The sequence below is a fragment of the Manis javanica genome, chromosome 15, assembly GCF_040802235.1.
Source record: "Manis javanica isolate MJ-LG chromosome 15, MJ_LKY, whole genome shotgun sequence".
Taxonomy (NCBI): Eukaryota; Metazoa; Chordata; class Mammalia; order Pholidota; family Manidae; genus Manis; species Manis javanica.
In genome coordinates, this window is record NC_133170.1 from 26,270,097 (window position 1) to 26,775,623 (window position 505,527).

At 47.0% G+C, this 505,527-nt stretch overlaps 2 protein-coding genes and 1 long non-coding RNA gene across 6 annotated transcripts; 2 read left to right on the forward strand and 1 right to left on the reverse strand.

The window, feature by feature from the left end:
* Nucleotides 1–3,883: 3,883 nt before the first annotated feature.
* On the forward strand, nucleotides 3,884–137,388 carry VWF (von Willebrand factor). Of its 3 annotated transcripts, none has more exons than XM_073223293.1 (52): nucleotides 3,884–4,158; nucleotides 5,249–5,303; nucleotides 6,776–6,940; nucleotides 17,100–17,202; nucleotides 17,451–17,659; nucleotides 22,270–22,394; nucleotides 36,012–36,228; nucleotides 37,715–37,837; nucleotides 38,551–38,662; nucleotides 39,645–39,691; nucleotides 47,129–47,265; nucleotides 47,722–47,860; nucleotides 49,026–49,126; nucleotides 55,165–55,360; nucleotides 55,977–56,192; nucleotides 59,679–59,919; nucleotides 66,628–66,722; nucleotides 68,594–68,754; nucleotides 76,278–76,381; nucleotides 77,557–77,695; nucleotides 80,027–80,161; nucleotides 82,027–82,173; nucleotides 84,548–84,688; nucleotides 84,874–84,987; nucleotides 86,448–86,604; nucleotides 87,188–87,346; nucleotides 87,989–88,124; nucleotides 90,207–91,585; nucleotides 92,948–93,064; nucleotides 93,159–93,299; nucleotides 93,587–93,730; nucleotides 95,989–96,153; nucleotides 97,055–97,098; nucleotides 97,402–97,579; nucleotides 100,655–100,875; nucleotides 101,982–102,174; nucleotides 102,369–102,710; nucleotides 104,335–104,534; nucleotides 109,455–109,557; nucleotides 109,892–109,966; nucleotides 111,194–111,298; nucleotides 112,426–112,631; nucleotides 114,933–115,082; nucleotides 119,149–119,259; nucleotides 121,364–121,544; nucleotides 122,291–122,331; nucleotides 122,769–122,885; nucleotides 132,858–132,956; nucleotides 133,667–133,795; nucleotides 134,320–134,359; nucleotides 136,452–136,549; nucleotides 137,060–137,388. In XM_073223293.1, exons 1-52 carry the CDS (start codon nucleotides 4,075–4,077, stop codon nucleotides 137,246–137,248), a joined length of 8,526 nt encoding a protein of 2,841 aa, XP_073079394.1. In that variant the 5' UTR covers nucleotides 3,884–4,074; the 3' UTR covers nucleotides 137,249–137,388. The 3 variants fall into 3 exon arrangements, with proteins under 3 accessions (XP_073079394.1, XP_073079395.1, XP_073079396.1); XM_073223294.1 differs by having other exon boundaries at nucleotides 3,884–4,043; nucleotides 5,155–5,303; XM_073223295.1 differs by having other exon boundaries at nucleotides 3,884–4,043.
* Nucleotides 137,389–170,529: 33,141 nt separating this feature from the next.
* Nucleotides 170,530–461,112, forward strand: ANO2 (anoctamin 2). 2 transcript variants are annotated; one of them, XM_073222869.1, is made up of 23 exons: nucleotides 170,534–170,969; nucleotides 231,905–232,003; nucleotides 250,106–250,257; nucleotides 252,345–252,399; nucleotides 254,222–254,273; nucleotides 264,539–264,594; nucleotides 265,757–265,798; nucleotides 272,533–272,597; nucleotides 309,143–309,277; nucleotides 313,367–313,527; nucleotides 318,086–318,168; nucleotides 324,048–324,158; nucleotides 397,036–397,110; nucleotides 405,009–405,204; nucleotides 414,748–414,859; nucleotides 417,054–417,111; nucleotides 417,235–417,335; nucleotides 428,383–428,528; nucleotides 446,132–446,284; nucleotides 446,667–446,719; nucleotides 448,640–448,821; nucleotides 458,440–458,545; nucleotides 460,292–461,112. In XM_073222869.1, exons 1-23 carry the CDS (start codon nucleotides 170,703–170,705, stop codon nucleotides 460,562–460,564), a joined length of 2,733 nt encoding a protein of 910 aa, XP_073078970.1. In that variant the 5' UTR covers nucleotides 170,534–170,702; the 3' UTR covers nucleotides 460,565–461,112. The 2 variants fall into 2 exon arrangements, with proteins under 2 accessions (XP_073078971.1, XP_073078970.1); XM_073222870.1 differs by lacking the exons at nucleotides 458,440–458,545; nucleotides 460,292–461,112 and adding an exon at nucleotides 453,685–454,032 and having other exon boundaries at nucleotides 170,530–170,969.
* LOC140846476 (uncharacterized) lies at nucleotides 317,314–322,072 on the reverse strand. Its single transcript, XR_012125598.1, has 3 exons — nucleotides 321,913–322,072; nucleotides 318,223–318,424; nucleotides 317,314–317,458 (listed from the first exon to the last, which is right to left on the reverse strand). It is a non-coding gene; the product is annotated as an uncharacterized lncRNA (long non-coding RNA).
* Nucleotides 461,113–505,527: the final 44,415 nt, after the last annotated feature.

A 505,527-nucleotide genomic window follows, 5' to 3' on the forward strand; every position in this document is an offset into this window, starting at 1 on the left:
ACATAAAAATAGCTTATTATTGTTTCACTAGTATGGTCACTTTAAAGATTTGCATTTTATAATCATATAGGAACATTTAAGATTTAAAAAGCTAATTTTGTTTTAGCAAACTGCTGAACTCATATAATTTCCTTATGCAGATTCTCTGGAATTTTTCTATGTAGACAGTTATATCTTCAAATAATAACTATTTTGCTCTTCCCTTTTGAGTCCATATACCTTGTATTTCCTTTTCTTCTGCACTGGCCTGGACATTGGATCCAGTGTCGAGCAAAGGGATGCTACTGGGTGTCTTTGTCTTCTTTTTAAAAGGAAAATGTCCTATATTTTACCATAATTGTGAAGTTTGCTCTGTCTCTCAGGTCGAGGACATTCCCTTCTTTTTGTAGATGCAACACATCTTTGCTCGTTTTCCATAAGTGGATGTTGACTTTTACCCAAAACTTCTTCTCTATTGTCTTCTAATTCAATCATTTTTTTTCTTTAAAAATTTGGAGCTTATATTATGAAGGGCACATAATGACACTTTCCTGGTGTGCTCTGCTTTCTACGACCTTCATATCCTCTTTATCTCTAATATTGACTTTATCTTCAGGTCTACTTTGTCTGAGGGTGGCATACCCAGCTTTCTCCTGGTCATCATTTGCCCTTTCTTGTTTTCTTCCTTCCAGCCTTTGTGTCTGTGTTGGGCCTGTCTCTTGAACATTGTGCGACTGTGTGTCTCTTAAAAAAATCCAAACTGTTAATCTCTTTCTTTTGACTGTTGATTAACAATGTTTGGATTTTTAGTACTATTTTATGTTATGTTATTTGTCCTGCTTTTTCTACATTTTCTCCTGGGTCAATTTAGTTTTATTCATCTCCTGTTTCCCCCTGTGTTGGTTTGGAAAAGGTACATTCAATTCCAGTATTTTAGGAGCCTCTCTTAAAATTGTACTATGCTAGAAGACATAGTAAACCCATTCTAGCTTCAGCAAAGTCTACACCTATCACCTCTTTCTTTCTTCTGAGCAAATCAAGACCTTACTCCACTTTCACTCCTATCACGGCCTCTCCATCTTCGTTGCTATTGCTGTGTGCTGTTCTACTTTGTTAGGTCTCCAGTTTATCATTACTAATGCTATTGTTTTATGCAACTGCTGCCTGCTCATGTGTACCCCTGTACTTCCCAAATTCTCTGTTTACCTTTTCTTCTGGCATTTTCTTTCTGGGTTTAATTTCCTTCTTGAAGCACCATCTTTCGTAGTTCTTTCAGAAAGGGCTGTTAATGTTAAGTACACTGTCACTTTTCCGAAAAAAGTCTCCGTTTTCTCTTAACTCTGAATAATAACTTAACCGGGCAGCAGATGCTACAGTTCCCTTCCCCAATCCTTCAGACCTTAACCTTTTGTGTGTGTCTTTTGTGTGTTTCTTCTAGACTGTCAGTGTCTGCACCTCTGTGCCTGAGGGTTGGAAGTGTTGAGGAGTTAATGCCCCAGAAACAGACCTTGACAATTAAGGACCAGTGTAGGTGTGGAAACACCCCTGCCCACCTCATCCAGGAGTGGGGTCATTCTGAGGCGTTCATCTAACCCCTTTCCCTGGACTTTCCTCACAGGATTAAGCTCAGTTGCCCGGTGGTAGCTGGCTTAATAAACGTCTTCCGTTAGCTGCTTTCCCTTCCCCATGTCATATTCCCACCTTCCTGCTGGTGTTTCTTGTTCTCCCCTATAAATTAATTTGTACTTAAATTCTCCTGGCCTGCTCTGGAGGCATTCAAACGCAGGCTTTGTATTTAGAGATCTGCACTGAGGGGTGTTTTCTCAGCACTGCTCTTTGGATCTTCTCTTTTGTTAACTTTGTTTCTTAACTTTTATCTCATTTTGTCACCAACTTATCTTTTTGAATAATTTCCTCAGCTCTCTCTTCCAGCCAATTTTCTTTCAGAAATGCCTGAAGGACTTTAATACTCTATATTTTCATTTCTAAAAGACTTTCTGTTGTTTTCTCATTATGTCCTATTCTTTTATGTTTTCAATTCCTGCTCTTTAGTCTATGATAATTTTAAATACTCTTAGTTTTTCTTCTCTGATACTTTTATTATCTGGAGTTCTTGGGTGAGCTAATTCTGCTTTTGGTTGTGACTAGACTGCCTATTCTTGCTCATGGTGGGTTGTTTCTGCAAGTGTTTTAAAATTTGTTATTTTGAATTCATCCTTCAGAGGCTTTATCTGTGGGTATCAGATGTGACCTGGGAAGAAGGTTTGCCTTTTCTGGTTAGATCTGTGTTTGTTTCTGCCAGGAACCCCAGATACTGGACTATGACTGTGGTGTGTGTATGTGGAGTGTGTCGATTTCTCAGATTCAGGGTTCCTGGACCATGTGGTAATGTCAATTTGAACCTGAAATGTCCATGGCTACAATTTCTAGAGAAAAACTTAAATTTTCCCACTTCTAAAACAGATATAGACAAGCTTCTTGTCTCCTACGTTGGGGGCGACTGACTTTTTTCCTGGTCCACCCTGTGGAAGGTTTCCCTTCAAGGGTCAGCCCCATGCAGGGGTGCTGTTCCAGCTTCATTCCGGGGTCATCTCCTGTTCTGGCCAGGCTGCGCCTCAAGCCGGGGGGTGCCCGGACTCACTGCGCCTGTAGGCCTGCACTACCTCCCGCTCAGCTGGGTCCCTTTCCCTCTCTGATCCTTGGAGGTATCATGATTTTCCTCCCAGTTTAGCTGTGCAGTTGATGAGCACTTGTCATATTTCACTCCATCTTGGAGTGGGCAGATTTTCAGGTTATCTAGTTGAAAAAAAAAAGCTGGAAATGGAAATCCTTAAGTGTCCTTTCCACTATATCATGCTAATTCTGCGTTTCCCACTGTTTTCTTTCTTGGGAATGCCCGTCTTCCTCTCCTGGGGCGGGAAAAGGAGTGGTGAGCTGGGGGTTAGGTGCATGGGGAGTGGGGAAGTTGGAGTTCCCAATGTCTTTGGGCAAGTGGTCCGACGTGAGGAGCAGGAGGTGGGCTGCTGTACCTAAACACGACAGCCCGCCTGTCCCAGTGCCTGTAGTCCCAGCAGGAGATGGTCACCTTCCTATTTTATCAGCTACTCTCTTAGTAGAAATTAGTTTTGCAGATGATGTTGAGAATTAGGCTTTTGGGAATGGAAGTGTGGGAAGGATTGGTGTGTGTGTGGCATGTGTGGTATTGTGTCTGTATGTGTGTGTGCGTGTGTGTGTGTGTGGTATGTGTGTAAGGTCAGGGGAGGAGATGGAGCACCAGAAGTGGGTAGAAGGTTCTGGGAGGAGAGTTAGAGTGAGATCAACCCAACCATCATTTTTCAGAGGCCTGGACTAGTGAGCAGGCCTCTCATCTTTAACTTGTCCACAAAACCTTGCCAGAATCCATATTGCCTGTTTCCGCTGGAGGCCAAGACCGGATCATTCCCACCTCTCATGGACAGGAAGCATTAGTTTTCTCCTTCCTCCAAACACAGCAGCTAAATTGGCTCAGGTTGAGGTGTTTTTCCTAACTTCCCTGGAGTCTGACCCTGGGGTCTGGATCCAGAAGCTGTGCTGACTGGGTCTGGATGCCTCCCTGGCCTGGACCTGTCTGCCTGGGGACGACCAGCATGCCCGGTCCTCCTGTCGATATGGAGCACTCCGTGTGGGGAGGATCAGGGACAGGGCATGGGGGATGGGGAGGGCAAGGCAGCTCATTACAGCAGCTGCCAGCAGGCATCCCACCAAACGGTTTAAAGTCTTATCGGCTTGGAGGTATTTCTAATACCATTTCCGCTAATTGTTCCCTTTTGGTAATCAGGAGGAGTCTGAATCCGTGTTGTGGGAAAAGGGGTGGGGGCTGGTGGACGTCACAACGTGGCCTTTATCTCCCCCTGCTGCAGGGAGTGTGCAGCCCCTAGGGCACTTACCAGACAGCCCAGAGCTGCAGCAGCCCCATCAGCCACAGCAGTCGCTGGGGAGCATGGCCTTGGGGGGCAGGGCCGTCCTGCTGTGCTGAGTTTCCTGGGGACCTTAGGGAGACCTGCAGCCCCCACTTGCAGGGCAAGGTATGGTCTTCTGGGAGGAGGGCTGGCCCAGATGTGGGAGGAAGATCAGGACCTGGGGAGCAGGGTTCTCCATTCATGGATTAGAAGAGCTCGTTGGGTGGTGACGCAAAGCCAGGTACCATCCTAAGGCCCCTACCCTACTTGCCAATGGGTGGGTGGGGGGTGGAGGGGTCTCCCGTGGCTGCTTCTGTTCATGCCTGCTCTTCACTGATTGTAATCTTCGAGTAGATGAGACTGAAATGACTTTTCCCTCACCTCTGGCTATGCTCTGGGAGCAGCCTGATGCACCCATGTAGTGGAGGGGTGCAGGAGAGGGCAGCTGCTCCGAGACCAGGACTTGGCCATGTCTGACATCGAAGTGTTCCTTCTGCAGATATATATGACGGATTATATATATCCTTCCCCAGACAGATGTAACAGATATAGAACAGGAGCATCTCTCTGAGTCACCCCCATGAATCTCAGGTGACAGATTCTGCACTTAATTAAAAATCTTCTCTAGAGAAGAAGGGACTTGAGACTCTAAGGGACCTGGGGCACTCTGCCAGCTGGGGTCAATTGTCCCTTTTGAGGGGGCACACAGTGGGAGCCTTGCCCACCCAGGGCTGCAGGACTCCTGTCCATCTGTTAGATCAGCTCAGCACACATGGCCAGAGCATCCCCTGGGTGCTGGCATGGTGCTAGTGTAGGAGATGGGATGAACACTTTGCTCATGTGCAGGGGGCTGCTGCCCAGCAAACGTGGCTCCTAGCATTCTCCAGGCCGGGGTGCCCGGGGTAGGAGCAAGAGCATAAGGTGGTTCTCCTCCCCAGTGTGCTGTGAAGCATGGAAGGATGAAGCGGGAAGGAATTAGGTGCACGTGGGCTCTCAGCTGGTGCAGGAGTGCAGGGAAGCGAGAGCAGTCAGGCTGGCCTGGAGGCATGTAGAGCTTTCCTCCTTCGTCCTGGCTCTGCCACTGCTGTTTGGGGAAGGGTGCCCGGGGTCCTGGCTCATAGTGACTGCTGCGCTTGGACCTGGCCCTGGTCAGGGACATTTTTGGGGACCAGCATTTGCCCATGTTCAAGGGCAAACAGGGGCCAGTGAAGTCCAATCTTTACTCCTTCTTTTAAAGGTATTCTTCCCACTTCACACATGGGCAGTAACAAATGCCAGCAGCCATTTATGTGGATAGTGGTCACCTGTTCGTTTCTCCTGCTTCTCTGCAGATGACTCCCGTCAGATTTGCGAGGGCCCTGCTTGCTCTGGCTCTCACCTTGCCAGGTAGGTACCAGATTGCTGCCATTCTTCACTCCTGACTCAGGGCCATTATGAGTAACTCTCTTCCAGGAATCAGCGATGTCTCTGGGGTGCACCTGTGTGCCCAGCACTGTGTTAGGCTTGTGTTGAGCCTGCCAAAATCACTGGTTTCCTGGTTAATTCCTCTTGTGAAGTGTCTGCAGAACCCTCTGGGCCTGGCTTGTCTTCCTCAAGGAGCAGGTGCCCGCAAATGCCTTCTCTGATTGCAGAATTAAGCACGAGGGCCACACGGAACAGTCTGTTATGGTGCGGCTGGAAGATGGGGAAGAAGGAATCCAAGACTGGGATAGATTATTAGGTGTAGAAGAGAGGTCATGTAATGGAACCTCCCATAGTACAGATGAAGAGAATGAGGGTCAGAGAGGAAAAATGACTGCTCCAAAGTCATGCAGACCAAAGATCAGAGGCCAGTTCTCCTGGGTCCCTGGCCAGCACTCTTTCACTAGACTACACTGCCTTCCTTCCCTTGCTGAGATTCTGGGTGAGAATGGCAGGATGAACCCCTTTCTGACTTGACCTGTCTCCACTTAAACCATTTAGGTCTGTAGCATCCAACCTGCTGCTCACGGGTTAGTCTGGGACAAGATGCACATTTGTCATACCCTCTGCAACTTCTTATAGGTGGGTCCTTTGCCAGGGGACCCAGAAAACTTAGAGATTTACTGCTGTGGTTCCTCCACCTGCCAACACTTACACACAGTATGAGGATGGTAGGAGAGTCACCTGGCAGTTGCCAGTGGCCTTGGGGGAGCTCACACTTCGTAATTCCATTTATCAGGCTCTCAGGCTGACCTGTTCAGAATTTGAATGTTTTAAGATACACTAGTAGATTAAGGTTCAAGGATTCTCATTATAATCTCTTTATAACTCAGAACATTTGGAAAAAATACTAAGAACTTAACAACAGGGGTTTATACTATAAACATTTAGGTGCAAATTATAATGCAGTCACTAAGAATCATGTTTTGGAAGTATACACAATGGTACGAGAAATTCTTTACAGTGCACTGAAAAATAGACAGGTTATAAATGGTTTGCACAGGATGATCACAAATTTGTAAAGCATCCGCAATTGTATATATGCTTGTAAAATAGAACAGAAATAGAAACACTAAAATGTTAACTCTAGTTATCGTTGAATTTCGTTTACTTTGTATTTTTCTTCTGCATTCCCCAAATTTTCCATAATGAGCATGTATCACATTTTAAATCAATAAATAAATATTATTAAAACGAATAGATACTCTGAAAAACCACTCCTCCATTGTTACTGAGTCTGGGTCATATTTGGGGGCTGAAAGCAATAGCTTTAATCTCATTTAGGGAAAGTCTTTCCCCACAGCCCAATTTCTATCAGATGCAGCCTCATTTCTGTAAGGCCAGAGTGGTTTGGCTCGGTGGCCCCAGCTGTGCTCACCTGTGGCCTCTCACTCCAGGGATGCTGTGTACAGAAGGGAATCCCGGCAGGTCGCCGATGGGCCGTTGCAGCCTCTTCGGAGATGACTTCGTCAACACCTTTGATGGGAGCATGTACAGCTTTGCAGGCGTCTGCAGTTACCTCCTGGCTGGGGACTGCCAGAAACACTCCTTCTCGCTTATCGGTGAGTCGGGGCACTGAAGGGCAGACATCGGGGCAGGGGCAGCTGAACTCAACCCTGGTGGGTGGCCTGCAGGGGCAGGGGGAGGTTTCCTATTCTCCTGACTGCGCATGAGCTCAAGAATCCCTGAGAAGAGCATGATCTTTCTGTGATACAGGCCTTCCCTTGGCTTCTTGTTGGTCTCTCCCCACGGTGGGCTGGATGGAGAGCCTTCATGCCTCTCCAATGGTTGTGTCCTCTGTTCTGGGTCCAGTCAACACTCTGGGAGCTCAATGAAACGATGATGCAGAAGGTGCTTGTAATACACAGAGCCCCTAGCAAAAGGGAAGGCTCCTCGCCAAGTTCTTGGTGAATTCAGAGTCTCTAGCTGATGCTGAGCACCTGTGCTCCTGGACAAGCGCTGGTACGGTGTCCATGTTTTCTCCGCACCCCGCAGCAGCTCTGAGATGTAGGCACTGGTACAGTCGCCCCTATTTCACAAATGGAGAGCCGAAGCCCAAGAAGTCTGAATGATCCTGACAAGGGCTGACAGATAATAAAAGGAAGAGCTGGATTTTGATCCTGGGCTTGTCAGGACTAAGGAATTTTCCTCTGTACTAAGGAGAGGGGACATTTTCCAAGGCTGGGAGTGGGGCTGGAGGCAGTGAGGGAAAATTGTGGTTTGGCGACCTTACACTCTGCGAATGAATCAGAAGTGTGTGGTGTGAGGGAAGGATGCTACCAAGCCTAGCAAAAGCAGGGTCCTCAGTCTTGGAGAGGTGCAGTGGCAGCGGACAGACCATGCTGCTGAGGCACAGCTTTTCATGACACTTGTTAAGGACAGTAAGGAAGACTTTATTCAAGAGGGGCTGCTGCAGTGGGGGAGAGGGATTGCACTAGGGGAAAGGTGGGCTCCACCCCAAATATAACAAGAACAAGTGGGGATTCATAGCCAAGGAGCTGGGTGGGGGGTCAGTCGGTGGAAAATTACCAAGAGGCAACATCAGGGACAAGGGGGATTCTGGCTAAAGCAGCCGGATAGGAGTCCTGCTACAGGCAGGCCAGCGTGATGACACTGAGGGTGGGGCATAAGGAATTTGATCAGATATTGCGGGGTGGGGGGCTTTGGGTAAACTAATCCAGCAAGATTCTTGCTAAAACTGGATGAAGCCGGCCAAGGACAGAGCCTAAGTGGGGGACCTAACTGAGAAAAAGGCTCAGACGACCCTGACTCAGGCTTCATCAGGGAGAGAGTGCCAGCACCCAGACTCTTACAGGAGATGCTGGCAGCTGGGTTCCTGGGGCTGGGGCTGCAGAGTCAGGCGGATACAGCTCCCTCTGACTCGGTGCTGGGCTCGGCTCTGTTTGGGAGCTGCCAGCTGGTCACAACCATGCTGTTCTGATTCTACCAACTTGCTCTGTCTTTTCCATTCACCTGCCTCTGCGGGAAAACCTCCTGGAGTGTGACCTTGGTGGGCTGAGCTCCACTGGACTGCCGTTTTGCCTACTCTTCTGTGAGCCCCTCCAGGGCAGGGACTATGTCTCACTCACCTGTTTCCCTGCACTCAGCTCACAGGGGTCTCTGTCTCACTGAATGGGGGACTCCATGAACCGTGGTGCTCCATTGCACCGAAATGCTGATTTCGTGGACTGCAGAGCCTGGGGAGAGAGGTTTGGTTTGACAGAGGACAGGGGAGGGGCTCCGAGCCTAAGCATGGGGAAGAGAATGGGAAGAGTGTGTGTTTATGCTGTGCCGCCCAGTGGGTAGGGCGATGTGGCTGCAGCCATGGTTCTCGAGCTCTAGCATGCGTCAGGATTGCCTGGAGGGCTGGTTAAAACCAGATGGCTGGGCTCTGACTGCAGAGTTTCTGAGTCTGTGGATCTGGAGTGGGGTCTGAAATGTTCATTTCCAACACGTTTCCAGCTGCTGCTCGTTTGGGCACCAAACTTTGAGACACACAGGGTGGAGAATAGCGGGATGTGAGGCTGGGTCACAGGATGAGGCTGACAGAACAGGGTCTTGCAGGCTGAGTGGGGACTTGGTTTCTTGACTCAGCGGATGGGGAGGAGCTGTTGGGGAGTCTTGTGTAGCAGGAAGGAGCAAGAGGGAATTGGTTCTTCACCAAATGGTCCTAAAAGGTAGGGAGGCAGGAGGCAGGGTGGCCTTGGTGGTAATAACCAGGTAGGAGGCTAAAAGGACCAGGATGAGACAAATTGAGGAAGCTGCTCTGTACTTTGGGGACCCATCTTGCTCCGGAGTCAGCAGCTGGGGAGAAAACCTCCCCTTACCCTGAAACTGAAGACTGACGTCCTCCCACCTCAGGTGTCCCCAGTGTTTGTTTGATAGTTTATTTATTTACTTATTTTATTGAAGCATCATTGATATACAATCTTATTTTGCCTTCAAATATACAACACAGTGGTTCAAAATTCACCCATATTATCAAGTCCATACCCCTTCCATTTGCGGTCACTGTCCATCAATGCAGTAAGATGTTACAGAATCATTAACTGTATTCTCTGTGCTGTACTACCATCCCTGTGACCAGCCTGTACTGTGATTGTGAATTATTGTGCCCCTTTATCCCCTTTACCCTTCCCCCTTCCCCTCCTAAACCCCTCGCCTTTGGTAACCACTAGTCCCTTTTTGGTGTCTATGAGTCTACTGCTGTTTTATTCCTTATGTTTTGCTTTGTTTTTATACTCCACAGGTAAGTGAAGTCATTTGGTATTTGTCTTTCTCTGCCTGGCTTCTGTCACTAAGCATAATACATGTTGTTGCAAATGGCAGGGTTTGTTTTCTTTTTGTGGCTGAGTAATATTCCATTGTGTATATGTACACATCTTCTTTATTGGTTCATCTTTAGATGGACACTTAGGATGTTTCTATATCTTGGCTATTGCAAATAGTGCAGTGATAAACATGGGGGTACATATGTCTTTTAGAATCAGGGATCTTGTTTTCTTTGGGTAAATTCTTAGGAGTGGAATTACTGGGTCAAATGGTATTTTTAGTTTTAGTTTTTTGAGGATACTCCATACTGCTTCCCACAATGGTTGTACCAATTTATATTCCTACCAGCAGCATAGGAGGGTTCCCCTTTCTCCACATTTGTTTTTGCTCGCCAGCATTTGTTGTTGCTTGTCTTTTGGATGTTGGCCATCCTAACTGGTGTGAGGTGATAGTTCATTGTGGTTTTAATTTGCATTTCCCTGATGATTAGTGATATGGAGCATCTTTTCATGTGCCTATTGGCCATCTGAATTTCTTTGGAGAAGTGTCTGTTCAGGTCCTCTGCCCATTTTGTAACTGGGTTATTTGTTTTTAGGTGTTGAGGGGTGTGAGTTCTTTATATATTTTGGATGTTAACCCCTTACCAGATAAATCATTTACGAATACATTCTCCCATACTGTCGGGTGCCTTTTTGTTCTACTGATAGTGTCCTTTGCTGTACAAAAGCTTTTTAGTTTGATGTACTCCCACTTGTTCATTTTTGCTTTTGTTTCCCTTGCTCAAGGAGATGTGTCCAGGAAAAAGTTCCTCATGTTTATATTCAAGATATTTTTGCCTATGTTCTCTTCTAAGAGTTTTATAGTTTCATGACTTACATTCAGGTCTTTGATCCATTTTGAGTTTACTTTTGTGTATGAAGTTAGACAATATTCCAGTTTCATTCTCTTACATGTAGCTGTCCACTTTTGCCAACACCAGCTGTTGAAGAGGCTGTCATTTCCCCATTGTACATCCATGGCTCCTTTATTGTATATTAATTGGCCATATATACTTGGGTTTATATCTGGGCTCTCTATTCTGTTCCATTGATCTATGGATCTGTTCTTGTACCAGTGCCAAATTGCTTTGATTACTGTGGCTTTGTAATAGACCTTGAAGTTGGGGAGCATAATCCCCCCAGCTTTCTTCTTCCTTCTCAGGATTGCTTTAGCTGTTCAGGGTCTTTTGTGGTTCCATATGAATTTTAGAACAATTTGTTCTGTTTCATTGAAGAATGCTTTTGGTATTTTGATAGGGATTTCACTGAATCTATAGATTGCTTTGGGCAGGATGGCCATGTTGACAATATTAGTTCTTCCTATCCATGAGCATGGGATAGATTTCCATTTATTGATGTCTTCTTAATTTCTCTCATGAGTGTCTTGTAGTTTTCAGAGTAAAGGTCTTTCATCTCCTTGGTTAAGTTTATTCCTAGGTATTTTGTTCTTTTTTATTTGATGCAATTGTAGCTCAGTGTTTATTTTAAGTGGATTTTTGCAACTTTAAAAATCACAATGCATTTGCAAGAACATGGGTGGACCTGAGGGCATTATGCTGAGTGAAACAACCAGGTGGAGAAGAATCAGATGGAGAAGAAGACCTATATGTGCCATCTAAACCTTGGCAAAACCTAAACCATAAAACCAATCTCATTGGAAAAGAAATCAGATCGTGGTTATCAGAGGAAGGTGGGGGAATTAGAGGAAGGGGGTCAAAAGGCACCAACTTCCAGTGTAAGATAAGTAAGTCCTGGAGGTGTCAGGTAGGGTGTGGTGACTATAGTTAACATGTGTGGCGTATTTGTAAGGTGCTTAGAAAGGTAATCCTAAAAGCTCTCATCACAAGGGTAAAACCATTTTCTTTTTTTGTCTTTTTCCTTGTACCTATTAAAAAAGTCATAAAGTGTATATAAATGATACTTTAATAAAAAATTTGTTCCTTTTTATATTAAAAAATAAGTCATAGAGGAGGTGGGATGGGCTGCCTACCTGAGGTGGCTCTGTGGGAATGGAGGCTTAGGAATGACAGGAAGGTCACTGTTGAAAGGAGAAACAGGGACACCCTCGCTACCCTGTGGCTTTGGGCCTCAGTAGTGTTACCAGGGAGGGGGCCCTGTGGAGACACTGGGGACTTGCTGTCTTGACTCCTGCTGTGGACTCCTTACCGCAGAGATGAGTTTGTAGATAATATGTGATGACATTTTTGGGACAGGCACAGAATTCATATTCTGGGCCCAGCGGGGCAAGCAGTATGTTGGGAAAGTCCCCTCCCACTGTTAAATCCAACTCCATACGCCTCCCCACTTACCACAGCCCTCTCAGGCAGGGAAGCAGGCTGTGCTGGTGCTTCTGGGCCATCACTGGCACCTCCTCCAGGAAGTCCCCATGACCACTCCAGCCTATGCAAGCATAGGAAGACCCAGTGTGGAGTCAGAAAGCCGTGCCCTTGTCTCCACTCTCCGTCCTCATTGACTGTCCTTAGGAAGGTAGCCCATTGTCTCTCAGCCTCCATTTCCTCAACTTTAAAATGGGATACCATGAGGATCAAGGGGCATGAATCATTTGCAAATGTGAAGTGTCACCCAAACCTTAGTGACTGAGAACAGCCACCTTCACACAGGATGCCCACGTGTTGGATGTGAACGTGGTAGAGACAGGGGCTGCTGGGCCCTTGGGGGGCATTTCTATCAAGGTCAGGGTAATATCATCCCTTCCTGTAACATGCATTGCTTGGGTTTGTGCTAGAGGCCTGGCCTCTCTGGCCAGCCTGTTCTGGGTGTCGGTGGCCAAGGAGAACTGCAGGGCAGTGTTAGGCCTCTCTGTTCAAAACATCTCACTAGGACCTCCATCCTGCCAGGTTCTAATTCTTATAACAACTTGTTTGTGTCTAATGTCAGTTTTCTGGCAGGTAACTGGCTTAAACCAGGCTATGGGACAATCACTCTTTAATATAGATTGGTTTCATTCCCATGGAAAATCGTGTTGCGAACATCAGGGCGAATGGGTGGCTACTCTTCATGTTTTTGGTGGCGGCAGTGCTGGGTGTCGGGAGAGGGACTGGCTGCTGAGGCTGGGCCTGGGCTGGGTGGGCTGGCTCTGCTGGGTCCGGGGCCGCAGGCAGCAGGTCAGGCCCGCTGGGCCACGGCACGGCCGGCTTACACGTGCACGGCTGTGGCCTGTGCACACCTCTGCTCCTTTGTTCTGCAATAACATCCTGTTTCCTCATTCCTAAGTCACAAACTTCCACTCCTCTCTGAGGGCCTGTGGACCTTGCTCACATCCTGGGTAAAGTGTTTATGTCTGAACATGAAGGACCACCTGGTGTGAAGTGGAGGCGCCTTTCCTTGACCCTGGTTCCTGGTCAGGCAGGCTGCAGGGCCAGGCCAGGGCCACGGGCGTGCCTGCCTACTAGCACAGGGCCTGGGGCGTGGGGGGACGCAAGAGTCCTGGTGCGCCCTGCTTGGAGAGACTGCTCCTCCTAAGCTACTGCAGGATCTGCTCCCAAGCCAGCCCAGAGAGAGCCATAAACAACCAGCAGCAGACTGAGTCACTCACCCAGCCAGGCATTAGTTTCCACATCAATAAGTGGCGCCATTAGGCCAGCTTACAGTCTCTCAGCGTTGAACTGTTGCTGGCATCAGAATCATAGGCGTGGCTGTGGAGTGTTCATAGAAATGCAGGTTAGTGAGTTGCACACTGTGAAGTCCAAGGGAGCAGCCCGGTTTGACTGGTTCAGCCGTCAGCCTGCTCCCTGCTTTGCTTCTTGATCCTACATGCAGGAGAGGCCTTCCTGCCTCACGGAGCACCTCAGTCACTGAGTTCAGGAGGCCAGACGGGGCCAGAGTCATGGGGAGAGCTTCCCCGGCTTCTTGGGGGTGGACACCTAGCCATCTTCTCTGAGTGGTCGCAGGCGTGCTGTCTGCAGGTGTGTGGGATGTGGTCTCTCCAGGGCTTAGCAGCAGTTTCTAAGGGCTCCTTTTCCTAATGGGTGCACATCACTAGCTCCCACTCTGAGTGCTGCGGGGAGGGAAGAAAGCACAGAAAACAGCAGGTTAATCCCGACTTCTCCCCTGCATTAATGATGAATCCAGGGCATTCAGCGCCCCATTAGGCATCCTTGTGTTGAGAAAGGAGATTTAGGTTTGGAGTCAGAAAACCCGTATGTGGGCTGTGACCCATGGAAAGAGTGCAAACCAACAGTTCTCTGCTGGGGTGCAGAGGGCACCTGGCAGTGTCTGGAGACATTTTGGATTGTCACATTGTGGGGGTTGATGTTATGAACATCTGTGCGGTAGAGGCCAGACTAATTATCCTTCCATGCACAGGACGGTCCCTACATCAAAATATCAGGCCCCAAATGTCAGTAGTGCCGAGGTGCCTGTTGTAAACTTAGTTTCTCTATCTGTAAAGTGGAGTCCATCTAGATGAGTATTTTTCAATCTGAGTCATGACGTATGGGTTACAGAATTAATTTAATGGGTGTCATCAGTTATTAAGAAAATTAAATGGGATAGCATGGAGGACATCAGAGAGTGTCAGAGAGCATAACCCAAGGGAAGGGTGATAATTGTTATATGGTGAGTGTGTACACAGCGGGGCATGAAGTAAAGTGTGTGTTTTCTCTGCTTTCTGGGCAAAACAGTTGAGAGGATCACAGAAATCTCTCCTGCTGCCAGAGCATGTTTTTCTGAGTTGAAGGCTTCTCCCAGATGTACTTGCCAGATGCTTGCAGTTGAGTGCTCACCAAGGACCCCAGCCCCGCCCCCGAACTGGTGATGCTCCCAGGCAGCCAGCCCCCCATGCCTGTGGGCACTGCCTTGTGCAGCCTCTGCTCTGGGCATTGCTCCTGGGCTTCCTAATGCTGAGGTCTCCTGGGGGCCTGAGCCAGCCCTTCCAATACTGAAATCAGCACTGGTCTGAGTCCATTAGCTCTGGGATGATGGGCAAGTTGCTCTAAGAGCCAGCCCCTCCCTGCATGGGCCCCAGTCCCGCGGTGTGGGGCCAGGCTGCATTCAGCGTTCACTTGAAGAGGGCAGGGCTCCCACGCACCTCCACACAGTGGGAGCCTTTCAAGCTTGTAGTGACACTGACCTTTGAGGCTTTCCTATGGGGTCTGCCCCCATGAGCAAGGGACCGTTTAGGTGATTTTACGTCCTTGCGAGCCTTGAGGAGCTACAGATGACAGCTGCAGCACAGTGGCCCACCCCAAGCTGCCTGGTTGCATCCCCTACTCTCCCTCCAGCCACACACTCCCTGGCTGGCCAGTTCTCACAAGTGCTTTCTGAATCCCCGTGGGAGGGAGGAATTGCCTGTGAGGAGAGGCACTTGGGAATTCCTCTCCTGTTTCTAGGAGGGAGCTGTCTTGAGTTCAGAGGCAACATTTGGTTGAACTACCCAGTGAGCAGGGGCAGAATGCACGCCCATCTCTCTGATCTAAGATGACAGGTGGATTGTACTGATGAGATGTGTTCTGTGGTCATGGGAGGGAGTTCCTTGCCTCTTGTCCCCGTTGTCACCCCCCCATCAGCGGGTGGCTCGCTCCCGCCAAGAGTGGATGCTCTGAGTCAGTCCCAGTGGGGGCCCAGGAAGGGATTTGGTGTCCGTCCGCTGGGCACACCTGGAGGCAGGGAAGGCTCTGGGGAGGGACTGCAAAAGAGGCTGTTGCCAGGCTGTCTCCTTTGCTTGTTTTTTCAACTTTTTACTATGGAAATTTTGAAACGTTCAGAAAAGTTGGACGAACAGGACATATTCCCACCATTCAGCTGCCACCATTCACCTTGTACTCTACTGGTTCCATCACTTACCTGTGTAATTTTGTTTGTTTTTCTTTGGCTAATTTCTTGCTGTCAGAAAGTTTGCTCAACTTTTTCAATATTTGTTTGCTTTTAAAACCATTCTAAGTGAAAGCTCAGAGCAGAGAAGTCTCAGTCAGAGGACACAAACCCTTGAACTTGGTTGCGTTTCCTTTTCCTCCCGATGGCGCTGGTCAGGAGCTGGGCGGAATGTGGCAGTGGGTGGTCTGTGGGCCTTCCTGGTGTCTCTGAGCTGCTAACAGTGCACTGTCCAAAGTACTGTTCTTAGACTGGGCCCTCACTGAAATCTCACCAGGAACAAGTCTGTGTCCCGGCTCCTTGTGGTTGGTCTGGAGTGTGTGTCGTGGGCCAGGTGGTTGCTGTCCTCTCGCAGCCTGGGTCCAGCGCAGGCCCCATTGAGGAAGTCCTCCCCCCAGGCCCTGGCGGGGCTGCGGCCCAGGATGTCCCCTCTGGAGTCCCCGTTCTCAGTGGCCCTTGCCGTGGCTGCCATGCCTCATGCCAGCAAACCTGCCGAGTCTCCTGGCCTTCGTGCCCTGGATTCTGCTCCTCCTGGCTTGCTGCCCAGCTGGAGCCCCACTCCACTGGCCCTCCTAAGAGAAGGTGTCTTTCCTCGTTTCCAGGGTTAACCTGGGCCTTGCGTCCTGTTCCTGCAGGAGCCCTGAGGCACAGTGCCCCATGTTACCCCTCTTCCTCCGTCATCTTCTCTCCCTGTCTCCCCTGGCTGCCCTTCTGAGCTATTCCCGTCAGCCTCCCGGTCTCCAAGGTTGGAGACTCAGACACTGCACTGTTGCTCTGGCCCCTGTCTTCTGTGGCCATAGTTACCTTTGAACTCCAAGGGCCCGGCCCAGGGAGTGGTTCTCAGGTTCTAGCTGGGGGGTGAAGTCTTCACAGTCTCCCAGAAAATGGTCTCTTGCTTATTCTCCTGCCTTCATTCCTGTCCGCTGCTGTCATCGTCACCCTCGTCTCTGCGGTCACCCCTCCCGACTGAACCATTGTCAGGCACTGTTTCCTCATGTGGCTGGTTAGTCAGGCATCTCCAATGGCGATATCGATCATTTATTGCGTCCGTAATGTTTTCCATGCGGAGCGAGTCGGTTTACCTGCAGTGTCTCTAAGCTTCTCCCAGAGGAGCAGATTCAGTAAACTGAGATAGAACTTGTGGATCTCCATTTTAAACAAAAAGCCCAAGGATTCTGAAGTGGACTGTCCTCAGAGAGCATTTTATCTAACACTAGCCTAGAGTACCTATTACCAATCATTCACATTGTTGGTTTTATTTGCTGACTTACAATGTAGTCCATTGCAGGATGCTTATCGTATACTTAGATTGCGAAGGGATCATGCTTTTACACTTTTCTTTTGAGAAATCAAAGAGACTTCTGGAGAGCTAATGTATCCAGCAGGCACTCAATAAATATTTTTAGGTGAATGTAAAAATGGGTGAGTAGATGAGATTTTTAGGGAGATTTTTATTGCCTCTTTGTTAGGTGTTTTGGGGGAGTTTTCCACTGAGATAAGATTTTAGCGATGGTGATTATAAATAAATGTATCAGCTTCTTTTGGTAATAGTCACCACCATGACCCTTTTCTCTTTCAGGGGACTTCCAAAATGGCAAGAGGGTGAGCCTGTCTGTGTACCTTGGGGAGTTTTTTGACATCCATTTGCATATCAATGGTACTGCACTGCAGGGGGGCCAGAGGTAAGTCAAGCCCAGGATGCCCAGATTAGACAGGACCCTGGCAGCCCCCTCGTGTTTCAGATGAAGGAGCTGGACGTAAACCTGTCCAGAGGGAGCAAGCAGCAAGGCTGGGTGCCCTGACTCCCGTTGGGCCCTCTGCTGCTTTGCCCCGTGGCCTGAACCCTTGGAATAGGCTTGGGTTGAAGGTGGGAGGGGCACCAGAAAATGTATGAGAAACCCACTTCCTGTGCTCATCCTTGCCCCTCCAGCATTTCCATGCCCTATGCCTCCCAAGGGCTGTATCTGGAAACTGAGGCTGGCCACTATAAGCTGTCCAGCGAGGCCTACGGCTTTGTGGCCAGGATCGATGGCAGCGGCAACTTTCAAGTCCTGCTATCAGACAGGTACTTCAACAAGACCTGTGGGCTGTGTGGCAACCTCAACATCTTTGCCGAAGATGACTTCAGGACTCAGGAAGGTAAGCTTTCCTGGGATACCATTTCCCTGTGGTGTGGCTCTACTTCTGTTGTCCCTGCTCACAGACCATTATAACATTCTTTCCTGGTATTCCAGCCTGCCCAGGACCTCTGCTCATTTATACTGCCAACCTATCTCTTAGCAGTTCTCCCCACTGTCCAGACCCCCATCATACCAGACTTGGAGCTACTTCAACTTGACTTGGCTCAACTTTGAATCCCCCACAGCAGCCTATACATGCTAGAGGGTGGGTAAGTGCTGGATGGTTTGAATACACTCTCTTGAGCCATTACAGTCAGGAGTTCTTGGAGGAAATTTATAAAGGGTGGTTCTCAATATTGTCCAAAAGGCCAGTTTATGTGTGTGCTCACCAGCAACAGAAGGTAATACGGACAATGTGAAAACCACTACTAATTTTTAATTATCTTTGGATAATTTCAATTACATAAACATTTATTTATTGATGCTCCCTTGCAAAAGCTGAACATTTGTTTGTATAAAGTCATCCTTCTTCCTTATGACCCAGCTACCCTTAGTTTAAGCGATAAGTGTCTAGAGAAACAGTTTACTAGTCCTTTCACTGGACTTTACATGTCAGAAAACAGTAAGATCATTTGTTTCTGTCTTCTCCAGCACTGATTCATCCAACATTTTATTGTCCAGTATGTACTTTTAAGGCTACAAACTTTCCTCTAAATACCATGTTATCTGCACCTCACTGATTTTGATATCTATAACATATTTTTATCTTCATTTAGTTCTATGAATTTTCTAATTTCTATTTTGAGTTCTTTCTTGATCTATAAAATGTATTTACATTTTCCAAATGTTTATAATTTTAAGTTATCTTTTGTGACTCAATTGATTTCTAATTTAAATTAGACATTTGGGGAGATTTGTTTGTGGCCTCCATACATGATCATTTTTGCAGCTGTTCTATATATGTGCTCCAAAAGAATATGTTTTCTGGTGCAGGATTCTATATATACTTGTTGAATTCAGTTTGTTAACTGTGTTTTTTAAATCTTCTATATGTTTGCTATTTTCTGCCTGCTTCAACTACTCATTACTAAGAGAGCTGTATTACATTTTTCTACAATGATGATGAATCTGTCAATTTCTTCATGTAATTCTGTCAAGTTTTGCTTTACATATTCTGAACATTTGTTATTATGTTTTAGAAATGTTGAATCTTTCTGGTGAACTGTCTTTTATTTTTTATTTATTTTATTAAGGTATTATTGATATACACTCTTATGAACGTTTCACACGAAAAAAAAATGTGGTTACTACATTCATCCCTGTTATCATGTCCGCCCCATTACCCCATTGCAGTCACTGCCCATCAGTGTAGGAAAATGCCACAGAGTCACTATTTGCCTTCTCTGTGCTACACTGTCTTCCCTGATTACCCCACACCTTGTGTGCCATTCATAATACCCCTGAATTCCCTTCTCCCTCCCTTCCCTACCCATCTCCTTTGGTAACCTTTAGACCCTTCTTGGAGTCTGTGAGTCTGCTGCTATTTTGTTCCTTCAGTTTTGCTTTGTTGTTACACTCCACAAATGAGGGAAATCATTTGGTACTTGTGTTACTCTGCCTGGTTTATTTCACTGAGCATAATATTCTCCAGCTCCATCTATGTTGTTGCAAATTGTAGAATTTGTTTCTTTCTTATGGCTGAGTAGTATTCCATTGTATATATGTACCACATCCTCTTTATCCATTCATCTACTGATGGACACTTAGGTTGCTTCCATTTCTTGGCTATTGTAAATAGTACTGCAATAAACATAGGGGTGCCTATGTCTTTTTGAATCTGAGAAATTATATTCTCTGAGTAAATTCCTAGGAGTGGAATTCTTAGGTCAAATGGTATTTCTATTTTTAGATTTTTGAGGAACCTCCATATTGCTTTCCACAATGGTTGAATTAGTTTACATTCCCTCTGGTGAACTGTCTTTTCTGTCATGACACTTGCTGTTTTTAGCAATGCTTATGCCTTAAAATCTGACATTAATATAAATACTCCACATGTTTTAGGTTAGTATTTGCTTGATGGCTCTTTTTCTATACTTGCATCCTTTCTTGTGTCATTTTGTTTTGGATATGTCTTGTGAAAGTAGCACATACTGCATTTTATCTTTTTTTTGAAGTCAGATTTATTGAGGTATAATTTACATACAGTAAAATTCACCCTTTCAGCATATAGTTCTATGAGTTTTCACAGAAGTGTAGAGCCATGTAACCACTACTACCAAACTATAGAACTGTTTTACGCTCCACCCCAAATTCCCATGCCCCTCTGTAGTCAAACTCCCCCAGATCCTAGCCCCAGTAGTCACTGATCTTTCTTCTGTTCCTTTAGTTTTGATTTTTCCAAAACTCACATAAGTGTAACCATAAAGTAATCAGAGTCTTTTGCCTTTTATGTCTGGCTTCTTTCATGTAACATAACCCACCAGGGATTCATCTCTGTGGTTGCGTGTATCATTAGTCTGTTCCTGTTTATTGTTAAGGGACAATTTGTTTATCCATTCAGCAGTTGAAGGACACTTTGATGTATCCAGTTTTTGGCAGTTATGGATAAAGCAGCTATAAACATTTCATGTGTAGGCTTTCTTTTCTCCATTTTTTTATTGTGGTAAAATACACATAACATAAAATGTACTATCCTACTCATTTTTCATTGTATTGTTCAGTGGTATTAAGTACGTCCACATTGTTGCACAACCTTCACCACCATCTGTCTCCATAACCCTTTATCTTCCCTCCCACTAGCCCTTGGCAACCACTATTCTACTTTCCGTCCCTATTATTCTAATAACTCAAATACCTCAGATAAGTGGAATCATACAGCATTTATCTTTTTTGTAAATTGCTTATTTCATTTAGCATAACTTCCTTACAATTCATCCATGTTGTATCCTATGTTACAATTACCTTCATCTTTAAGGCTAAATAGGTACTGGACATGTCGACCACTTTTTGCTGATCCATTCATGCATGGATGGACACTTGGGCTGCTTCCACATTTAGCTATAGTGAATGATGCTGCAAGAAATATGGGTGTGCAAATCTCTTTTCAAGACCCTGCTTCCAAATCTTTTGGGTATATACAAGAAATGGAGTTGCTTGATCATGTGGCAATTCTATTTTGACTTCCTTGAGGGGCTGCCAAACTGTTTTCCACAGTGACTATGACACTTTTCCTCTCACCAACAGTGCACAAGGGTTCCAATTTCTCACATTCTCACCAACATTTGTTATTTTCTGGTTTTTTTTTTTTGATAGTTGCCATCCTAGTAAGTGTGAGTTGGTATCCATGTATTGAATTTTGTGTAGACATATGCTTTAATTTCTCTGGGTAAATATTTAGGACTGGGATTAGTGGGTGGTATGACAAGCATGTGTTTAACTTTATAAGAAACTGCCAACTGTTTTCTAAAGTAGCTGAATTGTTTGCATTTCTGCTAGCAATGTACAAGTTTCACTTGCTCGGAATCCTTGCCAGCATCTGGAAATGTCACCTTATATGATTTTTATTTTAGTGATTTTAATAGATGTGTAGCAGTATCTCATTACAGCCCATTATTGTTATTGTAATGTAACCTAATCTTTTCTGTCTTCTTACTGTAACATTTTGACTCTTTCCACTCATTTTATATTATCGTGTTGTTGATGTACTTGGACTTATATTAACCACCTTATTTTGGGAATAGGTTACAGGCTTCCCCCTTCCAGGCCTGGCTATGCAAAAAGGCTGCTTGTCTCAATGCTCCATTGAGTCCCTTTGCAGTGAAGGTTCAGCAGTGTTATTAGGTGCCTACTTTGCGTCAGGTCACAAAGGTCCCTAAGTCCCTCCCAGTCTGTTGTGGGTAGCTGACAGTGGCATGGTTGCCATGAGTACTAAGGTGTAGATGCTGTGGAAACCAGGAGAGGTAGGGCTTGGAGCCTAGGTTCCACAGCCCCACCTACATTCTGCAAAAATATTTCAAGTACCCAGAATCTGCCTGCCAGAGAAGTTTAGAGATAAGAGACACAGCCTGTGCTCTGAATGCAGGAGTTCGCAGTTGAGTGGGGGATGAATATAAGCAAAAAGAATACTAGCACAAGGATGATGAGAGTTTTGTAGGAGGGATGGACAGGGTGCAGAGGGAGCACAGAGCAGGGGCATAACCAGCTCAGGCTGGGGCTGGGGACAGGGGTGGAGCTAGCTTAGAGGGCTTCTTGGAGGAAGTGGCATTGGAGCTGCATCTCAGAGAGTGAATGGAGATGGTCCAGGTACCAAGCCAGGGAGAATATTCTGCATAGGGGAGAAAGACAGGCAAAGGCAAGGAGAAGTGGGAGTGGATGGGCATGTTCCCCATCTTTCATGTCACCTTCCTCACTGTTCACGACCACCCAGCTGTCTCTCACCAAACACTGGCTGAGCTCTGAGGCCCATGCCCTGTGTTTGTTACGCTGAGTGTTGCTCAAAAGGTGCTCCCACTCCAGATGCTTAAGCATGATTCTCATGGAAGGTTGATTCAGCTGACCGCAGCGTTTTCACTCAGAAGTTCAGGGTCAGGCATCACTGTGGCTACATTCTCCTGGAATTTTTCCCCACAGGGACCTTGACCTCAGACCCCTATGACTTTGCCAACTCCTGGGCCCTGAGCAGCGGAGAACAGCGGTGCAGGCGGGCATCACCTCCCAGCAGCCCTTGCAACGTGTCCTCAGAGGAAGTGCAGAAGGTGGGTGCAGCCCAGGCTGTATGTGGTCTGGATGGCTGGAGCTTTTGGAAGTAAGAGGCAGAGAGACATGTGGTCTCAGGTCCTCCGTCCACGGCAGGCGTGGGCCCACCTCTGCGGGTCACCCTGGCTGTTCATTAGAGGGTTCCCACAGGCTCCTTCCCATCTGAAAACCCACTGTGGCTGGAGTTTGGTTAACTCCAATTCTAATGCCATTCTGGGCTCAGAACTCTAAAAATGGGGCTGTTCTAAGGAGTTGGTGTAGTGAGTGACTATACTTTTCTGTTTTATGCTCCAGTGGCCTCTCTGGTCCCCAAATACCACCATCATTACCTGCCACCCTTGTGAAATTCTTCAGTAGAACACTACTCCTTTTTCAGTGCTCAGTAAACGTTTGTTGTGAAGTACAAACAGAAGGACAAGGCCCCAAGTCGTAGCAGTACATCAGCAGGAAGGGGGTTGGGCCACATTACAGTCAGGGGAAATAGGGGAGGTGGAGGGGCCTTCAGTGACCAGTGAGGACAGTGTGACAGGTTCCTGAGGCTGTGCGGCAAACGAGCTCAAGCTTAGTGGCTTAACGGCAGCAGCAAGGTTTTCTCTCATGGTCCGGGAGCTCAGAGGTGTGGATTTCATTTCCCTGGGCCACAGTCAAGGTGTCAGCAGGGCCCACTCCATTCAGAGGCTGTGGGAGAGAACGCCCACCAGTCTTGCCTCTTCCAGCTTTGGGTGGCTATGGTTTCATTCACTGGCTGTGGCCACGTCACTCCAGGCGCTGCCGCTGTGGTCACGTGGCCTCCTCACGTGTGTGTACTTCTGTCCTGAGACCCAGTACAGATGGTAGCACCTCCTGTCCCTTCCCACGCAGCCTGATTTCTACTGGGTCAGCAACTCATCAGCAGCCCTTTCCCCCTTATGGTCCCACTAACCAGAACCACCACCCAGAGGGGGCATGGCAGGGCTGTGTGCCTCCACCTCTTGCAGGTGGAGATGGCCTTTGGCCTCTGTGCTTGGGGTGTTGGGAGGATGCCACTTGGGGTGGGGCAACACTTCCCTCAGTGCACAGCCCCTCTGTCCCCTTGGGGTCAGACTGCCTGGGAGCAGCAAGGCTTGGGATGAAGCGAGTTCTCAGTGCATGGATTTTCCTGTTGAGGCTGTGCTCAGAGACTCACTGGCTGGGGAACAAGGCTCCTTGTAGGTGCTGTAAGTCAGGTTCCCTGGGAAGCACATTCTTGGAGGGAGATTTGTGTGCAGGGAGCTGGTGGGGCACCTCCCTGGGCTGGTGTCTAGAAGGGGGTACTGGGCGTGGGGGAGGGGCTGCCATGGAGTTACACCCAGGCCTCAGCTGATCCCGCAGGGAGCTCTGGAAGCTGGGGCAGCCCCCCCCACCACCATAGGTCACTGGATGTATGCTGCCTCTGGGCCGGGACAAGCTCCCTTGGACTGAAAGCGATGCCAACGGGATGACTCAGCTATGAGCCCTTAGTCGTGACACTCTTAGCTGCTGGTGGGTGGTCCCTTGGCTCTGAAGGGCATCTGGGCTGCACCCAGCATCCCTGTAGAGACAGCTGCTTAACAGCCTCCCACCCAGCCCTCATCCAGGGAGCAACCACCCGGTCCTCACCTAGAGCCACCAGAGGGAGGGAGGCCCCTGCGCGTACCCAGGACCACTGCTGCATCAACAGAACCCTCACCCTTGCATGCACAGTCTGCAGAGTGATGGGCAAACTGAAAGCATGAGAGGCCCAGTTGCTGCCCAAAGTCACCAGCAGATAGGCAGCAGAGGCAGAATTCAAGCCCTGCCTGGCTCCCCCACAGATGCTGCTCTGGCCACTTCTACCCAAGGCCCCTGTGTTTTCCTTCAGGAGTTGGGCTCCACAGTGCCCAAGGTTCCTTTCAGCTCTGAAGCTCTCTGATTGGGCATCTGCAGATTGGGCTAGAGAGACAGTTTATAATAGCTCTCAGTACATATTTAGTGGATGGATGAATACAAAGTAGGTGATGTTATTTGTCTAGGATTGGGACTACCTCCACAATAAAAACCTGAATCTGTCACTTGTAGGAGTCTGATGTACTGTGTATAAATAGAGAAATGCCAGCCATCTCCTACTCCAGAAGCAAAATAAGACACACACACACACACACACACACACACACACACACACACCCCTTAGCATGAGGGAGGTTCACTGTCAGCTGGTTACTCATTCAGTGAATCTTTTCCATTTTTGTAGAACAATTTGATTTTTTGAACCAAGGAGTTTGTCAGGCCCAGGAAAATATTCTGGGTTGATGCTCAGTCCAGCTGCCTTGATTATAAACACAGTTTCCAATGTATAAACAAGTACATTCCAAATGCCTTTTTCTTGGGTTTCCAATGTTTCTTTCGGTGGTTGGTTTTCCAGCTGGTCCGTAAACACATCGGGGTCGCCTGGAATGCAGCCCAGTGCTGGCAGCCGACAAAGGCAGGCTGCGTTCTGGCACCTGGGAGGAGGGTGTTGTCCTGTGGAAAGGGCAGTTTCCTCCTCTTCCCAGGAAGACTTTGAGACATCTGAGCCTGCCCTTGGTAGCCCCTTGAGTTTTTCTCGTCCCTGGGCCTTGGGCATTGAACAAAGGGTATGGGTTTGGGGTCAGGCCACTTCCTGGCTTTGTAACTCCCGGCAAGACACTTGCCTTCCTGAAGCCTCAGTTTCTGCATATGTAAAATATGCTCAGGAGTAGTACCTGCTACCCTGGGCCGTTGTGGGGATCTGAGAGAGGGAATGCGTGTAGAGTGCTCAACACAGTGGGGCTCAGTTGGAGGGCCTGCCATGGCTGTTGCTGTGTCTTTGTTATTTACTGACCCTGGGGCCCGCCCTCTCCCCGCAAGCCACACAGGACGTTCTTTCCCATTCTTTGTCTCATTTCCTCCCTATTACAGCCCCATAACTTTTGGGGAGCTGAGCACAGCTTAAGGTGAGACCAAGGTGCCCAGACACGTCCACACTGAGGGTTGGGTAAGTGGCAGAAGCCAGTATTTCTTCCAGAGCTGCCTATGAACCCAGGTGAATTTCTTTCCTTTATCTCTCTGCTTGCAGTCTGTGGTTCATGCTCTCCGGCTCTTTGAAGTTCTCTGGGTAGAAGTGGGATTAAGGGGGGTGCCCCAGAGGGTGATGTGGGGGCCATGAATATTCCTCTAGTCTGAACCAGCTCTTTGAGGCTCTGGGCTTCCTCTTGCTCTATTTTGCAAACATAGGCCAAGGCAGAGTAAGTGGTGGACCAGTGTTCGCCACCATGGGAGCACAAAGAAATATTATCATTTATCCACAAGAAGTGAGACGTGTAGACAGGATTTTCAAATGGGAAGCCTGACACTGAAGCCCAGCTGAGGAGGGAGAAGCAGGGGAGGCAGGGAGGGTCTGGAGGACGGGTTTGTCTCCTGGGTGCCTTTCCTAGGCTCCAGCTGCTGGCTTGGTACTCACTTTGTCTCCTGGGTGTGGTAAAGTCCTTACTAACCAGTGTCCTGGGAGCAGCAGAAGAAATTGGTTACCTCGTTGTCAGTGCTGGGCTGAGGTCCCCAGACACGCCAGATCTCCCGACGCACAAGCTCCCTCTGCTCAGGGACTCGGGTTTCAGGTTGTTTACCTGAGCGGAGAGGCCGGGCGATGCCTCAGCCAATCAGGGTGTGTTTGCTAATACCTGCGGCTTCCCCATTGGCTGGGAAGCACAATGACTCCTCTCCGGAGAGGTGATTAATGTGGTCTTTGGAACTGTTAGCAGCCTGCGTAGTCCCACTGGGCCCCAGGGGTTCAGAAGTCAGGTCTGGGGGGAGTCAGGTCTGGGGAGTGGGCATCATTTTCAAGGGTTTGTCGTTGTGGCTCCAAAGGCTGTTTGCAAGCGTTCTGTAGGGGAGACTACACTGACCTGAGAACTTGTCTTGAGAGCCTCCAGAATTTATCTCCCCACTTCACTGGTGCTTTCCTTGCCTGCCAGGTGGTAGCAAGGAGTCAGCTTACTTGGAGAGCCAGGTCCAGTTACTGATACCAAGGGAATGAATGCTTCCTTGTTATGCCAACAACAGCCTGAGCCTCTCTGCTGGAACGGATAATGGCTTGTTTGCATGTAAATTTCACTTTTTTCAGCTTTTCAAAGTGAGGTCAGGGCTGGTGGAGTCTGGAGCTCAGGTTGCAGACCTAGTAATAAAAAGCCCCGACCTACAAATGCTCAAATAATGTTAATTTGCAGGTGACTTTACTACACAATGACTATTTTCGAATGATTCTTAGGTAGCCTTTTAAATTTTTTTTAAATTGAAAATCTGTCAGTCTGGGGAATGTCAGCAAAGGCCGAACCTTACTTACAAAAGGATCTTGTCTTTGTCCTGCCATCCTGTTTGTTACAGGAAGCCCAAGGCGCCAGGAGCTGGATTGGGGCGGCAGCTAGCCCATACAATGTTCTTGCTAATTAGAAAAAGACACCCTTCCTCGGGACACTACCGCCTCCTGTTGGGAAACTGCCATCATGAACATTATAAATGTTCAAAGAATGCACATGTACCTGTATGATGTCGATAGAGGAAAGAGGGTGGAGAAATGAAACAAAAGCATTTATTTCCGGTCTCAGAATTGCAGTTTGGGGAGCACAGATTCAAATAGCAACCTAAATTGTGTCCCACTGGGTAACGAAAGTTGGGGTCTTTAAAAACGAAGGGGACTGCTTGTCTATGCTGCTCACAAAGAGTTTTGGTGTTGGAGGCAGAAAACTCATCTTGCCTGAATGTAATTGGTTGCTAGGGCTAGCACTAAGCCATCTCTATCACAATCTCTTCCTGTAGCAGGTCGCAGGTGTTTGGGCTGAGTCCTTGAAATATTTGCTGTTTGACCCAGTTCAAAAGTTCATGACTCTACCGAGGAGGACATGCATACAGCCCACCTCCTTAACGGGCTCCTGGTTCCATTAAAAAAACTCCTTGACATAAGTGACTCCATTTTTATTTTACTTTTCACAATGTGTGCAATGTGAATGGCCGCCTGCTGAATGTGCTGTCGCTCTGCACTGTTTGAGCTGCAGAATACACCAGATGGCCATGGTCTTGGCCTGGTTTCCACCATGAGGTGTGATTGCTGCAGCCACCCTCAGATCTCCTGCCCCAGAGCAGGAACACCATCTCCTGCTTCTTCTGTGCCATAGGAATATGAGGACACGTTCATGCCCATGTCCCCAAGAGTTCTTTCCCTCTGCTTTCCCAGAGCTGGTCCTCAAGATGGCCAGTCCTTCCTGAGAAGGTTGAGTGTAGCAGCTGTGACTCAGCCTGCCGGTGGTGTGCACCCCCTCAGCCGCATCAACCTCGGGCAGGTGTCTGGAGCAGAAGAAATACCTTTTTGTCAATGTTAGAAATCTTAGGCTCAGAGTAACTCAGAGTGGGATGAGATGCTAGAAGCTTTCTAGTCCAGGCCCCTGCCCACTGCATGAATGCCCTTCATAAGCTATCTCCCGGTGAGACGGTAACCTTTAGAGTTACGTCTGTGAGACATCCTTGCTGGGATCTTCTCAGCCCTCTTGTAGAGCTTGGCCCTATGCAGCCTTCTTGGCTGCCTTGTAAGTTTCTTCTTTCTTTTTATCCCCACTTGAAGCTAAAGCCTCCCTCGGCACCCTTGGCACCAAGATCATTCCAGTCTAGTTTGTCTAGGTCTTGTTCCAGTGTTCACACCTGATTGTACTGCCATCAGTCACCTAACAGTCCCCAACTGCTGGTGTTCCCCTGGCTCTATTTACTCAGTGAACCCTGTCTTCTGCCATTTGTTCTTTTGCTGTTCCTGTCTTCACACTGTCTCCGCCTCCTTCTCAGAAACAGATGCTGCTCACCTGTGGTTCCTCTTTCCTCCAGGAAGCCACGGGTCCTGCATCAGCTAACATTTGCAAATACTCATATTAACTTTGAGTAACCTACCACGGATCTTCAGTAGCACAGAGGCACACCTCATCTATCCATTCTGCTGGGGACAATGCAATTCACTCTTTAAGTCCTCAAGAAATAGTGCCTGAGCCTTTTGTTGCCAAAGTATGTACCCAGCTCTTTCTACTATTTCTGCCCATTGTGCTGGAAGGCAGCTCACAGGCCTGCAGGCAGGCAATTTAGCACAGAACTGGCAGAAGTGCCAGATACTATGGCAGGCTGGGGGCTCACTGGCCAGGCCCACTCCTGGCATCCTTGTTTCTGCTCTCTGCCTCTTCCCTTCACTTTTTGGGTGATTTGGCCTGGAACAGACATTTCTTGTTGATTAGGAAGAATTTTGTTAACATTCTTTTGCTTGGTAGAAGAGTTGGATTCATAAGGAGACTGATTGCAGTTGGAGAATATGGTCTAGGAGAGGTCAGTGGATCTCAAGGGAAGACCCTGGTGACCCTAGAGGAGGTAGTCGTCAGATGACAGCACAGTGACCTGACCTGGTTCTACAGGCAGGGCGCCCACCCGCTATGTCCCAGTGATGCCTAGCTCCCAGTTGGGATTTGAACACAAGTACAGAGATGCACACCTCTCTCCCTTTCACTCTCAGAACTGAGAACCGCTCTCTGTAGGCTGGGGAGTGAGGTTGCATCTCACTCGCTCTGCTGAGGTCCGTGCATCCAGCGGGCGGCTCTTAGTGCGTTCAGTCTGCAGTGTCCTCTGGTACCTATTGACCTCCCCGTCCAAGGAAGCAGAGCTCCACTGGACACCTGATTGAAGAAGCAGCCTTTTCCTTTAGGGCAAACTCACTCACCTGAGCACAGGGCGGGGATAAGGAGCAGTGAGCCCCCGTGTTTGGGGTGGGGTGGGGCTGACCTTGGCTGCTGTGATTTTTGGGGTCTAGCCTTACGGCAGAGATTGGAGGCTGCCACAGGGTTTCAAAGATTTCCCTCAAAGTTCAGCAGAACTTACTTGACAAACCTTTCAGGAGGGTCAGGTAAGGCTCTAGAATTCAAGCTTTTCATTCAAATGCCTCCCTAACATAATAATCCCAAAATCCTTTAACAAAATATTCCCTAAGTGGCTTTCTTTCCTTTTTCCTTCCCTCTGGTGAGGACAGAGTGAACAAGAATCTGATAGTGCCCATTTGCACAAATTTACTGAGATGTTTTGTTAGGACTTGGGTGATACTGAAACTGTGCCAAGTGAATTTGCAATCTCAGTTATGGGACAAGGCACACAGGAGAAATTAGACATCTGCCAAGAAGAACAACACAAATGTTGTCTTGGGCCTGTAAATTACCAATTGCCAAAAAAATGGTAGACGGTATGGCTGCTCAGGGAATCAGCTTTTATCACCGTGCTGATGATCTTCCCTTCTGGGAGCAGGATCGGTGGAGCGATTCTACCCCCCGAGCTTGGACAGACCCCAGGCTGGGAACACTGGGATGGTGCTTGGCTTTTGTTCTCCCAGTTTGCTGGGCCGATGCCTGATCCCTGAGAACTGTTTGGATGCCTCCCAGGAGACCAGGGCAGAGGATGAGGAGGGCCCTTTCGATGGCGGGGGGATTTCTGTGACATATTCAGTTACCTTACTTCTCAAGAGGGCTGTACCCCAACCATCTCAGAGAGAGGAATGTCCAACTCTGCAAAGCCATCCGTTTGGATGAAATCTATCAACCCAATTTCACAGGGTCTTTCTGAGCTGATTTTTGGAATGTGGGTGGGAATCCCAGGCCAGCCGAAGTTATAAATAGAATCAGCAACCCTCCCCCATCCAGCTGTGCAGGCTGACCAATGCGGAACTGTGCCCTGTCACAGGGCTGAATTCTTGAGCCCATTATTTCAGACCAGTTCAGGCTCCGGCCACCTCCACACCTCCTCCAGGCGTAGCCACAGGACACCCACCCAGGGCTGGAAAGATCAGGGCCTGGCTGAACAAGCTTGCACTTTATATATTAGCTTCTTCCTTTGTTCCCTTCAGTCCTAAAAATGCCCCCCTCCCTTCTCCTTTGTCAGCTCTTTGGGAACAAACACAATGGCTGCATTTCAGATCTCTTGTTTCTGCTTTTTCTCCTCCTCCTGGCTTCCTCTGGGGACCTGGGCTTCTTTTCCTCTACCCCTCCCTCCAACCTGCTTGGCGTCTCCAGGGAAGAGGCCTGGTCTTCTTTAATGAACTGAGAATGTGATTAATATGGGCCACAATTGGGTCTGTATTCCCACCCAGGCAGGCTGAGGTCATGGATTGATGGAGTGGGCTGGAGCTCTCCTGCCAGCCTCTGGGACTGCAGACAGGAAGTGCAGGAAGAGAGAAGTAGCTGGTGCCCGGCATTGGAGTCAGGGAGATGCTGGAAGTGTGCAAATGAGCTGACCATCGCTCTGTGTGTCTGCCAGAATGGTTTAGCAGAGAGCTGAGGAGAGGCCATTTTCAAGCTGCTTGGCTTGTACTGACAGCAGGCCAATGTTAATAGTTGTAAGCATTTAATTGCCTTGCCTGTGGAATGTTGTCTAATTTTATTCTGCAGAAACTGTCTAAGGTAGGTACTGCCATCTGTGTTAGGAGTAGGCTTCTCTGTGAGCAATAGGATGCCTAAAGCAACAGCTGATGGCATAGAAATTTACTCCTCTCCCATGGTAGAGAAGTCCAGGGCCAGTACAGGACCCCTTGGTGCTGGGATCCAGGGTCATTTCTCTGTTGTCCTCAGTGTGGGGCTTCTACTTCATGGCCCAAGATGGCGGCTTACGCCTCGGACACCACAACCACATCCCAGCAGTAGGAGGAGAGGGGACTGAGAAAGACACACCCTCTCCTTTTAAGGACACTTCCTGCAATTTGCACATGACCCTTCTGCTTATGTCCAATTGGGTCAAGCTTTGTCATACGGTTATTGGTGGCTGTGAGGGGGGCTGAGAAATGGAACCTTTATTCTCAGTCACTATGTCCCCAGATGAAAATGGAAAACTGAGGGTCCTAGACTAAGGAAGGGAAGAACAGGTCCTGGACAGCTCCAACCTCCTCCACACCTTCCTTCTTTTATGGGTGAGGAAACAGGGGCCTAGAAGTGAGATGATTCTTCTGAAGTCACATTTAGAAGTGACAGTGTTGGGACTCCAGCCCGACCCTGCTTCTAAACCGGGGCTGTTTAGAACTTTCCCCTGTTTTGCACTTCTTCCAATCTAATCATTAGGAAACAAGGTGGGGATGGCCGGGGGGCACTGAGGGCATGGGCAACCATGTGGTTGTGGTTTGGTGACAGGTAACTAGCCTGCAGGATGGAGTCAGGGGTTGCGTCCTGCTTGGTCACCCCACCACCAGAACAGCAGGTGGCCCACTGTTTAACTCCAGGGCCCCTTCCCACTCTTATAAATGATTGAGGGCGTGAAGGAGATTCTGTTTAAGTAAGTTTTATCTGTTGATATTTACTATCTTAGGTATTAAATCTGAGAAATAGAAAACATTTAAAACTCATTTAAAAATAATAAACACATTATATTTAACATGAATAACATCCTTTTAATAAAAAGAACTGTAATGCCAAACAAAGAAATATTGCCCGTTTCACAGTTTGGCAAATCTCGTTGCTACCTGGCTTGGAGAAGTCAACTGGATTGTTGTGTCCGCTTCTGCAGTCAGCTTGTTGTGACCTCACACATCATGGAGCCTCTGGAAAAATCCCACTGTATGCTCATGAAAGAATGAAAGCATAAAGGCCAAGAAACACCTAATACTGTCATGAAAATAGTTGTGACCTCGTGGACCCCTGAAGGGATCTTGGGAGTCTGTACAAAGTCTCTGGACTGTGCTTTGTGAACTGCTGATCTAGAAAATTCTTTCTTTACTCTTTCCATGCCTCAGGTTCTAAATCTGAAAGACTTTCTTGATCTCACTTTTCTCTGAGGGCTTTGTGTTCTTTGCAGGTTCTTTGAGGCAGTCTCTGGAGCTTCATTTGGTTGGGAGCCATCAATAATGCATGAGACGGGAGTGGGGAAGGAGCTAGGAGGTTGGCTGGGCTCAGATCCCGGAAGGCCTGGCCTAGCGCCTTCCTCCTGAGTGAGGGCCTTGCCCTTTAGGCTGGGTTGGGGCGCACAGAGGCAGATGTGCCCCCTCTGTTAACTGGGACACTGCTGGGGACCCAGAGCCCAGACAGCCAATGCTTGTTTGGTCGACAGGACAGGGTGTTGGCTCCATCTTGGACTTATTTCTGCGGAGACGGCCTGTCTCAGGGCCTGGCCTGGCAGGGATCCCTGTGGTGGGACGGGAAGCCTGGGAGGCAGAGATAGCGAGCTAGCTGCTGCCCTGGGGTGAGGGAGGACACCTGCGAGACCTGCCCGGCAGTCACATTGTGGCCGCTCCAGCTGCCAAGTGCAGGCCTGGTTTGGCTGGAGGCAGACTGGAGGGCAAGGTGGGAGGACAGACCTTTCCTTCTGTTTCTGCTGAGAAGAGACTCGAACCGGACTTCAGGTGTGTGGGTAGAGGCCAAAGGTGCTGCTCTAAGAAGGGAGGTGGCCATTTCTGCAGAAATCCACTCCCATCCTGCAGGCTGATAATCAGAAAACACCCTTCTTGCTAAGACTTTCTGCAAACTGTTTAGTAACTCAAGGGACCTCCCAGGAAATGTGCTGGAGTCCTGCTCCCGCTTTTCCTGTGAGCAGGTAAAGGACTGACTCGGCCCAGCCCCACTGTCGCTTCCAAAGGGGAGGACACCTGGCCTTCAGGGGCCCATCTTTGCTCTGGCTGACACTGAGCCCTACTGGGAGGACCCTGGGGCCTGCTCCCTGTGCCGTCGGTCCTGTGGGGCACTGCTCTAAGCCCCTTCCTACAGCCCAGGTGACTGCAGCACCACTCAGGAGACCCTGGGGAGCCTCCTTTTTGGGTTTTCCTCTGATTCCAAATTGTGGGTGGGGGAAGAGGTGGGCGAGAGCTTGAGTACCTGTCCTCTCTGCCCTGTAAGAGTCCCATCAGCTCGTTTTCTGAGTGGCATTTCTCAGGAGGCAGGCAGTGTGGCGGGAGGGAAGGACCGAGACACAGACCCCCATCCCCTGAGCCTCGGGAGATTCTTAGACCAGCACATGGCAAGAAGAGTGGGTCCTGCCTCAGGCCCACTAGAAAGAAACCCACTTAGTTCTGGAAGAGTACTCCTCCCACAGAAAAGATGAACTGCAGCCCCTCTGTTCATCACGGCACCTCCAAGGTCTAGGGACGTGGACCTGTTGCCATGGTAGAGCCCAGGGAGATGGAGACGGGGAAAGGGGCAAAGATGTCCTGTTGGCTGGTGAACTGCCCACCATTCTAGAGGGTAAGCCCAGAGGCGGGAGGGGCAGTGGAGGGGCTCTTGAGTGGCTGGGGTATTGATGAGCGTGATGGTGTGGAAGCGCTGTTCATAAAGCTAAACCTTTATGAGCATCTGTTCAGTCTTCACCACACTCTTACCAGACAGGAGCCATTGTCATTATTCCGGTTTGACAGAAGAGGAAGGTTAGTAAACAGCCCGGGGTCACCCCACTAGCACGTAGGAGAGGCAGAACTTGGATATGGGGCTGTGAAGGCACAATGAGCCCAGAGCAGGACTCTTCCTGACATTGCCTTCAGAAACCTCAGTTTCCCTTGTGGAAAATGCTCAGGGTGGCACATGAAGGACACATATGATAACCTGGGACCTCAGTGGGCATGGGACCTGCAGTGGCAGTCTTCCTTCACCGGTTGCTTGCTCCATGCCTGGCACGTCGGTGTCCCACCATGAGGCAGTGCCTGTTGGGTCATTCCCGTCTTGCTCAAGAACATGCTGATGTGAGACTTGCCTCAGTCCCTGCTGCCCGTGAGGCAGAACTGCCCTCAAGTCTCTGCTTGTTCTCAGCAGCCGGCAGTGGGTGCAGTGCCTCACTTCTGACTTACCTACCTCGGGAGGTAAGTCAGAAAGGCGGTGTCACAGAAGGAGGGCTGCTCTCGGCAGGGGGCTCCACGACGGAGCGGCCTCCTGCCTGTCCCATGAGTCTGCAGCTGCAGCTTTGCAGTTGAGCAGCCCATGTGGCCGTTGATTTTCTGAGGTGCACAGGGAACCAGCCATCCCTCCCCTTGGGGTCCTCAGGGCCCTGCTATGATCAGGGTGCAGAGGTGACATTCTACTCTGCTTGCTGTTTCCGCTGGCTGGGCAGGGGGCGGGGCCCCAGCTCCGCGGCACTGTGGGTAGGACCCGGGCTTTCCCTCGGACTGCAGCTCGCCCCTGGTGCTGCCTGGTGGTTCTCGTGGATGGTGAGCAGCAGTGGGTCAGATTTCCATCCCTCCAGTCTTTGCTCCGGCCATCCTTTGTACAATCTAGCTGATTGGATTTCCCTCTCTTCAAACTGGTCATTTCTTTCCTCTTTTTTAGGGTCCCCTTTGCAAACACCAGTTTGCTCTAAGGCTCCTCCCTTCCATTAGATACTTTTGTGCTTATTTCTTTTTGGCTGAAGGTTCTGAGTCCATTCACTAACGGCTGGCTTCCAGGCCGCAAGCGAGCCTGTGCAGAAAGTGTATGATGCACCCAATGGGGACAAAACTGTATTGTGTCAAATCTAAGACATTGTTGATTCTCAAACACATCAGTGTTCTATGTACCACTAAGAGTGAAAAAGCTGAGCAATAGAGAGAAGGAAGCGGAAAATAATTGGGTGTTAAAAAAAGAGAAATCACAAGGGGAGACCTATTATCAGGGTCAATTATCATGGAACTCAGTTACTTGATTTACTGTAAAATAGCCTTTAAAAACGAGTCCTTTTAAGTGTTCTGTATATTCTCTTTGGGGTTTTGTATTGGCTGATATTCTGATGCAGATAACAGATTCTACTCTAGACAATTTGAATAAAAAGGATTTATTATAGGATTTATTTATTGTCAGATGGCTTATAGAATTATTAAGATGCCTGAATAAAAGTCTGTAGGATGAGATTCCAGAGTCTATTTTCAAGTCCAGAAAAAAAAAAAGCTACAGCTAATCAAAGTGCAATATTGATTGTAAGATGCACCCCCACTTCAGAGATAAGTGGTAAAACTCAAGAATAGCCCTCGCCTGGCAGAGGATGGGGGACACATTTTGTAGAATCCTAACATGTTTTTGCTGATGGGAACTGGTCCTGTCTGGTCCTGGAAATTGCCTGACAAATGTTTGCAAAAATGTATTGCTGAACTCCAACCCTAACATTGGTGAATTTAAATCTCAGAAATCTCTACTTTATAAAACTCATTGATCCACCTGCTCATTTGTCGTGACAACCAGGGGCCGGGAGACGAGGCAGTAAGGTTAGTGCAAAACAGATTCTGATCAGCATCCTGGGCAGCCTGAGTCCAAGTGCAGAGCTCTTTGCTGTTGCAGAGAGAGCAGAGAGCTGCTCTTCCCTTTTATGGGACACCTCCTGCCACTCCGCGGCCTTGGACCCTGCATTTCCAGGGCTCAGGGCTCAGTGAGGAGGTAGCTTAACCTCAGGCCACTTCACGTAGCATGAGTTCAATATCCTTCCTTTGATGGATGGACTGTTCAATTTGACGAATGTTGGTAAGCACCCACCAGGCACCAGGTGTCAGGGAGCTGCCCCAGGCTTCGGGCAGGTTGAGGTCACCACAGAGCCACACTCGGTGTCGGCGGGACACTATGTGGACTCACCAAGGAGCCAGGGTCGTGTGAGTGCTGCCCTCACTGAGGAGGTGCCTCTCATCCCTGCAGGGCCCATGGGAGCAGTGCCAGCTTCTGAAGAGTGCCTCGGTGTTCGCCCACTGCCACCCTCTGGTGGACCCTGAGCCTTTTGTGGCCCTGTGTGAGGAGACTCTGTGCACATGTGCCCAGGGGCCGAGGTGCTCCTGCGCTGCCCTCCTGGAGTATGCCCGGGCCTGTGCCCAGCAAGGAATGGTGCTGCACGGCTGGGCTGACCACAGCACCTGCCGTAAGTCAGCTGCTGGGGGCTGGCGAGGGGTGGGGTCTGTCCTGGGGTGTCACTCAAGCTCCCGGGTGGTGCCTTTACCACAGCCCAACCAACTAGGGCCTGCAAGGCCTCTGTGTTCCTGGGCTTGAATCCTGCTTGGCTCCTGGCCTCTGCCACCTGGTCACAGGGTGCTGCCACACTGGGGCCAGCCTCCTGTAAAGGATGTAGCTTGAAGGGCCTTCCCAAGTGCCCATGTCTTTTCTTCTGCCCCTGTCCTCATGCCAGGCCTCCCTCAGGTCCCTGTGACTCCCTCAGGAAATCTATCATTTGGACACAAAAGGTTGGCAATGCCACCATTCCTTCCACCCCACCTCGTGGTGCCTGGGGCTTTGATCTGATCTCATTGGGCCCCTACTCTGTCATTGCTACCATCCCCACATTACCAAGTAAGTAGGAGCTTCTTGGTCACCTTGCAAGAAGCCTCTTCTGTCCCAGACTTTCCCCTGATGGAGAAAGCTGTGCAGATGGATGGCCAGGCTGCAGTAGTTATGCAGATGGCACCAACTGATAGAGACAGGGACCAGGCCACAGGTTTACACTGCACACACGATTTCCAGTTTGTGTGTTTTCAGCTTATGAATTATAGCTTTCATCCTTGCTGTGGGGGTGTGAGAAAGGTGGCTATTAGCAGCTGGCTTCTCTGTAAGGTGGAGTGGCTGCTCCTTAGGTCTTTGAAGACATGGCAGGATGGGGGGATAACTGATGTATCTTGGAGGGGAAGGTGTTTGGGACAATCCTTTGGTGTCATGAGGCCCCTAAAAGAGCATTGGTACTTTCTGGTCCTTCAGTTGGCCTGAGCATCAGTTGGCCACAAGGTCGAGAGACAGAGGAAATCCAGCCCTTGCCCATGGGAAGCTGGGTCCAGCGGGGAGGGCAGCTGCTTCCGTGTAAGGCTCCACAGGTGGTCCCGTGCCCAGGGGAAAGAAATACGGAATGAGTGTCACCCTTGTGGGCGGAGTGGGTGTAAATGTTGCGTGCTCTGTGTTGGGTGAGCATTTGATGAGGGCCAGTTCATGGGGAAGAGGACCCCTCATGGGGGATGTGGTGGAGGACACCGGTTACTACTTGCCTGGCTCCAGGAGGACGTTTGTATTCAGCCCAGAGGAATTTGGTATCACCCTTAGGGGTTTTTAGGAGATGGGGACAGAGTGTAGCGGAGCAAAAATATGTCAGGCTATTCATGGAGACCAAGGGCAAGGGGTGGTGGCCTCAGGTGACCCTGCTGAGTCTGGGCGGGGCCCTCCCATATGATGGTCCTTCAGGGGACAGGTGGTTGGCAGGGTGGCCTTGGAGGGCACATTGGCTACTGGGGAGCCAGTGGGGTGCAGATGGCCCTGGGGCCCTGAAGACAGAGGGCAGCAAAGGGGCCTGGAGCCTCCGCGTGGTGTGGCCTGTGAGAGGCTGCCCCAGGGGACCACTCTGGGGAGGCTCCTGACTTCTGTTTCAGGACCGGCCTGCCCTGGTGGCATGGAGTACAAGGAGTGTGTGTCCCCTTGCGCCAGAACCTGCCAGAGCCTGCACATCAATGAAGTGTGTCAGGAGCAATGTGTGGATGGCTGCAGCTGCCCTGGTAATAAAGTTCCTGCTTTATTTATAGCCCTGAGACCTTGCCAGTACCCATAGCGTGGGGAGCCCAGATGAAGGCCACTTGTGTTTGTTCCCTATTGCTGAATTCAGAGGCTTTTTATTTATTTTTTAAAAATGTCTTTGTACTGAGTGATTGGGATTGAGCTGGAATTTATTTTTAATTTATGTTTTCCTCTTTTACGGTATCCCCGAAAGCACGTGTGTCTAGGAAACAGAAGGGTGGTGTGGTCCGACAGGGAGAACACGGGGCCCACTCTGAGTGCAGTTTTGTTTTCTCAGTTAAATGTCAGGGAACCGGTCTGGGAGAAAGATATTTTAGAATGTTTCCTGGGTTTGCCATGTGGCTCAGCTGAAAAAGAGCTTTGCACCAGAAAGTCTTTCTCAGGAGAGACTTTGTGGGCTTTGGTGAGAAACCCTGCTCAGTTATTCAGGGTGAGTTCTCTGCAATTCCACTCATGGCTTTCCTATTGGAAGACTTTGCACAAAGCTCTTTCCCCCATTTCTTTGTCTATAGAGTGGAGATTCATAACCCTCCTCCCTCATAGTGCACTGATGTGAAAGATCTGCACCCCAGAACAGGGTCTCTAGGCTTCCTGGGAAGCCGTGAGCTGGGGAAGCCCACGGGGAGGCCGTAGCTGTGAGATGAGTGGGGAGGATGACCAGGCTGAGTCTCTGCCCTTATGCCCTTGAACCCAGAGGGGTGGCTCCTGGACGATGGCCGCTGTGTGCAGCATGCTGAGTGTTCCTGCATGCATTCCGGGAAGCGGTACCCCCCAGGCGCGTCCCTCTCCCGAGACTGCAACACCTGGTAAGTGGGGCCATGGTGTGGTCTGGGGTGGTGGGAGTGGGCTGCCTGTGGATTGTGGGAGGGCCGCTGGGCAGCGGGGGCAGCGGCCAGTGAAATGGGACCTGGCCTGGGTGGAGAAGAGGTTGCGATGGGGGTGGTTTGGGGAAGTCAGTGATGGGGAGTGAAATCTACATTACAGATATGCCAGAGGAGGGGGCATGGGGGGGGGCAGGGCCTCCCTCCATGCCAGCGGCATCTCCAGCTTTCCCCCAGGCTGTGCTTTAAGAAATGATTCTCTCTCCCTGCAGAGGGACTGAGTAGCAGTCTCCAAGCCAGGGGCAGTTCTCTCCCTAAGATCATCTATCTCCTAGGTGGAGCGGGGCAGCAGTTCCTGGGGCAGACTCACTCAGGGCTGCCCCCCGTGGCTCTCTGTAGTTGGCCACCCTCAGCTGGGCTGCTGTCTCTGGCCCAAGTCATGTCCTAAGGAAGTTCCTCTGGGTGTTTCCTCAGGCTGGCTTGCCTGGTCTCTGCACACGGGGGAGAATAACTCCCGTTTTGTCTGCAGCCTCTTCCCTTGCTGTCTTTCAGTGCTTGGCACTCTCCAGGAGTGTCCGTGGGATGCCCACCGTGGTTCTGGGTGTCACCCCTTCCAACCAGCCTTCCCTTCGTCCCTCCCACCAGTGTGTTGTGGTTGGGGGACAGGGGTGATAGGAATCACATTAATTAGTGTCTGAGGAGATTTTCAGGGACTTTGGGTCCCCTGGTTTCTTTCCTCTTCTCTCTCTCTGCCAGCTTTCTTCCCCTTGGCGCCATGTCCAAGATTCCTCTGTACCCCCAGCCCTGTCCTGTGCATCTTTGGCCTCATAGAGACCCCACTAGCATCAGCTCCTTTCTTCTCCAGACCCCTTCCTTTGGGGGCTGTGGGGTCTGTGGTGTGCACCAGATCCCTTCATGTGCCCTTGTGTTTGCAGGGAAGCATGACCTGTGCTTCTCTCCCCAACAGCATTTGCCGAAATAGCCTGTGGGTCTGCAGCAACGAAGAGTGCCCAGGTAGGTGACCCTTCCTTTCTCTAAGTGCAGAGGTGTGACCTCCTTTCCTGGGCAGGAAGGGCCACAGAGCAAGGCAGGGAGAAGGTGGCCTCTCTGCACAGGCCGGATGCAGTCCCTTGACCTCCGCAGTGCTACCCACTCATGGGCCAACAGAGCGAAGCCCTGAAACAGCCAAAAGGGGGGATGTACCTGGGCTAAGGATGAAGGTTGAATGAACTGTAAGAACTGAAGGTCACAGCTGACTAAGCAAAGATGACACAAATTCTTTGCAAGATTAAGAGGAAAAGGGACCTGGTAATTCTTTAAGCTTGAAGTGAGAATTTTCTGGAATGTCTAATATGATCACCTTGGTCCAAGAGCTAGGAAAGTCAAGCCACCAAATGATTCTTCCTACCCTCTCCCTGTCCTGGAAACTATTTAGGAGAATTACCTTATGATCACTGCCCTATACTTACTCCTGTTTGGCTCCAACTCTTCTATCTAATGCAAACTTGGGCTATTCAAAGTGCCCTTTTGTTTCATCACTCAGTGACCTTGACTCTTCTCTTAATGGTTTTCCAGGCTGAGGTCGCTCTCATGATGCTTGCTACGTGTTAGGCACTGTGCTAAGCACTTTACATACACTACCTCATTACAACAACCTTTGAGGCAGGTACAACTCATTTTCATTTTACAAAACAGTAAACATATCCAGAGGGGTTAAATGACTTGTCTGAAGTTACACAGCTGCTAAGTGACAGAGACAGGGCTCAAACTCACAAGGAGCCCGACTTCTGCTTTCCCCTTTTCTCTCCTTTCTAGTCCTTGATCTGTACCTTTGCAGGAGGATCTTCTCCTTCAGGAGCTCTGGAGAGGCCCTACGCTTGGTTAAAGGCAGGCTCAGCCTCAGTTGGCATGCTGGATACTACTTTGTTTGCAGAGTTTGCAGAGTATGATAAAAAACACTGCAGGGAGAACAGTCAGAGAACAGGCTCCCTCCCTTGGGCCCCAAGAGGCCATGTTGGCTTTGGTGGGCTGGCGGGGAGTTGAGTTTGGATATCCAGGCTCTCTGGGATCATATTTGGGGTCTGAGGCTTCAGGGTCACTTTGGACCGTACCTAATAGCTGAAATACTGGGAAAATTCTGGAACTAGATGGAAAATGGGCATTAAGACTGGGTCAGTTAGTCTGGCCCAGTGTATCTTTGGTGCAGTTCTTGAAGGAAACATGAAGGACAAAAGAATTCCCTAGCAAGTGATATCAGTGCTCCAATTAACATATCACATCCTGTGAAAGACCTGAGGAGCCCTTCAAAGGACATATGAAGTTGCTGCAATTGACCTGTGAAAAACTTTTAAATGTCTAAATAATAAGCGTTCATTGTATAAGATCTGTGAGAGACAGTGAATGGAATTAGGAATTCAGCTTACTGTGTTTTGTCAGATTGACTACTAGATTAGGAATTCTTAATAATCACCTCCTATAGGGAGGGTCTCAGATCCATTGATCCATCTATCTGCCCATCCATCCACCCAACAAGTATGTGACCACCCACTGTGTCCATGGTGGAGTCCTTGGTCTGGGGCAGACAGTACAATCCCTTGGTCTTCAATTCAACATTTAGAAGCTTTGGTAGGATGCAAGACATTTTCTTGATGTCTCAGCGGGAAAATAACAAATTCTAACTCTGCAGCCTAAAGAGTAGTTTGATATTTTGCCAACACAATCATTAAGCTCTTGCTCTGCACATTCAATGCCTTGGCTCTGACCCCCTTTTTCTAGGTCTGGAAGTTAGTTGGTCGTTGCCTCCCAGTCCATCCCTACCTGTACACAGACACTTACACAGGCATATTTCTACACCTTGCCATGATTCAGCAAGTGTGATGATTGCTGGTAGAACTCCTGATGGGAAGGTTCTGGAAGGGGATATGTTTGGCTCTGCTAATGAAACAAAGAGCAGTCTGGGCTTCTCTGAAGTCCCTGGAGGAGCTGATCCTGTGAGTCTTAGAAATAGAGAGCTGGGTTTGATTCTCTGGAATAAGATGAGAGTGTGCCAGTTGTCTACTGCTATATAACAGATTATGCTCAAATTTAGCAAACAACATATATTATCTCAGATTATCTTTTTGTTAGGAATCTAGGTATGGCTTAGCTGGGTGCCTTTGACCCAAGGTCCCTCATGACAGTGCAATCAAATCATTGACTGGGGCTGTGGTCTTATCCAAAGGCTCCACTGTGTGAGGAGGGTCACTTTGAAGCTCACTTGTGATGGTTGGCAGGCCTTGATCCCACACCACGTGGACCTTTCCATGGGCATGGACATGACAGCTGGCTTCCTTTAGGGAAAGTGGCCTCAGTGAGGGAGAGTGAGTGAACTCAGTGAGAGAGGGCCACCAAAACAGCCACAGTCTGTTAGAAACCTGATCTCTAAAGTGCATCCTTCACTTATATAGTATTATGTTTACTGGAAGCAAGTCAACATGTCCAGTTCACACTCAAGATGTAGGAATCACACAGAGACATGACTACAGGAGGTGGGGACCATTGTGGGGCATTTTGGAGGCTGCCTAGCACAGCAAGTGCTGTGTAAGGGTGCGGGAGGGAGAAAAAGTTGCCCAGAGAGACTCAGTCCATATGGCGGTGGGGGGGTGGGGGTGGCAGGAGCATCTGTGCCATGCTCCTCGGCCTTCATTGCTCGCTGCACATCTTTATTCTGGTTAGGAATTAGGGCAACCCCAGGCAACACTGTGATGCCCCCATAGCCTGCAGACTTCCCCTTCTCTAAGCTGGAGAGTCTCCTTCCTCTGCAGCCTACTATCCAGAGAGCTCTGCGAATTCAGTTCCCATTGAGCCGGAAGTGTGTGCAGAGGGCTAATGAGGAAGGAGGGTGCCTGTTCATGGGGACTGTGCCTGTAGGGATACAGCTCTGGCTATAGAATTCCAGACTTCTGAAGGAAGACTGTGGAAGGCCCTCTGGTGGAGCTGGGAAGCTGTGAAGGAGGGCTTTCCATTTGTGACCCAGATGATAGGAGTGTGGGAAGATAGCAGCGTGCTGGGCCTGGGAGCCTGGGCTGTGGATGCTGGCAGCCTGGTTGAAATTCTAGTTCCACCACCCACTAGCTGGGAACCTTTTGGCAAAATGCTTACTCATTTGCAGCCTCAGTTTGCTGATCTGTAAAATACGGTTGATAATAACAGCTTCATCCCATGGAAGCTGTTGTCACCTGATATACAGCAAACACTCAGTAATGTTAGCTGTGTTCATCTTCACAGCCACGGCTGTTTACTAAGCAGGGTCAGAGAAGGGTTGAGATGCAGGCAGCCGCACAAAGGAGCCTGGACTGGGAGAGGCGGTGTGAGGCAGGGTGTGGTGGGGGCAGGTGGGGCAGGAGAGCGAGACAGGGCCAGAGCCTACTTGGCCTGGCAGTGTGGGAGCTAGAGGGCCTGCCTGGTCTGGAGGCGGAGGGGAGGGCCTCCGTGTAATCAGTTACTCACTTGGTTCAGGATAATTTGTGATGCGTTCTAACACAGCCCTGTAATTCAGCCTTGGGATTCAAACTGTTCTGCGGCCTCCAGGAAGAAAGAGAAACCTCTCCCTGGCTGACTGAGACAGTGATGAGTCACCAAGGGCTGGTACCTCCAGGCAGAGCATGCATTTCTAAGTGCCTGGGCTCACCTGGGGCTTCTGAGTCTCTGGGGTCATTCAGAGTCTCCTCTGGGTATCACAGCATAACCCTCCAGGCCTGGCTGCGCATCAGCTTTTTGCAAGGCTTCCCTTCACTCGTGCCTCCTTCCAGACCCCACTGTGTCTATGCCAGATCAGAACGACATCAGGCTTGGCCCCTATATAATGAGGCTTAGGACAAACTGCCAGGGCCAACCCAGGGTGGTGCTGGGCTCTGGAGCTGTAGTGCCCAGGTTCAAATCCCTCTCTGACCATCTTGGGGCCAGGAGCGAGTTTTCCCCTGTGCTTCGGTTTCCTTATCTGTAAACCTAGGATGACGATGACCACCTCCTGGGAGCGGAAGGTGAGATGGTACCCGCAGGGCACTTAGAGATGCTTCGTGCACATTTGGTCGAGATCATGTTACTATGATTTGGAGGCAGGCGTTGGTGAAAACTGACATGGAGGAAGTCTGAGTGGCTTTGCTGAGAGCCTACAGGCTGGCATTTCTGTAGCTGCCTGGAGAAGGATGGAAGCCAGCGGTCTGGGCGGAGCAGCTCCCTTACTGCAAACAAAAGGGTTTGTTTAGAAGAGGTAAGGTACTTCCATCAGATGGGAGACTTCTTTTTATTTTGTCACGAGCGAGGAGCTTTATTCATGGAGCAGATCTGCTTTTGAGTCTGGTGGTTCCACTTTGTAGGCTCTTTTTTAGTATTATGCCCCCATAGCCTTTCATTCATCCACTTAACTATTATGGCCCTCCTTCTCTGGCGGTGGCCCAGCTGTTTGTCAGAGGCTCCCTTTTGCTGATCGACCAACTTTCTGGGAATGTATGGGCGTTCCAGCCCTGGGCAGGCTGGGTGGGCACTGCCATGTGGCCCATTGCTCTGGCTAACATCTCTGTGCCGGGGGCTGACTGCTACCCAGCCGCTCACCCATCCACGCCCCTGGGTATCTGTGCTTGCAGCTCCAGCCCTCAACTGTACCAAGGAGAAAAGAGAACTATAATTTAGACTTCTGATTCCCGAGAAAGTTCAGAACACAAATCAGTGGGGGTCAGAGCAGGAAATCAGATGCAAGGATTAGATTCCAGCCTTGAAAGTTTTGCTTGCAAATGTTTGCACGTTTTTTCGCTGACCCTTCTTTTCCTGGGCATTGTCAAAGATAATGGAAGTGCAGTTTCTTACTCAGATAAGAGTGCTCTTGAGAAAACAGAAAAGTCAGGGGAAGAATTCCCACCCATTTTACAGCAATAGGGTCACGACATTTGACACAAAGGACCATGTTGCCCTGTTTGTAGAATGGTGCTGGGTCCTAAAAAATAACCATTTTAAAAAGGCTTTCCTGTGACATCAGTGGATTTGGACTCCCAGCACATTTACAATCAGCTGGGATGACCTCCGCCCCCACCTTATTGACTGTTCTGTTCTGACTCCCCTGCTCCCCACCCACCGCCACTCTGTCCTTGGGGCCCAGTGCAGCAGGAAGGCATGCTGTGTGTCTACTTACAACGCCTCTGATGCCAAATGTGTGTGTGTTTCTCCCCCACACCAAACAGTTCTCTAACTTTCTGGGCACTAGCTGGGTGTCTTATAATTCAATTCAGTTCTGACACTAATTACCCGCAGGTTAAGGGCTGAGCGCAAGCCTGGGCCCACATCAGATGCCAGTGACAAGTCTTGTGTCCCCAGGGCCCCCACTTCTGTCAGACTTGGCTATAAATTGGAAGTTCCCACAATGCCCTCCTTAGGTACAATAATTTGGAGAATGGTTCACAGAACTTAGGCAAACACTTTAATTACTATTACCGGTTTGTTGTAAAGGATATAAAGGATTATGAATCAACAGATGAAGAGGTACCCGGGCAAGATCTGGAAGGATCCTGAGCATGGGAACTTCTGTCCCTGTGGAGCTGGGGTACGCCCTCCTCCTGCATGTAGATATGATATGTATGTAGATAGCATGAAGATAGAGGGCTTCCAGCCCAGAAGCTCTCCAAACTCTGTTGTTTAGGGGTTTTTATGGAGGCTTTATTATGTAGGCATGATGGATTATTGACTCTACCTCCAGTCCCTCTCCCCTCCTTGGAGCTTGGCTGGTGGGCCTGAAAATTCCATTCCTCTTACCAGGCCTGGGTCTTTCTGGTAACCAGCTCCCATCCTGAAGCTATCTAGGAACCCGCCAAGAAGGGATTCGTTAGAGTAAAAGGTATTTCTCTCACCTAGGAAATTTCAAAGGCTTGACAAGCAGTGTTAGGAACAAGGGACAAAGACCAATTTATGTTATCTCAGAATGTGATGCTGATGAGTATAACCTGGGGCCTCCTTCTTTCTCCTAATTTCTCTGGACTGTGTCCCCTTGGCCAGTACCCTTTGGCAGGGGTCAACTGCCCTGGCAGAAGGACGCTGTAGCCTGGGCTACTCACCGTCACCCTGCCTTCCCCTGAGTCCAGCCGTGCAGTCTGGCCCTGGCCCCTGGCTAACTGCTGTGCCTTCTGGGGCAAATGTGAGCACAAGGCGGGGAGGTGGGGACCTGTGGAGTTTGTCTTTAACAGATATGGGCAGCTGGAATCTCCCTAAGGCCTTTGGGGACCCCCTGATGGCATGACAGGACCCTGCAGCAGCCCCTGGAAGTGGGCCCAGGGGGTACTAGCTGTGGGACCCTCCTGGTGGGACTCAGATTTAGACTGGAGCAGTGCCGTGGAGAACACTGCTGTGTGGAGGTTGGAGTGTCTAATGGTGAAGGAGGGCCCTGTTGCATGGAACGACTGTGGTGTGTGTCTATTTTTGTTTTCCTATAGAGTAGGAGGCCGAGATGAGCAGAAGGACATAGGCTGGGAAGGTGTCCAGATCCTGCCCCAGCCTCAGAGGGTCCATGGTGGGCCCTGGAGATGGGTTTGCCCTGAGCTGGGGTGGGGCCAGTGCGGAATCCCTGGAGATGGTGGCCGAGACCCCCTGCATGGACACTGCCCAGGACATATGATCTGTGGTCTGAGCTGCTCTGGGCCAATGGCTTGGGGCTTGGATGGGGGCCTGGGGGAGGATGGAGCGGTGGCTGAGTGGGGCTGAGTCGAGGGCTCTGATTTGTGGGGTGACAAAGGGGAGTCCTCATGCCCACTCACAGGCGTGTCAGTGTGGGCAGTGGGGAGATCATGGCGGAGGGCTTTCTGGCTCCCATTGGCCCCTGTGACAGAAGTCCCAGCCTGGACATGCCCGTGAGGAGGCCCAAGAGCCCCCCTCAGCTGAGGGGCGAGGGTCGGGGCCTGGCTTCTGTGCTGCTGAGCAAGTTGCTGCCCACCTCCTCCTCCCTAGCACCTCTCTGGGCTGGCCTTTCTGCCCTCTGCCTTCAGGGTCTCTCTTGGCTGGGGCTGCGTCTCTGAGCCCCGCACAGTGCCGGGGCAGAGGAAGGCCTCTCCCTGGACCTGGCGGCACCTGAGCCCAGCAGAGCCAGAACCTGAGTGGCAGCTGCGGGGCAGGACTGGGGGCTGCAGTGGGCTGGGAGCCTGGAGCTGCAGGTCTGGTCCAGCTCTGCCACTGCACGGGGGTCTCTGCCGCTGCATGGGGGGCTCTGCCACTTGCCCCCCTGTTAAAAGGAGGGATTGAACTGAACCACTACTCTGACCTCTGCAGGCTGAGGAATGGGCTGTGACTCCAGCCTCTGTAGAGCTCGTTCTCAGACTGGTGTGGGAAAGCCACGGGGTTTCTGAGGGACGGCCCCCCTGTCCAGCCGCCATGTGTTACCCCAGGAGGCCTCCTTCCTCCTGGATCTTCCTCCCTTTCTCCGTGTGCCCCCAGGAGAGTGTCTCGTCATAGGACAGTCCCACTTCAAGAGCTTTGACAGCAGGTACTTCACCTTCAGCGGGGTCTGCCAGTACCAGCTGGTCTGGGACTGCCGGGACCACTCCTTCTCCATCGTCATTGAGACCATGCAGGTGAGCCTGGCAGGAGCCGCCCAGGAGTGGCTGGGTGGGGCGTGCAGGTCCCATCCTCTGCCAAGCCACCATGGTAAACGTGGGAGCTTCCTTTCTGCAGAGGATGGAGCAATGGTGAGGACAGGTAGAGCGTGGGGGGCTCCCTGAGGACTGGAGTCCTAGATGGCTTTGGAACAAGAGGCCCAAGGAACAGGAGGACAAGCTGGAGGCTTGCAGTTTTTATAGGAGACTAGGATGGGAGAGGGCACGGGAGCTGGGCAGGGGTGAGGGCTGGCTTAGGGCCTCTCTGTGCCCACCGCCAGGGAGCCCAGGCACAGAGGTTGTTTTGTGAGGATGGAGCTGTTTGTATGAGAAGGCCAGGGGCTGTCTGGGTTTGGGGTCGCTCTCTGAGTACATGGATCCCAGCACTGCACTGGTGGGGTTGTGGTGACATCACTCTGTGGCCCCTCTTGGCAGTGTGCTGATGACCCGGATGCTGTCTGTACCCGCTCTGTCACCATCCGCCTGCCAAACCTGCACAGCAGCCTGGTGAAGCTGAAGCATGGGGGCGGTGTGTCCATGGATGGACAAGATGTCCAGATGCCCCTTCTGCAAGGTGTGCCCACTCCCCCTCCACTGGGCCTGGTCCAGCTGGCCCTGCAGTGCCCCTTCCCGAGCGGTGCCCACTGCTCGCCTCTTCTGTGGCAGTGTCAGGGAAGGCTGGCAGAGCATCCTTGGTATGTATCTGTGAAAGAAAGGAAGGTTTCCTGGAGGAGGAGGAGGAGCAGAGGAAGCGGGCTGGATGCCTGGAAACGGAGGAAGCTGCTCCAGGCCTGGGGGAGAGCAAAGAGGGAAGAGAAACTCAAGAGGATTTTCACTTGGCCAAAGGGGAATGTTGGGAGCTGGACACTGGTTTTGGTTCCTCTTTGAGATGAGGAAGCAGCAAAGGCTGATGCTGAGAGGTCAGGAAGAGGGCAGCTGGTGGCGAGTGAGACGATGGTGAGAGGATGTCATGGGGCAAAGCCAGGTGGTCCTGTCACCTGTGGGAAAAGCCCATCTGTCTAGTGACTTTGCCAGGTTGCACTGTGCCCCTTTGCACAGCATAATCCCCACCTTCACCCTCAAAGCTGTGAGTTTGTGGCTCTCAGATTCCTGCCCTCTTCTTCTCCATGACCACTGGCCACCCTGTGGGCCATTGTCACGACATTGTACAGAGTGGGAGAACCTGGGCTCATGCGCACACAGCATGTCCACGTGTATTAAGGTTGTGTCTGTCCCCTTACGCCTTTCTCCAGGGCAAGAGGTATGCTTCTACCTCATCTCCAGCAAGAGCTGCTGTGCATACAGGGTTCTGCTTTACATACAACATCGCTCAGCCATGAGGATTGAGTAACTCAGCCTGGAAGTGGTGTGCAAGGGCAGAGAGGCCTGGGCATGCTCAGGCATCGGGGTGCACGGTTCAGAGCTCTTGGCTTCTGGCACCTGCTTAAGCCTAGGATGTAGGAACCTCTTATGCCCTCTTGTGGAAGCAGGGGGAATGGCAGGCCACAGCAGGGACACAGAGGCACCTTTCTAGAGAGCCCTGTGTGCACTTCACCCACCCGATCACCCCATTCCGAGATCCCCCCTTAAGTGTCGTGGACATCCCCACCTGCCTCCTACCTCATTGCTTTCATTTTGCCGTCCTTTTTGGATACCCATCTCTCCCTGTGATACATCTAACTGTCACCACCCTGCCTTCTGCAGATCTCAGCCTAAATCCTGTCCCTACTCTGTTCCAGGTGACCTCCGTATCCAGCACACTGTGATGTCCTCCGTGTGCCTCAGCTATGGGGAGGACCTGCAGGTGGACTGGGATGGCCGAGGGAGGCTGCTGGTGAAGGTAGGCCCCCTCTCGAGCACTGCCCTTGCAGCCCGGCCCTTACAAAGTGCCCCTTGTGCTCTGGCAGAGTGGCTCTGTGTGGTGGGGGAAGAATTCCTTTCTCCCCAGGCCCTGCACCCCCAGAGTGAGGAACAGGCCTCTCTTGTTTAAGAGAGGCTGGTGTTTGCTGTCTGGATGCCCCTTGTTCGTGGTGGGGTTAGTACTTCTGGGGCTCTGGTACCACACGGGCCTGCAGACTGGGTGGGCTCCTGCAGGGCTGGGAAGGTGGCAGATCTGCTGCCCTGTCTCCTGGCTGCAACAAGGCATGGGCGCAGGGGGTGTCCACATACGATGCCCGCTGTGGGTAGCGAGGGAACAGCCAGTCTGGGACTCACAGCTGAGACCTCATTTGGCAAACCCCTTCCGGGAGAGCCATCCTGCCGCCTGGGGGAGTTGTGCTTGGTACTGCCAGGTCCCTCCCCAGGCCCCGGGCCTCTGCAGGCAAACGACCACGTCCCCTTGTTCTCTGCAGTCCTAGAGTAATATTTGGATAACAATCCATATATTTTACAGGGCTTCCCTATATGCTTTACCCCTCTGGAAATTTCCCTAGAAGGTGGGCATTGCAAATAGTCACTGCTGTTTTTATACATGAAGCAACCAAGACTCAGGCACTTTGGGAGGCCTGCCCAGCACTACGCAGCCGACCCATGGCAGAGCCAGGCCAGCTCCCTGGGCAGCATCCTGTCTACTACACCACACTCCTCACTTTTTGGGTCTTCAGATGCCTTCGTGGTCCGAAATATTATTGGAGATGCCAAGATCTTTCAGGAAGGTTTTCTCTATCAATATTTACCAGACTGGAAACTAAATCAGAGACACTTAAAATATATGTTTATATTTATGAATTCACTTAAAAATAATAATAATAAACCCACTACACATTAATATAAACAACATTTTTTTTGAAAAGTGTTTTCCCAAACAAAAATAAGTAGTAGAAGAGCACCACTGTTTTACATCTCTGCCAGTTTTTTTAATGACTGGCTTCACAGAAGACGGCTGTCGTCTCACATTTCCTTCTGCATTCAATCATTTACAATATTGTATGTCATGAGCTTCTGGAAAAATCCACTGTGCACTCATAAGAAAATGAGGAGGAAAAAGCCAGATAAGGCCGTAATATTATTATGAAAATAGTTTTGGCCTCATGGACCCCTTGCAAGGGACTCAGGCACCCCCGTCACCCCCTGCAACCCTTCCACACACACACCATGGTTTCCAACACACACTTTGAGAACCACTGCCTGGATCTTCCCTAGGGTCCTGGGAGAGCCCCTCCTGCATCCTGGGGTCCCAGGGTGCACAGGGCCCTTGTGCAGCCCTGCGCTGGCCGTCTGGGGCAACCCTGATGACGTCCTGGCCTCCTTTGTCCTCATGAGGCCATGTTCTTTCTCTGGTCCTAGAGTCCCTGAGAGAGTTCCAAATTAGCCGCATTTTTTTTCTTTTTCTTTTTTCTTTTGGTATCATTAATCTACAATTACATGAAGAACATTATGTTTACTAGGCTCCCCCCTTCACCAAGTCCCCTTGACATACCCCTTCACAGTCACTGTCCATCAGCGTAGTAAGATGCTGTAAAATCACTACTTGTCTTCTGTGTTGCACAGCCCTCCCGGTACCCCCGCCCCCACATTATACATGCTAATCTTAAGGGCCCCTTTCTTTTTCCCCCGCCCTTATCCCTCCCTTCCCACCCATCCACCCCAGTCCCTTGTCCTTTGGTAACTGTTAGTCCATTTGTGGTTTCTGTGATTCTGCTGCTGTTTTGTTCCTTCAGTTTTCCTTTGTTCTTATACTCCACATATGAGTGAAATCATTTGGTACTTGTCTTTCTCCACCTGGCTTATTTCACTACCCTCTAGCTCCATCCATGTTGTTGCAATGGTAGGATTTGTTTTCTTCTTATGGCTGAATAATATTCCATTGTGTATATGTACCATATCTTCTTTATCCATTCATCTACTGATGGACACTTAGGTTGCTTCTATTTCTTGGCTATTGTAAATAGTGCTGCGATAAACATAGGGGTGCATCTATCTTTTTCAAACTGGAGTGCTGCATTCTTAGGGTAAATTCTTAGAAGTGGAATTCTGGGTCAAATGGTATTTCTATTTTAAGCATTGAGGAACCTCCATACTGCTTTCCACAATGGTTGCACTAATTTACATTCCCACCAACAGTGTAGGAGGGTTCCCCTTTCTCCACAACCTCGCTAACATTTGTTGTTGCTTGTCTTTTGGATGGTGGCGATCCTTACTGATGTGAGGTGATATCTCATTGTGGTTTTAATTTGCATTTCTCTGATGACAAGTGATGTGGAGCATCTTTTCATGTATCTGTTGGCCATCTGAATTTCTTCTTTGGAGAGCTGTCTGTTCAGCTCCTCTGCCCATTTTTTAATTGGATTATTTGCATTTTGTTCGTTGAGGTGCATGAGCTCTTTATATATTTTGGATGTCAAGCCTTTATCAGATCTGTCATTTACAAGTATATTCTCCCATACTGTAGGGTACCTTTTTGTTCTATTGATGGTGTCCTTTGCTGTACAGAAGCTTTTCAGCTTGATATAGTCCCATTTGTTCATTTTTGCGTTTGTTTCCCTTGCCTGGGAGATATGTTCAAGAAGAGGTCACTCATGTTTATGTCTAAGAGATTTTTGCCTATGTTTTTTTCTAAGAGTTTTATGGTTTCATGACTTACATTCAAGTCTTTGATGATCCATTTCGAATTTACTTTTGTGTATGGGGTTAGACAGTGATCCAGTTTCATTCTCTTACATGTAGCTGTCCAGTTTTGCCAGCATCATCTGTTGAAGAGACTGTCATTTCCCCATTGTATGTCCATGGCTCCTTTATTGAATATTAATTGACCATATATGTTTGGGTTAATGTCTGGAGTTTCTAATCTGTTCCACTGGTCTGTGGCTCTGTTCTTGTGCCAGTACCAAATTGTCTTGATTACTGTGGCTTTGTAGTTGGGGAGTGAGATCCCCCCCACTTTATTCTTCTTTCTCAGGATTGCTTTGGCAATTCGGGGTCTTTGGTGGTTCCATATGAATTTTTGAATTATTTGTTCCAGTTCATTGAAAAATGCGGTTGGTAATTTGATAGGGATTGCATTGAATCTGTGTATTGCTTTGGGCAGGATGGCCCTTTTAACGATATTAATTCTTCCTAGCCAGGAGCATGGGATGAGTTTCCATTGTTAGTATCCTCTTTAATTTCTCTTAAGAGTGTCTTGTAGTTTTCAGGGTATAGGTCTTTCACTTCCTTGGTTAGGTTTATTCCTAGGTATTTTATTCTTTTTGATGCTATTGTGAATGGAATTGTTTTCCTGATTTCTCTTTCTATTAGGTCATTGTTAGTGTATAGATTTCTGTGTATTAATTTTGTATCCTGCAACTTTGCTGAATTCCAGTATTAGTTCTAGTAATTTTGGAGTGGAGTCTTTAGGGTTTTTTATGTACAATACCATGTCATCTGCAGCACTTTTTTTCTTTTATAAAAACTAAACCTGATGACCACAGACCACAGAACATGTGTGGGAGAGCTTGTCAACCCATCATTTGTAGTTGGAAATGAAAATCCCTCATGTCTTGAGCAAGACGGTAACTTGCCTGGGTCTTGCGGTCATTTGGGTGCAGAGCAAGGCCCTGAACTCTCTGATTCCAGTGATGCCTCCTGCACCCCCGTCAGCCACCCCACTCTCGCCATTACCCCCTGGTCACAGAGAGGGTGCTCTCCCACCGTGCAGCTTCTCCGCTCTGCCGAGCCCTGAACACCTTGTCTGGGGACGCTGCCCTTCCCCTCCTCAGGCTCCTGGTCCTTATCTCCCTGAGGCGACTTCCTTCTGTGGGAATGGGGTGCAGGGTGATCTGGGGTTTGGCCAGTTTAGCAAACCTAAGACGATTTAGACAGCAGCAGTGGCCCCGTGGCCTGTGGGAATGTCTCCCTGGTTGGGACTGGAAAGGAAAGTGTGCACTTGTGGACATGGCAGGAGGTGGGGTGTGTCACCATGCTGACTGTGGTGGGGTTTGTGGGGCCCCCGGTGGAGGACGTTCCCTGGAGGCACAGGGGAGCAGCAGGGGGAACACAGTCACCCCGAGAGAGGCTGGGAGCGCTGCCTGGGGCTCCCTGGTCTCCTTCCCCTGATGAAGTGTGGATGCCTTGTCCCTGGGTGGGTTGGGGGGCTGGCAGGTCAGCCTTAGGCAGAGTGGTGTACAAAAGACCTCTGACAGTCCCCACCCTGTCAGAAGTGTCACTGGTCCCAGATCTCCTGCAGAGAGCAAACATGTTCTCCAAACCCCTGATCTTGGGGTTATGTCGGACTTGCGTTGGGCCCTGGCATCCAGATCTGGTAACCCTGGGCTGAGCTGACCCCCGAGACAGGCCAGCGGACCAAAGGAACGGATGAAGATGGAGTCTTAGGGAGGGGTGGATGGTAGCGGGGAGCAACACAGGGCTCTGGGGGAAGTGTGCAAAGGGTCTGAGAACGAGGGGGAGAGGACGCTGAGGGTGGCAGAGGGGTGGGAAGGCTCATCACCAAGTTGGCTGTTCTGCTCAGGCCTGGCATTGCATTTCCGCCTGCGTCTGGAGGAGACAGCAACCACTCACAGATTTATTCAGGCCTTTGTTTAGCCATTTATTCCTTCAACACATATTTATTGAGCATCCACAGGCACCATTCTGGGGGCTGGGGTTACATCTGTGAAACAAAACAGACCAGGACTTTTGCCTCATTTAGTTTCAGTTCTTATGGGGAAAGACAGGCAATAAACAAAACCAACAAGTAAATTATATCATATATTAGAAGGCTATCAATCCCAGGGAGTAAGCAAAGCAGAGAAGGGACAGGAAATGCCTGGTCAGGATTTACATTTACATGTGCCAATGCTTGATATTTGTAAAGAAGCAAGGAAACATTACTGCATCCTCTTTCTTTTAATGATATTTCCTTGGGTATGTTTCACATGGGTCTGGAACCTTCCACCAGACTGTTCATGCTGCGTTCTATGAAGTCAGAGCTGGAAGCTGGAATGGGCTCTGAGGATGACCCTAGGGACCCAGGCTGGCACGTGAGGGTTTCAGAACTCGGCGGGACAACTGGCCATGTTAACTACATGCGGGACTGGAGTCAGGCCTCAGGGGCCCCAGCCCCAGCTGCATCTTTGAATTGGGGCCCTGGCAGTAGAAACAGTGGATGCCCCAGCTGTGAAGTGTGAAAGGCAAGCCTGTCATGAGTGTGCACTTCGGGCTTAGAAGGCTGGAGAATGAGCCGCATGCCGATGGCCTGGAGTTTTACCCCGGCCCCCCAGTCGTGGCAGGTGCCCCAGTGTCCTTGCTGACCCCACCAACTCCAATTGCAACCCCCAGAGTCCTCTTTGGCTTATGGCCTTTTCTCTTCAGTGATGCTCAGTGGCTACATTTCACATACGTAGTTAGAAAGGTGCTGTTCTTGGTCACCAAGCATGAGCTCTGAGAGGACTGGGGCCATAACTGACTCGGCCTGCTTCTCCCGCAGGTATGACCGTGGAAGTGCTTGGTAAAGGGGTGCTGACTTTGCACTTGATCTCCATGGTGTCGGGACCCACTGGCCTGGGCATCCCCACTGACCGGCCAGGGTGGTACAGATCACACTGGGCCAGGGCTCACCTGGCCACTGTCCCTGCTCTGCCACGACCTCTGTGACCTCAGACAAGTCCCCTTCCTTCTCTGGAACTCACTATCTCCATCTTTAAATGCCCAGAGAATCTCCCAAATCCTGTGGGGCACGACTGGTCTCTGACCCGGATGGGGTAGTGGGGACATCGCTGGTGGCAGGCTTATACTGCAGTTAGCTCCGTCTCTCCTTCTGCATCTAGGGCTTAGCTGCGGTTTATTAGATTCATACTTGTTTTTTCCCTGGGGAGCGTTGTTGATGAAAACCATCTCAGGAGTGAAGGGAAGCTGGGGCCGCGTTGACGGCTGCCGCTCCAAGGTGGTCCCCCTCTCGCGCAGCTGTCCCCTGTCTACGCCGGGAGGACCTGCGGCCTGTGTGGCAATTACAATGGCAACAAGGGCGATGACTTCCTCACGCCCGCAGGCCTGGTGGAGGCCCTGGTGGAGGACTTCGGAAACGCCTGGAAGCTGCACGGGCACTGTGAAGACCTGCAGCGGCAGAGCCGCGACCCGTGTCACCTCAACCCGCGCCTGAGTAATGAGCCTGGGAGGGGGTGTGCACTTGGCAGGGCCCTAAGGTCTCCAAGGCCCCACGCATTCCAGGGGACAGGGCGCCCCCCTCGGGGTGGAGGGGCACTTTGCTTACCAGCAGCCTTCTAATATCTGCATCTGGATAATCTTTTTCATAGTCCCTCTACTGAGCACCCCCAGTGGGCCAAACCCTGGGAAAACAAGAACAGCACATAGTTCCTGCCCCCGGACCTTCTCTGTTGGAGCAGCAGCCACACCAGCTCAGAACTTAATTATCATAACACCCACTGGGGTGACCATGAGCAGATTTATCTGCAGCAAACTTTTAGTCTTGCATTACCTTCTCCGTCTTACTCAACCCACCATGGAATTATTTCTTCCTTTGCCAGGGGGTGTGTGCTCTGGAAATGCAGTTTATTATGTGTTTAAGTCGAAAGTAATTAGGGAAGTGTATTGGCTGCAGAAGGAACATCGCAGGGATGCTCAGAGCCGGGAGAAGGTGTTTGTGCTGGGTGTGCTGCTGAGCCAGAAGCTGGAGAGGGGGTCTCAGAGTGGGGGCTGTTATGTCCTCTGGGGTCTGGCACTGAGCAGCTGTGGTGCTCGCCCCTTCCTTCCCCCAGCCAGGTTTGCCGAGGAGGCATGTGCCCTCCTGACGTCCTCCAAGTTTGAGGCCTGCCACCACGCCGTGAGCCCTCTGCCCTACCTGCAGAACTGCCACTATGACGTCTGCTCCTGTTCCGATGGCAGGGACTGCCTCTGCAGCGCAGTGGCCAGCTACGCAGCAGCCTGTGCCTGGAGAGGCGTGCACATTGCGTGGCGGGAGCCCAGCTTCTGTGGTGGGTGCCCTTCCTGCCCGCCACCCCCACAGCCCAGCCCAAACGCCTTGCATGCCCTGCGGCTCTGCCCACTTGTCCTGTTCAAAGCACTGTCTGCCTTGCTGGTTTCAGAAACTAGCCCGGGGGCATCTGACAAGCAGGGGTTGTGGGAACTGTTCATCTGCAGCCACTTTTCCCTCCCATCTTCCAGCAGGACAGGGTGGTGGGAACTGGCTCTCCCCTAGGACAGGCTTGTTCCTTGGACCCCAGACCCTGGAGGCCTGCCAAGTCCTTGGAGTCCCTGCCAAGCAGAGCTTTCCTGTGGCTGCTGCCGCCTAGTGTTCAGTACATGCACAGCCAGGCTGAGGAACCAGTGGGTGCTGGATCCAAGTGGGTCCCTGCACCCCCGTCTGAGGCTGGGCTCCCGGCCAGGGTCAATGGCCTTGTATAAAGTGAAAGTTGAATGACATCGTTGTCCCCTGCTGACTTTAGAGTCTCACTGTGCTCTGTCAAGAGTCCTGGCACTAGGGCTGGTATATGCCCCACACTCCAGTCCCTCAGGTGGCTACACAGTGTGCTCACTTTGTGGCTGCTCTGGGCACATCTGCCAGTGCCCCGCATGGCCAGGCAGTGAGTGCTGTAGAGCCTGACCCTTCCTTTTTGAGATCAGATGGGCACTACTTCCCTACTAGGTGCCTGTCACAAGGAATAAAATGATAGATTAAGGCAGGGGCAACCAAGGAAGGCTTTCTGGAGGCCATGTTCTCAACCAGGCTTTTAAAAGGCGCTGTCTTAGGAGAGGAGTGTCATTCTGATGGTGGAGTAGTAGCAGCAGCACGTAGAAGTGAGGAGGATATTCTGGGAGGGGAAGGGGTCGTGGATATGCTGATTCTCAGGGTGAAGTAGATGTGTTTGGAGATGAAAATGTTGGTGGCCCTGAGAGAAGCAGGAAAATAGGAGCTACGAGGAAGGCTGAGGGGCTTGAATCATGTCTTTGAAGAGAAGTGTACCTACGGGAGCCCTAGAAGTGTCGCTGTTTGGGTTCAATGAGCCAGCTCATGCTTCAAGCCTAAGGAAGCTCATAAAGGCGGCTCGAAGGCAACAGTAGGAGCCAAAGGGAGCAAGTATGGAGGTGCCTGCCTGCAGTGCACCCCCACTGTGGGGCGCCGGCCGGCAGGGCCGGGCAGGGCCTCAGACCTTGCTGGCAGCTTGCTATGACTGCCCTGCTCTGTGCCCGGGCGCCCCCCGCCTCAGAACAGCTCTTCTTAACTTCCCCTGAGAACAGGCTGGGAGGGAACGGGCTGGCCACGCAGTGGCAGGGCTGAGGTCTGGCTGGAGACATTCCTGCCCTCCAAGGCCTCATGACAGACACCACAGGAAGTGAGGGGCGCTAGGAAGAGGCTTCCCTGGGGACTTTGAAGGACATGAAGGATCTGTATCTAGGGGTTTATATGGAGGTGAACCAGGGAAAAGGCTGGCCAGATGGGTTTGGGGTGCTCCTCTGAGCCCAAGGAGTGTGGGCAGGATTCCTGGGTTCCTGCCTTCATCCAGTACCTCATTTTTCCCTTTCTGAGAATAGACAGAGCTTCCTAAACCGCTAAGTCCATCCGTAAGAGGAGGCCATACCAGTTGGGGACACTCATGGAGTGAGGTCTGACCATTGTCTGTTTTATGGGGTGCTGTGAGGAGGTTCGGGGGAAGCATACACATTTTTTTCCCTTGCACATCAGTTACGTTTCCTTTGGGAAGATAAGACCAAGGGATCTTTGAAGGCAGGGACCAAGCCTTCCTATCTCTGTGCCCTGAGCCCAGCCCCCGGCAGGCTGTACATTGCTTCTTCTGGGGAGGAAGGCTGCAGGGGGAATTTACTAGGGCTCCAAGCCAGCTCTGGAGTCAGTCTGTCAGAGAAGAAAGCTCTCAGCTCAGCTGCCTGTTAACAGGTGGAATGTGCCTTGATCCTGGAACTGTCAATGGGGTGAAGGGCTGCCCACCTTTGCTGCCCAGCTTGTCCCATCTCAGCCTGCCCTCACTAAGTATTCACCCGACAACCTAGCCTCTGTGCAGGTTCAGAAAAAAATAGATATTTAATATGGTGACAGTGCCCCCCTTTTCAGTGGCCTACAGACACCAAGCCCAGGGTAGTTGCAGGGCGGGGTGGGAGGCTGCAGGGCTCTCAGAGGGTCCTCCCACCCCCCACCGCCCAATTCTGAGGTTCATGGTCACGGCCTCCTTCTACAGCTTCTGCAAAATGCCCTGTCAGTGGGTTTCTGCTGTAGAGATGGATTCTACCTGAGAAGTGAAGCCTTCTGATGGCCCCAGGGAAGTGTCCTCAGAGCAAAGTTCTCATTTCTCCAGCAAAGGCTGATCAGCAGTGGGAAAGCATTTTGAAGGGTGGCATGCTCCCCACACCTGCCAGCAAAGAATTTCCCCATCAGGGTGCTCACGAGACAACTGTGATCCCAGAAAGTGTGTTATGTGTTGGCCAGAATCCAGGAGTGCCCTGTCCCCATAGGCCTAGAGCCTTCTCTGGGACACCCCTCCCACCCGGGGCCTGCTGGACCCGTGCTGGGGGCCTCCACCTGATTGTGATCAGGAGTATCTTAACCATAATGACAGCAGTAGCATGAACACTTACCACGTGTGAGGCGGTGTTTGTTAGCTCACACCACTGTCCCCACGGCCCAGGTGGATAGATATTAGTATATTCCAGTAGGAAACTGCTCCCAGTCATGTCACTAACGAATGGCAGAACTGGGGCTCGAGCCCAGGAACCTGGGACACGGGGCCCATTCTCCTAGTGACTGTTGCTCTGCTGCACTTCCCTTTGGCTCCTGGGTGCTGGGCCGTTTCTCTGTGGGAGGCCAGGGAGAGTGAGGGCTGCCGGACCCAGTGCCACCACGTTGGTGGGGTGGGTACAAGAGCGTCCCTGCAGTTTGTGACTGTGTGTCCTCAAGAGCACGGCTTCCGAGGAACTGTTTCCTTTTTAGAGCATAATGGTTAAGAGCATGAGTTTCGGTCGCAGAGAGCGGGTTCAAATGCCTCCTCTGCTTCCTCCTGGGAGCCAGGCCCCCAGGAGGCCACTGAGCTTCAGCTCAGTTTTCTCACCTGTCGGAAGGGGATTAGGAGTCTAACTCACTGAGAGGTGTAAAAAGCATAAGCCCTGTGTGAAGAGCAGAGTGTTCGGTGCACCACAAATGGTAGCCCTTCGCTCCCAGTTCTTAATAGTCACAGCTTCAAAAGCCACCAGGATTTCTGCTCTGTCCCAGGCTTTGAGACTCCAGCGTGATGCCTCTGGTTAAGCAGAGGTGAAAATGTGTGCATCCATAATGATAATAGGCCCTGTGAGCATGAAAGTGCCCCTTAGCTCAGAGTAGGAAAGGGAGGTGGTGACCACCCAGGTATAACTGGGGCTCACAGCTGTGAGGGGTGGCACCCCCATCCGAGAACCACAGTCCTTGTCATTTTAATGTGTCCCCTGAGACTTGCCTGCCCTCCCTGCTCTTCCAGTGCTGAGCTGCCCCCAGGGCCAGGTGTACCTGCAGTGTGGGACTCCCTGCAACATGACCTGCCGGTCCCTCTCTTACCCGGATGAGGAATGCAACGAGGTCTGCCTGGAGGGCTGCTTCTGCCCCCCAGGACTCTACCTGGATGAGAGGGGGGACTGCGTGCCCAAGGCCCAGTGCCCCTGTTACTATGATGGTGAGATCTTCCAGCCAGAAGACATCTTCTCAGACCATCACACCATGTGGTAAGTGCAAGTGGCAGGACCAGAGACCTCTAGAATGGCCAAGCTGGAAAGGAAAATGGTCCTCCAAGTCCTTTATTTAATGGGTAGGTTAACTGAGGCCCCAAAAAGGAAGCGACATGTCCAGAGTTGCACAGCAAGTCAGGAGCAGAGCTGGGGTTCCACCCAGGACATTGACGCAGGGAACTAGAGCTCTGGGCTGGCAGTAGGAATTCTTGAGCCTTATGGTCATCTATCCTGTGTTGAGCCCCATTTCCTTGCTCTCGGTCTCAGCTTCCCTGTTCTAGAACAGGAAATGGGTGATCTCCCTGTCCCCACCCCTTTGGCCCCGTCAGTGTTCAGTGTTCTCAGGCTGAAGCATATGAGTCAGAAGAAAATATACCGCAGCAGCGTTGCCTCAAGGGGGCATTGCTGTCCAGACTAGCTTCATGCACTTCCCTGAAAAACAGCTCCAAATCATGCGTGCTTCCTGCAGCCCTTCACTCAGCCCTCTGTCGTGGTAAGTCAGCAGGGCTGTCTTGGTCTCAGATTTGTGTCACATTTGTGACAGGACATTCGTTGGGCCAGCATTGCCTTGGCACTGTTCTGTCCTGTTGGGCTAGAGATGAGCGATCTCAAGAGGAGCCCCACACATAGTGTGGGCCCCCAAGAAGCTAGCGGTCTATAGGGAGACTGGTTGAAATGTTCTGGCATGGTGAGCTTCAGTCATAAAAGTAGAGAGAAAAGCAGGAGGAGTCAGCCCTGGTGCGTCCAGCCCCTGCTTCTGTGACTGTCAGCCCTTTGCCACTTGTATCCTCCTTCCCTTTTTGGCTGGAGTGGCTTAAAGAGAACTTCAGATATTATACCATTTCATCTGAAAATACTTGAGTATGTATTTCTAACAGATAAGCATTAAAAAAAAAACCCTGGCCCTTCACAAGAATCCACAGTACTTCCTTAATGTCACCTAATATTCCCTCCTTGTTCACTTGTCCTGATTGTCACAAAATGCCTTTTAATAATTGGTTTGTTCAAGTGAATATCCACATGAGGTCTGCACATTTCATTTAGTATGAAGCCGTTCTCATCGCCCCAGTGAGAGGAATCTGTGGTCCCTTCCAATCTCGTGGACCCACAGCAGGGTGTTCACACTTGTGCTAAAAACTGTTATGGTCACTGGGTTTGGACTTCAGAAATATGTGTTGTATCTCCTTTCTAGACTGTGGCCTCCCCAATAGTAGAGACAATGTCTTAGGCCTGATCCCAAGCATCTAACACAGTTCTGGCAAAAAGCAGTTACAATCAATGTCTACTGAGATAAAATAACTGTAATAGTTGGTAGACCCACCCTATCATAGACCTAAAAATTCCTACTCATTCAGAACAGGTGAGGATTGTTTCCACTGGGGAGGAATTGATGAACTCAATGCAGGAGGCAGCTGTTGAGGGTGAGGCGAACTCTGAGAGCAGAGGGGGTGGATGATGGAGGAGGGCCTTCTGGGTGGGGCCGAGGTGCAGGGACTGAAACCCACAGGAGAATCACCAGTAACCAAGGTAGGTCCTCTGGGGAAGAGATGATGAGACTGGAGGGAGCTGGGGGCCAGCCTCAGGGGTCTTTGAAAGATAGGGTGAGGATGGGTGCTTGGGCAAGACACAATGGGGACGTTGAAAGGCGGAGCAGAGAGCAAATAGGATCAACACGTGGCTTTAGGGAGTGGGTTCGGGAAGCTGCATGGGTATGATGGCAGGGAGATTGGATGGGGGGAAGATGTTGACACAGTCAGATGAAAAGGTGCTGAGGTCCTGGGCCAAGAAACCTCAGTGAACATGGAGAGGGGACAGAAGCTGGGCACTGTGAGAAAGAAGCCGACTAGCAGGTGCTTGGGAGGAGGTTTGTTGGAGGTGGCCCCAGGGGTCTCTACTTGAATGCTCAAGACAGTGATGCTAGAACAGCTGGGGGCTCTTGGTAGGTAGAAGGAAGATACTGAGTGGTTTTGGCCTTGATGACCTGAGTTAACTAAGAGGGCATCTAGTGAGTGACTGGAACCAATAGCTGGAATTATGGGATTGGAACGTGAAAGAGAGAGTGAGGCTGGAGGACAGGATTTGTGAAGATGTATTGGGCAGAGCCAGAGGACTGCCCCAGCTCCCTGTGGGGAGTGGACCCCGGAAGAGGAGGACAGAGTCCAGGGCTGGGTGATGTTCAGCAGGCCAGTGTAGGAGAAAGAGGATCCTGGGAGAGAGGCTCAGGGAAAAGGTCGTATCAGGGCAGTGAAGGGACCAGTTTCTGTTGGTTTGAGCATCAGTCTTAGCCCAGTGGCTGCTTCTCTACAGTTGTCTGCCTACAGTTTCAAGGTGTTTCTTTCTGAGACCTTAAAACAATGCTGTTAGGCAGGCAGAAATTGCCTTTTTAGTAAGGAAATTGAGGCTTTGAGAGATCATCACTTTCTCAAATCACCCAACAAGTGACTAGAAGCCAGTAACTCTTCATACTACAGACAGCAGGCTGTTGAATGTGGTGATCAGAAGGTCATGGTGGCCCCATGTTTCAGTAGTGCCATGAGGAAAGAAGCCAGAGGGTAGAAGGCTGGGGTGGCTTGGAGGGCAGCAACTGTAGCTGGTGATTTTACCATATCAGAGGCACAGGGAAGGGAGGAGGGGGAAACAGCAGCACTGGGCGATCGGGCTGCGGGAAGAGCCCTGTATTCAGGCTTTTCTCAGGGTTTGCACCGCAGTGACCTTTCCAGGACTGCCTCCTCTCCTGTGTCTCGCTTCAGGCCCCAGGGGTGAAAGCTATTGACTGTTTTTCCACTTCAGGTAGAAAGTTGGGTTTCATGGAGAATGTGAGCCAGAGGGAATTTAGAGCTTGTTTGTGGGCATTTATTTTTATTATTTATTATGTTTTATTATCACACTGAGGAATGAGCCCAGCTGGAGCAAATGCTGGCGATGCCCGTGAAAAGGTGATAGGATGGTAGGAACGCTCTGGAATTTCTTCAGACCATTGTTTGGTCACCCACACAGCCACCGCAGTGGGGCACATCCTACTCTATCGCAGACCAGATTCTGGGCCAGGAGTTGATTTTTTTATTTTTATTTTTATTTTATTTTATTTTATTTTATTTTATTTTATTTTTTTTTGAGAGGGCATCTCTCATATTTATTGATTAAATGGTTGTTAACAACAATAAAATTCAGTATAGGGGGGTCAATGCTCAATGTACAATCATTAATCCATCTCAGCCCTAATTCTTGTCAGTCTCCAATCTTCTGAAGCATAACGAACAAGTTCTTACATGGTGAACGAATTCTTACATAGTGAATAAATTCTTACATGGTGAACAGTACAAGGGCATTCATCACAGAAACTTTCGGTTTTGATCATGCATTATGACCTATAAACAATCAGGTCAAATATGAATATTGGTTTGATTTTTGTACTTGATTTATATGTTGATCCCACATTTCTCCTATTATTATTATTATTTTTATTTTTAATAAAATGCTGAAGTGGTAGGTAGATGCAAGATAAAGGTAGAAAACATAGTTTAGTGCTGTAAGAGGGCAAATGTAGATGATCAGATGATCAGGTGTGTGCCTATGGACTAAGTATTAATCCAGGCTAGACAAGGGCAGCAAGACATCCACGGATGCAGAAGATTTCTCTCAAAGCAGGGGGGGTGAGGTTCTGAGCCTCACCTCTGTTGATCCCCAAATTCTCCACTGATGGCCCCCCTGCGACTGTGCCTGTCTTAGGTTGTTCCTCCCTTGAGGAATCTTACCCGTCTCTGGCTAACCAGTCATCTTCCGGGGCCATACAGGGAAATGTAAAGTTGGTAAGTGAGAGAGAAGCCATATTGTTTGAAAAGGTTAGCTTTTTACTTCTTTGCAGATTTATGCCCTGTGGCTTCTATGCCCAGCACTTGTCTCGAGGAGTTGATTTTTAATTGATCTGCAAGGCTGTTTTTAAAATATAAAATTAAGCCTTTGGATCATGTCCAGATGGCAGATAGAACATGGCATTTGGGGGAGGATTTTTTTTTTAACCAGGTATTAGTTAAAACCTGGAAGGAACAGGCTCTACCTGTGCCTTGAGAGGGAAGGTCTGATTCTCTTGCTCATTCAACAAATTTGGATTGAACGGCAGCCTCATTAAAAGTGTTCAAAGTCATTATGCTCAGAGAAATGCAAATTAAAACAATGAGTATTACTTCATATCAGTTAGACTGGAAAAATTTGGAATCTGGAAAATGCCAAGTGTTGGCAGGGCTGCAGGACATGGGGTCCCTGATCTGCTATGGTGGGATAGAGGCTAGGTCAGATGCTCCCAGAGTCTTTTCAGAACCTAAATCTCATTGTGCCATCCTTGCTTGGAAGCCTTCAGTAGCTTCCCCTCAACGGGTCTTAGGATAAAGATCGAGTTCCTAATGTGGCCTCCCAGGCCCCAGGTCATCTGACCCCTGCTACCTCTCTCTGTCCTTCTTTCAGTCTTGCAGTACATTGCTCCCTTCAAACCCAAAGTCAACTGCACCTGCATGTGGGAGAGTGATTGATACAGCATATGCACATTAGATATCCATGCCTGATATCCCCCAGCTCTGCTCCTGGACATATATACTAAAGAATTTCTTAAACAGCTTCTTAAGAGCACATGCACGAAGATGTTAATCGCAGCCTGTTTGCAGTGGCTGCAAGGAGTAGGTGCCACTCTGTGTCCATCACTGGGATGTCAGATGTAGTGGGTGCATGCTGCAGACTGCTGGGCAGCCTTGGAAGTTGGTCATATTAACAGGGACCAATTTTAAACACATGGTGCTGAATGAGAAAAGCGAAACACTGTGTGGTATATAAGATAATACCACTTTTATAAATTAAACATATATACATGTAAAACAATCACAAATTTTGTAGGAACCTACTCAGTCAGATGTACATTAAACAGAATGAAATTGTATTAGGTATCTATTCCTGCATACAAAACTCCCCCCAAATTTCCAGCTTGAGAATAACAAACATTAACGATCGTACACTGTCTCTAAGGGTCAGGATCCAGGGGCAGCCTGGTCGGGTGGTTTGGCTCAGGTCTGCTCAGAAGGCTACAGTCAGGCTGCTGGTCAGAGCTGATGTCATCTGGAGGGTCCATGCCCAGCCCAGCTTATTCCCACGCTGTTGGCAGGAGGCCTCAGTTCCTTGCCAAGTGGAGCTTGCCACGGGGCTGCTTATAGCGTGCTTTCCCCAGAGTGAGTCACACCAGGCAGAGACCCAGACCAACCCTGCAGAATCTTTTATGACCTGATTGTAAGTGCCAGATGGTCTGTGGGATGTCACTGTTGCCAGGGACTACTGGTCGCGCTGACCAACCTTGGTGCAGTGTAGGAGGGGGTTACACAGGGTGGAAACACCAGGATGTGGGGGGCCCTGGGAACTGCTCTGGAGACTAGATACCATGAAAATAGTTGCCTGTGTTAAAGGGGATGGGATTGAAGGATAGGAATAAACGAAAGTAAAAAAAAATTGAGTACTGTAAGCAAAGTCTTACGCTGATGCTGGGACACAAAGAGCAAGACCAGCCCTGGTTTCTACCCTCTTGCATCTTATAGTCCAGGGACAGAGACAGAGGTTGACCACATAGTAATTCAAATGCATGTAAAGTACACATGTGGTAGGAGGAGAAGGATGTGGTCCATAAGAGCTTGAAATGCGGGTGGACAAAGCAGGCTGTGTGTGTGTGGTGGGTGAAAGTGACATTAGATGAGAGGAGCCATGGGTGCAGAGGCCCTTGAGTTTGAAGGGAGCAATGCGCCTGCAAGATTAAAAGAAGGAAAGGGGGCCTGGGAGGTCACATGTGGGACTTGATCTTTTCCCTAAGGCCAGTTGAGGGGAAGCTATTGAAGGCTTCCAAGCAGGGATATGACATAATCAGATTTAGGTTTTGAAAAGGTGCTTGGGCTGCCAAGAGGCATGTGTCTGGAGAGAGGCAGGAATGGTGCAGGGACATCAGCTGGGGGGCTTTGCATTGTCCAGGTGAGTGTGATGATGGCTCATGGTGCGGTGACAGAGGTGGGCATGAATTCCAGAGATAGTTAGGAGAGAAAGTCCGAGGGCTTGGTGACGGGTCACGTATAGAAGGTGGGGAGAAGGTGTGTCAGGGCTGGCCCCTGGGTGACTGGTTTGTGGTGAGTCCGAGCCCTGGAGGGGAACCAGCTCTGGGGGTCATGCGTTCAGTTTTGGACGTGCTGAGCTTGGAGCGTCTTTGAGGCACTAAGGTGGCTGTCACACTGGCACTTGAATACATGGGTCTGTGGTTCAAATGAGAGACCTGAGTGGCTGATGTGAATTGATGCGTTGTGTGTAACTGTAGTGTGAATGACATGGTGAAAGGAGAAGAGAGGGTCTGGGAAGGAGCCAGTGGAAGGGGGTGAGCTGCAGTGAGCCTGAGAAGGAGCAGCTGGGCAAAGAGGGTGAAAACCAGGTGAGAATTGTGTTTTCTAGAAGAATGGAGAACTCAGCAGTACTGAGTGACATTGAAGGGGAGCAAGTGAGAGAAGGATGGAAGGCAGCGCCACTGGGTTTGCTGACATGCAGGTTATTGGTGGCCGTGGTGGGTGTGTTTCAGACGATCTGTGGACTGGGAGCCCAGCTGGAGGGGCAGAGGGTGAGTAGCAGGTGAGGACACAGCGCCAGCAGGTGCAGGAGCTCGGACAAAGCTGAGCGGTGTCTTTCCTCCCGCAGTTACTGTGAGGACGGCTTCATGCACTGCACCCCGAGTGGAGCCCCGGGGAGCCTGTTGCCGGACTCTGTCCTCGGCAGTCCCCTGTCTCACCGCAGTGAGTACTGCCCCCTGGAGGGGCCCTTCCTCTCCCTCTGCCCGATGCGGGGCCACCGGGGAGGGCTGGGCCACTCTGTCTAATGTGCCTCTGTACATGTATGTCCCAATTATTGAGGCAAGAAGAATTTTATTCTGTGACAGCAGGAAGGCTGAATTCTCTGCACGATGGATGCAGGGAGATCTCCATTTCATCCATGGTGACCTTAGTGGCGAGTGAGCTGGTCCCCTTGACTGTGGTGAAAACTACCTCCTTCAGTGGCCTCTCTGTCTAGGGACATGCTGACAAGGACCCTCCTTAGAAAGCCACTCAGATGGATTTCAGAGAAGGGGGTTTGGACCTAATAATTGCTGCACTTTAAGGAGAAGGCGCAGAAGGGAGAGAGTGCTGAGCTGGCGCTGTGGGGCCATGTCTGTGCTCAGGATGGGAGGCCTTCGTGGCTCCCAGAGCGACCCGTCATCCTTGCTTGAAAGGGTCTCTTCATAGGTGGGAGGGTGGTGCCTTTAGGCAAATAAACAGGCTATTTTTAACCTCAAACTTGACCTCTTCTCTGTCTGCCTCTCTCCTTCTACAAGCCCCCCCCTCTCTCAGCGGTATAGGTGTGCGCCACGTGCTGTCTTGCAGCTTGCCCTGGATGGGAAGCCCGGCTCCCCTGCGTTCCTGTTGGGGTGGCTTCCCTCAGCCCGGCGCTGGGTGGGAGCCCAAGCAAGTGGGTGGCTCCTGAGTTGAGATCAGGCCTTGTGACCCTGCTTGTTCTGTTCGGGCTGCTAGAACAGAAAGCCGCAGGCTGCGGGGCTCACGAACAACAGAGACACATCGCTCACTGTCCTGGAGCCTGGAAGTCTGTGGGCAGGGTGCCAGCAGGCCTGGGGAAAGGTCCTCTTCCACGTCCCAGGCTTCTCACTGTGTCCCCCTCTGGGTGAAACTTCTAGAATTTTGTGTGATTCAGAGAAGCCATTTAATCTCTGAGGGTTTCAGTTACTTCACAAAAGTTTCCACATAAAAATAAGTCTGCCAATTCTGGCTTTCAGGGCCACAAGGGATAGTAAGTAAGCCCTATGTGTGGTAAGATACAAATGCTGTTATGTACACCAGGGTTCTTGAAAGAAAGGGGCTGTATCCATATCTGCTGTCATCATTTATTTAGTCTGCCACTGATGCTACTGTCAGGAAATGTGATGCAACAGTGAACAAAGTAGATAAAACCCCCTACCTTCATGGAGCATATATTTTAGTGGGTGGGGTGGGCAATCCACAATTAAATAAAATACGTAGTGTATTGGATGTTGTATCAACAGTGATCAGGTAGAGAATGACAAGGCAGAGAGGGCAGACAGATGTCTCAACCAATGGAGTGTCCCAAATTTAAACAGAGTGGGTGGGATGGCCAGTGGCCAGGCAGAGGAGGGCATGTGAGCAGAGGCATTTAAAGTCACATTGGGAGTATAAATCAGTTGTAGCCATTTTAGGAGCCATCCATTGGGGCCTGTAAAGGTCCCTTTTTAGCATCCAAACCCAGGTCCTTCTAAGCCTGGGATTGCACATTGCTGCAGTGTGTTCTGACTTCAATGCACGTTGCTAGAACAGGATGGAGAGGGGTGAGGAGTGGGGCCTCCAGAGGGCTGCTGAGGTCAGGAGAGGTGCTTTCAGCCCAGGCGAAGGTCGCAAGCTCAGATGAGAGGAGGCTGCCTTCCCAGGGCCACACAGGGAGCTGAGCTCAGTACCAGACCCGACCGGAAGTCTCCGTCCCAGGGACAGGGTGGCTCTGAGTCTCTGGAATTGAGTGGTACGGCCAGGGGACCAAGGACGGTGTGGAAGGTGGAGCCACCCACTCCTGTGCTAATGGCCTCTTTGATCTTCCTGTCTGCAAGGCAAGAGGAGCCTGTCCTGCCGGCCGCCCATGGTCAAGCTGGTGTGCCCTGCTGACACCCCACGGGCTGAAGGGCTGGAGTGTGCCAAAACCTGCCAGAACTACGAGCTGGAGTGCATGAGCATGGGCTGTGTCTCGGGCTGCCTCTGTCCCCCAGGCATGGTAAGCCACCCATAGCCACAAAGGGCCGGCAGCCTTCCGTTTTTCTGGCACGCAGTGGGGAGTGACGTGGGCTGTGGAACTGGAGGAAGGAAGAAACAAGAGCTGCACAAGGGTGGGAGTGGGGGCTGGGGTTGGGAAGAGCACTCTGGCCAAGTGTCTGGGGCCGACCCTGGTGAGGTCTGACAAGCGCACAAGGACTTAGTGCTCAGAGGGGCTGTAGGAAGCAAAGCAACTATTTCCAGAAAATACTTAGAGCGAACACAGGCATTTCCACAGGTATTTTTGCAAGGGCTACATTCCATTGTATGATGATGAGAAGGTGCATGCATATTTCATATGATTTGCATACACGCATACAGCATTTTATTTCGAGAGAAGTTGTTTATGTCTCCTGCCATGCCACTAGCAAGGACTGGCCCAAGTAGTCCCTTCCCCACCCCGAGCCTTGTTTTCCCCACTGTAAAGTGAGTCATGAAGTCCTGGCTAGCTCTTAAGTTCCTGTGATTCCAGGACTGGGGCTACAAATATGTGACTTGCAGCCAGCGGCTCCCTGGGCCCCACATGTGGTCCAAGGCGTGTGTTTGCAGCCACACGGCTCCTCTGTGGCCTTCTCTAGACTGCTGCAGGGGGCAGTGGTCTGAGCACGCCCCAGCCTCCATACCTCCCCCCCAAGTGCAGTCTGAGGCTGGTTTTGTGTTAAATATGTCACAGCAGACCCTCTTTAGCTGTGGTTTTGTTTTCCATGGTTCCTGTTCCCCGTGGTCAAGCACAGTCTGGAAGCAGCTGATCCTCCTTCTGAGATAGTATCAGAAGGTCAGTAGCAGCCTAATGCTACGTCACAAAGCCAGTGCCTGCATCCTTCACCTCACATCATCTCACCACATAGGCATTTTATTATCTCACATTATCATAAGAAGGGTGAACACAGTACAATAAGATATTTTGAGAGAGAGACCACATTTATGTAACTTTTACAGAATATTGTATAATTGCTCTATTTTATTATTATTGTTGTTAATCTCTTGTGCCTAATTTATAAATTAAACTTTGTCGCAGGTATGTATGTATAGGAAAATACAGTACATATAGGGTTTATTTAGCCACTATCTGTAGCTTCAGGCATCCACTGGGGGGCTTGGGGCATATCCCCTGTAGGTAAGTGGGACTACTGTATACATATTTTATTCTTGCGTTCCTGAAAGTCTCAACTTCTGGATTTTTCTGTTTCAAATGCATCCTGTCTTCTTGCTTTCCCTGACTTCACTTGCGCCCAAAGTGAGTGATGAGGGACTGGTGTAGAGGTTGTAGAGGTCACAATGGGAGGGTGCAGGATGGCTGTTAAGGGCATCAGTGATGCCGGGGCCTTGGCTTGTGGAGCGGTGACCTGAGAGCGGCTGTGGGCACTGCCAACATTGTGCAGCAGGAACCTGAGCCCATGACTGGTGGCCCCCAGGGAGGCTGCGGACTGGGGTGTGCAGGGAAGATGGTCCATTTCCTGTCCTCCCACCCTCTGTCCTCCAAGGCAGAGATCAGCTCTTAGTGATTCTTGCCTGGGCGTTACCCTTTCTTTTAGCCTCTGAGGATTCCAGACCTGTCTTTTCTTTTCTTTTTTTTTTTTAACAAAAGCGTTCTGAAAATGGATAGTGGTGATGGCTGCATGATATTGTATATATAGTTAATGTCAATGAATTATACACTTTATTTTTTTTTTAGGAGAGCAAGGTACAGGCTTTTATTTAGAAATAAAGTGAGAGAATAGAGCTCCTGGCTCACTCCAGGAGGGGACAAGAGAACCCCAGACCTGTCTTTTCTGATGGGGGAGCAGGACATTGGCCAGGGAGTGCCTCCACACTAGAAGGTTTTGTTCGGTGCCTTGGAAGAAGTGGCTATTCAAGGAGGCCTGTAATGGCAGGGGACTCAGAGCTGGGCAGGGACAGCAAATAGCAGAGGGGAGGGGAAGCTTCTTTAGTGCTCCTTTTGCCCTCGGGCTTCTTTCGTTGACTGTCGCTTCATCATACCTGGAGGAGAAATTTTCCCAACATCAGAGAGAATCTGGAAAGAAAAGGGACATCTCTCAGGAGACTATGTCAGCATCAGCCACTCTTTCCGAGGGACTTTGGTTTCATAAGGGATGCAGTACAGATCGTCTGAAGTATTAATAACTTTGTCCCAAATCCCCAGCGGACAGCGAGACCTCAAGCACAGGATGTTAGGAGCCCACTGGCATTCCTGAAGCCCCTGGCATGCATTCTGAGGACAGCCTTTGGGCACCCGTCACATAATGAGGTGACTCTGACCTCAACTGTAGAGGATCAAACTTGAAAGCTCATAGTTTAAGAGATTGGGTTATTTTCACAACTGCTTCATTATGATGCCGACTAATGTGCAAATCATTAAGGCCAGATTTGGCAGAGCAGAAATATCCGGGTGATTTATTAAGTGCACGGTGTGCTGGCTGCTGCACTGGACATGTGTTCTTGGCCACAGTGCAAAGCACAAGGAGCTGGAAACACTGGTTTGGGCCAATGTGACAGTGCAGACACTCTCCCCGAGGGTGTTTCTCTGTTCAGCCTGGCCCCTGCGGAAGGTGCGAGATTGTGACATGCTGCAAGGGCTTGGGGAAAGAGGTCATGGATTCTGCATTCCCAAGTCTTGAAAGGGGTAGAAAGTGACTCTTTGCTGAGGGGCAGGTCTCCTGAGAGCAGAAAGAGCACCTGAGTAGGAATAGGGCAGAGGGCAAGCTCTCGGTCTGGGCTGCATTCCTTGCTGGCTCTTTGCTCTTGCTCAATCATTCATTCTTTCTCTGAGCCTCGGTTGCCTCATTTGTAACATGGACACATACTTCTTGTTGTGCCTTCATCATACGTTGGCTGTGGGTCCGAAAGAGTTGTATGTGAAAGTGCTGTTGTATCATAGCAATAGCTTTAATTGCCGTTTTCATAAATAACCGAGGCTCTGGCTCAGAGGCTGTGCCAATCACTTCCTCCTACCCACAGGAGAGACCCTTGAAGTGTACATTTTCTTAAATTTCCAATCTGTCGAGACCAAAGCTTTTGTAAATGCAGTACCAATGAGTGATCAGAAAAATGAAACAAAAGGCAGTGTCATACAAAATATGAGCCCCTCCACCCTGCAATTTTTATTAAATACAACAGACACAATATATTAGTTGAACTACCATGTGATTAAACAGCACTCCATTTCTGCATGAACGTCATTGCAGACAGGCACTGCCCGCGGACCACACTTCGAGCAGCGCTGCTCTCGGTTGAAGCTTGCCTTTCCCCTTTCAAGAAGTCCATGCAAGGCCAGCAGCACCTGTTTGGAAATTCCCCCTCTTTGCAGTTTATTCAGGTTTGACACCTGTTTACAGCAGAGGTTTTCTGGTCCCCTCCACAAATTGCAAACTGCATCTGCTCCTGCCACTGGTGCATAAGTCTCCTTACACAGAACAAAGGGGTAGGGATGCTTTTGATAAGTGGTCAACACCCTGATAAATGGCTGGGGGTAAGCTGCATGGAAAAGGCATTGGAGTCTTCTAGGTTTGCATCCTGGCTCCTTGATGTTTACTTAACTGAGTGGCAAGTCACTTAAACTCTTTGTGTCTGATTTTTCTTACCTGTGTATTTGGGTGAGCAGGGTTGATGCCAGGGCTGGAGAGGAAAGGGGCAGGCACACAGAAGTTGCTGTTAGTGGTTGTTTAGTGACCGCTCTGATAAGGTCATGGAAGACAACTGTGAATCCTATTATGCTCACAGACGCTTTAAGAAATTAGTGCACACTGGGAGCAACTTTTCAGACCTCAGTGTCCCCATTCTGAGGTCCGCTGAATCAATAAAATTAGGAGGTCACATTAGAACATTTCCCCTGTCTAATTTAGTTCAGAAATTCTAGAGCACACGTCGTGCCTTTATGTTAGACTATTACCTGTGTCTTCCACGAGGTGGCAGAAAAGCACAACCCACTGCCGCCTGGAGCCTCAGTTCTGTCAAGGCTGTGATTCTCCAGGAGCATCGTGGAGGGCAGAGCGGGGAGGGCCCTGCTGACCACGACTGCAGCCCCATCACGTGGGAGGGCCAAAGAAAGGAAACACCACCATTCCAGGCTACAAAGCTGAACAGCGGAAATCCTGGTCTTCTAACTCCCAGACTGGGCTCCTTGGCTCCATTCGCCTCCCTCTGGGTGGCCCAGCCACTCACCCTCTGAAACTGAGTGGTTACACCTTCCAAACTGGTGCCCCATTCTGCTGGTATTAGGAAACCTTAGCGGTCAGAAAGCATGTTCATCTCCCCACTCCTTTGTTGCCCAGTTTTCTCACCAGCCCTGTCTGAAGACTGGGAAGACTTCGCCATGGCTCTCTGAGTTCTAGGGCTTGGGCTCAGCGGCCCGTCAGGAGTGGGTGGGCCTCACATGTAGGCATTGTAAATCCTATGAGGTGTAATTTTAAAAGGCCCAAGAAAGCCTTCCTGTCTCAAAAATATTTCTTAGACCTGCACAGTTTGTCACCTAATCAGGCATACTGCAATATAATAAGCATAAATTCATTTTGGTTTGCAAGCAAGAGCTTTAAAAAAGCTTACAACCATATAAATCCTCATAGGCAGTCATTCACACTTTAGTGTGAATTATTTAATCAGATTCTTTCCTCCTAACAAATATCTCCTTGAAATCAGCTGCACTGAGCTGGAAGTAATGATGAGGTGGGGAGCTAGAACAAAGGATGGTTGGAAGTCTAAAAGATTTTGGAGAATGGGTTGGTATGGTGTCTGTCTATGGGGTGTGTGGAAGATGGGCCTTTTCAGAGAAGAGGAACGAAGCTAACTTTTTTCTATTTCATAATTTTTCTTGGGGCTGACTGAGAGTTAGTACCATGTTCTCAGCTGGAGCCATTCTTACTCAAGCTGACATGAGCTGAGAAACAATAGTGACACCGTTTCTGCCTGTTTTCTTCTGAAATCTTTGAAGGACATTTGAAGACTTTGTCTTATTATTTTTCTGGCATCCTGAAGGATCAAACACTAGGTTTCCTTCATTTGAAACATGAAGTTTAAGTGACTTGCCACACACCAAGTTGAGGACTGCTACCCTGGACTACCCCACGTGTCTGGCCACTTCTCCTCTTGGTCCTGTTCACCTTGTGTCCTGCCTTTATCTCTCTCTCTCCATGATTTTCGCTAATGTTGGGACTCTGGGTGCTTTTGGCGGGGCTGCTGTCATTTGATCTCTCCCTCATGCTGAGCTGTGCCTGGAAACCCGCTCCTCTCCCTGTACGGTGGTGCTCTGTCCCCTCTCCAGTGCTGACTTAGGATCTTTCTGACAGACCTCACCCACTGCCAAGGTCCTGCTTGATACTGTGATCCATCCGTAAGTCAGTCAGAGAGGAGCCGCAGGGTGTCAGAAAGCGCGCAGGGACCTGGCGGCATTATCTCAGAGCCACGCCGGGATTTGAGCTGGTGTCCCCAGGAGGAGGGCTGGGCTTCCCGGGACTCACCCCTGGGCCAAGTGGGTGTGCGACCTCTGGTCAGGGGGTTGACTCCCGTGGAGAGAGGTGGAAACCTCCGGCATGCAGACCCAGCCTGCTGATGGCGACGGGGCCACGTGTATTCTGCCGAGGTGCGTGAGGGAGGTGGGCAGGGCTTGTTTCCTAGGCATCCGGCATCGCTTTCCTCTCTCAGAGTGTTTCCAGTAATGAGGCTTCTTGCCTGGGCTCCACTGCCGGCAGGTGTGAGTGTTGAGAGCCTGCCAAGGTTCCCCAGGGGACGTCAGCCGTTCTCGGAGCGGCCACTAGGTGGCAGCCCTCGGACTTAAGTCCCAGCGGGGAACGGGTCTGGGGCGGTGTGGGCGTGAACCCCAGCTGTGACAGCTTCCCGAGACGCTGGGAGAGACATTTCCCTCCCTCCCTGTTCCTACCCAGGTGCCATCTCCCTGCTGGGCGCCTAAGCTTACTGTCCCCCAAGAACGGCGGTCGTCGGGGGTCAGAGCCACCACGGGGTGTGCTCTCGGCACTGCCGCCCGGCCCGGGACCTCGGGCTCGGCTGCGGAGCGAGAGGAGCTCACGAGCCGCCGAGGCCAGGCGCCGCTCCCCTCCCAGGCCACCCCGGAGCCCAAGTGCCCTGGTCCCGTCACTGGAGGGGGACCCCTGGGTCTTTTATCTTTGTCTTTTTTCTTTCTTTCTTTTCTTTTTTTTAAGTGTAGTTTTTTATTGAACTACAGTTGATATATCGTATTATGTTGGTTTCAAGCACACAAGAAAGATTTAGCAGTTACTATCTGTCAACATCGGAAGGTGTTACAGAATCATCGGCCGTATCCTCCGTGCTGTCTCCATACTGTCCCCATGACCGACTTACGTTATGATATTTTTGTGCCCCTTTATCCCCCTCCCCCTTCCCACCCCCATGTAACGGTCGGTGGCTTCTCAGTGTCTGTGCACCGCGGGTCTTTAACACCCAAGCTTGGTTTACTCCAAAGCCGACGCCGATGTCCAGAGCTGCCTCCCTGGGTTTAGACAGAGCTGCATGTTGGAATCAAAGTTTGGCAGCTTTTCCTAAGCCCCCTGAGGCCAGTGGGTCGTTAGTTCTCTCTGCCCTTGTGCCCGCACAGACCTGAGGAGTGTCACATGCTCACTGGTAATTTCTTTGTGGGCAGAGGGCAGGGAAGCAGAGCACGCCCCCGTTGTGGGTGCCCGAATCTCAGGGCACTGGGTGAGGGGGCGCCATGTGGCACTTGGACAAGCCCCAGACTCTGGTTTTGGCTCATCCCTGTCTAGGGCCGGTCTTCAGTTTTTACCACCAGGGTATTAAGTGCATTTTAATTTTATTAAACATGTTGTCCATTTTTTTCAATTATAAACATAGTACATGCTCACTGAAGAACATTAGAAAAAGAATTTAAAAACCAGGAAAGGAAATAACTGTCTCCACTTGGCTATCCCAGCTTACCATCTGGAAGCAATGCCTGTATTTCCTTCTAGTCTTTTTTTGGGAAAAAAAAGTTGTAAGTTTCAAAATTGGGACCATATGTGGGTACTATTCCCCCCCATTAAAAAAATTAACAGCATGCATATTTCTCACATCATTTATGATTATTCCAAGGGCCATTCTGATAGCTCCATAGGATGCCATCATGTGGGGGTTCCTTAATGGATTTAATCATTTTCCTATTTTAAACATTTGGTTGTTCCCATTTTTTTGTGCTGATAATTCTACATCAATCTTTGTGTATAACTTTGTTCCTTTGGAGAAGTCCTCTATGCGGTATGACAGGGTCTAAGGATATGCACATTTCAAGGGTTCTGACACGTGTACCAACGAGTCTTCACCAAGGTCCCAGGATGCCCTGTCGCCAGCAGGGTATGAGGGCCAAGGGCGAGCTGGGCGCATCGTGTAGATGGGAGCCTGCGTTTGCCAAGCCTCAGCTTGGGTGTGGGCTCCCTGGCCTGGCCTGTGGCCGAGGCTGTGCTCCCAGCAGGGCTTTTGGTCACTTACTGTGGCCCCCAAGACTTTTGGACTCCTTTCCTGCAGGTCCGGCATGAAAACCGGTGTGTGGCCCTGGAAAGGTGTCCCTGCTTCCACCAGGGCCGAGAGTATGCCCCGGGAGACACGCTGAAAATGGGCTGCAACACATGGTGAGGCCCTGGGGGGCTTTCTGGGAGGGGCCCTGGGGGCGGGAGGGTGGGAGGGGGTGTGGGCAAGGCATGACCTGGCCCTCTGGTGCTTGCCTCCAGCATCCCGTGGGAATGTGCTCATTCTTTCCCCTTTCTCTGTGCCTCTGTTTCTGCATCTGTGAAGTGGGGAGAATCTTTACCATCGCGCATGCTCGCCCTGCACAGACACTTTGTTAGCGGGTAGGGCTTCCACTCAGGGAGGACCTGCTCCATGTTGGTCCCTGTACTGTGAACAAACTGCCAGAAGGTGTGGGTCTGGAGCCCCCCTCTGGTCTTTCACTGCCCACGAAGTGTATTGCCGGTGTGCTCACCATGGCTCAGTTTGAAAAGGGACTTGTGAGGGTGGCTGGTGTGCCTTCTCCCTTCTCCATGGCCGTCCTTCATGTGGTCCTCAGCTCTGCTCACCCACCCTGCCTTTGACCTCTGGGCTGTGCCCAGCTTCAGGGAAGGGCCCGTGTGGACAGAGCAGGAAGGGCTGGGAGCCCGAAGGGGCACAGATGTCTCTTTGGCTTGAGGTCTGAGTGCACTGCCTCTGACGTACGGAGTGGGCTTCCTGGTGTCTGCTCTGGTTCTGGGGTGGTGGTGGGAGGCAGCACGGTGGCAAGCGGCAAATCAGTAGATGTAAACATGAGCTGTGTACACACAAAGCCTCTCTTGGCAGAAGTTCCCAGTTCGTGACTATTTTCCCAGCCCAGAACTTCCTGCTCCTCTGTGCTACTTTCCCATATGCCTCAGGGGGCTTTCCACCTCAGTGTCTGTTTTGTAAAGAACCTAAGGCCACTCAGGCGCTCCCAAGGTGGCTGAGCTTTAGCAGATGCATAGCCAATCTACAGAGGGCCTGGGCCTCTTCCCCTGGCTCCTGGATCACCCCTCATGGCCTGCCTCCTTGTCCTTAGTGTCTACCCTGCAACGGAGAGCAGGCCCCTCTCTCCTCCGGGGCCCTGTGTCAGTTTATGACTACAAAGTCCGCTCCAGCTGTGAGGTACCCCTGAGGCCCAAGCCCCACAGGCTGCAGATGCTCCATGTCCTGAGGTTTCCTGGAGGTTGGGCAGCGCAGTGGAGCATCCTGTGCACCTTCACTGTCTCCTCGTCCCCAGTGCCCAGTGCCCAACCCGTCCTCCCTGTTGCCGTTCTAGTGTCTGTCGGGACAGGAAGTGGAACTGCACGGACCATGTGTGTGACGCCACGTGCTCTGCTATTGGCATGGCCCACTACCTCACCTTCGACGGGCTCAAATATATGTTCCCCGGGGAGTGCCAGTATGTTCTGGTGCAGGTGAGTGTGGGGTGGGGAGTGTTGTCTCTCCAGGGGGTGGGAGGTGCTGAATGCAATCTGGGGGTTTCTGGGTGAATTCTGCTGTTCTGTCTGTAGGAAAAAAAAAGTCATCTGTTCCTTTTGCCATTGCAGCCTCAGTGAGGATGCATGGTGGGGAGTGGGGGCCAGGCTGGATTTTAGCTCCCACTCAACCTCCCTCCTAGCACTCTTGTGCAGTAAACAGCCCACATGGCCTTATGCAGTGGCCTGGACAGGGGGATGGTTGAAATGACCCCTGGAATTTGCTTCCTGCAATGCTATGGCATTCTCCATCATTTTCATTTCTAACCCAGTGCAATTCAGAGTGGGGGGGTGCGGAGGGGCACAGAAAAGTCATACTGCCCTATGGGATGAGAAAGAGCCCAGGAAATCCTAGCTGGTTAGTCAGGGCACCAGCCCCTCTGCCTCCTTCTTCCCACTGCATGGATTCCTGTAAGTTTCTCTTGCTGGTGGACACCAAAGTCGGTAAGCAAGGAGGTACGAGTGCTTTTCTCATGAGGGATGAGATGGCTTGACCCTGTGAAGCTTCAAACAAATGTGGTCTGTCTGTTCGTAGGAGGGGGAAAGATGGGACTTGGGTGGTCTGAAGGGAGGATGAGCCTCAACCCCAAACACAGAGGCAGGGCCGCATGAGTCAGGCAGAAGAGTGACTGAGCATGCATGACTGCAGAGCAAGCTGGGAGCAAGCAATGACACCAATCAGCTGTGTGCAGGGCATGCTGGGAGCGAGCAATGACACCAATCAGCTGTGTGCAGGGCATGCTGGGAATGAGTGGTCAACCAACGCTGCCGTTCCCCAGTCTGGCCCCAGGGAGGTGTGCAGCGTGTTGGGGAGACAGGCACACACACCACACCATGAAATGGTTTTACCAGCATCTGTGGATATGGGGTGTATCCTCCTCTAGAGCTTTCCCACAGATTATGTACGGAAGCCTGTCTTTCAATTACCTGTCTGCCTCCCATTCTTGGTAGCAAAAGATGGTGTGACACCAGCTCTGGGGCTCACCTACACTTTCCAGTTTCAAGTCTGAGCACCCAGAAAGCATGACTACTTCAGTGCAGTGAGGGCAGCCCCTCAGAGCTGCTGCTCTGTGGCTCTTCCACTGCCCAGGCAAAGCTTTCCCACGTGGCCCAGTTTTAGAGTCCCTTTCAAATTGTGGTCTTTTGTGAGTTGTTTGTTTTCCTTTCCCCCAGCCAGTCTATTGTCCCCTGTCCCCTTCTGATACTTTGTCCTGGGTCCACCTCTCCTTTCTCCCTCCCTCCTTTGGGAGGTAGGTCTTTTTTTTTCAGAAAAAGCTCAGCTGGGGACAAAAGTAATTTACCAAGCACTTGTAACTTCATTCTCTCTTTTACTGTAACTTCATAATCCCGTGATTTGACACAAACCCATTTAGCCTGACTGTCCCATTAAGCTGGCTAATCCTGTTTTATAGAGTGACAGATTGTGTTGTATTTATGTATGTGTGCGAACATATGTATGTATCTATCAATGTTGTATGTGCATGTATGCACACATGTGTCTATGGTCTGTGTGTGAATGTGCATGCATCTGTGTGTCTGTGTATGTGTGTGTGTTGTGTGTGTGCATGTGTGTATGTGCATGTGTGTATATGTGCATATGTGCATGCATCTGTAGGGATTCTAGAGAAGTGACTTATCAATGTATCCGGTAAGTGGCAGAACTAAGGCTCACATCTAGTTTTTCTAAGTTGAGTGTGTTTTTCCCCTTTATATAGCCATTGTGGGGAGGTATTTGCTAGAAATGTGCCCCTTTTGCTTGATTTTCTATGCCATTGACCAGCAAGGACAGTGTCCCCTCACCCTCTAGTCCCAACTAGAGATGGTAACTTAGCTCCTGCTGAGCTGTGTTAGATCAGCTTTAGTTACATTTCTGGGCCAAAAGAATTTAGAGCCACTGATTGCCTTGGTCTCCAACTGTCCTCGTTACCTGGGTGAAAGTGAGAGCTAACAGGTTCTAGGTAGGGGCTGTGTGCTGATGCGCCCATCAGGGCATGCCACACGCCCTTCCCTCCCCCTCGCTCCCTCCCCCTCTACCTTGGGCTCATGGCTGTGGACACCTGGTTCATACATAATGGCTGAGGATGACATGCCAGAGGGAGTTCACCTTCAAGTGTCCCTCCTCTCTCCCCCTCACACACACAGGCACACACATGCATGGACGTGGTAACAGCCTGTAACACATGTCCTTCAAAGGCCTGAGATGATGCCAGTCTTTTGGTCAGGGAGTGCTAGTGGGAATGACATTCCTCTCCTGGCATCTCTTTCCCCCAGGATTACTGTGGCGGTAACCCTGGGACCTTTCGGATCCTGGTGGGGAATGAGGGGTGCAGTTACCCCTCAGTGAAGTGCAAGAAGAGGGTCACCATCCTGGTGGAAGGAGGAGAGATTGAACTATTTGATGGGGAGGTGAGTGCCAGCCTATCCTTCATTCTGTCAGCTGATGAAGGGCATGGGTCAAGCATTCGCTTATAATCTGCGTGCCTGGAATTCTGTGCAGCCATTCAAGCGCGTGAGGTAGAGCTGGGTCATCTGACCTTGACACATTCTACGAGAACGACAGGCTGTAGGCAGCTGTGGGTAACACAGTCCCAGTTTAGTAAGAGAGTGCAGAGATACGTGTGCACAAGGAGGTGTAACTGCATCTACGTGAGGAAGAGAGGAGTCAGTTTTTACCTCTGGAGGGTGGGGTGGAGAGTGAAGGGCAGGAAGACCTTTCCTTATATATGTACACACACACACACACATGTATGTTCTATATATGCTATTCATGTATATTATACACACATATATTATATATACACATATACACATATAAAATACATGTATCATGTATACACATATACACACATACATATATGTCTATATCATATGTACATATATACACATTACACATACATATAATATATACACACCATATATACACATATATACACATTTATACATACATTTATTATCTATGCATATACATTATATACACACGCATTATGTATACACACATGTACATGTAATTATACACACATACATTATACATATTTGGGAAGGTTTTTACTCTCTTTACTTTCAGAACTTCTTAGACCGAATCCTTCTAAAAGAGCTCAAAAGAACAGTGGATTCAGTCCCTGTGTGCTAAGAGCTATGAAGCGGTTCTCAGAAGGGTACACGAGAACTGCCTGGGAGCTGCTGTTTCAGATGCTGCTCCTGGGTCCACCTTGGGATTCTGGCTTGTAGGTCTGCCTGGGGCCCAGGAATCTGCATCTGAAGTGGCAGGTACTCGGTAGGCCACAGCTTTGCTTCCATTGCTCTGGCTGCATCTAGGACTAGGGAGACCCAGGGTCCCTGGGCTCAGACCTGCCCTGGGGTCTGCATTCTGTTCACGGTCTCAGACTGCATTTCTGCCCTCTCGCCAGCACCCATCATTGACATCAGGGGGTGGGAAGTGAATTCGCCTCCATTACGGGAGAAAAGTGTCCAGTACATGTGGGGTTTTTGACTGTGGGTCAACAGTGTCACCTCCACTTCCAAGGACAGCTTATTTAGGGCAGGTGACAGCCGAGATGTTGAAGAGGAGGCGAGCACACGTGATTAGCTCTGCATGTGGTATGCCATAAGGAGAGGACCTTCGCAGAGGGGTGACAGGTTCTCGGCAACACCTGTTGGTAGGTGGTCAGCTGAGCGTGCTGCAGCGGCCCTGAAGTTTCGGCATCGGCAACGAGCCAGCCGAGAGGCAGGGCTCAGATCAGAGTCCCTCTGGAAACTGAGGTCTGTGCTTCTCGCCACCAGCTCCGAGCTCCTCATTCTCCCTGTTCTCTGTCAGCTCTGGCTCCTGATGACAGCGACTCTGGGGAGTGGGAGATGGGGGAAGAAAAGGAGAGAGTCTAGTGCTCATTTTTTATAAAAGGGTAGATTTTTAAATCAATTACCCAGAGATGTGTAAAATCATTGGCACATTAAAAACCTATGTAGGGGACTGTGTGCATTTAATATACCATTTAATCTATATCTTCTACTGGTTGGTTCATCATATTTTTAGTTTCATCATTATGATTTAGCTCTATTATCATCCCTTCATCATAGGATTTTTGGAGAGTGGTAGGCGAGGAGGACACAGAAATGTCCAGTGGGGTGCTGGCCCCAAAGGGCTGTGCTCTGACCGGCCGGGGCCCATGACTTGTACTTCTGGAGGGCCTTGGAGACAGGCCTGGCATGTGTGGAGGGAGCAGCTACCCTCAAGCCTGTCCTCCATCCTCCCCGTTGTCATGCTTTGTCTTTAGGTGAATGTGAAGAAACCCATGAAGGATGAAACGTACTTTGAGATTGTGGAGTCTGGCCGGTATGTCATTCTGCTGCTGAGCAAGGCAATCTCTGTGGTCTGGGACCACCACCTGGGCATCTCCGTGTCACTGAAGCAGACATACCAGGTCAGTGGCCTTTCTCTGCTTCCTCTTCACCTTGTCTGTGACTTGTCTGCACCTTCCTTGGCTTTCTGAGCTGCACCCACTGCCCCTGCCCACTGTCGTGCGCAGCCTTCCTCCCCACACCGTGGACTCAAGGTGCAGTGAGCCTTGGCTGTTTGCTGAGACTCGCAGCATGTGGGAAGAGTGAGGGTGGCCTCCCAACCCTGCAAACCGTGCCTTGACGGGCTTGTGAGGCATGCAGTTCATATCCACAAAAGAAGGAAGTTAAAAGGTCAGGCAATAGCTTTTCTTAAGGTTTTGTAACCTAAAGAGGTGAATTGACCATGCAAAATAATATAACACTGTGAAGTGTTCTGGGATGTTGCCTTACCATTGAGCCGGAGGCCAGCACACTTTTAGAGCTCTCTATAGAACTGGTGATAACCTCCTTTTGAGAAAGTTCACAGTACTTTTCCAGGTTCCAAGTTTGTTGGGACTTTAACACTTTCTCTAACTGGCAGGTATTGTGACCAGTGCTCTTTCTACTCTGGTAGCTGGTTTAGTTTTGGCGGGAATGACATTGCAGCATCTCAGACAGACCCATTTGTTTTTTGGCTTGGGCTGAAGTGGGGCTGCACTGTTTTCCTTCTTGTGGAAGCCCATTCCATTGCTGGAATTCACTCATTCATTTATTCAACAAACTCTTACTCGGGCCCTGGTATGTGCCATGCACTGTTCTAGGCACCTTGGGTACAGCAAGGAAACACACACACACATCTAGCCCCTATGTACCTACATAAATTATATGTATATATATATCTTAATCCTTGGTTTCCTATTGCTACTGTCATAAATTACCACAAACTTCGTACCTTAAAACAGCAACACAAATTTATTATCTAATTGTTCTGGAGGCCAAAAGTATTGGCAGGGCTGCATTCTTTCTGGGAGTTTTTGGGGGCAATCTGTTTCCTTGCCTTTCCTAGCTTTTGGAGCCTGCTTGCGCTCCTAGGCTGGTGGTTTCATCCTCTGTCTTCCAACCCAAAAGAACAGCATGTTCTGACCTCCCTGTGTCTGTCCTCTGCACCACCTTCCTCCCTCTGACTCCTCCTGTGCCCCACCAGGCCCTGTGAGTGCTCTGGGCCCACCTGGGTGATCCAGGGCAGTCTCCCCACACAAGGATCCTTGCCTCATTGCAGCTGCAGAGTGCCTCGTGCCGTGTATGGTAAACAGTCACGGCTCTGGGGATTGGGTCATGGACCCCTCTGGGGGCCATGGTTGTCCTACCCCAGCCCTGGGGGAGATCATATTCTAGTGGGGCTATTATGTTGGATTGGGTGGTCTGATGAGACCTGTGTGAAAAGGCGATGTCTGGGTAGAGTCTTCAGGGAAGGGCGGGAGTGAGCCAGATAAATATCTAGATGGGAGACTAGGCAAATGGAATAGCACGTGCAAAGGCCCCAAGGTGGGTGGTGTTTGGAGTGTCTGAGCAAGGAGGCCAATTTGATGGGGAGAAGGGTCTGGGTGAGTGCAGTTAGCCAGGAGGGCAGCGGCCATTCCATGGGGGCTGCAGGCCACGGAAAGATCACTGGCCTTTGGTCAATGAGAGCAATCTTCCACATGTTTTCCAGTAACTCAAACCCATTGTACCAAATCAGATTCTCTGTGTTGAAGCAAAATAGAGTAAGTTATATCCCTTTGTCCGAAAACAGAGCTCCAAATGTGTTGGAAGAGCATAGCACCTTTTCTTTTCTGAGCCAGATATTTCCAGTTCTTCCCATGGCTCTGAAGAGATGGTTTCCAGTCACTCAGTGGCTTCTTGTTCAGGACCTGTTGCAGGCTGCACACCATGATGGGTGAACATGGGGGCAAATAAGATACTGCATCAGCCCTGGTGGCATTTAGCATAAGTAGAATCCTGGCCAGCCTGCTCTGAACAGGCTGTAGTTCTACGGCAAGGGGCTCACCTGTCCACACAGTAGGCCAGAACCTTCCCTCCTTGGGCCCCTGTGATCTTGTGGACGTAACATGGAACCAGCCCGGCTCTGCTCAGACCATTACTGGGAAGGGTGATGGTTTACACTGGAGTGTCTGAGGTGAGGCTGCCTCCTTCCCACCTCTGACCTCGGCTGACCACAGGACTTGGACAGGTTGTCTATCTTTCTGAATGATCTTTGTTTCCTTAACTTGAAAATGGGGTCAGCGAGGTGGCTCAGGAGAAGGCCTGGGCAACGGTAAGGCTCTGCTGGCTGCCCTGGTCTCTGGGGCTCTGTGCTTGCCCCCTCCTGCCCTCCTCTCCCCAGACAAGCCCTCCTGGCTTGCTGCCTGGGACCCCTTCCCCCTAAATCAGAGCATTGGCCTGGGGTCACTGTGCTCATGCTCCCCACCCGGCTGGCAGGAGCAGGTGTGTGGCCTGTGCGGGAATTTCGATGGCAACCAGAACAATGACTTCACCAGCAGCAGCCTCCAAGTGGAGGAGGACCCCGTGGATTTTGGGAATTCCTGGAAAGTGAGCCTGCAGTGTGCGGACACCAGGAAAGTATGTCCGGGGTCTCTGTGCAGTTTGAGCCCAGGGGGCCTGCTCCCCAGAATTTCACCAGGGTGGAGGCGGGTGGTGGGGATGGGTGGTAGGAACCGCGGTGGGGGCAGCGCTCAGAAAGAGCCTCTAGGGTCCTTCTGGTTTTACAGTTTCTGGTCCGTCTGTGCCCTCACCCTGTTCCCCAGGAGCCGCTGGACTCATCCCCTGCCTCTTGCCGCAACAACGTCATGAAGCAGACGATGGTGGATTCTGCCTGCAGAGTCCTCACCAGTGACGCGTTCCAGGACTGCAACAAGCTGGTGAGGGTGATGCTCCCGGGGGTGGAGGAATGCTGAGGGCCGGCTTTGCGGCTGGTACCCTGAGTCTGATCATAGGTGCTGCCTCAGCCAGCGGGGAGCCCTGGGTCATGTCACCCATTTACTCTTTTCCTTGGCCGCAGGCTGGAAACAGAAAGTGTAACTGACAGCTTCTGCTGAAAGCAGTGCCTGGTGCATCATTTTTCTTCTATGCAAGGCATAGCTCTTCCGGGCGTCTACCCATGCTTCTCTTTTGGCCTGAGTTTAGGGGTGCTCCTCCACAAATTGTCTTGCCTCTTACACTAGAGCTGGGGATTTCACTTTCCTGTTAGCTGCTCCGTGTCTGGACCATAGCACCCCCACCCCTCCCTCAAACAAAACCCTTTAGCAACTAGTTCTTGTCTCACAAAAACCCTTTTCTGGCCTTAACTCCAGATTCTGGAGCCCTCATTTTATGACTTCTTTTGTGTCTTCATCTCAAATGGTGATGAGGAATTCCCTATAGTTCTCTCTGTCTCTGTATGAATGTAAGTACCCACGTATATGGGTGTACATGTGGGCACATGTGTACATGTTTATGGACATCCATGCACATATACACACACAGCCACACACGTGTGTGCTGCTCTGTGGCTCTGGCTACTTGGGAGTGGCCCATGGGCCACCTGCCTCTCAGCATGCTATCCACCCAATGATTTAGTCCCTGAGGACCCCCAAGGATACATAGGATTCCCTGGTGTGGAGGAAACCCTGCCCTCTGAGCTGGGAGGGTGACATAGCGAGTGTGTGAGGGAATGAGGGTTGTTGGAAAGTCTCAGAAACAACGGCCCACTTACTGTCTGCAATCATTCCTGTCACGCCTGCCTGGAGAAGGCCAGTGTGTGCAGCGGCGTGTTCAGGGGCCAGCCTGGGGCTGGATGTGGGTGGACGTGGGCCGCCCCTTCATGTGCGTTTGGAGTCAGGTCAGGAGGGCCCAAACTGTCCTCCGGCCCTTCCCACTAGCCCCCATAGCACCTCGGGGAGGTGACAGGAGCAGGTCCTGGTGTGTTTCTTCATCCTCTTTGCTGAATGGAGGCAGGGAAAGAAAGTGCATGATACGTGTTTGTGTTTGTATAAAAACACCCAAATGCCATGAGGCTGGGAGTGGGTTATGGGGGTGGATGGATGGCAGAGCAGGTGCAAAGATGGATGGCAGGGAATGTTCTTTTGACAAATCCTTCGGGACCTCATCTTCTATGAAACACCAACAGTACTGCCTTATTCAGCTCTTCTTGCTGGACTTCAGGCCAGAATCTAGGGATTCTGCCTTGTTACCCACTCCCTTTTTGGAACCACTGAGCCACCTTTCCCCTCCTCTCCTGGAGCCCCCACTTCCCTGCTCTGACCGCAGGAAGATTCCTACCCAGATCAAGATCTGGTGTTCCTAAGTCCTGGGCCTAGGCCACCCTGAGGCTCCCTTGCAGGTGGACCCTGAGCCATTCTTGGACGTTTGCATCTATGACACTTGCTCCTGTGAGTCCATTGGGGACTGTGCCTGCTTCTGTGACTCCATTGCTGCCTATGCCCACATGTGTGCCCAGCATGGCAAGGTGGTGACCTGGAGGACCGCCACATTGTGCCGTGAGTCCTGACTTCCCTGTGGTCTCAGACCCCTCCCTCCTTCCTTGTGTATTCAGACATTAAGACCATAAAGTGGGGTGCAGGTGGTTGGGGTGGAGAGGAGGCAGAGCTCAGGGGTGGGGATGGGCAGCTGAGGCTCAAGGGTGGTAAGACATTGGGGTGAGAGACAAGGACAGGTGCAGGGGATGGAGACATTAATGTATATAGACTCTTCTGGAGAAATTCTGCAAGAGCGAATTTCTTCAGCAGTGAGGAAGAAAAGGAAGTCAGTATATGGCTGTAATTAGACACTGTCCTAGTTGCAATATGAGTGGTCAACTCATGCATTGATATAGAGGCTGTCCTCCTTGGTGTAAGCAGCTGATTGTTTTTATCTGAAAAACTGATTTGGGACCAGTAGGTTCCTGGTGCAGGTGTCTGAAAAGCCAGCAAGCCCCTAATGTTTGCAACTCCTTATTCCCCCATGCCCCAGCATGCCCACCAGCACCGCAGGTCTGCCCCCTGCATGGGGCCCTTGCTGCAGCCCTGGCTTCTGGTTGCTCCGGTGTCCAGTGCTCTAACAGCCTGTGCTTCTGCCCCACAGCCCAGAGCTGCGAGGAGAGGAATCTGCGGGACAATGGGTACGAGTGTGAGTGGCGCTATGCCAGCTGTGCTCCTGCCTGTCCTATCACGTGCCAGCACCCTGAGCCCCTGGTGTGCCCCGTGCAGTGTGTGGAAGGCTGCCATGCACACTGCCCTCCTGGTAAGTTGGCTGCCTCTGGGGTGCTGGGTGGGTCTTCAGGAAGGTGCTTCCCTGTCCCGCTTCATCTTGGTCTTGTCCAGGGGCATCCGGTCCCCATCTGCCACTCTACGGTCTGGTTCCAGGTGTGGTTTCCTCAGAGCCAGGCCAGCTGTGAGTGTACAGTGCTTCTGGATGCCTACTGGTGATGTTTTTCATCTGGAGCATGGTCTGATAGAACTTTCTGCAATGATGGGAAAGTTCTAATGAAATGTGGCTTGTGTGTCTGAGGCACTGAATTTTCGATTTTATTTAGTGTTAATTCAATTTAAATTCAGCCACATGTGGCTACTGGCTACTGAATCGGATGGTACAGATCTAGATTTATGGAATTCTTTACTGTGGTGAGAAGACCCTGGGAGATGAGATTCCATTTGTCCCAATATTTGGGGGCAGTGAGAGTGAGGTAGGGTGAAGGGCCACCCCATCCCCAGTTTCGCGGAGGGATAAATCAAGGTTCCTGGAAGGGAGGCTGCTTGCTAAGTAGTGAGGAGAGCCTTGGGGGAGGCAGGCAGGGCTGGCTTCCAGGCCAGGCCCCGGGAGCTGACAGTGCATCCCCTTGTGGGTGGGGTGAGGGTGGGGATCCAATGGGGGTTTGTCGTGCAGGTAAAGTCCTGGATGAGCTTTTGCAGAGCTGTGTGGACCCTGAGGACTGCCCCACATGTGAGGTTGCCGGCCGGCGCTTAGCCCCAGGAAAGAAAATCATCTTGAACCCCAGTGATCCTGAGCACTGCCAGATTTGGTAAAACAGAGCCCCTGGTGTTTGGAGTGAGGGGTCTTCCTATCTTCTCTGGGACCTGCTCTGAGGTTGGGTTTTGGAAAAACATCCTTGCTAGATGAGCTGAGAGGTAGAGTGTTTTTGTTTAAATCATTTTTAGGTTTGCTTCTCTTTCTTTAAGAACCAACTAGATCTCTTCCTCAGAAAAGGTCTCTGAAGAGCTTAAGGATTTTTAACCTCTTCTGGCTGAAGGAAGGACATAATCTCTTGTCCCTGGTGGTCACATCTAGCTTGAGGACAGGTGTCCATGAAGTCAGATTTCTTCTTTACTGGAGGTGGGGATACAGGGAGGACAGAGGAGTATAGCCTGGATGTCTCAGTGTCACACAGACATCTTGGAGCCCCAGCCAAGGTTCCAGGACAGGGCTTAACTGCCTGGGAAGGGGGACACTCATCTCTACCCCTTGGGCTCTCTCGGATTGCTTCCCGGAACTGGTCTTTGGGGAGGTGAGAAGGCAACCTCGGGGTGAGCTCCGAGCTGACGCCCTGCTCCTAAGTAGGGAACATGTATTTGAATGTTCATGTGTTTAATACCACTCCCTGACACTGATCAAGCCTTATGGGAACTTGAACTTGAGAACTTAAATTTGCTAGGGAAGGGCTGTGGCTGCAGCTGCCAAAGTCAGATCCCACCGCCACCATCTGTACAAACAAGCACAAACATTGCCCAGGGCGAATTTTCTAGCAAACAAAGGAAACTAGAAAGTATGTCATTCACGCACTGTTAACCAAGGATTGAAGCCATAAATTGTGTGGACTATGAGGAAGTAGGAAAATTAGCTTCCCAGGGAGACCCTGTGTGCCCACCTCCCTGTGCTGAAACAGACTCTGAGGAATAGGAATGACTGGAGTCCAGTGCTGGCTTGGCCCAAGGCCATGAGAGTGGACTGCCTTCTCCCCGCCTCCCCCCACCGGCACAGCGGAGGGGCAGCCACCAGGGTACAGCCTGCGGCCTCAGACAGGTGTGGACAGTAGCTCCAAAGCAAGATGGGGCATTGCCTGGGAGGCCCCCGTAGGGGCCACTGGCTGGGGCTTGGGGTACTGCTGCTTTCCTGGGGATACTGAAGGCAAGTTGCCTCAGAGGCTGAGGGTACCAAAGGAGGAGGCCCTGGCCTGCATGGGTCTCCACCACAGGATCTCTCCTGTGGCCTGGCACACCTTGCCACTTCCTAGGACACTGGTACAAGGGAGAAGTGACCAGAAGGGACTGGAAATTTGGCCTGGTAGCATGAGGATTTGTGTGGGGGCAGCGGCTCTGCTACAGCCTTGGGGTATGTGTTTGGGGCCGGGTGCAGGACTGAGCCATTCCGTGCACAGCTTACAGGTTCACCATATGTCTACTGGAGCAATGAGTGAGTGAACCACTGCCTTTTTCCTGTCTAACATCTTGAAAGCCCTAGGATGTGACTCCCAAGTACTTGGTTCTGTTAGAGGAAGCTGGGATTTTGAACCTTTATTCATCCTTCCAAAATGTTTTTACTCTGCTTCTTCTTCCCTTCCTTAAGGCCCAACATATTAAACATGGTACAGAATTCATGCAGCTTAAATTCTGCTGCAGTAAATACTGTAAAGCATTTATCTGCAATGGGACGTTTACAAGTCCCAGTCCAGTGTCAACATTTTAGAGCAATGTTTGTCTTTGGAGATACTTGGAAGAAGGTTTGGATTATAATTAAATATTTATGTTGCTAGAGATGTAGATTAAAATGACATGAACTTTAAAAAGTTAGAGTGAATGGCCCAAAAGCAAGAAAGATTCTTTTTCAGGTCCTACAGTAGGTTAAAGCTTTGGTGTCTAGAACAAAGGGAAGCCTTTGCTCTGTGTGTGTGTGTGTGTGTGTGTGTGTGTATGTGCACGCACATGCATGCTTGTGGGCTGCTCTCTGGGGACATGTATTAAAACATGATGCCTTACTTGGATGGGGGGCTCAGTTCAGGGAGGCCTGGCAGGCAGTCCTGTGGGAACTTGTGTAACGGTTCTGAATAAGGCTGAGAAGTTCCCAGAAGTTCTTCCTGAATGGTTTCTGGTTTCTGCCTCTACTGCAGTCACTGTGATGGCATCAACCTCACCTGTGAGGCCTGCAGGGATCCCGGAGGCCTAGTGATACCACCCACGGAAGGCCCCGTCAGCTTTACCACCCCGTATGTGGAGGACACACCGGAGCCGCCGCTGCATGATGTGTACTGCAGCAAGCTTCTGGACCTGGTCTTCCTGCTCGACGGTTCCTCCAAGCTGTCGGAGGCTGAGTTCGAAGTGCTGAAGGTCTTTGTGGTGGACATGATGGAGCGCCTGCACATCTCGCAGAAGTGGATCCGTGTTGCCGTGGTGGAGTACCACGATGGCTCCCACGCCTACATCCAGCTCAAGGACCGGAAGCGGCCCTCGGAGCTGCGGCGCATCGCCAGCCAGGTGAAGTACGCGGGCAGCGAGGTGGCCTCCACCAGCGAGGTCTTGAAGTACACGCTGTTCCAAATCTTCGGCAAGGTCGACCGCCCCGAAGCCTCCCGCATCGCCCTGCTCCTGATGGCCAGCCAGGAGCCGCCGAAGTTGGCCCGGAACCTGGTCCGCTACGTGCAGGGCCTGAAGAAGAAGAAGGTCATTGTGATCCCGGTGGGCATCGGGCCCCACGCCAGCCTCAAGCAGATCCGCCTCATTGAGAAGCAGGCCCCTGAGAACAAGGCCTTTTTGCTCAGCAGTGTGGACGAGCTGGAGCAGTGGAGGGATGAGATAATCAACTACCTCTGTGATCTTGCCCCCAAAGCTCCTGCCCCTACTCAGCACCTCCCTGTGGCACAAGTCACTATGGGCCCAGAAGTTGTGGGGGTCTCATCACCAGGACCCCAGAGGAAATCCATGGTTCTGGACGTCGTGTTTGTCCTGGAAGGGTCAGACAAAATTGGCGAGGCCGACTTCAACAGGAGCAGGGAGTTTATGGAGGAGGTCATTCGGCAGATGGATGTGGGACAGGACGGCACCCACGTCACAGTGCTGCAGTACTCATACATGGTGACTGTGGAGTACAGCTTCAGGGAGGTGCAGTCCAGGGAGGACGTCCTGCGGCGTGTGCGAGGGATTCGCTTCCAGGGCGGCAACAGGACCAACACTGGGCTGGCCCTGAGGTACCTGTCTGAGCACAGCTTCCTGGCAGGCCAGGGTGACCGGGAGCAGGCACCCAACCTGGTCTACATGGTCACAGGAAACCCCGCCTCTGATGTGATCACGCGGATGCCTGGAGACATCCAGGTGGTGCCCATTGGAGTGGGTCCTCATGCCAGTGTGCAGGAGCTTGAGAGGATTGGCTGGCCAAACGCCCCCATCCTTATCCAGGACTTTGAGATGCTGCCCCGAGAGGCCCCTGACCTGGTGCTGCAGAGGTGCTGCTCCGGAGAGGGGCTGCGGATCCCCACCCTCCCCCCTGCCCCAGGTACGCACAGGTGCAGGGCCGGGGCAACTGGGGCGGGATGTGGTTCTTGTCCAATCTGGGCTTTCCTGCACTCTGCCTTCAGTCAGACCCATACCTTGTGAGCATCTGCATTTTCTCACCTCCCAGGTGGGAAAATGTGCCTGGGATCCTTTCTGGGGAAGACCTTTTCTTATTGAGTGTGCTTGTAAATTCAAATGAAAGTCTATGATTAACATTTAAACAATACCAAGAGTATGGAGTAAAAAATACAATCTTGCTTTACCACATGGCCTCATCTCCATCCAATCCCACGTGCCTTGGAGGCAACCTGTTAAATTTGTTGACTTATCAGCTTTTTGACCACACTGGGTGGGTGCAGTTATTCTAAGAAGTTAGTTGACAGGTAGAGTTCTAGTCCTCAGATTCTGGAGTGAAACCGCCTTAGTTTGACTCTCACCTCTGCCAGTTACTAGTTGGGTAAATTTGGGCAATTTTTTGGTAATAATTTTTGGGTATTTTGGGGCAAATACCTCTGTGTGTATCAGTCCCCTCATCTGTAAAATGGGGATAACAATTGTACATACATGTAAAATGCTAACAACAGTACTTAGCACATGGCAAGTGCTCAAAAAAGGCTTGCCATGATTGCTATTATTATTACCTTCTTAACTGATACTCCTGTCTAATCAATTCCTAGTTCTCAAACATAAGAATATTCAAGACATCCCTTGGTGTGTTTGGGACCATCCCAGAATACCTAGCCTTCTTTCACTGTCTATGGATTGTCACACTTGTTATCTGTGACTTGTTTCTTTGCTTTTGTTTTAATTAGAGCCACAGATTTATTTAAATTCAGTGTGTTTCTGCTGAGAACCACAGAGCATCATTTTATCACATCTCAGAATGCTCATCAGGCCAGAGCTTGTTTCCTCACCATGACCATGTCTATGCCCAGACGTCAACACAGGCACCAGTCCTGTGTGATTGGGGTACCTTAGAGCACCTTAGACAGCCCAGGAGACCTAGAACACACAAGCTTGTTTTCCAGCCCTATGCCATTTGCTTTGGCCATCTCTCTGTTTCTCTGCCACTCAGTTCCAGAAGTGTGGCCGTCCCCTGTTCCTGAGGGGGTGAACACCTCGTGCTTTCATCTGCAGGCATGTAAACTACCTTGGGGAGGAGTTAGAGTCTTCCCAGTGCCTCTAAATGTGGGGCACTCAGGGGCCCCTCCCCTTGTCCTTGGTCCCCTGCCGCCACCTCTCAAAGAGAGAGCCTCCCCTTTGTGGTGCTGCGTGATTGGCGGTGTCTGCCGCCCACTGAGCACGGCGTCTGCAGCGGTGGCCCCGCTGGTGCTTCCGTGCTGACCTCCCTGGTCTCCGGCAGACTGCAGCCAGCCCCTGGATGTGGTCCTCCTCCTGGATGGCTCGTCTGGCTTTCCAGATTCGTATTTTGACGAAATGAAGAGTTTTGCCAAGGCTTTCATTTCAAAAGCCAACTTAGGTAAGTGGTGCTCTCCCAGGGCCAGGCTGGCGGGGGGCTCTTTTACGGGTTCACCTGGGCCAGAGTGTGACTCCCACATTCTCTTTCCTTTTAGGGCCTCAGCTCACTCGGGTGTCTGTGCTCCAGTATGGGAGCATCACCACCATCGATGTGCCATGGACGGTGGCCCAGGAGAAAGCCCATTTACTGACCCTCGTGGACCTCATGCAGCGGGAGGGAGGCCCCAGCCAAATAGGTAATGTGGCACCATGGCTGGATTGCAAGAGCCTAGTCTGGCCCTAATTCTTGGCACAAGTCACTGAGTGACCTTAGCCAGGCACTTTGCCCCTTGGCATCAGCTTCCCTTCCTGTAAAGTGATGGTCTCGGTGCCCCTCCACCTCCTCCAGACCTCCCCGTGTGTTTCTCTGTGTCTTGAGTCATTCTGTTTTGATGGCCTGGGGGACACTGCGACAGGACGCCCAGCTGGCTTGAGGAACGCCTGCAGTCAGGACTGATGTGGTGTGTCTGTTCTCCATTCCCAGGGGACGCTTTGGGTTTTGCTGTGCGGTATGTCACTTCAGAAGTCCATGGTGCCAGGCCCGGAGCCTCAAAGGCCGTGGTCACCCTCGTCATGGACGTCTCCACGGATTTGGTAGATGCAGCAGCCTATGCCGCCAGATCCAATCGTGAGTGCCCCGTGTCCACGGTCCAGTCCTCCTGGAGGACTGACAGTGGGTGGGGGATGATTTTGATGCTTAATCCCCACACATGGGCTGGTTTCAGGAAGCTGTCCAATCCCTGTGCTATTTGGAAGTCAAACAGAGATAAATGTGGGTTTATCCTTTTATGCTTTCAACTATAACGTTTAATTTCTCCATATTTTCCCTCTGTATCCTGAGGTGAGTCATTCCTCCACACCTTCCCTTTTTAAAGTGATCTCTCCACTCTAAGCATGTCTGAGGATAGAGTGATTCATTGTGGGGCCTTGACCACCAGGGATCTCCATGGGTTCTGAGCCCTTTTCCAGTGCCAGCCTAATGGGCTGGGGGTGGTGCTGAATGGACGAGAGACAAAGGGGTGGGCACAGGTGTGACCCAGCTGTGGTGCCCCATACAAACATTAGCTGTGAACATCAATGCAGTGTGAGCCAGGACAGGCTTGTAGTGCCGGGGGAGGCCTGGGTGGGTGGAATGGCGAGTCCCCTCATGGCCGCTTGGAGAACTGTCCATCTTTCAGAACCCTGCTCCAGAGCTCTTTTCTCTGATGGCTTCCTGAGTTAGTCACTCTCTTTTCTGTACCACATCTGAACTCAAAATCTGCAAGTCACATTGTGTTTATTTGTTAAATACCTGTTTCTTGCACAAACTAGGGGTTCTTTGACGTCAAGGGCAAAATGTTGCTTATTTTTGTATCATCTGTGCAGGATGCTCAAAATAGGTGGCCATTTAATGTTTGTTGAACGAAAGAATGTGGCGTGTTTATGAAATCTATTATTTCATGGAAAAAGACCCTGAGAGGGGAAGGATATATATTTGGATGACACAACGAACTTACAAAAGATGAGAAGTTGCTAGTAGAAAACCAGCTCTATCCCTAAGCAAATTGCAAATACTTAGAACTTTCTGGAGAACTGAACTGGGAAATTTCAGGATGGAGGATTTTCTCCTTTGGTATCAAGTATCCCAATGATGATACTTGGCATTAGGAATGAAGGATGTGGCATTAGGAAAAGAAGCAATTGTGATCTGGAGGAAATGTGATTTAGGGCACGCGATTTCACCATTCAAAGCCTCAGTTTCTCATCTGAAAATGGGCCCTTACTTACTCTGGGCTCAGCCCTGAGGCATTTTCTCTTACAGCCATCCCCTGGGCGATCTCAGTCAGTGTCACGGGTCTACCTGCATTCATACACCACTGACTCAGAAATTCCGATCTCCAGCCTGGACCCCTAACCTCATCTCCACCTAACGTTCTAACTGCAAACTCAATATAAACCCAATTCATGACTTTCACACCCAAATCTCTTGTGGTCTTTCCCATCTTAGAAAATGGTCAGTCTGTCCTCTCAGTTGCTCAAGTTGGAAACCTCGGCATCCTTGATTCCTCTTTTTATCTCATGCCAGATCCAACCCATTAACCAGCTAGAGTTCCGTCTTCCAATATTGAGACTCCCACTCTGCTGTACTGCCTCCCCGACTGCCACCTGATCAGGCCTCCATCATCTCCGCCCTGGACTATTGTAAAACTTTTAAATGGAATCCCAGCTGCCCAAAAGTTCATAATTAACATAGTAGCTGTAGCGACCCTTTCAAACTGAGCTCAGCTCATGTCCCTTCTCTGCTCCAAAGTGTTGGCTGGCATCCTGTCTCATTCAGAGAGCAGGTCACATCCTCATGCAGGCGGTGAAGCTCTGCACGGCCTGTTTGCTCTGCTTCAGTCACCCTGGAGTGCACCTACACTTCCGCTTGGGGGCCTGTGTCCTTGCTCTTCTCTCTGCTTGGGATACGCTCTTGGCTCTTCCCCTCCTTACTTCAGGTCTCTGTTCACTGTCCTGTGTTCACTCAGTACGTCTGCAACCACCTCGTATGAAGCAGTCACTTCTGCCGCTACCCCGTTGTACCCACCCTCTGTATCCTGTTTTGGTTTTCCCTAAGCATGCATCCATGTCTGAAATACCAGAAGTTTGCTTCTTATCTGCTCACAAGGATGAGGACTTCATCTGCTTGGTTCACTGTACCCCCAAAGCTTAGAAGAGTGCCTGACACAGAGTAGGAGCTCATTAACATTTGCTGACTGCGTATCTGCCTCACAGGATGGGTATGTGACCAGCCTGGAAAGCACAAGGCTCCAGACAGATGGGTACAGCTTCAGGTCAGTGTGTTGTGAGCCCATCTGGCCGAAGTGGGTTGACACAGACTCTTTCTTGTTCCTCTGCTAACTCTAGGAGTGATGGTGTTCCCCATTGGAATTGGGGACCGGTATGATGAGGCCCAGCTGAGGACCTTGGCGGGCCCAGCGGCCAGCTCCAATGTGATGAAGCTCCAGCGAATCGAAGATCTTCCCACCATGGTCACCCTGGGAAATTCCTTCCTCCACAAGCTGTGCTCTGGTGGGTTTGTGATGTCTTTCTTAACAGCCCTCAGAAGCAAAAACAAAACAATGAAACCTAGAGATCTTGTTCTAGAGACAAGATTCAGCCTTGAATGAAGATTGTTATATAGTCTAGGACATTTAAGTTTCTGCATAAGGAAAGTTTGTCCTGCAAACCTTCACGGGGCTACCAGAGGGTTCTCTGTGTGTAGCCCTTGCCCAGCCTCACCGTCCATGCCAACCTTAGCAGAGAAGCCCATACTGACTTGTGCAGAGGGATCCGGGGTCTAGGACAAAGAAGTGGAAGACAGAAGCAGGAACCCCAACACCTGGCACGTTATGGTCTTCCTCCCACCCTGAACTCACCCTCAGCATGGGTGTAAAGGGCTTAGAAATACAGTAACATAGAATCTCACATCAAAATACCATAGTTTAAGTGGACTTAAGGTTAGAAACTTTTTTTAACCAGATACAATTTTTTAAAACCAGGTTTTATATTTTTTCCTAAGCTCTGAGTTAAAACCTATAGTTATTGCCCTTTCCTGCTGGATGGTGGCTCTCCTGGTAGAAATCTTCAAGATCCCTTTCACGTTTCTGGGGTCTTCCCCCATGTCCTCCTCCCACCCCATAAGTAGGTGCTGAGCTACATATAAGAGAGGAAAAGGCTTCATGAACTGTAGTTACTGCCATATTATCACCATTGGTTTATATCAGAGTTATTAACAACTGCCAAGCATGCCGGCCCCACTGTGGGGCAGCCACCTGTTAGTCTGGTGTCTCTTCATCTTCACTGTTGAAACCACTCAAATCCTTTCAGTTATGTCCACTTCCAGGACTAGTCCCTGTGGCCTGAGCAGATAATGGATTAGAATTTCTGGGTGATGGATGGGAACTCAGATCTTATTTGTGTCTTATTTCAGGGTTCGTTAGAGTTTGCATAGATGAGGATGGGAATGAGAAGATGGTAAGTTCTTTCTGTTGACTTTGAAAGAAAGATCAGAAATGTGTACTTGGGGGTCTTGTTTCCCCGGCTACCTCTCCCTCTTTTGGTCTTGGTCTGGCCCTCCTTACCATTATATCCTGTTTTTTTGGGGGCAGAGGTCCGCCTGTAAATCTTGTCCTGCCTCTTGTCTCCTGGCCATTGAGGCCTATGTCCAAGTCCTAGTGTCCATGTACTCAGAGGGGTCAGGTGACTGTACATGGCCTTAGACTGCAGATAGTGCCTCATCCTATTCCCCTCCTGAATTAAAGGTTCTTTCTTTGGCAGCCTGGGGATGTCTGGACCTTGCCAGATCAGTGCCACACAGTGACGTGCCTGCAAGATGGCCAGACCTTGCTGGAGAGTCATCGAGTCAACTGCGACCGGAGCCTGAAGCCTTCATGCCCCAACAGCCAGTCCCCTATCAAGGTGGAAGAGACCTGCGGCTGCCGCTGGACCTGCCCCTGTGAGTCCTTTGCGTCACCAGCCGGGAACGTATTGAAAGGGCGGTGCTCTCAGCTGGGCTGGGCAGAAGGGCGGACCAGAGGCTGACTAACCCAGAGTCACCCACTCCCTCTGCACCACATGCACAGACTACCTTCACCGATGTCCTCATTTCATGTCCTCTGGGGGTGTTCTCATTTGGTTCTCTTCCTGTGTCTTCAGAAGACACCCCCCAGATTAAGCATAACCAGAAGGAAGAAGTAATTTTCTGAGGTCAGGGCTCAGCTTGGCAGTTGGCAAGTCACCCTTTAGGAATCCGTGCAGTGGAGGCACAGCGGTGAGCAGACGTCCCCAGAAGATGCTCCCATCTCACCTACAGCTGCATGGGAGCTGGGGGTGGTGGTGTGGGTCTTTCAGTGGCCTGGTTTAAGAGGAGGCCATATTCAGCTCTGTCTCATGCAAACCTGTGGGGAGCGTCCTTCCATGGAGGACGGTTGGCCATCTATCTTGTGCTTGCGAGAAGTGGCTGATGGTGATGATTTCTAAGTGGCAGTAGATAGATTGTGACTGTTACGTTGGATAGACACAGCCTGTGGGATGAAAGCAAAACTGTGTTTTATATCTTAGTCTCCCTTTAGGATTTATTTAGTGGGATAAATGGTTTCCCTGGACTGGACGGCAAGGCTGCCAGACTTTATGTCATTTCTGCTTATTCATAAAGAGTTCTGTGGTTTCTTTAAGTTGTAAAACAAATTCTCAATTTGGTAATGAGATGCCCGCTCATGTCTAATAATCAAGACGTTGAATTTGAGTCACAGTTAAAACACTTCACTAATCCCAGTTTGGGCTCCTCCTTCTGGAGAAGCGGCTGGTCGGTTTCTCTCCTGGCTTGGGGGCACAGAACGGGGGCTGGAAGTGCTTCTCTGGGAGGGCTCTGTTCTCTGGCTTGGCAGGTGATTGGGGTGGTCGCTTTTCCTTGCCAGCACTCTTGAGGATTTCTCAGGAGGCCCCTTGTTGTTCCTCTGACACTCCATCTTGGGGTCCGTAAGTCCCTATCTCCTTTGATGACCCGCTGCTTCCTCCTGCTGTGCATCTGGGTTTTTGCAGCCGACCCCTCATGGGCTCTCTCTCCTCAGGGGTCCTCCTGATGCTATAGCAGAGGTGCTCTTAGATAAGATCACTTTTAGAACGATCCCAGGTCATTATTCCTTCTGTAGGTCCAATATCTGGTCCCAGGACTCGGGCACCTTGCCACACCACTGGAGTGGAGCACACCTACTCTCTTAAACAGCAAGTCTCCATCTTGCTGCCTAGCTGACTCTGGCCAATAGCAGTGCCTTCTCTCTTTTAGATTCCTCAGGTAGTGTCAGGCTCTGGTCCAGTGTCCCCCATAACTTCACGGAATACAAAGCCATCTCTGGGAGTGGCCTCCTGAAAGTCCTGCTCTCTAGGCTTGGGTGTCCCGTTTGTCCCTGGTGTAGGGCACATGGGGATGTGAGACTCACAACACAGTAACAGGTCCGTGCAAATGAACCTCTTTTCCAATGCAATCTATCAGTGCTCCTCTTGACCCTTTATACTCTTAAAATGAGTGAAGGGCTTCAGGAGTGATAGCACTAGATTTTGGCTATTTTTTGAAAATGTCTTTAAACTTCTCATTATGAGTAACTTCAGACTTATAAAAAAAGTTGCACAAATAGTACAAAGAATTCTTGTGTACTTTTGCCGGATTGCAATATCTCATATAATCACAGTATAATGATCCAAATAAGGAAATTTGCATCTATAAAACACTTTATCCAGTTCAATTTTTGCCAGTTGTCCCACTAATGTCTCTGTTCAGGCCTAGGATTCAGCCTGGGATGCCACATTACATTTACTTATGTCTCTTGCTATAGGCAACAATTCCTTGCATTTCTTGGATTTTTATGACCTTGATGTTATGAAGAATCCTGGCTAGTAATTTTGCAGACTGTCCCTCAGCTTGGGTTAAATTCAGGTCACACATTTTGTCAGGTGTATCCCAGAAGATACATTGTATCTTTTGTGATGTATCAGAAGGAGGTACATGCTATCAATTTGTCCCATTTTTGGTGATGTTCAGTTTGGTCACTTAGTTTTGGTGGTGTTAACCAGGCTTCTCCACTGCAGAGTTACTAGTTTTCTCCATGCATTTAGTAATTAGCATGTGCAGAGATATTTTGAAGGTATGGAAATACACTTTCCCCCACTAAGTTTAGCATGCATTGATGATCTGTGCCTGAACCAATTTTTTTTTGGTATTTACCAAAATTTACCCACTGTATTTACCCACCACTGTAGATGTGGTTGTGGTTTGTCTGGAATACTCACCTCCAACATCATTTAGGTCCAAGATTAGCTTTCAAATCATGTATGGCTGTGGTGTCTTCTGTGGGGGGATATTCACTGAATCAGTTTTTGTAGCTGCAAGATGATTAGTATTCCCAAAGGGTGTTTGCATGGGAATCTTGGGAATTTGCTGATGATGTGAATGAAGGAGTGGCAAAGAGGGAGGGCTGAGATCTAACCATTTGTTTTGGCTTTGGAAATATTTCTCTTGGGTGATCTCTTACCAGATCAAGTCAACATGGCCACTTGACCATTATTAGTCACTTGGCAGCTGAAAGGAAACATGTATCTTTAGGTGAACTTTCTTTACAATGAGCTCATGAGCTCATGATTTGCTTAGCTCCTCATGATTTCAACAAGTTGTAACACCCCTGGAACTTAGCTTTGTCTCCTAGGTGATATTTTGTACTGCTTTCGAGAAGATCATTCATTTGCATGTTATGTTCTTTTGCAAGTATGATTCTGTAGCCAAGTTTTTATGAAATATTTGTCCTTCTAAACCTTCTTGAGGAAAATATTAAATGGCCAAGTTTTACTTACCTAAGTTACTCTACTTCTCAGAATCGATTTCCTAACCTGTAAAATGGAGAAAATTAAGACCATTTGACCTCAAAGGCCCCGTTCAGGTTTCAATTCTTGTGTCTGTGTGTGACTTAGCAATACCCACCTCTCTGCATGTATGGGGGTTTGGATAATGTCACACCCTCCTTTGCTCTCCCCTGTCCAGGTGTATGCATGGGCAGCTCTACCCGGCACATTGTGACCTTCGATGGGCAGGATTTCAAGCTGACTGGCAGCTGTTCATACGTCTTATTTCAAAACAAAGAGCAGGACCTGGAGGTGATTCTCCATAATGGTGCCTGCATCCCTGGGGCGAGGCAGGCCTGCATAAAGTCCATCGAGGTGAAGCATAATGGCCTTTCAGTTGAGCTCCACAGTGACATGGAGGTGAGAGGTGCTGCCGTGGGCCCCCTAGCAAGGAGCAGCTGAAGCTTGGGGAAGCCTCTGCTGGCAGTTAGTTTTAGCTGGTTTGACTGGCAATTAGGGACTCAGCCTTCTGCCTAACTAGTCGGGCCCTACCTTCTTAAGAGGGGCTGACTGTCAGTTCCCTTGTGGTGTGATTTCATGTTGTTCTGGGCCCAGTTCTGGAAGAAAGGATCCATTTTTGGAAGAACTTAACTGTGAATTTTGTGACAGTTTCTGCTGCTGGTAGAAAATTGGGGTTGACATCAGTGTTGTTCACCCAGCAGTATGAACCCAGCAGGTAGGGTCTAGGAGCTCTTCAAAGGAAATTATTTAGGGCCTAAGTTAGGCCCTTGGAAAAGACTTAAGGCCTAAACAAAATGCATGGCTCCAAAATTCAAAAAGAAAACTGCAAAGCTGATAAAAACAAATGTTTGATTAAATGCTTACAAAAGTTTCCATTGTGCCAACTTCTTCACTTGTTCATTTGGAAACCATAAATATTGCCTTCTGTGAAAGCAACTTGTAGGTTAGCTCTTCTCATTTTGCAAGAACTCCTGAATATGCTCAGTAATTGTTGAAAAACCGCAGCCCCCAAATTTAAAACCAAAAGCCTTCCCAAAATTTTGCAGCAAAAATTATATGCACCATGGAATGTGAGTATATCTTAATATGTTTGAGATGATATAAGTTGGGGCCTCCAAAGAGCTAGTGACCAAAAAAATAAAAAAAAAAAGACTTCACATAGTCCTCTTAGACACGCCTGGACCTGGTGAGTTGGGAAAATGGCACTTTTCTCAGCCCATCTTGGAGGGGTTGTCCTCCCCTGTTGAGTGACACAGACGCAAGGTTCACTGTGACCCTTGGGCTTTCAGGTTCCAGGGGCATGGCCGTCTGTGCAATATTATAATAGTCTGCTCTCCTGGGAAGCTCTACAAAGCCCCTTTATTTTAGAAGAGCTGCTCACAAATGTCAGGGTTTGTAGATAACTTGTGTGGGCACTGTCTGTAACTTCAGGAAGAAGCTAACCCTGAACTTCTCAGATTCCTTATTGTCCTGGCTATAGATGAATCATTTTCTTCTTTGGGCAGGTGGCAGTGAATGGGAGACTGGTGTCTGCCCCTTACTTGGGTGGGGACATGGAAGTCAGTATCTACGGCGCCATCATGCATGAGCTTAGATTCAACCATCTTGGCCACATCTTGACATTCACTCCCCAAAACAATGAGTTCCAGCTGCAGCTGAGCCCTAAGACCTTTGCTGCAAAGATGTATGGTCTCTGTGGTAAGAACACCTTCTTGACTCTCCCCTTTTATAGTAATAAACCTGCCTTTGGATTCCCTCAGGATTTCTGGTGCTTATGTTCCTGCGTCTAGTAGCAAGGTTCAGACACTGGTGGGGATGGAGAATGGCCAGGTCTCCAGCATTAATGTGTCCGCCCCAAGGGCTACCAGCCTTGTCTTTCGTCGCTTCTCTAGGGATCTGTGATGAGAACGGGGCCAATGACTTCATGCTGAGGGATGGCACGGTCACCACAGACTGGAAGGCACTCGTCCAAGACTGGACCGTGCAGCAGCCGGGGCAGACATGCCAGTCTCTGCCTGAGGAGCACTGTCCTGTCTCCAGCAGCTCCGACTGCCAGGTCCTCCTCTCGGCACTGTTTGCTGAGTGCCACAGGGTTCTTGCTCCAGCCACGTTTTACAACATCTGCCAGCAGGACAGTTGCCACAGGGAGCAAGTGTGTGAGGTGATTGCGTCTTATGCCCACCTCTGCAGGACCAACGGGGTCTGCGTGGATTGGAGGACAGCTGACTTCTGCGGTGAGTCTCCTACGTACATATGCACCCCTACAAGTTGTGAGGGCCAACTTGAGGTGAGGGCTTGCTCAATCTCTCTGGGCCTCCAGTTCTTTATTTGAAGATCAAAATCCCTGTGTTTCCTATCACATAAGATTTCATTTAGGATCAAATAAGATGGTAGATCTATAAATAATTAGAATGTAGAATTTCTATGTAAATGGAAGCATGAGCCTTTCTATTAGTATTTCTAGAGTTTAGACAAATGCGATTTTAATGTCAGACATACATAGGTACCAGCAAAGTGCAGAGTGATGTCACAGTGAACTTGAAGTCCCACCAAGCTTTAGCAAAGGCTCCCAGAGTGGGCGTGCTTGAGCAGGATGTTGAAGTGTGGTGGGAATTTGCCATTTGAATATCAGGAAACTTCTTAATTACAAACGCCACAGGATTGCTAGTGTAGCTATCTCCCCGAAGTCAGCTTCTCTACTTGGAGTTGGCATGTAGGGGATACCAAAATGAATCAGATGTGGCTCTTGCCTCAAGGGGTACTGGGGTGAAGAATGCAGTGAACTTCAACATCCTCAGTTGTTGAATATAATTCCTGACTTTTTTTTGAGGGGAATGAACCATCTTGGAGTCTCAGAGCTGTCACAGCTCTAACGAGGGGCTGGGGGACTTGGGCACCCCAGCACTAGCTCAGCGGGTGATCGGCTGCTCTCTCAGTGCTTCTGGACCTCGGTCACTGCATCTTAGAACAGGATGGTCAGACTCGGCAATCCTTAGGCTCCTTTGAGCTCTGATTTTCTGTGTCCATGTAGATGGTATTGCCTGTAGGTCCTTTCAATCTGCCTGCATATCAAGGGGCAAGTGATTGTTTCGGGGTTACTGACAGCACCTTCCCTGTTTACTAATTTGTCTACCTGCTGGCTTATTGTGCATTTATAGGAAAAACCTTGGTGCTCTAAATCCTTGTAAACCTTCTCTGTCGCCTGGCCTGGCACTGTGAGAATGAGAGGAAGGGGTTGAGAAGGGCTGGAAGAGGGGGAAGGGAATCACCTCGTGGCTTCTCTCCAAAGGCAACTAACTCTTCATAGCTGTGGATTCCTAACTTAATTTTAAAAAAGCATTAACTATATCAGTATTCAAAAGAAAGAACCATAAAACTTTCTAAGGATATAAGGTTGACATAGCAGTTAGGATTCAATTTGGCTGCAAGTAATGGGGAAGTGGCTCCAGCTGTTTCTGAGTTTTGAACTGGATTCGAGTTTTTTGCCCCGTCCTCACTTGGGTATGCTTTTCCTTATGGTTTAAGTTGGAGCTCTAGTTCTTATAACCAGTTTCCAAAAGGCAGGATAGGGGAAGGAGGGAACACAGCTGTCTTTTTAAAATGATTCCTGGGAACTGCTGTGAATCTGCACCTGCTCCTGCAGTTCACTGGGCAGAACTTGTAGTTGCCAAGGAAGCTGGGACATGTAGTCTTTATTCTGGGTGGTCATGTGCCCAGCTTCATGGTCTATTTCTATGGAAGATAGAATGAAAGTGGGTGGAAACCAGTCATTTCTGCCTCAGCACGTTTGTCAGATGATCAGCCACCTTGAAACCCTCCGGTGGGGCCATTGAGAGGAAGCTCATTCTCTGTCTGCAGCAATGTCCTGCCCACCACCCCTGGTGTACAGCCACTGTGAGCACGGCTGCCCCCGGCACTGTGAGGGCAACATGAGCTCCTGTGGGGACCACCCCTTGGAAGGCTGCTTCTGTCCCCCGCACCAAGTCCTACTGGGAGGCAGCTGTGTCCCTGAGGAGACCTGCACCCAGTGCGTCAGTGAGGATGGAGTCCGGCGCCAGGTAGGAGCCCTGGCCTGTCACCTGCCATGGGGCTGCTTCTCCCCTGGGGTCTGTTGGGTGGAGTGTTCTCTGGTGACTGGCCCCTTCCACCTTTGGCAGCAGGGGACCAGTGAGGATAGGGAAGCAGGATGGCGTAATGGTTTTGGAGTTGGACACATCTTGGTTCAAATCCCAGGTCTGTCATGTATTAGCTGTGTGATCCAACACCCAAGTGTTAACCACAGGTTACTACTATTACTACTGTTTTTATCATTATATGCATGAAGTGAAATGCTATAGGAATCCAGGAGGTGATGGGAAAGAGTATTTTAGATGGTAATGTCTACCATTATTAAGATGTATTATGTACCTTGCATTGTACTAAGAACTATATGTTCATTATTTCAATGTTTTTTTTCAAAGGTGTGTTTTGCACGGTATTAACAGTTACCTAGGGCCAAGAGGGTTTAAACAAGTACTAGCTAAACAAGTTAAATAGGTTTCTTTATTGCAGGATTCTTTAGCGCTTTTAATGTACTAATGTACATTGCAAGTATTTAAGAGGGTTTTGCTTTTCAAACTTATGTGACTGTGGAACTTGTATGTATGGTGGAGTGAGTGAATGTGTGGGTGTGTATATGTGTGTATGAGTGTATATGTGTGTGTAGCATCCCCTTGGCCTAGAGTTCCACAGAACACCTGGCAGTATGTTACATCATCTCATAAATACTCACAATCTCTCAGAGAAACCAAGCCTCAGAGAGCTTAGCACCTTGCCCACAGACAGGGTTTATAAGTGATGGAGTTGGGGGTCAGACTCAGCATTTGAAGGTCTGTCTGATTCCAAAGCGCTTGTTCTTTCTGATAAATAAAAGTGCCCTTTTGCTGGATCGTTTTTGGGCTGATATGTTTTAGAGTCACTGAGTCTTCAATTCTTTCAGCCCTTTAGGAGTTACTGAGTGCATTTTAAAGAGATATTTACCAAACTCCTCCATCTTGGCCAAGATGGCAGTTATACCTCTTCAAAGTTGACAACCTGTATATTTGTAGGATCTGGGCAGTACGTGTCTATGCACACGTCAATGTGTGCAGTGGCCTGTCTTTCATCCTTGGCCATGATACTACAGAGCATGGAAGAGGGGAGCAGATTTGGCTTCTAGCAAAAGAGTACGCTCTGTGGTCAGGGGCTGCACCCAGGTCCTAACATCCCCATCATCACCACAGGGGACTTTTATCATAAAGGGGACCTGGTGGGTGACTCAATACTATTTAATCAGAACCAGAAGATCTCATGGTAAAGCTAGCTAACCAACCTGGAGAATGAGGAAAACAATAATTCCAGTGACTATACCATTGTAAGCCAGGAAACGAATCATTTCATTTGAATTGAAATGCATCTGAGTTCTTACAGCGACATAAAATTGGTTAATAAAAACTTATGAAGGGAACACTGCCAGTTTTTAGTATTTCAGAAAGCCTAGTTTAAATGGATGAAACAAATATCTTACCTGGCCACCTGCAATTTCAGCTTTCACTTTCAAAGCAGAGAAACTGTAAAAAATCTAATATGAAGAACATTTCCATTAAATGAAATTTTTTTAAGCTGAAGAAATAAAGCCTAGAAACCTTTTCTTCAGGGAAATAACCCAGGGTATGAATCTCTTGTGGTAGCTTCAGAAAGGCAAAATATTTACCAGTTTCCATAGCTCTTGTTTATTTTACAAAATGCTCTCTGAAGACGTGAGCCTTTGTCGCCGGCTCAGAAGGAATCCAGAGCCAGAATCCAGAGCCCAGCACAGGCGGCCCCTCCTCGGAGCTGGGGGCGAGGGTGGGGGCGCCGTGCCCGGCGGGGGTGCCTGCACCACCCAGAAGGCAGCGCCTGGAGCCTCCGGCTTGCGCTTGTGTCTCACTTGCGTCTTCCCTCAAACCTCAGCTGCGGTGGGGAATGCCTGATGACCTCTGTGTCCCTTCTCTGATCTCGGGCTTTGAAGACTTCCATTTTACCGCGCCGCGCCGTATTCTCCGTAGGCGTCCCTTTATCTTCTCTGTTTAACCTTTTAACGCCAGCTAGCCGTCACACCTGCTGCCTTGTCCCGTTAGTAGTCAATGCCCAGCTCTGGAGCCGGAGCTCGCCTGTTCTGACGCAGGAGCGCCACCTGCTGGCCTGTTTGCCGCACAGCCCGGCACGTCAGGCCGTTGCTGAGCTTGGCTTCAGCGGCAAAGGGCTTCTCCGTGGGCCCCCGAGTCTGTCCCTTGCCGCAGGTACGCCTCTCTAAAGCTTCCTGGCACAATGAAAATGCCTGGAGGAAGAGGGTTGTGGTCCTGGTCATCTTGTGGTGTTGCCCACTCTCAGGATGGTTGGACAGTTGTACTATTTATTCTGAATTTAGGTATCTGAAATCCACATTTAGAAAGAGGGGAAAACAATCCCAAAACATGTAAAAATATGACCCTCTCTTTCTCACCTCATTGCTTTTGCCATTTAAAAGTCCAAATAGCAATCCTTTGATGTGCCATTTTCTTGGCATCCTCATGAGCAGCGGAGGTGAGCTGGAGAGGCCGTGTGGACAGAGGCTGGGGAAAGGGATCTGCCCACCTCTGGCCACCCCTTCCTGCCTCCGCAGGGACAGCAGACTAGGGGCCACGGTGGCCTTTCTCTCGGCCTCCTTTCTCGGACCCTCCCTCTCCATCCTGCTCGCTGTCCCCAGGTCACCCTATGGAACACTCCTCTCTGAGGCACGGCCCTGCTTACAGAGCTTGAAGGCTGCACCGCGCCTGCCAAGTCAGCACAGCCTCCTGAGGGGGACAGGGAAGGCTGCTGGGATTGTCCGCTGGCCTTCAGGACCTCCCTGCCTCTGCTGCCTGCCTGGAACCTTCTCCTCTCCTCTCTGACCAGGTCCTTCTCAGGTGGCCTTTGTGAGACCTCTCTGGAGCCCCCAGTCATAGCGGACTCTTCCTTTCTGCTCCTGTGGCTCTCCTTTATTTCATTTTAAGTAACAGTTTTATTGAGCTATAGTTGATGTCATCAACAGTGCCTGTTTAAAATCTGCAGTTTGATGAGTTTTGACATGTACAATTGTCTGCAAAACCGTCATCACCATCAAGATAACGAACATTTCCGTCGCTCCCAAAGTTTTCTTATGCCCTTAATACATCCCCCAACCACATCTCCCATCCCTGGCCCCTGGTCTGCTCTCTGTCACTATAGATTAGTTTACATTTTCTGTATTTTATATAAATGGGAGTCATGCAATGTGTATTCCTTTTTTGTCTGTCTTCTTGCACTCAGAATAACACTTCTGAGATCACCCCTGTTGTGTGTTTCCATAGTTTGTTTTTAGGGCTGGATAGTATTCCGTGGTGTGGATGTATCACAATTTATTGATCTCTATCAACTTTGTCATGGATACGTCTTATTTCCTCAGTTTGGCTGTTAGCCACCTGAAGGCTGGGGCAGTGTGTTCAGTGATGGTAGCCCCTCGAACCCTAGCCGTGTAAGCTGGCTGCCACAGGCACTGTGGTTACTGATGAGAGGCATTTGGAGTACAAAAAGAGTGCGATGTTTGGGGCCAGGAGGCCAGGTTCGAATCCTGGCTGTACCGCCCCGCCAGGTTCCTTTCTGTGCCTCGCTGCCATTGATTGTAAATGTAGGCAATAACAGTACTTATCTGATAAGGTTATTTTAAGGAGCAAAATGTGAATAAATGTAAATACCATGAACCTATTTAATGCTGGCTTTTACTAGGAGACAACAGAGCACAGTGTTAAGAAGGTGGATTCTGGGTTCAAATCCTAGCTCTAAAGAAGTGCCTTAATTTTCTCATCTGACAAGTGGGGATAATAATAAAAACATCCTTGCCATAGGGTTGCAGTGAGGACTGAATGAGTAATTTATAGTACAAACCTTTAAACCAGTGGCACATAACTGCTGTTCTTCAAATGTTGGCCATTATTATTTATGGAGCAAGTGGGAGGTGCCAAGGGACAGATTAGAGGGTCACGGAGCAAGATGTGTGGGTGGGGGAGGTGATTTGCCCGGAGAACTTGAACTTCCTTCTTCCCAAAGGGCTGGTTGCTGAGCATGGAAGCAGATGGAGTAAGTAAGGCCTTCCTGACCTGGGAATTTCAGAGGCCTGTGGACTACTGGATAAGAATGTGTTTCCTTAGGGGTGATTTAACATGAATTTAATTTCAACTTTGAATTTAACTTGGTGGCTGAGTCTAGAGGGATTTTTTTGCCCTAGCCCTGCAGTCCCTACCTGTGCCTATTGGTCTCCCAGTGCTTACAGCAATCCCACGAGGTGGGCTTGAGTGCCCTCCCTTCAGCAGGGAAACTGAGGCACAGAGCTGCAAAGTGGACAGTGGAGTTTTGGGCTTCCTGACCTCAAGGCCCTTATGCTGTAGGGCTGGGCCCACCTCTGAGGAAGTCGCTGTACCAACCCAGTGAGCCCTTATCTGGGGAACTGCTCTCTGGTCCCTAAAATCACTGCCCGCACCATGACGTGACACTGTGCTGTTCTGTCTTGACTCTTCTTGCCACACTGTCTTAAACCAGTTCCAGAACTAAATGGAGCCTTTCCTCAGGCCACCCAGCTTCTCCTTTGGCTTGAGAAGCCACCAGTGGCACCTACAGGGATCCTGTTTCTCTTGTTCTGCTTAGTTTCAGTGCCACCAACAGAGAAGACTGCATTGGAAGCCCCCAAGTTTTCCAGAATCCGTAGTCTGTCGTCCCTGGGTTCACTAAGCAGTATGCGCAGGCCTTTCTGGGCACCCCAGTGCTTCTCAGAGCTTCCCCTGACCTTTCCAACAGAGGGGTGGTGCAGGCCTTGGCCCTGGCCGAGGGGAGACCCAGCTAGGGGTGGGGGAGGGCTCACTTCCTGCCACTCCAGGGCTGGGTGCCCTAAGCAGCCTGGGCCCTCTCTGAACCTCTTTTTCCCTCAGTTCCTGGAAACCTGGGTCCTGGACCACCAGCCCTGCCAGATCTGCATGTGCCTCAGTGGTCGGACGGTCAATTGCACATCACAGCCCTGCTCCACTGCCAGAGGTGAGCTCCGCCCCACTTGCTGCTCTGGGGAGATTTCCTCTACCTGACCTGTCCTTCTCGGTGCCAGGCCCCGCTTCACCTTGCTGGGTTTGGGTCCCCTTTCTGCACCTGCAGAGGTTAACCCTGCCCTCTGTGTCCCTGTGGCCCACGGACTCAGAGTCTCTGGGAGGGTTCATGTGAGGGGGTCAGCAGGAGGTGCTGGGCGCTCATCAGGGGTCCCACAGCTGCTCCCACCTCTGCTGTTTTCCGGTGGGTGAGAGTCTGCACCGTGTTAAGCACCCCCAGGCCGTGCCCTTATTTGTTTCTCTGGCTTTGCGGCATTCTTCCCCTCCAGCTCCCACATGTGGCCCGTGCGAAGTGGCCCGTCTCCGCCAGAGCGCAGACCAGTGCTGCCCAGAGTATGAGTGTGGTACGTGGCCCGCCTTGGGTGCCGCTCCCCCGCCCAGACCCCAGCCTCAGCCCCGGGTGAACGACGTGGGCGTGCTGACAGGGGTGGCTGAGTGGAAGGGGGTGGGTGAGGCTGACTGGATTTTCCAAAAAAATGGGAAGAGCAACCTTTGGAAAATAGGATTTGCTTTCTAGAAAAATTCTGCAGTGAATTATTAAATGTGAGGTTTGAAAGCATTAAAAGAAGAAAGGTAATCAGTGGTGGGGGGTGCGGAATACACAGAGATTTACTGAAGAAAAAGCTATGCCAAAATAACCCATTTTCGTTTTCTATAAAATAATCTAAGGATGTAGGGAAGGCTGCACAGGGAACCTTGATTGCAGTAAGTTACTTGTCAAAGAGTTTGATATCGGCTTGCAGACCCCACAGCAAGTGCTGGGCTGCATAATGGTTTACCTGAGCAAGTGCAGAGCTGATGTGATGGTGGTTAACATGACAGGATTGCACAGGGAGCCTGTCCGGCCTGTCCAGTGTGCCCATCAATCATACAGATGGAGACAGGCCTGCAAAACTGGCAGTGATGCAGATCTTCAAGGGAGAGCAAATAGATCAAGGGACGGTACAAGGGTCTAAAAAGAATGAACTAGCCTGAGGGATCTATTTACGTGATGAAATTTATTGGGGATAAACAGAGGTCCCTCAGAGGGAGATCTGACTTGAGAACAATTTGTATAAAATAGATCTTAGAATACTAACAGGAGAGAACTGGTAGATCCTTCCATTCAAATCCCTCATTTTATGGACATTATTAAGCTTCTGTAATGTGCCAGGGATTTTTCCTTCACTGGATTTCATGACATCCTTAGATTGACCCTAAAGGGTAGACTTCCCACATAGCAGAAGACAAAATTGAGGCCTAGAAGCTTCCAGTGACCTTGAGGAGATCTGAAATTCTAGCAGTTGACAAGAGTAATCAGCATGAGCTTATCACATGACTGTGATCTATCAATGGATCAATCTTCTATCCATCGTCTATCTATCTATCTATCTATCTATCTATCTATCTATCTATCTATCTATCTATATCTATTGTTTATCTATATCCCTCTCTCTCTTTCCCTTTATCTTATTATCATCATCTTTCCAAATGGGAAACGTCTGCATGACTAGGAATGCAGGGCACCGCTCACAGGTAATTCAAGAGTAACCCTGTTGAGCTCTGAGTGGACGTTCTTTCCTGGCCTTCAGTGTGTGACCAGGTGAGCTGTGACCAGTCCCCGGTACCTTTCTGTGAAGGAGGTTTCCAGCTGACGCTGACCAATCCCGGCGAGTGCAAACCCGTCTTCACCTGTGGTAAAGCCTCTGTGGATGAGGAGGGTGTGTGTGGGGGGGCTACTCTCTCTTGGCCTGGCCTGGGGAAGGCGTCTTGTATTGTAATTAGCTGACTTTGGGCTTGGGGTGTGTCTGGAAGGAGGGGTTAAGGTCGCACCTGGATTGAATTCTGCAGAACCCTCCTACTGGCGAGCTGCTGAAGGTGCTGTGGCTGTGGGCACAGTCATAGGCCCCCTCCCTCCTGGGCTGTGTGACAGGCAGCTGGGGGTGTGAGGAAGGTTCTGATTCTATTTTCATTCATTCCCAGACTCCACACACCAGAGGGCAGGAAAAAGTCCCTTGGTTTGTTCTCAGCCCTGAATCTTACTCCCAAATTTATAGATTTCCCTGTCTGTATGCTTATGTATTTCATCCATAAATACTGTAATTTAAGCATAGGGTTGGACTAAACTGAGCCTTGTCAGGAAACTGAATCCTATATTCAGCTATTGAGAAGACCCATCTAAGTCAAGTAGGGCTCCCGTCCTGTTGGGTTGGACTCTCACTTGAGTTTCCAGATCAAGACCTCGAGGGTGAGGGGGACAATGTTGTATTTGAGGGAAGGTGGGAATTGGCAAAGAACCAGGGCTGGGATGTGGCACTGAAGCAACAACATTGTGGATTTGACAGGCTTGCAGAGGACCTAACAGTGTAGGGGATTGTCCTGGGTGCAGAGGTGGGGGTGGGACCACACAAGCTCCCAGCACATAGACGTGCCGGCAGTGTGTGGCGTGCCTGTGTGGGTCTCCGAGATTCCCCATCCACAGTCTTGGCGAGTTGGCAGCTGGAAGGACCCTACCCCTTTCAGATGTGCTCGGGAAGATGGCCGAGCAGGACGAGGCAGCCTTCACATCGCCTCCACTAGAAGTCCTAGCCTCACCTTCCTCTGGTTGATAAGTTCTGATTTTCCTGCAGACTAACTGCTTTTTGGCCTGACTGGGCACCAAATGCCCCCACAGCTCCTGACCTGGGCTCACGTGCATTTATGACTGAATACTCTGGGTCTAGCATTCCCTGGGACCTTAGATCACAGCTGAACACCTCCAAGCCTGGGCTGAGTGCCATGTGGGTGTGACGGGGCTCAGGCATCACCCTGTGCTGCTCCCCAGCCTGCAGGAAGGAAGAGTGCAAGAAGACACCCCCGCCCTCCTGCCCTCCGCACCGCACGCCGGTCCTTCGGGAGACCCAGTGCTGTGACCAATACGAGTGTGCCTGCAACTGCGTCAACTCTACAGTGAGCTGCCCACTGGGCTACCTGGCCTCGACTGTCACCAACGACTGTGGCTGCACCACGACAACCTGCTTCCCTGACAAGGTGGGGGCTGCTCAGCTCTGGCTGGAGGGGTGGCTGAACATTTGCTCCTCATAGGCTCTTTGCCAAGTTCACTGCTTCCTGCCCCACCGAGAAAAAGAAATCCCATTCCTTCCTGTGCGGCTTGGTGGGTGAGCAGTCAGAGCCCCATCTCAGCCTGCAGGGTAACTTAATGAGCTCAGGAAGTATTTACAGAGAGCCCACTAGGTGCTCAGCATGGCTGGGTATATAACACAGTCCCTACCTATAAAGAGTTCATTCTTTAGGTTAGCTAAGGAAACAATATGACCACATGGATTATTTAGAGACTAGTTGATAGTTCACTCATTTATTATTGCTATCAATTCATGCATCCATGCATGCATCCATCCATCCATCTAGTGATATTTCTTATTCAAATTTGGTTATGGGGTTTTACTGAATTTCTTTGATTTATACTTGTATCAGTTCTCTTCTGGGTTGAAAAATCTCAGTTTCCTAACGTAATTAACTGAACTATTTTCTTGCTTTATCTTACAATAACTTTTGACAGCTCAAAAATAATAATGCTGATGTTACTATGCATGATTTAAGACTATTGGGAGAGGTTCAAGATTTCCTTGTGGTTCTCTTTATCCTAAGAATATAATTCATTAGGGATATATGGCTGAAATTCTGGGTTTTCAAGTCATTTGGAATAAGTATTTCCCTTGTGTGATTGTGCCATTGCCTTGATATCCAGTTAATCAGGTATTTCAACTTCTTTTCCACTTTTAGAGGTTGTTTTTGATTTAATATTTTGCTATGTAAAACACCTAAATGATTCTAAAACCTAGATTATAAAACAAGACATATTCCTGGAAGTCTCACCTGTATCCCTTTTTCCTTTTTCTTGTTCCTTCTCTCCCCCTGCAATTCACAATTTTCATTAGATTTTGGCATATCTTTCCATTTTTTTCTTTTTGGAAATATTAACAAATTACATATATAATATATATTATATTAATAAATGCAATTATAAAATATATATTATGTAATATATCTATTATATAAATACATAATATTACACGTATATACACATTTCAATATATAATAGTTTATATATGTAATATATTGCAAATATATATTATATATATTATAAATATTCCCATTTCTTACAGAAAAATGTATTATAAATTATATTTTGATATTTTCTTTTTTCTTTTTTCACATAAAAATATATAATAGAAATTATTTTGTATCAGTATATGGAGATCTATGATATTCCTTTTTACAACTGCATAGTACTCCATTACACAGATCCACCTTAATTCATTCAGCAAGTCCCCTACTGATGGACATTTGACCTGCTCCAGTCTTTTGCTATTACCAAGAACACTGTAACTACCACCCTTGCGCATCTGTCATTTTGTATTTTTGCCAGCCTGTCTTTTGGGATAGACTGCTAGAAGTGAGATTTGAGTGACATTTTTTAGCAGGCTTCTTGATAGAAGAACACAAGATCTCATTCAATTGATTTATTATACAGAAGCTGTAAGGCTGAGCAGGGATAGGATAATGGTTTGGAAATATCTGTATGCCGTTATGTGAGTAAGGGTGGAGGACAGTGCAGAGCTTTGGAGAGCAGACTTGGGATTCATGTCAAAACTGTCATTAAGTCTCTTGATCAGGCAACTTCCTCAGCACCTCACTTCTACAAACAAAGCCTGAGCATGGTGTGCCACATGCATCCCAGGCTGTATGTGTTCTGATCCTCAGTCAGCCTTTGTCCTCTCATTTTCCATGTGCCTTCCATAGCCTGTAGTGCTTTCAGGAGGGACCCCTCATCTCTCAAACACACCCTGTACTTTGTGCCTCAGACTCTTTGCTTGTTGTGTTCCTTGTCATTGGCAGGTCTCAAGGGGACACTATTCTGTAGCCCCTGCCCAATCCCCCTCACTGTCAATCCACTCATATGGGACAGAGGGTCATCTGTGCATGGGCACTAAGTTCAAGGACTTTAGGGATGTGGGAGTTAGGGTACAGCTCTCTGTGTGACGTGGGAGGGAGTAAATGCAGTTAGGGGAGCCAGTGTGTTATAGCCGAGCCTGTGGGCCATGTAGGATCCACAGGGCCCCTCCCAGGTTGGACCGGTGGGCAGGGAAAGGCAGAGGGCAGAGGGCAGAATGCACTTCATAAGCATCCTGCATGTGGGCAGAGCCCTCGTTTGTTTTATTTATTGCTGTGTTCTCAGCAACCACCACAGCTTCCAACACACAGAAGATGCTTCCACTTCTTGTTTAAATGAGCCACATGAGTTCACACATGGAAGCCTTGTGTCTGCAGGTGTGCGTCCACAGAGGCACCATCTACCCCGTGGGCCAATTCTGGGAGGAGGGCTGTGACGTGTGCACCTGCACAGACATGGAGGACGCGGTAATGGGCCTGCGCGTGGCCCAGTGCTCTCAGAAGCCCTGCGAGGACAGCTGCCGGGAGGTAAGGGGCTCAGAGAGGCTGCATGCTGCATGGGGCCATCCTAGGAAAGGATGAGGAAGCCCCTTTAGCAGCTTCTGGTTCAAGGCCAGAGGTGAGCGGCAAGGAGGTGAATGGGGCTGGGCATGAGGAAAGGGCTGCTCTTTCCTCCCTCTGGATTCAGTCCTTGGCCATGTCTGGTGTGTGGTCTTGAGTCCAGAGAACTGTGGAATTGGTTTGAGCTGAGATGTGGAGTAAATGCCTACAAAAGAGAACTTGAGTTTTTCCTATTTCTTCTCTCCCCAGTCATCACCTTAGCCTATCCCTAGAACAGATGTATGTTCCCAATTTTCTGAGACTCTCCCTGTTTCAATGTCCTATATATATAGTGCTTCCACATAGATGGGTGATTTTTCAGACCATGTGTATAATTTGAGGTGTGGAAAACACAGATCACTTTCTCTTAATTCAGTTTTTCATTCTTGTTGTGCTGCCTGCCCCTCAGGCACCCAGGTGTCATGGGACACTCTACTCTTGCACACTTAAGATTGATCAGATCCAGAGAGAGAGGGAGCAGCTGTGTGCAGAAATACTGTAGGTCACATTCTGCTTGCTGGTAATGCATTATTGTCATTGCTGTGGGATTATCAGGAGATGATGATGCTAGACAGGAGTAGCTGGGGCAGACAAGTACATACGCCTCGTGGTTGCTCCTAGAACAGCAGTGAACGTGATGCTCCTGATGCTGTTTTGAAAGTGCATGATTTGATGGTGGACGGTGGGGCCTGAGTGTGAATCCAGAAGCGGAGCGTCTGTTCAGGTCACCTGCTCTGCGGCTGCTTTGCTGGCAGTGAGCAGGAGCGGCGCTGCTCTGTGCCCTCGGAGGGGGCGGTGCTGCGGTAGGCCGCATGCCTTTGCAAGATCTAAGTTTTGGAAGACGTTTGCCTCCATCTCTTCCCAGAGGCCATGGAGGTGATGCTATTAAGTAAAGAGAGTGCTGGCTAGAGGTCATTTTTATAAAATTGGCACCTGGTATAGTTTGTGTTTCAGGAGGGAGTTTTGATTGCAAAGAACAGAATCCCCTCAAAATCCACTAGATAAAGTAAAAAGGGGTTTATGGAAAAGACAGGGGAGTCTCTCAGACAAGAAGTGCAGGACACTTGAGTGACTCTGTGGCCACAGGGCATTGCTCTCCCCTTGCTACACCATCCTGTCCTGGCTTCTCTCTGTCCATCTGCTCCAGCTGCTCCCTGCAGGCCAGCTTCCTCTGGGAAGGAGTTTTGCTTTCATCTGCATATGCCTTTATTGAATCTGGCTTCAACTCAACGTGCCTCTTCAGATTCAGGGATCATCCCTGTGCAATCTAACATATTCCATCTTTGTGTCCCATAGATTAACTTCTTAAGGAGAGAATTGGTGGGCCTGGCATGGCCCATGGATTGGGTCCTCTGTCCAGTCCCCTGCTGTGGTCCAGCCAGCTTCAGGGGCGGTGCAGGTCATGTGCTGTAAACCCAGCTGACTAAAGGCTGTGGTGCTGGAGGCAGTTTCAGAAAGAAGCTGGGCCCAGGGGCAGGCGAGTGAGCAGAGGGTTAGTCACAGCTGAGGGGCTGTGGGAGGCTGGGCTTCGGTGTGTATCTGTGTGGTGTGCTGGGTTGAGGCGGAAGCTTCAGGGACTGAGACAACCTCAGACTTCGTTTTTCAGATGGTAGCACCAGTTTTGTCCTGTCTCACCAGAGACACTGGGGCTCACCCACTGGAATTCATTTGCTGTCTAGGTTGTGACAAAAACAAAAACAGAAACAAAAAACCACATAGAACAACATTAGCACATTACCCTCTATTTTCCTTCCTGAGGTCACGGTCTGCAGAAACCTGCCTTCCCAGCCCCCTCCCCAGGGTACTACTCTTCATGCCAGAAATGTGATGTGGAGCAGCAAAGGGCATTGCGGGCTTCCCATGGGGTTTCATAGGTGGGCTTGTGGCCTGCTTGCTTCCGTGTTGACAGCAAGAGAAATTCCTGTTCCTTGGTATAAACCCTGCAGGAGTTTTTCTGTGAAGGCCTATGACCACCTGATTCCCCCTCCTTAGGCCCAGAATCAGAGTAAGTCCTGGCTCTAGGAACTGTGTCCTGTGGGACTGAATATGAGGAAGTAGATTTTATTCACTCTCACAATCCTCTTCCAGGAGGAGGAAGACGCAGGGCTGTTCTCACTTGTCAGACCGAAAGCAGAGGACTAGCACAGGGCTTGACGTTGTCCGTAGCTGCACAGCCTGATTGAGGCCAGCAGACCTGGAGTACCCTGGCTCCTTGCCCGGGTCTCTTCTCTCAGGCCACACCAGCACTGCAAGGGCCAGTCTGGCCCAGTGAAGGGACACGGAAGGGTCCAGTGCTCCATGCCTCCCACCTCCACGTTGGCTACGGCCCTTGTGTTTAAAGGACTGGGCTGCTAAATAAATTAAGAATTAATTTTTCAGTGGCGTCTGTCTTTAGCTTAGGTGGATATTAGACCTACTTAATTCCACTCTTAAGTGGGGAGTCAGGGAAGACAGGATGGAGAGGAGAGTAAGGAGAAGGGTCTGAGACATATATTTGAACCTACATAAACTATAGGACTGGGAGGAGTACGAGAAAAGGAGAGCTGGGAAGATGGGATGAGCCCTGGCTGTGTAGCGGGAAGATGGGGATGTTGGAGGCATGGTGGGGAATCTTAGGATGGCAGCCTGGAAATTTGGTGATACAGCTACGAATACCTGAGCATGAGAAGTTGGTGGGGTTTTGGAAACAGGCATGTGACCTGGGAGTCACCCCACGTGTGGATGATGTGTTTGCCTGTGGTTGGAGGCAGCAGAAAACATGAAGACTGCATAAATCCAGGTCGCCCAGCCTTCTAGAGGGGCCACAGGATGATTGTAGGTCCCCAGGGATTAATAACCCTCTTCCATGCTCCCTTCATTCTTGCCTTCTTTCACGGCACTTTGTATATTCTGCCTTGGAGTAGAGGGGGTCTAGGTCATATCATCTCAATCTGTTGGCTCCTCCAAAGTACCAAGTATGTCACAGATGTACAGTAAATGACTAGAATCTCAGCTGATAAAAGATGGGGTATAGCTCCCTGGGCATCGCTGTGACGTGGGTCAGGACGTAAGTTGGTCCCATGGAGATGGTGGGAAGTTGAGCCAAACCCCTGGAGTGCTTGTGCCTCCAGAGAGAGGCTCCAGCGAGGCTGATAGCCAGTGCTGTGCGCATCTTCCCTCTTGGCCTGCTTGTGAGTGCCTGGGGAGCAGAGCCCCCATCCCCAAACTGAACAATGACAGTATTGCTTCTCTCCCAAGGACAGGGCCCCAAGACGAAGTGTGGCCCTGGGTTCCCTCCTGGGGCTCCTGGGACAAGCACACACATCATTGTTTGGCCTGTTCTCTGTGCATGGCTTCAGAGTTCCCAGTGGAGGGTTTCAATCCGAGTTCTTAATGCTTTGGCCAGACTGGGGGACCTCCAAGAGGCAAGATGGGCTGGCAGACTTCTAGGAGGCTGGTCCCCCTGCAAGCTTTCTGGGGAAGGTTGGTCTCTGTTGCTCTCATCTCACTGTGCCCCATAAACTATAGGCAAATGTCACATCACTGTGGGGAGATTCAGCACTGTGCGTGGGTGTGAGGTCTTGGCACCAAGGTATTCATCTCATAGAGGCAATCCGCCCTGTTAGAACCGAGATGACCTCCCAGGCATCCTGAATGTTCTGCCCCAGTCAGTGAAGTGCCCTAGATTTGACCATAATCAAGGTCAGGCCAGCTGGCTGCTGCTGAGTGGCTGCTGGCCTGTCGTCGGCACTCCCATGGGCTGGATGTGGGTCTTCGAGGGAGGAGGACAGGGCGCGGCCCTTCAGCTGGAGCAGGGCCTAGCTCAGTGCCCGCATGGCGGGTGCTGCCCCACCTCTCCTCAGCATGGTCCTGAGGCCGATGGGTGGCACGGCTGGAGATGCCCAGTCTGGCTGCTTCTCTGGAAGCCCTGAGGCCCAGTGCACAGCAGGTGCCCAACGAGAGCATCTGTGTCTTGGGGTGGCCTGTCCTCACGTGCTGTTCTGTACATTTCCAGGGCTTCACTTACATCCTCCATGAAGGTGAATGCTGTGGGAAGTGCCTGCCGTCTGCCTGTGAGGTGGTGACTGGCTCACCACGCGGGGACTTCCAGTCTCACTGGAAGAACGTAGGTCTGGGCCCTGGATGGGTGGGAGGAGCACTGGTCTTCCCAGTCTGGGTGTCCCTTCTGGGGGCAGCACTGGCCTTGATGCCATCTGTACTCCAGAGAGTCCCTCTGCTTCCCTTTGCTTTGAGCAGGTTGCTGACTCTGGCTGCGGCTGCTAACCAGACGTCAGCTAGGGTCGCCTTGTCCCTTAGGAACTAGTTAGCTTGACTCTGACATCCCATTTGTGGATTTTGGGAGAAGCCCAGTTCCTTCCCTGGGCGCCTGTGAACTCCTGTGGGATTTATTATTTCCTGCTGGCCCGGGAATCTGAGGTCCTGCTGTCCCCGAGTGCTCAGTGTGGGAACGGCCTGGCCACCCCTCCAAAGCTCCACAAGACAGCTCTGTGCCACCATGACCCAGGCAGGCTCCTCCAGCCTTTGAACTGATTTTCACGGGAGAAATGTATGTCCCAGAGAAGCCCCCAAAGTCCCCGAGCTATTTCTGCCACTTGGCTGTAGCATCTTGCCACGCTGGCAGACCCGCACCTCGCCGCCCTGCGGTTTCCATTCTGGCTCCCAAGCCCAGCACCTTGGCTCTCTTAGAGCAGAGCAGCTTCTCTGCCTCCGTTGCGGCCTCAGGCCCCACACTGGATGCTTATCAAGTCATTTTCTGAAGCCCAGAGGATTCCCTCCTTGGGAATTTTGGTCCAGGTGCTGGGGAAATGACAATTCTTTCACTCTGATTCATAAGGTGGAAGCGGGCGGGCCCAGGCCCTGGGGGCGCAGGGAGCTCTGGAAGAGTAGGAGGGGCACCTGCTGGCCTTGCGCTTCCGTGTCCTTTCAGTAAGACCCAAATGCACTGTGTTGGAAGGAAGGCTAAGGGTTGACTGTCTTGCTCCAGACCTGCCCATCTCCTCCCCCGCCAGGCCCTGCTCCTCGGTGGTGATAACGGAATGACTCCCTGGGTTTTTCCACCAGGGCTTCCACCTCCTCCTTCCAGCCCAAGTTGCCTGTGGATCCCCTGCCCTGGGTCCCTGCTCCCCATCCATTCTGGAACGAGGCCAGTCTTACTCTCCCTTTCAGGGTCCAGCTCAGCTCAGAGGCTGCTCCGTCATGATGGGTGCTGACAGCTGGTCCCTGTGAAGCTCAGTATGCAGTCCTTTCAGCCCCTGGAGGCTCTCATCTCCCTCTGGGGCTCACACAGCCCTGACCACATCAGGGTTACAAATATAAGGGGACCTGAGTTTCTTCAGTTCAAATCTGCCTCTTACCTGCAAGACTTGGGTGTCAGCAGTGGTTCTGCCACTGCTGTTGGGAGCATGTCAGGGACCAGCTATGTGGGAAAGGGTCCTCCTGATGCATCCCGGGGCCTGGGCTCAGCAGGTGAATAACCAGAGGGGAGAGGCCTGGGGTTGGGGCAGACCTCCCATGGGTGTCAGAAATGGAGGTGAAGAGACTGGCTGCACAGGTCTGGCATTTTCTACACCTCTTCTGAAAAGAGAAGGAGGTGAGCAGGAACTGAGAGAGGGCCAGAAGCAGGCAGGCACAGTGCCCCTGTTTATGCATCGGAAGCTGGCCTGCAGGATAGGGCTGGAAGAAACACATTCTCCAGGCAGATCTCCACGTGAGCCATGCAGTGCTCCTGGCCCGTGTGGCCAGCCCTGGGGTCAGCCCCCCTCCCCCCATCTGCAGGCCTGGAAGCCTCAGGGACAGCTGCAGGGCTGTGGGCTCAGATGCCAGCATCCCAGCCTCTCGACATTTCCCCTGCGAGTGGGAAGTAGCCCTGAGCTGGGAAATGGGTTGAGTTCCCTTCCCCGTCTCCTCTGTGCTGGCCCTGCTGCTGCTCTATAGGCAGAGTGCCCAGCTCACAGCACTGCTGAGGGGGAGGAGGCCCCGCCCTGAGGTGCCAGCTCAGGAAGTGAAGGCTGCATGGGTAGGAGAGCACGTGCTCTGAGCAGGACCTGGGTCAGGGTGACTCTGGCTTGCTCACTGAGGGACCTGGGGTGAGCCCTGCTCCTTCCTGGCATGGGCCTCACCCTCTGAGCCCCAAAGGCTCCCTGAGAGCCCAGCACCCACCCATTGGGACCCCACCCAGGCCCTGCCCGATTCCAGTGCTCTAACTACAGGTTGGCTCTTACTGGTCATCCCCTGAAAACCCCTGCATCGTGTATGAGTGTGTCCGAGTGAAGGAGCAGGTCTTTGTGGAACAGCGGAATGTCTCCTGTCCCCAGCTGGTGGTCCCCAGCTGCCCCGTGGGCTTCCAGCTAAGCTGTAAGACCTCAGAGTGTTGCCCCGCCTGTCACTGTGGTAAGGCATTGCCCTCTGGGGCCCCACCTTCAAGCCTCTTTGCACTAAGGGCTCCTGAGCTCTTTGCTTTTTTAGCAACTCTGGGAAATGGGCAGGGAAAAAGTTTTTCCCTCTGTCCCTAATGCTTTTATTGGAAATCATTGTGCTTGGTGGTGGCTCTACACCCTTACCTCATGTCATCTATAGGACAGCTGCCGACATACCTCCCTTTGCTCCCTGAGTTAGTGGGTGGCCCCACTGGGACTGGGTCCCAGACCTCTCTGAGTCTAGAGGCCATTTTGCCAGTCATTTGCAGTATTGTTCTGTTGGGGAATGTGTTCCAAATTTCTACCCCTCACCCTGCCAACAGACAGGCAGCAGTAACGACAGGCAATGCTCTCCACCACCTGCTCTGAACTCTGCATGATTCTCTCTTGGGACTGGACATTTCCAGAATAGAATTTATTCTTTTCTAAGCTCAAGCTTCCTCCACTCAGCCCCTAAGTGTGAACCACTCAGACAGGTGCTGTTGCCTCGGGGACCTCAGGGGTCTTCTCACTGTGTGCTCGCTGCCTGCAGGTTCTCACTCCTGGCAGGCCTGGTGCAGTGAGCCTGCCGTGCGCAGTGGCAGTGGGACCCACGGTGCCTGGGCCGGGGTGGGGAGAGGGGCGGGACCGGGAGGAGAGGACCCTGCAGGGATGGGCCTGTGTGCCAGTCTCTGCCAGAGTGTTCCACACCCTTGCGCTCTGCCCTTCTCTCTCTGGCAGAGCCCGTGGAGGCCTGCGTGCTCAATGGCACCATCATCGCGGTGAGTGGCCGCCTTCTTCTGCAGGGCGAGCTGGGGGGCAGGGGTGGCTGCTCAGCCATTCCGAACTGGAAATGGAAGGAACCGGGGAGACCCATCCCCACGTTGCTTCCCGCTGCCCCCGGGGCTTCCCAGGCATGCGGGTGCTCTAAGGGCCCGCTGTCCAGCACCCATCGCCCGGCCCTTACCCCAGACACGCGATCATTTCTGCTTCCGAGAAGCGCTCTAATGTCACTGCACGCGCTTAGGTCTGTCCCCTCACCCACTGCTCCGGCTCCCTCCCAGGCGCTCCTCCGGCCGTCGCAGCACTCGAGGTGGGGGTCAGGGAAGGGAGCCGGCTGCTGGAGACGGGAGGGGTGGCAGGGAGATGGCCGCTGAGGCGAGTGGAAGGGCCAGGGTCTCGCGGTGCTGGAGGCTGACCCTGGTGCCTCTGCTTCCAGCCCGGAAGGAGCCTGATGATCGACGTGTGCACCACGTGCCACTGCACTGTCCAGGTGGGGGTCATCTCTGGGTTCAAGCTGGAGTGCAGGAAGACCACCTGCCAGGACTGCCCCCAGGTGAGAGAGGGTGTTGGGGACCCAGGGGTGGATTGGATACTTGTGGGACACAAGCAATGGCACCTCACCAGGACCTTTAAATAAAGCTTTGTTATTTTCTGAATAATGACAATATTTGACAACTGTAACAAAGAGACTAACAGTTATTTACCCAAATTGCAGCTCTCAGAAATAATTGTAATTTAGTTTTGTAAATTTTAAGCATTTTCTTCCTGTGTTTTAAAAATAAACACTATACAAGGTTTATACCATATTTACAGTTCTGTATTGTGATACACCATTTTAAGAAACATCACCAGCATTCTTTGTAAACATTAAAAATTAATTAGTCCACAAATATTTGTCAGACACCATGTGCAAAGTTCTACACCCTATTCCTTGGGGTGAGTGTGCCTCAACACAAACTTTTCTTATTGGACATTTAGGCGATTTAAAATATTTCACCGTGTTTTTGCTGGGTCACAGTGACTGTGCTCTGAATCACCTCCTGAGGGTGTATTCTGAGAGGTGGAATCCTGATTTCTAGTTTGGTAGATGAAAACCCGCATGTCACCGTTTTAATTACAACTCCTAGCCCCGCCTCACAGGGCTGAACCTAAGCTCAGGGTGACGGCCTTGGCTTCTTCCTCAAACTGCCTTCTGTGTCTGGGGCTCCCACTGTTTTAGAAAATACAGTTGGTGAGATGAGTTTCTTGTGAGTTAGGTCCACAGAATGTGCTGCTAATAGCTCCTGCAGATGGTGCAAAGGGAGGGCTTCTCCCCTCCACTGGGTGTAGAGCAGGCGGGGCCTGGGTCAGAGTCCTGTGAGGAGTCCCTCCTAAGAGGAGCTGTCCAGCCAGCTAGAGGTGGGGGGGTACTGGCCGCGATATTAGTAATGGGACACATGGGTGCGGGTGCTTTACACTCTCAAGGACAATGGCATGGTCTGCATGTGTTCTTTGTGGCACTTGGCACAGTGCTCTGGTCAAAGTTGGGGCTTAAAAAAGTACATGTAGAATGAATGGATCTATAGGAGACAGCTACTTCTCATAGAATGGTTCAGAGAGAACATTCCCACCTCAATTAGAAGCCAACTAAGAATTTTTTTAAAAAAAATTTATTTTGGTATCATTAATTTACAATTACATGAGGAACATTATGTTTACTAGACTCCCCCCTTCACCAAATCCCCCCAACATACCCCATTAGTCACTGTCCATCAGCATAGCAAGATGCTGTAAAATCACTACTTGTCTTCTCTGTGTTGCACAGCCCTTCCCGAGCGCCCCCCAACATTACACATGCTAATTGTAAGGCCCCCTTTCTTCTTCCCCGACTTTCTCCCTCCCTTCCCACCCATTCTTCCCAGTCCCTTTCCCTTTGGTAACTTTTAGTCCTTTCTTGGGTTTGGTGATTCTGCTGCTGTTTTGTTCCTTCAGTTTTTCCTTTGTTCTTATACTCCACAGATGAGTGAAATCGTGTGGTACTTGTCTTTCTCTGCCTGGCTTATTTCACTGAGCATAATACCCTCTAGCTCCATCCATGTTGTTGCAAATGGTAGGATTTGTTTTCTTCTTATGGCTGGATAATATTCCATTGTGTATATGTACAACATCTTCTTTATCCATTCATCTACTGATGGACACTTAGGTTGCTTCTATTTCTTGGCTCTTGTAAATAGTGCTGTGATAAACATAGGGGTGCATCTGTCTTTTTCAAATTGGGCTGCTGCATTCTTAGGGTAAATTCCTAGGAGTGGGATTCCTGGGTCAAATGGTATTTCTATTTTGAGCTTTTTGAGGAGCCTCCATACTGCTTTCCACAATGGTTGAACTAATTTACATTCTTACCAGCAGTGTAGGAGGGTACCCCTTTCTCCGCAACCTTGCCAACATTTGTTGTTGTTTGTCTTTTGCATGGTGGTGATCCTTACTGGTGTGAGGTGACATCTCATTGTGGTTTTAATTTGCATTTCTCTGATGATGTGGAGCATCTTTTCATGTGTCTGTTGGTCATCTGAATTTCTTCTTTGGAGAACTGTTCAGCTCCTCTGCCCATTTTTTAATTGGATTATTTGCTTTTTGTTTGTTGAGGTAAGTGAGCTCTTTAAATATTTTGGATGTCAACCCTTTATCGAATCTGTTACTTATGAATATATTCTCCCATACTGTAGGATATCTCTTTGTTCTATTGATGGTGTCCTTTGCTACACAGAAGCTTTTCAGCTTGATATAGTCCCACTTGTTCATTTTTGCTTTTGTTTCCCTTGCCTGGGGAGATATGTTCATGAAGAAGTTGCTCATGTTTATGTCCAAGAGATTTTTATCTATGTTTTTTTCTGAGAGTTTTATGGTTTCATGACTTACATTCAGGTCTTTGATTCAGTTTGAATTTACTTTTGTGTATGGGGTTTGACAGTGATCCAGTTTCATTCTCTTACATGTAGCTGTCCAATTTTGCCAACACCAGCTGTTGAAGAGGCTGTCATTTCCCCATTGCATGTCCATCGCTCCTTTATCGTATATTAATAGACCATATGTGTTTGGGTTAATGTCTGGAGTCTCTATTCTGTTCCACTGGTCTGTGGCTCTGTTCTTGTGCCAGTACCAAATTGTCTTGATTACTGTGGCTTTGTAGTAGAGCTTGAAGTTGGGGAGCGAGATTCCCCCCCACTTTATTCTTCCTTCTCAGGATTGCTTTGGCTGTTCAGGGTCTTTGGCGGTTCCATATGAATTTTTGAACTATTTGTTCCAGTTCGTTGAAGAATGCTGTTGGTAATTTGATAGAGATTGCATTAAATCTGTCCTACTTGATGTTTTAGGGTTTGGGGTGCAGTTGTGTGTGTGTGTGTGACAACTTCCCTAGACTACATCTGGGCTTGAATATGGAACAGCCTATGGCTGTCTGGAGTTTGTGGCTCCCCTATTACCTTGGCTGCACCTTAAACAAGGTAATGCAGCAAGAGGGCCACCCCAAAGCTGGCCTGTTGGGAAGCCTCCCAGAGGAGCAGCCTGTTTACTCTAACAGCGCCCTCGGGTGGCCAGATGAAGGCAGGGCAGCCTCTTCTGTGTCCACAGAAATCCAGCTTTAGAACCCTGTCTAGATACAGGTTCCTAAATATGTTTACATCCATGGTCCCTTTTGTTTTGTGCACTCTTTTCCTCCCACACTCAGATACACCCCCAGGGTAGAGTACCCACTTCCTTCCTTTCAACAACCCCTTCATTAGCTCTCCTTCTATGTATCTCTCAAGCTTTGTTGAAAACTGCCTAGTTGCGCCCATTCTAGCTCAGTGTCCTTAACAGTCTTGTCCTGCTCCTTTGCCATGAAGGGTCCAGAGGGCCTCGTGCAGGTGGTAGGGCTGCGGTGAACCAAGTTTAGGCAGGTTTGCATGAACTGCCTGCCTCAGACTGAAGCATTAGCATCCCAGAGGTGGGAGCCCTGCACCCTCCCAGGGGACTTGAGGCTGAAGCCTAAATGGAGACCGGCTGAAGGGGGTTTGTGCTGGGGGTGGCAGAGATGAACTCTCAAGGAAAACATGAGAAAGAGAGGCCGTCTGGATGTGGAACGCTGAGAAGACATCCCTGAGAGGGGGATCCCATGAGCTGATCTTGAGCAATGGTTGAATGTAGAATAGGGGCCTTTCCAGGAAGGAGGATGGGGAGTTGACTGGCACATGGAAGCAAGGGTTAGAGAAGGACCACAGGGAGGGTGAGACTGGAAGGCCTCGAGCAGCTAATGCAATTTATGGAACGGGCTTGGAGACACGTGCGGGGCAGGGGGATGACTGGGTGAGACAGGCCAGACTTACTGGCTGATCAGACCTCAGCAAGTGAGCTCGGTGGCTGGCTGGCAACTTGGCTTGGCCTGCAGGGGAAGTGGCTGCTCCTGACTGGATGTTCTGGGGAAAGCCCACTCAGCAGTGTCCTCCTATGGTGTGTGTGTGTGTGTGGTGGTATATGGAACACACCTTGCTGTTGCAGTGGCCGGAAAGCCCAGCAGGCCCTGTCAACCTGACCTGGCTTGCCTTCCAGGGCAGTGGGCAGCCCAGGGTCTGTGTTCTGTGTTTACTCCTGTGGGTGGGTTCTGCACCCTCCCTCTCCTCCTCCCCTCCTCTTGCCCAACTCCAGAATCATTGCCCTTTCTTATTACCTGTCACTCTGTCTTCCTGTTCTTTCTCCTCCCATAATGCCCCCTATCTTTCCCTATTCTGGGCTTGACTGTGTCCTCTGCCTCTCTGGTGTGTGGATTGTGCCTCCACTGCCCCTGTCCCTTTCCTTAGCAGCCCCCCACCATGTGCCTCTCATCCTTACTTCTCCTGCAAAGATTCTGTCCATCTTCCTCTCCTTGGGCCTGCTGAGCAGAAGGTACATCCTACATCCTTTTCTCTTCAAACACCCAAACATGCCCAAATCCACACTTCCAAGAAATCCTGCCTGAGTTAAGCCCTATTTTATTCTCTCCTTCTGACTATCCTGACACACTCTCGCTCCTATTGTTCATTACCTCTCATTCTTCCTCTCCCATTTACCTCTGTCCCATACCTTCTAGGAGTGGGAAGCACAGTTCACAGCTCACCAGTGAAAGGTGACCTGACAGTGTCCTTCCCCCTGGAGTGGTGGTCTGGGCCCACTTACCCTGATTTTGTGCTGAGCTCTGTACTCACTGGCTTTCTCTATAGCCCACTCCTTGGAGACCCATTGAATTCAGAAGCTTGGTTTATGAAAAGCAGATCATTAAATCCATTCCTGAGCAAGTACTGACTTTACACGTTGCCTCCTGGGTAGGAGCATTTGATCCATGTATGCTCCAAACTGAGGCTCCTATTAGAAAAACCTCAGGATCCCAATGAATGAATCTCTAAGAGGTTATTACTAAATGTGACAAAATGACATCATATTCAAGTAAATTCTCACATAACTAAATTTATTCTTTAAAACTTTTTTGGATTATGCCTTCCTCTTTTATTTTTTGGAGTGTCAGGGAGAGTTAAAACTAATTTTAATGCAGTGATGAGACAGCTGATGGTAGCTTTTTGGTTCTTATTTCATTAACATTGTTTCAAATCCTCTTCTTTTAAAAAGATGTTGACTCCCAGATCTGGGGGCATTTTTGAAAGACAGTGAAATCCTGGTGTCAGAAGCTGCCCATCTTTCAAATGCAGGTATAAATGAAAGGCCCTTGCTTTAAGCCACTTCCAAGGAGTTCCTAGCTGAACTCATCTCAGTGAATGCAGGAGTGCCTGAGTCAGGTGCTACAGATACAATGATGAATAGCATAGACATGGTCTGGAATTTATATGTCTCTCAGAGAGAACAAAAACCATCTAAACAGACAAGTGAAAATTTCAAGTTATGTTAAGTGTTATGAACAGAGAGAGAGAGAGAGAGAGAGAGAGAGAGAGATAGAGATAGAGAGAGAGAGAGAGAAAGAGAGAGAGAGAGAGAGAGAGAGAGAGAGAGAGAGAGAGAGAGAGAGAGAGAGAAAGTGTGTGTGTGTTGGGAGACCTCTCTGAGGAATGATATTTAAATGATTACTAAAGGGTGAGAAAGAGTTCCTTATACAAGGTGTGGGGAAGAGCATTCCAGGTAGAGGGAACAGCATACAAAAAGGCCCTCAAGTGGGGAGGTTGGCTTATTCATGCTCCTAGAAGATGCATGGGGGTGGATTGGCAAGAGCAAGGGGACAGTGGTGTAAGATAAAGTCAGAAAATTAGGAAAAAACCATGTTGGGCTTGTAGAACATGTAAAGAGACTTTATTTTATTCTAAATGCAATGGAAAGTCATAGAAAGTGTTATTTTAAAAATTTTTGTAAAATTTTAAAAAATAAGGTATAGTTTACCTGCAATAAAATGCATAGATATTAAATACATAGTTTGATGAGATTTGATAAATGTATAAACCCATGTAACCACTAAATAGTAATACAAAGAAATACAGCTAAAAAGCTAATAGAGGAGATAAAACAAAATGCTTAAAGACAAAAGCTTGATTAAATTAAGGCAGAAAATAATTAGCAATAGAAAGAATAACAGAGAAGACAACAAATAAAATGATTAGCAAAATGGTAGGTTTAAATCGAACCATACTGATAATTACATTAAATGTAAATGAGCACAACAAAATCCCAATTAAAAATGGACGTTGTCAGACTTGAGTTTGAGAAAAAGCGAGACTCAACAAGTAGCTGTTCACAAGAGGTGCACTTTCAACTTAAAGAGACCGACAGGTTGAAAATAAAAGATGGAAAAAAATATACCAGGTGAACACTAAGAATAAGAAAGCAGAGATGGGTATATTAATACCAAACAAAACAGACTTTCAGATGAGGAATGTTACCAAAAATAAAGAAGGTTATTTCAAAATGATGAAAGAATAGATTTATCAGAAGACATGAGAATTCTAAATGTGTATGCGTCTGATAGCAGAGCTTCTAATACATGAAGCAAAAATTGGCAGAACTAGAGGGAGAAATTGGTCTACCCATTTTCTTAGCCAGTAATTTTTATGTTTTCCTGTCAGTGATTGATAGAACAAATAGGAAGAAAATCAGTAAGGATATAGAAGTTTTGGAAAACTCTTATCAACCAACTTGACCTAATTGAAAGTAATAGACTACCACACTCTAAATCTGCAGAACCTACATTCTTCTCAAGCACATGGAATTTTCACGTATCTTTACCAAATTCTGGGCCATAAAAAGTCAATAAATGTCAAAAATTTGAAATCATATAGAATATATTTATGACCACAATTAAGTTGAAATTAGTAACATTAAGGTATTTAGAAACACTCCCACCCTCCCAAATATTTGGAAATTCAATAAAATACTTAAAAATAATCCATGAATCAATGAAGAAATCACAAGGGAAATATAAATTTTTTGATTTAGAGATAATAGTACCTACTCTAGAGATTATAAGATGCATCCTTGACTTATCACAGCCTACCTTGATTTAATAATATACCACTTCATGTACTCTTTCTCCTGTGCTTTATGGTATGGTTGCACATGCAGATAAATTCACAAGACATTGTTATTATTTTTGCTTTACACAGTAAATTGTCTTTTACAGAATTTAAGAACTAAAAGAACTGCCTGTGTATTATGAATTTCCATGTTACATTATTTTCCTTTTCAGCTTGAAGACTCCTTTTAGCCCTTCTTCTAGTGCAGGCCAGATGGCAATTCATTTCTTACATTTCCCTTATCTGAAATGTCTTTATTTTGCTTTCATTTACTAAATATAGAGTTCTAGGTTACTAGGTTGAAGGTTTTTTTTTTTTTATCACTTTAAATATGTTGTTCCATTGTCTTCTGTCTTGTATTGTTCTTGATGATAAGTTAGCTGTCATTTTTATCATTGTTCTCTTGTATGCACCCCCAAACCTTCTCCTATTGCCTGCTTTCAATAGGTTTTCTTTATTTTTGGTTTTCAGAAATTCAAGTATATGCTTAAGAATAGTTTGGTTTATATTTTCCTAGTTTGGATTCATAGAGCTTTCTGGACCTGAGTTGATTTTTTGATAACTTGGGGAAAATTTTAGCTATTATTTCTTTAATTTGTTTCTGCTCCTTTTTATCTCTCCTGTCTTTCTGGGGCTCTAATGACATGGATATTAGTCTACTTGCTACTGTTCTGCAGGTCACTGGGGCTCTGTGTATTTTTTCCATTTTTCCTCCCTATGCTTGAGTTTGGACAATTTCTCTTGATCAGTCTTAAAATTCATTGATTCTTTCTTTTCTTCAGTTAATTCAATCCAGTGAGTTTTTGATTTAGGGTATCATGTTCTAGTTCTAGGATTTCTATCTGATCTTGTTTGAAGTTTTCAGGTTGCTCCTAAAACTCCCCATTTCTTTTTCCATTAAATGCATTTTTTTCTCTCTAGACTCTTTGACATATTTATTTTAATTACAGCATCCCCCTTTATCCATGGTTGTGCTTTCTACGGTTTCAGTTACTTGTGGTCAACTCTGGTCCAGAAACAGATGATCCTCCTTCTGATGTGTTGTCAGAAGATTACTAGTAGCCTAATGCTATGTCACAGGGCTTACAGTACTCACCACACTTCATCTCATCATGTAGGCATTTTATGATCTCACATAATCACAATAAGAAGGGTAAGAACATTACAATAAGATATTTTGAGAGAGAGAGAGACCACATTTAATAATACTTTTATTACAGTATATTGTTATACTTGCTCTATTTTATTATTAATTATCTTATTATGCTTAATTTATAAATTAAACTTTATCATAGGTATGTATGCATAGGAAAAATCATAGGACATATAGGGTTTGGTATTGTCCATGGCTTCAGGCAGCTACTGTGGGTTTTGGAACATACCTCCATGGAGAAGGGGGGAATACTGTATTTTAAAGTTCCTGCCTGCTAACTGCAGTATCAGGGTAATTTGTATGTCTGTTTCTATGGAATGATTTTTTTTCTCTTGAGTATGTATCAAATTTTTCCATTCCTTTGCATGAACATTTTTATTGTGTATTAGATATTTGTGCAAGAAATGTTGAAGAGACTCTTAATTCTCTTTCCTTTGATGAATGTTAAGTGTGCTTCTAGCAGGTAGTTAGACTATTTGTGGTTCACCTTGAACTAAAGAAGCCTCGATTTTAAACTGCATTAGGGAGAGTTTATTTCAATATTTCTTAGTTCAAGGGTGAAAATTTTAGTCCTGGAACATTGTCTTACTGCTAAGGCTTCACCCTTCTGAAATTTCAGTGGAAAACTGAGTTATTTACCTAGTCCCTTTATCTTGGTGGGATTCAGACTCCAAACTGTGGCTCCCCTGTGGTATGTGACAGCTAAAATTTCTGCTCAGCCCTTTTAGCTGTCTACCCATTCTTTTATCCCTGGACTCCTTCTAGGTCCCTCTAAGCATATGTAATTCAAGGTTTAACTAAGGATTTGAAGGGAATTTATTTGCAGATTTGGGAACTTCTTTCTGGCTTCCTTTCTTGAGGTTTTTCCCTTTAGTTTCCAGCTGTTTTATCAGTTTCAAATCTGTCCTTTGACTTCTCAGGCAAAAATAACTATAATTTTCTGCTTGACTTCCAATGGTCTGGTGCCATATAGACTGTGCTCCTGGGACAAATCACTTAAACATGATTCTTGCCCCTTATGGTTCCCCTTTCAAGGATCAAATAACCTATGGTCCAGCCCTGATTGTGGTTATCCAGTGTTTTTAAACAATTGTTTTAAATATTTGTCAAGAATTAAAATTGTTATATGTAGAAGGTTAGTCCAATATAAGCTACTTTACCATTATCAGAACCAGAACTTCATTGATGGTTTTAATCAGGGAAGTGACACTAGACTTATATTGTATGAAACTCATTCCGGAAGATGTGCAGAGACGTAGAGTAGGGGGCAAGAATGGAGGTGGGAAGACAAATTAAGAGTACTGTCAGAGCACAGTGGTAGATGATGACTGCTTGGACTAGATGACAGAGGACCCTGGTCACGACAAACAGGGGATGAGTCAGGGAAGCACTTTTGTCCAATTCTGGTGATGAATGGGGATGGATGAGGAAAAGAAGTAAGTCAAAGATGACTCCTGGATTTCTGGTTTGAGCAGCTGAGTAATGAAACCATTTACCAAGATAGGTAAGATGGGAGAAGAATGAGATTTGGGACAAAAATCAAGTTGCGTTTTGTGTATAATTCTTAAGATGACAGTAAGATAAACAATTGTGAAACAGAAACTCAATTCATAAGTTTGGACCCAGGGGAGAGGTCTAATTTAATAAGTCTGAACTGCTAGAACTTGAGCAAGATGTACGTATGTGGAGGGAAGGAATGCTATCTAGGGGGCTGAGAACCCATAAGGGTTAGTTAAGAGTTGGCTGTTGACCTTCTCAACTCTAGGTGAAACCACTGGATAGGGGAGATGAGAACCTTGAAAAGAAAGCCTACTTATGACTGGGATGTTCTGGGGAGGCTGACTAAGGCTGCTTCTTCTCCTGGATACAGGGTTACAAGGAAGAGAAGATCCAAGGTGATTGCTGTGGGAGGTGTCTGCCCATGGTGTGCACCGTCCAGCTGAGAGGAGGCCAGAGCATGACTCTGAAGGTGGGAGCAAATGGAACTCAAAGAATTCTCTTTCATATCACCATCTGGTTCCTATTTTGGGATCTTTCCTTCAAAAAAGAGGGACTAACTGTGGGTCAGTATTGGCTTCTTTCCCCATCTATTTCTGATTTTATAAAGAAGAGATGGGCAACCTATAGAGGCTACAGACTTTTCTCTTTGATTTAGTTATTTGGAGACTCTTCTTGATAAGATTATGGTTGGTGTACGGACCCATGGTTTGGAGTTGGTTGATCTTTACATTTTTTTCCAGCCTTGTTTGTCTGTGAGATTGAACAGGCAATGAGCGTGACATGACTCTGGTCTGTGAAATCCAGAATTAGCTGGTGGGGCTTGGAGGTGGTGCCCCAGTTCACCGCTATTTCAGTTATTGATTAGCCAGTTTCCCCCCACTTTGCCCTAATTCTTTAGGCTGTGATGAGGTCAAAGAGTTTGGAGATCCTCTACATTTATGCAGCCCTATTCATAGTAAATAAGTTGTAAAACTAAGACTCCACCCCTACTCTGTGTTCTGGGGGTGGAGACTTTAGAGATACTGTCTCATCTGTAGTCCTCCATAGTCCATAGTTCCATAGCCCTCCAAATTGCTTCAACTCCAAAAAAAAGGAGCCAAGGTCATGGTCTGAAGTGGCTTTGTAAAACCCCAGTGCTGCTTCAGATGTGCTCTACCCACTTCTCCTCTTCCCTTTCAGCATGGTGAGACAATCCAGGATGGCTGTGACAGTCACTTCTGCAAAGTCAATGAGAGAGGGGAGTACATCTGGGAGAAGAGGGTCACCGGCTGCCCACCCTTTGATCAGCACAAATGTCTGGCCGAGGGAGTGAGTAGTCAGCTCAGGTCCTGCTTTCCTCGTGACCATTTCCATCTTTGACACTAAAGACAGAGTCCTTCTGAACACCGTGCAGTCCAGAGTGGACATGACCTCCCCAGTGGCCAAGGGAGGTCCCTGACTTCATTTCATAGTTAATGAAATTACAAAATCAAAGCTTGATGGAGAGAGAAAAATCTCTACACTATGTGATGCTTTAAAAAAATACCTTTCCCTTGGGGACCTGAATCCATGATCCTTGAATGGGAAGGTGAGAGAGATCACTGCTTCCTAGGCTCTCCTGGGAATAAGGATCCTGATGACTCAATTGGAAGGTAATTCAGAATAATCAGAATTGTTTCAGCCTGGCCAATTAGGGTGGAAGGTCTGCTCACACTTGTGCCGGGAAAGCACAGTTTGCATCCAACACTTAAGTCTGGGCTGTGAGTCCAGAGTCAGGAATTGTTCTGAAATGACCTGAATGCTGTCCACCATGCACTGTTTGTGCCTAATCTGGGACTTTGTTATTTTCTTAGGGGAAAGTCCTGAAAATTCCTGGCACCTGCTGTGACACATGTAAGTACATTACCAACAGCTGGTCCATCAGACTAAATCCAGGGACTCTTCTCTGGAGTCAGCTTTATTCTGAAAAGATACTGCTCCATCACTGGCCAGTCATTCCATTCCGTTCTGCAGGGAACTGCCATCTCACCCTGAATGTCCCTAGACTGTGCCCTGCTCAAATCCCCTTTCAAATGCCTGTGAAACAGTCTCTACACGTTTCTTCCAAACTCCTTACTCTCTCTAGTCTGTCATCTGCCTTTTGCCTCATAGAGGCTTTGTTTGTTTATAGTCCTATCATGAGAGAACATCTTTCTCCAACCAGAGCTTCTTGAAGATGAGCACCCTTGATTTGTGATCTTTTAAAAAAAATTTTTTTATTAAGGTATTATTGATATACACTCTTATGAAGGTTTCACATGAAAAAACAATGTGGTTTCTACATTCACCCATATTATCGAGTCTCCCCCCCATACCCCATTGCAGTTACTGTCCATCAGGTAGTAACTGATCTGTAATCTTGACCGAGCAGACACTCAATATGCATTTACTCTTTGAGTGCCTGGCAGCTAACTCAGAGAGAGGGAAGCCACGGGCTGGGAATGGTAGCTCCCACTGCGTGCTATGGGGTTGTGGAGAGCACAGTTGTCTCGAGCTTGAGGATTCATAAGGCTGGTCTCAGTTTATTAGCCTCCCTTCCTTCACCCTTGGCCCATCTTGACCTTGCAACTGTGTTATTCTGGTTGGTCCTAATAGCTCACAGCAGCAGCTTCTAAGGTGGAGTCCAGTAAGTCTGCACACCAGACAGTATTCTTACCACACATTCTTGTGCTTATGAGCATGAGTAACTTTCAGAATCCGAACATTAGTGCTATATTCTCTGAATATGGAATTACTTGCCTGGACTAATATTTTTTATTTTTAGTTTAATTTTTTTTTCAGAGGGGTTCATGGGCCTTTTTTTAGGTAGAGAAAGGAAAAGTGAAAACATGGATATCTTCAGTGTTTAGTTGTTCATTCTTTCTGTGATGGCTTCCTCTGATCATCCCTGTAATCAGTGTAACCAGGTTGCAGATTGAAGAAACACTCTGAAAGTGACTCTTTCTCTGAGTCCCGTCCGCAGAGTTTAAGAATATAAAGTCAGGAAACCACTTCTCTCTAGGCGCGTCGCACATGGAATCTGGTTGAGAGACTGTTACCTGTAAAGCCAGTGGTAAGGCAGCCAGGGGCCTTTGTTCGTCATGTTTTCAATGGGCAGAGACCCTGCATGAGGAAAGGAAGCCAGGCCCAGGGATGTAAACCTGCAGTGAAAGAATAGAGTAGGTTGGTCTCAATGTATTTTCCTTGTTCATCTTTTTAAAGTCGTTGGCAGGCTTTCACTTTAGAATGAAGTAATTTGGAAGTTGGGAGGCGGGCTAATATGTAGTCAGGGTTGATTTGGATTTGGAGCCATCTAAGAATGGAAAACTGCCAGTGTTCAGATGGGGAATGGCGAGCTGGCATTGAATCTCAGAATTATCGGTGGGCCAAGCAGAGACTCGGATCTGAAGACCCCCAGCCCCTGAGTGTAAGGAAACTCATGCCAGTGCCCTGGGACAGCTGCACCCCCAGGGAGCCCCTAGAGCTCCTGGCAGTCTTAGCACCCCCAGAGGCAATGAGAGCCTCATGTGCCCATGACATTTGCTTTTCCCCTTTCCGAAGGCAGGGACGGATAAATACTAATTATACTGATTGGCAAGTTCATTGCTCATTAACTGCCAAATATAAGCCTAAGAGGACGGCTCCATTATGGTGTTTAGAGTCTACAGTTATTTAAGAGCAACTCTCATCCAGCTACATCTTTAAGTAGAGTGAATCTAGGCTCCTGCTGCAATTAAAACTGTACCATTAAGTGAGTTAAACCAAGTGATGACTGTATCTCTAAAGGTGGAGGGCCAGCAGAAGCTGGGGTGAACCAGGCTAACTTAAATCCCCTCCCCAAGGCTGGCTTGGCCCTTTGTTACTGGGCAATTGACCTATTCCCAGTAAGGTGTAGGGGGGTGCTCTGGGCTGGAGGGTGCTGTTCAGAATCAGCCTGGCCCGGTCCCATCTCTCACCTGTCCTGCAGGCGAGGAGCCGGAATGCAAGGACATCACGGCCAGGCTGCAGTACGTCAAAGTGGGGGACTGTAAGTCCGAGGAGATAGTGGACATCCATTACTGTGAGGTAAGGGCTCCCTAACTTTGGTCATGCCTAGGTGGGGAGGCCGTCCCCTTGTTTGGACATGTCTCTTTGGTTACATTGTAGAAGGATTTGGAAAATTCACAGGGAGAAGTGAAAGGAGCTGAAGGCATTTTTTTTTTTTTTGGTTAAAGCAAATGTTTTATTGAAGTAACTGGGAGCTTTTGACCCCCAAAGAAAAGTACTGAGGAAAGTTTCAACAAGTCATTTAAAAAGAACGGAGGGTTATTTATGGAGGAAGGAAGCCGTGTTTCTGGAAACTCAGTCAGACACGCAAAGACACAGCAGCTAGAGGGGTGCGGGTGTGACGTTAGGTAAGGAGAGGGGATGTTTCAGACGCTTTTACACGCTACCTTGCTGTCCTGGGTTTCTCTGGACGAGGCAAGGTTGGCCTGACTGGGAGGAGGGCAGGTGGAGGGAGCAGCTGCCCAGGGTCCTCCCCACCCTGGGGTCCCCCAACCTCGTGACGGATGGCCTCTCTCTGCTCCACTGCAGGGCAAATGTGCCAGCAAAGCCTTGTACTCCATTGACACGGAGGACGTGCAGGACCAGTGCTCCTGCTGCTCTCCCACACAGACGGAGCCCATGCGGGTGCCCCTGCACTGTGCCAACGGCTCCGTCGTCCACCACGAGGTCCTCAATGCCCTGCACTGCAAGTGCTCCCCCAGGAAGTGCAGCAAGTGAGGGCCCTGCCGCCGGCCCGGACGCCCGCCATCGCCCGCCTCGGCCTTGCTGGCCCTGAGTGCTGCCCCATCCTCCGCGTGCTCTGCTCCTGTGCCCTCCCAGACCTGCAATAAAGGCCAGTTTCTCATCTGGCAAAAGGCTGATGGCTCACTGTGTCTTCTGGGCTGAGATGACAACGGCAGGCTGGGCTGGAGTCCGACACTGGTTCTGAGGGAGAAAGCTCGGGCACTGCCAGCCCCTGGGAAAAAGCAGTGACTTTGCCTTTGCAGAGTGGGGAGGGCTCAGGGTGGGGCAGGCCTTCTCAGGAACGCAGCCCGCTGGCCTGGAGGAAATGGGATGTGCTCAGGAGCACTGGGGTCTCCAATCTCTGAATCCAGGGGCTTTTGAGCGGAGCAGAGGCGGGGCCCTGGAGTCACGCTCCTGCCAAGATAGACTTGGCTACTACCAGTGAGGCTGACGTCATGGAGGAGTTTGACCAGGTGTGCAAAGATTTCTTTGAGCCCTTGGCTGTCCATGTTCCTGTGTACCATCAGTGGCCTGTGAACAAGGAAAGATGCTGAGGACTGAGGGGACTGGAAGCAGGGTGCTGGCAGGTACAGAAGCATGGTCCCCTCCAGCACAGGCTCAGCCAGAGGGGCAGCTCAGGCTTGGCAGCAGGCCTGGCTTCCACGCATGTCCATGCTCAACTGTGTGGCTTCAAATAAGCCACCTAGTGGTTCTCAGACTTAAGTTTTCTCATATGGAAAGCATGGATGTTAGTCTCACTCAGGGGTTGGGAAGTTAAAACAATCCTGTAAATCTGAGGGTAACTGAGAATTGCTCTATAATAATGTAAGAAGCCACAAGAATCGAGAGAGCTGAGTCTCTTGTCGGCTGCGTGCAGACTCAAGGCCCTGCGTACTCCAGACACCCTTTAGTGCAAGGGGAAGAGATGTAGATAATCTCAAACTTCACTGAGTCCCCAGACCACTAACTGGTTCTGTTATTCTCAAGAAAAGATTGTCCTTCCATACAATTTATGAAAAAAGTTTGCACATATATGCTGGAAAGATGCTAGAGACTCAAGCTGGGGAGAGACTGCCCACGAGAGTAAGGGGAATGTACTGGATGTGTGACAGGAATTTGATGGAGAGTAGAGACTTTGACACCTAATCCACTACCCCTTTTCTGCCCCTTTAGAGAGGATGGAAGCAGCTCAGAGAACTTGAGTAACTTGTCAAAGCTCACACAGTTGCTTGATGGCAGGGCCAGGTTCAGAACCTTGACATCTGAGCAAGAACTCCCAGGCCACTCCACCAGAGCCATGCCATCCCAGATTCGTCCTTGCTATTGTGGGGACCAGTGACTGCTGCACCGCTAGGTCTCAACGCCTCTGTTACTGCTGGGGAATAACAGGGACGATGCATTACAGGCAAATGGCATGCGCTATGTTGGCCATTTTGGTGCACAGTTTAGTAGGGTAGAAATTTTATGTAACTGCTCAATAATTCAAAGGTTGTCATCTCCCCATCCATCATCCTGCTTCTAACTCTGAGTTGCCTCTAAGTCTCTGTGGGAAAGCAGATCCAGGGGCGGGGAATTACCTGTTTCTTTTCTGACTGATGCCTGACACTACCTGGGGGTGTGAGCCTCAGAGAAACTCAGAGGGGAGTCTACCTCTTCAGAATGAGGTGTCAATTTTTCAACTGCTTGTCCTCCATAGTATGAATTTCTCCTGACATTTACCAATATGACAATTCACTATCAAGATAAAAGCTGAATCAGAAAATTGCATGCTTTGACAAAAAATATGGGCAGGCAGCAGCGTAAAAAGGATGCAGAAAGAGGCGCTGGGAGTGGGGTTTCTCTGCGGTGGCAGCCTTCCCTTACTCTGTGGGTTTCTGGCGGGTTCCGCCTCTGCTCTCAGGGACTCTCTCGTTTGCTCATCCTCAGACCAGATGAGACAGTGCCCCCCAAAGTGATAGTTTTAGAGGGAGTCAGCAGGAGGGATACTGGGACTAAGGGACTGAGAAAGCTATGGAGGGAGAGAAGGGGATGGATAGAGGAACCTTGCTGGAAAGGTTTCCAAGCCTCTGAGCATTGAAAAGACACAGAGAAGGGTTCCCAGAAGTGAATGGGGAGAACAGAGGAGGGCATTGTGCAGGGGAGGAAGAAACTGAATAGCAAGGTGTTGGGAACACAGACTCTGGAGCAGGCTGCCTGTTTTGGGGTCCCAGCATATCTCCTAAAGGTCAAGTTGCTTGACCTTTTACATGGCTGTCTCCTCATCTGTGAAATGGGCATACTGCAGCTGGCAGTACCTCACAGAATTGTTAGAATTGTATGGTTACTGTGGGTAAAGCCTGAGGAAGAGGAGGTCCTGTGTGAACATCAGCCATGATCACTCCCATGGCCAGAGGGAAGCCCCGATTGGGACGTGATGTTTTTTGTTTTCTTTCTCCTCTGCCCCTGCCTCATTGCCCCTGCCTCATTCTATGCTGTCCACTCCCCCCTGCGGTCTCAGGTTCCTCACCTAGAGAGTGAGAGAGAGTGAGAGCCGTCACCACCAGCCTCCCCTATCAGCGGAGGAGCTAGCATTCCTCACGCTGGAGAATAAGTAGAAGACAATTGACTTAATGTAATACCTTTTCATTTTGGGGTCCCTGGTGTTAATGAGCTTGTTTAGCTTCAGGGCGTCTTAGAAGGGCGGAGTCCATCATCCAGAGTGGTCTTTGGAGGTGTTTCCTTCCATCCCTAACCAATGGCACTTAACCATTTCGGGGGAGATGGCCCTCCTCTCGTGCCCTGGCATGCGGCTTCCCGTCTCCCGGCCCCAGACAGTCCCAGCCTCTCCCCAGGAGCGCCGCAAGCCGCGCCCCGCCTGCACCGCTCGCAGCCCCTCTCCCTGGCCCGCCCGTCCCAGGCGCTACTCCTCCACTGCTGCGCTCTTTACCTCTGGGAGAGTGGGGACTGCCGGGGGCGCGGCCGAGGGCGCGCAGGTGTGCGAGGGCGTCCCCCGCCGCCGCCGCCCCGGGCAATCCCCTGACCAGGGCGGGATTGCAGACTAAGCAGCCAGACGGCTCCCGAGCTAATCCGGCTGAACGCTCACACCCGAGCCAGGCTGCGCGGCATCTCCCCGGGTCGGGGACCCCTCAGCGCCTCCGACCCGAGCGCGTTCAGTACCCGAGCGGCCCGCGGAGAGCGGCGCGGGCGGGGGGCGTTGGCATGGGCGGGGCGGCCGCGCGGGACGGAGCGGAGCCGCGGCGGAATCCGCCCCGGGCTCAGTGAGCTGCCCCGCCGCGCGGCCTCGCGTCCCGGGTGCCCGCGCCATGGCCGTCCCCGGGCTGCGTGGTGAGTGTCCCCTGCCCGCCCTGCTCCGGGCCTCTGGCGGGTTGTGCGAGGAAGGGCTGGGAGGGGAGGGACGATGTCCGACCCCTGCCCTCTGGGACTGGTGACCCGCAAGTGAACCTGGAGCGCCAGGTGCGGGACGCTCACCCCTTTCCCCCGGGGGAAGGAAGCCGAGGGACGCTGAGGGGCGCCGGGGCAATTTCTGAAACACATCGTTTATCAAGGAGAGAGGCCGTAGGACAACGAGGCGGACTGGTCAGCGGCTTTTGGTGGCCCGTTACCAATTCCTACCCCTTCGTTGTTGCCTCCTTGTCGTTGGGTATTTAGCTTACCTGCTTTGAGGGTAAGCAAATAATTCAGAACCGGCTTGCTGAGGACAGGGGTTCGAATTCACCTGCAACGACATTGACTTGGACGTCCTGGGAGTGTCCTCGGCTTCAGGGGAGTCCTCCAGCCTGACCTCAGCCTGCCCCCAGAAAGGGCCCTGACACCCCAGGCACCGGGACACACAGGCCCGGCTTTCAGGGGCTTTTCATAGAGGAAAGGCAAATCCAGGTGGACATGGGCGGGGGGCGCCGCCGTTCTGTTACACCTCCCACATTATAGTAAGTAGGCAGAAGCTTAGGGAGGGGCTGACCCAGCCTGGACAGGAATCTTGTTGATGTCTTGTTTCTTCTGGTTGTTGTTGAGAGAGGCATGAGGTGGGGAGGTGCCCACTCTGTCGACATGAACTGGGAGTGGAAGGGACGGGAACTGTCAGTCACTGTCCTGAGATTTTGTAAGCAAGTGTGGAGAGATACCTCCAGGGGTCATGTGGACTCTGGTCCATGGAAGAAGGTCTCTGAGCAAGGTTAGATCTAACCTGAAGGCAAATGGCAGGTGGAGAGAGGATCTTAGACAGGGTGGGGTCTCTCCCAGAGGATGGTGGTACTCTGGGCCCTCCACTTGCTTGGACTTTGTTCCTAGGACCTGACATGAGAGCCCTGGCCTGTCTGTCTGTCCCCCTGCACCAGCTGCTGGGCATCCAGGGCCCATGTGCTCCTCTCACTGTGCCTTGCTATGCACCTTCCTTTCGGCAGCCACAGCCCCAATAAGGTCCTTTCCAGCATCTTCTAATGCCGTGTGAGCTGCCTTTATGTGGGAACCACTGTGCCGGCTGACTGAAGAGGCTGTGGGAGGGGTAGGGGTGGGTCTAGACACCACCCTGAGGTTCTGGTCTAGTTTCTCTGTGTACCTTTGCTGCCCTCTTCCATTGTGGGGCAAGTTTAGGGGCCCAGAGGCAGTAGGGTATAAAGTGGAGCTTGTCTTTCATTTTCTCTAATGAGGATCTGAGTTTTAGGAGCTCACCTGTCCTCGGGCCTTCCTGCTGGCCGAGTGAAGCTCATCCCCGCTCTGTGTGGTGTTCTGAGAGCACACCGGGTACAGAAATGTGACCACTAGAGACGAGGATCCTGCCTCTAGTTACAAAACAGAATCATTCTCTGTGATCAGAGGAGATGCATTTGAACAGAGATTGCATTAAATGAAGGCACAAGCTGTCCAGTAGATGGAGAATGATCTAGTAAAGGCACCATTAGTGCAAGAGCCTGTGGCAGGAATGGGCTTGGGCTGTCCAAAAATCATGGGAAGCCCAGTGCCTGGAGCAGAGTGATCAAGAGGGAGAGAGGTAGGAGAGAGCCAGACCATGCAGTCTCGTAGCTCAGGTCATGTGTCATTGGCATTCAAAGAGGAAAGGAAGACTTAACATTTATCAAGCATCCTGTCTTCCAGACACTGTGCAAGGTACTTTGCCTCACAACTTTGGGGGTGAGTTTTTTTAAAAATTCATTTTGTTATCATTAATCTACAATTACATGAAGAACATTATGTTTACTAGACACCTCCCTTCACCAAGTCCCCCCGACAAAACCCATTATAGTCACTGTCCATCAGTGTAGTAAGATGCTGTACAATCACTACTTGTCTTCTCTGTGTTGCACAGCCCTCCCTGTGTCCCCCCCCACATTATACATGCTAATTGTAATGCCCCCTTTCTTTTTCTCCACCTTATCCCTCCCTTCCCACCCATCCTTCCCAGTCCCTTTCCCTTTGGTAACTGTTAGTCCATTCTTGGGTTCTGTGATTCTGCTGCTGTTCTGTTCCATCAGTTTTTCTTTGTTCTTATACTCCACATATGAGTAAAATCATTTGGTACCTGTCTTTCTCCACCTGGTTTATTTCACTGAGCATAATACCCTCTAGCTCCATCCATGTTGTTGCAAATGGTAGGATTTGTTTTCTTCCTATGGCTGAATAATATTCCATTGTGTATATGTACCACATCTTCTTTATCCATTCATCTACTGATGGACACTTAGGTTGCTTCCATTTCTTGGCTATTGTAAATAGTGCAGCGATAAACATAGGGGTGCATCTGTCTTTTTCAAATTGGGCTGCTGCATTCTTAGGGTAAATTCCTAGGAGTGGGATTCCTGGGTCAAATGGTATTTCTATTTTGAGCTTTTTGAGGAACCTCCACACTGCTTTCCACAATGGTTGAACTAATTTACATTCTCACTAGCAGTGTAGGAGGGTTCCCCTTTCTCCACAACCTCGCCAACATTTGTTGTTGTTTGTCTTTTGCATGGTGGTGATCCTTACTGATGTGAGGTGATATCTCATTGTGGTTTTAATTTGCATTTCTCTGATGACTAGCGATGTAGAACATCTTTTCATGTGTCTGTTGGCCATCTGAATTTCTTCTTTGGAGAACTGTCTGTTCAGCTCCTCTGCCCATTTTTTAATTGGGTTATTTGCTTTTTGTTTGTTGAGGTAAGTGAGCTCTTTAAATATTTTGGATGTCAACCCTTTATCGAATCTGTTACTAATGAATATATTCTCCCATACTGTAGGATATCTCTTTGTTCTATTGATGGTGTCCTTTGCTACACAGAAGCTTTTCAGCTTGATATAGTCCCACTTGTTCATTTTTGCTTTTGTTTCCCTTGCCTGGGGAGATATGTTCATGAAGAAGCCACTCATGTTTATGTACAAGAGATTATTACCTATGTTTTTTTCTAAGAGTTTTATGGTTTCATGACTTACATTCAGGCCTTTGATCCATTTCAAATTTACTTTTGTGTATGGGGTTAGACAGTGATCCAGTTTCATTCTCTTACATGGAGCTGTCCAGTTTTGCCAACACCAGCTGTTGAAGAGGCTGTCATTTCCCCATTGCATGTCCATCGCTCCTTTATCGTATATTAATAGACCATATGTGTTTGGGTTAATGTCTGGAGTCTCTATTCTGTTCCACTGGTCTGTGGCTCCGTTCTTGTGCCAGTACCAAATTGTCTTGATTACTGTGGCTTTGTAGTAGAGCTTGAAGTTGGGGAGCGAGATCCCCCCAACTTTATTCTTCCTTCTCAGGATTGCTTTAGCTATTTGGGGTCTTTGGTGTTTTCCATATGAATTTTAGAAGTATTTGTTCCAGTTCATTGAAGAATGCTGTTGGTAATTTGATAGGGATTGCATCAAATCTGTATATTGCTTTGGGCAGGATGGCCATTTTGACAATATTAATTCTTCCTAGCCAAGAGCATGGAATGAGTTTCCATTTGTTAGTGTCCTCTTTAATTTCTCTTGAGTGTCTTATAGTTTTCCGGGTATGGGTCTTTCACTTCCTTGGTTAGGTTTATTCCTAAGTATTTTATTCTTTTTGGTGCAATTGTGAATGGAATTGTTTTCCTGATTTCTCTTTCTATTAGTTCATTGTTAGTGTATAGGAAAGCCACAGATTTCTGTGTATTAATTTTGTATCCTGAAACTTTGCTTTATTCTGATATCAGTTCTAGTAGTTTTGGAGTGGAGTCTTTAGGGCTTTTTATGCACAATATCATGTCATCTGCAAATAGTGACAGTTTAACTTCTTCTTTGCCAATTCGGATTCCTTGTATTTCTTTGTTTTGTCTAATTGCTGTGGCTAGGACCTCCAGTTCTATGTTAAATAACAGTGGGGAGAGTGGGCATCCCTGTCTTGTTCCCGATCTCAGAGGAAAAGCTTTCAACTTCTCACTGTTCAGTGTGATGTTGGCTGTGGGTTTATCATGTATGGCCTTTATGTTGAGGTACTTGCCGTCTATCCCCTTTTTGTTGAGAGTTTTTATCATGAATGGATGTTGAATTTTTTCAAATGCTTTTTCAACATCTATGGAGACGATCATGTGGTTTTTGTCCTTCTTTTTGTTGATGTGGTGGATGATGTTGATGGATTTTCGAATGTTGTACCATCTTTGAATCCCTGGGATGAATCCCCCTTGGTCATGGTGTATGATCCTTTTGATGTATTTTTGAATTCGGTTTGCTAATATTTTGTTGAGTATTTTTGCTTCTACATTCATCAGGGATATTGGTCTGTAATTTTCTTTTTTGTGGGGTCTTTGCCTGGTTTTGGTATTAGGGTGATGTTGGCTTCATAGAATGAGTTTGGGAGTATTCCCTCCTCTTCTATTTTTTGGAAAACTTTAAGGAGAATGGGTATTATGTCTTCTCTGTGTGTCTGGTAAAATTCTGAGGTAAATCCATCTGGCCCAGGGGTTTTGTTCTTGGGTAGTTTTTTGATTACTGCTTCAATTTCTTTGCTGGTAATTGGTTTGTTTAGATTTTGTGTTTCTTTCTTGGTTAGTCTTGGAAGGTTGTATTTTTCTAAGAAGTTGTCCATTTCTTCTAGGTTTTCCAGCTTGTTAGCATATAGGTTTTCATAGTATTCTCTAATAATTCTTTGTATTTCTGTGGGGTCCGTCGTGGTTTTTCCTTTCTCATTTCTGATTCTTTTGATGTGTGTTGATTCTCTTTTTCTCTTTATAAGTCTGGCTAGAGTCTTATCTATTTGGTTTATTTTCTCAAAGAACCAGCTCTTGGTTTCATTGATTTTTTCTATTGTTTTATTCTTCTTAATTTTATTTATTTCTTCTCTGATCTTTATTATGTCCCTCCTTCTGCTGACTTTAGGCCTCATTTGTTCTTCTTTTTCCAATTTTGATAATTGTGACGTTAGACTATTCATTTGGGTTTGTTCTTTCTTCTTTAAATATGCCTGGGGCATATTTAAATATAGTTGGGGCTTTGTGTTGTTGTTGTCATTTGTTTCCATATATTGCTTGATCTCTATTTTAATTTGGTCATTGATCCATTGATTATTTAGGAGCATGTCGTTAAGCCTCCATGTGTTTGTGGGCCTTTTTGCTTTCTTTGTACAATTTAGTTCTAGTTTTATACCTTTGTGGTCTGAAAAGTTGGTTGGTAGAATTTCAATCTTTCTGAGTTTACTGAGGCTCTTTTTGTGGCCCAGAATGTGGTCTATTCTGGAGAATGTTCCTTGTGCACTTGAGAAGAATGTGTATCCTGTTGCTTTTGGATGTAGAGTTGTATAGATGTCTATTAGGTCCATCTGTTCCAGTGTGTTGTTCAGTGCCTCTGTGTCCTTACTTATTTTCTGTCTGCTGGATCTGTCCTTTGGAGTGAGTGGTGTGTTGAAGTCTCCTAAAATGAATGCATTGCATTCTATTTCCTCCTTTAGTTCTGTTAGTATTTGTTTCACATATGCTGGTGCTCCTGTGTTGGGTGCACATATGTTTATAATGGTTATATCCTCTTGTTGGACTGAGCCCTTTATCATTATATAATGTCCTTCTTTTTCTCTTGTTACTTTCTTTGTTTTGAAGTCTATTTTGTCTGATACTAGCACTGTAACACCTGCTTTTTCCTCCCTGTTGTTTGCATGAAATATCTTTTTCCTTCCCTTGACTTTTAGTCTGTGCATGTCTTTGGGTTTGAGGTGAGTCTCTTGTAAGCAGCATATAGCTGGGTCTTGTTTTTTTTTTTTATCCATACAGTGACTCTATGTCTTTTGGTGCATTCAGTCCATTTACATTTAGGGTGATTATCAATAGGTATGTACTTATTGCCATTGCAGGCTTTAGATTCGTGGTTACCAAAGGTTCATGGTTAATTTCCTTGCTATCTAAGAGTCTAACTTAACTCATTTAGTATGCTGTTACTATTTTCTCCTCCTTTTTCTTCCTCCTCCATTCTTTATATATTAGGTATCATATTCTGTAGTTTTTGTCTATCCCTTTTCTATTTCTCCTCCTTTTTCTTCCTCCTCCATTCTTTATATATTAGGTATCATATTCTGTAGTTTTTGTCTATCCCTTAATTGACTTTGGGGATAGTTAATTTAATTTTGCATTTGCTTAGTGATTAGCTGTTCTACTTTCTTTACTGTGGTTTTATTACCTCTGGTGACAGCTATTCAACCTTAGGAACACTTCCATCTATAGCAGTCCCTCCAAAATAGACTGTAGAGATGGTTTGTGGGAGGTGAATTCTCTCAGCTTTTGCTTATCTGGAAATTGTTGAATCCCTCCTTCAAATTTAAATGATAATCTTTCCGGATAAAGTAATCTTGTTTCCAGGCCCTTCTGCTTCATGGCATTAAATACATCATGCCACTCCCTTCTGGCCTGTAAGGTTTCTGCTGAGAAGTCTGATGTTAGCCTGAAGGGCTTTCCTTTGTATGTGATCTTATTTCTGTCTCTGGCTGCTTTTAACAGTCTGTCCTTATCCTTGATCTTTCCCATTTTAATTACTATGTGTCTTGGTGTTGTCTTCCTTGGGTCCCTTGTGTTGGGAGATCTGTGGATCTCTATGGCCTGAGAGACTATCTCCTTCTCAGATTAGGGAAGTTTTCAGCAACTACCTCCTCAAAGACACTTTCTATCCCTTTCTCTCTCTCTTCTTCTTCTGGTATCCCTATAATGTGAATATTGCTCCGTTTGGATTGGTCACACAGTTCTCTCAATATTCTTTCATTCTTAGAGATCCTTTTTTCTCTCTGTGCCTCAGCTTCTTTGTATTCCTCTTCTCTTGTTTCTATTTCATTTATCGTCTCCTTCACCATCTCCAACCTGCTTTTAATACCCTCCATCATGCTCTTCAATGATTGGACCTCCAACGTGAATTCATTCCTGAGTTCTTGCATGTCTTTCCATACCTCCTTTAGCATGTTGATGATTTTTATTTTGAACTCCCTTTCAGGAAGAGTCATGAGGTCCATATCATTTAAATCTTTCTCAGGAGTTGTATTAATAATTTTACTCTGGACCAGGTTTCTTTGGCGTTTCATATTTGTTTATGGTGCCCTCTATTGTCCAGAAGCCCTATTCTAGAGCTGCTCAGCCCCTGAAGCAATGTCATATGTCACAGGGGAGAAGTATTGGTGCCTGGGGGGAGGAAAGAGCTGTTCCCTGCTTCCCGACTGCTGTGCCCGTCTCCACTGCCTGAATCAGTGGGCCAAGCACACAGGTATAAGCTTTTGTCCCAGAGCAGCTGAATATGGATCCCTGCTTTTCACAAGCAGCCGGAATCCCAGTCTCCCCAGGAACTCCGCCAGTCCCAGCTTTTCAACCACATAATCAGAAGAGTATGATGAAAGCACCATGAAATGTAGGTTTGTGCTCCCAGTGCAGATCTCTGGAGCTAGGTATTCAGCAGTCCCAGGCCTTCCACTCCCTCCCTGCTCAGTTTCTCTTCCTCCCACCGGTGAGCTGGGGTGGGGGAGGGGCTTGGGTCCCGTGGAGCCATTCGGTGAGGTCTGCTTTTTTCTCCAGGTGTGCGCAGTCTGACTCCGTCCTCTTTCTTGTTGCTCTCTCAGGATTAGTTGCACCAACTATATTTTCTAATTGTATCCAGCTTTAGGAGGAAGCCTCTGTCTCTCCTCTCAAGCCTCCATCTTTAATCCTTTTTCAAGAATGACTATTGGGGGTGAGTTTTAACTCTATTTCACTGAAGATGAACCTGGGGTTCAGAGAGGTTAAGAAATATGCCTGTTACATTGTGTTAAGCATCAAATAATTACAGAAGGATAAAGCTGGAATTCTAACTTTTTTTCTCCACCACCTCACCTTACTGCTTTTGTTCTGTTCATAAGATGTCATTAGAAGGGAGGGTAGAGGCCAGCAGATGGGTGGGAAATGTGGGTGGAAAGGGGCCTTATGGGAGGTATTAATTCTGCAAAGCTGTTAGGTAAATGCTGTGGTCAGAGTCCAGGCAAGTTTCACCTTGACACTATTTCCAGTCTGGAAACATCATGGTTAGTTTATTTAGTGGGATCAAGCCCAAGAAGGCTGGTGTTGTCACCACACTCCCACAGAACTGTGCCTCTGTGAGGTGCACTGGGGATGTGCCTTAATGAGCACAGGTTACCCGAGTTCCACATCTGGGATTTATGGATGCATGGGAACTGACCTGGTGACCACCCAGGGCAAAGACTTGCCCAGTGTGCTAATTGGCTTTAGCAAACCTGGCTCTGGGTCCTGTGCCCCTCTAAGTGCACGCAGCTCTAGTGAGTTCAGAGGACACCTAGCCTGACAAAAAGCCAAATGTCATGCTCAGTGTTGGACTTACAACGGTTAACAAGGGCTCACACCTGCCTGTCAAGCCCTTACATTCTAGACTTTTGGAACTTGAAGGTGATCTTAATACTTTAGCAGCCACGTCCATTGTTGCTGGTTATGGGATGGAGAAGTTGAGGTTAAACGTAGGCTTGTTCACACCATGCCAACGAAATTAGCTGTGTCCACACTGTAGATATTTTAAGCTGTACTACAGGTCATTGGCTCCTACTGACAACCCTGCCCTTCCCCCAGAATTTTGGAGGAAACAACTTTTAAGTCTGTCTGATAACCTTCTATCTATACTTCTGCTGAAACTACTAAAGGATTGCAGTTCTCACAATCAGCTGGTGTCAAATTCTCCTTCTGTTTAGCAAACACAAGTCTAGAGCACGCTATCTGTGCATCTTCTGACTTGTTCACTGACAAAGGGATAATTCCCACTTTCTATAGCCATTGATGCCTGTTACTCATCATAAGCTAATTAAAAATGGTTTAAAAAATAAAAATAAAAAAGTAGTCATACATGTCCATTGTAAAAACATATAAATAGAAGTAGAAAATAAAATAATAAAATAAGATATAAAATGAAGCATCAGTTTTTAATATTTTGGTGATTATTCTTCATCCTAATTCCTTTTTAATCCATTTATATTTTGCCAATATCAGATAACTATTGTTATTGCTGTTTATTATTTATTAATCTTCAAATAATTTACAAAAAAGGAGAACCCAGATACATAAAAACTTAAACAAGGATAAATTAATAAATGAAGATTGGCAGCATATTGTTATATCACAAAGCATAGATAATAATAGGTTCCATAACTGAGCAAAACTGATCAATGAGGGTCCTGATAGGCAGGTCAGAAAAGAGACAATGTTACATGGGTCTCATTGTCAAATGAAAGGAGACTGGTTCATCAACATTAAACTGTAAGAAGAATGTCACAGTGTTATTAGTGATATTTATATTTATATTAGACATTGCCCCACATAATGAGCTGTAGTTTCACTAGTAGGTTTTTAGAAAGAATATTATTTATCATATGGGCGATTATTACATTGCTTCTGATTTTTTTAAAGGGTGCTTGTGCTTTATTCTTTTTTAGTCCATTTTATCCTGTTATATCTTTAAAAATGCTTTTTGCAAGCCATTAGATAACCAATGAATGAGCTGAAACTCTAATTTGAAAGTAGTAGTTTATACCATATAGAAAACTCAGTGGCAAATCATTCATGTAGACCAGTGACACTCAATACTTTTCCTCTCCTGTGTAAGAAAGGCTACAAGACTCTTGCATCAGGAACAGTTCTTATCCAACTTTCCATCTGTTATCATTTCCCTTCAGACTAAAGAAATTCCTTCAGCCTTTCCTGAAGTATGGTTCTGCTGATGACAAATTCTCTCAATTTGTGTTTTTATGGAACGTGTCTTTATTTCACTCTCATTTTTGAAGGACACTTTCATTAGATATAGAATAATGGGTTGACAATTTTTTTCCCCTTTTAGCATTCAGGTAACCCTCTGTTGGTCTTTGTTATTTTGATGAAAAGTCAGCCTTAATTTATAGTTTTATTTTATTCATGTAATGTTTTAATTCATGTATTATTTTAATCTGGTAGCTTCCAAGAAGTTATTTTTATTTCTGGTTTTCAGCAGCTTGACTATAATGTGTCCAGGTATGATTTTCCTCTGTATTTTTCTTACTTGAGTTTGCTGACCTTCTTGAACCTGGAAGTTTTTCTATTTTATCAAATTTTGGGATGATTTCAGCCACTATTTCTTCAATTATTTTTCTCCCCTATTTTCATTCTCTTGTTTTTCTGGAGCCCCACTCACATGCATATTAGAGAGCTTGATATTGTCCCTCTGGTTCTCGAGGATTTGTTAAATCTTTTCCAATCTTTAGATTGGAAATTAGATAATTTCTATTAATCTGTCTTGACCTTCACTGATCCTATCTGCCTTCTTTGCTTTGCTCTAGTTAACCTAATTCAGTGAATTTTTCTTCTTAGTTACTGCAGTTTTCAGTTCTAGGAATTCCATTAAAAAATAACAGCTTTTTTGAGATATTACCATATACCATAAAATTCAGCCTTTAAAAGTGTACAGTTCAGTAGTTTTTATTATATTCACAGCATTGTGCAACCATTACCACTAATAGAAGAATTTCATCATCCTAAGAAGAAATGTCATCCTCACCGATCATCATTCACCTGTCCTTTGTCCCACCCTTTAACTCCTGGAAACAACTAATCTACTTTCTGTCTCTGTGGATTTGCCTATTCTGTACCTTTTATAAAAGTGGAATCATATAGTATATGATGTTTTGCATCTGGGTTGTTTCACTTAGCATAATATTTTCAGTGTTTAGTTGTATTGTGACATGTATCAGTACTTCATTCCTTTTTTGACTAACTAGTATTTCCTTATAGCGATATACCACCTTTATTTATTTCTTTGCCAGTTGATGGAAATTTGGATTTCTACTCTTTGGTCATTATGAATAATGGTACTTTGAATTTACAGGTACACAGAAGTTTTTGTTTTTTAAATTTCTCTTTGGTATATACCTAGGATTGGAATTGCTGGGCCATATGGAAACTATGTTTAACTTTTTCAGGAACTGCCAGATGATTTTACAAAGTGGCTGCACTGTTTTATATTCCCACCAGCAATGTATTAAGGTCCTAATTTCTCCACATCCTCACCAATACTTATTATTGTTCATCTTTTTTAGGATAGCCATTCTAATGGTATAAAGTAATATGTCATTGTGGTTTTGAGTTGCATTTCTCCAGTGACCTTATGTTGAACATTTTTTCCTGTGCTTTGAATGTCTTTTGTGTATTTTCTTTGGAGAAGTATTTATTCATATCCTTTGCTCATTTTAAATTAGGTTGTCTTTTTATTGTTGAGTAGTAAAAATTCTTTATGTATTTTGGATACAGTCCCCTATCTTATATTTGACTTAAAATATTTTCTCCTGTCCTGTGGGTTGTATATTCACTATGTTAATAGTGTCTTTTGAAGTAGTTTAAATTTTGATGGACAGTTTGTCTATTTTTTCTTTGATTGCTTGTACTTTTGATATAATAGCTAAGAAACTGTCGACTGACCCAAAGTAATAAAGATGTACTTCTATGTTACCTTATAATAGTTTTACAGTTTTAGCTATTGCATTTAGGTCTGTGATCAATTTTTCAAAAACTTAATTTTAATGTATGGTGTGAGGAAAGGGTCTAACTTCCTTCTTTTGCATGTGACTATCCAGTTGGCTCAGTACCATGTCCCCATTTCTATCCCCACTTCTTGGCACGTTTGTTGAAATTCAACAGTTTATTTCTGAAATCCCAATTCTGTTGATTGATCTGTATGTCTATCCTTATGCCAGTGCCATAGTAGCTTTGTAGAAAGTTTTGAAATCAGAAAGTATGAGGCCAATTACATTTGTTTTTGTTTGCATTTCTATTTTCTATTTCTCTGCATAGTTCTTTTACTCATTGAGATCATAGTTTTATAGTTTTTAATTAAAGTATCATTGATATACAATCTTATGAAGGTTTCACAGGAACAACATGTGGTTTCAACATTCACCCATATTATCAAGTCCTCACTGCTCCCAGTGCAGTCACTGTCTATCAGCGTAGTAAGATGCTATATAGTCATTACTTGTCTTCATGCTGTACTGCCTTCCCCGTGACCTACCTATATTGTGATTGCTAATTATAGTGCCTCTTAATCCCCTTCTCCATCCCCACCCTCTCTCTCCAACTCCTTCGCTTTGAGAACCAGTAGTCCCTTCTTGGAGTCTATGAGTCTGCTGCTGTTTTGTTCATTCAGTTTTGCTTTGTTGTTACACTTCACAAATGAGTGAAATAATTTGGTACTTGTCTTTCTCTGCCTGGCTTATTTCACCAAGCATAATACCCTCTAGCTCCATCCATGTTGCTGCCAATGGTAGGATTTCTTTTATTTTTATGGCTGAATAGTATTCCATTGTGTATATATGTACCACTCTTCTTTATCTATTCATCTATTGATGGAACTTAGGTTGCTTCCTTATCTTGGCTATTGTAAATAGTGCTGCAATAAACATAGGGGTGCATATTTCTTTTTGAATCAGGCATCTTGTTTCCTTTGGGCAAATTCTTAGGAGTGGAATTCGTGGGTCAAATGGTATTTCTATTTTTAGTTTTTTTGCAGAGCCTCCATACTGCTTTCCACAATGGTTGAACTAATTTACATTTCCACCTACAGTGTAGGAGGGTTCCCCTTTCTCCACATCCTCACCAGCATTTGTTGTTGTTTGTCTTTTGAATGTTGGCCATCCTAACTGGTGTGAGGTGATAGCTTATTGGGTTTTAATTTACATTTCTCTGATGATTAGTGATGTGGAGCATCTTTTCATGTGCTTGTTGGCTATTCGAATTTCTTCTTTGGAGAAGTGTCTCTGATCAGATCCTCTGCCCATTTTTTAATTGGGTTATTCGTTTTTTTTTTGGTATTAAGGCATATAAACTCATTATATATTTTGTATGTTAACCCCTTATCAGATAAGTCATTTATGAATATTTTCTCCCATACTCCCATTCTCCCAGATGCCTTTTTATTCTACTGATTGTGTCCTTTGCTGTACAGAAGCTTTTTAGTTTGATGTAGCATCATTTGTTCATTTTTGCTTTTGTTTCCCTTGCCTGATGAGATGTGTTCAGGAAAAAGTTGCTCATGTTTATATTCAACAGATTTTTGCCTATGTTTTTTCTAAGAGTTTTATGGTTTCATGACTCACATTCAGGTCTTTGATCCATTTTGAGTTTACTTTTCTGTATGGAGTTAGACAATAATCCAGTTTCATGCTCTTACATGTAGCTGTCCAGTTTTGCCAACACCAGTTGTTGAAGAGGCTTCCATTTCCCCATTGTATGTCCATGGCTCCTTTATCATATATGTGTGGGTTTATATCTGGACTCTGTATTCTGTTCCTTTTATCTATGGATCTGTTCTTGTACCAGTGCCAAATTCTGAATACTGTGGCTTTGAGGTAGAGCTTGAGGTTTGGAAGCATAATGCCCCAGCTTTGTTCTTCCTTCTCAGGATTGCTTTGGCTATTCAGTGGCTATTCAGTCTTTTGTGGTTCCATATGAATTTTAGAACTATTTTTTCTAGTTCTTTGAAGAATATTATTGGTATTTTGCTAAGGATTGCATTGAATATGTTGATTGCTTTAGGCAGGATGGCCATTTTGACTATATTAATTCTTCCTATCCATGAGCATGGGACATATTTCCATGTATTTGGTGTCTTCTTTAATTTCTCTCATGAGTGTCTTGTAGTTTTCAGGGTACAGGTCTTTCACCTTCTTGGTTAGGCTTATTTGTAGGTATTTCATTCTTTTTGATGCAATTGGAAATGTAGTTGTTTTCTTGATATCCATTGAGATCATACTTATCTCTACATATTAGACATATTTATGTTATCTGCTTTAAAGCCTTTGTTAAATTCAACATCTGGGCTATCTTGAGATCAGTTTTTTGTTTTTTTGTTTTTGATCAAGTCCTGTTTATTTTAGAAGCATAAATAGCAGAACTAAGATGGAGTAATGAAAAAAAACCACCAGTCCACTGGACAGGGCCAGGTCCAGCACAGCCTCTGTTTGTGTGTGGTGTGTGATTAAGGCCAACCTGGCAGTCTCAACTAGACTTTTCTTATAAGGACATCCTGGGTGGGGATCTTCCATGAGGGTGGGGGTGGAGTGAATTGGATCTGGGTCCCCCTGGACCAAGTGAAAAAGGCTGGAGGGTGGAGGTCAGTTTGTATTGCCTGCTTTGTCTCTTTCATGGGTCACTTATTCCTGTTTCTTTGCATGTCTATCAAGTTTTGATGGTAAAATAGACATTGTACATGATACAACACTATCTTCCTCTCAGGAGGGCTAAAAAGACACACACAAAAAAGATTATAGCGGTCAGTTCAATTACTGGCTGTTCACTTTGAGCTTATTTTTATTTGTTTTCTACTTTATCAGGGTGTATTTGTGGAAAACCCAAGATATTTCCTAAAATTTTCAAACTTGATGAGATTCAAGCTCTCAAGTCTGTTTCCTCTACTGATCTGCTCAGGGCTTGGCTTTAGCACTTTTTAGGGATAGTTTAGAGTGATCTTTTTTCTAGTGTGTGGTTCTTTATTCTAAAATGTGACCCCTGGTATCTCAACTGATGGCCTAGAGTGTTAGGCTGTTAATGAGGTCCTACCACCCTGCCTGGGATGAACTGCAGCGTCTCCCAGTTTTGTCTGACCTGCAGCATTTCTGTCCTGATCTCAGTGGTGCAGCAGTCTCTCTCTGGTAAGCCTCAGACATATGACCCTATGCATGTGAAGTCTTACTTTCAGCCAACAACTTATGAAGGATCCTGAAAGAGATGTCTGGAGAACTTCCTTCCCACAGAGTCCCGCTGTCCTGTGCTCTGCCCCATAATTTCCAGGCATTTTAGCTCCAAACCTTGATCTCTGCCTCCTTGACTCGGTAGTATCTCTTTACTTGGCTGTCAGCTCCCTGAACTTGGCTCAGTACTTGTCCTTATGAGGCTGCACTTGTGACTTTCTGTTCCCTTAGGTACCACACTTCTGTGCTGATGGTCATTCAGTGCCTAAGCATGGTTGACTTAGGCATTTGCTCCTACTTTATAGTTGCTTCAGGAAGAATGTCTACCCAATAACACTTATTCTATTATTCCTGGAAGCAGAAGTTCTTGTCAGCAGGCTTTTAATCAAAAAGTATTTTGCTAGGAAAGTTTCAGATGTAGGCCATTGGCAAAGGCCAGAAATGACAGGACCCTCTGACATTAATTCAGAATTGCTCCTCATGATTTAGAAAAGAGTGAAATTGTTTTATTTATTAATTTTTAATGACAAGCTAAGATTCCTAACATTAATTCTTGTCTTCAGGGAGAGTTAGACTATGGGAGTGGCTGTAAGCAAGGCCAAAACTTTTCTTTAAAAACAACTTTGTTGTTACTCAAAAATACTTGAACTCAACATAATCAAAGTTCTAGAATTTTATACCATAAAGCATAGAAAAGAGATTACTTTTCCCAGAAATCCTTCTGCTCATCTTTTCACCATTTCCATTTTTTATTCAATCTTTCATCGAACACCTGCTTTGTCCCAGGCTGTGGTAAGGATGAAGGTGATATCTAGTCCCTACCTTTGACTATCTGTCCACATCTGTGAGGTGCAGGAGTGTGAGAAGTTGTTAAATCTCTCAGGTTGGGAGAATTTTGGGAAAGACTCTGTTGAGCAAGGCTCTGAACTCTGGGTATTTGACGAGGATGGTATCTCACTGGGCTGAGTTACAGCACTTGGAGATTACTTACTATTTATCCACATAGAGAGTGAACAATACTGTGTTAGAGTACTGCTCAACTAGCTGCTCTAATTGTAAGATAAATTCTAACTGAAATAAGCAGGCGATAACAGGCAACAAAGGGCCAGGTGGTTATTTGAGCGCAATCCCGGGCGAGGTTCACCAGTCTGAAACACAGGCTGGAGAAGTCGCCCCTAACCAGATAGGCAGGGAGTTTTTATAAGCACAGGGAGGAGAGGGGAAAGTGGGCCATGCGAGGGGTATGTGGGGAATTTTTTATTGGCTCAGGGTCGGGTGAAGGACAGCCAGAGGTCTCCTCCTTCTGGATGGAGGGGGTCTGCATCTGGGGTTTGTTGGCAAGTCACGGAACTGGAATCCAGGAAGAGCTGTCTGTTCCTTCCTTATATGGCACGGAGCTATTTGGTGCTGTCTTTGCTCCGTTTGCACTGTCCTCGCTTTCCTCCCTCCAGTGCCTCCAGCCTTACACTAATGAGTAGACTAAAATATAAATAATGGGTAAAACACAACAATAGTTCATTTCCTGCTAAAGTCACAGTCCTGGGTGTGTAAGCAAGTTGGTGGGGAAGCTCCTTTCCACATAGCTTTTGAGAGAACCAGGGTGATGGAGGCTCATCCAGTTTCAGCTATGACTTCCAAGGTGGCCTTGGGGGTTGCCATTCCAGTCATCTGCAAGGGGAAGCATGCATGGGTGATGTCTATGGGGCCAGACCTGGAAGTAGCAATATTACTCTGTTCACATTTCTCTGGCTGGAATTCAGTCTCATGGCCATATCTAACTGCAAGGGTGGTTAGGAAATATCATCTAGCTGTGTGTTCAGAAAGAACAGGAGAATTTGGATTTTTGGTACTGCCAATAGTCTCTGTCATAAGGACCTATCAAAAATGATAAGGTTGATATGGCATATTCATACTTATTTTACTGTATTAAAGTTACATATTTACACATTTATTTCCCCAAGTAGGCTCTGGATCTTCAAGTTTCAGTATCAAGGACAAGACAGTGTATGTGGTAAATGGTTATTAAATGGTTTTTGAGTGAATGAATGAAGTGAATTGGTATGACAGTAGTTGGCCAAACAGATTCAGTTGCTTCTTTTTAAAAAAATATTTAAAAAAATTTTAAACTAAAGTGATGACTGGCTAGTTGAGTTAGAGAAAGCAGATGAAGGCAACATGAATCTTCATTTAAATGTGAAAAACACACTTCACTTGTCCTTGAAATCCAAGCAATTTATGAATTTGAGACACTAAGTTCTCCTTGGGGAACTCAATTGTTTTCAGAAATTAACTACATACCCTTGTAAAATTAATACACTGGGTTAAAGGAACGGGAAAAAGAAATTATAATCATAACATATGAGCTTGAGATACAGTTGCATATTTTTTTAACACAAAATTTGAATTCACTTTATTTCCCCTACAGTCAACAACTTTACATTGAATTTTGAAGCAAGAAAGTAACATAAAATCCCTCAAATGACAAGGCATCAAAAATGCAGATTTAGTTACACTATATTTGTGAAAGTGTTCAGCCATTTTATTGTCTGTAAAAGAACCATCATCTGGGTCAAAAATGAATTCTACAGTCAAAGAATATTCTACACTTTGGAAAAGAAAATCAGCAGTAATATTCTCATTGAATATTGTAATGACACTTTTCTTCATAAAAGGTACATATTCTGTATTTTCCCACCTACAGCAGGTGTGTAAGTTATGCTTATTTATATTAAAAAAAAGTTATATCCAATGGCAGGAAAAACCCTTTCTCTTTCACTTTTACTAAACAATTGGAGAAAATTCTCAAGTCTCTATAAAGTAGCCTATAGCTGGAAAGTGAACATGTTTCAATCTCCATTTATATTTTAGTGCATTTTTTGACAGTTGTCATATTTTTAAAAGAAGTGAGGAAATGCATATAGCATTAGAGAATGTTTCATCAAATGTTTAAGTAATTAAAAAAATATAGAGCAGAGGGCAAAATATTGTGATGGATGAAACTGTTATAAACGGAGAGAAATCCAAAGTTCTTTGTCATTCAGCAGAGTCACAAAAAATGAACTTTGGGTACCTGTCCACCTTTGGAATTTTTCCTTAATCTTCTGTGTGTAAACATAGTGACAATCTTAGTACTCAAATACCAAATCCCATCCAGGTAGGGATATAGCTGCATATTTAAAAAAAACTTTCAGTAAAAATTTCATTATGAAGGATTTAACCAAGGTAATTATGGGACTTGAAAGCTATGGGACTTGGAGGTTAGCATCCTTCAGAGGATCATTTAGGGGATGGTAGCAAAGTCCCATAAGTAAGTAGGTGAAATGATGAAATTCTACCTGAGGGCCCCCTTTAAAAAAAGTTGCTTTTTAAATGCATGTTGTGTTACGATGGTCTTGCATTCTTATTAGGAGGCTCTTTCCAGAATGTCTTTTCATGTCTATGTTGTCAATTTAGAGGAAGACGCTTGCCTTCCTGTTTGTTATGACAGGTAGACCATGGCCCCAGTTCACTTCTAAATTGTATCAAATCACTGAGGCATATGTTAACCACATTCAATGACATTTACCATTTGAATTTACTTGGACTCTGTTGAACACTTCCTACCCCCTCTGACTCTCAAGCTGGTATTATGATCAAGGCTCTGCAGTATGCTTTAGAAGTCAGGAAGCCGCAATGAAGCAGCACAGGGGAGAGCCGGCCCCTGTTGAAGCACACACCACTTCTGTAACCAGGGGCCAAAGCATGCTGCTGGGGTGCCATGCATGGCAGGTTTGCCTTCTCTAGTGGCGGGCATCCCTTGCTTTGGGCTCTTGCAGAACCCGACCTTTTCACACCCAGGCTAAAGTAGGTCTAGTTCTATATACTTATCTTCACCCTGCTAAGGGGCACTTTGCTTTATTTGTCCTAAACTTACCTTATTCAAGTTCTAGGTGGTGCTCCTTCCTTCTCATATTTCAAGACCTGTGACTAGATCAATGCTCCCATTGTTGAATCTATGAGTGATTCTGTAGACCAGTGATCTTAACCCTGGCAACATAATAGAACACCCCCAACAAATTACATCCTAATTTCGAACTGGAGCTCAGGTATCAATATTTTAATCTTCTTTGGTGATTCCAATGTGCATCCCAGGTTGAGGACCACTCTGTCTCCATTTGTTGTCAGCTTTCCCAGTTACTGAATCCTAATATTTTAAGTCTGGCTTCCCATGACCATCCCCTCCACCCCACAGAGTCGCTCTTGTTTCCTCTGTTTCTTCTTCTCCAGAACTGCTACTTCTGGTTCCTTCCTTTGGAATGTGATGATTGTAACCTCACTGATAGTCAAATGAGGGCACATCCGGTTTTGAGTAAGAGCAATCTGTGTTTGCTTGGCCGCAGCAGCCTAGTGGAGGTAGAACTATGAGAAACTAAAATCTGTCTCTCAAGCTTTTCTCCCAGTAGTTATTATGGGATCTCCAGTCCTTAAAGTCTGTCCCAGCAATCAAGGGAGTCCCTGGTGGGGTTGGGGGGTGGGGGATGTCTCATGTGTCCATGAACAGTTCTCCAAGCTTCTGCATGGTGTTACCAACTCAGCCGATGCTTGATGTTGATGCTACCCTTTTCCCAAGTTGTGGGAAGGCACTTGTCCTGCTCCCAAAGCCAGTTATGTGCCAGTCCTCCTGCTGCGGGCTGAGGATGCAGTGGTGAGCAGGATAGGCCTGCTTCTGTCCTCAAGGAGAGAACAATCTAACAGATGAAACTCATACAGACATGTTGGTTAACAGTGCTATAACACAGAGAACATTTTTGAGCAATTTCCTAAAGACTATAAATATATTTGAGATATTTTATAAAATTCCCAGGTTCATCCGTATTTGTCACATCTGCTCTGAAACCCTCAGATTTCAGATCCAGAGGCCCCACAGCCTGAGTTGGGAGCTATGATGGGAGGAGTCAGAAAGTCTTCAGCTTTACACTCATACCCAGTCCATTTTGGGCAATAAATACCTGCTCTGCCTTCTTTTGGAAAGATGGGAATAAGAAAGAGATCAGTCTGGGTTACACCCAAGAGGAAGAGAAGGGCCAGAGATGGAAGATGTTAGTGGGTGGTGGGGAAGGATGTGGGACATTGAGGGGAGTCACCTGGTACACCCAGGAGAGAAGTCAATCTGCCTTATTAAAGTGGGCATGTGAGTGTGTGAGTGTGTGTGCGTGTGTGTGTGTGTGTGTGTGTGTGTGTGTGGTGTGAAGAGGGGCTGGGAGAGGATTGCTGTTTGCTCACTGTTGCATCATCCTGCTCTTTCATGTCAATGTACTTGCAAACCAGGTAATAACGAACTAACAGAACAGTTTGACCCATTATGCTGTGGACTGGCTACTTCCTCATGATACAGAGAGACATTTATACCCGAACCTCACTAGCCACAATCTAAACCCTGGTGTAGGACGTGCTGCCAATCAAGAGGTTTCATCTGGGCAACTCATCCAAGTTCCAGTCCATGGATTTTGTCATTGAGGGAAGCATTTCCAGAAATGAATTTCTTATTTTTTTCTTGTCCTGGGTCTTCACTGAGCATCAAGTGTAAATGCTGTTTGTTACAAGGTCTTTTTAAAGGGATGAGGGATGTCAAGAGTGTCTCGTCAGGAGGGGCCTTATTAAGTAGCCTTCCTTGTCCCTTACAGCTTAGTGGTTAAAAGTGTGGACTGTGTGCCACTTACTAGCTGGTGACTTTGGGCAACTGACCTGATTGCTCTATGCCTTAGTTTCTTCATCAGTAAAATGGGACAACAATACTATCTGTCTCATCAGGTTATCATGACGATTAAATGAGCTGATAGGTGTCAAGTGCTTAGAACAGTGCCTTGCACACACGAAGGATTGGCTACTAGTGTTGTAGTTGTTGCTGCAATTAGGTCATAAGTTTGTGTTCAGTTCAGAGGGGAATCCACTCTGTTCAAAATTCATTCATAAGAAAGGCTCCTGTAATTCCCTACATAATTGCCTGTTTATTGAGCCCTTTTTATGTCCTGAGTCCTGTACTAGGAATACAAAGACATAGGAGGCAAGTTTTCTGAACATCTTGTGGACTTCCCTAGGTAGTTAGAAGAGGCTTGGTGTAAGAGTAGGACTTTAGCTGCATAGAACTTAGACTGGCGGTGAGAACACTCCCAGCAGTGGGGACTGTGGGAGCAAAGGCATAGAGTGGGAATCAGTTTGGAGACAGGTTTGGCTGAAGAGGAATGTTCATGGACAGATGAGGCAGCAGAGACATGTAAGAGCCGAACAGAGACGCCTTTGAATGCCAAGTTGTTTATAAGCTCCCAGACAACGGAGGTTTTTGAGTAGCCAAGTCACCAGTTGAATAAAAGTTTTATGAGGGATCCCCTGTAGCAGCAAAGGAGTTAGGGATCCATTCATCTATCCATCCATCCATCCATCCATCCATCCATCCATCCATCCATCCATCCATCCATCGATCCATTCCTACATGCATCCTTATCCTGACACCCCATTTATCCTCACTTTGGCCAGAGTGATCTTTCTAATGTAATGCTGATCATGTTGCTCCCTCATTTAAAATTCTTCAACGTTATTGTAACTTGTGAACTTTGCATGTTAGTGGGATTTGGGGTGGCATATGATTGAGGAGGGGTGTTCAGGGGCAGAAGGGAGAGCAATTCCAAAGACCAAAGATATAAAAAATCAGGTCACCTTCTGGAAGCTGCATGTTGTTCGGTCTGTCTGGAGTGCATGTGTGTGTTCACTGACTGGCCGGAGATGATTGACACTGGGAAGGTTGACAGGAAAGATGGGAAAAGGCTTTGTAGACCATGTTAAAAACTGTGTACCAGAAGCCAGAAGGGTCCTTTCTTTGCCTCTCAAATCCCACCACATTAGTTGGTCACTTGTTGGGACTATGTGGGTGGAAAAGGAGTTTGGGGAGGAGACAATCCTAGTTCTCAGGAGGCTGATGATCTGAAACAGCCAAGGCCAGCAGCTGATTGTAAAGGAACCTACAGATGATTCATTTCTCCCTGGAATCTCCTTTCTTTGCCCATTGGAAAATGTCTGCTTATCATTTCTAGATGCACCTCAAAAGTCATGTGCTGTGGGAGGCCATTCCTGATGGCTGTAAGCAGAGGTGAGGCCTTCTTCCACAGGTCCTTGTTCATTCTCCACATCGGCTCTTCTCTTATTCTTGAAAATATCTCCTTATTAGTCTGTTTTCCTTCCTTGTTAGTTTGTGTTTCCGTGGGCCCCTAAGGGTTGGTGGAAAGGACCATGTTCTGTTTCACCTCATACGTCCAAATGTATTATTCAGTGCCTGGGAAGTTACAGTCTTCTGGAATGAACAGAGATGTGGATGGTTACATGTGTGTACCCTGCACCCCAATACTGGCCATTTGTGCTTGGAGCATGGCATGGTGGTGTATGCAGTGGAGGAGGGGCTGGGAGGGAGGGGCAGGCCGTGGATGGGTGCTGGAAAGATGAAGCAGTTCAGACAGCTGGGCAGGGCTCAGACCGGGAAAAGCCCTGGGTGCCATAGCAGACAATTTGGTCTTCATCTAAGAATCATGGGAGGCCGCTGAACAGAGTAACTTGGCCAGGTTGCTTTGGATAGTAATGCTAGCTACAGAGTGAGTTGAGGAGCAGAGCGGAGCAAGATCAGCTCTTACTTATCTGGGTTCTAGGTAAGGGTGCCAACTCACCAAGCCATTGGTATGTGACTGAATCATTATTAGGAAGGGGATGCTGGGTGTATCAGGAGAGAGGGGGCTGTTTTTGAACCAAGGCTGAGATCTGCAGAGTTGAGGAGGCAGATTTGCAAGGGGTCCTTTTTGTGTGGAGAGGACTGGAAGGTTGTCCTTCTGCTACTCTGGCCACCCGAGGCTGTGGAGGGACTGTTCAGTGGGATATTGTGGCAACGGATGGGGTGATTAGCTGACCACTGGGTCCAAATTTCAATCATGGAGCATCAAATTTGGACTGTTGTCCTGGATCAGATTCATGTAGGAGGCAGGCTGAGACCTCAGAGCGAGCATCGACCTGGACTGACATGAAGTCCATCCATCCCAGGGTGGTTGGGGAGGGTTCAGGCTGAGTGCCTTCCAACTCTGCAAGTGCCCAGGTCTCTCTGAAGCCCCCAGGAGGCCCTGCCTGTCAGTAGGACCATCCCCACCAGAGTTTTGTTCTTGGTCTGGGAGAGTGTAGACGCATGGTGTCCCCTTAGGCCTGGCCTGGCTTGCCTGGTTTTGCCAGAAGCAATGGCCTTGAAAGGCTGGTGACAGAGGCTGTCAGGGCATTTCACATGCCATCTGCCAGTGGTTTGTAATGAGACAGTAATGACACCATGAGGGAAACTTTTAGAAAGCCCAGCTGCCTGGAGGTCCAGCTCCTGCAGGAAGCCTTCTCCCCCTGCAGTTCTCTCTTGGAGGCTCTGGAAGCGCCCAGGGCCCTGAGGACTCACTCACCTTCCTCCGTCCTGGTGAGCCCGCTTCCTGCTCTCTCTGTGCAGCTGGCCCTGCCTTGCTCTTGATGGTGTCCTGGTCCCTCTGCTCCCATTTCCCCACCAAGCTCTCATGCCTGAGCTTTCACTCTCAGTAGTTCCCCCTACCTTGCCCCTCCCTTCTCCGGTACTCAGAGGCCCCTCCTCCCTCAGATCTTTGCTGTGACCCTGGAGATTCCTGCCGAACTCTGAGAGGTGTGGCATGGTTTGCAGGGTCCAGAAAGAACTCCTGCTTTTCAGCATCTCTCCCTCACCCAGCGTGGTGCGCCAGTACTCACCACTGGGGAGGGTTCCATCAGGCCAAGCCTCTGCCCCCGAGGACACATGGGGCTCTAAGGATGACATCTGCAGGGCCCTTTACAGTTTTCGAAATGCTTTCACTTACATTATCTCAGGACACCAGCTCTTTGTACTTTGGGGTGAACTAGCTTCTGAGAACTGAATGAGGGAATGGGTGGGGGAAGACCGTGGTGGCGGTGGGGGAGAGCACAGGCATAGAGCAGGGGGCCCAAAGCTGCAGGGCCGCGAGCGCCTGGCGGTGGCCGGAGACTTGGAAACAGGCTCCACCAAACTTTGCGTTTACTTGGGGCATCTCCCTGCCTTTAGTTTTTATCTTTTTCTCTCAAAATCTCCAATCCTGCTCCTTCATCACCTGCCTTTCTGGCTTAGCCTAAGGTACCTGCAGCCCTACTTGGTGGTGGGGTTCGGATCCAACTAGAAGAGGCAGAGCTCATCCCCGAAGTGCTCAGCTCTGAAGGGGAGAAGTGTGTGTGGTTGTCCCAGATGAGAAAGGAAGTCGATTCCCAGGTAGAAATGGGGAAAGACGGCTGAACTTCTACCAGGCCTAGGAAAGCTTCCTGGAGGCAATGAATAGTAAGTAAGCAGGAGGGTGGGAGAGAAAGAGGCTCTGGGGATTTGGAGCAGAGAAGTCAGGGTGGGCAGAGACAGCTGTGGGGCAGGCACTGCAGCCCTGGCGGAGGGCTGACCTGGTCTCTCACACTTCCCATAGCTCCTGTACTTCCAGGGAATTGTAATTTTTTTTCTCTTACTGTCTCATCACACTTACCCTGCAAGGAAAAGCTCCCAATCATGGTAGTGAAAGCTAAGCTTAGAGAAAATACAAAATTTTTCCAAAATTGTGGTAATGCCAGAACTGGCTGCCAAGGGCCTTCCTGACTCAGTGTGGGGCTTGCTGTGTGGCAGAGGGCTGATGGCTGGTCCGGGGAGGGTTATAGGCTGGGAAGGAGAACAATGTAAGTCAACCCCAGTGCTTCTTGGGTGGGTGTAGAGCCTATCTCTGTGCTACACCCATGTAGCCCCAAATCACTGTATGGCATGTGTTGATTTTCCTATTCTCGGCCTGCAAAGTCTGTCAGCTGTGGCCTTGGACCAGTTAGACAGGCAGCAGATACCTCCAAACAGCAGGCCAAGACCAGAACATGGCCCTGCTTACTTTCATTTCCTCCCCACTCAAAAAGTCCAACTCCTATGGCTCTACAATGCTTCAAGGCCCTCACAAGTTGAGCAAATTAGAATATTCAGAAAAATTCTAGAAGAAAGAAGAGGAAGGCTCTTCTTTCCCCCACCCTAATGCTCAAGGAGGCTTAGGAGGAACTGGACAGATGAAAGATGGGCCAGTCACAGTTGGGGTGGCCCTTTGGGGATCTGGGCAAAGGCCTTGGAGTGCAGACGCCTTGACTGGACAATCAGTGGGCTTCCCAATGGGTTGTCTTTGCTCATTGACACTGGACATTGAAAGCTGCTCCTTGAGCTCCACTCTGTAGCCCCATGCTGACCAGTGGCATCTGCTGGGTGAAGCTCAGAGGCCTTCCTCTGCTGACTTTGTGTGTGTTTGTGGCCCTTTAGCCCTCTCCACACTGCCTCAGATTGTGGAATGTCAATCATGTTTGGGGTGGAGGGAAATTATTCTTTGCTTGTAGTATCTGAATCTTTCTGTCTTATGCCTTGATCAGAAGTTTATCAAATTAGAATACATTACTTTTGATTTTTTGAGTCCCTAATGATTAAAAGAACAGGTGGCCTACAGCTATGAAGATGCATATTCTAGCCAGAGGAGGAACATAGGCAAGATCCTGGGCTGGGAGGGAGTTATGGTGCATTAAACAGACTGGAAACAGAACAGTGTGGCTGATCAGACACCCAGACATCCAGCAGAACATGAAGAGAGATGAATAGGAGACATGGGCAGGCAGGAATATGCAGGCTTTCAGAGCTTGAGAGTGGTGGGGAGCACCAGGAGGTTCCCACACTGGGGTCATGGCCAGGTTGACATCCGGAAAGGAACCCCTGCCTGCCTTGTCGGGACCAATGAAGGGTAACGGGGTTGTTGGGAGTAATCCAGGTGGATGAGGCGGTAGGCATGGAGGTGGTGAAGAATAGGTGGATTTGGGAGATATTTCAGGGATGAAATTCACAGGGTTTGTGACAAATTGGCTACGGGGTAGGAGGGAGGAAGGCTATCAAGGCTGCCTGTAGATTTCTGGTTTGTGGACTGAGTGGTGGCAGCATTCACAACAATAAAAACATGCTGGACAAGAACAATACAAAACTACTGGAAAAGAACCATGTCTCAGAGATGGTAAGTTTGGTCTTGGATGTGTTGGTTTTGAAGGGGCTCTGAAGCATCTGAGGGATGCCAGGGAGGCGGGGAAATGTGTGGACCCAGGGGCTGGAGGAGAACAAGGGTTAATGATAAAATGTTTAGATTCCTGAGCACATAGGTGATAATTAAGGCTATGGAGTTGGTGGAAGTGCCCTGGGAAAGAGAGTGTAGAGAAGAGGCCCAGGTCCAAGCCTTGTAGAAATCCATCTGATTGATCCAGAGGTGGGTGAGGCCATGCCTCTGCTTCCTGGCCCCTGTGGGCCAGGAGGGTAGCTAAGTCGTGAACACCCTGGGATCTGCTGTTCAAGGCAGCCAGGACCTCAGTGAATAGTCAGTGAAGTGAAGGGTGTTTCCAAATGGGCAATGCATTCCATGGGCTGCATATGATGATGGCCTGTACTTCTCATCAACCTCCACCCATCTCTTCTCAGCTCCTCGGGGGATTCCCTTGGAGGCACTCACCTGCCGCAGCCTTCCTGAGGCCAGGCTTCACTCACAGTCCCCCTCAGCCTTCCTCTCTTGACTTAAGCTAGCTCTCTTGGGTCTCCCACACCTTTTTTGTCGTTGTGTCATTATATTGTCATTTTGTGTCCGCCTTGCCTGGTATGTATTTCTGGAGCTGGAGGGTGGAACCATATACTGTGCTGTCATTGTTGGGGGGAAAAAGGGGGTCATGAAAGCAGGGCTCCATGTGTCAGAGGGCATGCATATTTTACTCACTGGCAAGTTCTCTGGATCCATTGGAACAAAGGTCAATTTCTAGTCACCTGGCCCACCCCCACCTGCCACCCCAAAGGGATTCACTCTACACTGTGCCCCTCACAGCCCCGCATCCTCCCCTCCAGCCACTCGTAAGGACCCTGCCAGAGACGGAGAAGCAGGGGACTGACTCCCAGAGACAGGAGGTTGAGGGAAGAGGAGGAGAACGAGGCGGGGCAGGAGAGGGACCTGCCTCCCTCCCTCTGGGTGTTTCCCTGTTTATTACTGGTTTGATACCCAGCTGCCTGGAGGTGTCCAGGCCTTCCCTGGAGCGTTCATTCCCACTCTCAGATCTGCCCTGGGCCAGGTGGTGGGCAGGCATGCAGAAAGGCCCAAGGGGAGAGGGATGGTGCAAGGCTAGGGTCCAAGGAAGGGAACCCCTCCCTTGAGGCCCTAAGCCGGAGGTGCCCATCGCCCCAGCGTGCGTGCCCACTCCCTCCCTGCCGTGTTCTATGCCCTGCCTTCCAGAAACTGTCCACCCTTCGAGGCCAGCTTCAGGCTCACCTCCTCCAGAAGCCTGTTTTGCCTTCCTAGCCATATTGTGGCTTCCCATAATATGGACTGGAGCCTACAATATAGAAAAGAATTATGATAGCTTTGCTCTGCTGGTTTTAATTGCATTTCCTGCATGTCAGCTCTGCCTTCATAAAGAGATGGTAAGTTTCTCAAGTGCAGGAAAAAATGTTCTAGGGCTGCTGGAACTGTTCAGCTGAGAGCTGGGCATGGAAGGAGCTGCCCTGTAATGGAGCCACTGCCCAGAACTCTGCTTCAAGAGACCAGCAAGGGCTGCTTTTGCCCATTCCTGCACTGGGCAGGTGCTAAGGGCTGAGCTAGAAGAGTAAGTTGTGATTTCTGCTCACCTGGAACTCAAAATGAAAATCATAATTATTCAATGTAATTGACCATATTCCTTATGCTGTACTTTTCATCTCTGTGACTTATTTATTTTATAACTGCAAGTTTGTACCTCTTTATCTCCTTCACCTATTTCACCCATTCCACCCCCACCCTCCCCACCCCCACCCCATCCCCGAGGGTAACTATATTAATCCTGGTGAGTATTTTGTAAGGTATATAATTGTCAGATCGTTATCCTGCACACCAGAAACGAATCTCGTATTGAGTGTCAACTATAGTTCAATAAAAATTTAATTAAAAATAGTAATCATATAACCTCCTTTTGTTGCACACCCAGAGGCTCTGACTGTCCTGTGTGCTTTGCTTGTGCATTTCTCACTCTCATTCCCACTACAAGTTTGGGATTCTTCCCATTTTACTTGAAGAAGGAGGTTCACCGAGGTCTCTGAGCAAGCAGCCGAGCTGAGGTTCAAGTCCAGGGCACGGGACTGGGCCGCTCGGCCAGACAGTGTTTCTCGGAGGTGGGAATGGGCTGCATGCCCCTGTCTGGGGCTTTGGTGCCAAGTGCACTTGGAGAATTTAATTTCTCTGTCCCCTTCGATTCTGCCTTTCTGCATTTCCATTACCAACCTGGGTCCTGGAGGTTTTCTGAAATCGCACTGCGCTGCTGGCAGTCAGGAGGGCTGCTTCTGGAGTGCTGGGAGGGGCGGGAGTGCCAAGGGCTTGGTGGGCAGCAGGGGTGTGGGAACCCTTCCAGGGCACTGGAGGCAGCCCTTTGTCTGAGGGCACCCCTGCCCTCAGGGGGCCCACTCTCCATCTGTTCTTGCAAGGGGCGTGGAGGCTGGCCAGGGTGCGGCTGGCCTGGATGCCCTGGGAGAGGCAGTAAAGTCTAAGCCTTTGGCATTAATTCAAGGTGACTTTCCAGGCAGTGCCTGCACCCCACTGGCTGGCCTGACACCACCCCTCTCCTCTCGTCTGGGAATCACAGGAGATTATGACAGCTGTCATGTGAGGGGGCTGCTGCTGGGGGCTCCAGGCCCTTCCTGTCTGCAGTCCTGTCCCATGGCTCACAGAGGCTGGGAGGAGACAGCTGTTTTCTTAGGGCCACCCCAGTCCCCCACTCTCTGTGCCTTGGTTTCTCTGAGTCCCGTTTCTTGTCACCTGAAGCTGCTTTGCCTCCTGTGTCTCTCCCTCTGACAGACATCCCACTGCTCCCTGGCTCCCCACGCCGGCTGAGCCCTCGGTCAGTGGCCAGAGGGGACCGGGACCCCAAACAGGGGCAGCAGGACCTCCAGGTGTCTGGCCCCCGAGCCCTGGGGCTGCAGGGCAGTTCCCACTGGGATTCTGGCCAGCCCAGTGGTGGAGGGAGCGTCTACAGCAGCTCGGTGAGTACTGGACTGGGGGGATGGTTGGCCCTCTTGGGGGCCTGAGGGAGGCTCTTGCCCGAGGGACCCTCCATGTGAAGGGCAGGTGTGTATGTGTGTGAGAGAGAAAGGGAGGCCAGGGTTTCTGTTAGGGCCTTTTCCTCTCCTCCCTGTCCAAATCGTGGAAGCACCATGTCCCAGCCATGCTGCTCTGCTGATCACAGGACAGGGAAGGGGGAGGTGTGGGAGGCCAGGTGATCCCACGTGTGGGTCTGCAGCCTCCTGGCCTCCCTCCTGCAGGTCTGTGGAGCCAGACCTCTGCTGTGGCTGCTCTGAGGTTCTCCCCAGTGCTTGGCGCTCCATCTGGTTGCCCAGGTGACCTCTCAGGTGGCTGCCAGGCAGCTGGGTATCAAACCAGTAATAAACAGGGAAACACCCAGAGGGAGGGAGGCAGGTCCCTCTCCTGCCCCGCCTCGTTCTCCTCCTCTTCTCTCAACCTCCTGTCTCTGGGAGTCAGTCCCCTGCTTCTCCGTCTCTGGCAGGGTCCTTACTAGTGGCTGGAGAGGAGGGGAGGATGCGGGGCTGTGAGGGGCACAGTGTAGAGTGACTCCCTTTGGGGTGGCAGGTGGGGGTGGGCCAGGTGACTAGAAATTGACCTTTGTTCCAATGGATCCAGAGAACTTGCCAGTGAGTAAAATATGCATGTGTTTGCAGGCAAGCCTGCAGGTCTCCAAGAAGGAGGGGGTGAGTGGGCGTGTTACTGTGCTGTGAAGGGCCGTGTGTGTGTCAGTGCGCTGGGTGATGCACAAGTGCTCAGCTATGTGTAGGAGCGGTGCAGAGGGCTGTGTGTGCGTCTGCGGGGGCCGGCGGCTGTGTGGTGTGTGGTGTGGGTGTGTAGGGCCTGCTGAGAGCGCAGTCTGGTTCCCTGAGCATCTGTGTGCATGTGGCCGGAGTGGGCGTGAAGGCACCAATGTCCAGGGTGTTTGCAGCTAAACTTAGATCACTCTGTCCTTTCACTGGGGCAGTTGGGACCTCTGGGCCAGAGGGGTTTGTTCCTAGTCCACCTCCCTGGGCCCAGAGCATGAGGTCAGCCTCCTCTGTCTCTCACTTCTTCCTCACCGGACCTCCCCATCTCTGTCCTGTTCTCTGGCCAGGTCATCAACAACTACCTGGATGCCAATGAACCAGTGTCCTCAGAGGCCCGTCTGAGCCGCATGCACTTCCATGACAACCAGAGGAAGGTCGACTACGTGCTCGCCTACCATTACCGGAAGCGCGGGGTGCACCCTGGCCATGGGTCTGCAGGCCACTCGTTGGCTATAGTCTCCAATGGAGAGACGGGCAAGGAGCCCCATGCTGGGGGTCCCGGTGACATGGAGCTGGGCCCGCTGGATGCCCTGGAGGAGGAGAGGAAGGAGCAGCGGGAGGAGTTTGAGCACAACCTGATGGAGGCTGGGCTGGAGCTTGAGAAGGACGTGGAGGTAAGGTTGCAGGTGGCGGGGGAACATGCGACGGGATGGCCTGCAGGGCTGGGCTGGCGATCAGTGTCCCCTGAAGGGAGCCTTGGCTTTGTTCTGGCAGGTGACATTTTTTTTTTTAATCTGGTGGACAAACCAGATTTTCTTGCCCAAAGGCTTGAGGAGTCTTGGCATATAGTGCCTCTGCCTTGGGGACCCCAGGTAGTGATGGTGAAGGCGGTGTGCCCGTCTGTTCTGCTGCAGCTGGCCTGGCTAGATATTGAAGGCAAAACACATCTGCTGGCACTCAGGCCCCATCCTATGCCTTCTCTGCAATGGTTTCCTTGGGATAAAGACCCAGTTTGCCTGTTGAACTGTGGATTAAAATTCCTCTCTAGGGGAACTACTTCACTAAGGATGTGTTTGCCTGGGGCCCTGGAGGGAGAAGATTATTTGCAAAATGAACATTGGACATATTTTTTCAACTTGTGAGCTCTATATATTCTCAACTCTGGTCAGTAACCAGAGTAAGGGAATCCATTTATCTACATATCCATCCATCCATCCATTGATTCATTCACTTATCCATCTATTCCTCCATACACAGTGGTCCTTTAAAGATGACCCGCCCTCACCATCCCCTGCCACTCAAATCCTCCCCCTTCCACCTTCCCACACCTAGTCCAGCCCACTTGCCTGTTCTGGGCTGTGTGTTGGTCATCCACACCTTGGGGTCTTTGCGCTGGTTGTGTCCTCTGCCTCGGACACCCTTCCCCAGTCCTGTGCGCTCTCAATCCCTCACGTCAGACCTCTGCTTGAATGTTACCTCCTTCCTGACATCTTCCCGACCATCCTTGCTAAATACCCCCACCCCATCACTCAGTCCTTGACCCTGCTTGACTTTCTGTCATCATGCTTAGCACTGCTACCTGAAATAACATGATAGAGCTATGTGTTTATTCATCTGCACTCCCACCAGCTCCACGGAGGCAGAGGTCTGTTTGGTTCACTGCTGTGTTCCCAGAACCTAGGACAGAGTCTGAACAAAAAGCAGGAGGTGCTTACCAAGTGTTAGATGAATAAATGACTTTCCCTGAGTGTCGGGTTCCTCATTTGCAAAGTAACAAACACCCCACTGGATTGTAGTTCCATTGTAGTCATTAGATGGGGCAATGGAAACATCTCAAACAATGTCTGGTACACTGTAGGTGCTCAGTAAATGCTTTTATGATTATTTTAAAAGGAGCTGTGCTGAGGAGTGGGGTGCCACTCTCACGAGAAACCTGTGTTCTGAGATTAAAGCTAACTGTCTCCAAGCTGGAAGGGACCCTCAGAGGACCACCATTTCTCTGTCTCTGGGCTGGATGGCATGTGGCCTGGCTCAGACTTTGTGCTGCTTTTCCAGAACCTTAACTAGGAGCTGCTTCTCTTATTATTTTTTCTACCAATAGGGCTCATCGGGCCCTCCTTGCTCCCTTGATTTCACTTTTTGAAACCCAAATCTCATCTGGTGCCTCTAATTAGCGTCTGGTGTGAAGGTTTCTAAAGGCAGTGGTGTGTTTTGAGGGTGTACAGGGTGGTCTTGGCACCACCACTGTGGGAGGCTCAGTCCACACACCTGTCTCTGGGTGTCAGGGAGCAGAGGCCTGGGCCTTGCTCTGCTGCTCAGAAGGGAAACAGCGTCATGCCCCAGAAGGTGGATTCTGGACCCAACACCCAGGTGTTCACATCCTAGGCCTGGAATCAACTAGCCTCATATCTTGGGCAAGTGACTTGATCCTTCTGAGCTGAAGTTTCCATGTTGGTAAGAAAGGAATTACAACACATTCTTCACTGGGTTTTTGTGAAGACCAAACAAGACAATTAAACAAAGTGTACAGAACAGTAACTGTGAGTGAGCGTCACTTCTGTGATTTTTAGAGTTGCCAGATTTAGCAAATCCAAGATGCCTAGTTACATTTGTATTTCAGACCCACAGCAAATAATTCTGGAGCATAAGTATGTCCTATGCAATACTGGGGACATACTTAAACTAAACAAATATTCATTGCTGATCTGAAACACTAATGTAACTGTCCGGGCAGCTGTCCCTGCTAGCAGTATCACTGCCCATCTTGGCTATCCTCCAGCGTGCCTCGTTTGGATTGCTATTAGATTTTCCTGGCTTTCTCTTGGAATTAGGAGGGCCCGGGGTTACTCTGGTACTGCTCAGTGTCAGCTGGGGGCATGGAGTGCATCCTGGATTGTTATCCCTGTTGTGGAACCACCAGAAGCTTCCCCTTCCCAGTGCCCATTGTGGCTTCAGGGCCAGCTTAGCTCTGCTCCTTCATGAGGCCTGTCTGGGGTCCTCGGGCTCCACCACTCATGTGCCCATCGTGACCTGCCATCTTGCAGTGCCCTCTGTCTCTCCCCTCTAAAGATGAATCATTCCTCCTTGATTTGGGACCTCTGTGCACAGTGTTGAGTTGATCATGCTTCTCAATCATGGCACCTTGTAACCACTGCATGAGGAGCCTCTCGTCCCTTATTTAAATACCCCCTTGCTCTTCGCTGCCTGTTTCTCACTTCGCTGACCTCCATGGGCAATCATTCCAGTGTGGTGTGTTTCTGGGAAAAGTATCATGGTGTTTTTGCTTTGTACAATTTTTTCATTTAAGAAAATCAACTTGATCGTTGAGAACAGTTTTTAGATTTAAAGAAAAATTGGACAGAGTTCCCACATACAACGTGTCCAGTTGCTTCTGTTATTAACATCTACATTGATATGGTACATTTATCACAACTAATGAGCCGGTACTGATACACTGCCATTAGCTAAAGCCCTACTTTATTCAGATTTCCTGAGTTTGTGCCTAGTGTCCTTTTTCTGTTCTGGGATCCTGCGTAGCTGTAGCTGTCCCAGCTCTCTAGGCTCCTCTTGGCTGTGATGGCTTCCCAGAACAGTATGCATTTCTCATTTGCACAAGAGCCACTGTATTTTACTGCCCACTCTGGTTCTTGCTTTTTTCTCTCGGCACTCTATTTTGAGACCATTCATGTTCTGCATGTGAGTCTAACCCATTTTTCCCAGTGGGTGAGCAGTTTGCAGTCACCACAGTTTGCCTAGGCACCCCCTAGTGACAGCAGGCTTGCCTCTCACCTTGTGTCACCCAACAAGGTGGAGAATGGGTTGTCACCCTCTTCAGGGCCACCAGCCCAGATCTTCTCCGTTTCTCTTCCTGCTCTTCCCTTGCCCTCACCCCAACCCATGGTATGTGGCACTAAACACTGGTTGGAGGTTTATCAGCTGAAGCCTGTGAGGGTCTGAATAACTCCTCTCTGTGTCAGGATGCTCAGCCTCTGGCCTTGGGCAGCAGCTTAGAACCGACACCTCAGGAGTGGGAGGCTGCCTGATGGCACCTGAAGAGAAGGTGCAGTGGCCCTACCTGCTCAGCATGTCCCTACCCTTCTGGGCCGGGCTGTCTTGTAGGCCCTGGTTTCACCTTGATTTTAAGATAAACGGAGAGGAAATGGGTCTCTATCCAAGACCCATTACAAATTATTCACTTAGCCCTATAATCAAAAGAATTTGATACCCATCAAACTCCAATTGGTTGGATTTCCTAGGATTCATTTCCAACCCTAGTTGATATCTGGGATCGGCACCTACTTTCCACTTGGTATTTTAGTTTTTCACTTTGTGGGCATATTTCCATGTATTGACATTGCCATGTTCATATTTTAAAGACTATTCAGTATTTATCGGGCGACAAAACCAAAGTTTGCCTATGTTTTCTTATGTTTGGCCATTTGACTAGAATTGTATTTAAAGACATCACTGGAGATGCTTACAGGTGACAGAGACCCCCGCATCCTCACTGCCAGTTCAGGTAAATGAGGGCGACCTGTCTGGAGCTGGGCAACACTGCTGGTAGGAGGCTGATGAAGCAGTTGAGTGATTTACCCACCTGTGCCTCCAGATGGGGTAGTAGAGTGGGTGGGCTGAACAAGGTCTCCTGGGCTCACCTCCTCCCGGACTGGAGAGACTCAGATTCAGATGAATGGCTTGACTAAGCGGGCTGACAGGGGAGGGCGAGCCCCAGAGCCAGGCGATGCCCTTAGTGGACCCGGAGGGCACGTGTGTGGACTTGGGCATAAGAGCTCCGGCTCTGCAGGCCCTGAAATGCCAGCAAGCAGGGCCCCAGACTTCATTTGTATGGGCAACTGGATCTTCCAAACAGGGAAGGAAGAGAGAGCAGCCACAGGGAGGCCAAGTGCCCCTTGCTCAGGGCCAGTCTTCCTGGGAGGAGGGCACCAGAGAACCGACCGCAGAAGCTGCCTTTGTCTGGCACAGTCTGGCCTCTCCAGCAGGTCTGTGAGCTGCCCGGGGCAGACTCAGGCTTGGAGGAGGCAGTGTGCCAGTCGGGACACCCAGAGGCCACAGCTCCATTCGGGAGGCAACCTCTCTTTTCCCATTTGGAATCAGGTTGAACCCAGGAAAGACCAAATTCCTTCCCTCTCTGCAGAGAGGAGACCCCCTACCCTCAAGCCCCGGGAGGTCCCTGACCCCCGGCTGCTCACCCTACAGGCCTGGATGTCTGACCTCTCAACCTGAACTACTGCACTGAGCCAAGGAAATAGGCTACTGGCCATCTGAGGTGTGGGACGTCATGAACTCCCACAAGGGCTCACTTAGGGGAGAAGATTGTGGGCCAGGAAAAGCAGACAGTCTCCTTACTTTCTTAAAACCAAAGGCCACTGTTCCTTGACCTTCATCATCATCCCTTTTGCCACCTCCTCTTCAGGAAAGGTTTTATACATCTGACGAAACAGCTGATAGGACCGGCTGTTCTCCCAGGCCCGTGGAGGAGGTGGGGTGACTTTGGGAAATTGCTGTACCTTTAAAGTTTGATTCAGTCTATGACTTTTAAGGAAGGAACCAGCTTTCCTGAACACCTTTTGGGTGCCGTACAACATGGCCTCTTGCTTGCATTTGTGCTCGCTCATTTAATCTTCATGGATGTCCTGCAGGGAGGGAGTTACTTCCATCTTTTCAAGGAGTTGAGGAAGCAGAGGCTAGCAACTCAGCCTCGGTGATATCTTTCAAGTGACCCAGGTAGAGCTTGAACCCCGCCTGAACTTCAGACCTTCCAAAGTCTTTGTCATCCCGGGGGGAATGGCCAAGCCCCTGGTAGCAGTTTCCTCTTCCTCTTTCCCCAGAACCTGCAGAGGTTCTCTGCAAGGGCCAAGAATTATTTATCTCAAAGGGGGCTGCTTTTTGGTTTATAGGAGCGTGTGGGTGTCCATGCAGTGAGCACCGCCAGTCTGGTCTTCTGCTCTCCCGGGTGCTGCTCTGGCCTCCCTGAAGCTCCGGGCCAGCCCTGGTGAGCATTTCCCCTCACATGACATCAGCCTGCAGCCCTAGAGACTAAACGCTCAGACCCACCCACGTCTTCTCTCGTGCCCTATAGAGCTACTGTGGAACCAGTTTCTCCTCTTACAACTCTCAGTCTTGCTTTGCTGGGACAACTAGGGCGGAGGAAATTTCCTAGTCCTTAGGAAGACTATTCAGTTGCTGTTCAGTTTTCTATGGTGACCGTGTGTCCTTGATGTCTTCCCGTCCGTGCTCTGCCTCAGGCACTGAGCAGTTGGTGTTGGTGCTGCAGTGAGCAGATGGGTGTATTTCTATGGGGCGGGGGCCCCAGACCCCTAGTGACTCTATTATAACATTGGTCTGTTCCCTCCTCAGGAGTGGGATAGGGCTTTGAGTTCTCAGGAAAGGCTATGGCGACGCAGGGAAAATCCAACAGTGGGATTTAATGATGCCCAGCCCATACTGTTTCTTGGTAATGGCTGCTCTGCTCTCACGAGTGTGGCAGCGGGCGCACTGCTGTTGATGTGCACTGATCACTGGGGACAGTGTGGTGATTTCCCCCTGGCTTTGCCTGTCTTCCTGTCCCACTTGCCTCACCTTGATGCAGCATGCTGGAGCCTTCGGTGTCTCACCTGCCCTGGGGACCTTTGGGGAACACAACAAAGACAGCCCAGCAGCCCGTGCCCCTGCTGGGGCACAGCTGAGCGGAGCGAAGCCACAGAAGGGCTGCTTTTCTGATCTCTGCGGGGCCCTCCAGGCAGCCTGGGGGCAGGGTACAGAGAGAAGCAAGGAGGGAAAGTTGAGCTCCCAAACATGGGCAAATATTTACCTTTTCAAAGAGTTCATAGTTAAAAAATTAATATTCAGTATTTTCACTCGATGCTCATGGGCCCCCATGGATGTGGCTAGGACAGCTCTTGTCCCCTTGTTGCAGGAACAAAGTGCCATGTTAAGCTGGTAAGGAACAGGGCTGCACCCTGAAACTAGGTTTCCTAATGCCTGCTCCCCCTGTTCTCTCAAAGTGACTTCCAGGGGTAGTGTTTGGCCTGCACAGTCACCCAGTCACATATTAAGCTCTGTCCAGGTCATGAAAGCAGTTAGGTGCTGGGTCTAGTGAAAAGCAGGTGGAGGGTTTACACAGTGGTGGATGGGAGCTGGGTGTGGCTTTGTCTGGTCCATTATGTCTTTCATCTGTGGACAAGGGCTTCTAGCTGTCTGCAGGATACCTGTGAAGGGACTGGAAGGAGTCTGTGGGCTTTGATTTGCCAATCCCACCTCACAGTAGCAGAGGGCAAGGATCAGTGCCTGGCCTGGCTAAGGGCTTCTGGCCATGCCCCACCTAAGCTGGCTGTGTGTTTGCTGGTTTTCTGTTACCAGGTGCCATCTGCGAGGTATGAGAAGATGGGATGAGAGGTTGAGAGCTGGGAGGGTTTGGGTCGGTTCTTCCAGGTCCCTCAGAAGTTGAGAGGATGTGACTTGTATAAGCTCATGCTGCTAGTTAATGCTGTGAGCAGATGAAATATTGATTACAGAGAGTCTGTGAAGCCAGCAAGTCACAGGGGGCCCATCTCCCTCTGTCAGATCCACCTTCCGTGCAGCTAAGTCACCTTCCTGTGAGGCTGATATCTGCCTGGTGCTTCTGGCATGACTGTACCAGGCGTCCATGGCTGGGGCCTGTCCTGACTTAATACGCTGTGCTGGCTGTTAAGGTTTATATATCACTCTTGCTTCCTACCATCATTTACGTGAAGCTCTGGATTCGAGGAAGACAGTTGGCATTGGGCTGGTCTCTATCCCGACAGTCATCCCTCCTCATGGCTGTGCTAGGTGTTTAGGGCTCTGAATAAACATGGAGAAATAAAGCCTTTCTCTGTTGGTCACTGGGTAAGTTCAAGGTTGTTGTCAGCCACAGGCTGCTTGGGCAGCCACGTCAGCTGTAAAGACACTCAGAAGGGAAGCAGCTCCAGGGAACCTGCCGGCTCTGTCCCTGCCCCGTCTCCTGCCTCTCACTTAGGGAGCATTTACTGAGCACTTAAGGTGCCAGCAATGGGCTGGGAGCTGACGACACAGAGGTAAGATGTGGTCCCTGACTCAAGGACCCTGGAGAAGGGGAAACAGGCCTGAGCACAGAGAGTCCACACCAGGGGGTCTGAAAGTGCAGTGCAGAGGTGGGAAGAGAGCTACTGATGGTCTGGGGGACTTGAAGAAGTCTTACTGTACCTCCAAGCTGTTGGCTAAACCACCTTCCTTCCTTTGCCCCCTGACGCTTGGGGTCCTGGCAGAAGTGAGTGGGCTGTGTCCCCCACTTCTCAGATGTCCAAGAAGGACTCACCTTCTGGGAGCTGAGTGGCTGGTGAGGACTCTGCCCATTTAGATTCAGCTGAAGTGGATGTTGTATGCACCAGGGTCTGTCTTGGAACCTTTGAGATCTTGAGACACCCTGTGGTTCTATCTGGTGCCTCAAAGTACTGAGGGTGGTTGTAGGGTCCCGTCAGCCTAGTTTCCCCTTCTCTTCACTGCAGACAGAGTCTCCCAGGTACCCCTGGTCAGCTTGTGAGGGTGTCTTGATACTTTATAGCTGATGACCTACGGGGTGTGTGTTGCCATCAGGGTTCTTGGACACTTTGTAAATAGAATTCAAGGGTGGAATTCATAAACTTGGATGCTAGAAAATTGCATTTCATTTTCACCAACATTTAACTGAAACTCAGCATTTACTTCAGTTAAAGATAAAGGCATAAAACTGCATTACAATGGGGTCCTGGGAGTTTGTCACCAACAGAAATCACCATAGATTCTCATCACATTACAGTCATTGAACAGTGTCCAAAAGCATTTAAAGTCATTGTTACTTTGAAATTATGACCATATTTAGATGTGCTATTAGGCATCACTATTAAATAGGTTGATGAAGCAAGTATATTACTGTATCAAAAATTTATGTCATTATTTCATTAACTGTATTTCTATATACTTAGATTGTTATTCTGAATAATTATTTTACACATTTACAGACATTCTGAGAAGGGGTCCATAGATTTCATCAGTCTGTCTCAGGGCTCCATGGTCCAGTGAAGCTTGGGAACCCCTGATCGTGACACCTAACTCTTAGGAGAAGGCTCAGGCGGTGAGTGGCGGTCCAGCCTGGCTGCTGTGTGGAGACCGACTGGCTCAGAGAAGGCTGCTGGGGAGTGCAGAGGCAGGGGCATGGCTTCTGTAAGCGGGCATCCCTGTGACATCCACGGAGCCCTCCATGCTGTTGCTGCATGTGGCCTGCATGGCTGATTGCATTCGGAAGTGTGAGGTTCGAACTGAAGAAGAAAATGGAAAGGAAAGAGAATTGGGCCGAGTTCTAGAAGACCTGGATTCAGGTCCCATTCTGCCACCAACTGGCTTCTTTCTGGACCTCGATTTCCACACCTGGAAAAGGAGACGGTTGGGCATGATCAGGGGTTCTCAAGCCACGTACCTGGAAGTCCTGGCTTTCCATGACTTCGAGTGACATAGTTTGGGCTCAAATGAAAATTGGTACTGTTTTCTCAATTTACTGAAAAAGTGCATTGATAAAGATAATTTTCTCAATTTAAAATTGTTCTTTCATATCTTTTCCTTAAACCTTTGGAAGCCATTACTCCTGGTTTGCCAGTAAGTACTTGCTGAGGGCAAAGGAAGTGGATGAGAAGTAAAAGAATATTAATGAAAAAACTTAGAATTGGTTAATCCTGTTTGATTTTTTTTCTCTTTGTACTTTTATTTCTTTATTTTTATTGAAGTATTGTTGATACACAATCTTATATTGGTTTCAAGTACACAACACAGTGGTTCAACAGTTACCCATATTATTAAATCCTCATGCCCTCTAGTGTGGTTACTATGTGTCAACACAGAAAGATGTTACAGAATCATTGGCTATATTCTCCATGCTGTACTACCATCCCATGACCAACTTATGATTGAACATTTCTGTGCTCCTTTATCCCTCTCACCCACCCCACCCAACCACCCCAAACCCTACCTCATGGTAACCACTAGTCACTTTTCAGTGTCTATGAGTCTACTGCTGTTTTGTTCATTCTGTTTTGCTTTGTATTTATATTCCACAAATAAGTGAAATCATACGGTATTTGTCTTTCTCCACCTGGCTTATTTTTTCTGAGCATAATACCCACTAGGTCCATCCATGTGGTTGCAAATGGCAGGATTTCTTTTTTTATGGCTGAATGGTATTCCATTGTGTATATGTACTACATCTTTATCCATTCATCTACTGATGGACACTTAGGTTGCTTCCATATCTTGGCTATTGTAGATAGTGCAGCGATAAACATAGGGGTGCATATTCATCTTTCTGAATCAGGGATTTTGTTGTCTTTGGGTAAATTCCTAGAAGTGGAATTACTGGGTTGAGTGGTATTTCTATTTTTAGTTTTTTGAGGAACCTCCATACTGTTTTTCACAGTGGCTGAACCAATTTACATTCCCACTAACAGTGTATGAGGGTTCCCTTTTTTTCCACATCCTCACCAGTACTTGTTATTTCTTGTTTTTTGGATAGTGGCCATTCTAACTGGTGTGCAGTGGTATCTCATTGTGGTTTTGATTTGTGTTTCCCTGATGATTAGTGATGTGGAACATCTTTTCATGTGGCTGTTGGCCATCTGTATTTCTTCTTTGGAGAAATGTTTGTTCAGGTCCTTGGCCCATTTTTTACCTGGTTTATTTGCGTTTTTGGTGTTGAGGTGTATGAGTTCTTTATATATTCTGGATATTAATCCTTTATTAGATGAGTCATTTACAAATACATTGTCCCATACTGTAGGATTCCTTTTGTCCTGCTTATGCTGTCCTTTGCTGTACAGAAGCTTTTTAGTTTGTTGTAGTCCCACTTTTTCACTTTGGTTTCCTTTGGCCAAAGAGATGTGTCCAGGAAAAAATTGCTCATGCTTATGTTCATATTTTTGCCTATGTCTTCTAAGAGTTTTATGGTTTCATGTCTTCATTTGTGTCTTTGATCCATTTTGAGTTTACTTTTGTGGGTGGAGTTAGACTGTAATCCAGTTTCATTCTTTTGCATGTAACTGTCCAGCTTTCTCAACACCAGTTGTTGAAGAGGCTTTTTCCCATTGTATTTTCATGACTCCTTTATTGTATATTAATTGACTATATTGTGTGGGTTTATATTTGGGCTATCTATTCTGTTCCACTGATCTATGGGTCTGTTCTTGTGCCAGTACCATACTGTTTTGGTTACTGTAGCTTTATAGTAGAACTTGATGTTAGGGGGTGTAATCCCCCTGACTTTGTTCTTCTTTTTCAGGGTTGCTTTAGCTGTTCAGGGCCTTTTGTGGTTCCATATGAACTTTATGCTATTTGTTTTAGTTCATTGAAAAGTACTGTTTGTATTTTGATAGGGATTGCATTGAATCTAAATTGCTTTGGGCAGGATAGTCATTTTGACAATATTTATTCTTCCTATCCATAAGCATGGGTTAGATTTCCATTTATTGGTGTCTTCTTTAATTTCTCTCATGAGTGTCTTACAGTTTTCAGAGTTCAGGTGTTTTAACTCCTTGGTTAGGTTTATTCCCAGGTATTTATTCTTTTTTGATACAATTGTAAATGGAATTGTTTTCCTGATTTCTCTTTCTGCTAGCTAGTTGTTAGTATAAAGGAATGCAAAAGATTTGTGTGTATTAATTTTGTATCCTGCAACTTTGCTGAATCCACTTATTATTTCTAATAGTTTTTTGGTGGAGTCTTTAGGGTTTTCTCTATACAGTATCATGTCATCTTTAAATAGTGACAGTTTTACTTCATCCTTACCAATTTGGATGCCTTTCATCTCTTTGTGGTGCCTGATTGCTGTGCCCAGGACCTCCACTACTATGTTGAATAAAAGTGTTGAGAGTGGACATCCTTGTCTTGTTCCTGATCTTAGAGGAAAAGCTTTCAGCTTTTTGCCATTGACTATGATGTTAGCTGAGGGTTTGTCTTATATGGCCTTTATTATGTTAAGGTATGTACCCTCTATACCCATTTTGTTGAAAGTTTACCATGAATAGATGTTGAGTTTTGTCAAATGCTTTTTCAGCATCTGTTGAGATGATCTTGTGTTTTTTATTTCTTTTTGTTAATGTGGTATATGATATTGATGGATTTATGAATATTGTACCATCCTTGCATCCCTGAATAAATCCCACTTGGTCACGAAGGATGATCCTTTTTATATATTTTTGAATTTGGTTTGCTATTATTTTGTTGAGATTCATCTTGTTCAATTTTGCAGCTTAGTTTTGGTTGTGATTTTCTCTTGTCTATTCTGTGAGTTCTTCCACTAAAATTGTTCCTAGTTTGAATGTTGGGATTAAGCATGTTAAAATTTTAAGGACTTTCGTGAGCGTTTCTGCAAGAAGCCCTATGACCTGGGGGTGTTCTACCATCTCCTGCAGTCCCTGTGGCCTGGCCTGCCTAGACATTCATGAACACACAGCATCTCAGGATGCATTCTGCTAGGAAGGCTTACCTTTGTTCTGGGTGAGCAAAGGGTGAGTGAACTGGTGAATCTTAGGGGGAATGGCCTCTCTTCAGGGCAGATAATGCTCCTGTTCACATCCAGGCTGCAAACAAAAACAACGGCGCCCCGATGTGTTCCCAGCCTTCCCTGTTCTGTGTACCATGACTGGAAAAAGGACAATCTGGCAGTACTTTTGGCCAGCCCTTCCTGCAGCCACAAATCCTTATGTACTTTTTGACTCCCCTAGAACTTAACTACTGATAGCCTACTGTTGACTGGAAGCCTCACCAATAACATAAACAGTCAGTATATATTTTGTATGTTGTATGTATTATGTACTGTATTCATACAATAAATACAGAAAAGAAAATGTTTTTCAAATTGTTGCATATCTCAAGAAATTTTCCAATATATTTATTGAAAAAAATGCACATGTAAGTGGACCTGCACAGTTCAAAGCTGTAGTATTCAAGGGTCAATGTACTGTGGAAGCAAAAGGAAGAAGAGCCTGCTGGGCTGTCAGCCATGTCACCGTCTTCTGAAGTGAGCTGTGCATTGTGGAGACCCCACCTTCCCTGTCCCTCCATTCCTCCTGACTTGCTCGGGAGCTCAGCTAAGACCAGGTGTTGTGAATCTCCCTGGCAAGATTCACAGAAATTGCTATTTATGGCCTGATGGGCTTCTAGGGAACCCAGGTCCACTGTGATGTCTACCAGAATATGCTTCCTGTCCCCTGAGCAGTCCCACCTGCAGCAAACCACCCCAGCATGGAGGCAGCTGGACTCCTCTCCAGCACAGCCATCCAAGGGGCTGGGCATGGGCCTGGACTAGGTGATAACTGGTGTTCTCATGACTATCCTGTTGAGTTTTTGCTTGGGGACCCATTGTTGTGAGGTGTCCAGGGGTGGGATTGCCTCTGACTGTGGGTGTTTTAGCCAAAGCTGCGTTGTTCCCTTCCCTCTGAGCTCTTCCAGACCAGAGAACTCACACTTAGGTCATCCGCATGCCTTTGGAGGGTCAAGGCTTCCCAGGCCTCAGGGAGGCCTGGTGGGGTTTTAGCACCTTTTCAGGAGCAGGAAGTCAGGAGTAATGGGATTTGGTGGGTGTGCTGTTCTGTGGTGTTTTCTTTGTCAAGTGCAGACCCAAGGACCCCCACAGGCTTTGGACTGAAGCTCTGGGGCCCTCAGAGTTTGCGTGGGTTTGCTGCTGGCTCCCTGCACACACCACCCACCTGTGGTTACATGTTGTGTGTGTTGCTATGTACGGTTCTCACTGTGCACTGTGGAGTTGGAGAGGATGTGTTTGGGCCAGCTCGAGCTGCGGCCTGTGAGCAGGGCCTGGGAGTCCCAGCTCTGTGGCTGGAACAATTAGACCAGTGGGTATAGGTAGGGGTTACTTGCTGCCAGACTCCTGACTCCAAAATGTAGTGGGAAGAAGTTTGTGCATGGAGGGCAGTGGGCAGGATTCACTGATGTGCCTTTGTGCAAGTTTCTTAGCCATGTTGGGTCTGTTTTCTTAACTGAGATCTGTAGCCAGCACCTTCCACTGAGAGAGAATATTCCATACATTGTAGAATGCCTCCCACTCGGGTTCCAATTCCAATGTGTGTGTGGAGGAAAGGGTTTTCCCATGCATGACACCAAGTGATTCTCCAACACCAGCAGGGTGTCCGAGAACTCAACTCCATTCTGATGGTATATGCCCGGAGACAGCCCCAAATTCCCCAGGTTAAGGACTTTGTCCTACAAGACTGTCCCCCATCCCCACACTCTAGATGCCAGTCACAAACCCCAGGCTGTGACCTGTGCTTCTGCCTGACTTGTTACAGATTGGGGTTTCCAAACTCCTCAGGTTCTATTAATTTTCTAGAGCAGCTCATAGAACCTAGGAAAGCACATTTACCCATTTAATAAAGGACACCATGAAGGATACAAGTGAACAGCCAGATGAAGAGATGCACAGGGCAAGATCCCAAATACAGAAACTTCTATTCTCATGGGGCTGGATTTGGTGGCTCGTGGGTGCTGTGGTTTCCCGGGCATGGAAGCTCCCTTCCAGACAGAGACACAAGATGCAGAAAGGGCACAATGCTCTTCACGGGGGTGTTGTGAGGGCTTCACTGCATAGCCATGATTGACTAAGTCATTGGCCATTGGCTGATTCAACCTCCCCAGGGGTTACAGGCAGGGGTCTGGGGGCTGAAGCCTCCCACCCTCTAATCAGGTGGGTGGTCCCCTGGCAACCAGCCCCTGCCCTTGGGTGGGGCCCAGTGTCTCTATTAACGTAACAAGACACCCATTTCCCCTTTAAGCTCTGAAGTGTTTTTGTCAAGAGCAGTGGGTGAAGACCAAATATATCTGAGAAATATACATTGATCAACTGAATGACCAAATACATACTTCTTATAAATCCTATTATAATGCCGTAAAGGAAGTGTCCCTCTTCCACAGGAATGCTGTGGGGTTTCTCCCTGCTTTGGGCTTTCCATTTTGCCAGTGGACCCAAGTTGGCTCTCCCACCTGCCCTCAGTTGGCTTTAATTTTCCAGTTTTTCACCCTCCCTAGGAGCTGAGTTGAATCTCCTTCCCATTTTCCAAATGAAGGACAATGCTCAGTGTGTGGATTGGGCACCCCAAGAGAGGGGGAGAGGGGATTCTGCTGTCCTGCTGGGGAGTGGGATGTCCCCCCTGAAGGTACATGTGCTGGTTGCTTGTTTTTCTTTGCCTCCCTAGCAGAGGTTTCACACGTTCAGTTATTTAAATGCCACAGTCATGACTGTGAATGTGTCTGCTTACCAGTTTCATGATTGGAGGCATAGCCGTTTACTACCTATACTGTTATTTGATGAATATGTTTGTTAAATTGGCTCACTTTTTAAACTTAAATTTATTTTAAAAGGAAATAGTATGATATAATCGTAAGTAGAAAATCAATATCATTGGCCAACAAGTAGACTACAAAACAACAACAATCCACCAGAAACAAAATAATGTTATTAATCTGGCTGGATACGCTGACTGCAGGGGGTCACTCCTTTGAAGGAAGCTTAGCTAGTGTTGGAGAGGGTAAAGCTGTATTGGCAGTAAACCGAGACCTTATCTTTCAGGATAAATGCAAAGGGACTAACTCCCCTGCTATTCAGAAAATGTCATTTGATGTTCTGTGTATCCATTCATCATCAACTGCCTTTATTTAGTACACTCTATGGAGCTTCACTTGTGCCTGGATGTATTGAAGACTTTGAGAGCAGGGCCTGGGTTTTATTCTTTATTGTTTTGTACAGTGTCTTAAATAGAGTAGACACTCAACAAGTTTGTTGAATTGATTCAAAGCCTAATGGGTAGCAAATGCCATACTCCATGGAGTTGTTCAGGGCAGGAGAGATCTGCCCAGGTGGGGTTGGTAGGGAGGCTTTCCAGGGAAGATGGAGCTCCACCCCCTCATCCAGGCGGCACCCTGCTCCTGGTGCCTCTCCCCCCATGTCCTTGGGAGCAGCAGCTTTGTTTTTAGTTCCCTATCTCCTTCCTCAACCTGGGAAGAAAATACTACAGTAACTGTAGCCCCTCAGAGCCATACCCTGAGGTGAGCTGGGCTAGAGGAGTGGGTGGGAGACAGGGAGGGAGGGAGAGAGAGAAAGAGAGAAGGAGGGAGGGGGAGGGAGGGAGAAGGTGGGGATAGTGAGTGGGGAAGGGGGTTTAGGAGGCCTGTGGGGTGAGCCTGCCCTCACAGGCTGCCCTCTGGTCCAGTGTTAAGGGATTTGGGTGACCTGCTGGGTGAAGGTTGAGGGCTGAGCCCTGGGCCGTATCGGCCTCTTTTTTTCCCATCCTTCCTTCTCTCCATTTCTCTTCTCCCTCCTTCTAGCACCTCCAGCTCTGTATTGCTGGGCAAATTCCACAGCCCCAGATGATTGCTGTTGTCATGGACCGGATGCTGCTGGTGTTTATGCCAGGCTAATCTCCAGTTAATAATGTAAATAACTATTGAATCACTACGTTGTATGCTTGAAGCCAATATAACATTGTATATCAACTATACTTCAATTAAAAAAAAAATAAAACCTTTCAGAAAAAGACACAGACACCGTTTGCTATGGGCAGTGTGTCAGGAACTGCTTCCATGGCTTACAGCCCTGTCCCTAGGCCTCTCTGGCTTTGGGGCCCTGCCTTTCTCCAGTTACCAGAAATCTCCTCCTGGGTGCTGCCAGGACCTGTGTCCTCTCCCCGCTGCCACATGGCCTCAGGAATCTGGACCCTCCCCTCCCTGAGCATCTTACTGCTGTTTTTGAGGCCAAGTCATGACAACTACTTCTACTGTGCAGGTGCGTAAAGTAACCCATTCAATCCTCCTAACAACCCTGTATTTACCATTACTGCCTCAATTTTGCAGATAAGAAAATTGAGGTCACATAACTCAGGCAAGGTCAAACAGCTGGTGCCAGTAAGGGATTCAGATCCTGAGAACCAGCTCCCGCCAAGTAGTGTCCCATGGCTCCTGGGGTAATGCTTCTGCCATCCGAGCTGGTGTGGGGCTGGGAGGCCATATTCTCACCACTGGACGGTCAGCAGCTAAAGCAGGCTCAGGAGAGGAAGGAGCCTCCGACTTTGAGAGTCTTTTCTACCGCTTTGTTTTCTGTTCAGCTCACGTTGTCTCACCACTTACCTACCTAGGTAGAAGGTCATGGACTGGGGAACAGCTGATCCCTGCCAATTCCTTTTAATTACCCACAGACTGAGTTTGTGGCAAGAATCCCACTGCTCAGGGCTACCCCCAACTTCTCCCCCAGACAGCAGGATGGGTCTGGATCCAGCAGGCAGAGCTTCCCTGGAGGGGGAGGCCAGGACAACACTGCAAGGGCAGGAGAGAGCGCGGGGTGCAGTGGGGGCACAGGGCAGTGTACTGTCCGGAGCCACTTTGGGACCTGGCAGGGAGGACGATGAGCCAGTGTGGCATGTCAGCTCCCCTGGGAGCAGGGCTGGGTGGGGACCATCTGTGTGTACTGCCCTTCCCCGGCCTGTGGCAATCAGCGGGCGTGATGGCGGGGCCTGGAGGCCGTAGTCCCGGGCAGCTCAGCCTTCCTCTTCTTCGCCTCCTCTGGGCCTGGTTTTGCCATTACTCTTTGTCCTCTCTACCCTCCCGTCTTCCACCCAGGCCCTTCAGGATCACCCTGATTTGTAGCAGTTGCACTTTTAATAGGAATCAGTGCTTCAGGCTCAAGGTGATGAATTGGCCACTATTGGCTCTTCCCTTTTTCAAGGACCCTGGCTCCAGACAGGCCTCCCTCTCCCCTCTCCAGGTGTCATATGCTGCTTACCTGGAGCCTAACAGGAGAACAGCCAGGCGGCATTCAAGATGGAGTGGCCTCCTGCGCAGGGGCCTGTGCTGCTCTGGGATGAAGGAGGAGGTTGGGGACACATTTGGGAGGTCCAGGTTTCTTGATGGGAGCAGAGGGAGGACAGTTTCCCCAGGTCATGCAGGACGCCCCCTGTGAAGGTGCAGGTCTGTTCCATGCATGGGCAGCTTACGGAGGGTGAGTGGTTAAGCAGCTCACGGCCCCTTGCATTCTGGGTCATTCCCTCCTGCTGTTAGGACGCTCAGGAAATGGAAGCTAAGTCAGTCATTAATCAGCCTGAGCCAAGTTGGATCCGACAGCTATGTTGGGATCTTCCTCCTCACACAGAGGGCAGGTCCCTCCAGGGCCGAAGGGCCGTGGTTATCTGTACCCCTGCCCACCTTCACTGGCCTGGCCAATTGCAAATTGTTGGTACAGTCCTTGTCTGCATACACATGTCATAATCTAAACTGCCCTAACATGACGACTGGAACCTAGAAGGGCAGAGTTGGTTGGTTTCCCGAGGAAGATTCTGTCATCAAGTGAAGTGGGAGTGCCAGACTCAGTCCGCATCCCAGCTCTGCCACCAAGTGATGCGTGACCCTGGGCAAATCCTGCCACTTCACTTTTCTCATCTGATTTGTTTGAAGAAGATCTGAGCATCACGGGTACTTCATATCTGTCAAGGAAACAAATGATGACATGAGATAACATTTGTCAAAGTGCCCAGAGCAGGGCTTGGCACAGGTCAGAAGTTCAGTTTTCAGTTGCTATTCTAGTTCCTTAATCTCAGGTCCTAAGATGTCTAAAACGCTTTTGTCTGCTTCCAGTTTCTAGGCTGACTTGTCTCTCCTGTCCTAATTGTTCCCATTCCTTTTCTGGCTTCACGGGCCAGCGAGAGACCCCAGCACTTGCCTGTTGTCCAGATATCTCTGGACGATTCCCCCTGAAAAGGTTTTTTTTTTTCTTTTCTTCTTTCTGGAGTCTCTGGGAAGCCCTCCTAAGAGTGAAGGCCTGATATCAAATACCTCACTGAGGAAGACATGCTCGGAATCAGAGAGACTTTTGCATTCCTGGTCCTGTGACTAAGTCATCAATCGTGTCCTGGTTAAACCTGGAAGTCTAGCCTGAGACACTGAACACCTGTTTTTAAAATTCTCATCCAATTTTAAGTATATTAATGTAGCTTGTTATAGTGAGTCCCTTTTTAGAATTCCTAATTTATCTGCTTTCTAAACCCGGACTTCCAAAGGTCAAATTTGCTTGCAGCACGGCCCACGGTTCCTTCCTCCCTGTGCTTTAGTGAGAAACACGCACATTGTACAACTCTAAGCACAATCCAGCCTTGGTGCCAAGCTTGGGAAGGGCGTGTATTACTGCCTCTGTTGCTTGCTTGTGCAGATCTCAAAACTCAGGAGGGAAGTTCTTCTTGAGGTCTAACCTAACTCCCTCCAGAGCAACCATATGTTGGAGAAGGAGCAGGTCAGATGGCATGCACTTGATTGGCTCCTCTGGGTCCAATGTGCGTGGGGACTTGTCTCTGGGGCCTCTGTTTGAGGCTCCCATGTCCTAGGCAATGGAACCAACAGGAGGATTGGAAAATACCTTCCTCATGGGTCTGAGGAGGAGGGATTCTGGCAGTCTGCAAATCTGAGTTCTTTTCCCGGCGTTTCCTCAGACTCTGGGAAGGCCATGTGATTTTCCCCAGGTCTTAAATTTTGGTGTTTTGGGCTGGTTTGGGTCTCCCCATCTCCTGTCTTCTGTGGCATCTATAAGCAGGTTGGCTGACTGTTTTCTTCAGAATCACATCCTCCTTGGTGGGCTGTGGGAGATGTCTGAAGGTCATCTTGTCCATGCCCCTGCCTCTGGAACAGATTTTCTGTATACCAGTCCCTCAAACATCTTCCTGGGGCTTTCTCCATTGCCCCATATTATACCTTCCTATGTTTCATAGTGACAAGGTTCTTTCTAGAATCTGACTTGAGCCTCTCTTGCTGCCATCTCAACCCCTTGGTCCACTTAGTACTGGCCTCTAGGGAGGGGAAGAACAGCTGCTTGGCCCCACCCCTGTTCCTTCCTTGTTCTTGATGGGCTATCACCTCCGTGATCCAGCCCGTGAGTCCCCCAGCAATTTCTTTGTCACTAGATCACATTGCAAGCTCCTGTCCAAATGCTGTCTGGTGCTTCCTGTTCCAGGCATCTCCCTCCCACCTGAGTATTTGTGTTTCTGATTATTTATCCCCAGATGCAACGGCCACATTTTTCCAGGTTGAATCTGCTCATTGTTACTTCCTGCCTGGGTTTGCTAACATCTCCAGGTCCCTCTCGCAGCCACTGCAGCAGCTTGCTGGTCGTGGAAATGTGCATTTCCAGCTTTTGGAAAGCAAACCATGAAAGGAGTGGGGTGGGGTGAGCCGGTTCCCCTGCTGTGAGGGGCCCCACCCAATCTGGAGTCAGGAGAACATCTGAATGATGAACGCAGAAGGCCATCTAGTGCGGCTAGCAGGGGGATGACCTAGACAGAGACCCGTCCCAGCTGTCTGCCTTCTGTGAGTCTCCTGAGCAGAGAACAAGGAGCTGCCTTCCTGCCCTTCTGGCCTCGGCTCTTTCATAGCAGCCATCACCAGTTCTCATTAAATACTCAGCAGATGAAGCCACGCAGTGCCAGATGAGGGGGTTGGGGCTGTTTCCTGTCTGGGGAGGGGCTGGGCCAGGATGGCAGTGGCTGCAAGTTATCTGCAGAGGGACAGTGAATGCGCCCTCCACCTTTTTTGAAACGGGAAAGTTTGTTTTATTTTGGTATCTTCTATTTTATTTTATTGTAAGTCCTGATAACTCAGAAAGGCAGAATTGGAGGGGACCTCTGAGAGTCTAATGCTCGTCTCATTTTACAGATGGAAACTGGAGGAAGGTCGGCAACTTTCTCAAGTTCACACGGCATTTTAAATTGTCCTCTGCCCTCAAGATGGGTGCTAAGTAGTAGGTCCAGAAAGTTAAATCTCTCATGACGAGGGAGGCTCAGACATGGATGTTCATCTTGCTTGCCTGCATCTCTTCTTACTCTTCACCTTGAACCAGAGCTAGAAGAGGAAGCTGGGAGCAGTGGTACCTCCCCAGCCTCCCAGGGCTCTGGGTTCACTGGGATTAAACTGAAATCCAAAGGTGTGAATAGGGTGAGCTGATCTGCTCGGGAGAGGGGGTCAGAACGATCGGCACAGGGAACTGGTGAAAAACGGAATTCACGTACCCTCTCCCTCTCCCCAGTTCTCTTTCTCCTGCTCCACCGCAGCTTCTGAGTTTGGAGCCTGTTACTAGTTAGGAGGCTTCCTCGGAAGATGCTGATGAATTTGGAGTGATTTTAAAATTCATCTGGGGAAATAAACAGCTGCAGCTTGAAACACAAACACACACACTTGTGCTGCCGCATCCCCTGCCCTGCCGTCCCATTCCCCGCCCGCTCCATCTGGGAAAAGCACACACACCCAAACCATGCAGAGACACAGAAACCCGTGTGAATGGTCTAAACGACCATTGTGCAGAGGGAAAGGGATTAGCTGTCCTGCGGACTGACAGATACTGCACTAGGGGGACAGCAGGATCTTAGAACACACTTCTGGAATCCTGGGGAACTTTGCATCCCTGGTTTGTGGAGCTCTTTGCAAGACAGAGCTGTTTCGATCTTTTAAGAACCTTGTACTTCTTTAGGGAATGGGGAGGAGAAAGGGAACAAACATTTGTGGTCAGCAAGTACATGCCAGATTTATATTCTCTTAAAATTATTGTGAAGTAGCAGTTATTGTGAAATTATGATTTCCATTTTATATAAACTGAGGCTTTCAGAGGTTAAGCTGGGACTCTATTTCATAGCCGTTTGCTTTTCATGGCTCTGTGTTGCCGCCTTATTTCCCTGGGTTCTCTGCACTTTCCTGACTGAGGACCCCAGATCCCTGGTCTTTGAGGGGATGTGTGATTTTGGGGGGCAGCTGCTAACCCACCAGGTGTGCCTGTTTCCTCTTCTGAAGGTGCAACTCATGCAATTCGGCTGTTTGGCTGAGTTGTTAGAAATCTTAATAACACAAAGTCTGTAGTCCTCTAAGATGTTATTGGAAATGACTGTGAGAGATATTTGCTGTTGCTCTAAATTGGAAGCACCATCCAGAGGTGAGTCTACCATGCACTGCCATGCATGGCCATGTCAGGGGCAGAATTGCAGAGTCCTGGCTCAAGCAGACAGCAGGGCAGCCTCTTCCACCTTAGCAAGAGAGAGCAAGCTTTCTGGGCTGCAGCTGTGTTATCAACTGTTTTTCTGTCTTTAGAAGGCCCTCTTTCAACTCTATTATCCCCTGCAGTTGTGACCTACTTACTTCTCTTCATAGCCAGGCTTAACAAAAATAAATTCTTTTTAATTGAAGTGTTGCATATGTCTGAAAAGCACACAAATTGAAAGTGTACAACTTGATGAATTATCACTAACTGGATACACTTGCGTAACTGCCATCAGATGAACAAATAGAACATGTCCAGCTCTCCAGAAACCTGCCTTGGGCCTCTGCCTAGTCACAGCCTTGCCCAAAGGTTGCGACTATCCAGACTTCTAGCATCACACATGAATTTCCTCATATATTTACTGTCTGACTTTTTTTTTGCTCAACACTAAGTGTATGAGATTCATCTACATTGTTGTATGTGATGGTGATTTACTCATTACTATAATAGTTTTTATTTTATTATTTGAACATATCGTAATTTACTTATCCATTCTACTGTTGATGGACTTTGGGGTTTCCTATTTAGGCTGTTATGAATAGTATTGATATGACTATTTGCAAGTCTTTACTGAATGCATTTCTGGTAGGTATATACTTAGGAGTGGAAGAGCTGGGTCACATGGTATCTTACCAGTGGGTTTCAGCCCCGGGAAAGTTCATTATGGATCCAGTGATACCTAAGAATGACAATGGAACATTCTTGGGGTGAAAGGGTTTATTACCTGGCTTGTTGTCCCGGTGATAGGTCAAGTACTAGAATTATGTCTGCATCCAACGGTCTGCAGGTCTGTAACTCTCCTTTGTCTCTGCCTCCACCCAGAGCACTGGTCAGAGCTCTTTATATAGTGACTCAGTCAATAATAGCTAGTTGCATATGGGTGTGCAAGCATTAGCCTAGCAGCAGGCCAGTTACATCATCAGGTAGTTTAGGTTCAGGTGAGGATCCTGGCCATAGGAACCTTCACTTTCTCCACACTCCACCCCTCCAGGATTCTCACCTCACAATCTACACACTCTCCATCTTTCCTAACAGTGTCTGTGCAAGAAAGCTGGAGCATTGTAACCAGATTCCACAACAGCAACAGAGGATAACAACAACATAGACATAATAACAAAAATTAAGGTACAACAAGATTTTGATACAGGTAACAAAATTATAATAATCCTCAAGCCTGAGGAGGTATTTCAGCTATATTCAAAATCAGTTCTACTCAGATGAGTTCATGACTTGCACTTAGTAATGGTACGGATAGGGAGCTCCATGCACCCCAATGAGTAGCAGTTTTTTTGCTAGGGTGTGTGCCCAATCCACAAAGACCTTAGGGGCAATAAGATCCATGTTTTAATGACACCAACATAGGCAAATCTTGTCCATCAGGTAGGATGCATGCAAGAGAGTAGTGCTGTGATAGGACTGTAGCAGCAAGGGTGGCCCGTCCAGGTCTAGTATACCATACCTTTACTCCTCTCCCCGTGGGGGTTACTGAGGGATTTATATATAGTGCTACTGGAGGTGCATGCACTGGCCATAATGATAAAACAAAACTCCCCAGTAAGATGCTCCTGCCTTCTGGCCATTCAGGATATACTACTGTGATCTTTGGGGACCACTCTACTGTTACTTCAGGCATACACAGGAGGCTAGCTTCCAGGCCTGTCCCCAAGGTGCCAGGAGGGCCAGCCATCATTGGTCTATGTGTCAAAAGGTCCAAGGCCATGTCCACTCAATGGAGTCTCCAGGTTTTAGTGCAGTTGATGTTGGCATCAAGGTATTATTCTGCTGGCTGAACCTCAGCTTCAATGATTCTTTCTTTGTTTGTACTTGTGGTTGTATAGGGGAGGAAGCAATATGCATTAGCATGTCTATGGGGCTCAGGGCTCCCTTTTGGGGTTTCTTGCTCAAACGCCATAGCACTGTCCATAGCGGACTGACCATCCTTGCGGACCATTGGTATCTGACTTCAGTCCAGATTTTAACAAACCATTGTACCTCTCTATCATGCCTGCTGTGGTAGGATTGCATGGCACATGAAACTTCCATTTGATTCCCAACTATTGCACCCATTCTTGCAGTGCATGTCCAGTAAAGTGGGTGCCCTGATCACTCTGTTTACTGTGGTTGGCCATGGGTGGCCAAGAGACGCTCCAGGCTTCTTTTGGTCATATGTTGGTCAAAGGGATTTGGGCTCATTTCACCCTGATAGCCTTACCCCCATATCCATCTGTAATAGTGGGGGTCCAAGGAAACTGCTCAGGGTTGCCATAAATCAGTGAACATTCAGCCCCTGTGTCCACCAGAGCCAGGACACATTGTATGCTCACTGGGGACCAATGGATAGCTATTTCAACATGTGGCCTCTAGACCTGCTGGCCCCTCAGGGCAGGTACCTCAATCTTCCCCTCAATCAAACTGTGTTCCCCAATCATCTTTCTGTGTGAGTTCAAGTGAGGTTGGCTCGCTCTCCAGCAGGAAGTCTTGCAAACACAAAGGCTGGACTTGTGACTCTGTCCCTGGCCTCTGCCTCTTTGTTCTTAATGGCTGGAGCTGCTGCTCTGGTTTCAGTTGTTGCCATAGCTCCAGTAAGATTCTATTTGACTTCCCATCTAATTTCCTTCTGTCTGATCCTGCCTATATTAAATCATCTGGGTCCTCGTAACCTTCATGGCGCCCTTTAAATTCTTCTTGTGAGTAGCAGACTTTATTTCTTTCCATGCTCTCACTGTTTCAGCCTCTCCTAAGTCTGCTACTGTACGGGTAGCCTCACTTATGGGCTGCCCTAAGTGAGTAGCAAGAATGGCCACTGAAGGCCCAAACAGGGAATGTGGGTGCAGTTTGAAGCATATTTCTCATCCCTGCAGTAAAAGGCTCCTCATCTGGGCCATAATTCTCTGGACTATAGATGGCATTTTTTATGCCTAGCTCCCGTAACAACTGTTGGAGCTCAGTATACATCTGCTATCTAACAGGGGAGGATGGTAAATCACCATGACTGGGCCACACAGCACAAAGTGCAGCCATAGCCAATCAAGGAGGAGTGATCTCTTGGGGTCTGATGCATATTTTGTAATCGCTACCTCAAGGCAGGCTGAACTGTCAGGGAAGATAGCTTCCTATCTCTGATCCCGACAGAACAATTCCATCCACCCCTAAATCCCACAGGCACAGAAGCCAAGCTGATATTGACTCCGAGGGCTTCTGTGTAAACTGGGAGCCCAAATCCACCAGCTCAGCCTGAATATAGGGGCAGAGCATAGAGTGCTCCATGACCTGGGGAGGGGGCTGTGCCTCTTCTTGGCTGCTGGGTCTTTATTTTCTTTACGACCACTGGGGTGCTTTCAATAGAGGAGGGGTCAGTGTCCCCAACATCACCCTTTCATCCTTCCCCAGCTCCTCCATTTCCGGGGCTGATGGCACCTTTCTCTCCACTCCCCTGAGTGCCTCCTCTGCTACATGCTTTTCCTTTTCTACAGTGCCTTGCAGCAATGCCAGCTCAGTCTTCAGCAGCTCTCTTACCTTCACCTCAATGCCTCACAGCTGTCATTCTTGTGCCACCTCTTCCTAAGCTTCCTTCAGGAGTGTGTCCTTTTCCTCCTTCAGAGCACCTGGCAGTGCTGCTGTCTCATTCTGTAAGGAATCTTTTACCTCCTTCACTGGACCTCGCACTGCCTCTTCTTGTGTTTTTTTTTGCAGGGGTCCATCCTTTTCCTTCATTGCCTTTACCTCTTCCACAGTACCTAGTAGTGATGCCATTTCAGTCACCAGCAAGTTTACCTCCTCCACAGCACCTTGCAGCTGGCATTCTTGTGCTGCCTCCTCTCATATCAATGCCATTTTGTTCTTCAGTGAATCCACAGCAGTTCGCAACTCGAGTCTCATGCTGCCATTTCTTGTGTCTCTTTCAGGAATATGTTCTTCTCATCTGTAGGCCTTTTTTAATACTGTGAGAAGCAGCCAACCCTCAGTCCCTGCTGCCTCACGGGCACTCTGTTTCTCAAAGGACCTACTTACTATACTAAGGGCCACCCCTACTGCCTCAGGTGTCACCTCCACCTGCCTGCAGTCCTGGGGTGGGGTCCAGCCCTCTAAGAGCCAAACCACCTCAGATCACATACCCACTGGGGGACAATTGACTGTCTCCCCATTCATAGGGGCAGTCCGCTGAAGCACCCCTCCCATAAGGGCAGCCTGTCTTTTTCCTTGGTCAAGAGTGGACCCTGCCAACATCGCTGATTGTCTTGCCAATATGGGCTTCAGCTGTGGACAAGTTCACTATGGATTCAGTGTGACCAAAGAAATGACAGTAGAACATTCTTGGGGTGAAAGGGTTTATTATCTGGCCTGTTTTCCTGGTGATAGGTTGAGCACTAGAATTACATCTGCATCCAAGGTCAGCAGGTCTGTAACACTCCTTTGTCTCTGCCTCCGCCCAGAGCACTGGGCAAAGCTCTTTATATAGTGACTCAGTCAATAATAGCTAATTGCCTACAGGTGTGGAAGCAGTAGCCTAGCAGCAGACCAGTTACATCATCAAGTAGTTTAGGTTCAGGTGAGGGTCCTGGCTGTAGGAACCTTCACTTTATCCACAGTGGGACATGAGGTGTGAGTTAAGATTAGTTTTCTCCCCACTTGGATATCTGTGGATGAAGTGAAGGATCCTGTGGCCAGGATTCTCACATGGCCCTGGCTGACTAGCTCACTACACATGTGTGGGCAATACATTGTTATTGACTCTATATAAAGAGCTCTGCCCAGTGCTCTGGGAGGCATGGTGGCATGGCTGCAAGGCTGCAGGAGAACAGAGATGAGACTTGAGTGGTGGCAGCACTGAAGACAGAGACTGAGACAGCTGCAGGGGCAGAGAGGCCCAGAGGCAGAGACTGGCTTGCTGCATGAGACTCACTCTGAGTGGATGGGGTTCTAGTGATTGACCTGCCACTGTGGGAATAAAGTTGGGTAGCCCTTTCACCCCAAGAATGTTCTACTGTCATTTCTTTAGTCACATTAAATCCATAGTGAACTTGTCTGGGGCTGAAACCCATTGGCAAAATAATATCTAACTGACCCAACATCAGTTATTGAAAGAACCATCCATCCCCTCTGCAGTGTTACCTGTGTTGTAAATTGTGGGGAAAATTGAAGTTCCTCTGGCCAGGATCCTCTCCTGAACCTGAACTACCTGATGATGTAACTGGCCTCCTGCTAGGCTACTGCTTCCACACCCATAGGCATTAAGCTGTTACTGACTAAGTCACTATGTAAAGAGTTCTGCCCAGTGCTCTGGGTGGAGACAGAGATGAAAGAGGATTTCAGACCTTCAGACTGTTGAATGCAGATGTAGTTCTATTGGTCTGATGTATTGCCAGGAGAACAAGCCGGGTAATAAACCCTGTTACCCCAACAACATTCTATTGTCATCCCTCGGTCTCACTGAATCCATAGTGAACTTGCCAAGGGCTGAAACCCATTGGCAAGATATGGTCCTTGTGCTGGTACCTCATTATCTTAATCACTGTATTTCATAACAAGTATCTCATAGACATTCAAAGTTATTTTGACTTATTATTTCTATTTTTTTCACCTTAGTCAGGCTCCTTCAATCTGCCTTCTGCTCCCACCTCTCTGCCCACATGCTCTTGTAGAAATGAGCAGTTAAATGGTGCTGAAGCTAACAGAAATTTTTTAGTTCTTAGCAACATTTTTTAGTTATTTTAGCAACATTTAACACAGCTGACCATTCCATCTTGTTTGAAACACTGTCTTCCCTGATGTCTTATTTTCCTGATTTCCCTCCTTCTCTTATCTCCTTGACTGGGTTATTCTGCTGTGGGGAAAACGGAAGTTCCTATGGCCAGGATCCTCACCTGACCCTAAACTCCTTGATAATGTAATTGGCCTCCTGCTAGACATGCTGTAGGCATTAAGCTATTATTGACTGAGTCACTGTATAAAGAGCTCTGCCCAGGGGGAGGCAGAGATGGAGGTGGATTATGGGCCTGCAGACTGCTGGGTGCAGATGTTTCTAGTGCTCAACCTTCTGCTGGGAGAATAAAGCCAGGTATAAACCCTTTTACCCCAAGAACATTCCATTATCATTTCTTGACCTCACTGAATCCATAGTGAACTTGTCTGGGGCTGAAACCCTCAGGCAAGATATCTGCTCCATCTGATTTTTTAATGTTGGGCTTCTTCAAGCCTCATTTCTCACCTCTCTTTTTTTCTCATTTTACAGTTATTCTCAAGATGATTTGTCTTATTTCCAACCTTTCTGTTGCTATCTTTAGGGCAAGAGAGCTCCAAAATCTGTATTTACAGTTAGAGTTTTCTCTGAGCTTGAAATCATGAATTATCTGAATCAGAATTTTTTCCTCAATGGATCTCCTCCTGAATTATTTTTTTAACCCAGAATTTTTTTGTCTTTCTACTTCCTCTCTATGTACCTGGATCCCATTCAGTTGGGGCTTCAGACGGGGATTAAATTTCTTTGAGATTCAGTTGCCAAAAATAATCAGTTGGGGAAACTATTTTTCTCATATACAAGGAAGTTGAGATAGTTACCTGAACTATTCCTGTAAATTTCTTTGCTCTCTTTAGGAATATGTAATATCCCTACAAAATGGTAGTTGTTAATGCATTAGGTTTCTCTTAGGCATGCTTCATTATCTTGCTAATGGGTTTCAGCCCTGGGAAAGTTCACTATGAATATAGTGAGACCTAGGAATGACAATGGAATGTTCTTGGGGTAAAAGGGTTTATGACCAGACTTGTTCTCCCAGTGATAGGTCAAGCACTAGAATTATGTCTGTAATCCTCCTTCATCTCTGCCTCTGCCCAGAGCCCTGGTCAGAGCTCCTTATATATTGACTCTGTCAATAATAGCTAATTACCTACTGGTGTAGAAGCAGTAGCCTAGCAGCAGACCAGTTACATCATCAAGTAGTTTAGGTTTAGGTGAGGATCCTGGCCATAGGAACCTTCACTTTATCCACACTTATCTTCAGTGTTACTATTTTCACCTTCATTTTGAGCATCTAGAATGGTGTGGCTTAAAAGGAGGGACAAATGCAGGCACAGAAAAGCCAAGTGAATTCCTCCCACCACCACTGATGGTCAACAGGCCCCTGAAATTTTTCCATCAACGTGTCCTTACAGAGAACATGGGTGATCCTCAAAAACTTAGTGATGCAACAATGTCTAATCTCCAGCTGTGATTACTAGTCCAGGGGAGGGAAGCAGTTTCCTTTTCACTCCATGTGGGATGGGGGAACAGATCTATTTATTTTCTCACTGCTTAGGCCCTATGATTCCCCTGATCCTTATTACAATCACTTTAGACCTTTTCTAAGTCAAAAATCATGTATTTAAAGCTGGAGTTTCAGGGTCACAAATGGATAGTAATCAGGACTTCGATTAGATTTAAAGTTCTTTTCTGTTGTCCACTGATTCTCAAATTTGAGCATTATCAGAATCATCTGGAGAACTTGTTTATGATTTTCTTTGTATGGTTTTATCAGTGGTTGCTCTAGGGATTACAACAGACATACTTGAATTGTCACAGTCCGCTTTCAATCAATATTTCACGATCTCAAGTGGCGTGTAGAAACCTTAACCACCTTGTAAGTCCCTTTACCTTTCCCATTTTTCATCATTACATAAATTCTGTACATATTAGTTACATAAATTTTGAAAAACCTACAGAAATGTTGTAATTTCCACTTTTAATTGTCAAAGACATTTAAGATAGCTCAATAAGACAAGAATGGTAAATTTTATTTACTGTAGTATTTACCACTTTTGTGGCTTTCTTCATTCTGGATGGTCTAAGTTTCCTTTTGGTGTCATTTCCCTTCTGTCTGAAGAATTTCCTACAGTAGTTTTTTCAGAGCAAATCTGTTGGCACTAAGTCATCTTAGTGTTCCTTTATTGGAGAAGCCTCTATTTTGGATTCATTCCTGAATGATATTTTCACAGCTATGGAATTCTGGGTGAACATTTCTTTACTTTCAGCATTTTCAAAGTGGTGTTTTACTACTTCTGGCCTCGATGATTCCTGATGAAAAATCTGTACTCTTTCAAATTCTGTTTCCTGTTTATCTCTGGTTGCTTTCAAGATTTTTTTCTTTGTCTTTACTTTCCAACAGTTTATGATGTGTCTGGGTGTGGAATTCTTCGGGTTTAGTCTGTTTGGTATTTTCTGGGCTTCTGAAATCTGTAGGTTTATATCTTTCACTAGTTTTGTGAGGAAGTTTTCAGTGTAATATATTCCCATTTTTTTTGCACTGTCCTCCTGCTTTTCTGGAGGTTAATGGCATTAAAGTTAGATCTCTTTGGTATTGTCCTATAGGCCTCTGAGTTTCTGGTGGTTGTTTTCCATTGTTTTTTTCTCTCTGTTCAGATTGGATAATTTTTATTGGTTTCTTCAAGTATACTGACTCTTTCCTTTCTCACTCCTGTTTTGCTATTGAGCCCATCAGTGAACTTTATTTCCATTATTGTATTTTTCTCAGCTCTAAAATTTCTATTGGCTCATTTTTTATGTCCTCTATTTCTCTGCTAAAGTTTTCTATCTTTCCATTTATTTCAAGAGTGTCTGCCTCTTACTTCTTGAAGCATTTTTATAACAGCTACTTTAAAGTACTTGTCACATATTTCAAGTATCTTTGCCATCTTGGTGTTGGCATCTGTCTTTTCCCATAAAGACATTTCCTGGTTCCTTGTATGCTAAGTAATTTTAGATTGTATCCTGAACGTTTTCAATATTATGAAACTCTGGCTCTTGTTTAAATCCCATTTGTGTGTTAGCTGGCAATTATCTGGTTGGGGGTCAGGCTTCAAATTCTGACCAGCCTTCTTGGGTGTGGTTTCAATATCAGCTTTATTTTCAAAGCCTTTTGCTATTTGGTTCTGTACTACAGAATCTACCAAGTGGCCAATTTGGGACATGGGTAGTTCAGCCTTTAAGGTATGTCATATGCTATTTAGGTCAGATCCATACATGTGCAGCTCAGGGGTGAGCCAAAGAGTTCATGAACAGCTTTATGGGGTCACTTTGCCAAGCTCCTTCCTCTCTGCATTCTTCCTAGTACCTTCCAGTTTGCCAGGATCCCCTTTGTCAGTTTACAGCCAGAAACATTGGAATTTATTTACTGTCTTCTACCACATACTTTTCACAACTGCACCTGTATCTGGGGTTAGGTGGTGGGAGGGCAGAGAGAGAGAGAGGGAAAAAGCAACATGGGGTTTTTCCACCTTCTCCCTTTTCTGAAATTCTCCCCTGTTCAGAAGCTAGGGTTCCTTTCCATTAGAATTTCAGAAGCCTGTGGGCCAGGGTGCAAAAGAATGGAGAACAGAAAAAATAAAAGGGGGTCTTGCTTTAGCTGTCTCTGGATGTTGAGAGGTGCCTTTCTTATTTCTCAAGCCAGAACCAGAGGGCTTATCCTGGGCCTCTTTCTGTCAATGATGCTGATGCCCACTTCTGGGTTTTAGACTGCCTTGAGTCCAAGCTGGGGGATAGTGAGGGAGAAAACACCAGTTCAAATTAGTTCAAATTCCATTCTTCTCCCCCAGTCTGCCTCCTATTATACACTTTCCAGAATTCTCATATAGCTCCTCCGTACCTTCTGTTCAGGTCTCACAGCTGCACTGAGAAGAAAAGACCCAGGGAGAGTCCTTGCTTCATCTTACCTGGAACGAGAACTCCTGGAGGGCTTGTTTAAAACACAGCTTCCTGGACACACCCTGAGAGTTTCTGCCTCATTTAGTCTCAAAAAGGGCCTGAGAATTTGTATTTCTAACAAGTTCCCAGATAACGCTGAGGCTGATTGTTCCAGAGTCACATTTTGAGAATCACTGATGTAGTCTATCCTTAAATAGGATGGGAAAATTCTTTATCCAGAATAGAATGTAAGTCAAGTTCTTTCATATTATAACATTAAGTGCTTAATGGTTTACTATTTAATAATCTGAAGGTAAAAGCACAGTGGAATTCATTTGGTTGAGCAGATGAGGAGATGAAAAAAAAAACATTATGGAATTTGTTATAGATTATTTGGCCAAATAGGAACTGTAGGTGGTGCTTTGCTAATATAGAACTCAAAACTGGTGGAGATATTGTGATGGGGAATTTCCATTATTAAGATCTCCTTTAAGTATAATTTTTTAAAAGGAGAACATGAAAAATCTAGTAACTCTTGATTTCTTTGTTTATAGGCTTTGTCTTTGAATATAGGACAGATAATAAGAGGAACTCAATTTTCATCTCAATTCTGAATAACAAGGAAAAACTGGTTGGCAAAAGAACTCTGACTGTCCATGCCATCTTGGCAATGATGAACATATAGAACACAGGGCATGGTCAGATATGTATCTGACATTTTATGTCGATATATTTTTTTAAACCAAGGAAAAGATAGATATCTGAATATGTATTATAGGAATCAGAATTTTAGAAAAAAGATACTTAATATCCCTCCCTCGTCCTTAACACAGGATTTAGTAAGTGATTTCTGGGTTGAGTTCTTTCTTCACACTTTAATGTGTGCCTTTAGGAACATACTAGAAGGTAGAACTGCTCAAGAATAATTTAAGATTAGGGCATTTATAAAGACCAAACAGTCTGTTGATCTATTCTGACATTTGCACCTCTGCCTTGGGCTGTGGGTGGAGAGCCCTCTTCTGTCAGGGCCCCAAAGGGCTTAAGATAGGGTCTTGCTCCATTGCCCAGTGCTGCTGCCCAGCTGGAAGCACATTCGACTTTGTCCTGTAGAGTAGCATTGAGGCTGCCAGCATTTCAGAGCAGCTGTCGTACTAGAGGAATGAGCTCTGCAGCCAAAAGAGGCCTTGCCACCTTCCCCATGGAAATTTTTCATGCTGCCAAGGACTCAATACTAGTGGGACTTATCACCTCTAAGCAGAACTGGTTTTCCCAAGATGCTGGTCAGGACAAAAAATAAAAAAAAAAAGAAAAGAAAAGAGTGGACTTTAAGCCCAAGGGGCCACAGACCAGAGAAGGCACAGACTGGGTAAGTCCTGTTTTCTATCTGTGTACCTGCTTTTGGACAGGTACAGACACATTACCTCTGTCTTTCATTCCTGAACTCTTAGCCCCACAGGCCTGCATCATTTGATCAACTGCTATGAGTCCTCCAAACCACCAGGAGACAGTAAAGAGCCTTGGAGGGCCACTTGCCCAAGCAGCAGACAGTTAACGCCGCCTTTCAGGAAGGGTTTACTTTTTCCTAACTGACCTAAAAGACTTCATTGTCCCTCTGCTTGGGAACTCCACTTTGTTGTCCCTGAGATGACTGTCCATTTGGCAGCCAGCACATAGTGCTTTAGCCCTCTCAGTGTGGCACAGGGGGCTGTATAGTGAAGAGGAGACATGGTCCAAGTTCCCAAGAAAGCCACAGTCTGGGGAAGGAGATGAGGACACTTACAAGACACAATTTAAGAGTCTCATTCTTGTGCTGCTGTCTGGACTTCTGCCTGGGGCCGTGGGCATTCATATCTTCCTGGAGTCTCTTCTTGGAGTGTAGTTACTTATTTGTCCTACTGTCCCCAGCCAAAGTGTAAGCTCTTTGAGGGCAAGGATCTCATGGAATTAATTTCTAGGTGTGGGCAGTTTTAAAGTAGTGGTTAAGTACTCATGCTTTGGGGGTCCCTAGATTTAAGCCCTGTGTGACTGCTAAAAGCTTTCTTTATCTCCCTCAATAAGGCTTTGCATTTCCACTAAAAAAGGAAAAAGTGGTCTTATCAACTGGTATGTGCCCCACAGAGCTTCTGTGAAGAGTGCAGAAGACGATGCTGTGAGAAGCTTAGGGCTGAGCCTGGCATGTTGCCAGTGCTTGAAAGAGAAGTCAGTCCCTCTGCTCCCTTCTCTCTCCTCTTTCCTTACTTCCAGAGCTTCACACAGTGTTTGGCACAGAGAAAGTACACATAAAATGTTAGTTGGTTGACTAAGAAAATGACTGTTGCGAGAGCACCAGTTGTGACTCAGTGATATGGCTAGCTGGGCCCCCTCGGGATAGTCTCTCATTACCCCGGACACAGCGGTGATGTTCTGCTGTAGAGCAGGGAAATGGGGCCAGCCCCTGGGATCAAAATCCGCATTGTGGAAGCAGTGGATTCTCAGGGATGGTCTCGGGTCCCCTTCATGAGTGATCTGCCTTGAATCGTATGTTTTTACTAAGGATGCTACTATGTCAGGTAGGGTTATTTAAGTAATTTAACATCGGAAGGTTTAATTTTCACTTTCCTGCATTTCAGTGAATCCCTCATTGCATTTCATGGGGGTTTGAAGCTAGTAAATTTAGCTCCTTTCCATCTGTGGATTTTATCATTTTCTTACTCCTTTCTGCTTTTTTTCAAGACTGAGACTGAGATTTTAATTACTATAAGATTCAAGAACCATAACATTTACTATAAATTTTTAAATTGTGGTTAAATATACATATTTTAAATAGCATTTACATACTGAACATTATATATACAATTTTCAATAACAATAAAATTTACCATTGTATCCATTTTTAAGTGCACAGTTCTATGACATTAAGTATACTCACATTTTTATGCAGCCATCAACACCATCCATCTCCAGAACTTTTTTGTCATCCTAAATGGAACCCCTTTCCCATTAAACACTAACTCCCTGTCCACCCCTGCTCCCCCAGCCCCTGGCCACCCCCATTCTACTTCCTGTCCCTTTGAATCTGACTACTCTAGGGACCTCATGTAAGTAGAATCATACAGTGTTTATCCTTTTGTGAATGCCCTTTTGTTCCCTTTACTTAGCACAATGTCTTACAAAAGTTGTAGCATTTGTCAGAATTTCCTTCCTTTATGAGGCTGAATAATATTCCATTGTGTCTCCATACCACATGTTTGTTTATCCATTCATCTGCCAATGGACACTTGAGTTGCTTCCACATTTCAGCTAGTGTGAATAATGCTGCTATGAACATGGGAGTACAGATATCTGTTTGAGTACCTACTTTTCCTCTCTGCTTTTAAATTTGCTTGGGAGGGTCAGGGCAGCTTAGATTTGTATGTTGAGAAGGGCCTGAGAGAAGTTGTCCGTCCTGGGCCTCTCCTCTTAAAAAGCAGGTCCTGAATCCCAGGTCAGGACTTTATTTGGAGTCCTCTTGGCCCCCTCCATGCATCTCCTGGGCACCATAGTTTCATGAGAGTCAAGGGCAGACGTCCTGGGAAGGGGGGTGGGCTTAGGTCACAAACACATTTATAAGGAATTAGCAAGTGTGAACAATGATAGTTCTTGCTATCAATACTTGCTTGATGAGTTTTCTGCTTTAGGGAAGTTTCCTGACCCAGTTAATGTCTACTGGGAAATCTCCTTGTAGGTAGCCAACTGGTGGGACCATGAAAAATATTTATCAATATAGATGTGATTTTTACATCTAGACCTGTTGTATAGTAAAGAATTTGGCCTTTGTTGCTGGTTCCTGGAAGGTGCCTGTTAAGTCCTGGAAATGTGCTGCTGCTTCTGGTTATTCCTGCTAATGGAGAGGAGCAGCGGCTCAGATCTCCAGAGGGCAGATAAAGGACAAGTGTGCTTTCCCTTTGGATGGATTAGCCTGGGTGGACTAATCTCCCATTTCTGGAGTATGTGTTGATTTGTGGTCAGAGTCTGTAAGCCAGGTGGAGGCAGGACGGTACTAGCTCCGAGTCTTAAATAGCTACTGCACAGTCTTAAAATCATCCCCACTGTTGCTCATTAAGGATTGCAGGATTCAAAGTGATGTTCCAAAGGACTCAGCCTATGCTGGTGGTGTTGCTCAGCTGTTCAGGGCTTGGATGCTGGGTTCAGACTGCTTGGGTTCATGTCTTACCTCTGCCACTTGACAATACCCTGGACATATTACTAAACCTCTAAGGGCTCACGTTTCTTCATCTGTGAAGTGGGAAAAAGAGTAATGTCTTCTTGCTGGGTTTGCTGAGAGAGTTAAATGAGATAATGCATTTAGAGCCCAGAATGGAGTGCCTAACCTGTGGTAAGTTGCTCATTAAATATTAGTTACTATTGTCATCTGCTTTTTGTCTTACAGTCACCTCCCTTTGCCCAGCCTTGGTCATTAGTTGGTAAGCATGAACCTCAGACATGGCTTGGGCTGTGTACTTAGTGCCTTTTCCATTCAGTTGTGTCTCTTTCTGCAAAACCCTGGGATCAGCTCACCTGAACTGAAAGTTTGGCAAAAGCTCTGACACCTTGCAAAGCCTCACTCCTTCCTAATACCTTTCTACGTGAGTCAGGGGCCACCCTGTGTGTTTACACTTCTGGACCCCAGGGGTGGGGAAGGGGTGGTGGCGCCACTGGCTTTGTAAGCTTCCAGGCAGCCTGGGCCAACTGCAGAGGTCAACCCCACCACAGGAAATTTCGTCCGGCTTCCATGGAATAGGAATATTAATCTGACATACGGCCAGGGCAGACTGGACCAGAGGGAGATGAACTAGTAGAGCAAGAATGTAGTGTTTTCTGGTGGAATCAGGCAATAGACGGCTGCAGCAAATCGGAACCAGATTTTTGAATATGGTTCTGATGGTGGTGTATGGGAAGGAGGTGTTTGTGCCTTGGAGTCCTCTCTGCTCTTTGTCAGCAGCCCTGCCCTGGGGCTGTGTTTGTCTTTCTTCACCATGTTGGAGGGGAAAGGGTGTGTGTGCCTCTGCCTGTTGGTTTCCTTCCACTTTGGCTTGGTCCGTCTTCTGCCCAGATGATTTAGAGCAATCTGCAGGCCCAGGGAGTCGTCCTCGGTCCTGGATTGGAGAGAATGGCTTAGGTGATTGCTGTTTGCCTCCAATGCGGCTGTTAGGCAAGGTGGAAGCACCTTCTGGAAGCAGGCTGAACATGGTCACCTGGGCCCCAGCAGAGTTTCCTGCTGTTCCCGTTGCTGTGGCCTGCTCACCATCCCCAGAGTGGTGCCCGGCTGGGCCTCTAGCCTGAGCATCGTGACCTTGCCCGCAGGCCACCTTGCTGTCAAGCCTGGAGTGCTCGTCATCCCATCTGCAGTTACAGCAGCAGGAAGGAGCCGCGGGGGTGAAAGGGCTGTCAGGCCTGCACTCGGCCTTCACATCAGGCTGCACTGGAGGTTGGTAGGGACACGGGGTGAGGATAACGGCCCGGAAACCGAGCCGCCCTGGGCTCTGAGCACGTGCGCTAACTCTCCTCTCCTGAATTTACAATGTGCTGGTGGCAGCAGCTGGAATCACTGCCCACAGTGGCCACCATCTAGCCCTGCCTGGCATCTGCACTGTGAGAGGCCCAGATTCAAGGGGCCCTTCCCTGTACTGACTATGCTGGGGCTAGGGGTTGGCCTAGATTGTCAGAGGTAAGTGGTCAGGGTCTGGAGGTTGGCCACTGGGGTTTCCTTTTTCCATTTTTTACTGTGTGACCTTGGCCACATTTTAAATTTCTGTGCCTCAATGTTTTTTACTGTAAAGTGGGGAGTATAATATATGTTTACCAGGACTGGTGTTAGGATTCAGTTAGATGGTACATGAAAAGGGTTTTAGAGGTGTACTGGCCACACAGGGGTTGATATTCAGAAAGAGCAATCCTGTAATTTCTCCCCGGCTGATACTTATGTTTGTGAGATTTGCAGCTTTAACCAGTTCTCCGGTTGCTGGCCCAATGTTATAGAGCTCAAAAGCCTTTGGACTGGGTACAAGCCCAGGGTCAATCAACAGTAGCTTTTATAATGATTGATTTTAAATACCTGGCACTGTTTAAAGTGCATGAAATAAACCCAGAAAATGTCAGAGCTAGAAATGACCTATGACATTAGTCATCACACGCAAACTCCTGCTTCCATAGAGACATGGAGGCCTAGAAAGACAGCGTGTCTTGCCAAGGCCCCAGTTCCAGGCAGGGACTTGCAGCAAAGTTCTCAGCTCCCAACCCAGTGCTCACACCACCTCCCTGTGGGGCCCTCTTCCCCAAACTTGGAGAGAGTCCTGAAGAACAGCCAGAGAGACCCAGCAGCTCAGCAGCCATCAAACACACATGCAGGCATAAACCCACCCAAGTGTTTGTGCTATTTCCAATCGATGGCGTATGTGGCCGAGCAAGAGAAGTTACTCCTGATGCATAGTAAACAAACAGCTAAGTGATGTTTCTGTGAGAGTTTGTCCAGAGTGGCTGTGATTTATGAGTGAGCTCTGGGGCCGACTGAACCTCCAGGTCTGGTTCAGCAAGAGAAGGTGGACCTGCCCCGGGGGGATATGTGTCCTGGGAGGACCACAGGTACCCATGATGGACATTTATGTGTGGGCTCTGATGTGATGTGAGCCTCAGGTATTTAATTCATCTCAGTTTTCAGCACCCTCGCGGGTGACATGAAGCTAGGGAAAACCAAGCCACCATGAGATTTTAGACTAACACGGGCTGTGTGTGGTCGTGGCCTTGGGGGTCTCCAGCAGGGTGTGTGGCGGGCCCTTAGGCCCATGTGGAACCGTAGTAGAAGAGCCGCGGGGAGGTGTCTCTGCCCATGTGTTTCCTTCTTTATTCTCTTTTCTTCCCACCTGGCTCTAACCTCATCTCCCTTACCCGAGAATTTCCTTTTTGTCTCTGCTGTGCCCTCCTGTCCATCACCTCTGCAGTGGACAGCACTGTGTGTTTGTGACTCTGAGCACCGCAACGCTCCCCGACCCTAGTGTGAGCAGGTCTTAGCCTTTTCTTTCGGGGCTTTGTCTGCTGCTGGACTTTGAGCCTGGAAAACAAAGGCAGCTCTGTGTGGGGATGTGGGCGACCTGGGGCTCACCTTTCTCCATTCCTTTGCTGCTTCCTAACTGCTCCCTTAGACCACCCAGCTAACGCCTGTCCTGTCTTTGATGTCTGTTTCCTCCAAACCTTGGCAAAGAAGACCTGTCACATGGCCACCAGTCCCTCTGATGTCTGACCAAGCTGTGAATGTCCTCTGTCCAGCCAGCGGGCCAGGACCTGAAGCTGGCACAGTCCCCACTCCTTGCCTGTGGGGAGGAGTACAGATCCTAGTCTTTCTGTATGAAGGTATAATTAAGCGTCATGGCTGTCCAAATTCCCTTCCCTGAGAAGTGGAGAAGATAGAGCATGAGTAGAAGGTTCTGAAGTCATGTGGTGCCAGGAAATCACTCTGAACTTGGTTTCCCATATATAAAATGCACACTAAAGCCTGCTGGTGCACATCCACCTCCTCCTCATGTCCCTGGACCCTAGATGGAAGCTTGAGTTGGGGAGAGGCATTCTTTCTTTCAGACCGTAGGAGAGGTGATGGATAGCAGGTTGATACAGGTTGGCATCCACTGCTAGTACTGTCGTAAAAGCCTAGAGATCATTCTGCCTGTTTTTCTTCCTGTTCTTAGGGACCCTTGAAGAAAAAGGCACCATGCTGGTTCTCAGGGCCGTTCAGTCTTCCTCTTTCAATAGTGGTTTACGTTTTGTAATCTCTTTCTCTGCCTCTGTAGCCACCCACTCCGACCCACCCCTCACCTCCAGTCATAACCTGAAAGAGTTAATTTAGTTCTCAGCCCCAGCCTGGGCATCTCCATTTGCCAGGAGAGCCAGCCCAGGATGAGCATTATTGAAATTGCTAATTTATTTCTATAGCTTCAGTCTCCAGCCTGGAATGGAACAGTGAGACCAAAAGTGTTCCAGACACATTGTTTGTTTAATAAAGGAACATTCTTCCAGCTGAACTGGATGGCTGTTGGATTTTTCTGGTTTGATTAGTTAACCCTCATAAGTGGTTTGGATTCCTCTTGTTAGAGTTGGTGGGAGTGGGGGGTTGAGGGGGTCCAGGAGCCCTCTAATTGTTGTATCATTACTCCCCTGACCCTGGCCTCTTACCTAGTCCAACAGTTTGACTTCTGTAACATTGTCCTGCATCTGGAGAATTGGTTAAAGCTGTAAATTTCACAAAAATGAGTGTGCTGTATGGCCCCAGGAGAAATTACAGGATTGCCCCTTCTGCATTTCAACCCCTTTGGCTTTGAGAAGGCTGTTGATTTTATTATTGATCATTGAGTTTGATCTGATGTATTTCACAGAGACTTGGCTCTGAGGTTGTGCTGCTGGCTCTGGGGGCAGCAGCTATGTTGATGACAAGTTTTTCCGTTCCCCCCGCCAGATGCAAGAGGTGGTAGGGTAGGCGCAAATTTACTCCTCCCTTCCTTCTGGAAAGTCTGATTTGGATACACGCATATGTGGGTTTCTTTATGTTACTGATGGCGTGCGTTAAAAATTGCTCTTGACATACTGCCAGGGGCAGGGGGATAGATGGAATGACCTTTGGAAGACTCTTCTTGGTAAAATAACTATGATTATTTTTATTGTTATTCTATGGACTTTTTTTTTCTGTAGATATAGGTAGAACACTATCTAACAACCTAGAAGGATGCCTGGTGGTCATGTTTGTTTCTCTGGCTTTGGGTAAAACCATCACAAATCCATGATGTAGATAGTGAGCTCCACTGGGGGTAGTCAATATGGTCTCCCTCCCTGCCTTCCTCCCTCCCTCCATCTATCCTTCCATCCATCCATCCATCCATCCATCCATCCACCATCCATCCATTTATCCTTCTATCCATCCATCGACCATCCATCCATCCATCCATCCCTCTATCCCTCCCTCCCTCCCTCCTTCCATCCATCCATCCACCATCCATCCATCCTTCCCTCCATCCCTCCCTCCATCCATCCATCCATCCATCCATCCATCCATCCATCATTTATCAGATGCTTACTAAATTCTAGCAATTATACAAATCTACCCCATATTATTTAATTTCTTTTAATATTTCTATTCAATGAGAATAGAAACATGAACTCCTATTTTTACTTGATCTTTCTTTTGCATTTGATACAGTTCACCACTTCCTGCTTGACATTTTCTCTCCATTAGGATTCCAGAGTCTGTCCCACAGTTCATCCCTGCATTTCCTCTGCTCCTGTGGGCACCCCTCTTGCTGTCTCTCATGTGTTCTTGCTCCCTTATGGACCAAGTGTCTGGTCCAAGTTCTCAGAGTCCTGTCTTCAGCTTCCTTTTCTCCTTTTCCCTTTTTGTTACTCTTCTCTTTAAACACTCCTTCTGAACAATTTCACCCATTCACCATGTCTGAGTTATTATTTATGTACATATGGTGTGAATCTCAACTACTCATGATTAAACAGCATTTCCCCTCTGTTCTCTGCTCTTCTGTCTTCTGACCACTAATGCCTGGATGTCCAGAAACATCTCAGGCTCAGCATTCCTATGAATGAACTCAGTATCTTCTCTGTCAATCCTGTACCTTCCTACCTTCCTGATTTTCTGTCTTGGGGATTGTCCTAAGCATTCTCCTTCTCAACCATGCCAGAATCTGGAAGCCTCCTTAGATTTCTCCCTCCCCTCACATCCACTTGGATACCAAGTCATGTCAGTCCTATTTCCCATATCGGTTTCCACCTCACCTTCCCCACTGCCACCATCCTAATTCCAGCACTCATTATCTCCCTCTGCATTATTGCAGTATCTCTTAACAGGTCCCTAGATTGCCGCCTCCAGACCATCTTCATGCTGCATCAGCGTGGTTTTTTAAATGCAAATCTGATCAAGTCAGTCCCATATTTAAGACCTTTCAGTGGCTTCTAAGCCCCTAAGATCAAGTTCATACTTCTTAAACATGTTGTAGCAAATTGCTATGATCAACCTCTTTTCTACGTCTTTGCTTTGTCTCCAGTAAGTCTCTCTACTCTCTGACTTGACCCCAGACACACACCCTGGACCCCATTTAGACCAAACCACTGGCTGTGCTGATTCTTGTCTCCAGGCCTTTGCCTGCCCTCTTTCCTCCCCCTGAAATGGTCTTTCCCCTGTTACAGTGTTGGTCTTAGCTCAAGTGCGGTCTCTTCTGTGATGTCTTCCATGAGCCCCCTGGTTTCCTGCTCCCTACTTCTATTATACCTTGTAATAATTTGTTTGCATGTCAGTTTCCCTACTAGCCAGTGAGCTCCTGGAATTGTAACCCTCCCTAGTGTTTCACACAGGTCTTGTGCCTAGAGAGAGCTCAGTACATGTTTATGGTTATACAGCCCCCTACATTTATTTTTCCTCTTCTGATCTGTATCAGAGTTACAGACACTTAGTCATTTATTGTGAAGACTTTCTCTTCTGTCTTATCATGTCAGAAATCCACCAGAAAACACGAGGACTCCTGAAATTAGCTTTGTTTCCACGTTTGGGCACAGTCAACTCTTATTTACCCACCTACAACTTCATCGGCTGTTTTGATTATTGGAAGAAGTTACTGATGTGGACTCAGCCTCGCTTCGGCCCTCAGCCCTGATCCTGGGGCTGCTTCCTTTCCTTTGCCCTCATCTTCCGACCTGGGAGCAGCACATGCCATGCTTTCAGTGGAGAGGGGTAAAATAGCAGTTTTATTCTTGCAGGACCTCCAAGTTTGGATACACTGACTGTCACATTTAATGTTCCCAACGGCCATTCCCACTCTCTCCCAACCAAATGTTAAGCCTGAGTAGAACATTATTAGCAATCTGCCTTAAGATAAAGTTTTAGAAGGTGTGTCTTTGCTCCCTGCTCCATTTCCCATGGGAAATGGAAATCTTAATGAAGTTACCGGACAGTTTTCCTTCAGGGGAGTACTTCATCTCAGTGTCATTTTCCCTGGCGTCTCTAAGTAAGCTGGTGTGTCCACACTGGATGCAATATGAATCATAAATCTATTAGCTCATTTAGGGATTGCTGTCTAGGTTGGCGTTGGGTACTTGTTTCAATGCTGTGTGGGCTGATCTTCAAAGCAAGGCACTCATGCTTATATTCAGGGCATTCATATTATAATTAGTGAGTCAATTAATCAGATGTTTGGGGTATACTTACTATTAGCCATACCCTGTGCTAGGGCTGTTGATACAGTGGAGAACACAGCTCGTCCCTGCCTAGGAAGGCAGCATGATACTATGCAAAGGCATTAACATCAGACAGACCTGAGTGTGAATCTTGATCGCATTACTTCTTACTGTGTGATTCTGACCAAGTTACTCAAACTTCCTGAATTTTAGTTCCTTCATCTCTGAAGTGAGGGTTATTCTACTTCTCTTACAATAATATTGTAAGAACTAGAGACATAATACATCAAACATGATCTGGTTGGTTCCGTGCTTTGCACTTAATAGGCAATTGTTATTACTGCCCACTATTACAGTAGTGGTTGTAGTAAAATAAAACTCAGCTCTCTGGTCTGATTTAATTTATGATAATAATTAAAATTTACAGCATACATTCCTTGATACAGACTCTGTTCTTAGTGCTTTACATGTATTAACACATTGAATCCTTACAACAATCTTATGAGGTTCTTTTAATATTTTGTAGAAGTGGAAACTGAGGCATAGGAAAGTCAAATAACTTGCCAAGTTCACACAGTTGGTGAACGGTTGGCCGGGATTTGCACCCAGGCAGTCTTGCTTCATCCTGCTTGCTCTTAGCCACCATGTTATACTGTCTGTCTATGAAATGTTCAGTCGAGTAGCATCTCTAAGTTAATAACTGTATTTATTTCTTAAGGCTATAATAAAAAAAAATCCTCAAACTTGTAGGCTGAAAACAACAGAAATTTATTCTTTCATGGATCCCAAGCCCGAAAGTCCAGAATTATGGTGTCGGTGGGGCTGGCAACTTCTGGAGGCTCCAAAGGAGAACTGGCCATGGCTCTGTCCTAGCTGCTGGTGGTTGCCAGCAGTCTGGGGAGTTCCTTGGCTTGTAGCTGTGTCCCTCCAATCTCTCCCTCTGTCTTCACATTGCCTTCTTCTGTGTGTGTCTTTTTCCTTTTCCTAGCAGGACACAAGTCACTGGACTTAGGGCCACTCTAACCCAGTGTAACTTCATCTGAACGGATTCTATCCGCAACAACTGTATTTCCAAATAAGTTCACATTCTGAGGTTTAAGGTGGATATGAACTTTTGGCAGACACTATTCAACCCACCAGAATAACCATTCATCCTTTACTTTAAAATGGGAATTAATGAAGGAACATTTATGTACTTTTTCCAAAAGGCAGGTGAAATAATTAAAATAATGCTCTAAGAACATAAAGATATTTCAGAACATGATTCTGACTAGTGTTTGCCCATGCCAGGCAGAGGAGTAAGAGGCACACTCCCTCCTCAGCCGGCCTTGCCCTGCCCTAGCCAGGTCCCATGGTCCCTCACCCACACCCTGTGCTCCACTTCCCTCTAATCAGTCTAACACCTTCATCCATTTTTCACTGGATGTAGCCTTCTGTTCCTTTTCTTTTCTCATTTCTTTCCTATGAAGGGGCTCTGACTTGTCTGCCCCCATGAAATGCATCCGAGAATAGAGAGGAACCTGCCCTGCTGTCATTCTAGATGTGGCCTAAGTCACATCAGCTTGAACAGTGGCTACATCATCCCGAAGGCCTAGGCCCAGCTGGTTCTGCTGCTCACCTAGGTGATTTTGAGGAGGTCGTAACCTCTGTGAACTCAGTCTGATCTGTAGAATGAGGCTCGTCACACCCATTCACAAGGATATCGTGCGTCAAGGGGCCTGATGTGTCTGCACACTCTCTTTCCTGCAGCACAGCCCCTGTTAGTGGGAGTCATTACACATCTGCTGCGGGGCCAGATGAAAGGGACTGGACACTCCTACAGTTGTCTGCCTTCTGTGGCTGAACCCAGTCCCTGAAGGACTATCAGTCAGGGGTAGTCAGTGTGGGAGGGGGTGGAGAAATGGATCCAGGAGGCAGGGTCTGGTCCAAACTTTTGATCAGGAGCTGCACCCTTTGATGTAGCAGAATGGGACTCCCTTCAAGAGCAGTGCTGAGGCCAGCAGGCCTGCCTGCGCTCCCCTGCATCCTCTGGCAGGTACGGCACAAACCTGTGTGGCTGGGTTTGGGCCTTGGGCCATCCTCCTACTGGAACTTGCCTGACTTTTGATGTCCAGTGGTTTGACCTAGTGATGATCTCCCTAGGTCATGAGATGCAAAACATGTACCATCGCATCAGAGTATCAGTAGGACGAGCATTTATTGGATACCTTCCATATACACGTATTAGACTGGGGTTCAAGAGTTAAAAGACAGAGCCAGCCTTCAAGAAGCCCCTAGTCCAGTAGAGGAGACAGACATGTAAACAATCACAGTCCTGACTGTGCTAGGGCCAGGGGGAGGTGTGTCCGGCAGTGCGGCCTGCTCCAGGTCCAGCCTTCCATCAGTTTTATTTACTTTTGTAAATACAATTGTCATGGCACTCATTATGAGTGTATTGTCTCTGTGAGCTTCTGCACTTCAACAGCAGAGCCGAGTAGTTGTGACAGAGACCATGCAGGCTGAGAAACCGTAACATATTTACTATTTGCTCTTTTACAGAAAACGTTCGCTGGCCCCTCTCCTAGATAATGGGCCAGCAGGTGAGAGTTCTGGATAGACATGGACCCTATCCTCAGGGGCATTCTGGATTTTTGTGTGTGCATCTAATACACAGAATTAAGAGAAAGTTGGTTTTGCTGGTGAGGGCAGAACTTGGGTATGTGTGTAGGTGTCAGCTGGGAGGCGGGATGTGGAAAGCAGAGCAGGTGGGGCTGGGAGTTTGCTGTGTGCCCCCTTTATAGGTGCAGAGAGGAGCTGAGAGTGAGCAGAGGCCGAGGCCAGGACCCAAGGGTAGGCGCTGCGATAATGGGGGATGGCGTGGATCTAAGGCCATGCTGTGCTGATGAAGGCCATCAATGTAAAGTGCTGACATAGCACCTGGCTTTGTGTTAGAAGTGTCCTCACAGATCATCTAACCTCCTCTTCATTGCATAAGTGAAGAGACATGGAGGAAGGGAATTGGCTTCTCCAAGCTCATCCTGATCAGGTGGAAGGTTGGCCTCTCTGCGCATTGTGAACTGAGCTGAGGCACTGACCCCATGACGTAGCTCTCTAGGGGAGTCTAGGAAGCTCAAGTTCTTCCCAACAGCCTCCTTTAAAATTTCCCGCAGCTCCCAGACTCCCAGCCTTTCCTCCTAGCCCCTTGTAGGATTCCCCAGTGTGTGTGCTGCTTGAGGGCAGGGTTTGTGTCTGCTCTGCTCTGTGAGTCCCTCCTTGTTCATACTGGCTCCAGGGATGTGTGCAGAAATGCTGAGCAGTGAGGCCTCTGCCTCACCTTCCTGAGCATGCAGATTGGAGGTTGGGCCTTTGTGTGCCTTGGTTGGGGTGCAGGCTGGGACACGATAGCGCTCCACAGCAATGGCTGGTGTCCCTGGGGCTGAGAGGCCCCTCAAGGCAGCTGTGAGCCATCCCTGAGCCCTGAGTGGCTTTGCAGCTATCCTGTAGTCTGTCCCACGTGCTCTGGCCACCTGCAGAGCTTTTCCTCCACCAGCTTCACCACTGTGAACTAAGAGCTTCCTTAAACGCTGAATGTCTCCATCAGTTCAGGGAGGACTCAGCTGGGATGCCATGCATCTTTGGTGATTGACAGAAACACCTCATTTGTCCTGATGTGTTGATGGAAAGGCTGGAAGAGCAGCCAGAGATGACTCTCCAGCTCAGCATCCCACTAGTGGGAAGGACCTGCTCCTCCCAGGTGCCTGCAGTTGTTGAGCAGACTGCTTGGCCTCCCCCAGCATGCTGGATGGGCCCCAACCCAAACCCTTCCAGCATGGGACTGGGAATGAGGATGGGAGGGGAGTGAAGTGGACGAATGGTGCAAAGTGAGTCAGACAGTATTTGCTCATGGAGTCCCAGATTTGTCTGTTATCTGTAAAGCAGCCCCAAAGTTGTCCAGAGTCAGAGGCTTATCTGGCCCAGTGATAGAGCAGGAGAAGACGGGCAAAAATCCAGGTGTCATGAGAGAGAGACAGAGAGAGCAGTGTCAAGTACATACAGTCATACATACAGTACACAGTCCTGACCCTGGCAGGGTCTGCTGACTCCTCAGTCCTCACCCATCCATTTGGCTGGTCTTATTTATTTGCAGCAATACAGAAATCAGCCACTTAGAGCAGCCTTGCTGTCCAGCCCAGGTTACCAAATATTGAGGGGAAAAAAAAGCCCCCAGTGCAAACAGTACCCTGTCACCAAAGGCAATAACAAAGCTGTGCCCCTGTCACATGCACGCCTCCTCCCAGTGGCTCTTCCCAATGGCCCCGAGAAGGATGCTATTTCTCCCTTTCTGTGGACAGAGTGGGTCAGGAACCACCAAGGTCATACAGAGGGAATTGCAGGCTCTTAATCCCAGAGCCTGCTTCTGTTCACTGTACCATGCCTCCTCCCTGGACCGCACACACAGCCTTTCCTGGGAAAAGAGTGATTTAGGATGCTAGTCCAGACCCTTGACAGGCTGACCCTCTATATGGGCAGAAATGGAGGTCTAGGTAGTGTGATTAAAACAAAACTGGGATGTAATTCCTATGCCATAAAATCCATCCCTTTAGAAGTGCACAGCCAGTGGCTTTAGTATATTTACCAAGTTGTGCAACCCACATTGGTGGTAAGAATTGAACTTCAACAGAACAATCCCTAGATCTCTTTCCTCTCCCCCATCAGCCTCCTAGTAGGCCTGGCTGTCTGCTGTGACCAGTAGTGGGGTAAAGCATTCAGAGCCCAGTGAGGGTGCAGCTTGGTGGGATCACATCTTGCTGAGCCTTTAATGCCTCCAAAGGGCTGCCTCGTCACAGACTGACAAATATGTGGCTTGGTAGTCCCTGTGTGAGGGAACCTGGGCTTAGACTCTGAGCTGCTCAAGGACAGCCCAGGGCCTCCCTTAGCTGGAAAGGATGGGGTTCTGTGGCAGGAGAGCCAGGATGAGGGCATGCCCAGGACATAGACCCTTAGTCCTGTGTCTTTTCTGTGTGTGACTCTTTGTGCTCTGGCTTGCTCCTGGGCTTCCGCAGGAGGCCGGGAGCTTTGCAGCCCATCATGTTATATTTGCAGTGGAATGACGGAAAGGCTTGTTCTTCAGGCTGAAATGCTAAGACTCTGGCCCTTCATGAAGTCCTAGATCTTTCAGCAGGAGGAATGCTTCTGAGTTCAATTCTTATCGTTTTATCCGTGAGAAGAAAGCAGAGGCCCAGGGAGGCTCTGGAGTGCCTTTGCCGAGGTGCCATGGGTGGGAGGTGTGGAGCTGGCAGTGGGACCTTGTCGCTCCCACTGCCCAGGGGGCCAGGCAGCACTGGAATAGTGTGGGTCCAAATCAGCAGGGAAAACCGAGCGCTCTCTTTCCAAAGACCTCTCAGAATAGCGGACAGACCCTCGGCTTGGGGTTTAATGAACCTGCTAGGCGCAGACGCCACTCTGAAATCACCACCGTCCCTCGGCTTCTCTGGGAGATTGGTCAGCACTGACTGTTCTCTTTCCCCTCCTCTTGTCCCCAGTGCCAAAATAGGATGAGCTTCAAAGCAAGATCTTGGTATTTGCTTCTTTCTTCCATCAAACACATGTTTTGTGAGAACTTCAGTGTTCTTGGATTTACGAGGGGTACTTCCTTCATAGGAGCTTGACTTGACAGTGGCCCCAGCAGCAGTTAGGTTTCTCTGCAGCGCCAGTGAGCTGTACTCAAGTTCCCTGAGAAAAACTTATGCCTTATTTGCCCAATTGTTATTGATTATGATAATTGCTTGTGAAGTTTTCAGCTAACAGGGGACAGGGGTCTCAGGGAGGCCACTGTCGTCTTGGAGAAGCTGCTCCTGCGTCATGGCTAAATCAGAAGTGTCGTCATCACCCGAGGGGAGCAGTGCTTTGTTGTGTTGCCCACACTTGTCATTTGTTGTCTTCTCCCCTGGACCCCGAGCAACCTCTGGCTTGTGTTCCCGCCTAAGGGTTAAATAGACGACATGTGTATGATTCAGGGGCACCACCCACTGGGCTCTGCTCTAGAACTGAAGGCATGGGGAGAGTGGCAGAGGAGACTGGGAAGGAATCCTGACCCACGGGGGCTGGAGAGAGAAATTCCTCTCTTTGCCATGTTGTTTGAGATGATGCCAACCCTCCTTTTTGTTGGAAACCTACCATGCTGTTAGTCCTCTGGTGCTGCTCAGAGGAACCCAGGGAGGCACAGAGCTGGATCTTTGTCCCCTGGAGATAAGGCAGTCAGCCTTGGAAAGATGCCTGTAGTCGAACACGGTGTTGCATGTCACAGATGAGTGACAAGTGTGGAGACGGGGGACTCTTGGTTCAGGAGTTTGGAGGGGCTTCCTGGAGTAGGTGTGACTTGAGCTAGAGCCTGCATGGAGGATCGCCCTTGGAAGTGGCCCTGGAGAATGCTCCTGCCCTGCTGGATGTCACCTGCAGTCTGAGCTCAGCCAGTCCAACACATTCTCCAGCTGGTCTCCCCTCCAGGCTTTTGACCCTCCTTGGAGCTCACCTCTTGCCACCCATTTTCTCACTTGTCACCTGTCACCCACCCCACCCCCAGGCTTCATCTCCTCAGTCTCTTTCCAGTCCCCACCCAATGCCTCCATTTCTGTTTATTTACCTCAGTTAGAGTTACTTGCGTTCTTCTGCATCGAGTCTCATTTTGTTATTTCCTGTCCCATATTTCCTAAACTCCCCAGGTCCCTTCTCGTTTATTTCCCCATCCTCTCTGGTGCTGTTTGTGACTCCGCCCCATTGGCTATCGTCTGCAGATTTAATTAGCATGGTTGATGATCCCCCTTCTTCCAGACTGGAGGCCATGGGGAGGGGTGGGTGCTCAGGCAGGGCCAGCTACAGCCCTGTGTGTGTAGGGTCACAGCAGAGGAACAGCCCGTTTTGGCTGCACAGGGGGGACATGTTCCAAACTGGGCTCTCTCGCTTCATATAGGGAAGCCCCAGGAGCCAGGTTTTTCTGGGAAAAAAGGGAGGGTGCTGGAAACTAGATTACACAAACCCCCTCAATTCAAATTCCTCTGGCCAGAAGATATCATATGCAGAATCCAATTCTTGTTAGCACCAAGCACCTATTATGTGCCAGGCACTGGGTGAGGTGTCTTTCTTATGTTATTGCTGATCTTCACAAGCACTCTGTCAGGTTACGGTTGCTTTCAGATTGTTATTTTTCTGTTTTACCAGAAAGGGAATTGATGCTCAGAGAGGCTACATATTGTATCTGTGATCACACAGGGAGCTTAGTGACAGAGCTGAGATTAAGCTGAGTCTCTCTGAGTTCTTCCTTTGATGCACCCTGCTTTTCCACGGTCCCATCTACTTCATCTCCTGGTCCCCAAACCACTCCAGGCATTCATAGCACTGTTTGCAGATGGGCTAATTCTGGCTATTTTTGGGAGCTCACAAAATAACTCCTCTATTCTTTTTTATCATCATAGTGATGTACCCTTTCCAGAGTGTCCTTGGTCAGCTCATCAATATTAGATCCAAGATCTGGATTTTAGCTAATTAGTCATTACTCACAAATTGATTTCTTTAAACTCTACCTTAATATTTCTCAGGTCTGAACCTGGTAGGGTGGGGTGGAGACTGGTGCAATAACTGCTAACCCCGGCTTTCATGTCAGATCTGATAGATCTGCGGGCAGCACAGTGCACTTGCCTGTGGCTTCCTGAGTCTTGGGGCAGTGATTCTCAACCGGGCAATAGAGTCTCAGTATATTTCAGGGGGGACATTTTTTCCTTGTATGGGACTTTCCAGGACACTGCGGTATGCTTGGCTTCCCTCCAGCCATCCACTACCTGGCAGTGGTGCTCTGCAGTCATTGTGACAATCAAAAAGCACTTTGATTTTGTGTTTGTCCTGGGCCTTTCCATTTCCAAGGGCAATGGCACAACTCTTATGGTGTCTGTAAAGGTAATGTGGAGACCATCTCAGGGCCAAAGAAGCCTGAGCTCCAGTTGAGCTCTGGTCCTCCAAAGCTCAACCAGGGTAGGTCTTGGAATATTTGGTTTGGAGAAAAGGTCTTCAGCTGCAGAAGGGTTGCAACTAGGGTTGTAGAAAATCTTACTGCTGCTTTGTTCATGTTCAAAGTCTACCATGATTCCCTAAATATTATGAGGATTAATGGCCCTGAGAAGGAAGAGCCAGGCCCTGCCTTCCAGGAACCTGCCTCCTCTGACCTGCAGAAGGTCAGGGTGGTGCATGGGAGGCTTGCTCCTTTAGCCTGTGGACTGCAGCCTAGGGCAATCCCAGAGCTGAGGGACAGTGGCTGTCCATCCATTTCATTTCTTGGTCTGCTTGTAGAAAGGGGAGAGCCCTACTTCAGCTCCATTGAGAAAGGAGGAAGGCATTCGGGGTCTCGTCATTCTTGCTACTGTTGAAGATATAGTGAATCTAGGTGTGAACATACGGGGTCGATCTGTCAAGATCACTACTTTGAAGGTCATCATGGGCATCCTATCCAGGACAGGCCCCATCTCAGGCCTCTGGCTCCCCAGCTTCTTGCCTGTTGCAGGCAGGTTGGTCTCCACATGCTGTACTCCTTCCTCCTTGCACCTCTGCTCCTTCTATTCCTTCTCTTCCATGCCACCCACAATGCTTTCACATGTGTAAATCCCATCATACAATGTTCAAAGGACAACTCAAGTTCCCTCTCCTCCATGGCATCCTTCCTGGCTCCTTTGGCCCAGAGTCAGCTCTGCCACTGGTTTCTCATATATCAGTGAGAACTCTTGGTTGCATTGACACAAAACCCAACTCAAACTGGCTTAGACAACAAAGGGAATTTATAAGCTCATGTAATTAGGATGCCCATAGCAGGTCTGGTGAAGCTTGATCTAGCAGCTCAAATAACGTCCCCAAGGACCTCCTAATTCTCCATCTTCCTGCTCTACCTTCTGTAGTTTCCACTTCGTCCTTTATTTACTTGCTGGTCCCTTGGCTGACCCAGGCCTTCCCTTTATGGAACAAACTGGCTGTCGCTGTTCTCCCCAGAGTTATGGCAGAAAGAGAAAGCTGCTTTCTCCAGAAACTCCAGTCAACATGTCCTTGCCTCTTCCTGGTTCTGATTGCATACATGCATGTTCCAGGACCAGTTGTGGCTGATTGGCCCAGCCGAATTGGGCCAATCCCTGGAGTTGGTAGTAGGGTCAATCTTCTGAAAACATATGGCTGACGTCCAGAAGGAGTGTTTCTCTCAGAGCACAATCTGGCAATTATTGCTGAGTGGAAGGGAGACAAAAAACAAATGAGAGGCACTAGTCATCCTGTCTGTGTGGACATTAATCACTCCAGCCATAATGTTTTGTGTGTTAGATATCATTTATCTGTTTTCCAAAGAGATTGGCATGATAGCTTATATTTCTTCTGTGTGCCTTGAACTCTTACACATTGCTGAACACACAGTTGTTGCCCAATTCTTATTGAATTGAAATATGTTGAGATGATTGAATCACAGGAAACAGTGGAGATATTCCTTAGCCCAGAGGCAAGTCAGGTAAGAGAAGACAAGAGCACATCTTTGGGAGGGAGGGGAGGTAATTACCAATGGCATGGAGGTTTTGTAGAAGTGTCTTGAGGAGGGAAGAAAAGTATCAAAATCAAAGAATCACATACGTTTTGCGTTAGGAGGGATATAGAGATGCTTTCAGAGGTAACGTGATGGGCTTTTCAGTGCCTAGAACTGCTGCTCTCTGAGTGGGACATTTATCATATGGGCCAAAGGAATGACAGTCAGGAAGGAGATATGGGGCAATCCTGCCTAAAAGTCTGATAGCTGTTGAATCTAGTGGTACTCATTGCTGGCCCATGGGGTGGCCCAATGATTTGCTATCCAATCTGGGACATTTTTGATAATGCTGAAATGCTAACTTATGGATAGGATGATGAAGCAGGAGAAATGAACTGGGACTATCCCAGCCCAGTCAGGACCTATTGGCCATTCTTGGTCTGAGTATCCCATCCTCCCAGGGGACCCTTTGCCCACCACTCTGCATCTGCCTTCTGCTCCTCTGGGCAATGAATTGTAGCAGTGTCCTGGTGGGGAGCACACACATCATTGGGAGCATCCAATTCCGCTTGCAGGCTGGTGACTGTCCAAGATTGTTTTACTGTGATGAATAGGAAAGGGCAGCACTTTTCCTCTAGTCTTTCCTCACGGTTTATCAATGCCTTTTTCCCCTCTGGGACTGGGCCTCTGTGCCTGAAGCCTGCTTGTCAGCCTCCCAGCCTGCCTTTGTTTTGGAAGAGGCCTTGTTCTTTCTGCCAGCATCTTCAGAGCTTATGGATTTTTATTGGTAGAAATTTGGTCTCTGGCTCCTGGATTCTGTTCAGCCTGTTCCTTGCTGCATTGTAAATTCTTAGGAGAAACACCCTCTTCTTTTATCTCTGACCTTATCGGTAGTGTTTAGGTCTCCGCCAGGAACGATTGCCATAGTGGGCTCGGCTATGATTTCTTGCAGGTTGGGATCCAAGAAGCGTGGTAGGATCCCCACCGAGGTCAATGGCATGTGTGTCATTGTCCAAAGGCAGGGACATGCTCTGTACTTTGAGCACCAATGCAGAGATTCGGCAGCCCAAGTCCTGAGCTTGCTCTTAGAAAATCTTTTTGCATATCACTTTATAGTGTGCAAAATATTTTCATCTATATCTCACTGGATTCTGAGACACCATGGAATCCCATTAACTTTTGAATATTTATGTATTAATTAAAATTAACACTATATAATATACTCTTAGACAAATAATGTGTTTATGTAACATGTTTTAATGAAAAATAATGATTTTTTCAAAACAACAAAAATGTTGTGAGAAGCATGGCATTGTTTTACACTATCCCCCAACTTTATTGAGGTGTAAGTGATGTTCAATAAACTGCACATATTTAAAGAATTTAATCTGTTGAGTTTTGACATGCACACACATGTGAAGCTATTGTAAGACAATAATGACCGTATCTATCACCCCCAAAAGATTCACCTGCACCTTTGCCGAGTCCATCCTTCTCTCCTCCAGGGGGTATTATTATTATTAATTATTACGATTATTTTAACATTGTCTCTCAGTTTCGAGAGCTTTGGTAACTTGTCAAAAATGGTGCAGCTGGTAAGTGACAGAGCTGGTGCCCTCAGGTCCGTGGCCCTTATGACCTGTCATACATCAAGATTTTCCCCCATTTCTTATGTGGGCTTTCTGGAGTAGAACAAAGCCCAGGACACACTTCATCCCATTCTATTGCTGACCCCTGTGGTGCTCCTGCAAGGTGGGGGGCTGCCCTGGGGGCCTCTGCAGCTCAAAGTCAGGTGGGCAGCGGGTTCTCTCAGTCCCTGGTGTGTAGGAGGGTCTGACTCCTCAGTTTTCCTGGGTTCCTGCTCACTACTTCATCTCCACCTGGGCTCTGAGCAGAGGGTTTCCGGGTAGCTCCCATCTGGAGTTCAGTGACACGTGATGCACACAGTGGGGACTGTGGTATCAGTCCAGAGACAATCTCTGCTGGATGTCTGTCCATTTTGATAGTTGACCCACGGCACCCTCCCAGCCAGGAGTACCCTCCCCTTCCACCAACTTTTGGTGATGGCTTTTGCTTTGAACAAAGTACAACAAAATTGGCTGAGTTTGCATCTCCATAGCCACATGGCCAGGTGGTCCTCAGCCTTTGGCTGGGGACTAGGTGAAGACTTCCTGTAAGCAGAGTCCTGCTTTGGCAGTTTTGGGTCTCTGGGACAGGTGCAGTGGGCATTTGGCTCTGCCCTCTGCCTTTGCTGATCACTGCCCCTCCTCACCTTGGAGGGCAGGGCTGGGGAGGCAATGCCCTTGCTCTCACCCAGGGTCTCCCGGGAAGGCAAATTTTCATCTTTCCTTCTCCTGTCAGGATGTTCTTTCCTGTGCTAAATTCCAAGCCACTGTGTCTCTGGGAGGTCCAGGCAGAACCTTCTCCCTGATTGTAGGGTGGATGTTCCTGCTGGCCGACTTTATTCTTGATGATGACGCAGGTAGGCCCTGGTGCTCCTCAATGGAGCAATTGTGGGGACTGTCATTTCCTGCTCTCATTCAAAGGTCTCAAGCTGCACCCACACTTCCCCTTAGTCTGTGACGATGGCTGCGGTCTCAGCCGCACCTGGGCCAACTCCTCCAGCTGGGTGGATGTCACTGACAATGATCTGAGAACATGGGCGTTGCTGGGGGTCTCCTTCACCCTCACTGTGTGACCATATGCCTCTGGTCCTTGCTGATCCGAGATAAACTAGGCTGGTGATATCTTAGGGGAGTCTGTACCCCGTTGGCCCATTTGTGTAGCTGCTCAGCCCCCCACCCTGCCTCTAGCATCCCTGTTCCTAGGCCCCAATGTGCTGCAGCTGATGTTCTCGGCTCACAGCAGGGCTCGGGACCAGATCACACTAAGGCGTCCGGCTCAGCGTTGAGGTGGCTTGGCAGGACTTGTGGGAAGGAGGCTTGCGGAGTATCAGTTTCCAGCATTTGGCTGGGGCTGCCTCCTATTCATTCTTGTTTCTCTAGAGGGAGAACGTGGTCTTGTGAGCCACAGGCAGTCTTTGGATAATAACAGTAAGACATAAACAATATGGATAATCTCAGCAGGAGCGCACTGCCTCTGGTCCCCGCCAAAGGCCATCAGCAGTGGCTGGAGCCCTGGAGAGAGGTGGCTGGGGGTGGTTTCCCCCTCCCCGAACCCCACCACTCCTCCATCCCTCCACTACCTAATCCCTTGTTGAGGGGCAAGCTGCAGGTCTGCCCTCAGATGATTGCTAGCCCTGAGGGATGTGTGACAGCACCCCTCCCCAGCACTATGGGATGGAAACCCTGATGTTAGGAGACCTGAAGGCCATTCCTGGCTCTGTGACTAACTAGCTCAATGTCCATGCCCGAGCACTCAGTCTGGTTTACATTCTTCATTTGTTACTCGAGGAAGACATGTTAGGTGTCCTTGGAGGTCTCTTCACCCCTGGAGTCTTCTGGTCAAATCAGTTTAGTCTCCTGAGATTCACTGTGTCCCTCCATTGGCTCTGCCTTGAGCTGTCAGCATCCGGATGTTGAGAGGCACCATGGAAGTCTAGTGCTTGGCAAGGAAAGATACCAAGGACTTTTACATTTGGAGTCTCTTATTTTCCAGAGTATTCCTGATTCTTCTCCTTAATGCTGCAACAACCCTATAAGCCTCTGAGGCAGAGAGGTTGCAGGGATATCCGTTTGCAGCTCAGTCCAGGTCGTGTTTTGTGAGCACGAGTGAGTCTGCTGTGTGTACCTCCGGGAAAGGGAGCTGTGACGTGCAAATGCAGTGAGGACCGGGGCTGCCCACAGGGATGGTGAAGCCCTCCTGCAAGGTCCTCAAAAGGTTCCTGGTCAGGTGGATACTTGAATAACTTTCATTGTCAGCATGAGAAAAAATTCAAAAATGCTGCTTAAGGGTAATTTAATTGAATTATTCTTTTAAAATGGAATTAGATTTAAATTTGGTTGGCCAAAGGTCACATTTATTTTCTGGACCTAGCAGCTAATTTTTAGAAATTGGTCACGGGATCCGAATAACCAGCTATGTATATGTGTGTACTGAAGTTGCAATAATACATAATCACAGAGCATTTGCTGCATGCCAGGTTTGTGATGGCTGCTGAGGACAAAGTAGTCAACAAGACGGGCACATTCTTTGTCCTCATGTTGCTTATGGTCTAGCTAGGAAGGCATTACTCACCTAGTTACAGTGATTGCAATAGTGCTCAGGGCTATGAAGGAGCAGGCTATGTATGAGCTATGCAGGCAGTAGGGCAGACCAAACAGTCCAGGGTACAGTAAGGCCTCCTGGAAGAAGTAATGTTACAGCTGAGACCCAACTAGGACTTGACTGGGTTTGGGGATGGAGGGGACTTGGAAGCGGAGAAAATAGGGTGTGAGGAGGTTCTGAAGTGAGAGGTTGGCTGATGAGGAGGCACTAAGGTGGGAGGCTGGGTGCAGCTGCTGGGAACCCACGAGAAGGGCCATGTCGCTAGAGTCCAGGGAGGAGGTGCTGGTGCGTGCGGTCACGTCTGCTGATGAGGCAGTTGCAGAGTGGAAGGAAGAAGGAGAAAGTGAGACCCTGGCTGATCAGGCAGGGCACAGGTTCAAGATGGGGACCTGACTTTGCCTGTTGGTTGACTCAGTTTTCTATTTGTTTTCTTGGGGGAGAACAGGTCTAGGAAACTGACAACACAACTTTAAAGAGATGGAGGAAGCGTAAGGCAGGTTATGATCGCGGGTGTTTGTTTCCTTTGACCTCATCCTTTTGTTGGGCATCTCTTCCTGCGGCCCCAGGAATTGGAGAAACAGAACTCATAGGCTTTTATGAAAGTGGAATCACAGCGAAGAGTTATGTAGGCTTGTGAGACATCTCAGTGGAGCTGCAGAGATCTCTCTGCTGTGTAGTGTACTTCACATTTCCTGCCACCGGAATGGTTGTATCCCCGAGATGTATGTGTTGTGTTTTCCTAGAGAAAGCCGTGTGCACTCGTTCCCCTTTCTCTGATGACCAGAACTCAGTTGTATGTTACAGTTCATTTTATGGGAACTGAAATTTTAGTTGCCTGATGAGATGTGGGAGCCTCTTGAATCTCATTGATTAGTTACCTCTACAATCTTTTTTAGAGATGAGTTTTGTGCTCTGATAGCTGATCTCTTACACTCTATGTTCAATTTTGTGTTGGTTCCAGAAAATAATGTCTTCTGCTCCATGTCCTCAAGTTCTGGATATGCACGTATTTTGAGCCTGTGAATTCTTTTAGGGTGCCTGGGACATTTTGGAAATCCTATAGATAATTTAAAAAGTTCAAGGTAGTAAACAAGCCAGGATTACTTATGCACAGTTTTAATCGAACAGGAACTGGTTTTCCTGAATCTTTTCTATCAATTGCATGAATTTAATAAGGACCCACTGTGGATCCAGCCCTGTGCCTGGTGCTTGAAGATCACAAAAGAAGTATCAGATTCTGTCCCTGCAGCCAAGAAGCAGTCATTTTAACTGGGTATAGCTAATCACTGTGGTAAAGGTTGACATCTATTGAAGGGTCCACAGGACTTCACCCAACAGAGATACCTGTTTTTCATCCCCTTTATTCAGACAAAGAACCTGGCTTGCTTGGTTAAGTGACTGACCCAGCAACCTGAAGTTGTAAAAATGCAGGATTCAAATCTTAATCTGTTGTTATATGAAGGCCACACTCTATTTTCCTACTGTGCTGAAAAGAATCCAAGGTCAGGGCAAAATGCAAGTCTGCTGGAAATGGACAACAAGGAAAACTTTTTTTAAAGCTCAATCTATGTTTACTTCCAATTTCAGATTCCTGGATTAGTAAAAAGAGCTTCTGCATTTGGTAACGGTTCTGCTCAGGGGTTTTCATGTATTTCTCTTTCTTCAGGAGACATAGTCAGTCACACCTCTTAGTATTTCACACCAGCCTGTATGATTTTCTTTTTATGAAGGGGTAACAATGTTGCATGGCATGAAAGGAATATGACTTGATGTTAGCTGCACAGAATTGCATTCCAGCTTTCACTTTCATTTCAAACAAGTCCCACTTGAGGAAAATTGAATAGAAGCATGCTTTTCTGGAGTGAACTAATGCCCCCAATTTTGTGTCAGTTAGTACAAGATTGGGCTGCAACTGATAGAGTCTCTAAAACCGCGATGGCTTAGCAAGATAGAATTTTATCTTTCACATAAAAATCCTGGAGATAGCCCAGGGCTGTTAGAACACTCTGTGAGGTCAGGACCCAACTTTTCTCTTGATACTTTACTCTTTCTGGCCTTGACCTTGACCTCAAGGACTAACATGCTTGTACCCATGTTGCAGGCAGAAATCAAGGGTAGAGAAGTTGGAGAGGCCAAGGGCACCTACTTGCTGTCTTCAAAGAGGTCTTCATGACACTTCCACCTACTTTGCCTTGGCTAGAAATGAGTGATATGCTGACACCTACCTGCCAGGGAGATGAGTTTTGATTCTGAACAGTCATGCACCTAGTTAACAATGAAGAAAATAAGAATGGCTGTCAGGGACAGCTAGCAGTCTGTCACCACGCCATGGGGTTTGACCCTTGCCCTCCTCAAACTTTGAACATCCGCAGCCACTTAACAGACATTTGGTGCATACGAACCACCAGTTCTAGATCAAGTTAGAAAAAAAAAAGGGGATTCATCACAACTTAAAAACAAAGACAAAACGTAATGTGCTAAAGTCAGTAAGAGTCATGATTTCCTCTCAGCGAGAGGGATGGTACTGTTTGCCATCTTTCACCAAAAACATCTTTTTTGGGGTCATGACGGTGAGCTGAGGCTGTGGGTCAGCTTTCCAGATGATTTCTTTACTTACTCTGTATTTTCACTAAACTAGGAAAGCTGAAACTATAGGTACAAGGAGCAGCAAGTGATTGATGACTTTGTCTAGTAGTCCTGGATATTGCAATCATAGACAGATAGAGAAATTGGGGAGATTTCTTTCTGAAGCCCCTTTTCAGCATGTTTGGTTGGAACTATGTTATACTTGAAGGCTGGAAGATTGAATGTTTCACCTCAGGACTACCCCATATATTCCTGATCCAACCTTTGATTCAATTTTAGTCTAAAGAGCATGTCTTCAGTTGCAGCTCTTGGATGTGGTTTTTAACTGTGCTCAGTAATATGTCATGTCTCCCTCTGATGACAGAAGAAAGTCATCTGGTAGAGGATAGACTGCCTGGATTTGAGTAGTTTTAATCACACTATCTGTGTAACTTTGGACAAATTATTTAAATATGCCCTGATTTCCTCAACCGTGAAATCGGGATACCACCTGCCTGACAGCATGGCATGAATATTCCATGAGCTAATGCACATAACCACCTAGCTCTGTGCTGGCACCTGAAGCATACTCAGTCAGTGGGCATGGTGGTGATTGTTAATATTTTCAAGTATTCGCAAACTCTAGACCCTCCTGGCTTATTCTTCTTTCTTCTCCTGTATCAATCATAAACTCTGACCCTGTGAAAAGTGGAGGTTGGTTCTGGATATATGAGTTACTGAATTTATGAGGGAGCTGCATTCAAAATCGTACAAAGAGTCTTCACTTGCATGATAAGTCTCATAAAGTATTCTCTTATTTTATTTTATTTATCATTTCACAAGTGTGCGTGAGCACAGCTGTGGTCTGCGCACATCAGCCGTCTTCCGGCTGCCCCACTTCTCTGTCCAGCATGTGGGAAGTGCAGATGGTCAGAGGCTGTGGATGGCTTCCACTGTTATCTTCAGCACTAAACCAAGACCAGAGGGTGTGTTGTTGACTACTAACTGGTCTCTGTGAATGAAGCTGGGGAAGGATTTTTCATAGGGCAACTTCTTTCATGTGCTGCACAAAGAGCTGGTGCCTTCTCAGTGGTCTCCATGCATCCTGCTCCACAAAATACCATGGTATTCAATAGAAACCTCCTCTCTCCTGCAGCACGGATTTCCAGGGGGCCAGTGCAACAAGAAGCTGGGAATGCATCTCTGTAGAGCTTTTCTGTTGGCCCAGTCCCGATGCCGCCCCTCAGTGGCTATGTCCCGATGTAAACGTCATGTTGGCCGGCATGCTAGCATCTTCCCACTATGCTGCTAGAGTTTTATGTGATTTCTAACAGCCATCTGATGAAGGAATTTTGCTATTGGCTTGTTTTTCTGTCTCTGAACACAGCATTTGTGTTGACTTTGCAGGTAGTTGTAGAAGCTTCTTGCCAAATGGGCTTTTGCCCTTGTTTCCTATGTTTTTGTCTCCTTTCATTCTATAGTGACAAAACTAACTGTGATAATGTCAGAAAGTATTTATTTTTGTGTTCTTGTTCTGATAAAAGCTTGAGATTCTATTCGACGATAGGGAGACATTGGGGACTTCATGTCATAATCTGACCATAATCTGTTTTTATAACAGACACTGTGGCCAGGGGCAAATGGATTGCTGAGTCAGTAAGACCTAATTTTCAGGTACTCATCACTGCACTGCCTTCCCTTGCTTTTCATTTTTGGGCAAAATCAGTGCACCCATGGAGTCACATGTCCTGGGACATGGATTCATGTTCTGTAGTCACCCTGGAGACCCGTTCGTGATTTGTGTTTGTAATATTCCATGTTGCACCACTTACACTGTTTTTTATACCATTAGCTTGAGGCTTAGGTGAACCACTTTTGTGATTTGAGCCTATGACACAGCACAATAGTAGGAGACGAATACAAAGTTAATAGTAAACAATGAAATATGTGAGTGGAGGCAAGTTGCAGGCATTCACTGAATGCCAACAGAGGGGAGCTGAGCAACTGCTGCACTGAGAGTGTAATGGGATTTCAGGGAAAATCATAATTGCTTATATTTCAAATCTGTGAGCACAGTTGTTTTAATTCTTTTCCTCTGAAGCCACCAAATCTCCAGGGAGTACACTTTGGGAAAACTATCCTATGGTTTTTGATGAGGGCATTTCTGGAACAGAACAGGTGAGTGGGGTATGGGGTTAGGGGGACTGGCCCCAGTGAGGTTTGAAGGGAAGACAAACCAGAGGCTGAAGAAACAACAGCTTGGGTCTTTCAGTTTGGGTGAGTTGGGGGGCCAAGGATTTAAGTTATATCCTTACACATGTTTCTGTTTCTCTTCTTTTGTACCTTACAGAGTAAAAGCCAGGGATCCATCTTTGTCCGGATACATGCCCCGTGGCAGGTGCTGGCCAGAGAGGCGGAGTTCTTGAAGATCAAAGTCCCCACCAAGAAAGTATGAGCATGTTTCTCCTGGGCTTGGGGGTCTTCCAAGGGCTGGATGGATGTGACTAGTGTGGGAACAGGGCCAGTGGGACCTGGCTGTTGTGGATTTGAAATTAGTCTTGGCTGCCCAGGGATGCAATGGATGTGGGTGGGATGGGGAGAAAGTTGGTGTGGGGAGAGGGCTGGTCAGGGGTATCCTTTTACCTGGGAGCCCCACCTGCGATGTGCTCCATGGCAGGCTGGACATCACCACGGTCCAGCTTCTTGATCTGTGCGGTATGTTTTCTTTCTTCCTCTCCTTGGGGTCCTGACACTGCCAGGTGTTGTTTTAGAGCAAATGCAGCAATGAGAGCAGCCAGCACATTGTGCTGGTTGGATTGGCAGTGAACATGGAGAATCGCACCAAAGCTGCTCTGAAGACCCCTATCCTGGTTGTGACCCTGCCGCTAAGTGTTGTATAATGGTGTTTTTCACTTGTGTCTTCTGTAAAACAGAAGGTTCTTAGGAGAGTTGATCAAAGTCATCTGGGGAATGTTTTCAAAATACTCATGCCAGCGTCCCACTGCTGGGATTTTGATTCATTTGGTTGATGTGAAATGGGGTTTTGGCATCAGTATTATGAAAAAAACCCCCCAGGAAAGTTTGATGCACATCTGGGATGATAGCCACACAGTTTAGATGATTCTGAGGTTCTTTTTGGCCAATAGTGTATACACAAAATTAATGAGTCTTCCTAGGAAATTCCTAGGTGGTTGTCACCTTGTATGACAAAATCCAGCAAACACCTCCAAAGAGAAAGGAAAAGTGTCCACAGCTTCACCACTCTTTTTTATTCTGTATTTTAGGGGAAAGGAGTGGCTGCTGGCTTTGACCATTTGAGATGTCTCTGGAAAGGGTCCTGGGGCAGATACACTAGTTTAATCATGATTATGGATGGTGGTGTTTTTCGTTCTCTGTCTCTGTCTCTGTCACTCACACACATGCACCCACCACCCCCACCCACCCACACACACCCTTAAAATCACATCCCAGGTGGGGACCTACCTTCGCAGAGATCATTCATCTTTTATTACTGCAACTCTCTTCCCTGGGGTGATCCTTTTAGCAGGGAAGCTGGAGCCATAGATGTGTGTATCCTTCCACTGCACTATGCTCTTTGTGGCCTTTCCTTCTTGGAAAGTCCCTGCACTTGAATTAGTAGGTGAGATGATTAGGGCAAAGACATATTATAATGCAGCTTTCTCTGAGTTTCCCTCTTTTATTTTCCTTTCCTAAAATAATTCAAATATATTTGATATAGAACCTTGTATAAATTTAAGGTATACAACATGTTAATTTGATACATTTATGTATTGAAATATGATCACCACTGTAGCAAAAATTAGCACCTTTATTTGTTACAGAATTGTCCTTTATTTTTAGTGGTTGGAGTAATTAAGTTCTGGTCTCTTAGCAAGTTTGATTAGGATACAGTATTATTGTCTGTATTTACTGTACTGTGCAGTAGCTCTCTAGAGCTTCTTCAGTACTTGTTGCAATTTCATATCCTTAAATGGCATCTGTCCTGTCCCCCCACCCTTCATTCCCTGGTAGCCACCATTTCACTCTCTGTTTTTACAAGTGTGGCTTTTTAGATTCCACATATAAATGATAGCATATAGTACTTTTTTCCCTCTTATCTCACTTAGCATAATATGTTCAAGGGCCATCTATGTTGTTGCAAATGGTGGGATTTCCGTCTTTCTCATGGCAGAATAATATTCCATTGTGCGTGTGTGTGTGTGTGTGTGTGTGTGTACCACATCTTCTTTATCCATTCTTCCATTGATGAGCATTTAGTTTGTCTCCACCCCACCTTCCTTTTCATTTGGAGGCATAGGCACTGTACTAAAAGCTCTCAGAAGACTGGACTTCTAGTCTTGCTGTGTGATTTGGGGATATCACTGCATCTTTCAAAGTCTCTATTTCCTCATCTGTGATGTGGGCATAATAATACCTGCCCTATTTTTCTTAGAAAGTTGTTGTAAGAATCCACTTCTTAGCCAGCATTATGGAACTACAGGAGTTTATTATTGTGTCTGTGTTCTCAAATCCTGTTATGGGTAGTCTCAATTCCTTATGCCCTAGTCAGCTTCCCTCCTGACTGAATAGGCAGCCAACACTGATGGAGGCCCCTGGAAGAGAGTCTTTGGGAAGACCCTCAGGGGCACAGAAACAGTCCCTGCCTCCAGAGAGCTATGGTCATAGCACAGAGCAGGAAGAATGTGCACACCCACACATCAAAGCACCAATTGAATAAGTGTCAAATAGCAATTCATTAGCACAGCACAGATTTGGTGTGTAAATATGGTGGAGCAGGGCACCTGGGGAGAGCAGAGTCAGGTGGGGGCTTCAGATATAACAGAAAGAACTTGTCAGCACAGGTGGACTGTTCTGGCATTCTGTGGGTTCAGCCACATGGCCCTGATCTTGACCTCACAGTGGGTGTCATAACCAGGAGAGGGAGACATAACTTGGTATGCTGAGTAGGATGCATGTTTTTAACAATTAATTTGGGAACTTGATACCAGGGGTGGAGGTGGGGTTAAACCCTATTCCTGAGATGAAGAAGCAGCATGGGGTGGGGGAGGATGAGACACGATAGTTTGTACAGGCTAGCTTTGGGTCCAGTGGTGTATTTCTCTTTTTAAATGGGTTTGGGAAGCAATGAGAATAAATTATATTTTCAGAGAGCCACATGCTGGTGGCGGGAGGAACATGGAGGAAGACTGAGGCATGGCAGGGGATCAGTTAAGCATCCTCCAGGCCCGTAGAAGTTTGTACCATAACTCGGCAGAGTCTGGAGAGACCAGGAAGTTGGGGAGGAAATCACGAAATCGAGATCTCAAACCTGGACAAATCCATAGTAATGCGTCCAGGGACTTGGAGTCCTGAGCACAGATATTAACTAGGAGGGGAAATCTTGTAAGGAAGCACTTGTTTTCCAAAAACAACAACAGAGGAGCCAGCATTTTGTGAGGGACACACCACATCCATGCACAGGAAGTGGGTGGGAAGGTCTGGCCTTTGGCCCCGAGCAGCCAGGGAATGATTCCCACCGCTGCTCATGACGGAGGTGGCCCTTCCAGCTTGTGGTCGACATTTATGTTTCTTCTCATTCATTTTCTTATGTTGATGGATGAGCACCCCCTTTCCTCACCCCTGCTCTTCACTTATCCCTGCTGCAGCAGGGATGAGGCTGTGAATGGATGAGTCCATTCTTGACAGTGAAGTGTTAACCCAGCCAGAGTCCCCTAAGTTTGGGTGATGGGGGTGGGGGGAAATGGCCTAGTCCCTTAAATCTGCCCAGGCAGCCAGAAGCCCAGAGAAGGAATCGGTGGAGAGGTGGGAACAGATGGCCTTCGTGTGCTGGGGGTTTTCTGTTTCCTAGTGTGGGTCCTTGGGGCATCTGTAAACATAACGGCTCCATGCGCCAGGTCTGTGATGCCGTCACAGGGAGAGTGAGCAGGAAGACTGCTCAGGCCCCTCAGTGCAGGGAGGGAGGGCTTGCAGTCGTCCGTTCTAAGGGATAGACGGCAGGTATGACAAGTGGACACCTTGAGTTCTACCACTGGCTCAGCCCACAGGAGCCTGGGGTTATTTGATTCACATCTTAACCTATTTCCCAAAATAGGACTTGAGAGATGGATCACAACCTAAATCATAACTACAGATGGATCATTTTTAAAAGGTACAAATAAGAAAGAATTCTGTGCCTGGTGAGTTAGTAGGAAAGTGCAGGGGAAGTAATGACAGTAGAAATAAAAGTTAAAAGTGACTGATGCCAATGAGACAAATCTCATTCTTAGCTTCCTGGGAGCCAAGGCAGAAAGGACTGTGGCTCACATGATCCACAGAAAGGAGCATGCGTTTTGTCAGAGGAGGCCAACTTTTTCCTGTTGCTTAAATATAATTAAGTATATTTAAGTATAATTAAGTATAGTTGTCATATAATGGACTTAAACAATATAAAGCATGTATTTTCAGTAGTGAGTTCATATAAAGTGCTCAAATATTCTTTGTATGGCCATTTTTTAACTGATTCTGGATGAAAATTGAGGCTGTAATGTTAAACTCTAATTCAGAGAGGGTTATATTAAAAAAGGTATGTAAATTTCTGATGAACTAACTCTTTGAAGAAAAAAGAGCAGAAATGTCACCCATACTTTTCTCCAATGGAATCCATGTTTTGAAATATTCTTTATGTACTATATTTATTAAAGAATAATTCATCTTTTCATTTTCATTAACAGAAAACATATAACTGCCATTAGGAATTTTCTGATCGGTGGAGAAAATCAATGTTATCACACTGAACTAATATGACCTATGGCTGCCTCTCTGGAGGCTCTGATTTGGTAACTGTGGCTTTTGCTAAAGTTCCACAGTAAGACCCTCCCTCTGGCTCATGGTGCCACCCAGCTTCAGGGACTCTGCCAGGCTAGGGCCCAGCCATCTTGCTTCTCACTTATTGAGATTTGAAGCTTGAATAAGTCAGGGTTCTCCAGAGAAACAGAACTGACAATATATATATGTGTGTGTGTATATGTATATATGTTTATGTACTGTGTGTGTGTATTTCACCTATTTACTGTGAAGAGTTGGCCCAAGTGGATATGGAGGCTGAGAAGTCCCCATATCTTCAGTTAGCAAGCTGGAGACCCAGGAAAGCTAATGCTGTAAGTCACAGTCCAAAGGTCCGTCAGGCTCAGGACCCATGAAAAGCCTGTTTCAGTTCAAGTGTGAAGGCAGGAAAAGACCTGTGTCCCAGCTCAAACAGTCAGACAGGGGGAGCTCTTACTCACTCAGCCCCTTTGTGCTATGCAGGCCTTCAACTGATTGGGTGAGGCCCACCACATTAGGGAGCATAATCTGCTTTACTCAGTCTACCATTCAAATGTTAATATCCACAAACGCTCTCACGGACACCCTCAGAATTTGTTTGATCAACTATATGGGCACCCCATGGCCCAGTCAGTTGATGCATAAAATTGCCCATCACAAGGCTGTATTTTTAAGGCCTATAAACTTCTTTGTAGTGGGTTGAATAGTGGTGTCCAAAAATATATGTCCACATCCTGACCCTGGAAGTTGTGAGTGTGATTTTATTTGGAAACAGGGTCTTTGTAGATATAATTAAAGATCTCAAGATAAGATCATTCTGGATTTAGGATAGACCCAAATCCAATGACAGATATCCTTATAAAAGAAAGGCCACAAGAGATTTGAGACACACAGGCACACAGGTAAGAAGGCCACTGAGGTTGGAAGACAGGCTGAGATTGGAGTGATGCAGCCCCAGACTGAGGAATGCTATGGGCAGTCAAAAGCTGGGAGAGGTGAGGAAGGTTTTTGTCTTAGAACCTTTGGAAGGAGGGCAGCCCTCCTGACACTTTGATTTCAGACTTGTGGCTTTCACAACTGTGAGAGAATAAATTCTATTGTCTCAAGCCACCCAGTTTGTGGTAATTTTGTTATGACAACCCTAGGACACTAATACACTCCTTCTCTGGGAAGGAAACTATAAGCAGCAATTCAAGACCTGGGCCTCTGACAGGCTTGCTGTCTTGCTGTTCATTCCAATACTTCACTTTGCATCTTCTAAGATTGCTTGAAATAGCCTTGTTTACTCATTGATGTTGGGTTTTGCAGTTGTCTGCAGGAATCTCAGTGCAAGCATCCTCCTATATGACTTAGGTGTGTCTGTGTCCACTTCACATTCCATTCCTACTTTGATGAGGTCAGAGAGTCTGGAAGAGGCTGACCTTAGCATGGATGGTGGAAGGAGACCCTTTCAGCCTATCTGGGAAGAGCTGCTTATTCAGCCAGCAACTATTTTCCCATTTATATTTCTGTTTCAAAAATAGTTGTTGGTTTGATTAAGTAAGTTTCTACCTTGGTAAGGGGTATCTTTAAATAAAGATATTAGCATGTTTTAAAGCTGGCCCACATTTCATAGTTCTTACATTTGACTTTGAGGAGGATGTTTCATGAAACTGTTCTCAATGATGTCAGTCAAAACAAAATATCTTAAAATAAAAATACTTGTAACCATAGATAGAAGGTTGATAAACAGATAATTAAATTAATTGACTTTTAAATATAGCTAATGCTTCCTATGTGCTGGGCTCTTTGATAAAAGCCTTGTCTGCGTTACCTGTTTTTATCCTCACAACAATATGAGGTAGGTTGTAGCATTAGCCCAATTTTCTAGATGAGGATACTGAAGTTCAGAGAGGTTAAAAAACTTACCTAAGGTCACACAGCATGAAGGGATTAGATCCAGGCCTCAGACTCATTTCTGTCTGACTCCAAAGTCATGCTCTTATCCTCTTACTTTACTGAAGCATCCAAAACTAGGCTTGAGGTAGCATGGTCTTGAACAGCATTTCCCCAAATGTGTACTGTAGAACAGTCTTGTTTTACACACACACACACACACACACACACACACACACACACACAGAATTCCATGGTCTAACAAGCTCTAGGAAAAGTAATTATTATAATCTATCTGACCAACTTAAAGTTCTGAGAAACCTAAAAATGGTATAATTTTGTGGCACAGTTTCCTACTGAGCACTAATAGGTTATTAACATGTATATTATTAGATATCCTGGGGATCCAGTGACCTACAGACTGTACTCTGGGAAATTCCATTCTAGATTAAATAATCCTGGACTGGGAGAGGTAACACATTTAAATTTTTACTTTCTCATTGCCATTCACTGGCTCAGTGACTTACTAACAGTCCTGCATTACAGCTTTCTCATCTGTAAAGTCAGGAGGTTGGACCCTAAATTCTCTGTCATAGCTTTAAAATGTTCTGGTCCACATATAAGCCAAATGACACTTTGTGAATGTGTTAATTCTTTTCCTCTGCTATGGATGTTAGCTGGGGAATCTGAGGACAGATATATTTCCAAATATCCGAGACCAAAAATGTCCCACCTCTGCCACTTCTGGCTGTGTTTTACATGAGGTAGTATATTTAGCCTGTGGGTGCCTTTTCTCACCTGGGGCTGCCCTTTCCCCCCAAGCCTGGTAACATCACTGGGTCTCCTCCGAGTTCTGCACACACTAGGCTGCTCTCCTCCGAACTATGCCTCTTTGTGGAGCTTACACTGACCTCCCTGATTTAGATTCTTGCCAAAAGGAGAGGACTTTACTTTTTTCCAGGGGCTAGAGACTTTTCAAATGCTTGAAATATTTGCCTCTGGGCCTATAATGATCTCCCTATCCCCTCTAAATAAACAGTAAACAATAAAGAAACTTCTCCTGTGTGTCCCAGCCCAAATCTGACCTCCGTTATACACCTTCCTTTATTTCTTCATCTGAACTGATCTCAGCTCTTCTGGATTGTCGGTCACCTACAGTCAGTAATGTTCTTAGCTGTTCACTTTTCTTTAGCTGCTTTGATGCCTGACTTTTGTGTCTTCAAATGGACTGTAAGCCTCTGAGAACAGGAACTGTAGCTCATGTTTCCTGTATATTCCATGCAAATGCCTGTATAGTGTTACATGAATATAGATGCTCAGTACTAGAGTGACTGATTGATACACCAGTCCTTGTTCCCCGAGCCCAGCAGCCGTGTTCCACAGTATAATGGCAGGGGTTTCGGCTCTCAGATGATGCGAAATCCTGGCACAGGAGACACACTTATTTCCCTCCTCATCCTGACCAACTCGTTCCTGTACCAGGTGGTGATTTAACTACCCTTTGGGACTATTTGGATAATTTAGTGACTTCTCCTTGGTGAAAAAAAGTGAAAAGCAGGTGATACTCCATGAGTTTTGCTAAGGATGGAGAACTTGTAGATCCCTGGTCATGGTAAGAAGGGTCACTGTCTATTCAGCCTTCAAGAAGCCTTTCAGGACAGATCATTTTTGTTATTATTGTCAATAACTTTTAAATGAAGTGGAACTGTTGCTGTTTACATAGGGTTAGTGGTAGGTGGGGTCTCCCCTGTGGTCATTGCCTGTTCCCAAACATTTGTTTTTAATAGAAGCTCAGCTGAAAGGGCAGGGTTTCTATCTGATATCTTTATGGGCTTTTGGCGCATGCTCTTTGATTGCTATTTAAGTAGGTTGGAAAGAGTGCAGAATACTTTGACTTTTTATTCTTCTTTGTTTTCTGTAATGCTTCTCATCTTCAAAAATCAGAAAAAATAATCAGTGCCATGTTAAGTGTGTGGTTTGAGTGAGGAATCTGAGATGGCCTGTGGCCACCCTCTAGATGTGCGTGCAGGCCTGGCAGACCTCGAGTGGGTCTGTTAGCAGACCAGCCTGGCTCAGGGCTCAAAAACAATGAAGCTGAAAATACAAAAATGTAACAGGAAGTGAATTTGAATTTTTTTTTTGATTAAGTTGTTTTTAGACTCATAGTTAAGAAAATATTGAAATAATAGTGGTGGTTTTCTTTTTTAAAGCCTCAAGTCATGTCTGTCTGAACTGGGGAGGCACATGCCAGATGAGGGCTGGCTGGGACCAGACACGGGACCCAGCGCTGGTGGGGCTGAGAGACAAGGACAGTGGCTGGGCTGACCACTGAGTTTCTCATTCAGAGGGGGCCCCTTTGAGAGTCAGCTATCAGCAAGGATGTCTGGACCCAGTAGTAAATCAGGGCTGTCCAGAGGTGCTGAAGCACGTGGCTGCTCTCCCAGTAGGAGGTGTGGGAGTGGTGGGCCTGGCATGGCAGGGGTGTGTAAGGGAAAGGCCAGCCGGATGGGAGAGGCAGAACCACAGGCAGGGGCAGTGAGCTTCTGGCACGTGCGGTGCATGGGCAGAGCCCTCCTTACCCAGCGAGAACTGGGGTCTGGGATGTGCTAGCTCCCAAAGGCCCTAGAGATCTGACTGTTATGTTCTCAAGAATTTTGCAAGCTGGTTGTTACACTACATACGATAGGTTGACATTGGCCAACGTGGGTATATTTAAACCATGGAAATTAGTAAATGTTCCAAATCAGCAGCCCCTCTTCCCTTGCATTCCCCCACCCCCGAGTTGGTGAGCATTTGCCAGCACCCTCCGATGACAGCCCTAGAACTGGGTGCCAAGTACAACTGTCACTTGCTCTGTCCCATGCCTGAGCCAGATCAGACCTGAGAGTGTTGTGTGGTTCCTGCCATGGCATTGAAGGGCTGCTGGTTAGAGAGCGGACGGGCATGATGGTGTCTGTGTCAGAGACTCTAGCCGGATGCCATGTCTGCCACCTCTAACACAGAAATGGGTTTCCCACCACTCCCTGACTTGCTCACTCTGTGGCGGCCACACTGCCTCCTTCCTGTTCCTGCAGAATGCCAGACACGTTGCTATCCCAGGGCCCTTCAGCTCACCTGTCCCTCTGCCTGGCCGGCCTCCTCCAGACCCCATGGAGCTCGCTCCCCCACCTCACTGGCTGTCTCCTCAGCTGGCCCCTCCTCAGGCAGCCCCCCACCCACCCTCTGAGGCAGCCCCCTGCCCCTTCCACCCCCTCCCCTGCTTTTTCTTTCTAACACTCAGGGACTGAGCCATGTATTTGTGTCTTGCTTTAGCATCTCTACCCCACTATGTTGCGGGCTCCGCGAGGGCAGGAGGTCTGTTTTGCTGTTTTGCTGAGGGTGGCCCAGCACAGAGCAAGCTCTACGTGGGTATTTGTAATGAGTGACAGCCTGGGTCACCTCCCAGACCTGGCATGTTGGCTGTGGCTCACTGGGCAGTGATGCTGAATGGGGAATGCTGGGACTCTGCGGGCCGCCTGCAAGGTGGGGGCCGGCGGCCCAGCGGCACATGCACTATAGTAGCCATCACTGGCCTGGGCCCACAGCAGCCCCTTCAGTTGGCAAAACATTAGGAAGAGTCTGGCTGTACCTGGCATGGGGCTGGGTCATATGTAAGGGGTCCTGGCCCTTTGGAAGGTCACATGCTTCATCCATGCCTCCAGCCAGCCAGTGAATATTTACTGAGCATCAGGCACTATGTGAATACTCTGCTGGGGACAGGTGAGTCAGTGGCGGCTACAACTGGCCCTGGGCCCACGTGGTTTCAGTGTGCTGAGGACTCGGCAGGTAGGTAGCTAGTTTTGAGCACCCACTGAAGCACAGAGTAGGGTGGACAGGGAGCCAACCAGAGGGAATGAATTTAGATGGGGTCAGGGTGAGGGCAGGCACCGTTTGAGCTGAGACCTGAGGGCTCAGCAGGGAATTTGCCAGGTGGGGAGGGCAGATGAGAGGCTTTGCAGAGGGGGAAGAGCATGTCCTTGGGTCCCGAGGTAAGAAACATGGCTCGGAAGGGAGCTGAGAGGAGCCCTGTGTGCCAGGGCAGTGCAGGTGGAGGGGGGTGGGGCTGTGGTGGGAGGCAGGAGGTGGGAGGTGGGAGGCACAGTTTGTAACTTGTCAGCCATCTAAGTAGTTTGGATTTTATCCCACATTTTTTTTTTAAAGCCTGAAACCATGCATTCATGTATAGAGGACATACTGGAACAGAATTAAAACCTATAAATGAATATAGTTAGATAGCAGAGAATGTGCATTTTGTAAACACAGCACTGTCCACACTCCGTGTTACTAGTGACAGGAAATTTACCTATAGGCACCAGCAAGGATGAAGAGACTGGTTAACTCCTGTTCTTTGTTGCACACATAGTCTCTGTTTGGGCTCTAGGATGCAGCTCATTTTAGCTCCTGGTGCTGTTTGCCTTTTGGTCGGTGAATAGCTTGACATTCACTTGCAGGGGGAAATGTGCTTATGCATGGCCCTCCTCAAGTCTGGGTTCAATCTGCGTGTGGGTATGTGTGTGCCCCTCCCTCTGTCCCCTCAGGCACCAGTGAAGGATGAGAACCAGTGGGCAAATGCTGCTGCATCTTTAGCTTCTCTTATTTGTAACTTTTCTAGTCTAGAGTCTTCCACCTCCATCCAACTAGTGGCCTGTGGTGCCACCTTCCCACTGTTTGACTTCTCTTTGTATCTGAGCCTAAAGGTGAGTAGGGGACTATGATGACAATCTGCAGCCCAGCCCTACCTCTCAAGATGAGTGGCAAGCTATAAATAATAACAGTCGACCCTCAATTATCCAGTGACTGGAGGAACAGAGGAAAACACAAAGTACGAAGAGGCAGATGATCTGGGTCAATGTCTGGGTCTGTGAGGCTGTAAGCAGACACGTGAGTTCACAGCTGGGCTCACTCTCTGTCTTTCTGCCTGGTCTATGCTCTTGCTGCTGACCTTCCCTCCCAGTTACAGGGAGAGACTCTCTTAGGTCACTGCAGATGCACTCATGTATAATGAACATGATATTGTTTATATCTCACATTGTGACACCTTTTCCTTGATCTTTGGCATCATTGGTTCTCCTAATGTTTGTGTGATGCTGGGCATATTAGTAAAATCTTTGTGTGCCTTGGTTTCCTCATCTGTAGAATGGAGGTAGTCATGTGTACCTGTCCGTGATAGACATCCTTATAGCCCTGCACCCTTGCATCCCAGGAAGGAACATAACTCCAGTGCAGGAAGGAAACAAATCAACCCTGAGACCACACTGCTGTGCAGAGGGAGACAAGGGTGGAAAAAGAAGTAAGAAGAGAAGGAATGGCAGTGAACCTCCTAGACTGTGACAGTGAGGCTAAAGTAAGCTTTTATGAGAACCACATTTGAGCCCTGGAATAAAAAATAAGAGCAACATACTTTAAAAATTATTTATGATTTTAAGTACATGAAAGGCATATCATGTACCCAGGGAGGGCATAATGGGAACCAGCTGGCTAACATGTGTCTTACCATTTCTGAGGATGTTCATGGATGTTCATAATTCTCTGATGTCCAAGAATAACAGTAATAATGATGCAGCTGCTGATTGCATTAATAATAATAGTGAGGGTCGGGGTGCCATTCCTGGATCCTGCTGAACCCAAGAGAAGAGCCCAGGCTGCTGGGGTTAGTGGGGCCTGAATGGGAGCTCCAGCCTCCTGCCTTCTCAGGGTCCTGGAAGCCTTCAAGGATCAGAGGTTTAAGGGAAGAGCCTGGATGGGGGAGGCGGGAGACCCAGGTCCCAGGCCTGCTTCCGCACCGGCTCTGTCAGTCCCCTGCCCCTCTGAGTCTCAGTTTTCCCATGTGGCAGGCACGCCCTGCAGTTTCATGGGCCCTGGGAAAGGGTGCCTGGAGAGGTGCAGGAAATGGGGGCAGACGTTCTGCCTCTGGAGGGGTCATCGCCGTCTTCCCCAGCACGTGTCACCATCAACCCCCAAGCTCAGCGCCTGGCCTCTGGGAGATGCCTAGAAGTGTTTGTGCCATGAACGAAGGTTTCTTTTTCATTAAATGTTGAAAGCTGTAGAATGTTAGATTTGGACAATACTCTAAAAGCTGTTTAGTCCCTTTGGCTTTTATGATTTGTTAAGTGGGTCTGGAACAGTGCCCAGCCGAGGGCTGACGAGCCCGCACTGCTGAGTCTGCCTGAGTGCTCCACCCAATGCCCCGTGGGTGGTGAGATTTTCCTTGCTGCCTGGTGGGAATGGGTGCTGTTCCCAAGTCCCTCAGATGGTTCCTCCCAGTCTCCATGAGTCCCCTTGTACCATGCTGTCAAGTGTGCAGATCTCTGGGGGTGCCTTGTGAACCTCTCCCCTCCTGGGGGCTCTGTCCTGTGAACTCTGGCTGCCCCAGTCCCCCCAGTCTCCTCAGCTCAAGCGTCTTCCTGGGCCCCACCTGTGGGCCCTTCCTGCCCATGGCCTAGAACCGCCCAAGGCCATGAGCTGGAGCCATCACTGGGCTCCTTGCTTCCAGTCCCTCGGGAACTCCTTGCTGCCTGCTCTCCAGTATCTTGAACACTCTTGGCGTCATCCTTTCGGGCTGCTCTAACAAAATACCACAGACTGGGTTGGGGGTTCATAAACAGCAGCTCTGGAGGCTGGACGAAGGCCTCGCCAGTGTGCTGGCACACTTGGGGGAGGCCTTCCTCCTGGTTCTGAGCTGACGCTTTCCTGCTGTCTCACTTGGTGGAAGGGGCGAGGGAGCTCTGTGGGGTCTCTTTGATGAAGGCACTGATCTCATTTGTGAGGACTCCATCCCCCTGACCTCATCAACAACCAAAGGCCCACCTCCTGACACCTCCACACTGGGCATTAGGATTTCAAGATACGGATTTGGCGGGGGACACAAACATTCAGACCACAGAGGCCCTTATTTCATGTTTTCTGGGTGGGTGTTTGATTGTTCCTGAGGGGGTAAATCTGGTCCCTGTTGCCCCATCATAGTGGGAGGTGGCCATTGCTTATTCTCTCTTTAGAGATGAAGAACCTGAGAGGGAGAGTGACTTGTCCAAAGTCACACAGCTAGAGAGTGTCAGCAAGGACCAGGGCCCAGGCATTCACTCAATAGACATTATTGCGTTTCTACTGTGGGTCAGGCACTCAGGGTGTGGTCCCTGCTCTCCAGAAGTTCACAGTCTGGTGGGGAGACAGAGAGTGAGCCAAAAATCAGAGAAGGGCTTGGCAAATTTTAGACATAGGTATTGGAGAGATGATGTTGGAGCCTAGTGGGAGGGAGAAGGGGTGACCCAGGATGGAAGAGGAGGGACACCCCGTGCAAAGGGCTGGAGGTAGGAAGCAGGTCCTTTGCCCTCTAAGCTTAGTGTCTGAGGCCTTGTGCCATGGGGCCACCCACCCGTGTTTTACTGTGGGTATGTGTTTGGCTCCATCCCCCGAAGTCCCTGAAATCTGGGAATCTCTTTCCAACTTAAGTCAGCCGTGGTGTCTCAGCCTGGGCACGTTTGCATAGGGTCTTGGTCAGGGCAGTGGAGTGGATGTTGCCTTGAGGTTTCTGGCAGGATTCTGGCATTCTACACCTTTTATGTTTTTCCTGGAGGGGCACAATATTATTTTCAGTGATTTGGAGCACCCCCCATCCCCCAATCAAAGAAGGTCAAGTTATCCTGGTCTCATTCCTGGTCCCTCTAAAATCAGACCAGACACCCACTCCCTTTAGCCCATTTGTCTCAGTGAGCTCTCCCAGACCTGCAGAGCTCTGGTAGAGATGAGGGTCAAGAACTGCTTGGAGGTTCTCAGCTAACCTTCTGCCTGAACAGGGCCCTGAAACAACTGCTGGGTTATTCATCTGCACCCCCTGAATGTGGGCCTTGCTGACTCTGCTGGGGCTGGGCTCCTGAGTGCCTTTGCAGTTGGTGGGGACAGCAAGGGGAGCCTTTCAGCCAGCCAGGGGCTTTAGGCCTTTGCCTTTATTCTCCAGCCTGCTTTATTTCTACCCCTGTTACCAAATGGTTGTTCTGCCCTCAGCCTGGGCTCCTCCAGTGGCAGCAACTACTGATATCAATGCTGGTTCCCCAGAGATTTAGCATTTGTTCATTCATTCACCCATTCATACATTCAGAGAGAACAGTCTGGACAGTGTCTTGGCTTCATGGAGATTATGGTTTGGTGGGGCAGCTGGACATTAATCAAAGAATCACCCAAATAAATAGAAAATTACAACTGTGTTAAATGTTATGAAGGGAGGGAATCTGAGTCCCTGGAATGCTGTGGAGGTGAGAATTGACCTTGTCTGGAAGATTTCCCCCAGGAAGTGACAGTTGAGTGAGACCTCAAGTGTGAACAGAAGCTGGTCAAGGGGCCGGAGGAGATGAAGGGTACAGGGCGCTCAGCATATTGGACAAATTGCAGGAGGGCCAGTGAGCAGTGAACAAGGCCCCAGGCAGCAGGGAAAAGGTGGCTTCTCCTGGGTCCCATGAGCTGCCTTAAGAATTTTGGCCTTTATCATAAGAGCAATGGGTACCTGCTGAAGGCTTTTGCTCAGGGAGGTGACACGGTCAGGTTTCTGTTTCAGAGCCATCACTCTGCTCCAGTGTGGACACTGAGTAGAGGTGGACAAAAATAGGGTTTCCAGATAAAATGCAGGATCGTTAGCTCAATTCAAATTTCAGATACACAAGGAATACTTTTTTAGTGTATGTCCCAAATATTGCATGGGACATACCAAAAAAATTGTCCCTTGTGTTTCTGAAAGGCAAATTTAACTGGATATCTTGTATTTTTCTATGTTAAATATGGTACCTGTAAGCAAGAGGAGATAAAGGAAGACAAGTTATTACTGTTATTGAAGGCTCCTTAGAAGGACAAAGAAGAAAAACCTTTGGCTGGTCCAACTCTGGCATTCCAAGACATCTGGAAGACGGAGTCCATCAGCTTCCCTCCTGCTCTGAAACTTTAATTTCCATACACATGCTATTTAAAGACACACGGCCATGGGTATGATTAACACATTGCAATTCCAGGGCACATGCCTGGTCAGAACCTGCCCTAAATGACCCATTGGGCATATGCTGGGATAGTCTAGGGGGCCATCTTTTTGCCCCCATTCCTCCAGGCCCAAGGGTGAGCACTTTGCCTTGTGGTGACTGGTGTGTGTGAAGGAGAGACTCAGCAGGATGGTCAAGAGCTTAGTGACAACAGAGGCAATATTGCAAGTTGTATGCTGTTTTACCCCCATGATAACTCATGTTTTAGCCAGTGAAGCAAAAGAGTGAAGCCATCAAGAACACAGGCTTTGCTAGGGGGCTCAAATGCTCCAGCAGTTATTACCTGGTTTGCACTATCTGTGTGATCTTGACTGGGATACTTAACCCTTCATTGGCTTTGCAGCATATCTTAAGATTAGTGCTAATGTACATCAAGAGCCAGGCACGTAGGAGGTGCTTATAAAGTGGTGTGTGCTTCTAGAATAAACAATCCCCCTGTTTCCGAAAGCTGGCTCCTCCATATACAACCTCACTTGATTAATTTCCAGATTCACAGCTCTGATTTTGTCATTGTTCAAACCCTGTACTCACTTCTCATTGCCTCGTGCAGCAGGGCATCCAAGCACTGGTTCCTTTTGCCTTTCTGCCGGGCCTGTCCTGGCTCTGTCATCAGAACCCTGTGCTCTGGAGAAACCAGGCCATTTAACCCCCCTTCAATCCAGCTTGAACTTTTCTACCTTTTAGTTTGCCTGGAATGTCTTGCCTATATCTGTTCAGGCCTTATTCATTAAGAGTATTTACAAGGTAATCTTTTAGAAGTATGATCGAACAAGATAAAGCATGTGTAGAAAATAAAATAAGCGCCCATCACTGGGAAACTGACTGAACAAATTAGGATTCCTGTCTGCTGTGTGATGTCATGCATTCATTAAGGTAGTTCTATAGGAGCTAACCTGGAAAGATACATATCTGGGATATATTGCTAAATGAAAAAAGTAAATTATAGAACAATGTGTGAAATATGATCACTGTTGGGCTGAGAAAGGGATTCAGTTATATCTGTATGGGAAGAGTCAAGATAAGACATACTCTAAATTGTTAATAGAGATTTCCTCTGTAGGGAGGATGGGAGTGGGTTGGAAGTGAAAGGAAACTATTCACATTTAGGTAATATGCTTTTGTGATTTTGGTTTGTTTATTTAGAATTATGTTTATTTTGCAACTGAAATTAAATAAAAATGCATGGAAACATTTCTGGGAAGAGATAAACTGTGGTTATGTTTTAGTGTTAGATTGGGGAGGCACTTCTCCTCCCCCCAACTTACCTTTATTTTATTAAAGAACAAAATGAGAACCCAGGAAGCTTCCCTTTCTCTTAAAATCCATGAACCCTTTTTCTGATTCTTCAGCTGAATGTGTCATCTCTGTCCTTTGAATCCTCAAAGCACTTTGTGTAAGACATACAAAGTGGGACTTCTCTCTGTCCAGTGTGTAAGTATTTTGTACATACTTCACTGCCTCTCCAGAGTGAAGCAACTTGAGGATATCGTGGTAGAGAAGAAGAGTGGTTTTCAAGTTGGAAGATATGGAGGTTGGCTCTAGTTCTGGTTACCTATGCAGTGTGATGGAGTTGCCCAAACTTAGTAGCTTAACACACAGTCATTTTATTCTGTCTTATGAATTTATGGTCAGGAACTTGAGTGGAGCTGGGCTGGATAATTCTTCTGCTCCAGGTGGTGTCGGTTTGGGTCACGTGGTAGTGTTTAACTTGGGGCTGAGCTGGATAGGAGGGTCCATGAAAGCTTCCTTCTCCTGCCTGAACATGGCTGGAAGGCCACTTCAGCCTGGTTCTTTACCTTTTTGAGTTCCATTGGCGCCTCTCCCCGGACTTCCTATAGCGGCTCAGGGCTTCAAAAGACCAGGCAGACCAAGGCAGGAGCTGCCCATCTCCTTAAACGGTGGAACTAGCAGAGTGCCACTTCTGCTGTACTGGTCAAGTGGCCACAGAGCCCACCGAGCTTAAAGGGGGGAGCAGAGATGCCACCTCCTGAAAAGAGGATTTGTATAAAAAATTTGTGGCTATTGTTAATCCATGACAGCTTTGCTACGAGAAGTACAACCTCTGTGTCTCAATGACTGCATCTGTGAATTAGAGACTGAAAGCTATACTGTATGCAAAGGCACCCTGTACATTATAAAAAGCTGTACGTACAGCAAGTATCAATTATCTTTATACTGACTCTGTGGCTTACTCAAGGCGGGTACTTATTTAGCATGTTTAATTAGATGTTTGAAAGCAGACTCATTTATCAGATATTTCCCCAGGGGAACACACAAAGAAAGTGGTGCTGTGTGATCGCCCATGGGCATGGACTCATTGTAGAGTCAGACTTTGGGCTGCATTGGCATGAGTGAAATCCGGGAGTCCCCCAGTTGCATCTGTATGACCTTTGTTGACTCATCTCACCTTTCTGAGCCTTAATTTCCTTATCACAATATGAGAAAAGTATTACCTAGCTAAATTGCTGTGAGCATTGAAACTAATTTGTGTAAAGCACTTGGTATGGCAACTGCAACACAGTAGGTCTTCTGTTTCTCTTCAGATGATGTAACAAAGTCATACGGAAAGTATGGACTCTTCACTCATTTCTCTATACTGGCCACTTCCGTTGACACAGACAATTGAGAGGGGATCCAGAGCCCACGTCCTTGTGAAAGCAAAGGGAAAGGAGAAGGACCCCCCTTCCCGTTTCTCCCAGTGTCCTTCTCGCCTCAGAGTATCCCCTCTTCCAGGGCATCCTTTCCTGAGTGCTGGATGTGGCCCCTTTTCAGACCTGTGGCTTTGCCTTTCACAGATGTACGAGATCAAATCAGGAGGCAGCATTGCGAAGAAATTCAATGAGATTCTGCAGAAGCTGAGCTCGCCCCTGAAGCCCAGAGTTCCAGAGCACAGTAACAACAGGATGAAAAACCTCTCCTATCCATTCTCCAGGGAGAAAATGTACCTGTGAGTATTGAGGCTGCGGGGCGGGGATGTGAGAAAGGCTGGGAAGGAAGACTGAACGCCACTCAGAGCCTCAGCTCACAAATGGAATGCTCCAGTGCCCGGCAGATGGGCAAGCATGCTCTCCTGGTGCAGTAGTCACTGTATCTGCTTTCTGAACCCTGTTTCCTAAATGAGCTGATCCCAAATAGCTCCTGAATATTTGACTGGTGGCTTAGGGGGAAAAGCTGCCAGTTAGTCATTCTGCACATGGATGGAGAATCAGGAAGCAGACAACCATAACCTTTGGGACTCTGAGAAAAATCGTCAGATGCCTGTTTTCCTTCTTCGGGGAAGCCATTCTGCCCAGTTCCCAGTCTACTGGGTTCCAACATTTGGGACAAACCAGAGGGAAGGTGGACAAAACTTCTGCATTTCTGTATTTGCAGATGCCTACTCATGCACTCATTGGCTCTGAGGAGACCCCTCCTCACTCCCCACCCAGGAAGAGGGAGTAAGAACCCTTCACAGGGATAGCAACAGGAAGCCTGTGGAGGGGAGTCGTGGTTGGCAAGTGGGAGATGCAGCAGCCAAGCATTAGTTATTGTAGCAGCTAATGAGAAAATAAGTGGCTGTCAGGAGTGCTAAGAGAATCTAGAGAGAGAGGGAAAGGACTGGGCATGGAAAGGCAGAGGAGACACAAGATTCTGTCCATTTTGAGGAGGCAGCATTCACAGAGTTGTGTTTCTGCTGTTCATCGGATGGTATCTCCTCCCCACCTTTGCCATGTTAGATGATAATTCTATACATATGCTTATGCCATTCCCTTTGCATATACAATTGGCCCCTAAACAACATAGATTTGAATTGTGTGGGTCTACTTATATGTGGATTTTTCAATGAATACTGTAGAGTACCATAAATGTATTTCCTTTTCCTTGGGATTTCCTTAATAATATTTTCTTCTCCCTAGCTTACTTTACTATAAGAATCCAGTACACAGTACATACAACATACAAAGTATGTGTTAATGGACTGTTTATGTTATCAGTAAGGCTTCTGGTCAGCAGTAAGCTATTAGTAGTTTAGATTATTGGTTTATTATAAAAGGCATCAAAGGAATACAAATCAGCTGCCAGATAGAGAGATACAGCTGTACACAGGTGTTTCCCTGAGTGAAAGGTCAATATCTGACATTTAGAACAGACATAGGCCTTATATAATTAGGAGTTTAGTATCCAATTGATGTGAGAAGAGTGACAACACTAAGCAAAATCCTGAAAAACAAAGTTATAGTTGCAACACCCCAAAAATATACTCCTTTTTCTTGTATTTTTACTGTTTTTGTCCATGCACAGAAATCCTTTTTACATATTTTTACTTTTAAAACATCATTATATGCTATTTTTGGTCACAGTCTACAGGTTTTCTATTTTGTGTGTAAAGTTTTCATAATTGTAATTTCCAATGACATCTTGATAATCTGTTGTGTAGATCTTGCGATTGTATCTTATCTCCATATCTTTATTATAAGTAACCTTGTAAGGATCATTTTAACTTATGGAACTTTTTTCCTTCTGTTGAAAAAAAGTTTTATGAAAAGCTTTCAGAATTACTGGGTCAAAAAGACAACAGTAGTCCCTCCTTATCCAGGGAAGATATGTTCAAAGACCCTCAGTGGATGCCTGAAACCATAGATCGTACCAAACTCTATTTGTATAGCTCCCAAATATGCTTTTTCCTATATATACATCCCTATGACAATGTTTATCAGTTAGGCACAGTAAGAGATCAACAACAATGAATAATAACAGAATTATTATTAAAAATTATACTGATATACTATAATAAACATACCACAACATAATAAATATGCCAATGCACTTACTGTATATATAATATCTACATTTACTGTATATAATTTATAAATTTACCACATATGAATGTACTGTACACTAATATACTGTATATTGTATGCACAGTATATTTACTGCATATATTTATATAACATATATGTATTGTATATAATTTATATGCTTACTGTATATATATTGTATATGAATAAATATACTGTAACAATATACTATATGCTGCTTTCTTGGTATCTCCAGGTACAACATCCAGGATAAGGACTGCTTCTTTGATAATGCCACCCGGAGCCGCATTGTAAGTAAACAGGTTAACTAGGGCTTCACCAGGTGTGGTGGGCTTGGGAAGTGGGGGAACAGGCTGAGCACCCCCTTTTGCAGGGCATTCTCATGCTCTACCTGCCACCTCTTGTTGTTACTTGCTTGCAGTTGCCTGGTGACTTGAGAGGCGTATCCAGGAGATTCCCAGTCCCAGCAGCAAACAAAACAAGCACCTGCCCTCACTCTCAGGTTGAGAGCAGTGTCTTCTCTTTCTTGGGATGACAACAGGGCACTCAGTGGGTGGGAACTTCGGCCAGTTAGGTGACCTCCTTGCTTTACAGTTGAGGCGACTGAGGCACCAACAAGCTACAAATTGAAAAACAGTTCCTACAGATAATGTCCCAGGGAGGACTCGTTGCTGGGCTGTGTGCTTCTTTGTTTCCCCCCAAAGGAGTCCTGTGCATTCGTATCACAGGGTGCTACAGCCAGCTGGCTGGTCCCAGCATAAAACTACCAGCCACTCAACGGAAAGCCAGAATTGATGACTGTAGCTGGTTTCCTACAGCCTTTTTGCCATTTAAGTTTCCCTATGGCTTGGGTCCCACACCTGTGGGGGAGTTATAGGGTGTTGTGGAGATTACCCGATAATTGCCAAGTGCTTGTAAAATAATACAATGCTGTATAAATGCTGTTCCTAATTATTATTGCTGTTGAATGACTGCACTGTATTGTAAGGGAATTAAACATTCTTGGTCCCCATCCTGCTGGAAGTTATTTATTTACCACTCCCTCTCAGTCTGTGGCCAGAGTACAGGACTGTGAATGGTGGAGTAACACATCTCTCATTCACCTCTGGTTCTGGGAGCTTCTTCCTTCCCCTCCTGCCCAGTCCACCCCACACTGGGAGAGAGTGAGGGAAAGAGCCTTCAGTTTTGTGTTGGGGTCTACTCTACCCTGGACTTTGTCTGAGGACCTTGTCCGCATCTGGGAACATCCTCTCTGCACCCCTTTGGGTGTCTGAACAGCTTGCTTGTCCCAGAGCAGGCGTCCTCGCTGGCGTCTCTTTAGAGCCCGGCACAGGCTTGGGACCCTGCACGGGTCCACCTGTGACCCTGCTTCCTCTGCAGGGGGTAATCTCAGCGCCCCTCCCTTCCATGTGAAAAACAGGGCCCTCCCCCTTCTGCACAAGCCCATGGCCCAGGTGTATTTGGGCCGGCAGGAGTCATTGAATAGGCTGCCGGCTGTGTGCCCAGAATGTGCGCTGACACCTGCGGTCTGAGAGAGCTTCTGACACCCTCTGATGGTGGGGGGGGCAAAAACAGAGACATAAGAGCTCCAGTGCCCGAGAGGTAGGTGGCCCTCTTCCAATTTACAAAGTGCTTTCATGGTTCCTCAAAGCAGCTCTGTGAGATAACTCGGGACCCTCAGAGAGCTTGCTCCCGAGCCAGGACCAGAGGCGGGTTTGCCTGCCTCCCTGCTTTCCTCAGCCTGGCACTCCTCAGGGCTGGCGGCGACCCCCTCCTCCACCCCTCCCAGCATCCTGGCAGCCAGGTGCTCCCTCCCCAGCCCTCCAGAGGCTGCAGGAGTCTGGCTCACTGGGGTGTTTTCCTTCCCTACTGGAACTGCAGTCAATTTCTAGCTGCTTCTTTATTTTCTTCAGGGTAGGGAGAAGCAGATGAGTGGGTGTGAGGGGTTAGACTCTGTTTCCTCAAAGCACTCAAATTTGAGTGGGTTTGACATGCAGTCCACGAGTGCAGCCTGCGATCAGCCACCTCTCTGGAAATGGGGCCCACAGCGGGGCCCTGCGTGTGCAACGCACGCTGTCCAGGCGCTCACAGCCCTGCTGTCCTCTGTTTCAGGTGCACGAGATCTTGAAGCGCACAGCGTGTTCCCGCGCCAACAGCACGATGGGTAAGGACCCCTTCCCCGCCCGAGGGTCCGGTGCTGATGGGGACCGAAGGGGGCCGAGCTCTCCTTTCAACAGCTCCATCGGTGGGAGCAGAGCAGAGAGCAGAGCCCCCCGCGCAGGGCAGAAGGCTGCCTGCACTGAGGCCGGGACCCCGCTTGCCCTGCAGGAGCATGGGCGCCCTGACCTAGCCTGCAGCTGATCCTGCCTTTCACTTTATCCAGAAAATTCAGCTGCTTTTCTCTTTTCACTGTGTCCAAAAGTTTTTAATAGTTACCTCAAATATGGCTGGGTTTTATTTACTCACTTTTTTCTAAGAAGAAAGGCATCTGGAGGCCCTTTAGTGCAAATCCCCACTTTGTGTAAGAAGGAACTGACCTCCAGGCAGGGCCAATGACTTGTGTTGAGGCCACGAAGCTATCTGAATGTGCCTCTTCTGAGCTCAGCATTCTTTTTTTTTTTTTTTAAAAATTGAACTATAGTTGATATGCAATATTATATTGGTTTTGGGTGTAAAATACAGTCATTCGACAATTATATACATTATGAAACAGTTACACCATCTGCCGTCATGCCAAGTTGGTACTGCATTGACTCTATTCCCTGTGCTGTACTTTCAGCCCTGTGACTAATTTGTTTTATAACTGGAAGTGCATGTCTCTTGACCCCCATCACCTGTTTTGCTCATCCCCTGGCCCCCCTCTCCTATGGCAACTGCTCTGTTGTCTGTTTATAAGTCTACTTCTGTTCGGTTTATTTGTTTGTTTGCTCATTTGTTTTGTTTTTTAGATTCCACACGTAAGTGAAATCATACGGTTCATCTTTCTCTGCCTTATTTCACCCAGCATAATACCCTTAAAGTCCATCCATGTTGTTGCAAATGGCAGGGTTTCATTAAGCTCAGCCTTTATGTCACCATGTCTGGAAGAATCTATTTGCCTTGGGGTCTGTGTTTAAAATGTGAAGGTATTTGTCTTTGAAGTAGGAACCTCAGCATTTGGGAGCTTGCGGTATAAGGCAGGCAGTTGATGTTGACAGACTGGGTAGAAGACACACACAGCAGAGGTAAAAGTGTGAGCTTACACACATAAGCGTGTGTCCCTTCTGCAGGATCACTGCAGCTTGAAGTCTCTTTCCAAAGGCGCTATGGTCGCTTGGAACAGTTTTCGAAAACCTTTGAGAGAACTTCCTTCAGAATACACTCTGTGGTGGCAAATCTTTGGCTCTAGGGGCAGCTTTGAGTTGAAAAGCATCAAACAGGCGATGAGGCTGAGGATTAATAACAGTGATGACAATGGCAATACTTCCGTTTGGAGAGCTGACTGTAGGGCTCACTGGCTACCTCAGGAGCCAAGGAACAGCACTGAAGAAGGACTTAGAACAGGGTTTGTGTAGTGACAGCACTTTCAGAATACTGCCGAGACTCGCAAAGGGGCAGTTATGTTTGACTCCATTTGCTTGGATGTATTCATCTTGCTACAAAATACCAAGTAACACTCCAATTTTTAAAAAGTCAAATCTGCTATGTGCTGTTATCTGCCTGGAGCATGGTGCTGACACGGCAAGGACATGAGTAAGCCTAGCCCCGCTCGACTCCGTGGACCGGACTTGCAGCCCTCACCCTCAGTGGCCGTGTGTCTCCAGGCTCAAGGACACAGAGGGGTCAAGTGATCTTAGAATGCATTTTGTATTTTCTCCTGGCCTTTATCAAAGTTCTTGAATATATCCTCACTTCTTGACCATTCACTCCTCAATTCCATTAATCTGCCTTTACCCTCTCACGCCCTCCCCAAGTTGACTGAAACTGCTCCCTCAGCTGTCATGGTCTTTTTCTCCATCTCCATCTTCCTTACCTTCCCACATCCTTCCACACTTTCTCTACTTAACGTCCAGGAAGGTGTGTAGGTGCTGCTGGCCCACTAACCTGCTGTCTTTGTTTCTACCTCATGGACCACATTTTCTTGGTTTCCTTGTCCTTCTCCCACGTTTTAGATGTTGTCTTCTCCATGTTCCCTTGTGCTCCTTACTCTCTCTCTATGCAGACACCTTGAAGCTGTGTATTTCTACTTCCTGCTTTTCTTCCTAATTTCAGCCAAGCATTCCATTCCTAATGGATGGAGACCTCCATTGAGATGTTCACCAGAACCTCAAAATCAATATATCCAATGTCCATTTCTATCTCATTGCTTCTCTCTCCTGCTTCTCTTCCTGGCAATGTGACCACTATCTTTTCTATTTTTGCTCATGCTGTTCCCTGTGCCTGAATGTCCTTCCCCATCCTCCTCATCCCAAGCCCATCATCAGTCCAAACATCAGTGTCCTATAGGGTCTCCCTAATGCTCTCTCCTTGGAATGCCCATCAAACTCAACCTCTTTCTTACTGATTATCTATGTCCATGGCTGAGACTCCCAGGACAGCCCTCCCTTCATCTTTTATGCCCTCAAAGCAACTTGCTGTCTGACTTGCACATTACACTCAGTCGATTTGGTTTAGTAAATTAATTAACCACGTCTAGCCTGCTAGTCCTGCGGCAGGTGCTGATGAGTTCCTGACCATGTGTCCTTTTATGTAAAATGGAGATAATACTATCTATCTTGCAGAGGTTTCTGAAGATTAAATAGGAAGCTGTTAGTTTTGTGAACTATAAAGTCCTTAAAAACTGAAGTTGATTTTGAAGACAATCTCCAGATTGCTGAAAGGTCATTAAAGACCCTTTGCTTTAACACTGAAGTTTTTTTTTCCCTTTGAGGATCTGAGTGTTTTTGTGCTGTCTCAAAGTCAAACATCATAAGGATTTTGTTGAGTAGTTTTCAAAATTTCTTTCTTTTTTGACATTTAGAAAGCATATATTGAGTACCTGCTATGTGTCAAATGATGTTATAGAAATTGAGAGATGCCAAAATGAACTCAACCTAATTTCTACCCTTAGGGCCTCTTAGGTTAGCCTTGCAGACAGACGTATAAACAGAGAATTATGAGATAATCTGGTAGGTACAATGATATAGATATATACACAGTGCAAGGGGGGAGGAAGCAATTAACTTCCATATATGTGTCTAAACTAGGAGGAAAAAATGGAAGGGAAATACTCAAATCATAGGCCCTCTAATTTCTGAAGTTGGGCTACAAATCTGACTTTGAACCAAAGTGAGAGAGAATATGGTTAGCAGTTCAGCTCTTGATATCCTCAGCAATGTCTTTTGTCATAGAAAATTTTCTAAAATCTCTCATGCTTTCTTATATTGAACAGATCAACATACATGAACTGTTTCTGGATGATTCAGGATCACCTATACTTTTTTTATGTTTGCTCAAGGATTATCAAATTACTAATAGAATTGTTTGGCCCACACCCCTTGATTTCTTAAATTTTTGACTCTGGTCGCCTTCCCTGGGTTTGGCTATTTCAGTTTTACCTTGCTGTTTGGGAGACAGCAAAACAGGCTTTTTAGAATTGTGGGCAAAGTGAGGGTGGAAATGATTGAAGGAGGGTCTGAAGGATTTGGCTGTGGTCAAGGCACATAACAGTAGGGAGTGGGTTTTATGAGATTTAGATACTTTTTCTTTCTTCTGGGTTCTCTGCTGTGAGAACTCAGATAACCAGATAAGAGATCTCTGTACAAATAAGGCATCACTGTTACCAAATAATAAAGACCCTTTACATGGGCATAGTTGTATGCTTTTCAGAGACATTCGTTGTCTCATGGGATCCTTTAAATGACCATGCAAAGGAGGTTCAACAGGTGTTAACTAATCTCACAAGAGAGAGACTGACCAGGTGCCCAAGGTTAGAGATTTAGAGTCAGATTTTAGCTTCCTTGGCTCTTCGTCAGTGCCCTTTAATCAGTTAATAAATAAATGAAGTTATCAGGCAAGGTTTCCCAGAGAAATAGAAGCCAAGGTCTTCCCAATGTTACATCCATCCACTCAGTTGACAGATATGTACTGAGCACCTACTATGTGCCATTTGTGTTCTAGAACCATGGATGGAGTAATGAATCAAACAGACACAATAGACACAAATCCCTGCCCTTAGGGGGCTGAAAAGCTAGCATTTGAGAAGAGGGAATAAGCCACATGAATTCCTGGCAAGAGATACATGTATGGAAAACATATAATAAGAAATACATGATGGGAGTCACTCTGAGACAATCAGTAAGTGTCCCAACAGGAACAAATGACACACTCAAATTAGGAAACTCAAGGTGGGAATATTAATAGACCATTTATAAAGTCGGGGATTCCAGGGATGCAGCTGTGACCTGGAATCAGTGGCAGAGCTGGAACAGGGACAGATGGGATTGGCTAGAGGAGGTGGCACTGAGAAGGGCAGGTGGCTGTTCAGGGAGGAGGCCCAGAGTCTATACTATCCTACCCCCATCTGACCTGCTGAACCCAGCAGAAAGCCAGAGAGCAGGGGAGCCCATTCATGGCCAACAGAGAGGGGAAGAGACCATCTCGAAAGGGGGAAGGAAGATAGGCATACCCCCAGCAAGCCTGGAGAAGAGGGCCCTTTAGTTCTGGGATGAATAAATTAAGAAACTTAGGTCAAGTCACATTCCCTCTGTGGGCCTGTCTCTCCCTTTGTATCACATTCTCTCTCAATGTTCTTGAAGCTTCTGTCTAGCTCCAGCATTTTCTAGACTTTGACTTAAAGGAGCCACGTGGTCTCCTTTCCATAATGGGCCAACCAGGCTGTGGGTGGAGAAAATGGAAATTCCTATGGCCAGGATCGTTTCCTGACCCTAAACTACTTGGTGATGTAATTGGCCTCCTGCTAGGCTAATGCTTCCACACCCTAGGCAATGAGCTTTTATTGACTGAATCACTATATAAAGAGCTCTGCCCAGTGCTCTGGGTGGAGGCAGAGACAGAGGTGGATTACTGACGTGCAGGCTGCTGGGTGCAGATGTGATTCTAGTGCTTGAGCTACTGCCAGGAGAATAAAGCTGGGTATAAACCCTGTTACCCCAAGAATGTTCCATTATCATTTCTCAGTCTCACCAAATCCATAGTGAACCTTCCTAGGGCTGAAACCCGCAGGCAAGATGCAGGCTCAGAGAGGGGACTGGCTTCCTGTAAGTTCACAGCAGGTCCCAGGGTCATGGCCAGGACTTGAGGTTGTAGGTTGTTCATAAGAGCATGGGGGCAGACAGTGACTGCGGAGTAGTGAGAACAGGGAGGAGTCAGGACTGCTGCCCAGGATGGTTGGAAGAAAAGACTGTGCTCCCACCTGGATCATCTGCCCATGGCCTTGGGCAGCTGGCACTCAGGGGCAGCCCACCCCACTTGCATTAGAATCACATGGTGCCTTGTGAAAGCCCTGGCAATTCAGATGGCGCACTGAGTTTCTTATTCATGAACTGCAGGGGCAAGGCTCCAAGATCTATGGTTTTACAAGCTACCCAGGTACTTCTTAGGAACTCTACTGTTAGATAAAGATAAATCCCGGATGGGCTTCACAGACTTTCTGACTTACATACAGCTGGGAATGTAGAGAGTAGCCCAGAGGGCTCACCTTCTGGGGAGTTGACCACTGGTTGTCTGCGGTACTCAAAGATAACTGAGTTGCCTCTGTGAAGGGCCTGATTTTTGTTCTTGTTAGTTCTCTAACATTTGTTATATGGACATTAGCATTCAGTCCATTTTAATGTCCCAGCCAGAGGTAGGGTCTCTCAGACTTCGTCTTCTTTTTTCTTTTCTTTTGTATTTTTCCTTTGGCAGAAGGAAGAGCAGGAAGGTAAAAATTTAGATAAGGAGGCAAAGAGAAGGGAGCCAGCCTTGAAAAAGTGTGAGTGGACTGACATTTGGTGATGGTCTAACTTCATTTTGGGGGTTTCTTACATAACTTTCTTGTGTAACCTTCTGTAACTCAGTCTCTCCCTCTTCTTGGAAGTGAGGGATTGTGGACTAATGTGAACACAATGTTCAGAGTATTGAATGGGTCTGTGAGTTTGGGTTCTGCATGGTGGTGGCTGCATGTGAACGATTGCAAATGTGGCCCGGCCCCACAGGCCTCTTAATCAGCACAAGGTAAGGTGAGCTCTCAGGACTTGCAAGTTCACCCCCATCATGGAATGCTTTCAAGTGCACTTGACCGTGGAAAGAAACCCAAGCCTCCTTGACCATGTCAGAGGAGGACAGACACCGTTATTGCGCCTTCATATGGAAGTTATTGTGGCCTTTTCACGGACAGAAAATTACAGATTGATGGAGCTATATTTTCATAGACATTTTGGTGTCAGAGCATTTAAACAAATGTATGCTTTGGGCATCTCTCGTCCCCACTCAGGAGATGATGTCTTAATTACTTTGACCGGAGCCAGACTGTGTTATGTGTTGTAAACATCTGGTTTATCATTCATCCAGCTGCACTGGCTTATATTTTGTTAGAAGAAAAGGCTTGGGATTAAAGGCATTTAAGTAATTAAGCACACGTCAGGACAATTTGGTGATGGGTAAATATAGTCTCCGTTAAACGCGCCGTCTAGGGACTCTGGTTTAGATTTACGTCCGGCTGGAGAACAGGGATGAAGGCAGAAAGCTGGGTGGACTGGGCCCTGTTCTGGGGGAATCAAAACCAAATGGGTTCTTGGGAGTTCAGCACCATTCCTCTAAGTACCTGTCCCCTTAGATAAAAGTTTCTTTTGCGTTTGTCCTGGTGGGGATGGAGCTGTAGTCCCTGTCACCTTGCGGTACTTGCAGATATAATGAGACTTTCTTTGGGAGGCAGACCATAAATCATGCTTTAGCTGGTCTTTTTTGTCTGCGAAACAGAGATGTCTCGAAGCTAAATACTGTGAGTGTGTGGATTCAGGAGCCAGTCCCGGGACCTGAGCCCGCTCTGCGCTGCTCCTTGGCTCTGACCCTGTGGCTGCAGAGGAATGGTGTTGCTCGGCTGGGTTGGATCATGTTGTGTAGACCTGTGGTCAGAGGCAGGCAGAGACAAAGAACGAGGCTTTTTCTTTGGGGATTCTAGTTCCAACAGCAATAGGGAGGCAGTGCCTGGTGATTTGAAGGGAGTTAGGGACCAGGGAAAGTGTCCTTGCAAACTATGCTCTGTTTAAGCAGAGGCCCTGCCTTTCTTTGTGGGAAGAGGGAAAGGAAAACATCCTCTGTGCTTCTCCCTGGCCCCCCTTTCAGGAGTAATAGGATGAGGGGTTGGGTCGTCTTCTTTCTCTCTCTCTCTCTCTCTCTCTCTCTCTCTCTCTCTCTCTTTGGGTCTAGAGCAGAGAGGAAAGACTATAGATGTGATCCTGAAGAAGAAAGCATTGCCTCTGTGGCCAGATGGATGGTGCATGATGGAACCAATTAGCCCATTTTTTGCTGAAAAGAAAGGAAAAAATTCAGAATTTCAATTTTCAAAGCAGAGACTCTTTTTGAAAAGCATTTGATTATTTCCTTCTTCTTTCAAACTGATTTCCATGCTGTTTGGGGGTAGAATCTTGGTTTCTGAAGTCTGGGGCCCAAGAGGCCAAAGCCATTCCCACTCTTGGGTGAAGTTGAGGATGAATAGTTATTTCCAGCTTGCACTGCCCCCACTGCCCCCACACCTCCTTTGTGTGCTGTTCCCTCCTACCCAGCAGCCACTGACTGGGGTCTCCTGGATGACACCATGTGAGAAAGAGGAGGTACACCACATGGGGTGTTCAACATCTGGGGCCCTGGCCATCTGAGTCAGGACAGCTCAGGTCTGGTGGCCTGAATGGTACTGGCTGCAGGGCAAAGACCCATTTATTGGGCTTCCTCTGTAGGAAGCAGACTAACCAAGTAGAGGTTAAAGTTCCTTCATCAGATCTGTCGCCAAAGAAAATTGGAGTGTCGAGGAAGGCGTATGCCTGGGGTAAATGGGAAGAGATACTGAGAGAATTTTAGCCACAGGGATGGTTTCTCTTAACACCCGATGTCCTCTCTATGTTCTCAGCAGTGAACTGGGGCCATTAGAGACACGAGTGGGAGAGAGTGCCCTCTGACCTCAGGGACCTGGTAGGGCTTCGGGAGATGCACAGCGATGAGCAGACCGTGTCCTAGAAGTGGTTTTCGTGACCTGCTTTAGGAATGTAGTTCACAGGAAGCTTTATTTGATGGGAGGTGCAGTGCACAGCATTAGGCCTGCGATGATTAGAGAGCTTTTCGGGGATCTGGCAGCAGGACCCAGGAGTTCAGGTTGTCAGCTTCATGCTGTCAGACACTGGGCTTCTGTGCTCAGTAAAGCCGAAGAATTCAGCACCTGCCTCACTTTCCATGGCTGGGACTGTCCACAGGGAGTACGGTGCTGCTGGCCACTGGAGCTGTGAGCACAGCATCGGGTGTGCGGGTGCCGTCTGACTGGAGTCCTGCCTGCCACTGACACCTCAGCCTCCATCTACCGTGAGGGCCTGTGTGTAGCTTTGAGCCCCCCGCCCCCTCCCGCCTGGGACTCCTCCCCTTGATTATTGTAGGGTGGCTTCACACGGCTGTGGTTATGCTTCTTGAACTGATTAGCCATGCTCAGAGTGAAATTGTAGTCTTGTGAGGAAGACAAGAAAAAGCTGCAGCTCATTCAGTCCCCTGGCCCCCCCCACCATGCAACTCCCTTTACCCACCCTCTGCCCTCCTGCCCCCCAAAGTTATTGCTGATGTTTCATGTTCATGCCAAGGAAGAAGCTTAGGATCAGGAAAGGACTGGCCCTTTGGTGATGACGCAGCGTTGACACTCGCAGCTCCCAGGTCCCTGCTCCCTGGAGGCTTGGCCACCCTGCAGTCCTCAGAGCCTCGGCTTCCCTGTGGGGCCCATGGCTGGTCTTTCTGGCATCAGTGTCCTGAGGCTGAGGTGACCAGGGGCGAGGCAGAATGGAGGAGAGGGGACTGTTGAGTGCCTCTCTGTTCTCTGAGCGTGTGGGTGGGGACTGGGTGGGAAGGTGAAGGGGAAAATGTCTAGATTTGTTGTCTGACTTTGTCCTTTATCCAGAGCCATGCAAATGCAGATTACTTAGCATTTGAACAGTGTACTTATTTCCCTTGAAAACCAATTTTCTCCTCATCTCACTACTGTCTAAAGTCTTTCTGGAAAGGATGGTTGAGGGCCGAAAGTGTGTTTGAGGGGAATCACTGCGTGCCAGAGACTTACCCCGCCCCTCCCTCTCTGCAATTCAATGTGCATCCTTCCAAGGTAGGGTTCTCACCACAGAGAGTGGGAGAGATATAATCCCTTCCATCTGGAGCCAGTGACCCAACACAGACTATCCCAAGTGGACAGAACATACAGACACTTTATAGTCTCTGAATAAAGCCAGGAATGAAATGAGTCAATAACAGTGCCTCGAGGCTGAGCAGAAGGTTCTGTGCTGTGACTATACTAGAGCTAAAGGACAGAGCCATTTGTTCATTTACGTGTATTTAGTTATGTGCATGTGGTGTGAAATACTGATGAGATTAGACAATGCATCTCTTGTGTGGTTTGCAAACATTGTGGTCTCAGGACCCCTTTACACTTCTATAAATTCTTTTACACTTCTGTACTTCTAAAAAAGTACCAAGAGTCAGAAGGCTCTTGTTTAGGTGAGTTATAGCAATTGATATTTATTGTATTAGGAGTTAGAACTGAGAAAATGTAGAAGCACAAGAATCCATGAGTGCTGTTTCGTCAGCTGTCAGAGGGATGATACCATCACATGTCACAAAACTCCCCTGGTGAGGGAATAGGAGCGACAAAGCAAAGTATGTCTTAATACTATTATAAAAAGCGTTTTGACCTCATGAAGCCCCTGAAAATGTCATGGGAACTCCCAGGTTCCCCAGGCCACACTTTGGGAACCCTTGCCCAGCTGCTCCCCATGGCAAGGAGCTGGGGTTCAGGCAGTGAGCACCGCTCTGCAGAGGAGCAGAAGGGCACTGCCGGGTGCTTATGCTGCTCATGGTTGCAGTGACCCACATGGATGTTCCTGGGCTGCTGAGGAGCACAGCCGTCCTCAGCTGGTGGTCGTGAAGGGCTGATGGTGGTGAAGAACTGTTGGACAGAGTGCTCTGAGTGTGTGGGGATGGGAGAAGGGGAAGTCTGAGAGTACATATTTGATATTAAAACATAACTTGGTAATTGGGACATGAACACTGTTGCTGTTCTACTAAGAACTGAAGTCAGACAAAAACTTGCAGACTGGGTGGGCATAGAGGACATGCAGTGATGCTCAGCTGACAGGTGAGTGGGGGATCACTACTCATCAAAAGACAAAGGTTACGTTGAGAAACCCCTGCCCAGGAGTTACTGTTGCACCTTCCTTTCTTCCCTAGGAATTAACTCCTTGATCGCAAACAATGTCTATGAGGCTGCCTACCCTCTTCATGACGTAAGTGCCATTTCCATTGGCTTGATCCCTGTAGTCTTTGCAAAGCTGAAAACCTCAGGGGGTAATAACATGTGAGGCAGGCAGGCAAGAAGCATGGCATTACAATCCCTCGGCTGCTTCTGGACGACTCATAACTGACAAGTTGGTTTTTGCCTGTTGTCAAACTGTCCAATTATTTCCCTGATAGTGAAATGATTGGGTTTTGTTTGAGCTTTCCCTACCCTCCCTGCCTTTGTTTTGAGAGAAAGTGTGAGACGACAGATACGGCATGTGAGGGGTTAAAGCGGGGAGTGGGTGGGGAAAGTGGGTGGATGGCAGGGGAAGGGAAGTTGAGGCCTGGATAGTTAGTACACAGCCAGACTGTCAGACGCCTGAATGATTGAAAGTGGTGTTTTGTATGTGTTGGTTTTGCGTGTATGTGAGATTCCTCATCCTTACTATGCAGATACATATTACGTGTCAGATTTTTCATCTTTTTAAAAAATTTTAACATTTTTGAAGGAAATTTCTCAAAATTCCTTATACTGTTCAATTATAGAAAGAAAACAGATGTTATGAAAGCTTTCCTTGACTGGGAGTAATGCTATAAACATCCCATAATACAGTGCAATGACATTGTTCAAGACAAATCATGAAGGACTTACCTGGCCCATGTGCTAAATGTCCCCCTGGTGCACTGTTCACTCAACTGGCCACTTCTTTGGCATCTGTCACACAGTCATGCCAAATGTGGCTACTGAGATGGGGATCCCTGAGTGCCGGAAGGAAGGTCCAGATGACAGGCTTCTGCCTGACACCTTGTGCGGGCAAATACCGTGCTGGGTTCTGCCCCCTGAGGACGGGGCGAGCGTGACTCGGCACAGGGTGATTTTGCAGGATGCTAGCCGGTTGACCACATATGCTCTGCCCTTACATTAGCTATGAGGTGCAGGCTGCTCTCTGAAGCATCTGAGGGAGCATCTTTGTGTGAGAAGCCAACCACAGGCGACCTTACAAGTATTATTAACTAAAGAAGCAGAATATTGGCTCCTTAACATGCTATGCTTTTGACCTTCCTCAAATGGGAATGAAAGAATGGGATGACATTAGAAAGGCACGAAAATCCTGTCTCTGTTTTTGATGATCCCTTTGGCTTTACCCAGCATCCCTTTCTCTCCTGCAGGGTGAATATGACAGTCCAGGGGATGACATGAATGACAGAAAGGTAAGGAGGCCTTTGGCTGTGCAGAGCGCTTTGGGCACAGGCCGCACTGGGTGGGTGTGGAACTGGACAGAACATCCTACCTGCTCTGTTTACCTGCTTAGATATTTTCCAGCGTCTCTTTCACACCTCTCTGCCCTCCAGGTCTTTGGAAATGTGAGGGCCATTTCTGGCCATGGACATGGCTATGTGTATGGGGTGCTGCTGGCATCTAGTGCCTGGTGGGCCAGGGATGCTAACCATCCTGAAACACCTTCATCAGTCCAGGTCCTCAGTTGAGAAACACTGAGCCCAAATGCCTTGTAGATGGGGTGACTGAGACACAGAAAGATTGCGGACCTTTTCCACAATGACACTGCCACGTAAACAGAGATGGGGCTCACAATGCCTGTGACTCTCAGATGCAGTGTCCCTGCTAAGAATGTATTATTACACATTATTAGCCTTTAGGACTTTTGGGGTGTCATGCTTAAGTTATTCTTCTTTTCCTCTAGGCAGACAAATGGGGGTACCGCCATTCCCAAGTTAGAGAGAAGAAGTCCGAGGGAAAGCAGTCTCTGTCCTGCTGTATGTTCTGGGCAGCTGGGAATGAGGTTATGGCTGCAGGAGGGTCTCCCCCCATGCCAGTCACAGCTCCTGTCCGTCCAGCTCTCTCCCCAGCCCTGCACCCAGGTCCTGTTTCTTCTGTTTGCTAACACTCTGGAAACATGTGTCCCCCTCCCCGCCATGGCATGGCACTGCAAGGGTCACCCACCTCCAGTGGGGACTGCCCTGTCTCTGTTGCCTCTTGTGCCGCCTTGTGCCACCTCCCACCTGGCTTCTGCCAGCCTCTGGCAACTCTGTGTGCAGAGGCAGCTGGGGGTGCGGGGGGAGGATGAGGACCTGGAGGCCAAGAAGTTCCCCTCCCCCGGCCTGTTGTCTGGAAAACCATTCATCCCCCAAGCTGCCTTTTGAGTAGTCTTCTTTTCATCCTGCCTATTAGTCCCTGTTATGAAGTGTTAAGTATTAAAAACATAAAAGGTCTTTTCCAGAAATACTGCTGTGATTGCTTACACATGTCCCCTTCTCTGCCTGCCCAGGGACTTGGTGGTAGTATTGCGCTGTCTTAACCTCATCTGTTTTCTATCTGATGCTAATAGTCTCGGTGTTTAATTTCCTGAAAAGTCCCGGATCAGATTTAAAGGAGAAGGAGGAAGCATTTTTCTCCACATCTCATCTTGTTTCCCCAACCATTTTCTGCCCTCCCACTCCCCCATTTCAAGATGCCTCCCCTTTAAAGAGCATGTGCCACCCCTGCCCACCTAAGAAACCTTCTGCTGGGTGGGTGGTGAGCCCTGCCTTCAAGGTAGAGCACTTTGCAGGAATATTCCGGAGACCAGGAAAACTCAGTAACTCATGGGAGAAGTCAGCCAGCCCCCTGTTATCTGTACAGAGACAGAGAAAGAAAAGTTTTAGACACATCTCCAAAATATATGTGTATTTGTCTTTGGAATGGAATTACATTATTATTAACAACAAAACCTTTTAACAAAAAATGTTCATCCCCGAAAATGTTTTGCTTGGGCCCATAGAATTCCTCCCAGGGGACACTCCAGCTGGTAGAACGGGCAGAATCTGGGAGGCAGGGGGAGACCAGCCAGGGTGGAGCTGCATCTCGGTGATAACTCCCAAAGCTGATGTCAAAAAGATGCTCATTAAGGTGGACCAGTGTCTGAAAGACAAACGGCCCCTTTCGCATGGCTTTTCCTTGGGTTGCTGGCCAGTCCCAGTGCCCTGGTCCTCCTCCGCCAGGGTCGCTCTTAGGGAATGAACTGCAGTGGGGGAGGAGAGAAACCACGAGTGAGAGAGAAAGCCTTCTTCTGCCCGCCTGGGCTGGGAAACTGATGCCCAGCAAGATGAGGAGACGGGTGTCAGTGCCTGTAAATGACAGTCACATCAGGACGAAAACCCTGGTGTCCGATTCGCAGCCAGCCCAACACCTCCTGTGTCTGCCAAGGGGAATTGTCACTACAATGCTGGTGCGTCCTGTGGTTTCAGGGGCATGTGGGTGCAGCCAGAAGGTGTCCTAAAGGAGAAAAAGCCCAAACCTCTGAAAATGTGCAAAAATTTATTCTTTTTTATTACATTATAAGGCTAGAGTTCTGGGAGAGGGGCTGCAGAAAGGATTTTGGCTGGGTGCAGGGGAGGCCGCTTGGAGGTATTGCTGGAGGACATGGAGGAGGGTTGTAGCTGTAGGGTGGCATCGCCTCTCTGGGGGCCTTTTGGGGTGATTTGCAGGCATCTCCCAAGCTGCCCATCCTGCCAGTGCCTGCATGTTCTCCTTCACTCTGTTTTGTGGCTGTGCCCATGATCTCCCTGAGGCCCAGGCTCCTCCTCGGCAAGCCCCAGGCAAGCCAAGAGGCCCCAGAGGCTATGTCCCCTCTCCCCTCGGGCTTGCCCATGCACTTGTGCAGGAGGCATGACTCAGCCCCTGCTAGGGGCTGTGAGGTGCTCTCCCCACTCCCGGAGGGTAATTAGGAAACAACTCCCTCCCTCTGGAGAATAGGGGTTTCCTGCCTTTTTAGGAAGCAGGGCAGCAGGAAGAGGGAACACCGTGGGTGTGGATGGTTCCTGTTGATTCCACATTAGCCATTGCTGCCCGGTTTGTGTGAGCATCAGTTACCACCTTCTGCGGGGCTGCCTGACCCCCACCTGCTCCCCCTGGCTTTCCAACCCGCTGCCAGGGGTACCTGAGGTGTAACACTGGAGTGTGATTTCCTTCAGCATTTTACACCTGGGGCTCTGGATTCCAGCTGTGAATGGTATAAAGTGACGCCTAAAAGGTGTCTGTGTTTCTGATAAGAAAGCTACTTTTCTTCTTGGTTTCATCTGAGGATTAATTTTTCCATCCTCCCAACTCCCATTGTTCTAAGGCAGAAGATCCAGAGAGTTGAGGGGGTCTTGCCAAAAATTCAGACAGGTCATTACAGGGTCTGGGAATAGAAATCCATTCTCTCCCATTCAGGCTCACTCTGTCCGGTCGGTGCCCCTAAGCTGGCTACAGCTGCCATCTTCCTGCCTGTCGCAGTCCAGCTCAGAGACAGCCACGGGTCTTAAATGTCTTGCTGTTCTCTGGCATTGCAAATGGTTTTAACAATTGGGTTCCTTTATAGGCTCATGAAATACTTAAACCAACTGACCTGCTGTCAAATGTGATCCCTGGGGAGCCCAAGTGGCTGCGTGTATGCTCTGCTCCATCAGACGGGGTGGTCCCTGTGAGGTGTTGCTTCCTGCCATAAAGATTTGAGGTCAGGCTGACATGCCTGGAATTGTATCCAGGGCCTCTGGAATAAGGCCCTGTCCACTGAGAAGGAGCTGCAGACCTTTGCTGCTCTACTTCCAGGGTTGGCCTGTCAGTGAGGAGGCATAACTAACTCTAAGGGAGAAAGTGGATTTGCTAAGAGACTTGTTAGAAGGTTCTAGACTATGCAAGTTTGAAGGGATTGCTATAAGTAACTGTGGTTGTCCTGTGTTTTACTCACTCCATGCTAATCCCCATGGAGCAGAGACCTCAGAGTATGCCTCTCTTTGCCCTGACTGCTAGGCTGTTCTGAACCCCGTGACCTGGGATTTAGCATAATCCACTAGCTCTCCAGCTATGTGTGATTACGAATTTGCAGAGAAAGGGAAGGGCCTGCAGCCCTGTCCTCCCTGCTCCCTGCCACCTCTGCAAGGATGTGTGAGCTGATCTGGGCATAGGCATGTGAGTGTCCAGGCCAGACTACTGCATCATGGCCCTGACTTGGCTTCCTGTTGCCACAGCTCTGCTGCAGGGACCGAATAGGGAGTTGCTCCTCTGTGTCCGTCTGCACTGAGGGCAGATAACTCTCTTGACTCATCTTCACCTGTATCCACAACCTAGGATATAGCTTTGTGCTTAGAGGGTGCCGCACTGAGAAAGGGACTTTGTGGAGGTTTCTTACCTTGGGCCCAGGATCCATTCCACAGTAAAGCCTTGGAGTTTGGTTCTCAGTTTGGGCCCAAGCCAGCTGGGCCATATTAGCTTCCTGGAGTGTTTTTAGTTTTTCCCTCCAGGGTGGTGCAGACAGGTACTCTCAGGCCCAGGTGTTGGTTAGACATATGACTGGGAGCAGAATTTGCTCTGGAGGTCAGAGCCTATGAGGCAGGTAGTGACGTTCCACAGCCCTCAAGGGAGGCCTTGCCCATATCTCCTGATGCAAGCTGGCCTCCCTCTGGACCACAAATGATGTCACTGTGACAACCAGGGGCTGGTGAGTGAGTCCAGGGTTTGCACTAGGGGGAGGGAATAAAAACCCAGGGCAGTACAAGTACCTAAGAGGCAGGGAGGAGGAGATGAAATGAGAACAGGACAGTTAGGTTAGAAGCCACCTGCCTGGTACGTGAAGCTTCAAAACTCATACATTCCATTCCTCCGCTGCCCGTCATGCACTGTGTGACCCCTTGTGTATCTGGGTTTCCCGCTTTGCAAGTGGCATTGACTGTGGCTGCAGTTTGCTCTGGCAGGGTCTCTGTAGTTTCTGGTCCTGTTTTTTGGGAGACATTAGGACAGTAAAGTCTACAGCCATTAAACAGGAATGTCAGTTCTTCTGTCAGTTTATTAAAAAATCATGTCTTTAAAGATTCTTAGGTAAAAGGGTAGCTTCTTGATGTTCAGCTGGGTATCCAAAATACCTAACTAGAGTTCTCCTTGACAGAATTCCTTGTGACTCTTGGGTGACATGTAAGGAGAGTGAAGAATGTAACAAGATAAAAAGTGTATTATAAGCCTGTCAATTCTACACATTTAATTGGACTCTGTGCTAATATTTATTCAGTATGGATATCTAGATGATGTCTAGTGATGGTTCATCACCAGATTGATCACTTCATGTCCTTGTGGATGATCTGTGAGGCTTGCTGGATGGCTGTTTGCAACTAGCCTGTGGTTTGCCCCTGACATTGATACCCAGGTTTGCATATGTGCCAAGTCTGCTACTGGTGTGGTGGGAGCATCGCGAGGTGGCACAACCTGCTGTTTTGGCCCGTCGCCCCCTCTCTTAACCTCCAGAATGTGCCCCACCTGTCTGCTGAAACTGCCACGCTTGTCAAGGTCATCAGTGACCTTAAAGCCACTGCATCCAGTGCTCACTTCTCCGGCCTCAGCTGATCTGACCCCTCAGCAGTATTTGACACAGCTGGTCATTTTCTTCTCTTTGAAGCCACTTGTCCCTGGGCTTCTAGGACACTGCACACTACTGGCTGTCCACATCACCAGCTGTTCTCCTGTCTCCTTTGCTGTTCTTCATCCTGACCTTGGCCTCTAGCCACTGGCACACCCAGGGCCTGGGTGTCAGGCCTCTTCTCTACCTGCTCTGTGTTCCTTGGCAATTGCATCCATAGTTCAATGGCTTTACAAATCATCTTTCTCTCATAACTTCCAGGTTATATCTCTAGCCTGGATTGTCCTCTGAACTCCAGGCTTTTATATCCAGCTGCTTACTCAGCATCCCCATGTGGATGCCTAAAGAGCAGCTTGAATTAATGCACCCCAAGCTGAACTCTTGGTTACACCCTTCCTAGCCTGTTCTTGTCATGGTCATGGTCTTCTCCATCTCAGTAAGTGGAACCACCATTTACTCAATTGCTCAGGCCAATTCTCCATTTTCTCTCACCTCACCCCACATCTAAACCAAGAGTAAATCTTATTGACTCTACCTTTAAAATAAAAGCAGAATCGACTACTTCTGATTACTTCTTCCATGGCTCAAGCCACCATCAGGTCCTCCTGGAGCACTACAATAGACTCCCTACTCCTGTGCTCATCCTCAGTCTGTTCTGCATACAGCAGCCAAAGTGGGCTATCTGCACTCTCATTGTCTCTCCCGACTCCTGCAAATCTCCCAATGGCTCCCTTCAAAGGCCATGGATTTTAGCCTGGCCTACAGACCCTTCAACCCTCTGGCCACATCAGGACTTTCTGACACCATCTCCCATGACTCTCATGTTCTCTCTGCCCCATCTACACTACATCCTCATTTTTCCTTGGATATATGCTCCTTCCCCAGGGCCTTTGCCCAGGAGGAGTGTTCTTCTGCCTGGAGAAGTTCCCTACTTCTACAGGAAATTATTTGAGGGACTTCTTTGTTCTCAGCTCAAATGTCAGCTCAGAGAGGCCCTCCTTTGCCATGCTATCTAAAACAGCATCCTACCCCACCCCCGGCTTCATATTCTACTCCCTTACTTTGATTTATTTTTCTTAATGGCAATTATAAATCTTACATGTTTGTGTTTTGATATTTGTCTCCCCGCATCAGGGTGTAAGGTCCGTGATAGCAGCAGCTTTGGTTTACTGCTGTATTCAGTGTCTGGATAGTGCCTGGTACATAGTAGATGCTCAGTAAATCTTGATAGATGAGTGAAAATGAATTCCAGGGCTTATTTTGTTGAACTAAGCAAGACAAGGGAATATAGAAGGAAGGGTTGTGATTAGGTGGTATAACACTGCCCCAGAGTGTGATAAAAGGCCTCCTGTATTATTTGGGGAAGGAGAAGTCAGCTTCTACAGCTTCCTCCCTTGTGGATGAGAATTTTCCTAGAAGCTAGATTTTTGGGATTCAATTCTGACTTGTGAGGATGGCTTTGGGGGAGAAGATTTTGACTTGCTCACATGGACAAAAAAAGGCAAATGGCTGCCCCCCTTCATCTCTAATCCGGGTTTCCCTCTTTTTCTTGTTTAGCTGCTGTATCAAGAATGGGCACGCTATGGAGTGTTCTATAAGTTTCAACCTATTGACCTCATCAGGTAAGATGTGGGAGGGACATGTTGGGAGGACCTTAGAGGTGCAAATCCTGAAAGATATCTGTCAGCCTTCTTGGCCGCTGGCAGTCTGTTGGCCAAGCAGAGGGATCTGCTTTTTTAGGTTGTGATTCCCCTGCTCTGTGCCTTATGATTGGGGAAATGGCTCAGGCACGGGAGGAGGGATGGAGGCTGTGTGGGGCAGCAGGTGGTGTAGGGCCAGATACCACGACTTCTGTCACGAGGTCTTCAACGCTGGTCTCTCTGTGCCCGCCCTTCTGTTGGGTAGGGATGAATGGAGTTATCGTTCTTACTGGGGTCCTTCAAATCTGTCCTCAAGAAGCACCTGGCTGAAGCAGATCCTTGGGTTATGCCCGAGTGGCCGAAGTGTTGACCAGCAGAAGGGAAGTCGTGGGGAATCACTCACTCGTGGAATAAGCTGGCTGGTCCACAGGGAATGCAGGCTTTTCCTGACTTCTCCAAATTACAAGAGGAGAAAAGTCTGGGTCCTGGAAACCTTCCCTTCAGTGAAATCCCTAAAATAATGTCCTATTACCTTGCTAATTTCCCCAGGGTCTAGAGAACATTGGTGAAAAATCCTTTGAAAGAACTTACTAGAATGTAGTGGGTGTGATGATCCTAAAATGGACCGAAGGCTCTAGACGTGAAGGGGGCTCCCCAGCCCCAGTCCCTGCTGGGCAGCTGGAGGCAGCGCAGTGAAGCAGGAAAGCTCCGAGTCTGGGCACTGGGTCCTCGTCCATGCCCGGCTGCCGGGGGCTGCCCATTCTTTGGGCAAAGCACGTTCCCTCTTTGGTCTTCAGGATCCTGGTTGCCCTCGATGGGGAGGCTGAGCTTACGGGTCTCTGAGGAGACTGGGTAAAGCCTTGCCACTCGGAAAAGATGGGGATTTTCAGTCCCATGGCTGACATGATGGATTCACTGCATACAGTCACCTGTGGCTCTTCTAATAAGATAATTAATCAGCCAGCAAACACAGAGAGTGCTCCCGGCTGATTGCCCTGGGCTGGGATCGTGAGGGGGGCAACAGCCAGAAGGACTGAGTCCAGAGGGGAATTCCAGCTTCTTCTGGGAGGAAGAAAGCAGCCTAGGCCCGCTGGGCAGGTCCCCCTCTCACACGGAGATGTGGTGGCCCTCCCAGGGAACTGGGAGCTTGGTTGGATGTCTCTTGACAGCAGGTGTTTCTTCCAGCTGAAGACTGTTAACCAAAGTACAGGGGTTGGGGAGCAGGGCCACGGGTGCCTGTGACCGGGGCGCCGTCACCCCATCCCTCCTACCCCTGGCTGCCTTTATGAAGCACGGGCCACCTAGACTGCTGTCCGAGTCACCCCAAGGCTGCCTCCTCCATGCTTGGGGGACTGGGGGGCTTTGATCTGCCCCTGCATCTCAAGTGGCCACCCACTCTGTCACCTGTTTTCTCCAGCTACTTATTTATTTGATCAAAAAAATGATTGAAAAATAGAAAGGCTCCCTACCAGAGAGCCCTGTCTATTCCCCCAGGGATGTCAGGTGACTGGCTGCCAGCTAAGTGGGAAACAGCTCCAGTGTACGCTCGGTTTTGGCCCCCATAGCAGCCTCACCTGCAGGGGGAGAACTGTCTTGGAGCAGAGCCCTGCTCCGGGGCCTGGTGGTTCCTGAGGACGTGGAGCTCAAAGCTGTCTAGACAGGGCATGGTGTGTCATGGGGCTGGAGGCTGTCCACTGCTCCTCATAGATGAAGTGGGTGAGGCCAGCAGCCTGGCCAGGAGGGGAGAAGGCTGGACCCTCAGGCGTCTCTTAGATACTGGCTGGAGAGGAAGGAATGGCCACTGGGCAGTGTGTGCACATATGGTGGGGGGGCTGTTGTCTCCTCGGTGGTATAAGGACCTCCACGACCTCAAGACACTGCTGGACAAAGAGAAGGTGAGAGTAGTGGAGAGAGAAGAGGGGACAGGGCCATTAGGGACACAGGTGGGTAAGCAGAGACAGGAAAGCCAAGAGCAGGTGTCTGGAGGGCTTGTAAAGAGAACCCTGGGTGGCAGGTGACAGCAGCCCACATTTAGCAGGTGCCACCTAACTCACGTAGCACTGCCTTCCAAATGGCCCACTTACCTTTCTCTGGTCTCGTCAGTGTTCCCTCCTTCCTCCTCTGTGTTGTGTTGCCTGCCCTGCTCATTTCCCACGCCCCAGCCTGACGCCAAGTCCTGAGGGTGCTTCCTCAGCGCCATTTCTCTCTTCCGCTACTTCTCTATCTTTCCTGCCACCTCCTGTGGGTCCTACTCGGCTCGCAGGGCCCAGACCAAGGCTGCCTTCCTCCAGCGGTCACTGGTCCAGCACTGCTGGTGTTGTGTCGCTACTTACTTGTGTGGCTGTGCCCTCTCTGTGCCTCCTGTAGAAACTGCACCCATGTGTTCTGTGTTGAAAGGTTGGCAGAAGCAGGGGTGTCCTACATGGGTTGAATAGGACAATTTATACAGAGACTCCAGAGAGGTATTTCCCTGGGTACTCAGCCCCCTGCTTTGAGCCCTGAGCTTCTTTTCCTCCCGTGGATCCCTAGGCCTCCCTGTGCCAACTATTCAGAACATTCCAGAGCAGCGAGCTGTTGAGAGCTCGGCGGGCATGGGAGACCTGTTTGCGTTCTGAAAGCCCCAGGACTGACTATCCTTCCTCTCCACAGGCCCTCAAGCCTAAACCTGCGACTTGGGGTTTGAGGCTCCTCTCCCAGGGGTTGGAAGTGGACAGAGGGGAGGCAAGACATGCTTCGCAGCACCCTCACTGGGCCTTGTCCTGCTGCACTGTCGTGCATGCCCAGCAGGCTGCACTGTGGCACTGCTGATGGGTCTCTTCCAGCTCAGCAGGGCGCTCCACCCCAGTCTTCTCTTTCCTCCAGGTCCTGGGGGCCTGCAGAGGCTGAGTGTGACAGTGTGGGTGCGCATGTAGTTGCAGGGACAGGTCCCGGGCGCACATCCAGCACAGACCCTGTTCTCCGAAGCGCCCTCTGGGCATATCCAACAGCAGCACTTGTGTCCTGGCACAAACATGATTTGTGACCAAGACAGCAGGGGATATGATGCCTTAGCTGGAAGGAAATAGCTCTCTGGTCCTTTAGGGGCCATATGAAGGTCCTTGTAGCCAGAGGAGTTGATTTCTGCCTGCACTGTTCTGGGTTAACACCCCAACATCCCAGGAGGGAAACAGCCCTTATTTTCTGGGTTCCTGGGGGCCTGGGGCCTTTTGGATTTGTACAGGTATGATCCAATATTAGGGCCATGACCTGTCTTGTCATTAAAATTAATATCTGTTTCCTATGCTGATTTTCTTAGCTGAGAGGTTTTGATATGGATGAGACAAAACAATTGGCTTTAAACTGCGTCTGACTTGGCTCCTAACTATACTCTGCTGAAAGTGATGTACATTTTATTTTCAGGTATCTGCCTGCCTATGACAGCATGAGGCAAAGGAGGGTCCAGAAGGCTCCTAGGCTCAGGGGGATTGCAGCCAATAGATTTTGAGGAATTCACCAAGGGGAGGATGCTTGGACAGCATTCACCACACTGAATCAGGATTACAGTCTGGAGAGGGGCAAATGGCTCTAACACATTCCTACCTCTTTCAGGAATGTCTGCTTCATGACTGAGGCTTCCTGAAAACCAGGCCCTGGGTGTGAAACCTGTCCGTGTGGCTGCTCTGGAGTTCCCTTAGAAATGTGTGGGTTTGAAGCCTTGAGGGACAAACTGCCGCAGTGACCTGAGAATGGTATCTATGGGTCATGCCATCTCAGGAGCCTTTGGGCATCACCTGCAGACAGCAACAGTGGCACTATGTCTGCAGCTTGCTGCATGGCTCTGCCATCTCAGAAGCCTCAGCAGAGCCCTGGCAGAGCAGGGATTATCTTTCCCTCCTCCTACTGAAAAGACAGGTCCTTGTCCTGGCCCCAGCTCTCCAGGTCAGCCACTACAGGGCTGTGTGATTTGATCCTTCCCTCTCTGTCTCTGGGCCCCACTCTGCCCTCCTGAAATGTGACCCATCCAAATCCCTCCAGGAGGGAGACAGAGGAAGCCGTGTTTTTTCTTAAGAGGCTTCTCAGCAGGCCAGGCTTGGGAAGGACCAGACACAGCTGGTTTGGGGGAGGGAATGGAGAGGAAAAAATGTTGATCAATCCATGATTAATTATTTCCTGAGCTCTGCCTCCTCCTTGATCCTTCCCTGGAATTTATAAAGGCAATTCAGCTCAATGCAACAAACACTTACTGATGCTCATGGTGAGCAAGTCTCCATGCTCCGCACGATGGGAGGTGAGGCAGTGAGTAAGTCTGTGACCTTAAGCACCTAGCAGTTACACAGGGAGACTGACAGGTGCAAGGCAGGATGCAGTGAGGGCTTATAAGGACTACAGTGTAAGACAAACATAGTACTACAGGACAATGGATGAAGAGTAATTGTTGCTAGCAGAATAAGGGAGGACTTCCTGGAAGAAGTGGCAGTTGAATTGGAAATGTTGCTTTCTGAATGAGCAAGATTAAAGGTCCGGAATACGCTTTGATAACCAGGCTGTGCTGCCCTGTGTATGGATTGATTGTTCAGCTTGATATTTGTTGGAAATCACATTGACCCACAGCTAGATGCTTCCTGACCGTTGACAGGGAGTGTTCAGATCAAGAACTCAAGAACTTGACTTGCCAACCTCACCTGTACAGAAGTGGTGCCAACCTGGCCCAGGTCCCTTGCTCTGCTCTGCAAGTTAGCAGAGAATCCAGGATTGGAAGAGATGAGGCTGGATCCCAGGAGGGAGGCCAAGGGGACGTCAAGTGTGGGACTGGCACTGTGGTGTCTGCACAGGTCCCACTGTTGGAAGTGTTGGCTCTAGCTGGGAAACATTTGAAGGCAGGAAGGGAATAATAGCCCATGCGCTGGAAGAGTATCTTTCTTTTATGTCTGAGGGTTTGGAACAGAGCAGACAGAGAAGAGCAGGCAGTAGCTTGTGGTGGCAAGGCATAAACAAGGATGATGACGCCCTGTGCTGTTATATTCTCTCCCATTTTACAGATTGGGAAGTGTGTCAGGCTGTTTATTAAATCTAGCTGTAAAAGGCTCTTGCTTCCCCCACCAAGTGCTGTTCTCCTCCAGTGTGCACCCTCTCAGGGGGGAGGCAGGTGGCCTGTGACTGACCAGTGAGCACTCTGGGTACGTGCTCTCAGCCTCCAGTCCGAGACTGCACCCAGAGGTCAGCTTTGCTTCTGATGGGGGTCTCCCAAGCCTTCTGTGAAGTGGGTATTTTTACTTCCATTGAACAAACAGGGCCACTGAGCTCAGTGAGAGGAGCTTCCCAAAGCCACAGAACCAGTCCATCTGCGGTTCAAACCTGTCTGACTCCTGAAAGTATCTTCTCCCCCTGTACCATGTGCCTGAAGGTGACTGAGAACTCCATCCCACTGGACGTCAGGTGAATGGGGTTTCCAGCTATCTAGGGTTAATCCTTTCAGTTAGCAATCTCTGAGGGAAAACTGGTGTGGTCCCCTGGTAAGTGGAGCTCAGTGACCACAGCCAACCCTTGCTTTACAACGGGATCCTCATTATGAACAGTCTTCTTGCCTAGCAGGACTGACGGGTCCTGCTGGGCCTCTGTTAAGCAACTCCAGAATGACATGTTTCTGTTCTCATTTCTATTTTTATAGCTGTTTTTCTGATGTCTTCCATGTGGCCAGGCTTTTGGCCATCCCTTCTTGCTTTTGTCCACCGAGTAGCTTCCTCCCGAGCTCTGATTTGCTGCTCTGTCTCAGTTGCAGGGTTAGCAGCCAGACGCCCAAGCAGGTGAGCGCCGTGCGCCAGGGAGAAGGCTCCCACTGCCCGCCCTGGAGTCTGGCTCCTGCTGGTGTGGTATTTGGTGGAGGCTCTGCATTTGTTGTGGAACTGTGTTCTTTTTGTTTCTCAGCGCGAGTGGGTATGTGTACGGTAGGCCCTCTCACTGAGAATAGCTACCCTTTTGTTCTTACTTGTTTTGGGAGGTCACAAGACCCCCATGCTATCAAAGATTTGTCTTAAAATAGAGCTCAGAGTCTGGTAACAACACAAGGGGGTGTCCCTACATCAAGAGTCTCCTGGATGAAGAGCTTTGTCCTGGGTATGGTGTCAAAGCTAAAAGAAGAAGGAAACTGGAAGCTTGGAGGGCGATGGTGGGATGTAGGTGTTCACCATGGAACACAGCTGATGGAGGTCACAGAGCTGCAAAGTAGTGCCCAACAGGTAGCCAATGCACAGAGCCGAGTGCGGATGCGCTGGAGGCTAGGTGGTGAGGTGATTGGAGGGGTTTGCCACTGGATTGAATGCCGTCAATGAGAGAAACATGAGGCTTATGGGGCAGGTGAGTTTTGGGTAGAAAGCAGAGATTTAAAAGTGAAAAGAAATGTGTTTGGGAGATTTATAAGGTTCTAATGACTCTTGGTCAGGAGAGGCTTAAAGAAAGAGAGACTCAAGGGGGGCTGAAGCCGAGGAAGATGGGCTGAGGAGAACATGCTGGGGTGCCTGGGTGTGGCTGGAGGAGGTATTTGAGACCATGTGGGAAGGAAGCCTAGACAAAGGCGTCAGGACCATGTGGACCAAAAGGAGATGCTGTCAAGTGGTTTCCCTGGAATTCAGGCAGGTGGCAAAGCAGAGCTTCTGGGAATTCCAGGACTTAAATACTCTGTAGAGAAAATGAAAGTTCCTGTGGCTGGGATTCTCACCTGGCCCTGGTCGGCTTGCTCACTGCACACGTGTGAGCAATACGTTATTGTTGACTCAATTTAAGGAGCTCCACTCAGTGCTCTGGGCTGCACAGCTGCAGGACTGCAGAGGCTGGGGTGGTGGCAGCCCGCGAGGAAGACTGAGATGCTGTGGGGCAGAGAGGATCAGAGGCACGGACGAGCTTGCTGCATGCAGACTCGCTCTGAGCTGTGTGGGATTCTAGCACTTGACCTGCCACTGTGGGGATAGAGTTGGGTATAAACCCTTTTCACCCCAGGAACGTACCATTGTCATGTTTCGGTCTCACTGAATCAAGAGTGAACTTGCCTGGGGCAGAAACCCATTGGCAAGACATACTCCTACCTGTGAGTGAGTGTGGACGTTGGGGTTCAGCTTTTTACTCACCCCTTCTTGGGAAACTTTGGGCAAGTCATCAGCCCGTTTTGATCTGGTACAGTCCTTTTCCTGACAGAGAGGGGAATCTGCATCTCCTCCACAAAACCTGTAGGCTGGCTGTGGCAGGTGCTCTTCTGTCTGCAGGAGCCAGAGGCCAGGTAGCTCTGCGGGACTCATCCTGCCCGAGACGGAGGGGGAACTAGCACTTGGACGAGTTTCCATGGACATGACCCAACTGTTTGATCCCACGAGCCACTGCTCTACCAAGTGTCTCTGGAACCCCAAGCTCCCTGTTCCTGCTGGCGATATTCCCCTGAGTGGTGTTCTCCACCCATATCACATGGGTATGTAACCAACATCAACAGAAAACGTCTTAACACATTGAGTAACATCGACGGAACACACGTGACAACAGCCACTGCAAGATAGCTAAATTTAATTAGTCTGGCACACCCAGGCTTTTCACACAGCGACAGGCCTCTGTTTTAGAAATGGAAAACCACAGCATTTTGTGGGTCTGGAAGTCAGACATGAGCAAGAAAAAAATAAAAAAAAATACTTGAAAATGCCTGCCTGCAAGACGGCCGTCCCCCAGTGCCTTCGCGGGGTCATCTCAAGGTATTCAAAGATGTGGGTAGTTGGGAAGCGGCCAAGGATCGCTTATGATCTTTCCCTGGCAGCATGGTTGACTCAGACGTTGAGAGATGTGGGGAGACTTGGCCCCCAGCCCTCGGAGGACTCAGGAAACCCTCCTGGAGGGCTCAGGCCTCAGGGCTGTGGGCTTGGCCTTGCTGGGCTCTTTCATAGAACCCACATTCAGCTGAGCTCGGTCAAGGGAGATGGAAAGGGGCTGGAGGACAGGGATTTGAACTTCTTATTTGGGCATTTTGTCTGGAGGAGGGCTAAGGGGGATGACTTGGTTTTAGCTGTTATCATTTCTGGCAAAATGGCAGTATTTCCTGAGGTTGGTATTCTGCCTGATCCTCATCTTTGGGTAGCAAGGCAAGCTGCTCAGTGGAGGGAAGTGAATCAGTTCTATACCCAGGGGGTCTCTCTTCTCTGCTCAGGGGCACCTGGCCTCCTGAGAGCTCTACCTCATGCCTCCTGCTGCAGTTCATTCCCTTTCACTTTTACTCATTCTCCATGCTTACCCCATGGTCTTTTCTTCTTTCTGTAAAATTCTGTGAGAGCATATCCCCATTTGGATATACTAGCCCTTCTCTAAAGGATCAACATCTGTGGATGGGGAGGGCAAGCCCTGTAACCATGCAACAGCTACCCAGAAGCCTCTATGGGACAATGTGAAAGAAATACAAAGAGAACCCCCAGACTCAGACCTTTTGACATGCTGTTTGGAAGAAGACTCAATGTTTTGAGAAAGAGATTTAATAGAATGAATAATTCCGTTCAGTTTAATCCAACATGTTTGTTGAGCACTTTCTCTGTGCCAAGCACTATTTTAGGTGCTGGAGTTAAAATGGTGAAAAAGTAATGGACAGCCCTTGGGTCATTAGATAATTTATTGTCTAACTCAGGACACTTTTGAGAGTGAAAGTAAGCACTGTTAATAATTACGCTTGAGTGTATGAGTCAGCTGTTGTCACAATAATGCTGCATAACAAACCACCAGAAGTTAGCAGCTTACAACAACAGTCAATTATTTTTCTTGCTCATGTGTCTGTAGGTTGAGTGGAAAAACTCTGCTTTAGGCTCAGGGTTGGCTAGGCTTAGCTCTAGACTTCAGATCGTGTTCTGGTCCCTGCAGGTCTGCATGTTCTCCTTAGGTCAGAAGCTACCTGGAACATGCTCCTCTCATGGTGAATCACAAGAGCACAAAGAAAGGAACAGTAGCACACGGTGCCTCTTAAGGCATGGCTGGCATTCAATATGCTAGAGTTCCACTAGGCAAAGAAGTCATATGGACAAACACAAATCTATGTTGCTGGGAAGTATACTCTTTCTTCAAGGGAGAGATGTTAATATTTGCTGAACACCAATCTAACCTACACACTGAGGCAACAGGTATAAACCAGGACTGTCCCAGGAATATCTGGACTTGTGGTCCACCCTGGTCTCATCTCATGCAGCTTATGATCTAGAAGGGCAGACAGATAATGTACAGTTATTTATAAGTGTGACATGGGTTACAAATAGGGGAGTACGGGGTGTAATGGGACCACAGATTAAAGCAATCTGACCTAGTTGGATTCGGACTCCTTGAGAAAAGTGACATTTGAACTAAGATTTGATGCATGAGTGAAAGCAAAGACGAGCAGAGTAATGACAAGAGCTCACATTCCATGGTACTTCTGTGAGTCAGGCGCTGTTGAAACTCCTTGCATTTTCTGACAATGACCCTTTGAGATAGATACTATACCCTCATTTTAAAGATGAGGAATTGTGACACAAAGAGGTTAAGTTACCCAAATTCTTACAGCTAGTAAGCAAGAGGGAAGATTTGGACCCCTGAGTCCGGCTCCAGTGTCAAGTCTCTTTACCACTGTGTGTGCTGTGCCCCTGCTGGAAGCAGGAGCCTGGGGTGCTGGAGCATCATGTCTGCAGTGTGGGGAGTGACGGTGGACCAGGCTACGGTGAAGCAGGGTCCAGGTCCTAGAGGACCCTGTAGGCTGGTTGAGGATTTTAGACTTTATCCTAAGGAAAAGGGTACATCCCTGAAGGGTTTGGCATATGTAGGTGTACATGTGTTGGCTTCTACTTTTAAATGACCTGAAGCTTTTCTGTGTGGGGCACCAGAAAGGACCTGGGGTTGCACATTTTGTGCAAGACAGGATGGAGGAATGGGGTGGGGCTCTGGGGAGAAGAAAGGCTTCTCCTGCTAGATGTCCTCTGTCCTGGAAGGGCATGTGGACTTTCCGGCAGTATGACTCTGAGCCCAGAACCTCTTTTCTTATCCTCACCCCTGTGCATCCTAACTAACCACAGGTTTGCCTAGATTGTAGTCCCCCTGTTAACCAGTGGTGGACGTCTTAGTGGGCATGATGGTGGCCAGCACTTCCATGGCATGTAGCCCACACTCACCGCGTGCCACCACCTCCATGCCCTTTGTGTGCACGATCTTCATGGTAACCCTGTGCAGCTGGCACACTGTCTCCATTTTCCAGACAAGGACACTGCAGCACAGGATAGGTAAGTCACTTGCTCTAAATCTCCAGCAGTATGCTCCAGAGCCCATTATCTCAACCTCTCGCTTTACTTTGAGGGAGGAAAACCACTGGTGAGACACATGGCTACTTCCTGAAAGGGGCCCCAAAGCAGGTGCTGGGGGATAGTGTGCAAATGCAGGCAGATGTTCCGGTGGGATGGGGAAGAGACTCTAGGATCTTTTAGAATAAAACTTACCTGGTTCCTTAAGGGGATGTTGCCATAGATCACGGGACTTAGTTTTAGATATGGCAGGGGTGGGGTGGGGGCCTTGAGAGCCATTCCCTCACTGTATAAAAAAGCAACTAAGTCCTCCAACAAAATTAATGAGGTGGATGGACAATGGCATCACGTCTGCAGATGCTTCCAGATAAGGAACTTTGACCTGTGCTGCTGTAACCTGCTGGCATTTAATGCAGAGAGCAGTGAGCAGGGTATTGGAAGGGTGTATGGGATTAGAGGTGGTGGGTGATGTCCAGGCAGGCTGACCAACCTGCTACCTTCCTTGCCTAACAAAAAGGGGCTTGGGTCAGGTCACCTGTGAAGTCCCTCCCAGGACCAGTTTCCCAGGCTCTATATGGTAGAATCTCCAGCCTAAAGCTGGTGTGAGGGCAAGACCCAAGGTCACACAAGGAGGCAAGGTGGGCTAGGGAACAGAACCCAGTCTGGACCACAGTTCTGGACACCATCCACTGGACTCTCCACCCCCCAGGGGCACCTCCACCCCCATGTCCCTGGATTTCTCTCTTCCTCTCCCCTAACCTACTCCCCCTTCCCATACACCCCCATCTCTGTTTTCTTTTGCCTCTGGCTTTGATCACATCTGGAGCATTTTGTAGAGTTGATGAGTGTATGTTTTCCTGTTGGGACACATGGTGTATATCAGAGGCACTTAAGAAGCTCTGGACGAGTGGAAAAGTCTGCGTGGCATCTCAGCGGCTGCTGGCCTGGAGGGAGGATGGCAGCTGCATGGCAGGGGACCTGGCAGGACGACTGGCTGGCTCTCTGGGAAGACCAGAGACCCTGCCGGGGGACTGCTGCTCCAAATGGCTTTGAGTTGTCCTGGTGGGATTGGTGCATGGGAAACGTGTGCATCTGAGCGTGTGCATGTGTGCGTATAAAAGGCCTGGAAGGGCCTGTCTGCCTTGTTGCCAGGGGACGCCACCTTCAGGGATTTGCTCTCCATGGTAACTGGGGCTTTTATCTGCATGTCTGCATGTCCAGCAACACAAACGAGTTATGTGTTGCCTAGTGGGGATGAGTGTGACATGGGGCAGCAAGGTGCAGCAGGGCTCCCTGAAAGGTGACAGTAATTTCCAGGGAGCAGTGAGGATGGATGAGATAGAGGCAAAGTGGACTTCCCATAGCGAGAGAGCTGGGCACAGGCCTGGGGCTTCTACGTCCCCAGTCAGAATTCTCTTTGCTGTCCATTTTCTTCTCCCTGGTGTTGGCCTTTTCTCCTCAGAGTCCTGGGCGTGGGCAGGGGGTGTCAGCATGATTCTGTGCGGGCAAGGATGCTTTCGGCAGGAAGAGCGGTGGAGGAAGCAGACAGGGTCAGACCGGCTCTGAAGGGTAGGGGTCACATCTGCCCTGCTTCCCATTTCTTTCTCCTCCTTACAGGTGGAGGGAAGGGTGGGTGTGCCTGGGAGGGTGGGTGTGCCCAGCCGACTCTGCTTATTCTTTTGGAGCCTGCCTCCTGCAAGGAGTTTCAGAGTGCTGCAGGGCCCTCCAGGCTGTCTCCTCAGCCCTTCCTGTACCTTCCCAGGGCCTGGGTATCGCTCTCCAGGCTCCACAGCTGTGTATGCCTCCTTATAAACTTCTCTGTTCTCCTTGAACTTTCTCCTCCCCCTTGCAAGAGCCCCAGGCTTTATTCTTTTTCCTTGCATCTCCTTTCTTCACCAGTCCATCCCAACTCTCTGTATCCATTCACTCCCAGTGACATCTTCCAGACTTGGGGACAAGTCACCTCTCTCTGGGCCTGCTGGGCTGTATTGGAAAATGATAGAAGGTGTTCACGGGCCAGAGGTAGGGGCAATGCTGGTGGATGCCATGCAGAGTTTGTCCTCAAAGGTCGTTTATGCTCTTGTAGCTCTAACAGGGAGCAGCCCTGTCTATCCAGTGGCTCAAATTAAACTGTGGATACCCCTGAACTCAGGGTTAGGAGCATCAGTGAGGGAATTGTAGACGTCAAGTGAGAAGCAAACTCAGCAGGAGACAGGCCTGGTGAGGGCTGGCCCGGGATGGTTTTCCAGGAGGCTCCCTGGCCTCTTGGGTTCCTGGCACCGAGACCCTCCCTGGAGCCGCGCATCCGGGAGTGTGGCTTCTCGCGGCTCTGAGGCAGTTGGGAGAGAGGAGGGGGGAGAGCTTTCCTAGTCTCTCTCTCTCTTCCAGTTCACTTGTCCTGCTCAGAGAGGGTTTAGAAAGAGGGTGAAGTGCTGAGTGGATGGCCTGCGGAGCCCCATGGCGTGCCTGACATTTAGGTCCCTGCTGTGAGGCAGCATCCCAGGAGCCTGAGCCTTGGCTCAGGACGTCATGACGAGGGTCAGCTTGCAGGCCCTGCCCCTCCCTGGGGAGGTGGGCAGCTGCCCTCAGGCTGTGATTCACCCACTCATTGATTCGCTGTCGTTTAAAATACTCAGTGATTCAACAAGCTCTTGCACTGTGGCAGGACCCATCCCAGGCAGTGGCAGTGAGATGTCCTGGCCCTCAGGGAGCTTCATAGGCAACTTGGGGAAAAGATAAGTCAGCCGACACCTGTGCATGTGTGATGGGCACTCAGACAAATATATGCAGCGGGCCTAGGAGGCTTAAAGGAGGGGCTCCTGCGTCAGTCAGAGGAGGCCTCCTGGAAGATGAATAGTGACTCGATGTACAATGGGTGTGAGGACGGGGCTGGGCATTCCAAGCAGGGGAGGCAGCATGATTAAGGTAAGAAGTGGAGAAAAAGCACAGTCATTCAGGGATTTGCAGGGCACTGAGTATGGCGGGAATGAAGAGTGTATGTGAGGGTGGGGAGGGGTATAAGGCAGGAAAGGTGGGCAGGCATTTGACCTTGGAAGCAGCCTTGAAGACTTATTTCAGGTGATGTAGAAGGAGTTTAGGTAGGAAACTGGTAAGATCAGACTCGAAGAATGTTATCTGAGAGGTAGAGAAAGTTCCCCTGACTACTTTTCCCAGGAGTATGTCATAGCCAAGGCAAAGCAAGGCCTTGCAGAAATGGGGCACAGGTGGGTCTCTAGTGGGAGAGATGGTGCCAGGGTGGGAGCAGAAGCAAAACTTCTTGGAGGGGAAGACCTCAGATGAAGGAACTGAAGCTCAGGAAAGACAACTCTGCAGCCCAGGCCACACAGCTAATGAGCAGTAGGGCTGGGGCTCCAGGGAAATCCAAGCAGGAATGGTGACCACACGGCCTGTCTTCTCTAGGGTAGCTCTGTCTTCTCCACTTTCAGCATTACCTGTTACTACAAAAATGAGGGGCAGGATTATTTGTAGGAATATTTATAAAAAATCCACATGCAGCTCACAAACTCACTGTCACCCTGGCGTTTTACCACGATACTTTCTGAGAGGGAGGGCACCTGCTTGTGCTCCATCTCCTACTCGCTGCTTCCTTGGGGGTAGAGACCATGAAGAAGGAAGGCGATGCTTCGGCCAGCACCAGTCAAGGGGGCTGTGTCAGGGGGTCTGGCCACCAGCTCTGAGGCCTTGAGAATGGGAGGCATACTTATCAGATTTCCATTGGTACACATCTGGATGAAGAAGTTGCCTTGAAAGATACCACAATCAAAACTCAAATGTTCTTGTCAAGAAGGAACCCTGAGCCAAAACCAACGAGGTGAAATTTAATAGCGGTGATGTAAAGTCAGCTAATACAGAGCAGGACCAAGAAAGCCTGAGTTGGCAGGCATTTGTGTGAGTGTGAGAGAGACTGGGGGCAGGGGTGAGTTGACCACTGCTAAGCATGAGCTCTCTGTTCCTAAACATGAACTTGTCTCACACCAAAGTTAACAAACTCACGGCATGTGGACTGTGGGTAATTATGGTGTCACCATCCTTGAGCTGTCAGTCTACCACATCAGATGGTGCTCCATTCTGGATGCCCCATTTTAACAGGTTCATTGACACTAGAGAAGATTCACAGATGTTACAAATTGGTGGCCTCAGGGAGGATTTTAGTCAGTTGACATTTAAAATAATTTGATCCAAAAGATGTTTTAAAAACATTACATGTGAATGTTTTTAGTTGGAGCCTATGATAACTCCCCACAGCTCCCAGCATTCCTCCTGTCTTGTATCCATCAGCTTCTTTTTCCATTGTATGCCTTTACCCCACCCATTTCAACTGGGACCCTTGAATTAAATCTGTGATTCCCAAATCTAACAGCATGCCAGAATCACCTGAGAAACCTTTTCAACACTGATTCCCTACTTCCACATCTGGCCATGGCAGTGTCTGGTATAGGACTAGATTTTCTGCCATAAACAACTAGAAACCTAGATAATATGTATACAGTAGCTGTTTTCAGACATTAGACAATGTGCAGGTAATCCATGAAGGAAGGAGGCTAGCCCTATGTTTGCTCTGAACAAATACAAAATACAAAATACATAAGAAGACATTCAATTAAATATATTAAGCATAAATAACATCAAAATTAAGAGGTAGAAATTGCTAGATTGGATAAAAAAGCAATACTCAACTATATGCTGCATACTAGAAACATCTTTAAATATGAAGGCACAGATAGGTTAAAAGTAACAGGGTGAAAAGCCATACACCATATAAACACCAATCAAAAGAAAGCTATAGTGGCTAAATTAATATCAGACAATGTAGGCTTTAGGTCAAGGAGTATCAGAGGTATGGATAGTATTTGTGTAGAGGGGTCAACTTACTAGGAAGATGTAACAATTCTACTTGGGATTGTGAATACTTGATAAGATAGTTTCAAAATATATGGGGCAAAAATTGACAGAACCAAATGGAGAAATAGACAATCCACAATTTTACTTGATAATTTCAATTCTCTCAGTAATTGATAGAACAAGTGGATACTCAGGGAGGATATAGCAGACCTGAACAACATTATGAATGAACCTATCCTAATTGATATTTATAGAACACTGTATTCAAACTGCAGCAAACACATTATTTTCATGAGTACATGGACCATTTACTGAGCTAGACCATATTCTAGCTCATAAAACAAGTTCCAATGATTTTTAACAATTGAGGTCATGTGGCATATATCCATCCACATATGCAATCACACATTGCAAATTTTAAAAAAATGTCTCTTGGCACAGTGGAATTAAGTTTGAGATCAGTAACAAAAGCCCTGCCCACAGTTCATGGCACCTCCTCTGGTCTGTTCATGCAGGAAAATACCTCATGCATCCGTTGCTAGCTGACCTAAGCCAATTCAGGCATGCAAATTCTTTTTTGATAGATATTGGTAGCCTCTGAGGAAGTTTTGAGATCAGTGACATTTATGAACAAGTGTGAAAAAGTTCATACGACCTTTTTAGTGTGTCCCACCTTATTGTTCTTACTATATTCTCTGATCACCTCCTTGAACGAAAGGTTCACTCTAGGCAAAAACCTCAATTCTAGAGACTCTTATAACTGGTGTCAGGGAAGCAGACTTTGGAGACTCAGCTAGACATGGGGCCATTTAGGGGTTTAGCCTGAGGCAGTACGTCTAGGACAAGGGGTATAGGCCTCTGTGACTGTTCACAAGAAAGGGCAAGAGTATGTCTGAAATATATCTAGCCAGTCCACATTGTCTGAATACCTCTAATCTCACCAAATGAAGACCCTTTTCTAGCATTCATTATGCTAGTCAAGTCAACAGACCCTTATTTTTACCTATGAAAATCCATTTCTGACACTGTGTGCTAATTCTCCAGGCTTTGCTTGTTGATAGAGATAAGGAAGGCAGCCCTACCACCTATAAGCATGGGCTTCCCAAACAAAGCACCAGTGGAACACCTGGGCCGGCTCAGATGGTACCTGCATCCTAGCTTCAGTCAAGCAAGACGAGTCCTCTATACTTTATATGATGAAGTATTTTGAAATAAATTTTATACATGGTAACATTTTCCTAGACAGTTTCCTTTCTTTTGAAGATGTCCAGGGAAGGATGCCCACTGGCGTCCCCTTGCAAACCTATTCCACTATCTCACAAAGTCATCAAGGTTTTGTTTTCCTTTCCAAAAGTGCTTCCAGAAATATCTTTATTCTTGATTTTGGAGCCTCCTTCAAAACGTGCACAGCCCCTACTGCCTGCCTGGTCCTGTAACTTTGATGTAAGACTCACAGTTCCTGAGGGCAGACAGTGGGTTTGGCTGAATTTTACTGCTGGTGCGTTTGCAAGAGAAGCCTCGTCCTGCAGTCATGTACACGGCTATTAGCTTTCTCTCTGTGCTTGTCACACTAATTGTTTTATGCGCAGAGAATTATTTCCAACTATTATTTTGTTCACTGTAGTCTCTGCTGAAACCAGGAAAGGTCTGGACTTCTTGAGAAGTAGGACATTCTAGTGGACATTTCTCTGCTTTCTTCTTTGAAGGCTTTTAGAGCCTAAGAAATCATACATTGGAACTGAAAGGCCAAGGCATGGGCTACATGGCTCCTTAAAATAAGGAAAAATTGGTTTTTTACTTTTTATTCTGAAATAATTCAAAACTTCCAGGAAAATTTCAAAATAGTACAAAGAATTCCCTACTGTTGTCACTCAGCTTGATCAGTTCACATTTTGCCACATTTGCTCTATCACTGTCTCCCTTTTTTTTTATTAAGATATCATTGATATACACTCTTATGAAGGTTTCACAAGAAAACCAATGTGGTTACTACATTCACCCTTATTATCGAGCCCCCCCCCCCGTACCCTATTGCAGTCACTGTCCATCAGTGTAGTGAGATGCCACAGAGTCCCTACTTGTCTTCTCTGTGCTACACTGTCTTCCCTGTGATCCCCCCAACATACCGTGTGCACTAATCATGATATCCCTCAATCCCCTTCTCCCTCCCTCCCCACCCACTTTCCCCCACCCCTCCCCTTTGGTAACCGCTAGTCCCTTCTTGGAGTCTGTGAGTCTGCTGCTATTTTGTTCCTTCAGTTTTGCTTCGTTGTTATACTCCACAAATAAGGGAAATCATTTAGTATTTGTCTTTCTCTGCCTGGCTTATTTCACTGAGCATAAAACCCTCTAGCTCCATCCATGTTGTTGCAAATGGTAGGATTTGTTTCTTTCTTATGACTCAATAGTGTTCTATTGTGTGTAAGTATCACATCTTCTTTATCCATTCATCTACTGATGGATACTTAGGTTCTTCTATATCTTGGCTATTGTAAATAGTGCTGCAATAAACATAGGGGTGTATATGTTTCTTTGAATCTGAGAAGTTGTTTTCTTTGGGTAAAATTCCTAGGAGTGGAATTCCTGGGTCAAATGGTATTTCTATTTTTAGTTTTTTGAGCAACCTCCATACTACTTTCCACAATGGTTGAACTAATTTACGTTCCCACCAGCAGTGTAGGAGAGTTCACCTTTCTCTGCATCCTCGCCAGCATTTGTTGTTCCTAGTCTTTTCGATGTTGGCCATTCTAACTGGTGTGAGGTGATATCTCATTGTAATTTTAATTTGCATTTCCCTGATAATTAGTGATGTGGAACATCTTTTCATGTGCCTGTTGGCCATCTGAATTTCTTCTTTGGAGAAGTGTCTGTTCAGATCCTCTGCCCATTTTTTAATAGGGTTATTTGCCTTTTGGGTGTTAAGGCTTGTGAGTTCTTTATATATTTTGGATGTTAACCCTTTTTCAGATAAGTTGTTTAAGAATATATTCTCTTATACTGTAGGATGGCTTTTTGTTCTGCTAATGGTGTCCTTTGCTGTACAGAAGGTTTTTAGCTTGATGTAGTCCCATTTGTTCATTTTTGCTTTTGTTTCCCTTGCTCTAGGAGATGTGTTCAGGAAAAAGTTGCTCATGTTTATATTCAAGAGATTTTTGCCTATGTTTTTTTCTAAGAGTTTTATGGTTTCATGACTTACATTCAGGTCTTTGATTCATTTTGAGTTTACTTTTGTGTATGGGGTTAAACAGTAATCCAGTTTCATTCTCTTGCATGTGGCTGTCCAGTTTTGCCAACACCAGTTGTTGAAGGGGCTGTCATTTCCCCATTGTATATCCATGGCTCCTTTATTGCATATTAATTGACCATATATGCTTGAGTTTATATCTGGTCTTTCTAGTCTATTCCATTGATCTGTGGGTCTGTTATTGTGCCAGTACCAAATTGTTTTGATTACTGTGGCTTTGTAGCAGAGCTTGAAGTCAGGGAGCATAATCACCCCTACTTTATTCTTCCTTCCCAGGATTGCTTTGGATATTTGGGGTCTTTTGTTCCATATGAATTTTAGAACTGCTCTAGTTCATTGAAGAATGTTGTAGGTATTTTGATAGGGATTGCATTGAATCTGTGGACTGCTTTATCACTGCCTGTCTCTTATGTTTAGAAATTTATAATTAATATTATCATACCATTTAAGAGAAGATGGCAGACATGCCTCTTTATCCTGAAATACTTCAGTGTGTATTTTCCAAAGGCAAATACTTTTTCTTACAGTGTGATTTTCAAACCCAGGAAGTTTAGCATTGCTGTTATGTCATATCTATTCTACAGTTCATATTAAAATTTCAATTGTCCTGATAGTGACAATTTGTAGTCAGTTATATCTCTTTAGTCTCCTTTAATTTGTAATATTTTGTCTTTTGGGACATTGACTCTTGAACAGTAGAGGATCATTTTGTCAAAGGTCTCTCAGGTTGAGTTACTGTCTGATGTTTCCTCAGGACTGTATCCAGGTTCTACATTTTTAGTAGGATCCTATGTGAGTGATGTGTGTCCTTTTTTAAGACATCACAATAGGAGGCCGTGCTGTCTGTGGGTTCCCTTTATGGCAATATTTGCTTTGATCCCTGGGTTATGGTGGTCTTGTCTGTGTTCCTCCACTGTGAGCTTACTGTTTTTCTTTTGTAATTATTAAAACAATTTTGGAGGAGTGTCTTTGGGATGGTGTGAACATTCCATCCCTAATCAGACGTCACCATTACTTTCAGCATGCAGGAGTTTGTTTGGGATTATCCTACCAATTGGGACATTATTTTGAAGGAGGAAGGAGTGAAGTAACTCCTTATTAAAGGCTCCACTTGGTGTGTGATCATTCTCTGCCCCTGTTCCCTAAAACTACAGAGTACTTCGTGAATAAAGTAGGCTCTTTATTATTAAATTGAAAATGGAGAAGGGAGATTAATTTAATTTACTTTTAAATGACTCTGTGTGTGTGTGTGTGTGTGTGTGTGTGTGTGTGTGTATTTGGGGAAGAGGGAAGTGAGCCAAAATCTGGGAAATGGGAAAAGCAAGCTTGGTAGAGGGAAGGGAGTAAACAAAATCTTGTTGCATTGGGTCTTGGTTTGATACTGTCAACACATGGCGCACTTCTGTAATTAATCAAGTGAGCAACCAGTTAGGTTTCTCCTTTAGATAAAGAATCTGGGATCTAGGAGGGATCTCCAGAAACCATCTGATTCAACCCTCTGTGCATGGGCAGGAATCATGAGCCATATGTCAGACAGGTTGGGCTTTCTTTTAGGTTTTGACACTTCCAGAGGGGAGATGTCACCATTTTTTCTTGTGTAATACAGAACTGAGAACTTGGGGAAACCTATGTACTCAGAAACCTTTCAGAAACCTATATACTTTTCTAAGAGAGGTGACTCAAATGACTATTTCCACCCTCATTAAAATTCTGTTGACCTTTAAATCTAAAATTGATCCCCCTGTTTTTGGACTATGACACTTGGTCCCATGTCCATTTCGCTTTCATGTGGAACTTATCTTGGTTCATGATGATCATATTTCATTGAGTCTAAGAATCTGCTGATTGTAAGGAACACATTTATTTCACATAATAGTTAAAAAATAGGTGAATATTTAAACTGATGAAGCATAGCATAAGAACATCAGTGGTCGAACCCATCATTTGTGGTTGTTCATTCATTCCTTCAACAGTTATTCAATATAAAGTGATGTGCTAGTTTTTGTGAGGATATACAAAGAGTCCCCATCAGCATTTAACTGAGATTCAAGAAAATAAAGAAAAGAAATTGTAATTGGGTAAACTTGAGTTTGAGCCTCATTCCACCATTTTGTAGTTTTATGATCTTGGGACACTTACTTAATTTCTCTGTGTCTCAGTCCTCATCTCTAAAATGTGTTTAATAATACCCATCTTGTACTGCTGTTGTGAAGATTGGTAATGATATTTGAAAATCGTCTAGCTTAGTGTCTGACATATAACACAACCCTTATTAGAGCAGGCACTCAATCAATTTTTGTAAATAGATTGATTTACAGGCATGTGACTACTATGCTCTGTTATAAGAGTGCATTACAACTGGGCATGACTTTTGATGTCTAAATTGCATTCCCCCAGCTCTGATTGTTTTATCTATCTCCAGTGTAGATGAAGAACAACTGGACACCAACCCTTTGGTAATGTCTGAGGACAGAGGTGGACTCCCCACTACACGTTGGTCTTGAAACTGTAGGGAAATAATGCATCACCTTACCCATCTAAGGGTTAGACATTTGGGGGCCATTTCTTTCTAGTCCCATCTGGCTAACCACATGCCTGCTCCCACCTAACTGCAGTTATCCTCCTGGTTTTCAGTGTTGATAACGGGGCTGGATGCCACTGCTCTTGGACTTGTTGACCAGCTACGATTATTTTCCTACCATGTTCCAAGTTTGCTAAACACCATACCATGCATTTTGATCCCTGGCTGTTCTTTTCTTTTTTTTTCCTCTTCATTTTGAGATCTGTATGCTCTTTTCTGGCATGAGGAAAGGAAGATGGGGGTGGGGAGATGCAATCAAATCCATATTTTTGCCATGTTGCATTTGCCCTGAAATAAGAAGAAAGCATTGTTGGGAAAGAGCCTTTGGAGGACTTGGGGGCTTTCATAAGCCCTATATTGGCCTCTTCAGCCTATGCAGCCACTTGCCAGGTTTTGAGAAGATAAAAGTTCACATGGGGACATTGTCCTCTTCTCTTTTCCTCTTTTTCATTGCCTTTGTCCCTAAGACCTTGTCTTCTCTGAATCCTAGCATGGGGAGAAGGACAAGGGACTGAACCTTTACTTCCCCCTGGAGCCTTACTGAGGCCACACAGTTCTTACTGCCTGTGGCCTCACTGCCTCACCGAGAGACCATTCCTGTGATGAGAATTCTCGGTTGATGCCAGCGCCCCAAACTCAAGCTAACTGGCCCCTCTGAACTCGTTAACTCCAAGGGCCTTTTTATTTCCTCCAAGCTCATGTCAGTTTACACATCTGATTATTTTTAAGCTCATTTCCTTTTTCTCCTCTCAGTCCTTTTTGTATATATTTTGAACAGATATTTATCCTTCACACATTTGCTGTCATGTGTTCTGGGTTCTGCAAGGACCTGGGGGAATGTTTGGTTAAGGGACTCGTGCCTTTTCCCTGAGATCTGGAAGCTGAGTTCTCCAGCGCTTGCCAGGCTTAGGAGCGCCTCTCTGCGGCCTGTGGACCCGTCCTCCAGCTGACGGCACTCTTCTGCGCTCACATACCTCAGGGGCTGTGCTGAGGGTCTGAATTCACAGAACCTTGGGCTTAAGCTGTAAGTTCTGCTGGATTCTACATTTGTGTACCAATGAGAAGAAGGCACTGCAACTAAGACTGCATCAAAACCCAAAGGAGCTCCTCATCCTCCAGTCCTGAAGTTAAAAGATGTTGGGAAAAGCTCCTGGGGGCAAAGGCTACACACATGTGGAATCTGCCAGGGAATCAGGAGCTCACTCACAGAGACTGGTGCTGCCCTGAATGGCTTCATTCCTAAATGGCTTCCTTGTGACTCACTTGAAGCTTTCTTTCTCCTTCTTGCTGTTTCTTGACACACAGTGGTGCTCATGTCACATGTTTATCATTCATGCGTTCCACCAGGATTCATCACGTGCTGGGAGGGGGCAGAGCCTGTGCGGTGCCCAGGTGGGAACAAAAAGTGTATAAGCCCTTGGAGTGTTGCAGTAAGGCTGGGGAGACAAGACACAGCCACTCAGATAACAAGAGAGCAGTGGAGTTGGAAGAGCTCGAGCAGTGGAGACAGAGAAGTGGTGCCGGCCCCAGCACCCCCACATCGCTCTGTGGCTTTGGGCCAGCGCTTTACCTCTGTGACCTTCAGCACTTTTCCCAAGAGTGGTTTTTTGGGAGGATTGCATGTACTAGTGTGTGTGAAGGCCCTTTATACACTGCAAGGTGCTGCACAGGTTTTCGGTATTGCTGATTGTTACAGTAAAGTAGCAGTACCATGCAGAGGAGCCACGTTCCAGAATGTCACAGGGCAGGGATGAAGACATATGTCCGTCAACAGAGCTCATTGCAGGCATGGGGTCTGAGGAAGGAATGATTGGGTTGGAGAGATGGGGTGGGCTCCGGGGGGGGGTATTTTTGGCTGTCTCCCATGTAGCCTTGGCTTGCCAAAGTCTTTTTCCCCTTCACTCAGGTTATGTGTGAGCAGGATTAAATGGTGTTACTTTTGACAGCTTTTAAAGCTGCTTTTCTGTCCAAGTGCTGAGCCTGTGCTCCTCAATTCATGACTGCCATTTAGTGCTCAACACCAGAGGCTGCAGTAGGTCCTGGGCAGGGCACTGGATGGGAAACATTTCTGAGCTAAGGGAGTGGACATTCTCCGAGCCGAAGGAGGTACACCATGGAGAGATTAGAGGGAGACAAGTGTTTTGACAAATCCCTAAAGAACAGTTTTATGGTGCTCAGGATAATGCATCTTAATAGTTGGAAAAACAATTTGGAAGTTTTGCATTTTTACTCTGCCATAATTTTTAACATGACTGATGTGGGCACAGGGTGATCTTCTGGGTCAAGATAAGGCAGTGGAGATTGTTCCTGTTTTATAGGAACAACAATTTATTTTTCCTCTCTCTCCTCTTTGTGCATGATGTACAGTTATCCCTGTTCTCTTATCTACTTACTAATCATAGTCTAGTAGTAGAAGAGGTGGATACATTAAGCAGCGGGAAGAGAGGGTTTGGAATTGGCAAAAGAGTTGAGGCAGTGGAAGGGATCAAAGACTCTCAAGACAGATAGGCTATGAGTGGAAATGCAGATGACCAGCTAACTAGATGTGGGCCTTGGCCATGGGATTTCACTTCATTGAGGCTTGTTTTCCTCATCTGCAAATTAGGGGAATAATTGCTGACTCACAGGGTAGAGATCAAACCATCTATGTATGTAAAAGGCAGTGTAGGTGCTCAATAAATGTTCTTTTGCTTCTCTTGGTGGATAAGAGTGGAGTAAAGTTGGGGAAAACGAAGTCATCGAGAAGAGGTGCAGTGTCCAGTGACAGAACAAACGGTTATTTCTAAGATGAGAAATGCACTTTGAGTTTGAAAGAAAATCAACCACAGTGCCGCTGAGATTTCACCTGGATGGACACTGAGGGAGGAGCGTGTGCTGCAGAAGCTCGGGATGCCTGGCGTGTGTCTTGGTGAAGAGCAGACAAAGCTTTTGAGGGCTGGGCCCTAACTCAGCATCCCTAGAGGTTCCACCAGGGCATCAGGCATTCTTCAAAAATGTCAACACCAGCAGTGCCCTTGACCTTTCAGCGAAAGCTGTATTTTTTATCAAGATGTGTCTTTAGCACCCTCTCAGCATAAAATAGAGCTGGTTCCTTGGCATGATGGTTGCACATCATTGTGTAGGCCTTTCTTTCCCCTTGGGAATATTGAAAAACACTGAAGAACAATGTTTTCGTCATACGGGAGAAAAGGTTTATTTTTTTTCTGCCACCCACACACATTATGGAATAGCAAAGTCAAAATAATTCTTCAACCTCTTCTTATTCTAATTCCCGGCCTCTTTTCTTTTTGGAACAAAGTGGAGTAAGGAAGCTGTAGTAATTGTGCCAGAATCCCCTGCTTTAGAATTTTTAAAGCACTTTCATATGCTGTCTTAGTGGATATTTGTAACAACGTAATGAGATGAAGGTCATTTTCATTTAACAGGGACACCTACTTGCTGGGGGACCTTGAAGCAGGGCCATTCTGTGACAGCTTTCAGGTTGTTAACTGAATGGGGCAGCTGGCCAGCGGGTGCAAGAGGGGCTGTAACACCCCACTGGTGCCTTTTCCTCATTCATACGAAAGGTGGGAGTGGCCCTGTGCTTAGGTTTTTCCACCTATGGAATAGGATTAATTTTAGAATGTTTATGCCAGAAGGAGCATGTGTTTTTGAGTCCATATCCCCTTTCTTCTCAGTGGGGTTGGAAACTGACACTATGGTGATGATGATGGTGCTACTGACTAACCTTGCTGAGTAGTTACTATGCATCAAGTGCCATCTCAAGCAATTCGTATATATTAAGTCATCCAGCTCTTCTAACAGTCTTTTGATGTATGGTCTCTAACTGTGACTCTGCCTTGTTTTCATGGTGATTTTGGACAGGTCTGGTCATGTCCTCAGCTTTGGCCTTAATCTGAAAAATGAGAGGTTTGTAACATATCAGGAACTTCTAACTCCCTTCACCCACTTTTTGGACTTTTTGAACTTTGTGTCATTTAGGAAAGAGGTGACACACTCAAAGGGTAATTAAGGATTAAGGACGATTCACAAGGGATGGGAAAGTACCCAGGATCAGCAACAGTGGGAGTGGTTAGCACCTCCAGGAGCAAAGGGGCCAGAGGAGAACCTCTAGAGAGCTGGAGCGGAAGCCCGCTTGGGGGACAGGCCTCGGATGGGAGCGGAGACATTGCTGCAGGCACAGGGCTGGCACAGGGCTTTGCTGCCGGTCATTTGGGGGAAATCAAGGCTCCACTGTTTTTACTCCCTGTTTTTGATGTCTCGATGGTGCCTCCCATTGGCCAACCCAGGAGCCAGAGTTCCTGGGGGCCTGGTTGACACATTCCACTCAGGTCACCCTTTGGGGGCACAGACCAGGCTGGAGCTGGGTGAAGAGTGGGTCTGCAGCTCCACACAAACTGCCTTCACAGCAGCAGGTGTTTCATCCCCTAAACTCCCTTGGGAATTGTTTTTAAGTCAATATTATACAATATGATGTAGAAATGATTCTAAGTAAAAACATTTTATTTTAAATAAGTATTAATGGATCTTGCATTATAAAAGTCATTACATGCAATCTTTTGTAATATTCATTATACATAAAGACAAGTTTAAATCCTTTTCCTTTTTCCACAAGGGGGGCACCCATTGTTTATTTTACCACATTAAATTGTGCAAGAAAAAAATCATGTTCCCAAAATATCTTTTAAAATAGCAGAGTATGTCATCTTTGGTTTGGGTATGGATGCATATAAAAACTTAGATTAACATTTGTCATCATAATATAGCTTTAAAATAGACAAAAATACCCCACCTTTATGCCTGAAATTTGGTATGTTTGCACTTTGAGTTAGATATGTAGCTGGTTTGTTATCTACTATGTACTCTTCATTGCCAAGGGATGAGCTGAAAGAGAAAGTTTTTAGGTTACATGTGCCAAGGACTTCTCTGTACATTACATATGATTGTTGAGGACAATCTAGCTCCCAATAAATGAAAAGCCAATTGGATACAATTGGATATAATAGTCATCCCCCTTAACATTGATTTTTGGTAGTGAGAATATCTTTATATGTCACATATGTCAATTTTGAGTAGTTACACGTAATCTATGAATATGTGTGAATATCATTTAGAGGCAAATTCATTGAAATCTTTGCCATTTTTATGCTCTGCATTAACATGTTTTATTTCACTGTCAGTATTTCTTAAGTTTCCATCTTTATTTAAAGATGGGTTGTGGATAGAAAATAAGCAGTATTTAAGAATGAACATGGAAACAGTGTGAACTGGCCAAAACAGCTAGGTGATAAATGATTGGGACACTTGCGTGAGCATGTGTCTCCAATCACCATCTGATGTGGACTTGGAAGCTCTCACGCTGCTCATTAGTAAACAGAAAATGTCTAAATAATCACTTTCTGTATTACTTTTTTCCAAATAGAAATCAGAGCAGATGCTGTTACTGCCTATGGTGGTGTGAAAGTGCCCTGGGGTCATAGGGTTTCATAAACCACTGAGTGGAGGATTCTGTTTTAGTTGATCCTTAGGGTATCTTTCAGTTTTTCATTGACATAGAAAATGGGTCATAACACTTTTCAAACTGGAAGGCTCAAGTCTACGTTCTTATCTACTCCATTACCTAAGAAATACATGTCATACTTAAGGAATAGGCTTGGAATCAGGCAGCCCTGATTTGGAGCCCTGATTCTTCTTTTGTTAGCTGTGTGACCTTATACACGTTACTCACCTTCTCTGAGCCGTGTACATCTCATGCATAGAGGAAGGCTAGGCCTAAGAACCACCTTATGGGGTCATTGTGAAGATTTAGTCATCCAGGAAGCAAATGCTTATTAAATGATTGCTATGTTCAGGCACATTCTAGGTGCTGGGGGAACAACAGTGAACAAGGCAGAGAAGTCTCTGCTCTCATGAAGCTGACATTGTGAGATGCACAAAAACACAAATAAATGGAGGAGACAGTGTTAGGTGGGTAAGTGTTACGAAGAAAAATGAATCAAGCCGAGAAGTCTGGTGACATTTGGGATGGGGTGGTTATAGAAGGTCCTTCTGAGGAGGCGGTGTTGGAGCTGAGACTGAGGGAAGTGAGGATATGAGTGTGAGGAGGTCTGAGGAACGGGTGCGCCAGGCAGAGGGCACAGCCAGAGCAAAGGCCCTGAGGCCAGGCAGATGTGGTGTGCTTGAGCCACGGTAAGGGGCCAGTGAGCTGGAGCAAAGCCGAGGAGGGGGATGGCAGGGAGAAATGTAGCCAGACTAGTTTCAATGGGGTGAGGAAGATGTGGCCAGGCCAAATAGTACCTCATAGGCCATGAAAACAGTTTTGGCTTTTATTGTACATGATATAAAGTCACAAAGTTATCTTGAGCAGAGGAGTAAAATATCTGAGAGGTATTTAAAAGGATTCTTCTGGCTTCTGTGTAACAAAGAAATTGCAGGGGCCTCGGTGATGTGTCCCAGGAGGCAGAGGACAGCAGTGGGGCCAGAGTGTGCATGGTGGAGATGGTGAGATAAGGTTGGGTTGGTTTATTTTTGACAGTAGGGTCTCCAGGATTTGCTATGGATTGGCTGTTTGAGGTGATAAACAGCATCAGCGATCATTCCTTTCTTGTTTTGGTCCTGAGCTCCTGGACTGTGGTTCTGCATACTGAAATTTGGAAGACTGGGGAGGACAGTCAAAATGTGGCAGGAGAAATCAAGAGTTCCATTGTGGACCGTTGAACTTGAGCAAGTGTCCTGTAGGTGGTGGGATTGTGAGACTGGAAACTAACAAGCTGGAAGACTGAATCACTTTGCTTTTCTATGGTTCCATCCCACAAACTGGAGAGGAATCGCATCTTTGGGAGTGAGGCTTCTTGAGTCTTTTAGGGTCCCTGAGAATCTGTAGCCATTGCTGTTAACTCTTGTAAGGCCTTCCTGAAAGGCACTCCTCTTGCATTGTGGGGTGGTAAGGGAGTTAACAGCAGGGGCTTTTGGACCTCAGCAGATTAGTTTCAATATTGGTTCTGCAACCTAATGGCTTCATCAATGTTGGTGAGATATTTAATCTTTGAAGTTCTCATTCCCTCATCAATTAAATGGGGGTGTAATGCCAACTTCTAGGACTGCCACACAGATTTTTGAAGGTTTTGCTTGCCTGAGAGGGCAAGGAGGCTGAAATCCACACCATGCCCTGCTGCCTAGCTGTAGGCCCTGATGTGGGGCTGGGTATTCCCCGAGGAAGGAACCTTTTCACTCATACAAGGACTCCATTTGTTGGCCAAGCCCTGTGTCCTCTCATGGGATTCTGGCGAGGATGGTAAGGGATATGGCATGCAGAGCATTCCCCGGTGTACCTGGAAGGAAGTGGACACTCAGAAATAGGGCCCTTTTATTTTGAGATCTGTCTCTTCTTCTGGCCTGGGGGGCATGGCTGTTAACCAAAGTCCACCCACCTGTGGAAGGCAGTGTACAAAGGGGTGGAAAGATCCCGGTTCAAAACTTGCTTTCAGTGTCTCTACTGGGTTCTGAAGAGCATCCTGCCAGTGCTCTGACTTCTGGAGCTTAGTTTCTTCCTGCCTTGTCTTTCGTGCTCTCACCTCACTCTCTAGGCTCTGACTTCTGGTCTGGCTGTCTAGCTGACCATGGGCTTGGCTCTCCATCATCCCTGGTCTTCTGTCCTGGTCTCCCGCTTGCTCCTCTGAACACATCTGCTGCCTGCGGGCCTGTGCGCTTCTGCATCAGCCCAGCCAACTCTGGTTGCTGGTCCTGACCCTGCATCCGGCAGCTTCCTCTGCTTTGTACACAGGTCTTTATTTGGAAACCTTATAAAGTAGAAGACTTGGGAGGGCAGAGAGAGAACGCTTGACAGAAGTGGCACAAGAGTGTGTCACAGATGTAGGATTCTGTGACTCCCAGTGTTTTTTCCCTCTGGAACTTCTGAACAGCTGTTCTATCAGCTGGTGTCTGCGCTGTCTCCTGATGCCAGGACTTGAGCTGGGCTCCATGCTCTCAGCCCCAAGGTCCTGAGCCTAGCCCTTTCTTCACTCTACTTTCTGAATTTGCCCCATATCAGCAAAATTTTCTTTTCAGAAGGAGGCCCTCTCTTGGTCTCTCAGGAGGGTAAGAACTCAGAGCCTCCTGGCCCTCTTTGTTGATCTCTGTCTGCTGGCCTGTGCCCGTCAGGGAGAGGCAGGCTGGCCCTGCTGTGGGCTTTGGCAGAGGGGTGACAGCTCAGCCATTCCCCACCAGGGGACCTACCCACAGGGAGGTGTTCAGGTCCTGGATTGCCAGGCCGATGATCAGAAGTCAGAGCTGGGAGCTGGCAGAGTGAAAGTCCAGGGTCCTTTCTCACAGTCACATCTGTACTTACTGGAGAGAAGGGGCATGTGCTTCAGGTCCTGGGCTTCTGGGTCCTGAGAGAAGAAGCTGATTAGCACCATTCTTTAATGAATATAAACCACCTGTACAGAGAATGCTTGAAATCCTGTTTGACACAGAGTCTCTTCCTGGGTTTCTTTTCCAGCAACCTTTGTGCATCCCACCCAGGAAGGTAAGCGGAGATGAGTTGTGGGTGGCAAACATTCCCTAGGAATGGGGGTGGGGAGGGGGATCGAGGGGATAAGACATGGGAAATTCCCATTAGCCAGGAAGGAAAAATGAGCTTTTCCACTGAGGGCAGGTTGTTACAAGGAGAGAAACAGAAGGGTGTAGGGGGTAGGGGGTGAGAGGTCATTATTCTGGCCCTCCCTACCTAGGGGTCAAACTTTTCTGGAGTAGAAGTGGAAGGTGGAAGCAAAGGGAATGGAAAAACCTAGATATTTTGGGGTGAACCCTGGTGCCAAGGGTTTGCGCCTCTTATAGAGTGCAGCCTTAGGAAATTACAAGTCTTTAGAGAAACCCAGCATCTGGCATGATGCTAGCTAGAGTGCCATGGGGCTGCCAGGCAGCTGCTTAAGAATGGCCAAGGGACGTGGCTCAGGAAAGTGAAATCGCGCCTCCAAAGCCTGCAGCCCACCAACAGGGTCTGAAGATCCAGAGCTTCTTGTGAACCAGCCCACCTGAAGAAGCTGAGGCTGGGACACACAACAGATGCCCACACAATACTGGGGGCCAGCCTGGCCCAGCTCAGCCACTGAGCCCTAGAGACCAGTGCCAGGCTCCACGGTGTAGACCAGGAAGTTCCCAGGGTCAGCTTCAGGGCCGGAAGCTTCCTCCCTTCTTCCATTTAAGGATGACACACTTTCTCCTCACCTAGACACCACCTGGTAAAGGGGATGGCGGTCGGGAGACTCCTGAGCTGGGAGAGACCGTTCTGATGGGGAACTTGAACTGTGAATTGACTGAATATTTATATCAAAGATACTGCTTGTAAAAACCTGAAAAGACTAGTCTCCTTTAATTGTTATGCACATGTGAATCTAACCTTAATCCTAACACTAATTTTTGACTTACCTTGTAAGGTTTTGCAAGCATTAACAGATCCTATGTGTAAAGCACTGAACCCAGAGCTTGCAAGTGGTACATGCTGGATGAATGTCCACCTTCTCCCCTTGCTGGCCCCTTATCAGCCGTAGTCCACTCACATTATTTCCAAGGGCTGAGAGTGCAGGAAAAGGACACTGGTGGTTAAGAAGGCAAACCCTCCTTGGCCCAGCTCATGGTTTCACCAAGGAATTGCCTTTGCTGGCTTGTCTGGCTTCTGTAGCTGGGAATTTCCAGTTTCTCTTCCAGAAAGCCAACCATTGTGAACTTTAATTAAAGGCTCAGAACTTTCTCGTCGACATCTGTGCGTCAGCTCACTATGCAGTGAAGGGATCCTGAGCCTGTTTGCCTTTAATCCTTCTCCTGAGGGGCCGGGAAAGCCTGACAACTTTTTGTAAGCCCAGGAAGGAAGGTGCTGAGCCTGTCATCCTGTCAGGCTGCTGTGGGCTTGGCAGGAGTTGAGAGCAGAAGCTGCCCCCTCCGGCGCCCCTGGAACACGCCCTGCTGGCACGCCTGCCCCACGGCAATCATCTCCTGTGCTGCTTCTGTTCTGACCGTGGGCGGATGGCACAGGCATCATCAGCCTCCATCAGTGCCCTGGGCTGCCCTGCTAATGCCCACCTGGCCTTTCAGGGCTGGCTGCCTTGTTCGGGAAGCCTTGCCTTTTGTTAGCCTGGCCTTCTGTGCTTCATTCAGGCGGAAACTCCCCTTTCAGGTCTGCTGACACCCTGGGCCTGAGTCATAAGCAGGCCTGATGTGGATTAAATGCTGTCTGGTTTGAAGGCAACAGAACGGACAAGATGATCTCCAGGGAATCTATGGGCCCAATTATAGGGCATGTGGCGTCTTTTTAAAACCATTTTAAAATCAAAGTAAAATATACATACAGAAAAGTGTATCTACAAGAAATATAAAGCTTGCCAAACTTTTGCAAACTGAATACACCCATACTACCAGACTCAGATCAAGGACAAACGCTATCAGCACCCCTTTAGTGCCCCCTGCCCCCATCTAGTCACTTCTTCCCTTACAGTATCCCAGTTGGGTATAATTTGTCAGATTGACTCCTTAAGCATCAGTCCAGGAGGGAAAGATCTATAGATTACATGGGTTAAGAAAGTGGTCAGAGAAATCTTATATCTCCGAATGGCTGACTGCCTCAGATGGGATGCTGCGGTGGTCTGGCTTCAGAGCTAGAAAAACGCATGAAAGCACGCTAGGGGGTGTGGGTGGATGAATCGCTATGTGTGGCCTTTCTCCAATTTAGGAAATCTGCCCTGAGCGTGTCCCCTGCCCATCCATTTCCTTTCCTTCTCTAAATTCCTCCTAGAAGTCAGTATGATGTGGAGGTTAAGAGCTGGAATTTCAAGGTTGACTCACTTCAGATTTGAATCTTGCCTCTGCATTTAACTAGCTGTGTGACCTTGGGTGAATAATTTGTACAAGTTTCTTTATCTATAGTTTGAGGATAATAACTACCACCTCATAGAGTTGTTAGGACTGAAAAAATAAGATGTATTTATCATCTTCTGAAAACAGAGGTTGGCAGAGCATTAGACCTCCATAAACCCCAGGCACCACTCCTGCTGCTATCCTGGCAGGGGCACTAGACATGGAGGGGTTGGGTGGCAAAATACCAAGTTCTTACTGTGCCCTTCACTGGCCCTGTGACCTTGGACAAGTCTGTTTATCCAGGGAGTTTCCATGGTCTCACCTGGAAAGGCTGTTGTGAGAATTAAAAGAGGCTGAACAAGACTGTCAAGATGAAAGCGCTGGACAGTGTGTGCTATTCCATCTGCTCTCCTGCCTTCTCTCTTCTCCACTCTTCTTCCAGGGCTGGTGGTGGGGGTGGTGGGGACTGGGGGAGGGGGTAAGATGAGCGCCTGTGAAAAGACACGTGACACTGTCACCTCATGACGGGAAATGAGAACTGGGGTGCTGTCCCTTCTTTCATTCCCAACATTGGTTGTTTGTTTTTTACCTTTTATTTTCTTGAGCAGTTTGACTAAATGTTTATCTACTCTACTGATCCTTTCAAACCATTAGCTTTTGGTTTCACTGACTCTATTGTTTTCCTGTTTTCAGTTTCATTGATTACTGCTCCGCTTTTAGTCTTCTTTCCTTCTACTTGCTTTGGATTGAATTTGCTCTTCTTTTTCTAGTTAAAGTGTAAGCTTAGATTATTGACTCAAGCTTTCTCATTTTAGTACAAATATTCAATGCTTTGAAATTCTAAATGTTGCTTTAATGCAATCCTGTAGTTTTTGATATGTTGTGTTTTCATCTTTACTCAACTGAAATATTTTCTAATTTTCTTTATGATTTCTTCTTTGACCCATGGGTTACTTAAAAGGGTATTGTTTATTTGCCAAATGTTTGTGGATTTTTTTTTCCAGATGTCTTTCTGCTGTTGATGTCTAGTTAATTGTGGTCAGGGAACAAAATTTTTATAATTAAAATGAAAAAATTTGTTAACTTTGCTTCATGACTCAGAATATGGTTTATCTTGGTGTGTGCGTATTGAAAAGAACATGTTTCCCGCTGTTTTGGTGGAATGTTCTGTGAATGCTGGTTAGGTTCCGCTGGTTTTCAGTGCCTTCTATGTCCTTACTGATTTTCTGTCCGCTTGTTCCTCCCTGTTATTGAGAGAGGTGTTGAAATCTCTGACTTACATGGGAGCATTTGTCTTCTCAATGTTACTCTTTTTTTTTGTATGTATTTTGATGTATGCAGCTGATATATGCATTTTAACATGTACATTTAGGATTTTTAGGTCTTCTTAATGAATTGTGCATTTTATCATTATTTCATGTCTCTATCCCTGGTAATGTTTTTGTTCTGAAGGCTACTTTGTCCCAGCTTTCTTTTGGTTCCTGTTTGCATATATTTTTCCATTCCTTTACTTTTATTCTTTATATGCCTTTATATTTAAAGTGGGATTTTTGTACATTTACATTTAATGTTATCATTAATGTGTTTGTATTTTAAATCGACCATGTTACTATTTGTTTTCTTTTTCTTTCTGTGTTCTTTGTTCCTGTTTTTCTTCTTTTTGTGTCTTCTTTTGAAATGAGTATATTTTATGATTCTATTTTGTCTCCAATATTGTCTTATTAGGTATACCCATTTTAAAATACAGTGATTGCTCTAGGGTCTATAAAATATAACTTTCACTTATCACATTCTACTTGCAACCCCTATTGTAGCACTTCACATACAGGGTAAGAACCTTACAGACTTCATTCTCCCTCTTTCTTGTCTTTTGTGCTAGACTTGTCATACATTTTATTTCTGCATATGTTATAAACTCCATAATATGCAGTTACTGTTTTTACTTAAGACCAATGTTTCTCAAACTTTTTTTTTCCGTTATTGCTTCCCTAAGGCACCTTTTTAGACATTTTTTTCCTCCCTCTTCTCCCATGAAATTTTAATATTGCAGATATACTGTGGTATCTATTTATGTTTTGTGGCCCTTTGGCCACAAAAATTGCTGTAATAAGTAAAAGTTTTGGCTTCCAAAGAACTAGTTTTATCCCCCTTGGGGGCAAGATTGCATGTAGTATTCTGGGTTGATTTGTTTTTTATTCTTTCCATACTTTAAAGTTGTCACTCTATTATGTTTTGATTTGCATAGTTTCTGCCAGGAAATTGGCTGTAAATCTTAACTTTGTTCCTTTGAATACAACATCCTCTCTTCTTCTTCTCTCCAACCTCCAGTCCCAGCTTAATGAAAGGTTTTCTCTTTCTCTTTGGTTTTCAGAAGTTTGATTATGATGTGTCTAGGCATTTAAGGTTTTTATTTTTTACTTTTATGTTTGTTCTGCTTGGGATCCTCTGGAGTTCTTGGATCTGTGTTTTGTTGTTTTTGATTAATTTTGGAAAATTTTTAACCATAATCCATTCAAATATTTCATTTTTGTTCTGTTTCTCTTAATCCTTCTGGGACTTCAATTACATGTATGATAAACCCTTTGATTTTGTCTTACAGCCCTCAATTGCTAGGTTCTTTTTTCTTCTTTGCTCTTTTTTCTGTTTTAGCTTGGACAATATTTATTGACTTATATTCAAGTTTATTGAGTTTTTCCTGGCTGTGTTCAATCTCCTGCTAAGGCACTTACATGAAGATTTTTCATATCTGATATCGATAATTGTTTTTTTTTCCTAGCAGCTCCGTTTTGCATTTTTGCATTTCTGTCTCTGAAAATTCCCAGTTTTCTCATGCATGTTGTCCACCTTTTGCATGAGATTCGTTAATCTATTAACTATAATTATTTTAAAGTCCCTCCCTGTATGATAATTTTGGCATCTAGATTTACTTTGATTTTGTTGATTTCCTTATTTCCTGAACGTGGGTTTTTTATTTTTCAACGTATCTCAAAATTTTTATTGAATTCTGGACATTGTGTATGACAAGATAGAAGAAGCTGAGATAAATGACATTAACACCTGGGAATGGGCTTATGCCTCTTCTGTTGGGCCATTTGTGAGGGGAGTGGAGTCAGTCTAGTTAGGGGTTGAGTGGGTATGGATTTTGTTTTGGTAGAGTCACCTTCAGTGTACCGCAGATCTCAAATCCCTGTGGCAGTGGGATGCTATTTTCAGCACAGCACTCGAGTGCTGAATATTTGTCCTCATTGTTCCCTTTCCATCTCCAGCTCTCAGCAGTACTTGGCTACAGAGAACTCTCTTTCCTGCTCTTCTGCCAGTAGCAGACTGAAGATCCTTGTTACTTGATGTTTAAGGCTTTTGATTCAACTGCAAGGTGATCCTGCGATACAAGTGGGCTTTCATGCCTGTGTGCAACTAAGGGAGCTCTCTGCAGCTTCCTACGATGCTCTGGTCCTTCTCATGAATACCAGGTGGCAGTCATTGAATAGGACCTTGTGCATGAGTGCAACCTCTTTTTACATCTGGAGCTCCTAGTTATTCTAATCTGTCATGCTTACCTATACTCAGTCTTCCAGAATTAAAAAAATATATATAGTTATTTCTTCTTACTTACTTTTATAGTGACTGCTTTCCTCCCATGCTATGCTAAATGTGAAATTCTTTGTGTTCCGATCTTTCCTTGGAGGGACTTGTCATTAAAAAAAAAAAATTCAGTTTACGTGGTCACCTTGCAACCTCCATTCTCTGACTGGTTTAAGAAAAGGCTTGGACAGATTATCCAGATTCCTCTTGTTGTTTTGGTAAAAGCTACATTTTCTTGTCGTTGTCTACATTCAAAATGGGAGTAGCACCTCTGGTAGTGGAAAAAATAGATTCTATTCACTGTTCTCCATATTGCTTAGTCCTTTCATCCAAGAAGGGGCTGAGCTCCATTTCCATCCTGTGTTTATGTCAGAGGCTCTTGAGAAATAAAATATACTGCTCCACTGTGGACTGTTTTTTCTCATCAGGGGTCCATAACCAATATTTATTTAAGGGAAAATCCCCTTTTAGAGGCTTGGTGTGATAATTTACTAACTTTATGAACTGGGGAACAAAAAGATATGGCATGGTAAATTTTCTTTGTAAAAGAAATCATTTCTTTAGTTATAAAAGTAATTCATTAACAAAATACAGTGTTTAAAAATGCAGAAAGAAAAACAATATAGAAATAAAAATATAATCCCATAATCCCATCAGCTAAAGAAACCACTACTAATATTTTATCACGTTTTCTTTTGGTCATTTTCCTGTGTTTATGTTGGTTTGTATACATAAGTATACTGCCCAAGTATATAATTTGTGTGTTTTGTGTTTAAATAAGTTACTTCCAAAAAAGGTGTGCTTCTCTGTGGATTGAGTTCCATGGCATTCATGAAATGATGTCTTACTCATGTTTGTCTGATAAAGATGCCAGAATTTATGGCATATCTTTAATTTGCTGTTGGGGCTGGATTTCTTCTCATAGCTACTTCACACAAACAGCCAGGACAGGTGTGTATATGTGACTCCATTGGAATGTAATTCATTTCAGAAAAGACAGGTGGTTGATTCCTTGTGCTGAGATCCCCCTCTCCCCACTTCACTTCTCTCCTCTTTCGTTTATGCTGACTCACTGTCAGGTTTAGAATAAACAGAAATGAGGAAGGTTCATGATGTTCTTAATATGTGTTATATTTTCTTTCTTTTCCAGAAAGTACTTTGGAGAAAAAATCGGTCTGTATTTTGCCTGGCTGGGACTATATACATCATTCCTCATTCCATCTTCTGTAATTGGGGTGATTGTGTTTCTTTATGGATGTGCAACAATTGAAGAAGATATTCCCAGGTGAGATAGTTTTAAAGAAATAGACTTGGGTCCCATATGTTAGTAGTTTGGAGTCTTATTCCAGTTGTAAGTACATTTTGTTCACACACCTTCTTCCAAACTCCTCACCCTTTATCCTTCTTCCTTTACCACACAGGTAACTTCTGTCCAGAGACAAATCTGGGAGCTATGGATTCTGGGCATGGCTTCAGAGCCATGCTGGGTGTGGCCCACTTCCTTTCCTGGTCATGCTCTCCTCCAGGGTCAGGGTCTGATGTGCACAGGTGGATAACGCCTGATGAACAGACCATGCCTGACATGCTTGGTGGTGGTCACTAGAGAGCTGGGCCTCAGGCTGGTCAAAACTGGAAAGCTCCATACGACCTATAGAGAACCAGCACCAGTGTAGTGGGTCGGGTGTCAGTGTGCTGATTTACATCAGGACTTAGAACTTGTGCCCTGGTTCCCCACATGGGAGTACATGTGACAGTGACCACTGTAGCTGGAAATGACCACTGTCTATACATGCTGGAAAGATATTTATCTATGCACATGTATATTTATTTATGTAAAATGTGATTGTCATCATTGCAGATGTATCATATTGCCTGTCAGGGTGGGTGATGTTTTACAAACTATGGATAGCAGCCCATAAGTACACTATGGAACTCATTTAATGGTGATCTTTTAAGTGAACTAGATGGGATAGAATTGAGTGAAATATACTATTAGTATTCATGACAAGAAGGAAGTATAAGTATTATTTCATGAGATTTTATTTAGTTACATAAGTCTTTATGGGGAGAGGGTATGTGTGTATTTTCATATTGAAATCTGCTGTAAAAGTTTTTTAAAAATTGTAGGTCTCAGTCTAAAAGGTTTGAAATTGGCTGTTACACAATTGAAATTTTGGTTGGTGTTTCAGACTCAGGGTAGGGTGGGGCACATCAAGAAGGTGCAAATACTAGAAAAAATTAAGGATATCCTGAAGACTTTTTTTTTAAAGAACTACACTTTAATCACAACTATATATCCACTAAAAGTCCAAGCTCTATGGGCCTGATGAAAACTTACAAGCTATCGCTCCTCATCAACAAAGGAATAGTCTCTCAATCCCAATACTGAATCTAAACAAATTCAGACTTTTCAGGATCTCTGTCAGCCACCCCTAGCATTATTAAAATTTTGCCCTGTTTCTGGGATTATTTTAGAGGTTTCTAATTTTGACATTAAGCCTGGAATTTACCATCTACGTGTCATTTAAAAAAGCCTCCTATTTTGAAAACATGCTAGATCTACAGAAAGTTGCAAAGATAGTATAGAGGGACCCAGTGTACCCTTCAACCCTTCATCCAGTTTTCCCCAATGGTTATGTCTGATATAACTATAGTATAATAACAAAACCAGAAATTTTACATTATATGAAACTTTAAATGGTACCTTTTATCATCAATAACTTTGATATGTGAGATATAAGGATCACTTGTGAGTAATAATTCCATATGTGCATGATATATCTCCAGAACTTTCCTCTACTTACCAAGGGATTGTTGGTTCCTTTGTTAGGCATTTGCTTGCATGGGTAGGAAAGACTAGGGCATTTATAAAAGCTGATTAATATAAACCATATTGAAAAAAAGTTGGTTACTTTAGGTTTGAGACCTCAGTAGTGGGGTTCTGTCCGAATTTCATGACTAATTGCCTCAGAGCACCTGCTCCCTTTGTGTTAACACGGCCTGGCCCTGTATCACGGACCTGTGAGCTATGACTCATGCACTGAGAATGCTGCTCATTCTGGGGTCCTGGTTCAACTGATTGTCAGGCCATCTATCCACCTTCTTATGCTTTCTGGAGAAAATGGTAGATTGAAGTATTATACCATTAGATTTATAGCCACAGCTACTTCTAACTAATAATCTGTGGATTAGGCAGCCAGTGAACATCCTAGACATGACTACAGTTCTAGCTAAGCTCCCCTATCTTTAAGGTTGTCTGGCGGCAGCCTCTGTCAGAGAATACAAAGTCATTTTAGTGTCATCCTGAGGCAGAATTTCTCCAGAATTCTGTTCAAACTCCTTGCATCAAACAAACAAACAAATAGAACCCCATGCATATAAAGCATTCTGACGTCAAAGTTAAATGATTTGGGGAATATCCATGCTGCCACACTGATGATTGTTTTCTAATTTGAATGCCAAATATTTACACAGCGCTTAAGTTCCAAAGTGCTTTGTGCCAAGTTGACTGCTCATACTTTCTTCATTCCTGACCCTTTAGCAATGATGGGGGCTGCTTAGCATAGGCTGACTAGGATTATCTCTCCCTGCATCTGTGTGCAAAAACCAGCCTGAACAACAAAGTGACATTCCTCATATATGCACTTGAGGGGCAACATGGAGGAGCTTAGATGTTCAGACTCAGCTGAGAAGCACAGCCTGTTATTAGAATCTATACAGACCAGCAGGTTTCTGTGTGAACCTAAGAGGGTACTGTCCTCTCTGAAAGGAGCACCTCCTTCTCAACTACATAGTGAACTCTTGTCCAACCCAAGAGACTTAAACCTTGCTCTCCAGTTTCCAGTAAGGACACGGTGAAACCAGCATGGATGAACTTAACTATTGAGAAATTACTTTTTAGTATCGGTGATGTGGATGAGTCAGTGCTATTGACACTTGCCAATGGAGAGTTTAGCAGCGAGTCAGTGGAGAAACTAGGATTTATCCTCAGGGAGCTGGACTTTCCATTCTCTCACACAGAAGGCCTTTCCCTGCTGTGGATTTAAAAGCTCATTAAAGACAAGCCTGGAAGTGGGACTTGACAGTGACAGCCGTCAGTAAAACCTTTCAATTTCTTAAAGAAGAGGGCCTGGACCCAGGCGTCCCTTTGCCTCTGGGTTCACCGGAGCACTTGCTGTGGCACACAGGGCTGACAGTGGCCTCCCACTTGTCTGCCATGCTCTGTAGCACCCTCTGCTGCCTCTTTCCAGAGAAAACACAGCTGTGGCTCCGGGCCTAGGATCTCCTGCCTCCCCATCCCTGTGTCTCCAGCTGCTCTGTGAGAAAAGCCAATGCTTCATTATCATGAAATCTGGAGTTCTCCACCCTTTGCCCCCAAACAATGAGCTTAACCATCTCCCCACTCCCCAGGAGGCATATTACACACCAGACGGATGAGTTCATCCATTTTCCTACCAATATGTGGCGTGGAGGGATATTGGGAAAGCCAGTTAGGGCTGTAGCTCTTTGGTTCTTGTTTGCAGGCATTCATATGAGTGGACATTTATTGGATCCAGCTATTCACCTAATGAGTGAATAGAATTTCATATGTATTCATCAGTTCCCTTAAATAGAAATATACGGAGAATAGGTGGAAATAGAGGTGATGATTACTCGACTCATGCTTCTCTCTGCAACTATCAGAGAATCTAGAATTTGGAAGAATTTGCCTTATTCCTTCATGCTCCCTAATCCCATCTCATGGTTATGACCCTTACTATTAGGTTGATGTTATTAATCCACTCTACAAATGGCCATGCAGCTCATACTCTCAGAGAAGGGCTTCCAACCCAGATCTGATTCCATTCTTCTTCACATGGCTTCTCCTTCTAGAAGTAAGGGCTTGTGTGGGCAATGCAGCCACCCACTTGTGTCTGTTTCTCCTTGTGACCAGCCCTGCACATTTGTAGGACAGCCAGTCGGGTTGAAGCCAGTCTGTTCTTGAATGACGATGACCGAATCTAACTTTCAGGCGATTCATTCACCACTGCAGTTGCTGCCACCGACCACACAGGCTCAGTGCATTTTTAAAGGACTTAATAGGGCATCACTCAATATGTAACATCTCTGACACATGGTCACTGACCTTCTTTTGGGATCCTTCTAGTGACAGGGGGGCTCCATACCTCGGAAGGTGGCCCAACCATTTTTTTGGATAAACTACAAGAATAACACTGTCAGACTGAGGAATCCAATTCCATCTTCTTTAACACACCTCACTCGTGGAGTTGATAGCTCGGCCATGGATTTGGAAGTGGGAGATGTTTTGGGGGTGATTTGCTTGGGGTGAATCCTGTCTGAGGCCATGTGACCCAGCAGCCTATGTCTCCTGCAGCAAGGAGATGTGTGACCAGCAGAATGCCTTCACCATGTGTCCCCTGTGTGACAAGTCCTGTGATTACTGGAACCTCAGCTCAGCCTGTGGTACAGCGCGGGCCAGCCACCTGTTTGACAACCCTGCCACAGTCTTCTTCTCCATCTTCATGGCTCTGTGGGGTAGGTTGCCGTCATGAGCCTTGCTTCTATGGGAGGTACCTTCAAATGTGCACAGCGACAAGTCCTAAAGCCCATATCCTTCAGTTTACTTTCTTTTGATTTTGGTCCTTACATCTCAAGAAGTAGTTTGGGAACAATAGATTTCTCTCCTTTACTCATATATGTGACTAGAAGTAGGAATATCCTCAGTGGCTTTATGTATATTGAAGAGATATAGTAATGCTAATCTTGTATTAATCTCGTTTTAATTTATTGAGAATTTGAATCAATGCATGTTTTGAAAACCCCTAGCACCTCTAGGTCTATCTACAAAGGCATGTAAAGTCATAGATATCAGCCAGTAAAAGGCTTAGAGTGGTGGAGAAACCACCGTCCAGTCACAGTTAGCCGGCAGCAAAGGTGGTTCCCGATCTGGCCTGACCCCAGGCCTAGTGCAGTTTCCAGGGCACCATGAGCGTGGACGGTGGAGGCTATGCTTAATGCCCGAGTGATGTTTCCAATATTTGCACCAAAGGGATTTGTGAGGGAAAAAATAGTTCCTTCCCTTTCCGCTTTCCTCCTCCCTCACACCCAGAGCATCAGGATAATACACTTTCCCTGGGCCATGGCCATTGAGGTCACATGCATGCTCCTGCATGCACGCATATGTGCACACACACACACACACACACTTCTCTTCTCACAAACTGGAATAACAACCCTGCAGTAAATGAACATTTCCATGGACACATACCCACGTGCATTACAAAAGGAACCGAGTCACCATGTTTCAGCCCATCTTGAGCAGCCACCTGCTTTTTACTTTCTCCTCATCACTCGATGTCTGAACCCTTAGCTTTCCCACTGGATCACAGGCCGGCAGGGTCACGATCCTGCCTGATGTATCACTGACTCCATGAGGCCTGGAGGACAGGCCAGGGTGGGGCTGTGAGTCATGCATCCCTGAAGTGTGAGCAGGACCCAGGGAGAGGTCTGTGCTCAGCTGCATTGGGGGAACTGAACACAGCCTTCCACCACTCCCTGTAGGGACCTCTGCTTGGGTGGACATAGAGCCAGATTGGAAAGGTTCACGTCACTAGGCTGCCAAGGATACTTGCCAGTGTGCTCTCTTCCCCATTCGCAGGGACAACAGCTGCTCCCTAGGCACACGGGCAGTAGTCAGCACACAGGTGGAGGGCCTGGGAGTAGGAGGAAATGGCACTGTGAGCAGATAGCCCTGCAGTGGTTCACAGGGAGGGTCAGAGTAACAAACTGCAATTGAAGCTCATTACCTGGGGAGTTCTGTGTCTCCTCATTAAGTGGGGGCATCTTATAGCTGCCCCCAAGTCCACTTGAACTGGTTTGGAACCCAGAATACCCATTCATTTTTTAAATATATTGCAACCCTCATTCTCATTAGTTTGTCTTGCAGATATTACCATTACTGAGTGACTGAAGCTTAATAACACTGAATTCAGGGCCCCTTAAGAATATTTCCAGGGTGCATAACTCCTTGTTGTTGACAAACTTGGTTTTCAATTGTGCTTTCCCACTTGCAAGCCCCCTAAGCTGCCTCTCTTGGTCCTCAGTAGCTATAATTAGCAGATAGCTCCCACCCTCTCTGAGATCCACAATAATTTACTCCGCCAATCCGTCTCTCTCTCTGCCTCTCATGTAGCTGCTCAGGGAAAGCTAAAAGGGTGGGATCATGTCAGAGCCTCCCGGCATAGGGTAGGGTTCAGTTTTGTTTTTTTAACAGGCTTGCTGTGTTTTATGATTGTGTGTTTGGTTACAGCAGTCAGGAGCCCCTCGGGCATGACTGCCTACAAATTACAATTAAAAATTGCAGTAATGCCTCTCATTACCATGATTATCATGGTCAGTGTTGTTGTGTTGGGTGGGCCCGGCCGAAGCCTGCCAGAAAAAGGCTGGGAAGAAGTGGTTCTCTGCAGAGGCTCAGGCTGTTGGTGGAGTGGGATGAGGTTGCCGAGACCAGGGGGCACATGGCGAGAACCAGTCAGTAGGACCTGGGTGTGCTGGGCTCTTCAGGCCCAGCCTCTGGACTCTGACCTCAGATTCTAGGAAATTTTGTAAAGAGAGGGAAGCCCTGTTGAAAAAGAAAGTAAAGGGACAGGCTTTCTGAACTCTTTCCTGGATAGATGTGAAGGACACTGATTTAGGGGTCAGGCAGTCTAAAATGCGTCTCTGTCCTGCCCCTTACCAGCTGTGCATCCCAGAGACATCAGTGTGAAGCTAGCTCTGTGTGTGTGTCACAGACCAAGCTGCCAGGCAGCTTTACTTTCTCCTCACTTAAGAGTTAAGCTGCCTGGCACTTGGCTCTTAACCTTTGGGCATTGTTGCCCTCATCTGTACAAGGAGAGAAGTAATACCTGCCCCACAGTGCTCTGGTGGCAGGTGCATGAGAAGTGAGCAAAGCTCTTGACAGAGTGCCTGGCCGCTGATGCACCTGGATCTGTGAGCTGCTCACCCCCGTTAGGACTTGTCCTCCCCTGTCCTCATGACTTCTCTTCAGTGGCTCATGCCCCTGTCACCTGCTCCCAGTCTGACTTCTCTCCCTCATGGAGGCCACAGTTGGGAAGCACCCATGTGCAGAGCCCTCCCTGGCCCTGAGAAGAGCATAGGAAAGAGAGGATGCCCTCCTGTTCTCAGAGTGTCCCCAGGCCAACGACAGTGTCTGGGTGTCAGGATGCACCCACATGAAGAAGCCTCATGTACAAGGGAGATAACTACTAATCAGTGCACTGGATGGTGGCGCTGTGTAAAACAAATAGAGTTTTAAGCAACTGTGCCCTCAGCCAATCTGTTCATCTTTGTTAGGCTCATTTCTATGTGTGCCTGAGGTAAACAGAGGCAGCTAAGAGCCAAGGAAGAGTTTATGGGCTTGTTGCCACATTGCAGACCTGAGTGGCAGCTAATAGTCTAGCAGGGTGTGCAGTGAAGGGTGCCCAGGCTCTTACCCAGGGTTGCGTTGGGCTGTAGGGGTGGCCTCAGGGGGTGTCACATCTCTCCCTGCTCCAGGGCATCAGACCCTAAGGGCAGCAGGAGTGTGGAGGTGGCAGGGTGCCTGTGAGCCTTGTCCTATGGAAGAGGTGGGGTTTGAGCTGGTCAGGAAAGGACGAGGGTAGACATTGGAGGGCAGCATGGACAGATGGATAGTTTGCACACGTTGGGGATGAGGAGGACAGCAAGGAGATGACCTCGGCAGGTGATGCAGGCGTAAGGTGTGTGCTGACAAATGGTGGGAAGAGATTCAGACAGAGGGGTCAGTCCAGCAAGAGCTTAGACAATAGGGAGCCACTGAAAGTTAAGGCAGGAGGGTGCTGACACCCTCCCTCCCACCCCTCTCCACACTGAAATGCTATTGTTTTTCAAGACTCAGCTCAGATGCCTTTTTTGGCAGCTAGCCCTCTCTATTCTGCAGGCCCACAGCCTTTTATCTGTGTCATTCCTAAGGCCCTTATCATGCTGTGCCTTTGTAGTTATTCACAATCTCTTCTCATAGACTGCAAACAGCTTGAGAGTGAGGTCCACCTCGGATTCCCCTCATCTCCCTTACAATGTCTAGAACATGCTTTGTATGTCGTCAATACCTTAGTCAGGCCTCGTGGATTGTGCAGGATTAGAAATTCAGTCAAGTTTGCTCAAAGAACAAGGGAAGGCAAGAGGCATGCCCCTGGATGCAGGGGGCGCAGTGTGGCCGGGCGTCTGGGGAGTGGAGCTGAAGGAGCTCTCAGGAACCATAGCCCGTCCTCCTTCCAGGTTGCATGGTCTGCCCAAGTCTGTCTCTGAGTTTCCATTTTCAAAAGAGAGAATCCGACTGGTCCATCAGCAGGCTCCGGGTTAGGTGTTCAGTGCTGGTCTAACGGGCCGTGGCTGTGGTGCAGAGGGAGTTGGTTCTTTCCGGAGCAGGTTGGGCTGGCCCTTCAAGGGGCTGTGGGTAGAATGGGAAAACTGGCTGAGGCGAAGGTACCACTGGCATTCAACACTGTGCTAGACAAATCCAAGAGTGAGTAAGTGTCGTTTAAGGGTGATTATCGGCTATGCATAGGGTGTGGGAAGGCTGAGACTCTGGAGTCAGGTAGAGCTTTTAGGAGACCATTCCGTAACCTCAGAATGAGATGATTAGGGCCAGAGAAGGGAAGTAGTGCTGGGGACAGAAAGATGGAGAAAGATGGACAGAAAGGTTTCTCAAAAGGTGCAGGAAGAAACCATGTGTGTAGGGAAGATGAGGTTTGTCAAAGAGACCCCAACCCTTCCTTCATCCTTCCATCCTTCCTTTATTTCTTGGGATCAGTGCTTACCCTCTCCTCATAACCTAGAAGTGAGAAAAAGTGTGTGTGTGTTTGTGTGTCTCCTTTAATATATATCCACTGGGCTCTCAAGGATGTGGAATATTTTGATGAGTTTCAGCTAGAAAGTAGGAAGAAGGGAATAAATGCCTTTAAAAAAGCCCCTAAATTTGAAATCTGTAAGTTTATCCTCCACCACCATTAGTGGACCCAAAGGGTCCTCAAAATCCTTTCTTCAAAATTAATAGGACTTTTTCTTTCTTTTAAAGCTACCATGTTTCTCGAAAACTGGAAGAGATTACAGATGCGACTGGGCTACTTCTGGGACCTGACTGGTATAGAAGAGGAAGAAGTGAGTTCTCCAGCATCCTTCTCTGTCTCTGCTTTGACTCTGGAAATAGATTACCTTGAGTGGAAAAACCACTTCCATTTGCGGTCACTATCAGCCAGTCCCCGGCTGAGTCTCATGGTGGCTGTTTTCCTCGTTTGGCTCTGTGGGCTGAGCCATGGTGGAGATGCTCTGAAGCCAAGGGTTCAAAATCGTTGCTCTTCTCTTGCGCTGTAAGACCTTGGACCTGATGCACAGCCAGATGTCCTCATGACCCTCTCTGGGAAAAAAAGATGGCCTTGAGATTTACGTCACCACTCTACTTCACCTCTCACTGGTGCTAGTGGGCATGAAGCCAGAGAATAAGAACCCTTCCCATGTGACCCAGAGCATGAGTTTGCCAGAATGCCTGTGAGCCTGCTGGGGGTCCACGGAGGGGCGTGGGTCTAGATGCCGGAGGCCTTTGATGCCTATGGAAGAAGAAGGAGCCACTAAACTATCACAGGACAGCATGTGAGAAACTGAGCCAAGGGAAGATGGTAGGGGCTCTTTTTTTAGGGTCTAGTTTTAGGGACAGATGACGTTTAAAGGGTGGTTTTTTGAGAACGAGGGCCCCAGTCTTGATGCTGCAAGTTGATGTTGAGTTGTATGCATGTGATTTCTCAGTTATCTGTTCTCTCGGGCTGCCCTGACTGAACAGCAAAAGTGAACTTGGATAGGTGCTCCCAATATTGTGGACATTGTCTACGAGGCGCTGGGGACAGTGTATAGAGGACCAGGATGCACTTCCAGTGCCCTGAGCCCCCACTTGCAAGGGCTGGTCACAAGTGTTATGGTAGCTGCACCAAATGCAGAACTTTCCTGTTCTTTCCTATAGTAACTGATGTGCCTCACCTCACAGGCCTTGGGACTGTGGCTTTGTGTCCCTGATGTTTTATGACCAGGCGAGTGAAATCCACAATTTAGTTTTGTTCTCAAGCCTGTGTGGTTCCTGTGTTGGTGGTGTGGTCATCATTTCTTCTCATAGTGCCCTAATTATTAGCTTGCCTTTAAGCATATGGGCATTCCATTGCCAGGTAAGGAGGGCATTTTCCATTACCAGGTACTGAGTACCTGTGCTCACTCTGTTCTAGTCCTGTGCATTAAATGAATGCCTGGAGACTAATAGCATCACGGATTCTGTGGCAAATGAGAGGCTGTACATATGGACTCTGCCTTCAGGGAGGATACAAATTCTATTGAAAGAGAAGCAACAGAGAGTAATAAAGGCAATTGCATTTCTCAGGGAAAAGTGCCCAAACAAGTGTTTCCACTAGAAAGAGCTGTAGAAGTTGACTGTGTGGGTGATCTGGTTGGGACAACTTCGTCCTGTTCGTTCTGTCTGATTCAGCTGAGGGGGTGAGAGAGGGAGAGAGAGAGAGGGAAGAGAATATTGAGGCTGGGTATCGGGAGGTGGGTGGTGGTGCAGCTCCTAGTCTCCTAATGCCAGAGACAAGCCAAGTTGTCTGCTAAGTAGAGTTGAGGAAGCCAGCAAGTCTCTCTCTTAGAGAATAAGTATAAACACACACACACACAGAAAGGCATAGTTATGACTCAATGCCCTTGAAACTTCAGACAAGTCTGTGTGAGGTGTGCAAGCCCAGAGCCAGGCAGGGTCAAGAGGAAGGGAGCACAGCCTTGTCTTTCCCTTGAATGTATTTATATTTTGGAACTAGAAAACTAAACACACTTAAAATTCAGTACAATCTGAACATACACATTAAGCACCAACTATGTTCCAGGTTTTGGTGTGAAACACGAAGCTGCCTCAGGCATGGTCTCTGAGCATCTCCAAAGGGCTACATTTGGCTCGGGGACTGTCTGGCCTCTAAATATTGAATATACAGTGGTGAGTATGTCAGAGAAATTCCTTCTGGCTGATGTAGGAAGAAGAAATCCTTTTTTTTTCTTTTTCAAATCAAAGTTTTGAAAACTGGTCAGATTTTAATGGGCCACAAAGGGAAGGAAGGGTACCCACAGCAGGAAGCAGCAAGCAGAAGCCTTCATCTGGGGAGGCTAGGAGTGTGGATCAAAAACTGAGAGACGTCTGGAAAGACTAGTTAGCTGCAGGGAACAGGGGCTGGGATGCAGTGGGGGACACAGCCACAAGCATGGGCTGGCAGCTGGATCAGGGAGGGGACTGAGTGCTGGTCTGTACGGGTCATGGGAAAGCATGGAGCGCAGGATAAGAAGGTATCTGTGACCTGTACACGTGTCCTGGGACTTATGTGGACTGTTGTGAGCAGGTCTGACCCATATTCAAGTGAGTGGCAAGCGGACACTGCTTGGGCATTAGGGAGAGGGAGGGACAGGTCCTTGAAGTCCATGATGGGAAGTTTTTCTGTTTAACCAGACACTGTCTCTGGGTATCAGGAATACCTCCACAGCCACACTCCACAGCTGTCTGCAAGCCTAGGGCAGCATTCTTCCTGTGGTCTTCTCTGGCAAACCCTTACCACCCAGGGTGAAGGAGATGCTCACACAGAGACCAAAGCCCATTCACCCTCTGTCCCTCCACCTGGGGTGCCCCTACCATGTGGGACACAAGCAGGTGGCTGCAGTCAGCAAGAAGTGAAGAACACGGGGCTGCTTTCTTACCAGGGCAGGGAAGGAAGTGAATAACCAAACCCAAGAGCCTGGGTCCTAGGCAGTGCAGCCCCTGCCTGCAGGCCTCCCTGTGGAACCAGCTGGGATGCCTCCCAGGGATGGAAAGACTCCTTTGGGTCCTGTTTGTGCTTAAGGAAGGGAGGCCTGCCAGACTTTGAATCTTTTGCTCTGAAGCGGGTAATCTTCAGCTCAGCGGGGCTCTCTTATCTCATTCGCTTTTGCCGTCAGGCCCCAGGTATTCCTCGGACCACTTAGAGACGTGACCTTATCTGAATAGGTGTCCTCTCCTCCATTTCTTTCCCTTTCCCTTCCATCACAGCAAGCTTTAGATATCCGTCATGGCTTCCATCATGTAGGAAAGAAAATTCTCAGCCCTCCTACCTGACCCCAGCCTGTGCCTCCGTCCCCCTTGCTCAGGGCTTCTAGCCACAAGGGTCCTTACTGTCTCCACAAGCCCACCCCAGTCTCTGCACTGGCTGTTCCCTCCGCTTCTGATGCCCCAGTTTCCCTGGGTGCTCTCCTGTCTTGGCTTTTCCATCCCAGCTGGAACGTCACCCTCCTTGGATCGGCCTTTCCGGAATCCCCAATCGGAAGCAGCCATCCTGACTGACTCCTTGTATTGCTCTTATCCCCGTCTGCTGGTTTCTTATCTGTGTGTTTGCTTGCTTACTGTCACCTCCCTCCACTTGAAGATAAGCTCCATGGGGACCTTGGATGGTAGCCCAGAGCCTGGAAAGGAGCTGAGAGCCCAGCAGGAGCCTGATATGTCCGTGGAAGACAGCTGTGGAATGTATCTCTGGATTCACCTCCTTAGATCATGAAGGCTGAGCCTGAGCCAGCCTGGGCCCTTCCTTCAGGGCCTCCTCCTCCTGGAGGAGACCAACCAGGTGGAAATAGCTTTGGGAAATATTTCCTAGAGTCTTGTGGGGGGTGGTTATGCATTTGTGATGATTTGGCAGCAGGCTACCCCTCTAGAGAGGCCATGATTGGGGAACATCGGTGAGGATGACCCACCACGGCTGGATGTGTTGGAGCAGCCCTGACGGGGTCTAGATCCTGCATTAGCCAGGAGCTCAGCTGTCCAGCTCCCTGCCTTTCAGGAATTCTGTGACCTCACCCGACCTTGGCTGTAAACCGGGAGATCCTCATCTGACCTGCTTCATCTGGAATGTGAGCAGCCTAAGATTCTGCTTTGACAGCCTTGGACTCCTGTCCATGCGCAAAGAATACTCGACTTGTTCTAAACAGATGAGGGGTTTCTGAACCAGGGCCCAGTATGGGGCGAGGTGGGCCACAGCCGCTACTAGAGGGTTGTGAGGTCACGTCCCTATGTGATGTCACAGCGTGGCTTGGGCAAGTCAGGGGCAGGTCAGGAGCATGCCCCCAGTCAGCAGGGAAGGGTCCTCAGCCCCTTGGCAGGATGAGAGTGTAGAAGCAACTCTAGCTGGAAGGGGTTTAGAATCCACATTATGGTTGCCACCAGAACAACACCACTATCATTTTTAATTAAAAACTTCCGTGGGAATAATGTACGAGTGAAGCCAGAAGCCCTTATTCCTTCCATAGGAATAATGTAGAAGGAAAGCAACCAACAGAGGCCATGGATGAAAACTTCATACCACAGTTTTCCTGTAGGATGTTAATTGTTGGAGATAAAAGGAGTTTTGTGGGATACGGTGGGTTTAAGAAAATTAGGCAAGTGTCTTTATAGTAGAACTTTGAGGAGCTTTGAATATGCCCACTGGGACTCTCAGGTGATACATTATGTGGTATTTTCTAATCTCTTAGACCCTGGAATCCTTTTGTAGCTAAAATGCTCTTGACACACACATTATAAAATGCTGTTTTGGAGAATGAATGAAGGTGAGAGACAGAATCAAGTGTACTTCACAAGCATCTAGAGATTTCTGTGTGCTTTGCATGGCAGCAAATACAAAATAATACAGACCAGGTAGCAAATCCTTATATTAGGGTAAAAAAAGACTCTTACATGCAAATAGCTAGGAAATAATAAAAGAAAAATATGTAATTCAGAACTGTGTGTAGTATGAGCTATAAAACTCTACGATGTCCAAGAGGGAGGAGACCCCACCAGGTCTGAAGCAGCAGTCAGAGGCCTCCTGAAAGGGATGGGACTGGTGCATCCTTGGAGAGTGGGCAATAATGGGGAGCCTTAAAAACACTTGAATAACATCAGCTGTTGTAGTGAGTATGTTTATTAGGCATATGCATGGTTTTCCTGCTCCAACATAATGGCATGTCTGGGAAAGCCAAAGACAGGACAGGAGCCTAGCTTGTTGGCTGTGGAATCTCTTGATGCATAAGCAGTGATAAGGAAACGTGTGTTCTCTGGGTCCACTGTGAGCCAGCACCTGAATGCCTGCCTAGGATTATTGGTAAATGATGCAGGAACATGAAGTCCTCACACCTGTAGATATTGGTCCTTGGACACTGCAGGGGAGACCTGCCAGTGAGGCCAGGTGTACACTGTTAAGTTCTCTTTGAAATCAGTTGTGCATCTTCCTGCTGCAGCATCTGCACTGGTTTGACCACGGTCTTCCTGATTCGGTGGGTGCTCTTTCCCATGCCTGGTGACTCACCATTCAGGTCTGCACTGCTGAATGGCTCGGTGAGGTCTCTTGAGCACTGGTGTACTTGCCAATGAGTTACTCACCTAGTCTGTACAGGAAACAGGCCCAGGCAAGTGAGTTTTAAGATTCCCTATGGCCACTGTTAACTTTGATGTTTTTTGGCTGCCATATTAGCTTGCAGAATAATGGAGCAGGCAAGAAGTTTTGTCATTGCCCTGAACTCCCAGCTGTGGGACACATCTGGTTCTCCAGCTGGGATTTGGCTCCCTGAAACTTAAAGTCTGAGGTATGAGAATGATTGGGGGGATGACGAGTTGCATCCCTCTGCCTTTTGTCGAACTGCTTTGCAAAGCATGTGGCTTCTCTTTGTATCACCTACCCAGTTAACCTTTCCTCTCTCCTTTCTCAACACTGGTGCCATCTCCAGGAACATGCCCAGGTTTGGTTTTCAGTGTGGTAACCACTGTGTGTCTCCTCTCTCTCCCCCCACATAGTGTTCCTGGTCTAGACTTCTTGTGACTGTGTGTGTGGTGTGGCGGTTCATGTCCAATAGCATCTGACCCCAAGTCCTGACTTTAGTGTACTTGTGGTGTCTGGTTATGACCCCCAGGCCAATGTCACTCTTCTGCCCATTTACTAACCACTCTTTTGACTCCTGGGTTTCAGGAACACTCCCGGCCTGAGTATGAGACCAAAGTCCGAGAGAAACTGCTAAAGGAGAGCGACAAGTCGGTCGTCCAGAAATTGGGAGCCAGTGTGATGGAGAATGAGGAAGAGGTGAGATGCTGGCGCCTGTTGCTTGGTGCCCTCTTTATTTCTTCAGATCCTGTTGTTTCATTTGGAATGGCCTTGTGGATGGAGACTTGGTCATGAGGAAGGGCTCACGGGGAGGGGACAGAATGCAATGACTGCGTGACATCTCTCGTCGTTTGTAGTCAGAGCTCTTGGGCAGAAGGCTTTTGTCCTGACTTGATTTACCTCTCTTTCCCAGGTGATAGTGTCTGGACAAAATGCAGAGCAGGTTGGAGATGAAAGAAACAGTTTCAGGCCTTGTTCCCCCAGACTCCATCACCTAAATATCAAATAACAATAACTACCATCATATCAACCAGCACGATGGCAGCTGACCCTTACCAAACACTTTCTCTGGGCTAGACACTGTGCTAAGTGCATTCCATTATTTTATTCTCACGGTAAATTTATGAGGCTGGCACTATGGGCATGTAAATTAAAATAAATGAAAGAAGTTGTGTCCATAGGTGACGTTGTTTGCCATAGGTCAGCCGGCCAGTAAATGGTAGGTGGATCTGGGATTCCAACCCAGGTCAGTTCGTATCTGACGGTCTGTGCATCTAACCATTACCTGATGCAGCCTTTCAAGTGCAACAGAGATGTCAAAAGATAAAGCAAGAAATGGCTCTTAGGGTGGCAGAGGCAAAATCATGCCTGTATTTCCTTGAGCTACTCATGCAAGGTTCCTTACAGTTCATTTTATCTTGGTGGGCTTCCACAAGTAGCAATGTGATGGACAACATGTCTACTGAGTCATATTTCTGATTTTTATGGTGGCCTTCAGGCATTGAAACAGAGCTTCAGAATCTGTGCTGTGAATTGTAAATACTCCTAATGTGTGCGAGGTGGGGGTGCTGTAGGGAGGCCTTCTTTTTGGTCATGCCTGTCTCCTCTGAGTGCCACCCTTCGATGTAATCAAGAGTATGTGTGTGTATCTTTCCTAATCTGGTTCCTGCAAAAATTCAACAAGATTGAAAATCTGTTGTTTTTACATGTGTCTTTTCTCCAGTCAGATTTGAATTCAAATTTCATTTAATTTTACATTCTTTAAGTTGGAACCATTCATGTTAACATGCAAATTTATTCAAGCACCAAAACAGAAGAATGTGGTGTATTTGAGCACAGAATACAAGACCTTTTTTTTAAAAAAATAAAAGAAAATAGAACTTAAATAGAAGAGAAAGAGGGAGGCCCTCTGAGTTATTTATTTTTTTTCCTAGATGAAAAGTCAGTCTGAGACTGTCAATTATTTGGGGAAATAATGAATTCATTCTCAGGAAAGACTAATCATCACCGCCACCCTGACCAGAAAGCAAGCTTTCTGTGTTCTGTCAGCTTCAGCAACTCCATGCAACCTTCTTTCTCCACCCCAGAGCAATATACAATGGATAATTTTATGGAAATCACATGTAACTTTTATTGACTCATTTAATTTTAATTCCATAGACGGGAATGCCAAGGAGCTGGAATTGCGTACATTGAGGCTGTGGTTCTAATATAAACATTGCTTGGATATATATGCATGATAGGTCAAATAACTTTCAGGAACCATGAATAATTGAAAAACATCTGAATGCATTATGAATGATACATATGTTTATGTTTTAGCATTCAACATCTATTTCCATTACACTGTGGAGAAAGCAAAGCTCAAAGCATCTAATGTTTACGGGCACTGGGTAGGGAAAATGACCTTCCCAAATGAGCAGTGTATGAATAAAAGGGCCCGGGATTTGACTGTCAGCACCCTTGTTGTGTTCCTTCAGTTCTGTTAATATTGTAAATACTTCTGTTCTTGCTGTAAATCTAGGTGAAGATGGGAGATGAAGGGCAGAGCACGTGTTGCTGTCTAATAGGAGGGGTGTTGTTTTTGCGTATGGCAAGAGTTAAGGTCAGTACTACTGCATACCATGGCTCTGGAGGTACCTGTGTGTGTGCAGTATTTATGAAGGGCACCTTCCTTTGGGGCCTAGACAGGGACTGAGGATCAAATTCTAGCTGGTGGTCTTGGATATGCTTCTTTCCTCCCGGAGGATCACCTTGTCTCGGCCTCCCTTGTAACCCTGAGAATGCTGATCCCCACCTCCCTTTACTTTCCTTCCTTGTGAGTGATTAAAAGCTCCCATTTACTGAGGCCTGGAGAGGTACAGGAACTTGCCAAAGACCACATAGTTTGTTGTGGGGTTGCTGGTAAATGGACTCAATTCTGCTGATCCCCAAGGCCCATTGCTTTTTTTTTTTTTATCAAGTCCATTTTAAGAAACATCTTTATTGAGATTTAATTCTCAGACCATCAAATTCACCATTTAAAATGTACAAGTAAATGGTTTTTAGTATATTCACAGATTTGTGCAGCCATCCCCACAATCTAAGTTTAAGATATTTCTATCTCACCCAAAAAAAAACACCATGCCCAATAGTTACCAAGACCTGGGAAACAACTAATCTATTTTCTCATTCTATAGATTTGCCTATTCTGGACTTTCATGTAAATGGAATCATGCAAAATTGATATTTAGTGTGTTTTGCTTAGCAGAATATTTTCATGATCCATCCATGTTGTAGCTGTATCAGTTCTTCCTTCTTTTTTATTGCCCAATAATATTCCATATTTTGGATATACCTCATTTTATATATATATATATTCATCAGATGATGGATATTTTGGTGGCTTTATTTTTTGGCTATTATGAATAGTGCAGCTATGAATATTTGTTTATAAGTTTTTGTGTGGATGTTAATGTTTTTATGTCTCTTAGATATATATGTAGGAGTGGAATTACTGGGTCATATGGTAACTCTATACTTAACATTTTGAAGAACTGCCATACTGTTTTCAAAGTGACTGCACCATTTTACATTCTCAGCAGTAATGTATGAGGGCTCCCATTTTCTCCACATCCTCACCAACACTTGTTATATGCCATTTTTATTAAATCCATCCTAGTTGTGTGAAATGATATATCATTGTGGGTTCATGAGCATTTCCCTACTGACTGATGATGTGGAACATCTTTTCATGTGCTTGTTGCCATTTGTATGTCTTCTTTGGAAATACGTCCCTTCAAATCCTGTGCCCATTTAAAAAATTGGGTAATTGTCTTTTTAAAATTGTGTTGTAAGAGTTATTGACATAATCTGGATGCGAGTCCCTGATTAGATAAAAGGATTTACAAATATTTCTCCCATTCTCTGAATTCTTTTTACTATGGATGGCAACTTGAACCACAAAAGTTTTTTGAGGTAGTTCAGTTTTTCCTTTTTTCAGGTATGCTTTTGTGTTTTATTTCTAAGAAAACATTGCCCAGTCCAACATCATAGAGCTATACTCCCAGGTTTTCCTTGAAGAGTTTTGTAGTGTTAGCTCTTATATTTAGGTCTGTGATAGATTTTTAGTTAATCTTTGTGTATGATGGAAGTAAGGTGCCCACATTCTTTCTTTCTTTTTTTGTATGTGGATATTCAGTTATCCCAGCACTGTTTATTGAAAAGGCTATTTTCCCCATTGAATTATCCTGACAACCTCATCCAAAAATCAGTTTACCAAAAATGTAAGAGTTCATTGCTAGCCACTCAATACTATTCCATTAACCTGTATGTCTGTCCTATGCCATGATTGCATTGTCTTGATTGCTACTTCTCTGTAGTAAGTTTTGAAATTGAGAATGTGACTCCGACTTTGTGCTTCTTTTTCAAAATTATTTTGGTAATTCTGGGTGCCTTGCATTTCCCAGTGAATTTTATCACCAGCTTGTGAATTTCTGCAAAAAACACAAACTGGGGTTTCTGATAGGAACTGAGTTGAATTTGTAGATTAATTCAGGAGATATTATCATCTTAACAATATGAAGTCTTCTAATCTGTGAACATGGTATAGCTTTCCATTTATTTAGATTTTCTTTAATTTGTCTTAACATTTTGTACTTTCAGTGTACAAGTCTTGCACATCTTTTTAAAGTTTGTGTATAATCATTTTATTCTTTTTAATGTTATTGCAAATTTGTTTTCTTTCAGTTTTGAATTGCTCATTGCTAGCGTATAGAAATATAATTGATTTTGTATGCCACAACTTTGCTGAACTCGTGTTAATTCTAATAGTTTTTAGTGGACTCCTTCAGGTTTTCTATTTATGAGATTATGTCATATATAAATAGAGATAATTTTACCTTTTCTTTCCTGATCTGGATGCATTTTAGCCTTCCCACCCCACCACAATTGCCCTGACTAGAATTTCTTGTACAATGTTGAATAGAAGTGATCAGAAAGGACTTCCTTGTCTTGTTTTTGATCTTAGGAGAAAAAAAATTAATCTTTCATCATTAAATATGATGTTAGCTCTGGCCCATTCCTTTTTAACTCTCTTCATAAGGCTTCCCAGAGGACAAGTCACATCACCTCAACATGATGCTGATCTGAAATAGAATGTCTGTACTGTAATACAGTGGTAACTGCACGTCCACGCTGGGAAGGGGCAGTGTGGTAAGGCCCAGAGGCTGGCAGGCCCAGGGTGTTCTCACCGGGTAGCTGAGCCCTTCTCTGCATGTCCTCTGCCTTAGCTGTCACATGGGGAGAGTGGCTTACAGCCTCTGCAGTTCTGGGAGTCAGGTGATTTTCTTTGCTAATGTGAGAGATGATGTTGGTCATTAGCCCGTAACTTCAAAGGATTGACTGCCTCTTGATGGTGTTAATTTGGCTATTCTTGTATCTACTCTCCTGATTTTCAAGGGTGTGGGCTCATTAAGGATGGTAATGATAAAACTATAAGTAGTATTTATGGAGTGCTCACTTGTCAAGTGCAAGGCTTTCCAAGTTTCATTTCAGTTAAGTTTCAAAACCATTATTATGCCTAACTTATCCATGAGGAAACTGAGGCTTAGAGAAATAAGCAACCTGCCCAATGCCAATGTGTGGCAGAGCCAGAGAGTGAGCCAGGTGGTCTGACCAAGGGTGAGGCTCTTGACTGCTGTGCTCCTCCATCTCTCAAATGTTTTTTTCCCAACAGATCCTCAGATGCTCCTAACATGTCATGCTTAGTTCTTCTTTTCTTCCACAAAATGCAGGAAGGACTGTGTATTCATTAGAAAGGTGGGTACAAGATAACTTGCTACCCTACTTCTTTAGCAGTTTTGTGTAAATTTTGGTGGAGTGATGCTCTGTTTCCACTGAGGACAATAGGGAGTAGAATTAGCTCAGTTTATAGCAAAAGGTCCAACAGACAGTAACGAGAATTCAGGAATGCAAACACAGATAGGTACTGGGTTTCCAAGGAAGAATATCAGGTCTGGAACTTTTACTAAAGGAATAGGCTCATTGTTTTTTCTTCCTGGATTGGTTTGAATCCTTTCTGGAATAGTTCATCCTGGACAGATTTGGAGGTCATCTCAAGTTTCCCTCTTAGGTAAGATTTCTCTGTGCGTACATGAGGATAAAGCTCTAAGTTGATTACAGATGGTGAGGTGCTGCAGATGGCAGGGCTGGGGGGCAGCACTGAGCCCTGCCTCTCATCCCGCTGACCTTTCACTCAGCCGCTTCTAATTCCAGATCACATTTCCTTGTCTTTCAGTAAATTTTGTATTAGTAGGGGGAATAGTTGGAAAATGGAGCTCATACCACATAGTTCAATGGAGGGAAAATAATACGAGATTTAATCATAAAGGTGTTAGGATTGGGGAAGTTGAGTCACACAGGGGATGGTGAGGCAGCTGAGAGATTAGCACCAGCAGGGAGTTCCTACCTCTCTCAGGAATGGAAGGCACGGAGCGAGGTGGTATTACCAGAGCCCAAGAGGCAGGGCTGTGTAATGGTGCTGTTCCCGTGGCCACTCCCGGAGATGCCATGTGAGGCTGACAGAGAGACTGCAGGAGAGAGACTCTGGGTTTCCCCCTCCTGCCCTCCAGTCTCCCCACCAGTGCCTCCCATTGGCCGAATTTAAGCAAAAGTCAGTTGATAAGTTTTCTGGGAAATACTGCTTTCAGTGGTCTGTGCCCTGCAACACCAAGTGGAGGGAGGGAATGGCAGAGAACAGATCTGAGCACAGTGGCAAAGGACCAGGCCAAGAGTCCAGCCAATAAGTCAGCATAACTTTAGGACCCACTAGCCACGGACCACCTAAGCCAGGTCCTTGCTTCGGGGAGTTGAGAGGCTACTGTGGCACAGAAATAAAAACTGAGCAAATGCACAGGAAGGCCTCACCACTGACATATTGAACACACGAATATTCAGGGGTTCAGACCACAGTGGTTGAGCATGTTTGTATGAGTGAGGGAGTGTGCACCTGTGGTGTGAGCACATGTGAGACAGCATGTGTGATTGGGGTGAGGTCAGATAACTGAAGGCTTCAAAGAGGAGGGGAAAATGTGATTTTGTGTCAAGGAGCCTGTAGCAAGCTGGAGGAAATGGCAAACGCGGGTCTTAAAAGAGTCTTCACCTATAAACCAAGTCACTCAAAGGACTCTAAAACAAAATCCTCTTTAACCAGTCCCAGGAGTTTACCTTGCGGGCCTTGTTGTCAGCCGACATTATCCAGTGTGGTGCAGGCACCTGTTCTCCCACCCCCTCCTGGCGCTGCTTGCGATGCAGCGTGTAATGAATGTTTTATGGGGAGCATTGAAGCTAAAACATGTGCCAAGAGGAGGCCCGTGGATAGATTGGTGTTAATTTACTGTTCAGTGCACCACCCTGGGGACAATTATTTCAAAAGAAAATTCATCTAAAGTTAAAGTATTGAAACATTTAGGACAGATGCCTCTGGCAGGCGCAACAAACAAACATGTGGAATAAATTATGCATAATTGTGGGGCCTTTGACAGGAGGCTAGGACAACAGCAATAGGAGGCTCAGGACTGTCAGAGCAGGGGGAGCGGGGGGGGGGGGGCTGGGGAGGGAGGCTCTCTGTACGAAGGGGAGAAGCCCTGGCCTTCCACAGGGGCCCTGGGTGCCTCAGCAGAATGTACTATGGAAGACTGAAGTTCCCTCCAGGCCTTCTTTTGGAGGCACTGAGTGACCAGAATAACCTGATGAATCTAGGTGATTCTCTCAGACTCTTCTTAGTGATTAGCAGGTTCCTCACTGGCCACAGAAGCACTGGGGACAGAAAGGGACTTAAGATCCACATGATGAGGAGCTGGGGTGCGGCTTGAGCCTGGGTCCATTTCGGAAAGCCTCGTAGTCACCTCGGTGCTTACAGTGTCTGGTCCTCCTTGTGAGCTGGTGTTCTGTGGATTTGCACCCAGAACCCATGCAAACTGAACACTGAGTTCTGATTGGGGCCCTCCTGGGTCTTCCTTCTCTCCTACCTCCTGCATGATGTGAGGAGTGGCTGCAGGAAAGCGGTGGGCTCTGACTTGCGCTGAGGGCGGCGCAGGGAGCTGGCCCCGCAGGCAGAGGGTGGTCAGCTCTGAAGTCCTGTGCTGCAGGCCAGCAGTCCCTGCCTCCCAGGACTTCCTTATATTTGGTCATAAGAACAATGAAACAGGTCACCGTACAGTGCAGTTCTCTTGGTGGAACACAACTTAAAAAGTAGAATTGTTACTGAAGGCTGCCCCTGACAATTTTATGTCCGTTTACCATTTTATTTTATAGTTGTCTATTTATGTATTTATTTTTAGATGTTGTTTCAATGGAGTTTTTTATTCATTGTTTTCAGCTCTGGCTCCCCTCTCTCTCTGTCTCTCTCAGGCTCACTTTTCTGCCATCACTTAGGGTTGAGGGTGGTGAACAGCTTCCATTTCTCACCTCTGGTCCCTGCACCCCCCCAACCCCCAATTCCCTCACCAGGACATTCTCATCAAGGGAAAGAGGGCAAAGGAGCAGAGAAATGGATGCAGCAAGGGGCTTGGGGGACAGTCCTGTTTGACAATACGATAGGGATGTCTTCTTAGCAGTAGTTCAGGACAAGTTTGGAAGCGCAAAGTTCTGCCTCCCTTTCCCTCATTGGTGAAATCCAGCCTCGCGGCTCCACCTAGATGAAAGGCAGGCTGGGAAATGTGGTCCTTGCCAGCGGCCTCCAGGCAACAGCTGCAGACACCAAAGGGCCAGCTTCATTGCCTCCCTCCCACAGCGTCAGGTGGTGAGGAGTGAGCAGTGAGGCTCTGGGAAGGCGGCGGGAGGGGTCAGGGTGGAAAAGCCTGCAGGCAGTTCTGACTACCGCCCCTGAGAGCCCCTGTCGAAGGGGGTTCCCTTGAGGGAAGCTGTGAGGCGCCAGGCAGTGCGTGCTCACCTGTCCGTGTGCCCACGGAGCCGGCAGACGGCTTTGCGAGATCAGCGCCTTCCCCGGAGCTGGCACAGAATTCAGCACTGTCTGAAGTAGTGTTGTAGGTAACGTTTTTGGGAATGGCTACATTAAAATTGTGAGCTTTTTTTTGTTGACAATTGTTTTACAAGTCCAGTGTGCTACCCATGTCACAACAGAGCCACGTGGAAACATTATCTTCAAGAAAAGTCCCACATCACAGATAAAATGAAAGGCTCCCTGCACCTCACCTCCCCAATGGAGGTCGCCGCAGCTTTCAGTTTGGTTTGGATCCTGCCACATCCTTTCTTATGTACTTTTGTTCATGTATGAACTTTATTCATTTATTTGTTTTGGTTGTGGATTTATTTACACACACACACACACACACACACACACACACACACACACACACACAGGAGAAAGTCATAGGTAAACAATTTCATTATGTTGAGAACATTTCTTAAGGCAGGAAGACTGTTTCCCAAACTATGCCCCGAGGCACCCCAGGGTGCCTCAGTGAACTCAGAAGTTTTGTGGAATTTTTAAACATTTTAAACATCTGTCAAATACCACACAAACTACTACCTCACCAGTGTCGATGTTGAAAATTGCACGACATACTGTTCAGCATCATCACATCTTAGTGAGGCTGATCTCTGTGGCTGCAGTACCAGTTCTGCACACAGCCACCATGGAGCAGACGGTGATAGTGGTCACATCCCATCTGAGAAGTCTGAGAAGTTGGATAGTGTCCGACAGGTGAACACATCCTTTTAGTAAGTAAGTATGACTAAGAATGATATATACCTTTTTTTCAATTTATTTGCATTTTTTCCCCCAAATGACTACTAAGTTATTAGGACATCAGTACTTATTATTTGGACTTAACTGTGTAAGAAATAGAACTGTTAAATAGCTCTTTTAGCTTAGCCCCATTGTGTAGAAATTACTGAGATGTTAAGGGTACTGCAAACTGAGACTTTGGGAACCACTGGACAGAGAATTCCTAAGTTCTATAGAGATGTAAGAGTAGAGCAGACAGCCAAGAGCAGAAAAGTTTTACAAAGATTAATAGTGAGTTTTGAAGTTGCAGGAATGTTTTCGGGGGGTGGCCACGTCTGTGGCAAAGTGCTTGGGGAGTGCCAGGCGGGCTGGCTTCTCTGCCCTTGCTCTCGGGCCCCCCACTGACCCCTTAGGCTTCAGGGCTGGTGCGCCTCAGGGTGGTTGTTCTCTGCCCCTGCCTTTGTCTCTGTTGTCTTCCTCTCTCTCCCTCCCTTTCTCTCTCTCCTTCTCTCTCTGTTTCTGTCTTTCTCTCTCCCTCTCTCTCTCTCTTTGCATGTGTGTGTGTATGTGTTAGGATGGAACTGAGAGTTCCTGATTATAGACATGCTTTTAAATCCTTGGGATTTAAAAATAAACTCGATGGCTTCTTACCCAGAAGACTTTGCTATACTTACACTCTCCAGGGTGGCTTGGGCTTCATGGAGAAGGATGCCAGGGAAGCAGAGAATGTGTCCATAAACATCTCCTTTGTGGGACACGTGAGTCATTCATCCCACCAAGAGCCTCCTCGGGTGGCCCGGGCCATCAGACAGGGGCTCTGGCCTGCCTCAGCTGACAGGCCCTTCTCAGCACAGAACCTTTGGCTAGCATGAGGCCTTCTCCTGTGCTCACTGTGTACATTTCTACTGGCGTGGGTCTAAAATAAGAAGTTACAAATAAGGAGAGTCCTGAAGCCTGGGTTATGGAGGAGAAGCTGAGAGAGACCAGACAGCCACAGCCATGGGGGAGGAGAATCAGCGGACCCAGCCTCGGAGTTGAGGCTGGGCAAATTCGGGATGGTATTTCAGACCAGAGCCTCATGGAAACACCAGGCTGTGCACGGATGGGGAATGTCGGGACAGCAGAGTCACTAACAGAGGCCGGCACATACCATGGGTATGTGTGATGTGTGCTGCTATAGACTTGCAGTTTGGACTTCTCTTTTTTCTGTCTAAATGATTTTTCCATAGTTGGCCTGAAGCATGTAAATTAAATTTGTCTTTTGCTGTCTGGGCCAAGGTCATTATTTCACTTGCCTAGAATTCACTGGAAGCACACCCAAGCCCTTCAGGTTCCTTTGCTCTCTTCCCCTTCATGTGCCAGATAATCAAGAATGTTGTTTTAGAAGATTCTTTGGGGTCAAAGGTGTTCTGGCTTCCTGTGATTCTCTGCCATGATGGTCAGAAGGTACTTGGAAAGAAAACGGGTGGGATTGCTCTTTCATGGTCGGAGAAGATAGAGGCCTCGAGACTGTGCCCTTCTAAGAGTCATTCCCCAGGCCGGCAGAGGCTGCAGGAACCTCCCCGCCTGCCACCACCTGCCCAGCCACGCCTTGCCCCGCTGGTGCATGCGTCCATGCTCGCCAGCTGCAGCGCTATGGCTGAGGGGGCCCTGTGCTCTTCCTGGACACTACTTTCCTAACTTCCACAAAGAGTAATGACCTTGGAGGAAAAGAAAAAAAGGTCCTTACTTTACTTTTAATGTATTTAGTCTAGGTTTCCCCAGACGCAGACTTTGAGCCAAGGATTCAAGTGCAAAATTTATCTGGGAGGTAGAAACCCCAGTAGCGTGGGAAAGAGACAGAGAAGGGAAGCGTGTTGTCAGTCAAGCTGCTGCTGTGGACAACTGGAGCTGTGTTTCTCTGGGGAATTCTGGGAGCTGATCTGGTACAGGCGCTTTACAGTTTTACTGCCTGAGGGCTGAGAGAGCTGGGTGTACACTAGCTTATATCCTTCATGTTGAGGGAGGCCCTGTGTGTGTGTGTGTGTGTGTGTGTGTGTGTGAATTTTCCTGCACTTGTGGCCTGCCTTGAACATGCATATGAGCAGAAGAGGCTCAGGTTACCAAAAAAGGCCTCAGGCACAGAGGTACAGATGCTGGCAGCTGGCAGCTGGACCCCTTACAATACGGAGATTGGGGGGTTTGCACCAATGGTATAAGGGTCCTCAATCCTAACGTGCATCAGCCAAGATCCAGTCAGAGAACCAGGAGCCCAGGGATAAGTAGAGAGAATTTAATACAGAGGAAGTTAGTTAGAAAGGTGTCAGAATAGCTGACAAGCTAAACAGAGATCATGAGGCACCCAGAGATCAGCAGCAGCAGGAGGCTGGGGCACTGAGGTAGGAGGTGGTGTTCCCAGAGCCCAGGGCCAGGCCCCCTGGGAACTGGAGCCATGGTGGGAGATGGGGCCACTGAGGGAAGGGCAGCCAGAAGGACCTGGGAGTCAGGGGGAGTTGTGGCTACTTCATGAAGCAGCTGGGTGGGGAAGAATAATCTGCAGTGTCTTTTCCATCCACCTGCTGACCCTCCCATTGGCCGAATCTAGCCTGAGGGGGGAGTCTGGGAGATGTGATGCAGGGACCACTCCTCCTACATTGTATATCAGAGCAAAGGGCAGGCAGGTCTGAGAAGCAACAGGACAAGGGCCAGTACTGGTCATAACCCTTTACCTGACACAGGCACGTGCCTTCCACCGCTAATTTCACAGTTCTTTCCACTCCATAACTCTGTTGGGTTTATCACCCCTTAAGCAGACTGTGAACTGCTGAGGGATTTGGATGGAGATTCCCTGGAGAGGGGAACGCGCTATGAGGGGGAGCACGCTTGGCACGCTCGCTTGCCGCTGTCCTAGAGGATGGCAGGGCTGTTCCTGTGCTTTTGTTCCTCTGGTTAGAGGCAGCAGGACTTTAGACCCCCTGGCTTGGTCCTGGGGTCGCTGAGGAAGCCTGCATCCTAAATACACCCATTCTCTGTGTCCCCCTTACATAGGCTTGCCACACCTTCGTTTCTTCTCTGTTTCAGTGAGGGAGGTTTCCTTACATTTTTGAGGAATACCTTTCAGAAACTGGAGCATGCCATGTTCTCTCTCTCCCAGGTTATTGCCGTTTATCTGTTCAATAAAACCAAATGTCATCCTTCTGTTTGCTAGAAATAACAATCTGAATCCATACTGATCTTGTGCCCCTGCCCGGGACGCCCCATGCTTTCAGTGGTTACCTTATTTATTCCCCCAATCTTCCTGGGAGAAGCATGTCTATGTGGCCCCCTCTTCTTTCAGATGGGGCAGCTCATGTGAAATTTTCATGAATAATTGTGCATAAAGTCTACAGCAAAACTGATACCAGTCTCCACTTGGCTTACATACCTCTTTTGAGTTGGTACCTCTAAACAGCAAACTATTATATGCCACCATGTTTGAGTTGGGTTCAGTTAATAGCCAACTAAATCCATAATATGTGAAAGAATACAATAATCCCTACTTCTATTTTTTGAATATCTAAGAGCAATAGTTGTATTTAATATTACTAGGCTACTATGTGCTATGAGAATGGCATCCTGCTACCCTAAGCAGGCTGGAGCTGGAGCTCAAGGTGAACTATCCACTGGAATGGGGTCCGTGAGGTGCCAACCCTAGAGGTAGAAGGAAATAGGTCCCTTCATGAGAGAGAGGAGCAGAGGATATTAATTTTTTGCACCACCTTCAAGTCTAGGGGACTGAAGCAGGGGGATGCCCTGAGGGAGGCGAGTCATGACTTAACTAGCCTTCTGCACCTGTAATCTGTAAATCAATGATCTGTAAACTGTAACCTGTAAATCAAACTTTTTTGAAAGAAGATGTCCAAAACCAACTCTTGCGGCCTTTCTTACTTCTGTTTTCCAGGCTTTCAGCTGGAATCCCTGAGGTGTGGCTGCAAGCCAGCCTCTGAAGTTCAATTTCATATCTCCTGGGCTAACTGAGCCATTCCGTTTTCTCTGACGTATGAACACTGGCTTGTCCTCCAACTGGTAGGAGATGGGATCAGGGGAAACAGCATCCCAGGCCTTGAGGAGTGCCCGAGGCCTCTGCATAGTTCCCACTGTCCCAGGCTGGCGGCCGCACAGCCAGAACCAAGTGCTGGCCTCTGCAGAGGGGCAGCAGCTTGCTGTGTGGGCGATTGTTCTCCCATAGATTGTCCAAAGCCAGTTCCTCATCTGGGGGAGCTGCTGCTGTTCTTCTTCAAAAATACTCATGCCTTCCCAGCATTCTGACGCCACATCCTGGATTTTCTGCATCATGATTTTATTTTTGCTGGGTAGGGCTTCTGGGCCTGTACTGATTTCCCTGGCACCATTTACACCCTGTGGTGGAGATATATGCAACCTTGGAAGGGTTAATGCCTGCCCAGTGCCAAGCAGTCCTGCTCATCAATGGCCCAGAGCTGGCCCAGCACGGGGCCTGTGGGCCCAGTCTAATGATTCCCCAGGAAGGCCACACGTGGTGGTGTTCCGTTGGCTGTAGGCATTTGACATCCAATTCCTTTTTATTATAATGGTGCATGGTCTGCTAGCCAACTTACATAAATTTCATTCTGAATTTGGGCATCTGCATTGAGTTTAGAGAATTTGTGGCAGGAAGTTTGCCCTGGAAATGTACTCAGCCGAATATTCCCACTCCGTAGCGTGAAGGGACTCCCATCCAAGAATCTCAGAGAGTTTGTCTATAAACATGAATGAATAAATCCTTCCAACACCACTGTGTGCAGTTTGCCAGCTGGATTATTTTAAGAGAAGTGACCAGCCCAGGGGCCTAGCGTGAGTCATGAAATAGTTTGCTCGCAGCCAGAGACTTTAGAATGTAGTGCTGTGGGTGGAGCCAGAGACCACTATGAACCATTCTTTCCTCAGTGCTCATGCTTGGGGGCAGCGATCAGCACGAGAGCTGAGGTGGTCTGGCCACCTTGCAGCTCAGCACATCCTCTTCAATGTCTTCTTCCCTGAAAACCATGGCTTTGTTAAATTAGGAAACTTATTTCTTTACGTATATAAAAGCAACATGTGCTAAGTGTAGAAAATTTAAAAAGGGAAGCAAAGTATAAAGGGAAAATATCATCCATTATTTCATTTCCCAGAAAAACTATTGTAAACCCCTTTGTAACATATATTATCACATGGTTGACAAAAATGATACTGTACAGTTAATTTTGTATCATAATTTCTTAGTCTCAGGACATAAGGAGCTCCCGATCTTATTAAATACCATTCATGTACATCATTTCATTACCTGAGTAGTGTTTGGTCATGTGCATGTAGTATAGTTTTCTTAACTCTTACCCCTGTAATTAATATACAATGAACACACTTATAATTTTCCCCCCTGAATTTTGGGTTATTTGGATTAACTCATCATATGAAGGCATTATATTTTTTAAAATTATTACCCTATGGGTGAACATGTGATGAACATAACTGTACTTGTTATTTCAGAGGGAGAAGGGTTTGAGTTCTTTTAGAAGGGTTATGTTAGCAGAGCTCACTGGAAGCTCAAGATCTTTATTTGGTTGTGGGTTTCCTTAATGCACTACAGGAACGACACAGGTTCAGCCTTGACGTGGGACTGGTTCGCAGAGGCAACTCCACTGTAACTAACTCTCTCTTGCTATTGCTCAGTCGTTCGCTCTGAGTAAAGCTGGGTCAGGTCATTTAATTCTTGTCCTAGAACTCTCCCCTTGGCTTGGGTGCCCCTTCTGGGAAAGCGGGAGGTCTTTGCTCTTTTTGCATATGTGGCAGGGAGAACAGAGTTCTGGAGCATAGGTGGGTCATTGATCTTAGTCTCCGGGGTCTGGTTCTGGCCAGGGAGCCATTTATCACATCCTGGGAATGGGTGGGTTACTTGTATCAAATCCTGGAGCCTCTACATCTTCTGACCCCACTGCTATTGTGGGAAAATGATTCTGGAGCAATGGATGGGTCTTGGGTTCCTCAGTATCTATATTTCACCAGTTGAATGAAGGCCAGGTTTTGGCAGGAGAATAAGAGGGTCTAATCATGAGCTGCAGCTTTAGCTTCGAGAGGAAATGTGTCTCTGTCAGTTGAATGATCAACCAAAAGAGTATGAAACTCCCTTTGATAACTTAAACTTCTGGAAGCAATTTAGAGGGCAGGCAGGGTCACTCTGACTTCCGAGAAAGGGAAATGTTTTGCTGTTGAGATGTTGATATTTTTTTCCTTCAGCTTTACAACATGTACACACAAACAGTGTTGACCTATGGAAAATATTGTTAATTCACAGAAGAGCACTTGATAAATACTTTAATATGCTGTTATTTACTTCAGTGCCATTTTTCATTTGACTGAACTTTCTGTGGGCAGTCACTCTGTCTCCCTGTGGAACCTGGGGTGCACCTTCACACCCTTTTGATGAATCATGAAAATGGAGTATTAGCCCCACAGCTGATCTAATAGTACTCTTTCACTTTGGAATGCATTTTCTGCTTTTCCTTACTCTTGCTTTTCCAATCTTACATAGTGTAGGATAACTAGTTCATGCTGTGCTTTTAAACTAGGCATCCTTGGGATTCTAAAGATGTGAATTCTTAATCAAGGTTAAGGTAGGTAGAACTCATTGGAAAGGAACAAGAATAAGGAAGAGGGGAGGAGAAGACTAAAAAGAAGGAAGATAGGAGGAAGGGGACAGAAGGAATGACGATACTAATTACCACTCATTGATCACAGCACCATATCACAATCCCTCTCGCCGTAGTTTTTAGCCTTCATCCCATAAATGGTGTGTTAGGGACTATTTCCAGCTCTCTGGAGGCCCAGGAAGGAAACGAAGCTGACAGTAGCACCAAGCTTTTCAGGCCTGGCCATGGGCTGATATTTCTTGCAAATGGTGTACAACCTGCTGTGGCTTCAGCTGCGGCTGGAGCTCCCAGAGCCAGCCTCCCTGCCTTCTCTGTCCTTGTTCAGTCTGTGTTTGGATGGCAGGAAGTGTAGTGAATCCTTACGTGTGGTTTGCTCTTGATCCTCTTTGGACTCAGAGTCTTGGACACATAAGCAGAGATTGGGGACTAGTGTGAATCTGGCCAAAGTGATTCTGTGTCTTTTGAGCCTTTGCCGAGCAAAGGTTACTCCACAGTGATCTGGTGGAAGGGCAGATAATCCACACGTGGGAAAGTGAAAAGAATGGGCTAGAACTTTGGCAGGCCTGAGAGGAGCAGGGAGGTTGCTCCAAGTCAGCAGGCTCAGGGCCAGGTCCTGATACTGGATCTTGTTTCTTCCAGCATTAGCATCTCACCCTCTGTCTTCTCTCTTTGGCAGAAGTGGGAGATGGCAGACAGAAGGAGGGCTTGAGGTGGGTCCCCGAGAAAATGAGATTAGTGTCCCTGGGCCAGTTGAGCCACGAGGGGAATGGTGGAGTTGGGAAACCCCGCTTCCTGGATTTTTTAGCCTATGTCATGGACAGTAGATGGTGGAAGGATTCGGTATGAGTTTTCCTATTTTGGATCCAGCAAAGGAGTCTGGCAACTTGAATTCTGGAAGGTGGTGGGGCTGCCAGGGTGAGTCATGCCATAGGGGACTTGGTCACAGCTGTTCGGTAAACAAGCCCTGAGTTCCAAATTCCCTGGAGTCAACCCAACCGTGTGTCATCTTCCATTCTTCTTCCAGGAAGCTCCAAAAATCTCCCCTCTCTGCACTATTGGCTATTTATTTTACATGTTGTCACAACATTGATTATGATGTCTGCACACAGGGTTGAGGGGATTTCACTTTCTCCTTCACCACCTGCCAAAGTTCCCCCAAATGGCAATTATGACTTGACTGTCTGCTTTCTGGGAGGAAATGTTTAAAGTACTTTGAGACACAAAGAGACCTTAAAATATTGATGTTTATCTATTATCTATATCCTTGGGTCAAAAAATAGCAGAAAAAAAATGTAAAACAAGAACAAATGCACATTTTCTTCTTGTTAAGTCACACTGAGTGTGAAGATTCGGTGTGAATCTGATGAACCCTGTCAGTCTGGGTCTACCTACCTCACGTCTCTTGTGTTTATCTCTTTCTCCTCACTGTCTGAGTTCAGATTCTCATTGCATCTTGCCCAGACCCCTTCAGCAAGCTCCTAACTGGGCCCTGGCCCCCTTGCTGGGCCCCCTTCCAGCCATGTCAGAGGGATCCATCCAGAATGTAAATCTGATTATGACACTCTATTGCTTAAAATCCTCTAATGCTCTCCAGAGTGTTTGAGATTATTTTCCAGCTTCTTGGCTTTACCCACAAGGCCCTACATGACCCACCTCTCCAGCTTCATCTCCAGCTCTCCCATGTGAACACTCTCTGCCAAGCATTTCCAAACCGCATGCAGTTCCTAGTGCATCTTGCTGAACATGCCTCAGTGACTTTGCGCATGCAAGTCCCTTTGCTTGGAATATGCTTTCCCCTATTCGTTCAGCACTTTTTCCTTATTGTTCTAGAAAAGTTAGGGCTAATATTGTCTCCACTGGGAGGCCATCTCTCACTCTCCAGGCAGACTTAGCTGTTGGCCCTTGTGTTTATTTCTAGTGCTGTAACAAATGATCACAAACTGGGTGGCTTAAAACAACAGATTGCTCTCATGGTTTTGGAAACCAAAAATTCAAAATAAAGGTTTTGGCAGGGTCACCCTCCCTCTGAAGGCTCTGGGAGAGGACCCTTCCTCATCTCTTTCAGCTTCTGGGGCCTCCAGGCTTTCCTTGGCTCATGGCCACAGCCCTCCATCCCTGGCTCTGTCTTCACATGGCCTTCTCCCCTGTGTCTCTGTCTTCGCTTCTCGTGTCTCCTATAAGGACATTAGTTCTTGGACTTAGGTCCCCACACTAAATCCAGGAGGATCTCATCTCAAGATCCTTAACTGCAAAGACTCTTTTTCCAAATAAAGTCACTCTTACATTCTGGGGGCTGGGACCTGGATGCATGATTTTGGGAGCCACAGTTCACCCCCCCTAAGCTCTGTAGCACCCTGTACATTCCTTTTAGGAGGGGATTTTCAACTGACAGTTTAAAGCATTAATTTACATTCCTGTCTCTCAAGATGAAATCTCTTTGAGGGCAGGTGTTCCATCGGACCCTTTATCTTTGGCTACTAGCTCAGAGCCTGGCTGCATCTCATAGCATTTTCATTAACTTTAAGAAATAACCATCTAAAGGCTGTTAGTGGCTCCCTGTCTTTTGCTTGGGCTGATAGATATGCTCAGAGGCAGGAGCCTGGGCAATATCGCCTCCGGAAAGCCTACCTAGCTCAAGGGACCTGTTTCTACAGTTTTTTTTGGGTCTGAAGTGCCTTTTTAGGCTAACGATTTCAAGGACTATCCCAAGGAAGACCTTGGAATATTATAAGCCATAGGGAAGAGCCCAAACTAATTCTTCTACATTCCAGTATGTTATTGCCCTGTGTGTGATGATGACATGCGTGGTTTTGCAAGGTACCAAAAGGCTGACAGGGAAAGGTTTAACATTTTCTGAGCATGTACAGGCATTGCCAGGATTCCCCATATTTCAAACGAAACCTTGACTTTTAAGGGAGGAGCAAGTCTTGGGAATTGGTCAGTGAATTACAGTGTCCTACATGTTTGAGACCTGCAACTTTTATTCTCTAACCTTAGCTTAAGTTTTTTTCTTTAAATTGGTAAGAACATAACTCTTGACTTCCTGATTTTCTCTATCTGCTCATGGTTAGAATTTGACCTTGGAGTCCAAAAATCCATCTACCAATCAGTCTGCAAATGGTTAATAAGGCCCTATTAACACTGCCTTCTCTCTGTGAGGCTCCCCCATACCAACTCATATTAACAAGACTGTTTATGCGAAAGAACTTGTAAAATCAAACTGTTCTTTGGAAAAGGGAGGATGCAACTAATCTGCGGTGCTGGGCAAACTATTGACAAAAGGCTTAATTTTGCTCTTGGTCATCTCTGACCTTATTGCTGACAGTGGAGAGTCCTGAGTGCCCCGCGTCTTCCTGTTTGCGGAGCTGACGGCAGCACTGGGGTCTCTGAGGAGGTCTCGCAGCAGCCAGGGCTGCCCTTGCTCTCCTCGGCAATCACTTGTTACCAAGCGGCCCGACATCCTAGACTCAAAGCCTCTGTAATCTTGGGCTTGCATGGGAGTCTTCCCATCTTCAGGGAGAACTTACGTGATCACACTGGTCTCACTTTCAGTTTCTTACCTCCTCTTGACACCTTTCTTCATTCACCCCCCTCCCTGCCATTACTTCTACTGCAGTACTGAATCCTCAACCCCAGCAGCCCAGCTCATCTCCTTCAACATGGCCCAGGGTCAAGGCCCTGCCCCCTGGTGCCCCATACTCACTGTCATGTTGTAACTTTGCTACTTCCCAGCACTATCCAGCACCCCTGGGACCTCCCGGGGCCCCATCCCTTTTCTTCTGCGGTTTGATCCATGGCTCGCTCCTTCTAGTCCACAATGCTTCCTGTCCTTACAGAACAGCTGGGCTACCAGCCTGAGTCACTGGAGCCACACCCCCACCTCTCAGTTAAGGTTTGGGCTCCCCTAGAATTCCCCACTGCCAGACCATACTGCGAGGGCAGAGGACCAAGGGGGGGCAGTCATGAGGGTAATGGGCTCACTCATTTTCCCTAAATGTGTTATAAGCAGAAAATATAAGTAGATTCTCAAAGAAATTGACTAAATTACCTATGAATGCAGAGCCATGCATATGGGTAAAGAAGTCAGGGTAAGCTCAGGGGGTGAGGACGCTGGGGATGGTTTCAAGCCCCCTCATGACTTTCCTAGAGGCCTGGTTGGTTGCCAAACCCTAGGTTGAATAGGGTCCCTTCCTGATTGTAGTGGTGGAGAGGTTCAGTACTTGGAAGGAGTTGCAATTAAAAGTATTTTGATGAAGACTACTCTTAGGAGAAGGAGGAATGTTGAGGGGCAGGGCACCCTCTGTCCTCTGAAGGTGGGATCCATAAAGTGTGTGCACAACTTCTCCCTGTATCCCGTCAGCCAGGTCTCACCACACCTAAGGGAAGGGAGGCCAGCGAGTTTTTATTCTGCACCCCCATGTACCTAGCTAAAGAGAAGACTCTAACACCCTGAGAAAGGCTGAGAATGGATATTGGGGAACCACCAGCAATGTTTGTGGGGGGCAATGCATTTAGTTAATTGTGTACTAAGTATAGTTCCTAAATGGAGGGTTTTGGAAAAACCAAACTAGAGGGGATTTGCAAAGGATCCTAAGTGATACTGTATTGAATCACTTATTCAGTCAGTATTTATTGAGCACCTGCTATGTGCCAGATGCTGTGCTAGGAGCTATGGATGCAAAAGTGAGCAGAACAGATTTGATCTCGGTCTTTGTGGAGCTTACAGTGTATGGGGAAGACAGATTTTAAATGTGGAAATAATTATTTATATCATAACTTTATTCCATGAGTGGTGTGAGACTGTGAAACAGGAGAAACTGGCCCCCTCTGGAGAGCTGAGGGAAGCTCTGTTGATGCCCTGACACTTAACAAAGACTGAAAGAATGAGTAGAAGTTGGTGAGGCGAAAAGGGAAGAGGGAGGCTGAGAAGAGCTCACGTGTACTGTGGAGGCCCCACATGAGGTGCTTGTAGTCTTTACAACATAAGACTTACCAGGTATGTACCTTTATTGTCTCCATCTTGTAGATAAGGAACTGAGATAGAGATAAGTAATGTACCTAAGGTCACAGGGTGGTGAGTGACCCAGGCGATCCTAGGCAGTCTGATTTGGGGCCATAGTCCTGAACACTGTGTAACTGAGCAGGGGACATGGTGAGCAGGCCAAGCAAGAGAACGAATGCCTGCCCTGTGGAACATATTGTTGAGGGCAATATTGTTGTGGCTCCAGATGAAGCTGAAGGGCAAGGAGAAGATCACGCAGAGCTTTGGAGGCCTGGTTAAGGACCTGGCCTTTTCCTTTAGACCAATAGGAAGTTACTAAAAGATTTTAAAAGCAGGGACACTACCTGCTCATATTTGCACTTTAAAGTGCTCTGGCTGCCAAATGGAGTACTGGGGATGTGACGCCCTGTGCAGCAGGTACACGTCAGTGATGACAGTGTCTTCTAGGACAAGGAGGAGGAGTAGATGCAACTCAAGCAGGCAGTGTTCACTTAGTGGAAGGGATCAGAACCACACGTAGGCATCTTGTTGGAACATCTGGGAGGTGGCGATTTTATTTACAAGATGGGAAGATTGGAGGAGAAGCAGTTGGGGGAAAGATCATGAGTTCTGTTTTGAACATAGTGAACCAGGGCGTTTGTAAGACGTCCACATGGAGAAGTCACTTGAGCATTTGGATCCACAGCCCAGAAGAGAACACTGGGCCAGAGATACAAATTTGACATTCAGATGGTATTTGAAACATTAAAGTGGACAATATTGGGATGTATTATCTGTCAATAATGTCTTATTAGTTAGAAGATATCACTTAGAATAACATGAACCCAAGACAGTTTACCAGCATCGAGTAGTGTAAATTCCATATATGCCATCTGTTCGGAGGAAGGGGAGACCAGTTGACAGCTGGGAAGATGGGAAGTGTTTCAAAGGCAAGCCCTGAAATACATGGAATTTGTATAATCATATTGATACTAGGAAGTCGAACAAGCATCCTCTGGGGGGAGGAAGCGGGGAACAGAGTAGGTCTAGAGCGGACCTCAGGCCTTGAATTGGGTGAGAAGGCTTGCTTCTGCCACTTCCTAACTGGGTTATGTTAGGAAGGCATTTGACTTCTCTGAACCACTAGGATTGATATTCATCCTGCTAACTCACAGAGTGATGTGACTGGTAGGAACAAACAAGATTAGACCTAAATGAATTATATAAATTGGAAAGCTGTGCAAATTAAAAATGCTACATTGTTAAATAAAGTTCAAAATCCAGAGTGGATAAGTCATTTTCCCAAAGTCACCCAGCTGGTAAATGCAGCCGACTAGAGAAGTTGGAAGTAGACCCTGGTCTTCGAACTTTGAGTGAGGTGAGTGAGCACCACTGTGGTTACTAGCTCCATGTCCTTGGGCAACTTACTTAACCTCTCTAACTCTCATTTGCCTGACATATAACTGAGGAAACAACACCACTGACTCAGGTATAAAATATATTCTTGCATTTATGTGTTGGGCACTGTTCTAGATCACAGGGTTACAGCAGTGAGCAAAGAAGACAATGACAGAGACAGAAAAACAAACAATGTTTCAGAGGGTGATGATTGCTATGAAGAAAGATGAAGTGAGTAAGGGGACAGAGAGAAAAGGGACAGGCAGTAGAGGGAAAAGAACTATTCTTCAGTAGGGTGGACAAGGAAGATCTGGCTGGTAAAGGTAATGTTTGAGCAGGCATCATCATGAAGAAAGTGACTGGTATAGAGATTTGGGGAAAGAGCATACAGGGAGAAAACAGTAAGCGCAAAGGCCCTGGGGCAGGAATCTTCCTGACGCATTTGAGGAACAGTCAAGAGGCCAGTGTGAAAGGAACAGAAAGCACGAAAAGGAGTATGGGAGAGGATGAGGTCTGAAAGGGCGCCAGAGACAGGATCGTGTAGGGCCTCGTTGGCCACAGCAAGGGCTATGAATTCATTCTGAGTGAGATGAACTGTAGAGTTTTTATGAGAGGCAAGGAGGTGATGCATATGAAATTGCTTTATGAGCTGGGAATTTGGGTTCAAGAACATTTCTGGGGTCATATAGCTGGCTGGGTGGTTGCCGAGCCAGAAGAGAACAGTGTCACTGACCCGCAGGCCATCGCTTTTTCCATGACGTCCCGACTCTCCCTCAGAAAGCATGGGGTACAGGGTCGATCCACAACCAGGTTGAACCCTTGAACAAAGGCCAAGGCATTCTCTCCTTCCCAAGCCAAGGGTCTTTGTGAGCCTGTCTGACCCGGCACCATTGGGCCTTTGGAAGGAGCTGCAGAGCCTCTCAATGTGAAATGGGTGGAAAGAGGAGAGCTGGAGCGGTCTGAGGCAGTTTGGGCCTGGGACGTAGAGACTGTCTTAAATTAAACACAGACCCCTGCTCAGGGCTGGACTAGAGAAGCTAAAAACATCAGGACTCAAGAGGAAAAACCAACAGTTATGATAGGTTTCAGAGAATTCCTTTTAATATTTGTTCAGGAAGCCACAGAGTGGCCAAAAACAATAGTCAGAATTTGTATGAATTCATAGTTGTTTACATGATATTAGGCATGAATCAAGCAGATGCAATAGTGCGTGAATTTGGGTACCCAGGATGACCCTTTATCACACACCCCTTTGGAGGACCAGCAACTATAGATAGTTTAATCCCGCAAGGGCCCTGCCTAGTCCTCCCTTTGTGTGCACGTGCGATCCTGGGGGAAGACACTGTGGTTCTTTGCTGGGAAGCCCGGGGTTGAGGTCTGGCGCCCTTGAATCTTCACTGTGTAAAATGGGCTGAGTTTACTCCCTTCCTTCTCTCTGCCCTCCTCTCTTCTTGCCTTTTTTTCCTCCCTTCTCTCTGTCTGTGAGAAGAGGACATTATCCAATGTTTGATTTTTCCTCTGTTACAGTTATAATTGTTCATAAGTATATACATATCACACACCCAGAGTCTACTCCCTAAAAGAACATGTCATCATGCACCATCTCCATTTCCAATAAAATATTCCCTATATACCTACTAAGTGGTCCTCATAAATCACCAGCTTTTAAGAAAATCAAGTGTCATAATTTTTTTCAATGAAACTGTGTTGGATTCCAACTGTATAAAAGCCATAATGATGAACAATCTGTTAGTGAAATTATGTTTCTTAACCAAAGGTACGATTTTCCCAGAAGTGACAGGCAATTGATATTCTGATTTCAATTACTTTAAGTAGGTACATTTTAAAAACATAACCACCTTAAGGTCTATGCATTTTTCAAATAATTCTTGTTATAATCTTTGTTAGTTTCTTTGCCTGCAGTTCCCTCCTGTGTGAATCTTGGCAGACTCAGAAATGGGAATATTTCCTTTATAAGCACAGAAAACGTGGGGTACAATGAAAAGATATATAGGAAACATGTATAGGATGTATAACAGACACACACACACAACACACATGCACACAACACACTTATTCTTACTAGAGAAGCTCATCTCAGGGTTTCCAAGGGCAGAATCAGGTCCAAGTGGTGAAAAGTTTCAGGGAAGACAGATTTCAGATTCCTTGGGGAAGAACTTTTTTAACAGTCAAATCTGCCCACCAACAGAATTGGCTGCATCACCAAGTTCAGTAAAAGGCTGCTTTTTTCGAGAACTTTATAAATACCAGAAGCTTCCAATGACAGGATTGTTATAAAAAGAAGATTATTTTATGCCTGCCCATTAAAAAACCATGTTATTATAAAAAGTAAAGAAGGAGCTGCTGTCATGGCACATGTTGACATTGTGAGCAGGGCACCTGTGAGGTGGCAGTGACTGGTTGGGGATGTCGCAGCAGCCACATGGACGGGGTGGGTAGAGATTGTGATGGATGATGGCAATCTTGGTAATGCAAGAGTCACGACGGGTCTTAGACATTTATGTATTCTGGCAACTAGCTAATGCTTTGAAATATTTTATTGCAATTTTGCAAATGTATTAAATGCAATGAGTTCCTTTCTCTCTTTTCCCCTCTAATCTTTTTGCTCTTTTGCATCTAAGACTGAAAAATTCCAAAAATAGCATACATCCTTGTCAGGTCCGATACTGGGCATTCTGAATATGTAATCTATCGTGGTGAGCACCCCACTTCTGGAAGAGGTTGTGTAGAAGGTGAATGAACATTGCTAGAAACATTAAATGAGGAATTTCTGCTTTGAGTGCTTAGAGGAAATGATAATATGTTTTTAAAGCTGTGAAATATTTTGAGCACACAAAAAAATCTAAGCAATAAGCTAATGAATACCTGTGTAGCCATGGCACTTTTGTCATAAAGAACATTTTGTCACATTTGCTTCAGCTCTTTTTTTAAAATGTCATTACTTACAGAAGTGAAGCATACGTATAGCCCCTCATTTTGTATGCCTGCTCCTTCTCTTTCTAGAGGTTATGAATATTCTGAACTTTGTGTTTACCATTTTCATGGATATGTGTGTACTATTACTTAACATGCATGCACACAAATCCTATTTTTTTGCATGTTTGTAAGCTTTACCTAAATGGTATCATGTTATACAGATTATTTTGTTGCTTGCTTTTTTCGTTGGCATTGCCTTAGACAGATGCATTTTGATACATGGAGCTCTAGTGCTTTCATTTAAACTGAATTACCATATTTCTTAGATTAGTATGCCATCATTTGATCGCTCCACTTTCCTGTTTAAGGGCACTGAGGTTGATGCCTTATTTTCTCCCACTAGTGATGCAGTTTTGAATCCTCTTACAAACGTGTTTGGAGCATTTATGTAAGAATTTCTCTAGGAATGGAATTACTTTTAGAGGATACACCTCTTTACAAGATATAATCAAATTGTTTTCTAAAATGACTGGGTTATTTTATATTCCCACTAATTTATACATTCTTATCAGTCCAGACTGATAGCAGAATTTAAATTTTGCCAATTGATAGTTGTTAAATGTTGTTTCATCAGATTTTTTAATTTGAATTTATTCAAATCTATTGTTTTTAAAATTTTATTTGTGTCTCTGTGTTTTGTTTAAGAAATCCTTCTCTCCCTCACAAATCATAAAGCAATTTCATTGTTTCCCCCTAAAATATTTAAAAAATTGCTGTTTCCCAAGAATCTTGGAACTACCTGGAATTTGTTGTGTGTAGTGTGCAGTAAAGACCAGTTTTCATGGCTTTCTATAGATGGTTTTAATTTTCTGGGTTACTAGTAAAAGCAACCATCTTTTCCTCTGTTTATTTGCCACGTGAATTGTTTGTGCTTCTTATTTGCTCATTTTCCTGTTGAATTGTTTGTTTATTAGTTTATAGGAATTCTTCATGGATACTCTGCTTGTTAGTCATATGCACTGCAAATATCTTCTGTCAGCCTATGGTTTGTTTTTACTGTGATTACAGCATTCTATGATGAATATTGGCATTGTCTTGATTGCTTGATAGAATTTACTGATAAAACATGGATCTGGTATGTAGTGCAGTGTTCTTTATTTATTAGATCATGTTTGCTAATCATGAGCTTCCAATTTTCTGTAACCTGCTGGATTTTTGTTTTCTTACATTATCTAATCACTGAATGTGTTATGTTGAAATCTTCCATATGGTGGAACATTTATGAAAATTGACTAGGAAGCAGGTCTGAACATGTTTCACAATATTTGTATTATAAAAATCATATTCTCTGACCACAATGTAATTCATTTAGCAATCATTTTTAAAGATAACCCAAATTTCCCTCATATATTTAACACTGAAAAAAAATTTTCCAAAAGAATTTATGGGTCAAAAAAGAAATGAGTATATAATGGGAGTTTTAATGATGACAGCCAAATACATTTTTCAATTTCTCTTATAGTTGTAAAGATAATTTTTGATTGTTATTAGTTGTCTATCAGTTCAGAACTGGTAGACTGGTGCATTCATTTAGAATTGATTCTTCCCTTATTGCACCACCAGGTCAGGCATGCCTACAGAAAGTATTGTTTAGTATATTTTAACAAGCATTAATATGTTTTCTGTACTTGGAAGGGGTCTCCTCCACACTGAGTTTACCACATGCCAGAAATGGAAGTGTCTTTTACATTTTCTGTGTCTACAAGCACATTCTCTGCAAATAATGGAAATTTGGGTTTTTCTTCTTTCCACTTCTTACGTTTTATTTCTGTTTTATTGTCCTGTTGTGTGAACAGGGTCTTTAGTACAGTGTTGAATACAAATGTATGTTTTTATTTTATTATTTTATTCCTGATTTTAAATGGAATGCTTTTAATATTTTATCCATAAATAGGATATTTGCTGTGGTCTTTTGTTGATACCATTATCAGATGGTTCCTCTTTGTTCCTATATTGCTAGGATACTTTAAATTATCAAATCTTTTTTCTATATCAATTCAAATAGTCATGTGGCTTTTCTCCTTTAACCTTTGGGTCTCCTGAACTTAATTAACAGAACTATTAAGTTAACCTACACATGTATTCTCCGTAAAAACCAACTTGGCCACATGTACTTATTTTAGTGTGCTGCTGTATTTGGTTTGAGGATTTTTGCATCCACATATATTAGTGAACCTAGGCTAGAGTTTCCCTTTATTGTACTATATGTCTGGTTTTGGTGCTAAGGTTATAAAAGCTTCATGTTATGAGTTTATATTATTTCTTATTTTTTATTCTGTGCAATACATTATAAAAGGGCAGGATTCTCCAAAGTCTGGTAAAACATGTCTGGGCCAACTGCTGGGTATTTTGTGGGTAGATTTTTAATTTTTAATTTTTGATTTTTTTTTTACTGGATTTATTCTATTCAGGTTTTCATTGTCTTCTTAATTCTATGTCATTAGATCATTTTCCTAGGAAGTTGTCCATTTATATGTATTTTCAAACTTACTGGTATGAAATCCTTCACAGAACTGTCTTTTGAAGCTACTAGTCTTTGTCACATCTGTAATTGTATTGCCTGCATGATTCCAAATGTTGTTTATGTTGTCTTTCTTTTTCCGTGTCTGATCAGTATGCCAGTTATTGATCTATTTTATTAGCCTTTTCAAAAAAAAGGGAAATTTTGGTTTAATTTATCCTTTCTATTGTTTGTGTTCTATTTCATGTATTCCTGCTCTTCTTATTTTTTTTATTCTTTCTTTGGGCTTACTCTTTATTCTTTATTGTTGGGTGTTTACTAATTTCCAGTCTTATTTCTTGTCTTATCAAAGCATGTAAATTTCTTATCATTTAACTTATCATTTATTCTTTTACTTCTTATCGGCTGTTTATGTGCCAGGCACTGTTCTAGTTTCTATGGGTTCATCAGTGGACAAAACAACCAAAAAGCCCTGCCCTCATATCTAAAAAATTCTACTGTGAATTCTTTATTCCATGAGTTATTTAGAAGTATGTTTTATATTTCTATTGATGTAGGGGTGGGATGTTGGCATCATGGCTATTTCTAATGGCATTTTGTTTAGAAAATGTGGCACGTGTGATGTTACTGTTTGGGTACTTTGGAGATTTGCTTTGTGACCTGGAATGTGTTTCTTATTTTATTTCTTAAACGTTCCATGTGTGCTTGGAAAGAATGTGACCAGGGATCTGAAGAGTCTTTTCAAATTGGTGATTTGGTGGCTCCATGTCAGTGTCAATAACCTTGCCTAATCTGACATGGTGTTGTTCAAAGTTGTAGTTTTAAAAGAGCCTGATTCACATTGAGGCTGATTCAGTAGTGAGTCTGGAGTGGGGCTTGAGAGCTCTCCACTAAGACCAGAGTTTAAAGAGGGCCAGTCCCCTTTTTCTTCTAGGGAGGAGTGGGGCCGAGAATTATGGAATATCGAAACCAGAAAAACCCATTAGAGGTTGTGTGTGGCCAGAAGCAACCTAGCTGCTTGAGTGATTATTCAAAAGACGCGAATATAGCACTTACGTACTTATCAGGCACTGTTCTGAGTCCTTTACAAACATACTTGATCTTCACACCAGGCGTTGGCGGTTTGTATTATTGTCCCCATTTCTCTGATGAGAAAACTGGGCCACAGAGAGGAGAAGCCCTACGGTCTCCCAGTTGGTGGCAGAGTCAGGATTGAATTCAGGCAGCCTCTGGCCCCCGGGACATGCTCTCAGTGGTTCCATGATACTGCCTGCCACATGGATCTGATGTTAAACTCTTCTTAAAAATACATACTCCCTTGCCCCACTGCAGATTTCCCATATCACTATGTACTGAAAGCCATATTCTTCACATGTCTTCAGGTTGATTCTCACCACTGTGAGGCCATTCTGTTCATTTACAGGTAAGAAAACTGAGGCTAGAAGGGGCAAGGGACTTGTCCAGTAGTTAATGGCATATGCAGGCAAAGTCTGATTCACTGTGACTCCCCTCTGTACGCTCTGTGTGCGACTGCCGGGGAACTCAGCGACCCTGGTGTTGCCAGGAAGCCTGGCCCACCACTCTGCTTGCGGATCTGAACAGCTCTGCTTTTCCAAAGAGAATCCACAGAGGCAGCCTCTAGCTGACTTTCTGTCCTAATCTCTCTCTAAATTTCTCCTTCTGTCCATGTATCTCTGTCTCCCTCTGTATGACTGTCTGTCTCTTACATAAAGTTGTCCATTAAGGAATTGAAGCAGAGATCCTGGAAGCTTTGGGGTTGGTGCAGGTTATGGGGTGTATTTTGTAGTGGAGAGAGTTTTAGAATCAAATGGAGCTGGTTCAAGTCCCACATCTACCACCCTCTGGCTTTGTCACATTGGACTGTGTGACTTATCCCCCCTTTTTCTCATCTACAAGGGGGCATAATAGCCCTAATTTGTACTTTCTCCAGAGGCCTAAGTGACAGTGCCTTTGTGAATTGCCTGGCACAGGGTAAGAGCAATAGCAGCACATTGCAACTGAGGCTCCACTGTGTGCCAGGTGCAGATCCAGGCCCTGGGGATACAGCAGTGAGAAAAAGAGACACAGTCCCAGCAAGGTTTGCAGTCTATCAGCGAGAGAGACAATAAATAAGTAAACAAGTAACCATATCATATGTTCGGTAGGAACGTGTGCTATAAAGAAGTGCAAAGCAGAGTTAAGGGGAGACACTGAGGCAGAGAGGTGGTGGGGCGGTGGCAGAGGGTAGCCTCTCTGGCACAGTGACAGTTGCGCAGAAACAATGCAAGAAGGAGAAGCTGGGAGGTGGTGAGGGGAAAGGGTTCCGGGTGAGGCAGCAGCTCTTGCAAAGGCCCTGAAGTAGAGCAAACTGGTTGTGCAGAAGGAACAGCAAGGAGGCCAGCGTGGCCAGATCAGGGAATTCCTAACAGAGCGGCTGGACATGCAGGCCGGGAGGTTGCCTGGGTCAGACTGTGGAGGACTCTGGATTTACTCTAAATGAGGTGAGAAGTCACTGGGACTCTGACCAAGGTTTGACATGATGAGTCCAACATTTTTGAATGCTCATGCTGGTTGCTCTGCGGAACTAGACTTTAGGGACGAGGGCCGACAGGGAGACCAGTAGGAGGCCTTGTGGTGGTCCGAGTGGACAGAACAGAGCCTGAGCTCTGGGAGAGCCCTGGAGATGGTGGTCAGTGTTCACATGCTGCTGTATTTCAAAGGCAAATCCCTCCGTACATCTGTACATCGATGGATTGAGTGTGAGGTGTGAGAGAAAGAAAGAAATCGAGGGTTACCTGAAGGCTTTGGCCTGCACGATCGGCAGAATGCTGGTTGGGGAGCAAATCAAGTATTTGGTGGTGAACATGCTACGTTGTGACAGCCGTCACCCACCTGTGTAGAGAAGCAAAGAAGGCACCTGTTTCTTTTCGGGGCAATGACCAGGCTGGAGAGTCATTGGCATTTAGATCATTTTCAGCCGTGAGATTCTCTGAGCTCACCAAATGCGTACGTGCGGGCAGAGGAGAGTGCTACCTGGGAACTAAGCCTGGGCCTGTCTAGAGTTTAGGGACTGAGAGGATGAATACCCCCCAGCTCACCCAAGGTAACTGGGAAATAGCTGGTTAAATAGAAGGGGAACCAAGAGAATGTGGAGGCCCTGAGGGCTGAGTGAGGGGAAGGCCGCAGGAGGAAGGAGGGAAGGGAGGGAGGGGTCGCTTCACAGTGTGGCCCAGGCTCAGCAATGCCAGTGTCCAGTCTCCTCTGCTCTCAGCTTACCTTCCCTGGCAGGGCTGTCCCCTCCCACTGCCGGCCACCTGGCCTTCTCGTCTGGGGGTGTGGCACCGGGGATGCCTCGTCGTCGTCACTTGCAGGCCACCGAGGCTATTGACGTCTTATTACAAAACCAGGCTCCCTCTGGGGCCTGGGGTTTCATGGTAACACCACGTGGCAGGAACGTGACACCTACATGGAGGCGCTGTGGACCTGAACTTGGATTATTGCAATTATGTGAGCCTGATCTTGGCTTAGACCTGGCCCGAACCAGGATCTTTGAGCCCATGTCGTAGAGGAGGGGCTTAAGTAAACTATGGTGGCAGCATGAATTCAGGTCTCTGCATGTCTTTGCCTTTAGCATTCAGTACCAACCTGATGTCAGCCAGCTGACAGGTTAATGGCTTAAAGAGGATAATTATTTTACCTTATACTAAAATCTCCAGCTTAAGCATATATTGTCCTCAAATACCTTATAGAAAAAAAAAATAAGCAGGACCAAAATCTAGGAGTCATCCTTGATTGTTTTTGTTCCCTTGTATGTATCTTTTTGTTGCCTATACAGCTAATCCACCAGTGAATACCTTTGGCTCTACCACTGAAGGATGTCCCTTATCTGAATGTGGTCCTGCGTCCCCATCACCCCCACCCCTGCCTGGTCCAAACTGCCATCACTGCTGCTGTGTTATTGCAGGAACTGCCCACCTGCCACCTGGGGCCTCCTTCCTCTGTAGTTCAGTCTCCACATCATTCATTTTGTAAGCATGAGCTTTCCAAAGTGTAGATCAGATCAGCCACTCATGACTTAAACCCACCATGGCCTAGAACACCCTAGAAATAATGATAGTTTATGTCCACTCCAGGGTTGCTGTTCTTTCTTCCAGAAGGTTCTTTTTCAAGTTGCTTTTTGCTGCCTGCTCTCCTCCTCCTGCTCTCAGCTGCCTGCTCTGCCTGGGAGATCTTTCCCAGCCCTGGCTACAGTGACCTCCTGCCTTCACCAGCGTGGCTTTCCCCACAGTGCCTATCAGGACCTGAGGGTCTTGGTTTACTTCTCACTTCTTTGCTCACACCCCACCCTCCATATGAAAGGCCCCGAGGACAGGGAGTCTGTCAGGCTTGCCACTGCCTCAGGCTCCATGTCCAGAGCAGGTGTGTAGCATTTAGTAGGTGCTTTATAATGCCTGCTGCTTGATCAACAATATGCATTTACAAAATGAATGGTAACAGCTGATTTCTATTAGGTTTCCAGCTTTGTTTTGATGCCCAGGATGGGGTACTTTATTCCAGGAAGAATAAAAGTTGGTGATTCTGCCTGAACCTTTGAGCCAGTTTGGGCCTAGAGTGAGGGACTCCTTCCCAATGTAGGAGTCATGGGGCACACCCACCTCAGCTTCTAGCAGGTTGTTCCCACCTGCCAGGGCACAGGGCAAGATGGTGCTTGGTCCCCGCCTGTCATGGCACAGGGCGAGGTAGTGCTTGGTCCCCACCTGTCATGGCACAGGGCGAGGTGTACTTGGGATGCTCACAGCCTTCCTGAGGCAGGAGGAGACACTGGGCAACACTCTATGGGACCCTTATCCCAGGATGACCTGGCTGATGCCCCAGCTTGAGCTAGGAGAGGCCAGGCACCAAGCAAAGGAGAATTTCACCCTGCGGAGGATGCAGACTTTCAGGAATCTACGGAGCTGGCCAAGTTATGTTAACACGAAGCTGGCCAAGAGTGTTGGCTGCCTCATTTTCCTCCTACAGATCCAAAGTCAGTAGCAACTGCGGATTCCCTCATTTCAGAGTATTCACTTTTCTTGGGCTTCTTATTTTAAAAGAGTATGTTGTTTCAGGGACTCCCGAGAGAGAAAATGGTGAGGTTCAGAGGTGGGTGGTCCCAACGCTGTGGGTTTTGATCCTGGCTTTGGGACCAGATTCAGAGTGGCTGGGGACACTTGTCCCCTTCCCTTCAGTGCCCATATCAGTCCTGTACATTGGTTCTGTCTGGAGTCACTTCATCATTAGGTCCAGCCTGTCAACCGACTCTCAGAACAAAAACGCTCCTGAATAGTTTTAGCACATTGGCTTTGCCTTCTGTGTCTGCTTGTGCAAGGCCTGTGGAGAGCTGCCTTCTGCAAGTGGTCTGAGGCTTACATCTAAACACTCACTCTGCCCATGTTGGGATCTGTCTTATGTCAGCATCTCATACAAGCAACATTTTAGCTGCCTTAGTGAAAACCATTTCTCAGTAGAAAGCTCAAAGAAGGGAAGAAGAATGCAGAATGGTCTTAAATTCGACAATTATTTCTTGAGTGTTAACAATGTGCCAGACACTGGCCTGGTGACTCAACAAGGTCATCTCCTAAGCTAAGCCACAAGGAACACAGGGACCCCAGCGGGACAGGTATCTCTCCATAACCTTGCCCATTGGCATGGGCACCCCTGCAGGAGTTTGAACTCTCCTGCTTGTGTGCTGCATGGGGAACGGGAGGAGCAGGTCTCAGAGTGTGCAGCAGCCAGACCCAAAATCCCAGGTGAGTGTGGAGGAAAAAGGTAAGGCTGGTCATGGGAGTGAGCCAGCCTGGGAGATCTCAGGAGCTGGACCTCGGTCACCATTGGCGAGCTGGGGTGCCTGGCCCTGGAGGTCACACCCAGTGAGGATCTGAGAGGCTAGGCCCACACTTAGGGCAGAAGGTTCTAGGTTTCTCCAAGGTGCTGGAATGAAGTCAGTTCCCACCTCCTGCATAAAGCCTGTCTGTGCTCCTGACCCCATCTCTCCCTGTCTGTCTCTGGGATTTTACTCAAATGACCCCCTTTCTTTTGCAGTTATAAATTCTAACTCCTCAATATCTCTTCTCCTCCCCCAAAGTCAGGTCTAATATTCTGGACTCCTAATCAACCTCTCCCTTTAAGGGGGCACCCCCATCAGAAGCCAGCACCTTCTTGATGCCTGCACCTTCCTTTTCTCACTACTGTTCTCACCTGGACCTCATGGTCCCATTTGCCCTTTAATAACCTTGCAATTTGTTTCTCTCTCCAAATCTTCCAAAACTGGCCTCTCTAGAGACCATTAGTCACCTTCCTAGTCAGTACACCCTGGAGCTTCCCCTTTCTCATTCCTCTCTGATCTCTGTCTCACGTCTTGAGAAATCAAATTGCCGATTTGGGGCCTTGGCCCCTTGAGACTTCTGCTCCTTGTGCAGGATAGACGGATGAGGGCTTGGGAGATGGGTGTGCAGGTCATCCAGAAAGAGAGTAGGTGGGAGACATGGCGCCTTCCAGGCACTTGAAAAGCTCTAACAAGGGACAGGTGCTCCCATGGGTCAGGTTTTTTTCTTTGGTGAAGCAAAGGGACAAGAGGGACTGAGCAGTATGGGTGCCACCCAGGCCCTGTTACCCTTGACCGGTTTGCTGAGTAATAGGCAAATCTGGAGTAAACCATATGCCATTGTCTCTTAGGTTTGATAAAGCTGCATGCCTAATTGAGATTTTCAACTTTTGGGTCTCAACTCTAATATTCAGGTTCCCAAGGATTTGCATAGATACAGAAGGGATTAGATTAGTCAATACCTTAAGCCTCCCTCAAAAGGAAGTACAAGGATCAAGGCTTTGTTTGAAGGCATCTGGGGCTTTAAGAGTTGACAGAAGAAAACCCTGTTAATGGTGATAGCCAAGGCTTTGGGTAATTAGGAGGGCACTCTGATTAAAGCAGAGGGAGGTGACGGGTCCTCCTGGTGAATGGTTCTCCTGGCTCCAGGCCTTTTGTAACACTGAGCCGGTCTTTGCCTCTTGGGCTTCCATTCAGGCCAGGCTTCCTTCCCTTCCCTGATTTCCCAAAGCATGGTGTGTTCCAAAGCCCTCCCCACTGCCCAGGGGGACTAATGGGCTCAGCCCATTGCTCAGGCCCTGCGTCAGGGGTAGAGTTTTGGCATGTTCCCATCACAGTTGTGTTCCTGTGTGTGAGTCTTCATTTCTGTCCTCCCACAAGGTCTTAATAATTGAAGTAGGAACCTGGAAGAGCAAGAGGCTCTGGTGCAATGATTGATACTATTTGTTAGTGGTCTTGTCAGATTTTCATTGGACAGTCATAATGCTGATACAACAGTCCTCATTATATGTAAATTCTTTAATGCTTTTAGCTTTCAGCACAATGTCAAGGCCAAGGCAGCGGAGGGAACCACTGTGGGGCCTTGAGCCAGACCTCCCAGGATCCTTTTTGGCAGTCCCATATTTGCTGTGTAACCTTGGGAAATCTCTCTCCTTCTCTGTGCTTTTTTCCCCCCACATGTGTAACAGAGGTAATCATGCTGGTCCCCTCCCCGCCTCAGAGGGAATGAGAGGATGAATGAGATCATGTCTGTAAGTGAATGGAATTCCTTGGAGAAAGGTACTACGGAAATTCACAGATGTTGGGTATTTATGCAGCACTCCAAGTTCTTGGAAAATGCAGCCTCGTGCAGAGGACACCTTGTGTGCTCCTAGCATTAGACATCAAGCCACAGCATCCATAACATGCAAGGGGGACTGAGTGTCCCCCAGCGTCCTTGCAGGACCCCATCTGACCAGCCAAACTGATAGATGCCAGCTCCATCCATAGGGATTTTTAAGCAAGGAAATGTCATGTTTCATTGGAAACATATCCCAGGGTTTCAAAAACCCTCATTCTAGGCTTGTCTTCCCAGTAGTGGAGCTATATTGCCTCTCACTTCCTGTGTTCCATATTCAAGGGGTGGAAGTGCTGAAGGTCATTCATTCACATTTATTTAATAACTGTTCTAGCCAGGCTCAGGATTAGGCAGTGAACAGTACAGCCCCTTTGTGCTGAGGGTCTAGTGGAAAAGGTAAGTAATTAAAGAGTGTTTGACACCAATTGTGCTTTATTCTGGTAGGTGGAGGCAGTGCCTTGTTCAGTCACTTAGAACCTGACTTACCTCAATGAGTTAAAACAATGCCAAGTGCTTAACTCAGTGGGTTAAAATGTTTTCTGACTTTTTTAAAAGGGGACCATCCTCTTTTTTCTTCACTTTCTCCTCCAGACAGTGATATATCCATCACCCTTTCTCTCCATCCGCCTTAGGGTACACACTCACACCCACACATTCCTGGAACCTCCCTTACTCGAATTTGGATCTTGCATCTTCGCTGTCAAGAGTATCTTTGCAAAACACCCAGATTTCCAGAAACACTAAGTGGGACTTGGAAGATGCAATAAGGACAAGGAGACAGAGTGGGTGTTGTATTTCCATTGTCTGTGCATGGAAGGAACTGGAGGATATTTATGACATTGGTATTACAAACCCTCAAGAAAATAGTGATCCCACCAGTGACAGTGACCCAGCCTGCTGAAGTCAGAGCAGCTGGTGTCCTTTGGTGCCACATGCTGGCTTCCCAGAGGGCCTGAGCGAGGGATGGGCGGCCCTCTAGTGTAAAGGCCCCCAGCCTTTCCTTAAGATGCCTCTAGACCTTCAGCAGAAATAATTTCTCCCCCTTTGTGCTCCCATAGGACTTCTATTTTATTACTGGTAACAATGGACTACGTTTGTGGCACTGTTCACTGGTGTAAGTCTGTCTCCCCTTCTAAACCATATGCTCCTAGAGGGGGGGAAACCATGCCTAATTTGCCTTTGTTTCTTTATTAGTCCAGCATATATTAAGTGCTTAATACATATGTGGGAAGGAAAGAAGGAATATAGGAATTTTATATATTAAAATTGATAAAGCTCTGAAAATTCCTGTCCATGCTACAAGGGGATAAGTGTTTAAGAAAGATATTTTTTTAAATGTGGACAATGTAGACTGTAGCCCTGTGGGGACTAATGGATTTGGCTCATAGTCTGTGAGAGCCCCAAATGCTTTTCGTTTCTTAGGGGTGCAGAGAGCCGATGGGGAAGTGGGGTCCTGCCATTCCAGAGAGCTGCTCCAGGACCTGACCCTGAAGACTCTGCCCACTTGCTGGCTCTGTGGAGGTTGTCCCCTCTTATCTGGGGGTCAGGCCTCTCTGCCTGATACCCAAACTGTCCCTCCTCCAGATGGGAAGAAGCCAGTCTCAGTCCTATGACCTCTTCTGCCACGTGCAGAGCGTGCTGCTCCAGCTGAGTCGCTGGGGAGATGGCCAACTCCCCTGTGGATGGAGCAGCTAGCAGCTATTTCTGGGAGCCAGGCTGCCCCAGGGCATTGTCCTGTCCAGCCCTCGGCTCTCCCCCGAGGCCCCTCTTCTGTGTTCTGGGTAGGTGGGGCTGGAATGTAAGGGCAAGAATGGTGGTGAAGGGAAGACCTTGATCTGACCGGGAGGGTGGGCTGTCATCCTTTCCTATGTTCACAGAGACTCATGGGGACATGCCGGGAGTCTCACTGGTACCCAGGAAAGCCCCCATGTTCCTACTGTTCTTCCCCAGTTGTCTAACTGGCTAAGGTCAGAGGCAGCTAGCTCCCTGTGCCTGACTGTCCTGAGGGCCAGGCCCTTTTTCAGGGTGGCCTAGCAAATACTTGGAGACTTCTTTGTGTCTGCATCCACTGGCCAGCCCAGAAGTGGAGAGGGCTTATTCCTCATAACCAAGCCAAGGTGGGCACAGGCGGTCTGCAGGTTGCACTGAGTCTCTGCCATATATGGATCTGACACTGAAAGAACCTTGGCTTCTTGAGAACCTACTATGTGCCTGACCCAGAACTAGACCTTTCCCATATTATCTTATTTAGTCCCCCTACATCATCTCCTGGATTAGATTAATTATATACATTTATATAGGGGTAAATAGTAATATGTCTAAATCTCCTAGGCTACTCAGTAGTGGAACCAGGATTTGCACCAAGGGCCCACGATTCTGAAGCGTGTGCCTTGAATCGCTGTTTCAGCACCAGTCTCTCTAGGACCTCCAGAGGGAAGATGAAAGTGAGTCAACAATATGCACCTTATTCTCAACTGAGTAATGGTTAGACTGGGAACCAGTATAACCACATGGGATAGAGGCACTGAAAATACCTGCAGGTGGGTGTGACGTGCCATGTCCTACATCCTCAGAGGGATAGAGAGGTTTAGAATGGAATCTGTTAGTAGAGAAAGGTTTCCTAGAAGAAGTGATACTTCTGAGCAAGACCAAAGGCTAGTTCAAAGGTAGCAACAACTGTTGGGAAGAAATACTCTGTGGAGGAGTGATATTCCCTGGTGGGACTCTGGTTCACTTTCAACCAGCCCTCCTATGGCCCCCAGAGAGGAGCAGCTCCCTGCACAGGGCCCAGGCCCATTATGCTAAATTTTTTGTCCCTCAACCATTACTCCACTAGTGTATCACCTCCTGACGGCAAAGATCTTCTCCGGCTCATTATTGTATTGTCTGGCTCGCAGCAGGAGCTCAATGAATATTTGTGAATGGGTGCTCTGACCCCTTCTTGCAGGAAGGGTGGTCCCATTGCTGGCAGTGACTCAGGTGTTGGCATTTCTGGCAGGGCTGCATGTTGCCAGATCTGGGTGCCACGCTGTGAGCCATGGAACCCCAAGGCCTGGTGAGGGTGTGGGAGGGACACCTGGCCTGAAGGACCCTGGGGCAAATGCTGGGCCTGCATAAGCCTGAGTGTGACCGGGTGGTGGAGGAAAGCGTTGTTTACAGTCTGCTCTCTCCACCCTCGCCTGTCCCTGCACACATCTGCCCCAGTGAATTATAGATGTTGGAACTCTGGGCTACACGGGGCAGCTGGGGAGCCAGGTGCAGCAGATTCAGGGCAGGTGGAAGTCAGAGTGGAAGCAAGACAGCTGGGAGGCCGAGCCTGGAAGAGCTGGACTCCCTGGTGTGCTGACTTGGGGACCATCCTCCAAGGCCCTGTCAGGGCCTCCTCCATGAAGCCCTCCTTGACCTCCCCCACCTGGGCTGAGCTTTCCCTCCTTCCTCTCCTCAAGCTCTCCAACGTGTATCATCTGTTTGACTCTGGCATGCAATTATGGTGACTGTTTTCTGAACTGAAAATCAGGACGTGTGATCTAACAGTGAGACTGAATGTTAAAACTGAAGTTTTCTGGGAAAGTCTGCTATATGTGGCCAACAGAGATGACTGTATGGCCCCCTGCAATGTCTGATTTGCCTACTAAATCTGTTATTATTTGTTTACAAAGTCCTCACTTGTCTGAGCCTGGTCTCCTCACTAGATTAAAGCCTTCTGAGGGAAGATGGTGTATATTCACTCCCTTGAGGTCTTTGAATGTCTTGCAGATCTCTGCCAGTCCGTGCTTTTAAGAGTAGGAGAGATACATCTGAATCTTTCCTCTGTTTTTTTAATTTATTTTTCCTCCAAATCAAGAAAATTCAGGATCTTGTGTGAGCTGTGTTTTCTGTCTTTAATTGTGGGGTTCAGTAGAGAGGACATGAGAAGGTTAGGCTGATGATGTAGGACACAGTGCTGGAGGGAGAGCATGTCTCACACTCCAGGGCAGGACATGCTTTGAAAAAGGCAGGGCTGGGAGAAGTCTGGGAGCACAGAGAGTAGAGAGCCCTAGGGGATGCTGGCAACCTCGCCACAGACCCCAGTGCCCTCAGGGTCCTGTGGGTCACCATTCCTCTCTGCTGCCTCCTAAGAAGTACAAACTTCTCAGTGTGGAAAAGAAAAATTCAGTGTTTTCTTATCCCACTGTCTGCTGCCCACTCTACTCAGATGAGTATCTTTCTTGGATGCTCAAAGAAGGCAACAATCAGATGGCCAGTTTCTTGAAGTGGAAAACCAGTTTGTTATTTCATTCCCACCATCCCTGGTATGTCAGTACATGCAGAACAGAGCTCAAGAAATCCTTAACATACAGGGAAAGAGACGGCCAGTCCTTCCATGTTGCCTGCTCCCATGCCTAACTGCTGTGTTAACACTGGGCTCTTCGGTGTCTAACAGAGTGTTTCTTGGCCTACAGCACATGACCTGAGCTGAGCACAGAAGGTTCCCAGGACTTTGGAACTGAGTGGCATGAATTGCAGTTCTTTGCTTTGCCCCCAGCCTGTGCCTGTGGGTGCTCTGTGCACAGTCTCTGCACCCTGAACCCACCACCAGCCAGGCCTCCATCCCCCACTTGCCATCATGACTTTCCACATTCCTCCCCTTTGCATAGCCCCGCAGAGAGAGGAAGCGAGAGAAGATAGCCCGTAACTCAGTAAAAAATGTAACTATTTCTTTGGTAGACCTACTCATTTATTTCTTAAAAATCCCCAAAGACCAGAATTCCCAGCCTACTTCTTGGTTTTGATGAATACAGGAGTTGGAAAAATTTAACGCAAAACTGTGGGATAAGAAGCCTAGAAAAAGAGGCAGAAGTCTTAGGATGCAAGAACCATTGGTCTAAACTTATGTCTATGCATCAGCTTCGTCCCTTCCTCAGAGAAAAGGCAAATCCATTACAGAGAAGGAACTGTTGTGATTTTAAAATAATCTTTGAAGCAAAGCGATGGACGGTCTCTTCCATGATGTCTCCAGTTAGCCTCCCTCCCTCTGCTCTCCAGCGCTGTCTATTCTTATCCTTTCAACTCTGACCCTTCTGCTTTCCTGGGGGCTAGTCAACAGATGGGTAGGTTTGGGGGTGGAGCAGGGAAATGAGAGAAAAGGACTGTCATGGAAGAGATGTAGGAGCTTCATTAACAGCATGTTGGCTCAAAAAATAGCCCCAGGGACCTGTAAGTACTAATGGGCTCCAGGGAGTAAGAAGAGAATAAGCTGAGTAAGGAAGGAAAAGGTTAGAGGAAGAGAGTAAATTTTCTCCCGGGTGGAAGTGGCCCGAAGAGCAGTAGGGAATGTGTTCATTAGCTCTTAGGCAGGCACGCACTTTGACGTTCTTCCCAGGGACGTGAGTGGGAAATGAATGGGTTCAGGGCTTCCCAGCTGAGGAGCCTCCTCTGTGCCTGGCCCCAACTCCAGAAGCTGTTCTTATGGAAGTGTTCTCTAGGGATGCCCTGCTTTGGCTTCCTCCTCGTGGGAAATTGGTTGTACCTCGGCCACTCTGCTTTCCCCTGATTCTTCTGTGTGGTGACCTCGATGTCACTGAAACAAAAGTCACACAATTCATAACATATAGCAAATGTGTGAGGTGGCAGGGGCCAGCTGTTCCCATCACCAGCCTGCTGCTCTTCGCTTTACAGAAGAGAGTGTAGAGGGCAGACAGGGAAAGGACCTTCTGGAAGTCACACGGCTGCCAGGCCAATGCCATCCTGGCTCTGTTAATGGGGCTGTTGCTTGTAGCCCTGGCAGTGTCCAAGGTCTCCTCCCTGCTTAGGGATCACCTTTCTGCATGGAGCACAAGGTAGCACCTGTGCAGTTTGTGTGGCCTGTGCCAGTGACACCAGGGCCTTGGGCAAGTGACACATGGCTCCTCCATGCTGAGGGTGTCTCAGCTTGAGCCTGGGGCAAAAAGCTTTTCCATCCCTCCTGCAGGGCATGTCTGTCAACCAGAGGTGTGCTCCCAAGTTCACTTTTTCTCCCTCCTTTATCCTGAGACCACCTGTGGGTCCCCTCCCATGAATCCACATGACCAGAAGTCCAGCAGGTGGCTAGCCACCACACCTTCCCTATCTACTTCTCATTCCCCGGGGTCTTTCCTTTCATCATTATGTGGTCCTGAATTAATAGGGCCCCAGAGTTAGAAGGGACAATTTAGGGATTCCAGTAAGGTTTCTACTGCATCTCTGACAGGTGCTTGAAGGCTTCTCTGGGTGGAAATTTATTACTTTATAACACAGCCTGTCCCCGCTTTGGTCGGGTGTTACCTGTCCCCACCAGTGGGTCCTGGGGCTTCAGAGCCCAAACAGTGGAGGCAGAGCCATCTTCATGTGTCTAAAGGCAGCCGTCCTCTGTCAGGCGAGTGTTTTCCATACCTAGCAAAGCATCTCCATTTATTTACCCCAATCTTTACTTGGCAGTGTTTCCAGATCTTCTCTTCTGGTTACCCTCTCCTATTTTTCAATGGTCTTTTTCATAAGAGGGTGCCAGAGAAAAACTTCAAAAGTGGACTTACTTGATTTATTCCAAATAGTATACGTCTGCTAGTATAATTGAACTTTTAGAGGCCACATTACACTTTTGGTGTATGTCAAGCTCAGATTCAACAGACCGCCTATGTCTTGCTTACGTGAGCTGATATCAGCCTGGTGGAACTTGCCCACGTGCTCTTCTGAGCCTAAATGTAGGTCCTTATGGTTTTGGTATTCCAACCCAAGTTGTCGGTTTCAGCCAATCTTGCTGAGTGACTCATCTTATGGGTAGGTACTCTACTGCCAACCAATGTGTTATCTGCTCTTGCCAGCTTGGTGATATTTGCACAATTTAAGCTTCCTGTCTCTGTGTTTATTCATATCATTGATACAATAATGACCAGGAAAAGGCAAAAGACTGTGGCATACTATCAAGGACCATCCTTCATTATTTAACTAATCAATATTCCTTGGGTATTTGTACTCACGCACTCACAAGTCCATCTAATTCTATGTAGTATGGAAGATCCCTACATAGAAGGTGGCGTTCAGCCCATGTCAGAGCTATGTCCCAGTAAATCCCTTGGAATATTTTAACCTGAGCCCCCAGTTTTTTCCTTGGTATGTCTCACAGAGTCCATGTTCCCAGACATCCCAGTCTTTCCTTTGGCAGAGAGGGGACTGATGATTTGGCTTCCTAACCCAGGGCTTGAGATGCCCTCACCACCCAGTTGGTGCCCTGAGGATTTTGGCTCAAACATGGGCAAACTGGAGCCAACTTGAGGCACCAGTCCAGGGCACTGGTTGGACAGCCCTTCAGAATTCCTAACATATGTGGTCCTGTCACACCTGGTGGAAGGTGGAGGTATAGGCATCAAGCTCTGCAGCTTGCGTTCCAAACTGAGAGTCTCACTGAATTAGCATCAGAACATCTTCAAGGCCAGCCCAGGAAATACATGTCAAAATCTGCCAGTTTCAGTTATCCAGGGGTTACTACCTCTGAACTGAGACTAAAAAGTAGAACTTCTCAGCAAGAAGCCAGGTCCCATCAGGGCCCAAGGAGTTGGATGGCTTTGGGAGAAAAGCAGTGCATCCACAGTCTTGCTGTTTCCCTGGGTTTCTCCCCTACCTCTCTCTGATCTTCCCTCCTGCTTATCTTCACCAAACTGTGGGGATTTGTTTTCACACCATTTCTTTCACTCTGAGATTCCTCTCTGCTTTCTATATTGCTTACGCCATCCTCAGCGCTCCGGGAGGGTGTGGACTAGTGGGGAAGGGGCATTGCTGCCATTCTGGGAGGGGCTGGGGAGAGAGGCCTTATTTTCCATTGAAGAAAAGATGGGACAAGTGTTCCTTTTCTCTTTCCCAGAAATGAGCACCTTTTGAAAGGTATAAATCCTCACTGGTGGCTGCTGCCTTTGGTTAGGTAGGACCTTCCTCTGTTCCCAGTGCTTGGAGGGGACACGGGATAGGGTCATGGGGGTGCTGCAGTGGTGTGGCAAGGGATGAAGTTGGGCGGGACTCTCATGACTTCGGTGCTTCATGACCAGTGCGCCCAGGGGCATCTAACCAGGGGTCTCAGAGATCTGGACATCCCTTGTTCCTCCTTCTACAAAGTTGCCCATTGATAACGGTGGAGAAGAGGAGGGGTAGAAGGGGGTAGTGGATGCTGGAAGCATCCTTCCTCAGAGGAGGACACCAGATGCACATGGACACTAACAAGATAATAAGTAATAACTAACAAAAGGAGTCTCCAGACTTTAAGAGGTAGAACAATGTTCTCCTTGCTTACCTTCCGTAGTAGTGAGCTGCTGGACTCTGTTGTCTTCTGGGCCATATTGGTTCTCATTTCCCATTTATCTCCTGCAGGTCTGCTTCTGTATGAACAGGAAGTTGTCCTCCATGCCTTATTCTCCTTCCCAGCGGGTGCTACGGGCCCTCCCAGCACTGCCCCACTTCCCCCAAATGTCCCCTGGAGCTGGTCCTGTTCCTGCACCAAGCTTCCCCTCAGCCCTGAGCAGCTCTGCCTCCCCTCTGGGGACTGCAGCTCATAGGTTGCCTGCTTTTCAGTTTGGTGTCACTTTGTAGTACATTTCTGAGCCACTTTCATTTTCAAAACCTTAGGCAGAGGGGCCTTTATGATAATGTACTATATTTTTTCCTCTTTATAAAACAATCCTTATTTATTGCAGAAAAATTTGAAACTGCAGATAAATTTCCTTTTTTAAAGCGAAGAACAATCATTCCTAACATGATCACTGTTAACATTTTGGTCTATTTCCTTTGAATCTCTGTATGCATTCATGTGTCTGGGTGGGTAGATAAAATGGGATGTACTGTACATTTTATGACTGGAGTCTTTTACCCAGTAATTATTATGAATATAGAGCCACATTTCCTTGCTTGTTGGCTGGGTGCTTCTAAACCCAAACAGAGTGACCTCCTTTTGTTGTGAATCCTTTGTCTGTACAAGATGACTGTCCAGCATGTTTGTCTCCTGGCCAAGCCATGACTGAGTGGTCTTTTCATTTCTGCCTATACATCTGTGAGATCCTCTTTTCTGTGGCTGATGCCTTTACAAAGTGTATTTCTTACTATGGCATCCAGGCGCTCAGAGTGCTTCCTCCTGAGGAAGAAGGTCATTGGCCACGCTCGCTAAGAGCCTTGCTCTCCTCTTGCTCCCATGTTAGGGAGAGTCAGCGTGGTCCCTGGTGAGGAGACAGAGGCCCCAAGGGCACTTAGGTCCACCATATGAGCAGAATGGTACAGAGAAGTGCCATCCTGGAGGAAGTGATGTGGCCCCAGGTCCAGGAGCCCTGTGTCAAGGAGAGGTCTGGAGAGAAATCAGTGCTGACTATGGAAAAGGGGAGGTGGACATAGACAGACCTCCCCATGTTAGAAACGCTGTTCAACTGGAAGTAGTTATGTCCTGTTCTCCAAGGCCCTGAGGAGGAAAACACATGAGCTGCACGATGACCAGGGCAGATGAGGATGTGGAGATCATGGAGACTTTATTTGACAAGTCAGGAAAACTGAGTCTCAGACTGGAGAAGTTCTCATAGCAAGTAATAGCAGAGCTGGGTCTTTGGACAGGACTCCTGACTCCCAGGAAAGAGTTATTGCTACAGCACAGTGTTAGAGCAGATCTAAGAACTGTCTTGACTGGTGGTGAGGCCTGGGGTCAGGTGGCCAAGACCAAGTGTGACTCCTTCTTGAAAAACATCAAGTAAGTGCAGTTCATGTCCTCTTACCTATAGCAAAGGCTAGGGTTCAGGGATGGGAGGGCCTAGAGAAGGTGATGCCTGGCGTCCCACCCCCTAAAAGAAGCCAATTGACCAGGAAGTGTCTCAAATGTCTGATTTAACCTGAGACTGAGGCTCAGAAGTCCAGTGACTATGATGTGGTCCTTGCCTTCAGAGAGTTTAATGAGGTGCTTCATTGTATAGTGGAGACTTTGCATGTTATAGAAGCACAGTAGAAAAGGATGGGCAATAATGAGTTGTAGCTGGCAGAAAACTTTTGGAAGAAACTGATCTTACAGGGATGAATAAGATTTATATATACACAGAAAGGTAGCAGGAAGAGTATTGCATCTAGATGCAGAGTCACACTGACTCGGGTTTAGATTCCAGCTTCTCAGTTCCATCCATCCATCCATCCATCCATTCATCCACCCACCCACTCATCCATCCACCTATCCATCCATCCATCCATCCATCCATCCATCCATCCATCCATCCATCCATCCATCCATCCACCTAACCATCCATCCATCCATCCATCCATCCATCCATCCATTCACTCACTCACTCACTCATTCATCCATCCATCCATCCATCCGTCCGTCCGTCCGTCCGTCAGTCCATCTGTCCATCCGTCCATCTGTCCACCTACCCATCCATTCATCCATCCATCCATCCATCCATCCATTCACTTGTCCATTCACCCACCCACCCACTCATCCATCCACCCACCCACCCTCTCATCCATCCATCCATCCACCCACCCACCAATCTACCTATCCATCCATCCATTCATCCATTCATTTATTCAACAAATACTTTTTGAGGGTCAGAAACTGTTCTAGGTTTTAGATATACACAAGTAGATACAACCCCCTTGCTCTCACAGAGCTTGAGTTCTAGTAAGGTTAGAGAGTGACCTTGGGCAACTTGACCTTCCATCTATCATCTGTAAAGCTAGAGTACCAACTCCATCTCACTGGGTTGTTAGGAGCCAGTGAGATGAGTATGATGCAGGTTGATTGAGAAGGTGGATATAAAGCCCTTCACAGGCCCTGCACATGTGCATGTCACACACAGACTCTCACTATTGTATTATGATGATAATATTATAATTATTATTAGAGAATAAGAGCAGACAGTCCTCCAGTGTCTGGAAGCAGAAGATGGCTGATGGGGAAAAGGAAGAACTGAGGATGGGAATACAGTGTGGAAGAAAGCCTGAAGGAGAGAATTAAAAGCCAGTAAGCTGAGTTTAAACCAGATGAAACAGGCAGTGGGGTAGGGGTTCTCTTCTGAACAGAGGCTATGAGTTCCCAATAGCCATAGTAATGATGATAAAATGAATAATGCCTATCCAACACTAACAACCTACCACATTCTCTGTTAAACAGTCTGTAGGGATAATTTCACACGTTCCGTATAGGAGGTGGTGGCTTATGGATGAGGAAACTGAAGCTTTGAGACATGGACTAACATCCCAGAATCAAGCTGGGAAAGCCAGAATGCAAACCTGTTCTTCAGGCCTACCTGCAGATGATGGGAGCGGCTGGCAGCTGGCATTAGCCACCATGTCTCAGAGGGGCTCTGCACTTTCCCAGGGGGGGCTTTTTCTAGGAGGAGGTGGCCGCCACAGCCACAGAAGGCTGTGAACTGGGGAGCCTCCTGCCAGCCATTTTCTGCAGTTGAGACAGTGCTGCTCCCCAGAGCTGTTCAGTTCCTTCAGTCAGGCTGGCTGGGGGTTCTTTGTGGAGAAGTTGACGTATTTATGTGGAGGTATGGCTGTGTCAGCTCCCTGAGGAAAGATTAGGAGCACAGCCCAGATCACTGTTTGGGGGCTGAGAGTCTCTGCTGGCCTAGAAAAGATACCTTGCAGATTAATACCTTTCAGATTAATTCAGAAAGTTACCAGCCTTGGGCAGTTTTACTTGCTTCTCCTTTCCTTTGTCCATCAGCTATGGCAAATTTACAGTTATCTACACCAGTGAGTGGGGAGCGGTAGGAGTCTACATCTAAAGCAATCACTAACTGCCAGGGAGTTCTCCTTCACTTTTGGAATCTCTATGTAAATTTTTTTTCCTCTGGGGAGTTGGGGTGGGGTGGGACATCCTCTTTTGTGCATAACTGAAGTAAGCGCTAAAGAAATGTGACGTGTTCACCAACCAGAGCAGCTGTGCTTGGAGAGGGCGTGTCAGTGGTGAAGGGACAGGTTGGTTGTGCCTGGAGGACCAGGAGGGGATGTGAAGGCAGCCAGGGGAGAGGATTCCTCTTTTCTTCCAGAAACCTGGCTCTGTCACTTGACCCCCACTTGACCTGCCTGCTCTTCCGGGTCAGCTCTGTCCCCAGTTGGCCTGAATATTGATTGCCAGCAGGTAACTATTGGAATCCATCGATCATCAGGATGACTACAAAGAAAACCATTATTTTTGTTTCCCTGGTGGGTAAGTTTGGCTTAAGAAAGGTTTGTGCTACCAGTAAACCACCGCTGGGCTGTCTCTGAAAGGGGCCAGTCCATGTCTCTTTATGATTAATCTCTTTCATCCAGGTTCCATTAAGCTGGAATTTAGTGACCATTCAGTTTCAACTAATATTTATTTTATAAGTGGCTACTATGTGCCAAGCACTGGCTGGGGCTGTCACATAGGTCATTTCGTTATTTGAAGACAGAAGGGCTCAAAATGTACCTTTGCATAATCTATGAGAAAAAGGCTTACTAAGCAAACACCGGTATGTGCAAGATTGCCAGGGGCAATTTTAAACTATTAATTTTAAACTGTCTCCAAGAAGCCTGCCAGTACTTTAGAAGCACTCCCTTACGTGGTATTTAAAAACAAAATTCAATTGAGTAGATTTTAAAGATCTTATTAGCTTTATTCAGTAATTCATGAATCGGGTAGCATCCCATCCAGTAAGATAGAAAGGAGCTCTTAAGAGCTGTAGCAAATGCAAGGCTTTTACAGGCAGAAGGGGGCAGAACAAGGTTGTTAACTAGAAGAGTGAATTGTGGGTGGTAAGATCACCATCCCTTGGGGGGTGGCAGGAGGTCTCTCGGGGTTACCTACCAGTGCTAACCAGGAAATTCCAGACTGACTGGTTAAGATTACATTCCTGGGAGAGGCGACACTGCAATTACGTTAGGTATTAAGTCTCAGTTTGGTGACCTGGGCTTTAGCACAAGTGTCTCCATTTTGGGCCAGAGGTTTCTTTTTTTTAACAATGGGAAAACAGCAGATCCAAGAAACAGGGCCATGCTGCAGGAACAACGCAGGATAGAGCGTCATCAGCAGCAGAACCCTCCCTGGTTCTATACCATGGCTCTGCCCCTGCACACTGCCACCCACTCCCCTCCCCTCCAGCTCGTTCACGAAGATAATGGAAGCCCTCCTCGAAGCCTCACTGAAGGTACTGAGCAGGGGCTGTCGTGTGCACCCTTTTATGTGAAAAAGGGAGGAAATGCAAATAAACGCACACACACATTTGTACTTGTTCTGTATTTGTAAGACATTCTGTAAACTTAAGAAATTAATGATCATGGTTCCCTCTGCAGAGTGGAGATGTAAGATTGAGAACTGGGCAGATGGGGACATAGATGAGAGGAAGACTCTTCTCCAGGGGTACACTGGTTTTTTTCAACCATAGGCATATGGTTACATTACCTATTTAAAGATTAGATTCATAAAAAAGCTCTCTTGAAACCCAGACGCAATACTATATAGAACTTCCAGACAGAAAGGAAGCTATACACTACCTGTTCTGAAATACTAATGTTGGCTCTTTCTGAGCGCACCCAAACTATCTTTTAAATTGTTCATTTCTAGATGCTTGCCCAAGGCAGGTATTATTCTGCAGTGTCACTTGGCAGAGATTTTTGATGTATTGGGTCTTTGCTGATTTCTCTACCTCCTCATCACTGAAAATGTGCACACACACACACACACACACACACACACACACACACACACACACACACACTTACGTGTGTGCATGTATGCCTGGCCCCCAGACAGATGTAAAAGTTGGCACCCTCACACCAGGCAGCTGACATTCAGGGATCCTCCACACTAGGCCCAATCTTAACCTGAAAGAAAATGAGCCTACTGCATTTATTCAAATAACTTGATTCTTTAGCCCAAGGATTGTGCTTTTCAAATCACAAGTGTTTGGAAGGGCCCAGAGTACAGAACATCACAAGACCTCTGTTATCACTCAGGGTCCCTGCGTCCAGCGTTGAGTCACCTCCTGGGGAATGCACGCACTACACAGCACGCAGACCACAGTTACAGAGCATGGATTAGACTTTCCTTCCAGTGTGTGAAGTTGATGTATTTTTACATATCCTTGGATTGAGGGGTGGAGGGGCTGGTCATGGGCTTGCTTTTGCTCTGCCTTTTTTCCGTCTTGGTTCTGTGAAAACCCTGGAGATGCCACAGAGGATTTGATGCTTGGGGAGTCCAGGCATGGCTTGAAGAGGTAACTGGCTTAGAGAGCAGAAGAGAACTTGAGGTGGAAGTGTAGAGGAAGTCTTAGGGGTGGTCCCTTCCAGCCCCCACCAGGATGAGAGGCTCAGTGGGTGCCCTGCTCAACACAAGCCAGTGGGGGTGGTGAGCCCTCAACTCCAGGGCAGCCGGGCTGACAGCCCGGTGGTTTCCTCCCCAGATGTGAGAACAGTGAGAGAGGACAGCAGGCATGCCCCCAGGCTGCAGCACCTGAGGCTCTTTTTCCTCCCCTTTCTCTTCCTTCCTTCTTTCCCATCAAAATATTATTGCCTGTGTGGCAAGTAAAGATGGAAGGAAAGGAAGGAAGGAGAGTTGCTTGCTTCCAGGTTGCTGACTATTTTCAGGGAGGTAGATAGATTTCCCTTCTCTTTTTTCCCCCATTTGTTTATTTATTTATTTTGTTATCATTAATATACAATCATATGAGCAACATTGTGGTTACTAGATTTCCCCCATTATCAAGTCCCCACCACATACCCTATTACAGTCACTGTCCATCAGCATAGTAAGATGGTATAGAGTCACTACTTGTCTTATCCATGCTATACTGCCTTCCCTGTGACCCCCACTATGTTATGTGTGCTAATCGCAATGCCCCTTATTCCCCTTATCCCTCCCTTCCCATACACCCTCCCCAGTCCCTTTCCCTTTGGTAACTGTTAGTCCATTCTTGGGTTCTGTGAGTCTGCTGCTGTTTTGTTCCTTCAGTTTTTGCTTTGTTCCTGTGCTGCACATATGAGTGAAATCATCTGGTACTTGTCTCTCTCTGCCTGGCTTATTTCACTGAGCATAATACCCTCTAGCTCCATCCATGTTGTTGCAAATGGTAGGATTTGTTTTCTTCTTATGGCTGAATCAATTCTATTGTGTATATGTACAACATCTTCATTATCCATTCATTTACTGATTGACACTTAGGTTGCTTCCATTTCTTGGCTGTTGTAAATAGTGCTGTGATAAACATAGGGGTGCATTTGTCTTTTTCAAACTGGGCTGCTGCATTCTTAGGGTAAATTCCTAGGAGTGGAATTCCTGGGTCTATTTTTAGTTTTTTTGAGGAACCTCCATATTGCTTTCCACAATGGTTGAACTAGCTTACATTCCCACCAGCAGTGTAGGAGGGTTCCCCTTTCTCCACATCCTCACCAGCATTTGTTGTTCCTAGTCTTTTCTATGGTAGCCATCCTAACTGGTGTGAGGTGATATCTCATTGTGGTTTTAACTTGCATTTCCCTAATAATTAGTGATGTGGAGCATCTTTTCATGAGCCTGTTGACCATCTGAATTTCTTCTTTGGAGAAATGTCTGTTTATATCCTCCGCCCATTTTTTAATAGGGTTATTTGCTTTTTGGGTGTTGAGGCACATGAGTTCTTTATATGATGTTAACCCCTTGTCAGATATGTCATTTACAAATATATTCTCCCATACTGTAGGATGTCTTTTTGTTCTGCTGTTGGTGTCCTTTGCTGTACAGAAGCTTTTTAGCATGATGTAGTTCCACTTGTTCATTTTTTATTTTGTTTCCCTTGCCTGAGGAGATGCATTCAGGAAAAAGTTGTTCATGTTTATAGTTAAGAGATTTTTGCCTATGTTTTCTTCTAAGAGTTTTATGGTTTCATGACTTACATTCAGGTCTTTGATCCATTTTGAGTTTACTTTTGTGTATGGGGTTAGATAATAATCCAGTTTCATTCTCTTGCACATAGCTGTCCAGTTTTGCCAACACCAGTCGTTGAAGGGGCTGTCATCTCCTCATTTTATGTCCATGGCTCCTTTATCGTATATTAATTGACCATATATGCTTGGATTTATATCTTGTCTTTCTAGTCTATTCCATTGGTCTATGGGTCTGTTATTGTACCAGTACCAAGCTGTCTTGATTACTGTGGCTTTGTAGTAGAACTTGAAGTCGGGGGGCGTAATCCTCCCTGCTTTATTCTTCCTTCTCAGGATTGCTTTGGCTATTTGGGGTCTTTTGTGGTTCCATATGAATTTTAGAACTATTTTCTCTAGTTCATTGAAGAATGCTGTTGGTATTTTGATAGGGATTGCATTGAATTTGTAGATTGCTTTAGGCAGGATGGCTATTTTGACAATATTAATTCTTCGTATCCGTGAGCACAGGATATGTTTTCATTTATTGGTGTCTTCTTTAATTTCTCTCATGAGTGTCTTGTAGTTTTCAGTGTATAGGTCTTTCACTGCCTTGTTTAGGTTTATTCCGAGGTACTTTATTCTTCTTGATGCGATTGTGAATGGAATTGTTTTCCTGATTTCTCTCTCTGCTAGTTCATTGCTAGTGTATAAGAATGCCACAGATTTCTATGTATTACTTTTGTATCCTGCAACTTTGCTGAATTCAGATTTTAGATCTAGTAGTTTTGGCACGGATACTTTAAGGTTTTTATGTACAATATCATGTCATCTGCAGACAGGGACAGTTTAATTCTTCCTTGCCAATCTGGATGCCTTTTATTTCTTTGTGTTGTCTGATTGTGGTAGCTTGGACCTCCAGTACTATGTTGAATAGAAGTGGGGAGAGTGGGCATCCTTGTCTTGTTCCTGATCTTAAAGGAAAAGCTTTCAGCTTCTCACTGTTAAGTATGTTGGCTGTGGGTTTGTCATATATGGCCTTTAATAATGTTGAGGTACTTGCCCTCTATACCCATTTTGTTGAGAGTTTTTATCATGAATGGCTGTTGAATTTTGTCAAATGCTTTTTCAGCATTTATGGAGATGATCATGTTGTTTTTGTCCTTTTTGTTGATGTCTTGGATGATGTTAATGGATTTTCATATGTTGTACCGTCCTTGCATCCTTGGAATAAATCCTACTTGATCATTATGGATGATCTTTTTGATGTATTTTTGAATTCAGTTTGCTAATATTTTGTTGAGTATTTTTGCATCTATGTTCATCAGGGATATTGGTCTGTAATTTTCTTTTGTTGTGGTGTCTTTGCCTGGTTTTGGTATTAGAGTGATGCTGGCCTCATAGAATGAGTTTGGAAGTATTCCCTCCTCTACTATTTTTTGGAAAACTTTAAGGAGAATGGGTGTTAGGTCTTCACTAAATGTTTGATAAAATTCAGCAGTGAAACCATCTCTTTCAGGGGTTTTGTTCTTAGGTAGTATTTTGATTACCAATTCAAATTCCTTGCTGGTAATTGGCCTATTCAGATTTTCTCTTTCTTCCTGGGTCAGCCTTGGAAGGTTGTATTTTTCTAGAAAGTTGTCCATTTCTTCTAGGTTATCCAGCTTGTTATCATATAGATTTTCATAGTATTTTCTAATAAGTCTTTGTATTTCTGTGATGTCCATAGTGATTTTTCCTTTCTCATTTCTGATTCTGTTTATGTGTGTAGACCCTCTTTTTTTGTTGATAAGTCTGGCTGGGGATTTATCTATTTTGTTTATTTTCTTAAACAACCAGCTCCTGATTTCATTGATTCTTTCTATTGTTTTATTCTCCTCAATTTTATTTATTTCTGCTCTAATCTTTATTATGTCCCTCCTTCTAGTGACTTTGGGCCTCATTTGTTCTTCTTTTCCTAGTTTCGTTAATTGTGAGTTTAGACTGTTCATATGGGATTGTTCTTCTTTCTTAAGGTAGGCCTGTATTGCAATATACTTCCCTCTTAGCACCACCTTTGCTGTGTCCCACAGATTTTTGTGGTGTTGAATAATTGTTGTCATTTGTCTCCATATATTGCTTGATCTCTGTTGTTATTTGGTCATTGATCCATTGATTATTTAGGTGCATGTTATTAAGCCTCCATTTGTTTGTGGCCTTTTTTTGTCTTCTTTGTGTAATTTATTTCTAGTTTCATACCTTTGTGGTCTGAGAAGCTGGTTGGTACAATTTCAATCTTTTTGAATTTACTGAGGCTCTTTTTGTGGCCTATATATGATCTATTCTTGAAAATGTTCCATGTGCACTTGAGAAGAATGTGTTTCCTGTTGCTTTTGGATGGAGTGTTCTGTACATGTCTGTTAAGTCCATCTGTTCTAGTGTGTTGTTCTGTTTCTCTTTCTCCTTACTTATTTTCTGTCTGGTTGGTCTGTCCTTTGAAGTAAATGGTGTGTTGAAGTCTCCTTAAATGAATGCATTGCATTCTATTTCCCCATTTAATTCTGTTAGTATTTGTTTCACATATGTAGGTACTCCTGTGTGGGTACATAGATATTTATAATGGTTATATCCTCTTGTTGGATTGACCCTTTATCATTACATAATGTCCTTCTTTGTCTCTTGTGATTTTCTTTGTTTTGAAGTCTATTTTGTCTGATACAAGTACTGTATCTCCTGCATTTTTCTCCCTTTTAGGTGCATGAAATATCTTTTTCCATCCCTTTACTTTCAGTTTGTGTATGCCTTTGGGTTTGAAGTGAGTCTCTTGTAGGCAGCATATGGACAGGTCTTGTTTTTTTATCCATTTAGTGATTGTCTTTTGATTGGTGCATTCAGACCATTTACATTTAGGGTGATTATCAATAGGTATGTACTTATTGCCATTGCAGGCTTTAGATTCAGGGAGGGGATAGAGCAACTTTTCTCAAGCTGCCATACCACTGGGTAGTTTTCTACCAAAGAGTTTCCTTAATCACTTAAGACTATGAGTTCTGGATTAAACGAGATACTACTGGACTTCTTGGAGCTTCTAATATGAAAGGCATATTATGTTTCTTAAATGAGAGAGAGATTGTCTGTGTGAGTACCTGGAAAACCCATATTTCTGGAGAACACAGTGTAAGGACTGCAGCAGAGATAAAAGGAAGACAGGGTCAGAGTTATTCAGGTCTGGATTAAAATCCCAGCTCAGCCTTTCCTAGTGTAGTAGTGTAAGCCAAGTGACTAGCCTTCTAGGAAGCTAATTTTCTTGGGCGTAAGATTAGACTAATAATTCATATTTCATAACGTTATTGTGAGGAATAAATGAGAGTTGATATGTAAAGAATCCCAAAAAGTGCCTGTAACATGTCAGCACACAGTAAAGGATAGGTGGATGGTGGATGGTGGATGGTGGATGGTGGACAGTGGATGGTGGATGGTGGGTGGTAGATGGGTAGAATAATCAGTCTTGGACCACTACCTTAGCTAGCCAGGGTCATTTTTCTGGGGCACATCCAGACCACCAAGCACAGTTTTGTGTGTGTGTGCATGTGTGTATGTGTTCACATGTGCACATGTTCACACATGTGTGGGATAAGCAAGTGCCCATGTGTGCATTTTCCTGAGTCTTTACTAAAGATGTAAACATTAGTAGCTCCTTCATAGGGCTTCCACAGCATCCTGAGCATGGCCACATCCCAGCAACTCCTGTACTGTCACTGTTTAACCATCTGTCTGTCATGACACCAAGAGTCCTGGAGCACAAAGGCCACAGCACAGACCCTGGAACACAGTAGATTCTTGTACAGCAATTGTAAAAGGACTTGTTAGTACCTTTTCTTGGTTGTCTGGGCAGGTAGGGCTGCATGCAGTGGTATCCGAGGGGCATGACCCCTCCAGCCTATTAATGATTTGGGACCCCTCTAGAGTGTCAAAAATAAATCCTCTGGACTCATCAGTGACTAGAGAACCAGTGAAGGGTTGGGAGGGGTTTGCTGATGACAAGGTCTGCACAGGGAGCGTGGGGTGAGATGTGTTCTGGGAGGAGCAGCTGTACAGTGGATCCTGCCCCAGGCCCTTCCCTTCCTTCCCACGTGGTGCAGTGTGGGGCCCCCCTGCAGCGTCTGCTGAGAGTCTGAGTTCTGGGGGAGCCTGCCCCTCCCTGCCCTGCCATGATGGGACGTGCTCGCACTTAGTGCGCCCTGTGCTGCCTGAGTGCAGAGCCTTGTCCTGAGCCCTGTGTGGTGGCCGCAACAAAGAAGGAAGCTGGGCAGAGTCCGCCTGCACACTCAGTTGCAGAGCAAGACGGCCCTCCATTGCCATTCCTTTCTGAATTGTTTTCCTGTCTTTGGCTGCACTTCCTTCTCTGTGCCTAGGGCCTGCTGAGCTGAGGCCTGTGCCTAGCTGAAGCTCAGCCTGCCAGGGATATTGCCTTCTGCCACTGCCCTGTGGCTCTGTCCAGGATGTCCTCAGCCTTGCAGGACAGAGCTGACTCCTGGTTGCCGAGGACATCAAATCCAAAGGAAAAGCATGCATGGCAGGGATGGGATCTCACCTCACCCACAGTTTGTATGCAAGAAGCCATCCCTTTATGCATTATTTCCCTGACTAATTTCAGAACAGGTTGCTGAAGAGCAGGCATTACAGCAGTGCTCGGTGTGTCCCTGGGACGTGCCGGGGCCAGCTTTGGAGATCCCTGTTCTGAAGCCTAATGGAGGACGCCTCCCTTGACTGGGGACCCCAGGTTTGAGGAAGGCCTAGGAAGTGCTTCCGCATGGCTTACCCAGTTTTCTTTGCTGCTGTCTCTTTCCATTTGTTCTGGCCCTTGTTTTCAGTGAAGAGGAAGTGTAACTAACCACTCTTGTCTAACAAACTCTGAAACTGAACCAACACACAAATGCTGCGTGCTCAAGGAGTTCAGTGTCACCAAATACTATGATGAGAGCTAAGTACAGTGTCTTTGTAACAGCTGACTGTTATTCCGAGTTGCTGAAAAGTTGCTTCTCATGCAGTCCTCACTAAAAACAAATGCTGTTTTAGATGAATGTGGTCTTAGCAGGTCTAACAGTGCTGACTCTCTCCTGGGTTGAGGCCAGATGTGATTGATGGTGTTGCACAGGGTCCTTACTCTTTGGAGCACATGGATGTTGGCCAGATTCCTTATATATTCCTGTGTACGTGCAAAGGGCACATTCTTTAATTAAAAGTTGCTAACACATTTTCAAATGTCATTTTTTTTTCTTCCCGAGAAATCTGTCACCTCTGCTTTGAATGGAGGGCAGGACTGTCCCTTTATATGGTGCCTACTATGGTGCTCTGAACATAGTGGGGAATTTTAAAGCCAATAAATACACAAAATGCATGGTAACTTTATAAATTAAGTAGGATAATCAGAGGCTATCTAGGTCTTTTCTGACATGTCAAACACATGGCTGAAGAGCAAACTGTGCCTCAGCTGCTGGCCTTCCAGGCACTGCTCTCACCTCCAGTTCTTGCCCTTCTTTCTTCGTAAGCTAGTGAGCAGCCCCATGAATCTGAGATCTGCCCCTGGACTCGGGTTTGATCAGAGCCCAGTATAACCCTACAATCAGCTTGCAGATCAGGCGCGAGGGAAAGGGGCATGGTGGGGAGCCAGTTGACAAGGTGGCTGGGCCAGCAATGCAGCTGACATGACAAATTCTGTGTGGACACTCTGTGCATGAGGGCGTTGTCTCCAAGCTTATTTCTGCCCTGTGAGCTCCTTTCAGAGTATCTGCTCACAGAGGAACAAGCCACAGGAATAAGGCCCTGGAGCAAACAGAGCAAGGGAGGCTTGATCTACAGCATCACCCCGAGGAATCTTCAAAAACAGATTCTTTCACCCCCAGGATTCTGATTTAGTAGATCTGGGGCAGGAACAGGAACTGGTATATTTTGAAAAGTTGCCTAAGCGATCCTGGTGATCAACTAATGTGGGAGTGAGAGGCATTGCCCTGGGCGCTCCATCCCAATCTCGCCCTTGAAGAGGGACAAGCCATCTTCTCTGTGACCACTAGGGGTTGAGCCCCCAACTCTCTTCTTTTCATTCTCCAGGGCTTAGGACCTGCTTCCCAGTGCGCCTGCCGGCCCCCAGCACAGCAAGGTGTAGATACCCACTTAGAGTGTCATCATTGTACAGGATAGATCAAGACAGGAACCTGGAGCCACTGAGTTCCTTCCACATTTGTTAAGTAGAAAGAAAATTAGAATTGAAAGGATGAGCCTGAAGAAAGCCAGAATAATTTGGTTTCATGAAGAACTTCATGTTGATAAACAAATCTTGCGCAGATCAGTTTACCATTCTGTGGGCCAGAACTTAACGAAAAGGGGATTATAGGTCAGACTCATGAGGAATATGTGGCTTAAAGTTACAAGACAGAGTAGGAGAAGCTAGCAAAGTGTGGCCTGGAGGGTCTCTGTTCATAAGGTCTTCATGATTAGCACAGGATGGCACGTGGCCCCCTGGCCCAGGGGCAGGAGGGTGGGTCCCATTTGGAGGCTACAACTCTCCCTTGTGTTGTTTTCCATGGGAGAAGCTATGCTCATCGGCATGTGGCCGTGGGACATGCACTTGACTTTTTCTGTTACAGTGCTGAACGGTCACTATGAAACTTTTGCATTTTCCCCTTAGGCTCTGGCACTGGTATGAAACCTATGACAGTGTCACAAAATTGTTCTGTGGGCTCTTCCTGTGTGAGACTAGATTTGACCCACCCAGAGACTAACTACTCAAGCCCAACCTCATGAAGATTGAGCGCTACCAGAAGGAGCTAGACTGTTGCTTCCAACTGATATTCACCCATGGAGTCATACATGTCAGTGACTTCCACAGGCCAGGCTGATCTCAGCCCTGGAGGTTCAGTGGTGAACTAGACCCAGAAGCTGCCTGCCCCCATGCAGCTTATGTTTTCCTAAAGGAGACAGAGAAGAGATAAATAAACAAGATAACTTCAGATAGGGATGCATGTGGTGACAGAGAATAATAAGGGCCAGGGCTGGATGGGGGAATCGGGGGAGACCTCATTGCAGGGGCGGGGCCAGAATTGAGACTGGGAGGGTGAGCAGAGGACCCAGAGGAAAAAGAGGCAGGAGAGCTGTCTGACAAAGGTCCTAAGGTGGCCCCAGCTTGGGCATTCAGTGAACAGGAGGAAGGCAGTGTGGTGGGGAGCAGTGAGCAAAGGCTTGAATGGGAGGCAGTGGAGTTGTGCAGGAGCCAGAGCCCCTATCACGTCAACCCCAGAGGGCACGGTGCGGAGTTAGAGGTATTGTGGGTCCATAGTCACTCGGTTTAAGGTCTAGATAAGGTTGTATATTAAGGATTCATAGTTGGTGCTGACGCAGGCTGCTCATGGCTTTAGCCCAGACCCCTCCACTTACAGGCAAGGAGGCCTGGAGAGAACAACACAGAAGGGTCTCTCCTTGGGGGTGAGTGGGAAGGGGGTGCCTTTAATCCTAATCCAGGCAGGGCACGAAATAGAATATCTGAGCTTGGGGTGAAGGAGGGAGGGGAGCTTAGCCCAGTACTGGAACCCAGGAAGGCTAAGGCAGCCAGCTGGGAAGTCAAGAAAGTGAGGCAGCAAGCTCTCTGGGGAGCCACAGGGACCAGAGCAGGCAGGCTGGGACTCAGGAGGAGAGAGAAGGAGCTAGACTCTGTTTTTCTGTGTCTGATGGGAAAACCAAGCAGGTTTCCAAGTTAGCCACAAATCACACTGCATTCTGCCCTGGGGACTTAGGTGCTGTGTGTGCCACGTGACTGCCTCATGCCCTTTTGCCAAGATTTCCCTCTGATTGTGGCCCTGTCCCTAAAAGTCTTTCTCTATCTCTAGACTCTCTAGATGACTCTGGGGGCCAGTCATGGGTGAGTCGCCAGGGCTGGAGGCCAGGAACTGTATGCTCAGTTCCAGAGTCCGTGTGTGCTTGGGTTATGGGGAACAAGACCATGCTGAGGGCTGACATCATGTGGACAGGAGCTTGGGGGGCTCATATTCAGTGAAGGGAAGGATGTGCAGTCAAAGGCTGGTCTCACTTTTCTGGTCAGGCCATGAAGGCTTCCTGTAGGAGGAGCTATTTTAGGAGACAGAAATAAAGAAAAAGAGAAGATGGTCAAGTTGGTGGGAACTTTGTTCCTAGAGCAAGTATTTTTGTGAGAGGTCTTGAAGGCCTATGCAGCAGAGGGAGCTTTGAGCAGCTGTGTCTGAGGGGGAAGTGGGGTCAGAATGGCAGAATGGGCTCACACAGGATGGTTGCATAGCTTTGGAACAGGAAGAGTGTGTGGCCTCGGGATCTGCTCTATAGAAAGCATTGCCCACATTAAACTTGGATTTTCTTGTGACATTGATAGGAAAATGTCACCTAAGGTGTTTCAGTCAGGGCTAGGATTGTGGCTGAAGCAATAATAATAATCATGGTAATGATATTGGGTAACAGGTGTTGGGTTTTTTTAAAAATTCATTTTATTATCATTAATCTACAATTACATGAAGAACATTATGGTTACTAGACTCCCCCCTTCACCAAGTCCCCCCCCCCACAAACCCCATTACAGTTACTGTCCATCAGCGTAGTAAGATGCTGTAGACTAACTACTTGTCTTCTCTGTGTTGCATATCCCTCCCTGTGCCCCCTCCACATTATACATGCAATCGTAAGGACCCCTTTCTTTTTCCCTGCCCTTATCCCTCCCTTCCCACACCTCCTGCCCAGTCCCTTTCCCTTTGGTAACCGTTAGTCCATTCTTGGGTTCTGTGAGTCTGCTGCTGTTTTGTTCCTTCAGTTTTTCTTTGCTCTTATACTCCACATATGAGTGAAATCATTTGGTACCTGTCTTTCTCTGCCTGGCTTATTTCACTGAGCATAATACCCTCTAGCTCCATCCATGTTGTTGCAAATGGTAGAATTTGTTTTCTTCTTATGGCTGAATAATATTCCATTGTGTATATGTACCACATCTTCTTTATCCATTCATCTATTAATGGACACTTAGGTTGCTTCCATTTCTTGGCTATTGTAAATAGTGCTGCGATAAACATAGGGGTGCATATGTCTTTTTCAAACTGGAGTGCTGCATTCTTAGGGTAAATTCCTAGAAGTGGAATTCCTGGGTCAAACCCCAGGAATTTTGAGTTTTTTGAGTTTTCCTGATTTCTCTTTCTATTTTGAGTTTTTTGAGGAACCTCCATACTGCTTTCCACAATGGTTGAACTAATTTGCATTCCCACCAGCAGTGAAGGAGGGTTCCCCTTTCTCCGCAACTTCGCCAAAATTTGTTGTTGTTGTCTTTTGGATGCTGGCGATCCTTACTGGTATGAGGTGATATCTCATTGTGGTTTTAATTTGCATTTCTCTGATGACAAGCAATGTGGAGCATCTTTTCATGTGTCTGTTGGCCATCTGAATTTCTTCTTTGGAGAACTGCCTGTTCAGCTCCACTGCCCATTTTTTAATTGGATTATTTGCTTTTTGTTTGTTGAGGTGCATGAGCTCTTTATATATTTTGGATGTCAACCCTTTATTGGATCTGTCATTTATGAATATATTCTCCCATACTGTAGGGTACCTTTTTGTTCTATTGATGGTGTCCTTTTCTGTACAGAAGCTTTTCAGCTTGATATAGTCCCACTTGCTCATTTTTGCTTTTGTTTCCCTTGCCCGGGGAGATATGTTCATGAAGAAGTCACTCATGTTTATGTCCAAGAGATTTTTGCCTATGGTTTTTTCTAAGAGTTTTATGGTTTCATGACTTACATTCAGGTCTTTGATCCATTTCAAATTTACTTTTGTGTATGGGGTTAGACAGTGATCCAGTTTCATTCTCTTACATGTAGCTGTCCAGTTTTGCCAGCACCATTTGTTGAATAGACTGTCATTTCCCCATTGTATGTCCATGGCTCCTTTATCATATATTAATTGACCATATATGTTTGGGTTAATATCTGGAGTCTCTATATTGTGTTCCACTGGTCTGTGGCTCTGTTCTTGTGCCAGTACCAAATAGTCTTGATTACTATGGCTTTGTAGTAGAGCTTAAAGTTGGAGAGTGAGATCCCCCCCACTTTATTCTTCCTTCTCAGGATTGCTTTGGCTATTCGGGGTCTTTGGTGTTTCCATATAAATTTTTGAACTATTTGTTCTAGTTCGTTGAAAAATGTTGTTGGTAATTTGATAGGGATTGCATCGAATCTGTATATTGCTTTGGGCAGGATGGCCATTTTGACAATTAATTCTTCCTAGCCAAGAGCATGGGATGAGTTTCCATTTGTTAGTGACCTCTTTAATTTCTCTTAAGAGTGTCTTATAGTTTTCAGGGTATAGGTCTTTCACTTCCTTGGTTAGGTTTATTCCTAAGTATTTTATTCTTTTTGATGCAATTGTGAATGGAATTGTTTTCCTGATTTCTCTTTCTATTAGGTCATTGTTAGTGCATAGGAAAGCCACAGATTTCTGTGTGTTAATTTTGTATCCTGCAACTCTGCTGTATTCTGATATAAGTTCTAGTAGTTTTGGAGGGAGTCTTTAGGGTTTTTTATGTACAATATCATGTCATCTGCAAGTAGTGACAGTTTAACTTCTTCTTTACCAATTTGGATTCCTTGTATTTCTTTGTTTTGTCTAATTGCCGTGGCTAGGACCTCCAGTACTATGTTGAATAACAGTGGGGAGAGTGGGCATCCCTGTCTTGTTCCCGATCTCAGAGGAAAAGCTTTCAGCTTTTCACTGTTCAGTATGATTTTGGCTGTGGGTTTATCATATATGGCCTTTATTATGTTGAGGTACTTGCCCTTTATGCCCATTTTGTTGAGAGTTTTTATCATGAATGGATGTTGAATTTTTTCAAATGCTTTTTCAGCATCTATGGAGATGATCATGTGGTTTTTGTCCTTCTTTTTGTTGATGTGGTGGATGATGTTGATGGATTTTCGAATGTTGTACCATCTTTGCATCCCTGGGATGAATCCCCCTTGGTCATGGTGTATGATCCTTTTGATGTATTTTTGAATTCGGTTTGCTAATATTTTGTTGAGTACTTTTGCATCTATGTTCATCAGGGATATTGGTTTGTAGTTTTCTTTTTTGGTGGGGTCTTTGCCTGGTTTTGGAATTAGGGTGATGTTGGCTTCATAGAATGAATTTGGGAGTATTCCCTCCTCTTCTATTTTTTGGAAAACTTTAAGGAGGATGGGTATTATCTCTTCTCTGTATGTCTGATAAAATTCCAAGGTAAATCCATTTGGCCTGGGGGTTTTGTTCTTGGGTAGTTTTTTGATTACTGCTTCAATTTCTTTGCTAGTAATTGGTATGTTTAGATTTTGTGTTCTTCCTTGGGCAGTCTTGGAAGGTTGTATTTTTCTAAGAAGTCCATTTCTTCTAGGTTTTCTAGCTTCTTAGCATATAGGTTTTCATAGTAGTCTCTAATAATTCTTTGTATCTCTGTTGGGTCCGTTGTGATGTTTCCTTTCTCATTTCTGAATCTGTTGATGTGTTTTGATTCTCTTTTTCTCTTAATAAGTCTGGATAGAGGCTTATCTATTTTGTTTATTTTCTTGAAGAACCAGCTCTTGGTTTCACTGATTTTTTCTATTGTTTTATTCTTCTGAATTTTATTTATTTCTTCTCTGATCTTTATTATGTCCCTCCTTCTGCTGACTTTAGGCCTCTTTTGTTCTTCTTTTTCCAATTTTGATAATTGTGACGTTAGACTATTCATTTGAATTTGTTCTTCCTTCTTTAAATATGCCTGGATTGCTATATACTTTCCTCTTAAGACTGCTTTCGCTGTGTCCCACAGAAGTTGGGGCTTTGTGTTGTTGTCATTTATTTCCATATATTGCTGGATCTCCATTTTAATTTGGTCATTGATCCATTGACTATTTAGGAGCGTGTTGTTAAGCCTCCATGTGTTTGTGAGCCTTTTTTGCTTTCTTTGTACAATTTATTTCTGGTTTTATACCTTTGTGGTCTGAGAAGTTGGTTGGTAGAATTTCAATCTTTTTGAATTTACTGAGGCTCTTTTTGTGGCCTAGTATGTGGTCTATTCTGGAGAATGTTCCATGTGCACTTGAGAAGAATGTGTATCCTGTTGCTTTTGGGTGCAGAGTTCTATAGATGTCTGTTAGGTCCATCTGTTCTAGTGTGTTGTTGAGTGCCTCCGTGTCCTTACTTATTTTCTGTCCAGTGGATCTGTCCGTTGGGGTGAGTGGTGTGTTGAAGTCTCCTAAAATGAATGCATTGCTCTCTATTTCCTCCTTTAGTTCTGTTAGTATTTGTTTCACATATGCTGGTGCTCCTGTGTTGGGTGCATATATATTTATAATGGTTATATCCTCTTGTTGGATTGACCCCTTTATCATTATGTAATGTCCTTCTTTATTTCTTGTAATTTTCTTTATTTTGAAGTCTATTTTGTCTGATACTAGTATTGCAACACCTGCTTTTTTCTCTCTGTTGTTTGCCCGAAATATCTTTTTCCATCCCTTGACTTTTAGTCTGTGCATGTCTTTGGGTTTAAGGTGAGTCTCTTGTAAGCAGCATATAGATGGGTCTTGTTTTTTTATCCATTCAGTGACTCGATGTCTTTTGATTGGTGCATTCAGTCCATTTACATTTAGGGTGATTATTGTAGGTATGTACTTATTACCATTTCAGGCTTTAGATTTGTGGTTACCAAAGGTTCAAGGTTACCTTCCTTACTATCTAAGAGTCTAACTTAACTCACTTAGTTTGCTGTTACAAACACAATCTAAAGGTTCTTTTCTATTTCACCTCCTTTTTCTTCCTCCTTCATTCTTTATATATTAGGTATCAAGTTCTGTACTTTTTGTCTATCCCCTAATTGCCTTTGGGATAGTTAATTTAATATTGCGTTTGCTTTGTAATTAGTTGTTCTTCTTTCTTTACTGTGGTTTTATGACCTCTGGTGACAGCTTTTCAACCTTAGGAACACTTCCATCTATAGCTGTCCCACCAAAATAGACTGTAGAGATGGTTTGTGGGAGGTAAATTCTCTCAGCTTTTGCTTATCTGGAAATTGTTTAATCCCTCCTTCAAATTTAAATGATAATCTTGCCGGATAAAGTAATCTTGATTCCAGGCCCTTCTGCTTCATGGCATTAAATACATCATGCCACTCCCTTCTGGCCTGTAAGGTTTCTGCTGAGAAGTCTGATGTTAGCCTGATGGGCTTTCCTTTGTATGTGATCTTATTTCTGTCTCTCGTTGCTTTTAACAGTCTGTCCTTATCCTTGATCTTTCCCATTTTAATTACTGTGTGTCTTGATATTGTCTTCCTTGCGTCCCTTGTGTTGGGAGATCTGTGGATCTCCATGGCCTGAGAGAGTATCTCCTTCCCCAGCTTGGGGAAGTTTTCAGCAACTACCTCCTCAAAGACACTTTCTATCCCTTTCTCTCTCTTCTTCTTCTTCTGGTATCTCTATAATGCGAATATTGTTCTGCTTGGATTGGTAACACAGTTATCTCAATATTCTTTCATTCTTAGAGATCCTTTTTTCTCTCTGTGCCTCAGCTTCTTTGTATTCCTCTTCTCTAGTTTCTATTTCATTTATTGTCTCCTCCACCGTATCCAACCTGCTTTTAATACCCTCCATTGTGCTGTTCAATGACTGGATCTCCGACCTAAATTCATTCCTGAGTTCTTGGATGTCTTTCTGTACCTCCATTAGTATGTTGATGATTTTTATTTTGATCTCCCTTTCAGGAAGAGTCACGAGGTCCATATCATTTAAATCTTTCTCGGGAGTTGTATTAATAATTTTACTCTGGACAAGGTTCCTTTGGTGTTTCATGTTTGTATATGGCGCCCTCTAGTGTCCAGAAGCTCTATTCTGGAGCTGCTGAGGCCCTGAAGCAATGTCAGGGGCTCGCAGAGGAGCAGTACTGGTGCCTGTGGGGAGGAAAGAGCTGTTCCCCACCTCCTGGATGCTGTGCTTGTCTCCACTGCCTGAGCCAGTGGACTGGTCACACAGGTATAAGTTTTTGTCCCAGAGCAGCCAGATATGGATCCCTGCTTTCCACAAGCAGCCGGAATCCCATTCTCCCCAGGAACTCTGCCTGTATTAACTTTCTAACCCGGTAGTCATGCGAGTCTCATGAAAGCACCATGAAATGTAGGTTTGTGCTCCCAGAGCAGATCTCCAGAGCTAGGTATTCAGCAGTCCCAGGCCTTCCACTCCCTCTCTGCTCCATTTTTCTTCCTCCCGCCAGTGAGCTGGGGTGGGGGAGGGGCTCAGGTCCCGCAGAGCCACAGCTCTGGTACGTTACCCCATTCGCTGAGGTCTGCTCTTTTCTCCAGGTGCGTGCAGTCTGACTCCGTCCTCTTTCCTGTTGCTCTCTCAGGATTAGTTGCGCCAGCTATATTTTCTAATTGTATACAATTTTAGGAGGAAGCCACTGTCTCTCCTCTCACGCCACCATCTTTAATCCATCTTAGGTGTTGTTGGGTTTTAACTATGTACAGTTCTATGCATGTTCTCAAAGTGTTACCTCATTTCATCTCCACCAAAGTTGGTATACAGTCCTGTGTAGGAGACATTATTATTTTCAATCTTGTTTTTATGTATGAGGAAATAGAGATGTAGAGTTGGTAATATGACTGAAGCCACATAGTCACTAAGTGTGTATGTAAGCTGGGAATCAAATACAGGCTGTTGCCTCCAAACTAGACACACTGAGAGGTTCCCCAGTGCCACTGGCTCTGCCCACCAGGGTGGGGGATGCGTAAATGTAGGAAGAAAGAAGACAAAGGAGATAAATGGGCAACAAAAAATTTTTTTTTCAAAGCAACTTTATGGCCCCATCTTACAGATTGCTAGCCCCAGCCTTGAGCCACTATCTTTTCCTTCTTTGTTTTATTCAACATATATATAAAGGGCTCCAGAAAGTCACAATATAACTCCTATCAGTTTACGCTTTCATTTATTTAGTGAAAGTGGCCTGAATTCTGTCTCTGCCCACATGCTGTCTTGTGCATGGCTAAGTTTGTAATGCTGGCTGCCTCAGTTATTAATCTCCATCTGAAACTGTGTTGAGTGAGATGTTCTCTACACCCAGAGTAATTCATGCCCACAGTGAGTCAGCTCATGAAAATACATAAAGCTCTTTAACCCTAAGACCTGCAACCCCACAAGTCACCCCTCATTTCCTCCCAGAGCCCAAGAGTTCCTATATTTTCTTGGATTCTCATCTCTGACAGTGTCCTAAGGACCCTCCAGTGAAAAAAATGTCCTGCACTTCTCATTGTCCCACTCTTCCTAGTGTTTGACTCATTCTCAGCCCACTATCCTCCAGGTCTTCTGTGCATCTAAGTCTTCTCCAACCAGCCATGTCAAATCAGCATGTATCCTTGGGGCTTTGATGACGCATTGTATTCCTTGCATTTCTTGTATTCCTAATGATTACACTGAAACAAACTACTGCTATTTGACTCACAGTTGAACCTGAATCAAGACTTTTCTGTAGTCCTCTGCCTAATTCCCTTTTAAGTCAGTCTCCCAGTCCTACTCTTCCCTGGGGCTCCTGTCTAGGACCAGTTCCCAATTGTCCTGTAATTTAACCAGCCCTCTTTTACCTAAGCATTATTGGAAACAGGTGTTTTCTCCAAATGATTTCCCTTAGAAATCCCATCCAAGCACCGCTGACCCTCCCTGTCTCCAGTTCTCCAAAGCCCCCTGACCAAATGGGGCTTCGGATTCAGTCTCCTCGAGAAAGTGTGGTTCCTGAAATGTGGTGCCCTGACAGACAGCATCCCTGGTACAGCACCAGGGTCACCTGGAAACTTGCCAGAAATGCAAATTCTTAGGCCTACTCCAGACCTGCTGAATCAGAATCTCTGAGGATGGGACCCAGACATTTGTTCAAACAAGCCCTGTAGTGATTTGGAAGATGCATACCAAAGTATATGAGAGCACTGGGGTAAGATAAGGGAGTGTGAAGTCCTTGAGGAAGGGATGAGACCCAAGGGCAGGTGAGAGGCTGGCAGTCATCAAGAGGAGAGGGCATCTCTCCAAGTGAGATAGGAAGGTCAGGTGAGTCAACCTTTTCTGCCTAAAACCCTCCTGCTGTCTACAGACACTCCGCCCTCCTATTACACTGAACCACTTGATATCCCTACGTACTATGATAGATCAGTGCTTTCTCTGGAATACCTTCATCTCTCTCTTCATCCTGGAAAACTCTAACCATCCTTTACTCACAAATAAAAGACTCCTCATCTTTGAAGCCTTCCCTTATTCCCCTAGGCAAGTAGGCAATCCTTCCTCTGTGTCCCATGACATGTCACATCACATCATAATTTGTGTTCCTCTTTCTCATTTTCTTCTACTAGTCAGGGTGTTCTGTAAGGGCAAAGAATGTGAGCAGCTCTTCTTTATTTCCCCAGTGCCTAGTGCAGTATAACGCTGGGTACACAGTTGTTCAGTGAATGTTTTCTATACAGAAACAGGACTAATAACAACTCCCAGTTTATATAAACCTTATCATTCTCCAAGTACTATCACATATGTGGTGCACTTGTTGAGTGCTTTGTTGGGGAGGTTTACCAGTTGTCCCATTAGCGATGAGGCTAGGAGGGCGCAGAGAAATTGCGTATTATGCCTAAGTTTCCTCAGCTAATAAGAGGTAGAGACAGGGAGTAAAGCTCAGGTCTTGTATTCCCAAATCTATTGCTTTTCCTCTCCTTGACACTGTCCCCCAAATATTTGCAGGAAGTAGGCTCAGCATATGAGCATTCTAGTAGAAACCCACCTAAGTGGATCATTCCTTCCCTCTGGTTATTGGCTGGAGAGGTGCTGTTTCTTCAGCTTGGCTGCTTACCCTTTGTAGGCTCCCCAGAGAGAGAGGACTGCAGGCTGCTTCCTTTGAAGCCCAACTCAGGTTCTGCCCTAGGCATGACACTGATTACGAGGCATTTACCATTTTCGTTCTTTATCAGGTTCATAGTCATCTACATCGGTTTAATGTTGGCATGACAGAGCATCTCTACTCTACAGCTCTGCTTTAACTTAACCCAAAACATACAAACCTAGATTAAACACCTAGAGGAATCTGTAGACACTGCCCCCTCAAGGAGGTGGAGCTTACCATACCCCTTAAATTTGGGCTGCACACAATGACTTCCTTCTACAGAGTGAAGTAGGAAAAGGGGAGGGAAGAATAACTTTACAGTAGGGAAAACTGACGGATGCTACTTCTGCCAGGTGATCGAGGATGACATCATCAGCTATAGGTCATATCATAGCCTATACTCCCGATACAATGAGAGGAAAATGGCGCTTTACCTCCTCCCCCAAACCCATAACTTCAGTCTAATTGTGAGAGAAACTTCACGCAAGCCCATACTGAGGAACCATCTCCAAAATGAAAAGCTGCCATAGTCTAGAGGAGCCACAGGGGACATGGAAACTAAATATAATGTGGTGTCTTGGCTGGGACCCTGGAATGGAAAAGGGGTATCAGGTAAAAACTAAGAAAATCCAAAAAAGTTTGAACTTTAGATCATAATAATGTACGATATTGGTTCATTGGTTCTGAAAAGTATATCCATACTAATGTAATAGGAGAAACTGGATGCAGCATATACATAAAGACTCTTTGTACCATCTTTGAAGCTTTTCTGTACATCTAATACTATTCTCAAATACAAAGTTTATTTAAAGAAAAGAAAGAAAGTAGAGTTGCTGATGAAAACACAGTGTCACAGCCATTTTGGAACACAGGCTGACAGTGGCTTGTAAAAGCAGACAGACATTTACCCTGTGACTCAGCAGTTCCACTAGTTGATGTCTACCAAGTGCCATGAAAACCTATACTCACACCAAAACCAGTGCGCAAATACCTATAATGGCTTTTTCATGATCCCTCAAAACTGGAAACACTCCAACATCTCTCACCTAGTGATGGGTAATGGACTGTGGCACATCTGTACAGTGAAATACTACTCAGCCTTAAAAAGGAACAAACTCCTAAGAATTCAACATGGATAAATCCCAAATGCATCGTGTTAAGTGAAGGAAGTCAGACCCAAAAGGCTCCACGCTGTGTGAATTTACTTACATGACATTTTGGAAAAAGAGTAAAACTAAAGGGACAGACAACAGATCTTGCCAGAAGCTGGGGGTTGGGGTGAGGTGGACTGCAAAGGGCCATGAAAGATACCGAGTGTGATGGGATTGCTCTATATCTGAGTGTGGTAGTGGTTACATGGCAGTATGTTTATCAAAATATGCAGAACTGCATGCCTATAAAGGTGAATTTTACATATGTAAATTATACTTTAATTAAAAAATGAAAAAATAAAAACTGCAGGGATGATTGGCCACTTTTCAAAATTGCTCTCTAAGGCATTTGTTTGAATAGTATTCTCACCTATTGCACTTCTGGTGATTGCATTTCCAACAGTTGGGTCTTCCAGAAGGGTACTTCTGTGCCTTTACATGAGCATCACGGGGCTGCTTATTTTTGGAGATGCAGAAGTGGGAGCTCTAGCCCAGGGACAAAGACACAAGGCAGCAGAGATGAAGAAATAAACACAGGCGACAGCCAGGCTCATATCTTAACAATGGTGACATTAGCTAAGTGCTTCCTAATCACCTGCTTTTGATATAATCCTGAAGCTGATTAGATCTTACTTTTGTACCACACCTTAGAGTTGCAAAGCTCTCACAGGCATTCAATTATGCAGTTGGCACAGTACCTGTTGCCTCTTAGGTAGGACAAGTGTTGTCATCTCCCTATTTAAAGGAGAAGGGGGTGCTCAGAGCTCCCACTTACCACAGTATGCAGGTGCACCAGCTTGGCCCTCTCCATAGGTTGGCTGATTAATATAAAAGACCTGGTAACTTGGTGAGATAGATATTGCTATTTTACATATTGTACAGATAAGGAATATAATTGTGGATGAGAAAACTGAGGTTCTAGGAATTTCCCAAGGTCACTTGATGTAAGTATTAGAGCCAAGAGGTAAACTCGGATGTTCTGGCTCCAAGTCTGCTTTTCTTTCCATGATCCCGTATGCTGGCTAGATGGCTTTTATGCAGGGTATATTTAAATAATGGTGTCTTGCCATGAATCTTTGTATCTTCAATGTGCCAGTGAGTGGAGAGTTTGAATCAGCTTCCATTATGACAGCCAATTACACGTATACATATATATATATATATATATATATAAAGGCTACTTTCCTCCCTGGCAGCTTTGCTCATAAGTTTGGGACCTTGGAAACCTAATCTTTGTGCTGCTCTGGGCTCTCATGTCTGAATGCATGAGAACTGTGTGGATGTTGGAAGTTAGGACTTCCAGAAAAAGGGCTCATTGGTGTAGATATGAAAGGGGGTGATTTTTCAGCAAATACCAGACCATCTATGTCAAAACGAGTATTTTTCTTTACAATTGTTGCTTTGAGAGTGCATCCGATTCAGCTGCTTTCTGTTTTCTCATTTTTGTGCAAAACAGTAATGCCACCTTCCTTCCCAGGGTTAGCTCTGGAATCCTTTTCCTGTGTCCTCCATGGTCTGAGCTGCCCATGGGCAGCCTGAGCCTTCTCACTGCGTTCTCAGTGTCCTACACAGAGCAAGGCTCTCCGGTGTGCTCAGACCGTGTGTGCTGAGGGGAACTGAACCAGAGCTCTCCAGGCCACAGTGATCACTGCAGGGCACAGGCTCTCCAAAGACATCTCGTCTCCCTGGGTCCCTGGACTGGAGAAGGTGGACAACCACCCTGCAGGAAACCTTAGCCAAAACTATCCTGGAGGCCTGACTCTTCCCGTGGGTTCATTAGTCACCCTCCACAATTGTGCTTTTTATTTCTTTGAGCCCATTTCATCTTGAGCCATATTTCCTGCTCCTTGGCAAGTACTTCCCTCTCCCCCATTTCTTCCAGCACTGACTGACTCTGCCCTGAGGGCCACCCTGAGCCCAGTCTCACCCTTACTGACTGGTGTTTCCTGCCCCTTCCCCTCATGTCACAGATCCAGCGAAGGTGTTCCTACCTCTCCTGGCCCTGTTCCACACTCGGGGACCCACGGGGTCCCCTGTGGAGCCTGCCGTGGAGTCTGTCTTCCCTACTCACCACTGATACTTCAGGGCACACCTGGTTTGTTGGGGTTTCAGGCAGAACCTCTCATTTCTAGGCCAGAGAACAGAAAAAGAGTGAAAGAGTCACTAAACCCTTCACTGTAAAAGGGAGCACTTAGGAAAGGCCCTGCCATGCACACCCGCAGTTCTTTCCAGGTCCCTTTTGAGTGTTATCATCTACCAGCCCATCTTTAGTTTTTCTCATCAAAATCTTCAAGGAAAATTCCACTGGTGTGAGGAAACTAAGAATTACATTGAAAGCAGAAAGAAGGACATGCTCCTCCCCTTTGATGTTGGCCTCCTTCAGAAGACCATGCATGGGTCTTGCTCAGCCCTCGTTGAAATAGTTCTGTGCCCTCCCACCTATTCAGAATGGCCACAGCCTGTAGTAACCTGTTCTTATCATGTGATAGAAAGTCCGCTGGGCTGGTCTAGAGACTGGATTCTATCACAAAGTCTATGAAAATGGAGCGTTGCTTGTTCCTGAGTGGGAGCCCCAGGGCAGCAGTCCTGTCTGCTTTCTTCTGTGTCCCTGTGAACCTAGCACCAAGGTCTGCACACGGTGGTTGTACAAATGTTTTTAGAAAGCCATCTTTTAGGCCAAGAAGGCCCATCGCCTACAGACGGTGTTCAAAGGCTAGATGGCACTGATGCTAGAGCCAAATCAGGTGCATCTGAAACAGCAGTGAGGAGGGAAGAGCAGAGCAGGGGCCCTGGAACATTCACTTGCTAAGTTTGATTCTGATACATGGCAGAGATGCAGGAGGCCTCCCGCCTTCCCAGAGCGCAGTGCCTTTCTATTTCATGGAATCCTCACAACGTGGCTGCAGATGGCCTTTCTAGTAACTTGGTAGGAGGGAGGGCACCCCAAAGTCTAATTTAATAGAACTGTAGCTCAGAGGAGTCTAGTGCCTGGTCTAAAGCTACATAGCAATTAATTGGCAGAGATTGTAACCATTCATACCTTGTTTGGGCATCTTCTTACCAAGTGAGGGTCCTTCGACAGTGCTAAAGGACGACTGTGGTCTATCCTGGCCCGGGAGAGTGGCCTGGGTGAACTGGATGGACCCTGTCTTAGGTGACAGTTGAAGGTCTAACCTGCACCTCGAAGTGTCTGCATTTGTGACCAGGGGACATGGTCATTTGGGAAAAAACAAATGACAATACATACCGGTTCTTTGAAAAACAAACATTGTGGGTAATTTGTATACTTAACTTAGGATTTAAGGTCAATGGTTGATGTTCTATTTACAGGATGATCTATTTCAGAATGTTGTTGGGGAGCTGGGTCATATCTGTCACTTGTCCATTGCTTTCCTATGTTCCCATGTTTCTCTTTAAAACCATCCTGTGCATAGGCAAGATGTTGTCACACTGTGTGCACTTTGCAGTGAAGACACAGAGGGTCAGAAATGTTAAGAGACATGTCCAAGGTTGCACAGCTGAGAAGGGGTTGAACTAAAACTTCAGGCCAGTATGAGGCTGAAATCGAATCTTGTCCTTTTTCCAGGCGATGCGGAAATCGCAAAATTAGGAGGGCTGTTGTTGATATGGGGGGAACGCATCAGAGACCAGAAAAATACTTACATAGAGTGATGAATGATTAATTGTATGCAAATTTATGCAAAATTGAGAGAAAATTATTATCTTTATTAACACATAAAAATTATTTGTGACTTCTGATTGTCTCTACCCTGCTGTTTCTCCCCAGGATGATGAAGATAAGCTGAACTGGAAAGATCGTTTCCCAGGTTACCTGATGAACTTTGCATCCATCTTATTCATGGTAAGTTCCTTGAGGGGACACCTGCCCATGATTTATGCATGTAGATCCTGCTGTGCGAAGGCTGTGTGTGTGATATTTGCTTTTGCTATGGAAATGGTCCAGTCCAGAGGGACAGGATTTTACCTGATAATGAGGTCACTGCTGCTATTAGTCATCCAAAAAGGGGAAGCTGTTTCCCTCAGACAGGAAACCAGATCTGGGAGAGGTCAGTGGCCCTCAGTGGCTGCAGAAAGGGGCTCTGTCGTCTTGGCCTTGAGCACCACTGTTTGAACTGGGAACTTCTAGGGTGGGTTCCTTCCACATGGAGACAGACGAAGACCTGGAAAGTAGTAATACAAGTAAGATGGTGTCAGAATTGTGGCAGCCTGTCTGGGCTGTGGGCTGGCTCTCCCTGATGGTTTGTGGAAAGAACCGAGTCTGGAAGCCACAGAAGGCAGCCACCTTGGGCTCTGTAAGCCTGATTCTTTAGCCTCCCTATAGTTGCTGAGTTTATTTCCCTGGGTTCCTCCCTTAGAGTTTAGAAGAGCCTGTGGAAAGACCCAGATGGTCTCAGCTGAGTCAGGGAGGATGAGGAATGGGTCTGAGAGTCATATTTGAGTCAGATCAGGAAAGTGGTGGCAGATCATTCTCGGGGGCCAGAATGAGTGAGACAATAGGGAATGAAGCTGGAAGACCCTGGGAAGGCGAAATCCGGGACTGAGCTCAGGACACTAAGGCATCTGCTCACTTTGTGGGTAGATGCCTTCAGGATTCAGGACTGGGACTTTTGTTTTACAAAGGGGAGTTGTGTCCTTAATGCATTTCTAAGCAGGACTGCACATTAATTGTGTGGGGAGGGTTCGCGTATTCTAAAAACCGGGACTGAATCATAGTTTTCTGGACCTACTGGCAGGAGGTTATTCTAACACAGGCCTGAGGTTATTATTGCCACCATGAACAGAAGCATTATGTCTGCTGAGGACAGGAATATAGTCTCAGAAATTTAAAAAGCGAAGGAGGCATAGACACCTCAGTTCAATTCCTTGTTTCACAGATAAAGTGCAGAGGTGATGGGTGGCCAAAACTTAAAAGTTTCAATTTCTTACCATCTCATTGCTTAGCAAAAGGGAGGCATGTAGAATTTATTTAAGAATATGTGGTGAACTGCAATGTGTTAAACTAAAATGATAAGATGTTTAACACTTCAAAGCCACCCACAGTATTCATAGTATTGTCAAAGGGTTTATTCATTCATTCAAGAAGTATTGAATGATACTTCTTGTGCTTGGTGGTATTCTTAGGCATTGGGGATAGAATAGAAGGTAAAAGAATCCCTCCCTGATGGAGTTTATAGATAACAAATATGTACATAAATAGGAAAATAGGTAAGTAAAATAGACTTCAATCTCTGGTAGTGGTACATTAGGATATTTGTAGCATCCCGTCTTGCTGAAAACAACAAAAATATTGGATAAATGTATTTTTCAATCTTCTGAAAGCCTTGAGGAGATGACAGCATAGTAAAGAATACCAGGCTCAAACCTAGGGGAAATGGGAACCAAGGGAACAAATGCCTAGGCATTAACGCTTATTTTACTTTGAGGACATTTTCCCATTGAGGCAAATTTGGGCTTTGGTTTTGGTGGTTTTATGGGGCAAGGAGGATAGGAATCAGGGGGCATTCTAACAGGAAGTCCTCACCAAATTAAACTGGAAGTGTGAAGGGCTATCCTCTCAAACCCACTCCCTCCTCACTTACGGGACTGCAGAGCAAGTTGTTAGAAGTCTAAGAACAGGGAGAAAAAGGGAAACAAAGCCTGGTCCCTGAAAAGTGGCCATGGGCAGGGCTCACTGTGGATCTGTAGCCTGGTTCACTCTCTGAGAGGCCTGGGGGAGCCTCGGGCACTTGGTCCAGGACTCAGTGCTCCCAGGTGCCCAGAGGAAGCAGACACAACTTCTGTCTATAGGAAGGTATAGTGACGCTAGGCCTCAATAGTCCCCCAAGAGAACTGTGCAAGGGCAATGAGGATAGTACAGTAAAAAAATAACCGATTATACAAGAAACTAAAGCACCATGAGAAAGAACCAGTGGGAACAGACAGCAGCGACTAAAGATATTAGAAATACTAGTCACAGGTTGAAACAACAAGCTTGAAAATATCAGTGAAGAATAAGATGTATTTTCCAAAATGACCTAGAAGACTGTGGTATTTTTGTGGGAATAAGTAATCAGACTAATGGAATAACACAGAAAACCAAGAATCAGATCCATGCAAGTGGCACTGCATGTGAGTGGCAAAGAGGTGGCCCTGAAAGAATTCCATCATGAGCATGAAACAGATGTCAAGGGTGACTCCAAGGTTATTATCTTGGGCATTCAAAAAGCTGGAGCCATCCGTTACTGGGAGAGAGAGGAATTCTGGAGTTGCCTTCACGATGGGTATAAATCTGGAGCTCAGAGATGTGCAGGCTGGAGACCTAATTGGGCAGTGTAGGTGGTATTTAAAGCCATGAGATCATATGAGATCACCAGGGCCCTGAGGGTAGGCTGAGAAAAGGGCAAGGTTGAGTCCCAAGACGTGGCAGTGTTAAATCTGGGAGCATGAGGAGGAGCCAAAAAAGAGGATGGAGAGGGAGTAGACAGGAGCGTGGGGAGCCTGGAAGCAAGAAGGTGTGGCAAGGGGCAGGCGTTGTCGGTGTCGGCTGCCCCTGAGGGCCTGGGAAGGCGAGGGCCGAACAGAGACACGTATCTGCCATCTGAGAGAGAAGAGCTTGTATCGTCATCACCACCAGTGTCAGCAACAGGTCCATCGCTGCATCACAGTGGCACATACTGTAAACAAGGCTAATGCTGGGCCATAGCCCAAAGTTCTATTTTTTTTTTAATTCCAGGGACACTTCCTACAGCTAGACTGGAGGGTGGGGACATGTTTTTGTGCTGTTCAGAAATAATATATGATTATCTCTTCTTCCATCATCCCCTTTCCCGTCCCTGACTCAACTCAGAGTCTCCATACAAATGGGAGATTCTGTATCAGAGACAAGAACAAGTAACTGGTGTGTGTCACTGTGTCTGGGGGCCCCCACATGTAACCAGCAGGTGCTGGGAGCTGAGGTGTGTGAGCAGGAGCTGGGCAGGGAGTGGTAGGGAAGGGCTGGGACCCCCTTTAAGGATCACCCCTTTATAGTCAAGCATTCCAGGCTAGTCCTGGTTTAAGCTTGCTAACCGAGGTGATTTTCAGTAGCACCCTTTTTACTTCCAAAAGTATTCCGGGTTCAACAATAAATTATATAGTCCCTTACCTATTAGATTTTTAAAAAATCTTTATTTTGCATGAACTTTTCCTTATTTTTATCATTTTTTATAAAAACTCGGTCTTTGAAAGAAAAGGGCTTGGCATTACCCAGAACAAGGTGTGGAGTGTGAGATGAAGGGGTCAAGGTGGTTTTCATAAAAGTGGTTTTTTTGTGGTGGAATCAGGTAAGTCAAAGGCGACTACCATAGTAAAGGCCAGTGTGGAACGTCACTCCCTTCTCCACCTGCGGCAATTACACCTTGGCAGAAGATGCCAGGACTGTGGCCAGGAGGATGGTTTTAGGGAGGCCAGTCACAAGGTCAGTGGGGACAGTTTTCATGGGATGAAGGCAACCAAGAAATAGCCCTGGCACTGTGCCCATCGTCCCCCCCCCGCCTGTGATAGAGGCCAGTGTGGACAAAGATGAAGGTTCTCTTCTTTCTCCGGCCTAGTGCATTGAGCTAAAGTGTCTTTCCTTCTTTGAATCAATTGTCTTTTTGTTAGTCCTCAGCGGGATTCTCAGAGGCAGTGTCCTTCCTCTAGAGCTAGTGCTGAACTTTCCTCCCATGGCCATGACGGTCATCTGCTTAGACCTCTATAGATCATCAGCCTATCGATCTTCTTAAAATCTAGGCCAAATCATGTCACTCCTCTGCTGAAAACTCTCTCAAGACTTCATATCTCATAAGGAGTAGAGGCCAGCACCCTTATCCTCCATGGCTGACCCTTCTCCCCACCGGCCATCTCCACTCCAACACGCACCCTCCTTTCACTCAGCTTCGGCCACGTCTGTCCCAAAACCCCTTTGCTCAGATTTCCTTCAGTAGGTACTTGCTGAGATGTTACCTTCTCACCTATGCCTGTCCTGACCACCCTATCTTAAATTGCAACCAATCCCTATGCTCCTGTTTTTCTTTGTTTCTGTAGTACTTATCCCACCAGATATGCTGTATTTTTTTACCTTTTTATTGGTTTGTTGTCTCTCTTTTTCCACTGGGAGATCTATGCCATGAGGGCAGAAATCTGATGTTTTTTTTTACTATGGTATCCCTGACACCTAGAATGGTGGCTGACCCATAGAAGATGCTCCAGACATGTTTTATGAATGACTGAGTGAGAAAATGAATAAGCAGGTGCCAGAGACAGCTTATTATGTCAGGGATAAAGTCATTAGCATGTGCATTTTTAAAAACTGAGCTATTGTTATGTGCCCCACCTTAGACCAGACACTGTCCCACAGTTCAGACTGTGTCTGCCATGCACATTTCTACTTTTTCCTCTTTATTCTTTCCTCCAATTCTTTCCCATAGGAAACAGTCCCAAAGCTGCTTTTGACTTAGCTTTTCTCTGACCAAGCTCCCTGCTCTCTGCTCATTGCAGACTAGAAGCTCGTGAACTAAGGACCATGACTGTCCAGCTGCTACTAGGCTCATCCTTGTTATAGGTGTGCAATGGCTTTCTCAACTTTGATTCAGAATGCAAGTCCTGGAGGGTAGGGAACAGACCATTTCTCCTTCCAGTCTCTCTCATATGGTTAAATAGAACTTTGGACTCTGTAGCCTGGCTTCCATTGTAATTTGGCCATGTCCAGAAGTAAAGCTATGGGATTAAAACACCAGAAGCCACAGGGACCATGATGGTGTGAGCATATGTGGGGAGCTAGACTGCTAAAGCTGAGGATCAGCAATACCTTGCCAAGCACGTTCTGCAGGTGAAGCACCGCTAGGAAATGGCATGAGGCATACCAGACCAGGTCCCACTCCTAGTTTGGGGACACTATTCACAAACATGAAATATACCCAGTGCAGTGGTTTGCACAATAAGTGGTTGGAAAATATTTGTTTAAATTTAAAAAATAAAACAAAAAACACTGTCAAAGTAGTGAAAATTATACTGATTTAGTGTCAGAAGCCTTAATGTCAGAATGGGATTGTAGACTTTGAAGCCATAGAACAGGGTTCAAATTCCGATTGTCACTTAATTATAACCACAATACCTTATGTGGTTATAAGGATTAGTGCCCTGTACTGAATAATGAAATCAAGAGGGCACAAATGGACTAGCTGCTTTAATGATGTTACCACCATTAGTATCTCAGCACTGCTATGTACTAGACCTTGAGCCAATCACATTGCTGCTTCTTGGGCCTCAGTTTCCCTGTTATGAAATCAAAGGCTGAATGGGATGATCCCTAAATGCTAAAGTTATTGGATTCCTTCATGAACCAGGACACTAAGATTTTACTCCATGCATTGGACCTTGAGCACATCACTTCATTTTCCATGCCTGTTTTGAGATCCTTGTGGGAAACACTGAAGAAGAGGTTCAGACCTGATTTCTAGAGTGAAAGGAAAAATCTAGCCCAGAAAAGTTAAGATGGAAAACAATGACGTCAGAGGGCTGAGGAGTGAGTTGCTGAAGGTGGGGCTGGGGAGGACAGGCAGGTGGAAAAAGGGCTTTTCTAACTGGTGGAGCAGTACCTCTTGGACTTGCACAGGAGTCTTGCTAAAATGCAGAATCAGAGTTAGTAGGTCTGGGGTTGTGCTTGATATTCTGCAAGTTGATCAAATTCCCAGCTGGTGCATGGAGTTCACAGGCCCCGCGTTGATAGCAGGGAAGAGTGTCTTCCTTCTCCAGTCTGGCTGCTGGGCCTCTTCAAGAAGGAGAGTAGAAGCCGACCTCCCCCTCATTCCTCCATGTGCCACCCTCAAGACCCCACAGCAGGGCATGTTTTGGCCATTGTTGTTTCCCCCAAACCCCACCCGAACATGCACACACACTTGCTCCTCAATGCCCTGGCCTCCCCCGCCTCATCAGTACTTCCTTGCAAAAGTGATTCTGAGGGAAAGGAATCTCACACCACATTTTCCAGGCCCTTGCCGTCTGGCAGTGAGAATCCCCGAGGACTGGAAAGTGAAAACATCTCCATTGTTGCATAGCGGTGTTGTCATGTCCAGGCTTTCCCCCTTCCACGGTAGCCGGTAGCCGTTCTCCCCTGGTCGTGGAGCCCGGGGTTTCTACTGCTCAGCCTTCACCCTGAGCAGAAGAGGGCCTCCCGCAGAGCATTTTTCCCATATAACCTCTCCTCTGCCCTGACACACACGTGTGCAAACATGCACACACACGCATGTTCCCTCTACACAGAGAATGCTGCCATCCTGCCTGCCATGCAGAGGGCTGCTTTCTCATACCCCGACCCACAGGGCAAACACTAGTTTGGTAAAATACACAGTGACAAACAGCAGAGGCTGCCACCAGCACCCCAGGCACCCCCCAGGGGTCTGGAGACGTCCGTACGTTGATGCATCTGAAACCCGTTTCCCATTTGCAGCCCACCAGAGTGTCATTTGCCCTGCTTGCAAAGCACTGCGGAGCTGGAGACCCCCTCTCCCTTCCCCTCCCTAGCCTTCCCACCCCTCCCTCTTCTCCCCTCCCCTCTTCTCTAGGGAGGGAATGTGCAATCCAGGACAGTCTGTTTTTTCAGAGGGAACCTTTTTATCTCCCCTTTCTCTTCTGTGATTTCCATTCCGCCCTCCACAACCAGCGTCCCCAACCCCCATTCCCTGCCCCCAGAGGAAATATGACCCAAATGGCCTCCTTTGCAGAAAGAATTCTAAGAAAGAAGACTTCAGGTGCCTGAAACAAATGAGAATCTTGCTCTAGGTAGGTTATACACCCAGCAGCTCCTACCTCCCTCTACCTCTAGGAGGCTGGCCCAGAGCACTTTTTTTCCGACATCCCTGCTTTGTGGAAATGGCCCTTCCTGGGCTGTAGTGGGAGAGGAGAGGCAGCCTGTCTGGGAGAGTGTGGTTCCATTCTTAGGTTCTGGAAAGAAGAAATGGGGCAGGTGGTGGTGGTGGTGGTGGTTGTGGGGTTCTAGTTCAAGTGGCTAGTAAACTTTCCTTTTAAACATAGCAGCCAGAGATTTCTTCACCAAATGAGAAATCTAAGTCCTCCTCCAAATTGCCTGGTAGAGAAATCTTAGCATGATATTTTGCTCATCCTGAGGACTGAGAGTCTAAAGATTTCCCTCCTGGTTCCTTTCCCTTTTTTCTCTTTTGGGAAACCTTCTCACACCTACCCCACTAAGCTCTAACTCACCACTTCTCAGCTCAAACACCCTCAATGGCTCCCTATTTCCCCTCATTGAAGGCCCAGTATGAACCCCATTGCTTCCTAGACCATTCCCTGACCACCCAAATCTACCTGGCCCTTTATTCTCAGGCCCTTTGACAACTATACTCTTCACTTAGCATTTAATACATCCTCAGATGGCCTTCACTATGGTTTGTCTTACTGCCGCAGTAGATGAGAGCTCCCTAATGAAAGAAATCACATGATCCGAGTTGTGTACATGGCAGTATTTGGTGTTTCCTTTCTTCATTTTGCGTGTGCATCATAGGTCATTTGGGATCTGATGAAACGGGAAGAATTCTCCCCTGGAACATGCGCCTACATTGGAATTTACACGAGCATTCAGGGGCTTTTCAGTTTCCATGTGGCCAACCAGTGGACTCCAGATTAGTAAGACCAGACACAGCAGAGAGTACTACTGGCTGAGCAAATAATAGGGGCTAGATAATTGTCCACTGATGTGCGACTCTCCCTTTTTCTCCTGAACAGATTGCCCTGACTTTCTCCATCGTCTTTGGGGTCATTGTGTATCGCATCACAACTGCAGCCGCTCTGTCTCTCAACAAGGCCACACGCTCCAACGTCCGGGTGACAGTGACGGCGACAGCGGTCATCATCAACCTCGTGGTCATCCTCATCCTGGACGAGATCTACGGCGCTGTGGCCAAGTGGCTCACCAAGATCGGTACCGTGTTGCCAAATCCCATGTCCACTCTAGGCCACCTTGAGTGTGGTCAGTTCAGTGTGTGCAAGGTTTTTGGTGGTAACCACCCAAAATGAAGAAAGGAATGGGAAAAAGGTGCTTCACACAGTGCGTTTTAATTGGAGAAGTGAGTAAGTCAGTGGTTATATACCCCCAGGGCCTGCCAAGGGCCTCCCCTCAGACAGAAGTCCTTCTTGTAAATTCTCGGTCAATAGTCTTCCAGCCCTTGATGGCCCCATGGCCCCCTAAGAACAATCCATGGCATCTATTCTTTGTGCCTAACCTAGAAGCAAGACAGGTTCACCCTTCCTGTTCACATGTGCAGAGCTGTAGCTCCCCGCATTTTCCCAGCAGCATTTACGAACTTGAGAAAGCCTCTTGATACTTGAGCCCTACAGGGTCTTATCTCTCCCCATATTGTCAGAGGCCCCAGAAAATCCACACATTCCCTATGTGCTGAGCAGACTTCAAAGAGGAGTATCAGACTTCCCAAGCTTCGAGCCAGTGAGAAAAATGCGGTGGCCTCAGCACTCAGACGTGTCATTTGAGCCATGACCTGCTGTTGCCTGGGCACCACGCTGGTGTTTGTGCTCATTGGATGGGGGAGGGCTGAGAGCTGAGACCCCTTCCTCACTGTACTTACCCTGGGTGGCCTGGATGCACCCCTTCCCCACGTTGAATCTGGGGACCGGGTGTGGCAGCCTTTCACTAAGCTCGTGGAAGTTGAACTAATGATACGATGACATCTTTAATTCACTGGCCAGTTAGAAGCCAGACACTTGATAGGATAACCCCTCTTCACGAGGGCCTTCCCTGGAAGGTCAGAGAATTCTGAAAAGGTTTCACTAATTCCAGCTAAAGGCCTCTACTCGTGGTGGGCATTGCCTTCTGGTTTCTGTGTGGATGTAGGCCATTTCCCATCTAGAGGAGCAGTTCTGTTCTCTTTAGGCATGTGCACATTTGTAAGTGTTATCTGTGTTTCACTATATGATACTGGAGAAAATGAAGCAGAGAATCATTTTCCTGTAGTGCAGTTAGCTGTATATGGGCTTCTATGGAGGTACTTAGGAGGCACATCCCATGCTCCTGGGGTCTCGGGGAGGCTTCTGACATGAAGGCATCCAGTTGGAGAGCTCAGGCACAAGTGGTACTCAGACAGGCAGGTGCAGAGTGGGAGGGAGTGGCGGGAGGAGGGGAGGGTTCCTGGCCAAGGAAGCAGAATGAGAAATACAGCCCTGAAGGGGGCAATCAGACCCATTGGGGTCAGGAAAGGCACGCTGAGAAGTGGCCCTTGGGCTGGGCCTGCACAGTGGTAGGGTTTAGTGGGCTGACTGCCAGGGGGGCTGAAGAAGCAGAGCTCAGCGTGTGGAAGAAAGAACACATGAAGCACGTCTGAGATGCCAGTGGAGCCGGTGTGGCAGTTGCTCTAGGGTCCGTGCATGTCCAGGGCACTGCCTGGTGGAAACTGGGCCCAGAACTGAGTTTTTTGGTGGAAAACCTTGAATGCCGGGCTGAGGACTTTGCTTATTGCCATAGACAATGGAAAAATGTTTGCTGGAGTTCAGAGGGCTTCCAACAAAGTACCCACCTCCTTGGCCTGACTATTGAACCAGCTGAGAAACAAGGTGAAGACAGATGTAGACTACAGCCAGAATTTTACCTTTGAAGATGAAAATGGCTACATTGGAGGAAGCAGCTCAACAGGAGAGCCAAACAGGCTTCCTAACACTGGGTTCCAGACAGACCCTTTCTTGCCAGCAACTGTGGACAGGGCAGCCCGGTGGCTCCTAAGCCCTGGTGGGAGCACGAAGCTCCCTGCAGAGGAGGTGGGTAGCTGAGGAGTGCCAGTGTCACCTCTCAGGCTGACCCCTAAGATGAGCTATTCACCCTGCTGTCACCGACAAGGAATGAGTGGGGCAGGGGCGCTAAGGCAGAGCATCGCAATGAATGACGCAAGGCACAGGGGGAACATCAGGAGGGAAACCTGTCCCCATCCCCTCAATGGCTCCTGACTCAGTATCATGGAGGAGTGTTTGAAGACAGTGTCGCGATGGGAGCCGTATGTCTGCAGAATTATTCCGGCAGGGATGTGGGGTCCACGGGGTGGAGAGAGGCAGGAAGATGTGACGTTGAAAAGATCACTGATACGTGGGCAGGAAGGAGGGGAGAGAGGCAGGGGGACTCAGTGGCGATGCGGCAATGTCTGCCTGCTGTCCATTCGCGTTACTTTCTTTCACTTTCCTCACACAGCTCCAGCCAGCCGTATAGGCGGAGGATGCATAGAGCGGTCGGCAATTGAAAGCTCACTAACAAGTATTTCGGGAGCACCTCCCTTGTACACATTGTCTGGCCAATTCTCTCTGCACCAGGCCAGGAAGCATTTTCCGCCCTGTGAAGCTGCATCCCCTGTTTCTACCAGAGCTCCCTCCATCCCCCAGGAAGTTCAGCCTCCTCCAGGCTGTTAACTGCTGTCCAGGACTCCATTCTGTCCAGAGTCTGTGCCTGGAAAGGGGATGAAATACTAACACGAGCGTTGTGTTCTTTGTGATGTTGATGCTCCCAAAGCGTTTCTAAACTTAAAAAAAATTCTGTTATCCCATTTCATCTTTTCAACATAGTCGCTTGATAAATATTTGTTGAATAAAAAAAAGGTCATAATGGTAAAGGTATAAACATCCGCTCTGAGGTGTCTTTCCCTGAGAAGATGTGACGGTACGGACTGGGGATGGAATTATTTCCTTCCTGTGCACTGGGGTCTTGGTTTCCAGACCAGGGTGAACGTTTGTGAGATGACCCATTGGTGGTGTCATGGGAGCATCTGGGGTCACGAACTGGTCGTGCCTTCCTGTTCTCTCCCTCCTCCTATTACTGCATGGGGAGAAAGTCCTCATAGGCAGTTGGAACAATCAAATGTGGAATCCATGTCACATGTCTGTATAGTGCCTGGCACATAGTGGGCACTGTATGGGGGCCTCATGAATTTTTCTCTTTCTCTTTCTCTCTCTCTCTCTCTCTCCAGCAGCTTCCTTCCAAAATTCCTTTTACTTTAAAAGGTTCTGTCACCTTGGGCTAGGCTGCTAGACAGCATAGTAGGTATTACAGCCCTTTGTCCTAGAGCAAGAGTCACCTTCCTGGCTCTAAGGAGCAATCCTTGTGCGGAGAAACTCTCCAGGGCTGCAGGAATATCTGAGGAACACCCATCCTTACTCTGCAGGTCTGGGCAGGGTTCTCAGCTCCCTTAGGCAATCCTCTGCTGCCTAATGACCCAGCTGGCTGGCTTCTCTAGGGTGATTCCCACCCCAGGGCACAAACAAGGCAACAACTCGCAGGGGAGGTGGAGACGCACCCCTTCCTCCACACACACTCACACACACACTCATCTATGGAGGGAAGGCCAGGTGGCTGGGTGTCAGAAAACTGTGCTGCTTGCCAAAGCCGGGTCCGCCCTGGGGGGCTGAGCAGGGAGAGGGGCAGGTGCCTTTGCGTCCTTGCTCAGCTGCACAGGCCCAAGCCCTCCGTCCTCTGCCCCAAACCGTGCAGGGCTGGCACTTCCTGAAATATACACTAGGGCATGTCCTCATTTTACTTTGTTGCCTCCATTACAGATCTGCTGGCAGGGTGGGGGCACCAGTTAGGAAGAGCTGCTTTTCTAAAATTCAGGTTCTGCAGCTGGCATCCTCTTACTGGCCATGCTGTTTCCATATGATTAGAAGGGAGCTCTGGGGACTTTGAGTTCTGAGATGGCCCCCTGGGTCTCACTGGGGCTTTCATACTAATTATCTCCCAAGGTAGTTTACAGCTCCGTCACTTGGTCTCATATTTTTTTCATGACACAATGCTGCAGAGGTTCAACATGTAAAAGAAAAGTGGCTGGGTAATGGCTCTGCACAGGAATCATCCTTCCTGATCTGAGACAGTCTCTGCCCTCTGTCGGAAATCTGCTTCAACAGATTGGGAGCAGGTGGAACCCTAAGATGGCCTCTACTCAACCTGGGGGTGCTTTGCTAGGGGAGGTGGCATTTCAGGAACATGTGAATGACGGGGGTGTTGCCTTCGACCTACTCACACTCTCTCCATGTTGAGTCCCCTCCTTTGCATCCTTACAGTGATTGGCACCCAAAGGCACTGTATTCGCAGTAGGGAACACAAGCTCAGGGCTGTTTTCTCATGGGGCTTGGATTCAGACAACTCCAGAGGTCTGTGTCTTGTGAGGGGTCCTGCCCAGTGCCCTGAGGTGCAGACTGCCCCACCTGCCCTGGGGGCACCCCAGTGGGCTCCGAGAAGACTTGCTCCATTTCTTCAGCCCCATAGTCTGTCAGAGGCAGGCGAGGCTCCTTTCCTTGGCTGCTGAAGGAGATACAGAAGCCGCAGCTCCAGGGCTTTGATGCTGCCCTACCCCCAACCCTCTCCCTCCCTGTGAGGTGCTCCCTGAAGGCCTCCTTCCCCAGAAAGCTCCGCAAAGCGCACAGCATGGCCACAGAGCCTCGTGGCGGTGGGGGCGCCCAGCTGATTTAGGGGCCTATCAAGTGGGTTTGGATTGTTTATTGGAAATGCCCATTATTTATGGTGGCTCATGGCCCTAAAAGCACAGGTGAAGGCTGTTTTTAGAAATAAAACTAATAAATAATAACCAGGCCCATGATTTATCAGCATGGAGGAAGGGAGCTACTCATTTCCAGTTGGGGCGAAGAGCTCTGAAGGGACCAGATTCTCTTTCCAGAGAACTCGGAGGAAATTCCTGTAGGGCCTGGGAGATCTGAGCACAAAGAGTTCAAAGGAGATTATAAAAGAAAATCAAAGACACGTGCCTCTCCATACCTCATTCTTAATCCCCTTCTAGCAACATTTACAAGTCAGCTTTCCAAATTTCCCGCATCTCAGACCTGATCACTTATTTTTTGGGTGACATCAGCTTTAATTTTCTTATCCCCAGAATATTTAAAAGTGAGAGATGAGATGTGTTTAAGTTACTGTTGAATTGGCTGCCTCTGGCACGCTGGGCAGAGGCTCAAATTCCTATTGAGAAGTTTTCCCTGCCTCCCTCCCTCCCTCCTCCTTCCCTTCCCCCTTCCTCCTCCCCTCTGTTCCCCTTATCCTCCTTTTTCTCTGTCTCTGTCTCCCCAATCTCTCTCCTTTACAACCAGATACAGAAGAGTGCCCTGGGCCATCTCTGTCCATGCCCCTGTGCCCAACTCAAAGTAGGACTCAGTCCGAGGAATTGGGCACATTCCTCCGTCAAGACAAATCCAGGATTCCATGAGCCCTGGCAAGAGAAGCGGGTTCAAGGAATCTTTACTGAAGATTCATGCAGAGGCAAATGAGTGGTCACACTATGCATTGCCCAGCAGAACAGCAGAAGTTAATGAGAACAGCCACTGGGCACCTCTGCCCCTTCCCCCTCCACCCTCCACCCACCTGTCACTTACATCTCTCCTTTGGCAGCCGCCACCTCACCTCATCTCCTCTCGGTCCTTCCTCTCCTGTTGCCCTGGCTCTAGCCTTTTCTGGGTCCAACACCCCCATCTCGTATGTAGGGAAATTTCTCCCTTTGGGCTGCCGCCTCTCTTGTATATTCATATACACTATTCTGCTCAGAAGACAAAGGTCCCACCTTAGAATTTGCCCTCCTTGGAATGTGGCAGGGAATTTTTAGTAAGTGGAAAATTTTTTACTGTTGCAGATATAATGTTTGTTTCATGTCCTTCCTTCATGCAGTAAGTATGCCCAGTAGAGTACATCTGGCAACAGCTGTGGTCCACCAGAAGGTGTATCTTCCCTGACTTTGTTCATTGCAAAAAACGCCATCCAGACTCTACCTGGTGGGGGTGTGGCAGGTGTAGGGTTAACAGCCACATAGGGGTTCAAAGTTATGAGTGACCTTAGAAATGTGACCTTAGAAAGGCATGGCATGCATTTCCTGGGCCTCAATATTGTCTTTCATCAAGGCTGCAGAAGGGGGTTCGGATCTGGAGCCCAGGGAAGCCTTGATAAGCATAAATCCCAAGGGGAGGCACCAGCCTCTTTGCCAGGATTTCTAAGGGGAAAGGCCTTAGAGGGCTTTGCTAATGTACATAAACTAAAGAAGAAACTGCAGAAGAGGCTGTGTTAAGCGTAAATGATGAGTACAAATCATTATCCAGAGCTCCTGGGGCAAGGCAGTGGGCAGTGTGGAACTGGCCAGGACCATCTCCTGGGGGTCTGTGTGTGTCCATCCAGGTGTGGCGGGGAGGAAACCTCAGAACTGTCTGCCTGCTGAGGGATATCACAGCAGACTTTCCCAACTTTATCCCCTGCCAAATCATGATGGTGTTCCCAGATGGCTTAGCAGGTAATGCTTGTTTCCAAACTCACCCGGAGGACCTCAGGAAGCCTGGCCCCTGGAGTTCCTTGGGGTGGGGACAGGCTGTATGGATTCGACTTTCCCAGCCATGTACCAGGAGAGTCACCTACCAGTCACGCTCACCATTCATTGGTAGAAAGTGGTCAGTAATCAACATGGAAGTGATGGTCAGACTAGGCATCTACGCAAACCTCTGGCCACAGATGGCCCAGCTGTGCTGTAGAAAGAGGGCTGCTGGGCTTGGAGGAAGAGGAGGAGGGTGACAGTGATGATGTTTTTGGGACAACAGGGACTGTCAGGTGCCAAGTGCCAGGCTGATGGCCTTGTATGTGTGCCCACCCTGTCTTCAGGGCAGCCCCTCGAGGCAGGTGCCATTGCCTTTGTTTTTAAGTTCATTCCTCTAATTACATTCTGTGTTTGAACTCAGATGTGTCTGATGCTAAAATCTGCACCTACAGCCATCTCTGAGAAAAACAAGCAAATAGTCACTCCCCTCAATATACAGGTGGGCCATAGATAGGGTGGCAGGGTGCTCTGTGGGTTCAGCATGGCCTGTGGGGGCTTCTAGGACTCCTCATCAATATAAGCAAACTAAAGTGGGCTTCAAGATGAGCCGGGCTTGGAGAGCAAGCCAGTTTTCAGTGTCGCTGGCTGTGTAGGAGGCATGCTTCTCAGGCTCATGGGACTAGGACATGTGGGAACTCTCATTTCTGCAGGCCCTTTCAGTCTTAGTGAGAAATCCAGGCCAGGCCCGCAGTTGTAATGGTGGTTACAGTGTTACAGTACTGTAACAGTAGTGGTGCTCTAAGCTTCCCCATTCTCAGGACCCCTCCCAGAATCATGGGTCCCCACGGGTCCCCTCTGCCTGTGGAGGTCTTCTTGGAAGGTCTCTGCTCAGGTGTGGACCACCACTGGTGCTGTTGGGCATCATCTCTTGCGCTCGAGACTGTTCCAAGGTTGCAGATGAATGAGGGGCTCACTGCGCTCTGTGGAAAAACAGCTTGTGGAAATGCAGCCTTCTTCTCTCCAGGCTGCCCTTCTGCCATGGTGCCAGGGGAGGTGTGCCATGCCACTCACAGAAGTCTGGAGGAGGCTTAGCAGTCTGCAAAAGGCTTTTATGGAGACCTTGTTAAATGAAGCTCCATGAAGGAAGTGATGGAGTCTTCCCCCATCCTGGCATGGTGCCTGGCACACAGCCAGTGCTCAGTGACTGTGGACAGAGCCGTGACAAGTATTTCTTAGATGTGTCGTGTTAGACCTGGGGTGGGGGTGGGGAGGTGAAAGAGGTCATGTGATGTAACCATTAATCAACCAGAGAATGGGATTTCAAGTGTCTAGTAAAAACTCTTCAGACAGGGAGATCTGGGTTCAAATCTCAACTCTGTCACTTACTGGCTGTGATCTTGGGCAGGGCTCTATCCTCTTTGAACTTCAGTTCCCTTATTCATAAAAGTGAGTCATACTACCTCTCCCACATTGGTAGGTGAGGATGAAATGAGACAGCAAACACACACTTGTGTGCAGTGGCCCTCATAGGGTAGCTTGGAGCAGACACTCTTGTGCAGCGTGGACACCCACTTGGCCACTCCGCTGTGCATGTCCCTGTAGCTCTGTCCCTGGGCATTCTCTTGTTTTGGTAGCTTGCTCAGCCTCACACAGGACAAATTGGAAGTGCAGGAGTCAAGCCCAGCTGTCACCTTCAACCAATGCAGAACTGTGTGCTCACCCTCAGTGTAGTTTGAAGGGGTGCTTCACAGTCTCTTAGCAGGTCCCAGGGAACTGACCCCAAGTTGCCTGCAGTATTCCATGGTGCGGGAACACACCCATCTTGTCTTCCCTTCCTTCTCTGTCTCACCACTCCATGCCCTCTCCAGGCTACCTGGGAGCACTTCCCAAATAAAATTACTTACCCCCAAATCCTTGACTAAGCAGGGAACCCAAACTAAGACATGTACCACCAATGAAAGCTAATATGATTATGATTTTCAAAAGACATGGTTGTAGGTAATTAATACAGAGAAATCGTAAATACTATAGAAGAAAAGAGAGCGATTACTACCAGCTGGAGGCATCTGAGAAGGCTATGGGAAACAGATTATGGGCAACATTTGATCTGAATGTTAGATGTGAGAATTTATACATGAGGAGATGGGTTGGGGAAGGACATTCCAGGGGAGGAAACAGGGTCTCGTGTCTACTTTTCCAATGATTCCTACAAAAGCTATGCATGAGTGAGGTGGGCCCAGGCCCCAGCCTCGCTGGGACACAGCACTCCCTGGCCAGCATGGCCCTGGCTCTTAGGTGCTGTGTTTAGCACACTTCCAGGTGGCACTTATCAGTGCACATGATGCAGGGTTAACGCTTCCCTTCTGCCCGTGAAGTGGGCTGGTGACCTTTTATCTTTGCTGAGCCATTTGTCCTGGTCTGGAGTCCCCACTCTGCGCCACTGCCCATTGGAGCATCCCGTGGTCTCGTGTCTTCTAAAGGCACCAGTAAGGGCTCTGCTCTCACTGTTTCTCAGGGTCCTACTGGGAACACTGGCTGACTCCTCTGCCTGGATCTGAGTGAACTCCCTGGGGCTGGATCCCCGGGTTTGAGACACTGAGCTCAGGTTGTGTTGTTTCACTCATCTGACGGCCCTTCATCACTTGAGGGAGTGAACGCAAGGTGTCTCAGTCTGTTCAAGAGCACATGGATGAAAGGCTTTCCTGCTAAAAATGAAGAAGGAACACAGGTGCCCAAAACAAATCTTTGCTGCCTCCTGACCCTAGTGCAGCGGTTAACAAGCCTTTTTAGTCAGGGACTTCTGTTCAAGTAAAACCTATTGGTGTGGCAATTGTGCAGGAATGAGCCGAGTTCCCTTGATGAAGCAAGGGTGGTAGGAGGATGTTCTGCCCAGACCCCTCTTTGAGGGGTGTGTGAGACCATTGCTCGAGTGGATAAGAGGAGGGAGGTGGAAGGACAGGTGATGATCCTATGGATCCTTTGCTTTCTGCAGCTTCATATCACCTAGTAAGCCATCTGGGACCATCCTGATGGATTCAGTCCTAATGTGCTAGAGAGAGGGGTCTCTTGGTTACTATTAGCAGGAGTAAGTGGAAGACAATGGCTCATGTCACAGCGTTCAAATCCCAGCGAGGTGAGAAATCTGTCTCAGTCTTTTCAGCTCTGCTCTTCTCTTTCAGAGGTTCCCAAAACAGAACAGACTTTTGAAGAGCGCCTGATACTCAAAGCTTTCTTGCTGAAGTTTGTCAATGCCTACTCGCCCATCTTCTACGTGGCCTTCTTCAAGGGGCGGTGAGTATAATGGTATCACACATGGAAGGGCAAGACTGGGTCCTACTCCGGAGTCAGCCTGTCCTCATTGTCACCTCACACGCATTTCCCACTCCCACCCCACCTAGCAGTTTGTGAGGCAGTGGTGTTAGCACTCAGTCGTTGGTGATTAGCATCTTCAGATTCTGATAACCAGGGACACTCTCCAGGGATTGACTCTGGTCCCCCAAGGGTGAGTCTTAGAGAATCTGTCTCCCAAATTTGAGGATGAGGCTACAGGGAATTTGATGTCTAGCCCATGGCTCTTAGGTTTTGCAATCCAATCCTGATGCTAACTACTCTGAGTTAAGGCAGGCTCCACAGATTACCGGCCAAGTCTTCCACAGCACAGCACCCACTGCAGGCCCTAGCTGCAAGCTCTGGGGTTCCGAGGACACTTGTGATTTGATCCACTAACGCTTCAGGTTGGATAATTTGACAGAATGACTCCCAGAACTCAGGAATGTGCTATACTTAAAATTACAGTTTCATTATAGGAAAGACAAACAAATCCAAACAAATGGATGCGGCACATGGTACATCAGGTGAGGTTCAGGACAGTCCTCAGTAGCAGCTTCCATGTGCTCAGGATGTTTTAGCTTTCTGGCACTTTGATGTATACCACCAACCAGGAAGCTCATCCAAGTTCAGTGTCCAGAGTTTTTATTGAGGTTTCATTACACAGGCATGAATGATTGGATCATTTGCCATGTGACTGAACTCTATCCCCAGTCCCCCTCCTCCCCTGGGGTCAGGCTGCTATCAATGCCCCAAGCTTCTAATCATATAGTTGATTTTTCTGGCAGTGCCTCCCCATTCTGAGTGATCTCATTAGCATAAATTTAGGTTTAGTCCTGGAGCCCACCAAGAATGACAGATGTTCATACTGGGAAATCTCAAGATTTAAAGGCTCCTTCCAGAAGCCAGCAACAAAGGCCAGTCACATTCTTTCTTATATAGTAGGTGTAGATGTAAAAATCACTTCTGATAAATACTTTTCATGGTTCCACCAGTTGTTTACCAACAGGGAGATTTCCCAGTAGACATTAACTGGGTCAGGAAAGCTTCCCTGAAGCAGAAAGCTCATCAAGCAGGTACTGATAGCAAGAACTATCATTGTTCATACCTGATAATTTCTTATAAATATGTTTGTGACCTAATGACAACCTCCTTTCCAGGACCTCTGCCCTTGACTCTCATGAAATTCTAGGAGCAGAGAGACTGTCCGTATTAATGACTATATACGTCATTGGCTCTTTCTGTCCAGATTTAATATCAATAGTGAACTGCACACATATCATGTTCCAGGCAAAAAGTAGTGTACCGACCTTTAGATAAATGTGCGGCATGCTGACTCTATACTCCACAGTAAGTGCTGTGAGAGGTGCAGGCACAGTGTTGGGAAAATGCTTCCTGATGAGCAAAGACAACAAGAAGACGCCACAGAGATGTTAAGATTTAAGCTGACCCTTAAGTAGATGAACAGGATGTCAACAGTTGGCTGAAGGATGATATTTCAAGTGAGTAGGGTTATTCCCATTACCTGTCTGGTTCCATGATTGACTTTTACCTCTCTGCTTCCTCCTCACACCTTTGCACAGTCTTCTTATCCCCCAATAAAATAGACCCTACATAGAAGAGGAAAGAGGCAGTCTTTTTCTATTCCTTTGAATATTTGCAATTAAAAGTCTAGATTTTTCTTTTCTGATACCAGAAATCTCCACTTGTAACTGTAGTCCATCTCACCCTTTGCTTCCTGGGAAATCAGAGGCCCTCACTGAGCAGCTGCAATCTGACTCAATTCTTGACATTAGTTGAGGGAAGAAGGTACACAGTTAATACACTTAGAGAATCCAAATTCCATTGTGTTTAGGCTCGGAAGTTATTACACACACACACACACACACACACACGTACTTGTGACCTTCCCAGCCGCACACCAACCCCAGCCTTATCCCCCATCCTCTGGCATTTCACCAGTTAAGAGGTGAATGCTAGGTTATAGGTAATTGCTAGCTGAGAGCGGTATCGATTCCTGTCCCTGGGTGATTTAGCACCTTCCTAGCCAGTACTTTACCTGGAGGATTTTGGGTGGTGGCTATTCTACTCTGAAGGCGTGCCTGTAAGCCGCCCTACTTTCTCTTTCCCTAACTCTTCCCTCATGTCTTAATTTCAGGTTTGTGGGTCGGCCTGGAAGCTATGTCTATGTGTTTGATGGTTACCGCATGGAAGAGGTAGGTACACACAGCCCCTCGTACCCCCAGCCCTTCCTGCTCCACCACAGCATAGCTTATCCAAGCCCTTGCTTCTCTGAGGGGCACGTGGTCTGACCGCCTTCTCTCCTCTCCCCACTGCAGTGTGCCCCAGGGGGCTGCCTCATGGAGCTCTGCATCCAGCTCAGCATCATCATGCTGGGGAAGCAGCTGATCCAGAACAACATCTTTGAAATCGGAGTCCCGTATGTAATTAATTTTTCTTAGCTCTCTTCTTGGTGCCAGGGCCCCCGCCCAGCAGGCCCAGACTTCCCGTAGGATTTTCCTGGCTTGTCCTCTTCTAAGCCAGCTTGGTTACTGACTCCTCTGTCCACTTACCCATAACTTTCTCTGTGAGGCAAACCCTTGTTTGCCAGTCTGATTTGGGATGTTTGAGGCTCAGAAACCTCAAGCACTTGTTTAGTGCACACAATGACTAGGCAGCAAAGCCAGAAATCAGGTACTGCTGGCCTCAAAGTGCAGTTTTATGCTACCTGTCTTTCTGGTGAATCAGCAAAGGAGACTTTCAATATGGTGGATAGAGGAATAGGAAAGTTTTAAACGCAATGCAATCGTTTAGAAAAATCTCTAAGAAACTGTGGAATAGATGATCTTAGGAGGAGAAGGATGCATAGCTGGTGAAACACAGGATGGGTTTTCATGTGGATTCTCTTTCCCCTCCCACATGGCTTAAATGGACTTCAGAAGACTTCTTTCATTTAGGTTTTGTATTGAGATAATCATGACAATAAACACTGACTCACAGACCTAAAAGGAAGGGGGATGCAATAACTGATCATCTACCTCCAGGTAAAAGAAAAATGTAACCCCCTGTGCCTATCATTGCTATTGTTTTTTGATGTTAAAGAAACAATTTGTTTCAGAGGATTTTCAGCTAGCCTAGCACCAGAGAGCCAGGGAGTGATGGAGGTGATCAGAGGTAACTCTTATAGGCTGGGCTGATTCTGTGTAGGAGGACAGGATAGACAGTTTGCACCGACTCAGGGTTCTTTGCCAACCACTTGCAAAAGTAACCATTCTGGGAGGCAGTTATCCAATAGGCCCATAGGGTTAGGCGAGGGTGCTGTCTCCCCATTGGAGATTTTCTATGCACATAATATTAATGGTTCTGAGAAATCCTGCAATAAGGAAACTTGTTTAATCCCTTTCTTTCCACCTCTGTCTGTTCATGTTACTGGCCAGGGTTCTTAGTTGGGGACATTAGAGTCCACTGTGGCTTGTTTAAGGAGCAAAGGAATTTAAGAATAATAAACAGCTAACAGAATATTCTTTAAGGGCCAGAGAGCCAGGCTCTGAGCTATATAACCAGGAATAACAGTGTCCACACTGCAGAGAATACCACTGCCTCTACCTCTCTGCTTATATGGCTTAGATATTAAAAGATGAGACTTCTTTACTCAAGACCCACACCCACAAAAACTGTGGTCTGAATCTAACCAGCCTGTCTTCCTCAGCTTGGGTTGCTGTAACAAAATAATACAGACTGGGAGCCTTAAACAGAGGATACTTATTTCTCACAGCTCTGAGGCCATAAAGTCCAAGGTCAAAGTACTGCAGATTCTGTCCTTGATGAGGCCCTCTTCCCAGCCTGCAGATGTCTGCCTTCTCCATGTGACCTGCTCACATGACCTCTCCTTTGTGTGCTGCTGCCTTGTTGTCTTCTCATAAGGGCGATAATCCCGTGATGGCTGCCCCATCCCCATGACCTCATCTGACCCTAACCACCTCCCAAAGGCCCCAACTGCAAACACCATCCATGGGGGAGTCAGGGCTTCAGTCTCTGAATTTTGGAGGGGACACACACATGCAGATCATAACAGCAGTGTCTTAATTTTTTCCTTTCAACTTATAGCACAAGATTTGTATCCAATTAAATAAAAAAACAATACACTTTGTCTTATTAGTGTAGATTTTTGGTTTGGGAGACAAAACAGACTGCCCCTGACTGGGTGTGCTCTCTGTGATGCGGACTCCATCCAAACTCAGAGTCAGTAAAGGTCAGGTGTTTAGAGAGGTCAGAGAGACCCCAAAGCAGTGGGACTCCTTCCGGGCTGTGTCTGGGTCTGTGTCTTCAGAGAAGGCTGCCACCAGTGTCTGTAACAGGCCATCTGCCATTATTCTATTTAAAGAACCAATTTTCCTTGGCTGTGGGTATCTTTTCTTAACAAAGAACAGATTGACTTGGGTTAATCAAAACCACTCTTGACACAGGTGTTTTTACACATGGAGAAGGTAAGGCCTGGAGAGATGGCAGCTCCCTGACCAGAGTCTTGGGGCATTACAGGGTCAGGCAAGAGCAAGAGCTGGAATCTCTCTAAAACTATTTAAAGGTCACTGAGTCCTACGTTTCTTGGGCTGAATGGAACCATTAGAGGATATATGACCCGACTCCTTTCTCCGAGGGAAACTATACCAGAGGCACCTGTGTCCATGGGGACTGTGGTCATCTGAAAGGTCCCCAGAGAGAGAGCCATTTATAAACTCACAGAGCTGAAGTTATATTGGAGAAAACTTAGTTTACTTGGAAAGAAAGCCCTTCTAATGAGACCCCACCCTCAAGGAATGAGAATCCTCACCATTTCCTCATAACACTTTACCATCCCAGCCTTCAGATAGGGCCCCACCATCACTCCCCACTCATTAGGCTAAATGAGGAGAGTGTTTTTCTGCCCTAACACTGGGGCAGCCTTGGGAGACCCCTGGGCATGTGCTTTTCTTGGAGGAGGAATGGCAAGAACAGGAACACTGATGTGAGGGCATCTCCTTCCACCTCCCTGCTTAAGCCAGACGCTGGTCATCAGTCGGGAAGCCAGCAATCTCAAGAAACTCAACCCTCTGAAACTGTGCACTGTCCCCAGATTTCTGATTGAAAGCCACTCAGTGATAGTCAAGCAAAGCTGGTGAAACACATGGTGGCTGTTTTCTAGGAGCTTACCATCTCTGAAAGAGACCATATTTGTTATAGACAAACATCCAGAAAATATACAGACCATAAAGATGTACCAAAGCCACGTCTGGTCCCTTTGAAGCTATGAGACCAGCCCCTTCACCACTGCTGCAAAGGAGAGTCTCCATCCTTCTTTGAAAATATGGGCAAGACACCTGCCCTTCAAAAATATTGTTATTCTGCTCTGGAAGGAATTGTATACAGATTGTGGACATGAGAGGCCCATTTTTTCCATCTCTGGACATCTATCTGCTCTACCACTTAGCTCATTCACTCTGGACCCAGAAGCCTTTTATAGAGTGTAAGAGAGGCGAGAACTCAGGCATATGTTTGGACAGTGTGTGTTGACATATCTCCTACCCATCAAGTCCATCAGCTCCATAACAGATGAAATAAACATAGGTTATTTGCCTTGAAGGCTAAATTTTCCTTTTTTATGCCTGGCGGGTTTAACATGCCACACTGTAATTGATGGCAATTGCACAGTGACTTAGAGCTCTGAGGAAAGTGACATCTCTCTTACTGTCCCCCTCTCTTGGTGAAAATTATGGCATTGTGATCATCTCCAAGGTGCTCTCATCTAGGCTCCAATATTCTATCAGTGTCTCCTTTAGTCAGTGAGACTGGTCCCTGCTGCTTCCGAATATGTCACTTCTGTTTGAAAAGATTTTTCCTCATTTCAGCTTCCAGTCATCTAGAGGACCTATGCAAAGTAATGATGTAGTTAAATTCAGAGATGTAGAGCAGAAGTATTTCCACCAAGCCCTGGTGTTCTTTATCTCCAAGTTCTTTGTAATCCTACAGGTTGTATTTTTGAGTTTGGTCACGGGAATCACTATGAACATTATGATTATCAGACCTTCCCCTTCTTAGAGCCCACTTTCAATAAATTAGACCCATCTAATCCAGAGCACAAGCACCTGGAAATATCCCTGTGTGTGACACCATCGAGACCCATGAAATCAGCAAGAAAATAAAAAGGAGTCTTTCATAGTCAAAAGAGAAACCGCAGTTGAGCCCGACAGTGAGGAATGTAGTATACATTATAAAAACTAGACTCTGGTTGAGGTAGCACATCTCTGTGGGCCAGAGGCGGTCTAACAGATGTGGGTTTCAATTGAGGCATGACAGTATACTTACTGTGTGACCTTGAGAAAGTTATTCTAGAAAGATTTGCATCCAACGTACTTATGTAAAAATACAGCTTGCATAAATGCCTAGCTATCTAGAAAAAGAAAATATGGGCATCCAAGGAAGGAAGAACCATTGTGGGGGTTCCGGGTAGCCTAGGTATTACCGAGTATCATTTGCTTTGTAAGTGTTGCAAGTCCAGGGGGTGAGATTGAAAAGACCAGTTTAAGAACACTGTTTTTCTCTTCTGTTCAAGGCCAGTGGCTTTGGTTTACAGTGTAGCTCTTTTGTACCTTCAGAGCCTCTATCAAATTATTTTTCCAAGGGAGATAAGTATTAAGTCTTAGAGGCCAAAATGGACTTTTAAAAGCAGAAGCAAGTCTGAGGAGTTAGGTAGGTGGTCGTGTTAGATAAGAACATTTAGGATACAAAAAATAAGACCATACAGTTATAACACTGATTGTCTTTAGTGTTCCTCATCTATTTCTGAGAGCAATTTGATAAGATTCTTCCAAGGAAATTAAAAAATGTTAGACTATCGCATTGACCTTTATTAGTAAACCAGATAGTCAGCTATAATTGATCTCTCTCCCTCGGGGTGCATCATTCTCATTAGATTCTCCATGTGTGTGCATGCCCATGTGTGTGTATGTGTTGCAAAAAATACCACAACCATAATTTGGATAGTCTTGTGAATCTTACAGACTTTTAACATTTGTTTCCGTGTCTTGGGTCATTTGGGAGCCAGCTTTTAAACTCTCTCCCCATATCTAGCTAAACAGTTATATGCATATTAATTTCCCCCAAACCAAGTCACTTTTTTTATAAATCCATAACATTTTTGAAAATGGAAAGCTGACATTATCAGTTACCATGAATAGCACGTAACAGTGGAAAGAAATACAATAGACAGTAAACATTATTAAACAACCAATGTGTTAGTCCAGGATCTGCATTCTCTTTGTTAAAAAGGAAGTAGCAAAACATTGGGCAGCTGTTAAGAACGTGCCAGCAGCAGAGTGGGGTTTTCTGCTGGACTGCAGTGAGGCCCAATGAGAACAGGAAAGGAAGTAATTCTACCAGGTGCTCTAATGAGAGGTAAGGCGGAGTATAGAAGCCTCCCAAAGGTGTCGAACGAACTGCTAGTGGAATGGGTCCTTTGCTTGGGAAACACAGTTTTAGGGCAGTGTTACCCCTTAGTTACCTCTTAATCCCACAGGACTTCACGCGGCTGGCACAGATACCAGGCACATCCAAGAATGCTGTGCAGCTGCCCTTGGGGGCCTACGATGAGCTTCATCAACTCTCTCAGATCTCTCCCTTTGCGAATGCTATGTCTGGCAGTGCTACAGGCAGGGTCACTGCAGAAGCTCAGCTCTGTCCAGGCACCTTCCCCTAGGAGAGCAGCATATCCCACCTTTGTTCAGCCTGGTCCAGAGCCCAGGAGATGGAAAAATGAAATGCTTCAAAGGAGGCAGTAAAACTGATGGCACTGGCTCTTTAGAGGCAACTCTGTAACTAATAAGGCCATGAGAGTAGATATAGCTGGGTTGCGTGGTCTGGCCTTGGACTGTCCCCACTCATGCCACCCCAGGCTCTTGGGGCCTGACACACTTGTGGCAGGTGCTTTTCAGAGAGGGGCTGGATGGTTTCCAACATCACGGGCCCCAGAATGATGTTCACCGCAGCTCCTTCTGAGATTACAGAATTCAGACATAGCGAGTGAGATGGCAGAATCTGATCTTGGGCTGTTTAGTGTCTGAGTCCGCTAACAGGGATTTCCCTCATCCTTCCAGCCCCCACCACATGCACTGCCTTCCCAGATATCTTTGTGCATGATATACTTTGGACCCAAACTGCTTGGTGCCCCTGAAACATACCATACCATATCCCAGCTCCTTGCTATAATTTTATCTCAAACAGCCCTAGTATTCCTTGAAGGAAAACTGGAAATTGGCCATTTATCATTCAGAGAGATGGATTGTATGTGTGTGTGTGTGTGTGTGTGTGTGTGTGTGTGTGTGTGTGTGTGTGTGTGTGTGAAAAGGTTCCTTTTTCAAGTACCAAATTCTTCCCTGGACAAATTCTGAGACTGAGCAGATAGAGCAATACTTCCACAGGCAAAATTTCTCCCCATCCCTATGCTTGCTCAGAGCATCAGATGACACCCCCCAAATAGCTGTAATATACCCCTGGACACAGCCAATAAGGTTTTATAAACTTTCTGCTTTTTTTTGGTAAATGTAATAAATATTACATTTCAAGACGTTAAACAGTCTCTCTTTAAAGCGAAGTCTGTGTTCTCCTCAGAGACAATGGAATCTGGCCATGAATCCAGAAGTTTAAGGAGCAAATTTGAACCTTGTCATGTGTCAAGAAAAAGAATACAAGGCTCAGAGATTGATACGTTCCTCTTCTTTGGCCCATTTAAGGCTTGGTTCTGCCTTCTCTAATGGGGCTGAAGGCCTGTGGACCCAGGATCTGTGAAAGGCTGCCTGGGGCCCAGATTCCTGTGGTGGGGAGGCCCCAGGTGTGACCAATGATTGCCGTGGTCTTGGGGTGAGATGTGGGGCACAAACAGAGGAAGGGCTCTGAGCTTTCTGGGCAGAGTTTCTCAGACCTGTCATTAAAAAGGGACAGAAAAATAACAGATGAAAAGGACAAGGGGTAACATCAAAGGAGTTATTTTAACGAGTGAGTGCATCATACGGTCGGAATCATAATCTGAAGTTTTCCAAATGGCCCATCTGTATGTCATACAACTTGCAGGATTCCTGTTAAATCCTGCTCTTGAGGGATTTTCTTTATTAATTTTTTTAAATGGTCACTGAGAGCTCCAGGAGGGAAACTATTTGCAGATTCCCCCCTCTTATTTTTGACCTACCTGTAGAGTGTTGTGCTGCTGACTGCAGAGTCCGCCCCAAGGCTCCCTTCTGCCCTGGCTTTCCTTGTCACATGGCCTTGCCATTGGCCTTTGTCCCTATAACTGCTCCTGCCTTGCCCTTTGAAGACTGCTTTCCCTCTTCGCATCCCTTCCTCTCTGCTCCATCCACAGGTGGTGTTCTCTGCTGGGGTTTCACTTGCTCTGTCCATATGATTCTCAGAGCTCTAGCTTCTACCCAGACCTGTATTCAGAGCTCTACACACATATGAAACCTGCCTGCTAGACATTCCTAGTAGTTGTCTCATGGGATCCTCCATGTCAGCTGCTCCCTCCCCTCCTCAAAACTGCCACTTCTCTAGTGGGACCTATCCGTGCAAACTGTACCACCACCCACACACATGCCCGAAGTCCCTGGGACTCAGCCTTGGTTCCTCATCCTCCCTCCCTTCCAGCGTACAGTCCACCACCAGCTTCTTACCTCTGCCCCCTAAGCACATCGCAGTCTGTCTCCTCTTCATGTCCATTCAGGCCCCCTAGACTCTGCCACCATAATAGCTCCTCTGAACCACCATGTCCTGTGGCTCACCAGGCCTTCTTCAATGCCATAACTCATGCTACCTTTTAAGTCTTATCCATGGTCACTTTCTCACTCCGGCTCTGTACTCCAAGCATTTGAACTCATTCCAGTCTTTTCTCAGCCATTCTCACATTTGTCTTTGGCTGTTGCCCAACTAATTCCCTGTGCCTAGAGCATATCTTTACCCCTCCCATCATGCTCCCTCTTTCCCACACTGCTTCTATATCTTTCATCATTCATTTGGTTTATGTGTCTCTTCCTTGGGGAAAACTTACCCTGCTTAAGGTCAGATTAGGTTTTTTTTATGTTTTTATAGTTACCTAAACTCCTCCCTTCATTGAACTCATTACACTTTATTGGTAACACTTGTTTAAATGTCTACTTTCCTAGCTAGTCAGAGATCTTATTGGTCACATTAATTTTTTCCTGGAAAGACCATCCTCTAGGAATCCTCCATTCTCCTGTTCAAATCAGAACTGTATATTCACTAAATCTTCTCTTCAGCTGGCAATCTAGTTAGATCCAACAACTCCTTTTTCTGATGGATTCCTTGTTTTCTGGGTTCTGTATTGTTTTCTTACCTTGGTTTATATCCTTGGTTGGTGAAATTCATCCTCCAGGACCTTCATGGGAATGGATACATGGGAAATATATCTTTTTTTGAAATCTTGCCTACTTGAAAATTTCTTTATTATGCCCTTGCACTTGATGTATACTTTGCCTGGGTATAGAATCCTGTGCTTAAAAACCATTTGCTGTTTCAGCGTTCATACATTTCCCTAGAATTTTCTTGGGTCAAGGGCTGATGTTGAGAATTCTAATATCTTTTTGGTTCCAAATAATTTTTTAGAGAATCTGTGTTTTTCCCTCTGGGCATGAAAACTCTTAAAATCATTTTCATTATTCTTAGAGTTCTGAAATCTCATTTTGATGTTGCTTTGTTGGAGGCCCTTTTTTTTTCTCCATTATGCTTAAGAGGTCTTTCCAATCAGAAAATATATGTCCTTCATGTCTGAGACATTTTCTTATATTCCTTTTGCCTACCATTTTCTGTCTTCTCTTTCTGATTAAGTGTTGGAATTCCTAGACAAGTTGGTTTTCTTATTTTTTCTTTCCTATTATTCATTTATCTTTTCTTTTTTTTTCTGAGAGTTCATCAATTTTTAGCTTTCCATTATTTTATTGGATTTATTTCAGATCTATAGTTTCTTCAGTTAATTTTCTCCAAATGAAAATTTTGCTCTTACTGATGCATAATGAGGTGGTAGTCACCCAGGTAATATGGGTATTCAGAGACATTAAGGTCTACTTTTTCTTCAGCACTGCATTGATTGATTATTGCCTCCTACCTTTGGTGATACCTGGTACCTGAAAATCCTGAGCCTTTCTGAGATTTTGCAGCATGAATTGGCTTGCTTTTCTCTGTTGTCTTTCACTATAGGCACGTGGTATTCAACCACCAGAGCTTTTCTAACTCCTTCATCCTGTGTCGTCCAAGATATGCATTAACATTGCTCATACACTACTGTGTTCATGACTGTTTTATTTCACCTTGTGGTTGTATGCATTTTTAAATTCATTCCCTATCATTTTAGTAGTATTTTAGAAGTGGTTAGGGATATACTTGTGTTAAATTTTCCATGTTTAATTAAAACCACTAATTGCTCTTTATTAAGGATTTGGCCAAGTTTTCTGATTGCTGATATCTGGAGGAAAAGTCTCAGTTTGAATTCTGGTTCTAGACCTCCTCTCCTCCTACCCTCCCTTCCTTCCTTCCTTCTATGTTTTCCTTCCTCTTTTTTTATTTTTTTACCTCTTTCTCTCTTTTTTATTGTTTTTCCTTCATTCTTTCCTCTGTCCTGACTCTCCAACAGGGTCTCAACCAGTCCACACTATTTGGCTTCAGAATATTTAGGTTCCATCTAGGTTTTCCTCAATTTCTTCTTGTAACAGAATTATTACTTTCTATTTTATGAAATCTTTTACTGCTGCTTCTGTGGCTCTCAACTCATTCTTTAAATCCTTCTGTGATGATGATGATAGGGACAATGATAGTTATATTTATTGAACCCTGAGCATGTACCAAGCCCTAAGTCAAGCTTGTCATATAGATTAACTCCTTTGAGAACCATATGGACTACTTAATACTTATCTTTTCATTTTATAGAAAGGAAAACTAAAGCTTATAGAGTTTCAATCTCTTTCCCAAGAAAATATAGCTGGTGAGTTGTGAAACTGGATTTTGAACATATATCTTCTGACATCAAAGATCAGACTTTATGCACTACACTGTACTACATCTTTCTGATGGCAAATAATACTAGACAAGACACTGATCAAAACGTTATTTTGAGCCCTTAGATTTCTACTAACTGTCAGAATCACTTTCTAATAATGGAGTGAGATGCCTACTGATGTCGAGAGCACTCCTCTGGAAACAGCACACAGGGACTGGATGGTCTTGTGTGAGGATGTGTGTGTGGTGGTTCCTGAATTTAGGTGGAGCATGGGCTTCAAAATCTATTTAAAATCTTCAAGTGTCTGACTCTGACTGTTCTGCTGTTAGTTCTCTGCCCAACTATCTCCTAGAAACTTTCTCTTAGTTGATTAGCAGAATTGATACCTTGTCCTTCACCTAATTTCATTCTCTAAATATTATGTACAGTATAAATGGGAAGAATGAAAAGACTATATCCTCAGGCATATTTTAGCATTTAATATTAAAAATAATAGCTATCATCTATGGGATGCTTACTGTGTTCAGCTATTGCATTAAGAATTGTATAAACTTTGGTTCACTTAGTCCTCATACCAACCCTGAAAAGCTGGACCATTATAATCTTGTTCTCATTCCAGACAAATAAACGCCTGAATGTGGTTGACTTAGTCTACTCAGGCCACCATAACAGAATACCATGGACTGGGTGGCTTAAACAACATAAATTAATTTTCTCATAGTTCTACAGGCTGGGGGATCTGAGGTCAGGCCTGGCAGGGTTTGGTGTCTAGTAGGGATCCTGTTGGTGGCTTGCAAGTGATTGCCTCTCAACTGTGTGCTCACTTGGTGAAGAGAGATCACCGTCTGTTCCATTTTTTCTAAAGCTACTATCCTATTGGATTAGGACCCCACCTTCTATGATCTTCTTTAAGCTTAATTACCTCCTAAAAGGTCTGATCTCCAAATACAATCACACTGGGGCTTAATGCTTCAAATATACAAATTTTTGAGGGATATAGTTCAATCCGTAGCAATGGTAGACAGTGTTTAGTTTGGCTTTCATGGAATTATGATGCTGTTTATGTTATTAAGAATTGAAGACATTTGAGCTGGGAGGAGAGCATCTTTTTCCTACTTTCAGGACACTCTCTGTTCCCCATGAAAAGGGTAGGTCGGTCACCTGTTAGATGATAGGATGGTCTCAGTATTTGGCAGGAAGGGCAAACCCTCTTTTTGTTTATCAAATAACACGAAAAATTCAGTTTATTTAGGTTGGAAGAAACTTGATCTTTTGTGGGGGTTTTGATAAAGGACCTCTTCAACTTGCCTTTAAGAGAAAAGTAGCCTCCTTAGTGTCCATCTGTCTTTGGATCAGAGATGGCGTCAGTGTCTAAACTTAGGCCCTTGCCCCTTTCTGTCTGCAGAACTAACACTATCCCTCAGAGGTTTTTGTTGACTGCCCATTTCTTTTCCAGAAAGCTAAAGAAACTATTTCGGAAGCTGAAAGATGAGACAGAACCCGGAGAAACAGACTCTGCCCATTCAAAGCATCCAGAGCAATGGGACCTAGACTACAGCTTGGAGCCATATACTGGGCTGACTCCAGAGTACATGGAAATGAGTAAGACCCAGCGATCTGTCCTTCCACGGGGGGCAGGTTCAGGCAAGGGGAGGGAGGAGGTGAGGGAGAGGTTTAGGGAGATGTCCGGGGCAGCCTCTGCCTCTTCTTGAGCTTCCTGGCTACACGTCACCTTCAGTGCCACATGAAATTGTGGGGGAGGGGGACAGAATGAAAACCATTCCAGGAGCAATGTTACTAGCTTGATACTAGTATGATGCCCTCTTCTCCTTGGGCTTCCTCTCCTCATCTATGAAACGAAAAATTTGGTCTCTCAGCTCCCTTCCCATAGTTTCTATCATTGATAAAGTGGAAAGGGAAATAGTGAAGTCTGAAATTGAAGAATACGGAGTTTCCATTAATAAAAGTAAAGTAGTCCTATGGCACTTGGAACAAGGATATATATATACATCTTTGACATGGTGAATATAGGTGAGTCTCCGTCTGTGATTACATAGTGCTGGATAAAATTTTTCTCTAAAAATTTGGGCCTATTTTATGTAGAGGATGAGAGGTAGATTTCTGCTTACAGAGTGTCTGGTTGATTTTGGATAGACTAGAGAGCAGAGGTGTATGTAGTTCAGGCTGATAGCACACAGTCTCTTCACATGTGCTTTGGAAGCCATGAGTTCTCCATTATAAGAAGTGTCCCAGCCTCAACCAACTGCCTCCAAACTCTTGGCCACTTTTGAATAATCCTGCTCTTTTATTGGGATGCATATTTGAGAAGCATCTTCCAAGACTTGGAACTAATGAATTAAAAACATAGGACCGAGAGGTCAGATACATCATCTAAATATTTACTCAGTCTGGAGCATACAGAGAAATCCGACAAAAGAGTCACTCAAATACTTACTATCATCGGACCCGTCATTGTGTTTGCAAAATGGCTCCTGCCTTCTCTGGTTAATCACTTTTAATAGGGGGCCGCCAATGCCTCTCTGTGCACCATGTGCCTCACTCATCACTCCTAATGGATATTTACCCTCTTCTGTTTATAAGAATGTGTGCATATGTGTTAAGGATAAAGGAATGGATAGCATCTGGTTTAGATGGACACAAAAGGTCTGTTCTAGCTCTGGGGTATCTAAAATTCCAGGTAGAGCCTGAGTTTTGTAATCTAAATAAATTCCCCAGAGAAGAAACAATTATTGTGTCTGTTTCAAGAGCGATAGGCAAAGAAAATATCAAGACCCAGTTTCTGTAAACACATAGCTCCTTCATGCTCTTCACCTTTAGCTAAATGCAACCTCTAATCCCTCTCCAACACCAAACCAGATATTTACAAAGCGCTGATTGGTCATATGTCAGACGCCATTCTGCCAGGGATTGAGGATTCCATTTGGGAAGGGGCTTCCCTTAGAAATCCTTGAGCCCTGCCTCTAGCCTCCACCTCTAGCCTCCAACCCCAGTTCCCCAACCCCCTTACCCAGTTATTTGTGTAGGTTTTACATGCCTGTCTGCCTGTCTGTCCAGCTAGCTGGCTATTTCAGAGCTGCTTCTTTGGAGTGATTAAGAGCAGAGATGCTTGAACCATACTCCATGGGTTCAAATCCTGGCTCTATCATCAACTAGCTGGACAGCTTTGGGTAAGTGGCTAAACTTTATGTGTCTTAGTTTGCTTTTGCTGTTAAAAAAATAGTGATGATAGTATCTACCTCATGGGATTGTTGTATTTAATGAATTAGTATCTGTGAAGTGCTTAGAAGAGTGTCTATAAAAGCTGGGTTAAGTGTCATGCATTGTCTCTTTTGAGGCCATAGGAAGCCAGTTATGAAAATGTGCTGCACTTTGTCAGCCGCTGTGGCACTGAATATACACTCACTATGTGTTCAAATTTGGCCACTTATAAAATAATGAGAAGAAAAAACCAAGAGCTAAGAGACTTGGTGACTTCTGAAGGAAGTTCATACCAAGACTGCAGACACAGAAATTCATTCCATGGATTATACAAAGAAACAGGGACAAACAAACAGCTACTTACAGGTAATAAGGGAATGAAACAACCATGTAACAGAAAATTGGAAAATAGAGAAAAGAAGGGGGCATGTCTGCCAAACCTTCCTCATTCAAGCCCACCTTTTATTAGTATTTGAAAAATCAAGTTGTGATCATACGCACCTATCGTCACCTATCTTCCAGTGAAGCACACAGGATGCTTGTTTTTCAATCCTTCCCCTATTTTAATGATCAAATATGTATTATCTTCATGTATATAATCTTTTCCACATTTAGTAATTGTTTTCATCAAGAGAGGTTCCCACAGGCATGGTTACTAGATCTAAGGTATGACCATTGTATGGTTCTTGATTTATTTTACCACATTGTTTTCTGAAAGGATTGGAGCAATTCACCTAGCCACAGTCAAAGTATGAAATACTCTTCCAGGGAGTACAGATTCTTTGAATATCCTGAAGTCATGTGATGTGAAAGAATGCTCAGTGTGCAGTAAGCTTGAAAGTCTCAGAACCCTATGACCAAATCCTTCCACCTGTTGACCTGAATATTCCAGACTCATCCTTTAAGCTATTCTCAGTGCCTCCACCAGGAAGTCTTCCCAGACCATGCATGCCCCATTCCTCCTGAGAGCGGACTTTACTTATTTGCTCTTCTGTCCCACTATTGCATTTGGTACACACGCTGATAGTGTATTTCACAGAATTATGGCACTATTGCTCACATATCTGTTCTTCTGCAGACCCAGTCTATTAGATTCTGAAGCGCAGTGAGTAGAGACCGTGGCTCATGCCTCTTCATAGCCTGCAGGGCCCAGCACATTTCCTGGCACAGAACAGCTCAATATGTCTGATAAACAAAGATGAGTGAATGAATGAATATATTAATTAATGAGAGAAGGTTTCTTAATAGAGGTAAGTTTTTAGTAATTTTAAGTGACATTTTCAAAGTAGGGTGTGGTTGGTGCTGAGTCAGCTGTGTTCTAAAGAGGTTTCCAGATCTAGGTAGGAGACCAGACCCCATCCCCGAGGTCCCTTTTGGTTCAGAGGGTCTATATATTAATGATAAGACTAAGAGATAGCATTCTACAGAAAAGGACTGGCAAATGAAGAGTCCCATGGTCATGAGTAACTGTTGAGAAAACAAATTGTGGTTTTGGGTAGAGAGGGTTCAGATAAAGACCTGGGTTAACAGAGAACCTTAAAGACCTGACAAATTTGCATTTCACCTCAGGTCATAGGGAGCAGGGGTAAAATTGTGGCCAAGGCTGTGGTTATGTGTGAGTTTCCCTTGAGGAAATGGCCTGCAAAGCGCAGAAGTGGATAATAAGACTGAGGAAGGAATGAGGCAACACAGGTGGACTCATTCATTTATTCATTCATTCATACTTTCATCATAAACACTTACTCCATGCCCAGAGGAAGAAACAAGCACAGAGACCAGGACCGCGTCTCCCGAAATTCAGGTCGATGTTGATTCGGTGGACAGTTCACTGGCTGCTGATTCAGTCTTGTCCGGAGGAGGAAGCCTGGATCACAGCGGGCTTTTCAGGCTGCATTCCACAGAAAACCCACTCACCAAATCCTTTGGGCCATTTCGAGAAGCTCATTTTAGAGACGTGATTCTTTTAGATAAGTGCAGGGATAATGTTTCTGAATTAGATTCTTTCTGGTTATCCTCTTCACTCTTTCAGGGAGTGTTTGCTGTCGTGTACAGTCAAAGACTGGGCTACAGAGTAACTTGACCAAGCGAGCAGTGTGGCTGGGGGGCTGTGGAGTCAAACCCCCAGGCTTCCCGTCCTGAGCCTGCTGCAGCTGCTTACAGGACTCTGGGCTTGAGGCGTAATGTCAGCCTAGGCCCGATTTCCTCATTTAAGACACAGGTTAGATGATGGTTGTTCTGAGAAGTAGGTGATGAATACAGAGGATTTAAAAAACAGTGCTTAGTTGCATAGGCTCATGGGGAACATTAGCTGCCGTGGTTATGTCAAGGGTCCAATTTCCTGTTCTTTAATTTAGGAATTGGCTACAGTTTGAAGCCCCTGAATGTAATGCTCTGGAGGCTCTTCCCTCCCCAGTAGTGTAGGATTGGGCAGCAATGTTTAAAGGCCGAGGGTACCAGACTCAGAGGCAAATCTAAGAATCACACTCAGAAGCCTGAGATATAAACACTCTAAGATGTTTGGCCTTCGGGAGAACGCTAAGCCCCGAGGGCTCTACTTGACAAGTCTGGCATCTCAGATGGGCTCTTTTTTGTCATGTGTTTATCTAAAACCCATAGACTTTTGTTCTCTAGTCAGGCAAAATACAATCATTCTTGTGGTCCTGACTCAGGAATTCAATTATCCGCCTTAAAGCCTTCTTCCCGCCTTTTAACTGCTGCCCAAGAAGCTTTGAGGCCCTCAGGCCGTTAATGTGGGTGACAAGATGAATTTCTTCTGTCATTCACATGTTATTAGAGGAAATCTCACTTTTCTTAGTCATGAGCTTATATCCTGTCAAACTCTGTAGAAAAGAAGAGCCATCAGTGAGTGCATATTTGTTTATGCATTTGTTTGGAGTGAAAGTCCATCATTATTTCGAAGAGTCCAGGGCCGTCAGTCTTTCCTGTTCTCTGGCTCTGTCCACCAAGACCTGTAGGAGTCCTCCAGCTGATAGAAATGCCTGGGGCAGGTCCCCCCAGAGACGAGGACATCAACAGCCTTGCCCCTGTGCCCAAGTTGTCTCCTTGAATTGCAGATTTGAACTCCCAGGTTCAGGAGGTGCATCCATGCATTGGCAGGGACCCTGCCTCCTTCTCCATGATTCTCGGTCCCTCTTCCCTTTCTCTGTCTCACTTTCTAAAATGGGCTTCTCTAAAATGCCATCCAGACCCTTGAGCATTACTGATTACTTTTGCGATAAAGTTCAAATCCCCTCGGCAATCACGCGAGGGCTTCCTTGCTCTGGTTGTCAGGTTACTGGGTCTGCATCCGCGGGTGCTGAACTCACTGCTTGCAGCCCGTCTGTGCTGAGTCGTTCAGGCTCACACACATCTCTTGGAAGCATTTTGTGGTTTTCCCATCCTCAGCTCTTCTCTTCTCCTATACCTGCTTGGTGGAGAAGAAAATATGGGTGCTCTTGGGGCAGACACTGAGTCTTATTCCTTTCGGCTGAACACTCGGCGCAGTTCCCGGAATGCAGTATGAGCTCGACAAAATATTTCTTGAATGATTGGCCCTTGAACTCCCCTTCCTTCCTTGGCAGAGAAACAGAGGCTTCACCTCTCTTGTTGCTATATTTGGGCTGCCCTCCCTTTGCATGTGGACCTATTTGTATATACCTTTATGTGCAGCAATTTTCATGTCCCAAGACTAAAGTGAACCAGGTTTATTATCAGGGTTTTCCTCAAAGGAAAGTAACTTCTGGTTTTGATTTGCTCCTGTGCCTTCAGGGATCCAGCCATTAGCGGACGTGGACAGAGTGGAATGCTCTCTCCAGACCTGGATTTAAGCTCAACTCCAGTTTCTTGCTCTTTACTCTGCAGTGCCCACTTCCTGGTCATCCCTGAGGGCAGTGCTGGGTGAGGCCTGCGCCAGGCACTCGGGACACCGAGGTAACACACAGCTGGGCCCTCCAGGACCTCTGGGTCTCGTGGCAGGGAGAGCCTGGCCAACAGTTACAAGGAAGGGCCTCATTGGATAGAAAACACCCAGCTAATAGTGCCGGCTCCAGAGAGGCCGGTCTGCAGCTCCCTTCTGAGCGAGACACACGTCACAGAGAACTGCCCATTCTCTTCTTGGTCTGGGCCTGTGGTTGCTCCGCCCACCGAGCTTCCTTAGGCTTTGGAACCCACCTACTGAGGCAGAATAAACGCTGGACTGGGAGCAAGAGCTTTGTCTCAGCTGTTGCCACAGCCCTATTTTGAGACTTCAGACGAGGCCAGCGAGAGCATCCCATCTCAGGGGCAACATCTCTCAGCTCTTCTGCCTGGAGGCTTAGTTCCCGGGACGTTTTCTGAGTTCTTGCCCACACATATGGCCCCAGCACCTTCCAGGCCCTAGCTGAGAATGTCGATGCCACTGTTTGTTCCAGCAAGCTCGGTTCTCCTCTGGAGTGCCTCTGGAAGCTGCTCCTTCCATTCAGCCTCTCAGCCTCCTGCCCCTGGTGCTTCTCTTCTGCCCCTGGTAACTCTCAGAGCTAGTTTTTGCTCTTCTTTCTAAGGGCTAGTGTTGGGCTTGTCAGCCATCGCCCAAGGCTTCCTGGGTTCCCATATCCTTAACAGGCCTCCACGGGACATCTTTTCAGTTTATTTGGTCCTGGACCCTTTACCTCACTGCCTTGGCCTGGCAAGAATGAACCTCATGGCCCACTCCCACCCACGGCCTACACCCCACACCTTTCATGCCTGACCCTGCATAGCCCCCTTGCCTGGAATGTCTTGTGTTTTCTCAGCCACATTAGCCCAAACCAGCTCCAGGTCACATGCCCCCACCTCACACCCACCCCTTCCTCAGTATTTAGCCCCCTACCTGCCCAGGATTTCAGACTGGCTGCCTCCTGAGAGAGTGAGGCCTGTTGGTAATTGATTTCCCGAAGGCAGTCCCTCGGATTGCAGGGCCCTGTGTGGAGCCCCCCCCCCCCCCCCCCCCCCCCCCCCCCCCCCCCCCCCCCCCCGGCATGGGCCCTGAGAACACGCTGGGCAACTTGTACAGGAGTGCTGAGTGAATGGGGCACCATCGGACTAGCTTCACCTTTCTCTCTTATCTAGGCTGAAACATCTCACTTGCAACGCTGGCATCAGTCCTCACTTATTAGCAGGCTGACAACCCAGGGGGTAGATTATCAGGAAGGTGGTTATCCTTGTTTCTCTGCCTCCTCCCCCTGCACATCTCCCCGCTGCACCCCCTTCCCTCTGCCTCTCTCCTCTGCCATCCCAGGCCTATTAATTACTCCTTCCCAGTGAGAAGGCCAGAGAAATCAGAGAAGGTGTAACGTGAGCCCATCCATGCGCTCTAGGTTGCAGCCTGGGGAATAGCTTGATGGGAGAGGGGATGAAGTCCGTGAGTGTCCAGGCCTTGCTGGAGGTGATTGTTGCTTCCATGCCCATGGGTACCTAAGACTTGGTAATAATCAACATATCACCACTTCTGATTTCTCTACAAGCCTGTCTTCAAAGTGAAGGCTCGTTTTGTCTTCAGATGATCCATGTAGGGCAGCGCCCGCTGCGTCTGTCCTTCCCGCCTTGCCAGTGTGTTGGGGAGACCTGGTGTGCTGCTGCTCTGCCTTCATGTAGCAGGTGACCTGGGGCCCCGCACACTGTCTCTGGGAGTCCCACTCTTCTCCTTGACATTACAGGGTGTCCGACTGGATGGTGAACTTCTCCTTGCATAGTTGCGACCCACTGGTTTGTTGTCATCACCAGTTCCACAATGTGGCACAAGTCATATGCTACTCCTAATAATACATTTTTAAAAATATGAGGTAAAGCAGTCGATGTCACTCTCTCTCTCACATTTCTAGATTATTTTTGAGTGAGAGAGCAAGGGAGGTTTCAGCAGGTACAACCTGGCTGCGCCCACAGAATTGAGGGCTGCATGTAATCATTTTTCATGGGGTGCCTTGACAAGAATAAAGAGTTTCAGGACCAGGACCAGGTATTTTGGGGCTGGCTTCCTCCTTCAGCCATCCGGCTGGATGCACCTCGAAGCCAGGAGGTGCAGGGAGTGATGCAGGTCGCCTAAGGTCACCCCACAGACCCACGGTGGGTGGAGCCCCTTGTCTAGACAATTCAGGAAGAGAATTTCATTAGGACCTGTCAGAACTTGGGCTTCGGTGGAGGGATGGTGGGGTGAGGTTTCCTCCTTCCTTTCAACAGGCTAGGCCTCCCCAGTTCTAGAAGGGCCTAACAGTGAAACTGAAGCTGCCGCTCCCTCTGGTGTGCCTGACACAGGATCCTGGCCCTGTTCTCAGCTGTCAGCTTCCTTCCCCAGCATCCCCCCCACCCCACCGCACCCCCCACCCCACCCCCGACCACCCATGCAGACAGGAAGTGCGCTGAGCCCACTCCCAGCCTGTCAGCTGTAATGGCGAGGCAGGTCATCAGTTGAGGGAGGCAGCAGGGAGAGATGTATTATATTTACATTTTTCTAAATTGAGCTGGACCCAGGGCCCAGGGCCCAGCAGGCATGGGGAGGGGCCCAAGGGGAAGGGGAAGCTGGGAGTGGTGGAGGTCGGGTCAGCGGGGGGAGGGGCTTTGGGGGTGGGGAGCTACCTCAGGGCCACATTGGTGGTGGGGATGGGCTGGCTCCAGACAAAGAGAAACCTGAGAGTGAGGAATTAAGCTGCAAAAACCTGTGAGGGGTGCAGGGAGCTTTTGAGGGAATCTCCAATATCAAGCCTTTTCCTGAAGAGCTTACCAAGAAGGACTTCCAGGGTAGTTCCCATCCCCCATCTCTGAACAGGGGACAGAATGCTGGCCCAGGAGCAGGCCATGACATTAATCATCACTGTCCCCAACCCCAAAATGGGGCTTCTCAGCTCCTTTGCTGCAGGCACCTTGCAGCCCAGTTGTGCAGTTTTCCTCAGGGCCTGATGAGAGGAAATGCTTCAGTTGCTTTAAGAAGTGGAAGCAAAGTTCTCTTGACACTTGCAGCAGTTTGACTTTTCCAGAGTAGAATTTGGCAAAAAAATGTAGATCTGAATTTAATCCTATAAGAGGATTTAGTGATAAGTTCCAAAAACTCCTGATAAAGTTGTATCGTCGTGTTATCAGATAAATATGTGATGCAGTGGAAGACCAATGGCCTAAATTCTTGTTATGCACTAAATTTTGATTTGTGTCTTACTCATTCACAGCACTTTACCACAGGGTCGGGCATACAGTAGATGCTCAGTAAATGTTTGATGAAGAAGAAAAATGAATGAAAGAGATGATCCTATAGTGAGGACCTTGAGGACAAAGTGAAAATTGGAATCTGCAGGTGTCATCATTTATCAAAGCTCTCTGGACACCCTGGCTGTATTGGTTTAGCTGGGACAATCTGTCCCTTACTGCCTCCCTCCCAGGGGGCCAAGATTCCTCATTTTGAAGTGCTTATAATTAAAGAATGCTATCCTCCTAGGAGCAGGTCTCCTGCAGCAATAAAAATTGATCGACTTGTAAAATTATCTAGGTAGTTCAGGCAAAATACCCCATGTAATAGTCAACTACTTCTATGATAAAGCTTTGTAACAAATACCCCGAATAAAGGGCAATGGGAAGAGCTGGCTCCAGATAGCACTTTCTCCATGAAAGAGGAAAAGAGGGTAAGGCTTCAGATGGAGCTGTGACTTAGGTGACACCTAAGATTCCTTCACACTCTGATATTCTTTGGTCATGGATGGTAGGACCCTAACTGGGTAATGTACAAGCTTCCAACAGATACCAAATGTATAGAATTGGTCTCAAGGGTGCCTTAGCTTGAAGGGATGAACTTTGCCAGAGTATCTGTGCAGCCATCAGCACTGAGCCTGTCACAGAGCCCCAAGTGTGTGCCACAAGGCAAGGGCTCAGGAAACCAGGAAATCCTTTCCCCTGAGCCGTCCTGTTTGCACTACTGCGTCATCCCAATAGATAATCAGACACCTGCCATCTTCTCCCACAGTTCAGGCAGCATCCTGGGTCTCATTCCGGTTTTCCAGGGAAGTATAGGTCACAGGTCATTTCTTTCTTTTTGCTTTTGAAACATACATCGCTTGTCATTGTCCCTGCTAGGAGTCCTTTGCCCCACAAATACTTAGGAGAAAAGGCAAAAGTAAATGTGGATACTACACCCCATGGTGTACTATAGATGGCTCCTGGCCTGTAGGAGATACCCAGTGAGTGGTTGAGGAATGAATGAATGAATGAATGAATGAATGACTGGAAGGCAGTCTTTAGGTGAAAACATACTGAGAACACCATCACTTTCTGATTTTTCTTCTTGCTCTAGCAACCAGGAAGCTCAGAGCCGACGTTGTTGCTCACTCAGAGTCCCATTATGGGTCCTTGGCATTTGCATATTTTTACTCCTTTCTCTGTTCTTTATTTCCTTGTCTCTGAAATTCTTAATTGTAAGGAAGCCTAATTGTGTGTTCTTCTTGGTGACTTTTTCACAAAAGTCACAAAGCCTTTGGGCAAATGTAAGGGCAAAGGAATAAAGCAAACAAAGGGCCTCAGCGGTGATTAGTGGCTTGGAAACTTCTGAGTCATGACTGGGTTCATTGCCCTTCCACGGCACTCTCTGCATTAGTGTAGCCCGGATGGGCAGATGCGAGGACGGATGGGAGGAGTGGCGAAGGAACAGCTGGCCCTCCCATTCCCATTGTGCAGATGGATAAAGTAAACAAGAGTGAGTAAGCTAGGTCATTCATTTGTTCACATAATACACACTTAGAGAGAGAGAGCCAGGGTGTTCCCTGAAAATCAGAATGCATCAGGAGATCTCATCAGATCCATTCTCCCTAGTTTTAAAGTGCTGAGAGAGGTTCACTGATGTAAGATTTTTGAGATGGCACAAATAAAGGCCAGACAGGAGCAATGAGACAGAGAACAACAGGGTCAGCTTCAACGCACCAGCCATAGAAGACGTGTGTATGTGAACAAAGACACTCAGGAGAGAGAAACTACCAGTATGAATTTATGCTAATGCTGGTATCAGTGAAAGTTCCTCCTCTGACGAGAAGATTAGAAATAACATTGGAGAAGACCCAGCAAAGGAAATCTAAGATGTGTGAGAGCAATGAGGAAGGGGGAAGGGATGCTGTTGCATTAGGGTTGAATATTTACATTTTTGTTTGGCCAAAGGACATTGAATTTGGTTGGCATCAGAAACTATCTTCTTTCCCAGCTTTATCAGTTGTGTGGCCCTGGGAAAATTCTTCCACCTCTCTGAGACTCAGTTTTTTCACTTGAACAGAGGAAGTCATAACACTTGACAGTGACAATTACTTTATGAACCAGAGAGCATGCTGCCTGCACAGGGTAGACGTTTTGGAAATGTTAGTTAAGGCTCCATGATCTCTGGGGTTTGGAGTTTTGTCCAGAGGGTATAGAAGGGGACCAATGGGCAGATTTTTCCATAAGACTAGCATCCAGGCCTTCAAGCCCCCTGTGGCTGAGAGCCACACTCTTCTGCCCTTTTCTGTGGCCATGAGCAGGGCTCACCTCTGAGCCTCCCAGGACCCTGACTTGTGTACCCAAGGCAGAGAAGAGGGCTGCTGGGATTGGTCTGTATCAAACTCTCAACCTGACACCTGCTGTTGTAACTAGAATTTTTGAGTAGCAGGACCCTCAAGACATCATTGGTCCTTCCCTCCTCATCTGAGGAAGTTACTATTTCACAGTTCATGTGGGGGTGGGGAAAAAGTGAGGACTGAGTCTCCCTTAATCACACAGAGATGGAGAAAATGTGCCTATTGACCTGTCCTGATGTTGCACTGATTTGTATATAGTAAACTTTTAATAAGGTTTCTTCAAGCCTGTTCTTCATATTATGACTTCCAGGGTTTCTGAATTGAGTCCAGTACATTGTGTAAAACCCCAGGTGACTCCACACAGATTGGAAGGGAATTCTACTTATTATCTTTATTTCCTAAGTAGTTTGTGAACTTGGATGAGTGGATTTGGGAGAAAGATCTCAACTACCAACCGCAGGGCAAACTTTCAAATGTCTCTTGTCCTTGTTCTTCATCAAGCCCAGTGTTTGTGAATCTGTGATGCCTCTGTGGGCCTGCTGGTGAAGGTGCGCTACGCCAGCTCCAGTGCTGCGCTGTCCTGTCAATGCTGGCCCTACAGTTCTCACTCCATGCCCCTGGCTGGGTTTGTTTACATGACCACTTTCTCCACTGCACATTAGGAGTTCTTGGAGGATGACATAGTAACCTGTTACCTGTGTTTCCTAGCAACAAGTATGGTGCCCAGTATATAGAATGTACTCAATAAAAGCTTGTTGAATGAATGACTAAATGAATGAATGAATGGCAAATGATGGATATTGAGAACCTTCTTATGTTTCTGTCCACACTTCTCCTGTTTTCTTTTTCCTATGCAATAGAGACTCATGCGAGGAACCAGCTCAGGCCCTTCTCCTCCTTATCACTTCCTGTTTACATGGTCAATCAAAACTTGTAATTCATTTTTACAACAGTGCTGAACACAGTTGGCTTCTATTGCCCCTAAGAGAAGGGGATCCCTGGGCAGCCTTGAAATGGGCCATTGAAATAAACCATGAGGACTTTCTCTTGCTGTGTTTTTACATAAGATGTTCTAATAATGAGTTGTTTCTGGATAAATCTTTTTAGTAACTACCCCGAGTAGAAGACAGGGTCACACCAAAGTGTTCTTCTGTTATTCTCTTGTCTTGCCTGTTAGTGGTTCATAAAGGGAGCATTCTTAAGCCCCCAGTTTTCAATCCCCTTAAGCAGACTGTGTTGCTTTTACCAAATTATAGAAAGTTAAAAAAATGTATAATTATTTTTATTAGAATTAGGCTTTCATAACCAATGAGTTTTTATACCAACTTTCTGCAAATTCTTCGGCAAATTCCAGCCCTGAGAACTGCTGTGTGGAAATGCTTGTTCTTCACGTCCCATCTCACCTCACCAGCAATGAGTACAATGGTTTCCACTCACACATTTTAATTGTTGCCTCTTTTTGTGTTTATTTTACAGCTTGTGAAAACAAGTTTGTATTTATGGAACAGATACCTCTGGTCATCTGCTGTGGGATAGGCACCACACTAAATTGTGAGGATGCAGAAAAGAATGAAATATGCCCATGGCTTGGAGGGGCTTCCCACCTAGGGAGCAAGTCAGACAGCAAAGACAGCGAGGCATGCAAGGCATTAGGGGAGTGTGGAGGGAGATGCCAGTTCTGCCTGGTGAGGTGGTGGGACTGGGCTGAGGGAGAGTCCTCACAGAGACATTTATGCTTGAGTTACAACGGAAATTGAAATACTCATTCAGCCAGTGGACAAGAAGAAAGGAAAATTACAGATACTATTGGTATGCACAGAGGCTCAAAAATATGGAAAACATCATGAGTTGGGGGAAGTACACCTGGTTTTCAAATGGTTGGAAAGCAGGCAGAATTGACGTCCAATCATACCAGCTGAATATTAGCCTTGAGCACAGAACATGGGTGGGGAGGAGATGTGTCTGGATTAAAATAATGTGGGGTTAGATCTTAAAGGGTCTTATGACACACCAATGATGGACTTTATCATGTGTGTGTGTGTGTTTGTGTGTGTGTGTATGATAGGAGGGTAGCTATCTTAACTGAAGAATGTTAAATAAATGAATAAAAATATCAGTTATGTTCCAACAAGAGCTTTTCCACGAATCCTGGCCAGTCCACAAAATTTTACCTAATATACTATTTTTCTTCTTTAAGCAGATTGTCCTGGAATGTCCTTGCTGGATGCCATCTTGTTTAGTTTAATTCACCCCTCCTTGTTATTTTAACCTAAGCCAAGGTAATCAAGGCCGAGATTTTCATTGCCTCCAGCATCAGTCTGCAAAGGGCTGGTGGTTATTTTAAAAGGTCCTGGCTGCTGGACAGTGTGAGAAGGGAAAACCAGTGGGGTTTGTGCTTATGAGTTTCCCGTCTTTGTGCTTCCAGCTCAGTGTTTCTGGAGCACCTTCCAGCAGGCTTTGTAAAGATTAGTTGAAAATCAACTTATGGATTTCTGTTTAATTGGCTTGGCTAGGTTTAATCTGTTACTGGTCAAGCCAAACTGGCTTCTATTATGCGATGTACTGAGTCTTCCTGGCGCTGTTCTACTCTTATCCTAAGGGAGGCTGGCTGTTTTTAGAAGCAAATCTGGTGTTGGAGAAAGCTGGTATCATTGTGTCCTCTGAAGTGAACCCAGAAGGACGCCCATCTGATATGGCATTTAGACCTTTGACTAAAAGAACACGAGGATTTGGCATTTGCATGCTAGAGGTTGTGGTTTTATGTGTTTTGTCTCTGCAAGATAAAACTTCTTATTTGGTTTTGCCTTTTTGGTTTGAGTCCTGGAAATGTGCACTGCACCCTGTCCAGGCAGGCAACGTCAGCAGAGAGTGGCCCCTCCTGGCCCAGGATGTCAGAGGGGAGAGAGGGGTGTTCTGTCACTCTGGGCCTCACGCCACTGGCCTTTGCTGAGCCCATTCCCTGAGGCTGTTCAATGCTGAACACAGACTTAAATGGCAAGGGGACAGGGAACACATGTGTTATGGGGAGGGGATAGCTGAGGGGCACTGTTAGCATTGAGCCATCACTGGCAGCCATGTGGGTGGACAGAAGAGGGACATAAGGGAGCCCATGTCAGGAGAGATTGTGGAGATAAAGATGCCAACCATCAGGGCATTCTGGGAAGAGAGGGTTCATGTCTGTGTCTGGGGTCGTGTGGGAGAAAGGAGTGTCAGTGGAGAGCCCTACTTTTTCTATAATCCTAGAAGGACGTTGGATTTCTCAGTGCCCTTGGCAGAAGCCTGGGGAGGGGCTGCTGATGACATTTGCAGACACTTAGAAGTAACCTGCTCCTTCCTCCCCAATCAGGCTCCCTGCCGAGCCCTTGGTGGGCCTTTGGGAGCTTACACAGTTATGCTGAAGGAAGTCACTTATAAGAATATTTGCCCTGTAGAACTGAGCTCATTAGAATCAAGAAGATGGACTTAGAACCGCATAAATACAGATATTCATATCTATACCTAAATACAAGCATGCAGTTCACAGCCTTTAGAAAACTAGGCTAACCTTTGTTTTGTTTCCTTGCTAAGCGCATCCCCCTCCGCCCTCTCTGCTCTCACCCCCGCCCCCAGCTCTAAAGTGAATTCCGCAGCAAAACCTCAGTTAAGAGATGCGATAGACCATGCGTTCTGAACTGACTCCCAGAATTCGCAGATTTCTCCTCCTCTCCCCTAACCCCAGTCCCCCTGGCAAGCCAACTAGACAGGTGACCATTTCAAGGGTCTGACCTTGACAGATCCACTCCTTCTGGTGTGTCCTGACACCAGCTAGCATCTGGGGGCTGCTAGGGCCTAAATCCACCGAGCACCGAGCACCAGGGCAGTGAGAGGGTACCTGCAAGACAATAACCTACAACTGAGGGCCAAGCACACTGCCAAATCAGGGGCATTGGTGCTGGGGAACATTCCATGCATGGTCTTCTTGAAACTTCTGTGCTTAGGCTTATCCATCTGTGAACATTTATTATTTTATTATTTTATTATTTTTTTAGTCTGGATCCTGGCTTTTTATTCTTTATTTGGATATCTTAGAATCATGAAGCTTGTCCAAGAGAATGAGAATCACAGCATCACAGAAAATCAGACCTGAAGGGAACGTAAACCAGTGTCTTTAACTTATCAATGAGGCTGCAGAAGCCCATTGGAAAAGAGAATTGCCCAAGGACACAGGCTAGTGAGAAACATATCCAGGGCTAGAGGTCAGGCCTCCTGACTCTCATTCAGGGCTTATACCTTAAGTTTGTGTCTGTTTAGCATGTAAGTATGCAGTACCTATTGCAGCCATCTGTGAGTGTTGACATTCCAGTAAGAGTAAAGATACACGTAACAGGTAGCATATTGAGCAGTTGCTAAGTGGCAGATCTTGTTCTAAGCACTTTGATTATGTATCATTGACCTGATGATAACCTAGGAGGGTATGATTATTATTCTCAATTTACAGTTGATGTAACTGCAACACAGAGAAGTTAAATAACTTGCCTTTAGCATGTAGGGAAGTCCTATTAGACTCTGACTTTCCTGGGACTCAGGACTGTGTTTGTATCAGCAAATATGTCCTGAACCCCTAGAATGGATAGGGCCTCTGCCTGTCTAGAGGGAAATAAAGACATGTGAATGGATAAGTCACAACGACATACCTGATGACTGTCCCAGGCATGCACCGCGGGCAGGGGGAGGTGGAGGAAGGGGTAATGGGCTGCCCCAAGGAGATGGCATGTGATGATCTTGGGGATGCACTGCAGTTTTCTAACCAGAAAGGAGTACTGTACACAAATGAATGGGAGAACCTAACCAGTTCAGCGAAAACTCAGGGAGAGCTGAGAAGTTCAGAGTGCTACAAGGGAGAAGCGCTACGGTCTGGGAGAGATGTTAGGAGGTGTAGCTAGAGAGGCAGGTTGGGAGCAGATTATAAACGACCTGTATCCCAAGAGAAGGACTTTGGATTATATTTGGTAAACAAAGGAGTCAACAGAGATTTTAATTTATTTACTTATTTATTTTGTTATCATTAATGTACAATTACTTGAACATTATGGTTACTAGACTCCCCCTATTATCAAGTCCCCTTCACATATCCCATTACAGTCACTGTCCATCAGCGAAGTAAGATGCTATAGAGTCACTACTTGTCTTCTCTGTATATACTGCCTTTCCCGTCCCCTCCCCCCCATGCACTGCTACATTATGTCTGCTAATTGTAATGCCCCCTTTTCCCCTTATCCCTCCCTTCCCACCCATCCTCCCCAGTCCCGTCCCTTTGGTAACTGTTATCCATTCTTGGGTTCTGAGAGTCTGCTGCGTCAACAGAGATTTTTATGAGCAGGTAATTAACAGGACCGATTACGAGGGTTTTGGGGCTGCTCAGACTGCAGAAGCCTGGGGACGCTGGTGGCAAGAGCACCAGCTGGGAGCTGCCGCAGTTGCCCAGGTAGATATGATGGGGGCCTGACGCCTTACAGCCAGTGGACTGGCACACTGCCTCCATGGCTTGGATGCTCCTGTTGGTCCAGTCTTCCTGGAGTAACAGGTCCTTCTTTCAAAACTGAGCTGAGGAGTTGTATATGGAGACTTTCCTCAGTCCCCAGCCTAAGCAGGTGTGCAGCTCCCTCCTTTGGGTCTCTGCTATCTCTGGTACACTCTTTTCTCTCTCTTTTCTTTCTCGACACACATAAAATGTTGTTGCACATCTTCAAGCACAGTTCTCTGTTCCACTTTATGCTCAGCTCCTCGAAGGCAGGACCAGACCTTCAACTCCTTAACTACCTAGCCCAGTGCCTGACGTTCAGTGAGCTCTCGTATATGTGTGATGAGTGAATAAATAAATTTATTCCTAAATAAAGGTAGTGACTGTGGTATGGAACGAAGAGACCAAATTTGGGAGATTTTTTTTTTAAGTTACATCAAGGGTTGGCAAACTACGGCCCACGGACCCAATCCAGCCCCCTTCATTTACTGCCTTTGTGAATAAAGTTTTATTGAAACACAACCAAGCCCATTTGCCTATGTTTTGGCTATAGCTGCTTACACTCTACAGTGGCAGAGCTCAGTCGCTGTGACAAGACTGTAAGGCCTGCAAATACAAAAATATTTCCTATCTGGATCTCTGCTGAAAAAGTGTGTTGCTCTCTGAGTTCAATGACCAGGATGAGTGACTGGAGATAAAGGGCGACGGAAAGGAACGAGGCCAGACTGTTCCTTCTCTGTGTCGCCTCACTGAGCCCTGATACGGAGCTTGGCTCCTATGGGATGCAGGCCCTGGGGGAGAAATCCCAAGGCCGTGGGGGCAGGGGCACAGGGAGTCTAAGAGGCCACGGTGCAGAGCGACCCCCAGGAGAGAGGGGCCTTTGCTGCCAGAAACAGAAATGTTACCTAACCCTGTTTCTTCCCAGCGAAGCGTCTCAAGCTGTTCTCTCCCTCCAGTCATCCAGTTCGGGTTTGTCACCCTCTTTGTGGCCTCCTTCCCCCTGGCGCCCGTGTTTGCCCTCCTCAACAATGTCATCGAAGTGCGGCTTGACGCGAAGAAGTTCGTCACGGAGCTGAGGCGGCCGGATGCCGTGAGAACCAAAGACATCGGTGTGTCCCTGCGCCGAGGCAGGGCTGGGGGCCCCGGGCGGGCTCACCACCCGTCTCCCCGCGGCCGTTCCCCCTCGCCCCCATCCCTCCGCTGCAGCCCTCGCGCTGTGTCAGGGATCCAGAGGGCTGGGGAACCCCTGCCTCTCCCCCCTCGGGCTCCTCATCCTCACATCTTCAGGTGCAGGAGGCCCAGGACCCACCCCCACTAGTCACCCCTGTTTCCAGACAAGGGAGCACCTAGGCCTTTGCAGATAAGCCTGTTTCTGGGGGGCCTGGCGAACTCCCACTGGTAACTGGCCTGTAAAGCGTCACCCTGAGCAGCACGTTGTCCTCCCTGGGCCGCTGGCAGGAGTGAGCCGGGCGCCTCCTTTCTGTCTTACAGGGATTTGGTTTGACATTCTCTCGGGAATCGGCAAGTTCTCTGTCATCATCAACGTGAGTGCTTCCTTTCGTGACACCCTAGCTCTGTGGGGAGGGCTTGCCAGCATTGCTAAGGTCTTCAGAGCAGGAAGCCAGTCCTTTTACATCCCAGCCTTTTCCATGGGGGGCCGTCTTTACTTAGGGCAGCCCCTCGTTTATAGTGCACACACGCCTTCCAAGTCATCCTGCTGTCGCCAGGGCTGTACAGTTCATTTTACCGAGAGAAAGAAAGGTAATTATCCATCGGAATGCGTACCTTGGCCTTAAGAGTCAAAATCAGATCTTTGCTCGGAGCCAAGAATAATGAGGAAAGAATTCCACATTATCTGTCCATCTCTTTCCTTTCTTTTTTTTACTCCTGAGCTAAACAACACCTGGAGCGTTGCCAAGGCCACGATTCCTAATTACGATTCCTCCAGTTGTCATTGCAAAGTCTTAATTATCCCTATGAATGCTGATACTGCGTAGGCTAAACTGGGACATGGAAGAAGAGGTGTCCTACCTGTTGCGAGTTCCTGAACTGCCTTGCCAGACGTGTCCACATTTCAGAGGGAATTCTGCTGGGCTCGAGCCAATGGCTCCTTTTGCTTTTTCCTTCTGTGCAGACGGTGGCCAGGCAGGACCTCCTCTTCCATCTCCAGGGAATTATCAGCTAGCTCAGTGCATACCAAAAAAGCCACAGCCTGTTTTTCCCTTGGGAAAGAAACATGGATTCTGGCTGTGAACTGGTTCCCTAATAAGAACACACAAAATGCCTGGAGACATGTGAGGAGAGACAGAGAACCAGCCCATTGCATTTTGACTGTTTGATAGAGGAAGCACACATTTTGAGTCTGAGAAATAAGGAGTGATGTGGAAAATAGATGAGTAGCTCCTTTGGAGTTCTGGTTACTAGAAAAGAGGTCCCAAATCCTAAGCACTTTCCATCTGTGAATGACAGGAAGTGTTACTTTCCTAGCCCCTCTGAGACTTCTTACTTATCTGCAATAAGGGGAGAGAGTAAGAGCACCCACCAAATGGGAACATTCTAGAAATCAAATGGGATGATGAAAGCACCTAGAGCAAGTGCTCAGTAAGTGGTAGGTATGATGGGTATAAGAACGTTACTCATTCTCATATATGGTATGGCCATCCACACTCACATATACATTTAGAAAACAATACCTGAACTACATTTTTAAAAAGGGCTTTAATTATTGGTGCACAATACAGTATAAACACATGCCAAAAAGATTTAAGGTTTTCTTTGCAGAAAGTACCTCCACATTCAAACATACAATCATTCATTTGTTGTTTGGCTTGCTCTGTAGACATTTATAGAGCATTTAGATATAGGTATGTGCAAGCAGGACCCCATCCTTCCCCCTCTATGTCTTACTTTTCCTAAGAACAATGCATGAAAGAACAACTTCTATTACCTGAGGTGTTTAAAAGCACCAAGAGATGATGGCCAAATGGAGAGAACTGTGGAACCATATCCTTGGTGTTCCTGGCCTTCCAGGGGCTGATGTACATGGGTGTTCTGTGTCTTGCCCATGGCACTTATGTGACACTCATCGCTATTGCTAATTTTCTCAGAAAATCTTCTATTCTGCTTTGGCTTGGCCAATACCAGTGTCAATTCAGATATGTCAGAGGTGATTTATTCCCTCCAGCACCAAGTGGTGCTCACTGACTTAGCATCCTTTGCTATAGTGGTTGAAATTCACTCTCTTGACAGCTGCTATCTTGTGGACTGACTGACACATATCAAAGATGGAAAAACCAGGCTAGTCAACTGGAGGAGCTCAGCGATAAGGATTTCTGTCAGAGCCAGAGCAGCACCTCTGGCTGGGGAGTGTTAAAGGGGACAGTCTGTCAGCCAGATGGGCGCTTTGCCACCTGGACTGCAGCCATCCTGACCACTCCTCACTTGCTTGTGGTTCTGTCCCCCAGGCTTTTGTCATTGCTGTCACCTCCGACTTCATCCCCCGCCTCGTGTACCAGTACTCCTATAGTCACAACGGAACCCTGCATGGCTTTGTCAACCACACCCTCTCCTTTTTCAATGTCAGCCAGCTGAAAGAGGGAACACAGCCAGAAAACTCACAGTTTGACCAGGAGGTTCAGTTCTGCAGGTAAAGTAATCGGGAGGAGGAGGGCAGTGGAGGACCGGAAGTGGCAGATCCAAGGAATTATTTGGATGAGTGAGAATTATATCATCCTCCATTCCTTCTTTCTCCTGCCCCCAAGTCCCTGAATCACTATAAATCAGTTTCAATGAAGCAACAAATATTTATAAGTGCCTTTTGCTGGATACTATGGAGCAGACAAAGAAGTATATAACCTCTTCCTTCCCATTAAGGAGTTTATGTTCTGGTTGGAAGAAAATAAGCAGAACAGATGGGACAGAGCCAGTTTTTCAGTGATTATATCTAGTATGGACAGAAAAGAGGGAGTTCAGTGGGGCTAGATGGAAAGAGTAGGTTTCCTGATGGGGCCACAAGGACTTGTAGGACAGAAAGAGAGAGGATCCTACATGGGGAGTCAGCCTGAGCAAGGTCACAGGGGTGAAGGTGAGTTTGGGTATTAGATAAACATGAAGGGACTGACTGGGTCATGTAATTAGGAAGGACAGTGTTTGGGAAATAGTAATAGGGAATGCTACGGTGAATGCAGTATATACAGAAATGCCTAGGATGAGCCAGAAAACATTGTTGAGTTTGAATAAGTAGGATGAAGCAGTTAATGGGAAATCTTACAGAAATTTTAATGTGATAGAATAGGAAGTTACTGACCTTTTTAGTGCCAAGGAAAGACAGGATAGTGTAGGCTTAGGAAAATTAATCTGGTCTCAGAGAGGAAGATAGACTAAAATTGGGGGAACTCAGGGAGGGCAGCTATGCTGCTGTTTCATTCAGACACGAACCATGATGGGCATAGACCAGAGTGGTGGGAGAAATAAGAAGGGGGAAGGTGAGCTGTTTAATATATTACAGAGTTGGTGATAAGAGACATAGAAGGGCATCTGAGCCAAAGATATCTCCAAAGTTTGGGCTGATGTCAGAGGACTGGGAGATTGTGGGATTGGATGAGGAAGATGTTAAGAGCATCTAATTTTATGGTATGTATGATGAATTTCATGTCAACCAGGTTGCATTTACAATGATGGTAGGAAATCTAAGGGGCAGCTTCCACCTAATTCTCAAACACTCTAATCTAGAATTCTGGAGAGGTCCTGGTTAGAGACATGATTGAAAACCATCCACTCAGGAATCAGTGAAGCCAAGAAACAGAGAACTCTGCACTATTTACCCAAGAAGGGCAAATAAAGAGAAGAGCAGAGGGGAATAGATCCTTTAACCCTTTAGTACCCTGGTTAAATGATAGTCACATAAAGGACTTGCCCAAAGATCACACCTCATATACTTAAAAATTAGAGCAGTAATTACACCAAAACCAAAAAGAATAGGAAAAGATATTGAGGGACCAATGTAGGGCTTTCTTGGCCCATCCCTGGTAGTATCTGATGTAAAAGCTGTTGATGCCTCCATTGACGAAGCAGTATTTCAACTGTGTTTGCAGCGGTGATGACCCTGGGTACATCTACATACTTTCCTGCCCAGGTCACCTTGGTACCCAGGGTCAGGCATTTGTAAGATGGCTGCTTAGGTTCTTAGATTCACTGTCTGAGGCCACAAAAGAGAGAGAACTAACTGGTCTTCCCAACCCAGATTGGGAGTTAAACAGCCTTGCCAATTTGTGACTTAAAATACGATATTCTGGCCCCATAAGCAATAACTTTAGGGTTCAACCCTAGCCAACCAAGAAAAGACTCAGAATCAGGGACCAGGTTGAAGAAGAGATGAGTGGATTTATTTTCAGATACTGATTATTTCAGCCTAGACGTTTCTGGTGTTTTCACATGTGGAGCTGTAAAGAGTTCAACTCTTGGACATAAGTCATATGTAGGCAGATTTGCTACTCTCCTATGTGTGGCCTGGGGCCACTCCTCTGTATGTCCAGCATACCAGGCTGTCTGTCCATGGTGCTGGATTTTGCTCTGCAGATCCAAAAGGCAGTCCCACTGTACAGAGGGACTGTACCATTTGGAGGCCTTCTCTGGTAGCATCTGGATCTGCTTCGGCATTGTTCATGAAGTGAGTCAACACGTCTGCATTAAACAGGCACTGAAAAGTCAGAATTAGAAAATTATTTTTATAACTAGAAGGTATAGAAATCACCTTGTTGAAACTCCTCAATCTATATGAAAAGAAACTGAGGTTTAGAAAATTGAAGAGTTCTCCAAGATAGCAGAGATTTCTAGTGACAGATCCTGAAATAAAACTCACATCCATTCAAGAATGCAAGCTTCAAACCCCATGTGGGGAAGCAAGGCTAATACTGTTTCTTTAGTTCATCAAGAAGCCCATGTCTAACCAGGGCATCAAGGGACTCAGCCCTTGCCCCTGACAGTAACACTATGAATATGCTTTCCAGATACATCAGTGGCTTAAACATAAAAGGACTTTAATGGCCCCCATATTGAAAGTTGAGGGTATTCCTCATTTTAGGCAAGACTTGACCGACCAAGTCTGCCGAAACCATATCTTTCTCCATCTCCCAGCCCCACTGTGGTCAGTTCCATATGACTACCAGCAGCTACAGGCCAGCTCATACTGGGTCCAGGTCCTGTGGGGGAAGAGCCCATCCCTCTTTCCCAGTGATCCCAGCAGAAGTGTCATTGCAGCTCTTTAGCTAGGCTCAGTATGTAGCCAGAGGAATGTGATGCTTTCCATGGCCTTTGGGGCCATTGGGGGTTGAGGATTAGGGGTGAAATCATCTCCAGCTGAAGCACATGGTCTCAGAGTAAGAGGTAGTTCCCTAGTGAGGAGTCAAAATGAATGGATACAACTCAGCCAAAACAATAGATGTCCAGGATACTGGGATTATTAGTGCCCATGGAGCAGATTGTGCTTTGGCGTATAAGACTTGAGAGTCACTAGACTTTCCAGCCATCTGTGATGGTTTTTCTCCCTTGTTCCCATGCAGTAGATGAGATTGTGGCTTATTTATGGCCCATTTTTACAAAACTCTGCCACAAAGGGGCAGGATTAACATTGGGTGCATGTGTGGGAAGGGCAGTCTGTATTTTAGCCAATAACTTTTATCTGTAGAAAATAGATCATTCCAGAATCAAATCAAAATGATTTTGGAGTGTCCATCATTTTTTTTCTTTACTCAGTACCAGTGAGGATTATAGATTCATCATGCAACTATTTTTCAGACCTTATGATAAATGTGGCATTGGTTATGTAATAGGGAACAGGACACAGTGCCTCCCTCAAGGTGTCTACATGGAGGACATGGGCATGTTAAAAAGCAATTAAAATACAGGTTTAATAATATATGGTGGGGTAACAGCAGGGTGGGCATGGGGGCCCTGAGGAAGGAGACCATGCAGCTGTGTGTTCCGGGTAGTGGGGGTGCTGCTTGGTGTTCAGTGGTTGGAGCTGGAGTGAGCAGATAGCATGAAGGATGAGGATGGAAGAGAAAACAAAAGCCAGACCACGATGAGCATGTGGGTCACGTGGAGGGTGTGGACTCCCTCTCAGAGGATGGGGAGCCACTGCAGAGTTAAAGGAGCAGTCATGAGATCAGACTTCACTGGTGTTTTCTCTGACTGCAGGCTGAAGACTAGGTGTTCACTGAAAATACAGAGATGCTCTACTCTCAGGTGTAAGCAGGTGTCTAGCAAACAGGGTTGACATATTTTTAAATATAATGTACAGCACAGGAGCTCTTTGGGGGCCACCTTTCCTAGACAGATAGGAGTTGCTGCTGAAAGTTTCTACCTCAGGTGGGTCCTACTCCCTGCATATCATGTGAACTTGTCTCGCTCACCAAATTCTCTGGAGATTCAGGAAGTGAAGGCATAACCTACTGATACCTTTGTATGGCAGGAATTGTCAGTGGCTATAAGAAATAGAAATGGAGAAAAGAGAGAGCTTGTGAGAAACAGAGAATTATAGCTAGTCCCCAAACCAGTGTTTAAAACTGCTTCCGTGGTGGGAAACGAGAAGTTTGCCCTGGTTTTCTGGCAAATAATGTTGGGAACTCGATGACCCTTCTTATTCTTAGCTTTCAGTGACCTCTGGAGATAAATGTGGTCAAATAAAACCAAGGTCTTGGGCTCCAATCTGGCCTCGCCAGGGATAGAGGTATCTTAAAAATAGCAATAAAAGTTAGGACAAGTCTCCAGCTGCCCATTTGAGATGCATTCCCAGCATTTTTGGAGCAACGTTGGCCTCAGCCATCTAACTGTTCCGGCAGGGCTGCTCCGTAAACAGTCCTGTGACGTCAACCTGCAGGCATGATTAGTGGCCATTTGACAGGGTCGAAGGGCCACTGTGTTCTGCTGGATGGATGGCGGCTCAGCCTTCTGGTTCATCTGGAAGGGAGCAGAGAAGTCAGCAGGACAGGCCTGGCCAGGGATCTGGGTCCCAGAGCTCGAGGAGCTTCCTTGAGCCTGGTCAGCCCAGTGGGCCTGTCTGGAGGTGCTGAGCACCCAGAAACTGCAAGCTTGGGTGGCTCCTGCCAGGTTCTTCTTCAAGGCCTAAGGTCTTTCATATCCCCCTGTGAAAAGACTAAGAAGAGGCAGGTTCCCTTGCGGTCCATGGCTGCCTCTCTGTTCTTCGCAGAAACCACTGGGAGAGTCAGCTTTCCCCGGCATTGCCTTTCCTCCAATTTTTATCAGCCATGGGATTAACATAGTTCTCATTAGTTCCAAATTGCTTGTGCTCTTTCACTTTGCTAAAGGCCAATTTCAGAAGGCAGTTTTAAGTAGCTCAGATGGTATGAAAATATTGTATGTCACTATGTTCAGCATTAATATGATATTTCCATTGTGACTGTTAAAATTTTTTTTAACATATCATTGTTTGGAGTTGAGAAATGAATTTATGAACTGATTCATAATGTAACTAAAACCTCATTTAAAGGTGCTGTTACCGATCATCGATGACCAGCGCCTCAGGTTCTTACTGGGCACGCTTCCTGCCCACCGGGATGTTTTACTGTGATGTGCTGTGGTAGATGTCATTGTCCCTGCAAGAGGGGATGCAGGGGGCATCTGAGCCAGGAGTCTCTCCTCCCTGCCTGCGCCTCAGTTTCTCCCTCTGTAAAAACAGGGACTTGGATCAATAATCCCCAAAGATTCTTTTCTGCTTCATTAAAAAAATTAATGTTTAATGACTCATGTAATATATTAATCTATTCCTATAAGCATTCTAAACATTACAGGCAACCTCTCCCACTCTGCCCCACCCCCACCCCCTACCCTGCTCAATCCTAGGCATCTTCTGAGCAGTAACCATGGTGATACACTTGTGTGATTCTTGCTAAGACATTTTTCTGCACATCAACATAAATGAACTTATAGAAAGAACCCTTTAGGTATTGTTTTATGGGTTTGTTTTATAAAAATGAAATACAGTTGAGTTAATGGCAACCTTATTTCCTTAGGTAATGTATGCATTCAGATCAATAAATGTCATTTTTCATAGTGTTAGGATAATCTACATAAAATATTAATGTAATTTTAAAGTTATAATGTTTGATTCTTGTATCAGTTTCACTTATTGCATGAGAGTCTTTCTCTATAGCTTTGCTCCTGAAAGCTTCGTATAAAAATGTGTTTGGGTGAGCTGCATACTGCCATTAATTGCCTTCTTCTTTTGAATCCATGAACTTTTTATCTTATAAAAGTGATTTTGTATATACATTTGTGTATATAAAAGGAAAGGGAAAGATTCTTAGCCCTGATTGGAGTCATTCTCTCCCTGAAGGAATCTTTGTGCCCATTTTCTGTGGAAGCCTCCAGATATCACATTCACATGTGTCGTTTTATTTAATTTTCACTGCACACATTCAATGCACACACACACGTGCTTGTGTGCACGTGGTCATGTATTCATGGAGGGGTGTACGCAGCACCGAGACACATATTTTATTTGCTCCACTTTATGGATTAAATGCCTGAAATTCAGAGATGTGAGCCTGCTTCCTCAGGGCCTTGCAGTTAGTAAGTAGCATTACCACCACAAATGCATGCTTCCTTTTTAGACCATCTCACCGTTTCATTATGGAAAGGCTCTCCTTATCAGAAGATTCAAGGGAATACTCAATGTTAAGGCTCAAAGTAAATAAAGGCAGCCTTGGAGGGGTGATATCTAGGAGTGAGCAGCTCATAACATTACAGCTGCGAGCTTAGATCCCAGCCGACAGATGCAGGGGGTGGCCAGTTGTGGGGATTCGCTGAGTGCTTGGCCACTCTGGCGGGCTCTGGAAGAGCCACGCTCCCTCACCCCTGGAAAGCGTCTGGTTTTAGAGAGCATTTGAGCCGATAGGAGTGGGCAGAAGTGCCACTTCCCACCAGCCAGAGGTGTCCTGTTTTGTGCAACCTTCCCGGAAGTAGATCCCGAGAGAAGCCCCTTGTGGCTGTGGCTGTGGCTGGCCCTTTTTGGTTCATATCAGCATTATGGGTAAGTTGAGGGCTTCAGTGCTCAGAGGTCCTCTTGGAAGGCCAGGAGGGATGGGAGCAGGGGCTATGTGCTCTGTCCTATTTTGACAGGACAGGTGTGTTTCCTGTTGCCCTCAGTCAAAGAAGGAAGCCTAGCTCCTCTTTATTGGTTCTGTACCTGATGGATCAGGTACATCTGTGTGCTGAGTGCTCTTCATTGCCATTTCATCTTCCTTACAACTCTGGGAGGTGGGGCGTGGAGGCCCATTTCATGGACTGGGATCTTGGCTGCCAGAACGCTGTGTGACTTTCTAGAGGACATAGAACTACAGTGATGGAGGTAGCATCAAACCCTTCGCTGACTCCAGAGCCCATGCATTTGCCAACTCTATGCACTGGGCTTAAAACAAAACAGACAAAACAGACCACTGTCACCATGCAGACACAATTAAGTCTATTAGCCACTCCGTCTTTTGTGGGCATTGCTAGTCTTCAAGCTAATTATCTCTGTTTAATTTGTGTTGTCAGTTACTCAATGGAAACATTTGGTAAGCTTGACTTCTTAGTATAAATTTATTTTAGATTATGAAATTTGAACTTGTATTGGAATGTAAACAACCAATCATTTACCTGATGACAGAGACATAACAGGAATTAATGTTTTTAGAACTGAGTCATTGTTTATTAGTGGGTTATGAAATCACTTTAGTGGGTCATGATCAGTATTTTAAAGAACAGAATAGGATAAAATGAATGGAATTTGAATGAAATAGAGTAGGATAGAATAGAATAAAATAGAATAGAAAATATCAGTGCATTGTGCACAGCAGGAAAAAACACATTTTGTATAATTTTTATTTCATTGACATATATTTATGTGTATATTAATGTAAAATGTAGTCCTTACTGCTGTGAGTCAAAGTTTTTTAAAAGTTCGCTTTAGAAAGAGAAATAAGAGCAGAGGCATCATTCATTAAATTGTGTCTTGTTGTTTTTTGTGGATAGCTTGTCTGTAGTTGTAACAGACTTAGCCCATGAGCACAGAGGCATTTTCAAGTACAGCTTTCTGGAGGTATCTGTGTGTTAATCTTTCCCCAGATCCTTGATTAGATGGATGCACCTATTAGATTCAAAATGTTTTGGACTCTCAGGGAGGGCAAAGTAACATTTCCATAAGTTCTGGTGAATTAGTAGCAGAGGTGGGATCAGAATTGGATTATTTATGGATTCTTTTTAGACTGGGAAAAAAGAGGAGTGAGCAATGGCTCTCATACCGAGGACAGTGAGCAGCTGTTCCTTCATAGATGCAGCTGGAGAATAAGATGGACAGACTTTGGTTGCTGCCCGGGGGGTTGCACTGGACCTGGGGAAGGGTTTCTCCACTGCCAGGAATGAGCATGTGCGTGTGTGCACCCCTCCCCAGAGGTCTTGAGAAGACAAGGCTGAATTCCCTTTTGCATGGGCACTGGCGGGGGAGGGAGGCAGGGGGCAGCAGGAGCGTAGGTGAGCCTGAGCATGTTCTCACCCCAAGATGTCCCTGTTCATTTAGCCACGCTCCCCCTTTCTCCCATTCACAAGTGTCTTCTGGAGCTGGCCGTGTTTCTATCCTTAGCCATGGATGGAGGTGATGAATCCCGTGGTGTTTTGCTGGGGCTGCAGTTAGCTTTGCTTTTCATCCGGATGTCAAACCAAGCCTGCAACAGCTGTGATCAGCTGTTGGGAGAGGGGGACTGGGTGGGGAGGGGACAGCTCCTGGCCTCTGGCCCAGCCCTAGACGAATGCTTAGTGTCCACTTCTCTGTCTGTCTCTTTCTGTCGCTGCCTCTACCACTGTGCCTTCTATCTTTTCGTGTGCCTATCTTTTCCTCTACCTCTTTGTATTTTTCTCTTCTTTCTTCATCTCTCTCCTTGGGCAGTTGGAAGCGACCATGCTTTTATGTGAATCTTCTAGAGCGGCTGTTTCATTCAGGGCAGGGGGATCAACAGAGAGCACCCATTTCTGAAACCCAAATGACAGCTGCTGGGGAGATATTCTGTGACAACAGGGGAAAGGCCTGAATTCAGCCAGACTTGGATTCTACCTGGCCTGCACCTCTTGCTGGCCATGAGAACTTGGCCAAGTAGTCGAACCCCTCTCAGCCTCAGTTTCCTCCTGTGTTATATGGGGTATCAATGCCAGCCTGAGAATGTTTGGAACATTAAACTTCCAGAAAACCCCCTTGCTCAGAGATTGATACATTCTGCCTGTTCAATATGTATTTGTTTTCCTTCTTGGTCCCTCCTGGGACAGAGTCTCCCCACCTTTCTCAGCACCTGTGTACCCTACTTGGTGGCCTGATGCCACCCAACCCCTTCCTCCAGCCCAGGGCTTCTTTTTGCTTTTATGAAGCATCAAAGATTTGTTGAATTCCATAGAGAAAATTGTTCCATGGTGGGGTCATAATTCTTTTGGTACCAACTTTAATCATTTTTCCAGGCTTAGAAAAAAGTAAGTCTGAGCAAATGAGCAATGTTTAATATGAGTCATCCCAGAATGGGGGTGAAAGGCAACAGGAGGAGAAGCTGTAGGCCTCCCCATGGGCCTGAGACAGGCCTGAGCATGGCATTTAGTTGCTTAAGCCATGTGGATAAAAATAAATACAGTTAGAAAAAGAGGACACTGACCAACCCTGACTGTCACCCCCCACCCCTTCAGGTTGGCTTGAATCAGTCTTCCTTTGGGGACGAGGGTGCAGCCATCAAGTGAGGCCACCTGCTTTTGTGGCCCCAGTCCCAGAGCAGCCAGCTGGGGATGAAGCCTGGAGCTGTCTGCTGGCACCTGCGTCTTCACTGATCCCTTTGGCTGTGGAGAGCTGTGCAAGGTGTCTGGGCATCTCGCCTCCCTTCTAGAGCCACAGGCTAGTGGAAGCCAAGGAAGATCCATTTTTCTGAGCCCCTCTCATGATTCCTGGGCTCTTCTAGAAGGAGAATCCAGATACCAGAGGAAGCTTTGGGGGATGTTAGAGAAGCAGTAGGAGAAAGACATTTCCAGGCTGGCACTGGGTTTTCTGGACTTGAGTCCTGTTATTCCATCAACATTTGTGGGTTGGGCCATGGATTCCTCCCAAACACCCCTATTTCCCAAGTCTGAGAGTGAAGGGCTTGCTGCTGCATTAATCCTTGAAGTTTCACCCAGAGAAGCACTCTGTTCCCTCCATCTCCCCCCAGTCCTCACACCACATTTCTCTTTAACACAGGTTTAAAGATTACCGAGAACCTCCATGGGCCCCCAACCCATACGAGTTTTCCAAACAGTACTGGTCCGTTCTGTCTGCCCGACTGGCTTTCGTCATAATCTTCCAGGTGAGTTGCCCCAATAAGGAAGAGCAAAAAAGAATCCAGGCTGCAGGGGCAAAGACAGCCACGTCTCCTTGGCCCCCCCTCACCTCCAAGGCGCTCGGTGGCGTGAGGCCTCCGCATGTGGCCGGCAGACATGAATGCTCCCTTCCTGGGCTGAGGCCGGAAGCTCTCCTGAGAGCACTTCCATTAATGGATGGATTTGTAGAGAGTAAGACACAGAGTAAGATTACAAGACAGATGTGGAGTAAGTTATAGGGTGGAGATAGATCCCCATTTCAATGTAAGACAAGAAAGGAAAGTAGGAAATGCAGTGGAAACCAGAGTCTCGGCTCTGCTGCAGACAAACGGCACCCCCCGGGCTCTGCAGCCCCCGAGGCGGCTGGAGCTCTGAACCTTTCTTCTGCTGCTCTTGGCTGCTCCCTCCTTTCTTAGTGCTGTTTCAGCCCCTGAGACATCTGGCGGGAAGGGCCCCAGAGCCAGCCAGCCAGTCCTAAATGAATAGCAAACCCGAGCCCAGTGATGCCTATCTCCAACAATAGGCGCAGCTCCAGTTGCACCGCCGAGGTCGACTGTGAGGTCCCCAGTTCCCACTCGGGGTCCCGCCGTCCTTCGAGCCCAGATCCTTTTCTCAGCCACTCCCTCAGGCTTTGTATTCCCTGAAGGCAGATCTCCCGAGGGCTCTAGAATATCCTGCCCCGGGACCCCAGCCCAGGAAGTGGCGAAGCCCATGAGCTAGTCTTTCACTTAAAGAAGACGCCATTCTTCCTGTGCGAGATGGGACGATATATTTGAGAAATGGCTCAGACGTCTGCCTGCCGCGCCTGCTGCAGGCACCACCCACTTCACCGTGGGCCAGTGTTGCATGCACTCACGCCATAAGGAGCGGGTTTAAACAGAGAGAATGACTTGAAGAAGCAGCTCTCACAGGGCAGGAGACTCTGGGAGCAACAGCTGGTTCCCAAAGTTCCCCAGCCCCCGGGAGCACGCAGCCTTCAAGGTCAAGTTAGGAGTGGCTTTAGGGCATGGAAGGCACCGTGCTCTGGTTTTCTCGTTCTGGCTCAGGCACTGTCCTCTGGACCTTAGTTGGCAGGAGACCCAGGAGCAAATGGTTGGCAAGCAAAGAAGAACACAATGGAAGGCGTGTGCTGGGCGGAGTGGGGCTGAGGGTGGTTTGGGGAAATTGATGGGAATTATAAAAGCCAGGTTATAAATGCTCCCAGGTCTCATCCTACCTGTGTTTATGGGGTGGGCAGGGATGTAGCTCAGTAGAGGGAAGAAGGAGACCAATTATATGGATGCATAAACACTTAGAATGGATACAGGAGAGCTGGAGGCAGGGGTCCCAGGAAGGCTGGTGTGACTAGGGTGGTGGGGATGGAAGAGGGAGCAGGATACGGTGAGTGTGGGGTTGGTCGAGGTCAGAGTTCAGCACAGAAACCAAATGATACGGAGGACAGAGGGCCAGCTGGGAGGAAGAGACGGGCAGCTGTCCCGTGAGAGCCCTGGAGAGGCCAGTGGACCTTGTGGCGACCTTGCAGGGAGCTCTGGAGCAGGGGGCCTGGGACATCCACAGTCAGGCTCTTGGCTAAGGTCACCCGTCAGTGAGCGTCGGAGCAGGAGTCACGCGGAGGCTTCCTGCCCCCGTGTGTGCTCGTCACCGCAGGCCCCGCTGAGACCCCACTGCAGCAGGGCAGGGCGGGCAGGGGGGGCAGGGGCCTCTCCCCTCAGCCCCTCTCCTGCTCTCGGCAGAACCTCGTGATGTTCCTGAGCGTCCTCGTGGACTGGATGATCCCAGACATCCCCACCGACATCAGTGAGCAGATCAAGAAGGAGAAGGGCTTGCTGGTGGACTTCTTCCTGAAGGAGGAACACGGGAAGCTCAGGCTGGTGGACGAGCCGGCCCAGAGGGGTGGGGGAGCAGGCACTCGGGGCGGCCGGAGCCTGGCGGCCAGCTCACTGGCCTCGGGCAGCAGCCGGCCGGGCAGTGTCATGTCCTCCGGGTCCCAGCACACCAGCGTGTGAGCAAGCGCCCAGCGCCCAGCCCTGCCCCAGTGCAGGGGCCTTGGGAAGGGGCTACATGCAGGAAGAAATCCAAGTGAGCAGGAAGGCAGAGAGACGGGGCTGCTTTTCGGAAACTTCCTGTGTGAGTTTCTGTTAGGTCCTCTTTTGAGCGGAATCCTTTTTGGGGATTGCTACCCCATTCTGAGTCAATCACGGGAAGAGTGGGGTCTGTTCTCCTGGAGCCCCAGGCACCACCACCTCCCCTGTGCCCTCGGCATACTCAGTGTGGACACTGCAGGCTGAGGGAGCGCCAGCAGCACCCTGTTTTGGCCCATCACCAGTGATCACTGCCCACCCACTGTCACCCTGAGTCGCTTGGCCCTGGGGCTGTCAAAGCCTCAGTGGATGCAAATTCAGTAACAGGCTGCTTGCTGTGGCCACTGCACCCTGCGGAGAGTGGCGGAGGCCCAAACCCAGGCTTGTCTGTCTCCAGTTCATGCCACGTGGATGCTTAGAGGTAAACTAACCATCATTTTATGCAGGTTCAGATTTAAAATAATAAAATGAATTGAAACATTCTTTATAAAGATGCTTCTCCTTGTCTTTGGTTCTCTCTCTCTCTCTTCCTTCACACTGCTACATAGTGAGCATCTACTATGTGCCAGACTTTGTTGTCAGAAGAGAGGCACAGCAGAGTGTAGGAGACCTTGCTGCCTGGAGCTTAGGTTCTGGGGAGAGACAGTATAGAACTGTAGATGGTAGTAGGGGCCATGGGAAAATATAAAGTAGGGGGACAGGAAACGTGAGAGCACAGGAGGGGAGGGGGTTACCATTTTATATATGAGTTAATGACAAAGCCAGATGGCCCAGAGGTTATACCCTGTGACACTGACATCAGTTGGCAGCACCCTCCCAGGGCTCTGCAGCGAGTTTTCAAGCATAGCTGGAAGCAAAGGTAAAAAAGATATCACTTATCATTGCCTTTTACACATCACAGCCCCACCTGCTGCCCAGAAACCATCTGCACAGTCCCTTCCTCTGGACCTGGCCCCTGTTCCCCCCAGTCAGCCTGAGTAGAGTCCAGCTCGAAGCCTGAAAGGAAGCTGCACGGAGGCTGAGCTCCAGAGGAGGAGTGAGCCGGAGTTCTGATGTTTCGGCACTGCTGGTTGTCTGAGGCCCACGGGGCTGGGCTGCTCACTGTTGCCACTCACCATGGCCTCTTGTTTCCCCCAAATATGTGCAGAATGACAGCACCTGACACCTTTGCCCTGCCCCTTCTTTATTGGGTACCAGGGCATAGATGTGGTGGCTCTTGGTAAGAGCAGCAGGGAGCTGTGCCCCACACGGCTTATGCACCAGTAATCCTAGAAATGTTAATTAAAAGTTAAACCTTAATGTTCAGATTTACCTTTTCAGCCTCGATTATAACTATAGCATCAATACATGGCATCATCTCACAACAGGCTTCAGCTAATTTGGAGATAGTAAAGCGGCTGACGAAATCTTCACTTCAAGGGCATTAATGACGTGGAGATTCCAGGCCCATAAAAAGGAGGATATACCCAGCGAGTCCTGCTAGTGTGAGTAGGGTTGATATTTCTAGGAATCAGTGATGTTCCACAGTCAAGGGCTGCCTCCATCACCAGACACCTACTTTGTGTGGACTGAGCCACACCCAAGCCACAGGCTGCACACGGCTGGCCCAGGACCCCACCTCATTTTTCCTCCTTTTGTAAACATTTTTATATGATCAATAGAGGTGGAACTTGCACACCGAGAGTCAGACAATGTAAAAAACAATGAGGCAGAAAGTAAAATCAGCAGAGTCCCCATATTTATAATCGACATAGACAGTTGCTGTTTTCTTCCAGCCTCTCTTTCCCTCCTAAGCACATATATTTTTAATGACAGTTACGCAGTATGTGCTGTCTCATCACATTCCTCACCCTATATAGCTAGCTTGTCAGTCTTTTTATCCCATACATTTAAGTTTGTCCATTCAGAAGTATGTCCTGGGCACCTGCTATGTGTCAGGCACTGTATTAGGCACTTGCGATACATGCAATTCCTGCTCTCATGGTGTTTATGGTCTGTGGGTGAGTCAGAAAGATAATAAATAATGACAGTGAACTACATAGACTGTTAGAAGGTGATCAAAACAAAAGCTTCCTTCTCTGAGCTCTTTAAGGAAATAATAAATTGGTTTATTTCATTATAAAATATGGAAAAAATTGTGAGCAAATACTCAAACACTGAAGAAAGAAAAATGATCTCTCCTGATCCTACTCTCTTTCTCCAGAAATAAAAGTCATTAACATTTTGGCTTAAGTTTAGTTGTGTTCTTATGGCATATGTGCAGCCACATCCATTGATTTGTGCTAGCATCTACTTTGTCTCATTATGAAAGTAATACTCATTGAGGAAGATTTAGAAAATGCAAAAGAAGTAAAATGTACATAAAAAAAGTTTTAATCACCCAGACTGCAAACCAGTCTTTTTTTCTTGCACAGCAAGATGACGCTTATTTTCATGCACAGCTGAGATGACGCTCACGCACTAATTTTTAAACATATTTAATGGAGAAATTTCCAGGAGCCCTGGGTAGAGGTTATTATGAAGAAGGGCTTGGTGGCAAACTGTGTCTACCACTGAGTTTATCAGTCATTGTTTCTTAAGAACAAAGAGAAATGGAATCAAGTTGACTTAATTAATTTAAATAAATTTTAATGAATCATCTTGATTCATTAAAGGGCTATTCCCTTCACGTGCTCTTTGTAAAGAGCATGAAATCAGAGGCAGGGCATTTTCCTTCTCTGCCCCATCACAGCCTCTGCAGCTCGGCCCTGGCTGGTGTAACCCACCTGTGAAGATGGTGTGTCCCCAGCAAGGATCTTAAAGATGAGAAAATCATCACTCAGTTCTTTCTAAACAAAATGGCCATTTTTCTGCCATATCGAACTTTGCTTTGCTGGGAGAGAAATGAAAGTCATTTGACTTGTCAACCTCCCAGCCCAGTGGTCTAACCCTGTAAATAGACTGGCCAGTGCGAAGAAAGTGGGGGTGCACAGACCCGTTGCTCTCTAAGGGGCCATGAAGTGTAGCAGGAGCCTCCACCTGGCGCTGGGGAAGCTGTTTCCGGGAAAACAACAATGAGATGGGGAAGCCTGGGGACTGGTCTTTGTACTATGGTTGCTTGAAATATATACCCTAACAGGGCCTGGGGCTCAAATGAATTTGGAGAGCTCTCCTGCCTTGTCATAGTGTAATAGTCTTCCCTTAGTTGGCCAGAGTACACCGTCAGGTAAAATTTTTTATCAAGGTGGCATTAAAGATGCCATCAACATCCCTTCAGGACTTAGGCCTCATTCCTCAGCTGCTGACGTCCCTGTCTGAACCGCTGTGAGTGCAAGGCAGCTGGCTGGGCCATGCCACTCCTCTGCTCTGGGGCGTCCTCGTCACTGTAGAGGCTGCCTCAGCTCGGGAGGACTCTGAGGGCTCCCTGTGGGATCGCCGAGGTCCCCATCCAGGTTCCCTGAGCCCTCCTCCCTCTGCTGATTCTGCCCACCTCACCCCCACCCAGGGTTTGTTCTGGAGCCAACTTCCCAGTAAGCCTCCTGCAGGCCAGTGGGTCTCTGTCTCAGAGTCAGCTTTCCAGAAAACCTGACCTAAGACCCAGGGCGTTTGCTTTTATGTTGAAATGACAGCCTGGCTGGTTTACCATAGTCAGGTCACCATACTTTGAAAGCATTGTGGCTGTGGCAGCTGATCCATACTCTTCCAGGGTTTTGGAGGAGAAACCCCTGGAATAGGCTTAATTGATGTTGCTTTGTAGGCTCTTTTTTTCCCTCCTGCTCTGGTGCTAATAGAATTTTAAAATTTATTCTTGTAATTCAAGAAGTTCACTGGAACGTGTCTTGGTATGTGTTTCTTTCATTTAATATGCCGAAAAGGAACGATCATCTCCAGTCTGTACATTCACTTCTTTTCAGCTCTGAGAGGTGTGCTTCAACAGAGGAATGGCTTCCAGTACATCCATTGCAACTGTTTGGGCTGCTTTAAGAAAACACTGAAGTTTTACACTGGTTTCCACCATCTTCTTTCTTTACATCTTATCTGCTTGTTCTAGTCCTATATACTTCAGGAGCATGCCCTTCCCATAGTACCAGGTTACTCTTTTCTCTGCCCCCTTCCCCCAGAATCTACCCACCATCATCTCAGGATATTATTTCAGCAGCTTCTATGCTCTCACTTATATGAATCCTTCGTGGATAATGTGGAAGAAAGCAGAAGATTTCTTCTAACCGCCCACAACCCTACCCCTCTGAACTTCCTGTGCACTGATGGCCTCCCTTTACCTGCAATATGTATTTTCCAAGATGAATTCCTTGCTTGTGAATGGAGAGGTTGGACTGTGCAAACTCACATGTGCCACGGGTTCTCCACACGTAGCAAAGTGAAGAGTATGGCTCAGCGTTGATGGCTCGGCCTTACCTTCCATGTTCCCAGCCCAGGCCCTGGACATCTGCCTCTCCGATACCCTAACCCGATTCAGCCCATGTTGCCCTTATTTCCACTCTTGCTCCCACCCACAGTGGCATCTGATCCGCTCAGCCACAGCAGAGGGCGCCAGAGAGCAGGACCCGTCCTGCAGGGCTCAGCCACACACTCTGGAAAAGCAGATGTTTCCTTAGAATGAAGCCCTATTTGCACATCTGGCTGGTCTCCTGCTCCCCTTCCTCTTCTTCTCTGTTCTGCGCAGCAGTGGACAGCAGTGCCCCTAGAACCAGGGTGGACAACGTTCTCTCCCAACGCAGTGGATCCATTCATTCTCCTGACCTTCCCTCAGCTCACACAGCTTTATCTGCAGACAGGAAGTGCAGGGAGAGAACCAGATGGGAAATGCAAAAAGACAGCCCAACATATGAGTTCAGGAACCTTCATGTTTTATTGCCCCACCTTTCTTTCACTTCCTGTCAGCCTAACAGAACAAGGAGCAGAGGGCTGAGGCTTCAGAGCCAGGTTGTCTTCCTTAATTAGGGGAGGGAAGCCCTAGGCCCTAAGGGAAGGAGGCAGCCTTTTGATATGGATCCCACATCATAACCTGCTCCTCGTTTTCTCCCAGCGTGATGGACTGAATCTAATTCTTCAGAGAGTACGTGTCAGCTTCTATCAAGAACCACATCTGGCTGGGTGAGGGAGGCTGCTAGTTGAGCAACACATGAGGCCCCTAAACTAGGCCTCTTCAGCCCTTCTCCACAGGCCTCATTCCTGCTACACCCGCAGAAGCATTTCTCGGTGCGTGCCTTATCAACTTCGGACTTGGATTTTTTCCCTGCCACCCCCTGACTTCCCTGTACCCCACCCATCTCTTCTGATTCTTGCTTCCTTGCCTCAATTTATTGCCCACTGTCTCTTCATAAGGTGGGGTTTCTCCCTTTTTCTGTCTCCTCCATGGTCCCCATCTCCTTCCAGAAACCCCTCTGAAGCTCCTCTCTACGTGGACGGGCAGCATACGCAGAGCCCACTTCAGTATCATTCATTATGTTGAAACGAGGTAGTACTGTAACATAGCAAGGTCTGGGTTTGTGGAGCCAGGAGCTTCTATAATTTTAAGGACCCGCTTAAAGAATATGTACCTAAAATTATGAAATATAATCAGGCACAAAGGTGAATATTTCTTTGACATGGCAAGAGAAATTACAACAAAATACAAAATTCAGGCCAACGCCAGAAACCTCCTGACATCCCTAACCAAGAACTTGGCTTCTGATTGCTGATCTGCCTCTTGTCCCTTTCTCATGTCATGACACCATCCCCTCCGTGTCTGGCAGCACGCTCTTTGGTCACCTTGTCAGAACGATGTTTCCAGCAAGGAGAGGAGAAAGGTAATTCAGTCTTTCCTCCAGCAACTTCGATCAACATTTACTTTTTCTTTCTGATAGAAAATAGAAACTGACAGTGTTTCTCCACAGCTTATTTTTGGTGATTTCGTGTGAATCTTAGGATTATTGTCAGCTTTGGGAGAGATTCTCTCAAGATTTTTTCATATATACGCTCTGAGTTTTGAGAGAATTTTCCAGACATTTTGGAAGTTGTTTTGCCTCCACCTTCTGCCCTGGGCACACCTGGAAGGGGCCTTAGTGCTCACACTACCTTAGCTTCACTGAAATTGGCCTGTCATCATTGGCCCTGTTTGAAGAGTCACTGGAGTTCAGCAAATGCAGGACTTTCAGCCCTGGGGTGCAGGCTCTGGCCCGTGTTTCTCCTTCATCACGATGCCTCCCTTAGAAGCCCACCGCCTCTGGGTGCTGTGCCTGAGACCCACGGAGAGCACAGTGACAGGGCCAGTACCGGACAGCCACCATCTGTGCAGCACTTCCCAGGGGCCAGGGCACTGAGAGCTGTACTCTACTCCTTACCTAGCTTAATCCTCATATGTTGGGCTGTGTTTTATTCCCCATTTTACCTTAACCAGCAACAGCCACACCACCAACTTGGACTGCAAGTCCCTCTTCTTCCCGTGAATCACTTGAACGCCCACACAGTTGGAAGACAGCTGGAGTAAGAGGGCATCCAGATCTCCTTCCTGAGGCCTCCTGCTTCAGCCCCTCCAAGTTCCCCGGGGCTTACTCCATCCCAACGAGGCCTTCACAGACCCACTGAAGAGACCTCAGGAGGGGGTTCAGCCCCCCGTTGGCTAAGGCCACAGGGGGCGCTGCTGGAGGCATTTGCCCCTCCACGTGGACACCCTTTTGGAACAGATTTCTGAATATTACAAGGTCATGTCCCCTACGTGGGCTCTGGGGTTATTGCCCCATTGTGCCAGAGAAGCTGCATCCCAAGGGCTTTGAGCCCCACCGCATATGCACAGATTCGACCCTTCCGTAGTTACCCCCGGATCTTTGCAGTAAGTGAGGTTCACTAGCCTGGGATCTCCTTCCACAGTGGGGTTCCACAGTGGGACATCCCCTCTGAGGCTCTGGTGATCTTTTCTGCCACACTGATCCACCCTGATAAATGCCAATTTTGGGTTATGAGTTGGAGGTCTCAGAGTGTTAAGAAGAATAAATCCCTCTTCTTTCTCCCCATCCAAGCTGGATCTACGGGTTTGCCTCTCATGCTGCAGAAGCTTCCATCCTCCCTCTGCTCTGGGAAACCCTTCATTACACAAAAGGAAACTTCTGTGTCTGCCTTCACAGAATCCAGAGCTTCTGGTCTGACCTGGAAGATGGTGTGTGGGGTGAGGCGATGGCGGGCAATTCAAGATGACATAAGGCTCAGAGAAGTTTGGCTTCTTCTCCAGAGTCTAACGCTAGAAAGTGGCTGAGCTAGAGTCAAGCTGTAGGCAGCCTCACCCCAGAGCCTGTGTTCTTAACTACTCATTGAAGAAAAGGTGGACGGCACATTTCTCAGCTGTGTGTGTGTAAGTAAAGCCTTCGTGGAGACAGAGTCATTCAATGTGTAGGTCATGTCCTCTAGCGGGAAGTGTGCTCTGGTTTGGAGCCAGACTTGGGTTCTAGTCTCCACTCTCCCAGGGATCACGCTGCATAACTTCTCTGAGTTGCTTTCTCCACCTGGAGCATGGAAATGATACCTGCTCTGCCTCTTTCTAGGGCTGGGCTATCAGGGATGAGTCCCAGAACATGAGATCAGTGTCAGGGAGGGGCATTATAATCAGCAGGTACATTTCTAGGAAACAAACATTATCCTCAGTGGCTCATAGAAGTGCATGTCCCATGTAAGATCCATTGATAGAGACTGCTATGTCCAACATAAACCTAAAGTCCAGGTGGGGCCATTCCAGGAGGGGGCACAGATGCCAGGAAGTGGAGTGCTTGCCAGAATAACCTCTGCAGAGCACCTCACACTGCCCACTTAGTCCTCTTGACATCAGCATGTTTCTCTAAACTCCATTGCATGCCGGGTTTCCAGGTGAAAAAAACTATTGAGGAAGACCTCAAATGCAATGTCACTTCCCAAGATTCACTAAAGAATTGTTGTCTTTCCCCCAACTTCTGTTAACATCCCTCAGCTTTTAAAACAAATGCCTTGCTTTGATGTTGAATAAGTATGTAGTGTTTATTTTTTATTTTTCATTTTGTTATCGTTAATCTACAATGACATGAAGAACATTATGTTTACTATGGTCCCCTGTTCACTAAGTCCCCCCAACAAACCCCATTACAGTCACTGTCCATCAGCTTGGTAAGATGTTGTAGAATCACTCATGTAGTGGTTTTTTAAAAACATTGCACCAACTCCATTAAAAACCTATTAAGTAATGTTCAAGTATAAGTTTCAGACACTAGACCATGATTTTCAGGAAAAGCATAAATTAAACTAATATTTCCTGGGTTTTGTGGTTTCTTAAGTGGTTCCTCATAGATGTCTACCAAAGAACAGAGAGTTTATTGTGGGAACAGGTAGACTTCTGGATGGAAATGCTTCATCGTCAATACCGAAATTCCCTCAGAAGATAAATGGCTGTTCTGCTGAATTTTGCATGACTACTTCATAGCATCCCAGCATATCTAGAATCCAAGACGGTGCTGCTGGTTATACTACCACCTGTTGGGGATGGCCTGTGGAGGCAATTATAGTTCAGGATCACTAAGTTAGAGAATGCCACAGGACCTTTAGAGAATGGGAACCAAGAAAAGACCCTCTGAAAAGTGTCTTCCATCTACTGGTGAAAGTGCAGTCACAAATCCATTTTCAATAAGGGTAGAAATGAAGAACCAGATGTACATTGAAAAACACCAGCTCCAATGAGAATTTGCACTGGAAAGATATTATGGAAGCATTTGTCTGCCCCTTATTGGTGGGGATGTGGTTTGGAAAGCAAGAGATCAGATAAAAGCACATCTCACTGGTAGAGAGAATTTTAAAAGCAGAAGATATTTCTTTTTTTAAAAAAAATATACCACCCACTTTCAAAAGAGATTTGAAGTTGCTATTATACATGATAGTTAAACTAGAGAGGGAGAGAGAGACCAGAAACTATATGCCGAGTGTGTCAGGTACTGGACAACAAAAGGATTGACAATTGGTTTCATTGTCAAAACAACAGAGGCTGCACTTTCTCACTGGGCCCTTGAGTTCCATGACCCTCCTGTTTGTGCAGGAGCACCACTCTGCCCTGAACGTGGCTCCCAGCTGCCGAGCCTTCCGCACTGCCTATGCTTTCAGGTGGAGCCCAGCCTTAGCCAGAAATGTTCACTTCCCATGCACCATCTTCACTCGGCTGAGTTCTGTGCCCTTTGCCCAGTTCTGGTGCTCAGGGACATGAGCCTCGTCTCCCGTCCTTGGGCATGTCCTCCCATGGTGCACCTCAGGACAGGTGTGGAGCCTCTTGGTCCACTGTGGTCATGCCCACTTGGCTCAGGTTTAGGGTTCCCCCAACTCTCTCCATAAACACCTTTCTGCAAACTGTGGGTGTGGGATCGGAAGGGGTATAGGGGGAGTGAGGGGCACAGCTATGTGACGACCTCTCATTTAGGACCACGCACCTCATGGCCATTATTTGTAATCCTAACAATAAACCATAAAAATGACCCCATTTTATGGGTTAAAAAGTTGGTGCTCTGGGACATTTTCTAACTCACTCAAGGACACCTAGCTGATACGTTTATGAGCCACAAATGAAACTTAGGTCTCAAAGTCTATGCTATTTCCTCTATGCCAGCCTGCCACCAAATTTTCCCCAGCCTTTTCTCCCATTATTTAATTATGCAAACTCCCAACTCCGGCCAAACCCATCTGTTGTCATCTCTTACATATTCCCATGTTCCTCTCCTGGGCTTTTGCTACATCTGGAACACTCATTTCTGGTTTGCTGCCAGAAAACCCATGCTCTTACTCTGTGCCTTTGGTTTCGGCCCAGCCAGCACAGATCAGCAGCCTTCCCTCTAGACTGTACTTCACAAACACAGTCCTCTCTCCCAGCCCCCGCGCCTCATGCTTCCGGCTCCAAACCACACAGGTATGCCTGTGCACTCTCAGGCATAACGCTAGAGTGCTCACCTGTGAGAAGTACGTAGGCTTGCTCATGGCCTTGTCTTTCCTTAAGGAAAATGGTCACGTGTGGATTACCTCTAGGATCCAAGTTTAGCACAGTCCCTGGAACACAGTTTACCCAAAAGGCTGGTTGCTGCAAGGGCGGCAGGCAGGAATGCAGGCGGGGTGGGGCAGAAGCCACCTGGGGCTGGAGTACCTGCTGCGGTATTTGGGAGGTGGGTGAGTAGTGAGGCTTTCATTGCAAAGCAACAACGACCAGCTGTGGCCCTCCCCTTCCCAGGCCTCGTGGCCGCACTCTGCACACTACCTCACAGAGAATCTCAGCTGATATTTCACTGACACACAGCAAGGCCATGCTGAGGACTAAAATATTGAAATAATTTTGGACTAGATCGTAAAGAGCCACTGCTCCCATCTCAAGTTCCCCAAGGGTACTCCCAGGCCAACCCAGTTACTCCCGTGAGGTCCCCTGGTCCTCTCTTATGATCCTGAAAATAAACTTAGGAGTGATGCTCGTCACAGCAGGGTTCTCAGGGCCCTGTTATTTGTGGCTTCCAAGCCTATACCAAGTGCAAAACGTTTCAATATCTCTGCATGAAAGAACCATTCCTGGATGCCTAATCCTGGAAGTCTCATCAATTCCCACTTGCTCTTCACCCCACCCCACCCAGAAACACCCCTTCAGTAGCTTAAAATCACTAGAATTCGCTCAGAGCTTCTATGTGGAGGCCACTCCTCTTGCCTCAGGGCTCTGAAGTCACTGCAGGTGGCCAACATAAACAGACCTGGGAGAAATTTGCCTGAGTTTATTCCAAAGGAAATAAGACAAGTAGCTGCCTACCTTTGCCTTGATTCCAGAACGTAAGTGAGGTCAGAGGTGGGAAGACCTTTGGCATCTGTCAAATTGTTTTATCTGTGGGAAATCTTATCCAAAAATATTGGACCTTCCAGATTTCCTGATGAGACTGTAGCAATGGTGAATGTTTAGTATGTGCCCAGTTCCTCGTGTGGTCCCTTTTTCCCTCCCCTGCCTCCCCAAACCCTAGTCTCTTCCTAATGGAAGAGGGAATTATCATTCTTAATTGGATCCTGAGGAAATGATCAATAATAGCTGTCCCTTCATCACACCCCAAAGCACTAGAGAGCCTCTGCCTTTAGTTGTTCTAGTGTATATACTCAGGGTCCTTTCCAAGGGCTATAAGTAGCTGGGACATCTCTGTGCTCAAGGCAACTTATGTTTTTGCACCACTCTATGGTGGATTTAAACACCAAGAAGCCCATTGTAATGAATACCGCTATCCGTGCAATGAATCTTTTCCAGGAGAGAAAGGACTGTGCTCACATTCTTTTCCCTGCCTACATATAATGTATTTCCATCCCCTATCTCCCTCCACCGAGAAAGGACTCCAAGATACTAAAATGTGCCAGACTCTGACCTGGTTGGTGGTGATGTGACTCAGAGACACACTGATAATTCTTGTAGCTTGTGGATTCCTCTGGACGTCACCTCATTCATCCCCCTGCCTCCAGGCCAGGAACCACCATATCAAACACATCCCAGACTGGTATGCCACAGACCCAGTGGGCAAATGAGCCAGGGGCCTGGAATAAATTAGTCTGAGATGAGAGAAAACCATGTTCCAGGAAAGAGAGATTGGCAACTGGAACAGATCATATGGACCAGCCTTCCAATACCTTATTGCCCATGGCTGGAGGTGGCTGGCCGCGGGCCAGGATCTTTAAAGCCTTGGTAAAGTGAGGATGGTGTAGAGTGCTAATTACGTAGAACTGAAATTCAGAATTTATCTGATTCAAAATTGTTTTTAGGAGACAGAATCCTACAGCCACCACGAAGTGCCCCTGTGGCCCGTGCTGGCTTTGGTGGGAGTCGAGGAGCAGGTTCCGAGGTGCCAGCTTCTCGCGGCAGGCCCCACAGCTACCTGAGGCACAGGGCTCTTCCCTCACTCCAGGCGCCCACACTCACGGCTCCTTTGCCTGTGCTCTCACGCCCCTTGCTCCCCCTCTTTATTCCAGGCTCTGCTCAAATATTACTCCTCAGAGGGCCCCTCCCTGAACACCTCCTGGGGTGCATCCCGGCACTTAGGGGTGCACACACTGGTGACATAGGCACTCCTGGGAGGACAGACCCAGAGAAGAAGACATTCATTGGGAATGGGCTTGGGGAGATGTGGGGAAAATAGAAGTTCCTACAGCCAAGATCCTCACCTGACCTAAACTACTTGATGATGTAACTGGCCTCCTGCTAGGCTACTGCTTCCACACCCTAGGCAATGAGCTATTACTGAGTGAGTCACTCTATAAAGAGCTCTGCCCAGTGCTCTGGGTGGAGGCAGAGATGGAGGAGGCCTACAGACCTGCGGACTGTGGGATGCAGACTTAATTCTAGTGCTCAACCTATTGCCAGGAGAACAAAGCCAGGTAATAAACCCTTTCATGCCAAGAATGTTCCATTGTCATTTCTCAGTCTCACTGAATCCACAGTGAACTTGCCCATTGCTGAAACGCTCTAACAAGACAGGACATTTAGCCAGAAAATTCTGGGGTTTTGACTATCTTCCAAGTGGTCCAGAAGGGGGTGCTCCTTGCTACATGGGGAGGGGCATGCTGGCAGACAGCTGGAATAAATGCAAGGCCCCTCCTATAGGATCAGGAGGATGGGGGCAGGCTTCTCTCTTCAAGGCCACCTGAGCTGCAAGGTGGCCTTTGCTCCAGCTATCACTTCATTCTACAGAAAAAGGAGTAAAGGGCAAGACAAATGAAGGGTCCAGCTAAGTTAGCTTCATTTTCTTGGGAGCTTTCTGGAAGCCCCATCCTACAACTTCTGTTTGCACATTATTACCCAGGACTTAGTCACATGGCCACCTTTACCCAAGAGGGAGCCTGGAAAATGTAGTTTCCTTTGCTGGGCCCATTTCTCCCTCTTTCAATAAAGTCAAGGTGTACTGGTGAGGGAAAAGGGCAAAATAGATTTTGTATAGCAATCAGTACCTTCTGTCCCCATCCTTCCACATGCTTCTTCTGGACCTTTAAACAAGGAAGGAAAAGGTCTAGCTTGAAGTTGAAGGTGCATGAAGCAGAAGAACTAGGGGAAGAAGAGGACCACGACCGGCCTTGAATGCTGGACTAAGAAATGGAGAGACTCCAGATGTGGCTCCTGAGGCTTCAGGTGGTGATAGTTTCTTGTGTTAGAAGCTTGCTTTGTGTGGGCCACAAGTCAAGTCCTTTTACATACTTGATTGCACTGGCTCCTAATAACAAGGCCACAAGGTGGATTTTATGGTTTCCATTTTACAGAGGAAGAACTCAAGGCTGTCAAGCATCTATCTCACCAAAGGTTTTAAGCAGTGAAGCTTGACTCTTCCTTTTTGTATCTGATTCTAAAGTTCATGTTCATATCCACCGTGTAACAGCCTCTGGCCAAGCGTCCAGTGGATGGCTCAGCCCATTTCCCTGGGTTCTTAGGTCCCCACCCTGTCTTCTCCTCTTCTACCAACACCCTGCCCATCCCTTTTCCAGCAACGCCTTCCTTTCAGAGCCCTTTCCTATGAGCAGCCCTCCAACTCTGTTCCTTCTCCCAGCAGCGATCCAGGTATCTGCCTCCATCCTCCAGCCCAGTCAAATGGCTTAGTCCTTTCAGAAAGGTTGATGAGGGAGAGAGGAGAAGAAGCCTTAGCAACGGTCCTGGGTGAAGGCTGGGCTGACTGGCCACAGAAGTGCTTTCAAGGGCCTCTGGGATGACTTCTAGCAACATTCCCTCTCTTGGTGGGTGCTTCTAAGACCCAACAAGTAAGGCAATACACTGAAGTGCTGTGGACTCTGTAATTATGTAAAGGCTCCACCTTCCCTCTGCATTCACAAAATCTTCAGCCATCCCCTCCTGACCTCACCCCGTGGAGAGTTTCTGCTTCTGTAGGAAGGGGGGATGGGACAGAGGAAGGGAAGCAAGCAGGAAGGGATCAGCTTGGTTTCAGAATTCTGCACCCTATAGGTCACAGGAAACTGTAAGGTCTGGGTCAGGCTCCAGGTCCATCTTACTGGGTTCTCTTTCCCAGGAATTCCTGGAAACCCCCAGGGAATCCTTGCTTTTACATGGCAGTGTGTCTCAGCTGCTGCCTACCTCTAAGCCAATGGCTGGGCTACTCCTGGGCAGGTCGCTGCTCACCTCCAGTGGTCTGGCTTCCCATGAGCTGCAGCTATCTTTGCCCCTGCATGGACAGAGACTCACCCCTTAACTCCTTAACTAAGACTAGGAAATCAAGAGTCAAGTTCATCAGGGCTTTACTAAGTATAAATTCTATACAAGTATACTTTACTCAAAGTTGCCAGTGGCAGAAACCTTTCCTGTGTAACTGGGAAGTCCAGGGGTAAAGATGACAGAAACCATGGACACTCAACCAGGTCTTCCTCCTTCCTTCTCTCCTTCCCACCTGTCTCCCCTCTTCCCCTCTCTCCACTTCTACAGGTGAGGTCAGGAGGGTGTGGCTGAAGACGGCTCTAGCTTTATATTATCCCAATGTTGCTACTGCAGAAGGAGGAGCCACTCTCCTGGCATCTATATGTAAAAGACCAGGGAGAAGCCTCATTGGGTGACATGCCTACCCTGGGCTGCTGCTGGTAGCCATGGGCATGAATTATCATGTTAGCTAGGCTTGGTCATAAAGAGGTTCCATCTGGCCTGCAGTAAGCTGGTGAGTGGTCCTCAAGCTTTGCCATTTCTCCTGGGTGGCCAGAGATGCAGAACAGCCCTCTGGAGCCTTGCAATGTCCCGAGTGAAAAGAGGCATGTCTCACGTAGAAATGAGAAGGTGGTTCTAGATGACGTCTCAGGTCCCTTCAAAACCTGTGGCTCTGAGATGCTGGTCACAGGAGAGCTGATTACAATACTCCCAGGTATTCGTTTGGAATACCCTTAGTGTAAAGCCCCTTGTTGGCAAACATGATCGCTGGATCATGGAGGCTGCCACTCCACACCTCTGTGGCGTGGTAGGAACAGGCAACTCTCATTTCCGTTTCACAGATGAGGCACAGAGATTTACCTTGCTGTAGCGAGTGGGGAGGTGGCCTCCTGGACCACCACATTCTGTATTCTCTTTTCTACAGCACACTGGCACGAAGTCCTAGCCAGGTGATCTAGCACCCAGCAAAGGGCTCTGGCTGTCCAGGTAAGAAGAGAGGGGGTTCAGGTCTGGTGTGTGCTCTCTGCCCTCTTCCCAACCTCCAAAACCACTGATCCTGGAGCCAGCTGACTCCCTCTGACACTCAGCAGATTGCGTGTGGAATGCTCTTTGCTGAGGCTTCTCCATTTTACACACACACACACACACACACACACACACACACACATACACACACACACACACACACACTCTCATGCTATGAGGATCAGATATTCCCTTCTTCCAAATTTTCTCTCTGCTCAGATGTTCTTTTGTGAGTTTCACATGTGATGACAAGGGGAAGGTTAGAGTGGGGTGGAGATGGAATTGTTGTCTGAGTGCCTGAATGTGTCAGAAGAGTTCGTCTTTTATTGAGTTACATGCTGATGCCAGAGAGGTAGAAGACAGGCGGTCCAGGGAATATTTTTTGGTGAGTGTTAGAATGTCATCTTGCTAATCCATTAATTGACAAGTCTGCACTGAGCATTTTGCCTGGTTCAGAAAAAAAGTGTTGAGGGGAACAGGGGTGTGGAGTACTGGAATTTAGATGGGCAACTAGATCAAAACACTTGAGAAGACAGTGTTCTAGGGAAACAAGGCCAAGTGCCAATTCATGAACAAAAACAGTTTGGTGCAAAGGGAAGGGTTAACTGTCGAGGAGCCATTTGAACTGAGCCAAGGAGGATAATTGAGTTTTCTACAGATGGAGAAAAGGTAGAGTTCGAGTTGTCCAGGCAGTAGATAGCTGGGCAAGCTGGGGCTGTGACTGCTGGAGAGGAGAGGGAGGTGAAGGTAGGCAATGAATTAAATATGAATGAGGCCTTCGTTCTCTTTTAAATTCTAAAAAAGAAATCTCCAAAAAAGGGCCATGACTCAATCAATCAGAATTTACAGAATGCTCATGATGTTCTCAGTGCTGATGGATCAGAAATGCATAAGGCATGGCCTGGGCCCTGATACAAAACAGAGAATAATTGGAGAAGACAGTTGGCGTAATAAAGTGAGTCTGCATAAAACAAACGGGACGCTGTGAGTCCTGCCCGAGACGGCTGCGGCAGACCAAACTGCATGCTCCCCCTTGCATGCAGGTGTGGCAAGCTTACCAGTTCTCATTAATGGGTTAACGTGAGTGACCTGGAAGTCATTTTTCAAAGGAAAGTGTGCCTTCTCCAATGCTCCCCCTGTTGGAGATCCACAAACACAGGGAGCCTGAGTCCCTGAGCTGAAATCTTTCTAGCCAGGAGCACTTACCCTGCAGTGTCACCTGTTACGTGACCCGTAACACTTACCTGACATGGGAGTCAGACATGTGTCTCTATTGTGTCAGGCTACTGGAATGTTAGGGTTGATTTGCTACAGCAAGTAGCACTTCCTTAGCTCTTTTTCATTAGGCATTTCCTACAAGGAAATCAGTCAGATAGTCCTTCCGTAGCATTTCCAGGGGTTTCATTCTAGAACTGAGGACATGCAACTGGGCTTATGAGGTTTCCGTGGAGAGGTAGAGCCTAGTTTGAAATAACTCAACTTGTTTCTCAGGGTATCCTGACTCTTTCCTGCTTCCTTCCATGTGCCTAGAAGGGAAGCAGCTACTGTTTCTGCCCCCTCTCCTTCCCCTGAGGACTCAAAAACTCCAGAGAGATTGTGGGTCCATCCTCCTGCTTCCCCATAGCCCTACTCTTAGGAGACACGGGCCCATTGGCTGGAGGAGATGGTTCATCTTTATTTCCTGCCAGGTCACTATTAGAAGATCCTTGAACAGAATTCCTCTTGCGGTGTTCCCATCGCAGTGCATAGAGACTCTGACTTCCAATTATTTAGGTTAAAAGGCTTTCATTGTCTCAACAACGGGCCTTTCCCAATCCAAAGAGTCAGTCTTTCATTCAAATGCCAGGCAAAGACTGGAAGGCCACCCACAGTCTTCCTCATCTGTGTTGATGGAAACCCCATCCTTCCAGTTGCCCAGATCAAAACCTTTGGCATCATCCTTACCTCCTCTCTCTCTTTCGTGACTCCAGCAGCACATGGTATCAGCTCTGCTTCTAAATGGATTTAGCACCTGACCACCTCCTGCCAGCTCTGCCCTCCTGAGCTGCTGCCCCACTGTAGGATTACGGCAACAGCTTCCTGGGTTGCCTCCTTTGGTCTTTGCTTCTGTACAGTCTATTTTCAGCGTGCTCCACCCTGCAGCCAGATCAGGCATTTAAACCTGCAAGCTGTCCATGCCTTTCCTCTGCTCAGAACACCCAGGGGTCTCTCCTCTCATTCCAAGTGAAAAACAAAGTCCTTACCCTTGATCTGGGTCCTGCTCCCTCTCTGATTTTGTCTGCTACAGAGGGTGCTATTCAGAATGTTAAATGGCACAAAAGGTACCAATGGCCACTGACCTGTCTGGACAGGTGTCCACCACAGGGCTGGAGGAATGGCCTGGAGGTGTCCTCTGCCAGGCATGGCCCTGCAGGACCCAGGTTCTGGAGGAGTTCCAAGGGAGGGGAGAGTGCTGCCTGGCTGGGGTAGTGGCAAGGTAGCATTTGAGAGTTTGGAAGAGTGGCTGTTTACCAACCAGTCTGCAAGGTTTTCAGTATTTTGTGATCAGTACTCCCTCACAGGAGCTTATCAGCTGAACATCAGCATTACTCCCACCATTTTCTTCCTGCTCACTGTGCTCCCACCATGCTGAACTCCTTACTGCCATGCGCCAAGCACCCCTGTGTGGGAGGCACTCCTGTGGCTCACCCGCCCTCTCCTGCAGATCTCTGCTGGAATTTCTTGTCAGAGAAGCCCACTGCTTCCACCAGAGCCTCTGGAACACCTGCACCTCCCTTGTCAGTATCACCTTCCAGAGTTCTCTCCCCAATGGGATACACCCTACATTTACTTGTCTATTTTTTATTGTCTGTCTTCTCCCCTGGAATGTGAACTTCAAGAGGGAAGGGCTTTGTTTTCCTCTCTGCTGCAGTTCCAGTGGCTGCATCTAGTAGGCAGTCAGTGAAATTGTTCAGTGAATGAATAAATGAACACTCTGATATTAATAAAACTAATAATTAGTGCCAACCAACCCTCCAGCTAAAGCTCAGAATAAACAACTTTTTGAGAGTCAAAGTTACCCACATGAAGAATGAGCTGTTAAAAAGACATATTGTGCTATCAATTTTGCACATTATGTTGGGAAATCTGGGCTCCACCAATCCGGGCTTCAACTGATGCAACTTACGTAAACCCCACAGGGTCTCTGTCCTCTTCTGCAAATTGGTGACATCACCATGTCACAGGGCATGCAAAGGGCTTATCATAGTGCCCCATAGGTGCATGGAGTTGGTTCCTTCCCCTTCCCTCTCTTATCCCTGCAGAGCCATGGTGGTCCTCAGATGGACATGTAGCTTCAAGGACACAAGAGTAGGTGGGGAAAGAAATTCAGGCGGGGGCTGGAGGTGGGGGTGGGGGTAGGATTGGTGCCACTGCTCCTGCTGGGATGGCTCCCAGGCCTGCTCAGTTGGAGGGCACAGAGCAGGTTCCATCTGTGCCACCAGGCCTTCTGTGATGATTTGGGAGCAGTGACAAGCACTAACCCAGATCATGCATATTCAAAGCCCAGTCTGGCTCCCTGGAACAATGGGCCAGGACAACAGAGCAGGTAACAGCTTGCCTCCTTGAGTCAAACTCTGAGTAACTGGGTCTTTTGGGTCTGAAATGGAAAGCCAGGATGGGATCCCAAGGAAATATTATGTCTTTTTCTTTGAATTCAGGTGGACAACCTCCAAACTGAGGGTTCTTATCTAAGATTCTATGACTCCCAAGGTATATTTGGATAAAATAAATCCCAAAACATGGATAGGAAAAAATACCTACTGATTCTACTAACTTCTGACTGAATTGTAGCACATTCAATTCTGAGCATAGGCAACAAATTGCATTACTATTAGTGGCACCAAGTGACTTTGACACCAATGGAATTCACAGATAGCACCTTCTAGTTGTTGCAGATGTCACAAAATATCAACATAGCCATCATTACTATGAAATAATAGTAGTTTTTAGAGTTGCTGCAATATCTTGTTATTTAATGAATTATTAAAGATATTTTTATCATGTTTTTCCATCATATTTTGGTAAATGTGTTTCCCACATCATTAGTTTCATGTGTAATCCCCTATGTTTCATTATATTCTATGTATTTTAAAAACATTATTCTGACAAGTGTGTATGGACTTTAGCAGACTGCCAGGGCGATCTATCTATGGCTCAAAACCCTCTCTCAACCATCTGAAAGAGACAGATGTATGCTTAGCTGTGTATTTTGTGTGCATGTGTTTGTGTGTGTGCATGCATACTGCATGTGCACATGGATGTACTTGTGTTCCTGACCTGGAAGTAAACCATCAATACAATTTCAGAAATGCTGTCCTCCAGGCCAAACCTTGAGCCTTCCTTCCTGCTACAACTCCAGGTTGCCTGGTGTCACCAGGCCAGAAGAATAGCTACCTGTCATGCACTAGCCTCCTCTGCACTGCAGTGAAGTCACCTGGAGTCACCTCATTTCCCAGGTGACTGGCTGGATCAATGGACTGCTTGTTCCTGGGCCTAATTTCCCAGCCCTGTCATTAGCCACCCACCCAGGACCACACTGGCACTGATTATCCTCCTGAGCTTTCTCATATTTCTCCATCTGTTATTCACTGAAAGTTTGAGTTTCTTTTTAGATCAAAAAACTTCACAAAGTAAAACAAAATATAGTACCCTCAACTGAAAACTAGTAAATTATCAGGCCCCATATAAAGAGAGAGCTCCAGAAGAGCCCAGGACGCCTTGCTGAGGTCAGAGGGAAAGCCATCTCTCTTCACCCCTTATTTCTGGCTACCATGGCAAGACTCCTTGGCCAAATCACCTGAGAAGCCACATTTGCTGCTCCTTCATTTCAATGAGGTAGGTTAGGTACATGGATTTAAGAGAGAAAGATGGCAGGGTAGAATGTTCAGAACTGACCAAAATATACCTAATTTGGAGCTACTGTAGGTCAGAAAGTTCCCTCCCCTGCCTCAGTCTTTAGTGGCTTGACCATGAGGCAGGGACCAAGTAATAAATAAACAGGCACGTAATGAGCAAATACTGCCCTCAGTCCTGCAGGTACAAGGATGGATAAGATGATGTCTCTCTTAACACTCTGGAGAAGAACATAAAACGTAAACAAATGAAAAGAGAACATAAGAGTATATTAATGTCAATCTTTTTAGTGGTAAATGACAGAAATCCATTTCAAACTGGTTCAAGGAAAAATAACTTATTGGTTTATTAATGACTGGACTAATGCATTAATCAGCTTTCCCTAGATTTTGCTGCAGTAACAATGACTCCCAAAATCAAAGTGTCTTACAATTAGAAAGGTTTATCTTTTTTACCGATGTTATACATTCATCCTTCACTGGAGAAGAAGGACCTCATTACCAGACCAGATTGACAGCGTAGCCTCTTTCTTAGCCTTGTGAAAGAGGAAAAAAAAGCAGGAGGGAAACCACCCATCAGTTCTTCAATCTTTTGCTCTGTAGCAGAAATATCATTTCAGTTTATCTTGGTCAGATACCCACAATGGTTTCTATTGGCCAAAAGAGTCACATGGTCAAATCTAGCATCAGTGGTGGTGGGACATATACTCCTCCTTCAGGAGAGCATCTCTTGAGGGACCTCCAGGGGAGGAACCCAGTACTGATGGACAGCAAACATTTGAGAGAATACTACTGTCTCTCACAGCACTTATTGAACATCTGTTTTGTGCCAGACACTGTTCTAAGCACTGGAGATACAGCAGTGAACAATATAAACAAAGTCTCTGCTTTCATGGAGTTATCAAATTCTTGATGATAGTGTGGGAGGAGACCAATAAACATATAAGCAAAAGGAATCCAATCATGGTAAGAATCATGAAGAAAATAAGCCAGTATGGTGAGATGCAACGCTGGTGGGTTACTTTAGCTTGAGTTGTTGTGAAGGTAACATTTAGCCACAGATTGAAGTGAAAGGAAAGACTTAGTCATGTGAAGAACTTTTGTCTTTCCTAAAATCCTGGAGGGAGGGGAAGAAGTTTGACTTTGTCCCTCTTAGCACATGTAAATGTTCCTGAAAAGGGCTTCCCTGGTCACAAGTTGGCTTCTATAGTTCCAGGCATCTCATCCAGACATGATGATGCCCAATAGAAGAGCAACGGGCAGCTCTTTTCCATATCTCTTACTGTGAATGAAGAAACCAACTCAGCCTCACCTGAAGGAAACGCTTTCTGGAGGTGGGTGCCTGAGAAATGTCAGGGTTTTGTAGGAAGGACAAAGGAGAAGTGACTGTTAGATGGGTAATAAGTAAGGTTTGTTTATAATTCCCATTTAGGATTGGTTCCCCATGAAAGAATCCCCTTTTCTCCCAGTACTGATTCTTTCTGCTGCCTGCCTAGCAGAGGTGAGGACTCTGAGATTTTTCTAAATAGCTCTAAAGATGCAGTTAGCATGAAGGTGACAAACTTCTTCCATGGGTAACTCTACAGATAGAAAAGGATATAAATCCTACACTGTGCTAATTTCATTTCTTTCTGAGTTATCCTTCAGAGGATCAGAAAGACAAGGCCCAGTGGCCTGAATGACAAATGACCTGCGCATTTTGTGCTTTTCGATGTAGACTGGGGAAAGGAAGTAGGTAGGAGGAGAGAAACACAGGAAGCTTTGACTTGAGGCCTTGGAACCTCTGTTCAAGTCTGGCTCCTGCAATTAGCACTTGCAGCTACGTAGCTAGAATACCATTCCAGAAGTGTAATCTCATACAGCAAACTGCTCCCTCTCCCTTTATCAATCTCTAGGCTCACAGAAAACAGCAAAGTCATACCTGCAAATGCTTAGGATAATGGCATCATCAGATATAGAAATTACAGTAAATATATTTGCTATGCTCAAAGAGATAAAACTGAGGCTTTAGAAAATTTGTAAGGACCCAAGACTATCAAAGAAGCCAGTTAGAGATTTTTCTCTTCTGGTAAATTCCCAGAAGTGAATGAATCAAATGGAATGTCTAGAAACTGAAAAACGTAATAATTGTAATAAAACTCAGTGGATGGGTTAAATAGAAAATTAAACAGCCAAAGAGAAAACTAATGACTCAGAAGACATCCAAAGAAATTTTCCAAAAAAAACCATACAGAGACAAAAAAGAGTTAGGAAAGATATGTCAAATATGTGGATATTAGAGTTAGAAGTGCTAATATTTATATTGTTTTGAGGATAAGCCTGCCCAGAAATTCTAATATTTATATTATTTTGAGGATAAGCATACCCAGCAGTTCCAGTCTAAACCTCAACCAGTCCAATAATTCCCAAGATAGAAGAACTCTTGAATTTGTGTATTAGGAGAGAGACAAGCATATTAATGGTAGCAATGCTTGACATAGCAAATAAAACCCAAAAGCTAGAAAGTAATAGGAAAATAGAAAAACAAATTATAATACACACTTTATGTGCATATATTATATATAAATCATATTGTGATTGTGGAATATAACTCAGAAGTGAAAATTAATGAACTATCATTGTATACATCATCATAGATGAGTCATGAAAATAATGTTGGTTAAAAAAGCAAGTTACAGAAAGCTGCATACAATATTATTTCATTTATACAAAATTTAAAAGTATGAATCATTGAATGCTTTACTGTGTAAGGATACATGAATGTGTGAAAACATAAAGAAAAGTGAAGAATGATATATAAAAATTTAGGTTACCTTTGGGGTTCAGGGAGCTTGGTGGGATAAGGAGAAGCACATGGGGCTGATGTTCTACCACTTGAGTTGAGCTGAGTAGTGGAATATATTTATTGATTTTGACACCCTTCTCTATGTGTTAGAAATATTTTGTATATACTTAATATGTTAAAATAAATTTGGAAAATATGTATCAAGCAAATGTATACTAAAAACATAGGGTGTCAATTTTTTCAAACAAAATGGATTTTTAGGTAAACTTCATTCAAAGGAACAAAAAGAGATCCTACATCCATCAGTAAAATGAATAGACAAAGTTAATATAATGGGCACTAACAACTATGCACCTAATAATAAAGCCTTGAAATATAGAAATTAAAAGACTGAGATATAACTATTGAAATAGAGAAATCATTTATTGCAGATGGTGATTTTAACACATTCTTTCATGAAATTAATAAATCAAACTGACAAAGGAGAGAGACAGATAAAGTAGATTTGAATTACGTAACTGTGCAACTAATAAGCATGAATTGATACATATGTATTTCACAGTTAATCAATATAGAATGCATATTCTTTTCAAGAACACATGGAACACTCACAAGTCAGTATTAAACTTAGGTGACAAAGGTAACCTCAATAAATTCCAAAGAACTAACATCACACAAACTATACTCTGATTATAATGCTATGAAATTGGGACTTGATAACAAAAGGATAGTTTTTAAAATTCTATACACCTGGAAATTAAAAAGCGTACTACTAAATACTCCTTTGGGTAAAGTGGAAATCGCAGGGAAAAATATGAAACATATAAAACTAAACAAAATGAAAGCACCATATATCAAAATATGTAGAACACAACTAAATCACTTCTTTGAGTGAAATTTACAAGCTTAAATATATTTATCACAAAGTAAGAAAGAACAAAACTAAATGAACTAAGCTTTCAACTCAAGCAGTTAGAAAGAGAGAAATTGAGTTAATCCAAGGAACTACCAAGGGACTAGAAAATAAAAATGAGGGCAGAAACTAACAAAATGATGAACTAAAAAAAAGTAGAAAAATTAACAACAATAAAGGCTAGTTTTATGAAAATGTTTATACTTCTGATAAGTCTCTGGCAAGACATCAAAATTTTAAGAAAGGAGATAAGATATAAATTTAAACATATGGAATAAATAAAAAATTATGGACACAGAGGGATTTTATTTTTGAAAAAGAAGAACTACAGTGGACTATTCTAGAAAAATACTTGAGAACTTAGGTATAATGACTAAAATTATGAAAAAATAAAAACTAGCAGAAGAAATAAATCAGAAAAAAAAGAACGAATCGATCATTCTTTTAAAATTTTAAATATTAAACCCTGTTCCCCAATTCACACATGTGCAAACAACAAAGCCCAAAGCCCAAAAAGTTTTATGGAAAAGTGCTATTTAGCTTTCAGGCTATATGAAAATAATCTCTCTTGCAATTTTTTTCCAGGAAAAAGAGAGACAGCTGTCCAACTTTTCATGAGGCTACAGTAACCTTGATTACAATGCCAGCAAATGACAAATCAGAAGACCTATTTCATTTCTGAATATATGTGACTATTCAAACAAAACAAGTATTTGTTAACTAAATCCAACTGTGTACTTAAAATAATACATCATGATCAAGGTGAATATTTTCAGTAAGAAGTAACAATATAAAAATTCTTTCAAAGTAACTCACTAAAACAAAGGACTAAAAGGAAATGAAATGATATGATTACCTTGATAGATGCATAAAAAGCATTAAATAAGTCTCAATATCTTTCTAGAATAATAGTAAAAATAGGAATAATTTTCACATTCTCTTTACTTGATTAAGCCTATATCCCACTGTGAACATGCGTCTCAAGAAAGAAATTTTAGACACTTTCTGTTTAAGTGATACTCAGTTAAAGGAATGCTCATTATGACCACTACTCTTTAATATAGTACTGGAAGTACTGGCCAGTGCAATAAGGCAAGAAAAATGAACATTAGAAGCAATGATAGAAAGGGAAGAGAGAAGTTACATTATTGGCAGATGATATAATTATCCACATAGAGCAACCAATAGAATCATCAGCCAATTTATCAGAACTAATGTTACTTCAGCAACACTGATTGGTGTAAGATCAATTTATAAAAATAAAATCAGTAGAATTACATTATTCCTGCAAAAACTTATTTTATATATATATTTTATATTAGAACTATATAAAAATAAACAAGTCTTTATCAAAATAGAAACAAGAACTAGAATTAATTTTTAGAAAATGTGTAAGATCTTTAAGTATATAATTTAAAAATCAATTACAGTAAAAACTCAATTATGTATTAGAAAGTATTGGAATAAATGAAGAAACATGTTTTATTCATGAATTGTCAGTTTTTTGAGGATGTGTACCAATGAATATAGATCCACAAATAGTTAATTAAATTTTGTCAGAGAAAAATACGACAGTATAGTGACCTTACTCGGTAGGAAAATGTGAAAATGCTACAAACTCATAGTAATATAATAAAAGCAATATGATTTTGGTGCAGGGATATGTAAAGAGACCAATGCAAGAGAATTCAGTGCTAAAAAACTCTGATTATACTCATATTTTCCTTTCCTAAATACATATGTATGAATGAACACAAAATCATAATAAAAAGAATTATATTGGAGAAAAATAAAATTGTTTTCCTACCTAACCAAAGGAAATGTAAACTTTTGAAAGATTAATGGTCTATATATGAGAACTAAAATTATAACTTCATAAAAGAAATAGATAATATAGTACAATTTTGGAGTGGGGAAGAAGATTTATTAAATAACACTCCAAAAGCACAAAGCACAAGGAAATTAAAAAAAGATAGATTTGACTTTATCATAATTTTTGTTTAACAAAAGATATCAATGTCAAAGATAATAAACCAGTAACAGATTGAGAGAAGATATTTACAGCAATAAAAAATAAGGATGGTATTAATATCTAGGATGTTCAACAAACACAAGATCATGGGTATCCAATGGAATAAAGGGGGAAACATTATGCATAAGAATCCACTATAGGGGAAAACCCAAACGGCCAACAAGTATATGAAGAGATGGTTACCTTCACTAAAAGTAGTAATACATCAGCAAGTCCTACTAGTAGTAACATTATAGTTACTAGGAGGAGGAGGAGGAAGAATTACTGAACACTTAAATATGCACCACAGGTTTCTTTAACACATTTACTTCTCACAGTAACCTGGTGAGGCAATTATATTACTATGCCTATTTTATAGATGCAAAAACATAGGCACAGAGAAATAGCTTACTTAAGGTCACATAGCTAGTAAGTGATAGAATGAAGATTTGAACCCACACTCTTAACTATCACAAAACCCAAAACTTTACTCTCATCAGATTGTCAAGGATGAGGGAAACAGAAAGCTTTGCATGCATTGCTGGCAGTATGACAGACTGGTGCAGAGGTCCTGGAGAGAGATCTGGGAAGAGCAAGTACCACTATGTAGGCTTTTACCTGAAGGCTTGAATATCACTAGATGTGAACAGAATTAGAGGTAGACCAGGTGCACAACCCCAGGAACCTGCGTAAGTAAGAAGGGAGTGGGTGCACCAGGGAGCAGCATGCAGGGGAAGTAAAACCAAGACTTAGAGGGACATACAGCATCAGAGACAGATCTTAAAAACATAAATTTAAGTTAAAATAAAAAGAAGAAATGGAAAGTCCACAGCAAAATGCCATCTACCTAGAGTAAACACACACACATACACAATATATTTAAAATGTATTTTGGAAAACGTATTACTATTCAAAGATTTATACCACACATATTGGAGAAGGGCTGGGGATCAGGGCTGAAGATGGAAAAGATTAGTAAGATAAAACCAGCAGGAGTTTTGCATGGGCACAGCTTGCTATGGTCTGAGGGGGATGGTTAACTTTCCCTTCCCTTAACATGGCATTCCCACCTCCTTGGAAAAGAAATCCATGTCTCCAGATGCCACCTGTCCCCAAAGAACTGGTCCAGTGGGTTCTGCCCGGTTACTGTGGCCAGAACTCAGACTTGCCTCTGTGAGACCACAGCTTCCCTGTGCTTTCTGATTCCTAGGAAACGGAATCCTGGCCACGTCCTCAGCCTCATGCCTGAGGCTGGGCATCTGACACCCAGCAGCTGGTTGTGACATGGAACTCTGCCCCAGCCATGGTGGTGCTTCAGGCAAGCATGGTCCTCCTCACCAAGGCCCACCCTGTTTTGCCCCCACACCTTGTTCTGAGTTCAGCAGGTCCTGCTACCAGAATGCCTGTTCCTGTTCCTGTTGGCCTTTGCAGGCCCAGGGGACCACAGCATCCCCGACCCAGGGCCACCCAGTAACACGAGGGGAGGTGCCTTTCCTGTTCCCAGCCCTGAGTGAACATTTCACCCAGACAGTCCCCACCCCCTTCCTTGCTGCACACACAGGCCTGGCCTTGGGCCTTGAAGTTCAGTGCCAAACCTGAGGAGAGTGCCGACTGAACCCTGGTATTGCCTTGCCACTGGGCGCCAGCTGTGTGGGCTGTCAGCCTTTCCACATCTGCCTGGGCCGTGTCACTTGGCACTTCTAGATATGTTGCTTTCAATAAGGTCATTTCCCATGTATGCACTTAGTGTCGCCTGCTAGCCTGAAGGTTCTCAAGGGGCAAGTCTGTCCCTCCCCCAGTTCCTTGGAAATGTATTTGTGTGTGCCCTAGGATATGTCTGTTCTGCTATTTTTCAGTGTGGAATGGACTGTCCCCTAGTCAGGCACACCTTGCCATCACAGCCGTCCCACCTCCCATTGTACCTCCTTCACCAGAGTGTAGTGGGGACCCAATCAGGAAAACCAACAGAGCGAATGGCATAGAAATAATAACCCTTGAGAGCCTGGACTGCTACAGCTTACAAAAGCTCTTTCACATACACTTTCATTAAATTGTTAAGCCTTCCAGGTGACCCAGTGCCTTACCCAAAGCCAGCTGTGGGTTGCTGGGACAGCCGGGACTTTCCATCTTTGGTACCCACCCCAGGGTTCTTTCAGATAAGCTGAGGCCAAGGGCAGCTGCTTTCTCTCACGAGTAAAATTTGCAGTTTGTGCTCAGGCCTCTAGTCCTGCTCAGTGGATACCGGACTCTTCCAGGGCCACCTGGAAGCAGGGAGGAAATGCTAAACAGTATGAGCAGTTCTTTCCCCAAATGTCCTTTTCCCTGATCAATCCCAGGAGCTCCTGGGGGCTTCAGGGAGATGCCGACTGAGACACTCCAATGCTCTGTGCCCCACACGGTAGCAACTTCAACTGTCAATACCCCCAACTGTGTCTAGACAGCATTAAAGGCTGGTTAGCAGTGGGAAGCTGCTCGAGGGTCCTGCCTCCATCCTTGTCTTGCTGGCTTTTTCCTCACACACCCAGGGCAGGAGGATTTGTTGCTCATTTCTGGTGGCTTCTCCCTCGCTGGCCCACCCCGCTTCCCCCATATAGTTCACCTTTATCCTTATCTTTGGCCACATGGAGAGCTCTTGATGGAACCCAGGGTCTCGGCCCCATCATCCCTGCCTCTTCTCAGCCCAGTGGGGATGAAGGAAAAGCCCAGCTCCAGGGGCAGGGCTGGGCCTGGGAAACCCCGGACTAGTCTCCCGTGGCTGCTGTCACACATCAGCACAACCTGGGTGGCTTCCAACAACAGAACTTCATTCTCTCAGTTCTGGGGCCCTGGAGTCTGAAATCAGCTTCGCAGAACCAAAAATCAAGGTGTGGGCAGGGCCACATTGCCCCTGAGGCTCTGGGGGAAGTCTGCTCTTGTCCCTGCCCCCGTGGTGCATCACTGCAACCTTCCAGGCCAGCATCCCTGGGTCTCTCTGCCCACCCTCATAACACCTTCCCTGTGTGTCGCCGGGTCTCCCTCTGCCGCCCTCCTGCAAGGATGCATGTGATTGCATGTAGGGCCCATCCACATGATCCGGAATAATCTCCCCATCTCAAAATCCTTAATTGGACCACATCTGCAAAGACATCCCCCTTATACTGTGACAGTCACAGGTTCCAGATATTATGATGTGGGTACATTTAAAGGGCCCGTTTTTCAGCCCTCTTCAACCACTGAGTCCTCCTGCTGGTTAAGAAGTGTACTCCCCCTTTCCGCCTCGGTTTCCCCATCTGTGAAGTACAAGGGCTGAGTCGGATGGCCTGTGAAGCCGTTCCAGGCCAGGATCTCATCTGCCCCTCCCTGTAACCCGAGGCACTGGGGCGACCTTCCCCTGGTCCCTTCCCTTCCCCTGCAGCCCTGGAGGCCATGTCTGCGGGTGGGGCACCCTTCCCCTCCCACCAGGGCCCTTTCCTGGGGAGTCTCAATTACCTGAGGCATCGGGGAGGCCACCGGAAGGCGACTCGAGCAGTCTGTGTTCTCATGTGGTGCTTGTCAGACCTGTCGGCTGTTTCTGTGCCAGCACCTGCCACCAAGCTCGGGAGCTTCACTTAGAAGTTGCCACCTGGCCCAGGACCATGAGGAGGAAACAAGAGCAGGGGTGGGGAGGGCAGAGGTGCAAGACCCCTTCCTCCTGCCCTTGCCCCTAATGCCGGCTGTGCGTGAGGGCCCGATCTAGTCCCCCCGCATAGTCAGGGTCTGACAGGAGCACTTTGGGTGGGCTGAGCCCCCTCCCTGCCACTCCTCCCTGTAGTAAATACATGACCTCACGTCTGGCTGCCTTGCATTCTGGAGAGCGTCCAAGCAGCCCAGGCAGGTGGGTACCCGGAGCCCCTCAGCGTGGAACAGCCGCAGCCCAGGGCGGCCTTGTCAGCACCATCCTCCTGGATTTTAAAGCCAAACCTCAGCAGAGCTGGCTGCAAGCCTGGGCTCTGCTGCCTCTGCTCATGCGGCACAGCCCCTGAGAGCCTCGTTTGTGATGTCATTTATGGTCTCCTGCCCTGTAAGGTGACCTTGGCCAGTGCCCAATCAGCAACCCCGCACCTCTGCTCTTCCCCAGGGGTCTTGGTGCCATCAGCCATTATCCAGCCACAGCTCTGCTTCTGGGGCCCTAGCACATACCAAGTGCTATGCTAAATGCTTTTATACCTTTGTTCTGACTTACTCCTCAAAATAACAACTCTAAAATATTTGTATTTTTCCTTCCTTTGTCACAGGCAAAGAAATGGAGACTCAGTAAGTCATGGATTGGCCCACAGCCATCCAGCTGGCCAAGTGGCAGCCTGGGATTGGAACCTAAATCAGCCCAACTCCAGCCATCCCACACACCATTCTTGCCCCAGCCTGAAATATCCCCCTCCGTCTCTGCCAGGTATGTCCTCCACCTCTGAAGCCTTGAGCACCTCTCACCAACATCATCGCCATGGCTGTTTTCCAGCAGACGTAGCTTGGGTCCTTCCAGACAGCACTTGTCTTCACTGTAAAATCCTCTCTGATGTGGGGGTGATGTTGTGGCCCCACGTGGATCCGTGGCAGTTCTTGGGCCCTAGTTTCCTTATCTGCAGACTGCTGGGCTTGGACAGATCTACTGTCCTGCTGTTCTCATGCCTGCTTGTACCACTTCCAGGCCTTCCTAGATGACCCACCAAGCCTGCTGGAGAGAACAGAGAGCCAGCAACAGCCCCTGCCCCTCATCCCAAGCTCCCAGCCCTCTGTGGACCAGCACCACCCAGGGACTGGAAGGCTGGAATGAGCACCCAATGGTCCTCGCCTCCCACACCAACTCCAGTCTTGCTTGTCTACCTGCTTGTCTACAAAACCTCCCATCTGGGGAAGAATGGAGAGCTGGGCACTGTGCCTCACGAGCTGTTTTCAGGCCATGGAGGAATTGTCAGCAGATTGAGAAGAGTCAAATATAAACATGATATTTTGGATATCGATATTATTACAACCTTTTTAGGTCAATTAAGGTTGGATGAACAGGACTTAGATGAGAAATGATGTATTTAAAGCATGGAAAGAGTCAAGACAGCATTTATCATTTCACATGGTAACAGCAGTACAAACAGCCAGGACTCAGAATAGGCTGAAAACCAGTCCAGGCCTGTGCACCTTCCCGTGTCCCTCCACCATTCCCATGTCGGAGAAGCCCTCTCCTCACCATTCTTCCAAGAAATTCTGCTCCAAACCTACTGTCCCTAGAGCTTCTACCCACAGGGTAGAAGGTGCTGGGGCCAGGGCTGGTAGGACCCCAGAGGCCACCTAGGCTCGTGGTTCCCAAGTAGGCTGCTTCTAGACATCACGGCAGGTGACGTACCACATGCAGGTCCCGGGGTTGTGCTCCAAGTCCACTAACTCAGAATCTCTAGGAGCAAAAGCCCGGGTAAGGGGACTTTTAACCTCCAGGTCACACTTACAAACACCCAGACTATGGAAGTGCTGGCCTATACCAACGCCCACCTACCCTGGGTGAGGAATGGAGGCCGAAGCTGGGGTGGCTAGCTCAGGGATACAGCCAAGCAGAACAGGACCTGACACACCTCCCAGAGGGGTCCCCTGGCTGCCTCATGATTCTGTCCCTGCTGGCTTGTAGCACGTGCTTCTCGCTTGATGGATCTACTGTGCAGAGGCATGTCTGTGCAGCCAGCAGCTCTGGCTCTGAGGTCACGTCACAGCTGTTAGGTTCCAACTTTCCTCTGTAAATGTGGGCTGCCATGCAGTTTCTACTTTCTGGCCCTGCCCAGGAGTCTAAGGCTCTGCTCTGACCATAGGATCCAATTATGTGATCTTTCTAACTAATTATGTCTCCAGGAGAATGGGCCATTGAATACAATCCTCGGTGCCATTCCATGAAACATTTTAGAAGCATTCACACTCTTCCATGTTCTGAGCCCTACCTGAGAACATATTCCTCTTGGGGCAGGTCACTCAGGCTGGCAGACCCTTGAATTATTGAGGTGATTCTCTCCTTTCTCTTCTCTAAAGCATTAAGCACTTTGCTGTGCATGAAGGGTTGTTGAGAGACAACGGGAGGATGTGTATTTAAATATCTTGACAAAACAGGAGAAAGTTGGTATTGGAGTCTCTTGGTTCCTTCCTTCTGTGTGGTAATATTCTGTCAAACAAGGACAATTCACATGGCATCCTAAAGTAAGGGAAATATTTTCTGCTTCTAATTTCATAGTAAAGAAGGCAATGTGTCCACATCACTTTTATGTGGTCTTCTGTTTTGAGGATGAAACAGGCACCAGCCCTTCCATTCCAAGTAAAAAATCAACATGTTTCGTAGTTTACAAAATGCTTTCACATGTACTATCTCAGCCCTTAAAATCCTGCATGATAGGCATTTTTCTGTCACCATCAGGCTATGGACAGACAAGGAAACTGAGGCTGGGGAATTGAAGTTCCTTCCATCCCTCTACTCCGTTTCTCTGAAGTCAGAGCAGGCTGTCCTGGGGCCAGACCTGCCACGTGGTCCCATGCGGCCTCAGGATCCTGGCAGCCTCTCCTGATCTGTATGCCCCTTGCTCTGTTGCCACAGGGGTTGCTTGCATGGTAGCTGTAGTATTCGCTCAGTTTGGGGATGCCTACTGTATCTTGAGCAGTTTACATACATTGCCCTGCTTTCCCCCTATGAAACCTTGCATTTTTGAGTAAATACCACGGAGACGGAGAGAATATTCCTTAGATTTTCCACTTGCTCCTCCAGATCTTTTCTCTACCTTTTCTGTGCTATGTGGCTGACCCACCTGAACCTATGTGCCCCACACTAATGGGCTCCCTTGCCCACTGGCATGTGGTTGGGTCCCGGCCGTGCAGAACACTGGTAGGAGAGGTGAGAGGGGGCAGAGGTCAGGATGCTCCCCCAGCTCCTCCCAGCAGAGGCCCTAGCTCCTGTCAATCTGCCATCTCCACTGTGGGACTGCAGGTTCCAGTGAGTGACCCCTAACCTTCAGGCCAAGGGTTGGTCATGGCAGACTCTGGACAAGCCGTATTAGAGCTAAGGCGACAGCAAAACTCAGTGCTCCTGTTTGTATATATGCTTTTATATTATTTATAATGGTTATTTTCCCTAGAATATAACAGGAAAAATATTGACAAATTGAGAAGTGGGTATATCAAAACTCACATTATTTTGTCTAAATATTTTATTTCTACTCCAAATGGAATGTATTATAATTTTATTTTCCTGACTTTAATGGAAACAAATGCACCGTTAATACTTTCAAAATTTGTATCTTTGCTTATTTTCAATTAAGAGTTGTGAGTTACAACAGATAAGAAATCACTTTGAAAATATGTTTGGTTAGTGTGAAACTTCATCAAGAGATATGAATATACTTTCTGAATTTAGAAAGAGATGAAAGAAAAAGTAATGAAACTGGAAATGTAGAAATGATGAACAAGAGGATCAACCAGGATGAGACCAGCACATATTGAATAGGAATTAGAATTTCAGATGTACTAGTTACACATTTCAAATGGAGACATGAAAATCAAACAAAGTGTTTCGTAGTTTGAATTTTTAACTATCAAAGTTATTTTCTGTGAGTAGATCTAATTTACAAAAATAAGTCCTTGACTTAATATTAAGTCCAGACTTAAATAGACTGACCATGTATTTACAGTTGAAGTTTCATCTGAGGTAGTTTTAACTAACAGGCAATATCAGCATTTATAACATAAGATCAGTATTGTATTTGGTTCTTCCAAAACTGATTCATACATTTTGCTTAGCACAAGCTTTCCAAATTTGGAAGTGGGCTTGAGAATTTTTTTTTTTTTAACAATACCAATCAGTGCTATTCTGTGAAAGAAGTTTTGGTGAGCTGGAGTTAATTAAAAAATTATTTAAGTTAGGCATTGGTCAAGAGATATTGTCAAATATGGCGGTTCTTTCCATTGAAAATGACCTAGATCAACCAGCAGATACTGAAAACATTATTGATGAGTTTGTTTCATTTTAAGTCAGAAAGTAAAAATTATAATACAATCTGGTTTTTATACAAAATGTTCCAACTTCAAATAATGCTACTAAGGTTTATACATGTACTCTAAAGTTTTTAATATTTTACAAACTCATTGCATATTTTGGGAAAAAAGTTAACCATTAAAAATGCACAGAAACATGTACAACTGACTCTTGAATAATGTGGGGTTTAGGGGTGCTGACCCTCTGCACGGTCAAAAAACTGTGTATAACTTTTGGCTCTTCCAGAACTTAACTATTGATAACCCTCTGTTGACCAGAAGCCTTACTGATAACAGTCAATTAACACATTTTGTGCAGTGTGTTTTATATACCGTATTCTTATAATACAGGAAGCCAGAGAAAAGAAAATGTTATTAAGAAGATCATAAGGAAGATAAAATACTGTAGGTGTTTATTTAGAAAACATCCATGTATCTATAACTAGACCCTCCAAGTTCAAGCCCATGTCGCTCAAGGGTCTGCTGTGCATAGACAGGGAGGCACATGTTCCCCTTTGCCCCAGGCTCCAGCATGCTTTGGCATGGTATCGTTGGAGCCTGTTTTTATTTCAGATTTTGATATTCTTCATTTTTCATTTTCACTTGAAAAAACATTACTTTAAATACTTTTTATCTTGATTGGTGTCTGGCGTCCCTTCAGGGCTCTGCGTGTGCGGCCCTCCCTGGGACACAGTGCCTCTGCCCTGCCTCGAACTGTTGTAAGTAGTCCCTTTAAACACTTCCGTTCAAACTACCAATTAGAGGGAACCTCTGCTCCCTGCGCGAGTCCTCATACAAGGTCAAGGAACTTGCCCGCGGTCACACAGCTAGCAGGTAGTAAAACCAGGGTTCGGACCAGTTATGCTTGACTCCAGAGTTCTTGCCCGCTCCTTGGGGCTGTGTGGCCTCCCCCGTGAGAACAAGGACTTGCAGAGTGAGCCTTTCCAGGAGACGGCAAGGCTCCTGAGGCACCTGTGCTTCCTCCTGTGTGAAGGGCAGTCAGAGCCGGGGCAGGGTGCTACCAGCTGCCCCAGGCTGCACACACTGTTGGCCAGCAAATGAATGGCAGGGCCTGGCTCTGCCCGGGAGCCCCAGGCCTTGGGTAGGCAGGCTTAAGGAGAGGCTTCGATGCCAGACGTTTTTTCCTTCTTCCGAGTCATCCTCTAATTGAAAATGACCCCTTGCAGCTGTCAGCCTGGAGGCCTCCGGTGTCTGCATCCCGGCCGTGCCAATTGCAAAAATCCTTGTTGTGATGACATCAAGCACACAGGGCCAGGGGGACATTAACAACTGTTTATTTGCGCCTGACATGAAGGCGCTGGGGAGTGCAGCCCTGGGGCTTCTGAAGCTGGAAGTGCTGCTAGTAACCAGAGACCCGCATGCACAGTGCCTGTGCACAGACAGCAGCAAGCCCCAGCCTGCCCTGCGAGGGGAGGGGACAGCCAGACAGAGAAGGCGGCTGGGGAGGTGGCTTCCGTCCCGTGCTGGGAGTTGAGAACACAGAGTGCAGCAGGGCTTTTGCCTCAGAAGTGATCCCCAGGGTGACTTTTCTGTGACCACAGTTCCTGGGTAGAATTTGCTTCCTAGAGGCCAACCTTCTTGTTCAGACAGCAAACACTGAGGATGACTTACGTTTTCTGGGACTTGGTCTCCTTGTTGGTACAATGGAAGTAACTAGAATACCTCTGAGGTTGGGTGGGGAGAAGGCATGATTTGAAGAAGGAAAAATAAATTGTATTTTTTTAAAATAGAGAAGCAATGGTGTTTAATTCACTCCTGAATTCCAAGGGTCATGTTTGAGCTATGCTACAGACATGCCTATTCACTTAATGATTATTGTACAAAATGAGACATTAAGAAATATTAGGAGAATTAATGTGAACACATAGGCATCCATTCCAGAAATGTCTTTCCTGCAGTGGGAAGAGCAGGTACTGTTCAAAGTGCTATGTCTACGTGGCAGCCGAGACCTCTGCACTCAGGAAGCTCATGTTCAGCATCAGACCAGTAAGTAAACAAATGCATACTATGATGAGTGGTGAGTGAAGGAGCAGAGTGCAGGAGACTGCAGGGGAGGAGTCAGGTAATAATAATGGTGGCTATTTTAGCTCTGGTGGCCAGGGAAGTTCTTTCTGAAGAGGCAGGATCTGAATAGAGATCAAAACATCGTGAAAAACGATCCATGAGAATATTGGGGCCAGGTCACAGGCAGAAGGAACAGCAAGCGCAAAGATCCTGAGGTAGGAATGTCTGGCAGATTTAAGGAAAAGCAGCATTTCCCATGTGAGTAGAAAAGGGTTAGCAAAGAGGAGAGTGATGGGAGCTGTGTTCAAGGGGTAGCCAGGGTCACGCTGTCTGGAGCCTGGAAGGCTCTGATGAAAAGTTTGGGTTTTATTGTGTGATGGGAAGCCATTGGAAGGTTTTGAGTCAAGGATAAACATAATCTTTACATTTGAATGGGCTCTTTTTGCCCACTGGTTAGAAAAGTATGTAGGGGAGATGGATGGAAGCAGAAAGACCATGAGATTTCTGCAGAAGTCCAGGTGAGAAGTTCGCACTAGGATGGTGAGGGTGGAGGCTGGGAGGGATGGCTGGATTCTGTATATGTTATTAGAGTTAGACCATTTATAATTGATAAGATGTAGTATAAAAGAAAAAAGAATAATAGATTTCATGTATAAATAGAGACTTTGTTTTTACATAATGCCTGAGCAATTAGGTAAACAATAGAATCATTCATAGAGATGGGTAAAACTGTGGGAGATGGGTTTGGGGATAGGGCAAAATCAAGAGTTTGAATCATGCCTTTGAATATTAATAGTATCTGCAGAGAGAAATGCAATTTGAGTAAAATATGAAGAACTGTAAATTTATAAGAATATAAATACCTTTCTAATTGAGCTTTTTCATTGTTAACCATTCATTTATTTGGTTTTATCTCCAAACTTTTAGAAAGAATTACTAAATCTGAACTTAATGGCATACTGACCCAAGCTCCTAGTGCTTTTCTGCACCTTTGGGATTTTAAACTAGTTCAGTCCTGGAGGGCAGGGACTCTGCCTTATACATCTTTGTGATACTCTGGGTTTAGCCTGGTGCCTGCCTTTTTTGCAATGGACATCTAACACATGTTGACTGAACACATGAGGGAAATGGAATGCTGGCACAAGAAAACAGTCAATCTCAGTAAAAGTATGAGTTGGACTTGTCTGAGGGCTCCTACGTGGAGGCCTCCAAGGAGCACCCCACCAAGTCTGCATTCCCCACAGGGGTCCCTTCCCAGCCATAAAGTGATCCTTCCTGCATCTGATTTCTACCTCCCCTCATAGCTCATGCCACTGACACAGAGGTGGACTATGTGTCCATTTACATGATGTATATGACCTGTACTGTCATTCTAAAGACTGATTCTTTGTGCCACAATTTCAGATACCATGGCTGGCCGAAGGAGTTGATACTTTATGCCACCCAGTTTTTAAGAAACCCTGAAAGATAAAATTACATCATGTAGGCAGTTGTCTGTATGCCTTTATACATATGGCTGAACTTATAGGACAGGAGCAGTAATTTTAAGAAGTAAATTAGGTGGTGTGCAGAGGTAGAAGGGGCAGATCATGTGTATGGATGCTCGAGGGTACAAAGTAAGGGAAGGCTGGTATGCCATGGGGGCAGATCCAGGGTGTACCATCAGTCAGTTACTGCTACATCATAACCACCTTACAACAACCATACCATTTATCATTGCTCGTGTGTCTCTGGTCTGCTGTCCAGCTCTGCTGACCTGAGCCAGGCTTGGCTGATCTCGGCTGATCTCGGCTGGGCAGTTCTTCTGGTCTTGGGTGGGGCTTGTTCATGTGTCTTATCCTCCAATAGGCTAGCTGAGGCAAACTTCAGGGCAGTTCAGGTGTCTAAGTAGGAGAAAAGTATTGTGCAAGGCCTTTTGAAACCTGGGCTCCAAATTTATATGTTGATACTTCCAGTACATTCTTTTTTGCCAGAGCAGCCACAAAGCTGGTCAAAATTTAAGGAGTGGGATCATAGACTCCACCACTTGATGAGAGGAGTATTAACTCACATTGCAAAGGATTTGGATAAAGAATTGGGTGGGGAACTGGGGCCATTCTCGCAAGAGGAGCAACTCTGCTTTTCCTCCCTCGTCAAATAGGGTCTTTTTGATGCATTGCAATGGCATATTCTGAGGGAAGGACAGCCCTGGGGGGTAAGCAGTCAGGGTCCTAAGTGCCAAGCAGGAGGCCGGAAGTGGTGGGTCATGAGGCTTCTCCCTGGAGGAGCAGCCCCCTTTGGGGATGATACCTGGGTGTGAAGCTCACAGCTTTCTAGATGGACCTTGGATATCAGCCAGCAGCATCTCCTCCCTTTACAGAAAACTGAGGCCCAGAGAGGGAAGTGGTTTGATCAAGGTCACACAGCTACTGTTGGCTCCAGGAGAATCTAGATTATGTTTGGAGGGCCAGGAAGTGTTTTCTTTTTGACTTTTATAATGTACAATGACAACTTCCAAAGTGAGGTAGGAAGTCAAGCTCATTAAGTTGAAGGAAAACATTTTACAAAAAAAAAAGGATTTTTGGACTTTGTAGAGTAGGGGCGTGTTCTCCAAAGGGAGAGAAAACTAAGTCATGGATGTTGGGGACCATGCCAGGGTCTCTGAGGAGTGCGGCAGGAGCCACGATAGGATCTGACTTCAAGGACCCTGTTTGTGAGCAGACTTACTTGAAGAAAACAAATTTGGCATTATTTTTCTTTCCTGATTAAGGTCCTTCTCCTTCACCCCTCCTCCACCATATGTATTTTCTCCATCTCATCATCAAAGAAATGCATAGGCCAGGTCTTGAACACCATTCATTTTTTCAACATAATAAAAGACATTTACTGACTGCCTGTTGTGTGCTGGGTACTCTTACAGGTGCTGGAATACTGCAGCAACAAGAAGACACACAGTCCTGCTCTCAAGGGTGGTTGTGTTCTCATCAGCACAAAAATATCAGGCAGGGAGATAACTGCCAGGAGATAATTACAGTGATGGAGTGCCTGGGTGGTCAGGGAAGGCATCCTGGGGGAGGTGACCTTTAAAGTTGCAACCTGAAAGACAGGAAGGAAATGGCCAAGTGGAAATCTGAGGAAAGAGCATTCCAGGCGAACAGACCAGCTAGCACAGAGCCTCTGTAAGCAGAGCAGGAGGGAAACATCCTGTCTGCAGCATGGCTTCACCTGTCATCTCTCACATGGAACAGGTATTGCTGTCCAAAATTTTTTAAAAACTTTTTCCTATTCGGAAACAGACACTGTTAGTTGGCTTGGCAACAATTTGCTTGGCTGACAGGGAATAAACACACACCCCTTGTATCTTGATCACCTTTAGCAGGGCCAGTGCTGGTGTGTGGCGTAAGAAAGATTTGAGCCCTGGAACAGCATCCAATTTCCCCCCAAACCCAGTAACAAGATCTTGTATACTTGACAATCTAGCCATGGCCCACTTCCCGCGCCATCCCTGCCCTTGGAATTCTTGGGCAGAACAGCTGCTCCAGGGGCTCAGTTTTCAATGAAACAATAAAATACTCCTGCGTGTCCCTAAGAGGATGGCATTTATGACTGGGGTGGGCCAGCTTCCCTGAACAGACACCCCCGCCCCGATTCCCAGGCTCACCGACCCAGACGCCCCCATGTCCCACAGCCTGTCCTTAAGCCTCTGGGAGCTGCAACATGGGTGCCTGGGAAGGTCCTTGCCTGAGTGGAGCAAGCTGGCGGAGAAGCAGGACGTGCACCTCCTGCAGCCAGAAGGACTGCAAAGTGCACTTCTGCATCCCAGGCCATCCAGAAGGGTGGCCCCCGCAGCATGGTTCCCTCCCCAGAATCCCCACCAGCCGGGGCCATGAACACAGCTGCCTGGGGAGGCTGCTCTGGTTCAAGGACAGGAAAGCCCTCACTGACTCCGAGAAGAAGGCGGGTGTGGCCCGCATTCCGCAAGCATGCACCCCTCCCCCACGCCTGCCTCTGCCTTGGGCTCTTCATTAATGGAGCAAGAAGCCCTTGACTTCCATAAACTTCCCTGTGCTCAGCATGCATGTTTGGACATTGTACACCGATACCCCTGACTTCCTTCCAAGTGCCAGACTGGAACTTCCACGCCTGGGGCCAAACCTTACAAGCTTCCACGTGGGGGCACAGCATGCCAGCCGGCAGATCAGCGTGTGCGGACACCTTTGGCCTCAGGCACAGAATTTGTGCAGATACTTCACACAGTTAATTAAATTTTGCCCTTAGTGCTTTATAAAAATAAAGCCATGGAAAGCAGGGGTAGAAAGCATAGGTCTATTAAACACAGTACCAGTAGGACAAAGATAGACGTCATTAGTCTTGCCAAAGAAAGAGTAAGGAGGCCGCAGACACATGCTCCCCAGAATTAAGCTGACTGACGTGCTCCGGGAACTACTAGACTTGCTCCTGCTGTGGGCCCTCTACCCAGAATGCCCTGCGCCTCTACTCAGTGTGGCTCACTCCTTCACCGACCTTCCTCTTCGTTGCTGAGAGCACAGCATATGGATGAGGCTTCCCCGGGCTTCCTGTTTTTAATTGCAACCTGCATTCCACCCCATGGGCATTCTGGGTCCTCATGACTCTGTTCTGCTTTCTCTCCCCCACTCCCCGTACACTTAATACCATCTCACAGATTATCTTACTTATTACATGTTCTTTTCATCAACTCTCTCCTTCCATTAAAGTCTGTAAGCTCCATGAAGGATATATTTCAAACACTGAGCATGGTGTCTGGCACCAAGGGCACCATTCTGTTTTTCCTATTGATATTTCTTTGATATCAATGAATGTTGAATTGTAAAAGAAGTAAATTGACAAGTACATTCAAAATATGGTAGTATATTGCAAAAATTGCACCCAAAAGGTGAGGTGTAATTACTATATTACAATTTCTTTGAGATTCGTGGGAAAATACACCCCTATGCCATGTAAGTCTATGATTATACTTTTGAAGATTTGATTTTGGTACACAATTTCAGAAACATACTACACATGACAGTAGGGGACAGTTCTTGAACAAGCTGAGCCCACAGGTAGAGCAGATACAGATTATGGGCTGAGTTCAAGATAGAAGAGTGAAATCTGGAAAGGCTTCTTGGAAGAAGTCGTTTGACCTGCCCTTCTTGTTCCTGTTTGGCATGTGCAGGGTCAGGTTTTGAGGCAGGCCTTTGCCAAACAGGGGTGGCCCAGGCGCTGCAGCCTGAGCCTCTCTGGAATCCTCACAGGGTATTTGCCAGCTGGCATTTGTGGTGGGTACAGCCACCTCATGCACTAAGCTTGGAAGATGATGAAACCCTAAGTCTCTTTGGTAGGAATCCCCACCATCTGTTAGGAATGGGAGACAGGAAGTGTGGCTGGTCCACAACCTGGAGGAGCAGAGGGTGCGGCTCTCAGTGAGGCGAGGGAAGGGAATGGTGCGGAGCTCCCTGGACCAAGGACTGGTTTCTCAGGTCCTCAGATCATATCCTTTAATAAAAAACATTAGCTATCTTACAGTGAGGGCTCATGAAGTGCTCAGTCCTGTGCAAAGCACTTTACCTGAAATAATAACTCACCTCTCACTCTAACAACTTCCCTGTGTTATTAGGTCGTTTTCCAGCTATTTTACAGATGAGGGAAGGAAAGATCGGACGGGTTAGTTTGCACAACTAACACAGGCTGGAGTTCACGTCAGAGTCCTGCTTCTCTCACTGGGGGCCCCAGGACGACCTTCCCTCCCTTCTCCGAAGTTTCTCACTCCAGGGGAGCAGAAGTTCTGGGTAGAAAGGATAACAAAAAACAAACCTTTTAAGACTGCTGAAAGAGACAGACAGAAAAACCTTACACATAAATCCAGAGAAAATCTTATTCTGGTTGACCAGGTGAATAGAGCAGACAGCACCCCCCAGAGCCAACTTCATTTTGGGTTCAGGAAATATTTTCTGTCTACATACAAACACAGCAAATGTGCCTAATTTTATCCTGACCTCACAGAAATTTGCTGTAGCCTGGGGACTGGGGGTGTGATGATGTGTGTTGCTGCCTGGAGCAGGTGGTGGGGGTGGGGAGGCGGCTGGAAGTACGTGTTGGTTCAGTTCTTCTGCTTTACCAGGAAGCTAATGAAGCTTCAGCTGCGGGTGCCCTTGCTTGCTCCAGCCCCAAAGGCTAGGAGGCACCCTGCAATATATGCATATGTTACATGGCTTAAAAAAACCTTAAAATACGATTAAAATCATTCTGATATCAGAAGACAAATTGTAACAAAAAAGTCTCACTAATGATTACACTGAAGTATTATTCATTCCCTGAGGGAGAGAGAAATTTCCAGTCAAAATGATACATTTTCAGTAGAGGTAATGAGTAGGCTCTTGGATTGTGATGTAACCCAATTAAAGGAAAAGGGTGAGTTACATGTTCACATTGGAAAAAATATTTTCCTTCTTCTGCTGATTCAACATAAACTGGTGTCACTGATGAGGATGACATAACCCTTCAGTGGGGACGATGATGACAGGCTGGTTAATGAGTGTTGGCAAGTCAAAGAGTATTAAAGATTAATCACTGCATTAAAAAATGTCCTGACATCTTTCAGCTGATATGTGAAAGGACCTTAACAGAGGTTTCCTAAATTTGCTAACAATTCTGAAAATGTACATGACATTACCAAACATAAGTTGGGAGCCTGAGAGAAACCTTCCTGAAATATTAATATTAAGAAATGAAATTTGAACAACCTTGTTACAAGAGAGGCTAAATTATCTTTCTATTTTCTTTATAGAAATATGATAAAACTATTGTCAGTTAGGAAGCAAATGCTGACAAGAAATATAGGAAATAAATTATTATAGAGGTATGCCAGGAAGTTGATGAAATTATTAGTGCTCAGTTTTCTATATTTTTACATTTTTATGGCACCTGTCAGTTTTTAACATTTATAATTTGTGGTGATTTATTTTTCTTTCTTAAGGACCCATACTAGTTTGCGAGGGCTGCCATAACAAAGGACTACAGACTGGGCGGCTTAAGCAGTAGGAATCTGTCTCACAATTCTGGAAGCTGAAAGTCCAAGATCAAGGGGCCAACAGGATTGGTGTCTTTGTAAGGGCCGGGAGGGAAGGATCTATTTCAGGCCCCTCTTCTTGGCTTGTAGATGGCGTCTTCTCCTGCTGTGTCTTCACACGGTTGTTCTTCCCTGCACGTCTGCAGTGTGCCTTAATCTCCTCTTCGTATAAGGATGCCAGTCGTGTGGGTTAAGGGCCCACCCTAATGACCGTATTTTATATTTAATCACCTCTCCAAAGACCCTATGTCCAAATACAATTACATTCTTAGTACTGGCAGCTAAGACTTCAACACTTGAGTTTTGGGGGCTGCATAATTAAGCCCATGATGATACCCAATCTTGTATTTTTAAGGAGGGTTTCTGGTAATTTTTTAAATTTCGGGCACCAGAAAGTCTGGACATACAGGTATTTCTTTCATTCTTAGAATTACCTGTTCTGAAGTCCATCACCTCCTGTACACAAGAAGTCCTTCCAACTCAATAAACATTATGAAAGGCCTACTGTGTGCCTGGCACTGCTTACAATGGGGCTGCAGCAAGGATGGCCACGGACCCTGCTCCCTGATTCCCAGTGGTGTGAGTGCAAGGAGGGGAGGCAGCAGGTGCTCTGGAGCCAGAGCAGGGGCAAGAGGGCCTTCTGGGTGGGGGCCTGGGCAGCCATGCAGGGCCCTGCGTGTAGGAGTCGTTTATGAATGAAGAGCCCAGGTTCACCTTTGGCACCAGCCTTGCAAATTCTGTATCCAGTTCTGAGGAGAGGAGTTGGTGCGGCTTCTGGTGTGGCCAAGTGAGCTCTGAAGGCTGGCGAGGGTTTTTCCCTCGGAGAAAGGGGAGTGAGCACTGCAGGAAGAAGGAAGAGCATGTGCCGAGACACATGGGCAGGAGTCGGGGAGCCCTGTGTGTCATCTAGAATGCTGTCCCGCGTTGTTCTGTGTGGGGAGCCCCTGAGGCCTGAGCCCTGAAGTGGCTGTGAGTGCCAGCCTGCCTGATTACCTACCGCAATGGGGGTGAGTTACTGACCCCCCTGGCATTCAGCATCCTCATCTGTCACGGGGTAAACACCATGGATTGAAGAGTTAGGACTTCACGCGTGTGCTACTTTTTCTTTTCTGTCATCACTTTCGAGTGAGAGCAGGGAAAGCCTTTGGAGTGTGAGGGAGTTTGTGGTTGGGGAAGGGTAGGGAAGGGCTGCTGGGGGGAATAGGCTGCACCAGGAATTGGTGGTGGGCATGCACACGGCAGGCCTGAGAGACAGGGAGACAGCCAGTGAGGCTGGGCTCTGTGTTCAGTAGGGAGAGAAATAGCCAGAAAAGAGGCTGGGGCTATACTGTCAGTGATCCCAGGTGCCCAGCCAGGGAGCTTGGACTCCTGGCAACAGAGAACTGCTGAAAGCCTGTGGGGGGGCCTGACGAGAATGGCGTTCGGTGAAAATCCCTGAGCAGGAATGCCCACATCCTAGGATCTACATGGGGACCACTGCATGGCTGGTCACATCTGCCCCTCTGACTCCAGGCAGGCCTGGGTCTGCACAGATACTATGGAGCAGCCGGTGCAGGTGGCCCAGGGGCTGCAGAGCCCCAGAGGGTGGGTGAAGCACGGCCCTTCTCCAGTGAGACACTTGGGCCCTTGGTGACTTATCTATTGAAGGTCATTCTCCTGCTTATCTTCTAAAGGACATGAGCTCATACCTGTCTGCAGGACTACATCTGCACTCTGGAGCATGGCACAATGGGCTGTGTGAACCATTCTTCATGTTCCATCCATGCCGACCTATTAGCTGGTTGGAGGCAAAAGGGCCCCTGTTGTGCCCTAGTAACAAGCTGTCATGAAAGCTATCGAAACAGCAATCACACTGCATCACCCCTCCTGTATCTGTCCAGGACACTGTGCTGCGATCTGTTTCCCCAAGCAGGGGGCTGACACCAGCCTGTGCTGGGTCAGGGCAATGGATGCGGCCCAGAAACCCTTGACTCAGCTGAGGTCTTGCAGTTGGACCAGGGTTCTTGGATTCACACCTGCAACTCCTGCTGGACACGCCGGACTA

What these genes read in the sequence shown, in the direction of transcription:
- VWF (XM_073223293.1), top strand. Translation starts at nt 4,075, where the DNA reads ATGTGGGAGGAAGATCAGGACCTGGGGAGCAGGGTTCTCCATTCATGG. An exon ending in AGCTCCACAGTGACATGGAG is followed by an intron (nt 100,876 to 101,981) that starts GTGAGAGGTGCT and finishes TTCTTTGGGCAG; the next exon opens with GTGGCAGTGAATGGGAGACT. An exon ending in ACAAATGTCTGGCCGAGGGA is followed by an intron (nt 133,796 to 134,319) that starts GTGAGTAGTCAG and finishes TTATTTTCTTAG; the next exon opens with GGGAAAGTCCTGAAAATTCC.
- ANO2 (XM_073222869.1), top strand. Translation starts at nt 170,703, where the DNA reads ATGCACTTCCATGACAACCAGAGGAAGGTCGACTACGTGCTCGCCTAC. An exon ending in ATGACATGAATGACAGAAAG is followed by an intron (nt 265,799 to 272,532) that starts GTAAGGAGGCCT and finishes TTTCTTGTTTAG; the next exon opens with CTGCTGTATCAAGAATGGGC. An exon ending in AGTTCTCTGTCATCATCAAC is followed by an intron (nt 446,720 to 448,639) that starts GTGAGTGCTTCC and finishes TCTGTCCCCCAG; the next exon opens with GCTTTTGTCATTGCTGTCAC.